The 576,716-nt window shown below is 36.9% G+C and overlaps 2 protein-coding genes and 1 long non-coding RNA gene across 4 annotated transcripts; all 3 read left to right on the top strand.

Annotated features, from left to right (window-relative positions):
• The first annotated feature begins 55,594 nt into the window (after positions 1-55,594).
• ASCC3 (activating signal cointegrator 1 complex subunit 3) lies at positions 55,595-307,728 on the top strand. Of its 2 annotated transcripts, XM_053972459.1 has the most exons (42): positions 55,595-55,698; positions 71,380-71,523; positions 72,214-72,364; positions 75,780-76,363; positions 100,099-100,219; positions 102,957-103,164; positions 103,898-104,039; positions 104,604-104,729; positions 122,143-122,343; positions 122,800-122,940; positions 149,474-149,638; positions 160,904-161,080; positions 164,204-164,275; positions 180,160-180,294; positions 208,354-208,545; positions 208,871-209,095; positions 215,499-215,618; positions 219,792-219,956; positions 220,834-220,920; positions 223,130-223,306; positions 225,260-225,485; positions 229,224-229,378; positions 233,066-233,164; positions 233,635-233,803; positions 235,662-235,882; positions 237,255-237,340; positions 238,762-238,928; positions 239,067-239,212; positions 239,322-239,442; positions 241,448-241,590; positions 251,387-251,524; positions 251,628-251,748; positions 255,177-255,309; positions 257,921-258,046; positions 267,340-267,451; positions 267,723-267,857; positions 285,738-285,962; positions 298,224-298,375; positions 298,887-299,037; positions 304,865-305,071; positions 306,855-307,030; positions 307,123-307,728. In XM_053972459.1, exons 2-42 carry the CDS (start codon positions 71,434-71,436, stop codon positions 307,256-307,258), a joined length of 6,624 nt encoding a protein of 2,207 aa, XP_053828434.1. In that variant the 5' UTR covers positions 55,595-55,698; positions 71,380-71,433; the 3' UTR covers positions 307,259-307,728. The 2 variants fall into 2 exon arrangements, with proteins under 2 accessions (XP_053828434.1, XP_053828435.1); XM_053972460.1 differs by lacking the exon at positions 215,499-215,618.
• Positions 307,729-327,971: 20,243 nt separating this feature from the next.
• SIM1 (SIM bHLH transcription factor 1) lies at positions 327,972-375,845 on the top strand. Its single transcript, XM_053973398.1, has 11 exons — positions 327,972-328,252; positions 338,288-338,370; positions 339,348-339,437; positions 339,551-339,659; positions 339,775-339,860; positions 341,081-341,280; positions 341,390-341,496; positions 342,389-342,536; positions 361,935-362,100; positions 369,513-369,918; positions 372,607-375,845. The coding sequence occupies exons 1-11, from the start codon at positions 328,078-328,080 to the stop codon at positions 373,335-373,337; spliced, it is 2,301 nt and encodes a 766-aa protein (XP_053829373.1). The 5' UTR covers positions 327,972-328,077; the 3' UTR covers positions 373,338-375,845.
• A 178,067-nt stretch (positions 375,846-553,912) lies between these two features.
• LOC128805572 (uncharacterized) lies at positions 553,913-556,295 on the top strand. Its single transcript, XR_008436483.1, has 3 exons — positions 553,913-554,418; positions 554,735-554,854; positions 556,037-556,295. It is a non-coding gene; the product is annotated as an uncharacterized LOC128805572 (long non-coding RNA).
• Positions 556,296-576,716: the final 20,421 nt, after the last annotated feature.

Raw genomic sequence — 576,716 nt, forward strand, 5'->3', positions numbered from 1 at the left:
GTTATCTAACAGTACCTAATAAAATATTTCATACCTCCTTAATATAAAATGATATTGCAGCATAACTAGGATTTAGCCTACCTTACTATAATTTTTTGAAGTTAGGATATGGCAGCACATCAGCAAGTAGTATAGAGCTATTGGATCTGTGAAGAACTGGTGATTAGAGTTAAGTCCAGAAGTGGCTCAGGGTTGTTTCAGATGCCCAGCTTCATTTCACCTCAGAAGAATTTAATCTATATGCTTTAGGACCTTGAGACAGTGCATATCCAAGTGAGAGCTATGTGGAAATTCTTTTTGAAAATGGACATCTGTTCTGAACCAAAACATTAATGTATGCAATTTAAACATGGTGCATCCCATGGGTTTGGAAAATTGCTCTTTAAGCCTTCTTAATAACCTAGTCCTTAGAAAACCAGACCTGCACTTAGGTTTACAGTATCTATGGTGACCTAACCAATGGATTGTTGGATTTAAAAAAAGAGGAGGTTCAACAATTCACTAACCATCTTCTCCAATAGTTATTATGGGTCTACTATTGCTACAACATTTGAATTTAATTTATTAACCTGTTACTTTAGAAATTAACTTCAGATGTTATTTATCCAGAAATAATGCAAATTGAGCAAATACCATACATTCCTTGAAATTACACAGTTCCTCGAAGCTGCCAAAACTTTGTGCCCATGCCTGTGCTTGGAAACTGCTTCTCATTAGACTGTACCAGTAGCATAAAGGGACCTTCAACCAGATGTTAATAGTATTACAGTTGCAGTGATAAGTGCAGTACACAGCTATATGCCAGTATACTTTGACTGGAGTTACAACAGCAAAATCCACATAAGTCTAAGCATGAGCAGTTGACAACTGGATTTTCAGTTGCTGAAGTAGTTGCCAGCTATACCAAGTATACGAAATCAGCAATATTATGTGCCATGAAAATTACAGTACAAAACAAAACCTCTAGTTTTATACTTCTTATATGTAAAGAATGTAAGGAAATTAGGACATAATACAGCTCTTGTAACTGGGTATTGAATAATAAGAGAAATAATTTGTTAAAAAAATAAACTACTTCAAAGAATTCAGTTAAAAATTAGAATACCATCAAGGCTGAAAAATTAAGTGAATTATTTGATCAACTGTTTATGTGGCATTTTGAGGATATAACATTTTTCAGAAAAGCAAATTATTGAGACTTTAACTGTAATTCTATAGTCAATCACTTTGTACCATTTAGTGGATACTGTACTACTTTGTGAACAGAAAAAAATGGATGCAATGTTCCACATTGCAGTAGCTAGTTTACTGACACAGACTACAAACATTGTGTTGTTTCTTATTCTTGGACAGTACTTCTCTATTCATCTTTATATTATTGTGTTCTACCTATGAATATAATCTGTGTGGGAGGAAAAAGGTGGTTTTCAAAGAGTTATGGATCAGCCAGACAAAAAAACCACAATTATGACCTTGAACAGGATTGCACTTACAATAAAATCATATTGGGGCTATCTGTTATCTGTGCATACACTGAGCAGGTGGGCTGCTGTCATCTCTTACTGACTTGTAGTTTTCTGCAATTCATTATATAAAGGCTCTTTCCTAGGCAAAATACAAACTTCTGAAAGAGGAGGAGGTACGTAATAAACATGAGCCTATGCCTATTACCAACACGTGAAAATCAGAAGAACCAAAATAATCCAGAGTGCTTCCTCTGACAAACATTGAGCAAGACAAACATAAAAATAATATATTTCACATGAAAAGCTTGCTCTATACAGAGAACAGTAAAATAATGCCATGCTGCACTTCTAACTACTTCCATTTTGAAGACTACACAAAACATTGACCAGGGTGCTAATTATTAAAGAATAAATTCATCTCCAGCGTAACAACACCATTGTCACAGAACTTGTCACAAGTTGTCACACCAGATAAATTTGACTGATCATTAAAATGCTCATTACTGTAATTATGATTTTTCTTTATAAAAATTCATTGAGAATGATCTGAACAAAATTACTCTATGGCTGATTACAGCTCATGAATTTACATGACAATCAGCAGGAATATTCAAAGCCAGTTAACAACTTGTAAGTGATTACATTGAAAAATAACAAAACTTAGTAATTGGATATACAATGTAGGGTGTATCAGATTTAAGAAAGTTTGGGCTGTTTTTCTTATTAGTAAATCATGTGATAAATACAAAACTTTTTATTGAGATAATCATATTTTCCATTATTGTGGAAGCCCTTAAAATACAGCACGTTGAAAACATTCTTTCAGGACTGTAGCTACTTCTATATAGAAGTAATCAAAGAATTCACTCTTCAAAAAATGAAGATGAAATCCTCTATTTGAGTGAATATTCCTCAAAATATGTCCAAGCCTATCATCAGTCTTTACACCTCCTCAACTATAAAGGTTTGCAAACACTTCAGGTAATATCAGTCCTTAGCCTCTCTTGGTGAAGTATATAATTTGATCATTATTTGTTTTGGCTGTTCTTTATTTAGCTCAACAGAAGAGCTCAATCCTATCTCATCCAGGTTCTCAGCACTCTAATAGCAACATTTCTTTCTGAAGTTCAGTGAGCAGCCTGATTATAGCTGTCAGGTGTCACTTGTTTTCCCTCATATTAATTTTTTTTTGTTGCTTTACTTTATGATGTGTTGTGATTGACCTATTGACAAAAGCCAAGTTGCCAGGTTTGTCTTTAGAGCTGCAACAGAAGGAAATTACTTTTCATGTTTCATGATTTCTAAGTAAAATAAAAGAAAGTTCTTCCTTTGGTTATTCCTTAGTTTTAGTCTCAAATTCAGATCTCAAGTATACCTGTGTGGATATTCTCAGCTCAGTCAGAGAGAAAGAGAAAGGTCCAGATGTTGCCGTTGAGCAAGACAGGAATGAAAGACTCCAAGTTAGAAGGCAAAGAGAATGAACTCCAATTTATTTCAAATGCACCGCTCTAAATATAGAGAACATCGTGCAGATTAATTTCATTGGTCTTAGAGTAAAAACATCCCACACCATTGGTGTGCAGTGAATGACGCACAGAGGCAGAGCATATCTATAAACAATGTGAACAGCAAGACAGATTAGAGAATTATTTACATTCTTTCCCAACTGTTTCCCAGACTCTTACCTGGTTAGAAAACCTTTCTCTTTGTCTCGGACTGAGCTGAGAATATCTACATTCCTGTACTTCAGAGATGCAAGTATCAGGGGCACATTCCAGTTCAGCACTCAATCTGATGAAGTCTTAACATGGGCTCTAGAAAGAACCTAACTGACACTCAAATCTCCCAAAAAATTTTGATGTGCTCCTAATCAAAACATCTCTCTCAACTCCATATTCACTTAGTCTAAGTTTTACATGCAGTGGTGTTAATGCTACGATTGTTCACAAGAAGAGAAGCTCTCCCTTCCCTTTTGCCTCAAGTTCTGAAAGCCCTATAATTTTGAATTAGAATTAATCAAACATCCATCTTTGACAGTTATGGTTGACAAATAATACCTGTATCTTCATAATAAATCTTAAAAATGTACATATTCATACACAATTTCCTATAACTTTGAAAGTGCAAACCTCTAATGCTCTGAATCTTTCATGCAAGAAGCTACAAAAATAGGAATCAATCACACTTCACAATGAAACCGTCTCAAGTCTTCATTTTCTTGAGACCCTGGATTTTCTTGAGACTCTTATTCCTTTTTATAATCCATATATTTCTATAAAACATTGGCAGAAAACAACCCTCCAAACCCTCATTTAATTTTTTTTAATTAATAAATAAAATAGAGGTAATAACACAGTTCTTCTTACATCTTTAGAAATAGCCACCCAAACCTCTCCTTGTCAGAGTATACTTTGAACATAAACTTTCAACATCTACACATTAGAAAATTTTTGTGGCAATGTAATACTTCCAAGGTCAAAGCAGTGGCATCACATAGTTTATAGCACAATATAGATTAAATCAGTGTATGAAATTAATGAGAATAATAGGCCTTCTTACATGTTATGCAACTGGGATTCATCAACCTATGAAGATCTTAAGTCTAATAGAAAACTTTATTCAATCCACTGAGTACACAACTGTCCCAGACTGAGAAACAATATGTATTCTATTGCCATCTGTGTAGCAGTTGTCTTCTGTTAAGTGAGCAGCTTTCCTTATCTCTTTCACAACCAATCCTCTCTCAGGGGAGACATCTGCTGATAATGGGCTATTGAATGTCACTGGGTGACTGATAAGAGCTGTAACATCCCATCCTGAGATGCTCTGCCCAGAGGGAGGAGCCAAGCATTCCTAACTGGATATAATCTAGGTTTTTGGGACATCAGAGTCAGCCTTTCCACAAGTTTCCAAGAGGAACAGCTGGGGTTTTCCACTAGACCTTCAGATGAAGACTACACTCTTCTACAGGATCACTGCCCCAACAGAACCACATCTGCCACTCCAGGAGGACTGCAGCCACTCCAATTTGGACTGCTACCAACACGCTGGCCAAAGGGGTGTCAGGTTGTATTCTGACTCCGTCAGTAGTTTTTCTTTTATATTATTGCATGTATTTTATTTCTTTTCCCTTTTACTAATAATTGTATTTCTGACTTCAAGTCTCTTACTGGTTTTGTTTTCAAACCAAAACAACAACAAAGCATGACGGACAACTTGGACATTTATAATTACAGCCACATCATCAGCTGAAGCACAATTCCTCGTCGTAACCAAAAGCTTACCTATCCCATAAGTTCCATGAGTAACTCAAGCCTGTTTATGAACGCGTATTAACCAGATGCAAACCCACTGCCCATAAGTGTCACAAAGTCCTTCTTCTATTGTCAGCAGTTTAATTTTCTCCACATATGTAACAAGGGAAGAATAGATTTTTTTTGTGTAAATTATCTCTAAATCTGTAATAAAGAAACACAGAAAAGAAAACATTTTGTTAAACAAACTCTTTAAAAAGAAACAGCCACTGCTGTTGATAAAGTGCTGTCCACTGGAATTCTTTGGGTTGTAATTTTTTGTTGTAGCTAAAGATTATCCCCTCAGTGATTTTCATGAGCTTCATAAATCCTTGCTCTATTTTTTATCTCATACTCTAAACCAATTTTTGTTCTTGATGTAAAATTAAAAGGTAAATACACAGAAAATCTCACATAAAGACTTTGTGTTTCACCTTGATGAAGTGCAGCTGAAGGGTCTCCAAAAGAATTTACTCTGAGTTCAAATATCAAGGTTATTTGAGACTATATTCTATATCTTCTTCTTCTAAAACTACTTGCAAAAAACCCCTGCAGTTCCCAAATCTGCGCAGTTACTGAACAACGTATATAGGCACGACCTTGGCACCACCCTCATCAGCTTACCCACAATACGCACACAGACGAAATTTAAACAGCCAAAATAAGAATGAAGCAAAACTGGCCTCAATAAGAAAATGGGATACTTTGAGCAATGATACTCTGACAGACTATTCTAAGAAGGATGCTATCCATACCTCTGTATCAAAGGTAGAGAAGATTAGGTGAGAGGATATCTGATTCTTTTTGATGATTCTATTTTTCTGAAGATAGGCAGAATTAAAAACAGTTTTGGTTTTGGTTTTTTTTTTTCCCCAAACTACTCTTTTAATTAGCTGGAGAAGGCAGGACTCATGTGAAGATCAGAAGGGCAGGAGAGCAGCTCAGGTTTTAGACTGACTACTTGAAAAACAAAAGATTGGAAAGATGTGGCTTATTGCAAACACTATGATTAAATGCAAGTTGTACATTTTTTAACACAATGATAAGAAATAAAGAAAATATTACATCAAAGCTAACTTACTATTAATACTAATGACATGGATATAGTGTTCCTGCTTTAGTACAGAGTGTTGAACTAGATGACCTAAAAATAATAAACTAAACTAGAAATACATCAGGGCAGTGACTCTCAGTATTGAATTGGTTATAAATCAAATTAACCACCAATAATAATCAATCCTTATTTAGTCTAAGGAATCGTCTGTCTCTCCAATTATAAATCCTAACTAAAGAATTCTATCAAAGCTAATAAAAGTTGAAGTTTGAATTGGTGAGTAAATTAATAATGGTACCAAATCACTTAGTGTCTACAATACAGCCAGATCTTATAAAGTTAAAAATTATAAAGTATTTTTTTACACACCAATCAGTTTTCACAGGCACATCTTTCCTTTTCTTTTAAGGTAAAAGACTGCTCTCTTTTCTTCACAAGAAGTCATACGGAATAATGGTTACAGATTTAGGACTATAGCTAGTAATATTACAAAATGATACTTAGGAACAATTGCACCATCATAATTTTTTGTTTTCCCTATTTGCATTACAAAGAAAATATAAACAAGGTAATCTAGGGGCAAATTCTCTTGTTATTGTAGATAACTACCTAATTCATATTGACTCCTTTCATGATTTCAAAACATCTTTACTATTCTTGGATATCAGCAGAAAATTATACTCCACAAAATGAAGTGAAAAGTGGATCTATTTTAGCTCCACAAGAAGCTGTCCCGTGGTTCTACACACTATAGTTTATATTATGTGTTTATAGAGCATAATTTGCAGATTATACCATAATTTATAACTCATGCCCTAAAACATGCCTTCTGCAGCAAGATGAAAGCTGCAGCTTTACTAATGTTTAGTGCCTCTTTCCCCTAGCAAGTTTATCCCTATTTCCCTTCCCTTCCTTCTTATTAAAATCATTTTCACTCTTGTAGTATTGGCCACAACAGAATACATATGATGCCCCATGGTTTCCATTTCAGAAGTAATTTGAGGATTCAAACACTACTATTTCAACTATATTCATGACATTATCTAAATTGCCACTGTGATTTTGCAGCCCTGCTCTGAAACCAACTTTAAGAGTAGTACCAGTGGGCTGGTTTTACCCTGGCTGACAGAGAACTAGTCTTAGGGATGGAGGTGTTACCATTCAAGTCCTAAAATCTGTTTTTCACACTTACTTTTTCAGGTAGAGATGTAAGAGTGCAATTTTAGATTGACATCAGTATCTGCTTTGAAAAAGCACCTTGCAGATACCACAAACAGAGAATAGCCCAACTCCAGAAAAAGTTTGTTCACAGAGCTCAGGAGTTATAAAATTAATCTCTTTCCTCAGGTAACTTGAAGTGAAGCCTCCAGGACGGAGTAACACAGTAAAGTAATCCCTTCTTTTCCTAGAATCTAGTTTTGTTTGAAGTTCATATGCACAAGCTGTAGGGAGAACACATGCTATGTTTCATTTGAAGGAATTGGGAACTTAAATCTACACTGAACCCATTTTGAAGGAGTGTGTCAAGATGACTGACAAGTATGGAGGCTAGCAAGAAAACATCAAGGCCCCTGAATGACTGTGTATAGAAATAATGTCATCACTGGGAACATTGGCTGAGGTCATTGATCTACAGTGCTGGGCCCAAACTGGCAAACTATTTCCAGGGGCAATGATATGAAGTTCATTTTTTGGTGGAAAAGAGGTTTCAAAAGAGGTTTTCAGACCCAAAACATAATAAAGGCAGAAAAAGTAAACTGCTTGAAAAAAACAGATGTATAGAACCAAAGTAAAATTCCAGGATGAGCAATGGAATCCAGCTACAAAAGTCAGAACTCCAAACATATCACTATCCTAAGGCGGTCCAGAGAGAAACTGTGAAGCACTGGCAATTGCTTTTATACTGGTGCTTTAAATTACCTCAGTTTTGGGGAGATAGGGGACTTTTGTTCTGACTCACACAAAGCAGCTGATACAAAAGGACATGTATCCAGCCAATATAATTTCCTTTGAGAGAGACATTTAGCAATAATAGCATTTTCCTTTGAACTGTACCAAGAATTTTCTTCCTGGTACAGTTTTTACAGGAATAGCTGACTGAAATTTCACAGAAATTTCTTACAAGCACTGAAATATGGTATGGAACCTTGGGAAAGTGAGGGAAGAGTATTTCTTCTAATGTGAACTACTTCTGATGTGTAGTTAATGAACAGCCTGAAAAAAATTTCACTTTTTTTCTCATATACACATCTGCCTTTTGTTTTATTTTAGTCACCACATATTCTAGTTATATTTTCCACAGGATAAAGAAAATGTTATGCATAAAATGAAATAGAAAAAAAGGAACTATATGTCATTGCTCCAGAGCATATGATTTAAAAGTTAATCAATATGCAATAGGGGTAAATAGGAATATGCTTACTAGTAACTTTTCCAAATGTGTTTTACAGCTCTGAACAGTGACACTAAGCCATTCATAACACTTGCACAATTTCCAGTATCCTCTGCCACAACTCATTTATTCATAGGATGTTGAGCCATTTTGAATAATTTCATGCATATCAATGTCCGTAATTGTTTCAGACACTCCAGTAGCACATGGTTCATTAGTGGGTGTTGTTAATTTAGAGAGATTGTTTTTTGTCAACCCTTCTTCCACACTGGATAGTTGTGAAGTTCATAATTTAATTTCATTACGTCCCTCTACACTGGCCCAATCTTTGAAGAGTATATTGTCTTTTTAAATAAGCATTGTTTAAAGGTAGCATGCTGCTTGTTAGCACACTGTGTAGTAGTGGATGACAACCACATTTTCTTGTTTTTGTATCTCTTTTCACATGTTATTTGAGGAAAAGAAGTGGTGGCTAACATTAATATTGACACTGCAAAATTAGTTTTTGTGTAGTAAGAGTCATGAGGGCCAATTTGATGTACAAATGATACTCACTTGATGCTTCCTTGGTAGAAAAAAATGGAATTGAAACACTTGAAGAGTTCAAATCCACAACATGTACAATAATTTTAGTTTCTTCTATCTTCCCAAATTTAGCAATGTAGAATTTCCCACCTATCCAGATGAGAGACAGTATTTCTCATTTGAGTTATGCCATCCTGTCAGATTCAGAGGATTAACTTCTAGATTCCTTATCTTCATCATAGGTTCCTGTAGATCTTGCTTTTTTGATCAAGTGACAAAGAATCTTGCATTTGTTACCACATTTACTACCACATCCCTAACATCTGTTTGACAGAAGGCAACAGCATGTTGTACATCTGTGCACTGAGAGCCTCAGTACACCAGAGCCATAACACAACCACAAAACAGACATACTACTACATAATATATGTACATACATATTCCACATGCTGGGTAATCTCAACTACAGCACACACAGTATTGGATTTCTGAGTGTCTTATTTACACACATGGCATAAATATAGAATCAATTTTGATCTTGCCCTGTTTTATGCCAGTAATTATCAACTTCAGCTAGAAAACTCATGAATTTGATCTCAATAAGCTCTGCAGAAATGGCTTAAAATGTAAGGTTCTTCTATTTCTTTTTCTATGTGTGTGTATTGATCTGTAGCATTTCTATTTAAGCTTTTTCCCACGGAAACTAAGGCTTTAAAAAAAGTTGAGAACCAAAGTTTAGCAAATTGCAATAAAAAGACAACTTACTGAAAAAAAGTCTAATCCTGGCAGCATAGATAAGAGATAATCTGATCTGGAGAGTTTTATATGACAAAATTCTTCAAGTGTCCTAATAGGCTTATGTTGCATATCTCTTCACTACATAGCATAGGTATCCTTATGTCATAATGATAAGAGTCTGTAAGGAAAATAATACATGCCAGATGGCAATGGCTTCACAAAAGATTACAAAATTGTTACTGTCAGTACACTAACATCTGCATGAGGAAGAGACATTTTCCATTCTCTCTCCTACTATTCTTAAGCCTTTACTTCAGTTGCTTTTTCCTGGGGTTTGTTCAGACTGTAGTGACAAATGTAGTATAACTTAAGTATCCAGGCAAACTAAAGACAGATTGAATAGGTGCAGCAACACACAAAATGAATCAAAAAATCTGTTCTCACACCTGCAAGGAATCAGTGGATCTTCTATCTTAATGAAGTCTTGGTTTTCAGTCACAGGAATAAGGCAAACAGGGAACCTCTGCGTCTTATTAGAAACAAAAACTGATTCCAGCACAGCTCATCAGTGTTCAAAAGCAATCAGTTTAATATACTGCCACCTCTGCCTTTTCTTTTTCTTCCATGCTGAACTGACAACTTTTACTCCATCCATAGAGAAGCTGACAGGTGGAGCAGCAGCTGAGCAGCTGCAGGCATTTGGCTGCCTGTGGCTTGCTGCTGATGGTTGAGAACTTCTCTTCACTCTGGTGTTCATCCCTGGAGAACTTTGGAACTCAGAATGCCAACTCTTTTCTACTGCAATTGCAAAAGAAGCCAAAAAGTTTAGAAGGACTTCATCTATACCCCATTATTTCCAAAATATGGATATGCATGTCTCCCTCTTGAACAATCAGGACTCTATTACCTCTGGATGACTAGACAAGAAAGAAAGGGTATTAAAAATCTACTTCAACCACAGGTTTCAAAGTAACATGTGATTGCTTCTTAGCATTAGCAACCTGGTAGATAACAATGGCTATGCCACTTTAGAGCAAACATCTGTTTTCAATAGTCTGGACCAAAGCTGAGGAGTCTGCTTGTGTCTTCTAGCATGATAACTTCACTATTTTACCTCTATTTCCAGTCTGTTAGAGAGATAAAATGTGAATCCCTGAAAACAGGAAACAAAAACCCATGGCAGTCCTGCTGGAGAGAAATACATATGATATGCCCTAAATATAGCGGAAGAAGCTGGTACAAGCTACATGGATGTGGAGAGCAAAAAGCAGAGGCTGCATCCTTCATCTTTGCCAACTTCAGTGCATTTTGTATTTATTCCTAAGGTCTTATTACAATCCTCCAGGACAGTTATCCATTCAATCATCTATGACATATGAATCTGTTCATTTCACTTGCAATTATGCAATGCTGACAGAAATAACTGACTGTCACAATATTTAGTTGCAAAGTGAAATGAAACAATGTCAATACAAGAGCTGTGCTAAAAGATAGCACAGTACATTATTTAATGTGTCTCTGAAAAGAAAAAATAATTTTCTATTCCAATCAGAGCAACATGCACAGGGCTGGCAGTCAGGGGGTTCTCATCCTCTTTTCCATTTCTGAAATTCCTTATACTTTGTTGAAGGAAGACTCCAAGTATGAACAAGCTTCTCTGCTGCAGTTTTCCTTACAACACACTAGTGACCTACTTAACTCCCCTAAATCTATCATGTAAGTCAGTTTTATGTATAGTTCCTGCAGTTTGTAACCTGTCTGGAGATCTACAAAAATATGTACAGGGAGCAGAAGCTGTGAAAATGTTTACTAGAGTGGTAAGGGAATGTCCTGGAACATTATTACTGAGTGCAGTAATTGTTAAAGTTTCACTTGGAGCATGTCAGAATGGATGTCAAGCACTGTAACAGGTTGCCCAGGGAAATGACAGAGTCACCATGCCTAGGAGGTATTAAAAAGGCATGCAGATATGGCTCTTAGTCACAAGGCTTAGTGGTGGATGTGGAAGTGCTAGGTTAATGGATATGATGATCTTAAAGGTATTTTCTAACCTAAGTGATTTTATGATTTATCCTATCTCCATGAGCCAACTTCTGATGGATCTAGAGCTAGAGAAGGATAAAACCTTAGGTAAGTCCTGCAAAATATCTCTTCATCCAATGTTAACAGAAATTATAAATTGAATTCAGTCCAGCTGTGTGTTTTCATCCATTTTCACTGTCTCTGCACTGTTTCCCACATTAGTTTATATTTGACTCATTCACACAATCAGGTGACACTCAGAAGTATTCACTTCTGTCTCTTCATATCTAAACTTCTGCTAGCCCTAATGCCAAACAAAACAGTTGTTCTGTCTATCTCACTGCGCCCATCTGTCAGGAAAGGGTGTGAGTAAATCTGCCAGTTTCAGCCAAATCTAAAGGTTGAATTTTAGAAGTAACCAGACCACTAAATTAGTACAAGGTTTATGAAAATCTGTAGGTGAAGAGAGAGAACAAAACTCACATGCACCAGAGAAAAGAAAAACTCAGTCTTTACTTCCTATGCCTGTTAGCCACCTATTGGCATTAATTCCCCAAAGTCAGCCCTGCCAAATGGCACACGGGCAGCTCCAGCAGAGTAAAGCTGCTTCCAGAGATGCAGTATGGGTGCCTCACAGCAAACTTCTCAAGAAAGCCCTGCCCCTCTTGCTATTACATGGCCCCTCCCTTGTCCCAGAAGTCCTTACCATCTTCAAGTTACTGTCTCCCATGGAACTTGACCTGTTTCTGTCTTTGGGGGTCTCTACTGTGTAAAGTCTCATACCCCATGCAATCAGAGTCTCATGTCATTTGTGCAGCAGGACTAGCTGCCCCTTCCCACTTATCCAGGAGTAGGGCCATCATGGGAAGCCCCTTCCCTATATGCACACAGGTGCCAGTTTATGGTTGTGAGAAACCATTTGTAAACTGTGGCAGCCATTATGCTTTCACATGACTGTCCTGCAGTCCCCACGTGTCCCTCGTGGCCAGGAGAGGACCGTGTCCAGGGGCATTTTCACCCACCTCTTCATATCAATGTAAATGTTCTCAATAATTTTTTCCACAGGCCTGGAGATTCCCGGTTGCTGTTTTCTAATAGATTGTAAGCACTTTGGTACTGCTCACAATAAAATGACAGCTGTCTTTTATGATTCATGAGCTTTCCTCTGAAGCTCCAAACTTCTCGTACTGCCCCTCAGTATTTCAGCCTTAGTAAATTTTGCACATTTTTTTTCCCACCTGATGTTCTTTAGCTGTAGTAAATTTTCCACTTTTCTGTCCCAGAATTTCAAAAGACAATAGCAATTCACATCTTTCTATGCAGTCGTAAGTTCTAATCTGATCCAGTGTCATATTTTATCCCTATTTTATTTTATTCTGTTAAGCGTTATGGTGGGCCTTCTCCTTTAGTTTATCAGTTTCTGTTACCCATATAATATCATCCTTCTTTATACAAGGAAAAAAGTTTACCATTGATAGAACAGACTGAAACAAGTCTGTTGAGTAATAAGTACTTCTTTAATTTTTAAATAATATTTTAAGTGTTCCTCCTGTGAGTTGTCATAGTACCCTTTCACTGAAAGTCCTGCTACATATTTGTCAAGGTGTGCCTTACTGGCTCATCAGAACTTTATTGGTTTCAATAGAGATGCCACCTGACCTCAGATAAAGACACAAGTCTTGACACAAGTTCCATATGCAGCATTTCTAGTCAGGAATGGCAGCTGCCTCTTTCCTCAGGTTAGCAGCATATTAAACACTGGCAGATAGTAAATACAAAGTTTAGTTAAGGATGTCAAAGGGAAAACTTTGCAATAATCAGGCAGATATTTTAAATTAGTTCATATGAATATGTAGAATGCTTTTCCCACATGACTCTACCACAGAACATTTCATATCATAGTAAACATGGAAACTTAACAAAACTTCACAATTCATGCAAGGTTTGTATCTTTTGCCTTACATTCTGCTAGTACTGTTGAGCTGGAGGAAAAAATGTTTCATAATAGAAAAAAAAGCCTATTCAAATATTTAAACATCAGACAAGATAATTTGGAAAGTTGTTTCCAAACTATGAGTATGGTCATAAAAATCTAGTGGTAAAAATGTAAGACTGTAAGCCTTGAAATATACTTAAATCACTAAAGAGTGATAGAGCAATCTCTCCATGTCTTTGTATTGGTCAAGATTATTGTCTTCCATAGCAGTACTGAAATGTCCTCCAATTCCAGAAACTATAGTCCACACAAAGGTAAAATAAATGTATAGTTAAAAGGTATTAAACACTGGCAGGTATTAAACACTTCCATAGGCTTCTGAAAATCCCTAGTATATCTCTTGTACCCTTACAGCCTAGAAGAAAGCTTAATAGCAGAAATATTTGTTAGGCAAAAGGAAAATCCAGCTTTCAGAATTGTTACATCTTAATAGAATCTTTTGAATCAGATACCCAGGTAAAGGAAAACATTGTTCCTGGGCAGACAAACCAGTGTAACAGAATGAATGTAAACTTCTTATTTCCATCTTGTCTTTGGTGACAGTTTTCTCCAGACAGGATTTCCATATTTGCTGAGGAAGAAATTAGTTCTTCATTACTTGTCTTAGAATGTAAAATACTAAGGAAGGAAAAAGCACTGAATGGTAAATTGCAAAGCAACTGAAATCACACATAGGAAGTTTATAGTGTTGAATAGTTTGAAAGTTTATTAATTCATATTTCTTCCAAAGTCAAGAGTATGAATGAAAGTAAAGAATAATCTGTACATGCTTTTGTGTGAAGAGGGGAGATTTTCTCAAACCCTTAGTGTTGATTAGTCTGTCAGCACCCCAGGAAAGCCACGACCCTTGTGCCTGACCAGTCTTCTGTCAGTGTCCTGTTGTGGGCACTCTTCACTAAGTAGTTCACTAGATATGAGGGTGGTTCCACTGACTTGTTCAGGATCACACAACCAACAGAGAAACCTCCTCTCAGGTCTCCACACCTCTACCCACTGCTGGCAACTGCCAGCACCCTGAAGGACTAACAGTTTACAGAATAGCACTCTTTATTAATAAAATGGTGACAGGTTAAGGCTTGAGAATTGCCAATAATAGTATCAGACTGCAAAAATATATTTAAAGCAATATATTAAATCAAAGCAATGTACTAACAAGCTCTAATCTACAATAAAAGCTAGTTCTAGCTAACCATTCAGCATGCATAGAGAATAGTTCTTACCCAATAGGCCTCCTTATGGAGGAGAAGGCAGGTTCAACTCATCAACTGATCCCAGAAATTACAGTGTAGTCCTCCCTCTCATTTCTCCCCATTTTAAATTCACTTTTATGCTATTTCTTTATGTTTAGTTGGAGCTTGAGGGATTTTGGTCATACCTTTTACTCAGCAAGGGGTGGTTGTACCTTGGGGGTGAGTATCTCAGAATAGTACCCGAGATAATCTTGGGATGGAGATGTGCATCAGTCCAAAGAGAGTGATTTCACTGTAGCTGCTGATTCAAGAGCAGGACATTTTCCCTTATCTCCCTTGGTTTTCAGCTGCTGTGGGGCTTATCAGGTAGAAAGTACCACTGAGTTCACTATTCTGTGAGGGTTTTGACAGAGCCTGGCCATAGTGTCTCCACTCCACTCCACCCTTCATTTAAACCCCTGAGATTGCATTATGTGTGGGAGGTCACATATGCTGACCACGTGCCATCCAGAGAGTAGCAACAGTATTTTCCCCCATAATTCCCAGATCATTATCTTTTATCATTATCCTCTGTCAGCTTCCCACAGTGCTGGAGAACCATGTGTTCTAATAACTATTTTCATCAGAATAGTAAAGTTATAATTATGTTTGGGTTTTACCATCAGTCTTCCAGACCAAAATCATCTCAAATAAATCTTATAAAATTATAAAAATATTCACTGGTAATGTGTAGAGATGTAAACAGTGACTTTTTTTGTGATCATTAAAATGTGAAGAAACAAAATGAAAAATAATCATATTATTAAAGCACACCGTTTCAGTAGTTCTAAATAGATGAAAAACATGAATATTTACAAGAACTCAATGTTTTATTCACCTCTAATCCTTTTCTCTTTTAAAGTGTTTTTTTGCAGCCTTGTGTAAGCTGTAAGCATTCAAGAATGCAAAAGCATTCTTGCCTTTGGTTCAGGCTATTTTGGTTTGGCTTTTAGCAGCTTCTAACACAGGATTTATGCCCCCAAAGCTCCCCACCTTCCCAGAGGCATAGTTAACTTTTAACAGAAGCAGCGACACAGACATGTTTACCAACCAGCAGCTAGCACACACATGTAAGAAAGGAAACGCTGAACCAGCAAGACATGAACAAAGAGGGTATGAAGGCAGTTGGTTTCTTGTCAGGCTTCTCCAGCTTTTTTCCTTTTTTTTTCTCAAAGTCTGCTCTCTCTTCTGTGTCTGTTCTCCTTCCTTTGATTGCCTTAGGCCCAAACAGGAAGGTGAATAGACTGTGGCACACCTCGGTCACTTAGGTGGAGGTTTTCAAACTCTCTAGAAGCTAATTTTCTTAAAGATAAGGAAACACATATAGTACCAACCTGCACCCTGTAATGGTTCTACAGGTAGATGTAAACTCCCCACAGACCACAGGGAAAAGGGAGTTCACCCCACCACCAGCACCTGCCTTTTCTGTGTGAAACCTACCTCAAAATACCAGTTTCCAGAAATTCTGATTCAGAAATGAATCAGTGGCTACTATTTTCCTAGTTCACTTGGGAATTTCAGGAATCACTTTGCATTTTTTCCTTATTGTCCTCATTTACATTCTCTCCTGAAGCTGAGAATTTCCATTTTCTCAGGTAGTGTTGCTTGTGTCTTCCAGAAAGATCCAAAGCCCCAAAGCCCACCTGAGTGCATGGCCATCCTAGCAGTGGTCTGGGACTGGATGCAGGGCCAGTTTACTGCGTATCTCTGCTTTGTATGTAACAGGGAATGCACAGAGATTTCTTGCTGGACTATGGCTCCACAGCTTTTGGTGCATGCCAAAGTTCTTGGGCCATCCACCCTTCTGATGCCACCCCCCCCACCCCTCTCATGAACTTTCCCCCATCCCAACATGTCAGAGCTTGTTCACCAGCCTTGTGAAATGAGATGCGTCACACTTGCCTTATACATTTTATATATTTTCTTTCTATTCACATGAAAATGTCACTTATTAATTTAATTAGCTATTATGAAAGGAGGTTTTGTACATGATGTACCTATATTTTCAGGCACATATGTTTTAATGTATGTAACTTCATGTGTATATATATATACTATTTATACACACATTAAGTGCAAGTATAAATAAATAATATGTATCTTTATGCGTATATCCACACTCTTTTATATTTAAACTTCTATAGAGAAATAAAAAACTATTTATAAATGTGTGTTTTTCTCTTTATAGGCATTTGTGGTCCAGATAGGCAGCCAGTCACAGGTCATGACCTTTCCAGAAATGTCACCTCCCTGCCGTAAAACATCAGCTAGAACAACATTGCAGCCCAATGTATTTAGTGAAAATAGAATGGAGATGACACAGCATCATTCCAGTGCAGACAGACAAGGAAGCTTGTCCTGATGACCAATCTTGGCCCTGTCTGAGATTTCAGGGGGCATCACATTGTCACAAAAAGCCATCAGCCAGTGGCAAGGCCATATGAACATATTATGGGTTACAGAGTCTTTCAAAATGGCCATTCTCTGCCATCAAATGGCAGCTGAACAAAATGGTGGCCCCATGTGTGTCGTGGGAAGGGGCCTGATGTGAGGCACCTCTGGGTGAACAGGATGGAGCAGCTTATCCTGCCAGTCGTAGGGCATTGTGCCAACAGGTGGGCTGTGAGGTCACAGAAAATGGAGACACCCTGGCAGAAGGACATGGTGTAAAGAAAGCACATCACTGGAAGAGGAGAGGGACATTTTCATAGGAGATCATATGAGGGCCAGCAGGGGCAGGGCTTCCAGGGGACATTTTTGGCAGAGACAAGTACCTCTCTTACTTCTTCTGGACAGTCCATAGACTGGACTTGCTCAAGACAATCCATTCCTATTTCTCAAACCAAAACTAAGGTAGATTGGGTGGGTTACTTTAGGAATAGGAGAGGGGTAGTGTTTAGGAAGAAGAGCTCCAAATAGCACAGAGCAGGAAAGCACAAAACACAGATATTTTGTTCTTTCTTGTTAAACCTATGACACAGTGAAGGACTTATTTCAGGAGAAATAAAGAACAGGCTGAACCTTTTCTTACTACAAGATTTACACCTATCTTTTATCAAAGCATTAGTTTATCATTAACATTATTTGGTCAAGTGGGACGCATATTGCAAATGCCCCTCTTTGGAAGCTAGAATTCAATTCCTCAGATGGATCTATTGTGGTAGTCTGTTATTTTACAGTTGGTTCTTCTGTAGTAGGTTTTAATATTCCTTGTTATAAGTTTGTAGTGGTTCAGTCTCTGCACCCCATTTGGCTTCCCTAATGGTTTAGTCCTGAGGTGTTTGCCACAGTTTTCGCCAACAAAATGTATGCCAATCCACGTGTCAATCCACCTGTATGTCTCCCTTGTTCCCTTGTCTTACCCCTGTCTGTCAAAGACAGCACACCCCTTTGGCTCTGGAGTGTTCCCTGTCTTTCATCCCTTCCTCGAAGCAGAATTGGGTTGTGGGGCTTGCTCCCTCCCCATGTTGGCTTCTGCTGGGGAGCCCTTACCCTGCACCCCTCCCCTAATACCCTCCTATTGGTCACAGGTTGTGTCCTCCCTGTGTTCCCCCCATCCCTATAAAAGTAGCCCCTTCAGGTTCAGATTTAGTTCACTTGCTCTGCCCCGACTTCAACATTAAACGTTTGGAGATTCAGACAAGTGTCCCTCCCTTATTCCTCTGCCTCAGTTTCCTTGTGCCCTGTGCCTCTGCTGTACTACCCACACCACAGAAATCACTGCCATCCGTACCAGTCTCGGCAGAGACTCGGTGGCGGCCACGCGTGTGTCAGCCCTGCGGCCACCAGTGGGACAGCGAGCTGGCCAACCTCCATCCCATGCCCACTGAGAGCCAGGAGCAATCTATCACACCTTACTTTTTTATAACATATCTTAGCAAATTAGGGACATCTTGTTCTGTGGAGCTTCTTTTTTTACTCCAAGAAAAAAAAAAAAAATCCTGAAAAATAGATCAGACATTTTAACTTAACAGTAGTACCCTCTTTTTATTTTGCTTGCTAACCAGCAAAACGGGATTTTACTAACATATTAAATTAAATTCTCTGTTTCAGTGTACATATAGTTAAATTTGCTTCTATACAGCAAATTTTATTCCTAACTTATCGGACTCTATCATACAATAAGCTGAAATTTAGGTGTAGTCCAAGCAATAGCTAACTTCGTATAAGTGACAGAAAAAGTTACAGTACAGTAGTCACAACAGTTCTGCAACAATTCATTATATTTATCTTAGAATAAATCTCTGTTAACCTTTACTAATTTGTGTACATCTACTACTGTATTTCATATCTAGCTGCATTATCTAGTACCATCTGAAAAGTGAATGAATTCTTTGTACAGTGACTTCAATATTATATGCTTAAGAGTGAGATTTGGAATACAGCATACTCTGGCAAGCTGAAACCAAAATTATTGGTTAGATTGAAACCAAACCTGAAAATCTCTGAACAAGTTTTTAAATTTTATTATGTACTGAAGTAACAGACTGTTTGTCAGTTCAATGTGATGTTGTATCAGGTCATTTTGACACTGGACCAGCCATTACCAACAGTTGTCTACCCAAGGAAAAGGCAACACTGATTTCTGTTTTGAAGAACTGTATTTTAACTCATTTACTTTCTGATTATGGCTGTGAAATGAAACACTTTTGCATATATTTTAATATACAAATACTCTATTCAGTGTAAAATCCTATATTCACATGGTTATCAATGAACAAAAGTGGCTTTATGTGATTTTATAACTAGTGTGTTTTCTACAGATTACCTACTTATAGGCCCAATTGTGTTTTCCTCACTTCAAAGCCAGCCTGCAAAAATTATCCTCTGAAAACAATAGAAATTCTTTAGATTCATATAAGACTTGAGAAACTTTGACTTAATGCTATGACATAGTTGAGAGTCTTTGATCAAAGAATTTCACAACCTAAGCTTGTAAAATATTCAGACCAATCTTTTTGTTTTTCCAGTGCATTCATTAGTCTTCTGCCAGTGTTTGAAATTTAGACTTTTTTCAAGCATCCTGTTGATTCAAAAAAGATTTTTTTTCCCTTTAATAAATCATAGCTATCAAAACCACAAAGATATTGAATAGGAAAATTGTAATATTCTCACTATTATAAGGTTTGTCAGTAGCTAGTAATTCATTTAAGAGGTCTAAACCAACATGTTTCTATCAATCAGTTTTCTGAAAATCTTTTAGCAGTGTATTTTCTACATATTTGGTCTTAGCATTTAGTCAAATTGATTTGGGTTTGGGAATTTTTCTGTAGAACACATTTTCCATTGTTTATATGTACCATAAAAGATATATTTTTCCTTAGTATGTTCCTATTAAAATGCTTAAACTTAAAGCTTCACAGCCAACCAAATTATTAAAATACTTACCCAACCAGAAAAACAACCTAAAATGGAGAAAACATATAGAGTATTTTTAACATTTTAAATTCTCTGAGGTTAACTTTTCACCATAGGTCCAGACAAGTATATTGAAAAAATAATTAAATGTCTCCCAGATTAAATTAAGGAGCAATAATAATTAGCAGAAAACATATCTATGACAGAAAATTGGAATAAAGCTGCTGGCCAGTAAGAAATGAATTTCTAGGGCAGTTTCCAAGATAGATAGCATGAGAAATGAAGCTAAAATGTTTTAGAATTATGCTTGGGTGGCATATAGAAATGATTGTGTGACAAAATTTGAATTACAAGAAAGAGAAAATTAAGCTAATTAGTTAAGTAATTATATTTATAGGTTGATTCAGCCTGATTAGGGCTACCCATAACCCTTCTCAAAACACATTGTAGTAAGATGTATCAGTTTTGTTCTTTTCTGTTTTTCTATTGATGGCACCACATGGTTACAAATTTTTTGTTTTATTTGCAGCCATATGTTTGTTAAATATTGCTGGAGAGGATTACATGGCCTTGGCTGGATAGCATCATGTAAAACAGATGATCTGTGTAATTTTATGAATCTGCATAATTGATTACTCAAGCGACATCCTAGACTCAAGCACCCAAGCAGACATCCCTTCCATCCCATCCCTTCCCGTCCTCAGCATGGCCTGCATTAAGACTTCATACACTGCTCTGTCAAGCGAGTGTCATTGGAGAAAGGATTGAGAAAGCTGAGATGAAGAGAGAAAATATAACATTATGCCATTACCAACTTCACAGGGTACCCATATCTGTAATGTTGAGTGAAAATACCTCATAGCCAAATGAGGTATTACAATGGATTTAGTAGATCTGCAGAAATTTCAAGGGAAAAAAGATGATCCAAGACCTACAAAGTCTCCCATAAAGGCTTATGATGTAAGTACTCAGCCTCCAAAAAAGCCTCCAAAAAAGAATTTTAATCAATTATTCACTCTTTCTTCCCATGTAAGAACCAGGGGCAACAAATTACTCCATCAGACAGTAGGCTAAGCCAAATCAAAAAGCATTTATTCACTCAATGTGTAGTTATATGGTATATGTCATGGTTAAACCCCACTAGGCAGCTAAGCACCACACAGCTGCTCACTCACACCTCCACATTGGGATGGGGAAGAGTATCAGAAGAGTAAAAGTGAGAAAATTCATGGATTGACATAACTACAGATTAATAAATAAAAGAGGTGTACATAAAAAAAAGAAAGATGAAAAATTCACTCCCTGTTTCCCATGGGCAGGCAGGCAGGCAGGTGTTCAGACATTTGTAGGGTTTCACCACGTATCACAGTTACTTGGAAAGACAAATGCCATAACTCCAAACATCCCCACTTCCTCTTTCTTCCTCCTCACAGCATTTAGTGCTAAGCACACCACCATATGGTATAGGATATTATTTTGTTCAGTTGGGGTCAGCTATCCTGGCTGTGTCCCCTCCCAGCCTCCTGCCCACTCCCACCCTACTCACTGATGAGGCAGTGTGAGAAGTAGAAAAGGCCTTGACACTGATCAACACTGTTTTGATGACAAATCCAAAATACAGCACCATATTATATCCTACAAAGAAAATGAACTGTATTCCAGCCAAAACCAGTACTGCATAATACATAGAATCTATGTCACAGTATGCTGAATATGCTGGTATTGTGGGCTGGACAAGTTCATGAAGGAGCCACCAGAGGCTTTAAATATCTACTATCCATTTCTAGTGATAGAAATCACTGCTCAATGGGACAGAACTCCAAAAAAGGATCAGATAGGCTTTCCCTCTTCTTCCCTTGATGTGAACAGCTGTTGTTGACCACTGCTGGAGACAGGACAGCTAAGCATAAGTGGCTTTCATCTGACACAAAGTGATCCTCACTGTAGCAGAACTGCACAAAACATTTATGAGCAAATTGCAGTCTTAAACAATGACATAATATAATAATTATCTCTGCTTAGTTCTTTATTCCTAATAAATCCTAGCACAAATGACATCTCAATTACCACAGTTCATTATAACTCTTAGATAATTCTTCTCTTTTTCCCCAGCTGAGTTCAAAACATAGCTTAAAGCGTTCTTCAAAAAGAAGTAAAGTTTTTTTTTTTTCACAGTAGGATGGCTCAAGGGACAGTTTGAGATCCAGTTTAATAAAGGAGCTAGTTACTAATAGCAAATACTCTAATTAAGTGAGATCTGTTTCTTTTGCTTCCTGGTACTGTTATGATGTTCTTCAGTATTATAAACTTTTATTAGAACAAGCACACCTCTCCAATCCTTGCAGATAAAGCAAGGTCAGAACATGGACAGTTGTAACATCTGCCTGAGTTAGCACTCAGGGCTCTGGGATGTGTGAATTGCTTAATGGGTTGTTAACTCAGATGTGCATTGATAATAACTGAAAGATCAACTTGTCAACATTACTTATTTGGCCACTGATCAAAGCACTGTAAGAGGATGAGGGAGATAATATGAAGGTCAGAATAATTTTCTGGGAGAAATTTCACTTAGGCACATGAATATTGTTATTCCCTAATAGGTTACTGAGGGAAAAAAAAAAGCAAAAATCAACAAAAAATTATGAAACTCAGGTTGAGCCAATATGTGGAACACCATTCCAAGCAGGGAGGTAGTCTGCACCCATGCTGCATTTAAAACTCACTGGTGAGCCCAAGGAGTCACAGGCACAAGATAAAATCTTGTTCAAGGCTCTGAACAGGTTCTCATTTTAGTGTCTCATATGTGTGAAACCTAATTTACAATTCCTAGAGTTTCTTTGAGTTCAAGACCTACTGTCCTAGTAACATTCACTAGAGACATCCCTATGGCCTAGCTATGCAAGGAACTCTGCAATAGAATAAAACAATGGCTGCCTGGGAGAGTTTCATCTAATATCTAATTTTGGTGTGAAGGCAGACATAGAGCACAGAAGAAAGAAGGTTTCATGTAGTTTCAGTATTCCAATGAAATTACTTAAATTATACCAGCTGAATGTTTTTGTTTCATTATACAGGTTGCTGTCTTCATTATATTTTTTTTTCTTTTAATCAGAATTTTGTTCTGAAAAGATCTTCTTGAAAGAAAAAGTGAAGAAGGCAGACTATGGGCAGCTTCACTGGGGCAAAATTATCCACAAGAATCTATGAACTGAATGTGACAATGGATGAAACAGGCACAACATTTGCATAAAATAGTTCTCTATCCTGCAAGCTTTTCATTATCATTCTATTAACAGAACATCAAAGTTATTACAGCGAAAAAGTGCACAAGCTTTGCAGTAAATGTAGGACCCAAGTAAGACCTCTAACAACCTCTCTAATAAAAGAAAATAGAGAAGTAAATCTGCTATATTGCCAACCACAAAACTTAACCCAAAAAATAGAAAGTAAATTCTTCTTCAATGTCTGAGTGGGTTGCATCAGTTACCTTTAAGGAAAGAAGAAATTAAGGCACAGGCCAGCAATAGCAGCTTATCTATAAATGGGATGTTGTATTTGTCAAGGAGGTGTTGTATTTATTCAGTTGCTCTAACTGGAAGACCATTTTAATTCTCCTAGAATAGTGATTTGGCTATTCTTAGATGACTTTCCCAGAAGACACTGCAATTCTGCTCAAGTATACTATAGCAAATCTATTTTTTTTTGGTGAAAGAAAAATTATATATTCAATGTGTCAACATATATTTAATTCACAGGCTATAAATGAGCAGTTACAAGTTTTAGACATTTCTAGGAAGACTCAGGGTATGTGGTATTGAGTTGTATCTGTCACCTTGAATCCCTGCAGCACCAGGCTTGTTATAACAAAGCTCTTGTCCTGCCACACTGCAGGTTCAGCTGTATCTGAACAAATAAATCACTGTAATACAGAAGCACATCTACAAAACATGGTTGTCACTTACCGACATTTATTAAGCAAAAAACTGGCAGCAAAAATACATGAAGCTAATGTCAATCATTGGGAATATGCAACTATTATATTTATATTTATAAAGACATATATGTCAAACTAGAAAACACAGTGTGGTCTGAAATCTCATTACCAACTATAACTTAAGGAAAATGATGCAACATTACCCTCTAATGAGAAACAATATTTTTAAGCACTGGAATCACAAGGTGTGGTTTCATAATCAAAAGTTTTCTTTTAAGGTAAATTATTTAAGACCTGACAACAAATCTACTGAACTTCAGAAGACCAGATTACTCCTACCAAAAGGATTTTTCCAGAAAAAAAAAAAACACCTCAGTCTAAAGATATTGGCTACCTACTCTTTCATTAGCTCATAATACTGTCCTGTGGATGTTACCACTGGACTAAAAATGAAGATACCCAGGGTGCTCCTGCGTGCTCTTGCATCAGTATTTTAGTTCAGAACATGAGTGTCTTTTATTGCCAATTTCTGATCATCCTTACTTACATTCATATCGTGGAAAAGCCTTGGAGCATAGAAATTTTGTGCTGCTTTCATGTGAAACTGAAACAGAAGCTGTGTCTGAAAATGGCAGAGTGCATTCAAACCAGGAACTGGTGTTCAGTGCAGTATAGAGATAGTCTGAAGTAACACAACAGCCTGCAGATGATTATGATTATGATGCGAGTCTTTATCTGGTTTTCTTTCTGATCTGCTCCAATTACACCATTTACTCATGTGAAGGTACTCTCAGACAGCCAAAATGGAAGTACACAGACTACATATTTATTTTCTTATATGATTGCATGGCCCTAAAACAGCATCACAATAATCTATATAACAATAAAATCACAAGTGCAACCTTGTACATGTACATTTAAGTAGTTCTGTAAGAAATGCTGGTACACTGCAAATTTAAAAACTAACATCAGTAACATGATAGGATAGAAAGCCTATCCCTTTTTGTGCTCACTTTTGCTAATAATGCTAATGATACTACTGGAATGACTTGTTTAATACAGTCAGCTCCTTACAAAGTTGGAATTGCAGTATTTTTCATACCTTAGATTTGCTGAAGTGTTTTACAGACTAAGTTACAAACTGAGAACCAATCAGTTTGCTTTCACACAGACTAAACCTGGGGAAGATTTTTGTATACAGATGCCACTTGAATGCACATGCTCAAAGAGGACATTCTGCAATGCTGTCACCATGCTTCAGTTTTCCTGCAGAGTTCACTAGAAATAGGAATTATCCCTCCCCTTTAGGTAATCTTCTTCAGATGGGCAGCGTACACTTGGTCCAAACTGAAGTCCTTGAGTGACACTTTGGCCCAGCAGAGATTTTAACCCACTCAGTAACAGAGAAGCCAATTGCTATAGCCCATAGGTTCCCCACTCTGGAAGAGAACAGTAAGGAATTATCTAGGTCATATCTAATTCATCTTAGCAATTAGGCCAGACTTCCCACACACAAAGTGCTTCCAAGGTTATGCAACATTTGGTAATCAAGATTCCTTTCTTTTAAGCCTACTACCCAGCCCAAATGTGCCTAATTTAATCTAGCTGAGTTCTACACTTTTAACTCATTGTAAATGATTAAAGGTTTGAAAAAAGCCATAGAATGTGGCAAAAAAAAAAAAAAAAAAAAAAAAAAAAAAAAAGACGTAAGAGTGAAAGGATAATGGACTTCCAGATTACCAAGTTCTTCTAAATAATACTTTGAAATTATAAGCACTAAGGAAATTAAGGACTATGAATAATATCTTCCCCCGAAACCAGTGTTTTACTTAATACAAAAGCCTTAAAAACCTTAAAATAGATGCCTGGGATTTATTTTAGTATGGATTTAGAAGTAAGAGTGCCACCTAGTGAGTCACTATAACCACACTGTAGCTCCTCGTTGAATTTATGGGAAATCTACCACCAGTAACTTTGAAGTGGGGGGACAATGTTTGGGAGGGATCTTATTTTTCCTTATGTTGTGTATGTAGCACAAACAGAAGTTACGAGCTTGAGGCAGAAATCACTGTAAGGAGATTCTATAGGCTGTGTTATTCAGGAGGGCAGACCAGGTTATCTGTAACCATCATGGTCCTTAAAATCTATTGAGGTTATTCATTTCAGCTGGCAAGCTCTGCCAGGCTGGAGAAAAAGGATATTCAGCATTGATGTTAGGATATATTCTGTTTCTCTTACATATATGCTAGTTTTAGTTCATCTTGTGAAATTCAAATAGTCCTTGAGGGCAGGCTCCACATTTCTCCATAGATGTAGCTAACCCAGCTGGCAAGTCATTCACTCACAGCACAGATGTGCTCTGTGCAGATGCTATCCGATATAACTTAAATAATAAAATTCCTGTTGAATCTCATCAATGTGCAACACATAAAACAATGTGAATTACTGTTCATTATTCCTCTGACAACTACAGTCAATAACGCAAAATACTCCAAAATCTGACTAATATTTGTAAAGAAGTTTCTATTGAGAAAACAGCAGTGTATATTCTGTTCCTATGGTACAATATAATCCTTGATTTTTCTGTTTCATCACTGGTTTATAAAATTTATTTTTAAAATTTCTACATACTAATTACTAATCCCCACATTAACTATCCTGGAGATGCTTCAAGGATGGCTTTTTCAGCTAGTCAGCAAAATCTTTCAACAGCAGATTAGGTGGCATGGGAGTAAACAGAAGAAATGAAGGAAAGCAAGAAAAGGAGAGTCAAGACCAACCCCTGCAGGATTCCCTTTCCTCCCTTGCTCCGCTGACTTCATGTTCCTGGCTGTTCCCTTCCTCCTGCAGCCACTTCCCTCTACCAATTTATATAAACACCACTTATATCACCATGCTAAGGCTCCCAGAGCCATGCCAAAGGCTCCCAGAGCATTCCCAAAGGAAGGAATGACTTTACCCATATGAGGGAGCAAACCCAAGTTACTGCTGAGAGAGGAGCAGTCCCTTCCCAGACTTTTCAACCCTTCCCTTAGCAGGGTGCAGCCTGTGACGGTAGCAGATGGGGAGAGACCAGCTCTTCCAATCCTCATCTGAAGGATGGGCAGTTCACTAGTCTGCATATTGCTACCCTAGTCAGCAGCCCAACTGCCTTAAGCCTTCAGTGAACTCTGATTTTTCCTCCCATAACAACGCACACTGTTCAGATCAGTTCTAATAAGCCTACATCACACTGATTTTTCTCCTAGTAATGGTTAGTTTCATTTTCTATGTGCTTATGTGCATTCATGTTTCTGTCATCCATTTGGATTTACTCACAAAACTGCTTTTCATTTGACAGTCATTGTTTTCTGTAATTTTTATACCTTGTACACATGTTTGTGGTAGTGCTACTTTTCTCTGTCGTATGCCCAGAAGGGTCATTTACAAAAGAAGAAAAATATCATTATCTTTGTTTAACAGCTAGTGAGACTCAGACACAGAGGTTAAGTGACTTACCAAGCAGAAGTTATTGGCTAAACTGAAAATAAGTCTGTTATCTACCCTCTACAAACATACTATCTTCTAGACTGAATAAAACCAAGTGCTGATTGCAAAGGGAGAGATAAAATGATAAATATCACTGGCTCCAGTTCTATTACACTATTAACTAAATCTTCACTTGTCAGGTAAAGCCATTGGTAACTGACTGTCATTAGTTTCAGCTCAGTGCTTACAGCCTGTAGGAACAAAGATACTACACTGAACATCCATTTAAAAAGCAATTCCATAACTTTGAAATGCCACTGGATTGCCATCACTGATTTTGTAATTATTTCAGATCATTTCATAATATTTATGAAAAACTGTCTAAAAATAATTTTATCACATTCAAGTTCATTTGAGGAAAAGAGCTACCTGATACTGAAGCTGTTTCTTCTTTACTAAGACAGCTCTTTTATGTGTAATTTTCATTAAATGGTAGCGGTCAGACAGATATTCAACATAAGCTCAGAGGCAAAACAATAAAAAAAGGTACAGTACAGGCTGCAAATTTCAAAGCAGTTCAAGCAGAGAAAGATAAATGACAGATCTAGTGGTTTCATTAGCTGCTTGTGCTGTATGTAGGTAATATTAATACAAGTGTAGACTTTTAAATATGCTCACAGAGTAAAAAGTCCACTAAACAAATCAAACAGATAAAAGCCTCACTCCTGCAATCTGATGAATCAGGCAACTTGAGAACCTGATGACTGGTTTTAACCATTAGTAGCAGATGCCCCAGAAAGGACATTTGGGCATTGGGAAGCAGACCCAGCAACCACAGATGTCCTTTGCAGCTGCTTTATGCTTTTGGGGCTTTTTTTCCAAGCACTCTACACATAAAAAATAGAGCTGTCCAACTTTCTTCTAAATTCAAGTGATCTCCTGTTAGAGAGGATGCCCAGCAGTAATCAGGAGACAATAAACTATCATATTACCAAAACATTACTCTGCAAAGAAGTTGCAGATGTTTTTCTTATGTTATTGGTTAGATGCCTGTTGAATTCCCCTTTTCTCTGCTGGACTTCATGTTTTCTATATTTTGAACTTCAAAGCTGTAGTAAAATCATTGAATATGCCCTAGGAAAACCTCCTTTAAGGTGAAATGGAGGGAAGCATGCCCTGGATGGGATACATTACCACAAATTAAGGTGTGTTTTCCTGGTCTCTCAGAAACACAGATCTAGACTGGAAAGGGGAGATGAAATCAGGGAACTATGAAATCAGGTTCACTGTTTTAAGATTTTGAAGGAAGTCTTGGTGAGAAATGTAGACAGGTTAAAAAAAAAAATACAAATTTTATTTTTGCAAGCTAAGCTTTTATTCTCAAAGGTGATCTTGTATTAAAGAAATTGACATTTTTAGAAAAAAAAAGCTAGTAAAATATTATTGACAGGTAGAAAAATTGATTATAAATGAATGATTATTTTTGTTATTTTAATGGTGCTATATATTTTAATCAAAGATTTCTTAAGATTGGACCCCTATATGAAATAAGATAATCACACTTTGTAGTTCCTAAAGGAAGCTAAATGAATAATGAACTTATTCTGTTCAGCTAGTTAGAACTGATAAAAATCAAAACTTTCCTTCCAAGGTGGTAATCATAGCTTGATACACTTGCAAACGGACAATGCAAGCAAAAATGCAAGCATTTTTCCATAATAAATATATCTGAGCCTTACTGTACAGTTTCTTCCCCCTGAGAAAAGTGATGTGTTTACTACTTCCCAGTAGGTTATTAGGTTTACTTATTAAGGCCATCATCCAAGAAAGCTGACTTTTGCAAGAATACTGAGTAACTGACAAAAAAGTTTCAACTGCAAAGTTCATATGATATAAATAGGCCTGCCAAACCTGGCAATGTGAAAAGTACTTGATTCAACTCGATTGAGCAGTTTCCAAAGTCAACTACTTAAAATTACATAATTATTACAAAATTACACGTTTTTTGCAGGTACTATACATGTAAATTCAGTTATCTCACATGTAGGTGTTGACCTGTGAAGTGTCTATACCCCATTTATCATGAATGTGGATCTACTCTGTGTGAACATTTGAACATCAGGAGGGCCCAAGGGCAGAGACAAAATTAAGAAACACATGTGCCCGTGGTCATCTGAAATGTTCTAGCAGACCCAAAATACAATACAGGAAGCTATTAATGGGACTTGGGGAATACTTGCAGCTTTGGTCTGACAGGGCAGTTGTAGAACATTTGAAGGCATGCTGAGTGATATTAGAAGTATAGGCTTAGAGGCAGTGTCCTGCCCAGATTCTCAAATGTGGGATATTCCTCCAGTGCTATGTGCCTGGACCTGTAGGTAATGTAAGCAGGCTCAGTCCAAAGTCCTGGGGAGCTTTCACAGAATGTTCTTCATCTGATCACACAAATTGTCTTGCTCCTTACTGACCCAGAGTACGTTACACAGAAAGAATCCAGGATCCTGTTTTTTCCTGAAGGATAGCCAGGCACAACAGCTGTACTATTGCCAGCTCTTCTTCAACCCTTACAGAGGCTGTCTGGTGAATGGGCCTGTGAGTGGGAGTTCAGAACCATGATCAGACATGTATTGTCTTCCAGGGCCTTGCATGTACCCTACACCTTAAGCATGGTCTAAGGTCAAGAGAAAGCCACAAAAACAATGTGCTATTGTAGCAGAGTGGAAAGAAAAGAAGGGGAGAGTCTGCAGCTGGTGTTTTCCCAGCTTCATGCCATGCAAGAATGATAAACTGCGGGCCTGACAGAACTGTTTCAGATAATACACAGGGTGTAGGATGCATTCACTGAACACAGTGTATCATTTCCCTGCCAAAACTGTAGTCGGTTTCAACAGAGGGAAGGGAGGGGGAAGCCATGTGCATGCTCTGATAAAGATATCTAGGAAGGACAAACTTCATCATGTGGCACATGTTCATTTCTTGATCAAAATTATGATCATTTATGTGGTGAATGGAGAGCAGTCTCATAATTCTTTTGCTAGCAGCAAAAACTTTTGGAAATGATTGCAGGAGCAGAGAACAGCCTGGTAACAAAAACTATAAGCATATTTGCTTACCAGATCCTATAACAACTCCATCTTTTATATTTTAGTTTAGAAAAATATTTACTGATGCTGCTTGATCCCTTAAAAATAACAACTTACCTTCCTATAAGATTCCTCTTATTCATTCCTATAAATCTTTGTATTTGTAGAGATATTTATTAGTATTTTAAGAGCAAAAGTTTTAGTGAAATAGGCTGGTGGATTGATTTTGATTTATCAAAATCATTGGTAAGACATGCTCATATATAAATATTATAATCTTTAAATGTTCTGTGTGAGGATTTTTTAATACAGGAGATTACAATTAAAATACTGTGGAGTCTTGTATAAGGTAAATATACAGCTAATTAAAATTTATACCAAATTCTATCTAACATAAAAAGTCTGCCGTAGTCCCACAGAGCCCATATTAGTCTAGGATCACACTGGTATATATGAGAGAAGAATGCAAGGGTAGTTTCAGCTTCCCATCTATCAAACCCTGTGCTCAAACATAAGAATACATAGACCAAACTATAGCACTGAAGTTGACAGAGAAGCAGAAAAAACATGGCAGGACTATCAATAAAGGAGCACCAGAACAATATCTTCTAGTTACAGCTTGCTTTCTCTATGTGAGTGTAAAAAAAAAAAAAAAATTATACAAGAGCTCATTACAACCTTCTGTAACATGGAAGAAATATACCCTTAATAAAATGACAAAAATTGATAGATACAGAGATAGATAAAAATAGATATGTATTTAAGAGCTATGGATCTACTGGAGCAAGCCCAGTGAAGGGCCAAAATGATGATGAGGGGACCAGAGCATCTCTCATGCACAGAAAGACTAAGACCTGGGATTTTTCAGCCTAGAGATGAGAAGACGCAGGGAGAATGTTATAAATACCTGAAGGGAAGGTGCAAAGAAGATAGTTGAAGTTCTGAAAGTAATGCATGGTGACAGGGCAAGAGGCAATGGGTATAAATGAGACACAGGAGGTTCCCTCTAAACTTCAGGAAACATTTTTTTTTTACTGTGAGGGTGACCAGGCACTGGCACAAGTTGTCCAGAAAGGAGGAGTCCATCCTTGGAGATATTCAAAAGCCATGTCAATGTGATCCTGGGCAACAGGTTCTAGGTGCCCCTACTTGATGAAGGGTGTTGAACCAGATGACCTCCTCTCCTATTTCTAACATTCTGTGATTTTGTGAAAATTTCTTGCAAGAGTATTTTTTCATCCTGTCCTATCTACATTTTAGAGTAAACTGTAAGGAAACAGCTTAAACTAAAGGTAAGATATGTATTACACTTTCAAGTTATGTAACTAAGTCCTTCAGTCTGAAAGGCTAAAGTTAATCAATATTTTTTCCTGTGGGACACTGGCATTCAGATGCAGCCCTTCAGGTGTGAAAACATGCTTTTTTTCCTACAGGTTTAATACCACTGTCGTACATTATTCAGTCAGTATGCAGTGAATGAAGCAGTGTTAAATCCAGCAAAGATGCATTTCTTTTAGCATACATCATCTGTCTTGGATGTTAAAGATCTACTCATGCAATCACCTTCCTGTAGAATTTTCTCAGAACACTCTGTTCCTAGAGAAACCATATGTTTTATTCTCTATTTTGTTCATTACTTTTTTTCCCAAAAAGTTAATTATGTAAACCAAAAAAATTCCAAAAATTTCTTCCATGAGGTAAAACTTTGTGAACAATGAGCAAATGACACAGCCCTTTAACTTGCATACAACAAAAATTAAAGAAAATCAAATATCTTACTACAACTATATTTGTTTCTGTCTTAGTGCTTTAGAGATCTGAAATGTGGGGATGTGTTTCACATGTAAGTACTAAATAGATAATACAAAATTACCCTATTTTTTAACTGCAAGGAAGTTCTGAAAGTGACACTTCAAATACAAATATGCAACTCATTAGTCTTTACTTGAGTCAGTTTCTTTTGTCTGCACTTTGCTTTCTTCTGTTAGCCAGCAGCTTTCCTGAATCATGGTATTCACAAAACTGATCATAATGTTTCAGGGTTTCATGTAAACATCACTTTATTTATCCAGATAGTGTGATGGTTTAAATTTGACAAGTTCCTACTCTAGCTTTTGCTTTCAAAAAAATTTTTGGAAGAGAGGCTTAGCTATGGAAAAAAGAACATCAATTATTTACATGACTATCCAATTAGTCAATGACTATCAAATCCAGTGTCTTGGCACTTCAGGGCCACCAACTCATCTGGGATAGCAACCACATTGTTTCACCTGCACAAAGGAAATATTGACAGAAGCAGCTGTGACATCTACTCCCTGCATAGACAGATATACTGAAGTCAAGATCAGATGAAGTGAAATAGATTTATATATTACCTGAATGGAGTGAAAAAAAAAACCCAAAAAACCACACACTTCTACACTGAAGTCATAAACTGAGTGTGAACAGAAGTCTACAGAGAGAAGAATTAAAGTCCTATTGATTAAGAACATCTTTATAGGCAAATAGTGCTAAACCTTTTGTTGTAGATGATTGCTATCACATGATTGAAATAAGCAAGAGTTAAATAGTATTCAAATAAATAAAAAGGTGCGCAGTACATTTGTCTCACATGGTGAACAGATAATTTAAATATTTTCTGAGGAATAACTTTCTCTACATTCATATTTTTTGTTGAAACAGGCTCCTCCAAAAAGTAAGAGGAAAAATTACAGAAGACATAAATCATTTGAACATAAGAAACTCTAATCTAAAATAGAATTCCCAATAAAAGTGACAGGTGCAATGTAAATTTTGTATGAGTCAATGCTGAATCAAAGCAGCACTGATTAATTCCAAAAGCAACTTGGGGAACGGCTTTTATACTTGTTACACCAGCTACTTGGTCTTAAACATTAGAAGTACAAACTCAGAAAAATCTCTCTCTACATCTGTTCACAGACTTAATTTTGCTTTTGCATTTGCAAAACTTCTGTGGCTTGAAATACAGAGTCATGAGCATCTCTGGCCTCCACATTTAGCTTGTGTTTGAGTTGTCTCTGGGCTGTGTGTCCACTGCAGACATGTGCCACACAGTTACTGAAGCACAAGTCTACACTTCAGAGCTTCCCATCAAGGCAGCTCTGCAAATCTTAACACCTGTACCGTGTGTCAGCTCACTGCAGCACTGCAGTGCAGAAAGACTGGAGGACAAAGTGACATGGATGATTGTGTCACTGAGAATACTGAGGGATACCAGTGGGTATATAGAGATTCAGTGGTAGAGTATCAGTAAAAGTGGCTCAAACACTTGGAAATTTTTCAAATGCCCTCAGACTGATGCTGTAGCACGTCCCAGTTATTATTCTGGCAAAAATGCAAATGAAAATTAGTAGAGGTTGTTGATGTGGGCCAAAGTATTAAGGGGAAAAGTAGCACTTGCAACCCATAGGTGATAACCCATACACTAAAAAAAATGTTTTCCAGTAACATGGAAGAAAGTATCACTGTCTTAAATCATATGGGATGAATCTGTTTGTCCCCAGCATGTAACCAGTCAGTCTTGCTAAAACTTCTCAGTATGGAACAATCTATGTATGAACACTCAAGAACTCCCAGAGGCTGGAAAGTAGAAGTTGAGGCTCTGATTCTCCCTATATGAGGAATGCAGTAAACCAGCACCACATCTGACTTCTGGAAACAGGAACCAAGGTCATCTGGGGTCCCACTCTAGGAAAAGAAATACACTTAGAAGGAAATGTAAATTTAAGAGAATTACCTTTCAAGAAATATACGAGAGCTAACCACAGTATCTACACAAGAGTAATTGTACGAGTTTAGATTTTTCTGTTTTGAAGACCCTGGCAAAGATAACAGGTCCTCAGCGAAAAGGGTAAAATTCAGATCACAATTTTAAAAACTCCGCTGAATTTTCTGAAAGCTGAAAGTGAATTTTCATGAGCTGTCTATGTCCCTATTACAATTAATAGATATTGAGAAAATATAGATTGTAGAGTGGGATTCATGTGATGAGCCACTAGGTCAAATTATTGCATAATTATAGCCACAGGGCCAAATTATTTTCCAAGTTTCATTGATGATATTGAATATATCTTCATTAACTTACTGGAATATGGCCGTTGCTAGCCATCTAGTATTAAACACAAATTAAATCCACTCCAGTGACACCTTGCACTAGTTTTGACTGGGATAGTGTTTATTTTCTTCACAGGGGTAGGTATGGGGCTGTGTTTTGGATCTGTGCTGAACACAGGGTTGATAATATAGAGATGTTTTTGTTATTGCTGAGCAGGGCTTACACAGAGTCAAGGCCTTTTCTGCTTCTCATACTGCCACGCTGGGGAGGGGGCTGGGGGTGCTTGGGAGGCTGGGAGGAGACACAGCCAGGACAGGTGACCCCAACTGACCACAGAGACATTCCAGACCATGTGACATCATGTAGCCTCCTACTGAGGAAACACGGGTTTTTTCTGTGTACTTGTCATGTATAGAGCCAAGTTGGTGTCTTTATACCTGAGGTTTACACATGCCCACTCTATGCACAAATGACCAGATGTGCTACCAGCAATATTTATAATTTCAAGTAAATACTAAATCATCTCTCAAGCATAGCTGTCACATAGCATAGCTGAAGAGACTAAATAACAGTTAAATGGTAGAGTTTATACTGCTGGAAAATAGACTGCATTCTTGAGTAAGCATATTCTCTTCGAACTGTTTTGCCTATTAACATTTGCGCAGAATACTGTCTGGCAATAATGATAAATTCTGCATCACATTGAGGGATGCATGCTGAAACCATGAACATCTCAGTGAAATACTATTTCTGTTATTTTATTATATTAATATGACTATTAAATCTCATCCTGAGATTGAAAAATTGAAATACAGGTAGATGACTGCTCAAAAAAAAAATAAATCTGGGTGTAGTTTGAGAAACTGTACCACCTTTGCAAATATCCAGCTCATTCAAACTGATAGTCACAGAAATTGCCAAAAGCAGCCCTTATGACCCCAGTCATCTTCCAAGGTAATACAAGAATGAGGAGTTGAGCCTCCCTCTAGGCAGATGACCAACACCTCCTTTGACAGAAAATTGATTACTCATCCTAAAACATGCAGGAGTCTGTCTAGGACCAAATAAATCTTTAGCAGACACTAGCAACTTCATCAGCTACTGCCAGCACCTAATCTTCTGTAAGCAAGCTAATAAAGAAACAAGCAATCATTGTCTCCTGTCACTTGCCAGTATTCTGGATAGGTATCAGGAATGCTACCAGGAATGCTGCTGTGTGAGAGTGCACAGGAGCAGCACTCTCCACTTTGGAAGCTGATCTCCTCCAAGTCAGAAACAGAGGTTATTCATAGCTATTCTGAAATGTTCAATATCACTGAATTTTTAGCATGTTCATTGCTACCCCAGGGAGATGCAGGAATACATAGATATTCCTTCAAAATAACTGTTTGAATCCTTCACTTTATACTCAATTTTATAGTTCAGTCTTCACAAAAAAAAAAAGTAAATAGTAAAAATATTTTCAGCACCTGTAAAACTATGTGTGTCTCTGTGTGTGTGTGTGCAAAGATGTTCAAAAAAAGGTATGAAAAGAAGTGTATCACTTTGTCATTTACACTGATTCATTAATTCCTCCCTGACTAAAATATTTTTACCAAATATAAAAATTCTACTCCGTTAGTAAATAGTGCCAAGATGCAGTTTAGTTTTCCACTAAGCAAGCAGCTTTAATCTTTAAATACATTCTTCTTAATATCTTGTATCTTACATCATTCATTTTATTCCATTGGAAAAGCAAAATCTTCACATTCCAGTGACATGCAAAGCCATGGGTCTCCAGTCTCACCTCTAGTCTCCTCTTGAGACAGGAGACTCTTGTGCTTCAAATTGAGATATTATTAGGGAGAGAAAATTAGTTCTCAGCATTTCTAAAAGTTTTTTTTTGTTGTTATTTAAATTGTATTAACTATAACTCTTCGGTCCCTCAAGACCTGTGTGAACTGGGATCATGACAGCAAAGACTAAATGACATGAGGATAATATCACTCTGACCATAGGAAACCAAATTTAAACTAAGATGGTTCTGTTTGCCTTGTAAGTGAAAATAGCAATCAATCTGAAGAAAAAGAATATTTAAAAAGTAATTTTTCTATGCTTTTCCTTTTTTCTCAAGGAAAACTTCTGTTCAGATATCTGATTTTGCATTTCATGCATTTGAGAAAAGGAAACTTCTTGAAGAAGATGTGGGATGAAATGGAAATCAATAGACAGTAGAGGAGGAATGGGGAACAACAATATGTTGTTGTTGTTCTGTAAACAATTCTTGCATTTAACCTTCAATTCTAATTGAAATATGCAAGACTGGGATCAAATTGCTGCAAAGCCTCTTAAAAAAAGCTTGAAATAATTTTTAACATTTTCCTTACATAAAAACTCTCTAAAATTAACAGACTATGTACACAAGTGATGCTATAATAAAAAAATAATTTAAATACTACATCTTCAACAGAGACTGAAAAATATTTCAAGTAAATTTATAAGTTGCATAGCAGTCAATTTAAGCTATTATTTACATATTAGCTAAATGAATATACAGATTTTAGTTTACATATAGTTCCTTTAGAATCATCAGAATGTTGTTTAGAGCACCTAAGAACACCAGATTTTTTGCTGAGAAGTATCTGTCTGGCTTGCTATGGTTCGTAGGGATTTTATCTAAGCCCATATCTACAATGGCTTTTTGCATTGCAGAAGATACATAAGACATTTGCATTTGTAGTTTGGAAAAGGATAGGACAATTGATATTGTCACCTCTGGGTAATTTGAAATAATTGTAGTTCCTCTGGCAACATCACAGAATTACGCTTCTGTTGGTTTTCAGGTTCAGACATGAATAACAAAATTGGAGACAGAAATGCCATATTGCCCCCAAGTTTTCCATAATATTTTGTGAACACCTGCATTTTAAATTCTCTAAAAACTAAAAAAGAGAGTCAGACATCATAGCTAAAAAATATGGGAGAAGATCTATAAATAAAAGTTTGAGTGAAGAATGTACACAAAAATCCATGGGGAATTTATTTGTAATATGGATGATCTATAAATCCTGACACAAGTGATCCAATAAAGAAAACTAAAATGCTGCAATTCAGTTTTCTCAGATGGTCTTTAAGATCCTAACCCAGTTAGGCGACAGGAATAAACTGTGGAAGGTGCTATGCCCTGTATCCAAACAAAGAAGAATCCCAATGCAGGGAAAAAAGGTATAGTCTTATAAAATCTATGTAAGGGAGTTTCTATGCTGAACAGTCTCTGATCACCCGTGTTCTTGGTAAGTCCAGTTCAATTGCAGAAAAGCATAGAAGCCCCAGGCAAGCCCTGGGCCACGAAAGCATCCAGAGCTACAGCAGGTACCAGGAGTCCTCACTGCTGTCTGTAAGAGACAGTCTAAAGTACAAGCTTAAGGGGGTACAGCCCAAGACACAGCAAGAGGCCAGTTCTGAAGGCAGTGCCCAGGATGCTGAGAAGACAAAGCAGGCAGGAGTGATGCAGACAAAGCAGGCTTGCCAGAAGATATTATTTCAGTGGATTAAAAAAAAAATAGGATACCTGGTAAGCCTAAAAAAGATAGTATAGGTACAGCCAATATTAATTGCCCAGCAGCAGTTACACCTTTGAACTCCATTTCATAGGCTTTCATTTCTGTGAAAACAACAATAAAACAAAAAAATATTATGCTCTTTTAATCATGAAACATACTGGACCTTTGATAACTGAATCTTTTTTTTTTTCCCCTTTTTTTTTTTTCTTTTACATTGGCTTGTTCATATATTGAGAGAGTAATTAAAACAAGTGTATTTCTTGTTCTGAAGAGAAAAGTGCCTCCATTATTCCAAGAAACTTGCCCTAAATCAGAAAGGAAAACTGGCTTTCCTATGTGCACACAGTACTATTCAGTTATTTCAAATATTCACCTGGGAAAGTTTGAAAACTTGGAAGCATAATTCTATAATGCCTTGCTTCCTGCTTTTTATATTCTTACCACAAAGGGTGAGTTCAGTGCCCTCCTTTTTTTTCAAGCTTAGAAAAGATCCATCCCCATTAGAACGTAATGACTTCACTTAAGTAGAAATTTAAATGGGGCTGTTTGGACAAGTTGCACATGGGCTGCTTGGGCTCCTGAGACGAGAACAGGACAGGGAGAAATTTGCCCTTTGTAAGAGGGCGCCAGATATTCTCAACTCAGGGTATCACTACCTTCATTTGTTACCATATCTTTGTCATTTTGTCAGGCTTCCCAGTAATACTGCCAGGTCTTCACATGTTCCTAAGGCTGAGAAACAGCAAGAGTAGGTGCTTCAGTGACAGTGTATGAAGGACAAACTGCAGTGCAGTGAAGAATTCCATTTTATACTAGAAACCGTATAAAATGAACGTATTTATTTTACAGAATTAAAAATACTATTTACAATAATGAAAACACTTTTTTTTTAAACAACAGAAATTTAAATTTATCTTATGGAACTCAAGATTAAATTAATTATCTACAGCCCTCTTCTTAAATATGAAGCAACTTATTTATTTTCATTTTTATCTCTGATCTGCAGAAACTTCTCATTTCAATGTTTGGCTAAATGAGGCACCAAAAAGAAACAGTTAATCCTGTCAACAGCAGTAGGAAGCTAAATGAATCCATTAATGAGTTTTATGACCTGATGAGCATAGAAACCCACACTGATTAGCTGATCACCTCAGGAGTGCTCGTTACATTTATAATGAAGCAAATCAAATAGCACAGTTTCTATTTGGAAAGCTGAAAAAGCTGAGCCAAATAGTCACTGATGTGACCTGGCAAAAATCAATAGTGCTAAATTTGCACTTCTATTCCTTGGTGGCAGTAGATGGTCATTTGGTTAAAGTCAATTACATTAGTTAAACTGATCTACTGCACCAGTGACAGCAAAAGTCAGAACCTGTTGATTTCTAAGTTATGCTGGGTTTCACAAATCACTGTGTGGAGTCAGCAGCAAGCATATGTGAATTGACGGTGACGGTAGTACTTCCAGTCCTTCTGACTGACAAGCAGCAGTTTACAGGAAGCTGTTTTGTTACTTAGATGTCAACAATCCTTTTCATAGACATTGCTACACTGAGTTTTGCCATGTTTAAAAGTTTATGCTGACAGCTCAGTTGTTGTGCAGGAAAATGAAGTGGCACACTATGACAGAAACAAAGCAAGGATAATGAACACCTCTATCAGTTAAACCAAAGTCTCATGATGAAGATCTGGGGTTCTAATGATAACAGTGCTGCTACCGAATGTGAAAATGTATACAGCCATTTAATCCCCATGACTATGGCAGCAGGTAAAGAGAACTTTGTCTCTGGATATTTCTGATTAATAGTGCCAATGAAATAGAATGTCAGCTGTAAAAAAAGAAGAGATTCACCAACAGTAAAAAAGAGAGAACAAAAAGGTAACCACACATAAGCATTTTATACATATACTGAAGAAAATGTTTCTGAATGATAAGAAAAAAATACTATGGCTTGATTTATCATATGAGAGGGATTTGAGATAAATAAAACAATTAAAAACTCCAAACAGATTATTCAGAGACATTTAAAGAATGATAGGGATGTCATCTCAGCTTAATGACCTTATTCTTCAGAAAAAAAAAAAAACCTGCATGAAAATGGCCTTCTTACCTGTTTTTCTTCTTGTTCCGTGATGGATAAAGCAAGCTGTAAAAATTTAGGTGCATAGAATCTGAATGCATAATAAAACCAAAAGAACATTTCTTCTTTCAAGATAGATGGATGAACAGAAGAAGAATGCTAAATCTATGTTGGGTTTTTTATTGTTTTCCTTAACTTCTCAATATATATTTTAATGAAAACTTTGAAGGCTTGTGGTTTCTTGATTGTTTTGTTTGTTTAGGGGGGTTTTGTTTGATTTTGTATTTTGGTTTTGTTTTTTTTTAATTTGGCTAGTTGTCATGCTTCAACCCCAGCCAACACCTAAGTACCATGCAGCAACTTGCTCACTGCCCTCCAGCAGAATCCAGGAGAAAATTGGAAGATTAAAAGTGAGAAAACTTATGGGTTGGGATAAAGATGGATTAACAGGTAAAGCAAAATCCGCATACACAAGCAAAGCAAAAGAAGGAATTAATTTGCCACTTCCCATGGGTAGACAGGTGTTCAGTCATTCCCAGAAGGCAGTGCTCCATCATGTGTAATAGTGACTCAGGAAGACAAACACCATCACCCTCAAGGTCTGCTCCTTCCTTCTTCTTTCCTCAGCTTAAAGCTCAGCATGATGCCATATGGTATGGAATATCCTTGCAGTCATTTGGGGTCAGCTGTCCAGCTGTGTCCCCTGACAGTTTCTCGTGCATCCCCAGCCCTCCTCGCTGGTGGAGTGGGGTGAGAGGAAGGAAAAGCCTCAATACTGTGCAAGAGCTGCTCAGCTGTAACTAAAACATCCCTGTGTTATCAGGACTGTTTCCAGCACCAATCCAAAGCATATTTGCCCATATCAGCTACTATAAAGAAAATTAACACTACCCCGGCCAAAACTAGCACATTAGTTTTATCATTTGTTTTACACTTTTGGATAATATTTAAGTATAGTCCTTAATGGTCATTTCAGTCCTAGAATTGCTGCTGAAAGCTTGGTTTGTTCCTGTTTAGGGAGAAGCAGGTATCCCTGGTCGTACAAAAGATGCCAGTACTAAATCACCTTTTAAAAGAGAATGCTCAGGTATACAATTCAGTAACAGTAGCAGGTATACTGCCTTTTCACACAGCGATTCTTGAAATAAGTCAAGTTCTTTCAACTGAAACCAGAAGGGAAAGTGACATCCAGAATTAAGGAACATTTTCAGATACTGTTTTTCCACCACTGAAACCTGAGAGTATTTAACTATTTCTCATGTTCCAAAATAATCCAGAATAAAAACTGTGACAGATGTGGCTACAACACCCCAAAGAACTAGAGAAATAATGGCCAAACATGGACACAAGCTAGAGAACACACTACTAAAATAGTCAAAAGAATTTGGTGATTGGAACTTATCTGTTTCAGCAACACCCATGTAATTGCTGAAAACTGACTTGAAGATGTTTCATGGTAAATTTCTCTTTAGGTGATTTAAAACTGTGGCACACTAACTTGAACCAAGTCATTAGGTAACAATATTGTGTTTTTTCTGTTTTCACAGTACTAAACTGAGAGTTTTTAATGTTGCCATGGAAATATTAGACAGTGCATTCAAAAACTTAATTTTATTTGCTTCCTTGCTTTTAGCAGAAGAAAGCATTCTGAGACAAAAGACAACAATGTCTCAATCTATCAAGAAATGATCCTGTCCATTAAATTACTTTTAAAATCACCATTATTAGAGTCAGTCAAACAAAACCTAATATGCAATCATCATAGAATGGTTCAGGTTGGAAAGACCTTAAAGATCATCTAGTTCCAGCTCCCCTGTCATGGACAGGAATATTTTCTAGGCCAGGCTGCTCCAAGCCCAATCCAACCTAACCTTAACCCTAAGCCCAAGGGAAGTGCCCCAGACCTTGAGCACTTCCAGGGATGGGGTATCCACAGGTTCTCTGGGCAACCTGTTCCAGTGTCTCACCACTCTCACAGTAAAGCTCTCTTGTAAGCTCCCTTTAGGTACTGGAAGGTTGCTGTAAGGTCTCCCCTGAGTCTTCTCTGGGCTGAATAACCCCAAGTCTTATCGACCCTATTGACTTGTAAGTAGTTTTCCCTGGTAATTTCTAGCACAATATTGTAGCCTAGCAAGGTCTTGTAACATTGCTTACACCAGACCACAGGCTTAGGGTTAATAACACAGGCACCAGGACAGGTCAGGCTTTGTGTAGGCTAATCCTGGCCTGCATGGAGGTTTGTTTTACAAGGTAACAGAAATTGCCCGATGACCATGGCAGTACTACAAAGTTTGGTTTTTTTTTTAGATTTCTACTGAGCTTCATACAATCACACAAATGGCTTCTATTGTTTGATACATTTTGAAACTAATATTTTGTAAAAACACTTTATGCTTGTGTAATAACTTACCCATGATCCTAGTGTGAAATACTGTGTAGAGGAGAATGGACAGCTAACAATAGTGGAAACCTTAAAACAACAGGCATAGGAGACAGCAGAGGCCACTTGCAATAAGGAATGATGCCTTAGGATTTTAGCTTTTATATTTTTCATGTATTTGTAATCCTGTAATTCTTTAGTGTACTACTCTAGACTCCATACACAGTGCTATCTATGGTCTTCACATTTTGATCAGACTAAACAATTCCTCTCTAGGCCTGGGAATCAAGGACACCTTATTGTCTCAGGCTCCAAGAGATGTAAACAAAAGTTTACATTTTTGTAAAAGATGGGGAGTTGGGGGCAAGCAAATTTGGGGTAAAATTACTTAATTACCTGAAGCTGTAACTGGAAGATTAATTCCCAATATGTAAATGGACCAAACATATGAAAGTGTGAAAACCCATGACCGGTCATTCATTTTGAGTGTAGCCCCTGGGCAGCTTTGTCTGCCATAAATGTACCTGAATAATATAAATATAACTGCTTTTTATTATCTTCATTTTGTCAGGCCTCTGTTTCTAGGTAAGCCCAAAAAGGCATCAGTAGCAATGGTCATCAATTACTGATTTTCAAAGTAATGCAACATTCAGAGCTGGGCAAAACCAGTTTCAGGTGTGAGAGCAAAGAAAATACATCTAAGACATATAAATGACATCAAATACAGTGAATTTGTATCTAAAATTGCCTTGAGGACCAATAGAGAAAGAGCAAAGTGGAGACTGCTTTAGCAAACACAAAAATAATGTCAAGTGCATCCTAGAGTGAGGCAGAAGACTTCATGATCACCATACTCCTCCCAGTGAGGGACTTGTGAAGCTGTAAGACACAGAGGAACAGTAGAAAGTTGAGCATAACATCACAGAATGGAGTCAATACTTGATATATTGTTTTAACTCTGAAATTTGAACTATAAGTGTCTTATATATTTATAGCTTTCACGGCTGGTTGCATTTAAATATCTTTTGTTTGATGGAATGTAATTTACCAAGAAATTTAAGTCATACAGGATAATTCTAAGCTCTCTTTATTTAACACTGACAAATTTTCAGTTTCAGAGAGTGGTGAAAACATCCAATAGTGTCAGATCCGCTCTCAACCCTTGCAGAACACCTCACAGGGTTGAGTTTCTTTTGCTAACTACTTGTTCATAGGTTATTCATTAGCCAGTTCACTAGTATATTAAATACATAGCTGCATAGTGCTGATTTTGTAATCAAGATAGGATGCAAGACACAGTCAAATAATTTATAAAAATAAAAATGTTACATCCAAGCAGTTCCTTTTAGCCATCAAATCTGTAATCTTAATGAAGGAAATCAGGTTTATGTAAATGACTTAGTTTCAATAAATCCAAAGTGATATGCAGTCCTTAATTTTTTACTAACTCACTATTAAAGCACCTCCTTATTCATTTTTTTCTTTCAAGAATAAAGTTTCTTATTTAGTTATGTCACAAAATATCCACTTGTTTAGTCTTCTGGAACGTAGCCACTATTCCAAATTTCTTAACAGTGTGCATCAGCTGGTCAAACATATCTTCTGAAATTCCATCCAAACCACTTAAATTGAGAATTGTCTGTCACAACATGTGTTTATAATCTTCTTAGTTACAAATGGAAAAACTTTGTAGCCCTTCTATGAAATTTTGCACTTTATTGCACTTCCTGCAAAATGCAGGACAGACATGCTCAGTGACAATCACCAGTGAGCCATGCATTGTATTCATACTGCTGGATTGGTTTTCCATACCCTTAAAAAAATCACTCTGTTAATGTTAGCACAACTATCATGGATCTTTTCCCAATGTTGTTACTTTCCTTCAGCTTCTTACCAGGCAGTTCTTGGTATCCATTTAGTATTTCGTATGTTGCATATTGTGATTTATTTCTTTCACTTTACCAGTGAGGCTGAAGGGGGCTTGCCTGCGCTGTGGGATTAAATAATTTTGGTCCTCCAAATAAATTTTCATCAGTCATTTCTGATTAATGGAAAACACTCATAGAATGTCCTGACTTGAAAGGAGCCCACAAGGATCATTGAGCCCAACTTCCTTGATTCAGCTCAGTTGACTGAAGCATCTTTACCTGCCACAATGGCAACCAAAATAGAGAAATAACAGCTGGGAGCACAATTTTTCGTGTTAGAGAACAGTCATCTATCATGCTTAAAAGCAGCTATTTTAAGACCTGTATGAGACCTCTAATAGGTCTCTAAAGATTACAGCATTAATTGACAATTACTAATTTTTCTTCAGTCTTCTGGACTGTGCTAGTTATTATCACATTGTTTCTTAAGTGTACTCTGTTACCTCTTTTGACTATTTTGTTCTCCTTAAGTAGGTAATAGCCACTGATTTTAATGTTCTAATCATGCAAATCAACTCATCAGCCTTTAGCAATACTAGTTATATCAAGTTTCTTCTAATCAGAGAGAATTTTCAGTTCCTCCTGCCTTCTGCCTTCCAGCAGCACCATATAGCAATTGAAATATACATTCTTTCCACATCTGTTGACCTTGATCACAACATCCTGAGTTTGTGTTTATACCACATTTAAATTCTTATAAGGTTTTCTCTTTTATTTTTGTGTTAACAGTCTCATAGTTGTTCCAGCTAATCTCCAGTGAAGAAGATTATCACCATGTTTTTTTCTGTGAGAAGTAAGCATCAGTCTTCATTATCCAACCATCTCAGGATAAATGTTTGACAAACTGAAACCGACTCTTTTATACTAGTTATGCAAACAGTGGTCTGTCTGGTATCTTCTGCCTTTCCAGGGCCACTAGAATGACTAAGAAGATTATGCTGGCTTTTGTGTCTGCCTCACTTCAAGATAATTGAAGGTTCCTAAAGTGCATAGTTCCATGTCAGTGTCATGTAACTAATTTCAATGTATATCATTCTTTACAAATACCTCCTTAATGCCTGGTGGATTCTCTGTCTTCTTGTTTCAACACTGTCATCAGTGATGATTGCTTGCCTTCCTGGGGTACCTGAGCTCTTCTGTAGCTACTTGCTTCATTAAAAAAGAATAGGACTCAAAATATTCAATAGGCTTTTGTTCTATTCTGCCAGAAAAAAAAATGGGACAAGTTGCTGATCACCTGATGATCTGGCAGTTATAAAGTGAGTGACCTTCAAAGTAAAAAGGTGTGCTACCTATTACACTAACATATCTTATATTACTGTCACACTGCAACACGAAATAACTCACAGAGGCAGGCTACATGTAAAAGGAAAGAAAAAAAAACCAAAAAAGTCAACTTTATTTTCTGACTCCACTATATATACAATAGCAAAAATGACAGTGGATTGGAGGGTGAAACTGCCACCTCTCCAACCACACTGGTTAAACCAACAGTCCATCAATTCTCTCCACCCACAAGGAAGAATGCAAAACAGTCATTATTTACATGAACAGTCTGTGAGAAAACTCAGTTGAAATATGTAAATATTAGAAGGCATAGGAACTTTTAGAAGAACTTTAAAACTCTCAAAAGAACAGGGGAACATATTACAATCCAAAATACTTCAAAAATCTTATTCATCATTCAAGAAATGCATTCTTGTGGAGTAATGCAAGATTGTAGTTAAGGAATTGCACCTAGTAGCTGCTCTGAGGTCCCAGTCTCTCCAGTTGCTGGCACCTGATGCCCTAGCCCCACTTTAGCTGCTGATGCAGAGCCCTGTAGTCACACATACACACACATGGTTGGGACTCCCTGGGTCCTCAATATTTAACTCTCCCTTGGACTCATCCTGAGAGGCACAACTGGCTCCCTGGCCATTGTACCTATGTGCTAGCTAGTCCAGCTTGATCTTCAGTATTGTTCATACATTCACAGGCACCACAGACACAAACACACATACCTAGGAACTCAGGAAAAGGGTTAGAAAATGGATTTTGGTAAGAAGATAGGACAGATTGAGCAGATGGCAAGTGTATTTATCTTGTTTACCTGCAAGTGGCTCCTTTGATCCCCTTATCCTTCTATTTCTCTGTGATTGCTCCTCCCCAAATCACCTAGATTAATTTTCTTCTCTGCCTTCTTTCCTTCCTCAAATGTCCCATTATAAGTTTCCTGCAATCACAAAATGCTCTTTCCCATGCACCCCATACCATGTCCTTAATGCAGCTTCCAACTGCAAGGTGTTCTGAGACTCATCTTGATGGGCATCACCCTGGCATATAGCTGAAGCTTATCTGGGATGCCCTGGCAGGGGTCTGGGCAAGATAACCTCCAAGTCCACAATTCTGCTTTACCTTTGCCAGCTGCTGTCTCTCTGTGCTCCCTTCTGTGTGTGCAGACCAGTTGTTACCAAGTAATCTAACAGAAACGTGAGCATGTGACAAAAGAACCCATCATATCCCTCCAGTCAAGATAACTGGTAATATTTTAAAAAAGACGATTCTGTCAAAGGGTCTCACTGTTCAGTTCACATTACAATTGTCCTCTCCAATACAAGTAATTGGTTCCCTGAATAGTCTTCAAAGGGAGAAGGGACATGATGATCACATCAAAAATCACACTTTTTATCTGTGTTAAAGGACACTTGGACAATTTTTATATATCCTTTATGAGAAACAAAGAAATAACCTCAGCAGGAGCATCTCAACATCTTTTTTAACAGAAGTACTTTGAAAAGTCTTTCAGCTAATAGAATTCCCCAGAATAAATACGTGAAAAATTATGGCGTCCAAAACAAAAGATTTACTATTCAAAATTCTATTTATTGATTTCTTTCTGCCAACCATCCTTTGTCAGAGGTGAACACACCAGCTTCAGCAATGTACAAAGCACAGAATATTACTCATCTTTTACTAAAGACAGTTCTGTTCTTTAGTGTCCTCAGGCAGCAGTTTTCTGTCTCTCAACTTCACTGTTTTTCCTTTTCATTGACAAATCCATTTCCAAACAGGGCAATGTTGACATCTGTGTCTGATTTGATATGTTGAAATATTCTCTATTTTTTTAGTATCTTTTGAAGTTATTTGCCTGAAGTCATTCTCCAAGTTTGTGACTAAGCAGGACTTAAAATGTCCTTGCTAGAAATTATCATGTCTCTGGTGCTTCTGTTTTGCTGCTGGTAGGAATGGCCTCCTACCACCCTGCAGTGTATGTGACATGAATCCCTATGGCACTATCCCATCTTGTGTCAGCAGAACTTTCAATAACAACGTTCTGGGTTTATTTTGATACTTAATAAGCCTCTGAGAAACCTCCTAGTATATATTAAAAAAAAAAAAAAAAAAAAAGAAAGACACTACAATAATCCAGATATCTGAAAGAAATTTATATAAAATCCTGAGGTTTGTTTTCTGTGTCTAGCTAAGTCAGCAGTTTGTGTAAGAAGTGAACCATCAAGCTACAGCAGATCCTTGCCACTTTCTAACAGCTACCAATCCCTCTCACGTATTCATTTCTGAAACAAACCCCTTAATCAACCTCTTTTTCAGGGCATTATACTCAGTGATATGAGCCAGAATGGTAAACACATAGCAGCATAAAAGACAACAGCCCAGCACCTGGCATTGCAAAAGATGCTCCACTTTCAGCAGAACTCACAGAGATATCCTGCTGTGAGGCTGTGGTACTTTGAAGGGGTAAGCAGAAAACAGAGTTGAGATGGCATCTGCAACTGTAGCGAACAGAACAAATTCTGATTATGTCCCATTTTCAGAATCTGGCAAAAATACTGTTGTCTTTCTCCAGATTTGATCACGCAGGACTTGCCTTAAGAGGATCAATTATCAGTTACAGTGAGAACAGGATGTTTTGGTCAGTGTCTGGCTAGAAGAGAAACATTTTCTTACTTCTTTGGGAAGATGTAGCATTCTGAGGCAATTTGACATGAATTTGATCTGGTCTAAGTAAGTATCACCATCAGACTGCATAACCTACAACACAACAACCTTGCTTTTGAGGACTATACCACACTGGAAACAGAGTGCTTAATATTTTGAAATAAATAATACAGAATAATAAACCTCAGCATTCTTGGCTTGAAACTACAAACTTCCATTGACATAAGGAAGAAGGGGAGGGAGGCCTAGGGAGGTGCAACAGGCACATAATGATATCATTTTTCTGGTATTTTCCCCCAAACCATGTGAATTAATCACTTACATTTGCCTTTCTTCAGCATTATCTAGTATGTAGAGATAAGATATTGATACTTTCATCAACAAACTACCTCCTTTGGTGTCACAGCTGAGACAGCCACAACACACAGAGCATGATCATGTAATTTCAGAAAGCTACAACCCAAACAGAGTAACATCATACCACATCAGAAGGCTTTAGGCATCTACCTTTCTTATTCTTTAGCCCAACCTTTTATACCACTCATCATTCATGCATTGCACTTGTGTGCCCTCTGTTCCCCTTGGTGATTGGTCAGTGCATCTTGGCATTCCATGTCTCATTGCTTTCAATGCTCTTACCTGCTTTTCACTGCTGTAGCCCATTAGGGACAAGGCTTGGCCACAGCCCCACTCCCAATTACCACAAACTGTGTGCCTACACTTCAGCAGCTCTTCTTTGACACCTTCTTAAAGGAAACACAAATAGTATGAATCATTGCAGTAATACATCTGAGAGGGAGAACCAGTTCTACCACTTTTTCTATATGCTGCTAGGGCATAGAGAAATATGTGAGGTCTACACACCAGGTTCCAAATGTGATTCTACAGTATTAGCAATTAATATCAGCCCAAATGGGTATGAAGCCTGTTGACCATGATGTGCTGTGGTGTGGTTTTTGCTTTAAGTTTGTGTTCGCCCACTATTCTCCTCCCCAATCTCCTCCCCTCCTGAGTTGCCCATCTCCCCAAGCCCTTCCCTAACTTCCTCCCTCCCAAGCTGTCAATCCTCCCTATCCCTACCCCTTATTCCAGAGTGCTCCTGGTCTATCTTGTAGTATTCGATACCCCATTTGTTACTTTGTATTATCCCCCTCCCCTGCTCTCCCTGATAGGTTTATAGAATGTTAGTCCTGCCCTAGATTCCTCCCCTGCCATGCCCTCATTGATTAGTTGCCCTATACCACTCCCCCTATAAAAACCTCTGCAGACACCCTGGGCTTTGTCTTGGGGTCCCAGGTCGTGGACCTAATAAATCCACCCAGTTTTACCCTATGTCCCGTGTTGTCATTATCTGTTCCTGCGCCAGACCAAGCAATAACTGGGAATAGCAGAGCTCACGGGGGGAAGGTGGCGCCCCTGCTGTCGCTGCCCAGCACGATACAGCGCACTGCGACAATGATGATTTAACTTTTCAGCTCAATTCATTTCAGCTCCACATTGAAATTTTCTATGTAAAAGAATTATTTAATGTGCATTCTTTCAAAATCACTAATGAAGAAATGAAAAAGAAGCAAGAAATAACGACACTGTCTATATTTCTGATTTGTATTTCTGAGCAGGTCCCATTTGTGATACACACATAGTTTTTTCTCAGTTTATAAATAATTTTTAAAATAAATTAACAAATTATGAAACACGGAATTCAGTTCTAGCCTTCTCCCCGAGTTTAACTGTTTTTAATAGTTCTATATTTCATGACTCTTTACTAAAAATATTATCCAACGTATTAACTCTCTGACAAGATAGTGTCATATCAACATTTAGGTAAGTTATGAGTTCTCAAACCTGTTAATATCTCTCACAAAGACTGAAATATGGCAGTAATTTGTCTGCCACAAACATCAGTTGTAATCTTCTTCAAAGTTTTGCTCTATCCATTTGCGTAAGTGTAAACTGGGAGAGGAATGGATGGGGAGCCCTGAAGAGGGCCTAGGGGTGCAGGCTGGTAGCAGATCCAGTATGAGGCAGCAGTGTGTCCTGGCAGCCAAGACAGCAAAGCACATCCTGGGATGCATCAAACACAGCACAGACATTCAGAAAAGGTGAGTGTTCCACTGTATTTGGCGTTGGTGTAGCCTCACCTAGAGTGCTGTGTGCAGCTCTGGGCCCCATAATTTAAGAAGGATATGAATGTCCTTGAATGTGCCCAGAGGTGGGCAACAAAGCTGGAGCAAAGGCTGGAAGTCATATCCTGTGAGGAGCTGAGGATGTCAGCTTTGCCTGGTTTGGAGACAAAGAGGCTGAGGGGTGACCTCATTGCTCAAAAAGCTATTGACTTTAGCTTATTGAGGAGGGGAAGTGGAGAATAAGGTGTTGATTCAGTGACTGGGATTCAGTGATAGGATATGTGGGAAGAGTTCAAAGATGTGCCAGGCAAGGTTTAGACTGGACATTAGGAAGCATTTCTTTACCATGAGTGTGGTCAAACACTGAAACATGCTCCCTAGAGAGATGGTAAATGTCCCAATCCTGTCAGGGTTTAAGAGGCATCTGGACAATGCCCTTAATAACATGATTTAATTTGGCCAGCCCTGAATTGTTCAGACAGTTGTACTGGATGATCATTGTAGTTCCCTTCCAACTGAAACTATTCTATTCTATCTATTGCTATTCCAATTCCTATTCCTATTTCTATTCTATTTTTAAACTGTTGCATATGGTGATCTTCAGAAAATAAGTATTTAATGTTCCAAATGAATAGACATTTTTATTTGGTTACTTTTTTTTTTTTCATTTTCCTCTGATGAAGAGCTGGCAAATATGTCAATGCAAATTCACGAAACATGACACATAGAGCATTTGTCTTGAAATTATGCAAGCATCAATCAGATTAGACATATGACCAAGGCACAGAAACATGATGGCTAAAGACTCTCAAAATACTTCTATAAATCACTATTGGGAAATATTTTTAAAATATGCTTTCTAAATTCAGGCTTCTTATTGGATCTAACAGTATAAATATTCTATTAGATCATGATGTATTTATTTAAAAAAAATAAAATGTTTTTCTTAACAAAAGGCACTTTTTTCTTTCTGAAAGGAAAAAAAGTAAAATTATAATGTTTTCCTTATTTAACTGCTATATATGTAAAGTCACTCATGATTAATTCTATAAGCATTAATTAAAATTTTAGTGGTGGGGATTACTAGGAAATTTATAACTTTTTAAACATAGGCTGAGCAACTGAAAGAAAGAAAAAAAGAAAACAAAGAAGACTTGTCCACTACCACTCAAGAATTCTGTCAAATTATGATAATATGTGTGTTTCTTTATCCATACTATGAAGCAAGCAATCCTGTTGAACTTCTAAATACACTTAATAAATAACAAATAATAAATGGAGACTAACAAGAAACATGCTTTCCATTCTAGCTACATAGATATTCACCAGCACAGAAGTATCAGACTGCTTAATTAATTTGAAAAACCATGGACAAAATTTTAGACTGCTTTGAAAACTCACTGTGCTGAAGAAAATCAACCGGGGGTTAAATCCAGGTACATTCATATCCAGTAACATATCCAGATAACATAAATAGATTGAAGTCAGAGAGCAATGCATAAGAACCAGTAATAATGGAGATGATATATCCCCTTCATGTAGCCTGCATGACATTATAAAAGGCTCAGGTCTCAAGGAACAAATTTGAATTATGAATTTTTATGCAGCAGTAGATACCTATTTTCTTATTCGTATCTTCCTCAGCAATGTCTTCTTATGATACACTGTGTATTCAGATTTAAGAATTTGCAGACCACTCACAATGTCCGTGCAACTGAATTGTATGCCCCAAGTTTGGTAACTGGGGGCAGGGGGAAGTACAGGCTTAGGCTTCTGGGAGAAGAAGAAATACAGGCTTAGGCTTCTATGTCTGACAGATTCCGTGCCAGCCAACTCCATGATGGACCCACTACTGGCCAAGGCTGAGCCTGTCCGTGTTGATGGTAGCACCTCTGTGATAACAGATTTAAGAAGACAGAAAAAACCTGAGCAAGAGCAACTGCAGCTGGAAGAGGACTGAGAACATGAGGGAAAAAGGGAAGATGCCAAAATCAGTGAAGAAGGAGGGGAGGAGGTGCTCCATGCGCCAGAGTAGAGATTGCCTGGCAGCCTGTGATGCAGACTGTGGTGAGATCAGCTATCCCTCTGCAACCCAAAAAGGTCCACAGTGGAGCAGCACAAGGAGGAACCCACACCACAGCAGGTGGATGTCCAAAGGAGCCTGTGACCCTGTGGGAAGCCCATGTTGGAGCAGATTTGCTGGAAGGACTTGTGGTCTGATTTGAGGTCCCACACTGGAGCAGTGTGGAAGGCACACATTTTGGAGCATTTAATGAAGAACTGTAGTCCTGGGAAGGTCTCACCTTGGAGAAGTTTATGGAGCACTGTCTCCTGTGGGAGGGACTCCATGATGGAGCAGGTGATGGGTGTGAGGAATCCAACCCCTGAGAAGGAAGGAGCAGCAGAGACAACGTGGGATAAACTGTCTGCAGCCCACATTCCTTGTTCCCCTGCACAACTGGCAAGAGCAAGGAATCAAATTCAGCTCAGAAAGAAGGCAGCAATGAGGGAAAGGTGTTTTTAGGATTTGGTTTTATAGCTCATTATTCTACTCTGATTTTGATTGGTAATTAGTTGAACTAATTTTTCCTCAAGTTGAGTCTGATTTGCCTGTGACAGTAATTGCTGAGTGATCTCTCCCTGTCCTTATCTCAACCCACAATCCTTTTGTTGTATTTTCTCTGCCCTGTCCAGCCAAGAAGGGGACTGATAGAGTGGCTTCAGTGGGCACCTGATACCAAGGTCAGTCCCTCCTCCCGGTGACTTTTAAATGAAGTATTAAAATCTATGGGAACAAGATGACTGTAAAGAATTACAGCTCTTTCGAATAACAGCACCTCCAACGCACTGACTTTTGCTAGCATTGCAGTTGCAGCATGCATGATATGATTACTTTGTAATCATGGGCAATAGAGATTTGGAATGTTTTCTGAGGAACCTGCATTATTGTCACATAATAACATTGATTTAAGATTTTTCTCCCAGTGTTGGTAACAGTGACATCTGCAGAGAGCAGTTAGTTTTGAATGCCTGGTACTCTCATCACAGCAAAGATTAATACTGATACAAGGACATCTGCCAGGTTCATGTTACAATCTCAACAGAAGATGAATTTGTTGATTTTTTGTAAGACGGTGATTTAATAAGTTTTCCATTGTCAAAGTAAAGACAAGGTTATTTTAATTACTAATCTATTTCTTTTCTGAATCTGAAGTACCCTTCAAGTAACTAAAATTCATGGTTCACATATTAGCATTTATTTTTAGTTGTTAAAAAGAAACAAAACTAGTCAATTCAATAGTCCATAAATTATAATGCATTTGTGGACAATAATTCAAGTCAATAATAACAGACTAATTCAAGACAATAATACCAGCTGGCAGTACTCAGTGACCATAAACTGGGATTGGGTCTTGTGAGTACCCATTGTTCTCCAGGTGATCAACACTGGTTTGACTCGAATGCAATACTGCTTTGTTAACGAACACGTAAAGTGAGGAGTATGGTGGTGAATTAACTCCTGTAAATTTCCAGGGTGTTTTGCAAACTCAAGATCAGACATGTTTCTTGCTTCTTAGATTCTACAGTGTTGAGCCTACTTGACTGAAACCCTTTTTTCTCAAATTTGAATTAGAACTTCTCATGTAGCTATGCCAGAAAGATTTCATTTTCAAGATGGAGAAAAGACTATTTACACCTTTTTACTGGACATGCAAGAAGCATAGCGGTCAAACAAAGGACAAGACAGTGAACAGTAGATTTACATAGTAATGAATATTGAAATGCTGCCAAAAATCTGGTACAACACCAGAGAATTAGCAAAGGATTATTTAAGACGTGGACATCAAACATCATATGTCTTCCAAAAGTAGTACATATGGAAGAAAATGAGATTTTTTTTTTTCCTGAGGCACATATTTAGGCTCTATTTGACAAAATTAATCCCATGCAATATCTAGCATTTCTAGACCACTAAATATCTAGCAGATATCTTTATTGAAAAGCATCACGTTACACATATATACAGTATTAATGCAATTGAGGACATAAGTCACTTAAAGAGCTTGCTTCAAAAATCATAAAACTGAGTAAGTGGAAAAGCTCTAGAGGCACACACTGAGATACACACATGGTTTGAAAAGAATTAAAGAGTGCAGGGGATGGATGAGCTGATAAAGAGTACTGAGGGCTGAAGGCTGCGGACACCCACATCCATGAAAGCCCGAGGCACTGACACAGGAGCACAAAGTCTTATGAGGAGAGGCTGAGGAAGATGGGGTTGTTGAGCCTGGAGAAAAGGAGGCTTGGGAATCTTACTGCTTCTCCCAGGCAACCAGCGACAGGACAAGAAGACACAGTCTTAAGCTGTGCCAGGGCAGGTTTAGTTCGTACATTAGGAAAAATTTCTACGCAGAAACGGTGATTAGACACTGGGATGGGCTGCTCAGGGAAGAGTCACCGTCCATGGAGCTGCGCAAGACTGGGTATGTCACTTGGCGGCATGGTTTAGGTCACGAAGCGGTTGGTGTTCGGTCATCAGTTAAACTCGGTACAGATTACGTCTTTATCAACGTAATAGATTCTGTGATTCTGTGAAATACTTCTGGAAGCTGCCCCCACGGCATAATCCACGCCGGGCATAACTGGGGCGGGCAGCAGGGCTCAGCAGCCGCGGCACCTCGGCGAGGCGCGTTGTGTGCACGGAGAGCCCGGCGGAGGCGCGGCCTGCAGCCGACGTAGGCCTGAGCGCGGCGCCGGTTCGGCGGAGCGCGAGACCCGGGCAGGCGCCAGCGGAGGCCAGGGCACCGGCACAGCCCTGCCGTGGCACCGGCACAGCCCCGCCAAGGCACCGGCACAGCCCCGCCGCGGGCACCGGGACAGCCCCGCCGCGGGCACCGGCACAGCCCCGCCAAGGCACCGGGACAGCCCCGCCAAGGCACCGGGACAGCCCCGCCGCCGGCACTGGCGGAACCCCGCGGGCCGCGCCGAACACGGCCCCGCCCGGTCGCCGTACGGCAGTGTCGCGCCGCGCCGGCTCTTGGCGGCAGCGGAACCGGCGGGCCGTAAGGCAGGTGCGCGGCGGGCGGGGGTCGGGCGGGCGCGGCGTGGGGGCCGCCGGGGAGGCCTCGCGGCGGGCGCTGCTCCGCGCCCCCGCCGGTGCGGAGCCGCGGTCCGGCACCCCGGTGGGGAGTGGGACAGCCGGGACCGGCCTGCCCAGGCGCGGAGGGGCGTCCCGCCGCCGCTGCGCGGGTCTCTGCCCGCAGCCCCTGGGCCAGGGGCGTCGCTGCGCTGCCGGCGGGGCGCGGGGTTCGGGGCAGCCGGGCCGCGGGCCGGAGCCACGCGTTGCCTCCGGCGGCCCGGGCTGGCAGCGGGGCCGGGGCTGGCAGCGGGGCCGGGGCTGGCGGAGCGCTCGCCGTGCCCCAGCCCGGCGCGCATCGCGGCGGGTGATGCAAGGCCGCTCCTGAAGGCCCGGGTGCCGTGTGCTCCGCTCGTGCCTTCCGGACTTCGCTTCTCGGAACGGCTGTGCTGATGGGAGTGGTCAAGTGGGAAACGCACCGCTGTCGAATGTACTTTCAGTACTTACTACTGGCATTAATAAATGTAGAGAACGAGAAATGAAGAACTAAAAAAGCATTTGGTCACGTAGAGTGTTTTTCCCTTTTGGGTACTGCTTCATTTTGGTTGGTAGTGGTAAACTGACAGCTTTGCTTATAAAACGCAAGACAGTCTTGTAGCGTCCTATGGCTTGCACTCAGGTGCTTCAGGATTGTGTATCATTGGAATTCAAATAATACCTTTGCTTAAAACCTTCTATGAGTTCTGAATGTAGGTTTTATTATTGTTATTAAAATAGTAACATTGGTGTAGACCTTTTGAGTCTTACAGCTTTTTAAACAATTGACTGTAAAGTAGTACTGTTGATGTGAAACCAGTAAATGTAATTTCTGTAGAGAAGAAATCTAATAGTCACACTTAGTTACTTTCCAGTGGATAGACTTGACTTGAGTCTAGCCAATGACTAGAAAAAATATTGGAAGTTTCAGAGACAGTGCAGCAAGGGTTATGTATGTCCACATGGTAGGTTGCAGAGCTAAGTTTTTAGGAGGAAGAAAACCAAGCCAGCCGTCAGGTCAGATGCAAACTGTCATTCATCTAAAGATGGCATTGATGATAACAGTGAGGTGGTGTGTTTGATTAAACACATGCTGCTTTACAGCAGATGCTGTAGTAAAATGATTTCCTTTGGATCTGACTTGCTTCTGACCAGAGAGTAAATTTATGTCATCTTGGATTTATATGTGTAGATACTTGGAGGAATTCTACTCACATATATATGGGCCAACTCCCAGCTAGGGCCTCTACGCATTGTATAAACAAACTAGTTTACATGTTAGATCTCAGTTTTCTTTAAAAGCTAGCTTGGCCTTTGGAAGAGGTTAGGTCACAACTTCCACTGAATCAGAGAGAAGGCAAGAAGTTGTCAAACTACATTATTTTATTCTGACAGTTCTGTGTTTACAGAACTTGCTTTGAAGCTAAATCTGAAGCTCCTGGAGCAGGTCTGGTGGAGGGCTATGAAGATCATTAAAGGACTGAAATATCTCTTATGAAGAGTGGCTGGGAGAGTTGGATCTGTTCAACATCAAGAAGAGACAAGTGAGACGAGACCTCATAAATGTGTGTAACTGCCTGAAGAGAGGGTGTCAAGAGGATGGATCAAGGCTCTTCTTTGGTGCTGCGAAGCACTAGGACAGGAGACAATGGGAAGACGTTTATGTACAGGAAGTTCTGCCAGTACATGAGGAAGAACTTCTTTGCTGTGTAGATGACTGACCACTGGAACAAGTTGCCCTGAGAGGTTGTGGAGTCTCCTTCACTGGAGATACTCAAGAACAGTCTGCACTGTGCCTTGTGCTCCAGGATGGGCCTGCTTGAGCAGAGAGGTTGAACCACATGATCCACGGTGGACCCTTTCAGCCTTACCCATTTTGTGATTATGTGATAAACATGACTGTAATTTGGCCAAGTAGTTGCAGTCCCTTGCTTCTCAGTATATACTAATTTTCAGTGTTTTATTGTGTAGTGTTCTCTTTTCAGGAAGCACATTTATAGTTGAAAAATACTTTTTTACAGAGTTAATAGAAATCTCACCCTTCATAAAAGGCTGATGTATATTTCTGCAGGTCCTGTTTACCTACAGTGCTTTCTCTGAAAAAGCTATCCTTTATAAATACTAAATTGAGCTCAGGCTGATCCATGTTATTCTTGCATGTTTCATTCCTCTTCTGTTAAGTAGTTATAGGAGCTGCTAATGGGGTATGGAGGTGGTTGGGGGAAGGAAAGACGTGTTGTCTTTCGCTGATTAGTTATAAAGTTAAGTTTATTTGGAAGCTGTTAAAGGTGGGATTAATTCTAGCTTGTATAGGTGTTTTGAGTGCTGAACAGGTTTCTTTTCTTCCTCCTACAAAATTTCCCCATAGAAAATTGTAGTCCTCATTACTCTAAATAACAGCTTACTGTTTTCCTGGTAAATTGTTTGTCGTAACAATTGTTGAAGTTGGTGTTGAGCACTTTCTAGCCTACACATTTTCTTAAACTGAATTATGCTTTAATGTTTGAAGACAGCACTGAGACCAAAATCTACTCTCTAGTTCAGATAAACTTATCTAATCAAAAGCAGTTTAGCAAATGATCTATAATGTGTAGCTGGATGTTTGTTAGAAATATAACAGCTAATGTCTGAACTAAAAAGAGAAGGAAACAAGGGTAGGACCCCGAAACATACTGAGAGACATTAGACTCCTAAATCCCAAATTGTAATCCTCAGAATCTCTGTTGTCATTTCACCCTGTAGCTCTGTTTTCAAAGATGTTTCTCTAGTGTCTCTTTCCTGTAGCAGCCAGTAGGAGGTGCTTAGGTGATCTACTGAAAAAAAAGGGAAGACAAATTCAATTATACCTTCACTTTCATATTATCTTTAGTAATACATTATTTAAATGACTGATTATCAGCTTCTAAGCTGTTGAGTATCGAGGTATTTGATGTCCATTAATTCATCTAGGTGTACCTGAACTTTTAGTCCTTTTGGCATCTTGTGGCAATGAATTCCCAAATTCAATTACGTTCTTTGCAGGAAAGGCATTCTACTTGGTATTATTCTCACCTTAAACTATTAAGTTTTGTCATGTAGCTCCATATTCTCATATTATAAGCAATAGTCAGTCATTGTGTATTTAGCCCTTCTTGCTTTCTAAATACCTCATCACTTAACAGAAAGGAGCAATTTTGTGTTTATTGAAAGCCCAACCCATGAGAAAATGCACAGTCAGGGCATTCTTTATGCTCATCTCTCTCTGAGGAATTTGATCGCCTCTGTTTGAGCAATGCCAATGTGAGCACATTCCCATACCAGGTTTAGGAGTTAGCTTTCATCACAGTCAAAGTGCTTTGAGATTTGTGCATCAAAACAATGTTGATAGCACAGCACTGTGTTGGCTGTTCCTGGCCTGCACAACATCAAAGCCTTCTTCCACCCTCCCTGCCCAGCAGGTAGGCAAGGGAGTGGGCAAGAGGCTGTGTAGGGACCCAGCTTGGACAGTAGACCCAAACTGGCCAGTGGGTTGTTCTGTACTGTGTATTGTCATGCTCAGAAATAAAAACAGAGGTGGAAAAAGAAGAAAAGGTGGGTTTTTTCTTTCAAGATGTCTGGTTTTTGTAGATTAGGAAATGAGCTTGTAGCATTGGTCACCCTGTGGGGTGTTGTCATGGTTTGACAAGGAAGTGAATCTTCTCAGTAAGTTAGGGTCAAACCAATCAGTATCCACTCCAAGTGGATACTGACACTTGGAGTGACCACTGAAGGCATTGGACACGCCTCTGAGAACACAGGGGGTTAAAAGCAGAGAACTCCCAGAGAAACTCTCTCTTTGGTTCTGGTCAGCAAGAGAGTGCAGACTTCCTCTGCCCAGCCACAGGCTGGGTGAGGGAGGGGAAGCCATGCGGCCTAAGAGAGGTAGGCCCAGAGAGTGAAGGGACTAGAACCGGGTCGGCCCCTGCGGACAGAAGGGTGGAGAAAATCAGAGATGTCTTTGTTCCCCGCCCCCAGAGGGAGAGAGAGTGAAAGAGACAGAGGCTGTGCCAGCAGTATGGCGGCAGAGGAGAAAGAGAAGCGGGGGGAAGATGCCCAGCTGTGGGAGTTGGAGTTCTGAGCAGAGATTTCAGCCATCGTGGGAGTCCGAGACTTTTAACCCCTTATTGGATAATGAAAGCTTTGTGAAATATTAATCCTCCTTGATCTGAAAGAGAAGAGAGATGGCCTGGGACTGAGATGTCAGAAGAAAATGGGGAAAGAATCGTAAGTGAGAGGAGATGATAGAGTGGCCTGGGCTGGACTTTTCTTGTATAGCTATAGACAGAATAGCCACAGACAGTTCTCCTGCAACAGAGACTGCACTTTTAGGGGGATAAAGTGGTTGGAGCCAAGAGAGTGACCTGCTGCAGTGATGAGGAGAGTGTGGTGGTGCCTTCTGTCTTCAAGAAGAAGATCTCTGTTCTTGAGACCCTTGGCCCCAGGGGAGGAGAAAATGGGGGTCCTGAAATGTTGTCCTGAAAATAAAAAAACCTGAACTGTTACTCTTTTGGTCCTTAGCAAAGCATCCTTAAAGGAGCCCTATGAGCAGTCTTGGTCCATGCACAGTGGTGAGAGCACTGTGACATGAAAAAGAGGGTGTCACAATGGCAGATTTTCTCCAGGCGGTGCCATATGTGACATGGAAACACAAGAAGTCGCAACTGTGTTTCCTGGGGGGTCTATGGTGCAAGAGAGACTCCTCTCTCCCTTAATAGACGGAGTATTGATTATCGGAAGGGTGGTAACTCAATCAGGGGTCCAAGTTTTGTCTCATTGTGCTTTGTTAAAAATTAAGTGGGGGGAGGAGGAATGTTTTAGAAAGTTTTCATCCTAAGTTCTGTCTGTGTCTTTTATTGTAGTTATAGAGTAATAAAGTTTTCTCCTTTATTTCTAAGCTTGAACCTGCTCTGCTCTGTTCCTGATCGCATCTCACAGCGCTCATTTAAAGAAAGTATATTTTCATGGGGACACTGGCATTGTGCCAGCATCAAACCATGACAGATGTGGCGAGCATTTCTTTCCTTCACTTGGGGGTATTTTTCTTCATCTGTTAAACTGCCTGTATCTCAACCCTTTTAAGTTTTTTTTCTTCTTCCTGTTTTCTTCCCTGTCCCACTGAGGGGGGGTGAGCAAGCAGCAGCATGGCTGCTAGCCAGGGTCAAGCCACCCCAGCACTGTACAAACACCTGAAAATGTGATTGAAGGAAGGAATAGCAGCACCCTATGGTTCTGTGGTAATGGTGCTCACTGAATTAACCAGTGTTGTGAAAGATCCCTATGCTGAATGTTTCTTGAGCTTATCCTAGGCATAGATATTACTCTTGAAGTTGTACACGACTGTGTATAGTTCAAAGAAAATCAATGAGACTGGACTGAAGCCAAGAGTTAGGCTTCAGTAGCCGTGTGGACTGTTTGAGTATTACAGAAAAGGCAGTTGGTGTTCTCTGTCTTCTATTTATGACATAAACATGTGGACTAGAGTTTGGTGGCCAACCTGTTACTGAGTGCAGCTCTGAGATGCGAAATAAAACTCTTGTTCTTTTTCTGTCTCGTTAAATCTTAGTGGGTGCTAGAGAAAAATAACTTTAAAAGGAAAGTGCAGAATCTTTTACCTAGTTGATATTTTAGGGATAGAAAAGTTGCTGGCTCTCCCCTTTCATTGTATGTGGAATTTATGGGTATAAATTATCCACTTCCCTAGACTTTACTGTCATTTGTTCTAAAGCATGAGTTTACTCTGATCAATCTGTTACTCTTTTTTGCCCAAAGGCACGTTGGATGTTTGGCCTAAAAAATAGACTAAATCTGATATTACAGGCCTGAATCTTAAACATAAATAGGTCTTACAGCAAGAATAGATGTTTGTGGAATGATAGGTTAGTGATTGAGGCATTTGCCAGGTGAATTGTGGAGCAAATTTCAGTTTTTCAGTTGTAAACTGACTTCTGAGAAGTTGTGAGAATAAGTACATGACTTTGTACAGTTGTGACTTCCTTGCTTGCATTCAAATATTCTGTAAACCATACAGCCATTTAAACAACTGCTCCTTTCTTTGAAATTGGTGAGGACTGCTGAACTGTGTCACTCAGTGAGTTTCTGTTTGGGAACTGGATTCTGATTAATTTGTTCAAGAAATCGAAAGGCATTAGTCTTAGCTGCTGCTTTAAGGGGGAGCAAGTGTTCAAAATATGAGTAGACATGGCACTTCATGATATGGTTTGGTGAGCATGGTGGTATTTGATCAAAGGTTGGACTTGATGATCCTGGAAGTATTTCCAGCCTTAATGATTCTATTATTCTAATGTGTCCTTTCCTTGAAAGATTCGGGAAGAGTAAAGAGGATCTCTGAAAGTCATCTCTTCCATTTCTTATAAGAAATTTCTTACTTGTGGTGAGTTGATCCCAGCCAGTAGCCAAATGCCCTCCCCTCGCCTCTCACTCACTCCCTTCAGCTGTGAAACGGGGTGAATGTTGCAGACATTAGTCCTGTAAGTGTGGATGTGTGGTTTTGTTCCACACACCCCTTGCTTCTCCTTTGCCAGAGCTTTTACTGCCGAATATGACATTATATGGTACACATCTATGTTGCTTCCAAAACATGAATATAAAGAAAATGCTTGGTTATGTAATTTTCTTGTTAGGATAGCATTTTTGTTTCTGGGGTGTCTTTGAAAGTTGATTCTCTAGGTCTGAACAGGCAGTCTGTGTGCCATGCTAAATATCATAATAATTGTTCAAAGGCTTTTAACTGTTCAATGGGAGATTCTTGTATAATATGTACGTTTGTAATAACTTACAGTACAATTATCTAAAATGTTTTAAGAAATTTTACATGCATTCTAGCAGAATATGACTATGACTTGAGAAATGCAGCCATTTAAAAAAATGTATAGCTGGAAAAATCCTGTTTTAACCTCCTCAAATCACTAGAGGCATAATGGGGCTATTTTCCTTTTTATTATATCTGCCAAGGATAATAATATGCCTCAATTTATGTTCCCCTCATTTTCTTATGTGATAAGTGGACACATTTGCAAGCTTTGAAAAGATGGTTTGGGATTTCCTCACTGCAGGAAATTGTACAGGTGTCTTTCTCAAAATATCCTCTTGCATATATATGGCCAGCATTATAGACAGCCCAGGAAGGATCAGCAGCATTTGTTAGTTTTGGTTCTAATTTGCACTTGTAACATTTCCACACTACCTTTTTTTTTTTTTTTTTTTAAGTTCTAAGTCTAAACTGCAGTAATGATAAATTATCAGTTAGAAAGCCGTTACTTGCTAGTCATCAAATAGCTGGTGTGCTGTTTGAAGTGCCTGTGTGGCATGTGAGCTCTGAAGAGAAGACAAGGGATCCTGCCTTTTATAATATTACTTTATGTGATTGTGTAGCTATCCAACAGTTGTATCTTGCTTAAATGTATTTTTAATTAACTTCATTTTTTCTATGTAGAAGAGTCTCTGCCTTGAAGTAGGCATGTTTTCAGGTCTAGGGGTATACTTATAATGCAAAGCATACCTTGAATTAATTTTTTGGTACAAATTTTTAGGCTGAAATTTTGACTTTTTTCACCCCTATATCCTACCAATGTTAAGTGATATTTAAGCTAAATCAAGTGGACAGTGGTCTGGCTTGGGACAGCTTATTGTGTGTCTGTTACAGTCTTGGGTTTCTTTACAACTCTCTCTGTGGGGGAGGAGGTGGTATTGCCTCCAGGCAGGAGGAGGAAGTTGTCAAGGGGAGGGCATCCCCAAAAGGCTGTCGTGATTTGGACTGAAAAGCTTGTCTTGATAGGTTGATTTTTGGGACTCTCTATGCATCTTCACTACACTTCAGAATTTGACCACATTAGGTCAGTGAACTGCCTTATGAGTGTGCCTTTGTCTGCTTTTCTGATAGGAAATACAAACTTGTAACTTTTTAACCACTGGGCTGGACTGAACCTTCAGTGTGCCAATAAGGCAATTGGCTTATTGGCAACACTGGCAACAAGTAACCAATAAGGACAGCTAGGCCATGAGTGGTTCATTTATATGGACATACCTTTGGAAAAGTTTTTATATATGATGACAGAGATTTTTAGGAGGAGTGTTAGAAAGACTAAGGGGTATTGTATTCAGAATGAAAACACTTTTTAGAAGAATTATAGTTAAAATATACAGCTTTCAGTTCCTGTGTATTATTGGAAAGATACTAACTAGAGAGTTTTCTGCAAACCCTGTCATGGCTTTCTTACTCCTTCCCACCTCAAAAATTATGACAGGTATCAAACAGCATAATGATAGAAAAAGCATAAAGGACATATTTTAGAAAATATTACAAACATTATCTAAAAATTAAATGAATGCAATAAATTCAAATATTGCAAAACATAGCAAACACTTAAAATTGCACAATACACTTGCATTATTTTAATTAAATTGGTGCATTTGTGTGGACAATGACATATGGTTCTTATTTTATGTAATGACTCATTTTCTACAGATTTCTTTATTATTTACTGCAACCATTGGTAAAAGGTCTGATTCATAAGCTGCTGGAAATAGGATGATTTTATTTGTAGCTGATAGTTTGGGAAACATTTCATTTAGTGATAGCCAAAGTTGGCTGGAATCTGTGTTTCTTTTGAAGACCATTTCCATACTTTTAGTACATGACAATTAAATTAATTTTCTTGTCTATTACTACAAGGGCTGTAGAATCTACAGCTTCTTTCTTAACTGGTCTAAAACTCTGCATATTTCTGTTCTGAAAAATAATTCTGTAGCTTAGGTACCTGCAGGTTTTCTGTTTCAGATTGCCAGCATTACCATTATTATTACCAGCTGTATTGATAAAATTGTTTAACACAAAAAAAAATTACTATTTTCTCTAAATGAGAAATCCTGCTTCAGTGCTTTCATAGAATAATTTTTCTGTAAGATTAAATGTGAATCTTGGCATAAGTTGCACTGTGCTTACACAGCTAGTGTGCGTTGTCTGCAAGATGCAAAGACTTTATTAACCATAATTTAATTACTAAAGAAATCCTCGAGAAGGAAACTCAGTGTTTGGCAAGACAGTTACTTCAGAACTGACATCCTATCTTTGCAGGCAGTATGAACATTGCTAATGACTTTGCTGTAGAGAAAGTTAATAACTTAGTAGTTAATAAGAAGTAAGACAGCAATCCTACTCATACCACCTCTCTTTTTGGATTTGAGTAATATTGTACAGGCAGGGTCTTAAGGATTAGTGTAGCTGGCTTAGTCTTTTTACTATATTGCATTTGAGATCCTTTGTAAATGCTGAAATAGGTTATGTTTTTCTCAAAAGGGATGTTTTGTGTTTCCTTCAAAAACATTTGGGAGAATGCTTCAGGTACAAAATTATCTAATACCCACCTTGAGGCTTATTGAAACCCTATTTTGAAGGAAATCAGCATTAATTATGAAGGATAATATAGTGTTGAGTGGCTAATAAGCATCCAGTTATTTAGAACTGGGGGATAATACAGTATTTGAGGCATTTGTTTATTTGTTTGTGAATATGGTAAGTGATTTGAGTGTTTGAACACATCTTATAGCACTTATATTTGCTGAAGTGTGTTGTAAATGCAGGCGAACCCAGTGGGAAGAAATGAGGATGTCCAACTCCATTTCAGAAGGCTGAATGATTTCTTTATTATAACTGTGCTAAAATACATTAATATACTATATAAAGGAAGATATTCAAACTACAAACCTACTTCTTCTATCTCTCTCACTAACTCAACTCGTGACCCTCTGGTGAGAGTCCAGACACAGGTGGATCTGATTGGCCATCAGGCTCAATCAATCCTCACCAGAATCCAATCAAGCAATCACCTCAGGTAAACAATTCTCCAAACACATTCCACATGAGAAAAACAAGGAGCAGAAATAGAAACTGTTTTCTCTTTCTCCCTGTGCACCTTTACGAAAAATCCTGAGAGAGAGAGAAATGTGCTTGCCACAGAAGTACATCCCACATCCTTGCAGCCATCCTCAATGAGATGCAATGTGTGTTACTTAGCTGTCATTAACTCAAAGTTTTTTCTTTCTCTCACTTACCTATTTTTTTTTCATCCTGCCTTTCCTTCCTCTGACCACCTACATCCCTATTTACCTTCCATACACCTTTTCCTTTAGTCACAAGCCTTTGTGGAACAGAATAAGATGAAACCTCTGAGGTTGTTATCAACATCTGTTGATGGCGCAGTGTAACAGAGGCACAGAGAGCCCCTTATTAAACTTAAAGCAGAACTAAACAAAATGACACCTTCACCATCTCCATCTTGTATTTGTGGCTTATGCCTTGTGTTTAAATGAACATACATGTTACATATGTTGAAGTTGGAAATTTGCTTATAGTACATCTCCACACATAAGGCGAGTCTCAAAGTTTCTGTTGCTTGGGATACAGTTTGTCCCTTGCTGCAGGGAACTTAAGGCAATGAGGTGTAGAACTACAGACATTTTTTGCTTTAACTACTGAATTACATTTTATGTTCTTGGAAGACGAGTTACTCTGAAGAAAGGGTTGTTTTAATTTTTTTTTTCTTTTTAAACAACAGCAATCCTCAGTAACTATCTCAAAGTACATGTAAAATGAACACATTATTGAGCCAAGCCACATGTTTGGCATCATCCCAGAATAGTATCAGGCATAATCACAGGAAATGGTTCTCCAGCTGATGCAAGCAGGCACAGAGTTAGGCAGCTGGTGATCACATATGCATGGCTAAGATTATGAAAAAATGGAAAGAGTTAAAATACTGTATTGAGTGAATGACTTGTAATTCCATCATTTGATTTTCTAGGGCTTTTTGTTTGTTTAGTGACTTCTGTAGTTAAGATGCTGAAATTATCTTTTATGTGAATGATGGCACACAGAGGCACTGTTATGCCTCCTTGTTATGCTGAGGCACTTGTCTGAATTTTGGTATTTGCTGAGGTGAATATTGTGTGTCAGGAAGCCACTGTTTCTTCCTGAGTACATATTCCTTAATCTTGCTGTCGCCCTTTTAAAGATTGACCCAGTCTTGACTGGAGATCAGTAATATTTGACCCAGACAACTTGAGAGAATTCCGGGGTGATGTCTGGGCCTTTTATAGAAAGTGAGATGTCTGAAAGCATACAGTTGTTAGTACATGGGGCAGCACTGTTTGTAAAGGTGCAAAATACAAAGTCTGAAAATACTATTGTTTTAGTGTCATGCTTTTGCCTACTATTTCTGATTAATGTCCCAGACATTATTAAACCACTATTATCCCTGGCTAACAACTTTGATGTTAGGTGTGTATTTGTACTGTTGGCATCAAACATGCTTGAATAAGAAATGTTATTGAATCTAATAAAAATGTTCTCAGAGGTCCAAAATAGCTGTTTTATCTAATGGTTTCATTTTTTTTTCTTTAAAGTGTTTTATTTGAACTATTTCTCCCTTGATGTGTATGATATAGAAAGGATATATACCGAATATAATGTGTTGTTTGGATTTTTTAAAATATTGAGTCTTATTTGTAAATAAAATATCGAGTTTACCTTTGTGTTAATGAAGCTGTTGAAGTTAATTGTAGCCATTCTAAAATGTGTTCATATCCGTAAAATTTGATGTTTGGGGGTTTATTTTTAGTCTTCTTACACGGAAAGGTAAAGTAAACTATTGTACGTGTTGATAAATGATCTCACTGTTAGAATTATATATTTAAAATGTAAAAAAAGTTACTTCACTGTCCCTTTAGCTTTTGTATAGCTTGGTGGGTGGGATATCTTTTGCCCTTCTAGTTTCTTTTTCATTAGAAATGTTTCCACTTCTTCAAATGAAAGAGAAAATGCCGTTTGAAATACTTTGTGGTCAATTGCAACCTGCTATTCTCACTGCCCATGAATAAAGCCTCTTTTTCTTTATAATGTTCTTTGATTAGATTAGTTACTAGTAATAACTTCTTTAGGTTTTATAAATTGCAGGTTTACATAGACAACAAGAAACTTATTAATAGCTGGAAGAATTATAGGTAATATAGACAAAATCTGGGAACATGGCTTAATATTCCTTAAATACTTTAAACAGAGTTGCTGCTGTGAAGTCTTAAAGGACAAACAAAAAGTAAAATATTATAGACTACAGAAGCTGCTAGTTTAGGATCATGTAACTGTGGATTTTACCTGCAATTTTTATCTGTGTTAATGCTATGTTATTCCATCCTTTGTAAGGAAAGAAAGATTTCTGTTCAACTTGAACATTGATATGCCTGATCTGAGCATTCACCTTCTTTTAGCCCTACTGGGCAGCTGGTTTGATCTGTTAGAGAGCATAGGAAATCGGTAAATTTCAAAAGGATATGTCTTTTACAGTAATCTCTTCAATATTTCAGCAAAGAGAAAGAAATGGTTCTGTTATTTGCTTGTATTAGAAACATAGGAAGGCCAGGACTTGGACAAAAACCTAAGTAGCTGTTGAAAATAAGAAGTGGAAAACTTCTCTAGTAATTTTTGTTACCTTTGTGGTATTGCTAGAAATTTTTTTCATGTTTCACTTTAATGAGTAAAAACCTGCTAAGATTATGATTCATGTTTACTTTTAAACAATAAACTTGGAATTGTTGCTTACCTGAACTCTGAGTATAATCTGTCTTTATGGTTTAGTTTTTCCTATAAAAAGTTTCAATGTTAAAATCACACTTGTTTTTAAAAGAAGCAAAATAGACTTTAAAAGTTACTTTCTCTCAGCTTCACAGAGCTTTAGAAGGGTGGATATTGCTCTTTCTGATTTACAAACAGGCTTGGTGGAAAGTTAAGTGTTTTTTAAAAGAGGCAGGAAATCCAAGATAGTTCTAGGAATCATTAGCAGAATGCACCTAAAATGTCCTTACTTGACTGGGGGTAGGGGAGGAGAAGAAATCTTTTTACCATGTAAAGTCACACTGATACAAGGGTTAAATTCCCATTATATTTGTCCTATGGAAATTTAGATTTTGGATGGTACCTTTCTCATACTTTTCTTTAAGGGGAATGGGCAGAAAAATGGCAAAAGTTCATCTTCTATATGTGGGCCCTGGTAAAGAGGATTTAAGTGCTGATACCTTTTAGGATCTTGTTTCAAAACTACCAGATCTTAGCAGGATCATTTGATAGTTCAGATGTTTCAGATCCATCTGTGAGCAAACAGATACATTTCTCTCAAATCAGAAGGAATTAGTTGCCCTTTTGATGGCTGTGGAACCATGAGGAGTAGCTGATCCACTCTAAAGGCAGTGTGATGTGGGCAGATATCTACATCAGGAGGCTTTATGTGAAGGCAGGTAACATATTTTTTTAAAAACAAATATAAATTTACACTGCATCTTATAGGGCCACATGATTTTTGATTTAGTATTCAGAGCTGGCTCTAATATGTTGTGGAATAATAGCCAAAGTTTCTAAGTTTTATCTTGTTTTCCTATGTTAACAGTAGAGTACTTAATTGTACCTGACCCCTGCATTCTGTTTACTAGCTGTTTTTGTTTTCATCGGTGCCCTGCTGAGAGTAAGTGTTGTGTACCAGAAGGGAAGGGGGTGTGTGGTGTATGACTGTAAATGGGGTGCAGGAGCCTTGTGCAACAGCTCTGCCAAACCAGCCCCCTCAGACACCTGCAAGTTCTGAAAGCACACAGGCAAGTGTGGAGCAGCATTTACTAGTACAAGATTAGGGCTGCAGGGCTGGATTTGGCTCTTTGGCCATGCCTGGGGTCAGGACAGTGTGCCCTTTCTTGTTTTCTGGTATTTCGGGTTTTCTATTTCAGGAGCTGCTAATAAAGAAATTGAATAAAGGAGAAAGAAATATTCATTTAAAATTCAGTTTCCTAATAAATGAGCCTGCTGGAGATGTGTTGAAATTTATAACTGTGTGTGAAAAGTGAACTTTTTTTAAGTATGTTCTAACTTTCATAAATTACTGTGCATGGTATTTCAGAAAGGACAATTAAGGCAATATTAGAGTTATGTTGTTACATTTTTTTATAAAGGCACATAATGCTACAGAAAAAGGTATTTAAATGTAGGTATAAAATAAATAGGTAAAATGGACCCAATAGCTCTAATAGCTAATGGCAATTCTGTCATTAGAACGGTGTGAGAGTGATGTACCCTCAAAGTCTGGACACATTACTTCCCTTCTAATAATGGTGGCTATAATGTCTACAGACTATTTTCACTAGGAGCTATGCTTTTATGAGTTACATGTCATATATTCACTGAATATATCAAAAGAGCTGCAGTGGTGTTTGGCTCTGTCTGCTTCTAGGCTTGAACGCATGCTCTCTTTGCCCTTCACTGTTAAAGATTTTGTATTTCCAAATTTTCTAACTTCGTTGTTATAACATTTGTCTCCAAAATATCAGTTGTTGTAAAATCATTCTCAAAAAGCATCTTAAGGCAAGGTGGAAAAACAAGCAGACCTGACAAGTCAGTGACATTTCTCTGTTTGTGACTGGAACACTGCATCTGGATTTCCTTTGTGCTGTATTGCAAAGCTGATAGCTAAAATACAACTGCAGTCATTAAATAAGGAAAAACGTTAAGGATAATTGGATGAAAGCAGAGGGTTCTGTACTGTATGACTGGCGGGGGAAGTAATTCTGTTAACTCTGTTACAAGTTCTTTAAATTCTGGATGGACGTTGATCTTCAGGCATACTAAAAATGATGCAGATCATTAGGTTTGTAATGGTATCATTAATTGTTTCAAAAATAATCCAAATCTGTATCTTATCTAATACCATCAGAAACTGTAGCTGTGTGTTAGTGTTCATTAAATGATTCAGCTGTGGGCACCCTTTGAAATTAAATAACTTTGAGAATAACTTCAGTACAAGGCTTGGAAGAAGTACAATTTCAGATGGAGAACAGCTGTGCTTTGGTGCATAGATATGAGCCTGTTCCACAGAGGAAATAAAACTGCATGGAAATAAGCTGCAGTTCTGAAGAGAGTCCTGCTCTAAGTGTGTGTGCACTCCTAGTTGTGAGATGAAAACATCCCAAGGCATAGTATTTTCAGGTTTTTGGTAGCCTTTTTCATTCCCTTTATCTCTTATAATAGTTCAGTGCTATGCCTTTGACAATCTTTATTTCCTGTCATAATTTTCCCTGTTTTGCTGGTTAAAAATGACTAAGCACTTGTCAAGAAAGATGTCTCTCTCTGCATCAGCGCCAGAGGCTGTTAATGACCTGAAAGCTCCCAGCATGGGCTGGCTCCGAGGAAATCTTCCCGTAGATTGTAATCACTTACTGCTATTGGGAGCTAAAGTTCAGTTACACAGATTTCACTATAATACCCAGTGTTAGGGGTGCTAAAGAAATAAATGCCACTTTGCCTCATTGCTGGTAACTTTTACTTAGGGAGGAGAGAAGAGAACCACCTGCTGAGTGACCTCTGCATGTGACCATTTCTTGCCTCTGCTCTGCGCCTTTCACCTCCCTTTATTTAATTTTGATTATCATTATTTTAAGAGATCTTTTTTTAACCCACTTAATTGAAGTTCCAGCCAAGTGGTGCTAGCTCAAAAAGGTCTTTCAAGTTCATGATGCAAGTTTGTATTTATAACATTAATAAAGCCATGTTACTTGTTTTGTTCTCATCTAGGTACTTGAACTGGGATTTGATTCCTCATCCTATGGATCACTGAATGAGTAACAGATGGCCTTGCCTCGTCTTACAGGCGCTTTACGCTCCTTTTCAAATGTCACTAAACATGAGGATTACAGTGAAGAATTAGCTGACTTAAAGGTAAAGCTTTCTTTCTTTTGCAAAGCATAGCTATAGTAAGAATCATTTGTTTTCTTCATTTGCATTGCTATTTTATAAGAGTAGGCAAGCAAGAAGGGCAGAGTGTGTAAAATTTCCTGTACATTCCTTCATAGCGTCCTCACTCAAAGTCAAATTTACTGTAGCTTTGTGATTTATACTTAGCCCTTACAATCATGTGGCAAAGTTTGCTTCGTTGTGTTAATTTGTCTTTCAAGAAGTTGGGCAGGGCTGCTTTTAGCTCTGAGCTTGCATAGAGCTGGGAAGCCAAACATTTCCCTTCTAATATTAAGTTCACTGAATTTAGGTACTTGTTTTGCTTCCTGAGGAATAATGCATTAAAGCAATAGATGCCTTGTGGGAACCTGTGAAATGAGTTTGGAATTTTGGGAACTGTAAATCTCTTGAAGTTGCGAGAGTTTGGTGTTATAGAGGATTTTGCTCTCTAAAGAGTAAAGAGTAAATTAGTGAGAGAATGTGTGTGCTTTTGTGTATCCTTTTTTCATACACTCAGGAAAGAGTCTAAAGATCAGGTAAAAGGAAAAGTACTTGCAGTCAGTACTGTATACTGACAATGCAATTGGAAGGAATTGTTTTTATCTGGTGTTTGATTTTAAAAGAACCCCCATATATTAATTTAAGTTTAAAAACCCAAATATTTTGCATTTTCAGACTAAAAGATCAAAGCTACATGCCCAGTTGCTGAAGTCTGATCTTACTTGGAAGAAGATAATAAAGTTTGTTGATGACAATTTGGACAAAAAAGAATACCAAACTGTAAATGGTGATTTAAAAACTATCTTACAAGCTGCAAAACAAATAGGTATGTTTTCGTTTCTCTAGTAGTCTAATAATACATTGTTTTATTTGGGGGTGGGAGCAGGTTCAAGTTGCTTTCTGCCTGCAGACTTTACTGGTACAATTTTGGTCTGCCTTGATGCCAGTTTTGCCCTGCAATATCTTTGAAACTCCATTTAATCTGATACATATATGCACAATTTGGTCTTCTGTTTTATTTTAAGATTCCATTGTTATGTGGATATTCTTACTTGTTTGATAGTATTGTTTTGTAGATTGTGGCATGGTTTGTGATTGACAGCTATTAAGCAAAACCACCTGTTTCTTTTGGAATAGCAGTACTCTAAGAAAAGAGCAATCCTGATGTTGTCTGTTTTAATTCCACATAATTGATATAATGAAAAATCGGAGTGCTGTGCAGGCAGATAAAAATATAAGAAATGTTTTTGCTTGAAGTTTTTGGTGTTGAGGAGAGAAATAAAAATATATTTCACTCATCTGGAATTAAAGTTTTAACACTGAAATACATTGTGGCAAAGAACGTGTGTGTAATAAATTGAAATGTGCCGGGGGCCCCCTGGGTTCCCAGTCAGTCCGGGGAGCGATCCTCGGCTGACCGGTCCGCAGGGAGGGGTAGATGGAACCCGGATAACTCCACCAGGAACAGACGAGACGTCTCCGGAGTAGTAAAATCCAAGAGGCTTTATTGTAGGGTGTGACCAGGAACGGGAGGAGAAGGCAGGGGACACAAGCACTCTCGGAGGGAACTGGCTCCAGGAGCCCCGAGACAAGGCGGGGCTGTGTATATAAGGGTGGAGGAGTAGGAGTGGTTGGGATACAGTAAAACCAATGGGTAGCGGGCAAAGGGGAGGAGACAGGATGGGGTGACATACAACGAACCAATTAGGGCACAGGAGAGGAGTGGCATTCCAACAGGGGCCAATGGGGTTAACTGAACAAGGGAACTTTCCAGAACCGGGCAGTATGCTATACTTTGATGGGCAGTTCAACTGGGGCGGAGAGCAAGAAGTGACTGACAATCTTTTCTATGCTGGTGCTGCCTCCCAAGGGAGAGCGGGGACCCCTCCCACATGTGTGAAAACTTAGTTTTGATTGGAAATTTAGTTTTTGATTGACAGACTAAACCTAATACATCTTTTGCTTTTAGCAAAATTTAACTTCATCAGCTCATAAACTGAGTGCATCGTTCAAGCTCTTGCTCTCACATATTTAGGGATTTTTTCTTTCAATCTCATAGGTATATATCTTCCTTTTCTGATTGTTTTTCAAATCTATTGAATGGAAACATTAGTAAAAAGAGAGAATTAATAAAAATAAATATATTTGCCTGTTTTGGTACTATAGACCAGAGATTCTTATTACAGTACAAATGTTGACCTGCCCCACTTGCATTTCTGTTTCTCAACCATTTTTTGGAAATACCAAATAAATTGAGAAAGAAACAAATGTCTTAACACAGGCTTTCAGAAAAGGCTAGGCAAGTTATTAAAATCTAACATGTGGTGGTAGTCAGTTGTGCTGTACAGTTGCAGCCTGTTAAAGCTATTAATGATTGTAAATGGCTATTGCTTTCTTCAGTCATCAGAAGTATATTTTTAGGTTATTTCTCAAATCACTGACAGAAAGTCTTAAACTCTGGTTAGTACTGTTAGTAGACTATTAACATGTTTGGGCTGGAATTTAAGCATGTGGCTGCTGTCTTTCTGAGACAGGCCTCTGGGAAGGGCCACCTCTCTGCCCTAACCCAGGTACCTCTCTTTCAGTGCACAGATTTCAGCTGGCACTTGCAACACACAAGGCTTGAGGGAAAGTCATGCAAGATGTGGGTTGAGTTTGTACCAGCTGTCAGTCCATAGAGTTAGTAGGAGAAGGTGCAATCTGTATTGATAATAGATATTGATTGAGAAAGCTGTTTTAAATATCCACTGTGTAGTTTAATCACAAGTGGTACTGGACTAAAATGTTGGCTGGCAAACAAAAGAAAATACCAAAAAGAGTAGCTTCTAGTAATGCATCTCTTGCCATCTTGTCTGGTTTATTTTGTTGAGATGGAAGGAGTAGTATTTTCTCAGATGCTTTCACAAATAGCACATTGATAATAAAGGAGAAATACCACATAGTAAACCTAAGAGATTTTTCTCAAACCCTTCAATTTCTCTTTTAGTTTGGTAATCTTTACTTCTGTTCTGAGACATTTGGCTCTAAATAATAATGTGTATTTGTATGTTAGGAATATATGAGTGAGCTTCATGCAGACAAACTACAAGTTTTTAGATGTAGGGTTTTTTTTTTTTTGTGATTCCTATATAGCTAATGCTAAAAGGAGCCACCTTTTTCCTCTGAGACCTATTTAAGTATCTATTGTATATGTATGTATCTTTATGTCATATGTCTTCCTTATGTAGGTATCTAATTATCTTGTAAATATAACCTCCAGTTGTCTCCTTGAACTTTTCAGATTTTCAAAGTGCACCACAGGAAGATTCAAGCTAAATACTGAATTTGTAGCTGCCTCCATTTATTTATACATTACATTTCTAGCTACTCAGCCTTGTTCCATCTGCTCATGCTAAAATTTTTTTGCTCTTTCCTGTTAGATTGTGGGGAAGAAACCCCTTGATTTTTCTGGTGCTAAACCTAATCTAAGTTGAATCAAGTCGCAAGTAAAAAAATTTTGTAAGTTTTCCTCATTTAAAATGAACAAAAACCCCAGTATGCTGGCTGGTTTTGTTTAGATTAGGCTTGGTGACTTTAAAAATTTTGTAGTAGAGACATACTGGTCCATCACATGGAGTTTTCCTTACATGTTCCTCGACTACCTTTGTGAATATTTGTGTGAGAAATACATTCACGATTTTATCTAATAATATATTGTTTGTTTGCATAACATGATACTTTGTAGATAGAAATCCAAATTCATACATTTATTTGCTCTAAATTTTTTGAGCAGTTTTTCTAACTTAGCACATACTCAGAAGTAATTCTACTGGGAATTACTAAAAGAATTCAGTAATCCCCAGCTGAGTTCTGTATATTTATTCTGTTATGAATATTCAGATTAGGCAGTGAATAAATAGTGAGACAAAGTGGAAATTTGTTAACATTAAATAGCTTATAAATATACAATTGTGAGTTTAAGACCTCTAGCGAGTTTTTTTCTCTAGCTCAGAAAGATAAGAAAGCATTGGTAATTCTTACTGTAAATTTTTAATATGTGGAAGGATAATGAAGACAGATACTTTATTATCATATACCTTTTATATTCAGTACCTTGCAACAGTTCTTACTTGTTGTGATATCTCTTCTTTTGTAATCTCTGCCGATGAGACTTGTGGCAAGAATTTGAATACAGTTATGTTATAGGTAATGAAACACTCTTATTATTAAGTGTATTAAGTTACATTTGGTTTTGTTAACAGTTGGAGCTGAAAATGGACAAGAAGCAATTGAAAGTGGAGCTGTTTTTCTTTTTAAGACATTTCATGGGAAAGAATGTGTCGGCCATGATGAGACAAAGGTGATCAAGCAGATGTTTGGGCCATTTCCATCATCATCTGCTACTGCAGCTTGTAATGCCACGTCTCGGATTGCTTCTCACTTCCCTGAAGAACAGCTTAGAGCCCTCATACAGTTGGCTGAAGAGCAAAATGGTGATAACAGAGTGTTGTTTGGTAAAAATATAGTGTTTTCATTTGACATGCATGATTTGGATCACTCTGAAGAGCTGCCTGTGAATGGTGAGACTGATGCACAGAAAAATATAAGCTTAGATTATAACAAATTTTTGAATAACCAGCTGAATCACTTACAGAACTACTGTGATGAGAAAGCTAATATCAAATCTTTGGAAAAAATAGATGATTCTTTTTTATGGTGTGAAGTTAGAAAGTACCTGAAGGAGTCGCAAGGAGGTAACTCTGGAGGACCAACAACAGAAGACCTCTGCTGCACTTTGTATGAGATCCTTGCTTCTACCAAAAGTGCTGATGAACTTCAAAATGAGGTACATTAGCACATTAACTGTACTGCATATATTTGAATGACACAGAAATATACAATAATTTCATTTTAGTTTATGCCAATATACTTTACCCAACTGTTGTCTAACCTTTGCTTTTTTTTAATCTGTCTTGAGAGAATCTCATGGCAGCATCATCATTTACCAGGGAGGAGGATACAGCATCAGTTTGATCTGAATAATCTCTTTCCCCCACAATGGGCAAGATTTTTTTTTTTTTTGTGGCCATTTGCTCAGAGTCTTCATTCTTTCTTTTTAAGCACAACCCAGTTTAAGCTGCCTATAAAAGTGTGAGGAAATTGCAAAGACAAGCAGAACTTTCTTGGGCAGGTTTCATCTCCAGTTTCAGAGCCTGCCTGTTGCTGGAAGGCTGAGCAAGTGGTGCTACTTTAAAATTTCGTCATATCATGTCTGTTTCTTTTGATGAAGAAAGGGGGTGGCTGGGTTTGTTACAAGAAGAGTAGAGAAAATGTGAGGGAACGGAACAGTTGCTGGAGTTGAAAGATAAGCATAGCAGTAGAAAGGGGAAAAAGCATGATTAAAGCCTGGAGAAGATGTTTTTCAGGTGTGTGTGCAAGAGATGATTGGATTAATCAAGGCAAGGGAGAACTCGTTTTGAATGGGATAGGGGAAGAATTCCAGCAATTTGTTATTTTTTTTCTCTCTGCACTTTTCTGTTATGTTTATTTTATTTTTCCAAACTTAACTTGCTTTCCTTCCCTGAAACATCCAGTACTTAAACTCTCAAACTAACTTTTCAGAAATACTCTAAATTTGAAAATTTTCTACAGAAATGCAACTGATAGTATGAATAGACAATCCTGTGAAAGATGCTATAGTGAAAGTTTTCAGGAATTTTGCCATTGCAGTTGCAGATTTTATTCTCCTTACTAAAAACAGTAGGTGATAGAGAACTTTTGTACTTCATTTTAGGTCTAGGTAACTATCTATGGATATCTAATGAGTAATGATATAGCTGCTGAAGCCATATTATTGTTTTGTTTGGTAATCAGTGGACCACATTTTGGCTGTCTCTTGAACTTTCTGGACATGTATGTTTTCTTACAGGTCTTAAATATAAATGGAAGTTGATCTGATTTCTTCTGCATTGAAATATGTTTGAAAAATAATACCTTAATATGTGTCTGCAAACAGTTTCATACTTTAAGTGGTCATATTGAGTGAAGACGTGAAAATGGAAGACTGAACAGGTCTTGGATAAGAAGATTGGATAAAAAACTTGCATGTCAAATGAAACATGAAAGAAGTATATTTGTCAAAGGACCTGTAGTTTATTAATTGTACAGAGATAAAGATTTAAATTTTTTTTTCTAGATCAGTGACTGAAGACATTTCCAATATCATTATAGGGTATGCAGAAATAATTCCATACTTCTACATAATGCCTACTTAATGCCTAAGTTTAATTTGTAAAATGTTAAAGGAAAATCTCTAAACCTTTGGCTTTAAGCAAGAAGAAATAACTTTTTTTTTTTTGCAAATTTATGATCATAATGGATTGCTAAATCAATTGGCAGAAAGTTCAAGCTATCAGTTTTTATGTAGGTCACCAATAAAGACTTCCTTTCCATTAGTTCCTGGAACAAAGAATTCTTAGCAAAATATCTGATTTGGTGGCTTTACAGAAGTTTTAATTTGATAATATGAAAAAAATTTTTGCCAGTGAACTGAAAACTACCTTAGCAAGAATAGTTTCTTCAGTTTGCCTCACTAGAGAGGAAAAGGATTTCTTCTCTGCAGTGTCTGAAAACTGCATTTTATTTTGGATTTTTAAAAACTCCTAGTAATAAAAGAAAGATCTCCACGTTCTCATTATTTTGGCCCCTAAGTTGCCTTTCCTTGCAACAGTGTTATTTCATTGTTCATTGCACAATGTGGGGGTCAAGGAGGGAGTACAACAAACTTGACCCTGATCACCTTTTGTTAAAAGCTAGCTGGCATTTGAATTGTGCTCTCTGTAGGCATAGTAATGACTTGAAAATGTCTCCTGGGCTTTGGATTTTACTATCACTTAGGGATATTTTTTTTTCTTATTACAGTAATTTTGTTGGTGCCATCATTAAGAGCAGATGGTGCTTTTAAACCTGAAGATAACCCATTTCTAGAACTAGGTCAGGGGCTTGCCATGTGAAATGGCATAACAAGTTGATTGATCATGAATTCTACACATTTTGCATTTCTTGGTGGAATGAACAGAGGCTAAAGTGTCTGTGAACTACAAAATATATATTTTCTTTATAAGCAAACAAAAAATCCCAAAAAACAAACCGAAACCTAAACAAAAAAAAACCCAAAAAAAACCTAAGAAACCTATTGATATGAAAGGATAATTCTTCATAAATAAAAATCCAAATCGAGATACCACATTTTTATGTTTTAAAACAGGACAATACCACTGTCTGTCTATTATTAAACAAGAAAAGAACATGATTGTGGTGACAATATTGGCAAGTGGACTTCTGTAAGACAATTTCATTTGATCCTTAAGCAAATTTTATTGAGGTGCCAGATCACATTAAGAATATGAGCAGTTTAGATAATTTATGGGGTGGCATCCTGTTTTGAGGGTTTTTTGCAGTCTATGTACAGGCACACTATACACTATTTAGGTTTCTGTTTACTTAATGAGCTCTACAAGGAATTGAAATGAGTTGCTTTCTTCAGCAGTGTATAGTTTATGTTTAAAATGGTTAGCAAGGTAGAAGAAATACTTTGTTCTTTGTTTTTACTATTTGAGAACATTTCAGTGTTCCTTTGGAACAATTTATTTATCTGGCATATCACTGGTGACTCTTAATTAGAGGAAAATTTATTCTTATGATTGGAGTGATATGGGAGTTATAACTTATTTTCTAAGTGTTTGGGACATGTGCTTTTCTTTGGGGACATAAAGTCTAGTAAAGCTAAATGACAACTACACACTTTTCACAGTTTATCAGGTTTTGTTGATGAGCATATGTATTTTTTGATGGTAATGATGCAGTAACAACATCTTTATTTAAAAAGAAGAAAAAGCCAATAACCAACTACAGAGTTTGGCCAATAACTGTTGTGGTTTTTTATTTTTATATTTGATTAAAACTTAATTTTCAGTGCATTCCTCAATTTCTGAGAGCCCTCAGTTTCTAGTGTATGATGAATGAAGACTGGAGCCATCTGAGAGCATTTTAGCAGCTTTGCCACCTAGTACCTCCTAGGGTAACTAGGAAAAAGTTGGAAGAGTTTAATCCCTCTGATTAGACCACACTATTCTTAGAGAATATGTGTCTTTCCTCTGTGAGCTCTTGTCTAGTTTATATGCAAAATTTATCTCAATTTTGTTTTGGAAATACCTGTCTCTATTTTTACACTAAGGCAGAGGTACATTATCCCATTATCATTACAAAACAAGAAGATATTTCCTGTAGAGATAAAATAACTAGGGGAAAAAAGGAGATGCAATCAGAAATGTGTTAATATCTTATTAATACACCATCCATTATGAAAAATTGTGCATTTTATTCTTCTTGGGACAATGCAAGAACTTTTCCTAAATAAAATTAATAATATTAATGTCATTTAGCAAATTAGATTAAACGGTATTTCCCAGACCAAATCACTTTAAATGCTGTATAAATAACTAGATGAACACTAGGCTAAGATATGAAACAGCAGAACTGTTTCAAGAAAACAACGTTGTAAGCAGTAGTTTAAATATTATGTAGTAGTACATATATTTACTTATCTCTATATATGATGTACTTAATTGCCCACTTAAGAGCCCAGGCACAAAGCTTCTTTCATCTGCTTTATAGTTGTGACTGTTTCCAGCTCTATGCATTAAAAGGTTGGCATGTACACATACTATGGCATCCAGGGCTTCTATCAGTAAATACAATCCAGCTGCATTGCAAACTGTCATGGTGTGAAGCAAACACTGTTTCTTTGTTTCATTCCTAAAAATAATTCAGTATTCATCACTCCTACTGAAAATGCGAGATAAGTTTTCTTCCTTGTTGTCCTAAGCACCTGAGAATAGCCAGGTAGTAAAAACTACAGTAAGAGGCCAGAAGGTAGTAATTTGGACCTTGAAGATTCTCAGTCCTTCCTTCAAGGCTGAAAAACATTAATTTCAAATCAAAGTAGAAGTGAAATCAGAAAAGTACAAGTTGTGTAATACAGGTTTATATGATGAATAAGAAGAGGTCAGAGATGTGCTGTGAGTTGGGCAGCACATCTTCCTGTATGTATTCCTTATTACTTCAGTCCAGTAATATGCTCTTTAGAGCTAAAAGGTTGTTGATTTATTACTGAATTTGAGTTCTTTTCATACTTATTTCAGAATGGAAGTTAATAGATTTTGTTGTTTCATCAAGTAGGATTTTTTTTTCAGTGTGATGTTTATGTGTCTCTGAATGCTTGATGTAGCAACAATCTTTTAGACAGTTTTCCCCAGTCTCTTCTAAGTGGACCCCTGTTGTCTCTCAGGCTTCTGCGTGTTAAGTTTTCTTTAGCTGCCTTTGTCACTGGTAGCAAAATAATGATTTTTTTTTTTTCTCCACATGAGTTCATTTACATTGCTTCTGTTGCCTCACCTTAATCCCACCACAAATGTCTGCCAATATGCTTTGTTGGTTGAACCTGTAGATGCTCATGGGATCAAGAGCAAGGGGAGCTTAACTAATTTGTCAATTCAGTGAACTGGCAGGAAGCTCCTCTGTCTCTGCCACCAGCCTTTTTGCAAAAGTACAGGAGAGTAAAGGAAAGCAAAATCTGTTTGAACTTTCACAGAATCTAGAAGGCATCTTTTCTCTCACGGATACAGTATCTTAAACTGAGGAAGACTCATTAACAAAAGAATGTGGGAAAATTTGTCCCAACTTTCCCCCTGAGGACTGCTCCAGAGTCTCATTGCCTGGGAGTTTAAAAAAAACCCCTTGTTTTCTGCTTTTTGACTTTATTCAGGGCTGGTTTTATAGTCACTTTTCCTGTGCTGTTATACAATTGTTCCTTTTTTTTTTTTTTTTTTTTTTAAAGCAGTTTTAAAAATAAGCACCAAAGAACTGTGCTTATAACTTCCTTTCCAGATGATGCTGTGCCTTTTAAACACTTCCTTTCCTTTCATTTAGCCTTCAGGCCGTTCCTTGCCAACTTTGAATTCTTCTATTAATGCTCATCTTCACAAGTTTAATAAGTCCTTATGTGGAAAATTGCAATGGTTTAAATTAAATCCAGATGTGAGACAACTGCTATTTATTCATTTTCTATAATTAAGTGCTAGACCAAATGATGTTTCATGAGTATTCCATGCTATGTTTATGCCATTTCCAGTTACCTGAATGTCTTTTTGATTATTTTCCAAATATATGTCTTTAAATTATCTCCAATCATACTTATATTTTCTTATACAGTGTGTTATTGCCCTTGTAGATATGTGATCCCTGGCCTACAATTTCATGTCAGTTTATGAAGATTTATGAAAGATTGCATTGCACTCAAGCTGTTTTAACAGTGAACTGTGAATTTGGTTCCTAGCTTCAGTGCAATCATGTTTATATCCATGCCCTTTTCTCTTTAACCACTTTATCTTTATATCCAAGATAATATTTTAACTGAAGAAAAAATTGAATTTTAATTTAAAAATTGAACTGAATTAAAGTATTGTTAGTAACTTTGAAGAGTCAAAATTTTCCTTTCAAAAGGGAAATTTGTACTATATTAAGGGACCTAGATAGTGAAGTCATCTGGTCCATGGAACTCAAAATGGAAAACATGCCTGGACACCTGCAAAGGAAAATACACTAAAATTATTCTGATGTGGTGACATGAGCCAATAAATAGAATCAAAGGTCCCTACATTGGAAGGGACCTCAAGGATCATTTGATCCAACCGTTCATGGCAAAGACGTGGTCTAGACAAGATGGCTCAGCAGCCTGCCGACCTGAATCTTAAAAGTGCCCAGTGCTGGGGAATCTACCACATCTCTGGAAAGAGTTTTCCAATGACTGATTTTTCTCATTGAGAAAAATCTGTCTCTTGTGTCCAATAAAAATCTTTCCATCATTAACTTGTACCTATTGCCCTGTCCTTTCCATGGGAATCCTTCTAAAGAGGATTCTTGCATCTTCTGTGCAAGGCACCCTTTATGTGCTAGAACACAGTTATGAGGTCTCCCCTAAGCTTTCATTGCTCAAGGCTGTACAAACCAGTTCTCTCAGCCTTTCCTCACATGGCAGGCTTCCCAGTCCTTGGATCATATTTGTGGCTTTTCTCCTGACCCTCTCTAGCCTGCCCATATCTTTTTAATATAGAAGGGACCAAATCTGAACACTGTATTCTAGGTGTGGCCTGGCAAGCCCCAAGTAGAGTAGGAAATTGACTTCATTTTCTGTGCTGGTAATGCCCTTGTGATGCCACCCATCATCCTGTTGGCTTCTCTGCCACAGCAGCAATGTTCACTCATTGAGCTTGTTGTTCACCAGCACCCCCAACTCCACTTACACAGATCTGTTCCCATGTCTATCTATGGATAGATCCCAGCCTGTGCTGTGCTCCTGGACTATACTTGTCCTTGTTGAACTTGATAAGATTCATGGATTTCAATGTGTTTTCTTGGTACTTGAAAACTAAGCTGTATTTCATGAACTATATATCATTCAGCCTGCAGCAATTATATTTTGTTTTTTAAAATTCTTCCTATCTAAACCAAAATCAGTAATGGCAAAATCAGGTTTGGCAGTAGCAGTAGCAGCCTTCCACAGCAGCTTGCAAGGCATAGGGCACATCAGTCACAGTAAACTGGGATTGGTCAGTGTTGTTAGTTCTGAGCAGAATGGCACCTAAAGAGCTTGGCAGACAATGGATAGTATTTCAATGGCCCTTCAGGTATAGTTGACCTTTTTTTACCAGAAAGCTTTTTATCTTTTAATATTGAGTATGTTACTCTGAAATCTGGTGGGTTGATAAAGGTGGTAAGACCCCTTAAATTTTCCTGCATAATGTTCACTGTTATGTTTGCTGGATGTTTTGCAGGGAAAACTCTACTTGGGTGTTTCACAGTGCTTGCAAGGAAAATTGTAGTTGTACAGCTGGGTAAATAGCACCTTCCCCTAGCATGATTGTCATTCAAAAAGACCCACAGTGCTTAGATTACCATCACTTACTTTATCTGATGCTGTCCCCTCTTATTTGAAGAATACACATACACACCTTGAATCTGAAAAGGTTTTAATTAAAAAAATGTTGACGCTTCATTTCACATGGTAGTCTGATCATGACAAAATGTTTGTCTAGGCTGACTTTGATCAGTACTTGCCTCTTAATCTGAAGAATATATGGATTCCCATATCTTTTCACTTTATTATTTATAGTATTTTATTCAGAGTTATACTTGGTTTGGTTTGCTTATAAAATGGAGAACAAATACAAAGCAAAAGCTGTGAAAACTGTCTGTAATTAATACTTAAATATTAGACTTTGTTAATTAACATCACACTGCTATGCATTTTATTGGCTTGGCTTTGAGCAGTAGGATGAACAAATAAAATCTGAGAGGTGTAGAGTGCTGTCAAGTGTGGGCATACTGGATTGAGGCCAGCAAAGAGCCACTGGGATGATGAAGGGACTGAAGCATCTGACATACAAGAAGAGACAGAGAATGCTGCGGTTGCTCAGCCTGGAGAAGGGAAGTCTAAAGAATCTGATCAGACCTGGTGGTGAGGGTGTAGTGAAATTGGAGCCAGAGTTCTCTTGGTGATGCCCAATGGCAGAACTAGAGACAGTGGACATAAATTGTATTACAGGATATTCCATGTAAACATAAACTTTTTTGTTACTGTGAGGATGGTCAGACACAGGAGCAGTTTGCTCAAGAGGTTATGGAATCTCCAGCCCAGGAGACTAGATAATTTCCATAGTTTTCTTCCATCCTTAGCCATTCTATGATTCTGTCATTTCAAATGATAACATAGAGGTAACTGGACAAAATTTATATGTTATATTTATACCTAATTCTATATTAATTTAAATTTTCATTTCCCCTGATTAATTTCTTACCAAAAAATCAATCCCTTACCCTAATATGTTTGGGTGTATTCAAATTAAAAGCTTGTTGCTTTGTAACAAGTTTGTTATTAGTAGAATCTCATAATAAGTAAATGGAGTGTGCCTCTTTAAGTACTTATATTTTAACCTTATGTGTAACTTAATTAATGAATTATGGTATACAGGAAATAAATAGTCCTTGTGTTGCAAGTAATCTCAATTAGGTTTTAAAGTGGCCTCAATTTCAGATGTGTTAATTTGGTCTCCTAAATTAAGTATCTATCTAAATAACAGACATTTGTTGTCCAGAAAAATCATTCATTTAGTTTGTTGCATTAAACAGGAATCTGTAATGGTCATTATTCTTACAAGAGAATATTACATAAAGTCTTAATTCACATGACTATATTTCTAATACCCTTTAAAAGCCTGACATTATTTATGTGAACATTTAATTTTTTTTTTTCTGTGTGTAAGCTAAGACAAATGAAAGACTCTGAGATGACACAGAAATACAGTTCAATAAAAAAGAGTGTATTTTAGAGCTCATAAGGCAAACCAGCTACAAAATAATTTTGTAATTCCTACAGACTGCACGCACTTATTCACTCCTTCAGGTAAATGAATGGAAGAGCTTATACAACATTGCACAACATCACAAGCATTTGGTTTTAGAATAAATCTTGGAAAGTGTGTGTGTAGGTTTTGTTTCCTACTAGTGACTTAGGGGGCTTGTCAGTAGCAAACACAGCAGACACTCTTCTCTCTTTACATCTTGCTTATTGCTTTCCAGTGTAACATTTGCACATAAAAACTGTATGTTCTAACTAGTATCCAAAAATCTGATGACCTGAGAAATACTTAGCTTACATTTCTAAACCTGAATTCAGTTCAATAATTCTCAGGTTTGTATTGAGAATGATTCCCTGAGAAGTCTGAATATGTAATTTATGTTAAGAGCTCTGAACTCTTCACAGTTCACCTTATAGCATGGACTGTGAAAAGTACTTCAGCGTTTCATTTTTTTGCAGACAAGTTTTTTCTTCAGGTGGTAGTTTTGAGATCACTCATCTGACGTGCTGTGCAGACCCGAGCAAAAGTGCTTTCAAGAAACAGGCTTCACTGTCTGTGCACAATGCAATTGGCTCTGACTCAATATTTGCCTAATACTGTCGTTTCTCTCAGAGGGCAAGTGGAGCTTGTTTGCATGTTCTCCATAGCCATTTCCCTAGTTACAAACTGACCTTCACAATCAGAAAAGTGCAGTGTGCAGGTGTGAAAGTGGATGTTTATGTTGCTCTTCTTAAGCAAAATAGGATCTGAAGTGTCAGCTTCTTGCTGCTTAATAGAATGCCAAGTTTTGGACTTTGGATCCTCCAAATGCTCTGATATCGGAAGCTCAGTTTTACCTGTCACTAGCTTGGCACATCAGTGTAATTGTGTATGCTTCATTGCTATCAGAGGGTCATCTGTTCCTGTCAAAGCCAAAGCTTGGCTTTTCTGCTGCTCTTCTCTTCTGGCATATGACTCCAGCCACAGCTACTCTAACTCATCCGAAGCAGAACCAAAAGTGCTCTGAGACCCCAGCACAAGGCTGCTATTTTCCCTGCATAGTTTTCATTAAGCCACTATTAGAGGAAGAAAGTCAACTTTGATGTCAAAATGCAATTTGGAAGAACTTGAGGACAGTATAAATAGAGTTAATACATAATTTTTAGAAAATTTAGTGGGAAGCACTGTCTGAAATATAATAAATTGTGTTATTTACTGAAGCGTTAGTAAGCAGTACAGTTTGTTAAGGAAAGAGAAAATTAAATTGGCCAGATACGATACTGAAGTCAGTGGTGAAATGGCTGATGTGATTGTCCAAAGTGTAAGAAATAGGAAAATTTAATCTATTTTAAAATAATAATTATTTGCATGTAAGCACAAAGACAAAACCTCTGGGATAAAATGCGAGCATTATTAAAATCACTTGGAGATTTTTTTTTCCTTGATTTCAGGTGGGTTTTTTTACTACTTGTACTAGTCTGTGCTTATGTTTTAACTTATTTTACAGAGGTGATTTTTGAACCTAGCTGCTATTATACGCCCACAGGCAACAAAATAGCACTGTTACAAAATAGGATTGCACTAACATGTGTTTCTATGTTGCTTGGGGAAATTTTGCCACTTAGAAGATGTTATGGTGCTGTGGCATTTTTATGAGACTTTCCCACAGAGGAACTGGGTATCTGGTTACACACTGACTGGTTAAACTAGTTAAAATAGTAAAGAGTAGTTTATCTACTGAATTTTACACTGTTAATAAAATAGTCTTGAAAAACTGGAAAAACTGATATAAGCAGATGTCATAATAACTACATAAACCATTTAACAAACACTGAATACTCGTGTGAACAGAGAATAGTCATATAGCAAGTTTTTGTTCAAAAAGCACAATAGATTTTGAGGGTTAGTAAAAAAACTTTGCCTTTGGTTTGGAGCATAAACAATTTTTTAATGAGCTATCATATTTATTATAGAAATATAAAAGGTGTTGTGAAACAGCTTTCCAATATTCATTAATACAGGGAAAATGTTGGATATTTGGTGTTAAAACTGAGTGTCTCACGTGTGCATTTCTGTCATGTTGCAGAAGTGCTCTAGGCCTCTGAGCTTAGCATGTTAATGCTGTGCTGGAGCTAGGCATGAGCTCTGCAGAAATGCAACAAAAGCATTCTGTGCTTCAGAATCTTATATTGTACTATTACTTCTATTAAATACATTATGAATGCTACATATTGTATGGTACATATATATTACCGTCTTGTATTACTCAGCAGTGTTCATTGAAGACCTCACTTTGTGAAGATTAGATTTGTGGAATGGCAAAAAATTGTGGTACTTGATTTTGTCATGTAGAAGAAATTATTAAACCTTTCTGTACTCATGTTAAGTTCATTAGAAACTTAAAAACAAAACTTTGGAAATGAGCTGAGTGGAATTTCCAAGTGGAATTCTAGAATGAGAAGTCTACTGACTCTCCTTGCTCTTAGCAATCAAATTAAATAGCTTGACATGCTACTTAAATAGTAATTCTTTAAAAAAATGCAGATGCTGAAAACATGAAAATATTCATCCAGCTATGTAGATATTTACATTAAAAGCCCCCAAAAATGAGAAACACAGTTCTATTGTGAAAGAACATATTTTAGACATCCACATTTGTATGTTTATATTGCATTGTAAAGACTTTAAAGATCTTCATTGTAAGCACTGCCAGATACTTTCAGTATCTACTGCCTTTTTTAGTTGATTTTAAGTGGAGAATGTGTTAATATAGAATGCTTACTGATAGAGAAAGCAGTTTCAGGAGATGACTTCATCATTACTGTATATAGAAGGTGCTGAAGTAATTGGAAAAGGGTTCACAGGAGGTCCATCATGTGTGAAATAAAGCATGGAAAACTGAGGAAATGTGAAATAAAGCATGGAAACTGACAAAATGAAATATGAAAAAAAATTGCCAGTCTGGTTTGATGCAAAGAAGTAGCAGTAATACAAACATATTTAATGTAGGAGGAGTGCATCAGTGGACTGTGGCTTGCAGGAAAAGGCGCTCAGGAGGAGGGAGCAATAGACTGGCAGCATAAAACAAACGTTTCACGAATATTGTCTGTTCATCTTAGCAAGGAACAATCTCACCAAGAGTTTCAGTTAACTTGCAGATTCCAGGGAACTTGGTTTCTAGTTCTGGCACAACTTTTGCAGTAGCCAAAAAAATGTGCATGAGAATCATCTCTCAGAACTCTTAGACACAGAGCAATTGTCTACTCCTTGTGAGATGTCCTTCAGGATGCTTTAAGATACCTAATTCCTTCATTTGGACATGGCTATTCAGTTTTCTGTAAGGGCTTTAAGCAGCCATAGAGAATCAGAAGTTGATTAGTATTTTTTCAATAAATATTCAGTTTTATATAGGCCATAGCTAGACTACTAGTACTCTTTAGTAATGGAAATTTTCACAGACTGTATTGATATCTGCTACATACTTTCTATTTCTACACTATTTTTTCATTATTATTGAACCACCGTTCACTGGGTACCTTGTTTTTGCAGTATTGAACGAAGTCTGAAGTGATAGTTAAAATGTTATCTGAAAGTCATATAAGGCACTTCAAAAGTTATAGATGGCTTATTTTTGGAAAGAAATGGAAGTACTTATCTGATGTCCAGAAATGCTCATCATTTGCTCCTGGAGAAGAACTCTTCAGCCAGCCCTTATTTTGGTTGTTACTAATCTACCCATGACTGTAAAGTTAGCTATAAGTTTAGGAAATTTATCTAGGATCCTTGTCTGAATGTTTATAAGTGGTTATGAATCTCTAGCTTAGGTATCAAGAGATAAGAGGCTTATGAGAAAACATGAAAGAGCAATATGTAGTAGTTTTTTTAAGTATCTGAAACATAATGAAGAGGAAGTACTCATAGCCAAGGCAATGTTTTTTGATAGTAATTTTTAATACTTTCTATTCTGTCATTACTTGTCTATATTCTTCCTGAACTCATCTAGAATTTCATCTCCAAACCTTTTTGAAAGCAATGTGGCTTCTCTCTCTGTCTTAGAACAATTTATATTTTTGCAAAGGAACATTCCTGAGATGAGACTGAATTTCTGTTGCAATTGTATTCCTTTCATGTAACTGTTTACCAGTTTGTGAGGTTTCTCTCTTAGTAAATCTTCACACAAAAGTTTACTATAGAAATTGATACACAGTAGAAAATTCAAGCTGTTCTTATAATTATTTCTTAGTTAAAATCAGTAAGGAAGTGGAATAGCTTTTGTTGTGAGGCTCCTTTGGGAGAACATTTCCAAAAGCTACAGTTTAACATTCATTTTGACTTAAAATCAGCTAATTTAAATGTTCATTGCTATGTGCATGCAGCACGACATGAAAACTTTGCATATGATAATATATTGATTTACCTTAATCTTCATTTTCCTTAATGTACCATGAAATTATGACATTAGCTTAGTTTTGTGTGTGTGTGTACCCTCGCATGACATATGATATTTTGATGTCAAAGCAGCTTGTCTCATAAAACATGTTTGGTTTTAAGTGTCAAAGTGGCACTTCATTTTGTTCAGTATAATGACTTTCTAGCCCTAACAAATTAACATATCACAAAGCTTATTCCCCATTGCCTCGTTCATAAAAGAAGTATCCATTTAGGGAAAGTACAGGCATATGTGGATCACCCCTGTGGTGTTTTATCTTTATCTTATCATCAAAGCTTCCAACTTGGCATGAGACTAGCTTTTCAAGCTCATATTTTCTTTGTAATTTCATTAAAATTACCAAGAGTTTTATATTCAGACAATAGAGAGCTTAGGTTTCATTATTCTTTACCATAGAGCTTATCTGCTCCCCTTTCATGTAGAGAAAATAATCCTTATTTTGGATACATTTTCCCCTTTTTCAGTTGTGGACTTCTCTTTTTAAATCCAGAAGTATACAGCTTTGTTGTTGTCCAAGGACTGTTGAAACCCCACAGACGATAGGAAACTTTTTCTTTTTATGAAAACAGAACCATGCTGTCTCCCTTCATAAAAAACCCAACTGAATGGCATTTGAGTGCTGTTTTTTAGGGATGGAACTTAAGAAATGATGAAAGAGCCACAGAGAGAGACAAGAAATGCTAGGCTTAATCCTGGTGCTGAGAGCTGTTCACTGTCCTTCCTGTCAATAACTTTTCCTCTTTCCTATCAACTCTTTACTTCAGTTTTGTACTGAGAGAAAGCGTGTTGTATCTTTGAGCCAGTATGAGGCTTGATCTATTAATGATACCTTTTGAATCAGTTTCAATGTATTATTAAACTTAAGGAGATCTTTTCTTAGAGAAAGCCAGTCTGGAGCGGATGGAACTTTTCCCTTTTTATTTTCTTTGATGCTGATTTCTTCTCACATCCACATGGAGACATAAGGAAATACTAGTTCTCTGAGAAATGCAGTCAGATGGCACCTGAAACATTAGGGCTCTCTTATTAACTAGGCACAAAATCACTTTCCTCCGAATCATTTTATAGAAGGTGAGGAGGGGAAAATCCCACACAGAAATCCCTAGCCCATAGCTGCTTGATAGCTGTTTGCTGCAGGGCTGGTTTCTGTTACGCCGCGCCTGCCGCAGCGGCTCTGTTGGCTGAGGGAGAGTTTGTGCTGGTGCTGTGCTGGTGCTCACTGGTGTGTGCCAGTGCCACTGTGCTCCTGCTGCAGCCTCCCAGGGAATAAGGGCAGGAGGCACAAAGAGCAGTCATTCAAATCTGTCTCCACTGCTGGCCCTGAAGTCTTCTGTCTCTCTGTCAAAACTGGAAGTTACTGAGGAGGTTTAACACTTATTAGTTCACACACTGCTAAACACACAGTGATGTGGTAGCCCTGGTTTCCTTGGAAAGCTAGGCTTTAAAATAATCTTCCTTATTGAAGGAAGAAATCTTTTTTTTTTTTTTTTTTTTTTTTTTAGAATAAAACAACATCCTTTTTGAAATCTGGAATCCTCTTTTTTTTTTTTCTGCACACTCCTAAAACAGTATAAAATGCTGTTTCAGGCCAAAGCTTGCCTTGTTTTCTTCTCACTTACTCATGTGTATTTCTGCCCAGGGTGCTGGAGTTCACAGCCTGGGGTTGGTGGTCATTGTCCATTTTCCTGGGTAATCCTGCTGGATCCAGCAGAGGATATTAAAATTCTGGCTTGACTATCCTAATTGGGATAAAACTAGCTGTCAGTATTAGGGTCCCATGCTACTCTTTGTCATTCACCTCTGTTAAGGAACATAAACCAACTTCTTGGCTTGCTGTTATTTTGTTTTACTCTGTCAGTACACATTGGGATAGCGGATCCACCCTCAGCCAAGTCCTCCTTCTGAAATGGGTAGGTTTGGGAATTGCTGTCCTTTGAGATAACCTGCAGGTTTTTGCCTTTTGCAGAATAGAATTCTGTGTTAAACACTGCCATTTTAGAAGTTTCTTAAATCCTCATCCCTAAAAAAAAAAAAAAAAATCAAATTGATTCTAATACAGAAATCACTTCCATAAATGTATGTTTTCTGCTGGGTAATGTCAGAATTCCTTGCCCTTGTATCTACAGGTAAGAAAAGTTGCAAGTGCAGTGGTTATCTAGTTTCAGGACTTTTTCTTGGTCAAAAATCATTAACAGCTTATCCCAGAATACTTCTGAAGATAAACACTAGTTTAAGGATTCATATAACAGTGAGGTTTTTTACATATCAATTTGCCTTCAGGGTTTTCTTTTCATAAGGCAAGTCAGTGGTCTGCTGTTTGTAGCTGCTGTTTGACATTTTTTCTAATTGCCGAAGTCTTCAGGCTGAAGAAGCTGGTGGAAGTTGCCTTGTAGCTATGCATTTGAAATTTTCAAAATAAGTGTATCTGTCTAAGTTTCTAATTAGGCTCTGTTAAAATATGATGATGATGGTGGTGATGATCTCTCCAGTCTACTTATTTTCTCATAAAAATATTGAGAAAGTTTGCTAAGATTTGTGATTTTGTGCTTGTCTCTTTTTCAGATATGGTAGACAGTTTTAGCATTTGCACAAGGAGCTGGTAGAAGATTTTCATCAAATTCAAATTATGCTGTGATTGATTGTGCTATTTTTTTATTATAAAACAAATAGTAAAGAATTATATGTAATCAAAACTGATGGTCAAATAAATAAGTTTAGGCCTATTAAGCAATATTTACATACACTTTCAATCTGATAGTCTTTTTAAGTCTTTTTATAAGAAGAAGGTTTTTTAAGTCTTGTTAGATGAAAAACACTTTTTTCTTCCTGTAACTTATCAATTTCAGTGTTTTAACTATAGATTTCAATTTGATTAAAATAAGCCTCGAACCTGTACGCTGAGACTTCTAAGACATTTGTTTTGATGTTTTAATACTATTTTTGAAGTTTTTCTTGCTGTGATTAATATATTTTTACTAGTGCAAATGGTAGTTGGAGTAAAATTGTATAGTCATTTGTGGATACAGAAATACATGAAAATAGAGCATAATCCCAATATGCTGAGGAGAGATGGTATTTAAAAGAGTAATTTGTTGTACTTGTACTCCCAGACTAAAAATGTGTCCCAGACTGAAGACCAGATTTCCATCAGTTTTTGTTGGACTGCAAATGCAGTAATGGGAAAAGTAAACAAAAGTTGAATGTTGAGTAAGAATTTGTTACAACTTCATTATCTTTGTGCAGATGTCTTTCCCAATGAAAACTTTTTCATCAGCTTTCTTACTCAGCCTTTTTCTATGTCATGGTTTGACACTGGCGCAATGCCAACGCCCCCATGAAAATGCATCTTCCCCAAATAAATGCTGTGAGATGTTATCAGGAACAGAGCAGAGCAGGCCCAAGCTTAATAACAAAGGGAAAAAAAACTTTATTAAACTACTACTACTACAGAAAACACATAAACTAAATCCAGGATGAAGACCTTTTAAAACACCCCTCCTCCTCCCAATTCCTAAAACACCCACCATGAAACATCACCCGGGATTCCTGATCAAATTACCACCCTTCAGATAATCAATACTCAAGCTATCAAGGGAGAGAGAAGTCTCTCTTACACCACAGACCCCCCAGGAAACACAGTTGCCACCTCCTGTGTTTCCCTGTCACACATGGCAACCGCCCGGAGAAAATCTGCCAGTGTGACACTCTCCATTCCATGTCACAGTGCTCTCACCACCGTGCATGGACAGACTGCTCATAGGGCTCCTTTAAGGATGCTTTGCCACGGACCCAAAGATACAACAGTTCAGCTTCTCATCTTGGGACTACAGTCCCCCACATTTTCCCCTGGGGCCGAGGGTCCAAGAACAGAAATCATCTTCTTTCCCGAAGACAGAGGGCATCACCATTCCCTCCTCAGCTTTCTTCTGTTCTTGCCATTCCTGTGCTGTTAGAAGCTGAAGCAGGTCTCCTTGGGTCACCACTGCATCCCCCTAAAATGCAGTCTCTATTGCAGGAGATTTTGGTTCAGTCCATGGCTAACAAGAAAAGTCCAGCCAAAAGCTACTTCATCATCTCCTCCCACCTAAATATTTCTTCTTCTAACATCTCAGGTCCCGGACTGTCTCTCTTCCACTACAAATCAAGGAGGAGTAATATTTTACAAAGCCCTCATTTCCCGGAAAGGGTTAAAAGTTCAGACTCCCTGGACGGCTGATATCTCGGTCCAGCGTTCCGTCTCCCACGCTGGGCATCACCCCCCCCTCCTTTCTCCTTCTCCTCTGCCGGCAAATTTCCAGGTGCTGCCAGGCTCTCTGTCACTTTCCCTCTGGGGGGGGGAGGAACAAAGGCATCTCTGCTTCTCTCCACCCTTCCGTCCACAGGAGCTGGCTCGGTTCCAGACCTTCAGCCCCTCGGCCTACCTGGACAAGGCCGCGTGGCTTCCCCTCCCCCACCCAGCCTGAGGCTGGGCAGGGGAGAGTCTGCACTCTCTGACGACCGGAACCAAAAGAGACAGTTCCCCTGGGAGTTCTTGCTTTTAACCCCCTGTGTTCTCAGAGGCGTGTCCATACTTTCAGTGGTCACTCCAGGTGCCAATATCCAAACCTGACCACTGATTGGTTTGACCCAACTTCCTGAAAAAAAAAATTCACTTCCATGTCAAACCACGACACTCTATCATATAAGTAAAATTCAAAGTGTGTTGGGGGAATTCCTGGAATTTTGCTGCGTATTTCAAAATTTTTATTTAGTTAATTATTTTCTTCTAATTAACAACGGATAGTAAAATCCAAAAATTTAAAGCTAACTAATTCACACACAGACCTTCAAGACCTCTCTGATAAGAAGGAGTAACTTCATTCATCCTCTTGAAGCTGGTGTTTGATCCCAGTGGAGACTGCCTGAGAGCCAGGAGCTCCTGGTTCCTTAGAATATTTCCTTGTTCTGCCTTACCTGATTCCTGTGCTCAGTGAGATTGCCATGTGAGAGTCCTCCAGCCTCTGTGTTGAGGAATAGCCATCAGAAAAGCATTGTGCATACACATAGGTTAGCGACAACTTGTCTTAAGAGAGCTTGAAGTGTCTGGTTACTGTTCTGTTTGTTGTGAGACCACTGCAGTTAAGCTGAGCTTGCTTAGACTCTGCTGAGTCTCCTTGGTGGTTTGTAGGGTTGGAAGATTATTTCTGTATAGATGGACTGAATGCAATAGGTGTTTTATTCGAAAAAGCCAGGCTTTAAAAAAAGAGAAGCAGATCTGTGAGCTGAATTACTTTCTTGCATACCTAATACCTGTTATTAATAAGAATGGTAAGAAATCATCCTATATCTGGCTTGCCTCATTTTAATCAACCTGAAAGAAACATAAAAAGACAAAACATCTGAGATTTGGTTTTAAACCAAGTGTTCTTCTATAGTCTGTAGTTGTTAGAGGGGATGATAGTCTCTTCAGCACAACAGTAATTAGCAATCAGTGTATGTATTATATCCATAACGTTTGTGTTGAATTTTTTATATTTAAAAAAATACCTCTATCTTCAATGTCCCTGTTTTTGTTACTGAATCTTTTTAAGCAGTATACTAGGTACTATATCTAGACAGCTTTTCCAATAAGCCTGTAGCCTAAGAAAAATGTTCTATTTACCCTATAATTTTTTTTTAATGAAGCAATCATTTCAGTTGCTTCAGAGCTACGAGGACAGAAGAAACTTGAGATCTTGCTATGGTGATTATTCTTCCACAGCTGTTTGAAAACTGTGCCTTGTAAAGCATTATCATCTGCAAACAAGCCACAAAATGCAGGAGTAGCAGTTAATTTTGTAGGTGGGACTCTCGAACCAAAACCTGCTGTTAGGTTATAAAAGTACAGAGGACAACCACTGATTGGCTGAATTTGGATTTCTGTTTCATTTATTGCTGTAGAACAGTACTAAGACTCAAGCAAGGTACAAGGACTGTTCATAGTCTATTTTTGTGTGAGCATGTAAAACAAAATGTCTTCTGAGATTTATAGGGCTCTTTCCCACCCCAAGGAAGATGTAGAAGTCAAGAAAATGCCCTTGTGATGGCAGATAGTTTATGATGTCAAAGTATTACTCACAGTTCTGTGCCTCATATTTGAGGACCTCCAAAGCTCCTTGTAAATGATACTTTATAGAATTGAAAAGAGAATAGTACCTATTTAACATTCAGAGTAAAATCTTGTTCCAGTCTTGAACATAAAGATGTATTTTTTTATGGCTGAGCCATACTTGAAAAAATTTGCTATGTCATGTGTCTCATTGGGGTTCAACTCCTTTCTTGTAACTCTAGCAGATAGACTGCTGTCTATATATATGACTCTTGTCTGCCTCCTTGCCTTTTCCATAGAGCTAGCATATATTCAGGAGAAATCATTTGCATGGGGACCTTGCCTCACCTTTCTAATGCAATATGACACGTCTTGTCCTTTTGTTCCTACACTGATTACTCAGTATGCTTTCTTCCAGATATTAAGCACATAAAATGAAATGTAAAAATCACTCAAAAAATATCAGTGACCATATATCTCACCCATCTCTGTCTTCATGGTTATGGAGTAGTAGCTGAAGTCATGTGGGACCTTTGTTAGTGAAGGCAGTCAAGGTTGCCTTTTGGGCATACTCTATTACTGACTTCAAGATGTGTAATAATTTGGCTGGGATTCAAGAAACTGCTGATTGACACACAGCCTCTCCATCTGTTGACCACTGTCTAGTTTATCTCATTATAACTTAATAGAAAGTCAGCTATGAATATTTACCAAATTCCTTTGCCTGCTCTCAGAGGCTTGGGTGTTGATTCTTCAGACCAGAATATATAATAACATATCAAATCTGAAATGCTCGTGCCTACCCTGGTGGATTTGGTTTACATGGCTAAGCCTTGCTAGTGGGGAGTGCTTCAAGGGTGGCTTCTGTGAGAAGCTGCTAGAAGCTTCTCCCATGTCTGGCAGAGCCAAAGATGGCTGTGCTGTGGATCAAGGCTGTGCCAGATATAAATGGTGGTAATGTCTCTGTGATAACATATCTAAGAAGATGAAAATTTATCATGCAGTTGGCTCCTGGCATGGATCTGCAGACCTGTGGAGAGAGAAGCCCATGCTGGAGCAGGTTTCTTGGTAGGACTTGTGACCCTGTGGGGAACCACGCCAGAGCAGCCTGTCCTTGAAAGACTGCACTTTGTGGAAGAGTGAGCCACATGGCAGCAGTCTGAGGGATCTGTTGCCTGTGGGATGGACTCAGACTGAAGAAGTTCTTGGAGAACTGTCTCCCTTTGGAGGGACCCCACAATGCAGCAGGAAAAGGACTCCTCTCCCTGAGCAGTGAGAGAAACTGCCAGTGATGAACTGACCATAACCCCCATTCCTTTTCTCCCTGCACCACTTGGGGAGGAGGTAGAGCTGGGAAGGAGAGAGGGGTGGGGAGAAGGTATTTTTATGGACTGATTTTACTTCTCATTATCGTGCTCTGATTTTGATAGTAATAAGCCTCCTGCATGGATGTGTTTTTATAAGCATCAAAAAATGATAAGGTAACGAATTTCACTTCAAAACAGCAGCATTCTGTGATAGTTATTAATACCTTAATTATAAAGCAATGGATTACTCCTACGGTATGAACAAATATGAATATTAATAATATTTTGGTCTTGCAAGTTCTCAAGTTTAGTTATTTCTGGTCTTTGCAAACTTTTTCTAGCATTGTCATTATTGCTACCATCAGTGGTAGGTGGTGACAGATCTTGCTGTGTAACTTATTCTGTGTCTCTCAGTACTTCTGCTTGGTTTAGCTCTCAATTGTTGTTTTCTGTTCATGAGCTCTGGCAGGTTTCTGCTGAGCGTGGGAGACATCTTGTCAATAAGAACAGGTCATTGCTTCTGATCTTATGTATTCTTTTGCTTTTTCCCCTCATTCTTGAGCAATGAGCTTAGTCTGTCTTAAAATGTCCTGCAAACCTCCTTTATATTCAGGAACAGCAAGGTTAATTAGGTGACCAAGCCAGCTCTCAAGCTGCTGGTAGCAAATGAATATCTGTCCACCCATCAAGAAGGCAAAATGGAGTGACTTTCATGACACAGTTGTTGGAGAGTCTGGCATACAGTATTGTATGGCATATAGTATTTTGCTCTCTCTGACTGGTAGGATATCTGGAGAGCAATTTCACCTTGGTGCTCTTCCATTGAGCCCTTGTCTCACTGGGGCTGGAGTTTTTGCTTCATGATCTCTGACCATGAAGTAGAATGTATTGCGTAACATTGCTGCTTCTTTGTGAGGTTCTGCTGTTCTTACTGGGTGAAGAGTATGATATGGATGGTTTTTGTTTCAGAATAGATTGGGAAGACAGGAGAGGGGAAAACATTGTCTCATTCAAAAAAAAAAAAAAAGGATATTATCTATTTCCCCAGCAAATACCATCTTTTCTGACCAATGCTTTTCTAGATTGTTCTTAACAACTTCCAGTGAGAGAGATGTTTTGGAGTCCTGTGAAGAGATAGAGATCTATATTGTATGTTTTAGAGCTAGTGTGTTATTTGTCTTCTGATGGTGATGGTGGTGGTGTGAGTTTGAGTTTGGGCATTTTGGGGGAGTAACATGCTAAGTCAGAATGTGCTTACATTGTGTCTGATGCCTTGATGAGAAATTAGTGTTTGAGCCCAGATCTGGTTGAACTGAAAGAATTTCATTTCCCTGTATTGTGCTAGTATTTCACAGTCAAGAAATCATTGGCTAAATCGAGAGAAGTTTGTGTTCCGTTCCTTATATAATTAAGCTATTTCAAATACATTTATTTTCTTGTTGCTTCAGTGATTATTTTTCCCTCCCTCTCTTAAGTATTTTCCCCTGGAAAATACCTACTCAAATTTACCAGTACTAAATTGCCACTTTCTTTTGAAATGTAAAAACAAGGTTATCATATAGCTTTAGATAATATTAGTTAAAATGTGTCTGTAAAGTTACAATAAATATCTATGCAAAATAGAAGAATTGATGATCAGTTCTAGTGAAGGCTGGATAAAGGGAAATCCATCATAGCTTGAGATCCCTGACAGCAGAATTAATGTCTAACCAGAAGTTCTTTGTTCTATATTTTTGTAGTTTGTTAATTTTGAAAATCTTTTATTCGTCCACATTTATTGAATTCTCTTACTCCACTTTTTCTGGAGACTGCTTCTCTAGCTTGCTATCACTGGTTACTCTAATGAAAGAAATACAAGACTATACCTTTCAGCTGTTAGTTCATGGTCTCTGCAAACTGCACCATCACTATACTAATTTGCACAAACCTTATATTTTCCTAGAAAACCCTGAGGGCCTGAAGTAACACTTTTTCCTTTTTTTCCCCTCCCTTATTTTTAAATGACAGCTTGTATTATGAAGTACAGATTGGCCTGAAAAAAAAAAAGGGATCATTGATTTGATACCACTGGCACTGTTCAGAATTTTGCAAATATGTAATATAGGAGGCAAGATAAAGTTATTTCAAGGTGTTCCCCAAGGAGAGTAGTCATAGAGAGCCACAGAAAAGTTCTTTGTTAAGGAGTTGGCAAATTAAATACAGGACAGTAAGAGACCTCTTTTTCCTTTTATAGTTAGAAAAGAACTGCTTGAATCCTACAGTGCCAAAGTCTTATTCTTTCATAGAACATCACATCAAAGTATATTATACATTTTATCCTTACCAGATTCCTGAAGTTATATGGATAATATTAGCAGCAAATTCAAAAAGCACTAAGGAGAAACTGCCCTGTTTTCCTTTTTGGAAAAAGAAAAAAAAAAAAAGGAGAAAAAATTGTTTTGAGCAGTATTAAAAATCAAAAATGTGTTTTGAGTAACTTAGTGCTTACTGTAATGCTTTGATTTTTGACAAAATAATTATAGGTAAGATAGAGACGAAAGTACTTTTAATGTTTTAGGCTGTTTTTTTTCCCATTAAAACTCAGTATTATGTGGAAAATGGAACTTTAAATAGGGAACTATGTTTGTCTAACCTTCTACAAGAGAATCATTTGAGTAAGAATATCATTGGGCCAAAATATCACTTACTGGTATAGAATTCTCTTTTGGTATGCATCACTTATATTATATGTTTGAATTACACACAGGATTATATGTACAGGTACTGAAGTCAGTAGTAGTGTAATCTTAAATATTTCTTCATAATCCTGCTGTACTCCCCATCTGTGATATTTTTTTTCTTAACAGGACAAGCCTGTGAAAATGCAGTAGGTTACACCTCCTGTTGACTACATACCTGACTTTCATGAGAAAGCATTGGTTCTCTTGATTCATCTGCATAGATTATGGAGAAGTAAATTTACAGCAGATGTAAATAACCATAAAGACATGTAAAGTTTAGTCTTGAGAAGAGTTAAATTTTATATAAGAATCCCCAAGAGAAAATGAGTTTTACTTAATAGATTAAATTCACAGGTTTTAAAATATTTCCAGCTGAAAACTTTCTGTAATTCTCCCTTTTTGCAATAGAGAACCTGGTATTAAAAATTATACCCTTTGGATTGAATTACTGGGAGGTGAAATTCATTAATTTGTTAGATATTGTCAACAGATATGATGCTGCCAAGGATAGAAATATTGCAGTCCTATTAAAAAATTTATGTACATTTGGATATGACTTATGACTTTATTTTCTTTCTAGTTATTTGAACTGCTAGGCCCTGAAGGTTTTGAACTCATAGAGAAACTCCTACAGAACAGAGCTCTGATTCTGGAAAGATCTTTGGCTTGTCCAAATGATAACAGATTCCAGGCTCTCCAAGGTAAGAGACTACAAAATTTTTGCTCCAAATCAGATAAAAAGTAGGTTTCTAACTATTCTGTTTTATTTCCAACAATAGTACTGTCCATGTGTAATTAAAAAACAAGCAAAAAAATCCCAGGAGACAATGGAGGAATGTATTTCTGGGCTTAAACAAAGAAAGTCTGATACAGAAGAAACAAATATAGATTGCATATATATATTTTATTTTCAACTGCCTGTGGGCATGTGCAGATTTTGAATGTATTAACAGTTGCACTTTTCCTGTTTTAATGGATTACTCTGGAAATAATCTGATCTTCTATTATTCCTCATTTGCTTTCCTGCTTCCTCTCTACTTCGCACTATCATCATTGTAGGCCTTGGGGAAGAAAAGCACAGTCACAACCACTTCTGAACATAATAAAGTCAAGCTTATGCATGAATAAGTGAAGGGGGGAAAAAGGAATTCAGGTTTTGTACTGTCATTTTTGCTTTTATAAGTTAATATGTCTGCACCAAGTAATTATTTTAAAATAAGTTTTACAGATCGTTGTTTTAAACCAAGTCTTCTTACTTTCTTCTCTGACAATAATAAATCTGATAGCATATGGGTTGTGACTTGGGATAAATCTTACATGGACATAGCACCATGCAGCCTATATGGAGTTAGAAAAATGTGTATAGATCCAGTAATCGTGGACTTATTTATCTCCACAATAATTTTAAAATGCAAGTGACTCCTTTTTAATGTTTATCTTCAATGAAATTTTACATAAGAAGTGTTTAGAAGTTCATCTCTTGCTGTGCTAATGGTTAGTTAAACTCATCAGAACAGCTGTTAGTTTTACCTGTTCGTGATTTCAAAGATTAATGTCTTGCTATATGGCAAGGCTTTCTGTCCTGATAGCTTTCCCTTCTTAGGTTATAAAATAAAAAATTAAAATACATTCACTAGAAATTGAATTAATACATTTTTCTCCTATGTACAGAGTTTAGTTACAGGAGTATTTTCTTCTCACTTAGCAGAATTAGTATTTTGGAATTTTATGAAATTACTCTTCATTATGCCATCAGTAAAATCTATCACAGTAATTTCTGCTAGAATGTGGAGGAAGAATATTTTCAATGTTATGTTTTTCAGACAATAGAAAAGCATTAACTGATTTAATGCTTTTTTTCCTTGATGAGAGAAAACTGTGGCAAAAAAAAAGACAGTGATATTCAGGGTATTTTCTCTGAGACTGAACATGCGCTTGGCCCTGAGTTCAGTATTTTAATTTTAATAAGGTTTTATTCTTTTTAAGTTGATCAAAATGGTATGCCTAATGGGGAAGTCTTATCTTTCCAAAATTTCACTTGGGGAAGAGACTAATTTCTGTCTGCAGAAATTTAGTCAATTTTGAGTAATTTGTGCCTTTAAAAATTTAGCAAAAGTCAAGAAACTGTACATGTACTGCTTTTTTGTACCGTGCTGTGTTATTTGACTATTTCTTATGTAATTTATTTCCGTTACAGTAAAGGTGATTGTTGTGATTATCAGACAAATCAAGTAACATTTCTTTGCCCTAGTGTGTTCAGTCTGAATTAAATTTGGTCAGGAAATTGCATCCATTGTAGTCCCTTTTTAATACGAGAGAGAGAGAGAGTTAAAGCTGCAGACATGATGGTATTAATGTGGACATTCTGACAGTTTATTAGAATTTTTTCAATGCTCTTCAACAAGTTATTGTTGCCTTATCCAGTATGCATGCTGTGAGATGTAGGAGTTTCACTGTTGCTGTAGGTGAAAGCTAAGCAGCACAAATTGTTCAAAATGTCAGTCAAGTGGGTTTATTTGATGAAAAAAGGTTTTCAAGTTTTTCCCTTCAGAGTTTGGCTGTAGAAGTACATATGAAAGATAACTGAGCTAAGTATTTAATATTCAATCACACCTATATAAACTAAAAATCTGTTTGTAGAATTTTGAAAAATGACGTTTAAAACCACCAATATTGTTAAAATGAAAACAAAATAAATTTCTCCCAGCCTCTTGTATAAAAGACTTGGTTGTGTCTTCTGTTTTAGCCAGTACTGATCTCAGAAAGGTGAATGTAACTGATCTTTTTTGGGTTCCCTGCTCCCCTGGATTTATTGTTTACTGTAATTGTTCTGTGGTTCTGATTCTTCTTGATAATTCTGCTGCTTATTGACATAAAAGGAAGGAGTCCTTGTGACTGTATAGAGTAGGATAGATTTCCTCACTTGTTCAGGGAAATTGCATTGTGAGTATGCTTACAATACAATCATGTTATCTAGTATATAAACACTAATTGTTATGTGAAGAGGCTGTTTAAAAAAAATCACCGTTTAACCTGTTGTCACACCGTCCTGCTTATCAGTGCATGTATGTAAGAGCACTGATAAGAGGGAAAGTGGCATTTCCACTGTAGATGAAGTTGTTATAAATACAGAAAACAAAAAAATGTCCTTCCTTTTGCTGCTTGTCCATCCCCTTGCTTTGGGATTAAGTGTATTCTAAATGTCGTGCCTTTGGGACATGACCTGGTGGTACTTTCAGATGTCTTGAAGCCAGCTGCTGCACAGTCTACAGAAAGCTCAACTATTTTTAAGCACACAATATACTCAAACATGCACACACAAACCCCCCAAAACAAGCATGAAACCAAATATCAAAACCCCAAACCTTTAGAATGAAACTGGGGAAAAAAGATGGAATCCAGTACTTATGGAGATGCATGCTTGTTATCATATTGCAGAACAGTGCAAGAAGTTTATAGGAGAAAATGCTAAACCAAATTATGGTTGTCAAGTCACAATTCAGTCTGAACAAGAAAAGTTATTAATGAAGCAATATCGTCGGGAAGAAAAACGAAATGCCAGAAAAGAAAAACAAGCTGTGGAAGATGGAGAAGGTTCTGGAGAAGGACAAATGTGCTTTGATCCCAAAGAGCTGCGGATGCAAAGGTAATAAATCCCAAAAGTTGAGAAATGTTTCTGTTGTAATTGCTACTTCAACATATCATAACAGTTTATTTTCTTTTATTTTGCTTTGGTGATTAGGTGATTCTGACTTCAAGTCACGTTTTATTACAAGCGTAGATTTTTTTTTTTAATATGAAAATCTAATTTTCAGGAAAGAAAGCAGTGATTTGCTTAATGAGAATCTTCTTGATCTCATCTCTGTGGGCTGGAATTGCAGATTAGTGGGGTATGCTATCTTTCTTAGTTCCTGTATGCACACTACTTGCTTAGGATTTATGAAGTCTGTACTAAATCTATCAGAACTATCTTTCTTTTTCTCTCTCAAGATTAATGGGTACTATTTTCCAAGTTGACAGCTAGAAGGTAGTGGGAGGAGTAGAGGAGGGAGAGAAAAAGGAGCAAATAAGCTGTTGTATTTTGTATTGAGAAAAATATAGTGAGACTGGTATCTGACTGTGAAATCATGTTGCTGTGTTGCTTAAAAAGAGTCAAAACTGCTCTTAGAAAAGCCTTGCACTTACTGGATTGCGCTTCTGAATTTTATCTAGATCTTGTGTTTTAAGGTTTTGGTCTAACTAGTGCAAGAGAATAACACTGTAAAATTTTTTTCCTTTAATTTCCTCAAATGTCACTCTGACTTTTATATACCATGCTCAGTTTTTGTGATGGCAGCCTGAAATGGGCAGAATTACGACAGGTATTTTTCTGCTCACAGAGAACTAGCGCTGCTGAATGCTCGAAGTATGCCAGTCCTAGGTAGACAGAGAGAGATGAGCATCGAAAAAATTCATTATCCACATGTCTATGATTCCCGAGCTGAAGCTATGAAAACATCAGCATTCATTGGGGGTGCAAAGGTATGTTGGTGCATGACCCTTCTTGAACAGTACATCTTTCCCCATGAGTAATGTGCAGCAGGGTTCCCTTTGTTTCCTTAGTCTCCTCCTTCTTGGAATCCAATGTATGAAGCAGTGCTCCTTTGCAGAGGGTTTTAAATGCTTTGATGTATTCTGTTTTTATTTTGACTCTGGAAGAAATAATATCATTTTCAACTGATATATTTGCTTTTATTTCCAGAGTTATTTAAATTCTTAAGATACTATTTTTCTTTCTTTTGGATACCTTTGAATTGACTTTAACAAAATAAATGCTTTATGAAATTCTAGACCTAATGGATTCTGAAATTTAATAAAACAGAGTTGTCTTTTTTGGGGGTTTGGGTCTACTTTCTAAGTAGTAAAACTGATTATTTTCCATTTGGGGGGGTTCAGTTCTATCTATAAAAAGGATGAGTGAGATTTGCTTTTGGTTTGGATTCATTTTTTGGAGAAAAGTGATAAAGCATTGTTCAAAGTGAGTTATACATAATGACACTTTCTGTTTTCATACTTTTAATTAATTTTTCTGTAATACATTTTTAGGTGTTCTTACCAGAGTCAGTTCAGCGAGAAAATAATAAAATGTTTGAAGAAGTGAAGATCCCCCACAGTGAACCAATGCCTATTGGTATTGAAGAGAAAATTGTTTATATTAAAGACTTAGATGAAGTGAGTATACAATTTCAAAGTTATTAAATTAGATTTTACTTTGTATTACCAAAATTTAACTAGAAATATTGCCACTTTTTCCAGTGATATGTGATAGGTAAATGCGGACAGTCAATTTCTTCTCTACTAATTTGAAGAATATTTACTGGGGAGCGTAGTTCAGTGATATAATCCCTTTCATGTTGACTCAGATTCAAGGAATTTCTGATCTGAACTACTTGTTCATGAGTTGCAGTTCTCAATTCCTTTGGCATTACATTTTAAGTTATTTATGGTTTTGAGCTGTGATCTGAATCACTGAAATGAAAGTATTACAGTGATTCTGTTCTCTTCTGAAGATCACAGGAGAAAGTGAGGCTGAGCTTCTGTACCTTGACCTGTACAGGTTGGCTTCTGACTGCACAGCAGTATTCGGCACCAGTCTTACTGTCTGATGCAGTTCAGGGGTGTTGAATATGGTGTTATAGGCTGTGTGGGGTGCAAAGTCATCTCAAAATGTGCTTTGATGATAGAAAGTAAAGAGCAGAGAGGAAAAAGGCAGGTAAAACAAATGTTAACATTTCAACTTTTACTGATTTGAAATGGTGAAAAAGCTGAGGTAAGGGAACTAAATTTCTTGTTAGTTATTTACAGTCTAGAACTTGCAGTACTTCATCACAGTTACCTTTTTACTCCTTGTTGTATATGTCAAATCTATTGAAAAGTGGAAGATTTGGTATTGATTTGAACAGAGACATAAAAAGCAAGCTCTGTATACAGATAAGGTTTTATGTCTCTTAGTTCTGCAGCATATAACATGGATACATTTTTTCTACCTTTTTCTCTCTGAGAAAGCAAGAAATGAGAATATACACAGGGCACTTTATTGGGATTCTCAGTAAAGATTGTCTTAGCTAAAGATTTACCTATTTTAAAACAGAAGACAGTTTTAGAATCTGAATCTATTCTTTTCTGCTTAGGTGACAGTACCTAATGTTGTGTTTATGAATTGACTGAGAGCCCTTAACCAGATTGAAAAATACAGCCATATGACAATATTCAGCATGACAGCTTTTTGCAATAAAATGTCTTTTGCCTAAGCTAAATACTACCTACTAATCTGTAATCCTTTTGCAAGAAGTACCAGTATTTCAAAAGGCAGTAAGTGGTTTCAGAAAAAATATGGTCCAGATAGAAAAATACCTATCTAAAACGAATAGTTTGCAGATTTTTGCATATATAATATTTAAAATAAATGTTAAAAAATACATCAGTTATACAAATTCAATAAGTAATTCTCTTTTGTAGATTGTGTGTCATCAAGAGGTCTGCTTTTCAGTTTTACAGTGAAATTTTGAAATAGAAACAATCTTCTTCAGAACTTTACTCTTTGATATGATTCTTATTTCATGAGATCAAATACAAGTGTCAACAACAAAAACAATTTTGATTGTTTGAACACACATGTATGTAATTCCTGCCCCCAAGTTTAGTATCAATTTGTGACAACAGATGCCAATTTTATGAAGTTTGTCCAGCTATGGGACTTCTCAGCTTCTTGATTTCACTAATGAGACTCATAGATTTGAAATTTGTTAAATAGAAATTTTTATCAAGGAACTAAAAGAGGCTGGACTTGACAATGCGTAAGTTAAGACATACTTTGTCAAGATGTAGCTTTGTTAGGGCAAAATTCTTTTTTTTTTTTTTTTTGTTTTCTCTGCATGGCTGTTTTAAAACTCTAAGCTCAGAAACACCTTGGTTGGTTCAAATTTTTGCCAATTAACTGGGGTCAATTTAGAGAACATGAAGATTTTCTGTCAATATGTTTTATTTTGGATTAACTGTATAAGCAAAAGCAGAAAAATAATGGTTTTCAGGTGTTTCCCTAGCAAGTATAGGTGCTTATAAAAGAGCTCTGTTGTATCTCTGTATGGATATGTTTGCAGGATTATCTAAAATTTGAGTAGGTGGGCAAGGAGTAGAGATGACAGTAAACATAACTAGATATTTCATGACTAGGAACTTCTAAAGGCATCATGAGGAAGTTGACAATTCTGCTGCTGTTGACTACTATGAGGTGCCATTAGTGATAGGGTTTTGATGGAAGACATCTAGTCTAGATATAAAGGTACTCAGCCTGTTTAACAAGTCAATATACATGCAACCCCTAATTCACAGGGGGAAAAAGGCACAGAACAACCAAGCCATTTATTGTTGCTGGGGTTTTGAGTATTATATATTGAGTTTTATAAGCACTTGCTATTCTCTGGGGAAGTCCTGAGGGTATTAAAAATTAAAAATATTCTTCTTCCTTTTCTTTTTAGTCTGTAGGTTTTCATTTGCACAAAAATAATTTTAAGAACTCTCTATCTGTTTCTCATGAGCTATGTGATTCTGATCACATTGTCAGCAGTAGAGTATTTGACTGTGTAACATCTATTGCAGAATACACCACTGCAGTTCAGCTTCGAAACTCCTAAGGTCAGAACTGAGTTCATAAGGACTTCATTTATATTTTGAACTGTCGATCAGAAGTTAAAGCTCTGCATCATATAAATTGGAAGTAATCTTGCATTTTAAATTATTTAAAGTATTAGTTAAATTTAGATTTTCTTATTTGCAGTAAACACAGGTTGAGAAGAGATGAGAGAAATGTATTCCTCTAGACAGTAATCCTAACAAACCACATATTAACCACATTTTAAACATGTGTATGCTTCCTTTTTTGATAGTTTCTTATGCGGAAATATAAGGCAAAATGGCAAAACCTCTATGAACCAACACCAAAGGCAGCAGCAATGCCTTAAACCAGGACAGATATTAACACAGGTGTCTTTTTTATAGGATTGGCAGTGAAGAAATAACATGTTAAACCTAGTCTTAGTACTATATTATCAAAAATCCTATGGCTGGTGTTTTCAAAGTAAGTATTTAGTTTATTTAGGGCCTCCTTGCAAAGGGTCAGAGCTTTGCTAAAAGGTTTATGACTTTATGATTAGTGAAATCACTGCCTGAAAAAACACAGGTGCAAGATGAAACTCATGAACTGACAAAGTTCCAAATTTTTACCTAATCCCATTATGCACTGCAGATATGAGACCAGGAGTGACCAATCCTGCACAATTTGGCAGCCATAAAAACATTCTAGCTCAAACAGCTGGCTTCAGCACTCTCTCCTGCTTTATGTGGTGTTCCTTTTTCAGCTTTGCCTCCTACCTTTCTCTATTATGATCTGAACTGCTGTGTCACCTCCTCCAACAATCTCACTCCACCTGTGTCGTCTCATACTGTTTATTTCCTACCTGTGTTGAGTTGGGAAGAGGAGCTGGTGGCACGGGGGGAGCTGTGCTGCTGCTTGGGAATGTCGCTGGTGTTCAGAGGTAGGAGGGTGCACTGTGTCCCATGGAAGCAGTTGCAAAGGGCTCTTACAGAAAGGCAACAAATCCTACCCCCAGCCCCCTTTGTAGATACCTGTTTTTCTTGACATTTATTATTTCTCAGAGAACTGTGGTTTTACCACAGTTCAATCACAGGTGGTTCATAAGTAGCTGATTGTTCGCACCAGTTTAATCTGAAGTATTATGGTTCTACTATTTGTACAAGTGATGTGCCAGCTACGTTGTTTCAATAATGAGAATTTAAAAAATTAGGAAAGCTCAAGCTTAGTTTTATTTCAGTTGACATGCAGCTTGACCATTAGTGAAATATATTTCTTGTATTTATTATAAAGGTGGTTTTGTGCCAGGCTTTCTGCCAAATAAATGTACCTTTAAGATCATAAACTCAGGCCAGGGAAAGTTACTCTTCAAGATTGTGAAAACAGATTTTATCTAAAAAATTGCTGATGGTGAAAAATTACTTCAGCTTTTTACCTAAATGGGTGTTCAGGTAGGATTTATTTCTTTTTTTCATGTTATTTCCATTTCCTTTTACTAGCACTGCTTAATGATCTAAATAAGAAAGATTTTTTTTCTCTCTGCATTATGTGAAGGAATTATTACAAAATCAATATGCTCTTTTTTCCTGTAATGTTTTCTTGTTTTTAGAATTGTACAAAGTAAGTCTACTGAATTAAAGTATGTGTGGTTTTGGATAAATTACATTTTTCACATCCAGAATATTGGATCATTAATTCCAAAGTTGATCTCAGTGCATATTTCAGTTGCTTATTTTCCAAAGAGTAATTGATGGTTGAACCATACGGAATAATTTAAAAAAATATTTTGCATTTATTTAAATCTTGTCATTTATCCAATGAATTATACTCAGAAATTGCTCTGAGGAGAGTTTACAAGTTCTTTAATCATTAGCCCCAACTTAAGACAAGGAAAACCATGTATGTCATACCATTATACCATGTATGTCATGGTATAATTGCTTTAATGGCTGGTAGTGTATATTAAGGATTGCACTTCATATTTCAGGGAGGGAGGTCCAAAGAAGGTTGAATATGTGCAATACCAGGTGAACAAAAATATTGGAGTTAAGATTCAACACTGATGATGATCTTAAAGTTTACAAGTTCTGGCTTAATTTTCTTCAATACATGAGTTAATGGTATTTTATAATTTTTAGAATTCCAGATACTATATGTAAAATTTCTGCATCAAATGGTTTGATTATTTCACTTACCCTTAAATGAAGCTTTTGGGCATTGTTTCATTAAAATTCTAGGAATACATATTATTACTTTGGCTAAAAGCAAGCAGAAACATGTGCTTCATGCTAAACCAGCAGTTTATTGTCCATCTTGTATAAAATTATCATATTTTCCATTAAGAAAATTCTGTTTCTTAGTAGAAACAGTTTATTAACTCTTCATCAAAATATCTGTTGCTATGATGTTCAAGCTGTAAAGTGGTATTCTGAATTTAAAATTTACCTGTAATCTCATGTTGTAGAAATGCAAACGAACTCTGTGACTTGCTACTAATTCACTTTTGAAAGACACTTGCTGTGCTTGAATATAATTCATTGAATGTAATATTTTTAAACATGTGCCTTACTTGACTGCAGCTTTCACTGCAGATAGATGGGACTATATGATTTCCTGAATGCTAAGAAGTTCTTTTTCCTTTCAGCAATGGAGAACATCTTCCCATTATGATAAATCAAAAAGTATTTTGAAAAAAAATTTCTTACTTTAATTATATAGCTTTTAATACTAGAAATGGTACTATAACATTTTTCTGGATTCATAAAACCTTTCTACTATTCTAATATGCCTTTGCCAGTAAGATGAGGTTTTTTGCTCAATAGAATCACTGATTTTAATGAGTGTCTAATCTGACCTAACCTTATTTTGTGTAACACCTTTAAAACAAAAAAACACATTTAAATAGTTTAGAGAAAAAGAAACCTGATCTGGTCAAATCAGATAGATTTGATACAGTATTCAAAATACAGGTACATTGCAGGGATAGCAGGGCTTTATGAATGTTATAGTACAACTTTGAGTTAATTGCATAATGAAATATCTGGGCTCCTTGATTTAATGTGACAAGTGGATGTCTCAGCTTCAGTGAGGTAGAGTTCTTAAAAGCACAGCTTGGGAGGATCAGCAGTTATGACCACTCTCCAATAACCAGGAGTTTGACAAGTTGAAAACTTAACACCAATGGAGAAGATTAGTAATGAAGTAGGTAGATATAAAGGAAAAAATATGTGATTAAGAAATACTTTGCAGATGGATAATTTTGTCCAATAATCTGAGAATATTGTTCCAAACATAGTTCCACCTATATCTACTTTCTCCTAATAGAAGAATATTCTTTCATATCTGGAGTCTGTATCAAAATATATCAAACAGGTTTCCTAGAATATCAGAATAGACTGTCTCAAAAGAGCTGTACTGAGCATAAAGATTTTTCTCTTTTAAAGTAATGATAGTAAAAGACAAAAAAATGGAATACTCTTATATTTTTCATAATTATTGTTTTAAAATAATATTTTGATATGCTTCTCGGTAAGGATTTTAGTTTGCTTTTAGAATTTGAAAACTGTGATTTTTGACTCACCAAAAAGGTTTTTGATACTATTACAGTCTTTGAGAGGACCTATCTCTTAATGCAGGATAAGAAATTATTTTCTCTGCAGCATCTCCATGTTTGGCAGGTGTGATTTCTCTGGAGTCTATCATCCATTCTTAGTCCAACAGTATCACAGACTTAAAAAAGACAGTAATATATACATTTTAGATAGTTAACAATATCTTTTTAATCTACATCTATATATGTAAAACACGTACGTACAACATGTATATGGGGAATATATATATATATATATATATATATATATACGTAACAGAGGCTTTTAAATAGACCACTATTTTATATATCTTCCTCTTTGCCTCCCTCAGCTTGTCAGATTTCTACTATTTTATTTTTAAGAAAGATCTGTATGCAAAGGAGATAGTCAAGCCAATCTCTGTCTTTATAGGAGATGTATGTAGGATGCAAAAAAATAGGGAATGATGAATAATTGGAGGTAGATGAGAACTGAAGCATGATCTTATGTCAGATTCTATGAAAAGCAAAAGACGGCTTTCACTGAGCAGCAGCCTGCACTTACTGGAACAATATGTGTCTATCCACCACTTTGGAAGCAATAAACAGTTCACCTCTTTTGGGATAGGGAGGAGTGAAGGTAAAGGAAGCAAATATGTCACATCTCGCATAAGTTTTGGAGGTAGACATTATATAATTGATCAGATGTAAGCCTGTATTTGCTCAAACTACATCCTCCTTGGCCTATTTATATGCTGCGGCTTTTATTTTTGGTATGATGATGTGGATCAAATCACTGTAATGTGGCCATTTTAAAACAGACTATATTTATACAAACTGGAAGGATTTTCACCAGAAAAGTATAACGAAAGCAGGCTTTTACTATTGTCCCATAAGAATGGGGAAGTATTATAGATACTTTCTTATCATTTCGGTTTACCAGGATTACTGGAGAAATTGATAGATAACCACTTGCACCCACATGTCTTTCCAGATTGTAAAATATGTCTCTGATTTAAAAAAGCAGCCAGCATAGCAGTTAGCAGTGTAACTCTTTTCTTATTCCAAAATAGTGTTCTCTTTCTACTTCTGCCATAAACCTGTCTTTTGGTAGACTGACGGCAGATTTATTTGCTTTGGTTTGACACTGGGCAAGTTGGATCTTTTTAGAATCAGACTGAATGAAGGTTTCCTTTACAGCATGTGCTGTCTCAGCTCATCTACACAAAATTTGCAGATGACTTTTCAATGAAAGACTATCTTTTTTTTTTTTTTTTTTTGGCCAACAGGCTTCTCCTCACTTTTCAGCTGTAATATAATGCCCTTACCTACCTTGTAGTGTCCTAAAATGGAATGCTTAAAATATGATCTGATCATTTGTTCTTTCAGTTGCATTTGTCCTAGTCTCATGTGCACTTTAGTTCAAGACCTTTTGTAGTCTTGTACTTTTAATCCTTTTAAGACTACCAAGGCATTTATCTTTTTTCTTTAGAAATCAGTTTCCAAGTGCTGTTAAGATATAGTAGATTGTATAATACTGAGTGAATTGACACATACAGGTGACCACCAAACCACTGGTGCCATGCAAAGAGTAAATTTATTTCATTACCTTGCCAGCAAGGCTGGGTGGCAGAGACACACAGAGACACAAGCTCCCTTAGGCTTAGCTCATCCCAGCAGGCAGAGCCACACAGGGACACAGGCTCCCTTTGGCTTAGCTCATCCCAGTGGACAGAGGGGGAAGGGGGAGGTAGCAGCCCCACTACCAAACCCAATATATCACAGGGCTTGGCACATTTGAGTTTATCACAAGGCTGTGCCTTTATGAGCTCTCTCACAGCAGGAGGCTCAAGCACATCTGTGATTCCTGTGTTATCTCAACACAGGAATCTTCTCAAAATACTTTTCAAAACAGGCAGAGGATGAACAACACTAGGCACAATAAATGGAGTTTTCCCACACCAACATTCTTAGCAGTCCTTGCCACAAGGTCACTGAGCAAAACTGTTACATCCTTGTCAAATCTTCCAGTTTGAGCCCTTTTGTCCCAACAAATATATTATAGATTTTTTTTTTGTGTGCTAGCTTATTTATTTACATACTCATAATAAGACCCTTTTAACATCTTGTAAGTTTGATGGTGTTACATGAACAAACCACATTTAAGACACTGGAGATTTTGAGAGGGGCAAGGATGCTATTGAAAAATGGGTAAATATGCTTTGTTGTATCAGTCTGGGCTGTGTTTTTACATACATTTTTATTTTCAAGGGCTTGATACTAATGACAACAAGCAAAACCCACTAGTAAGTGTAGATAAAGCAAGAAAAAAATCCTGGTGAATAAAAAACAATGTTTTCAAATATCCTTTCGTTAGTGAGGTTGTAACTGAAACTTTAACAGATCTTCTCATTTAGAGAGACTTTGTTTATTCTATGTACAACCTTTTTTTTTCTAAAAGAGCTCTGTAAAATCTGGAATTATCTCTTCTTGGGCAGAGAAGTTCTAAGAGAAGAGCAATTAATCGATAATATGGGTCAAAGTCTAATGGGGACATCTGTACTGGTGAATATAGAGAACTTCATTTCTTTTAGTCTGTTCTTTAAACTAGCATGGCTATGTATAATACACAAAGCAAAAATTGCTTTAAAATATTTATTAGATACTGTCTTGTAAGAGTTTTATGTATTCTTATAGTTGTTTAGGTTGCTCCTTTTCATGCAAGTAGTAAATATGAATAGGGAAATTGACTTTTTAATATTAACATGAGATAAAATTGACTGCATCTGATTTGAATAAAATGTTAAGCCTGTTTCATTTTCTACACAGCTGCCAAGTGTATCTATATTGTGTAGTGGTGCCTCTGAAATAGTTGAAAATCTGTTGGGAATGCTTACAAAGGCAAACCAGTAAAGGGCACCAGCTGCTGAAAAACACCTGCTGAGCCACTGTGGGAGTAGATGCATCTGCCTGTACCTAGAAGTAATCTAACAAAGTACCTGCTTTTACCTGTCAGGATTTTAATTTGTGTAAAGATTCATCCAGTAAAACTGGTTTTGAATACTTAAGTAAAGAAAAAAAAATAAGGCTGTTATTTTTGTTTTGTTTTTGTTTGTTTTGTGCAGAAGAGCACCACTTCTGAGCAAATTTCTCGTTCTTAAGAAGTTTAAGTTCTTCTTTTAGTAAAATACAAACCCAGATTTGGCAGCCAGAAGTCTTATCTACACTGTGTGTAGTGTGCTATTACAGGATACAGCCAATCTGGAGGAGATCATGCTACCAAAGAGGAGGTTTTCAGTTTTTGTTTGGCTTAGTTTGAGAGATGTATCTCAGGGGGGTTTGTGAGAGTATATGTTCTCATTTTAATTGTAACATATTTCATTCACTGTTGATGGTAATGCACAAATAAAAATAAATTTTACAATCACAACTAATAAGACAAATTTTCCAAATAGCTTTTAAAACTGTTGTGCATTTTCTTTTGGTACTTAAACTTTCCTTGTTCCCACATGTTGGTCACCCTATCACACAAGGTCATCCATCATCCCTCACCTACCTTTTATTTTCCTGTGGTAGGAAAACTTCTGTGAATGCTGCCAGTTTAGCTGCAATTCTTGACAACAAAATAGCTGTGTTCTTGTAGAATACTGACTATGCTTGTACTCTTTTCTTATAAAATTTAGGAAAAAGTCTTCTAATATATATATTGTAAAACAGGGCTACCATCTTGCATAGCAAAAGTGTGAATTTAAGTGACATGGAGAAGAAAATTTAGCTGTAGAAAGATTATGACAGCAATAGTTAATCCTCTGGAAATATTCTTCTGTTTGCCGTTCTTTCACTTTTACTTGATGTGTTAAAATTATTACTAATTTCAGCTATAATCACCTTCCAAAGCATTCTGATAGTTTTTCTGGGTTTGTTAGGTTTTGTAAGAAGAAATAGTTTGTTGTGTTAACATAAGCTAAAGTAAATAGTTTGAAAACATTATTCTGAAGTGTCTTCTACATTAACAGATTAAATATTCACTTCTACATGAACATTTAGAAGTTATGCCTTTGCATGCGTAAAATAGTATTGAATTAATTAGGGGTCATTTAAAAACAAAATACTGAAAGAGATCTATGCTTCAAAACTATACAGTAATATGAAATGTTCTTACCCTGCTCTTAAAAACAGGGTTCCTTGCTTTCAAGGAAGATAATATTTAGGCTCCAGTTTGTGAAGTTCAACTGACTGGAATTTGGGTGACTTTTGTATGTTGAATTTTGTAGAGTAAACCCAATGACCAGTAAAAATCCAAGAAGCATTTCAGGTAGACATGTTCTTACACAGTGCAGCTGCATGTAGCTCAAAAGAAATGCAGCTTTCTGGTTCACAGCATTCTTTTCCCCTTGTACTTAATCACAGTAATATTTGAAATCCAATTATGTCTACCTGGTGACTTTGCAGCTGTTATGTTTTTTTTTTTGCCTCATTAAATGATCATGACAAGTGAAATGTTTAAATTGAGAAAGCAACTTTTTAAGTGTTAATTTTTCATTCTTTAGTCATTGACACGAATATGGACTTTAGCATAAAGCACATGCAGAAATCTGTAAAGTTTTTAATTAAAACAACTCAAAGTAGTTCTAGTGGTTTTGGTAATTAAGACTGGAGAATGAATAACGTGCTTCTGCTGCATCCTGTTTGGGGAATAGCCACTTCTCAGTGGAATTTCACAGGACGAGTGTGGAAGAATGCAGTAGTCTGCTTTACTTTGATAGCATCCCCAAAGGCAGACTTTCATTCTTAGGAATATTCAGTCTTCATTTAAGGTGAAATATAGGATAGTATCTTAAAGTCTAAATCAAATTATACCAAAAACCAAAATTGGTTTTAATTTTTAAGAAATGTAATCTCAAAGTTGGAATTTTGAAAGTCGAGGGAGGTATATGCTAGTTCTGAAATGCTGCAACATTTAAAAGATTAACTCTTGCTCAAATTATTTTAGACAAGTTATAGTTTGTCTGATTTTAATGTTGACTTTAATTAGCACAAACTTCTGTATGCTGCTTAAGAAATTAATCTTTTATCTTACTTAAGGATGGGCTCTGTCTTTCAGTGATAGAAATGGGACTGAGATGGTTCATCAAGAGATTTACTTGGAAATCACCAAATAATTGTATATGTTTTTAAAAGATTTTGGGGTAGAGGAGCTATATGACCAGAAGATTGACTTTATAACTGATGGGCTATTCATATGTTAGTAGTGACATTCTTTCAAAACTGCAACAAGAAGAAAAAGGATAAATTTCTCTTGAAAGGATGCAGTTGTTACAAAATTCTTCCAGCTAGTTCAGAAATGGTGATTCATAGAAGAATTCAATTACCAAAAAGTAATTTTTATTTAGTTTCATAGCATATCATAATCTCTTTACTTGGGAAATGTTCGCTGAAATAATTTTATATTGGTTAGAAAAAAGGACTTCAGTTTCTATGCTGCACATTAGTAGCCTAACTTTTTTTCCACCAATGCCAGAATGTATGTAGTTACTTTCTCAATGCCTTTGTCATCTTTCCTTATTATCTATTGGGTTTCTCCCTTTGCCTTGCAGTTCTGTATTCTTGAACAACTAGGAAGCATTTTTTATATTAACTCCTTGACTGCAGTTGCTTTTGAGTCAGTGTGCATCTAATAGTGATGGTTTTTCCTCTTAGAGATGCACTGTGTTTTCCCAGGGGAGTAAATTATGAGAACAATATGCCATCAACAGAGCTAGGAGTCTCTTTTAGATTCAAGAAAATTATGAGAGTGTTCTCCGAATTGGAAAAAAAAAACAATAAAACCTGAAGAATAGACTGTAACATATAAACATCATCAGGTTCCTTGTTGCTCCATCTTCAAAAGTCAGGGAGATAGATACAGTTCGATACACAGCAGGACAGGACATCTAAAGTGTTTCTTAAAAACTGTATATATTTTGAATGTAGATTTAACATATTTTTTAAATGTATATAATTTTTTCTTTCACTCTCCTACAGTTTTAGCTTTGCACAGCATTAAGATATTTTTTAATTTTATGAGGAATAAAACCTTTATTTGGTTGCATTTAATATGGATGAAATGTGATCAAATTAAACCCAAATCCTTCTATCCTCATAAGATTTTAACTTCTGAGGTTATTAGGAAATGCCGCAACCGTTGCCAATTTTCCTTCAGCTGCATTAGTTCAAGGTAATTTTTGTGTGTAATTCACAAATGGCATCAGAAGGCTCCAAGAGGAGGCTGTGTTCTGATCTCCATTTCATTGCTATAATTTGGAATAATTCTCTTGACATTGGATACTTTCGAGTTTGCAGCAGTGTCACTGAAATCAGAATCTCTCCTGTGTGTCTGTTTCGATGCCAAAACTTATGCACATTTTCTGTAGAAAGAATTGCTTTTATGGAAAAATCTTTCTGAAACACTTTGTTATCCAATTCCTCAAATCAAATCACCAGAGGGTATAATCACTCTGTCTATAATCTTCTGTCATATTATAACTAGGTTGATGAACACAACACAGTTCTCCCAGTGAGGGGAGGTGATCCCCTAAGCTGTTTCAGTTTTTTAACTCAGAGCAGTGCCATACTGCTGTTCTGTCATTTCCTTCAAACTGATTTGGGATGTGTACATGTCTTTGGATTTAATCTATACATTGAACCCAAGAATATTTCTCAACGTTGTCTTTTTAGTACAAGAGTAAGTGGTTGAATAATTTAGAAGTCTGTAGAAAAGTTATGAATGCTGCAGTTGTTTGTATGGTGTTGTTCAGCAGCAGAATAGTTTATATATAGTAAAGTTGGTGACAATGTAACTATAGACTTACAAGGATTTTTGTTGAAATTGCTTCAGGCATGTAAACTCTTAGCTGTCATATATGAAGGTAAATATTTTCCCTAAAACCTCTTGATTTTGAATAGATCATTCTTTCTTCTAGAGTGCAGAAGGCAGGACTGATGACAAAACAAACAAACAGCAACAACAAAAAAATAAAATCAAAGAACCAAACAAAACAACACACAAAACCAGAGATAGAGGCTTTTTATTCTTTGACTTGTTTTGGTTTTCACTTCTTTTTTTTTCACCTCTTTTTTTCAAGGAGGACCTATGTTTCCACAGTTGGTAGGAGAATATTATACTCCTATGTGGATATTCTCAGCTCAGTCAGAGAGAAAAAGAAAAGGGTTTTCTAACCAGGCGAGAGCCTCGGAAGCAGTTGGAAAAGAATGTAAATAATTCTCTAATCTCTCTTGTTGTTCACATTGTTTATAGATATGTTCTGCCACTGTGTGTCATTCACTGCCCACCAGTGCTGTGGGATGTTTTTACTCTAAGACCAATGAAATTAGTCTGCACGATGTTCTCTATATCTAGAACAGTACATTTGAAATAAATCAGAGCTCATTTTTTTTTTGCCTTCTGATGTGGAGTTCTCTGTTCCCGTCCTGCTCAACAGCGTCACTTTAGTAAAAGTTTGTTTCTTGAACAGCACTCACTGTTATGAACTGTCCAGAATTTTGACATTTCTGAGAATTGAGTAATTCAATAAAGCTCTCAGTGTTTGGCAAATGTGAAGTGTAAAGGGTCTGGAGAGGCAATGTTTAATAACTATTTAGATGCAGCGTTCCAAAAATATCAAAGTCGTAATAATTTTCATAGTTTTTGTGTTATGGTGATTTTGAGCTGGGGTGATCCTTTAACATAGAATGAATATATAATGTTTTTTTCCTCTCAGGATACTTGCTTTTACTCTAGTGAACTCTGTCAGAATTTTGCAGTGTTCATTTTGAGTTTAAAGATCCTAATACAGCTTGAAAGTATGGAAATTCCCCTGGTTTCTGATGGCCACTGCTACTTCAATACTTACTGCATTAACCAGTAAATGTGGTGATAATTTTAAAATAAAGACTCTGTAGTTTTCTAAAAAATAATGTTTCATTCCAATTAAGAACATATTTAAAGAAGTCTTATATGGGCTTCTCTGTTCTAAAATATCAGAGTATAATTTTACCCTTATGGTTCATTATTTGTCATTTCTAGGAATTCTTCTGACTTCTTAATCTTATTAAAGGACTCAAGCATCTTTTGGGTGAGGAGAGTGTGAGAGAGCTGAAGAGGAGGCTCAGGGGGAATCTTGACAAATGTATATAAATACCTGATGTGAGAATGATTAACAAAGAGGGAGCCAGACTCTCATCAGTAGTGCCCAGTGGCAGCACCAGAGGAAATGGGCACAAATTAAGACACATGAAATTTCATCTGAACACAGGAGAGTAATTTTTTTGCTGTGAGGTGGTTGAATACTGGTACACTTTTCTGAGAAAGGTTGTGGAGTCTCCCTCTTTGTTGATAGTTGAAATGTAACTGCATAGGTGTAAATGATCCTGCTTTGAGCAGAGGGGCTGAACTGGATGATTTCTAAGTTAAGTGATTCTGTGATCTGTGGTAACTGCTAACAGTGACCCCAATATCCCATATCATGCAAGAATTGCTTTCAGTTCTAGGCTAGTCACATGTAGCAGGTATGGTGTTGAAATAAGCTGCTGGTTCTCTGATGCCCTTTGCATCTGTCTAACATGTTTTACTCCAAGCTTCCTTTATAGCACATAAGTCTTCAGGTACTACACTCTGGATGAGATATAATTTGTAGTTACTTGAAGAAATTGTAATGCTGATAATGGCCCAAAGCCAGTCGTAAGCTCTATTTGGTACGCTTGTATAATTTTCATATCTTTGTGTATGCTACTTGTTCCTGCAAAAATTGTTCCCCTAAGTCCAATGAAATCTCACTGATATGATTTGGTGCTAAATGGAGCAGATCCAAACATCATGCAGTTTTTCTTTTACGTGTTATGAGCCTTTGCTTAAAATGTATATGCACACTTTGAAAGGCAACATTTCAGTCTTTGGGGCAGGTAGGAAATTATGTTCTCAAATAGTTCTCCTAAGATAATATAAAAATAAATTTACTTTTATGCTATTTATATAGTTACATTTTTATTTATTTCTCTTCCTAAATCTCACGAGCTACCACTTTTTCATGGAAGTAGCAGAATATGAAAGGTATCATCAGGAGAGGGAAGCTGTGGAAGTCCACAGGTATAACATCTATGTTTATTTCTAGGTGTACCTTCAAAATAGGTATGTACCTAACAAAATAGGATTTGCACTGGCACAAAAGTGTTTTAAGTGTATAGATGCATAATTAGAAAGCAGGAGGGAACTACTAATTATTCATAATTCAGTAGCATAGGGGGAATGTATTTATTAAAATTTGTATGTGTATATACATACATATAAAAACTTATGTTTGTGTGTATATATGCATAGATATGTGTTTTAACCAACAACATTCCAGAGGACAGCGAAGGGGAAAGATGACCTAGAGATTATTTATATGTCAGAACAACAAACATCAGAGCTTCACATCCTGAATTTCATGGTTTTTATGTAAAAAAGCATGGATTAGTCATGCTATTACTAGTTAGTTCAATTAGCTTTTTAACTGAAAGTGTAGTAGAACAGCTGACTGCAGAATGGGATTTGTTTCACCTGAGATATATAAGGTACTTTGCATAAAATAGTTCTACATTAAAATTAAGCCAATGAGTAGGAAAAGTACTGTAAGCTCAGCCTTGGCTTATGGGTGCAATGGATTATCTCTAAGATAAATGGGTAGTAATCTTATTACTTTGTTATAATATGACAGAAGAAGTCATCATTACAGAGCATTTCTACAAAGTCTTGGTAATGAATTGCATGACTAAAACTTAAGTGCTGATGGTCTGTGCTATTTAGGGAAGATGCTGCCACTAGTGTGTTGCTAAAGCAGTTGTGTTTCTTAGCTGAAGCTTGCCTGCAGACTGAATTGTATGGACTCGTTTGTGAATATTACTTTAATGACTTAAACAAATTTTTCCTATTTTTAAATTGCTGTCAGAGAACCAACACACAAATATCTTTCTGATGAGATTTCTGATTTAGAATGTCTTGATTAAGTGTAATCTCATTTATTCATAAATGCATTAGTTGTAACAATAAATTCCATGGGAAAGAATTTGAAAGCTTACTGAACTAAAATCAGGGGGCTTTATTCATTCATGTCACAGCTGCTTTGAGTATCATCTGGTTTGTGGAAAGAGTTGCTTCTTGGTGGCTTTTCATATTGATTCATATTTGTGTAAAAATGGCATCATCTTAGGCTTGAAATCCTGTTAGTTGAGAGTAACATTCAGATTGTATTCTACTCAAACTTCCTATGGTTTGTGTTGAATTCTAGGGATAAATCAGCTGTAGAAGGATAAAAATGTTGCATCTCCTTCATTTTCAGTAAAAATCACTTTCTGCCATCCAGTGGCTACCAGTCCTTTAAGCAAGACGGGGTTTCACTGGTTTATCTGAAAAGGAGTTGATCTGTAGAAGCTGTGGCTGATGTTTATGTGCCAGAGGGGAAAAAATTATTTTCCATTTTAAAAATATTAGTATGTGCAAATGACAATTTAAAAAAACAAATCTTCTAGTACCTTTGTAAAACTGTGGACTTCCATGCATACTGTTGCATTTCTGTATGCTGCCTCACTATTTTTTAAGGGCAAATCTACTGGTTTTGGATTATGCATCTGTACTTACTGCATGGAATAAAATGGAATTTAGAGGAAAGATAGTATTTTTGTAATTAATGGGGACTTAGATTGAGGGTGTCTTAGGATATTTTTTTTCCTCTGGAGGTACTTTTCTTGTAGCTTTTTTAATCCTTAGTATACTCCTGCAGAGTCAACTTTCAAAGATTATTCATTGACTGTTTTGTGATTTTCAATGCTGTGTATTGATTTGTGAGTGCCGGCTTGAAAATTAATTGGTGTGTTGAATGAAAAACTAGGTTCTGGTTCAGAATACCATTATTTAAAAAAAGTACTTCTACTTCTTAACCAGGCTTTTTTGTGGTTGTTTTTTTTTTGTGGTTGTTTTTTCTTTTTCTTTTTTTGGTTTTGTGTGTGTGCGTGTGTTATGTGTTGTTTTTGTTTTGGTTTGGTTTGGTTTGGGTTTTTTTTTTTTTTAATGTTTTTAATGTTTACTTATTAATAGTTCCATGTTTTATTGTGTATTAGTTTTGGTCCCACTCTTTAGTAAAAAAATTAGGTGGTGAAGTAGTATGAAGCTAAAGATTTTGATTAATTTTAGCAGATGTTATCCTGCTATAATTTGTATTCTTTATTGATTCCCTATTTGAGGGTTGAGTAGAAGTGGTACTCTCCAAATAAAAAAAACTTGGAATAATAAATACATTATGACAGGTATCTGAAGGTTTGTTTCCATGTGTTCTTTTAACATATGTATAGATACACACACACATGCACAAACATCTATGAAAAATCCAAGATACGTGTATTTATTTCAACAGATTGGACAACTTGCTTTTAAAGGCATGAAAAGACTAAACCGGATCCAGTCTATAGTTTTCGAGACTGCCTACAACACAAACGAGAACATGCTGATCTGTGCCCCCACTGGTGCTGGGAAGACTAACATTGCCATGCTGACAATCCTTCATGAAATTCGCCAGCACGTCCAGCATGGTGTTATCAAAAAGGATGAGTTTAAGGTAGGAGTTTAATGAACCAAATAACAGCTTTTTAACTTGTAAAGTAAAAGCTATTATATGTTTTACATGGAATATGAAATCAGGAAGTTCTCAAGGATATTAGACTTTTCCAAGTTAAAGATAAGGCTAGTTTTGATTTACTTCATTATTAAAGCTATTCTTACTTGTGTTCTAAAAATCTTATTATGTGAATAAAAAGCTATGAAAATGCATTTAGCTTTCATGCAGAACCAATTTTCAAAGTGATGAGGCTGTATAAACAAAATCCATTGTCCTTTAAACAGCTGCACACTTATCCAACAAAGATAACTACTTTTCATATATCACTATTAAGATTTTTCACTGTAAGTGCTTGGCATCATATTTCACAATAAATTGTGATTTGTAATGGTTGCCATGAAACAAACGATGTTGTGGCGTTTGCTCATTTATCAAGTGTGTGTTGTTTCGGTGCAGATTGTGTATGTTGCTCCTATGAAGGCTTTGGCAGCCGAAATGACAAATTACTTCAGCAAGCGTCTGGAGCCACTTGGCATTACTGTGAAAGAGCTGACTGGTGATATGCAACTGTCAAAAGGCGAAATTCTGCGAACACAGGTATGCTTAATCTTTGCAAATACTGTTCCCTGTGTGTGTATTTGTACCTTTTCATAGGTACACTGCTCTTCAAACTCCTTGTAATAGTATTGGCGAAGCCGCTGAAGCATTATTACTACATCTGTAATTACAGTGATTATGTACACTGCTATAAGTTCAGAATTCTTCAATAAAAACCATCTTTGAGAAGTTTAAAGTTCGGTCTTCAAATGGCAAGTTCCAAATAAATCCAAAACATTGTTGCAAATATTTAAAATAACACTTGCCTTCTTTTAAAAAAAGAAAACAAAAAACCAGCCAACAACAACAAACAAAAACTGTAGGTTCCTGTTAATGGCTAATCTTACTGTTCCTCATTTGTCCTTGAAAAGTATAAGACATCACTAGGCTAACATTTGAACATTCATAGAAATGAATAAAATATGTGTGTTTAGCCTCTTAAATAGGATTGCATGAATGGAGATTATTCTGTTTTAGCAGATACTTTTAACCATATTTATTTCAGGCAAATGCTGTTTGTGTCAGTGAAATACCATTTTTCTAAAATCTTAAGATACTTGTATACCTTTTCTTGCATACAGTTCCATGTGATTACCTTTTCCCCTTCTGCCTGGTCTAAGAAACAGAAAAAAGAACTGCTTGTATTATCAATACGAACATTTATAAATATAGTAATTGTTGATCCTGATGAGTGATATTTTAGCAGTCTTAGCTTTGAGGTATTTAGCATTTTTATGGTGAGTGGAAAGAAAAACCCTTCACATGACAAGAATATATGTCAGTATGTAATTAATGATTAGGAGGACCACTGCAGTAGTTATCCAGTATGAAGCTGTGAATAGCAATTAGAAAATGTATATACAGACATATTGATACATACAGTCACAATAATGTGGTCACCAATAAATAGCAAACCAATATCAATGAGTGACAGTAAAATCACTGGTACTTTATCAGAGTGACTTTGCAACACCACGTACCTAAAATCTGAGTTTAAAAAATTAAAAAAGTTTGGCAGGAGCTTTTAGTAATTGAAATTATTTAGATACACCAAATTACCATTTTAAATAGCTTCCTGTTTTCACAGTACTTTTCAGCTAGGGCACATAATCAAGTAGATCATGGTTTTAATAGAGAGAGAGATAATGTGTAATCACTGCTGAAACTCAAAGTGACAGTAGAAAAGCCTGCTCTGAATATAAGGACAAAGCTGGATGAACAGAATGAATGTAGAATGCTATTTATGCTTGCTCTTCTAGTTAGCAATATAATTCCTACAATCTCACCTGATTATTATTACTGTGCTTACATCCAGTAAAAAAAGTAAGGGAACAAAAGGAACAAAAAATATTTCAGGCTTTATTAAAAAATTTGTATGGGAAATAGTTTGCAAAGCTGAAATTTGTTACTCTTGTAATGGGAACTTATTAATATATACAGAGTTTAACATAGAGAAACTTAGTAACTTAAGTGTAGGAAGACTCTCTGGTTCATCATGCTCTTTTATTTCATCCAGCATGCCACTACTAGCATAATTCTTAATTTTGTTGTGGCGAAGAGGCTAAAGCATATTGATTGACAAAAATCAAGGAGAAATAGAAAAGGGAAGATGTGGGTAAAATCTTTTTTTTTTCCCCGCCATGGACTCATTCCATTGCTTTGAAATTAGCTTTTTTTGCCTTAAACTTACCTTCAAGGGATTTCTACAGTTTCCAAGTATGTGATAGTACAGAAACACTAATCTGAAGTGTATTTGTAGTTTCAAAACCTTTGGGAGAGTGGAGGTGAAAGAAAAATGGTCTCCAGAAGAGGAAAAATTTGGAAGCCATTGTATTTGTGACCCAAAACTCAGTTCCTACATTTTCAAAGAAACTATAGTTAAAGAGTTGATTAATTTCAGTTTTGCTTTTGCTCAGTTTTGTGTCTTTGGTCTTCAAAACATTGGGAAGGTTAAAAGGAAAAAAATATAAAGGCTAAAATTCTGGGACAGTGAAATAACATTTTTTTTGTTTTCTCTTGTTTATCATATCTAGTCAGTCTTATAATTAATCAGAAATGTGGAAGGTGAGGATAAGAGATGATGCCAATCCAAGAGTTAGCAGTGTAATTGCTGCTACTTTTCTTGAAGATTCTGGAGCCCAGCAGTGTGCAACGTTTCACTGCTGCAAAACAAAGTGCACAGCAAATATGTAGCATGTTAGAAACTGAGGAAAGAGTGCTTGCTTGTGCTGGATCTTGCTTATTGCTCTGCACATATACTGTTTTCTATCAAAACTCATGAGCTTTCTTTGCTCAACTAGGCACTTTAAACCACTTCATCCGAGCAGGTTTCTTTCACCATTTTTTTAACCTGTATTAAATTGATTCTTGCTTCAAAACTTCATTTTACTTGTCAGCCTCTCTAATGCATACATTTCTCAGAAAGGAATATTCTGATAGGTGTTGCTGCTTTCTTTATAGTTTCAGATTCGCTTTGCCAGTCATTGCTCTGTTTTCTAGCCTTTAGTAGTGTAAGTAATGAAGTACCCTTGTTTAACAGAAAAACAGCTTTTCCTGTAAGGATTAATGCTACAGCAGGTAGATGCGTGCACACAGTTTATATACACAGGGACAGTATATTTAATATATATGCTGTATATATATATGAGGCAGTAAAAGGCAGAGAGTAGGATTATCAGCTGAAGTAGATGCTGATGTTTCAGGCTGGGTAACTGTTTCAAAAGATCTCAGCTTGTACTTCTAGGCAACTGAAGCTCTGATAAATATCTCCTGTGACAGCTGTCTTCTGCCTGTTTTCTGAGCAGTTGCATTATCACCATCTTTATATTTGTCCTCAGGTGAATCAAATCAGTGACAAATGAAAGATGTAAAAATAAGGTGATTGTCAGGTATTAGTTAGAAGTAGTGCTTAAGTGACAATCCTGATCATTTTCTGCTTCCTTTCCATCCTGCTTGCTTCATCCTTCATACTTTGCCTGTGTATATTTAAAGATGTGTGTTTTGTAAGTTATTACATGTAGCTGTAGTGCTTATCCTGATGAGGAAAAATTGCTTTATCTGACAAATTGGTAACTGTCTCCCTTCTCAGGAATGTGCCCTTAATGTACAGTGGGAACTACCTCTATTATTTTTTCTACAAATATTTTTAAAGGATATAAATGCTAGCAAAAAAAAAAAAAAAAAGTAACAAGGAATTTAAATTTTCATTCCCTTTATGGTGGAATAAAATCTTTTAAATATTTTTGAAAATTTTCAGTTAAAAAGGTTTGTAGCACATTTTTCCAGCAATAGCTCTGTCTATGCTTTCCATGCTGTCATTTATACCCATCCAGAAGGTAGCCATGTTTCTTGCTGCTCCATACTTTTATGGTATTATACCTTATATGATTTTACTTCCAATGCTATTATTGGATATTCATTAACATTACTATGCTTCTAACACACTTCATAAGCTTTTAAATTAAGTTATTTCTGATTTTACCAATAATGAAATTGCTTTGAAAAGAAAAATGAAAATAGTTTTTATTGACTCTTCAGACAGTTTTCTAACCTGCTCTGCACATCTTATGCGTCGAAAGCCACAGTTACAAGTTTAACATGTAAGATGTGTGTTAAAACTCTGAGACAATTTCCCTTCATAGAAACATAGAATGGCTTGACCTTGCATTTGCAACAAATACAATGTAGTTATAGTTATCTTTTGGAAGTTTGGAGAATACAGATGGAATTGGAGCAGTATAGATTTATAAGGTAATCACCAAGTGTGAAAGCAGTGCCTTGCCCTGGACACAGTGTATTGTAAGCTGATGGATGAGTGGCATCATGTCTTAACTTGTGCAAAACAGTGGTAGCCTCTACAGAGTGCAGAAATGCCTTCTGGCCTTAACACAAAGTTAGTGGGCATCAAAAAACGTAGAAGGTAATTTCTTTTTAATGTTTTATGCCAACATAGCATAAAACAGAGTTAAGATCCTTGGCATAACATAGTAAAAGCTTCTCATACTTTCTTCCACCTTTATAGACTTTAAAAATAGTTTTTGAAAATTACCCTGTTAAATATATTTTATTTTCTTTTTTAAGGAAAGTTATTTTGATGTTTTATTGCATCTTCAGTTAGTGTGAATGTTTCTCACCTTTAAACTGGTACCTCAGCAGTTTTGTATTAGATGCATTTTGGTATAATCATTGTCAACAAGCTGCATTCTAATTCAAGTAAGTACATATAAGTGAGAGTGACATTTTGAAGTTGAAATAAGTTTTCTATAATGTTTTTGCTTTATTTTGTGCCTCAGACCTGCAGTTACCAGCAAAATTACTTTTATTGGTCTTAGATCTCTTCTTTCGCTTTGAGGAGTGCCTGACTGTCATGAGCCTTACTTGTTACAGATATGTATTAGTGTTAAGGCCAGATCATAAGTGCTTTCTGTGTTGCTAAAATTATGTAGTAGTTGGAAACAAATCTGGTCAAAATGTGAAAGCAGGCTAATTTCCCCAGCCCATAAACCTCTATGTATCTCTGTTTCTTCATTCTTATACTGTTGGAGTTAAAGGGATTCAGACAGCAGGAAAAAGAAATTTACTGTCTTTTAAATAATTATGAAAAAATTAATCAAACTGTAATTGTGTGAATAGTCTGCCACTTCTGAACAACTGAATATTTTTTGATCAAAAATTTAATTATACAGAAAACAAGGTCATTTATTTAAAACATGTTATTGGATTTTCTGTAACGTTTGCATAGTACTCAAGTACTTCAAGGTCCACAGAAAGAGTTGTATACATTTACTGAACTTCAAGGCTGTGCCTGTCACCATGGACCTGAAATACATCACAGAAACAGACATCTCCAAAACGGCTGGGTTTCTGCTGGACTCCACATATCTCTGTCACAGATTTTTTTCTGTCACAGATTTGATAAGCATTAATCTCATGTCCGTTTAAAGAAGGGGGTACTAGAAGCAAATCAGAAGCTCTACCTCACATTAGTCTGCTTTCAACATAATGTGCTTCTAAAGCATTCTTCCTTAATGAAGGCATGAAGTGGGAAAACTATAGGAGCATTTACTCATTTAAAAAAAAACAACTGAAACAAACCCAAACACAAAAGAGCAAACAAACAAAAAAAACTCCTTCATTCTTTAGGAACTCTAAAAACTTCCATGAAATTGAATTCAAAGTTTACATTTTTTGCTGTCATGTCTGGGTAGTGAAGAAAGTCCTGCTAAACCTGACTTGCACTGTCAGAAAATGGGCAGCTGGCTGTCATATTTGTTCTCTTCTCATCAACCTGTATAAACTAAAGTCACGTTGCTTTCAGAGTTGATTCTTAGCATTGCTCACTGTTTATATGAAAACTATCTTCACATAAGAAACCATCCTTCATAGGTTTAGGAAAGAAACCACTTTAATTTGCCAAGTGCCAAACATGTTGAGCAGTTCAAAAATGTGAATGATTTCCAGGCACCCAGGTCAGAGAAGAAGGAGGAGAGGAGGTGCTCCAGGCACTGGAGCAGAGATTCCCTGTTGAAGGCCATGGTGGAGCTGATGTCCACACTGCAGCTCTTGGAGGACCCCCACTGCAACAGGTTGAAGGTGCAGTAAAGGAAAAGGTGGCCCATGGAGAGCTCATGCAGGAGCAGGCTTCTGGCAGGAATTGTGTCCATGGAAAAGACCCATGTTGGAACAGTTTGTGAAGGTGTATCCTGTGGTAGGGCTACACAGCAGAGTGGGGAAAAAGTGTGAGGAAGGAATGTGTGAGGTGAAGTTATAGACTGACTATAAGATGAGAGATGTAGAGTTCTCATCCCTGAGATGTAGAGAACTTTGGAACAAAGCAGTGAAGTTGAGCCTGGGGAGAAGGGGGACTAGCAGGAAGAAGTTTTTAGGTTTTGTCTTTGTTTCCTCACTATTGTACTCTATTTTAAATTTGCAATATTTTTTTCCAAGTCAAGTCTGTTTTGCCCATGACAGTAATTGGTACATGACCTCCCAGTCTTTTATCTTGACCCATACACTTTTCCATCTTACTTTCTCCCTCTGTCCAGGAAAGGAGGGGAAGTGAGAGTGGTTGGGGGGGCATCTGGCAGCTGCAATGGTTGACCTACCACAGTTACTTCTGGCTCAGTTAGCTTGGGATTTTTTTTTGAAATAAAGTTACTGCCTTCACTGGCAATTTAATTTTGGTATTTAAAATCTACGTGAATTTTGTGTAGTTTATTGGAAATGTTATTACTTGGTTATTTTTCTATTTAACTTTACCCAGCTGTTTATACTTGAAATAGGAATAGTTTAGAACAAAAGGGCAATGCTTATTGAAGAGCACGAGTAATACAACAGTATTAGTGGTGTCTTTGTAAACAGCAGTGTTGTAAATGAAAAGAGAATTTGTGTAAGCTGCATTTGCATTGACAAATACATTTGTCTGATTACTGGAAATAATGCTTTTCTTGACAAGAGGAAATAGCCTGAAGGACCGAATGTATTTTGACATCTCAAAGATTAGCTGATTAATTGTACTTTTGATGGCAAGGCAGAAATGAGAAGTGAAGCAGAGACCACAAAAGCATCAGAGCTGAACAGGGCAAGTAGCTCTGAGAAGGACAAATGGCATCAGGACCTCTGAGTAATATGGATGGTCACTCTGATAGGTTCTGTCAGCCAATAGACTCTGTTATTAAGTCATGAAGGCTTTATTCCCTATTGGAATCTGATACTAATAAAATGGAATAATGCTTTTTTCTCAAGTTCTTAACTGCAATATAAAACAAATCAAGTCCAAAACTATTTGAAGCAAAAGAGGGCTATAAAGTTGAGGTGCCTGCTGTTTCATCTACAGCTTTATTTTCCTCATATACTGTTTCTCATTTCCTGCACCTTAATAGGGTATAGAGATGCTTCCAAGTAAAAGCAAATAGTGAAGTTGATTCCTGCTACTTTTCCTGTGTACATTTTATTAAATTTTAGAGCATTATATTCTATGATATTCCACTATGTATGTGCTTCTGACTTCGTGGATATACAGAGCCCACTATTAGAGGCTGAATATGCATATTCTGTGACTTTTCTTATTCATATAGTAAGTACATGAGATAGTGATTCTTTACAGTGATAAAGATGATGTAATCATGACACTCACACTTATCACCACACTCATACAAAAATGTTTCAATTTGTGAGCAAGAATTATGAATGTTTTTAATTCAGAATATTGACAGCTCTTCTCCCATAATAGTAATTCACAGGATATTGTATTGTACTGCATTTCAACAGAAATCAACTGTAGAACACTTTTTTTTGAAAGGTTGACTTGTCAATTGCTATCTCATTTGTATTACCACAGCATTTTGTGAAAATTATCTGAAGAACTTACACTGAAAATGGCATAGAATGTACAATCTAAAGTGCCTCTGAAACAAGATAGTACTATTTTATTTTCTTATCTCTTGGTGCTTTTTCCCTATCTAATCTACTTTTTGCTTATTCTGTATATTTTATCTGTGCCCATAAGCACTTACTCTTACTAAGCACTTACTAACACGATGTTAGTCGTCTCCAAGTGGCCTTCATCTCCTATTGCATGCCATTGGTTTTTTACTTGGAGTTGTTGCAAACATCTGTATTACTGTTGACTTTAGATGCCAGTCTGTTTCCTTCCAGGAGCAAAATGGTGCTTTGGATGTGTTAGATGCAATAAACTCTACAAATCTCTTTTGGTATGAGGAGTTAAACTTTCATGAAGTGGCCTTCAAAAGTGATCCAGCGATTATAAAGTTCATAGATACTGAAAAAGCCTCTGCTTTTCAAGTAGTTCATTTCAAAACCAGAGTTTAACCTGGTTAATAATCTCTCTTCCAGTATGCCTAGAATGTAAAGTAGTGCTGAATTCTATGCACACCCCTGGTTTCAATAGCAGAATATCCTCTTTTGATCAAAATTTGGACTGGGACAGGAAGAGATCAAAATCTAATTTAAAAAAAAGAAAGAAAGAAGGGACTTGACTCTTTTGAGAGAACTTCCTGAATATTCCTTAGTACAACCTTGCTGAAAGAAAACTTTCTTTCTTCTGAATTTTCAGAGTTATGCACAATCTAAAAAAAGTCTTTCTTTCTCTAAATGAGGTTAAGCCTTAACATTCAAGTGAAAGAAATATACTGAAATATTTAGAACAGAAATCCTTGCTAAAGTGGAGGTCTTAGTCAAAAAGGATCAAAGTCTTTTTTATACAGTAGGATTTCTGTGTCCCAAAGTCATCTCCACTTCACACTGTTGTTTCCATATGTATTTCCTTTGTTTCAGAAGTTCTCATCGTGTGCAAAATAAAATTTTGCTACCTGATTCATTGATCATGCTATCTTCAGGGAAAACTGTGTTTAAAAATCTACTATCCAGGATTTCTTTGAGGCAAGGAATCTTGATGGCATGCCACAGACTGTTACATTTTTTTTCTGTCTCACTTTTAATTTTTTTTTCTGTAAATGTTAATGTATTTCTTAATTAGTGCTTAGTTCTGAAAGTGAGATAATTAAAATATAATCAGAAGGGATGTGTCTTTGTACATCTGCAAGATTTGAAATCCTGTGGGGTGTTTTAAAGTTCTGATCGTGGCAGTCCTTTCACCAGTAAGCAGTGTACACTCCCAGTTGATAGCAGTCACACTCAGATTTGTGACCAGTAACACTCAAGTCCTCAGCTGGGCTAAATTCATTCTCTTCAGCTTTTGGAGGGAGAAAATGGAATCCTCAAAGTGTTTCAATGGATAAGCAGAAGGAAGAAAAATTAAGGTTACTCTCTTCAGAGATCCAAAATAGGAAATAACAAAAGGGAAATGAAGACATCGCCTGGATTAGATGAATCTGCACTTAATACAGTCTGCAGCTGGGGAAAATCCTTATATTTGAAGCCCACTTCCTTGCAGGTTGGGCTCATTTCTGTAATGCTGATATGCCCATCTACCTCACCTCAGGAACGAATTTTCAGTTTTTTAGCACTGTAGTGTTATTTCCTGAGCTTTAAAGACAAGGAAGGAAATTTTCTGAAGGCTATGATTATAGCCATTTTTATGAAGGCTATGGTTTTCCCAGTTTTCTTACTTCCTTACACCAACTTGGGGAAATAGTAAAGCAGGTGAAAAATATTGATGTTAAACAGCAGAGAGGTAACTTGGGTATTGTGATGTTAATTCTTCGACTGAACTCTTTATCCCTCAGAAATAAAGACAGTAAAAACTCTGTGACATCACATGTAGGATTCTTGATTGTCTCTGCTGGTGAAACCTATTAGGAAATAAATGAAGTTTGACTTGTATAAGAGACTGCTGGATATTTTTCCAGTGGGTTCAGTTAATAAGCTTGTTGCTTGGTTGAAATGTTGTCTGCATTGTTTCTGTTGTGTTGTTGCTGGAATAACTACATTACTTTCTCAGGCTGGTGTTATCACTCTATGCTTTCAGCACTGAACTTTTTTTTTTTTTTTTTTTTTTTTTGTTGGCATCAGTCTTGCAGTACCCTGGTGAAATTGTTGGAAGCCCTTCTGATTTATGACTCTTCCATTAATATATGTGCCTATGACAGCTAAGATTTTGCCAGTGGGGCAAAGTACTTATACATCATCCAACAGTAGCAGTTTGAATAAAAAATAGTAGTCCTTTATAAGGAACTGAAGGTGCTGTCTGTGACCTAAATTAGTTTCTGCATTTATGACAGATTTTACTAAAATCAGTCTTCCTTGCTTCAGAAATTAGAATCACTACTCTTCAGACATGCATTTACATTTTATTTGAAATAATTTACTTTTGAAATAGACAGATACAGTTGTTTATTTTGCTTAACATGCCTACTTGCTTGTTATAATTGCATAATCTGTAGAATTTTAGTGCAGGCTTTGACTAGCCTACTTTGTGATTAATAATCAAATGTTACATACTATGATAAAGTGTGTAATTGACTGGCATTCTTTGCTATTACTCACTTGGCTAAAATCTCTATTTTGATTGGGTAGAAAGGTGGGAGTTAATTTTTGGTTTAGCAGTAAAAACCTAGTTGAAATGAGGCCAGATAAAATTACAGACATTTTGAACAATAGGAAAAAATTTGTTTTATGTATTCTGTAGTTAAAGGGTATAAGGTGGAGTTTTTTTTGTAATTGCATTCTCGGTAGTGTGTTCCCTTTTATTGGAAATAATTATATTCATGCCTGACTTGGCTACTAGAAGTTTTTTTAAGCTGTTTTAAAACCAGAAGTTTTTAGTGTTTTTCTTTTTTTTTTTTTTTCCTATAAGTGATAAACTGGCATTGTACTTCAGCACTTAAATGTACAAATACAAATACTTGATTTGGATGAAGTGCCCTTGCTAGAGGTATATACTCTTGGTTTTTAACTTTTCCTCTCCAGTGGATACATTTTTACATTACTTTAGGCTTTATCAGAGCATATTCAGTTTTAATATAACTGTACTTTATGCACTTACATAAATCACTGTCTCTGAAGAGGTTTGATATTAAAATTTGTGCTGTTTTTGGCTGGGATAGAGTTAACTTTCTTCATAACAGACAGTATGGATTATGGTTTGCATTTTTGCTGGTTACAGTGTAAATGACACAGGGTGTTTTTGTTATTGCTGAGCAGCACTTTCAGAGAGTCAAGGTCTTTTCTGCCTTTTACCCCACCTCACTAGCAAGGGTACTGGGGGTGCACAGGGAACCGGGAGGGGGACACAGCTGGGACAACTGATCCCAACTGACCACAGGGATATCCCATACCGCAGGGCTTGCTTCCTCCACAGAGCTGGAGGAAGGAAGGAGGATGTTTGGAGGGACCATTTGTATCCCCAAGTCACTGTTACACATGGTGGATGCCCTCATCACCTGCTGCCAATAGGAAGTGGTGAATGGATTCCTTGTTCTGCTTTGAATTCCTTGTGTGCACAGCTTGTGCTTTACCTATTAATCCCAGTATCTCAAGCCTCACTTTTACCCCATCCCACCAGAGGGGACTGCACAAGTGGCTGTGTGGGGCTCAGCTGCTGGCTGGGATTTAACCAACACACAATGGAACTGGAAAGGACTAGCAGAAAAATATAAAAAACAAACAAAAAAAAAGTATGGTTTGGAAACACCATTGTTCCAGACTGCGGGAATGCTGTTGCTCTTTGGTTGTATGGCTAAGACCAACAGTGTCACCTACAGGTGAGCCGAGTAGATTTCTTAATTTTTCAAGTGGACATATCAGACACACAAGATAAGTTAGTTATTGAAAATGGGAAGATCCGATTTAATAGCTTTCCAGTTAATAAAATCAATTTTGCTGCTTATTATTGTTATGAAATCAAGTGCAAATACATAAATCAAAATATTTTTGTAAGCAGTACTAGCTAAAAAAAGTTTGAAATAGTTTTTTTTAATGTGTATAGAAATGATGTTTGGTAATATTCTGCCTATTTGCTATTTAAAGTCAAATTGCACTGAAAATACATGTAATTTATGACATTGAAGTAGTGTCTGTTTTTATAGAGGTCAAAATTCTTTGTTTGTCAATGATTCATCTCAATTCATTGTGGCAGAATGTTGCCAAAGTGAGTATGAAGTAAAATGTTAAAGATACTGCATTGAAAATATCAAATTAGTAAACATTCTTTAATATTTGTCTGTAAAAGATTGCTCATAGATGATTTCATCTGTTTCTTCAACACAACAGATATTAAAAATGCTGAAGTATTTCTGAAAATAGAACATACAAACTTAATGTGTGTTAAGAGATAGGACTCTTGTTCTTTAGCCTTTTTTTAAGGGTTCGGCATCTTCCTTTCTCTGTTGCTAGGTTTGTAATTAAATTATTACTTTTTAAAAGGCCCTTCTTCACTTTTGCATGACTGGGACTAGTTGAATCAAATTCTGTCCTGACATGATGGATTTTTAGGTGTATTGCTGCAGTGATGTGACCATCCAGTGACAGCTGAATCACATGAGTTGCAAAGTATTTGTAATGTTTTAAGCTAGATTGTGCGTGGCATATTATAAGATAGTGGCATCATCAGAGAGGCTGCTGTGTAATAGATGTGTGACTGTGGGAAGAAGAAAGCCACAGTCTTCTCTTCTTAAGTTTCTCTCATTTCTGCAACAGAATGATGAAGCTCTTTAGGGGAGGCTGCCTTTGAGCTTTCTGTTCTTTCTATTCCTTTTATATTATTTATTTCCTTTTATCCCCCACTCAAGTAGGCTATATATATATATATATATATATATATATATATATATGCATGTATGTATGTTTGTATGTATGTATGTATATCACATCTTATGGTCTCTGAGCTTGAAGAGATTTGAATGGTTTTGTGTAGATTCTCATATCAGCTGTTGCTTTTAGAGACCCCAGTGTTAGGTGGTTACCTTACATAAGATTCAATAATAGATTTGAGACCGTTTCTTGTGCCTTCATAGGCACCAGTTTTGATGTGTGCTGGTTTTACTGTGGTTTTTTGTCATTTAAGAAAATACTTAAGATCGTGACAGTGAAAACCAAATGTTACTTCTTCATGTCAAAGGCAAAATGCTAAGCACAAGATCTCTTTGCTGCTCCTTCCACTTACTTGGTCTCAGTTTACTGTGTTTCAGACAGTTCATCTTATACTTGCCAAGTTGTATTTACTGCTACATCTCTCAAAACAGATAAATGTAACACTGATTGGGCAACCTTGGTATTGGGGTGGGGGAGAGAGGGAAGAATTCCTAGTGTAGTAGAAAGCTTCAAAGACTTTTAATTCACTTGTGTGCTGATATACAAAAATTATAGATCCAGTTTTATAGCTGTAATATGTTCAGTTAGCTCAATACCTTTGTGTCATGCAGCATGATTCTTGAGTTGGAGTCTTCACTTAATGTCCTTCAGAAACTGCATTGTGTGTAAGGTATTATATGTAATGTAGCACATTACAGCAATATTTTCTGCACTCCATTGTAAATGGCTTAGCAAGTGAATGAGTTCAGTAAGCTACTTCAGTATTTTTTTTTTCATCCAGATGGAAACTCAAAGTCTTTCAGACTTTAAAACTCTCTAGCAATCCTTTGTACTTCTTATTCCTGCTCAATGCCTCCAAACTCAGGAGTGGCTCATCCTGATGATCAGCAAGTTAGACAAGAGCGTCAGGAGACCTACAGGATGAAAACCAAACATAGAAAGGAAATGTGCAATAGGGGGTGCAGGAGCAGTTGACCTGGAAGGATTGTAGTAGCATATGTTGAGCATGAAGGGACAGGATTAGGTAAGAAAAAGCCCAGGAGCATATGTGAAGGGCAGCAAGAAAGGCTTCTGTACAGCAAAAGAAAAATTGGAGAAAACCTCTGCTAAATGGAACAGGGTACCTGATGACAAAAGACATGTAAATGGCTGAGGTACTTAATGCTTTCTTTGCTTGGGCCTTTATGGTTAGGCCTTGTTTTCAGCAATCCCAAGCCCCAGAGACAAATGGGAAAATCTAGAGAAGGAAAATTCAACACTTGGAATAAAGTCAGGTTAGGGAATGTGCAGACAAACAGAGTATGATACAAGGTAATACAATCTGATGATATTTTCCTACAAGTCCTGAGGAACCTAGTCAAAGTTACCATGAAGTCATTCTTGATTACCTTTGAAAAGTCCTGTTGATCCTCTGTGTGGAAACAAAGCAATTTTGCAGATGGTACAAAACTGGGAGGAGTGGTTGACAGATCAGATGGTTGCACAGTAATTTAGAGTAACTTTGGCAGGCTGGAGAAATGGGCCAACAGAGATCTTATGAAGTTCCAGAGTTCATGCCATGTCCTACGCAGGAGTGAGGGAGTAATTTTATGAACCCAGGCTGGGGTATGGTCAGATGGAAAGCAGCTTCCCAGGAAAGATAACAGATATTCTGGTGGAAAACAAATTGAATATGAGCCAGCAACATCCCCTTCATTTTGGGCTTCATTTCAGAAGGGTGTTGCCAGCAGCTCAAGGGAGGTGGCTATTCCTCTCTGCTCAGCCCTGGTGAGACATCTGTGGTGCTGGTCCAGTTCTGGGCTCTCCTTTATGAGAGGAACAGGGACATACTAGAGCAAGTCTGGCAAAAAGGCATGAAGGTTATTGAGGGATAGGACATCTGTCACATGAGGAGAGGTAAAGCAAGCTGGGTATGAAAAAGCTCAGATAGATGTGATCTGACTATATTGTGTATTTATGTGTAAAGAAGACTGAGCCAGACCTCAGTAGTTTCCAGTAACTGCAAAAGATGCAGTGGGCACACACTGCACTACAGAAAATTCTCTGTAAATGTGAGACTTTGTTTTTTTTTTTTTTTTTTTCCTGTGAGGGTGGTCAGACACTGAAAGTTTGTCTAGACAAGCTGTGGAGTCTTCAAAGACTTTGAGTATCACCTGAGAGATACTGCATATGTGTCTGGATGCAGTGTTCAGCAGACTCCTCCAGGTGACCCTGGTTTGATCAGTGAATTGGATTGGTAGATCTCCAGAGGTGATTCCAGCCTTGTCTTTGCTGTGATTCTGTGAAAATCAAAACTATTCCATTTGATGGAATTGCCTATCTGATATTTATCTGCATGTATCAGTAAAAGATGAGCAAGGAACATCTTAGACACTATTTTGCCTGTTAAAATGTTCCTGTGTAATTATTAAAGATGACATTTTGTCAGAAAAAGTTCAGATTTTGTTTTCTAGAGATGAAATGCTAATAAGAATTTTTCTTTTCATATTTTTATATGTAAAATTAAGACTAAAAATCCTTAAAACACTTTGTCTGACTGTTAAATTGTGGAGTACAATGAATCTCAATAAGTAACAAGAAAGAATGCCTCAATTTAAGTTCTTAAACGAATATCAGAGAATCTGAAATTGAAGTGCTTTGTGGTATGAACTAACTGCTCATCTGCATAAGATTAACTAATGAACTTATTAAAAGCACCAAATAAAATATTATGGCTTTTGTCTCAGGTTTTTTTGTAATTGAGGATCTTCAGTGAAAGTTGGAGGAAAGTAATTTTCAGGAGTCTCTATTACCATTAATATTTTATCTATGAAGAATTTAGAAGAATGATTTACTTCAGTTTGGTTTAATGGCCTTTTATAGCTGAAAAGGTTCTGTGCAAAAGGTGTCTACACGTCTTTAAAATTACTTAGTAACTGTTTTGCACTTCCAAATACTTTTTTTAAGCATAGTAAATTTTACAGGGTGAAAACGCAGTCTTTTATAGTTAATGCAAATGATGCATTAAGTTAGACCCTTTTCCCAGAGTACAATTTAAATGTACTCAGAAGTCCAATTATCTTTGATTTAGATGTAAAAATTGCAGAATAACAGCTGTGCCTGCTGAGTGAATATTCCTCTGCAAAAAGATAGCTTATTTGAGCAGAGTTGAGGACAGGTTGCTCAGGGAATGTTTGCCTCTTTTGGATCTTTTTCAAATGTAACTGCTTCTGGTCAGTTGAAAATACAAGTAAATTACAAAATAGCGTCAGGGCAATCGAGAGTTCATGTCCTCTGAGTTGTCATTTTGCACATAACAGAATATCTTGAATTTGTCAAGCATTTATTATGATTTATTTATCTTGGTTGTCTAGCATTTATTGTGATTTATTTGTGGAACACACCCCAGACATTATACTTCAAACTAATGCTTACAAATATTTTAGATAATAATGCTAAATATGACTGCATTTAGAATACAGCTTTTCCTATACTACATCAAAGAAAAATTTTAAGCACCTCCCACACTGAAGAATCACTTTACATGCAATAACTATAATGAAATGTAGTCTAATTTGCAATAAAATTAGAATATATGTAATAGTAGTGTAAAGTATTCTTATTATAGCAAAAAAATTGTTGTTATCATGAAGTGCCTAGTGGTTTATATTATAGCAAGCAGTACTAGCAGGGTACATATTAGTAGCATATTAAATTACTAATATAGAGTAGAATATATTGTCTAGGCTATATGTTATACATAGTTGCCTATAACTGAAATTTGAAATGTGTTTTTTAATTTAAGTTTTTGTTTGCCTTGTTAGCTGACCTTAAAACTATACAAAGTAGTATGAGAATTAATCTAATTTGTCCTTCTGAGAACGCAAATGTAATATATATAATGTAATATATATAAATGTAATATATATATTTCACTATTGCTCTGATTTCATGGAGCTTACTTAAACTTCCTGATAAATGTCCTTCAGGGCTTACCTCTCTTCATTGTTAAAAGATTTTTTTTTTTAAATGGAAACCTACTTTCAACCTAAATCCTAATCAAATTTTATTACCACTTTCCTTACCTAAATGTCTGTCTTCCCCAGTCACCACCATTTGCTTTCTGAAGTCTCTTGCAGTTTTAGTTCTCTCTGTTCAGACACATTTATTCAGCCTGAGCATCAGTTTATTTAAACTTTTTGTAAAGGTCATGCTTCATTTACGTTTAGTCATTCTCATTTTTCACTTCTGGACTCTCAGTTGGTTTGCACTTCTTGAAATAAGTTGCCCAGAACATAATGTATTGCCCCAAGATCATACTGCTGCTGAGGAGAGTGGAAGCTTTATTTAGCACATCCAAATAGCAGCACTTCTGCTCCAAGGTTTCCATTTTTGCATCAGCAGAGCATTTTTAGTTCATGTGCAGACTGCTCTGCTCTCTCTCTTTTTGCTGTCCAGCCACTGCCTTGCCAGTTGTTTTACATCCTGCATTTGTTGGATAATTATTCCTAAGAGTCAGATTCATCTGCTTTGGCTTTAGCCATGTAAGACTTAGGGAACTGGTCTAAATGGGTTGCACAGACTTGTAGGGAGAACACAACAGAGAAGAGACTTCTAAGGCTAGTTGATACTTGGATGAAATGAACCACCTAGAGGGAGCCTAGACTTCTAATTTTGAGGGTGATTTTGTAAATTAGCAGGAAAGAGGCAAGATAAATACTATCCTCAGTGTAGAATCTTAAAATTATATTACCGACTCAAGCAGATTAATTAATCTGTTCTTTAACAGATTAAGACATTTTAAAATTCATACTCCATCATCCAATGTGTCTACAGCTCTGTCCAGCATAGTATCCATGTAATGTTTAGTGGATATAATCTGTAGTCTGTTACTAGGATTACTCATGAAAATATGCAAGGATATTGAGGTGCACAGACTCCTGTGGAACTCTGTGTGATTGGATCCTTTCATTACAACAGCAAGTTGTTGATATTTCCTCTTGGTGCTTGAAGAATCCTGCTGAAATCCAAAGGGGATGCTAGTTCTTAGTTAATGTAACCAGAGAATATAAATCTGACAATCTTGCTGTCTTTTACAATAACCTTCATCATTGGTTATCATTAATATTAGCAGACATAATTTTCTCTGGAGTGTAAACTTGAAGGGAAAATTTCATGAAATCACATTTGCATGCAAGCAAATGAATTGGTATTTGAGTTGTCGTTTTGTAAACTGGTGTCACAAAATTGACTTCTAATGCAGTATCTGTTTAATATCAGCATCTCAGCTGAACCAAGGCCTTTTTTCTTCATCTTACACTTAGTATGCCTCCATATCAGTGATAGCAGTCATCAGTTTGCATTGATTCTTGAAAAAACCTGATTGGAGACAAAAACACGAACTTGCTCGCTCTTGCATAAAAATCTGTGATAGAAAATAAAACTGTTGAGTGAAGGTGTGTGAAAAAGGATATTTGGAACAAAATGTCACTGTTGCCCTTTGGTCCTTTTTCACATAATGTTGGGTTAATCCACATCTTGGGGTAAGGCTTGACAGGAGCAGAACAGGGGGAAAAAATCTGGCTAGTCTTAAAATATAAATAAATAAATCAAAAGTTATCATTATGTCAACAAAAGTTATTCTGAACCTTTTAATATTTACACTTAATGAGATATGGAGGACCCCTGTGATGAGTCTTAAAAGCATACCAGTATAAATAAATATAAAAAACTGGGAGCTGAGGTAGTCTTTTATCTTTGTCTCCTGAAGCTGTGCAACCAGAGCCTAAAGTTTCCTTATAGAACAGAGGAGTAATGACTTTGAAACCATTTTCCTTGCAGCTATGAAAGAAAAAAAGAAAAAGAAAAAAAAAAAAGTTACAAACCTACAATTATCAAACAAAACCATCAAGCAAACAACAATATTGGATTTCTCAGAAACTTTAATTTCCAAGAAATCTCCTTGTTCTTACTTTTTCCTTGTCAATTCTTAAACAAACTAACAATCTTATCCCGAGTATTGCTATAATGATATATAAAAACATACACAAATATATTCTACAGTCATGTTTTGTTGTTATTCTGTTGTATCTCTTTAGACATGAAAAAGGGGCTAGGGGAGAAAGAAATGCAAAATAACACTGTGCAGATTTGAAAACAAGCAGGCTGGATGCAGTGTCTCAAGAGACAGGCACTTGCTCAAAGTTGTCAGATTTGATTAAGGGAGCTTTTGGCATCAATCAGACCTGACAGTAGTATATCAGAGGTTAGTAAAACTATAATTGGTGAACTGATTAACAGCAAAGAGGAAAAGAGGGTAATGTTTTGCATCAGACTCCTTTAAAACATTTAGATCATTACTTAAACTTGATGTCTGAGTAGCTAATTATATATTTTACAATATAAGAGATAAATTTCACAAAATCATGCAAGTTGTTCTTCCTCACTATGGTTTTTAAAATAAGGTTTGTACTGACTTTAAGCAGACTGTTTTGTCATGGGAAAAAAGAATACAGAGAGCAGGTGCTCATTCCTATTACTCAGTACAACTATTGTGATTCTAATATACATTGTTTTCTGTAGTTTCATCTCAGACTAATGTAACTACTCCACAGAAAACTACTCCATATTCTTTTAGTAAAACTATAAAGTACTTAAGGTAAGAGCTTTCACATTAACAACAAAAGGAAATTATTAGTTGTAATGTCGTATCCAGTTTATTTTTACTGTGTCAGAGTCTGTTGTATTGAGGTCTAAAATAGTACTGGAACTTCTAAATGAATTTTTTAATTTATGGGACATCCAGGATTGTGCTGAAAGCATAAAATTTTAAATTTTCACATACGAACTTAAATCTGTTAGTCATAATTATGAAACGGAGTATGCAACAAATAAATATTGAAAAAAATAAATTCAACAGAACGTGTCATGAGTATCTTGCTCTGCTAAGTCAGTGTGCTGGTACATTGTCAATCAGTTGCCTTTTCATTAGGTGGAATAGCTGGGTTCTATAGAGGAATGAAACCATTGTGCATTCCTAAGACTCATTATAAAATAAAACATGCTGAACAGAGTTATGTTGCTTTAGTTAAAAAGTCATTGGATATTTTAAGTTCTGAGTGAGAGCTGTTACAATCCCTTGTTGAGTTCTGCTGTTGATTGACATTTGCTGTTAGCTTTGGTGACTTACTAATTGCTTCTAATATGCATCAATATAATGCACCTCTTTTGTAAGTCTTCCTAGCATGATGAACTCAGTCTTTTATGTTAATACTTCTTGTAAGTGTAGCCCTATTATTAAATGTTTCTAAGATGCATATACATATATATCTGTATGTGTATATATGGTCTTCTATTGACATTACTTTAGACCACAAATACATGTTCAGATTTGTTAGAACCTCCTCTGTTCAACTAAATGGGCGTACTGCTCATCTGCATATCTTTGTATGGTAAGGAATCTGCTTTATGAGAAACATAATTCTGTTTTAACTGTGTTAAACACATCATCAGATTTTTTTTCTGATCTATGAGGAGCAAAATACTTGTATTCATTATTTATTACTTCCTACCTCAGATTCTTGTTTTGAATTGCTGCCCTCTGCTTTACTTTCTGTATGTTTATTCGACTCCCTGCCTGAGCTCCAGCTCACATGAGGTTTTTTAAATGCTTGAATAAATCACAGAATAAGAGTGCAATAAAAAGAGGAATAAAACCAGCATTATGAAAATGACTTGCAGGTTGCTGCTCTTGTAACATGTTTTGATGGAGTTTTACCTCAAAGAGTGCCAAACTGATAATGAGTCCCTCATGGGGTGTGATATCAGCTATCTAATATTAAAAATTGTGAGAAGCTCCAAAGTATCACTTATTAGAAGGGAAACATTTTCAAAGTGTATGAAGCCCCAGAATAGCAGCTCTGCCTACAGAATTGCAAAATATGCTGCATTCCAATGAGTGTCTGCTCTGGGTGGATGTGTGTAGTTGTGTGCAGTTTTACATGTCTCCATTTCTGCAGAAGTTAAGCACTTGAAGTGAGTTCCCTGCCAGAACAAACCACCAAGATAAATAGTTACAGCATGAATTGAGTAAACTGTGTAGGTTGCCCATGCCCCCTTGCCAAAAAGCTGTCAGAAGATGAGGAGTGCTGGCTGTGACTGAGCAAAGCTTCCCCTAGGATGAGCTAAAGGGAAGTTGTAGATGTGTGTAAAGGAGCAGGAACGTAGAGAAGACCGGTAGCAAGGTGAAAACAATAAAGACAAGGAAGTTTCTACTAATAGAAATCGACAGAAGCAGATCTTTGAGAAAGCATCTTTGAATAGTAACAATAAAGCAGCAGTGGCTAGAGCAGAATTCTTTATTGCTATCCATTCATGGTGAATCGCTGTGCTGGAGACAGATTTACTGCAGGTGAACACAGAAGGGGGCTGGATCCATGCCTTCCAAAGCAGATAGATCCTTAGGGCTTGTTTTTTCTTTACCTGTAGAATTGGGTTTTTTCTCCAGCATTATTGAGACACTTCAGAAAATAGTTCTGTTTGAAAGTTTACTGAATTCCCCTATTTCAAATTATGTTTGATTTCATAGAATTTAATTTTAGCAAGAGAATTCCTTCTAATCTGCAAATGATAAAATTCTTTCCAGTTGTATCTAATCATTTTTAGATTTTCATGTTGTTGAAAGGCAAATTTCTGAAATACCTAACATGCATTTTCCAGAGCGTAATATTTCAATTAATTGCAGGTTATCTGTTTCTGTCTCTTTGCCTCCCCTTAGTTTTGGCTGTCATGTTTTCAATGAGACTTTTTTGTGCTAATAACAAAGTGAGTAACTCCAGCATCATTGGTCACTGAGCAGGAGGAGCACAGGAGGAAGCCTTTAGAGAACAGATGCTCACATAGCCGCAGGCATCAGAGTGGTTTTTTGTGTAATAAGATTCAGTTTTCTTTTTTCTTTCCTAAGGATACTGTTATATTGAGAGTTACTTAATAGAAAGTGGGAAAGGTACAAAGAAATGTTAATGCAAAATGAATAAGAAGTGGCTCTTAAGAGGGTAAAGCAAATAAAGGATGAAATTACAGTAGAAACTTGTATTTCTTGCAGATCTAATCCATGTTTTGAGAAGCAATACTGTGAACTTCACAGAGAAATATAAAATAAATGAAATGTTTGCTGTTTATTTATCATAATTCTGATGGTTTCAAAGAGGAAGTAGTGCTTTTATTTAGGTATCTTAAAAATGAAAACATCTCTGCTGTGCTGCAGGTGTGAGACAACATATGGTTGTGATACATTTCTGGATCTTTATCCAGCTTGGGGAAGATAATTTTGGAAACTTCCCATAACATACAACCTTTATTATTGTGATCATTTGGCATCCACAATATTTTCCTGATGAAAAGGCCTCTGAATTTGTTCATGAGTTTATTCTACAGTTTCTTTCTAGAAAGAATGATAGATTCTAATGCTCAGCATATATAATAATATGAATTCAAACTTACATGTCAAATGTTTGAAGGTGTCTGTGTGTGTGTACCATTCTATTCTATGTTTTCACTGTTTTGATATAATAAAGGAACCCATATTTCCATCTTGTGCACAGTAAAGGCACTGTACTGCTGCTGCTCTGTTTTCAGTATGGCAGCAGGCAGGCTTATTTTTGGAATGGTGCTGATACTCAGAATACCCAGTCTGAGTACAAGGTACCTACTTTTTATGTTATAGAAATCTGTGTAACCACATATTAAAATAAACATCCTCAAGCACAGAGCACAGGGCTTTTTCCTATCATCTTAGTTGATGTTTAAGCTGAGATCTGAGTCAACCAGTACTTTATGCCTGGTTTGATTATTATCTGGCACATAGGAAGAGTGATCCAGGTCTTTCCTGATTATTTGATGGCAATTATAGTAGTCAGGAAGTTGGGGGTGAGGTAGGGTGTGCATCTGAGTTTTGATCTATTGTTGTGTATATGAAAGGGATGACAGGTCAGATGAGTGACAGATAAAGGCTGAAATGGCTAAAAACTTCTTTAGAATGGTCTTTAAGAACTTAAAAGCAGTGAATTTTGTAGTATGGCATGTTATAACTAAGTTTTTTATGTACTTTGTTCTGAAATCTTTTCATATGTGATTTGGACCTGTGGGAGTGTAAACTTGAGGGGATTACAATAGTTTTTCTAGGCTCAGAGTGAGTGTCCTAATTATTCAAGCAGAAAACAGATACTAGTCATGGGCAAAATGCGTTTGGGAGAAGTTAAAAATGGCAAAGGAATTCAAAGAATCGAGAGTAAGCTATTGAAAACGTAAACCTTCAAGGCTGTGCCAAGTGCTAAAAATAAATGTTGGCCCCGTAGAAATTAATGGAAGATCATTTGATTTTAGTAAGACAATGAACCTTTTCAGATTAAGAAAACCCCCAAGCAATGACAAACCCCAGCATTTTCAACATGTTGATCTTCTGAAACTGTGGTGAAAATGTAACTTCCTTTTACCATGAAATCTGGCTTCAAAGGGGACTGAAGAGAACCTGACAAAAATAGTTAGCAAATCATGCAATTATAGAAAACTGCATTTTCACTGTGTCTTGAAATTTTGTAAATTGGTGTTGAAATTATCAGTTAGTGTTGTCCCTTTTGGCATAATTTTTCAAAGTGAAATAATTAATTTTTTTTGTTTGAATTCTTACCTGAAAATTATGTAAAACCATCTAGAGATATGTTAAATAACCCCAAAGTTTTGAGTTGAAATACTTGGATTATTTCTTTTAAACAGGTAACTCCTTTGGTGTAATAGTGAAATTGAGTGACAATGCTCACTTAAGACTGAAGACTTTGTGAAAAGCCTGTGTTTCCCTAAAAGAAAAAGTCAGTGTGGAAGAACAAATGATAATCAAAAATACATTGAGAAAAGAGAAGTGTGTGTGCCTAGAGAAACTTAACATGACAGTAAAAATATTGACAGTTAACCCATTTCTATTCAGCCATATCCTAATACAAAAACCAGATTGAAATATCTTGCATGAGTTGCAGTTCATTAAACAAATGTGACACTTTATTTTCTAGCTCTTTCAATACCAAAAGAGGTGAAGTGGTGAATAGCAATATAAATAAACACACTTCTCAGAGTGCTGAGAACTCAAGTCCATGTAAAGGAAGAAAATATTAAAAAGATTTTTAGTATTTGGTTTCTGTGTCCTTCTCTTGCCCCCAAACAAAAAGCAGAATCCTCTTCCTGAATCTGAGTTTTGATTTTAAATCTTAAAGGATAAAATACATTGTCTCTGAAAATTAATTATAAAAAGAAATGCCACTACTGCATTTAAAACTAATAATGAGATGACTCATAATGTGTTTGGATTATTATTTTAATTGAAAAAAAAAATCTTTATTAATCTTTGCTGATAGCAATTTCTTTTAGCTGATATTTTTTAAATAACGTTTTATATATTTGAATTCATTTTATAATTTGCAACTACAAAGCTGATCTGTTTGGGTGGTTTTCTTGAGAATTTTTTCCCTAACTCTAATTTCTGTCTGAAAAATAAATGTCATATTCTCTAGCAAAACATTCTCTGGAGATCTCTTTTCTTACTTGAAATATTGTCTCATTTGGTATAGCTTTTAATTCAGGTCATTGCTTTGCAATTTTAGAATAAGATCAAAGCAAAACACCATTATAATGGATATTTAGTCATCACTCAGAAACAGAATAATTAATCATACAATTTTAAATATATATCCTGATAACATGACTGACGTTAAAAAAAAAGCTGTGATCTGAATGTTGTCAATTTAGATTTAGCAAATTAGCTAAGTAGCTTGCATTTGTGGTATTTCACACCTTAAAGCCTTAATATGCATTGCTAAATATATTTCCTCACTGTTTGCTAATTAATGTTCTGTGGAAGTACAGCTGCTAATATTTTGTGGTTGATATGGCTCATTTTAAAGTGCTAACAGCTGCATCTGTAGTAGTGTTACATTTCAGTTCATAAATTATGGACATACATTTTTACACCTACTATTTTGTACAAGCATTTGAAAAGTCTCTATTTGCTAACAAAATGCACCCAGTAATATTTAAACAAACCATGAAAATACCCCCCCGGATACCACCACTCTGAGATAATAGTGACTCAGTGAGTCTTTCATGTGTAAAGTTTTAAATGTTGCAGGAAATGAACATCTTTTTTCTGTAATATCACAAAGTGTCTTCAGGAGTAGCTCTTGGTAATTAGTAAAGACTGATATATTCTGATGATAAAATAATTGGACTGGAACAATATTGTGTGACAGTGCAGGGAAAAATATTTTTCTGAGGGGAATAAATAAATACTATCAGAATATATCTTGTGGAGAAGACCAAGAATAAAAAGTATTCATAAATGTGTTTTGTAAGAAACATTTTTTTTCATATTTTGAAAGAAACATCTGCACAAGCAATCCAGGAGGGTCCTGGAGTGCACTGATGAGAACTTCTTCCTGTGTAGATAGGACTTGGAGGAGAGGTGCTTTGCTGTACCTCATAAAGAAGGAGGAACTTGTTTGAGGAGTCAAAATTGAAAACAGACTTGACCATAGCAACAGTGAGATCTTGGAGTTCAGAGTTCTGACGAGGAGGAGGAGGAACAGATCAGAAAGGAAGCTCATAACCCTGGGCTTCAGAAGAGCAAGAGTCCCATGTTATAAGTCCTGGAGGGAAGAGAGAGTTCAAGAAACCAAGAAAGCTGGTTAATATTCTTCCAAGTTCAGGAGTGGCTCATCCAGTGATTAGGAACTTGGCCAAAAATGAACAAATAGGAACTTGACCTGAAGGAATGAACAAAGTGCTCCAGGTCATACACAAAAACAAAGCATGCATACAGAGAATGAGAGCAAGGACATGCAGTCTGGGAGGAATACAGGGACATTGTCTGACCATCCAGGATGGAAGTTAGGAAAGCTGAAGTCCATAAAGAATTGAATCTGCTCAGGAATATCAAAGAAAACAAGATAAAAAACAAAAGGAAGACTAAGGACAATTTGGGCCCATTGCTGAATGAGACAGGGGGCCTATGAATGGCACAGGACACAGAAGAGACTGAGGTAATGAATGCCTCCTTTGCCACAGTCTTTACTAGCAAGGCCAGCCTCCTGGAATCTTGAGTTGGGGGATCAGGAGCTGGGGGAAAGTGTGGAGCAAGTGTGCACTTGGTGGGAGAAGATCATGTCTTAAGAGAACAGGGGACATATATGTCCATAGTCTGATTGATTTGCATCCACAAGTGCTGAGGAAGCTGGCTCCTGTCATTGCAGTGTCACTCTTAATAATCTTTGAGCAGCCATTGTAACTGGGAGAAGTGACAAAAGACTGGAGAAAGGCAAATGTCACTCCTGTCTTCAACTAGGGCAAGAAGTAGGACCCATAGAATGCCTGGCTGGTCAGCCTCATATGGGAAAGTGATGGAACAGTTAATTTTAAAACAGTTTCCAGGTACATGAAAGATAAGAAAATCCTGTCATGAATAGTGTGCTTGACTTCACCAAGGGGAAATCATGCTTGGCCAGCATGATAAATTTCTATCAAGAAATGGCTGGCTGGGTAGATGTGGTAAAAGCAGTGGCTGTTGTCTACCTAGATTTTGGTAAAGCCGTTGACAGTGTTTTCCCTAAGATCCTCATAGAGAAGCTTGTTGATGTATGAGTTGACTGAGCAGATAGTGAGGAGAGGCTGATACACCAGAGGACTGCGCTGTCGTAGAGGGACTGGAAAAATGGCCTGACATATCTACATGAAACAATGAAGTTTGGAATTTCCCGTATCCATGACTGGTGGAAGTTGTTCAGTCTGTTTTACCAGTGCAAGGATTAAGATACCAAAAGGTAACAACTCGAAAGTATGCCTTATGGAGAAAGCATTTCATAGAAACTGGGAACTATCAGGTCAAGCTTAGGTATGAGGAGAGGGTCTTAGTTGTTTACTGTGCTGTGAAGAAGATTAGAAATATTTTATCACAGATGATTTTAGTGAAACACAACCATTAAATTATTATATAAGTAATTCATTCTGAAGAGCTGTTTCAATGTTTTCATGTGGAAAATGTATACAAATGGGACACAGCTTGAAGTTACTAGTTGATATTTCCATATGGTTTTCCATACTGAATCCTACTAATGGTCATCCAACACATGTAGATGCAGAAAACTGTCTGCCTCATATATAAAGTAGGTAAAACTTAAGATAACTTCAAGTTCTACATTGCATTTATACTGCTGTATGTTATATTACTGTATTTTCATAAATTGCTTAATATTCTCTTTTTTTTTTTCTTCTGCTCTACTAGATGCTTGTGACTACTCCAGAGAAATGGGATGTAGTGACAAGGAAAAGTGTTGGTGATGTAGCCCTCTCTCAGCTGGTAAAACTCTTGATTCTTGATGAAGTTCACCTACTGCATGAAGACAGAGGACCAGTACTTGAAAGTATAGTAGCACGTACTTTAAGACAGGTAAGAGAGAAAAAAAAACTCAAAATAATTTTGTTTTGGTCAAGAATAGATAGATGTCACTGTAAAGGGTAACATGCTCAGACAATTAAATAGAAATGCTTAGACAGTTTACAATTTATTTTACAGCTGTTCTGTTTTAAAGCTGTGTATTAAGAATGTGGAATTTTTTTTTGTCTTCTACTTTCCTTTCTGTATTATATCAACTATCAGATTCCTAAGATGCATAGTTTATTATAGCTGTTTCTTTACTTATAATTTATTTGCCTAATTTATTCTACTGTACAAGTAACAGGAAAATTAAACATTTTTAAGCAAATAATAATCAGGCTAATGTTTTTACACAACCACAATTGAAATTATTTTCTTGCCAGGAAGGCTTATTTTCAATTAGCAGTTTTCTTAGTAGAATTTCTTTTTTGTTCTAATTAAGAGTAGTGTCTTAAATCTAGGTAAAACTTTCAGCACTGCCAGAAAAATACTACATAGTTTTTAGTCTAGCATAAATGTTCCTTTTGTTTTTCCCCATGATTTAGTGGTATTTTCTAAATACCAAGATTTGAAATGGAAAAAAAGAGAAAAGGGATTTTTTCTTGAATCATTTACAAAACAAGAATGCAGACTTAGGCAGTAAATAAGATTGGTCTCAATGGTGGGATGTGCTTTTACAAGTAAAGTAAATCTTGGAATTTAGGGATTATAAAAAGAAAGGATTTAGAATAAAGAAATAATGGGAAGAGGGAGGATAGAGTGCAATTTTTTTTGGTTTTTTGGTCATGAAGAGCAAAATTCTATCCATAGAAGTAACCTGTAACAAATTACAATGAAATTATATTTTTTTTATGGCTCTATTTGTAGCATGTTAAACATTTAAAGCATTTTAGCTTTCAAGATGCTATTTTTCTTGGTAAGGCTACACTAACCTTGTTAAGGCTTTTTGAATCATCTGATTCCAACTCTGCTAAGAACAGAATAAAATTAATGTCTGCTCTAATCTGGTACAGCAAGGAAAGATCCTGTATAAAGAACAATATAAGTAACAATTCTTTAGAAGAAGCTAAGTTTAGACTACCTCAATGGCACTAAACTTTAACTGTTTGATGTTGTATTTTCTTTCTTAAATGGTTTTGATAGCCTTGTTTTTCCTTAGGTGTCTTTATAGTAAACCATCTCATGTTTTAGCAGTGACCATGATAATAATTTTCTTCATGTCAGATTGCAAGACTTATTCATATCTTACTGTGAAATTTTGTGTGACTTGTAAGATAGGCTTCAGCTGTTCAAAATAGATGTTGAGAGACATTTTTTCTGTCCTACATTACTCAGCTTGGCATTCCATTTTTGCTTTGTGTGGACATAGATCCTTCCCTTTTGTGTCTGTCAAGCCTGCGCAGGTAACTTAAGGAATATAAAATCTGAGGCAATTATGTCTTGGGTACTGAATCCTATCTTTAGTGCATTTATTTTAATACAGCAGTATCTTGCTTCAGCACTCATTTAAAAAAATAGCTCTTTTAAAAAAGGGTATTTTAATCTCCTAGGATTTCAAAGTGTGTTTTACCTACCGAGTTGGAATTTAATTCATCTGGAGCTGAAGCTACTCAGTTGGAACCCTTCCTTAAGTGAAACAGTTGGAAAATAAAGCAATATACAAATTTTGAAACTGACCATCTCACCACCTTATTTATTGTAGCTTGATAAGAAAGACAGTAATGGAGACTCATATGTATTTTTACAAGTAGGTAGCTTAGGAGAGGGAAAATTTACAGTATAAAGGTACTCTGAAAAAACCCACAGTTAAAAAGAAAGCAAAATTAGTTGTAGATTTTTTTAGAATTGTGCTGTAGAAAACAATTGCTGACAAAAAATATTTCAAATTGCAAGCCTCCCAGAGTACCCGGGGGCAAAGAAACAGGAGATGTTTTGTGCAATTATCTTGGTTTTTTAATATGAAAACAAATAATAAGAGGAATACTTTTTAAAAATACACTGAAATGTTATACTTCAGCATCTGAGCTTGCAGGCATACTTCTATGAAGTTTGCAGTATGCATCCACAGCTATGAAGTTACTGGAACTTTTACGTAGTCAATAAAGAAAGATAACATAATGTATCTGATTTCAGAAGAACTTTGCTGGAGTTTAGTAACAATATTTTTATAGATGCTCAAAGTGTAAAAAAAAAATCACATCTAATATTTTAATATTTAATATTTATTCCTTTGCAAGGAAAAAAAAATGTTGTTGCATTTCCTTGGTTTTGTTCTTTGCCCATAATTTCATTTTATGTATTTTGATAGAAATTCATAAATGTCCCTGGAGCACGAAAAAAAGCCAGGATATTTAGCCCATCCCTAGAGAATGTCCTTCTGTCTTCAATGATTTGTCTTCAATCTCCTCTCCAACCTTTCTGAAAGTAGTTACAGAACTTACTTTTCACTGATATCTATAGAAATATCATACTTGTTCAGTATTCATGCACACAGGAAGTAAGAATAATTGTTCACTTTTTGAAAAACATAAAATACCCCAAGGACAATATTAATCTGAAATATCCTTGTGTCAATTACAGCACTGTAGTAATTTCTGAAATCAATTACCTGATTTGTATACTGGTTTCAGTCATACAAGATATTGACTATTTTTTCTTTAATTTATAGTAGAGGGACAAGTAATTCAAAGGAAAATCCATTGCAGAGTAGTAGTCACTGGATCAGAACTGGAGGCTGTAGTAACTGAGATCTATTCTGATAAATACCATTGACATTTTCCCACTTTCTGTTCTGTCACTTTTGGCTCCTGCAGGAGACAGTTCATTCAAACAGTATAATTTTGGATCTGACCTGGAACAGTAATTTCTTGCATCACTTCTAGAACAGAACCATGATAAATTCCTTTGAATACTACTTCAGCCTTTTCCATAAATCCCTAATAACAACTTTAATAATGCATGTACCTGTAGTTCTATGTGGATCATGCTTCCCTAGCTTGTATATGAGACAATATCATGATTCCTGTGTGGGGCAGGATGTGTAGTGTAGTGCCTTTTACCTTTTGCAGGGTTTGTTATCCTGTCTTAGAAAAAAAGCATCTCTCCTGTTTTGTTGGAGGTATGAGGGGTGTTTTGTTTAGATGGTGTACAACAGAAAAAAAATAGTGGATTGGGGCTTTTTTTGTCGTTTTAAGAATTAGAATTTGACTAGATACTTGAGCCTGCAGCTGTGCCAGAAAAGAATGTTTTGAGATCTGTATTGATATGAGGTAGAAATACAGCTATCCAAATGCATTCTTAAAGCAGGAATATCCTGATGCATTAGCAGGTCTGTCCTAATTTGTACCTCAAAATACTTGAATGATTGATGTAGTTTCCCCAGATGAACACTGAGTCACACCACTTACTGTAAGACTTTAACATGCTCATTTTAACTTATGGCATTTTTTAGAATTAGGTTTTATTTAAACCTGGAAGGAGCATATATATTGGAATTGCTGACAGTTTTACTCATAGCAGAATGAAGGGCATATTTGTGCGTGTTTGCACTTTTCAAATTTTAGAGAATGTTTTTGCAAGTGATTTAAATTGACTTTGCTAAACATTTTGGTGGTAAAATTGCTCTGAGCTCTGTTATATACTGTAGGTATAACATCAAACAACTTATTTGAATCCAATTTATAGCTTTGATGTTTAAACTTTTAGTCCAGAGCATAATGCAGATGTAAAACTGAAATGCTTAAACTTTTTAATCAAACTTTCCACACTACTGTAATATACTAAGGTTATTAGCTTGAAAGAAAAAAAATTTCCAGTTTTTACAGGCCACTGAAGTATTTTGTTATAATTATTCAGAGATTTTGATTACTTCCTTGCTGATTATGGGTATTTTTTCACAAAAAAGCATTCTGAATACTACAATTGAGTTATGCACAAGTTTTGATACCTGTTCTCAATATATGAATGATAAATTAAATAAAAGAAAATCCATATTAAAAGCTTTCTCAGATTTTGGGATACCAGAGCTGCCATCTTAGACATACAAATATTGTTATCAGCACTGTCTCATTCTTCAAGTTAAAGTTTCAGTTACTTTATGTTTTTGTATTAGGTCAACAAAGTTATTATAGATGGGTTAGACAGCAGTATAAGGAGTACAGGAGACTCCTGGAATACACTGATGAGAAAGGCCTCCTCCAGGCAGTAGAGGACTCAACAAGAAGAAGTGCTGGGCTGCACCTTTTACTCATCAAGAAAGGAGGGGCTTGTTGGGGAAGTGAAGATCAAAGGCAGCTTTGACTGCAGTGGCCATGAGATGTTGGAGTTCTTCCCCTGGAAATTCTCATGTTTCCTTTCTGAGCTTTCTTTCCTCATGCTACTTTATTTAAGGAGCTTTTCCTTTCAGCTGGAATGTAGTTTTCTTTGGTCTTTCTTTGCACTTTCAATATTTGTAGTGCCTTATTATTGCCTCTACCTATTTTTTTTTCTGTCCCTTTCGTTTGCTCTTTTACCTCTTACTAGAGCTCATTGGCAAACAAGTTCAGATGTCACTCATCGGAAGCCAAATGTCTAATTGTTATCAAATTAGGAATTTTTATGTGCTTGGAATCCTATTCTTGATTTTGATAATTTGATCAGTTTGGGAAAAAAAAAAGTTGAAACTGATAGCTAATGACATAAAACCAGCTACTTAGATCTGTCTTTTATCAAGTGGTGGCCCACTGTAGTTCTTATAAGGATCTTTTGGGACTCGAATGACAATGGCATTTCATTTGATTCTTCAGTTCTCATCTTAAGTGACTTATATTAGTCTTTTGTCTCTTTGATAGTCCATATATAAACTAATCAAGTTACTCAGCATCTTTTATTAAAGGATAAACCAAACAAGGTTACTGAAGCCTTCTGCAATATTTTTTTCCATTTCAAACTAAAGTGTTGTGGGGCTTTTTTTCACAAGACTTTCCTGTATTCATGACTGTATTTGTAAAACATGTCAGCAGAACTGCATATAGATAGAACTTTAATGTTAGTTTGATTCTGACAGATACAGAGGTAGAGGAATTCCCTTCAATTATGCAGTTTTATCCCTTTTATACCTTTAAGAAGTGAATGTACTTAATTTGCTCACACATCTTTTTTGGAGCTTGCATTCAGGTACTTGTTAAATCCTCAGACAAACATCTTAATAGTTGCTGCAGGATTAGCTCATTGATATAAGAATGTTTCCTGAGAATAGTGTCTCATTTTCAGCTATGGCCTGTTATAGAATCAGCTAAGTGAAAAGAAATTTAGTTTGAATGGGGCTATCAACCTAGATTTATCTGTATGGCTGACATACACATCAGTTATATTAATTCTGCCAATCACCTGCCTTTCTTGTCACCAGTTGTTTTGTACTGCATATCATCAATAAAATTATTAAATAGAGTTGGGCTTAAGAAGCAATTAGAGGAATCCCTTTTTAATGGTTGTTTTTCAATTATAAGTTCTTTTAAAATCTGTCAGTTCATCAGCTTATGATAAATTTAATACATGTTTTCTTGCTACTCTGTGATGTTATTTTTAGGCAGTATGTTGTGCAGCCATATGTCTAATGAGTCTTACATTAGTCTATCTTTTTATGTTTTGTTGTATAAAAAATTACTTTTTAAAAACTACTTTTTTAAAACGAAACCTAATCCCCATTGTTTGGAAAATGTTATGTATCAGACATTTTGATTAATTTTCAGAATCTTTTCTCTTACTGTGCATGGAAGGGATGTCAGGAAGTCGTTCTGCATCTCATTTTTTATTACTGAGAGGTTACTCTTTTTCCATCTTAGTGATACACCTGTGGAGTTTAAAATGTAATAGTGATTGTCATACATTTTGTGGTCTTTCATATTATGATAAAGCAGTGGAATTAATTTATAGAAAGGTTCAGAGATATTTTTTGTTTCTTAGTTTAGGAACAAAACAGTAAGCAGAGCATGAAAAGGCTTTCTATCAGTCAGGAAAAATTGACGCTGTGCCAAGTATAGAAATCTCTTAATAGATATATGCAAAATGTCATTTCTTAAGACAAAGTAATGCATACCTAATATTTAGCCAAGGGAGAATAATACGGCTTCTAATAGTACTTTCTGCGTGGTTACATTTTTTCAGTACCTCTAGATTTTAAAATATATTCTAAATGGAGGACTGAGATCACAGTATTTTCAGGGTTCATTGGATGCAGAGTAAAACTAATAAAATTACTTAACTAGATGGTTGCCTAGTAACAAATGCATTCTGTGCAGAGTGAGTTGTAGATAACGTCCTATATAGTATCTTCAAAACTGTATTAGTAATTACATTTTTACTATGTACTTAGTTTTGCAATTTCACTGTTTTTTTTTCCATTCCTGTTCTTAAAACTAGACAACTGCATCCATGTGGACAATTTAACTCTTTCATTACTAGTAAACAATATAGCCATAAACAAACGCTGATGAAACATTCTGACAAATTTCCTGCTTTTGTAATTTTGAGACATTTAATTTTTTTTTTTTTAATGTTCTGAGCCTTACTCAATTCTTTTTCCATTTCTGTTTCTCCTTTGTTTTGGATCAATAGCACAGATCCTGTGAGAGAGTGAGACAGAGCCATTCTGTGCGTAGGATAGTATCCAACTAATAACTAATGTGAACCCCCATATGTAATACTTCATTCTTACTACCACTGAACAGGGGACACAGGAACCTAAATTAGAGTTCATCTTGCACATCTGAAGTAAAAACTAAGAAATGCTTGTGTCTAATTTTCTGAGTATCTTGTCTTTAGTGTACATGTGAAGGGCATAAAGACTGTCTGCAGAGGGTGTGTTGAACTGATCCTGGGTCATCTGAATATCAGATTAATTTCTAACCAGCAGACAATTCTTCAAAGATTAAAATGTGTAAACTTGTCTGCTTCACTTAATTCTGTGCTCAAGTTGAACAATCAGAGATACAATTTCCAGCTTGATTGTAATTCATTCTGTGAATGTGATATTTTAATACATGGAAATGGGAAGGCTGCCAAGATCACAAAGTTCAGGAAGAATTTTAGAAGTCAGATAAAAGAGTATCTCTATGCACACTCTGTATGTTCTCAAGTGGCAGCTGTAATGTAACGATATGCAAGTCTGAAAACCTTTTAGAAGAAAATGATTCTGCTGTGATCAATTTACAATCCAGAGAGGCACTTCCCATACCTGATCCTTTATCATTTACAGCATAAACGCAGATGATGCTTGCGTGGAAATCGATACTGGGATAGCTATCTTCTGATTATTTTTTCTGCATACATGGAATTTCATGGTGTGGGGTGTGGTAATTGTGTTCTGTGAAAGCTGTCAATTCTCCACATGCCATCAAGAATGTTTCTGAATTAGATATACTAGTTAGATATGTCAATTAAATACAGCAATGGCAATTTTAATTCTCACTTCCAGTGTAACATCAAACCAATAAAACATAGTAAGGCTTTTAAAGAACCTGGTGTGCAAATACTGTGTCAGTTCAGGTTTTCAAGGAAAGCCTCGTAAGTTTCAAATGGTGCTTATTATTTTACTGGGATATTAAACACATGTAAAGAATGAAATGTTAGAGGCTGAGTTTCAGTAGTGAAGAAAAGGCACTTAGCTGCCTACCGCCAGCTACCAATATGCAATGTAAACAGAAAGCTTTGTTATCCTAATTGTGTTATCAGTAATTTCTACTGCCATTTCAGGAAGAGGCTGTGGGTTCATGGTTTCTTGTATATGAAGGCATAATCTCTATTTGGGACTTCTAGGATCAAATAATAAGTGATCCAGTAGTTGAAAAATACTAATTTTTGAATGATCTGTATTTACAAAAGGCATCTGTACACTTTCAAGGCTTACTGATCTTTAGAAGCACCTGAGAGTAAAAGATGTCTGTGCTTGCTCTTCAAGGGGAAATCAGAAGAGTATTCGAAAAATGAATGCAGAGAACTCTGTTATAAAAATGTGTTAGAATTCTAAAAACCATTATGGAAAATCAAGCTTCTATAGTACTTGGATAGATGAATAATAGATACATAGTTGAAACTGAATTTTGATCACAGAGAAAATGCAAAAAAAAAAAAAAAAAGTTATGGTTGCATATTCAGGTAAGTCTTGGTTTCTTTATTTTTTAAGTTTAGCACAGTTTTAGTCACTGCTGTTTTTATATTACCATGTATAATTAAAATAATAAAAACCCCTTGTTCTCCATCAACATGTGATGATGTGCATAATCTAAACATATAGGTGTTTAGTTTACAGTTGGAATTTGATCTGGACATAAAATAATTGGAAGGATTGTTATGATACATTTTTTATTTTAGTGTAATTGTCCCTCTTTTTGCATCTTGATTATTTTATATATGTATATAACTTATATATATATTTGGTGAGCAAATACAAAAGTAGATGGTAAAGAAAATAAAGATTTTTTTTCATGGCCTGGAAAGAACTTAAGGAAATTGATGGAATTATTTAGAGACGTACTAAGTTGGTTAGAGAGATGAAGTACCTTCTCCTTGGTAAATACTGAAAGAACTGGAAGTGTTCAGCCTGGAAAAATGAAGGCACTTGGGTCATCTCACCTTTCAGTACCTGAAGGGCACTTAAAATTAAGCTGAAGAGAGACTTTTTACAAGGGCATGTAGTGATAAGACAAGGGAAACTGGCTTTAAACTAAGAGTAGGTTTTGTTTGGATATTAGGAAGATGTTCTTAACTGTGAAGCTGGTGAGGCACTGGAGTTAGTTTCTCAGAGGTGTGGATGTCCCATCTCTTGAAGTGCTGGGGCCCTGAACAACCTGGTCTAGTGGAAGGAGTTTAAAAAATGTGCTCTAAATATATTAATAGTCTTAATTACTTGCTTGTGTTAACTGTCAGTTTCAGTTGTCATGTGGAGTGTTAATTCAGGGTTTTCAAGTTCCTTAGCTCCAGGGTCAACTGCTAGGTCAGTGACATTAAGTGACTTCTTTGTTTTACTAAGGTTTTGGAAGTGTGCAGCTCTCAGTAAATTGTAACTGTTCTTTAGGCATTATTTTTATTTTAAAAGAAATCTTTGAAAAACCATCTTATATTTAATTGCTGTAAAAATACATATGTCCATGGTTATTAAGCAGTGTTCTTGTTAATTGTTTAAATACTTGAAATGCTTTCTTGCATTCAGATGGAACTGAGAATACTTTCAAACTAGTGCTTTCAGGCTGTTAGGAGATTTGAAAAAAATATTGTTATTGAATTTAGCAAAATCAAGTAATGTTTTCCAGATGGGAGCTCAGTTACACTATAAGATTGCTGTACTTATTAGGCAATTGTGAACAATCTACAGGGTACATACATCAGCAAGTGGTAATTGTGCTTACAGATTCAAATTTCAAAATAGAGTGTATAAGCAGTAAGTAAATGAAGACGTTTGCACCACAGATGCCCAAGTGCTGGCAGAGGGGGCTGAACTGTGGCCTTGGGGAGGGAGGGATGGCTGTGGCTCAGCGACCCAGATGTGGCCACTTACAGTGGGCTCCAACCAGCCAGAGGTGGTGGCACCTCTGGTAAAGCATGGTTAAGAAAGGGTTGAAATACTGTGCAGCAGTTGTGAGGGAAAAGCCATGAGAAACAGCCCTGCAGACACTAAGGTCAGTGCAGAAGGATGTGGGATCATGCCAAAACCAGAAAAACCCAAACAGACAAAGGAGGAAACAACCCACTCTGCACACCTCCCCCGCCTCTCAAAAAAACCCCAAACTTCGAACACCTCAAAACTGTGCGCTTGATGATGACTGCAGCCCTTAGGTCATCACATAATCCAGCCAAAAACAGTGCTCTTGAACACTGTTTTTGTTCCCTGTAGATGGAAGACTTCAGAAAATGAAATCTCATTTGTCCCAGTTTGCGTTTACGTATCAGATTTTGTTGTACGTGGAACTTTCCTTTGGAAAACTGCTCTTGTGCAAGTGCAGAATTGGTCTGCAGATTTTCTGTGTCATTTAGTTTTTTGCAGCCACCGTTTTAGTGTCCAGAATTTTGCCACAGAACATGTCTATTACCAGGCAGTGTAGTGGTTTACTTTGTCTGCTTGTTGACTGTGGTCTTTGAGTCTATGGTTCCTTTTGAGATTTAGTTTAATATTTTGATGTGCTTCCTATTCTTCAGGTCTGGGTTATGGTGAGGTATTATTTTGTCTTCCTTGAGAATGCTCTCCGTTTACTTTTTAATCATCTATTTTTAAAACTTAATTTAACTGTTTTAATTGCATTTATTTCACTTGAACTCAAAATAGGTGAGTCAATCAAAATCTAAGTAAAGCCTCATATTTTTTGAATGGGATTTAGCCAGGTGGAATTTACCAGCCTTACTCATCTTGAGACATTCACCCATTTGAGACTAGTTGAGAACGTTATATATGGCTTCAGCTACAGTGTCTAAAAAAGCCTTTATAATAAAATTACTGTGAACTCTGGTTTTAAATAATTATGCTAGTTGTGAGCCAGCCTACGCAGCTCCTAATATTCCAGAAGGAAATGGGAAAATTCTTGTGTACTTTGTTCATTCAGGTCTTCTGTGTGCTTTCATTCTTTTTGAAAATTACCGGAAAATTCATATAATATGCAGGCTTTTGTATGGAACAGAATGTTTAGTTGTAAAGCACCATTTCTGTCCCTTATTAAATGGGAAGTTGTAGAGCACCATTTCTGTCCCTTATTAAATGGGAAGGCATGTAAACCAAACATCTGAGGAATTAAAGATTTTAAAAAATAAGAAATTGGAATAAAATGCCAGTTGCAGAGAACTAGAATACATTGTCTAAGAGACAATGACCTAAGAGCAAAAACCTAAGATGGAGGAGTGGCACAACTTAGATTCATTTTTCTTTCCAGAATAGTGGTCTGATGTGTAGTAAGGAAGAAAAGCCACCAAATCATGTGTCACAGTTTTGCCTATAAATTGGACTATCCCTTCTTAACAAAGCCAGTTTTCTGCTATTGTTCCTCCATGTCAATTAATGACTAGCTCACCTTTTCGAGAGCAAAAGTACAATAAAATGGAAAGATGAATAAGCAAGATTTGATGGAATTGCAGAAGGCATTGGTTTCTTCAATACAGGATAATCACCAACTCACATGTATTGTTCACCTTTTGTAGAAAGTATTAACTGTTTCTTTCACATTAATGTTTTATAAGGGATGTTTTAAAACTCTGTGCTTGATTCCATGGCTTAAAACACTTGGAAAATTTACAGTTTGTCTGATTTTTTAATAGGTTGAATCTACACAAAGCATGATTAGGATTTTGGGCCTTTCAGCTACATTACCCAATTATCTTGATGTTGCTACATTTCTACACGTGAATCCCTACATTGGATTATTTTACTTTGATGGCCGTTTCCGACCTGTACCTCTGGGACAAACCTTTATAGGGATCAAGACAACCAATAAGGTAAGGAATTGTGAATTCCTAAGAAAGGGTTGCTGTTTGTGGTCTCTTTTTGATCATGCTTCATGTATGTATGTGTATGGGGTACTTATTTATTATACTACAGGTGTTTTTCGAAGCATATTTTCTTTTGTATAAAGATATACATAGTTGAAAGTTGCTTTAAGAATCTTCTCTCTTCAGTTTACCATACTTGTAAGCAGGCCTTGTTGCAGTTAGATACAAAGTTATTTAACTTTGCATTGCCTCTTCTTCACTGCTAAATTTTGCTTGAAGAAATCATCACCTTCAACTGCACAGTCACATTAACAGCTGTGACTGTGCAGTTGATTATTGTAGTTATTGCAGTTGATAATTGCAGTTGATTATTCTGCCTCTTTCATTTTAGGTTTCCATGTGGTGCATCTTGTTTGGCTGTATGGATGCATGAGGAATGCTATAGGAAAAACAATAATTTTTAAAATCTGGATATAATAATAATAATAATAATAATCTATATTTATATAGTTATAAAAACAATGTGTATTAATACTAAAGTTACTGATGAAAACCTTAGCATGCTAAGCCATTAATTATCATATGTACCTATTTGATAGAAAATGTATTTAAAGTAATCCCTAAATAAGCTTCTTTACTCTTTGTGCTATTGCTCATTTCTGGAAGCATTAAGACAATAGTCAGGTATAATATTCCTATTAAAAATCATTAGTGCAGCGACACTTGATATGTAAATTATAGTTCTTTAAATACAGGACGTTATCCCATGCATCTCATTATCTTATAATTGAGGTTTATGTTGTTAAACTTTTCAAAAAATATTGTTCACCTGTGACTTAAATTAATAGAAATCAAGACATTTTCAATCAAAAGTTAATTTCGTAGCTTTATCAATCATATCATTATTTAGTTTTTGTAAAAGTGGACATTGCCTTTCTTACTAGGTTATTTAAATAGTCATTCCATCTGCAGTGCAGGAGAGGAACTTATTTTACATCTGTAAGAGATGTTTCAAATCTATATGCATAAGACTAGTTTACCATATGGTGCTTACCATGATTTGCATATTTTAATCTTCATTAATTGCTTTTAATACCTTCACTCTTACTTGCTGTTACTTTCAATTAATCTTTCGCTGGTACTTGATTCTAATATTTATTTTATTTTCACTATCTAGTAAGAAAAGAGAAAATACTCCCTTTCTTCATACTCACTTTAGAATGCATTTAGGATTCAAAAAATATAAATAAATCTTGTAAAATTTGAAATTATTAAAAAAACAGTAATTTTCTAAAGAAGCATAAGGAGTTGAAGAAATATTAGGAGGTAATAGTTATTCTGAAATGTGCATACCTGGCAGACTGTTTTGATAATACCACAGCCAGGAGTTCTTCATTTGTTTTTCAGAAGGTTGTCATTACAATTTCACAGGGCAAAATGTATTTTACAATCAAGATAATACACTTTACAGCAAGCAAAACACAGAAGTATTACGCCTCTTTGAAACAGGATTGTGTTCAGGATAATACTAATACTACAGCTGCCTAATTACTGCCAATATCAACATCCTTGTGGTCTTCATGAGAGGAGGAAAGCAATGTAAGAAAGTCCAGGATCAAAAGTTGTTATTGCAGACCATCAGCAAGTGCAGTCAGTGCTGTTAGTTACTATAGGTAAATGCCTTGCCACAGTTTGCTGAAATCCTGCATCCAAAAAAAAAAAACAACTCCCCCAAAATTTGGAGCTGATTAGCAATTTACAGAGCCATGTGCAAACTGTAGGCAAGCTTTCAAAGGCAAGGACAGCATGATGTATTTATTATGCATAGAAGTTATCCAGAAAAGCTCTTAAAACTCGCTATGTTGAAGTTCTTGGAGCATATGGCACCAAGACTAAGGTTTGACTTGTTCAGTCAAGATTTACTGTCAGATATTTTTCTTTAATATCAGTCTTCTTTCGTTATGCATGTTATGTTTTTGTCTTTAGATATAAATGCAAAGAATATGTAAAGTTAATTTTATAGTATGTGTACGTATGTATATATGTTCATGTGTCTTTATGCGCTGCTCTTGTAAGTTTCTCCTTAATGATTTTCACTTGCTATTATTTGAAAAAACATATTTGGTAAAATGCTAACTTCTCAATTTAAGAATGATTAGACTGAGTGCTTCTCTTTAGCACACGTGCCCATATTTTGTCGTCTTTTTATTACTATATTTGTACGGTTTCAAAGACAAATGTTCTCTTACCTATAAAGCTGTTTTAAAGCTTTGTTTTCCAACTTTCATCTACTTTAGTATTAAGTCCAAGTACTACATTTCCATTCTGAAATATGTACCTGCTTTGCTTTTTTAGAACATTTCTTTTGCCAAAACAATTTGGTTATAAGATGCGAATGCACAAATGAAGAATGGAATTATTGCTATGATATTGGACTTTATTTATTTTGATTTGTCACAGTGTTAATACTGAGGTGCATTCAAGTAGATATATGCTATTTATATTGTAATGCATTGAAGAAATAGAAAAAAAAATTAGAGTAGGTTGAAGAATACTCTTTATTTTGACTGGAATCTTTCTTAAACATTTTATTTATTTATAATTGGAAACTCTCTACATGGTGCTCACAATGTTCTCTGTGCATGACCCAACTCTGAAGAAATCTCTGTTCTCTATGACAAAAAAACTCTCAGTAATTTCCTGGAGATAAAAAAATACATATGTATGCAATGTGAAAACTATTTTTATATACCAAATAGAAAGCTTAATTCTAGATAAGATATATTAAATTGATATTTCCTCAATATCTTGTAGAAGTAAGATTCCTTAATATGAAACAGATAAATTAAAGAACTGGATTACTTCTCTTTGGTCATTAAAAAACACCAGCAAAGTCACATAATAAATTTTGTATGAATTGCCCTTACTCATACTTTGTCTATGTATTTTCATGTTTTATTTCTGAGTTTAAAAGCAAAGTGCTGTTCTTGGAATAGGAATTGATATACTGTAAATTTAATTGCATAATAAAATTTATCTTTCACAGATCACTCTAAATTGCTTGATACATAGTAGATAATCCATAAAGATAGAGATTATTTTAATATGGATGTGATATTTGTTTTTCAGGTGCAGCAGCTGAATCATATGGATGAAGTATGTTATGAAAGTGTGCTGAAGCAAATAATGGCTGGACACCAGGTATTTATTTTTTAGTTTAGTATCCATTCATAACATACATAAAAATCATCACAGTGATGTATTAAGAATTATTATTTTATGATATGTCACTTCAGAGGTAGCCTCTAACCCTACAAACACTTCATAGAAACAGCATGCAAGAAAATATAAACTGACTAAATAGTGGTAGCTTCTAACAGAGGTCACAATTCCCAGTACTTTATATATCCATAAAGTAATTAATGTGTATTTATGTCACGTCTTTAAAAATTATATGGCAAAGTAGGTCAGTACTTTAGATACCTTACAACAGGTACACTTAAAGATTAAAAAAATAAAAAATGGCGCACTTAATTATTCTTAGCCTTTCCTGTATCTTTCAAATTCTAGTCTTTTGTGTTAGAGATGAGAGATGAGAATTACTCAGCGTTCAAGACATGGTATGTAAGGGTTCAGCACATGTCATTTGAAATGTCCTAGGGTTTGTGTTTTGTTTTCTTTTTAGAGGAAGTAATCCTTCATTTCGCTTTACAGTAGAGGTTTCTGCAGTGAATTTTCAAGTCTGACAATCCCCTCAACTAAGAATATGGGCCTAACTCATTTGCCTGAGTAGTTTTTCATTCTGTTATGATTGTGGCCCTGAATTACTCCCACACAATGTCTCATTTTTGTTAGAACTTTGCACATAAAGCAGGTATGGCACTTATTCAAAGCAAGAACAAATGCTAGTGCTCTACGATGCTTGAAGGGACTTTTCAGTAAATAACATTTATATAAAAGGGGGAAACTCTGTCCTGTACAGTTGCGCTAAGAAGTGCACATTTTTTGCTTTTCACAAAAAAATTCATTGTGTTTTGTGAAAGATGGACAGTTGGTTTATGACTTGGGAAGGGAAAAAATACTTCAGCAACAGCCTCCTAGTCTTCCTGCCCCACTGCCTTGCTTTAACTCCATTCTTCCACTTATCTTCTCTTGTTGATATCAGTTATTGTTGTTACGTTCAGAAAACTTTCATGAAGTTTACTTATGGAAATACTGTTATTTTCCTGAGTGAAGACTGTTAATTAAATTTTTTAGCAGGACCAAGGGAACTTTTGTTTGTTTTCTCCTCATTGTCAATTATGCAAAAACATTACCAAATTGCTAACGCTGAAGTGCATTTAGTTTCTTATCTTTCATTTCTTGTTTTGATTTTGTTTATTTTCACTTGCTGAAGTGCAAGTGGCAGAGTCTTTAAATCAGTAGTATCTAAGTAATGTTATCTTGGATTCCCAGCGGGGAGTCTGTATGCTGTTTTGGCATATTTACTGCACCTTTCTTCCCCTCTCTGTTCTTCATGCTGAGGAAAAAAAGTGACTGCAAACATATATGATATTCTTTGAAAAGATTCAAGTACAGTAAATTGTTTAATTCTAGTAGGAGATGTTTATGTAGCTTTTCTTAAGAATAGTTTTCATTCTTGTGCTAGTAGCTGAATGCATGAGTGTTTTGTTTTAGGGCATGAGCTGCAGTTTTAAGAGGTGAAGAGAAGAACTGGTCTGCTTAATGTTACAGTTTCAGCAAGGGACACTGTTGCTGATCTCAGTTTCTGAAAATTGTATTTCAAACCAACAGCCATATAAGTATAATTTTGGACAAAGCAGAAGCGTGGTTTCCCTTGCTATCTAAATGCTGGTTTGATTTCAGAACACTTTGGTTAATTTGATTCATATGGTTTTAAATTTTCTTTGTTTGAAAGTGTTCATTCTGCTGTGTTGCAGAACTCTCATTTAGAACATGTAAATAGCAACCAGTTACACTGGACTTTTCTTGGGACTATTTAATTCATATTGGTCTTGATATTTATTAAACAAAATACCATAACCTGAAATGAATTATATACAAGTACCAGTATACAGGCTTTGACAATGCAGAATCAAGCATATCAGCTCATTGTCTAATTATAATGCGTAGTACTGTACCACATGAAAAATTGGAGTTTTCCTTTTAATCAATGTGCTATAACAAGTGATCTGTCTAATCATTAGACCAACTGCAGATGTTTAAAAAGTGGGGGGGAAAAAAGGTCATGTAGATATATCTGCATTGAGATGTCTGCCCCATAGTGGAAGATTAATATTATGAGCAAATATTATTAGTATTACAGTAGAAAGGTTTTCTTTGGTGTCTTTTCACAATTTTGAGAATGCCCTTTGATTTTCTAAGTTTCCAGAAACCCATTACCTTGTGTCCACATTCACCATAGGCTGGTTTCAACATGCTCTGTTACCTTTCTCAGCTTGTGTTATCCAAAACAGTTGTATTTATTAACGTTATATATGTGCAAACTTCATATGCTTTTTAACAAAGCTGTGATTGCTTCTAAATATATTTCTTTAAAAGACGTATTTATCTCTTCCCCCCAAATACTTAAGAAAAAATTTCCATAGGTGTTGTGTATCTGTATGACATTCAGGACATGGTTGAGATTTTATATCTATTCAGGCAATAATGTATGACAGGCACAGATCACATTAGCAATGCTCCAGAGAGCCTAAAACCTCTGTTCTGTTTTATACTGAAATGCACAAAAGAAATACCAGAACCAGAGAAAAACACTTGCCCTCACTAAAGTTGCTTGAGTTAATGTAGATCTTCCTGTGGCCATCAAGCTTTCAAAATGTTGTCTCTTTTAAGATTCTTGACCAGAGTCTTTGGAACGTCTTAATGAATTAAATTCAGCATTGTTTATCTATTGTTCTGTTCATTCTCAAAGAATTCTATCATAGCAGAACTGAATAATGTACCCTTATGGGATTCATGCTGATGTGTCACTGTCATATTGTAGGTTGGAGTGTGAGGTTTGGCTAGAGTTACACGTCCATGTGTTTTTATTAGATGTACGTGTATTTTCATTTTTTAAGGCTAAGGTTGGTAGGAGTAGTTGCATTTTATAGGCATGTGTTTTGACAGATGGAGAGAAGTTTTTTATGTTGATTTTTCAACATTCATCCTCTGCAAGGCTTCCAGCTCTTCCTGGCAACTGGGAAATTAAGAATTGGTGCTTCAGTCTTTAATTTTGATCCATCTGCTCAAACTAATGAGATATCTCATTTGTAGGCTTCACTTTGAATTACCAAATGCAACTGAAACAATAACATTTGTCTTAGAGCACCATTCTTCTCTTGTTTAACTTGAGGAAGTTTGATAAATGGCTTGCCCTACTGACTTTTCTGGGGTTTTTGTTATAGAAACTTCCTGTTGTGACTGAAGAAGATGTCCCAAAGGTTTCCAAGTACTTTTCAAATCAGTGTGCTCATTTGGAAGGATTACTAACAGTGTAGAAATTCACTGGAAGTTTTCTCTGGCAGATCCTACCTCCTAAGACAGCTTTAAGTGAGAACCTGTAGAGCTGTTAGGTCTGCTTTTCTGGGACTGTCCTTCCATGCTTGATATTAGTTGATGAATATCTGTTTTCATGTCATACTTTGAATTTGCTATGTTCTGATATAATCTACGAAGATGCTCAATCTTCCTGGACTAATTTGCAGTCAGAGTTTTATTTCTACCTCTTAATAAACCAAGATATTTTAAATTAAGAAAGAAAAAACTTTGTCAGAAAATATGACTCCATGCTCAGTTGCAGGTGGAGTATTTTTTCCAGCATTTCTCTTCCAGGATGCTCTTCACTTGAAGACTAGGTGAAGGCTGAGGGACTGAAAATTATCATTCCCTCAGTGTTATTACAGCTGTATTTTTTCAGACTGTCACCAGTAGTAGGCCACATCAACCAAAAGGATTATGTCAGATACAAAGTTGAAAAAAAATTCAAATTTTACAGCCCTGTGAGAAGGGCATCTAATGGCTACAAGTTCAGGGGTGCAAGTAGCATCTGTCTGGGACAGCCTGTGGAGAACCTCATGAGATCAGCAAAGATAGTGACTGAAGACTGCACGTGTCAGCATCATTTTTCTAAAAAACTGAAACATTACATTTCTGGCCAGGTGCGTGTCAGCACAGGCAGGTGTCCAGAACAGCCACAAACCCAGGCTGAAATGCAGAGAGTTAATTTTTTTTCATCACCTCTCTAAAAGGAGGACCCTGAAGCAGCTCCTGGGCAGCAGAGACACAGGAGGGGCAGCGCAGGCACTGCTGGGCTCAGCCCATCCTGATGGGCAGTGGGGCTGCTGTTTGTACCCAATTACCACATATTGTACCATCCTACTGGGGTACTTTTTATGTTTTCTGACCTTTGATCTCTCTCTCAGGACAGCAATCTCAGGCTTGTCCATGAGAGTACCTCCAAGTCTCTGTGAACACCTTTGTTATCTCAACACAGATTTTCTACTTTTCAAAACAGACAGAGGATAAACAGGAGTGGACATAATATATGGGATTTCCCATACTGTTAATTTCCAGGCCTAGGCAATCCCAGCTGCAAGGTCACTTCAGTGAATCTACCATCCTGCTCACCATTCTTCTGCTTTTAATCTTCTCCTTCCAATAACAGTTCAGGACAATGCATATCATACTGTATTTATCTTAACAATTTATGACAATAACATGACACCCTTGTCATGTTGTGATTTGAGAAATAACAGTATTGTTAGGAGTTTTGAGAAATAACATAGTATGTTTAAGATTTTGGTTATTCCTCTGAAGTATATCATGTGTAAATTTTGATTTCATGTTAAATTCCTTTATCTAATATATTGAACTGCTGCTCTCTTTGTCAAGGTTCAGTTGTTTAAGTTGTATAAGTTAGTATCCTAGGGAATGAACTATTTTTCATCTTGACTCATATATTCACACCCATTATGTCTCCTGCTTTTACTGAGCTTTTGCAGGTTTATCTCATTCGTTTGGTGACCAGGAGCTGATCTCACATTTCTCTTATTGCCCTTATCACCTCTTAAATATTTTGCTGTTATGAGTTTGTCAGAACCTTACACTTTGATTTTCTTTTTTTTTTGGTCTGAAATTCTTTCTAGTAAAAAATCCCATAAATTTACTGTATTATCAATTAGAAGAGTTGTTGTTGAAGTCTTTGAAAGTTTTTGAAGGAGGTTCCTTCTCAAACTGCAGTCATAAAACTCTTCTTTCGCCACTCTCCCCGGGCTATGCACCTCTTTTGATTCTCCATTTTCTTATTTTTTTCTTAAAAATGATTTTTTTTTAATATTATTTTAACCTCCAGAACAAGTCCTATGTTTTCTTTGCCCTTGGTGTTGTTTCAGCAGGTCTCTTACATTTTCTCTCTGCACCTTATTTTCCTGTATGGCTTTTTTTGCTGACTTTCAATACTCTGTGACTCATCTTCAGTCACAGGCATCTAAATTTCATTCCTGGTTCCATATCCAATGCACTTTGCTCCTTTGCCATTTTGTCTGTTTAAGATAGGTTTTTACTTGGAGTGCCTTTGGCATTCTCTCATTGTCTGAAACCTCTTCCTTTTTAAGACAATAATTCCTGTTTTCCCATTGCTTTCGAGACTTTTCTGTGCAAGTCTGACATGACAGTGTCTTTCCTTTCACTAGCCCTGAGTTGGACTTGGCAATCCATGACTGTGCCTTCTGGCTCGGCTTTTTCTGTGATTCCTTCAAAGTTCATTTTCTCACTGAGCATGGTGTTTTCAGCTCACAGCAAAACCTGGCTGTTCTGTGGGAGTTCTGACACCTTTCTGTGGTCCTCATTCCCTTGCCTTTTATGGTTCAAGGTGTCAGTACATAAGTACATTGAGGTTCAAGGTGTCAGTACATAAATCCTGAGGAGACATCATGGCTTTACAAGTGGTTTCACTATGCAAGGAACAGCTTTTCGAGTGGGGAAAGATGTCAAATTGTCTGTTGCAAAGAACTTGGATTTTTGAAATGCTGTATGATACTGAAAGCCTCAACATAACATCACAAAGGGAGTGCAGTAGGAGTAAAAATTACAAAAATTGTACAAAATTAGCAACAGCTCCTCTTATCTAAAGCTAATAACTGCAAAGCAGTAGAGATACAACCCTTTTTTGAATTAACATGCTAGAAATCTCACTACTGGGATGAAAAATGTGGATGAAAAGTAACAATGAACAGCTTTATACAAACCATCTGTTCTTGTTGAGGCACTGTGAGTGGTGATTTCGATCTGCCCATTTTGTGCTTATTTCAGTTCAGTTTTTTTAACCTTTTGAAGAAAGTGCTTTATGAATTACATTGTTGGTTTCTGAGCATTTACTTTTCTCATTTAAACTAGTTTTTTAGGTTTTGCTGGATAGTGTTCTCTTCTGCTTTTGCAGTATTTTCTCAACTGCATCTGATTTACCTGTCACGAGCTTTTACCTTCTATCTTTTAAAATTAAACAAATGTGCAGAATAGAGCCATATATAGTTGTAACACTTTTAATTAGTGTATTCATTGGGTGGTTACTATGCAGTTTTCTGGAGATCAAGATTGCTTTATTAATTATAATTTATGTTCTTAATTAAAATATTGTCTTACACTGGTCCACATTTAGTTCATTGGAAATAATTTTGAGATACATTTTTTTAAAAAAATGGAATTATTTCTAAGTCTCACCTTGCACAGATTTTTGATATTTACTCTTTCAAATTAGGATTTTTGTTGTCTCAGATCAGAAGCAAAATGTCCTTAAACTTATGTGGTCAGAACTGGTTCTATGATGCATATTGCACATAAAGCATTCACTTTGTCTGTAATTGTTCTCTATGTACAACAATTGACTTGAACTTTGCAGTACTTAGAAGTGTCATCTTGTTTTTCTGAGCTATCTTAAATTAAAAAAGAAACAGAGTAGTTAATTTAAATCTATTATATTAAATTGTCAGCAGTGAATTTGACAGGTATTAATTTCATCCGTAAAAATGATGGATTAAATTTCTTTATTATCAGTTTTCCAGCTGTTATTTGGCTGCAGAAGCTGTGTGAAGATAAAAGTTTAATAAGCTTAGTTACTGGAGCTGTTGACAATGCTTTTATAGCCATGTCTTGAGATAAGATTTAATAAAACAATATTATTTTCAGAGGTCTCTCTGGGACTTAGTACCTTGAGAATTAAGCTTGTCCTCGTATTTTTTTCCTGGGTGAAATAGTGTTTATAGCATGCTTTGGACAAATAAGTCTGGGAAGTTACAGATTTTATTAACATGTATTCTTCATCTAGATTGGGCTTTTTTCTCGATTTTCATTTTAGAGCTTAAAGAGTTTATTTTAGCTTGAGTTTTTGTACCTCTGTATCTGTACAGATTGTTTCTCTTTCATCATCTGGTGTAGCTTATTTGCATATATATGTGTATATATTGCTTCTACGTTTGTATGTGTGCACATGTATGAATAAAATACACAAAAATACACAAAGGTAAAGTGACCTGACAGGATAACTGACTTATGACTGATTAAAACGTTATTTCTCTGTCAGCTGATTAAATGAAGAATTGAGGTTTTGGATCATTTTCTTTTGCAGTTTTTGTACAATTAGGGCCTACTTCTATATGTGATTTAACAAAATTACAAAGTGGTTCAGTGATGGTGCACTATTTTTATGTTCTGCCTCTTCATCATTTATTTATGGTCTTCATTTCCACAATAACTGCCTTTTCAACTTTAAGGGTATAATAGTTAATATAATCTTATGTCTGTATAAATGAAATTTTGTTTCTTACTTTAATTGAAAATAGTATATTGATGTGCCATGCACATCAAAAAGTGCTTTATACCAGATGGTTCATATTATTGTCAAATGATATGTATGTACTATTTTTCTCTATATTTTCTGGCCAAATTAATTTGATTTTCGACATATACCTTGTCAGCTGCCTTTATGAACAGCTGAGGAAATTGCTGGAAATGGATGCCATAACAAGTTATGTGTATAAAACCCCATAATTCTTCAATTAGGGAGCCTTCTAAATGTTTGTGGGCAATGTTTCACTGCAGTATGCTAATTTTTGTATGTATGTTTGTATTTATATAGTAGTTTGTCTGTATATTTGTACTCAGGTGTTCACAATGAATTTATGTAGACCAGAAACACCAATTTAATGTATTCTCATTAATTATGAGTACATGAGGTGTTCAGTTTATGTCTGCAGTCTTGCACAGCTACACAGTGTTGTCAGTATTGGTAATTACAGCCATCTAAGGTAGCAAGTGCTACTATTTAGAATTATTCTTCTTCTGATATTACGAATTTGCATTGAATCATTAAAACAAAAAAAATCAAATTTAATTCCAGATGAGCAACTTTTCATAGCCTAAAATTTTGTTTAAATGAAGTAATTGATAGTTACATCCTGAGCCAGTTGGCATCTTGTGAATGACCTAAGTGTTGAGTTGCAGATTTACTGCTTGCAAGTGTGGCAAAGGCAGCTTGACCAGTCTTGCAGCCATATATGATGAGTTTTAGTAGCTCTGTGTTAAAAGCTGTTTCTCAGATATGACACTGCAGACCATTAGCAGTCTAGAAGATTGTGGGAAGTTAAGTCTGTTCATTTCTGTCAGCTGCACATTATTTTTCAATTCAGTAATGGCAAGGTTAAATTATACTCCAAAAGATACATTAAGCATTGTCAGTGGTTCAAAGCTTTTGAAAATTCTTGCCCTGTAGTTCTGAAAGAAATGGATCTGTGTGCTTAATTTATCATGATAGTATCAACTATGTAAATAAACAACCTGATTTTTATCAAAACATCTGTAAATTATTACCAAGGCAGCTATTGTCCACCAAGATCTTATGCCTGTCAGTCTTTTAACAGGTGTAACCTGAGAATCCAATGGTAATGTTGGTGGGTTTCAATTAGAAATACACAGAAACATGGGTTGCTGTGGAAAATAAAGTATTTTGAGGAATCCATGAGGATGGAAAATAAATTTTCACTAAGATGCATCAGGAAATTGACTTTATACTTCTAATCATTTTCCAGACTATGAAGTTTCTCATTTGTGTAATTCTGTGGTGTTGAGAGTTTTCTTTGTGCCTACTGATAAGGTGATTCCAAAATATATTGCATTTGGATAATTGCATGCCTTTTAATCATGAGGTATTTATGATACTCTTATTTAGGCAAGGATATTTTGAGAAGGACTAGGTATGTAGCATGTGGGTTTAGGAACGAGATTCAATTTGTTCAAGCACAGTTTATTACCATTAACAATAAATTCAACATTTAAGTTGTTCATAACTTATTACGTTTCATATGAAAAACACTGCTTGTCCTTGAAAGCAGTTTTTTAATTTTTGGGTGATATAGAAAACCTGTTGATTAGGAGCAAAAATCTGGATAAAGGTCTGTCTTTAAATCAGTACTGATAAAAAATGAAAAAATCATGACTGTTCTTTTAATTGTTTAGTAGGTTTATGTTGCCAAAACCAGAAGATAGAGATGGCAACTGGCAAAATGGCAACTTTCTTAATCTTTTTTTGCTTAGAGTAAAAGTAAAGGGAATAGATAAAAAGATTTCTCCAGTATCTTCTATGTTCCTCTCCTTTAGTAAAGCTGAAGAGAATCTGCTTATGACTACTGACTCCTGGGTCATTTTTGTGTATTATGAATGTTATACATGTGAGTACAGATTTGAAAACATAAGAAGAGACATGGTGAACATGACAACTCTTAATCTAGAGTGATATTTGTTGAAAATATAGTTTATTATACCATAGAAACATATTTTGTTATACAAAGTCAAAATAGTTAGTGTCAAAAAAGGACAAAGGGAAATGCTTGAAACAAATTATTGCATGATCTTGTTTTTCTAAAAAAAGATACAGTGAAAAGCTGCTTATAATTTTGAATAATAATTGTCATTCAAGTCCATTGGCATCTGCAAAAATGCAATTGTTAACTGCCTAATGACATATATTTGCATAGTAATAGACTAGCTATTCTTGCTTAATTTTCTATACAAGAATAGTTATTGCTATTTCTATTTCTATCCTGTCAATTAACATTCAGAATAATTTCTACTACCTGTAGAAGTCAGTGAAGTATTGTTTGTTTGTCTTATTTTTAATTCACCCTCTGCTTTAATTTTCACTCTATTCATTTTTCCTCTGCAATTTGTAATATATTTGGCTAAATGGAAGATAGCACAGATCCTATTATAGTGTTCTCAAACAGGTTTTCTTTAGTGGAAGATGTATATGACTGTTGTTTAAAGGCAGAATCATGAAGTTTCATGTGGGCAAGTAATTTTCACTTGAAGCATCCTCCCATAAGTGCTGCTGCATGAACACTGGCTGTTCTCCAGTGTAAAAGTTTGATGTCATGGGAGTTTCCTGTTTTAATGCTAGAGGCTCAGTGCCACTTAAAGTCCATAACTGTTTTATCCACATCCATATATCCATAGCCTGGAAATGACAGCAAACCCCTATGTCTCAGTTTTACACAGTGGCAGAGGACACAATGTCACGTTTTATATGGGAATAGCTGAGTGCCTCTCTGAAATGCCTGTGCAGTGCTACAGGCAGCATATGGAACAAAAGGGAGAAATTAGGGATTTGCATCCCTAATTGCCGAGCTAAGATGTTCTTGAAATCAGAGATGTGATGTGATGCCTCACATGACTGATTGCTGCAATGGGTGGAAACAGAATCTAGAGCAAGGTCAAGGTTAGGGCAGCAAGAAACTTGTGTGTGGGAGCACAGCAGGGATACCTGGAGCTCTGCCTAGGGATAGATGGTGAGCCAGCTGAGACTTTAGGAGGAGGATTAACCAGTAGATAGACATAAGCAATATTGTTGTGGGATTTTGCTACAGACACTGCTCAGGAATAAAGTAAATGAGGCCTTCTTCAGACAACTGGAAGAAGCTTCATGTTTGTAGTCCCTGGTCTTCTGGGGAGACTTTACCACCACAATATCTGCCAGAGACAGCACAGCAGAGGAAAAGCAATCCAGTAAGTTTCTGGAGTGCATTGATGACAATTTCCCAGCACAGATGATTGAGGAGCTGATGAAGGTTGATGCTGTGCTGTACCTTATAATTACAAGAAGGGAAAGACAGGTTGGGGATCTGAATGCTGGGAAATGTTTTGGCTGCAGTGACCATGAGATGGTGGAGTTCAAGGTTCTAATGGAGGGAACGAGGCAAAAAGCTGCACTATCCTGACTGCATGAGAACACTTTGTCCTTTTCAGAAATCTTGAAAGAGTCCTGTGACAGGTGATCTGGAAGAGCTAGGGGATTTTCAGGAATCAAATCTTCCAAGCTCAAGAACTGATGTGCAGAAAATCAAACAAACAGCCCAAGGCAAGTGTGGATGAGAAAGAAACTCCTGACAAACATGATAAGGAAGCAGTCAGGAGAGTAAAGTAAGGACTGAAGACCCAGGAGTAATATAAAACCACTGTCCAAGCATGCAGAAATAGGATTAGGAAAGCCAACTCTGAAGGTGAATCTGGCAAGGTGTATAAGGGGCAGTAGGAGGGGCTTCCACAAGTACAGCAGCAGCAGCCACAAGGCAGCTAAGGAAAATGATGGCTCTTTACTGAATGGGCAGCAAACCTTGTGACATAAAACATCTGTAACACTGAGCTGTTCAATGTCCTCTTTGCCTTGGTCTTGCTAGTAAGACTTGCCTAGGAATCCCAGAGTCCCTGAGGCCAATGGGAAAGATCATAGCAAAGACTTATCCTTAGTCATACCCTTACTGTAAGAGAAATGAAAATTAAGAATAAGAAATATGATAGTATTTCAGAATTTGTGTAATAGAGCATTTTTTACAGATAGATGTAGAACACACAAGGCAAAATGAAGGAAGGGCCAATAGGAAGAAAATAAAGAATTTCCAATATAACGTCCCTACCAGAACCCTTTACATAGTTTCATGAATGGCATGAAGATGAGTCAGAGGAGACTTAGGTTGGTTATTAGAAAAATGTTCTTCACCCAGAGAGTGCTTGGGGACTGGAACAGACTCCCCGGGGAAGTGGTCACAGCACCAAGCCTGACAGAATTCAAAAAGAATGGGGACAATGCTCTTGGGCACATGATGGGATTCTTGGAGTTGTCCTGTGCCAGGCCAGGAGGAGGACTTTGCTAATCCTTGTAGTTCTCTTCCAGCTCAAAAGATTCTGTGATTCATAAGCAATAAAAAAATTAGACGGGACTGTACAATAAATCATTCACTAGGGTAGTCACATTTTAAATAAATATACATTTCCACATTAAAAGAAATACAGAAATTGAAATTATAGGGCACATTTCTTTAAACAGTACAATTATTGCAGATAAATAAATGAGCAAGTGCACACTGCAATAGTAAAAATATCTGCATAGTCGAGTTATTACCCCTTAAAACCTAGTATATCAAAATAGAAGGGTAGTTAGATGGTGATATTAGATTTTTTATGAGATTATATAGTGTGTTTTGAAAAATCCTAGGTTTTGTTTAAACAGGGATGATCAGAGGTAATTTATTTGAGTGAATAAATCAAAATTTAGAGAATGATTAATGGCAATCTATCAAGACTTCAAAATATATCACCTTACTCTTTTGATTAGCTGATGAAACATTACATATTTCTTTGTTATTAATTAATATGTTCTATTAAAATATTGTATGGTATTGTGCAGCCTTGTTCTTCAGCACAGTTTCCTAAATATTTCTCTTGAATTTTATTTGACTTCTCAACCTTGAATGAAAATTAATATATTCCAATCCACATTATTTAATGTTATGTGATGAGTAAATGCAGTCTGCCTTTAAATTGTGAAGAATTTTTTGTAGAAAAGGAAGGATATAAAAAATGTCTCATTAGCACAAGTTTTTAGGCAGCTTAGTAATCCTTCAGTTTCTGTAGTAAAAGATCTTAGTACACATGCAAATTATATCAATATTTCTTTTAAATACAAGATGTACTAACATTAATTAAGATAATTAGAAAGTAAATTCAAATTCTCTTGTTGCCTTTGTAAGTGACAATCTGTTCAGCTTTTTCCATTCCCATGGTATTGTTTAATATGAGGAAGAACTTTAATATGCAAAATACAAAAATCTGCTAAAGCAAAAATAAGATATCTATGTTAAACTTTTTAGGCTGTAGTATAGGTCAACTTTTGAAATTTCTTATTTATTGCTGTTTTTTTAGTTATTAGTTCTGGATAGTTCTTCATGAGTTGCTGGATTTGGTGAGAGGAGTAAGAAATCACATTTATACACTGCTATGCAATCAGTTAGATCTGATAATCTAAGATATCCTGATTTAGCATAATTTCTGATCATGAGCCATTAGTGAGCTCTGTGTGTTGTTTTCATGTATATTTTGGATGCAATATACTCTTCATTCTGTAAATGTTGGGCATTGCAATTTTGAATTGTATCTTGGCAGTTAGGGAGAAATCACAGCATGAGAGAAAAGCAGTTTTATTACTCTTTAGAATTAGGCTACATGTGAGTGAGTTTTACTTAGTCTGTAATGTGGTTCCTTTTAATGATGTGGAGGGAGATGTTTTTAACATAAATAGGTGCCATTAGCAGTCCTTGGGGAAAAGTGTTGAAACCTTTGTAGGAATTGAGTTTTGTAAAATACTTGGAGGAGTTTTCATGCTGACCTTAAGAGAGAAAATGTTTGGACAGATTAATCTGTTGATCAGTATCCCTAATTGTTCATTTTCAATAGAAGTAATACTCAGATCAAGAACCCCATAAGAACATGTTATATGGATTTAGCTGTGTGAAGCCAAACAGTGTCTTGAGACTAAAATATAGATGCTTGTTTCTTTACCACATAATTAATATCAGCATTGAATTACATAAATTCATTCTTTAGTCTTAGTTTCTTTGGAAGGTATGTTGCAAAGTGGCTGGAAAAACCTAGGCCTTCTCTCATCAAGGAGAGGTGTTCAGTAAGAGAATTGCTGAACTTAAGCATTCAAGTGACTAGCACTTTTAATAGGAAGATGGAAAGAGGACTGAAAGAGTCAGCATGTTTCCCCAGAAAAATGATGAAACATTTTAAGACTATCATAGAGAATATCAGTTTGAGATATGTATTTTCCAGTGGGAAAAGTTAATCCAAGCATCTTTGCTGTCCAAGGCAGAAGAAATGTATTTCAAGGTATTTCAAGTACCTGATTATACATTTTTAGTAATAATAGCACACTTCTCTGTGCTTTGGTGATGCACTAACATGTTTCATAAAGGTTAAAACCTGGAATATGCAACTCTTTGGGGAATGCAAGCAGTTCCTACTGTGAATTTTAAACAAAGTTTTCGGTAAAAGATTTGATTTGTTTTATACTTTGTGAAAATTCTGACTAGGTAACCTAGCTAGAGACATTTGCTTTCTCGTTTCTTGTGTATTTTTTATTATTTAAAAGCTTTGGTTTCAGGAGAGCAGCAGCAGACGCTTTCAGCACTAGGGCTATATACACCAGAGCTGGCTTTGAACTGCAAAGTACAGATCTAATTACACAGCTTGTAACTGTGGAACCACTTCTCTCTATTCTAAATTACTTTTCCTAACTTATTTGCATAATGTAATGCACAGAGATTTTGCCACTGAAATATAATATTCTCTGACACAGTTAGGACAGGCTAAATTAACCCTCCTAAGACTATATTGCTGTCTTACAGTATATTTGATGAATGTTTACTGATTTCATTGGGAAAAAAACATCCAACAAGGTGTTATATGTCAATTCTTAGCTAGGGCTGGTTCTTTAAAAGCATGTTTTGATGTACAGAGATTACAAGATGTAACAGAATGTACAGAGATTGTTGTCTGTCTGAAAAGTTCTTTTTTTTGCTCAACAATTTTGCAACCACTTTAAATTTTTTCAGGTGTTGATATGTGATCATTTAATACATAAAAACCAATGAATTCAGCTGTACGTTATTAAACCAGTGGCAGATAAATATCAAAGAAAAGTGCTGCACATCTGAAAATTAAATGTCTCTAAGAATTGTAGAACGGCTTCTGGGTAGAGGGCAGTTACACAATGCTTGTTTCTTAGTTATTGTCTTCATACTAAGTAAGGTCTTAATGAATGAATGATTGCTGTGGTGTCAAAGATTGTCATACATGTAGGCAGAAGCTTTACAAATCATAACTGAAGTTTTATTCCAAGCCTCTGCTAACTAAAAGCAGAAACGTGTGCTTTTTCTTTTTATACTTGATGGATTTATTGAAATTTATTGAGTATAATAAGCAGGAGAGAAAGGGAACTCAATGTGGTCCAAATCCATCTGTCTCATTCCATTTCCTGAAGCGTGTATACTGAGTGCCTCTGACTATCAAAGTTTCTAAAGCCCACAGGGTTGTTTCTAGACATATATTATGGCAGGCAGTAATCAGAAAGGAATATTTTAGTTGTTTTTAGCTAAAAGACTCCAACTCTTTTTTGAGATCTCTTGACATTCTCAACAGCATGAAAAAAAAAGTAAAAACATTTCTCTCAAACAATTTGATTAGTGTTTTCATGGCTTTTGAGTATTGCATTAGTGGTCCTGCTGTTAACAGTGGTAATATTCCTGTGGGCTTTTAACTGTGAAGTAGTTCTCTTCTGTTTGATTGGTTGTTCTTTTCTCACATAGCCAAGTTGTAGCATCAGAATGTTTATCAGCCCAGTATTTGTTTCCAGATCATTTAGGATGTGTCAAACACAACTCTTTACATCGATGTTAATCTCAGTACTTTGTGAAGATGAACTATTTATGGCCAACAATTGTTCCCTATTTTTAAAGACTTAAGAATTTTTTAAAAATACAATCTTCTCAAAAGCTCTTTGAAAAGATTCAATACAATGTAGGCAGGATCCTCCTTTAATTGCCTTTGAGTGGCATTAGTTTTCTTCAGTATGTCATGTATTAACTAGTTTTTGTCATTCCCACAGGGAATATTTTTTAATTAAAGCATTTTCATTATTTGATTAAACTTTTTTTTTTTAATTTCTCATTGGCCCTGTTTCTTTCTGTCTAAAGGTGATGGTGTTTGTTCATGCTAGAAATGCTACAGTACGAACTGCTATGGCTCTTCGAGAAAAAGCAAAAAACAATGGTCATATTTGTCACTTCTTGTCACCCCAAGGATCAGAATATGGACAAGCTGAAAAACAGGTAAGTGAACAATTTACACTGGTAGTCTTTTCAGTCTTGGAATTGGTATTTTTTACAAGACAGTCCAGCATGGGAATAGATGCAGCATTTTTGAGCTTCTGGGAAGATTTTGCTTTGAAAAGTCATATGAGGTTGCTGAAGTGAATAGGGGAACAGAAGGAGTAATAGTAAAGGAAGAACAAATTCTTGTTATTTTCGGTTTGTTAAGATAAAGCTGATAATTGTGTTTTATGCAACTTGCACTACTTGACAGTAACCTTCATGTTTGCAGCTAAGGAAGACTCTAAACCATCAGTTTCAAGGAATATGCCATTATATCTGCTGAAAGAATATTTCTATAACAATTCTTAATTCTATGCTGTGTGTGGCATTTATATTTGGTGATATCAACTGAAGTCTAAAGATTAGAGTTAACAGTGTCTTTTTAACATCCCTTGAAAAATAAGGTTCTTTCTCTTTTCACAATTGATTTCTCCCCATGAACATAGAGGAGATACTTACTGTAAAAGTTTTAATACATATGGGAGATGCCTTCTTGCACTGGCAAATATATCTATAAACTCTTCAGTATCTTGGACCTGTGAATTACAATCTTCTGAGGGTTTTAGGTCCTTGTGTCTATTGCTAGTTCTAATAAATATGTTACTTTACTATATACTTCTGAAGAGAATGTGAAGAGATTCATTCAATCTTAGTAATTATGAATGAAGCATAGATGTTACAGTTAGTAGAATCAGATTTCTGAAATGTAGAGAAATCAGGATAAATTATGGCCTATAATAAATGTTTTAAGACTATGCTCTTATAAGTTGATATCAATATATTTTATAAGATAGCATATTTAAAAGCCCCTCTTTTTCTAGCAGATACGAGTATCTGCTGTATTATAAAAATAATGTCAAACCTGAACTTGAAGACCCCATGTTTCTAGTATTGTCAGGGTCTGCTGGCAAGACCCCAACAGTGTGAAAGTCCTTTTTTCCCTAGCAGCCAAAGAAAAGGTCTGGAATGCACAAAGCCAAGTTCTCAAGGTTGTTTATTTTTTCTTATCTATAATGGTTTCTCTGTGACCTGCCAAGGTCCGGCTAGTACAGAAGCCATGGCAGTCTGCTGCGAGCCCGGGACATCTCCCACATTATATACTCAAAATTATGTGTACCATGTTTACAGTTCCCGTACCAATACCTAAAATCTATGTTGGACAGTGTGTCCCTATCCTAAACCAATAGAAAAGTGTCACTATCACACCAAGACATGGAGGACAGGAAGAAGGAAGAAAAGGCTAGGGCATGCCCAGATTCTTCCATCTTGTACCCCTGAATTACATTCTAAAAAAACCCAAAATTCTAATTTTCCACCCTGTGTCAATTCCCCTATTACACTAGTCGAACCCTTTTGGCTTCCTCATACAAGGTTGGCAGCTTCTCCCATGGCTAAAATCGAAGCCACAGGTGTGTTTGACTTCTTGCCAAGGTCCCTGAGCCTCCTGCCAGGGTTTCGAGGCATCCGGGGCAGCCAAAGGGATGCTCTGGACTCCGACATGCTATAACACTAATTAATGCTGAACTTTTTTTCATTAGATTTCTTAGAAAAAAACATGAAACTCTTCATTTATTAAAAATAATGTTCATTTTTAATGGCAATACAAGAGAAAAATCAAGCTATTGAAAATACTAGGATTTATTTAGACAGTCAGAATTATTGCTAAAGAAATTAAGGAAAATTTTATGCTGATTTCAGCAGTGCATATTTTGTAAGATATCTGTCAAAGAAGTATTCATCCAACTCACTGTGCTGTCAGTGAAAATAACTCCTGTATCTTTAGTTTTACTTTTCATTAATTAATTAAATAAGATTAAATTAATTAGAAAGCATATTCCTGTGTCGAAGGAAACCACAAAACTGTCACAGAGAAAAGTTCTAAACCTATTTGGAATATGTGTGATACGAATGTGGTTTGATGTGCTGTAATGCTTATTACATGTGAATATAGCAATAGATTTCATCTCCGAGGCAATGCACTGAACTGGAAAGCACAGACAGGGAAGTGGAGGAGAGGGAATTGTGTTCTCTGCTAGATTGATCTTTGACTGTGCAGAGCCCCACAGTGAAACTGGACATGTGCAGCTCCTGTCTGCTTCAAGGTTGGAGCAGGAAGGAAGGGACAGGGAGGTTCTGCTGGAGATCTGTTGTGGATTATCTGTCCAGGCAGATATAGTGGTTGTGACTTACTAGTGGATGCTTGCAGAAGTCTCCCCACTTCATTTTCAACCATTATCTGGGATAGTGACATTATTCAGGCCACCCATGAGGTTCATAAGCTACACTTAAGAGGCTGCTTTTGAGTCCAACCAGGCCCATACTTTGCTGCTCAAGAATTGGCAACAGGCATTTCCATGAATGGCAAATTTCATTGTGTGATTGAGCTCAGTATTCAGAGGAAGGTTGTGATGGTAAACAGTGAGACTTAGGACTTTGGGAGAGCAGTCTTTGGCTTATTTAGAGAATTACACAGTAATCTGCTGGGGAGCTGCCATGAAGCAGACAAATCTTTGTTTTTACACTGAATAAATGGCTTGAATAGGGAGGTGTTCACCTTCACTCAAAACAGTGATGACTTGGCATCATGATTCAGGAAGTGAGGAAGAAACTGGGAAAGGGAGAGGTAAATGAAAGTGAGCACGTAAATTGTAAGCTTTACATGCTATTCATAAAAAATGCAAGTAAAATATAGTCACTATATAGGTTCATGTGAAACGTACTTGTTATTCTAAGCAAACTCCCAAGAGAATTTGAATTCTTGTGTGGGAATACTACTCTTTTAAAATGAAAATGTAAGCATCATCCCTTTTCAGGAAAAGCTGTAGACAAGATCAGTACTAATGGTACACACTTCCAAGTGTTCCTACAGAGAAACTTGAGGCATGAAAATGTAATGTGCAAAATTATGGAATCTTTCCCAATAGAATTTTAAAAATTCTTATAAATCAGTACTTAGAAAGAGTGTGGAAGATGAGGTAAAATGCACTTAGAAACCAAGCTGATGATGATTGTTTGGGAAAGCAAGAACAAGACATGTGACTGTGAATAACAAAAGAAATTTATAACCAGATAAGAAGGAAGAGGTGTGAAGACCAGAGTGTCCTGGCTCCAGACAGGATTGGCTTAATTTTTTCAGTAGCCAAGAGGGACCTGGAGGTTATTCAGTACCAACTTACATCATTGCTGGGGGCAGGGGGAAAGGAGTGTCTTCTGGGGAGAAGAGGTTCCTTCTGGTCATAGAGGTGCAGCAGAGTACTGTGGTAATTAACACCAGTTCCAGCAATCACACATGAATTTTTTCCCTCTTTCTTGTACCCTGTGTCATTAGTGTTGTTGCTGTTACTGTTTGTTTTCTTCCCTTATTGCTGTTTCCAGTAAATTGTTCTTATGTCAACCCATGATCTTCACCTTTTGTGCCTCCAATTCTCCTCTCCAGTGCAAGGGGATGCTGTGGGAGGGGGAGAAGCAAGCAGTGCATGGTTTGGAGACTCTCAGTGGGGAGCAGTAAGCTGGGGAGTATCATCCCTAAAGCACAACATATAGCAATGAACGAGAGGGAATTGTGTCCTCAAGCAAGGATCACATAACCTTTTTGTGTCTGTCTTGAGTCTTGCAAAGGCTATGAAGAGACAGAAGAACTCTTTAAATTCTTCCAGTGATCAGTATATGCCATATGCACATATTACGAGTGTAAATTCTGATTATTTTACTTCTTGTGCATGTAAGTATGATCTAGGTGTTGGGGAATTTTTTTTTTTTTTATTGCTGTTGTTAGTATTTTGCAGAAATTAGATACTGCAGTGGACTTAAAGGTTCTTTCACTGTCACTCATAAACAAATCAGTAATGGAAATACTAAAAATACAGTGAAGGCCTAATCATACTGAAATCAATAGCAAAACGCCCCCCATAGATTTTCCCAACATACTTCCATTTGTTCTCTTTGAGGATCCATTCAACAAACAAAGCTAAATTATATTAATTTTATTTACAGTAAAAATCAAGTATTTTGTTGATTCTGGCTCTGTTACCTAATTCCTATTGTCTACAAAAGGAGATTTCAAGATATTGAGGGAATTTGTCTTCTCTATTCACCAGAAACTTGCTGTTTAAAATATTGTAAATATTTTGTATTGAAATAATTTTGTCACAGCATGTATCTTTGAAGCATATTATTATTTATATACAGTTAGCACAATAAAGATACTAATCAAATAAGATATATAGTCTGCCAAGGCAGCAACTGTGCATAAACAGCCATCAATAATCATAAAATGAGTAATATGCTAGCAACATTTCTCTGAGCAATTAAGGCTCTTACATATGAAGACCTATGAGTTCACCAAAGATTTCAGTGATTAGAGCATGTGGTGGGTTGTTATTAAAACTATTACTGTTCAATCTAAATTTTCTTTTTCTTTCTTAGCAGTAAATATTTCCAACAGAAATAGCTATATTAAGAGCAGTAATGTATGTGCATCTTACCAAAGGGTTTTACCATCATTCATTTTGTCACAGGAACTTTCAGCACTAATATTTTTAATGATTTCAAAGTGTAACAGATAAAGAAAGACACAAGGCACAGTGAAGTCAAGATAGGTATAAAGAAGTTGATTTTTTTTCCTCAGTTTTCTGCTTTCTTTCCAATAACCCATCCTGGAATTAAACACCAGAGGCTGGAATAGCAGTGCCTGAATCAAGAACAGTGCTACATTCAGGTAGCCTGAAAGTGTTGAAGTTTTCTCCTTCGATGGTAATTCTAGTGCTGGAGAGGTTTACTGGCTAAGGTACAAACTTCAGTACCACATAGGTGTACGTACAGAGCCTACATTTACAGGCTTAAGTGACTGTCATCAGGAATTGTATCTGTACAGTTTTCTACCATTACAGCTGTTAAAAAAAAAAAAGAAAATGTTATTGCAGACAACTGTAGTTCTAAACAGAGCAAGTCGGAGTTGTAGAAATACTGCAGGGACATACTAATGGATTCATAGTTTTTGTGTACAAGAAGGACCAGCTGTTATGAAATGTTTATAATGTGATGTAGGGAATTGAGCAAGGCACAAAATTCTGTTTGAGCTCCAGTAACAATTTCTAAAATGTTTATAGCCTTGACATGTGTAATTCTTCATGTCTGAATTGGCCTGCCTTATGCTTTAGACCCAGGATCTTATGCTAGTTCTCTTCATGACTTAAATTTTTTCCCTGAGAAAGTTTTTATTCATTTAAATAGCAAATTATTGTTGTTAGAGGTATATCAAGCTACTCAGAAGGTCTTTCAGTGGCACAGTTAGAGTGGCCAAGAGATTATACTGGGAAGAGCATTCACACTCCTCTTTCTTAGGCATTTGCTGTTCAAAGGAACTATTGCTCTAGACAGACTGTGTGTCTGACCTGGCACAGAAGTTCTTACACCTTACACCATAAATCAGATATATTTTATGCAATAGGTTGAGTATTAACATGATAAAACATGACTTTTAAGAGCTTTTCTAGGTTCTTTTTAAAATCCATTCTCCAAACATGACCTGGTTTCTTTGTTCCTGAAACCTCCAAGTTCATCTGTAGGTGAGCCAAGTGGTGGTGTGGAACTGATCTGTCCTTGCAAGCACTTACCATTCCTTCAGAGTGTTTCTATTTCCAAACTGTACCTTTACTCAGCATGTTCATATTTTAAAGTTTTGATCACTGGTACAAATATTAAATATCCATAGGTCAAACTGGATCTCTGAAGACACTGACATTCTGTCATGTGAAAGTTCCTATATAGAATTAATTTCTTCAATCATCATTGCCTGATTTTAATCTCTTTAATTAATGAAATTAATTTTATATAGTACTTAATTCCCAATGCTGCATCATATAAATGAAATTTCTGACAGAAGTTTGACTGTATTATATCAGTGCTGTGTGATGCCGAGTGATTAATCTAAGCTTCATAATGATAATATCATGTTTGTCTGACAAGAGCTATCCTGTATAAATGGATGTTTATTGGCACTGTTCCCAAATTTATCAGACTACAGGCCATTCAGTCTTGCCATTTCATTTGACATGAAATTTAGCAATACCTGGCAGAGAACAGTCTTGATAATGTAATACAGTCCTTATTTTGTATTCTGGATGCAGTTTTTGCTGTAATGGCTAAATAACATACTTTGAATCATCTGAAATCCAGTATAATACTTACAAGAAGAAATAATACTCAAATCATGCATGTTCTAGTCTGGACACAGCAAATGGAAGTAAAGGCTACTTCACAGGATGAACTGAAAAAATAGAATAGTTAAAAGCATTGTATCCTTTACTGGCCTTAAAAATCCAAAAGCAATTACTAATCCTCTTAATTATCTGTCAAACATTTTTAAACTATTAGAAATTAATTTTTAGAGAGCATTCATCAAATATTTAATGTGTAATAATTTGCCAGACATTTAATTATTTCAGAGCAATCCTCATTTTATTTTTATTTTGTTAATAGCATATCTAATATTTGATATGCCATTAAAAAATGATGAAAATAAAATGAAGATATGTATTCAAATACATTAGGCTATAATAAATGTCAAACATATATTGAAGTTTCCTATTTGTTTTATAATTACTATATTTTTGACTTTTGAAAAATATTTGCTAATTGTCTCTCAGAGAAGGAAGTGAAACACTCTGTATTTCTTCCATGGGATATTTTATTCAGTAGTCCTGGTTGAAGGTCAGAGACAAAATTCACAATAAGATGTGGTCCTAACAATTCAGGCGTTACAGAAAAATGTGTTCTGTATACAGCGATTCCACTGTTTTAATGAATCCTGAGCTCTGGAATTTAGCATTGTTATTCAGATGGACACTTTGATTTTGGGGAGGTCTTTTTACAGAGGCATATATTGTAAGCAATAGAAAAATATTGCCTTCAGGTTTTTTAGCAGTATTCCTAGATATTAAAGTTAAGTGTTACCTGTTGTAAACTGAAATAAAAAGTTGACAGAAACAGTAAATTTCTTTTTGCTGTTGCTTTTCCTGACCTTTGAAAAGGAAAACTGCTTGAAGTTTGACGTATATTTTTGTTATTATAATAGTTACTTTTTTATGTGTCATTCTAGAAATTGTATTTGCACAGCGTTAAGTTTGTAGTTCTCTTTTCAGCTTGATGCTCTATGTAGTCCTGTGTATTGTTTACAGACTGCTGGAATTTTCTAGTGTTTTTATTATGATTCAGAATATATAAAATATGTGGTACAGATTGAATTCTGTTATCAACTATATTTCTGAAAATCAGTCTCTTATCCAGGGATTTCAGACTTCTTGTCTCTCAGACTCTGATAGTACAGCACTGATGTAACAAGTAACAGTCTTCTGCTATCCTGTGAAAAAATAAAATGGACTTTTCCCCCCCACTAATCTATGGGCTTGATCGTATATTCTGTTTTATCTATCATGAGTGTCAACTTGATATGCAACAATGCTTAGTTTCATCCTGTTTATCACTGGAAAGCCACCTCATGAATATTTGTTCTACTTCCAGAAGCTGCACTGCATTAGTAATGGATCTCCTAGAAGAAAAATGGGTTAGCAAACCTTTTTCTAGAATGATCTCTGAGGTTGCAAATACAGCTGACAGGGGTGCTGATGTTTTTCTTCAAGGAACTACTAAAAGAGGTTTTATGCTTTTGTACAGAACTTCTCAGCTATTTCAGAGTTATTCAGGTTAAAATCAGTAATGGATTTAACAACTGTAAATAGAAGATTTAATGCCTTTCCTTACTAATCCTCCATGGAAATGCTCTGATAAACTCTGGGATAATGTGTTGCCTATAGCATCCCCTTTCATTGTTGACAAAATTTCTATTAAATACTAAATGTGCTTAATAAGATCATTTGAAACTGTTGTCATATTTATAACATGATTAAACTTCTCTCCTTAAATGAAGTCTACTGCAGTCTTCTGCGAGGTAGTGCAGTCTTTGCATTCAGTAAATTCAGACCTTAAGGTAAATAAATTTGTTTAAATGTCTTATTTGTGCTTCAAAATATAGAAACTGAAATTCAAAGTTATACTGTTTAAAAGAATGTCTTTAATAGGTAATTCTCTTTAAATCTAAGACTTTTATTAAGTGACCTATTAAAATATACTGAAAGTTCTTTCTCTGTGGGAAATGGGAAGAATATTTAGCCAACAGAGGTTCCTTGATGTCAGGCTATGGCATTGCTTACTGTAATGAGTAGTTCTAACAAGTTATTTGGTTTATGCTGCAGTTACAGGGGTTTGCACAGTCAGTAGCAGCACACGTGTATATTTTTCTTTTGAAATCAGCATAAAAGTTGATATTACTGTAAAACTAACTGATTTAAATAAGTGAATGTATTAAAGGTTTAATACCTTTTTCTATTTTCCTATGTATTCTTAGTTGTTTCTTATTTTTACATAAACATTTGTGATCTCTTTGTCTTTCCTGAAATTTTAACTTCATTCTGGGCACTGAGAGAGAAAAGCCACACAACATTCCTTTTTCCCTTGACTGTGAAAATCTCCTTCAGTTAGCTATTAGGTGCTTTAACATGTAATCCAGATCAAAAAGTTTGCTATGTCTTTTCCCAGTAGTTATTAATCAACAGCTTCCCGGGTAAGAGGATTTCCACTTGAAATCTCATTTCAAGTATATTTGGATATTGAATAGCTATGCTAATCATAAAGAAACAAATTACAAACTTCTGAGACATTTGGGAGGGAAAAGCAAAAGCAAAACCAGTATGGTTATTTTAATATTCACAAGTTTGGGGACCAGGAGTACATTCTTTGTACCTCGGTAGCACAGCCCACTACTCACTTTTCATTTTCACCAGCGCTTGTTTTCACCATGTGTAATCAAGTATGTGAGTTATCTTGAATGGATAAATCTCCCTTTTCTTCATTTTCTTCTGCCTTTTAACAGGTTCAAAGGCAGACAATATCTGATTAGTGGTGAGCACTCCAGCAAGAATTATATTCAAGTCAGCATAAGTGCTTTCTGCCCTAGCCCCTTTTCTAGCCCAAAGAGCTCGGTTGGTTCAGCCAGTTTTCAGCTGCTTTCAATCCCCAGACCCTTAGGTCTTCCTTCCTTTTCCAAAATGTGCCAGTTAGTTCTAGTTTGCAGTGTGTAACCTTATGCAATATATTCACAGTAAGACTGTATACAATTTTTCAGGCACTTTTTGTGTATAAGATGCACCAAACCATACTGACGAATGATTCTGATCACATGCAGTTTTAGTACCTTTGTATGGAAATCATATGCTGACTAGACAATAGTGTTTAAAGAGATCCTATCTACTTAGGAATTCATTTGTCAGGAAAGAGTTTTTATTACCTGTATTTTATTACTGTATTACCTACAGTAATAATTAGTAATGAAAAGTAATGATTGAAAAGTTAGTAACAATTGTAGCCTGACAGTCAGTGCTGCTTGTTGATCAGTTGTACTTTGTATTTCATGGTGATTATATTGCCCTCCAACAGGCTTGATGCTGTTCAGTGAATGACATTCTTTTAGAAAACATGTTGGTTTTCTTCTACAGTAAATTAAATAAATTTTGCAAGGTCCGGTGAATTGTATTTCATTTTAGCTTTTTTTTTCTAGCATCACACTTGACCTTATAAAAGTTCATAACAAAGTACTATTTTCAGGGTTGTAAATGAAGGATGCAGTGTCTTGGATTTTTTAAGTGGTTGGAGATTGCTTTAAAGATTCAGGCCATCAGAGAACACCCTTTGTAGTTGTCTTTACTGAAATAAAATTCAGAACAAAACCTGTAGTTCACAGTTATACTGTAGAATAAATATATATGCTTTCTCCTAGAATTGCTTGATATTTTTCCTTCAAAGTATTACTGTTAACTGACTGTGTCCCTTTTGCTTTTTGAGTATTAATGTAATTTTATTTTTATATTGTAAAATAATGAATGTATAGGATATCTTTCAATTGTGATTTAAAAAAAAATTAAGGGTTTGACCTATTATAATTGAAAAATATTTTTTCATAAACACCTAAGTTGACATAAAGCATCACTGCAATATTGGAAACTGTCTCACACTGTCTCTTTAAAAACATTATTAGAATCAGTGCACGTAAATAGATTCACCAAGGTATATTTAGATGCTTGATTCAGGTTTTCATTTAGAGAACATGATTTTATTAACAAATGGAAAAAAATATTGAAGTTCAGTTCATATTCTTGATTTCATTTATTTTCAAAATAATAAAGCTTTTCAAATATTAGTTTCATTATGGTTTGATGGAATTGTTTAGGTATATATGTTGAGTATTTCAGTTGTCATTCACTTTCTACTTCCAACTTCTCCAAATACCATCATATAGGCAAATTTCATTGGGCTTTTTAACTATTCCTTTAGTTTATTTGGACAAGATATAGAGTTGATCAGAACTGGACAGAAGTGTTTTTGCACTGAAGCTGGCAATGGCATCTAATTAAGATGAACTTGGAAATAAATGAGTAAAATGAGCACACACTTCTAAGACTTTTAAATGAAAGAGTAATTAGGGGAAAACATAAAGAGGGAGTGATTTCAATTGGATCCACATTCCAGTAATTCCACATACTGAGAGCCAGACGTGCTTTGGAGAAAACAAAACAAGTTAAAAAGTAATTAAGCATACTTCTGGAAAGTTGTGCTGATTTATTTTTAGAGAACTGCCAAATATTTATTGCCATATATTTCTTTCTGTAGTCTAAGTTTTATTACATGTATCGTCAGTCTCTGGTTTTTAGCATATATTTTATATCTTTTATGGAAGCCTTGGTATCTGCAAGATTAGTTGTATCTTCTTTTATCTTGGTTGTTTTGAATTCATCTTAAGATCCTTTGAACTGGAATTTCAAAAGTCAGATGAGAATCAGAAGAATCCCTGCTTGCTGGGAATCATTGTCTTGTAGGAAAACATTTTGTTGCATAAAGCCACAAACTGTTACTCTTTAGAATGTACAGATACATGTCACCTTTATCAAAGTAAAGTTAGAATTTTGCTTAGATTTGCCAAATCTCTTTTGAACAACTCAATTATTTCAGAAACTTTTTTATTGTTGCGTCAAAACGAAGAGAAACTGATTATAGAGTGTTTCCCAAAAAACATAAAAACCTGAAAACCAGTATTTTGTTCCCACAACTGAGATTTTTTTGAATGAACATCCTATAAATATGCATTTGGATAAATCTTTCTACATGTACCATGTTGTAATTTTTGGCTTATTTCAGTAAAAAAAAAATGGAACTAGAAATTATGTGTTATGCTAATGGGAACTAGAGTAACAGCATCGTGTTTTTGACAAGTGTGGAGTATACACAAGCTGGGCATGAACTATAATGAAAACTGGTAGTTGACAAAATTAAGCTTACTGTGTATTGTGAAATGAAAATAAAATTGCTAAAAATGTGGAAGGCAGATTTGGAAGTATACAGTTTGTGAGAAGATGCTGCGAGAGTGCGTATAAGAAGACGGCAGTATTAGGAGACTTGCGAATTTCAGTGCTGAACTATGAATTCTTAAGCAAATTAATGTTCCCCATTCCACCCATCAGACCTTCATCTCTGGACAATACCAGTGCAAGTAGATAAAGAATTAAGTTTAGCCAGCAAAGCTAAAAAATGAAAAATTTTTAAATTTTTAGAACTTGAGAACATTGAAACCTGTTTGAAGCATTACTTAAAATAGGTATTTGTACGTAAGTTTTGCTGTATTGTGATGGTTTGCCACCTCCGGAAGAAAACTACAGAAGGGATTTCAAAATTTTTTGCACAACTCATCTGGTGAGTCTTTTCAGTGACAGAAGGCAGAAATTGTGACAATGTGAGTCACTGAAATAGATGTCAACATAGGCCAGCCAGCAAATTCCTTAAATATGGGGAGATTTTGATGAAGCCTAGCAAGGATTCTAAAAAAAAAAATTAGCAAATTGTCCATGTTTCCCGGTAGATACAGGAGGACTAAAACTAAAATAAAGTACAATCAGAAAATATCTTCACACAAGGAAAATAAATACTTGTTACCTGGGGAAAGATGTTATGTGTACATCTGCTGATTGCTTGAACTCAGCAAGACCTGAAATAATCCACCCTGCACAGCAGCAAAATACTTGTGACCAGAAGAGCTTGCAGCATCTTGGTTCTTTGAAGGGTGATTTTTGCTGGTTGCTGTTCAGTTCTTACTTATAGTGGTTTTTTTTTTTTCAAATAAGGAAATGTAAGATCTGATAGATTTGAATAAAGGTATTGACCAGCATTTTTAAGAAGCCTTGTTTATTTCTGCTAACTACTCTGAGGATATGTCCTTTTCTACTGGGGATGTTGTATGATCTATGAGTGCTAACTCTATGAGATAAAACTTGAATTTGCTGTCATTATTGCTCTATTTAATGTTATGACCTCTAGTTAGTAAATTAATGTGGTAGGGATTCCTCTCTGTCTTTTTTTCCTTTTCTAAGATAAAAACTGTGACTTGCATATTTGGAAGTTCTAAAATATTGAGAACTGTTGACAAAATGCTAAAATCCTAGTACTGGAGGGCAAACCTTGAGGTTCTTGAATTTAGAGTATCAAAAGCATTGCAAAAGACTTTCAAAACTCTTTGTAATAATAATAATAATAGCTGGAGAATCAAAGGCCATTGCATCAAGGATGAAAAATGCTGCACATTTTCTTTCTGTGAGGGTTCCTCTGTCTTTGATATGCATGAATTTTGTAATCAAATGTAGAATTCTAGGGCAAAGTCTTTGCTTCTAGTGATCACTTTTTCGGAGTGTTGTGCTCTGTATGTTTATCAAGGACAACATCCAGAAATCTGAAGTGTTTGAAACCATTAATATTGTATTTCCCTGCTTTCATTTAAACTGTGGTATTGTTGAATAATGGAACAGAGCCCTAGCTGGTTTACAGTTGGAGGATCTCATTGGAAAACATACTAAAACTAATGGAAAATAGACTGTTGGCTTTGGAGTAAGCCCTGAGGACACAACTTAATACAGCACAAAATAGTGTTTCATAGAGAAAACACAGCACAGTGTTTAACTTTTTGCAGGTGTGGATATTCTGCAAGGTTCTGGAACTGAAAGCAATAAGAAAATGCAAATTTGTCCCAGTGATTTAAAACACTTCTATCGATACACCAGTATATAGATACACCAGTATTGCTTGTAATTCTTTTAATGATCCCTTACACTCAGAAATTATTTTCTGGGCTTTTGTTCGATTGTTATAGCTTAGTTAAAAAGTGTTTTTACTGCCTTGTAACGTTGAAAACGTACCCAGTTTCTTCCTCCATTGGCCTGTAGTTACAAAACAACTATAATAGTTATTACCAGGTATTCCCTTAGATTTTGTTCCTCTGAAGGGGCATATTCCTTGAAGTAACCACCAAGATCTCTTTTCTGAGGAAAATATCCAAGATGATTCTCCTAAGAGACTCCTGTACTTTTCAGAGTGCTATACTTGTCTACAATTCTTTGATTCAGCATTACATATTTAGCGAATACTGTCAGATTTACTGAGTTGACAGTCATAGCCCTATTTACTAATTTTTCCTACCTGTTCCAGTTTCTTTAAATTTCAGATTTTAACACTTGTGAGGAAAACAGATATTGAATGAAAACAGATACTTTCATAACAAAAATAATAAAAGACAAGGGTAGAAGATAGCCAGGAAAAAAACAAAATTATTAATAAGCCTGTAAAAGAAAAAATAAAGTGATAGTTGGCAATGTAAATAATAAAGCTAGAGCATTTCAGAAAAAAAAGCAAGCTCTATAAGATGCTGTCCATGCACAAATTCATGGTCTAGATAGAAGCTTCATAGTTTTCATGATGAAATAGAACTAGTATTGGTAAATAGCTGAGAACTAATTTAATCAAAAGCAGTATATAAGGTTATTTCAGTTATATATATATATGAATTCCAACTACTAAAAAGGCTTTGGTTTTGGGAGAAATAAGAGACTACAGGAAAATGATGCTCTTATAGATTGAGCCTAGAAACCTCTCTGTTGGAATTTAAAATATCTTCAAAGTATTTTCCTAGTGTTGAAATAAATTTGTCCTAGAATAAGGGAGGTGAAACATATCAGTTACAATTTTAAGAAAACAAAGCAAATGGAGATTTTTATTTCATTTTTGAATCATGGTTTTCAATCCTGAGTATTGAGAGCCACCTTGCGGCAGTACCTTTTAATGCACAAAAATGCCGCTGATTTTATGGTCGGCAAGGGCCCTTGATCCTTGTTTCACTTCTGAGCATTTTGATGACTGAGAATTAAAATGCATTCGACTTCCAGGCATTTGCCTGAGGTGCAGCACTCTTCTTGACTTTAAAGATGGATTCTTTACATTTGTATGAAATTTCTAAGATAATTTTTTATTCTTATTCCTTTCTTTAGTCTTTCCTTTTTCTCTTCTTGCATCCATTAATGATATTATAAATGCAGGACAGATAAGATACAAGTGTAATAATTATAATGTGTGATTTACTTGCATAGTACACATACATATTTATGTATAGTAATGTTATATAGGCTGCATTCACTTTTTCTTGAAAGATATAAAAATTCTTGAACAACACATATTTTGGGAAGCTTAAAAAATTGACAGTGTTAAGCATTTCTTTTTCTATGTCTTTTTAGTTGTTGTTTTGATTACCAGAATAGCACTTAATAGTAAATAGGAAAAGTCAATATTTATATCTTCAAGTTTGTATTTACCCTTATAAAGATATGGATGAAATTAGCTTCCAGCATCAGAACAGGGACTAGATTAGAAAATGCATGAGGATTGATTACACTTGAACACAGATTTGCCAAATGGCTGTATGAATTTCTGTCTTTTTTTGAAGGAGAAATATTTTTTTGTGACTCTAAAGGGGCTGGTGTAAATATGGGAGTTCATCAGTTAAAGCCATAATTGAGATTTCCTTGAGTTCAGTTTTCTGTTCTGTAATTTAAAGTATATGCTGTGTGTAATGGTGGAGGTTGAAAGAGGGTCAATACTCTACAAAGCATTTTCTTTTGGGATTTTGAGGGGGTAGGAGTGAAATTCCTCATTCCTTGTATTTACGTCTGGTATTCATGGAAATCTCTTCTTCCCTATGACCAAATTTATACTCAGGAATCTCAGACAACTTCAGGATTTCACAGTCAACTCGTTTTAACAAATACAAATAGTCTGGGATTTTGCTCTCAAGCTAAAAATTAAACCAATAACTGTAGAAAATTGAATGAATAAAAAAAATCACTTAACACCTCTTATCCTTTTTCTTCTTAGGGAAAAATTGAGATTAACTAGGCATTTAATCCCATGATTTATCTGATGACAGTTTGGGAGCATTTTGGTTGGAGTATATTCTTATCAGATTTGTCACATGGAGAAAAACTGGTTTTGGTCATACTTTCAAGTAGCACTGACCTGTACTGAGTCTGGTGATGCCAGAGTGTGAATTTATGCATCTGTTTGTCCATTGCAAAGGAAGGGCTATAGGAATGTAATTTTGGGGTTGCATAATTACATTTGGGGGTTGTAACAAGTCTGAAGTGAGTTTTTGATAAATAATGTCCCCTGATTAAGTTGCCATTGTCATCAATAGAAAGGATGTAAAGCCTCCATTCCTATTTTTACTATGATGTTCCTTAGTTCTGTTATGTTCAGCATTTAAAACATGGGATGATCTGATTAATTTTAATGTATGAGTATCAGAATAAGCAGAGATTAGTGTGAAGGCAGATAATTTAAGTTCCAATTTACTTGGAATATTGAGTGATAATTAAGAGCTATTAGTGATATGTGCCATCTGGGAGTGTTGGGAATATGCCACCTGAGTCAGTTACAATAGAAATTTGTTGCAATGGAAAGTTATTTGAGGGTCTAATTTGTCTTTTATTCTTTCCAGGATAATTCTTGTTCATTAGGCTAAATTTGAAACATGGAGTGCTCTTCCGGCTGAAATTACAGCACAGGGGTTTTGGGAGACTGCACATGGTAACTACAAGTGTGTGATGGGTCTGAGCTGCTGTTGCAGTTGGAGAAGCTCAGTGTGCTTCAGGCAGTGAAGCCTGAGTTCATCCATGAGCAGACACAGGAGAGAGCAGCAACACTGCACAGGCTCTGCTGCCAGATTCCCACTGGCTGTGCAGGGCTCAGACTCCTCCTGCAGATGTGCAGATCTCTGTGTAGCCATCTGCAGAGTTTTAATCTCAAACTGAACCCTGCCATACCAAGCTGATGTCAAGTGGCCTGTCTCAAATGGTCACTCAGTTGCTTAGCTTTTACTTAGAGATTTCTCTGCTCCAGACAGCATTAGCCAGCCCTTTTACCTTCCATACTAGCAGCCTGCAAATTAAACAAGTACGATGAAACAAACTTCTTATCTTAAATGATGCCTTCTCAAAGAAGAAATGGAGCAGGGAGTATGTTCTAGGTTGATCTCAAGAATGAAAAGGCTATGCCAAGAATTTTAAGTCATCCATTTCTATAGCAATTATCAGAAAGACTGTCTGATAATATTCTTTCTAGAATATTATATATATTCTATATATATATAACAGGATCAGTAGGTTTCCCTCTAGCAAGTCGGGTCAGCAGAGGGGTTAGCAGAGATACAACCAGTGTTGCAGGTAAGCGTAGCCCCTTTCTTTCCATTCTGTGTAAAATTTCTTTGACAACAGAATTGGCAATTCTATATTTGGCGCTCAAAAATCAATTTAAAAAAAGAGCTGATATCCAAACATAAAATGAACAGAAGGAGATATCTTTGTTGAGTAACTTCCGACATTTAGACTGGAATTCACAAAGTAAAATATTCTTAGATATGTAAACCAGTTCCTGAAGGTAAGTGATGATATGATATTCAGCTTTGCTTTGCAGTATGAATTTGAGCCAGCAGTGTGCCCAGGTGGCCAAGAAGGCATCCTGCCCTATATGAGCAATAGTGTGGCCAGCAGGACCAGGGCAGTGATTGTTCCCCTGTACTCGACACTGGGAACTCCCATGTTCAGTTTTGTGCCCCTCATTACAGGAAGGGCATTGAGGGGCTGGAGCAAGCCCAGAGAAGGGCAACAGAGCTGGTGAAGGGTCTGGAGTGCAGGTCCTATAAGGAGCAGCTGAGGGAGCTGGGGGTGTTCAGTCTGGAGAAATGGAGACTTGGGAGGGCATTATTGCTCTCCACAGCTACCTGAAAGGAGATTGTGGCTAGGTGAAAGTCTGCCTCTTCTCCCAGGCAACCAGTGATAAGACAAGAGAAAATGTCCACAAGTTGCAAAAATAATTCTTCACCAAGAAGATTGTCAAGCATTGGAACAGGCTGCCCAGGGAAATGGCAGCCTTACCATCCCTGGAATTACTGAAAAAATAATTAGATGTGGCACTTCACAATGTGGTTTAGTGGGCATGGTTGTATTAGGTCGAAGGTTAGGCGATGATCTTGAAGGTCTTCTTCATCCTCTCCAACTCTATATTTTATATTATTACTTATACATTATGTTGTTTACATTCATTTTATATACAATATAGCATATTTTATGTGAGTTTTCAAAGTGTAAAATGAGAAAATCAAGTGCAACTAAAAGTTTTAAAACTATGTATCACACTGATTCTAATTAAAAGTTGTTCAGAGTGCAAGAGTCAAAGATTCTTCACTCTTTTTATTTTGCTTTTAATTCATAATTCAGCATTACCATCTTGAAACCACAGAGGACTGATATCCTGGTGATAACCCTGTAGTATGTATGTGTTACATAATGCCTCAAACATGATATTTGTCTTGGCACTGAACCATGGTGTGTGGTGTGGTTCTGTACAGATCAAGTGGTTGTCTTTATCTAGGAAAGCTATTGATATGTTTTGAATGTGTTTGCAGTGATAGTTAAGAACTATTTTATGTGGGTCGTATTAGTTTTCGGTCTTAAAGTAGGAAAATCACTTTTTTATTTTTATGTGCTTTTACTTCTCCCTCATTTATTTTTTTCTACTTAAAACAATAAAAAGATACTGTGTTCTAAAATGTTATCAAGGGATAAATCTTTTAGACTAATATATGTACTAATAAATATGTACACAACACTAAGGCAAGGGTTGGCATTGTTTACTATTTGTCTTATGGGAATTAGAGGTTTTACCACCACAAGTACAAAAACTGTCCTGCCCTTGGTTGGGGGATGCAAACCTGGCCTGAGCAAAGCACCCTGCCAGCTCCACAAATGGCCAATTGCTTTGAATCACATTTCAGTCTCTCACAGGCTGCTCTTAAAAGAAGGTAGAGCTGTGAAATGAAAAGCTCTTTTAAGAAGACTAAATGCAGGAAGGATTTAATTATTTTAATAGATATGACTACTAATTTTACAGAAGAATGTTAATATAATTAAAATATTAAAATGATTCTCATAGTGTGGCATCTGACACTTTTGAACAGTCATTAGCACTAATGTATGCAAGATAAGTAAACAGAGTGTGAAAAATGGAAATTAATGAGGGTTGGAGAGGGACTGTGCAAGCAATCAGCACAGCAGCTCTCCTCTCACCTGTTTTGTGCTGCTATGTACTGTGTTAAGTGAGAAAGGAACAATCTCCTTACCTCTTCCCATATCAGATAATTTGGTCTCCATGGTGTGTTTGATATGTGAGATATTTTCTTATATTTCCCCTGAGATTTACCTGCTATGTAAGACAATTAATGTTAGCTTGATGAAGAAACTGTATATCCTGCTTTAAAATAGCAGTATATGAATTACAATAGCTTAACAATTGCAAGCTCCTCAGTTTTGCAGAGAGTTTCTAATCTTGTTTATAAACCCCAAGGCAGATGGATAAATTAACATCAATGCAGTATTTTTTCCCCAAATCTCTGTAAATATGTTATAAAAATTACTTGAACAAGACGATTAAGTATTCCTTTGCTCAAAATATCAGGCTTAGGTGGGAGATATACATGCTAGGTTATGTAAATGCTTAAAGAACTGTAGATGTAGAAAACAGTCTTTCAAAGCCATATTTAATTATACATAAATATGTTCATCTCTGTGGTTTCTAAACTTTACAAAGCAATTATCTTGCACGCTTCATGAAGTATCAAACAAAATGTTAGTAATGTTGGTACTATAAGGGCTGAATTTGAAGGGAGGGATTTTTTTAAGAGAGGAGAGTAAAAAAACCTGATTTTTTTTCAGTTGAGTTTGAAACTACAAGGGATCTTGTAATTTAGCAGAGGTCTGTGGGAAAATACCCTATATTTGAACAGGATCTGGGGATAAAATTAAGCTGTTTGGAGGTGACTGCACAGTACTCATTTGTTGCATCTGCTGGTTTCCTCTGGCAGCAAGCCTAATAGCTGCCTCAGTTTAGCTGACAAACTGACTCTAAATTCCCAAGTCTGCTGGCCATAAGAGCATAGTAATAGAAACCTTCTTGTTCTGTCACTTATTAGGCACTGCTTTTGCTCCCTTTCACTTGCATAAAGTCATGCTACCTTTAAAACTGATTTTGAATGATGTTCAATAGTCCACAGTCTTCCCAATTGTACACTGAATTTGCAGACCTTGAGAGTAGTCTGCAAGTAATTTGGAATAAAACTAGCGAAAAAGACAACATAGTTGTCAAAGGTGTTAGTAATAACTGGATGGCTGTGTTGAAAATCAGCATAAGCCTTACAGATGCCATTTTTAAAATGTATTTTTTTGTCCTGAGGCTGCAGTGGAAAAGTTTATGAAACAGTAATGCAGTGAAATAGTTCTGGGAAAGATGAGGTTAGGGAAAGCAGATGGAGCAAGCATTTGAATTGGGCCAGAGGCACAAGGAATATAAAATTCATAGGAAATCAAGTTTTACTGGTCTCACCCCGTAAAGGTCTATTAGTTTCTTAATAGATTTTTTTGTTTGTTAGCACTATGTCAAATAAAGTAAGTAATTAACACTTAATATAATTAATCAGATGTTACTGTATAAACATTGCAATATGAAAATACATAAACATGTGTGATCCTTCAAATCCTTTAGAGAGTTCTGAAAACTGCTTGTCTTGTGAGATTTAACATTCGGCAACCCTGAACTATAAAGGTTACTAAAGAATCCCTGAAATTCTTCTGTAATAGCAAAGGCATGGGAGGAATAAAATGTCTTTAGTTCTGAGACTTGTTTAATATTAGCATACCAATTTAAAAAATCCCAAAACCTTTAAGTGAGAAAAAAGCTTGGGGTTACAGTGCTGCAGAGGGTCTGATGTTCCAGTTTGGTTTTTTTTCTTCCTTATGTTTTTCTCTTGTTAAAGTTCAAGTTACATAGTTCAAGTTAGTTAATGAGTGTCAAATATAATTGTGACATTTTTTTGTGTAGGAATTTCTGTCACTTCTACTGACTGCCAGGTTTTTTTATCATGTCTTCGTAGTATTGTTATGCTTATCTTCCATGCTGTGTAGGACAGAAGTTAGAAGAGTGAAGAAACCAAGCCACAATGCCTAATCAAAAGACATTTAATATTTAATAGCATTCATCTCTCTAAAAATTACTTTCCTGGTTTAAGATAAAGTTCAGCTTTTCACGGTCATGCCAGTCTACAACTATTTGAAAACCATGTAAGCTATTAATTCATACTGCACATTTCCCATTCCCTATAAGAATTGTGAGAAAAATTCCATTCTTCTGGAGAATCCTCAGTCTGTCACTTTGCATAGCTGTGAAGTTTAGTGGACATTTGTGCCTTAGTTATGGAAAGAGAAATACGCCTAATGTTCACAAAATATTTTTTCTTGCACGTTTAATAATGTATCAGTCAGTATAGCCTTTGAGGAGGAGTTGTAGTAAAAATAATTATGATATGTATTAAGTAAGGTGCAGCAGTATTGGAAAGAACTTTAAAAGACTTTCTGCTTTCATTGTTTCTCACTAAAAATACATTCTGTCTTGTCATGGCTCAGCAGAGTGGCAATTTTAAGTATCACAAAGCAAAAAATGTGTTCTCAAATAGAACAAATATTTTTTATAGACACCATGCAGTATCACTTTCCTGTTGAGGCAGAAAGATTGAAATCTTTGCACAGTTAAGCACAGCAACAAAAGGTTTCACTCAGTCTCCAGAGGTTGTCAGTATTCAAAGTGAAACCAGTAAAAATTCATCCTTGCATGTCATCAAACTCTCTCTCTATCAATTTCTTTCCATGCTGTGTATCTTCCCCACCAGCTAGTTTTATAACACCATACTGAAAACTTCTCCTGTCAGCAAAACAGACCAAGATTGATGTTTTTTTCATCTGTGTACTCCAAGTGGTTAGCAAATATGGCAACAGGACTTAACTGTCTCAAAGGCTGGAGACAAATAGAGACTTTGCTGTACTTCACATGTTTCATACATCTGTTCCCAGAATGAGAGTGCTTGAATTCTAAATTGATGAGAAAGAAAGAAAGATTTTGACTAGAATTATTTTGCATGCAATTTAAAATTGTTTAAAATTGTGATGTTATATAATTAATTCAGTCAGTCTTAATTGATGTGCATTTTTATGTTGTTGTTAAACTTCTTTGACACTTGTCTTAGTAAGATTTGAGATTATTTAGTCACAGATTGGTGTCACAGATTTGAGGAAGCCCAGATTTTCAGCACACTGAAGCAGTACAAAAAATTCTCTATATAATTTCTATTTTACTTACTATAAACAAGAGAAATATGCTTATCATTGTAAAATATATGAAAAATACTGTTATTTTAACTGAGAGATAATGCTTAAACTGGGTGATTATAATGAACATTTCCTTTCTGTCTAAACCTGTGCTGGAATTATTTTTCAATCTAAATTCTTAAACCTTTTATCTGAGAATCTGTAATTTATTCACTTTTAAGACAGGCACTGCAGTCTGGCATGAAGTAAAATGTTAGGTTACTTTGGTCCATGTTATAAAATTCTGGCTCAGGTTGAGGTAGCGTATTGTCTATACATTATAGGCCCTTTTTTTTAGGCAGTAAGTGAGATAATTGGAAACTATGCCTACATCCTCAGTGAAACTATGCCTCATCCTTTTGTCCATCCAAAATCCATCATCTGTGCATGGTCAGACTTGCATTCACGTTTCTTTCATTCTTGGTTTGCCTGGCTGGCTCAGAAATGCAACATTTTAAACATTATACTGCGTTTCCTTAGTTTCTCTGATCAGTGAGGTCTGTAAACACTTCTGTCTAATGCATTATAGATTATAGACCTGAAGAATCAAAGATCACATTAAATGCTCTTGCACAAGTTTTAAAATCTGAAGGCTGTTCCTCCTTTTACCACAGAATAATTCATTCTCTATGAACCATGTACCTTTTCCAGTGGAAAAAAAATGAGGCTGCTATGATGTAACAGTGTACTGTAAAAAGAACAGACTGAAAAAAGCAAGACATTTCTGGACACCATAAATCCCTTCTTTAACTGGTAGTCATCACTCCCTAAGGTACCAACTGGATGAAATACAACCTTATGCAATAAATAAGTTTGGGTTAGTGGTAAGGCCAGGGCAATAGGAAAAAAATGTGCCAGAAATTCTGCCTTGCATTTCCTTCCTGTGTGAATCAAAAAGAGAATCAAATTATAATTTATAGGAGTTCTTTTTAAATGGTTCTGATTGGAGCAGTCCCTCTCCTTTCCTTCTCCTTCAGAGGTGTTTTTAAACCACTTTACAGAATTAATTGAGGTGATATCAGTAAATTGATCAGACAATAACTCATAAGTTTAAAAAATTCTAACTTTAATACAGTGAACTTAAATCACCAGAGGGAGACAATTAGATTATTGACTCTTCCAGGAGAGATTCAAACTGATTCACATTTGTTTGTTAGAATTACCATCTTCAAATAATGTCTTGCCAGGTACCAACTAATTATATCCCAGTAAAAAAGTGTTGAGCAGAGATACTACTTCAGGATAACTATACAAAGTGAATAGTTAGATAGATTAAAAAAGTGAAGCTGTAGAGAATGAGCACGCATACTCATTAAGTTGAATAGCATATTGGGCAGCCTGCATCCCTCCAGAAATGATCTGCTAGGTCATGTGTGTCATCTTGGTGAGGAGAGCCCTCAGTTTCTGGGTTCTTCACAGGACCCAGTTGCAGGGTGAGCAGTCAGTGAAGCTAATGCCTCTGTTCCCAGGAAAGAGCAAGGAAAGTAATCTTACTGCTACCCCAAAAAATGCTTCTTTATCCTTGTCCCAGAAACAGCTGCTGATAGCTTAATTGTTATGCAGACATTACAAATGGAGTAATACAAATAATAGTTCTAATTCATAAAAGGACAGTCCTCAAGTAAAATCATTGTACCTCAAATGCACACCCTTTTTCTCCCTTTAGGCTCAATTCTGTATTTCTCCATACAATTGTTGTCATAAACTGTCAGATCATGAACTGCTGGTTAGCATTTTCTCTAGGTTTCGTCTACTTCTCTAAATGCATATAAAGGAGTCTCATGTTTTTCCCTGTAACAAAAAATTACTATATTAAAAAAAAAAAAAACTCTTGTGGTTTTATTTACCCCATCCAAGTTTTGATCTCTCCCCTTTGAAGCAAATGTTGAAAATAAAAGAATAAAACTTTTACATATATAGGTAAATTAATATGCAATATGAATGTAGTACATTCTGAAGAGCTAAAATGGTGAATGATCATGCAATCCTTTGATCATTTCTTTCTGTTTCTCTCATACTTAGTTCTTTTATATTTACAGAACAGGAATAAGCCCATGGATGGACTCTTCAATTTCTGTTTTTTCATTCTGCTTCTGTCAGCTGACTTTTACTTCTGGGGTAGATGGACACTTTTTCCATTCTACCCTGATCTCATAAGTTTTGAAAGACAGTCAGTATTCTTAAAATGAACCAGCAGAGCAGATTCAGCAGTTTTAGTAATATGAATGAGGCAGAGGAGACTTTTGTCTTGTTGGGACTTAAACAATTTAGGTCAGCCTACAAATTACATTTTTGGATGTCTTGAGCAAAGTTACAAAATAGTTACTTGGGTATATTTGACCTGTATTCATCACACAAAAGTAGTACTAATTAGAACTGCTGTTCATTGAAGGCTGCAGCAAAAGATTCCCTGCTTTGTTTGGTGTAGGTGTCTGTGATGTCTGTGCTATCTGAGCTCCAGCACTCATCAAGTGGGGCTAATGAGGCCTCAAAATTAAGAGCTGCTACTTTGCAGGGTGTCAGGGCAGTGCAGAGAATGGAGGGTGGGAATAAATTGCTCAGAATTGCTCAAACCAGTGAACAAATATAATGGTGCATTCTGTACAAACTGCAAGTGCTGCCCTGTAGTGAACTCCACAGAAAGGAAATTACAATGATTGAGTCATATGGTCATGACCATGAAGTTTGCTGTAGTAAGGAGATCGTGAGAAAAATGCTAGAATAGCCTGTGCCATTTTTGTTATTGAAAGAAAATACATGAGTCAAAAACTGCATTTTTAGTGGGAAAAAACACCAAATTCAGAATTTCAAGCAAGATCTTAAAATGAGTATGCATAAAAGAAAAATGAGGAATCTACAGAAAGAAAAATATAATCATAGCAAGTAGTGATGATCTACTTTGTCCTAGATGAGGGTAGAAATTGGAGATTAAAAAAAACCCAACAAAACAAACCATAAATTCATGTTTCGCTTATCAAGAAGCAATGTATTGGCAGCTGCTTCTCATAATCAAGCTTTATTGCTCTTTTTTACCTTCTTTATATATAAAGTAAGAGAAAAATGTATCTATAGGCCTACTAAAAATTTAACTCTTTGATTCACTGTATGAGTATTTCAAAGAGTGTACACCTTATAGTTGTTATGAATAATAATATCCTTTGTGATACCAGATGCATGAAAAGGGTAAGGAAGGGTGTTATCTTTCATAAGTCTTCAGTAGAAAAGTTGGGATTTTTTTTTCCTGCTATATATACATCATTTCTCATTAAAATTAAGCAGGACATTTTTCTCGGTCTAATTGTGACATTTTTCATGTGTCTTAATCAAGAATTGCATGAAATTCAAGACATTTAAAGGAGAAATATGGGTGGCAGCAAGCTAAACTGGGAATTTATTTAACACATACTGTTTTAGATGCACACACACATGTAAGCAAAGGTCATAAATCTACAGCCCTCTTGAGCAATAAGGGAGGGGAAAGAAAATCAATTCTAATCAGAAGACCAGTGCTATACCTCATAATAACAACTTCTCCATACACCTGAGGCACTTAGTAACATTTTGTATAAATTTTAAGTAAAACCTCTTAGTTTTATTCTGTAATAGAACAAGGTGGAAGCAATATAACTTTTTATAGTTCCACTTCCTTTATTTAGTAGTTCTTGGTTTTATAGTCTCTGTAACCGTTAAAATCCAGATTAAATACAATAGCCATGAACTTCTTTATCACAAGAGTTTAAAAGGTTTGTTCAAAAGCAGATATGATGCCATTAAATGATACATTGTGTGAGCAATCTTTCAAGGCATCACTGAGATATGGGAATCAGGTTTTTATTTTATTTTCTCAAATGGACTTTACAAAATTGGATTAGATCGTCATTCTTGAACTAACTTGCCTTGTATCTTTGTAATCTAAAGTGAAGGCAAATTTATGGGAAGAAAATTAATTCCATGTCTGTGCAGTTAATAGAATCATCCAGAATAACTAGCAATTTTATTTCCTCAGCATTTGGTTTCTTCCTATGTCAAAAGTGAGCTGTGATTTTTTTCATTTAAAAAAGTTCATCATCTTCTGTCTTGGAAAAAAATATTTCATATATCTCTAAACCTGCTAGCTGTGTAGACTGGAAGTCTAGCACTTCACAGATTCAATAAATGAACCTGTACATATTAAATATTTCAAATATGTTTTAGAATGTGTGGCAGATTTTAGAACTAAGTTTTTATTCTTTCTAAATGCAACATGTAAGTGTACCTATATATTTTTGAACAGCTGATTAAGCTTAAGGTTGTAAGTATTGAATTATAGTCAGATGAGCATTGCCATATCTTTATAAGTTTTCTGTCACAAACCTTTCTCCTTCCTCTTTCTTTTTACTGTATTTACAAGTTCCTTTCTTTTAAATTGATGAAATTGTACTTCCTAAAACCACAAACAAATAGTTTTCTTCTATATGTAGTACACAATTCTACTATTCTTAGCTTTCAGTTTGTATATTGCCTTGTCTTTCCATACATTAAATGGCATAAGCAATCAAATTACAAAGATATGCAATTTTTAAATTGTGAGGATTTGAGGGAAGACTCTGCTTTTTAAGCTAAGATTATAATATTTAAAGTGTAATTTTTTTATATTGAACAGTTGTGGGTTTTGAAAAGTAGATATTTTAATACATATAAAATAAACATGTGACATCAACACAAAAAGTTCTACAAAAAAAGTAAAATTTTTGATGATTGTTTAATCACTTATTTAAGAAAAAAGCTAATTCATAGTTAAATGCTTACACCAAGTTCCAGATATAATCAAGAGCAATCCAAATTTCTGTCACAGTTAGATATGCAGCTAAAGTGAATTTTCCACAACCTTCTGTGAATTTTGTTGTTGATAATCAATAAAGGCAAACCTTGGTTTGTCTGTGCTCTTTATGAAATATTTGGTTCTATTTGTTAGCTCATGAAGAATAAGCTTCATGAACTGCAGGGCCACTTTATCAATTTATTATTTATTCATTTTTAGGCACTACAGCAGTTAATTAAATTTGCCGAAAAAGTCATGTGTAGTTTAAAAGCTGAATTTGATTTCCTTTAAACGAATAGTAAATAATTACTGCTAAAGCGGGAAAGATCAGATATTGAAAAGCTGGATAATTGAGAAACTGAGAAATGTGGTTTTCCTACAATATTTTTCTTTTCATGTCCTCCTTTTATAATTGCATTCCCATCTCCCTATTTATTTCTGTGTTTGCAGAGATTTATTGTTCATGTTTGGCAGTTTGCCAGTACTGCAAACCATGTTTTGCTTTGCTTTACCCACTCTGTATCCCATAAATCAACTTTTCAGTGGCTGTGTGTCAGGAGATGGTAAATGTGAAGAGATAACAACATCAACAATAAAAACAATAAAAATCTAATTTTATCTAGAATTAATTCACTATAATACGCACAGCTGAAAATACAGTGAGAGTCAAATACTACTTAACCTTCGTGTGGTTTGGAAAAGTAGAGATTCTTCATGGACAAGGATATAGAAATTTGGTTTAGAAAAAGAACAGAATCATCATTACCACAGCCCTTTAGGTATCACATTTAGCAGAAATTGATTTTGGAAGGCAGTTACTGCAGCAGGTAGGAATGTGGAAGAGACAGGCAGAAAATCAGAAGTGTTTGTGGCAAATTAGGGAAGTATATTCGTTTTTCCTAACTTAGAGTCAGTATTCAGTGTAGATGAAGCATGATAAAGCCAGCACCCAGAAATAATGTTCACAGAGCTCATACCCTGCAGAAGGCTGGAGGTTTTGCAGACTGAGATCCCAGCCTCCTGCCTATGGGAAAGGAAAAATGAGGGGTAGATGAACAGTTTGATTCTGTACCATGAATTTATTGATTCAGGCTGTTCTGCACCCATACAATGGCTGGTGGTGGAGAAGGGCCTCCCCTCTTTAATGGTAAGTAAGTGTGTGACATGATGCCTCAATCCTGTCCAAGCTGCCTGCACAGCCTGAAAGATTTTATTTTAAGGAAAATTGATAAGAGTTCTCAGTTTTCATGTACTCACTCTTGGTTACTTGAATCTCCATTTAAGTGAAACTACACTTCTGTACAAAGATTAAACTTCTTGCAGTCTTTTATAGAATAAAGTGTATTCTTCAGAAAACAAGTATAGAAATATTAATTTATAGAAAATCATCACAAACTGGCCTTGATGGAAAGTCCAATCTTAATATAAATTGTTTCTTTCTTATGACTCATAATAATATTCACATTTTTTCCTGTATTTTTTTAATACCATACTTCTTGTGCTGTAATTAGAAGTGAATTTAATTGTTATTCTTGTCCATTCTAGGTACAGAGATCGAGAAATAAGCAGTTACGTGAGCTGTTTCCAGATGGATTTAGTATTCATCACGCAGGAATGCTGCGGCAAGACAGAAGTTTGGTTGAGAACTTGTTTTCTAATGGACATATCAAAGTCTTAGTTTGTACAGCTACACTTGCTTGGGGTGTCAATCTGCCTGCTCATGCTGTTGTTATTAAGGTAAGAGCTTCCCTACTCTGCAAGGGGTTATCTGACTTAAAAGAAATCTGTGAAGAAGTATAGGTAGCAAGATCTCTTGTGAGTTTTGGGCCTGGAGGGAAAATATCTGATTGACTTGAAATGTTATTTATATCTCATTAAACTGATTCTCTCCAGTGGGAGTCTAGTTTGTATAGTAAAGATTTAAATATATCAAAGATTATGAAAGGATTAGTTAAAGTACACTTCTGAAATCATACTATATTTGTCTAATTTCAGTATTCAGCTCATCAGGATTATATTCATGTGTATTTATGTTAATTTTTATTAACTTTTCCTCAACCAGGGAACACAAATATATGCTGCAAAAAGAGGCTCCTTTGTTGACCTTGGAATTTTAGATGTCATGCAGATATTTGGTCGAGCTGGACGGCCTCAGTTTGACAAATTCGGAGAAGGCGTCATTATTACAACTCATGATAAACTCAGTCATTACCTGACTCTTCTTACACAGCAGAACCCAATTGAAAGCCAGTTTCTTGAAAGCCTTGCAGACAACTTAAATGCAGAGGTAACCTTTGATTTGTTTAGAGAAACTAGCAAACTTTAAAGGACTGACATTATTTGGAACAAAAATGCAATATTGTCACACTTAATAAAATTTTCATTGTACATATTTTATTACTGTTAGTGTGCAAGTGTTCACTGTTTAAGTTCACTGTTTAAGTGAACTGCTACATATGTGAAAATGGGGGGGTCTTTTGCAAAAGATAGTAGGTATTCAAAGTAGGATGGAGGGTCAAAATACCATGAAGATAAAACTGTAGCAACACAGCATTTACCTTTTAATCGGAAGTGATTTTTTTAGAATTTAGTAAATGTTCTGCATAACTGAAAAGTAAAATCCACAAAAAAGTTAAAGCCTGTCTTTCTGTATGTAACCAAATTCACATATTTGACTGCAGCCTAGGAAGAATAATGGACTTGGCTTTAACTTTTTTTTTTCAAAGGCACCAGGCATTTTTTCAGTTGAAGTCAAGCAGCTTAGCTAAACTGAAATGTCCAGTGACAAAAAACTGCTTATCATTTTGAAAAATGTGAAGTTCATTTGGTCTATTAAGAATAGTCTTTTAAAGATGCTTGTTATTTTATCTACACAATTCTTACATATTTGTTTATTTTAGCTTTTCATCACTTTTGCAATTTTCCCATTTCTCCTTCTACCACAAAAAAAAAGAAAAGGCAAAAATAAATGGAAGGCATACTTGCATTGGGCAGACATATTGCTCTCAACTATTTCCTTTTGACAGTACTTAATGATCCTGGAGAGAGACACCTCTGAATATTCCCTAAGTGGAACTGGATGGATATTCAGTTATTTAAAACTGCACAGTAGCAGCTTACATGTTAGCAGTAAAAATGTACATCCCAAAGCTGGTTATATAGGTCAGGATTATTTGTGGTTATTGTTCAGCACCACAATAAGTCAGGAGAGAGTGATCTCATCGTGGGATACCATGTGCCTTTTCACTAGAAAAAAGTCCAGCCAGATTCCATAGAAGAGCTTTGTTCTTTTTTTTTTTTTTTTTTTTTGAGACACAGAAGTAGACAGTGAAACAAGGGTTGGGGAGGCTTTCCTTCACAGCAGAGGAGTTTGCTACGTTTTTAAATATTAGAAAGTTAGGGTTTTTTCTGATTTTGTGTAATGGTAGCAATCTGAAAAGAACAGTGTACTCATGGCTTTAAAATTACCCCAGATTCCATAAAGTGATACAGCTGCAGAAGCTGAAGATGCAGTCAGAATTTTGCTAATTAGTGCAATAAATGATTGGTAGTAGAAATAGCAATGGAGTACTATAGTACAGCAGGGGCATGAAAGCAACATATGTGATATTACTTATCCTTCTGTCATAATATGCAGGAAAAATTAGTACCTTCCAGATTACAGGTAACCAATACTATGAGCATTGACAAGGAGCTATTGTGTCAAAGTTTTTTGGGAAGTAGCTTTATCATTTCCTTATAATTGGAGTCAGTCTAAACTTCTGCGTATGCTGATTTGATCTAAGGTAGTGGAATTATTTGAGAAAGATACAGGTGGTTTAGAAGAAATTGTTACATTTATCTGGAGACAACTCTTCCAATATGCTGCACCATTCTGGAAAAAAAAAAAAAAACACGGTTTAAAATATATACCATCATATGAATCCATATACAGTCCTTATTAAGCACATTCAATTTTAGTCATCTTCTGCCCTTTGGTAGTAACAAAGCACAGTATGGATACAAAATATATGAGTTTTGACTGATTTGTTACAGAAATCAAGACAAGTATGTTGATGACCGCTGTCAACTTCTCCATAACAGAGCCTGTTGTTAGCACCAGGAAATCTGCACTGATGGATAATAAAACATCTTGTAGGAGCAGAATCTACTTTTATTACAAGTCGTTCAGGAAATCCAAATGCTTATTCTCTAGTTGTAAAGAGAAACTAATTAAAGGCCAGAAGCACTGCTGAATTGTTTAAATTCTTAATTTGTTATGGGCACACCAATAGCTGACAGAAGGGCTGATAAAGTGAAGGCAGCAGTTGGACATATGGGAAGACTTCATGTTTCCACAAGAATATGAAATTGCTTTTATCTAGACCAGGTCTCTTGGCAGAAATAGGTAGATGGTAAGGATGATTCAGATATTTCAGGTAATACAGCATATAATCCTAGCCACACAATTGCTAAGTGGAATCCAAGGCCTTGAATTTTGTACCTAGACTTATGTGGTGCAGGAGAGAAAATTTGGAAAATAGTGCAGAAAAATTGCAGTATTTCTAATCCCCATATAAAAACAATTTTCTAGAAGCAGGAAATTTTCAGAGAGGATGAGCAAAGGAATAAATCCATTTCTGTGAAAGGAACCCACCAATTTTTCTGTATGCTTCAGGAGAGAACAAAAGCAAATCAAGGTTATATGACAAAGTTCTGTGAAGTAAAAAGATTAATATAGCAATAATAATGCAAATAATATGGCAAAGTAATATGGCAAAAGATTGCACCTCTCCTGGGACAAGAACCAGAATGTTTTGGCTGCAATGAGCCAGTGGCAGGCTTAGAAAACAAAATTATGTCAGCTGGGTGGTTAAACACTGGAACTCTCTACAGGGAGCTGTTTCTAAACAGAAAAGTACTTTAAAAACTGTTCAAAACTGGAATAAAAATCCATTTAAAGACACCAAGTGCAAAGCCAAGACTAAAGACCTTGAGATGCAGTAGTTAAAGCATTTGGGAGAAATGTATATGGTGCTTCTTCTTCATTGTTACATTTTGCTCTTCAGCACTTGCTGTTTCCTAACCTCAGAGACAGCTGATCTTGGTGCTTCCGTGCTTTTGTTCTTAGGAGAACTACAGAGTGGGGAAACCTGAAATATATCCAACTTCGTTGAGTTGACACCAAAATTAAGATTTGAATGTGTGTATCAGCATGTCGGTCTGCTGTTAATTCTCTCTTACAGATCTGAGTTTTGGTTTGGTTTTGTGGGGATGTTTTCCCCTAAAAATTAGCAGAATAGTAAATGATAAGTGATCATCAACAAAGGCATAGAGATGCCCTTTTCCTTTTTTGGCTGAAATTTTGCCAGTGGACATAATAGGATGTAAAAAGGAATAAAACAGCTGGTTAAGGCACTTAGTTGAGAGGAGCAAGTCCTGGAGCAGTTGACCAGCTGGCAAACAGAAAATACCTACGGCTGTCTTTTCTGGAAATACAGGAAGAAAGATAAGATGCAGGGAATGTGGTTTAATTAGACCATAAACTTTAACTTATCTGGGAACTATCATCAATAGCTCACACGACGCAGGTCACCATTCCTTCCCTAATGGTTTCCACCTGATAGAGCCCTCCCTAGCAACCACAGCTGGACTCCAGCTTGTTTGCTGGGATGACTCCTTTCCCCAGAGAGCTTAGGAAATGATTTGCAGTGCTGGACAGTGGGTATACCTTCCCCAGGGTGTGTGCCTTCGCTTGCATGTGCTTGCGATTTTCCTCTGAAGACAGGAATGTAGAACATGGTGACTTATTTATTCGGGACAAACCTCTCAGTCTTTTGCCTTGAAAGAAAGGGTTCTCAGAAGAGATGAAAAACTCCTTCAGAGTCCTTCCTAAAAAAGAAAAATCACTCAGGAGCTGAGTGACTGAATGGCTGATCTGGGTATGGGGCAAAGCCTAGGAGATTCTGATTGACTTGGGACAATTCTAGTAGCAATAATTATTTCAAAAGCTTCACAGGAATAAGACCATAGTCCTATGGGGCTGAAATAGTAATTTAAAATCCACTGGTTTCAGAAGGTAACAGAAAATTGCTTATTCAGTTATAAGAAAGGTTCCTTGCTCTCTTACCTTAACAACAAATATTTGATACAGATATTGAAATTTTTCTTCATGTAATCTGACTCAATTATACAACAATAATAGACATTATATTTGTAAAAAAGGTGCATATATGTAATAAAGACTGTATTATGCTATATAATAAGTTCAATGTATATTATCAGTAATATTTTTATGCCATTTTCTAATTATCAGAAATATCAAAGAAAAAAACCTAATTTTTCAAGAACTGCCCCCCAAAAGCCATGCTACTTATATCTATTTACACTTTTTTGAAAATCAAAACCACCTTCTCTGAAATATCATTCAACTTCATAAAGTTTGTGGTATAGCATTTGTAAGGAAAAAAAAGGGGACAAAAAGAAAATAAATAATAATAAATGCTGCTAAGCACGTTGCTCAGTGAGGGCAACATCAGTCACTGCAAAATTAGTTAAAATTGTGTGATGCTGATTATTGCTGGAATTTAAATTTACACAGTGAGTTGGATAAATGTAGTACTCAAAATTGCATTCTGTGAGTGATGAAACATCATTTGAACTGTGAAAAATCAAAATTGTTTTATGACAACTGGTGCAATTGGACAATACATTGTCAAGATAGCAAATATTTCTACTCATCAATTATTCCACCTGTAACTAAATGCCTAATACAAGGTTGAGGAAATTCTGGAAACTTGGATCATTCATACTGTTTTAATGCAAGTTTTCAGTCCCATAAGAACTTTACTTGAACACTAGATGGCAGCAAATATTTAGAAATTACTCTGGGGTTTTTTGACTGTATAATATTATTGAAGTTGGGGGAAGAAGGAAAGTGCAGTATTAGATTTCCGTACCATATCTGAAACCCAACCATATTTCATAATTGATTTTTTCCTTCAGTTTTGCTTTTAATTTATTAAAATAATTAATTAGACTAGAATAGAATAGCAATAGAATCAGATATTTGAGCAAATGAGGCAAAGAAAAAGATGTGTTTTGTTTTGTTTTTTGTCAGACTTCATGGTCCTCAGTAACAAGAATATTATGTTTTCATGATTGTGAAATATTTTTTCATGATTTTTGAAAATGCTACTAGTGGACTATGTTTTAAGTTGTTTCAAGTTCTGCACTGAAAGATATTTGAGTCATGCAAAGAAACCAAATGCTCCAAAAAACCTGTGTACAAATGAAGTAATAGTAACCTGTGGGCTCTATTCCCTGTTCTCCCTGTTGTAGTCTGTGAGGAAGTGAGTGCCTTTGTAACTACTTCAGTGTATTATGTAGCTGTGTGCTTTGAAAAGCAATACAATGGGACTTCCCCCAACCTCCTTAGGCTTTTGAACAACAAAATACCACTTGAAAAATGTGTTAAGCAAAGCCTAGGGTCACTCCATGCTATTAGACCTTGATACTAACAAGGTTTTAATTTTACTTAAGGCAGATATGGCTTTCATTGTTATTTTTTACCAGATATTTATATTATTTGAAAAAGAATGTCAGTATTATTAAGGTCTAGGTACTTCAGTCTGAACACACATATGTATTCAGTTCTATAGAGTTTTATTATTATTTCTGCCAAGTCACGTGGAAGATTTATATGAAATCCAAACACCAATAAAACAAAAATAGCTTTAAAAACGCAGTAATGGATCACAAAACTTTGGTAAGAGGGACTTTTGCTTGTTTTAACAACCAGCAACAATCAAAAAAGGTTTGTTCATGGGACATGCAGGAAATATTAAATTCTTCGGTAAAATCAGGATAACTGGAATTAAGCGGTAAAATTCTTCTTGCGAATGTAACCAGTAAAAATGGAGCTGAAGTTATCAAGTAAAAATGTGTTTGTGGTCAACAATTTGGTGTTAAATTATTGAATTTTCAGGAAAAAAGTCATTTAGTACAAAAAATGGGTTTTGTATACCTGATTTAGCCTTGAAATAGAAATTAATATGTTTATATATATATATATGTATATGTATATATAGATGTGTGAATATTATCTGTTCAATTTTGTTATATTTCGATATAACAAAAATGTAACAGGTACTTGTATGTTTGACTTGCAGCTACAAAAGGAGAAAACTATTTAAAAAGACTGTGTGTAATGGGATTGCCAAGTACGAGGAGGAAAAAACCTAAAGATTCTTGGTATCATTTTGTTTAGGACCTGATGGTGCATTCATATTGGCATGATGAAATTAATCTTTTAAATGTAGATTCTTTTCTTTTCAAGTTCTTTAAATTACCTTGACCATATCCACTACAGAATAATTTTGGTTTGACTGTCTTTTTATTTTGATAACAAACTTGCTCAATAACATCTTTTAATTGTAAAAATCATAAATGGTGTGGGAAGGATCATTTATGGTTACTGTAGCTATAGTATTGTGTCAAAGCAACCCATGTTATTACATATTCACAAGATCAAAGATGCATAAATTGGTCACGTTATTGTTTTATGATTATTTCAAAATCAGGTAAAATGGAAATACCCCAACACTTTCTTCAGTCTTGTGCTAATACTCTGAACTCCATGTGTTTTCAGCCAAGTTGTTATGTACAGCTGTAACATATATACTTAATTTTGTCTTTTCTCCTATTTCCAGATTGCTCTTGGCACAGTAACTAATGTGGAAGAAGCAGTAAAGTGGATAAGTTACACTTATCTTTATGTACGGATGAGAGCAAATCCATTAGTATATGGCATCAGTCACAAAGCTTATCAGGTATAAAATGCATTTGAAAAAAATCTGTAACCTGTTCTGAGTCTCTAATCCTTCCCTGATGTGAGGATAAATATTTGCTATTTCTACTTAACCTGACATCAGCAATTCTTTTAAAGTGCTTAGAAAAAGGAAGGTATTTTCTGTAGCAAAGTGTTTTTAACACTGAATTATGAGGCCCCTTCTGTTCACATAAAAATACATTTTAACTGGTCAAGTTATGCTCCAAAGGACACCATTCATACTTATCAAACAGTTACTGTAACTTAGACTGTTTTCAGTGTTTCAGTTTTGTGGACTAGATAAAAAAGATAAAAGAAAGCATTTTTGAGTTGCTTGAATTCCTGCTCACCCCTGTCAGCTTTTGTTTTAGAATGTTTCCTGGTATAATAATTTATAAAATATAAAATAAAAAATTTAGTTAGGTGATATTTTCTTTCATATGATTTATTAATTATAAGATTTTTTTTATTAATTTGTTTGGAATTTTTTTTGCTTATTTACAAGCATACCATGCTGTGATATGAGTCAGAGCACATTTACATAAGGGGGTTTTTCCAAGTTTTTTCCATTATCTGTAATTTTTAGGAAGATTAATAGTTTGCATATTATCTAAATATTATTACGTTTTTCTTTGTACAGCTGTTTATAAGCATTTAATGTTAACATGGTTAGACACAATTAATTGAGCCTAATGAAGGTCAAACTCACAACTGTATGGTAACTGCAGTTTATTTCTCATCAAGGACCGTTTTGTGACTTTGTAATTTATTTTGACATTGTGAGCAGCAGTTTGTTAGGTCATGGTGACATGTAGAGGTGTATGTCAGCAGTTTTTTGATAATTTTTGTCTCTGATAGTAGAAACTGCAGTGGAAATAGGTGTGTTATTCCTTAAGAAAGCTTCTGCAGACACCTTTATACCTCTGGTCATCTCAAATTTTTTTTCTATAAAAAGCCATATAGTACATTACCATATGTTAATACAACAGTATATAACACAGACCACAAAGTAATAGATAAATGAGAATAAAAAATTGATTTGCTAGTGAGAAGAATGTTGTTGTTCCACTAATATAAATTCTAGTTTTTGTTTCACTATCAAATTCTAAATTTTAAAAAATGGTACTGTAGTGATAATAAGTGGTAAAAAAGCAATAAAACACTAACAGAAATATCTTTTATAAATTTTAAAAATAATGAACAGCAGTTTCTCCCCTTCCCCCTACTCTAGTGTTTCTGTTTAGCTGCTGAGAAAGTGAGGATTGCCAGCACTTGCTATATTCTTCCACTAACCTTCTTTTTACTCCTTTTTACTCAAAAATTCATATTTTTGAGTTAAGGCAGTAACAAATTGTATCAAAGTGAAGTGTTACCCATTCATGTAGGAGCAAAACCAATGCAAATCCCCTTGTTGCCTAGATAAACCAGTTTTAAAAGTCAAACCTTATGTGTGATAGAGAGTTTATGGATGCTCTAGTGCCAGATGCAGGTACAACCAAAGCTTTGGTCAGTTAGACCAGTCTGGGTATAGGTATCCAATTTTCATAATTGGTGTGTCTTAATGTATTTTAGTAATGTTGCAGTACACCAATTTCCATCTCTGTTTTCACTGTGTTAACAGTCAGTGTTATCCATTCAGAATCCCTATATCCCTTGTGGATCACACTTCCCAGCTGTTTGATGAGACCGAGATCATGCAAACTCATTCCCCATTCCCTTTCCACTGCTGCTCCCCACATCCAGTAATTATACTTTACACCACACAATAGGGTGCACATCTTTGGTACCCCACATGTTGTGTCCAGGATCTTTCTGGGCTACACCCAGGAGCAGGCTACTGCAGGTCTGCTGCTTTGATTTGTGATTTTTTAAGTTATTTGCCAGAAATGCCAATAATGCCTCTTACCAAGTCATGAAAATGGCCAAAATTAATGATGAGCAGCAAGAGAAAACAAAGAGTGGAAGGAAAAAGTGGAGCAAATACAAATGTCGTATTAGTAAAGCCAATAGTATGAATTACAGGCATTTTCTCATACTTCTGGGGTTCCATTGAAAAGGTGCCTGGATTAAATAAACTTCTTTGTCTATTTTCTCCTCTTTTTGGTTCCATTCTTTGGTGTTCCCACAGTTAAGCAGAGCTTTTTATCACCATAAAACTTATGTTTAGATATAAAAATTAGAGGAGCTTGTGCCCAACATTTCTCTCAGTAAGTTAGAGGAAAACAGTGTGGATAATAATGTACTTTATAATGAATAGTAATGTACTTTATCATGCATTCTTAAATTTCCATATGCATACTCCAGACCTGCTCAGTTCCCTACTGTGGACATGCCAAAGCTCATTTTAAAGAGAATGGCTTAAAGCTGTTCTAGGCTGGATCCTTTATTCTGAGGATTTCTAATTATGCAAGTTCAACAAGAAGGGTGATAACCATGGATTCTCTAAACTCAAATATTGTTTCACAGCTTTTTCAAGTTGGTGACCTTTCTTTAAAGTTAAAACTTTGTAAAAAATGTTAGTGTTCTGTTGCAGCTTCAGCTTTTATGTAAGGCAAAAGATTGGCAGGTACTTTGGACTGGCAAAGGAGTAGGGAGTCATTTTGATATTTCGCCCCCCCCCCCCATGATAGTTTTAAGAAATGTTGAACATCTGGCATCTAGATCACTTTTTTTTGACCAACTCTGCTCTGAAATCTGACCTCAATGCATGACTTACTATTGAGAAAAGAACTCTAGACCTTTGCCATCTTAGCTTTTGACTTGAAACTAAGGCAAGCCATAACTAAGGAGAAACAGCTTCAGGGTAACTGGCAAACATGGAATATTAGGAACTAGTCTTGCAGCTGCTTTGTGGAGATGACTACATTTGTCTGCAGCTTCACCGACCATGAGATGATGTACTTCTGCACAAAGGTGAAACTGAATCCTGGCCCAGGGAAAACCAGAGCAAACCAAGGCACAGCAATTCTTAAATTCTTATCTACAGACACAAGTTTTGTTAAATGCTAAGCATCATTATAAAATGTTTTCTTAGTAAAGATAATATGCTCTCGCTCAAATTTGTACGTAGTCCAGCTTGAACTGTAGTGCACATTTAATAACTAGTTATGGATCTTGGAGTAATTCTTTTAAATGCTCCTTTTTTCTGTCCTGGCCATGTATCTCTGTTTCAGATTTACCAAGAGGGCTGGTATGACTTATTTGTAGGAAATCTGAACTATACATAAGCCCTGAAATAAGAATACTGCCTGTGGACTAGAATGGTGGTTTAGTCTTTAAAACTAATTATTGCTTGTCTAATTAGAGCCATATCTCAGGTGCACATATACCAGAAGGTTAACATAACTAGGAATCCCTTTTCATTCATCCCTGTCAGTGTGGGTATCCCAGGTGCCTGATATGGAAACACACAATTATACAGCAGTCCTACTCAGATGGGAGTTTTGCCCAGCCTTTTACGTACTAATGAGATAATGTACATTATTAGTAGGACAAAATGTCCAAGTTCCTGAACTTTGATATGAATAGAAGTGGTGTATGGCACAGGAAGCTCCTTGGTGTGCTTTTAACATGAATGTTACTGTACATCTGTAACTCACTAATTAGAATATCCCAATTAACATACCAAAGGCTTTTGGGGATGTTAAAGTTTTTTTTTTTTTTTTGCTAGGAAACATTTAAGCCATGCAATTTGAAGCTTAATCTATTATCAAAGTAATTAAAGCCAGCCTCATGTCAGCTACACAGGAAGGTATATCTTCAGCCATTTTCATAAACAGAAGGTGCCATAAGATGACATGTTTTTTTGAAGTGATACAGTAATGACAATCGTAATTAATGAAGAATACATTATCATTAAAACATCTTTAAAAATTTTAATGTAAATTTGTTTCATAATCATTCTACTGTTTCATAAATAGTATTGGTGTCCATTGTAATGATAGTCCCAAATAATTGTAAAAGAAGTTTTATTCTGATTATTTTGTCCTGTACATTCAGGTTTTGGTCAGTAATGTCAATATAACTGTTATTAGTGAGATCTTAAGAAAATTATGACTTAATAACTGGACCTTCATTTTATCAGGTTTTTGACTTTGTGTGACTGGATTACCTCAAGGAAATTTTATATTTAATACTTCTTTTATGCAAATAAATATGTGTGTTTCATTTCTAGATGGATCCAAGTCTAGAAAAGCACAGAGAACAATTGGTTATTGAAGTTGGCAGAAAATTGGACAAAGCCCGCATGATTCGCTTTGAAGAACGGACTGGCTTTTTTTCTTCAACAGATTTAGGCAGAACTGCTAGCCACTACTATATTAAATACAATACTATAGAGGTAAAAGATGATGTCCTGTTTCTGGAGGATTTTTTCCTTTTAATTTTAACATATGCCTAAAATAGTTGTATTTTATAATAGTATTGTATAATAGTTGATATTACAGAATATGTAGCTGATCTGTTCACTATATTTTCAAATCATATTTACTGAAATGGGGGAGAAGAAATAGGAAAAAAGAAAGAAACTGAGTATCAAGCAATACTGAAAATTTAGTTTCAGTGTGAGGTTAGATTTGAATTCTGTAGTGTTTTTGACTTCTTGTAGAAGAATTATAAGTAACATTTTGATATTCATGTTGTGTGCAACCATTGGTACATGATAGCACATTGTACTCTAGTGTCTGATAACAGATGACCTTTTCTGGGAGAAAGTTCTATCATGTTGACAACGTTGAACAACTTCTGGCACTGTAATCAGATTGTGTTGTAAACATGTACAAAATTTTGTAGTATTGGAAACTTGATTTGATGTACACATTCATCTTAAAACATTTTCTTTCTTAGCAAATAAGTGTTTTTCTTGAATAAAAGCTAAACACTCAGCATTAATAATTTTTAACAGTATACTGTCACTGTGTATAATTAGTCTCACATATTTATTCTGTCAGATATGTCCTAGACTTTTTTTTTTAAGTGGCCCCATTGCATGTCTCCTGATTTTGGGGTGGCCAAGGCACTGGGAGGGACTGTTTTTCTGAAACTGCTGAAAAGTCATTATGGAATTTGTTCTTGTTTAAATTGCATCACCCCTGTCTTCCAATAACTTGCATTTTAGCCTTATATGCCTTTTAAGCTCTTGGCTAAGGTTTTTTCATTTCTTGTTATATGTGTATTTTTATTTTCAGTGACAAATCAATTATTTTTATTTTTAATAGACTTTCAATGAATTGTTTGATGCTCATAAAACCGAAGGCGATATTCTTGCTATAGTATCAAAAGCTGAAGAGTTTGAACAGATAAAGGTAAAGTTAAAGAATATCTTGAAGCTAGACACTTCTGTAGTACTTACTCCATTGTCTACAAATATTGTCTACAGACACAAGTTTTGTTAAATGCTAAGCACCATTATAAAATGTTTTCTAAATAAACATATGCTGTCACTCAAATTTGTATGTAGTTCAGCTTGAACTGTAGTGCACATTTAATAACTAGTTATGGATCTTGGAGTAATTCTTTTAAATACTTTTAAGAATTTTTCAGCTCCTCAATTATTAACAGGTGAAGCTAAGTGTCCATTTGAGTAGTGTGCATGGGGATGAGACAGTTTCTCTGTTTGAAGTTTTAAGGCATTATTGGATGTCTCCATGAACAGTTTCCTTTATCAGGAATGAGACAGGACTCACTGAAGTGAACTCTGATATATTTTCTGCAGGGAACAATATTAGATTGGCAGAATGATAAATTCTCTTAAGTTCAAATCTGAAATCTGGAAAGTTGTCATAACAGATTTTACACAGACTAGAAGATACTGTTCTGTTGTACTCAGTTCAATTCCAACCTCCCTTTTGCCTCCCGTGTGGGTAGGACACAAGGCAATACATTCCAAGCTGGCATGGAGCTTGTTTGCCCATGCTTCCATCTCACAGAGGTATGAGCCAGACTCCACAGGGTTTGTTAGCTTGGGCTCATTGCCATTTTACCACAATTATACAACTTGCAGATCAGAGCTGGCTCTCATTCACCTGGCTCTGCGAGCTGGCAGTGTGAATCCCTCGCCATCTACATATTTACATATTTGCACACATTGTCTGGGTATTACCGTCTCTTTATCTAATGGAGAAATTCTATTTTGCTGTAATCTCTTCTATTACAGAAGATAATAAGCAGTGAGGTTTCACAGTCATACATAGAACGTTTTCCAAGCTAGAAGGGTTTTTTTTATGATACTGATAATGCTTGACTAGGTCTAAATTTAGCGTAATTTAATATTGAAAAGGAAAGCATATGGAAAATATCATGTGATATGTTTCTGTATTTGTAATAAAGTTAGTAGTGATGCTTTTTGACTAAAACACAGTTTTTCTAGTTTACTTTCTCAGATTTATATGGTATGGTATCAGTGTACCATCTTTTCCAGATTGTTGTGATTCATTTGCTGTGCAGCTCTGAATGTTAAAATTAATGACTGGTTTTCTCAGGAATAACTCAGGATTTGCCCCTTGTGTGACAGAAATTGTGACTTTTGATAAATTAATCACGTTTCCATAATGCCTTTAAAAATTCTGAATTTTGAGATATGTAACTCACCAGCAGCTGAAATACAGATCTGGATAAGACATGTACTGTGCTGTGCAAGAGCAGAAGAAAATTATCAAAAATGCTGTTGTAAGCAGAGCATAAATATTCCCCTGAACGTGGAGTCATTTATGATGGTTCTGTACTTCATGTTTTTCTTTCCTGTGGGACTAGTCACTAGAAAGTTGGGGATTTTAACCCAATTGTCTTAGGGTCTTTTGTATGTCAGGTAGTTAGGTCCAAATGAAAATTACTTTCAGATGGTTCCCTGCAGGGACCAAACATTTACCCTCTTTAAGTAAGTTTTACACTAACAGACTATCAGTAAGTCAAAGAATATGTAGATTTATGCTAGTTTTGCCATGTAAGGGTCATCAGTTAGAATGTGAAATGTTATGCATTATTCAAACCATAGATATTAATATTTCTTTACTCATATTAAGACTTAATCTTATTAACAGTGAAAATTTTAATATGATGAATCATAGTACTTCACAGTTTTGAGTTTAAAAATGTATTATACCACATGCAAATAGTGTAACTATAATGAGTACATTTAATGTTAATTCAAGATTGCCCTAATCCAGATGGACAGAAGTTTTATTCTGGTCAAATAAAAAATAAAATCTCATCAGATGAAGGATGGCAAGGTCAGAAGATTCAATTTTTATGGCATATTAAATTTTTGTATGTCAATGGAAACCTTAATAGATGGTGATGAATAACAAAATGTAATTGTGTCCCTATTAAAATACTTTAAATTATGGTCTATTGCGGAAAATGTGGGTTTACTGTTTTGGTTTTTTTTTTTTTTCTCCTTAAAATTAGAGACTCCATTTAAAAGTAATATAACTATGTTATAAGGAAAATTTGATTTCAGTGTAAAAATTTTATCAAATTGCTTCAGCCTCTTCATAATGTATAATTGTGTTGTAGGTAAGAGAAGAAGAAATAGAAGAGCTAGATACCCTACTAAATGATTTCTGTGAACTTCCTGCTCCAGGAGGTGTGGAAAACAATTATGGAAAAATTAATATCCTCCTTCAAACATACATTAGCAGAGGGGAGATGGACAGCTTCTCCCTTATTTCGGATTCTGCATATGTTGCACAGGTAAAAATAGTATTTTCTACATATTTTTTGCTGACTTCTGCTGTTTTAATTCTCACAAATATTTACAATTATACAAGTAGGCCCCAATCTGCATCTTTTTTGTACATTTTTGTGCAAGTTTCTATGAAAATCAGAGCCTTGTGTTCGTGCATGCATGTGAGCTATAACACTTGAGTAGAAAAGTTTTGCAAAAGGCTACCTTGGGAGACTATGGCAGTTTTTATTAATTATAAATGTCCTTTTTTTGTTTGTAGTACCCATGTGATCTTATTCTATTTAGTTCCTCTAACTGTGATTGCACAGAAATTATATTGTCTAAATTTCAGGGTTTTCTTCTAAATATGAAAAACTGTTGTAATCTATTTTTATGCTCTGTGTGTTTTTATACTTCATTCTGCAAAACATATTTTGTGTTTGATTCACATATCTTGGTTTACTCACGAAAGATGTGCTATAGCAAAAAAATGTGCAGATTTACATACCAGTCTATGTAATTGTTTGTTGGCTTCATTCCTAAAGGGTTGATTGTAACACAGCACATTTGGTTACCATCCAAAGGCAGGTACAGAGGGGGATGTGACACAGAGATCTATTTAGAAAACTGTGACCCCCAAAAATGGTACCTTTTAGCCCATCTCACTCTTCTTTTTTATATTTAATAGTCAGCAGAGATGTTGTATGGAATTATTTTTGTCTCATCCTTACAAAACTGCTTTGGAAAGAGTTAATCTAAAAGTTGCATTTAGTTGGTGCTAAAGATGAGATTTAAATATTCAAAATTATACATAGTCTTTAGCAACATTTTCATAGTAGTATAACCTTTTTCAGAAATGTTTGTATTTTGTAGCACGTATGAGTCTAAATGAGAAAATGCTGAATTGATTGTGCACATCATAAAAATTGTGGCACTTGCACAACAAAATAATTTTCAGTAGGATCCTTTTAATCTTTGCTTTCAAGGCAATTGCTTTTATTTGTCTGTCTCATTTACAGTATGTTTAGTGAGGCAAGATCATCTTCTTCTCAGATCTTCATAAACTGTACTGTGGAACCAGTGCTACAAAGTGTGATTTTTTGTTTTTACTTGGATAGTGAGTATTAAGAAAATTTTTCATCCTAAGTAAGAGGAATGTGCTTCTTTAGTAACATATGCTTCCTATCACAACCAAATAATTTTCTATTTTTTATTCCTGTTGGCATAGCAGAGCCAGTAGGGAATGATTATATTCTATTCAATGAATCAAGAACATAATTCCTAATCCAGACATAGTATTGGTAGGGGAAAAAAAATTTTAAAAAGGCATAGCTTCATAATACAGCTTGAAAAGTTTTTGAAAGGAATACCATAACTTAGGTTTTCAGGATAAGACTGACCTCATTCAAACTTATGTTAATAATTATTTTTCCAAGTCCAAAGCATATTTGTACAGTTTGGTTATACACTATTCTCAGAATACAGTAAAATGTTTTTAAACATTCACTACTGTTAAGCTTCTGTGCAAATGTTGTGAAATTCAGTGTAAAATGGAATGCTATTATAGAAGCATAAACTGCAAAAAAACAAAAGTTGAATTTCCATATAAAGTGAATTTGCAGGTGTCTGTTATATGGGTGGTACATTAAGTGAATTTGCTTCAGAAGTGATTGATACACAATAAATTTAGAACTCCATAATGTTAGCATAACTGTGATCAAAGTTCTATGGCAGACCTGACACTACAATTTTAATTGGTTGCACATGTTTCTTTTCATAATTTCAGAATGCAGCCATGAGGTAATTCTGCCACTAGACAGTGATGGAAAAAATAGTTTTAAAAAATGTTTGAAATCAGTTTGAAAAGAAAAATCTATTGTTACGGTTTGTCGAAGATGAGTCTGTGGGATCCTTTTCATTTTACAAAGAATATTGAGAGAATTACAACAGTTTTGCTTTTTTTCCTTTTCACTCTCCAGAATGCAGCTCGTATTGTTCGAGCTCTTTTTGAGATTGCCCTGAGGAAACGCTGGCCTGCCATGACATATCGGCTACTGAACCTCAGCAAAGTCATTGACAAGCGGCTGTGGGGCTGGGTGAGCCCTCTCCGGCAGTTCTCAGTCTTACCACCATCCGTTCTCTCCAAGCTGGAAGAGAAGAATCTCACCATAGACAAGATGAAGGACATGAGAAAAGATGAAATAGGTGAGAAACCAGCAAGGCTGATCTGCTTATACTATTAGAAAACAATAGGCAAGTACGAACTAAATCTGAGCCATGCAGGAATATTCCCACTCTGGTCTGGAAGCCATGTAGCCACATACCACACATTAATATGGTTTGTCCAATAAAGAAGGTTTTTTTCCAGTCTCCACAGCTTGTAAAATGGCACAGCTCTTAGGATAAGGCCAGCCCATGTCCTGGCAGTTACAGAACACAGAGATGTCTACTGATAGGTATTTACATATATATGTGTATATATACATATTTATGTTGACCTGTGTGCTTCCTTTTCTGCCCACCTTACATAACACACTATAAAAGGCATCTGTTTACTTTTGCCAGTTGGCACAATATGGCTTTATTTCTTTAACTATTAACATGAAAAAGAATAAAACCAGTTTATTACATCCAGGTATGCTATCAGTAAATGGCCTTCTTCTGAAAGACTGCATTAATTTTCATTGAACGTGGAGAATTCATTGTCACTGGTGTCACTGCAACAAAACCTTAATGGAATTTTTTAAAGGATTTGACAGTCCAATAATGAGAAAATCCACAAGCCTACTGATAGACATAATGACAATTTCCAGTAAGTCTGTATAAACTGTTGTGCATAAACTGCCCACTAGCTGGTTGAAGTCGAAAAAAAAATCACTTGTAATGCATTTCTTTTTCCTTAGTGTATTTTTTTTGGACTTCATTTGCACCTGCTATTACCAACCTGTTGATAAACAAGCTGCTGATTTTTTTTTCTGAAAAATCTAATTTTAGAATAAAAATACCATTCATACTCACTGCTTAGAAGCTGTCACATCTAACTTAATATTTCTTTCATTTGCAGGCATACTACATTCCTAGATTGGAAAACTTTGTTATGTGCCTAATCTAGGCTGGAAAAAGTTAAATAAATATGTAAAAGTTTGCAGAATTAGAGGCTATATTTTCATTTAATAAGTTAAATCAAAAGACTATGACACAATTCTAGATGCTTACTTTAACTGTACTTTGATATAGTAATGTTAAATGTATTAAAGCCATTGCATTTTATTTGAAATGCTAGCATTATAATTTTTTTATTCAGAAGTGTTATAGCACTTTTTAATTCACCTCTGTTAATTTTTTGTGTATTTTTGATGCTTTTTAGTGCTTAGTGTTCTTTTCCATTAATTGTATTAGCAGGTTTTTTTATTTTGTTGTTACTGTTTGGTTTTGTGGAGCTATTTTTAGTTCGGGGGGGGGTTTTTGGTTTTTTGGTTTCGTTTGTGTTTGGTTTTTTTTTAATTATTCTTTCTCCCCATACCCTCACTTGAGAAGCAGGAAATCTTGTGTAAAAATACAAAAACCAGTTTTGCTTCCTTCAGTGTATTGGAACCAGTATTAACAAGATGGAAATGTATCTATATATACCTGCAATTTGTCTGGCTCTGGTTTATATTGACTTAGTTTGAAAGTAGATGAGACAGGGGATTTGACTGTAAAAATAGGTCACTGCTGAGCATACATGATGATATTTCATGTTCTTCAGCCTTATAAATATCAAAGAAAGTTGATCTGTGTATCTCTGTGAAGCAGTTGCTTGGCACACTTCCTCCTGTCTGGCCTCTCTTTCCGAGGCGTGTGAAGGAAGCCACTGTATTTTTATTTCAAATTCCAAGCTGTGCTGAAATGAGGAAAGACACAACTTCAGGTACTGCCTTGTTTTCTTACCCCACAGGGCTAGTTTCAGTCTTAGTGTTTCTTGCTTTTTAAATGTTATGGAGACCTTGGAGATAGAGTAACAAAGACAGGAGCTACCTGGCTAACTCAGCCCATGGCTTAGGGGGTGGTGAAAGCATCAGATGGGTGGAGAGCACATTGTGTGCACAGATCCTGGATTCCAGGGTACCATGAATTGATCAACACCAATCTGTGAGCTATTGCAATGTAACCATGGAGTTTCCAGAAAGCCAGGAAATCACTGTATTAGCTGAGATAAGCAGTCCCTTTTTTTCAGAATGCAGATGACAAACATTTTAGAATAAGCAATTTTTTTTTTCTTTAAGACATGCCTATTTTCTTAGTCAGCCTTTGTTCAGAGGGTTTTAATATTTCTTAAATGCCATTGATGGTTTCTCATAATATGACTACTAAAAAGAAAAAAGAAAGCACTTAGGGGAGAGAGTTTTATCATATTTTGTAGAAGTTGGGAGAGGAACCTTATTTTCCCCTAGCACATAACTGTAAAAGAACCTCAGTGCTGTCCTGTACACAGTTCATCTCACACATTTAGATAAAGAAAGTGATTTTTACCATGAAAAGTATACTTGCCTACATAGGTTTTTTTGAGTCATGTCTTTGAATATTTTTCATCTCCCTTTATTTAACATGACTTCTGAAGCTTTACTTCTAATTGCAATAGCTAGTTCCTGTGGAAGAATGCTGTAACACTGCATGCATCATCCAAGTGTACCAACATAAGTGGTTTGGTTTTTAATAACCCACTTGTTGGAGGTGCAATTGTTTTACCAACTCCAAATTAAACTGATTAAATATGTGTTAAAACTTTTGATTAGGGGTTTGATTCTTAAGCAAGGTCACCATTCATTACTTCAGAGTATAAACACCTGTGTGAGACAAATCTATCTGCCAATTTATTAAATAAGAAAAACTGAAAAAAGAAAGTCAGTATCAATTTTAAAAGTAGGAGTTTCAAGATGCTATGCTCATAAATGCCTTGTAATTGCAAGAAAAGGTTTGTATCATCTTCTCACCTTGCACATAATGCAAATAATATGACTTTTTTTAAAAAAAAATTTAAAGTTTTTTAAATGGGTAAGTATGCACAGAACCACATAACAATACCAGAAAATATCAGTAGTGATTGGTAAGGTAGATTTTAACAGGGAGTATTTATGACCATCACAATTAAAATCTAAAGTATGCTCCATGTAATTACATTAACAATTTCAGTGAAAATGTAATAAATAAGCCGTATTTTCCTAAATAAGCCAGAAGGTGGAATAATTTCAGTAAAAAAAGAAATTACTGCTGCATACTTTGTTTTATATTCAAAAAGAAGAGCAAGGGAAGAGAGATTTGAGCTGTAAAATACAAGTAGGACATTTTTCTGAATAAATAGAAACACTTCATTGCCCTAGTTACCATGATTATAATAGAAAATAAAAAAAAAATTGCAACATTTAATTTTTCCTTTGTCTCATTTACACACTGGTATATTCTCACAGATCAGAGCTGCTGTGAGATGTTTACTTATGTGCATTTTTAACCTATTAAGTACCTTTGTTCAGTTTTATGAAAAGCATTCTGTCTGCTTTGAACCACTACACAGACATTATAAAAGTTTGAATAAAGTAAAAAGTTGGTATTTGTGCTCTGAAAAAAAAACTATACAGCTTGGTAAGAGCCTGGTCTAAAAGTAAGGGAAGGAGAGGGAATTAGCTTGACATAATATTTTCAGTGTGAATTCTTAATAGTTATTTTAACCCCTTAGTTATGGCCAACAAGGGGGTTAATACTGATTTTTCAAGGCTCTAAATTGTTAATTCAAGTTAAGTATTACAAAATATTCAGACATGCCAGGTCAAGAGAGTCAGACATTTACGTACCCAGGAGCAAAACAAGCAAGCAATAATACTTCTCTCTAAAAGCCTATTTGAAAGTCAGAGTTGTATGCTTTTTCCTGGAAATGCAAATTCATTACACCTAATGTTTTCTTGGCAGGTCATATGCTGCATCATGTGAAAATTGGGTTAAAGGTAAAACAGTGTGTCCATCAAATACCCTCCATCATAATGGAAGCAACGATCCAGCCAATCACCCGCACTGTGCTCCGAGTTCGGCTGAACATCACTCCCGACTTCACGTGGAATGACCAGGTAAAAACAGAGGGAGGAGGAGGCCAGAGGAGAAGCAATAGTTTAGCTTCAGTAAAGGAGATGATCACTGGAAGTCCATGGCTGTTTGGATTTTTTTAAAAAAGCACATTTATTTTAGCTGAAAAGCAAACTTGATAATAGGAATGGGATGATTTTTATGACTTTTGTCATAAAAAAAGCAGGCAAAGATCATCTTTTCATTTCTGTTAAGAAAGAAAATCTTAAAATCTTCTGTAAGATTGGGCTGTTTATAATATGTTGAGGAAAATGCTTAATACTGAATATTTACAGTAGTCACACACAGATTAGAGTTATGTGCCCAGAAAGGAGAAGCAAGAGCAAGGGAAACATGAATGGCTCTCTGAACTATGAATGAATGTCAAACACAGAAAAGCTTTGAAATGCAGTTCATGTATGCCAGGTTCTCCTGTTCCTCCTGGCTTCACAAACATACATTCACAATATCAATGCCTTTTTCTGCTGGGACTTGGCTGAACAAAAAAAAACCTGATATAAGTTTGGAATTATGTTCATCTGTATTTTATAGTGCAAATTTATATGAAAGGAGTTGTACCAGTTTCACATTTAGCTATACACATGTCCTTTGATTCAAAATCTGTTCATTAGAAATACATTTAAGATAAATCTAAAGAAACATAAATGTCCACATGGGGGCATTGTATTGTTGCTGTTACTTCTGAAACTTTCTACAGGAAAAAAAGATACTTCCACTGGCAAACATAATTTTCTTCTTTTAGACTTATGACATTTATGCTCAAGATAAATTGTTCTGAAATGTGGATATTAAATATCTGTTCTTTTATTAAAAATTAATTTTAAAATCCCTTAGATTACAATTTTTACCTTAATCATAATTAATTGAGAGTTTTATTCCACAAATATTTAAATTACTTTAGAATTTATTTTCCCTCATGAAAGGTTTTTTAATTTCTTGTGGAAGTTTCATTGAGTTACCTTATAAATGGGATATTAGCAATCAAAATACAGAGTTTGAGCAATCCAAATATAGAAAGTTTGATTTTGCTTGCCACTTAGATTTATTGAAGAAATATTTGAAAGGATTCCTAACATGAATTATAACATGAATATTTTTTTTGCCTTTTGTATGTGCAATACTTCAGAAAGAAAATAAAGCATTACTTTTTAGGATTGAAAGAAGTTTTTATTGTTCAGTTCATCTTCTTTACCTGTAATCTGCTAAAGACAAAAAAAATACTGTTCTTCATATTAAGCTTTATCTTAATACAAAGTAATTTCTCAATCCATTGTTAGGTTTTTCTAAAAAACCTGGGTTCTATATCTTTACAGGTTGAAAAGGGGTCCACACAAAATTATACTGTTGTTTTGCTCCTGAACTTCTGAATTTAGAGCAAAAGTTTGTTTATAGTCCTTAGTCTATTTTCTGCCATGATACCTTTACACAGTTTTTCTAATGATTGCTTTGGAAACTTTATGATTGTTTTATCAATTAAGTTTATGGAGATGTTTTTATGTGAATTTGTTTATTGGTAATCATAAAAACTTGGAAAAGTTTTTTTTGCTTTTTTTATTTCTGTAATGTGGTGTTGATTTTCCTGTTTCTTCAGTAAATGAAGCTTCTATCATAGTAAATAAATAAAGCTGTTAAATTTTAATAGTCTCTGAAAATGAATAGCTGTCTCAAATTCAAGCATAGACACTCTGAAACTGCTTCTCTATCATCACATTATTTTAACAAGCTTCTCAGAAGATGGCTATAGAAACTCACCAGTATACCTGTATTTGGTACAAAAGTGAGTTGCTAAAAAATCCCATCTAAAGAATTGCAGTAATCAAATAAAACCTGTTATGAAAACTTTACATACCATACTTAGCTGAAATACCCTGCTTGGCTAACATTTCATGGGTTTAAGATTGTTCCTTTACCTGAATAATTAATTCTATAATGATCTCATCACAAACTTTGCCCTTGACGTTACGAGAGAAGGAGATGTTTTTGTGAGATATGACATCAACTTGATCAGTTTTCAGGACAGGGAGCCCTTAAGTTAAGTAAAAGCATGTGAGCCAAATCCCAGATTTTTATTCTATTGTTAGAAGCAAAGGACTATAAACATACCCAGACAGAGCAATTAAGCCTTAATGCATCCAGGAGGAGTCCAGCAGAAATGCAGAATAATGCAAGTAGTATTAATTAGCTGAGTCATATATCAGACATGTAGTTTTAGGATGATGGTTGCCCAAAATGCAGGTATGTGCCAGTTCTTAAGAGCTCCCCAGAGTCCTTGGGACTCGTTACTGGAGAAGATGTTGCGTTTCCTGTTCCTAGATTGTCCTGCTTACCCCATGCGGTTTTTTCATGGGACTTTCCAAAATTAGGTTGCTGTTACAGTTAATAATAAAATGTCTGAGCTTTGAACTTAATTGCCTTCCTCAGTTCTTCTTATCTCTCTTAAATGCTCCTAAACCCAGATGAAATAATAGTCTCACTGATTTCAGTTTCACTGCTTCAGTTCCAAGTGAAGCTGCAAGTGAAATTCAAATGTAATAAAAATCAATGACTGTCCATCTATTTTGTCTATTGTGCAACTGTAATTGCACACAGAAAAGAAAGAAAAGCACCTTAGTTTTATTCCTTGTGGATAGTTTTGTCTTCACAAACAAGTACAGACTATTTTCTGACACACAGTAATGAATTATGCTGAAAATAATGTGTACCGTGTGAATCAATACCATATTCCTAGAGCATTAAAATTGCCATTAGAAGCAACTATGCACTTTGACTTTTTTTCTATTAACTTTAGGAAAAATTTCAACTTTTTTTTCATCTCCTGGTTTTGCAACTTATCACAGTCCTCATCAGAAACACCAGAAATCTGTATTCATTTAGTAGTATGTCTTCCATAGTCTTTTGCCATACATTTTACTTATTTTCTGAGATATTTAAGTAAAATTCTTGTACATTGGCAAAGGTTATTTATTCTGACAAAGAAACAAAAAAAAAATCATTTTTTTTAGCATCATACCTAGCTATGATTTCTGGCATTGCTGGCATTGCAAAGTAAGGTACACAGCAAAGCAAACAAAAGTCTAGGTTTAAAAAGCCATGTTGCCAGATGGCAGGGAAATCATCAAGTGACGGCTCTATTTATGTTCTTCTCACTTCACCTGTAACAATGGCTACACCTACAGCCTTCTGAATGCACTTGTTGTATCTTTCTAGAGGAGAGGGGGTAAGAGAGAAGAGAGCAATATCACAATTCGGTGTCCAATTTTTTCCTGAGAGAATGTTTGTGACTGAAAAATGAGCAGACAGCTGCAAATGACAATCTTCTATACAGAACCTAAAGGCAAAAGTACAGGGAGGAATAAAGAGAACATGTTCTTTCCTAGGAGCCTAGAGGGAACCCTTGGGATTAAGTGAATTTATAAACAGCTGAGGCACTGCCTTCAGTTGCATTTGTATCATGTCCATTTATATTATATGTACCTTAAGCAAACTCTAATTGAAGCATAATCTTTAGGCAGACTCATCTGCTTAAAAATGTTATTTTTCTGTTACCTCCAATTTCTGTACTTCTGTATTCCTTTATGAGCTTATGTCATTCAGAAATACATCCACTATTTCTAGCCAACCTAGAGAATCTTATTAGAATTAAAACAAAGCTATCTTTTCTACTCATAAAGGTACATGGCAGTGTTGGAGAGCCCTGGTGGATTTGGGTAGAAGACCCTACTAATGATCACATTTATCATTCAGAGTACTTCATCATTCAAAAGAAACAGGTAATGGACTTCATTCAGAATCTCACAGCAAGACAAAAACAAAGTTAGTGAGATGTGGATTTGTCAGGTCAAACAGCATTTTGGCCTAAGCAGATTTTCAAATCAGCAGTACAGCTTTCAAATTCAGATGTACCTGATCAGCTTGGACTTCCACAACAATGTTTTCTAAGCTCAAATGTCCCTTTTTCTCTTCCTCCTTTGCTGGGACAGTATTTTTCAGGTGATACAGAAAGACTAATGTTTTTTTCTGTTAAAGAACACGATGAAGAGCCAGCCTTATTTTTATCTTTGGAAGACTATGGAAAAAAAAATTCATTCCAGGCAGTAAAATATTTTATAAAGATGTAAATATTTGCACACATACTTTATTTTTTTATTTGTTAGCAATGCTTATGGAAGAGAGGCAAACTATGGTTTTTCAAGTTACTGATTTTTCTGTGCAGTAATTATTCTCTACGTGTTTGCACTAGGTCATTACTAAAGAACCTCAGCTGCTGGTGTTCACAATCCCAATTTTTGAACCTCTTCCCTCTCAATATTACATTCGAGCTGTGTCCGATAGATGGTTAGGAGCAGAGGCTGTATGTATCATAAATTTTCAACATTTGATTCTTCCAGAGAGACATCCACCCCACACAGGTAACATCAAATTTGATCATTTTGCTTTAATTGATGTTGCTCATATTGAGGTTTTTTTTATGGTAGTGCAATAAGACTCTTACTTCTGCTTCATTGGAGAAAAAATTAAGGAATTTCACTTTGTGATACTTCTTCTTCAGCTTTCTAAGCTTTTCAATTCTTGAACAAAATGCAGGAATTTTGTTTTCATCTCAGTATAATACCAGCTGTAACCAGCCTTTTAGTTACTCTCTATAAACCATAAGAAAACTGAACCTGTCATATAAAACTAAGCAAATCTCTGTGTTACGCTATGTCTGAGCTTAGTGCTTGCAAGCATTACCTTTCTTCTGGACTGGCTAAAAATAATCTTAGACTGTTTGATAAATGGCATTCAGCAAAGAACAAACAATAAACATTTTGAAAATATGAAACATTTTCCTATTTTTGCTGAGATATGTTTATCATAGCAAGTACTGTTACAGCACTGAACATCACATTTTGTCTCATCAAGTTGTGGCCCTCCCCTCCCCCTCATTTTTTAGCACTTGGCACAGAAGCATATGTTTGTGTTTTGCTTCTTTTTTTCTGGATACATAAATTGCTTTATACATTCGTTGGGCCTGATGTCATTGCAAAACCTTTCCTCTGTAATTGCATTTGGCTCATCTAGCAGTCTGCTGAGTGCCTTCAGAAATGCAAAGTTCTCATACGGTGTTGTCCTTTGGCGTGCATAAATTCACATGTGTTTGTGAAGTGTTTAGCTATTGTTATACTGTACCTACGCTGTCTGGAAAAGCATGTGTAACCTTTTTATCTAATTGACTGATCACTGACTACTATTCAGAAGAAACAGAAAGATATTTACACATCACCAGTTATGGAGACTCCAGGATTTATGGTAATTGATTTCAATTCCCATCTGGTTCCCACTCAACAACGAAGTACATAGAGGCTCTGCTAGGCAAAAAAACCCTTCTTTCTCCTCAACATAGCCCAAGAAAGTGGGAATGATAAAACAGCCATAAGGTATCAGTGAAAAGCATGTGAAGAATATTAGGCATCATTGCATCAGTAGATTTTATGACTCCCATATCATACCTTAATGTGAAGCACCCTGAAAAGACAAGGAGACCTCCAGCCACAAAAAAAAAAAAAAAAAAAAACAAACCCAAACTTCAAAGCAAGCATCTGCATAGCAGAATCACTGCAGTCTCCTTAATTTGGTAGGATTCCAAATCCAATCTGGTTATATATATCTTCTTCTAAATTCCACAATCTCTAATTCTTTGGATAGCAGATGCCCTCAAGATATATTGAGAATCATATATTGAAAAGCTGTTTGTTTATTTATTAAGATTATGTCTTTAATTATACATTTAAAGGATAAGATGCAAAATTTAGCGTTACTCATCTGATTCGTATTACTCCATCAAGTTGGAAACTCCAAAGAATCTTTCCTTCTTAGATAGATAGATATTTTCCCTTGAAGTTGAAATACTCCACATTCTGTTATCATAAGAAGCTGGACATACATATGACCTAATACAGGGAGTTTAGAACTTACTACAAGTGGATAAAAGGAAAGCAGGTATAAGAAAAAGATTAATATGCAAATAGTTGGTTCACAGCTATCAGAGTACTTTAAAAATTACTTGCAGAAATATTTCAGAGCTATAAAACAACTTTTCATTTTTCTTCATCAAACCAAATGTGTAGTCTCTGTCATATGAGATACTGAGTAAAACATTTTTAATGTAAACTGTTTTTCACTAAATTACTGGTTAAATGACTGTTTTTTCACTTAATTACTGGATAACAAGCTTTGTCATGTCATGGCACCTCTTGTCATGCACTTACAATTATTCTGTGGTTTTAGAGCTTCTGGATCTTCAGCCTTTGCCTATCACAGCCTTGGGACATCCTGAGTATGAAGTCCTGTACAAATTCACACACTTCAACCCTATTCAGACCCAGATATTCCATACCCTCTATCACACAGACTGCAATGTTCTTCTTGGAGCTCCTACAGGTTCTGGAAAAACGGTTGCAGCTGAACTAGCCATCTTTAGAGTTTTTAACAAGTATCCCACATCAAAGGTTAGTATAATAGGTTTACTAGAATCATTTTGTTATGAGCATTTATTCAATAATAAAAAAGTCTAGAAGACGACCATGGGGAACTGAATTTTACTTTCTCCAATTTATATGTGTGTGGATACAAAATGGTAGTGCATTATGTACATTATGCTTTTATTTTAACTATATATTTTAATCAGTTGACAGCTAGAGTTAAATCTACAAAAATGACATGCAGGCATGCTGCATTTCCTTTTCTTCCATACTTAACAGCATTTCCTGCTTTAATCTCCTTCTACTAGCATTGGTACTGTTTTATTACTATTAGCTCCCTTCCATATGAATGCAACTAGCCCAGTCTCTCTATTATTTAAACAAATAAGTTGCAATTACTACAAGCCAATTTTCTGTTCCACCTTCCCCCTCTGTTTTAAATTGCCTAAAAGCTGAACAACTCACCTTTTGGAGTTTTGTTTTCAAGGTGAAGATATATCTGCTTCTCAACTTAGCCATGTTGTCTTAATTAACCACATTTAACTCTAAAGTCTTTCGAAAAACTTTGTATCTGACTGGGAGATTTAAAAAAAGTATAACCTTTCTATTAACAGAAATTCTGTACATAAATTACTTAGTCATCTTTGAATTTAAATATCTCCATGTAATTTCTTAGCCCAAGTGAGGTAAACAAGTCACTCATACATTTTCAACTTATCTGTGAGACATAAAAAATAACCAGCTCTCAAAGGAATGTATATTTTAGGTTTTAATAAAGCTGGAAGCCTGGCTATGTATTTCAAAAAATGCATGTGAACTCTTCATGTAGCAGTTTCTTCATGTTCAAGAGCTGTAGAATTTTTAACCATAAATCTATATGTTTTGTACATGTAAGCATATTCCCCTCTGTACTGCAGGCTTCTTTGAGAAAAATATTGTGACATTTTGCTTAAGATAATCAGCTTTTTTATTTAATTGGTAATGTTTTAATAATTTAATGACATATCTAGAAATTGGGTAAGATATTGCTTGCTAGAAATTCAGATTATTTCTGTTCCAGAATGTTAATGTGCAGATTTTATAGTCATGGCAAAAACCCCATTGTTTACATAATTGGGTGTTGATTTTAAAAGGTGTGGTAAATACTTCAATTTCAAGAAATTATTCATTATCTTAATTTATTCTTAATTATTCTTAATTGCTCAGGAAAAAGTACCATTATTTTCAGGCATTATGTCTATTTTAAATATAATCCTGTTGTAGGTCATTTCAGGAACTCAGAACTTATTTAATTTATGGATTATGAGTATGTTCAAATCTCACAAATGCCATGTGTTGTAGGTACATTTTAAAAAAGTTGTCTTATTTTACTTCTAGCTTTGTACCTTTTCTTTTGCAGGCAGTGTATATTGCACCCTTAAAAGCACTCGTCCGTGAGAGGATTGAGGACTGGAAAGTTAGGATTGAAGAAAAGCTTGGTAAAAAGTATGTTTATATGTTTATGCTTACCTAATCAGAGAAATGAGAAACAAAAGAGCAGCTCATCAAGTATGAGTAAAATCTCAAAATGCTTATGAGTAGTTCAAAAGGGGTTCTTCAAATTTCTAGTACTTGAATAGTTCTATCAATAGTCACTGATAGATCAAAACTGAGATCAAAAGTGATAGATCAAAAGTGATAGATCAAAATCAAAACTAAGAAAGGGATACACTTTGATGCCCAGCTATTTTCATTCTCCTTCCCTGTCAGTATAAAAAATACAAAGCTCAGATTTCACTCCACAATATCCTTGGAAATTGAAAATGTGAGTCAAACTAAGCTGTCCTTATAAACCTCAGCTGTAAGGAACATACATGAACTTGCATGAACTGTATAATAGTAGTCACACTGTGTCCTTCATATATAAATTAATATAATTTTATTCCTTGCTAACAATGTCTTGCTGATCTTCCCAGATGTTGGAGTTCAGCCATTACTTTGTGATCTATAAGGTATATCAGTCATATTGATGCTTTCCAAAATTATAGTGTCCCGAATTAAAATTTTTATGCATAGGATGCATTACTTAGGGCATTCACCTTCTCCAAATATAGTCTTTTTCCTAAGTTAAGCTCAATGCACACCACAAGAGAAAGAGATGCTGCTCTGTATCCATGAAATTATCAGTAATATTCCTGTTGTTATCACAGAAATGAGATAAAATATTTTATGGTACTATTTCTTTTTTTGAAATTTACAATTACTTGTGACTCTAATCTTTAACAGAATATACACATTACTTTGAGGAATTTTTGTTTGACGTTCAGCTGGATTTAGAATGTGTCATTTGAATGTCTAAAACCCATTATAATGGATCCATCTAAAATGATGAGTTATTGCAAATGCTGCAAACAATTGGAAAAAATCTGCTAATCTTCTTCAAAAAGTAATCTCTGCACCAGTCCTAATGGACCTTCACCAACAAATGCAATACACACTGCAGTTTAGCCTCATTATTCAAACCAGAGGTCTATGCAGAACAGCAGGCAGCAACTTGGTAGCCTCCATGAAAGTTTTCATCCTGTCTGTGACAGGATGTTATGGTTCACATTACATCATACTAGTATTATGTTATCTTCATTTTGAAGAACTAACTGTTGGTTGGGACTCATATTCTTCCTTTTCTTTTTATATGGTTTTGCTAAGGAATGGTGTTTGATATTTGTATGGTATTTACTAGGAAAACAAAGAGACTGGTTTATTTACTTAAAACAATTTTGGAAATTCGGTTAAATGTATTTGACAAGGTGGAACATTACTTTTCTTAATTTTGTTTCTTTCCTCTTTTAAGAATTTAAGTGAAATATTTTAACATCAAGATGTTTTAAATGTTTGTAAAGCCAAGCCACTGTCCTTCTTGATTACAGGGTTGTAGAATTGACAGGAGATGTAACTCCTGATATGAGAGCTATTGCCCAAGCTGACCTGATTGTTACTACCCCAGAGAAGTGGGATGGCATCAGCAGAAGCTGGCAGAACAGAAGCTATGTTCAGAAAGTTGCCATTCTCATCATTGATGAGATCCATCTTCTAGGTGAGCATGTTTCACTGCTTTTGATCAGAATCATTGCTGAAATTGAAGAAGTGTGCTGGTACTTATGATGTGAATATACTTCTTGACATCTGAACCTTTCCTTTTCCTCTGTTTTTCCATTTACTTTTCATTTACTAGGGGATGAGAGAGGCCCAGTATTGGAGGTCATTGTGTCTCGAACAAACTTTATCTCATCTCACACTGAGAAGCCAGTAAGAGTGGTTGGTTTATCCACTGCTTTAGCAAATGCCAGAGACCTTGCTGACTGGCTAAACATTAATCAGGTATGAAAAAGGTTTTCGAAAATGGATATGCATTTGTCATGCAGAAAAACAAAATAACAATTGGTGAGATAATTGAAGGCTAAACTTGAAAAAAAATCTTCTCTTGTAGATGGGTCTGTTCAACTTCCGACCATCGGTGCGCCCAGTTCCTCTGGAGGTGCACATCCAGGGCTTCCCTGGCCAGCATTACTGTCCTCGCATGGCCAGCATGAACAAACCTGCTTTTCAGGGTAAGCAACAAGCTCCTAGACCTTTTCCTTCTTTCTCTAAAAGGAAAAGGGACTTTACACAGTCCATTTGTAGCACATTTGCAACATGTGTTACTGTATGTACTCTTGGCGTGTATTGGGAGAATCTGCTCTGCTAATGGCCCAAAGCTATTTGTCTGAAACATAAAGTGTGCTGCAAATGCAATATGTAACAGAGGAATGTAATGTATTTAGAACAGAAGAATAAAATTAGTGTTAGTGAAGGGGAAATAAAATGTGTTTTCTCTTAGTGTTTGACACCAGAAAGAAATATTCATGTAAAAATATTGGAAATTTAGAAAGCAATAAACCCATTCATATTATTAATCTGCTGAGGTATTTTCATATGGACCACTGCATGTTAGCATTAAAAAAATTGTGAACAGAAGTTGCAAGTCAGGCTAACCTCCTATAATTCTAGTTTCAAAGCAATAACCATAAAATTCAAAATTTGTAGTGCATCCAGATATGCTTCTGTTTCCAATTTTTTATTCTTAACCAAGCTGGCAAGCAGTATAGATTTAAGAAAAGCTCTCTTGTATTTTATTTGAACATGTTTTGTTTTGGTTACATAAGGAATATTTATTATATCAATTAAAAATAACCTCCAATATAAATTTTGTGGTGTGAACTGCTGTTGACTGTGAAGTGACATTTGTGAGGGGACTTTTTAGCTGCTTTAATTAGCCTTATGACAGAAGCAAAGTATTGATTGTGGACTAGAGACCAATCTTGACAGCTCAGATTATTTACACCTCCACAAGAGCATTGTACAAAAACACTAATGAACAATAAATCTGTCTTGGGCTGTTCTGCCACACCTGTTCCTGAAGCAACAAAAATCCATTAGATGTTAGGCTTTTAAAATATTTAGATATATTGGCATATATAGTTGTAAGATATAAATACACATGACTTATCCTACTTCTATAATTTCACAACTGCATTGCATGTGTATATGCAGGGGCACATGCTGGGCAGTGTTCATGAACTGAGGAATAATATGTGCTGGTGGGCAGTATGAAATAGTCTTCAGAAATTAACAACGCATAAATTTAATTGCTTGAATGAGAATTACATGAGAAGACACACAAACTGATTTATAAGTGGTGTAGAGAGAGTATTTGAAATTCCAGGTACACCTGTTTATACTTCTAGTGCTTGTTGATGTTAGAAAATATGTATAAATATCATTTATCGTGTCCTCTGTTCCCGACTTGTTTGACATGATACAGTCAAGGTTATTTTAGCATTTTCATGGCAATACTTACTCCTGAGACTATAAAAATTTCACTGCAACCTGAAACTTTTCAAAGATGGGCTGAGCTATTTAAAAAAGTCCTAAAACCTAATTGGTTTAAAGATATCATAATTGGTTTAAATATATCAGACTAGTTAGTTGGCACAGAAACAAAGATCTCTCGTACTGTGATGCCCACTTTCACAGTAGCTATTGAAAAGTCACTTTCCACTTTTTTTACCTTTTCTGATATTGGTAGATTGAAATGATCCTCTGTAGGCTGACATGAGTTTATGCAGTTTCAGGTCTGGGTCAGGTAGAAAGCAAATTTTAGATCTTCATGACACTGAGTCTGAGACAACATACCCCAACAGTGTAGAAAAAAACATTAACATATGTAATAGGCTGAGATAGAGAAATTCACAAGCTTGAAGTCTAGAAAGCTGTTCAGGTTTTGTGGTGTTTTGTTGGTTATTTTTTTCATAACTGGTTCTCTGAATTAGCCTACAGTGTTCAATGAAGTAGCTGAAGGGAAATTGAGACTCAGCTAAGTGTAGTTTTATGGCCTTTGGTTCCGAGGTGGTGTATTCTCACCTCAGTTGTATCCATCCAGCAGGATAGAGGCTCAGTAGACATACCTCCGTGTCATCTGCAGGGAAGTCTTATCAGCTGTCATGGGATTGAAAAGAGAAACTCTCATTTTTGTCATTAAAGGGTCTAATTCTCAAATTCTGTTCTGCTCAACAGCAATTCGGAGTCATTCTCCAGCCAAGCCTGTTCTTATTTTTGTGTCATCCAGACGTCAGACAAGGCTTACTGCCTTAGATCTCATAGCTTTCCTGGCCACAGAGGATGATCCCAAACAATGGCTGAAGATGGATGAAAGAGAGGTAGGATCATTTTACCTTCCTCATTTGTGCTTTGCTTCTATCTTATTGATGTTTGTTTGAAAATAAATTCATATGAAACAAAAGAGTCGTTTGAGGGTAGATCTTGAAAGAGTTGTGCATATGCTAAATTTCCCTACGTATTAAAAGTAGTGACAGCATTAAGGCCAGAGAAGAGTCTGTGCAAGAGCTGAACTTCAGAGCACAAACTCTTTTATCTTTGTTTTTTCCTGCGTATCTTATTAATGCTAGTTCCATGGTCCCAGACAACATATATCACATGGTGCAAGTCTTTGATACCAAGATAAGACAAAGACTAAAAGAAAGAGGGCTAGTGCTCTCTAAAGTTTACAGCTGGACATCTGTGACTTATAGATGTTAAGCTGAAATCTAAACCAAATCTCTTTCAGTGTTCTAAGAGAAAAATCATCCTTCTCGTAAGATGCATTATGTATATGTATTTGCATATATATCTGTGTGAATATATGTACCTATGTACATACATGCATCCATCTATATTCCTAGATAGACTGATATACTGCAGAACCAATCATTTAGCAATGGTTGAGTTTTGCATATCAATGAAATAAATCAATGGTATAAAAAAAGTAAAGAAAGCTTCTGCCTATATCTTTGTTTTAAAAATACAAAGATTGCAAAGTCAAACACTTAGATGCTAAGCTAAACACTTAGATGTTAAACAGTGCTAGTGGAAAGGCTTATTTTTTATTCTTTTTCAAGCAATATAATCTTTAATTACATTTTCTTCTTTTTTTTTAATCTTCTTTGTTTACTGCAAAACGTGAATGACGGCTAAATAATAAACAACCTTTCAATATTCTCTTTTATCTGTATTCTTCAAACTGTATACCAGATTATATTTAATTCACTCAGTTCAGCACCTGCTCTGAATGCAGTATTATTTATCTTACTCTGCATTAATGGTCCTGATTGTAGTATATCATTGCTGCAAAACAGGTTTTTCTGGTCTATATTCAGATTTTCTAGATTTTGAAGACTAGCTTTTTCTAATTATTTCAGAACTCCTACTAGGAATTTCTGTGATAATTTAGGGTCAAAACACAGCAAAATGCAGGAATCATAAATATAAAATCCAAGTTGAATACGGTATGAATATTTATATATCATATAAATATAAATATATCATATAAATATATCATTTATATATAATGTTCTACAATTATAAATATTATATAACAAAAAGTATAGGTTTCTAGATAATATAATTTGCGTTTGTTTGCTCTTTGCTAAAAAATAAAATGGGATTTCCCAAAGGTAAAGCATAACATCTCTGTCCTTTCTGTTTTGGGTGGATTTTAAAATAGAAAATGGCTGTCTTGGCTGATAAACCACTATTACTAAAGCATATCTCAACTTGATGGTGCTTTTCTATCTATATAACCTCTATTTAATGTTTTCTTTTACCTAATAGAAACATTTCATATCCAAGTTATTATCACTTGGTAGAGTACTCTAGTACCTTATGCTGGTTTACTGCAGTAATCTCACCTGCAATTAGACTATGCACTGGGAGCTTGCCCTAAATGACTTGCATTAATATGAATAGTTTCCCCATGTCCTGGGAGCCACTGCTGTTCTGAAAAGAACTGTAACTGGAGCTTCTTCACTTGCTGGAAAAGGGTTTTCTATTAGGAATCTTTGAATTTCATGTTTCAGAATAAGCCTCTGAAGGTTTTGAAATAGGAGCCAACAAGGACAAGCAGACTTTGCATTTATTAGTTTAATAACATTTGCATATGATTTGTATTCAAATTAATAAGCTGAATATTTGGAGCATGAGATACCTACCAAGTTACTCAGTTCTGATTACGTAAACGTAAAAGACTGAGGATTAAGTTCTAAGTTGTAATATCTTACCACTATTATGCAGAACACAATTCTGTTTGAAGTACCCACAATTTCAAGTGGACATTTCTTTGAGCAATTATGGGACTAGTTTGTAGTTTTGTGTTTTAAATGAGCATGATTAGCCTGAGTTTCATTTGACATTGAAGCAAAGGACAAAGCTCTAGTAGTGCTACATACGTAGTATATATCCTACCCAATTCTTTGATAATAATCTAATAGTAATAAAACTAATCATAATTTAGGGGGGGTTTAATTTAAAAAATTTAATCTCAAGTAATATTAAAGTCAGAATTAGATGTGAAATAGACAAAATTCTCTCCAGACCACTATAAAATTTTTAAGTTTGAAAAGTAGAACTAGCAAATACTTTATAGCAGGCATTCCATGTCTTAAACCCTTTTCCAAAATTTCAAGTGTTTCTCAATTCCATATGGGATTAAAATGGACCAGTCAGAAGAATTAAATTTTTTTGCCTTTTAAACAACTTTTTTTTTTCCCTGTCATTTTTTCACATTTGGGTTTGTTTTTTTTTTTGCCAACCACTATTCCTTTAGGGGGACTTACAGACAAATTACTTTATTTTAAAACTATTTGTAATTCTTAACTGTGAAGTATTTTGAGATATAAGAGATTTTTCATGGGTGTATACAAAGTTAGCAAGCTGTACAGCAGACCATGGCATTTTTCTTCAGTCAGCCTTATTTGTATAATATTAATTTTGGCTAACATAAGATTCCTTTGAGAACTCATTAGTAAATTTTGTTTAAGGGTGTAATTGGGTTTGCTACATGATGGCTAAAAGTTTGTCTGTTTATGTTAGCTTCCCAGTACATTTCTTAAGGCTTCTTGAAATGTTCTAAAACAATGCCATCCACAATAGCTTCTAAAGGACTGATGTTGAGGTAGAGAGAGATTTTTACAGCCATTAAATACATTTTTTCCTTGTTCTTCTTTGTGATGGTATCAGAGAGATTCAGGCCTTGTAGGGAAGAGAGTGGAATACAGCAGAGACCAGTACTGGTTCTTTGTTAATGTGTTGCTGCCAATACTAGATCTTTGTTTGTCAGCTGTGCCATTATGTTAGCTTCACTCATCTTCTCTGTAGAGATTCTCTCTGTGGTGGTAAACCAGGCTCTTGTTTGAAGCTTGTGATGAATGATTCTGTTCACAAACTTCCAGGCTGCTTTTCACAGTACTCTCAGATAACAGGCAATTCCACTTCCATTTTTGCCACCCAGCTCCAAATATCAAATTCAGGCAGCATATGAATCAGTTATATTTCAAATGACATGAACTTGCATGAACCTTCTGGAAAACATATTTGTATGTAGAAGTGACATACAGAAACAACCCTTCAACTGTTGCCACCAAAGTAGATAACAGCATGCCTGGATCATGGAGAAATCAAGCAAGATGTTCTTTCCCTCACAGGAGTCATTATCTAACAGGTGCAGCTGAATTATAGTCGAGAAGGAATTTTGTTATACAGGCGTCTACTGAAAAATATACATCTTATAGGCAGCTTCATTAGGTTTTGGGAATCGTTCTTCCTGGACATTTTCCTTGAATTTCATGTCTGATGTGCAGGTTTTGGCTCATGCCCATTACAGTATTCAGAAAGCTGAAAGGTATTCAGAAAGCTGAGACAGAGATCAATCTTCATAAAATAGTCCAGTACTTAATGAAAATTGTAGTTTCTAATACTGCCAAGTTTTGCAGTTCTGCTGGACCTGTTGCTGCACTAAAATAGTTGAATTTGTTTCATAGATCCTATCCAACTAAGTTTCAGGCTCTGTGCATGCTTTTTTGTGAAGAAATGGCCACTCAAAGACCTGATGCATTACATATACTTTAGTCTGACCAAGGAAGCCTCCAATGATGTTCAAAATACCCTACGTACCAGGATTTGTAGCTGATGCTTTAAAGCTCATCCCTACATTTTCCAGCTGCACATGCAGACATTCTTCAGGATTTAAGCAACACTGCTACAGGTCATCCAGAGTATGAGTAGGCAGTCTCAAGGAAAAAAATAATAGTTTAGAGCCTTCGAGATGTTTTTTAATTTTTCTGTTAGTTGCATTGTCCATATGCATTCCAAAATTTCTCTCTCTTACAATGTGCCCCAAGACTGAGTTTATTTTTCAACAAAGACTGAAGAAGCAGCAGCTTCCCCTGGTCATGCTTTTGAGGCACAGGTGCATCATGATAGAAATGAGAATGGGCAGTGCATCTCAAAGAGGAGACTGCATCTATAAATAGAGTGATTCTTCATTTCTTGTTCGTGTTCTTTGATGCCAGCATGCCCATGGAAAAAGAAAATATTATGCTTACCCTGTTTTTTTTTTTTTTTTGTATAATCATTAGAGGATTTTTAATTATACACTTACTGGCTAAAATTCTAATTTGGACTTGTCAGCCAGGACTGTCATGTTCGAGCTTGCGAGCCATTACTTATCTTGTTAAAAGGGACAATAGCTCAGATTATCATTCTGGAAAAGACAGTGCCACCAGTTTCTGATGGTCAGCTTGGGTAAGATCAGTTATACTGTTCTACATTAGGAGCTGACTAAAGAGGAGCAAGTCCTTCTCTGTCAGAAATTGCATCTACATCTGTGGTGGCAGAAAATGTTGCAATCTTTTTACAACATAATTTATTAGAATCAAGTTTTCAGTTTATTTATTTTTCTCTAGTGTTTTTACAGCCTTTTGTTTTTAACCTAAAACAAAAGTACAAAAGTAGTATTTATGGTTTATTGTTTGAAGTTAGAATGCAGTTCTCACCAGCAGACAAGCAGGGTGTTTTCTTATTTGTTTGGTGGAGTTTCTTTAAAAATTTATTCCTTGTCCAGATACTTGGATTTCTTTTTCTTTAATATTTACAGTGCAAGGAGGGAGAAGAAATGTACCAGTGTACATAGCTTTAACTTTACCCACAATGGTTTTTGCATTCTGCTTTGTGCATCATTTGGCCATCTGCATCTTGTTAAGACTGCTCTTTACGAAACCTCTAGAAATAACTAATATCCTTTAGCACAGAGATACCTGCAGTAATATTCAATAGCATCCATACCAGGCAATAGTTTGCTTCCATAGAATTCAAGGGCCCTTGAATGAAGGACATTCATTGACTCTGGAAGAATGAATCAGGCCCATCCTGATTTTGCCATTTTAGACATGTGAGTGTATAAACATGTGTGCAATAATTATGGATTAGTACATGTGTGTTTGTACACTGTGTGGAAATACACATAGCTGTATGCATGAAAGGGAATTAAATTTTACCAATAGTCAGTTTGCATTGTTAATAAAAACAAACAAAGAAAAAACCCAAAACCAACAAAAAAAATCCTAAAAATTATTGGAAAGACAAAAGATGGCTTTTCCTTCCCTAACCTTTAAATCAAGCAACCTATTATCTCCATGTTAATGTTTTGAGGTAATGTTGTGCTATAAAACAGAAATAGCAGAATCTGGTCTGTGTCATGAACAGGCATATTGCTGTCATTTAAATGTGTCTTTTAGTGTTAAATGTTTCATTATATTATTATTCTTTAATGTATTATTATATATTATTAAATATGATTTAATAATATATCTCAACTGTTTAAAACACATTTTAAAATGTTCCTTGAATAATATTATTTCAGTTGTTTTAGGCAGCTTGTTCTGTGTGGGATAGCTCTGAAGTATAAGCCAATTCTTCATCAAGAATAATTTTTTAAGATTATTTTTTTTTCCTGCCTTTAAAGATCAGGAGGGTACCCAAGAATGATTTCTAAGTGTTTCAGTCATTATAGAAGTTCAACTTCCTTCTACAAGATGTTGGTTTTATGACACAAAAGTGTGTCATAAAAATTAACATTTAGTTATAACAAGGAGATGTTTTTATTTCACTTAACATCTGTAGCAGATGTGAAATATGTAATTATTTTTGTAAAAGACTTCATAACTTTCACGATTCTTTTGTTTGGCAGATCTTTCTTCTATTGGGCATTTTAGACAATTGATAAGCATTATTCAGTGGCATATGGTCTGAGTCTGACGTGCTTTGAAAAGAGTAGAGAGTAGTAATAATGAGGATTCTGTGAAAATGGGAAAACCAGCACAACAGATATGCTTTGAGAAAGTATGGGGTTTTAGCATCTTGAAACAATATATCACACTCAAAGGGACAGAATTGGGCTGCACAATCTGTTAGCTCATTCTTGTCCAATCTGGTCTCCTCCTTTCTTTTGGAGCCAGCATTGTCATCAACTTGCTGAATTATACTCTGACTGGAATGTATTTCAGGCACAGGGTAATGTATCTGCTTAAATGGAATCCTATCTTTCTACAAAAGCTTTTTAAGTATAATAAATTTAAAATAAAAAAAAAAAAAGTTCTATTAGCTTAAAGTAAATGGTTCAACAGTTTACATATGTGCAGGAACAAAGAAAATTACTACTTAGTAGTTTGACAAAAATCTGGTTTGTTTAGGAATGAGAATAGAAAATGTAGAAATAAAGTTTATTTTTTAGAATAAATATTTTGCAGTGCTACCAGGTTCCCAAATTGGTTTTCAGGAGATATTTTTCTTTGTCCATCAAAAAAAAAAAGCTATGAAGTATAGCCAAACCTTTCAGCCTGCGCCTGATCCTGCTTGTGTATGAATCCAGGGAAAAATCTCTTCCTGGCATTAAGTTCCCTGCACTGGTGTTGTACAGGTTTTTTTTTAATGCCAATACAATGTGTATTTCCTTATATTATTTTAATATATTTTTTTCTGTTCTTAAGATCACATAGATTTCATTTATCCTTCTGTGAGTAAAACTACATGACAGTTGTTTTCAGAAAGATAAACAGTAATTGAGTCATAACAATTCAGAAATGTTAGATTTGTTTTATAGTCACAGTGCTGTGTCTGTTTCTAGTTAATGAACCTATTAATTGTGCCATTATTTCTTAATAGAAAGTTATAATATTCTTACACTACACTGACATAAGGGAGTTACATTTTTAAATAAATTGTCATGAGAATTTTAAGCCTCGGATTGTGCCTGTGGGTAGAACAGTTATGTTTATTACAGTGATTTATATGAAAGTAAGGGGTCAACTAAAAATGACTAGGATTCCCTGCTGCTAAAATGACAGGATAGCAGTACATGTGCCAGTGCTCCTGCTAAGGGTTCTTTAGTTTTCCTGTGGTAAATTACACTGCTTTGCAGGTATGACTAACAGCACCACAGGCCGCTGCTGTAATACGAGTCAGAGGGGAAAAAAATAACCAACACTGATTGTAAAAGCAAGAACATCTTTGAATAAATTCCCAGCAGTGTGAATTTAGGATGTTTTGTGCTGGCAACTCTATGGCAGAAAGGTTTAGCTCAGGTTGTGTACTGGAAATAGCTGCCAGTGTAAAACCATGTGTGCTGAAGGGAGCAGTCTAATCACTATAGACTGATCCCAATCAGCAACTTGATCCCTGTACTGTTCTAGAGGAAAAGGTGGTTTTGATTCATTATTTTCCCAATATCATGTTCTTTTAATGTGAATAATGAAATTATTCTCTTTGGAATTTGCTTGTTCCCTTATGTTAAAGACATGACTATCATAAGGTGCTGATTCTTGTTGGGGAGAAGAAAAATCAATTCAGCAATGTAGTATCTTTTGTCAATTCTTAAATGCAGAAACTGACTAAACTCTAAGTACATTTTTTTGTTTTTCACATATTTACCAATTTTGTTTTCTACTTTTTTCACCCTAAGCTCCTGTTCAATAAATACATATAGTTATCATTTCTTAAAGTGTGTACATAAGCATAAGGAGTCTATGTGGTATTAGTACCAATTAATAAACCTGTAGTTAAAAAATCATTAATAAGTTTAATAATATTTTTAGTATTGTACGTTGATGGTCAAAATTGTAGAGAAAACATTATATGTGTTCCCCTTTTATCCAGATATTTTTTCGTTTTAGAAGAACAACTCTTTAAGATAGGTCATAATTCATGTTGTCTACACTGAAGTCACATGTCCACATGTTGACTAGAGAAATCAAAGGTTTGCTTGATTGTATCTAGATAGATAAACTTTATCCTTTAACATATCCTCCTTTCATTCATCTCTTTACTCTCTTTGACTTATCTACCCCTCTTCTTGCTTCCCTTTCTTAAATGGACTTATTCTCAATTTATTGAGTTTCTTTCTTTCTGCTCCCTTCCTTTTCAGTGTTTTATAGACCCTTTCACTCTTGTAAGCAGCCTTTTCTTTTGTATGTGCTAGATCAGTTTACACAACAAACCTTCCATGTCTTACAGTACAGGAAACACTCAGGAACATCCAGGCAACTGCATTGTGAGGGGGGAAAAAAGTTTAGGAGCTTCCATTGACAGATGAAATTGATCTGTCAAAAGTTGAACAATTTCTTTTTTAATTAGTTTCCCTGTTATTGCCATCGGTTGTGGTTCTGTTAGTCAAGATTACTTCAACAAATAGACTTTTTAAATGCTTTGCAATTTACTCTTCCTGACAAAATTGATTGATTTACAGAATCTATATTGTTTGTTTGTTTGTTTTAAAATCCTCAGTATGGTCTGTTATATTCTCTAGATTTTTTTGTACCTTTTAAGGATTCTTTTTATAATAGTAGCAACATGTTACTTGAGTTTAGAGATGTGAATCATTTTATTCACATTAAGGTGTCAGAATTATAAAACACAGGAAATATTTAGAGAGGTTACAATCTTGAACATCAGAAGTGAAACACCTCAGTCCTACGTAGAAATTAAGGTATCACTGCAGTCATGTGATGCTATCATATCTCAGTCCTTTGGAGAACTCAGTCTGAGATGAGGCTGAACACTGTGTCCAAATTATTCAGTTACCCTAATTTGTTCTGCACTGCTGTTTTTTCTCTAACCTTGGCTATACCTCCTATGACCATGAATGATTCTGCCCCAAGTATGCAATATCATCATGCCACTGCTGGTGGCACCAGGAAACCACTAATAAGAGCCTAAATTTTTAAGTTCCTGGCTATAATTATATTAAAATCACATAAAATAATAAATGGCCTCAGAAATAAAATAATACAAATAATTTTGAAGGGCAGAATTACTCAACAAGACAGTTTTGTTCATTATTACTAAGAGGCTTTTCACGGAGGTCATATACAAAAATAAATAAGCTTATTATCAAATTTATGACTGGAAAATGTAGGCAAGAAAGTAAAAAACGATTCCAAGAGTCATTGACATCAGATTTTTAATAGTTAGTAATAATAATAAAAATAGCTTTTTATCTGGACTTCTCAAAGTTTTAAAAGAGCACACTTAATAGATGTTGGATTTCACTACAGACTTCGAGTCTGTAAACTGCAAACTCACACTCAAAAAAAAATTTTCAAATTAATTTGCATTTCAGCATGTGAGAAGGAAGCTTTCTTGATGAGTAATAATTGCAAAATTATCAAACTGAGGAATAGTCTATCTGTTCAAAGGCATTAGAGAGAGCCAAATTTATTTTTCCTGACTGTTACTATGTTACTGGTTGCAGGGATTTGCTACGTTTTTATACCAGTCCTAACCCCTTTGATACGAGGGATTGCATTAAACAAACACAGAACAGAACGCACAGTATTTGTCAGACCTGTCAAGATATTTTCAGCATTTTCATTTCCTTGTCTGTGTTACTTAGCATGTCAATAAAGTCATGTGCATTTTGTATTCCACCCCCATTGTTAATATAGTATTTTTTTAGACAAAACCAGTCTTTTCAGAGACTGAAGAAGGCTCTGATTTCCTGCTTGTATAAACAGCCTAAAGCAAATTACCATTGCTACAAAACCAAAAAAAAATCAAGATAAGGAACCTAAAAGTTTAAAATTTCTTAGTAATCTGTTCTAAAGCCTGCAATTATTCTTTCTGTTGCAGATGAATGACATTATAGTCACAGTTAGAGATTCAAATCTGAAGCTGACACTTGCTTTTGGAATAGGCATGCACCATGCGGGTCTACATGAAAGGGACAGGAAAACTGTGGAAGAATTGTTTGTGAACTGCAAAATCCAGGTACACATGTTCTTTTTGAATCCTGCTGTAATGAGTTTTACATGGAATTTTAAAAGTTGGCTTTTTGTTACATATACCTCATTAATCTTTCTTTTTGTCTTAGGTTCTTATTGCCACAAGCACATTAGCTTGGGGTGTAAATTTTCCAGCTCATTTAGTAATTGTTAAAGGAACAGAATACTACGATGGAAAAACAAGGCGTTACGTGGATTATCCCATTACAGGTACTCACATAAATTATGGAAATGTTCAAATCCTGAAATATATTTCAAGCGTATGCAAATGACCTGAATTATTTAGTAATTGCATGTGGATAAAGACTAGGAGAGATGAGGTAATGGTTTTTTCTTTGTTTAATGCAAGTTGTCAGAGAACTCTTAAGATTTTATGCAATAATGAAAGTATTTCTGTTTCACAAATCTTTTTTTCATTCTAAACTCCTTTAATGTGTATCACCCAAAATAGACATTAAACAATTAAAGGGGCAATATAAAGCCTAGTCTCTATATCTAGTTAACTAGGTAATTGTATAAAAGAAACTTTTCAAGAGTGGAGGTTTTTTTTTAATTTCTTAAACCTTTTCTAAATAGAAAGAAATCTTTTAACAGTAAACTTAGCCATGGTTCGAAATGCAACAGTTGAATCACACATGTATGAGAAAATAAAACGTATACATAGTCACTTGGTACTAAACAAAAGAACTTAAATTGCCTGGTATCTTCAGTGATAGAAAGGATACTTCAGAAATAAGCAGCTAAATTAAATATTTTAATTTCTGGCTTGATACAGACTTTCATTGCTTTCTGGCTCTGGTAAACTCCAGTTTTCATAAACTGTTCTGCAGTGTTTTCAACAAGCTGAAGAAAGTGACCCATGGAAGAACTTTTTTCAGAGTTCAGACAGGGAGAATATTTGTCTGGATGGTACTAAGCTTGAAGAATGAGGACAAGCTAAATTTATTCCAGGTTTCCTGTTCTGTTTTCCCTTTCTCTTTTCTGAAGAGAAGTTTATTGAATGTTCCTATGCTACGCTAGCGATGTGCACACCTAAAGACAATCTAAATGGTATTTGTTAGGTAAATACAGAGCTTGCATCTTTTTAGCCATGCACTGTCTTTTCATCAAGAGAAGCTTAGTAACATGAAAAAAAAGCTCAAACTGAAAATGCTACAGGGGTTACTTCTTCAAATAACCCATGATAGAGCTTAATTTAGTGGTTAGTGCTCTGCAGGAAACTTGGGATCAGTTTCCAGACCAACTCTCTTTTTCAAAGATTCTGGTCTGACCTGGGATCTTAGCCATGCACACTTGTATTTTGTGACAGACTTTGGCTGATGTAAACTTAGTGAAAGCAGTCTCTGCAGCGAAGTCGTATCGCGCTCGTGCCGACTGGGAGAGCTGTGATGATCATTTATTACTGAATGGGGAAAAGTGGCGAGGCGAGGAATCAACGGAAGTTTTAAAATTTATGTTGAATCCATGGCACCGTCAGAAATCAGTAACAGAGAAAATAATATATTTAAAAGAAATCAGAGACTCAATAAACAGTGCAGACTTACTATGCTGTCAGAGGAATCTGCTGTACAAGCTCACACAAAGGCTTCAGGGAATGCTAATGCTTTCACTCTTTATTGCCATTTTTAATTCAGGTAACTTCAACACTGGGTGTTGTTCAATTCCTGAATTTTCAGTAAGATGTGGGGCAGGGGAGGGGGTCGATGGAATACCACCATCTGTGATGGAAGCATTCAGATTTTGTTGTCTGCACTGCAACAGAAAATGCAGATTCCTTATGTTATGAAGAAACATGTGGTGTGGTTTTCCTAAAGCATTTTTATTTTTAACTTTCTAGAGAGTATTTATGCATCTGGAACTTCTGTGGGATAGGTAGTACTGTTTTGCTGCAGCAATAAAATGAAAATGTAATTAATTTCTTAATTTCTTTCTGAAATACTTCCAAAAGTTTCACAATACAATCTTTAATGCTGCCCTCAAGTTATGCCTTCAATGTTCCATCATGGTATTACTTGGCTTCTCCCTACTAAAGTTACCTTTCTGTGTCAGGAATGCATTTGGCTCCAAGAAAACAGCTGAGGGCAGAATGAAACACTCTGGAGTGTTCAGCAATTTCAAAATAAGCAAGAACGCTTCTTTGAGTGAAGTCAGAGGTTTTGGGGAGGACTTTTTCTCAGTTAACAGTCATTTATTTAGTCATCCAGTTGGATCATATTTAATATTTCAGGAGTTTAGTCCAGTGGTTGAAAGCAGCCAAGCAACATATAGTCAGTAAAGAAAATATTGAGTTTGGGTAATTACATAGTGGATATTGGCAAAAATAATTTCCTAATGCTTTTTTGTAAGTCCATTTCCTATATGGTATTATGCACAATTTAATTTACCACACAGAATAGCAAGAAGTTGTTTCATCACCTTCCTGTGCACATACCTATTCAGAAGCAGCAGATTTAAACTAGTTTCATTTTACATCTTAACATCACTCCTAAGCTAACAAAAATGAACTGATAAAAAACATTGCTTTCTATACACAAGTCAGTACACAAGTGAAAATGTGTTACTAAAATCTCACAATTGGGCTGTCTGTTTCTCCTGTTATGGTCAGTTGATGTATCCCATTCTTTACTTTCTGGATTTTCCTTCCTCAACAGAGCTTTGGGCCAAAAGATTACTTATTCTTAACTCGAATAAATAATTTCAAAATGCCAGGTTTTGCAAGCCACATACTGGGCAGGTATGATAGAGCTCATATGGAATACACAAAACAATAAAACTTGTAAAATAAAGATGTAAAACTTATTATTGCTTTCCATTGCTTCTTCTAAGTTAAATAGGAGTTGCAGGTGCCAGAAGGATTCAGAGCCTTGGTGAATGAGACACAAAACAACCTATGCACTTCTCAAATGAAGAGAAGACAAACAAATAGATGATAAGCATGGTTATCCTTGGGGGCAGGTAGCAAGTTGAGCATGTTTTGCATAAGCTAGTATTTTTAGTGTTTCTAGAAGTCATTAATTAGGTTGAGTGTCTGAACCAGCTTTTAAATTTGTGTATTATGATGTGATGTAGGGACAACATACAATATGAAGCCATCTCTACTCCAGTGCTAATAACTAATATAACTTTTTAAAGTGGTAAATGTCATAGTGGTCAGTAATTAGAAATTGCCTATACCATTTTATCTCTAGAGTACTCAAAACCTAGGAAATTGTATCTAGCAGAAAAGCCTACATGAGGAACTTGTGTAAGTGTGAAGTCAAGTATTTAAAAATTAGGAAATTATAGACAATTATCATTATAGCCTTCATGAGTTCTCTTACTCATCATCTTTATTTAGATGTGAAAAAATGACGGATGGATGTGGAATGGAAGGAGAGTAAAGGCAATTAATATTAGATATAAGCCTAGATTCTATCACAATGGGTGGTATTTAAGTGTACAAGAAGATTGTTTCTGACAGAAAGATGTTCATCATAACTTTATCTGAGATGGAAAAAAACTTAGAAGTGTCAAATCCAATAGGGCATACAAGGCCAAAGTAATGCAAAAAACCTATATTGTACATTATACCGACATAAATACATTTATTTATACATCCAAACAAATATTTGGTTTATACATTATTGTCTCTCTGGCAGATGTGCTTCAGATGATGGGGCGTGCTGGCAGACCACAGTTCGATGACCAAGGAAAAGCTGTCATTCTAGTTCATGATATTAAGAAAGACTTCTACAAAAAATTCCTTTATGAACCTTTCCCAGTGGAATCAAGGTAAAGATAAAGTAATCAGAAAAGCTGATCAAACTATAAACAGTACTATAAATGAGGGATAGAGGAAATGGAAACAAAATCCCCTGTGTTGGATAAGTCCTAAATAGTGGGGTCAAGAGGAAGACTATTTAAAAAAATAAATTGCCCATCTTTATGTAGAAAAATCCTTTCTTCTTTGAGGCTTGAAGCACTGCTGAGCTCGTCAGTCCATTCCCAAATAATACCACAAGTGCCTCTCCATTTCTGGGTGTTGTCTCAGACATGTGAAAGCACAAGCTGTTCTTCAAGGGCAGTGTTTAGGACAACTATCCATGATCCTCAGAACCCTCTTTGAAATTCTGTGACAAGTTACTAATAGGAAAAAAAAAAACAAGGTGAGTTTCTAGCACTTTTTACCTAGAGTATTTGTGTCATTATAGATATCACATTCTTGAAAGTCTCAAACATTCAAAAAGTTCAAAGTTCAAGTTAACATGGTGTGAACTTTCTTATTAATACAGTTTTAACATATCTTTCCCTATAAAATTGCAAAATTTTTGTGAGAAGTGTAGAAACAGCACCTTTTTGTAGCCTCTTGGAACCCAGCTGATGCAAAGTTTGCTGTCCAACATAATGTAATTTGTGCCTTGATTTTGATATTTTTTATGTATTTAGTTCAATGAGAAGCCAAACTAGTTACATTGGTCTCCTGTAGAGGAATGTTTCATGGAGCAATGCTCAGACATCCAATAAAGCATGAGCATTACTGAAAGCTTTTCTCAGTGGCAAAGAATTCACAGTATTGTTCTCCTAAGAAAACTTTATCCCTCAACATGAGTGATAATGGGACCTCTATCTGCTCAGGAAACTTGTTGGCGTTTGAGAGTGCAATACACCTTTGAAATGTAGTTGAAACAGGCTGGTGTATTTGAAAGTTAATTTCTGTGGTGCACAGACAGACATACAATTTTTGCAAACAAAGAATGTGGAAACATGCACTTCATTTCCTTAGGAAACCACACTTTTTTTTAACAGAGAAATTGCACTTAGCATGAAAGTCCAGGAGATGAACTTCTTCAAAATTATAGCTAATAAATGAAAAGAGCGGTGTGATTAAAATGTTGATGATATATCCAAACTGCATGGCATTAGCATAAACTAAGAAATATCTCTATTCCTTGGGAAGTGGTGTTTCAAAAGAAAGAAATAATATCTTCCATATAATAGTAGTAATCACATCTTTGTTCATGTTTGGAAGACATGAACATGGAAGACTATAAACATTCTGTGCTACTAGTAGCTCCATTTTTGTGTTTATATTTACTTTGTAGTTCTGATATATTCTATCTTTTATTATAAAAAAAGAATATTTGATAAATTTGCAGCTGAAGAGTCACATATTAATAACAATCTTGTTAAGTTCTCTGTAGGTTGTGAACCACGTAACTTAGGTATGTCTTGGTCTCTTTCATGATCAAGTATTTCATATCTTCAAAGAGATACTAGTTGGGATTTTTTGGGGTTTTTTTAGTTTTGGAATGCTTACTCATCTGTTTTACCAAAGAGCAAATTTATCAGCTTTGTGTAGTATTTCCAATTTGTAAAAGTATGCTTCACAGTTTTTTAATTAACCTTTTTTCTAAAAGCCATTGTTTATGAGTACTCAACTCGTAACAGTCCTTGTGCTCTCCCTGATTATGGGCCTGAAACACAGCACATTAGAAACAAAAGAAAATCCAAAATTCCATTATCATGGAATAGCTATTGAATCATCTGTCCAGCTTCTGTTGGACTAGCTGTGTAGAATGCCTGCAGTTCTGACCCTTAGAAGCATGCAGTCACCAGTACAGAGCAGTAAAACAGCTACTCATGCCAGATTATTCTTTACTTTTAGCAACAGGAAAAGAACACTGGGAGAAGAAAAAGGATATAATACAAGAAAAATTAGGTTGAACCTTAAGGATATTTGCTATTCTCTGATTGAACTCTAGCCAGGCATGATCTCATTAGATACCCTAATGGAGGTCTTTGTTCTGTTTAATGACTGAGTATTTTATTTTTTAAGAATCATTTTAAGCTGCTTTTTTTATTCTGTTTCTGAGTTTAGATCTTTCTGGGTAAAAGTAGCTGCTCTTAAATTTTTTTTGTTTTTTTTTTTTTAATGTTGGATGAAGATGAGGCAAAATCCAGGGGAAGCAGTTCTGATGTAATTTTAATAGCCCTGAAGTATTTGTCAAGTATTAGCTAAGCTATTGCCACTGTTTCATTTCCTGTTTGTCTTTCCATATGATTCTCTATTGGATTAAATCAGCATGATCATATGGTCAACATACAATATTCAGAAGTTAGTACTGAGTAGCTCCATCTGAATATGTTCCATGAATGATTTAAACTTGTGCATTCTTGGTCCAATCAAAAAATAATTTGAGCTTCATTCCACTATCATGTAAAGAAGATGAGTGACCTTGCAATTACATTCCCCCTTCTTCCCCTCTTCCCTTTTACTGGAAGATAAATATATAATATTTTCAGATTAAAAGTAATAAACCTTTTAATGGACAACTCTACAAAATATATTACCTGCCTTTGTGATTGTAAAGTCAGCTAAATCCTTTTGTTTCCTGTTCTTCAGCTTGTTAGAGGTGCTGGCTGACCACTTGAATGCTGAAATTGCTGCTGGAACTATTACATCTAAGCAGGACGCAATGGATTATATCACCTGGACTTACTTCTTCCGTCGACTTATAATGAACCCAACGTGAGTATACAATATAAAGGCCATTTAATCTCGAGGTAACTTGAGGTTAGAGTTGATTCAAAGGTGATCCATCTGCTGTTGGAACCTAGAAAACTTAACAACCTCCAGTGTAGGAGCATTGCTAGCCCACATGTGGATTAAAACTCGTGAGCACATATTTTTTATAAATTTTACTCTAAATATAAATGCATTTTTTGGCAGATAACTTTACAATTTAGTTGCAGCAATAAAATAACCTTATTGAGAAGGCTACATCAGCATCCCTAAAAAAAAAATTCCAGATTATCACATTCCTTCGGATATTGTATTTATAATGCAATACCTTTTTTTTTAGCTACCACATTGATATGTTCTGCTCAGTTTTCTTTAGAAAGTTTATTAAGACTTGGACTTTCCTAATATATGAGAGAATAACTGTCAGCTGTTTCTCTGTGATAACGTTTGCTTTCATTAGGGTACCCTGGTGAAACCATGTGTGCAATACTTTCAGTGATTGCTATCATCCTGCCTAGCTCCAGCTGGTATGCAGATCATTCTGAGCTGTTCCACCAGTATAGCCTGCCTTTGCCACAAGGCTGTTTTGGGTAAATGGTGTGTTACCTGTCATGTGGTCATTCACCCACTAAAATAATGTGGCAAATAAAGAATTAACCGTTTAGATCACGAAATATTTCTAGATGTACTCCAGCATGTTGTATTTCTGAAATCATGTTAATGTCCATAGCATTTGGCCAGATTTTCTGCCAGGTACTTTATGGGCAAGTGCTGCTGGGAGCCTGCAGGTGATAAAATAATTTCCTTTAATTCTTTTCAAGTGTTTATTAGTTTTTAATTCTGCATCTAGTCCTATGCTGGGAATCTCCCACAAAACAAACAGAATTTCCATCTAGTCTTCTTGGGAAATAAAAAATGCAGAGCATTAGAACTGTAAACTAAAGAAAGCATTTTCAATTTTCTCACTTCATAACGGATACAATGCATACAGATATGGGGAGGGTATTTCTCCTCTGAGAGTCAAATGATGATTTTTTAAATGTTAGACTTTATACTCTTTTAATATAAAGAATAAGTACTGTTACTTTAAAATGTCTTGCTCTTGAATTGCTTTGGTAAAGTGCTGTAGTTGATTTGGTTTGGTAAGCTTTGATCATGTGGTATTTGTGGTAGGTAATTTTTTTTAAGAAACAACATATAGGCCAAAGGTGAATGTAGAATATAGAAATATTGTTTGATTTAATAGGCAATCTCTTCCCAATATAAAAGAAGATTTCCACTTGAGTATGAGGTTGGCATGTTGACTGCTGGTCATTTTTTCTCTCTAGTTTCTTTATTGTCATGGACACCTAAATCTGGAGTTATCACAATTTCAACTTCAAAGCAAAAGTTCTGCTATTCTGAGGTGGGAAAAAAATTAGGGGTGGCGGGGGAATAAAAAAAAAAGCACTTCATAATGAGATGTAGAGTCTTTGTAGCGAGAACCAAGATGAGCAGATCTTGACTAGCCATGCCCATAATGGCAGGATAGGAATGAATAATGAAGTTTCTAATGAAATTGGAGTCTTGCATTGGAACTTCAGCACACAGGTTGGAACAGCTGACAAGTAGAGCTCTTCATCCCCACAGGTACTGAGCATTCCTTCTGTGTTTAGTCATGCAGGGAGAAAAATTAAGGATATTATTTACTCTGTCAAACAGTTTGTCAAATCATTTCTAGATGCCAAGCACAAATGTAACGGATGTGCATGCATTTCATTCTTTGACATGATAGCAGTATTAAGTTTCATCCAAAGTTACTATTTAGTAGTTTTCCTGGACTTACTATCTGTGGTATTTTCAGACCTCCTGAAAGCCAAGCAAGCAGTTCCAGCGTGGTCAGTGTGAATGAGATACATCCAAGGAAAACTGAAGAGTTTTACAAACAGAATTCAGTGATTGTTGAGATAACTCTGAATAAGTTGCATTATGATAATGGAGTTTACTGTGCCATAAAAGAGCATATGAAATGTTTGATATTATCAAACAAAATTTTGTGGCTCTTAATAATCTAAAGATTTTAGGGTTTGGTGGTTTTTTTTTCAAAAGAATAGGAGCACAATTGCTGGTTTTTGGTCTAGATGGTTATGCAATACCCATTCCTTATCACTTGACAGAAGTGTTCTTTATCATGTCCTGCCCCAAAGCAATTTTGTTGACTTTCTCTCCACTGTGAAACAAGAACTATTTTCCAGACAGCAGGTGATTGTACTTTAGTGGTGAATAAGTAATTCCCATATGCATGATTAGTAAAATGCCTTGGGATTCATTGGCATAAAAGTCATTGCATGTGATGCTGTAAATCCCCAAAATTATGGGCTTAGATAATATGCAGAAGATTTATATTCTCATTTATTGCCAGTTTTAGCTACTTGTATATTAAAGCTGCATAAACAAACGTAGGATCATCCTTTTCCAATCCAGTACCATCAAATGCCTTACTGAATGCCTGCAATTTGTACTACTGAAGTAATGGGAATCTACCTTTGTTGTGAGATAGAGATCCAAGTATCTTTTTCCTCTAAGATCCAGCTTTCTTCTAAACATGAAGTCATCATGATAGTTTTCCTGGCAAACTTGAGATAATTTGTTAAACTTCTAAAGATAGTTGTTTTAATGATGTGGAAAATCATTCCATGTTAAAATACTCCTTTTCATCAAACCATTTTAATTTTCTTGTTTGATAAACCCCTGCCTTTCAAACTCTATGGAATGGGTTTTAACTGTCTAGATAAGAGGTGTAATGGAGTTGTTGCTTCCAGGAAGGAGGGTAGCTGAGTGCTAGTTTTGTTCAGATGCATCACAACTAGTCACACTCATCCTGTTCAGGAGATGACATGTGAATGACAGGGGTGGTCCAAATAAAATGTTTGTCAAAGTGTTTCAGTCTCCATATCCAGAGTTTCTTCCCTGTTCTTCCCTTCCCTCAAAACAATTAATCCTAAGTGCAGAGCTTTTCACAGTTTCTGTACTACTTCAGCCAAGTAGTACAACATGTACTCCTTTCCACATAGAGCTGTAGTCACTATGTTCTTTACTTAGGCAAGATCATATCACACAGATCAGCAAAGGGCCCTGGTCTTTGCAAGGGGCTACTTTGACAAGCTCATCTATCTCCATTCCTTGGCCAAAATGCCTTGGGTATTTCTTGCTTTTACCCTTATAAAAGATTATAATTGCGACTTTCAATAAAAGAGAAATGTCTATGAGAAACATTTTCTGTAAATCAGGTTATGATGTTTTCCAGATACATGTGCAGTAAAAGAGAAATAGAAATTTGCAACATATGTAAAGTTAAGCAGAATCAGCTTTCATTTGGAGAGTTAATTTTTAGATAAATTAAGAGCACACATCATATCACTATTATAATGTGCGTGGCTATTTATGTATTTATATGTGAGAGTGCGTCTGTGTACACGTGCACACTTACAAAACCAGTTTCTATGTAAATTACTTGTGAAAACCTGAAAAAAGATATTTTATTATTTCATTCTGAGAATTATTATTAAGGGATTTTTTTCCCTTGATATCAGTTTTGCAAAGTTTTTTTGAGTGAATGAATAATACAGCAGAAATTATAGTCTCAGACTGATGATGCCCTTATCATGCATTTATGTTTTACTTTAAATTTTACTTTTCCATTATAATTAGCTGAGCATGTGAATAAAACATATGAATACAAATTATACTGGTCCAATATATTTTCTGCTATTACGGTGACAGGTAATATCATGATAGACGTCAAAATGAAATACTTATGTATTTTGGTGACATAATCACAGTTATTCAGAATTTTAGGGTTAATTTGGAAGTGTGTCAGAAGGGAGATTACTGAAGTTAAATTAGCTAAGATAAGAGATAAAATGGAAAATTTTGACAGTAGCTAAACCAACAGAAGCTAGAATATGCAAATATATTGTACTTCAGTAATTACTAATAACCATATTTTCAACTGGTAAACAGATATTTTACAAAGGACTTTGCCAAAGGACTCTTACTTTTACAATGACATCTATATGTATGTACTGATACATATGCATGTATATATATTTAATAAATGACAGCTATAGATAATATTATGAATTTATTATTAACAAAAGTTTGTTCTTTGGAATTATTAGGGTCACAGTGATGTGAAAAGTACAGGAATGTAGTTCAGTTTTACAGTATAGTTTTACCAAATATTCAGACAAATAAAGATTTGCTGAGTCTGTCAGACAGGGAAAGCCCCAGGCTGCTGAGTATTTGAGCTGCCTCCTGCTTCCCAGTCTGCTGTAATCTTAGGTGAGAATACAAAGCTGAAGACTCCACATCTCTCCGTCCAAAAAGAAAATTCACATCATTTTCTTCCTACTCTTGGATATGATTTACCTGTAAAAATTATCTGTTGGAATATATGATAGGAAGAAGAAAAATTTTATCAATATGTGAGCAAATTTATGTTTGGCTATGACTTCTCATCTCTCATAAATGCATCTTGGGAGATAAACTGTCTTGCAAATGTTATAATTAGAAGCACTGATGTGGGGCTAAATACTTTGCTGATGTCAGAGAAATTGAACTTGGTGTTGTTCCTCTTAAATGATCACAATGTACAGTATACTAAAAGCTGATTAAAGATAGCAATGTGTCTGTTTCTCCTACCTGGCATACATAAATATATAGATACAGGAAAACATGATAAAGGTAAAGTACAGGGTGGCATTACTGTCTGCAGCATTTGTGCACTCTGTAATGCCTTTTTGCAAGCCAGTCACAGACTCCAGAGTCAGTCAGTAATGCCTTAACAACAGAAGTGAGTTGGTACTTAAGGTCATATCTCTCTCTGGCTCTGAAGATTCATCAGTTGTGCCATATAGTCTGTACATTTCCATGGTGCTATTTGAAGATGGCAGCTGCTGAAGCTGATGAAAGTAAATATAAATGATGACTGCAGTAAAGGGACCTAGAAAAAATTACTATCTATGCTTCCCCATACTTGTTAATAACAAAATTCTGCTTTCAGAACTGTAAAATCTCAGAAAGCACACTTTCTTGCTATCAAGTGTATGCTGTGGATTTGCTGTTTTGTGCATTTGTTTCAAAAGACCTACTGACTAGCAAGTTTCTTCTTTAATATTTTTTGGCTGACTCTTGTCACCGACTTTCATTATGTGTGTCACTATTACCACCGTATAATCTGAACATAAAAAACATGGTGCTGTAACAAATGACTCCACAGCATTGACAGTTATAGCAGGACCATTTCAAGGCTGATGAAAAATTTCCCAGAGAGATCTCAGGTCAGGTTTACATAAGCTAAACAGGAAATGATAGCCACCATTCACATTAAATCCTAAATGTTTTGTGTAACTTCATCTACATTTTATGTTCCTGCGCGTCTCTCTGTCTCTCTCAGCTGATGAAATTCCACACTTCCTTAGATTAGAGAATAAGTTCATGTTTCACAGTTTGTTGTTCTTGCTAAGCTCTACAAGGTTTTGGGATTTAAAATATGTTATTTAATAGACAATAAAAAGTTCCTTCAGCTTCTGATTGTTTAAATTTTACATACTTTGTAAATTTTTATGATACCTAGGGGTTTGTTACTGCTTTTTCCCTATGGACTACTAATGGAAGTTAGCCTGTCTAGCCCATGTGCTAGATGCTGTTAGGATAAAACTGCCTTTGACTTTCACACCTCTCAGGGGACGAGTAATTGTTGTGTTCAAACAGCCTGTAATTGTGATCCCGCTGGCTTTCTCAGTACGCTTCTGGCTATTAGAATCATTAAACAACTCAGCACCTGTTAACAGCATTGTAAATATTCAACCCTGCTTGTGTGCAGGTTGAGTCCAATATAGGAGAAGGCTTACAGAGCCCAGCCTCATAAATTAGAGCTTCTGACAAGTCAATTATTGTGAAACTGGGCTTCACTGTGAAATAAATGAAATGGTGTGCTGATAAAAAGGTAGGCTGTCTGTTTATAGCAAAGGGGAACTAATGACTAGATGATTCAATGCAGTGAGCATGAAACTGCATTGTTTTTATTCTTTATCTGTAATTAAATAGTTAGGCAATATTGCTTCATAGAGGAACTCACGTATCATGCAGTTTTTATAATTGGAACATGCCAACATACAAAATTCAACTTGCATTTATTCCTGAGCATTGAAATCTAATGTCATGATACCTCTGTTTTTACTAATGATTTTAACAGTCTTTCAAGATGAATGGCTTTGATTTTTATTAGGGGAAAATGTGTTGAATGACCAAGAAGCTCCTGTGGGTGTGCTCAAAATTATATCTGCCTCATTACAGACAGTAGTTAAAACATACTGGTGCCACTTCACTCAAGATTACAAACCATTTAAGATTTTTCTTTACATTGTTTTATTTCCACTAGGCAGCTACGTATTCACTCCTTTAACAACAAATTACAAAGCAGCAAATTTAAAATTCACAAAAAATTTTTAAAAGATATTATAAATTCCTTTATGATGATAAGTTCAGTTAACTGCAGTGAAATATTGCAAATTAGTCAGAGAACAAGAACACAAATATGTTTGAATTGGTGTCTTAAATTACATTCTCAAAAAATAATTTCAGTGTATTGCCCATGTTCCTTTTTTTCATTTTATCAGTATTCATCATGAATGTTATGCTACTGCAAATAAAGGTGCTGAAATTATATGGTGGAAGTCTGAATACCATGACAACAAAGTGCCTTAATTATAAGCATTTCAGAAGTATTCTATTCAATTTAGAGAGAACTAATAAAGAATCATTAGTGGTTTAGGAGTATAAAATAGAAATTTTTTTTCACCTCCTTAAACAACTTATTTAGCTAATTTGCTCAATTATTTTCAGAAGGTAAACAAAATATGACAAAGTATTTCCTACTAATAACCAGAAAATAAATGTGATTGGTGATGTCAGGCAAATAAAATGGGTGGATAGAAATTTTGACCATTTTGTATTATCGCTATATCACTTAATTTAAAAGGACACTCATGAAATTTAGGTTGCATCAAAACCACTATTTTTTAACAAATGAGTTTTCTTCACATGAGGCTGATAATATATGACTATATATGACTTCTACTACATAAAACATTGAAGTCAATACAAATATTTCTGGGTAGTTTGGTTTGGTTTTGGACAATAGGTGTGTTGTAAGTTTAAATTTCTTCTTAATCTTTATAAAGGATTGTGTTTAACTGAGATCATACCGGCATGAACCCATATAAAATGTCACAGAGTTGAATACTCCGCTGCCATGTCTCTATGCTTTGTTGTTGTCTCATGTAGCTGGCTGGTATCAGAACACATTTTTTAAAACTTTTTCTTATGATAGTACTGGTTTACTCCACCTTTACCTAGTTATAAGTGAACACTCAAAGCTTCAGAGAACTAATCCCATAATTTGTAGAATTAATAGCAAGAGGAAAATACCTGGACATTACAATGCTGCTATTTAGCATTCAGGCTTTTTTTTTGGTTATGCTACTACTATTTAAAGAGATGTATGGTAAAAACTTTGTTTAAGAAAATAATGATGCAAATCAGATTATGTAAATTAAGCAGTTATGTAAGGACGTTTGTAGCTTATAAAATTTAATTCCATCTTTTGAAATTTGCAAACAGCAGCATTACAGTAAATGATGCAGAATTTAACTCAGAGAACGGGATTCATCTACCCAAAAATAACATCCACAACTGAACTGGTTGCCTAAAATTTTCTTTTTTTAATCAATGATTACGTCTCACCTCATCCTGAAGTAGAGATTTACAATACTTCAGATGAATAGCATTCTGCAGGTGCACATTTCTTTCCAGTGACAGTGAAAGGAGTTCAAAAAAACGAACTCAGGTGCAGCAGTAACTTTGTAAAATTGGCTGAAATGAATCTCAGCAATGCTCTTTTGCAGCCTGTTGTTCACCTGCACAAAATAGCATTGAAAGAACCCACGCTTGATTACAGTGGGTTTATTTCAAGTGGGAATGCTGAGTACATCATAACAGTAATAAATTTTAGTGAAGCAAGGCAGGTAGAACAAAGGAGCATCTTTCATCATTAAACAATCTCAGTAATCTATTTCTGCCGCAGTATTTGACAGAATTAAATGAGCAATGACTACCTTTTTTATTCTGCTTTTTAACAATTCAGTAAATCATTGGATTTTATGTTTGTTTTAATTATACTTTGAAATTGCATGGTTTAATTACTCTGGTTAAATTCAAAATTTTAAAACTTTCTAAGCATGCTCAGTTTTTGTTTATTACTAATTGAACTTACTTGTTACTTTCTGATCTGGTGCCTTTGCTGAATCTAGGGACACAAGTCCTTACTGCATTTTTATCTGGAGTAAAAGTTCTCAGTGAAATCATGTGGTTTATACGAGTAAAATCTTATAATACACCTCAAGCTCTACAGTTAAGGAGTGCAAACTTCAGTCACTGTATCTTTTTTATATGCTAACATAAAAAGAAAATATATTTTGGCCCACTTTATAAGCATTTTTCCTTCATACAGAGAACCAAGCCATTGTGATGATATAGTTTACCTAAACATTTTGTCTGACAGTGAGCATGTGAAGGAACCACATTAACAAATACCCTATGCCAGTTTTTAGGAATTCTAACTTTGAGAATAAAATGTCAGAGAAATATAACAACAAACACCAACGTTTGGATTGGTATAAGTTTATTTTTTCAGGAGATGTCACTATATGCCTCGTTTTACTTTCAGACTTGCAGAATGTAAGGACAGTTGATCTCCTGGGTGGGTGTTCTTCCTTTGTCTTGAAGTTAAAGTACTGTTGCTTATGTTAGGGTTGCTTGTTCACTTCCACACTCATCAGGAAAGTGTACCTTTGAAAGCAGGAAAATTTTCCCACTAACAAAATAGAGTCAGTCCAGTTCTGTTTGTATCAATCTTTCTATTAATAGATGGACAAATTCATATCTTTCATATGTACATGATTGCCTTATGTTGGTTACTCCCACAAACCATTTAAGAATCATGGATTTCTTTTTAATCTTTATAAAAGACTGTGTTTAATTGTTTATGTATTTAGTTGTTCAATGAGAAGCCAAACTAGTTACATTGGTCTCCCGTAGAGGAATGTTTCATGGAGCAATGCTCAGGATTTTTGGTTATTTGCTGTTTCATGTGTATATTGTAGAAACCTTGTAAGTTTTCCTTGAAGACGCTGTTGTTAAAAATGTTCAGACTGTAAACAATATTCTTGTAATGCATCTGCTCTCGTTTTATCTAGTTACTATAACTTGGATGATGTGAGCCATGACACTATGAATAAGTACCTCTCAAGCCTTGTTGAGAAATCCCTGTTTGATTTGGAAGGCTCCTACTGTATTGAAGTTGGGGAGGTAAGACTAATCTGTGCCTCACAAGATTCAGTAAGATACAAACTCCTAGAAGCTGTGAACAGCAAGATACATACTCCTTGATGGGAGATGGTAGAGTTTGTGTGCGGAGGTTTTTGTTAGACTTAGGTTGAAAACTTGTGGCTAAATTATAATGCTAAATTGTTTTTTGTGTTCTCTCTTAAAAGTAGTCTGAACATGTTTCACAGTTGTGTAGGAACACATTATACTGAACTACTTGGGAGCTCTGTGTGTTTGATTCTTCTTCAAACAGGATAATCGCAGCATTGAGCCGCTGACCTACGGCCGTATTGCCTCCTATTACTATTTGAAGCATCCAACTATTGGGATGTTCAAGGATCAGTTGAAACCTGAAAGCAATATTGAAGAATTGCTCTTAATTCTGACAGTAAGTGCTGATATTTCTTTAAAATACTTTTTTTTTACTCTTAAAAACAAGTATGTGAAAAAACACGCAAAATAAAAAGCCTTTCTCCCCAATCTCTAATTTAGTTTTTTATTGTTTTGAGAAACATACCTGAATCATTTTTGGTGTTTCAAGTGTTTCGTCTTATCAGTACATCAAAATTACTTTATATATTTCTTTCTCTTCTTACGTCCCTTTATAATGTGCAGGATCTGTACAAATCTGATATTTGTCTTTTCTAAGTTGAGCATGTTACTAAAATGCCATAGGAATGACTGCTTACACTAAATCTGTAGCAGGACCATCACTTTGTCCTGGCAGATACAGCAGCTTTAAGGAGTAGGGGAAACATATAGGAAACACCTCTTTCCTAAAATGCCTGCTTTCCCTTTTCCCAGCCACCTCCCAGTCCTTGAGGTCATAATCTGCAGTAACAGCATCTCCCACGGTTAGTCTAGAGGCTGTTTAACAGAGAAGTGCAATGCAGGGCCAAAGACACTGTGTATGACGTACTGTGTTAGTATTACATTCTCAACATAAAAGAATCAAGGTTTACTCTCTTTTCCTTTTCAACTTATGTAGTTATAACTACAGATTTTCCTTTTTCAAAATGGTGTAATTCTACTTGTACAAATATATTTCAAAACAAGAAGTGCCTGAGTATTATCCAGGAAAACTTATTTCTACCCCTATATGATTATAGTCTCTGTTATATTAAATACATTATGCAAGTAGTCCAAATTCAATAATATTCTGATTTCTAAGTGTTATCTTAAAAATTTGAAGTCCTCTCTTACAGTATTTATATATTTTACTTTTGTATTAATTATTGTTTTGACATGCTGCCAAAATTTCTCTGAGGAGAAATACAAAAAGTTAAAATAGTGCTATTCAACAGTTAGCAACTCAACAAAACCTGATCAGCATTTTATGATACTAGGAAAACCACTTTTCTAGTACAGAGACTTTTCTTCCTGATAAATTTAAAGCACCTGCTGCAAACATTCAGAGTGTTACAGGTCAGAAATACAGGCCAAAATAATCTTTTGTAATGGAAACTGTTAGACAGCCTAAATAAGGGAATTGCTATCACTGACCCTGTGATACCCAGGTATCTGTTGTTCTGCTGGCAGAAAACATTGCAATTACACTCAGTGAAATTCAGTGGATTCAGGTGAATTCAAAATGGTAATCATCTGCAATACCTAGATATGCTGTATGTAAAATAACTGAAATTTTAAGAAGAAATACCCACATGTGAACAGAAGTTAACTAATACAATGTTGAGTATTCAAGAAGAGAGAGAGCTTTAGTCCAGCTGCTGTCTCTTTAAAATCTCCTCTCTAGTGAAAATTTTCTGCGCCTAGACATATCAGGATTTTTTTTTCTGACAAATTTGAGTAAGGAAAGTTTGAGAATATTAGCAGAGATGGCATTTCAGAACTGCCTTAGCTGATGAGCAGGATATGGAAGAGGAATGATGGAAGAAGAACATAGTGCTGCCTGTTTGAATTTCCCTATTTGAACTGTATGCATTCATGAATTGCAAAAGTAACTGGCAAATATTTCTATTGCAGATGAAACTTAGGACCCTAATGTTGGGTAGAGATTGTAAAATCTTGAGTTCTTTAATCTTGCTTTAATTTTTTTTAATTTTTCATTTCCTGATAATAAAGTTTTGTAAATTACCCATTTACAATCTCAAGAGGAATGAGACTAAAAATAAAATTGCTTAGGGGTCAAAATGCTCCACATGTATGAATTTTAAAGATGAAAAGGATTTACAAGTGCTGGATGCCATTAGAGCTGACAGTTCCTGCTTACTTTTTATGTGGATGTTGATTCTCATAATTACTAGTGGAACTACTATTCTGTCTTGTTGAAGGTGCAAAATGGAAGGTTTTTTTCAATCTGCTGTAGTGTTGAAAAGAAATGCTATTTCAACAGTTACTGCCAAGGATTTTTTCCCCCCTAAACACTGCGCATTAATGAGTTTTATAATTACAGCAGTTGCTTCACACCTCTATTGTTAACCAATGACATTACATCTGCCTCACTCCACTGTTGCCCTCCTCCTTCTTATTGAAGCATTTAGCGGTTTTGGCAATAGGGAATTACATGGCATGGGGTAAGTAGTCTAATTAGGTATAAGTGAAAATCCTGAGGGAAAAGGATGTTTAAAAAGTAATTTGAGGAATCTCTTAATGATGCTGAAACTGAAAGCTGTAGCTATAGTACAAAAAGGCCTGTTACCATTACAAAAAAAATTACAATTGTGATTATTCTGCTGATCACTGTTTTAAAGTTTCAAATTTTGGATTGTTTTAAAGTTTCAAATTTTGTGTTTTTTAAGAATAACCATCCAAGCATTTCTCATGCAGTTGCAGGATTTCATAGATGTAACACTTGTTCTTTGTTGGAGTTTTAACTAAGCTTGCAAACCTTTAGATAATTACAAGTTTCCGATGTATATAAGGAAGGCAGACATGAACAATTTGAAGAAAGTAAATCCTGATTTTGATTTTTCAAATGGGATATATATACCAAATATATAATTAACTTGGAGATTAGCCAAAGTTTGTTTAAAACAAACAATGGAAAAAAGCAAAATTTTGTTCAAGAATTCAGAAATTTAGGATTGTATTAAGGGGGTTAAATCTGAGGATTTTATGAAGGGATTTTGAGTTTCTGATTGATATTTTTGCATGCTGAATGGAAGTGTTCAAAATTCAGGGTTGATCACCAGTGAATGATCAAAGAATCTTTGTCACTCACGTGAAAAAGTAGTTGTGAGTCATCCAGTTTCTAGTGTTGCTGGATCTCTCAAAAAAATCACGTAACAGCAGGATTTGTTTTCACTTGGTGGAAGACGATTCATAGTCTTCTCCAGTATCTCTTCTTTTCTCTGTTTTTATTTTACCTTTTCATTTTGATCACCTGCCAGAATTTTACAAGATCAAATGAATTTTTTTTCCTGTTCTGGTGTAGGGGTTGAGTTTTCATAACGTGAACAGGAGCATAGCACATGGGAACAACCCAACAGTCATGCAGGAAATAGACAGTAATAAGTGATTCAGATAGGTGGGCAAAAATCCCCTCTCGGTAAATCTGTACCTGAGATGTTTGAGCTGTCTTGGGTTTGCAGTTAGCAGGTGGAACTTCACATTCAGTTATTTTTGTCACTGGCTTGTGCTAGTGGACTGATACCTTTTTTCTGAGAGAAAATGTTTGATGTTTTTCCATAGAGCTTTCTTTAAACCTTTCCTAACCATGCTCAGACAGTAGTAATCCAAATGAGCTTAATCACTGTTGAGTTATGGTGCTTCTTGCATTAAGTATTATTGATGAGAAAGTGTTCATGAATTATTACTGACAGGCTGGATTTCCCTGAGGTGCCTAAAGACTGTTTCCTTTAATTTTGATAGCTAGGTGCAGAGATTAAAGAAGAGGTCTAGGTAAAAAATAATTATAGATACTTTAGGGTAATTCTTGTCTTTTTCTGCACGAATGTTTTTAAAATCAAATAGCAGTTTGTTGTACCTTGAGGAAAGAAAGTCTGTCTTTCTGATTCATCAGGGCTGTGACACCTAGATCCACTAGTTTCATGATTTTTGGTGATTTTTAACTTGTCTTGTTATCCGGTTAATATTTACAGAGCAAAAAATTTGTCATACCAGACAGTGAAAGGGAGAACATCATTCCCATCTTTCATCCCTTGTTTTATCTCCATGTTGTCCCTGATTTCTTTTTTTTTTTTTTTTTAATTCTGCCTACAAAAGAGAACTGGCTGGTTTTTATGTGCCTACTGCTGTCTTTCATGTAAACTGTTAATAAGAGAGAGGGTTTTTTTCTAAGAAAAGGGAGCATATATCTTTCTGAAAATAGATATAGTGACACTGGCTTGTATTAGACTAAGTAATTTGGAACTCAGCAGAAAATCTGTTATTGTTGGAGTCACAGACTTGGAAGGTATAAGGAGGAAGTTCATTAAACAGGCACTCTCCATTCAAGATACATAGATAGCAAATGAGTAGAGTTATTAATGCCTTATCTGTCTTTCATTACCTGGTAGGTATTTGTGCTGTGAGAACCTAGATAACTCAATTAACCTGTAGCTTTATTTCCTCTTCATCGTTGTTGGCAATTTCTGTTCCAACCAGGGAAATATGCAATTCTTTGTGAGTATTTACACTCTCAGTCTAAAATAATTTTATTTCTGTATGGGGATTCTGTTGCTGATTTGGTCTCCCGTGAAGGGGCCACAAAGGTTTTTGACTCAGTGATAAACCATCTTTTCAACAGGTCTCCAGTGAAACACTAGGGAAGGAGGAATTAATGCCTTACAAAAATACTGTCAAAAAAAGAAGCTAATGTGATTGTTTTGTTTAGTATTTTCCCTGCAAGCCATAGCAGAAACGTTGCTTTTAGGAATTTTTAAGATATTATATAAAACTAGGTCTCTGTTCTTTAGTCATTTCAGAAAAAAATCAGATCACTCTTCCTAAGTCAGTCAGTGTTTACAGTTAGTGTAAAATTACATTTGCTTTTAATTTAGAAGAAAGTAAAGGTGCTACTATGATTTTCTTCTAGGCATAAAAGCACAGAAAAACTATAATCATTAAGTTATTCTTTTTGAATATGGCATTTCAGTGTCAATAATTGATTTTATAATGTAAAATTTATGTCAGATGGAAAGCAATTTATTACATGCTAGCCTGTAAAAAACTTCCATGTCTGATTTCACATCTATGGTACATTCAACAATATGAGCATCAGTGCTGTGACCTCAGCCATTATTCATACTTTAGTAATAGAAGAAATATTTTTGTATATTTTTAACAGAAGAAAACTGTTACCTCTTACAACTAAATCTTTTCTTTACAATAAATCTGTACCAAGGATTGTTCAATACATAAAGTTCACCCTAAACACAGACATTTCCTGGGTAATTGACTTAATTTTTGTATAGTCCATATCCTCTGGATTTTAACATGTTAAAACATTTGTGCTTCAGTTCCCACTTGAATCATCTAGATGGTATCACAGTGTGTTTAATAGTTTAAATTTGAAAATGATGTTGGGATTCATGAAAATAATATGAAATTCTACAGTGCAGTTTAATAACATCCAAATTTCATCATCTATATCCAGTGTATTCAAAAATATCTTGTACTTAGCAGAAAAAGTACTTATATGGATACTCATACACATAATTAGTCTTGATTTTTCTCTAGTCCCAGTAGATGGAGCACTTTTTAATGTTGCTTTAGTACTTGAATTTAGTAATTTTTTTCTAACATCATGACACAAATGTTTCCCGGTCTTCTTTTTCCAAATGATTGTTTAAGCTTTAGTTTGAAGGCATAATATGCTGTCTGCCTTTCCTGGAAAGCACAGTCCATTAGTAAATCAAGGTAACAATGCCCACCAGTGACAGCTAACTCAGCATGGCATAAGTCTTCCATTTTTATGGCATCAATAAGAAAGAATTACAGTCAAAACCAGAAAATACAAATCCTTTCCATCTCCAGTATACATGAATTTCTAACCTCCAATTTACAGGTCTCCTTTTTTCCCCCATTCCATCTTCTTATTTAATTTCTGTTATTGTATGCCTGTTGAAAAAAAAACAAAACAAAACAAAAAAAACCCACACCTAACTGAAGCAATACTCACAAAAGCTAAATTAAAACTTATTTTAAAGTTGCAGCTAAACATTTCTGAAAAATATTTGCCATGACAAATGCCATAAAAGAAGAACTGTTATCTTGGATATTATATGGGGTTTTTTTCAGGTTTTTTTGTTTTATTTGCTGTGATTACAGTGCAGCAGCCAAGGGAAAAACTTTTGAAAGTGTATATAGCTGTGATAGTAGAAAGTAGTAGCCTCAGGCTATATCCCCATTTCAAACATCTGCTTTAGTAACTGTTTCTGTCAGAAAAATGAGGAAATAAATTCCTTTAACAGGATGCAGTTACAGCAGCAAAACACTCATGTATGCAAATGGAAAGTATTCTGAGAGCCAGGTAGACAGAAGTACTCTCCTGGTCTGGTGAAGATGAACATTGGCTGCCATCTGGCAAATCAGTGTTTGCCTATGGCAGAAGCAAGTTCAGATAGCAAGCTTGGCTTAGCTGACTGCTCAAAGCTGCATGCAGTTCAGCCATGGACCACTTATTTGTTTGTCTCTTTTAGCACAAGCAGGCTTTACTTATTGCTTGACAGTTAGAATCGTAGCCACTGTCATGCAAGGTTTCAAATTCTGCATAGCTGTATGCATGCAAAGTCTTCATACAGGAAATGGAATGGCTTTTTTCAGCAGTCATGTCATCTGGCTGTATATTTTCAAATATGCAATATATTTGTTGAAATAATGTTTGTGTTTGTTGCAACAGACACCGAAGTTCTCAACGGCATCTTTATTATGGTAAAGCTGAATGTTTTATAATCTGTAAGGCTGCTTTGATCAATGGCTGTGTGTTCTCATGTCCCAAATACTCCAGCAGGAAGTCTTACCAGCTCAGTTTATATTTAGCAAGTCAGTTCAAGTTCTACCTGCTTTATTCCTCCCAATTTGTAATTGAAGCAGGATAAGCAAATTCAGGCCTTCTGCACTCTGCAGTTCTTTTGTCAAAATTGGCTTCTAGATAATGCCTCTGCCTTTGATAGATGTATACAATTGTGCTACAAGTTGTAAGAGTTCACAATCATATTGATGAATTTGTTTTCATAGAATACAGTTCACTTAGTGGCACCAGCTGGGCCATACAGACTGTTGTTTAAAGGCACAAAAATACTTTTCTCTGTCAGCATAGAAGATATTGCTTGTAAAACTTAAGAAAGAGGATGACACTGTAGCTTGTTCTCTGATTTTAAGAGAAACTTCAGGATAAGGATTGGTTTGGCTGAAATGATTACATCATACAAGATTGATATCCGGCATATATTGTTCCTTTAGCATAGTAGTTAAAGAAAAAAAAAGAACATAAGAGGATTACTGATCAGTCATTAATGAAGTATCTGACACTTGTATTTTCCTATTTGCATTTAGATTCTTTCTTTGTCTCATTTTCTTTTTATTTTTGTTCCTGGTGGGGGCCTGCCTAGCTTCAGAAATTGAATTTTACTTTAAATGTTGATGTTATGTATTATCAGAGATGAACTTTTAAGAAATCAACCTCTCCTCTTTAGAAATTTTAAGAAATAGTCTTCTCCTATTGCCTAATATTTACAAGATGTTTTCTTTCACAGCTACTTAGGTAGGTTACCTTTAATGTTAGAAGATATTGCACAGGGATTTTTGGCTACCAAAACGCCTTAGAATTTGAGAAAAATTGAAAGCATTTGAAAAAAATTGTATATATATTTGGAAATTTCTTGTACAGTGGGAAGGTTGCTTCTAGAGAAAAAACAGTTGCACATTTTCTTCACCTCTGCAATGTAATAAGTGTAAGACAGGCATCAGGCAAAGTATTAGAATTGATGTATGGGGAAACTGTCCAAGTATGTACTTTTATAGGTACTTTTTTCTGTGGTAATGCTCAAATTCAGCTTTCCTTAATTTATAGTAGGCCATTGTCCTCTTTCCATGGAAGAGTCAAATCAGACATCACCAATTCCATTGGGTTGCCCACATTCCAGTTTCCACTTCCACCTCCTTTCCTTCCTGTCTTCCAGTGGAAAAGAGCAGCAAGCCAGCAGAGATTACTCTACTTGTTTTCAGAAAGAGAAAGTATCTCAAGTCTATTCCTCTCACCTTACAGGGTGAAAAAATAGCTAAAATTCCTCTCACAACAGGCCTCTTAAATGTTTCTCCTGGCAGGATGTCACCATGCTTGCTTATGAAATGGGTCCAGGCATGTCTCTTAACAAAAGATTTTTAGGTACAACTGATGCATACAGTATTAGGAAATTTTATCTTAAACATACTAAATCATTGAATGCACAGTATTTTGTAGGCTAAGGTGATTAATTTCAACTGGTTTATCATTTGCTTAAGGCAACAAGCAATTATAAACAATATGAGATGTTGATAATAGATTATTTTTTCTTTTGTATATGATTTTCTTAATATTTACTATATGCAGTCATATAAGATGCTAATTTTTAGTACTTCTTTAGCTATAAGAATGCATGTTTACTTTCTCTTGATTCACACAGAACAGATGGATGCTTGACTGCCTGCTAATCCACAGCTGGAATGGTTTCAGCAGTTTCCACGTTGCTGGGTTAGAGTGGCTTTTCTAGTGGACTGAGAGGGCAGCAAGAGAGGGATATCATTATTCATCAGTATCCCAGTGGGATCGCTGCCAGCAGAGATTAATTTTTTCTGTTCTGCTTGTAAAACAAGCTCAGGTGGAGTCTCTAATCCTCAGGGCACGGGTGGCAGATCAAGGAAGATGCTACAAAGCTAGTTAATTTTCAGATTCTAGGGGAAACAGAAGCTCTGTTAGATGTATAAATACATGATTGCAAACTTAAGTAGCTCAAATCCAAATGGGATCTTCCTAGACATCTGGTCCTGAAAATCTCTGTTTCCTTTGTCTTTTAAAAGAAGTTCTTAAAACTTTATGCCAGAGGCAAAATATCTTCAACTCTCTTAATCATCAGTTATCATTCCATTTTTTTTAATACAGATCTTACAGTGTATTTTAGATTAATGTCTTTATTTACATGTAGGCAAGATATGGTACATGTCTGTGTAGGAACACTGAGTTTACAGTGTTTTCACAAATTTGTGTGCAGCGACAATCACCAAAAAAAAAATTACTACTTGCCACTGAAAAAGGGTTCGATTTGCCTTAGTAATGCCTGGTACATTCTATTTTGGTAATGGCATGTCCTCTTAAGGTCCACTATGATACAAGGGCATTTTTCCCTTGTTATTCTTGGTATCAGACCTGTTGTCATTTGTAACACAAATGTTGATAGAACTCAAATCAAGCATCCCAAAACACTCACAAGTTGTCTATTTGTATAATAGACTTCACATATTTTTCCTTTACTGACTTTTTTGTTTCCTCAGTAATTACTCTTCTTTCTCACCCTTGCAATTACCAGTGTCTTCCATCTATGTATTTCCTTGTAGCTCTTGAGTTGTTCAAAACATTGGGTTAGATTTTCAGGCAATGTTAATTCACATAGTTCCACTGAAATGAATGGAGATGTGCCAGTTTTTATCAGCAGGGAACTACCCTTATTGAAATTTACTTGCAACAGCTGTCATTTCCTCTTAGAGTTGTGGGTTTTTATTATTATATTAAACTATTTTCATTTAAAAGTGCTCAGAGTGAGAGCAGTAGCATTGGCCTGCTGAAAAGACATTGTGCATGTAGGCACCTTCCAAGTTTCCCATATATTTCTGCCAGTTTGTATTGTTCTTCTGTTATTCTGGGCTTGAGCCTCTCTTGAGCACAGGCTGCTACTCATTTCACCACATGATGACAGGTATTCACGCCTGTGAACTTTTTATTCCCTTTTGTCTCTGGTCACATAGTAGTCTAGATCCAGAATTTAATCCAGCACAAAAATGCAGCAGTGTGCATTTGTGGCTCCCCACTAGGGGACCTGCCACAGGTCAGCAGATTTGAAATCTGGTTTTCAGCACACAGAGCTTTTACAGCTTGCCATTTACATATACAGTACGGAGGGGCCCCATTTCACATAAAGAATTAGTAGTGCTCACTCCTGTCTCCATGCGGAGTGGCATTAACTTAATGCAGAGATCTGTTAACTTCTTCCCTGGGTCTGGGCTCTGCACTGAAAGATCCCAATGGAGGATCAAAGCCAAAGATGGAAAATGACTGATCGCTTTCCCAGGGAAAGCTGTGTGCCAGGATTTGCTATTCCAGTTTTTATTGCTATCATCGTCTCAGTCAGCAGTTGGGCCAGCTGATTCAGCCAAGCTCAATTTCAAAATGCGGACAGACGTCCAAATGGATCTGAAGTAGAGTTCTCATGACAATGGGACTTTTGAATGTATACTCAGAGATATTTTCCCAGTTTCCTGTTAGCAGATTACTGCGTTCATGCACTGAAAAGCTGTTCTGTAGTAGTGCAATACAATTAGTTTCAGTACAGCCAAAACAAGTCAATTTTAAATCTTTTCTATAATACGACTTTAGATTAAAGGGAAAGTAAGCTGTGGGTCACTGCCCCATCTAGGTTTTAAGATGAAAAAAATGGAACATGATAACACATTCAAAATGTGCAGGTTTGAAGCATTCTCATGAGAAATAATCAGAAAAATCAGGCATTTTGGAGAGGCAAACCTCTAATATACCATTTACAGCAATAAAATGTAGTAATTCTCTCACATTATGAAAATTCACTTTATAAATGGAATTTGTACTATTCCATTTATATTTATATGCTATGGTCAAAGTATCTTATTCTAGGTGAATAATGTGTATTCAGTACCAGATGTTTGCTCTTATTTTTGTCCTAATTTAGTCTTCTTCTGCATTTATTTTTTCATAAACTGTGCAAGCATTACAGAAATACTTATAAGCAATAATTTAACTTAAAAACCTAAGAGCAAACTAAAGCCACATCTATGAAAGTTGCACAGGCTTAATACTATGAAAGTACCTATACATTCAGGGAAAATGTATTTTTAGAACTGGTTTTATTAGGACTGGCCAGAAAAAGTAGGACTGAATTATGACTGTGATCATAACCTTTATGAAATAAGGAATGTGAGAGGTAGGACTTAAAATCATGAATTCATTCCTTGTTGTAATGTTTTAGTAAAGTATGTAACTTAAATAGGAAAATTTCCTGAAATAGAATGGTTCTATATTTTTTAACATTTAGTAAGAAAATTACAGTGATTGTATTATCTATTACTGTATCTTTCCCTACACTGAAACTCAGCTTCTCTAATATGCTTAGGAAACTAGAAAATAAAAAGTGGAAAATCAACTTTCAAGTTAGTATAGAAGTCCTAAGAACTTCTCTCCCATGTCAGATCATTGTTACTTTATAATAATCCTCCCCTTCCTGTATGCTAACGTGCTTGCATATCCTTTTATCAACTCCATGCTGAAGCAGAGGTCTGTAATTTAACTTTGCAGTTTAGAAGTTCCCAGATCTGCCAGGTCACTCTCTGCTACTGGTAGCTAATATTGCTGACCTCCTATTGCTCTGTGAGCAGTGGCAAAGGTCTTTCAGACTCCTGACCCCTGGTCATCAGGAATGTCATCAGTAGTTTGTAGTTTGGATGTTTTAAGTAAGAGGTGAACTTGTGAAATCTAAACCCTTTAGGGTGTTTTTAAGTGATCACTCAACTGTTTCATTGCCCTAGGTTGTGCTTTTTATGATGTCTGTCATTGTAAAATTTGTGGTGTTTATCATACGCAGCTATTTAAAAGCAAAAAATCAAGCACTTGTCTATTTAAAGTTAAAAGTATGAGAATATAATTAATATATTGCATATTAACAATAATATATTTATTAATAATTAATTTCTCTAATCAGTAACATGAGAACTAAGAATTGTAAGAACTTTTAATTTGTATATTCTTATAAAATATGTTTGTGGCTCTCCTGGTGGAAATGGGCCCATTTTAAATCATGAAAGATAGTTACAAATTAATGTTTAAAAATAACAGATTTGCATAATTGCATGTCGATGGGTTTTACAACTTTCTCTCTTCAACTTCTCATGTCCAACTGGAAATTTCCAGTGTTTGCTCTGTTGAATCTTAAATCTAGAGACAGAGCCCAGAGTAGCCCAGCCTCACTGTTTTGCTCTTACCCAGTTAATTGGGTTAATGTTTTTTAATATATATCTATTATCTCTAAAAGTGCATTAAACACTAATTAGATAAAATAAAAAATTGAGTTTCTATTTGTTTTAGAAGATACTGAGCAGATCTTTTTCTTTGGACAACGCTCTCCGTCATATGTATCTGTTTCCCTCCTTTTCCAGAGGGTGAAGAGTGGTCTGATGGGGTGTTAAAAAAGTGACTGGAGCATTTTTCTAGAACCAAAGCTGGAGTGGAGGGTCAGGGCAGAGAGAGTCCCCAGTGAGGGCCCCCAGTGCCCGAGAGGGGACCTCCTTTGCCACAGCCAGGGGCAGCTCTGTGCCCTGTGCCTCAGGGCTGGTACAGGGCTCTGCATTCTGCCTTTCCTCCCTGAGAGCCACCAGCCCTGGAAAGGGAAGCATGGGAAGGCCCCGAGGGGAAGGAACTGCACTGCAGGGTTGGCTCGAAAATGCTGGATGCAGTTTGATGGCACTGCCACGTACACGTGCAGTTGATGGGGAGATGTTGAACAGTGTAGGAAGACAAGGAGTTTACTTGTAAGCATGGTGACTGTGATGAGTGACGGTATCATGTTGCAAATATATTTTAATCTTGCCTGAAAAGTCTTGTTGTCTTCTTTTGAACCATATTAGCCGATTTTTAAGATCTCTACAAAACCTCAGCCTGCTCTGTGGTTTAGCAGAGCCTGCCAGCCTGCCCTAAAAAGGTGGAGCATTTCTTCTGAAAAGTTTGTCTTAAAAGTTTATTTTTACATGCATAAAACAGAGTGAACTGGTAGAAATGAATTTTTTTCCCCTTTTAGTCTATAATATGAATTTTGAAAATGCATATCATGTTTGTTCTTAAAACTTATAACTAGTAACATATGGTTGTAAGTGTCTTTTAACTGGAATATTGTCATAGACCTTTTATATCTAAGAGTAAAAAAAAAAAAAAACACCCAAGCATTTGGAAGTTTAAATTATGTCCCATAAAACGGAGACCAAAACGCATACATTTCGAGGCTACCAATAAAATCCTTAAAATAGGAGTTTATAATAGAATCTCTTACAAAGATAAACTTTTCAGAGCAGTAATTCTAGCAAGTACTTCTCCAATTCTGTTTCTGAATCTACATTACTTTTTTGTATGAGCTGAAAAACCACTTTTAAGTTAGGTTTGGTTTTGGTTTTTTCCCCTCTTTTTTAAAGCACATGTTTCTTCACCTTTGTTTGTTTTCTGAATATAAATGTAAGCTTCATTATCTTCTAGCTGCCTGTCAGGATACCTCTGTGTAATGTAATGTCTTTCCTTATAAAACAAACTCACACTCAAAAATGTGACAATAAAAGATACTATAGATATGTTGGTTAATTTAAATAATGTTCACAGTATACACTTGTGCCATTCCTTTGTCACATAATATGGTCTTTTTCTCTTGGGAAAATCATGGGCAAGGGGAGATTAGCTTGAGAGCTTTAGTTAGCCAATTTTTTAAATTTTCTTTATGATATAGGTAACAGGATCAAATGAGATTTGTCAGCACAAGAGTGGAGATATATATGTATATATATAAAAGTGGAAATAATTCCAAATGGTTTTAAGTACAGAAGCTCAAGTATCCTCAAAGAAAAATTTAGAATTTTTGAATCTAAGTCAGATGTTACCTAGCTATTCACAAAATATCAGTGCTTGTTATTTCTCAATTTTGACCATGCTTCTTTTCCCTATCCTATATTAGGGGTAAGTAGATATCACATAAATGAGGACAAGTACAGGTTGCTCCAAATTTTGTAGTCCAGCTGCTTCATATACAGTGTGGCACAATGTGGCAGGTTTGGATGCTGTACTTGAGTACTCTGTATCACTTTGTACAATGGATCAAAAGACAAAAGCCAATTATATAATAATATTACCATTGAGCTGATATTCATCTGTCCAGTTTTCCAAATATCAAAATATGCTGTTTTCACCTGGGAAAATAAGTTGGGTATTGGCTTACCATTGTCCTTCTGGTAGCAGAGAACTAAAATTCGTAATGCATTATTCCTGTTAATTGCAGAACAGCTGTAAAAAAACCACCGACATTTATTTATTGTGGCTTATTCATTCTATTCACAAAAGTATGGTTTTTGCAGTCCTTCAGCATGTACTTAGACTATTAGAGAAGTTTATGTAATTTAAATCAAGTTTCAGGTAAAGAGAATGGAATTACTGAACTAGCTAAAAATTATCCTCATCTGTTCTCTTTTTTTGTGTTAGTATTTAATTTTAGTACTAGTCTGCTGCAGTATTTTTTTATACTTCAGTTTAAAAATTGTTTATTTTTATAGAAAAATGTTCTAAGAATTCTTTTGTCTTGTTTCTTTTGACATCAGAAACTTGAAAGAGAGCAAAATATTTTTCAAGTTTATTAAAGTTGAAAATATGGTGTGAACCCAATATACTGATTGGGTTCACCGTATCTATATAAAGGAAAGGGACAATACAGATAGTCAATTCTAAAGTAGTTTCAATAACATTGCTAAAGAAAAGACTGCTGGTTCAACTCTGGAATGTGAGAAACTATTTTTGGTTTGGTTTAGACCCTCATTGTTACAAATTAATCAACTGCTCTTTAAAGTCTAGAACTCATTAACTTTATAAGTTTTACTGTTCCCATGACTGAACTTCACTTAAAATATTCAAGTTTGCTTTAGTAACTCACCTTGATTCCATTTTGCCTGTGGTCCACAAGTATCTTCTCCTGTAGACAAAGTGGTAAGATGTACTTACTCGAGATTTAAAATATTTTAGAAGATCTAAATGGTGTATAAATTTATAGCTCAGCTCTCATTATAAATCAGTAATTTCAGCTGAACTTCCATTTTTTTGTCGGTAGAAAGAAAGTCTGGGGGCATTTTAACCCTGTGGACTCTGCAGAGCACAGTACTCACCATACTGGATACCTTATTTAAATTTTAGCTTGGTCTGGCTCCTCAAATGCCTGATAGTAGCACAAAACTGCAAAAGATATCTTTTAAAATAGTATGAGTTGTTTCCTTTTAGGGCTATTCTAACAGTTCAAATAAAGGGTGATGGTAAGCTGCATATTTGGAGCATGATGTAGACAGGACTTTAAGATGATTCTGTGGCTGCTGTTATGCAGGAAACAGAATTCAATTACCAGAATAGCCCTTTGGCCTTGTAAAATGTAACTGTTGAGATTATGCAGGTCTGTGTGTGACATTTCTCACCAGCAGTGCAAGTTACTGTCTCCTATACGAGCACCGTGTATTGCATGCAGGTTGAAATGTAAGTCTGAGATGACTCCTACACCCTTGAAATGATGCAGCAGTCTCTAATGCCCAAAAGGAGACATTATTGGGAAAGTCCATCACAGAAATGTAGGAGAGAGAGATGTGACCTGACTACCAAATGCATAGTTGCAGAACCTGTAGCTAAAATTCCTGGTTATCTCCTGGTATACACCAAGTTATGCTTAACTGTGTAGGTGCTTGTAAACCTGTTATTTGTGCATGGGCTGCAACAGCTCTGATTTAAGAGGGAAAAAGGGAAAGTGAAAAATGCACAGAAGTGCTTTGTGGTTTAACTGTGAAGCTTGTATTAAGTTTCTAGACTTTAGAATGAAGATTAATGATTGATATGTAGTTTGATCTGTTTGTCACCCATGGAAATAAGAACAGCGTTCAGATACTAAAACGATATATATTATATATTGTGTGGAATTGTTGAAGCTACAGCCTTTACAGAACAGATTGAGATTTGCAATGAAAAGGAAAACTAAAATGAAAAAATATTGAGTGAACAGCAGGGCCCATTTGAGGTGATTACAAAGGATGTTTCTTTATTCTGTCTTTTCTTATGCAACCTGAAAACAGTAGCAGGGGGTTACAAGCAGAGTTCATCACAAAGTTGTCAATCACTGTCATTTAACATTTTGCAATGGAAGATGTCTTTATTCAAGGACAGCTGGGCAAATCAGAGAAACAGATTTGCAGTTAGTAGTCTGTCCAGTCTACACTAAGCAAACAAGGACAGGGCAGACATACCGGCCTCTCACATAAAAATATAATGGACTCTGCTGACCTCAGTGCCCTCCATTCAGCTTCATTCTCAGTTGTATAAAAGCTTCACTACCCATTCTCAATTTCCTTTAATTACCTACATGATGCAGATAAGAAAATGAACCTCACTTACTTACAGTCAATGATCACAAACAGGAAATTAAGTAGGCAAGTTGTTTAAAATAAGAGGAGTGTTTTGGATGTAAATAAAACATGTGCTGGGGAAGAATTAGGGAAAATGCATTTTCAGAGGTACCAATTGGTCTGGACTGACTTGGCTGATCCTCCTTCTTTCTGCTACTTCAACTGCAAAGCAAAACTAAGTAAAAAATCTCCTTGGTAAATATTCTTTAAAATATCTTTGAAGGAGAAGCCAGTTAAATAAAAAGAGTGAAGCAAACATGCAGCCTTCTATAGGGCTTAAAAAGATTGTGACCTTAGGTTCAGAGAATAAATGACCACAGTTTTCACAAGAGATCTAGCAGAGACATCCAGGATTAAGCAGCAGTTGTCTTTATTCAGTCTTCACTTCTAATCTGCAGTTGAGATATGAAATAAGTGAATGACATTCTGATTTTCTTTCCAAACCTTAAATTGTTTAATGGTTACCATTCCTTTTACATTGATATCACAGTTTAGACATAGTTTCCTTGCACCATTAAAAAAAAATAGAAAATTTTGTGCTGTAAGTTGTCAAGGAGTAAAAACCAGCTATCTAACTGCTTTTAGGAATTTTCAGAAAAGGTTCCATGTCTTAGGATATTAATGAGGGGATATGGTTCTTTATAAGTCAATTAAGTAGTTCAATTAGGTGTTCTAAAATTGCCATTTTTCTTTACCTCACTCTTCACTGGTTACTGTTGTGAATATTTCATTAATATGGATTTGCAGGAAGTCTGATGAAATTGAAGACTAAAGTGCAAAATATTGAATCTATAGTTTAAGAGGAATATAAAACCCTAAACACTTTAAATTAATGGTCTCTGCTAAGCCTGTAGTTTCAAAGACATTGCCCTTCAGGCTCCCCAGATGACTTTTTATTTTGTGACAAAAGAAATACTCTCTCTTAAATTACAGATGGAAAAGACATCACATATTATAAAACTCTTACCTTACTTGCAAGTTTTATAATTCAGAAAGATAGTTCTCACTCCAAATGATATGTACACACGGACATGCACAAGAGGATTTTGTGGAGGGAAAAATTGCCAATTAAGTCACAAAACTGATTCTTTAGCCTAAATTATCATTCTTAAGATGTTTCTGTTGAACTTTTTTTCAAAGACAGTGGATTTCCCGAGAGGAGAATTGTCATCTCTGCCTAGGATATCAAAACAGCTGTACTTGCTCCTCTCAGCCACTATGTTCCTACATTTAGATTTCATGTTGGTGGGCAGCTCCTTTTTGCAACAGTGAGAAAGTTTTTACACAGCTTTCAATTTGGCATGAATAGCATTAGTGCCACTCTGGAACACAGAGAATGTTTTCACCATCTGCTTAAAATGTTGCACTTTGTTTTGATCACTCATCATCAGTTGCTTAGACACTGACCGCTCAAAATATTGAAAAAATATTTGAAAAGTAGCCTATAAGAGTTCTTCCAAAGCTCCTGGGTTTTGAATACCATGAGAAAAACTCAAAACTTGAAAATTGAAAATATGAGGTTTTGACTTCTTTGTGGCTAATCTTAAAATGTTTTTGTGGCCCAATGAAGTAGGATACCTGTGGGTCATCTTCTACTACTGAATCCATTCAACGAATATATTTATTTAATTGCATTTATTTTCCTTTTCTCTAATGTTAGTATCAGCTATGTGGAAGGAAAAATGTTTAAAATCTGTAAGTGTGTCAATATTTGAAAATATTATATTAGTTATTGTTTTCCTATGTGTGATTTTGATAAATAAGTACACTTTCTAAATATTTAAATGCTGCTATTTTTGTGTTGAAATCTAACTGTAGTAAATTAAATGCATATAGTTTGAATGCCTCAGTAAGCAGTAATAGTTATTCTGAAGTTAATTACAATGATTTTTTTTTTTTAAAGAATGCTGACGAGTACACAGATCTGCCTGTGAGACACAATGAAGATCAGATGAACAGTGAACTTGCCAAACACCTTCCAATTGAAGTGAATCCCCATTCATTTGACAGTTCACACACAAAAACACACCTCTTGCTGCAAGCCCACTTCAGTCATGCCATGCTGCCTTGTCCAGATTATGCAACTGATACAAAGACAGTGCTGGATCAAGCAATCAGAATATGCCAGGTATCGTGATGCATTTCAGTATATAACTCTTGTTGGCTTACTGTTTATTGTTAGAGTGTTGTCATGTTTTGAATATAGAAGAATCTGAAGATTTCTTGCAATCTTGTGGAGAGCTGGTACCACACGATATTATAACGCCTTGTTTAGGGAGGAACTGGATGCCCATAATGGTTCCCACTTTACAGAACTGGAGGTAAACAAACTTAGAGCAAAAGATAGTCATGCTCTGACTGGAGCCAGCTAGTGCCATATAATGACCTCTGCTTTCTTTGCAACAGCTTTTTGTCTCTGTATTGTGGAATGTTGTACGAGAATCATTCTGGCATGGATGTGGTCCCTGCAGATTGTTATGCTGATACCCAAGAACCTGTCTCCCCTGGGTACTTCTACTTTTCTAGCACAATAGTCACTCCCAAGCACAAATCGAATGTGTTTTGAAATCTGATTTGGGGTGAAATACGGGGGTTTTCACTATGCTCCTCTACCTAGTGTAAAGATACATCTTCTATGTCCCAATGATCACAGAGTCAAAGAGCACATTTTTAAATGCAGATTTTAAACTCACCCTGAAGACTTGTGAGTTTTTACAGTTGCAGCCCACAGAAACTAAACCGACCATGGAGAGTACTGGTAACAAGCAATCACATGCACAGCTGCCACCTCAAAAGAATTTTAAAGCATCAGTTGGAGTCTGGGATAGAGTGCTGCCATATCTGAAAAGCTCAGTTACAGTTACAGCAGGAAAGATGAGCTCTAGCTGTCACAGAAAACAACTGACCCTCTGAGCCTTCGGGGAAGAATTCTTCTCTTTAGCAGAACTGCACAAGGACTCATTCACAGGTTCTTGAAGATCAGGCAGCCTTCAACAAACTACTCTTTTTATGTTTCTGACTTCAATATCTGTAAAATGGAGCCAGTACTTCTTTCTTCCTACAGTTTTTGTTTGCTCAAATTTTAATATCCTCAGTGATCTGTTTGTCCACTATCAAACAGAAGGTTTGCTCTTGTTTGAAGCCTGTTGGTGATACGGTAACTGCAAACATCATTGTGTCAAGCCTGGCAGTTTGTAAAACTGCTCAATGAGAAACTATTAATCAGTGCTCTAGACAGAGAAAATACTGTGTGCAATTCAGTCCAGCAATTTGGATAAGGCTCAACCTTACACTAATAAAAACAAGCTTAAAATACTAATATCAAATTAAGCAAAACTGAAATTAGGGAATGTAAGAAGCAAATAACACCACAGATGTTACTGCTACACAGTCCTAATCTTGGTAACCAGCAGTGCTTGGATGCTAGTCTGTTTCAAATATTTCAAATCAATAAAATGATGGTGCTGAAAGTGTAGAAACAGCTATGCCATATATTCAGCTATTAACAGAGAAAAACATCACTTGCTCAGGTGAGAAAATTCACCTTTGTTTCAAGGAAATCACATACTTAAGAGTTCATTTAGATGTTTGTGGAGTAAGCATTAGGGAGTTAATTACATATTTGGGGCAAATTTAAATACTATTTTCTGTAATTATTTTGTTCTGTTTTGCTAAAATTTGGGGCAAATTTAAATTAAATACTATTTTCAGAATTAAATACTAATTTCAAAATATTTCAACAATTATTTTGTTGTTTTGCTAAGAAATGTATTTTCTTAATCCTGCTGCTGCATCAATGTATTTCAGAGACAATAATCACTTAGAAAAACAATTTCTAAAATATGCAACAGTTCTTTAAACTGAAGTAGAGTTCAGAAAAATGCCATTCCATATTTTGCCTTGGCACTCCAACCTGCAGTTAACTACTATATCGTGTTATATATACAGTCATCTTAAAAAAAAAAAAAAAAAAAAAAAAACCTTTAAAAAGAAAAAAAGAAGAACATGCAAGCAGTTTTGTATTTTAAAGTTGGCACATGGTTTACATCTCTCAGGAGATTATTGGTTCCATCTTATTAGTCACGCTTTCCAAAGGGAGGTTAAAGTTCCCAGAATCTAAGCAATAGACAGGGTTACACTTTCAATACTGGTTGTTACCTTTTTCCTTAGCACTGACCTGCTGATGAACTCTGGGTCAGCAGAGGTAGAAAAAAAGATGTTAGTTATGAGAAAAGGAACTGAGGCATGGAAGGATCCACTGATGAACAGATTCAGTGGGTGTTGTGCTCTGTGTGTGTGAACACACGCTCGCGCATCGTCAAACGTTAAATACAGCAGTGAGGCGGGAATTGGTTTTTGAGTTACATTGAATTTATTTACTTACAAATTATTTTAGTGTTGAGGTTGTATAGCTAACCTTCAAATTGTGACCTGAACATAAACTGTTCTTTTTGCTGGTGGGTACATGAATAACAGATTTTTCATATCAGCATTACTTGTCTGTTACAAGAAAGGAAAGATCTTTCAAAGAGCTTTTATAGGTGGTTATACAGCAGGCCTTTATCCCAGGTCCCCTGCAGTGCAGATTTGCCATCTCTAGCCATGATATGTAAGCAAGCCTCTTTCCATCACAGACTATTAAACTTCTCCAATCTTCTGTGGTGTCTTTCACCTGAACCAGCCTTCCCTCCCATGACTCCTTTCCTGTCCCACATGTTTCATTCTCCCTTCCATTCCTCCAACATTTTCTGGGTTTTTTCGTTGCTAGTGACTTCAGGCTGAGTATTGTTACTGGTCCAGCAGAAAACCATACTAACAGCATTACATAGGTAAATGTAGCTGCTGGATTCCAGGTAAGATTTCACTATACTTTGACAAAAAATTATGCAGCAACTCCTAAATCATTCTTCCTTAGATGTTTTTAAAGTTTTGGCTTGATATTAGAATTCTCTTGTTTATACTTTCAATGAAATATTTCAATGAAATATTAGCATTTAACAGAATTTGAGGAGTTACTGGCTTAACAGGGGAATGTAATTATTAGCATAAAAAAAAGGAAGAAATATATTCTGTTACAGTTTTCCTGTGGTTAGTATTTGTTACATATAGGTGGAATTCATTATAGCAAGATAAAATTTAGTATTTATATACCTATAAAATGATGAAATGCAGAATCTTTTACTGCAGAAACATGGGGAATAGCAGTATATAACCTTTTGGAATGTGAGTGCCTATCTGCTCCCACTCCCATCTGTGTAATGAATGGCCACTGAGGCATTGACTAGGCTGAAGGAACACCCCTGCTCTACACTGAAAACCTCAAGTTAAAATCTAGTTTGTTATCAGTGGCAGGCTCTCACAGATAAAGCACAGGAGGTTCCCATGGCTCAAAAAAAACTGCCTCAACTTCCTGTGTGACCTTGGCCAATTCATTTAATTTTTATTTGCCTCAGATACCACTAGTACAGTTACAATAGACAATATATTCTCTTCAAGCCTAGCACTCTGTTATTGTTACTGAGAAAAGCTAAAGGTGTCATTAAGATGGTGCTGAACACTCCAGTAGCTTCTCAAAATCAAATGTTTCTCCATTTCTTTCAGAAGAATGAACATTAAATAATAAAAATTCTAATTAAAATATTTTTCTAACATTTCTATAAAATATAATAATTATCATAAAGACTATACTCCACCTTTTTTCCTATCTTATTTAAGAATACATGAAACTAAATCTAATCTCTTTTTTTGCTTCTTTTGTGAAGCCTTATATTTTGTGACTGTGTATTCAGCGATCAGTTCTTATTCTGCTGTTCCAAGACTATTGCCTACATTTGCATTAATTGAAATGGATAATTGAGGCAGTAATACTGTCACTCTCAGATTCAGCAGGGCAGTCTCTTCTCAGAAATAATGTGACAGTTGCTGGCTTTGCATTGGAATTGGCCACAAGCCTCCACTTGTAGTATAATCGTTGATAAAATATTTTAAAATTGCCAGGAGTAGAAGTGCCATGGAGCTCAGCCCTAACCTTTAAGAAATGTTTGCCTATGGATGTGTTAAACACATCTCAGTAGGGTATCTGGGCCTTGAGAGAAGGTGGACATGAAAACAGATTCCAGACTGCAGAAGAAAGACTACTCTGCATGGGAAACATGCCTATCCCTGTAACAAGGACCTTGTAATGCTATCACTGATGCCCTGTCTTTCCCCATCTTGTTACTCCTCTGGAGAATCTAATTTAGGCAGGAAAGAAAAAAATACTCTTTGCATTAAGCACTGTGTTTCCTTAGCTAGATGGTGATGTGTATAATACTTATTTAGCCATTCTAAACCAGTTAAAGCTGTTTCTGGTCATTTAAACTGCAACTTTTGCTATAGTCCTTATGAGAATCATCTTTGTGGTACATGTTCAGAGTTGTCAAATAATGCACAAATATGCTGCCTGATTCACCTAAGAGCTGCCTATGTACAAAATACTTACTGTACTAAACTGCAGACTGTGCTGGGTGGGTGGTGGTGGATCCTCAGAAGGATCAGTAGTGCACAGAAATACTTCTGGCCATGCAAAGGCAAAGGAGCCCATGTTGCCATTTTGGGACTCAAAGAAAGATAACGTCCTTCGGCTCTGCACTTCTCATCCTCCCAAAACCTCCTCAGTTCATAACAGCCACTAAAACTATTGATTTGGAGAGCCATGTCCCTTTGATCTTTTGTTTTTCTGCTTATGAGGAAGTGGAGAAGTTTTTAAAGGTCCTAAGAGTGGTTTGAGCTCATGTATTGCTTGTTGGTAGTGCAGGTGTGCCAACTGCTTGCTGGCAGGTGGTGGGAGTTACAGGAAAGGCCTATTTTACAGTCGTGTAAGTAAGATTTGTCCAGAAGTGTCCAGGGAAAGAGCTTTTGTATAATGGTTGCATTGGCAACCATAAATAAATGGGAAGCTTTACTGAACGAAGGGAAGAGAATCAAATTAACTTGAGAATGCAGAGGATTACTCAGAAACAAGTGAAGAGCAGAGGCCACATCTCTTCAGCTGCTATACATATTCTTTGTGTATGCAGTAATATTCCAGTGATAACACAATGTTTGCAATTTTACTTAAATACTGTCTCCTTTCATGGCTGGATGGCTATTATTGCACATTAGGAGTGTGGAAATAATAGAATAATCAAAAAACCTTGTAGTGCTTATACTGTGTGGCAACGCTCACTTATAGATACTAAACATAAATGGATCACTTTGTAGGGAAAGTACCTGGATATGTTGGGCTGGAAATGCTTCCTGCTTGTGTTGTGTAGGTATATATATGTGGGAGAAGGGAGGGTTACCTTTGTGGTGTTGGAGTTTTGCTTGCTGGGGATAATCAGTGATGTGGTGTATGGAAGCACCTTGGTGACGGTTTCATGTTGATTTGGTGCTGCTTGTGCATAATCCCTCCCCCACCCATGACAAACCTTTTCCCAGTTGGGGCTGAAGGAAATGAGTAATGCTTAACCCATTTGTGTGATCAATTCACTTAAGCAGCTACTGTGAAATGTTAATCACAACTTTAATTTGTACTGCATTAGCATTTTGATTAACTTGTAGGCTTGCTAGCACACTTGAAGCACTTTTGCTCATAGTTACAGCTCGGAAATGACTTTTTGATTAATTAAGTTTGTTAGACAGCAGCTGAGCTTCCTGAATGCTAACCTTAAGGGGCTAAAAGTTCAGGAGAAAGTTACTGGGAATAACTGTTGCTGTTGAAAAGGATTCCTGTGAATGCACGCAAAAAATTTAGATTATTGGCAAAATATTACATACTTACTTTGAAACTGACTCTAAACTGTAAAGAGGATGGATTTATTATGAAAAGGATGCTGTGTATCTTTCATGGTTTTGGTAGATTTCTGTAATATTTGAAACAAATATTGGCTTTAAGATGTTTATCTTAGGAAATTGGGATTTATTGCAAAGAGATTCTTATCAAAAACATTTTGTTCTTTTTACAGTTCACTGGTATAGTAGAAAATATCAATTTATTAATTAGCAATTTGAAAATAAATTGGCCATTGGGACTCAATGAGTTCTGAATGTTGGGTTATGCCCTACCAAGTTTACATTGCTGGTATCGCACTCTGTTGCTGCTTTTATTTCTGTAATACTATTAAAAGAAATCAGCACGAACGCAAGGGTTGCATTCCACTAAATGTAGTCAGTAAATGGTTTGTCCTTTCTCCAGTTCTGAAAATACTAATAATGTTACTGTGGAGGCTAAAGGATGAATACAGGGATAGGAATCTTACTAAGCAGCTAGGAAGGTTGTAATTTGCATACATCAGTGAGACCTTTATGATGATGGGAGAATTAAGAATTATTCTCTCATAGGGGGTAGCAGAGCATATGGAAGAGGGGACTGAATATGCTTGTAAAAAAAATGTGAAGAGAAGTAGGATACAGAGGGCAGTATAAAAGGAGTGCCTCCTGAATAGGATTAATTACAACTTATTCACTATATCTCTGATGAAGTACAAGGGAGGGTGTTCTGTAGGATGAAACCACGCAGCTGTGCAAGGGTGATTTAACTGATCTGAAAGAACTCCTCCCCCTCCCCAGATTAAAACATTTCTAAAAAGTAATTTTGGACTAGACCTCTGAATTTCAAAGGTTCTGTAGATACCTGTTTTACTGATATATAACATACCAAAGGTAGTGACCTTAAACTCTCTGTAATATTTCTTCAAATAAATTCCAACTTTTCAAGTCAGTTGCTGTTTCTGAGATATGTAATTGAAGCATCATAGTCATTATTTATATAAAAACATAAAGAACATGGCATGCTTTAACATCTGAAAAAATATTTTACTTCTCTTAGCAGAATATCAAGTCACACATGGATCATAACATAATCTTACGTATTGGAAGGCTTCCTACATTTGAAGCATGTACAAAAAAAAATTATTATTCTGAATTCATAGTTTTTAGGAAAACAGGTAAAATGCATACCCTTTTGTCTATTATCTATAAATATTTGTCACGTAAATTCTGTAGTCTTAAACAGCTGTAAGTAGGCACAATTCTAATAATTTTAATAGATCTCTGGATTTAAACTCCTACATCTAACTGAAATTTAGTCCTAGACTAAACTTCAAATTCATGAATAAAAGCACTAAAGAAAGTGTCATAGTCTGTGAAGCACTGATATAAAAAATAAGACTAATCTTTTAAGAGTAGATAAATTTGAGCCATGTAACTCACCATGAGTACACCTGAAGTTTTAGTCCCTATCCACAAAGTCATTGTCACCAATGGCATCACTGTAGGCATTCAGCTTCCAGCTGAGTAGTCACAGGTAATGCTCAACTGGAATGGCACTTCTTACATTTCTTTAGCTTGCCTCTGTATCCAAAGCAGTTATCATTATAGCTTCATTGACACTCTGCTTGAATATCATTTATCCACAAAATATTAGCATTTATGTTTACAGGATTTTAGTCAAAATGCTTGGTATATTCAGAGTTATAGGCCAGGTGACTTCAAAAAGAAAAAGAAATTATTCTAAGCAGTATGTAATCTCTGTTAATGAGATGCAAGCTGTATCACTTTTAACATTTCAATAGCTTATCTTAAAGGAAAAAGCTATTTAAGTCATTTGGGTAGATCAGAAATTCTGCTAGTTTTAGTCTGGTCCCCTGCCACCTACCCAGTCATACAAGAGTGATCCAGAGTATCTGACTTTCAAATGAGGGATGTGAAAGTAATACCAAAAACAATGTTTATAAAAACTTTGTTTAAAAGTCTCTAGAAGAAAGAATTTAGCAATCAGGATATTTTAGTAGCCTGAAAAATCTCCTAAATGAGTGGGGGTGAGTGGGGGTTATGTTCATTATGGAACAATTTAGTGTTCCAATTTATTTTGAGCACATATAGGGAGTTCTTAATAACACCAGAGAAAAGCAATATTTTGCTGTCAGTGAGTGTGCTACACACTGGCATCTTCCACATCCTGCCTCCATCTTTCCTTCCCCTCAAACTAGGGAATTCTAAACCATCATTTAAATTCCAAGCATCGCTAATAACTTTGGCCAGAAAGGGACAGACAAAATTCAGCCTCACGTCAGACCAGAAAGGTACAGTTTGATCAGTTTAAATCATTCCATACCTAAGGATAAGCAGCTGCTGCTCTTGAAAATAAGAAGATGAAAACCTGATCGTAGATGCTGAGGGTTGATGACAGCAATAGCAAGATTTTGATCCAAACATTTTGGCACTCAATTCCAAATACCATCAGAATGAAAGTTTTTGCCACACCTGACAACATCTACATCAGTGAGTTGCTGATGGTTGGCCTTTTTGTGCTGGTTAATAGGTTGTTGCTTCCCACATTGGCACAAGCCAAGCTGCTCTTGATAGTAACAGACGAAATGTCATGGAGGTGTCACTAATTGCTATTATTACTTTGTAACTGTCTAAGTATCACATTTGGAAGGCTTAAGAGCTATTGCCTGAATCTCTCATGAAAACCCATCTCAAGATAGGCATCTGCTTTTAATTCTCCTAAGCACAGAAGGAGCCCCAAATAAGAGGATGGTAAATATATTTTCTATTATAACAACCAATAATTCCCTTGACTCCATCTATTTACCCCATTTATTCTACTTCAGGTTAAAAAGTAGTGGGCTTAAAGAGGTGATTTTGTTTTGGTTTGGTTTTTTATTATTTAATTTGTTGGTTTACCAAAAAATACATGTATTTTTTTCTGTAGTTAAAGCATCTTTATAGTTTCCTGTTTCACTTGTTACACTCGCTGTCTTCTTCTTTAAATTTCTCTCTGTGATGAAATTATCCTGTGTTGGTTTAAATTCTTAGGCTAGAAAGGCAGGTAACCAGTTTGTGCCATTTCCCAATTTAGAATAATACTCTTAATCTGTTCCAATCTTACCCATTCTAAGATATTTAGAATTTATTTACCACTTTGCAAAATAAGAGCTTAAAAAGACATAAGTTTCTTTAAAATTATACTGGTTTTGACTTAAAAATAACAAGCTAAACAGGTAGCAACTAGATAAACCAGAGAGACTAAATACATTATTCATCAGATAATAGAAATATTAAATACTTTAAATTTTTGTGGTTTGTATTCTATTCTTTGTTTAGTTGCTTATATTTACATTTGGAGATAGTGGAATAACTCAATTTGTTACCTTGAGTATTTATAGGAATTTCAGTAGCCATTTCAGTATCAAGCATCTCTGTGTTTTACACTTAGAGGAAAATAAAATGTGTGGAGGTTTCCAAGGCAGCAGATGAAACAAGCCAACTTTACCATTGTTCTGACTTTTTCACAATGTCACTATCTTGGATTTCACATCCAGATAGAGATGCTGTGAATAAATTCTATGGGTAAAGAAGCAGAAAATAAGGAGGAAAAGAGGATTTGCCGTGTGGATTCGTTATAACAATGTGGAACACAGAGTCTCACACACACAGGCTTTCCTTACTCCCTACGGGATATCTGTCTGTAGGCCTCTATCAATTTCTAGGAGATTTTCTATGTGAAAGGATCCTCCAGTTAATTTCAAAGTATAGCTTGTTTTAGATTAATCTTTCTCTTGCATCTTCACTCTTCTTTTCCCCTTTTCAAACCTTTGTTTAAAAGGGGGGAGAGGGATAGATTAAAAAAAAAAAATTGTAAACAGTGTTATGCGTGCATCTCCAGAAGCATTCTATGAAATACCACTGCCTCATGCTGACTAAAAATACAACTTGCTGTATTCTTCTTGTCACTCATGGAAAATACAGGATATTTGTGCACCCGTTATTCTTCACATATGTACAGCAGTATCATCACTGGGGAACATGATGTTTCAGGCTGTCAGAATAGCAGAAAAGAACAAGAATCAGGGAGTGGAGAACAGGAGGCAGATACCAGACTTTCTCAGCAACACAGACTGCTCAGAAACAAAGACTGTACTGTGTGGATAGTCTTCAGTATACTTTAAAATGTGAAATCAGGTAAAGAGCAACTCACTTTTTAAGTGTCAAAGACTGACTCCAGTCTGATGCTAAGAACAATTCCATCCTTATGCAGGTAAATGTCATATGAACCAACATATAAATCTTCAGGCCACAACACAAAGCTTCTCCCTTCAAATTTGATTCCTAACATAATTTTATTTTCTATTTGGTGAAAATAATCCTACATGGAAATCACTTTGGCAAGCCAAGTGAAAAGACAGAAAATGGAAACCAGTAAGAGTGTGTTATGAGATACTCACTTTAGGGTCACTAGGAATGTTAGAGAGTTTCAGGATGCTATGACTCCTCCTCCAAAAAAATTAAATATTAAATCTTTATTAGCTGAAAGTCCCTTTATCCACAATTCATGAGAAATGAGACAACATTTGGGTAATACAGGGTAACACTTTAAATATTTTCCTAAGTGTCACTGATCTTATCACCCCGATCTGGAAAAAAAAACCTGTTGAAATTGCACTGTAAACTGCTAAAATAAACTGTGTGACTTGGCCAGGAGTGAAACTAACTTGTGTCTTTAAAGTCAGTATTTCTCCAGAATCAGTGTAATTTAATTGAAATAGCTCTGCGTGTGTAAACAACTCCTTTGTTTAAAGAAGATTTCACTGTTTAGTTTGCCTTAAGTAAATGCTGCCTTTTGTTTGTCTGTAAAACATTTGATTAAATGTAAAGACTTACACAGACAGCTTCTCCTCATTACACTAGTGGCTGGAAAATAAGTTAAAATGGGGCAGGTATCTGCTGCCTAAGTAAGTATCAAACAATATCATTTGTGTTTACAAGAAAAACCCATGGAAACATCTTAAGCCTAGTCCTAAAATCAAACTACAACCCTCCTAACACCAAGATGGTATTTAAAAAGGTGTTAAAAATGTTCAGTAGACCAGATTCAATATATCAATGTTCCTTGCTTTCTTAAAAAAAATACTATTTTCTGGTATTTTAATCAAACATTAAATTCCCTCCATGGCAAACTGTTAAATATATGACTTTCTAGTCCAATGTGAATTAGAGTGTTTTAATATGAGGACCCACACTTTATTGTTATCATAATGTTATTGAACAACAAAATAAGCAAGACAACTAATACATTATAGCATTATTTTTTTTCACCAGCTGAAATGCTTTCATAAATCATAATAATTCTTTCAATGTACTATAGACAGGGTGGAAAGTGTGCTATATATCCAAATAGCTGCATTTACTATTTTAAAAAGTTGAAACCAAAAATTCATGTTTGGTCCTTTTTCCCTTGGAAGAACTCTTAAATTCACTTTCAGACTAACCAAACAAACTGTAAGTCCAGTCAAGAAAAAAAATCAAGCAGAACCATTTTTTTCATGTCCATAGGGCCATTTGCAGTGCAAAATCCATACTGAATTAGCTTTAGATCTTTATGCAAATAAGAGGTATACTGTTAGTAAACAGTATACCTCTTATTTGTACTGTCAAAACATGGGAAGTAGAAATGGAACAGAAACTCCTGAGGCATGGGAGGCAGGATGATTTTTAACACTTTGAAATCTGATGTATAGCTGCATAGGGAGTTTTTGTTTGCTTGTGTTTTCTGTGTACTTTGGGGAAGATTTTCAGGATCAGGATAGAGATGCCAAGGGAGAGACAGCCAAATATCCCTCATTCTCAAGACAGTCAACTGTTTACAGTGCAAAGGGCAAAATCCGTTTTGTTTCAGATCACTTTTACTCACCATAGATAAAATATAAGCTATTTTGTAAGCTTTCTTCAAGATTTCAGCTTATGTGTCAGTGTTGAACAAAACCTCTAATACATTATTAAGCTAAATTTTAGTGCTTTCATCTAGTCAAATTTCAGGGTTTTTTTAAAGTACTTAGTTCAAATGGAAATAATAACTGCTACTGGTAAATGACATTAGTATTAATTTTTGAGCAAATGCAATTGGTGGTGTTCTCAAATAGTTCAAGGATTTTTGAATAATTATCTAATTCTGAGAAAGCTCTCATGTCAAAATACAAATAAATACTGCCATTAATTGTAACTGTTTCTTTTACAGTAAATGTTGAGTTTTTTTTACCATCATTCTGAGTTGGGTTGTGTCAAAGAGCAGTTATTTATAAGGAAAAGAGTCTACCTTCAGTTCTCACACCCAAAACCATTGTGTAAATTAGCTTTTCAAGAGTAAGAACTGATGACAATGATAGAGGATTTAATTCATCTTTTTTCAAGGTTAATTCCAAAGGTGCCTAACTGCCATCAATAGAGGCTGAAGTAAATTCCTATGTCAATGCCTAGAAATCACTGTATGTTAAACATTAATCACATGCTGTTCCTTGTATGAACCAGGTATGCAATTCTATTTGCATTCGTTTCTTTTTTATAATGTGTCTCCTTTGCTTAGGCAATGCTGGATGTTGCAGCACATCATGGCTGGCTGGTGACTGCTCTGAACATAACCAGCCTGGTGCAGATGGTGGTTCAGGGTAGATGGATACATGACTCATCCCTGCTTACTTTGCCAAATATAGAGCTCCAGCATCTTTACCTTTTTCGGTATGTAATTCTTTTAAGCATTAGCAGGTTTCTAATTTATTTCTACTTCCCGCTGCTGATTGGGTTTGAATGGCATTGTTGTGCCCGAGAATGTTCGTTAACGAATCAGAAGCAGAACTCTGCCTTCCACAGTGACGCTTTCCCAAATGGATTTTCTGTTTCTGTTTTCAATATTCATTGATTAATTAACCCCCACAGATTATTTTGAGAACCGTGATTCCAGACAAATTAACAAGAGACCACTGGAAGGGTTCCAAGTCCTAACAAATCTAACTCTGTATGTTAATTATCTCTTTATTTTAATCCATTATAAAACTACATTAGTATCCATCTGAACATTATAGATAATGCAAAGCTCTATAGATGCTTAGATGATGCAGTAATTAACACTAACCAAAAATAAATGACCACCCTTTAAAAACAGAATGCAGTATTGAGTTTTACCACCAAAACAACTGAATACAAATGTTTGCTTTCCCTCCCTGGGCATATGTTTTGCTGTCTGTATCAGGAAGTGGAGCCAAGGCCAAAGGAAGAGTGTGCATGGAGGTTACCAAGGACCTATCGAGTGTCTTCCCGAACTAATGGCTGCCTGTGAAGGAAAAGAGAATGTTTTTGCTTCCATTGTGGACAGTGAGTTGCCAGCAGCGCACATTTCACAGGTAACACTTTCTATCTGTGACCATTATCATTGTGATTAGAAAGGGAGAGTCGTTGGGCAAAGAAATACTCTCCTTCAGTAAATACCATGGACGTTCTGTATAAAAGTTCAACACATTCATTGCTCTAATTTCAAGGTACTGCTGGCTTTACAGAAGTTCTTCTCTTCCTGTTTTCTTAATATTATGCTCACTTATTCCCTGCTAAGCAGTAACAGACTCTGGTTTATGGCTGATATTAGCACGTCTCTCTGCTCTAAAGTTGCTTCTCTAGGTCATTCAATCTTCTGAGTGTTATCCACCTTTTCATAGCTCTGCACTAGGAATACATGCATTGCAAATGTCACCATAGCTGGTTTCTGAAGTGGTCTGTCAAACACTGTTTTATCTGAGGATACTCTTAGTAAAAGATCCAGCACTTATTTTCCGTTTGAAACAGAAAGAAGAGATGAAAATTTCGTACTTCACAGGTGAGGGAAAAAAAAAATACTGTTCCAAAATGTTGAGCTGCTAAAGTCTCATTTTCAGTTTGATTTTCAAGGCATTTGCAGCAAAGGATAGCTATATTCCGTAGCATTCATCACATTCTAAGCCTATTGATTTCAAATAAATGTAGGAAAGATGAAAACTTCAAAAGCTATACTTCAAATGTTTTTTTATTTCAGTGTTTAAAAGGACAGTTTGACTGTTCAGCTTCAGTTAAACATTTTACTGATATGCAAACAAGAAGAAAAGTACTTAAGTATCTGTAACAGACATCTGCATTTGTAACCAAATTAACATCAAAATTTTGAATTAAGAAAATGTATTGACATCAAAAAAAGGCTTTCTTTAACAACAGATTTCTAACATAATACACATTGATTTCAGTCCAACTTTCAGATGTGATAAAAAATTAGAACATTGTTATAATTAGTTCAGGGAGAACTCAGAAGTAAACTTACTTAATTTATTTGCATAAATTGCCATTCTGTTATCTTTAAAAGCAAATGCAAATTGGCTCTGTCTGATATGATGATGGTTATTTGGCTCAAAAGTGCTTCAATTTGCGTAGCAATCTGGTGTCGTCTCTGCAGTGAGGCGATCCCAGGTAACATACAAATCCTGAATTATTCCAGAAATTAGTATGTTTAAAGCATCAATTTAAGTGCTAATTGCAGTAGTAATGAGAAAAAGCAGTACTACTGTGAGATTTGCATCTACTGCCCCATCAGTATGCCTGGAACGGCTGCTGACTGGCAGAGGATTTGGCTGCTAATTAAATAATTGTATGCATGGCAGTGTTCTCGTCTGATTCAATAGATGAAGATTAATCCTCAGATAAATATGTTTGGCTGGTATTGAAATGTCTTAGCAGTTTCTTCAAAAATAGCTTGCGTGTATGTGGTGTGTACATTCACACTGTGAATGACTCTGTGCCTCTATATACCTATGTTTGTAAATAGAGATGCATATAAGAGGGAAAAACATAATGTCTTGCCATCATGTGAGGAGAAACTTTCATTTCCATGAGCTGGGAATGGCTTTATTGGGTATAGCAAAGCCATGACTGTGATGTGCAGGGCATTACAAATGTGAAAGCTTTATACCAATATGTTATATTCCGTGCAGTACTTTTTACAGGAAAAAAAGAAAAAAAAGTGGAAAACTATTGTAATGCCTCGCACAGAATTAAAATTCATATTCAGACTGCCTGTTGACTGTCTTCATATGTAAAGTCTTTCAGTGCTCACATAGACAGGGGCCAACCAAGAGGAAAATTCTTCAGCATCTGTATTCTATGTTTTCTATAAAGAAAGAATATTAGACTACAGAGTTTAAGCTTAGCCTTCTGGCACCAGACATGAACAGAGCTAAATAAAGTGGTAAATATGCCACTAAATTTCCAAAACCATTCTTTTCCTAAAAAACCTCAAAATATATTGAACCCATATATTAAAGCTAAAGATTACTAGCAAGACACTGGTAAAAACAGCTTAAGCTTTACATAAATTTCAGGCAGATGGGAAAAGGAAGAAATTTTATATTTGGAAAGAAGAAAATTCCTTTTAAGCAGATTGGTAATTAATTTTTAAATAGTAGCTCTTGAAGCTGCTCATGGATTTGGAATATTAGGCAAGGTCCTGGGGAGACAGATTACTGGCAAAAATACTAATGATGTTTCCAAAGGTTTGTGAAGAATTTTTCATTTTATTATAATTTGAATCTATGGGCTTGGTAGATAAATGTATATGTATAGTATATATGTGCATGCATATATTAGATATGTTGGCATATTTAAAAGGAGGTGATATGTGCTTGTGTCTTCCTATACAGCAGAAAAAAAAAAAAAAAAACAAACAGTAAAATTGTCAAAAAATACCTAAGCCACATGGGAGCCTGAGTTTAATTTTACAGAATTTAGTATTATAATTCCAAACCTCACTGAAAGTCAGGGGAGCTTTAAAAGCTGACAACCTAAATTCAAGCTATTTAGACTAACTCCACTCTTTGGTCAAAGCTCTATGTTTCAGTGATTCATTGTAATACATATTTCTTTAACAAATCTCTTTCAGTTTCTAAGTCACTTAGGCATTAAGCACCTTTTAAAATATTGATTTGATATTGATGTTTTTGAAAGAGAAAAAAGAAACTTCAAGATTGAAAATAAATAAATATTATCTCTACTGTAGTGTAATCTACTTTTACTCTGGAAGTGTCTGTGTTCCTATAATCTTTTTTTCATTTTCACCTGCTACTACCTGACTTTTTTCCTTAGTGAGAAAAGCATTTCTTCATTTCCCCCACATTGAATGCATGATAAAAAGGCAGCCTGCTGTGCATACTGTATCAATGATCAAGCAGTACTAACTTTCCCTGTAATTTTCAAATACACAAGACTTGATAAATCAAAGAATCAGAGAATCCTTTAGGTTGGAAAAGACCCTTAAGATCATCAACTACAACTGTCACTAGCCATCATAGGATGACATATTAAATCTACTTTCTTAACTATATAATTAGAAATTACTCAGAGTTACTTTGGTTTGTTTGTATTATGAAAACTGTGTGATGACATGACAGCCTTTGACAAATAGATTATATTGGGATTGTGTGATATAAACCAGCCCAAATCATAATCTTCACCAGACTATGGTGAAGCTAACAGGTAATGCCACTAAAGGAGTTAATAAATTATGTTCTCTGCTGAAATTAAACTTTGTTCTAACACGTTAGACCTTGTTCAGGTCTTGTCCTTTGAGACACATAAAAGCTTTCAAGCTTTTATGTACTTTTGATGTAAATGATATCTAAAGTACAACCAAAGAGGTGATTACCAGGTTGGTTTATATCAGGGTGCCTCTCCTTATCTCAGCAGAAATACCCTGCCTATACACACAGAGACACAGTGAGTCTGTAGAGTTCCTACCCTAAGTTTCTCCCTAAAAACCTTTACATTGAACGTAAAATTTTCCAGTTGTGATGTTACTACCCAAGTTGTCGTTCAGTGTGATCTGCTGGAGGCAGGTTTAGTAGTCTTGTGTATTATATGTATCAAAATCCTGGCAACAACCACTTAGTTACGAATGTCAGTGGTATTTTTGTCACCTTCTTCAAAGTGCTATCTCTTTTTCCCCATTTTCTTGCAGAGTTGGGAAAAAGAGAGATGTATTATTTCCTTAAAGTCCTATCTATTTAGTTTCTGTTACAATTTTCCTGTCATTTCCTAGCTGAGACACCATTAAGAACATTGGTGCAATTCATCTGTGTCCCCTGCTTTTACACTGCAGTTCCTGAGCGCTCACAGCTGGCCCTCCCCACCTTCTGCACTGAACGGACACAGCTGTTCATGCAATACACAGAAGAGGAGAGAGAGAGAGAGAGAGTGAAAGAGATTAGTTTGTAGCTGAAACCAGTTTTCTCATTTAGTTCAGCCAGGCTCTGGTAATGCAACCATTTTAATCCAAATAAGCCTGTGCTGCAGCCGAAATGGGCAGTCCTGCCCTCCCCGTGCCGCTTTCACCTCCTCTGACCCAGCTCACCGCACAGCTGCACAAATGCTGTGTCTGCCTCGGGCAAGGAGGTGGGAATGAGCATCTGGGGACAAGGGGAGGCCAGTCAAAATGGCCCATAGCCAAGTGGCTATGTGAATGCTTGTGCCAGCAGGGGAGGAGGCTGGACCACTTCTTTCAGTGGCACTGAAGGCTCATGCTTATTCAGAGTCGCAGGATTAGAGAATATGTTGCCACAATCAGCTTTAAGCTGATCTAAGTTCATGCTGTCACCAAAATGATTAGCAGGCTGATCCATCTAGCTGCACAATCCCAGCATGGCAATGCCAACATACCAGGGATGGAGATGGGCACAGTGAGCTGGTGGGGAGAACGCTGGAGAGAGAGACAGCACCACCTTTCCTAGGGCAGCACGACCTTAGGTCTGCTTACCCTGGCTGCTGTATCCCTAATCACGTATTGACACACGCTATTATTGTCAGTATGACTCCATGTGCTATTATTGTCAGTATGACTCGTGGCAATGATGTCTGCAAAAAGCAAACTGAGCTTTCATTTGGCCTCTAGGCCTTCCAGCACAGAAAAAGTAATCAGACACATTGAGACAATCAGACACAATCTAAATGAAAATACATTTTGTTGAAACACTACATGGTCAAACCCATACTTGAAAAATAAAATATGCTTTTAGTCTTTTTCCAGATAGAACATTTCTGTTCCATGCTATTGCCCATGTGACTATGCCTACCCTCTTCATTCCCACAACTTCCCATTTTGGCATCTGATGGCTCTTTTCCAAGACCAGTATTCTTATTTCCTTCTTCTCTTTCCCACCCTCCAACATTTCATATAAGCTGATTCCTGTTCTTTTTGGGGGTGGAGGGAAATGATGGCAAGGCAGAGGGTGATTCTTGGTATTTTTTTTTTCTTCCAGTGCCCTCCTCATCTATCTTTTCCAGCCATAGAAAGGCCACAAATCACTGCCTCCATTCCACAGTCAATCCCATTTGTTTTTCCTAACAAATTTCATTGCATGAACGTGCTGATTTTTTTTACTAAATGAAAGCCTACATTGCTCCCTTCCATTTTTGTCACAGCTTCTCAGAGCTACTTTTCCTTGTCTGATAGAGACCAAAATGAGAGAAACATAGGGCTGCATATTCAGGATATCTTTTCAAGGTTAAGAGTGTCATGTTGAGCTACGCAGATTGTATGCTCTAACAACAGTTCTGCACAAGGATGAGAAAGCTGAGGACCTGTTGCAGTTCAAGGGAGACTGCAGAGACTTAAAATTCCTCAGGAAGCCTCTAAGAAAGAGAGTTCATGAGGATCGATGCAAGAAAAAAAAATAGGGATAACTTTGGATATGCAGTTGAACTTTTGGTTAATTATCTGAACTGATCCTCTGAACTCTCTGAGGTTTGCCTATTGCTAATTAGCACTGCAGTGACTTGTTCTTTATGGATTATGCTAAGGAAGTTTAATTTAAAACTTAATTATACTAGTTTTTAAGTGGCTTATAGGGAAAAAATACTTTAATCGGGAGCAGTAAGGAATTTTTTCTGTGTTCAGACATCAGTAATCTTAGCAAGGCATGTGTAATGTGCTTGAGGAGTTTCACATTTGTTTTATTTGCTAGGAAGAAAGTAGCATAAGAGTTTAATGAAAAGAATTTTATGTTTATGATTGAGAGTTGTACAATTACATATATTCTAATACACAATAAAATATTATTAATATAGAATAAATATGTAGACTGCACATTGAATTGTTATTGTTAGAGTGACAATGATTGTATAGATTATCTTGTAATCCATAGGGATCTGTTTCTTCTACAGGCTTGGAATTTCTTGTGCCGTTTGCCAATTCTAAACGTCACTCTGAGCATTAAGGGCAGTTGGGATGACGCAGTGCAGCCACAGAACGAAGTACCTGTTCCTTCTTGGACAGCAGACACACGAGATGACAAGAGATGGATCAAACTGCATGCTGATCAAGAGTATGTGCTCCAAATAAACCTGCACAGAACCCAGATGGGGTACCAGGTAGACTTATTTATATTTCCTTCCCTGCACAAGTAATCCATTTACATTGTCGATGATGCTTTATACTGCATAATAGGTTTCTTTATGGTTTAAGTATTATGTAAGTTATAAACACTTTGAAAACCTTTTCTGTATTCATAGTGAAGAAAATGGGTTTTTTTCAGGTTGCAACAGGATAGTAAGTAAGCTCTTAAGGTAAAATCCTAGACCAAGTCAATGAAAAAAAAAAATTCAAACTAATTTACACTCACAGATGCTTCCAAACTGCATACCAGACTCACCTATAAATATGTTTCTATTCAAAACACATCCTCAGGCCTTTACTGAGAATATTTTCCTTATATTTTACATCTGATGCTTTTCTGAACAGCTCCTAGAACAACTTCCACATACAATTCTTTCCCAGTACATTTCACCCACCTACATTTCAGTCCCAGCCCTTTTCCCATTTAAAGCACATCCCATTGCCTCCTGAGCTGGTCAGCTTGCTGGGCACTCAGTAAATCTTGGTGTGCCAAGCCAGAAACTCCAGGAGCTGCACCATTTTCCAACTGTTCTGCCCTAGAACAGTACCTGTGTGTCAGCTCTGAAGAGAGCTGGACCTATCTTCATGTCAGGCACTGCTGACAATGGAGCTGTCACTCACTTATCCAGGCTTTTTTCTGTCATTTACATACCATGAACGGCATATGGACCACCATGGTTATAATTTTGGTAATTAATTTCTCTAACGTTTCAAATAATTAAGAATTATAATTACCAGCATTTTTATTAAGATGAAAAGAGCTCAAGATAAAAGTGGGGAACAGTTTTAGGTGTTAGTTCTGAGACTCTTAAAACAATTTCATTTTAATAATAGTGGAGATACATGATGTGTACTGTTGGAAGTCCTGAAGTTATCTTACATTAGTTATGAATTATATTTGAAAAGTATTCTTGTTTCTCAAAAGACCTTTTGTTGTGACTACAGCAGATTCACCATAGTTGCAAGGGGAAACTGTCTTATTTTAGGAATAACAAGGGGCCAAAGCTCATCCATACATCATTCTTTTTGCTGCGCCAGTTACTGGCAGAGACTTTTCCTAAGCAGAAGCCATGGAAGTGAAAGGAGAAGAAGCATTTCATGCAGTAATCACTGGTTTATAAAACTCTCCTAGAATTTGATCCCTCTTTTGTAAAAAACAGCTGGATCAAACTGTTCCTAAAGCTTCATTGCTGTGGTGGTGTTTCTTCTTCCATAAATCTTCAGTAAAACCTTTCCCTCTACAAAAAACAAAATGAATGTTGATTGAGTGTGCATCATTCTGTATTCAGCTTCCAGCAGTAAAGTCACTGTCTTAAAGAATCACTGAAATAATCTTTCCTTTTGCTATACCAAACTCAAATAAATAGTTAAGTGTTGTTTTTGTCTTTATATTAATCTTGAATAAAGTTGATTAGCTTTATTTAAAGATGTTAGGTTTACAATTAACCCTTCTGCATTTGGAAGATATTAGATAAAGTTACAGAAAGAGAATAGTATTTACATTCAAGTTTTAGTAGTTTACAAAATAAGTGGAATAATATCTTCTATTCTGGATTTTTCACTGTGGACTCTGATTTTTTTATTTTATTCTTTTAACCCTTCTTCTGGAAAGAAATAACACTATTTTAGTCTGGCTAAATTATAATCTTACCTAACAAGTGATAGCAATATCATTTTGAGGTGTTTTTTGTTCAAGGAAAAATGTCATTTTGGAAAAGTAATTTCTAGTTTTCCTAAGCTGTTTCTTTTTCCCAACAGGGAAAGCAGGACAGTAAAGCAATGGCTCCTCGATTCCCTAAAGTTAAGGATGAAGGATGGTTTTTGATATTGGGAGAAGTTGATAAAAAAGAACTCATTGCCCTGAAAAGAACTGGATACGTCAGAAATCGAAATACTGTTTCCGTTGCTTTTTATACTCCAGAAACTCCTGGAAAGTATGACAAACTCTCAAATTCTCTTCGTTATTATGTTTTCCAAGCAGTCAAGACCTAATTCCCAAACTAACAATGCTGCTTTTACTTTTCAGGTGCATCTACACCCTTTATCTCATGAGTGACAGCTACCTTGGCATGGACCAACAGTACGACATTTACCTGAACATTGTACCAGCACAAGGCACCACAGAGGGAACTGAGGCCAGGAGCCACCTGGCCCTGAAGTAAGGCTCTCTGAAAAGTCCACTCAGTCAAAAGAACTCGTCCTGCAGCTAAGACATCTGGTCATTCTGGGACATCCAAAAATGCATCTGCCTTACTGGAACCAACTTCAAACCTCAAGACAACAGGGAAACCGAAAGTGACTGCTGTATTAGTTCTGATGACACCGAGTTAGCCACAGTGGCCTTACTCCTTTATGAAGATTTGTCTTTTCTTGTTTTGTCTTTCTTCTCTCAGAAGTCAGATTGTTAGTTGAATTTTAAAACATCAAAATAAAAGACTGAACAGTACTGTAATTTGCGCAAATTCAGGGCTATCATCTTCTTTTTGAAAAGTGTTAAATAGCCTGTCTATTAATTGCATTTAAATAGTCAACTTTTTTAATTTATAGGAGAAAATACAAAATTTGATGTAAGAGCTGCTGAAAATATTGATGGATGTGTTATATTTCATGTTTAATAAAAATATTCCCAGAATGTTTTGTACTGTATTTTTAGGTGTAAAATATGGGAGATGTAGTAACAAAATCCTCTTCAAGCATAGTACATTTTGAAAATTATAATCTAAAGAAAAATTTCACAAAATTATATTAATTATATGAGCAGTAAATGTAGTTATAAGGGCAAGCTGCAAGATGCAATTTATGTAGATAGTTATTAAAGTTTACTATTTACATGTATGTACATACATATACACATATATTACATACTTGTAATTTCCTTGGTCTTTGTTCCTGAATTTTGTAGGACTAAGGCATATAAAATTGGATGTCTTGTTCTAGGGCTCAGTGCTAAAGTGGGTAACTAACTTCTGTATATAAGGGGGCATGAGGCTCCAAAAATGGGGGTTGCAACAGGAGGCATGATGAGCAATGAATGGTTCTGCTAGGCAAAAGAAATTCTAAGAGATGCTCAGCTCTGTGATAGCACCTGCAAGACATAAATCTGAAGGCAGAAGGCAGCAGCATCTGTCTTGTGATAAGACTATGCATCCTGAGGCCAGTCCTCAAGAGGATTCAAGATGCTGAGCAAGTACTTGGAGCCAACATACTTAAAGAAACATCAATGTATCTTCATTCAGATAGACTAGACCTTAAACTGAATATTAATATTTGCACTTGCTCAGCTTTGCATTGAGCTGATAAGCATTACCTCTCCAAGGGATCGTTTTGCTGTCATTTCCACTGTATTTCACCAGATGAAAGAATACAGCAGAGTTTTTACTAGAAGCTTTCCAGGAAAAAATGTCACTGGTGATGCTGCACCTACATAGAATCACAGCATGGCTGATTTTGGGAGGGGCCTCTAGAGGTCATCTGATCTAATACCTTTCCTCAGGCAGGGCCAGCTAGAGCCCAGGACCACATCTCCAAATATGGAGACTCCACCACCTCTCTGGACCACCTGTGCCAGGGTTTGGTCACCCTCAGAGTTAAAAAGAGGTATTTCTTGCAGTTCAAGAGGGACCCTTCTGTGTCACCAACAGGTGTGCCTGTTGCCTCTGGTCCTGTCACCAGTCACCACTGAAAAGATCCTGGCTGTGTCCTTATCAACATCTTCCATTCAGATACCTACTGACAAGATTTCCCTGAGCCTTCTCCAGGCTGAACAGTCCCAGCTCTCTCATCCTTTCCTCATGTGAGAGATGGTCCAGCCCCTTCACCATCAATTTTGTGGCCTTTTGCTGGACTTTCTCTGACAATTCCAAGACTCTGCCTCAAACCAGACATGGTGCTCCACTAGTGTGGCCTTACCAGTGCTGATCACCTCTTGACCTGCTGGCAACATCACACTGCAGCAAGCAGTAGGCTGGCTGATTTCAAAGGCTCCATAGTTAACCAGTAATTTATTTCATAATTGTATGTGTATGCATGCCCTCATCATATTAAAAATAATATATTTCATTATTATAAGTAATATATTTCCTATAGAAATGATCCTAAAAACATGGGACGATAATAGAAAAGGTTGTCACTAAATTTAGAGATGGATAGATGATACAAAAGCCACCTTTGCCATTTAGACTATATCAGTGTAATATGGTGTTGTGTCACAGAAGAAACAGACTTTTTTTCAAATTGTTAGGCAATAGTTTGGTTACTCACACATTGTGTTAGTCCATTTTAAAGAGAATTGTTTCATCTAATTTGGAAGTTTAAATTTTCACAGAAATTAAGTCCTTTCTTTGGAAAACTTGGCTGAAACAGTACATTGTGCCTCGACAGTTTTAATTAATTAGGAAAAAGAACCATGCCACAGTCAAACATACCAACATAGTGATGCTAGCTCTTGTTGGTTTGTAAATGCACATCACAAAAAGTCTAACTGCAGAGTAGCAGACAATAGCTTCAGTATTCAGTATTAATCAATTAAAGAGTTTCTGTAATGTCATTTGTGCCATCTGTACTTTGGTTTGGAAATACTGTATTTCCTAGTGTATTGTTTTTAGAAATAGTTTGGTGACGTTTCTAAATAACATATTTGAATAATTTTTGGGGTTTTTTTTACAAAAATATTGGATTCATGATAACAAAGTCTAAAATAATACAGAATTAATTTCAGCAAATTGATTAGAATCAGTTTTAGCTGAAAAATCCAAGAGAAAGAATTCTGATACATTTGTAACAGCTGCTCAGAAGGAACAATGAATGTGTTCAATCCAGTGATATCTCATGGTGAAAAGTGAGAATAGCTGTCTAACAAAAGTATGAATACCAAACAGAATAAAAAATAATAATAATAAATAAATAACTTCAGTGATGTAATAATCATCTTCATGGATAAATGAAAGAAACAGCGCATACAGAAATTTTTAATGTTGAGTTGCTCATTCCAGTCTGTAAGTAGGTTTTTAGTTATTTAGAACCTTACTTAAGATTTCCGTTCTGAATATATCAGTAGCAGCATGAAGCCCTCCTCACTACTGCAGGTCTTTTTCTGATGTAAATTGAACCTTTGAAGGCCCAAATCTTACCGAGATGAATTCAGGGGTTTTTGCTGATCACCCAAAATTCCTCTTGTCATTGCTTCTAGAGATGACCTCCAGATGGTCATCCTGAAGATAACTTCTGGAAGTCTCTTACCAGCCTTCACCCTGGAGCCTAGTATAAGACTTGAATACTCACAGAATAGGATGCATTTTAAAAGTAATGTAAGTTATATAACTCAAATTTTCTAATTCTGGGGGGCATGCCTAAAGAGAAGAAAGTATCCCATGTGCATCTGCCCTTACTCATCACAGCCTGAGTCCAAATTCCTGTGTTCCTCCCTCAGTCAAGAAAAAGAGGCTATAGTATTTTTAAGACAGTTTGATTACTGCTTCAGGAGGCATCAGCTGTCTATGAAGAGGTTTATTTACGGACAATGATTTTTGAATCATCACTCTGTTGTCTTGCCTCCACCCCTCCCATGTAAGGCAAACTTCTCTTTAGCTCCTTCTGCTACCTGTAAACCCTACAACCTCACCTGTTCGGAGACATTATATCCGTATTAGTGGCAGTAAATTATCACAGAAGTAATTATTTAAGATCACCTTTCTATGATGTGCTATGGATACTATTATAGCCTATGTAGTAAGTACTGAAACAGAGAAAAGTAAGGCAATACAAGAAAACTGTACGTATTTTTTCCACAACCTAAAGGTCTTCAGTTAAATTGCACATTTTGGCCTTGGTTTAGTTGCTTACATGCAAAGATCTAGTGCCATTTAATATGAAATATCTCATCTGGCCTCTACATTCAGCTCCAGAAGAACATACCCCAACTGTGAAATGTGAAATGTAGTTCTGTCGTATCTGTCACCTTCTGTGGATGCCTCAAGTAACCCAAGTCATCTGAAATAACATTTGATATCTACATTCAGGTAACCACATTGATTCTCTGTCACTTGTTTAGTCAGGTTTGCAATTCAGTTGCTTAACTCTATCTAATGAAATTTAAAATAAACAAAGGTATTTTTGTTGCCACTCCAGAAGACAGGAAGATCTTTAATAGGTCATGTGTCACTTCTGTCATTCCCCATGTCACAGGGGCCCAGTAGCATGAGGTGGATGTTTAGATATTCAATCTTAATTACCTAATCAACCATGCTATTTTACAAGTGTTCTAAATTCTTTCTTCCAAGCAATTTTATGAGAAGGAGAATTCTCCTTCTTCATGAGAATAAATATTTTCTGACAAAAGGTTTGGATGCCATAGATGCCCAAACAGACAGGTGAGCTACAGAAAGGTGAGTAGGGCTTCTGCTGAGAGCTGTCACTCCTATTTCCACTAATATACTATGTCTTTTCTATCAGCTATGTCTGACTCCCACCTGCCTTTCCAAAAACGTATCTTGTTGAATGTCATGTCTTCTCCAACTACATTGCACTTCAGCAGGTGGAGCCAAGATTGACACTCACTGAATTTTTGACACATTTTTCTGAAGTGATTTGCAAAAAAGCTATAGAATGAACAAACCAAGATTGTTACTGATGTCATACATTGGTTGCAGTAAGAGGTTAGCTGCTTTCACATGCAGTTTGTGAAAGGGAATTCTATATTAAAGGAACTTTAATAGGTTGGATTAAATTAGTCTCTTCATAAATAATTCCTAGCTCTATAGTAAAGGGATCCTCTACAGTGATTACACCATCCTGCAATTAAATATGTTTACAATATGTTTTGTCCTTAGATCTTCTAATAAGCTCCATACTGCATCAATGGTATTTGAATCCAAGGCTCTCCAAGTCTTTCTTCTGCATCTCTATTTCTAGAAAACCACAACCTTCTTTATTAATATGTCTCCTCAAAAATAAGGAGCATTAAAGCTTCACTTAGGCCATGCATTAAGCTTCACTGCTGCTCTTCTCCTCCAGCTTCGTCTTGTTCTACCAAGACTCAATAAAAATCTGAATATAGAGGAGAAAGGAAAGTAAAAGACTTGCTATCATTCATCTGCTAGAAAACCTGAAAAGAATACAAAATGAAATAAATTAAAAGTGTTCTGGGATGAATATTATAATTCCAAATAATAATATTCCCACAAATTGTAATGATAGCAGAGATTAATTGGACTTTTTTTTAAATCATGCTCTCAATAACATGATACATGTACAGATAGTTACAGAGCTATTAACTAGATGCTGTTAACTACCAGTAGAAAAGGGAGTCTAGACATATCACAATGCTTTTCTACTGCACTCTAAATCTCTACGTGAAATGTGATGAACCACATTCTTCACATAGTAGCAAATTTGCACGTTGGATTGGAAATAACTCAGTTTATATCGGGCAGTGCTAATGTGGGAAAATTAGGCTTACATTCTTGACAGCAGTACTTTCTTCTAACTAACAGGATGAAATCGTTTCAGATGCCAATAACACATGGTGAGTCCCCATCATGTATTTTTCAGCAAATCCAGCTAATTAGGAACTAATTACTGATTGTGGTAGCACAGTAAGATCAGGTTCTCATAAACTTTCACCTTTGTAGCTGTGAAGATTCTGCAATTAAGTCTTATTTTATTTTCTCAAATGCTAACAATGTCTAAAGGGAGAGCTGGGAAAAACATCAAGATGATTCTGTCACCTCCATAAAAGACATTTTCATTCACCCATGACAAAACAAGATCAATCCCCTTTTTCTTATTTAAAGTACAATTCTACAAAGTTAAAATGAGTGACTATTTAACAGTTTACACCAATTATGGGATGTTGCTGTTTCCTTGGCATGCTTCTGCTGTGTCCCATCCCACCCTCCACTTCCCTCCTCACAGTCTCCCATTGTTGCCCTTGCACTAAGCATTCTGGGATAGGACTTTCATGGAAGTTTCATTCTCTGGTTATAGGACACAGCAGAGAGGAAGTACTGGCCCATGATTCGGTTCTTGAAAGATGCAATCTACAAATAACCTCATAAACTGTGCTAAACTCAAAATTTGACACAATGTTACGTCAAGAATTTATTAAGCAAATAAGACAGGTGCAAAATATGCATCACAGTTTGCTGTATGATTGAGGCAAATGACAATTAAATTTTAGATTTTAATTCTAAAATGTGACTTTATTCAAAGAGCATGAATGAGCTAATCTGGGAAAAGAGGGATGATCCTCTTTTTAGTGAAATGCTCACAGCTGACAAAAGTGAAATAGTTGTAGACTGCATCCACACATGTGATACATGTCTGATCAAGTAAAAGCCCTGCCTTTGTGCCTCTCATACATGTTTATTTGACTCCTGTGTGCAAACACTGACAATACCTTGCAGCTTCCTCCTTGCAGATATTGGGAAAATACATGCTCTCCTCAAGAGAGGATGGCCTCCATTGTTTACATACAATAGCATATGTATCAGAAAGCTTCACAAAGACATCTTAGCAAAAGGTTTAGAATTTGCAAGCCACATTCATACAGCATTAGGACTTTGCTTTCCCCCAGTTATGTATAATTGCAGTGCCATCTTTTGAAATGCTCCCCAGCAACGCAGAAGAACTCACAGCTTTCTAAAGTCTCTGAATCTCAGGAACACTCTGAGAGGCTGGCACTACACATTCAGTTCTCTTTTTGTGTGCTATATATGAGGTGATAAGGTGCCAGGTCCTGGGCATTGCACAGCCACTACAAAATTTACAGAGGAACTTCACACCCCCTCCTGAACCTACAGATCCTACAGGAGGGGAGATGTCAGCCTTCCAGGTCATGCTTCAGCTTCTGTCACTGGCAAGACAGTATGCCCAGAGGGGTGCTCTGATGCACTCTTTTGGGAACGGGAGCTGACATTTCTATTCCAAATTTAAAGGCACTTCAAATAACTGAACTGCGTCCCAACTTTTCTCAGGACCAGGATCTTCAGGGAATGCTGACCTTAAAGGACCAATCCCTTTAACAAATAAGGGTGTTCTTTTAGAATGGGTCCAGATGGATTGCTAGAATATTCTATTCTTCATAAACATTAAAAAAGAGGAGAAATCTCAGCATGAGGATACTCACAAGAAATCCAAATGCTTTGTTTCTTCATTTTAACAACATGTAGTGCCTACCTAGTTGTCTGAAAGTCTTGGGGAAACAGCTGGATTAATTTAATTCTGTAAGTGAAAACCTTTTGGGAAATACAGGTTCTTCCCAGGAAATGAACAGAAACTGGAAAGAAATCCCAACATTAAGTGACCAAGATACACACTGAAGTTTCTTTTCTCTTGCTGCATTGCCCTTTTGCTTCAGAGACTGTAGTATGAAATACATTCCCAACATATATTATTAGTAGATTTAATTTAGTTTCTGCTATTACTTTCAAAGGATTTGGTGAATAGACAGCAGCATTAGTATTATCTAATCCTTCACTCAAACCTAGGACTCAAAGATTAACAGCTGCAGCTTTTATAACATTTCTAATTCAGGCATAAATTGTATTTTCTTGAATTGGATAGGTAGGTAATGTCCTAAAGTTATTTAATTCTTAGGAACCATTGACTTTACAGGAACTGACTAAGAACTTACGACCATGAAAAGATGAAATTAGATGAAAAAAATACCCCTGATGAGAAAAACAGGATAAGAATCTCCCTTCCAAGGAGGGGCAGGGCTTTGAGTCCTGCAGATAGAGCTGCTGTGAGGTAATAGTCCTGTTTGGTTTTATTCTTTTATCTCATCTGCCAAATAATTTTGCATGATGGCACAGCTTCCACAAAAGCATCCTGTAGTATTTACCTGGTGATTGGGGCACACTAGGGGGAAATGTGTTCAGAAAAGAGAAGAAAGAACCGATGGCAGGAATTTTGTATGGGAACAGATGGAATAGTGGAATGCAGCCAACTTTTAAATAAGAAAGCACAAGCCCTATGCCTCATTCTGAAAGACAGCAAGCCTCTATTTTCAGGGGAAGGTTCCAAGTAACATTCTAAATACACAAGCATATGTCTGTTAGTCTTAGGCAACATACCAAAGGTAAGTTACATTTCTGTGTTCCATCCCTGTGCTATGCTTCCCTCTTCGTGTGCTGTTATCCAGCCTATTTTGAGATGCCAAATTTTACATATTTACCAGTTAGGGGGATTTAAGCACTTCACATCTTGAATTCTATTCTAGGTGCATTTGGGGTGAGACTCTTGCTATTTCAAAAGCCTTTCTTAGCTATCCCTGAAAGTTTATAGTCTTAATTTTATAAACTGCATATGCTATTCTTTCCATTTTACACAACTGCACTCGGAGCTCTCATGTTACATCACACCAACTTGATGTTAACTGGTCTACATTTAAAAATGATCCATTTCCTTGTGTTTGGAAGTATAGCATGTGACATTAATAAAATAGAGTCAGTTACATCCACATTTCTCACAGAAGTAAGAATAGATTCATGGTAGGATTTTGTGTGTGTCTATATAATATACATAAATATTTTAGGAACATGAACATGTTATTTACTAATATGAAAATAACAAGCCATTGAAGTTAGCAGTTACTGATGCCACTACTACTGAAGTAGGGCAAGAACCTATCAAAAATAACTTTCAGAAGAGAAATATTGCTTTGATAATTTGAAAGGGCAAAAAAGATTAATGCCTGGTATCAGATCCCTGCCTATGCATCAGGTTTATGTGTAACTCTTTTAAAATTAACTTCTACTGCTTCATTTCTTTATTTACACTCTCTTATTTTCCTGCAATTGAACAGTCAATAATAAATAAGAAAAACAATACTTTGTCCACAATCATGATTTGATTCTTTTATCTCCCACCGGTCCAGCTCAGATCACCAATACAAAATTGTTCTGCCCTCTCCAAACCACAGATCTTAAGACTATGAGAAACAGCAATGTAAGGAGGTACAGAAAGAAGGATAAATCAAGTAATTCCCTGTTTGAAATTTCTATTTTTACTATTTGTTCTTCCTTTCCCATAACTATGTCCTCTCTTCTGTTTTAGCCTTTATCTCACCTCCATTTCAATTTCCCAATCTGTCTAGTACTGCTTTTATTTTATATCCTTTCTTTTGTCTGTTGTGTACTTACTTCTCTCTTGTAGGTAAAGACATACACCTAAACAATTTCAAAAATCATCTTCTTACTGCTGTCACCACTCAGAGCACCTTTCTCTGGGCTTTCTGTATTTTCCATTTCTATGCCTTTGTCATCAAATTGGTTCCCAAAGTATGACTGTAGCCTTATCTTTTTTTTCACGTTTACTTTATGATCAGTTATAACCCTTCTGAGAGTAATTTGGTTTTGATTCCAAGTGCTAGTCACAAATACCTTTGTGCCCGATCAGGGTCTCTGTTCAAAGAAGTCTATGCCAGCATCTAATTGTAAGTTACACTAAAAGATTAGCTAAACCAAGACACATTTTCTACCCATTCATTTAGTATATTTGCTGACCAATAATCCCTGTTTTGAATGATTACTCTATGTTTTAGATCTATTTTATATCTATGGACAGGAAGAGGTAAAAACACTCCTTTCCTTGGGCAAAAATTAAATGGTCTTACACATCTTCAAAAGGTAGCAATATTTAAATAGAAACGCTACTAATAACACTTAGCAAGTGTTATTACTCCAGACACTTTCATCTTTCTCATTTTGGCCACCATTTATTTCTGCACCTTAGAACACCCTCTGTGACTGCACTTGTCCCTGGCTAATCACAAAAACAGGAGGGTTTTTTTCAGTCACACTTTCTTTGTTATTTCACACATATCAAAAAAAGGGATAAACAACACAAACTTGAATCAGCTTTTATTTGACCACATACTTTTTTCCAAGCCTAGATTATGCTCTTCTACCATTTGAGACCCTCAAGCAACAGCTGGCTGAGAAAACAGTCAGGCCACAAAGCATCCACAGAATTCTTTATCTCCAGGGTTAATTTCAGCTAATGTTCTCTCAGTCATGAAGTAGTACTGAAACAGTCACAGGCAAAGGTTGCTTATCATGTGACAGTTTAAGAACAGATTTCTTTCAATTTAGGTATAAAATAGCAGGTACAAATATTCCACACTCAAAACAACAGCAGTTGTCAGGCCCCACACATGCACTAGATTGGATCATGGCAGAGAAGGAAATAAATCCACATTCTTCAGATCATAAATCAGTCAGACTGGCTGACAGGATGCCCATAGGACTGGGTTATTCTCCAGCTGCCCCATGACAAGATTCCCCTGGTGCATTCAGCACTGTGAGAACCAAGATACTGGTCTGATTCTGTTGGATCTTCTTGTATTATGCTTCAAACAATTGAATATGAGTATCTCATGATGTTAAAACATACACAGTTCCAGTATTCTGTTCCTATAAAGCTCTTCCCTTGACAGATCAATACCTTTCCCAGCAAATACTTTATTTCTGAAATAATTTTTTAAAAATTAAATCAATTTCAAAACAGTCTGAGCACACATTCAAGGAAGACAAACTCATATTTCATGCTTATTTTTGGATCTATATTTAAAAAACACCACCCTACCAGTATTTTGCTTTAAAATAAGGGGAAAACCCTATAAAAAGATCAGATCTGGGGTACAAGATAACACAGACAATTTCCAACATAAATGCTAGTTATTAGGTGTCATGTAGAGTCAGGAGTTGCCATGGAATCCATTTGCTTCTAAACCAGCTCCTCCTGCTGGAATACTTTCTCATTATTATTTCTTTCAGTAGCACAAAAGGAGCTGGCTTATAGCAGAAATGTTACTTAAGTGTAAAGTTTCTACTGTGTCTGCAATAAGACATGAAATTAAAATCTAAATTTAAATCTGTATTTCTGTTTCAAGTGTAAAGCTACATTACTGTGGTCAGAAGAACTAAGTCATTGTAGACTTTTTATAGATTCAGTAAAGCAGAGAAAACAAATTTTAGCTAAAGCTTTTGTTTCAGTTGTCTTTCCATAAGTGAAAAGAAGTGTCATATCTGAAGTCTACTGTTTACATTTTTGCTACATTATTTTCCCATTATGCTTAACTTTTAACATTTTCATACTGGTTATTCTATGCAAGAGCAGCCTCATTACTAGCTTAATTACTGATGTCCTGGGATACAGAACAGTGTGTCCATGCTGGACACAGGGTTTATTAGGCCAATGAACTCACTTGTTGTGATGTCTGTTTCAATAGACAGATTTCAAAAGAAAAAATGTGATCATGCCTTCAAACTCTTGACACGCCAATTATTGGGTTTCAATTCTTTTGTATACAATATACTGCAGTGAGGCTGGAGGACAATACTGGAAAGCAACCAGCAATATTGGAAAACTATGCCAGTGATTTGCAGCTTGGCATGTTAATACTTATTATTAATATTATTGTTTACTATAGACATTGACTAGCATTGCATCTGGAAGCCCTAAACAGAAATAAGATCCTATTGTGATCCGCACTGTATGGAGATACACACAGCCCTTGCCTCCAAGAGCTTATATTGTATGGTCCCAGCCTTGTAAACTGATCTGGGCAGGATAATTCTTGCACCCCTGTGGAGTCCCCCAGCCCTCCAAGGCGGTCAGAGTTTCCTGCATAATCTTCCTATATGGAAAATGGCAGGCGAGCTCTGGGTGCAGGGAGCCTTTACCTTCTGATCTGTTCCACTTGCACCCTTTAGCAGTTGAACTATACCCAAACTTAGGCAAGTCAAACACCTCATGGAACTTTGGGCCCTTATTCACATCTCTCCACCTCAAAAGATGTGCTCCTTCTAGGGAATCAAAAGAAGCTCTGTACAGCCTTCCTTCACCAACCCTGTTTTCTAAGGTCCCATAACTGCAGACAAGCTCGTGGAGAGGACTGTGGCATGTCTCAGGAAGGCCCTTAGTGTTCAACCATTTCTGAGACAGGCACTACCCTTAGAAAGGCAAAAGAATATAGACAAGCCCACTAGAGACAGAAAATCCTTTGCCCTAGAGGGAAAGCAGAAGGGCCATTGCAGCCCTCTAATGAATAGAAGCAGCCTAATGTCAGTAAACAACAGGGCTGGGCTGTGGGGCTGGGATAGGGAACCACAAGCCAAGTGTGACAGCCAGGACATTCCTCACTAGCCAGGGCCCCACCCCACATTACATGAATGAGGAGAATAGAGCTGGCACAGGGGTGGCAGCCAGGCTGAGGCCAGAGCCAAAGTCATGAGGCTACAGTAGCAAGGCAGGTCCAAGGTCAAGGTGGGAAGTCAGTCTGTGGGTCAGGGTTTAGAACAGTGCTTAGTGAGGTACAGGCATGGCTGCAGGGGCACTGGACACGAATACCCCTCTGGCCTGGCTCAGGCAAGCACTGAGGGAGCTGCCAGGTGAGGCTGGTCAGGGCTGTTAAGGCTCATTGGTGCACTCAGGGGCTTCACACCCAGAGTCTTCTCCTCACTCTCCACTATGACTGCTCTGACAACTTGGGTTCTGCCACACACCAGGAGCACTTTGTGCTGAAGCCAAAATTAAAACCTGACTCCAGTATATCCTAAGGCTTTGGCACATTGCAAAAATGTGTCACTGACATCACTAAGACATTGCCAGACCAAAGAAATGCTGATTCCTTTTTTATCTACCAGCTAAGTCTAATAGTAATTACACAGAGCAAGCAAGTCATGGAACTTCCTCCAGTTGCAAGTAGTGGACACTTCTCAGAAGAGGTGCTGTGGGGAAATTGTCCTTTGAATAGGCTCTAGCTTCAGCTGGGTACATCCAGCCATCACAATGTAAATGCAGTCCCACTATCAGTGAATAATAGTCAGAAATCAGGGTTTAGACAAAACATTTCAACAGTGAGGCAAAATGTAAATAAAAAAATATTAATCATAGGCATACGCCAAGCTTCAGGAACACCCTAATCCCTCAGCAACAGATTTAGCATAGTCTGAAACAGTCTGCAAGCTGGACTCATGCTTACAAGTCTGGTGCTGTTTTCCTATGCCCCCACACAATATAAGCAATTGATCTCACAGTGTTTTACTCAAAAACATCATCTTCTCCACATTATTTCTGAAGGCATCTATTCACCACGTGGGGAATACAGAGGAGAGTAGTGACAGGCTTGCAGAATGACCAAATAATTCAGAAAAGATAGGTTGTTCCCAGCTTAGCATGCAATTCTCATAAAAACAATTAAACTTGCAACCACAAATGGGTATGAGACTAAAACAAGAAAAGATCCTGTTAAAACCCATGCAGGGAATGCTCCCCACCTTGCCTTTCAACAAAGCTATAAGCACCATAATGATTAGGATATACACCAAGTGGAACGGGCACCAGCTCCAGAGCTGTCAGGCAGCCTCACACTCTGCATCCATCCTTTTTTGGTCTGATCAAGCCTATTCTCTGAGGCAATAGGAGGCTGAAGACAAGAGTTTCAGAGCAACAGAAGGGGGTGGTTCCTCTTGCTATTGATTTCATCTGAAACGGGCATGTGTTATTTCAAAGCAAAGTGTGTCCTCAAGGCGGGTTAAGCTGCTCTCCTCCACTGAAACAAAGCAGTGATACAAGTCTATTTGTGACCTGTTAATTATCAGGTTGATAGTAAGAACAGACTGTGGAACGGATCCCACTATTTTAAGCATTATTCTTTGGGGTGCTGAAATTTAAACAGGCTTCTGCTGACAGATTCCCCCCTGACTAATGAAATAACTTCTTTGCTAATCAAAGCCAGGCCTTGGGAAAGGAGGTTTCAGTGATAGCCAGGGTACAGAGGAAGCCTGACGCAGCTCCAGCTCCATCAGCATACATGAGCAAGTGCAGGTCTCCCGCTGTACCAGAGGCCTGGGGCAGCCCACCCTCCCAAGGAGGGTTCCCCTCCATGAGGCAGCTCCCCTGGCTTGCCTGCAGTCGGTCTGTACCTGGGCAAAGCCCCCACAAGGACGCTCCTTATTGAAATCCAGTGTGGTACACCAAAACAGATATAAAACAACGCAAAAAGGTTGTTTCCTCGCCATCGCCCCCTGCAAAGCTCAGACCCCCTCTCCTTTAGACGTGAGGAGGGTTGAGTCGACCCCAGGCAGGTGAAACCACAAACACGAGGGAGGGGAGACAAGCACGTGTGGTCGGCAACGTGCGGGCCCCTCTCCTGGCGCCGCCGGGCTGCCTCGCAGGTGAGGGGACAGTGCCCGGGGCGGCGGGACAGCGCCGGGAGGCTGCAGCGCGACGCGTGCCCGCCGCGAGGGGCCGCGGGCGGGAAGCGCCGTGGGGAGCGCGCTCGTGCCGGGGGCCGGCGCGGCGCGTGGGGCGCTGCGGGCCCCGCGGCCGCGGGAGGGCAGGGGGCGGAGGGGAGGGAAAGGGAAGAGGAGAGGAGCGCCGGGAGGCCGCTGCCGAGCTCCCAGAGAGCCCGCAGCCGAACAAAGCCCTCGGCCGCCGGGAAGCCTCTCGCGAAAAGCTGCGGGGACTCGGCGGGGCGGGAGCGCACCGGCGCCCCGACCCTGCCCTCCCGCGAGGGAGCGGCGGCGAGCCCGGGGCCCGGCTGGCTGCGTCCCCAGCTGCTGCCGCCGCCGGCCCTCGGGCCTCCCGCCTCCTCCAGGAGGAGGGAGAGGAATAGCGCTGTGGCGACCTGAAGGGGAGAGGGATCTCACGGGAGGCGAGCCCTGCGCGGGGGTGGGCTCCAGGCGGCGCCGGGAGGGTGCGGCAGGCCCCGAGGGGCGTTGTGAGGGAGCTGGGTGCGGGTGTCGGCTCCGCCTCCGGCCGTGGGGCCGGGGGAGTGCGGAGCAGGTGAGGAGGGGCCGGGACCACCCGGACCGCCGGTACCGTCCGGGAGCAGGAGGGAAAGAACGCGCACCAGTGCAGCAGAAAGTACTATCAAAGCTAGGCAGGATGTCTGTGGAGGCACAGGGAGGGCAGGAGTCGCTTTGTGAAGTTTGTAATTTCATCAGAGTTCCAGTCCCGTGTCGTTACCGAACCTCTCACCCCTGACAAGGGCATTTCAGCTCGGTTCGGGGGTTCAGTGTACCAGGCTCCTTTGGAAATGCAGAAGATAAGAAAAAACGTCTCTTGGGATAGCTGTTACTAGCCATGAAGTATATTTTTTAGCGTTTCTTTATATTTAGTTTATGTTTTCATTCGCTGCTCCGTGTCACAGTAAGATAGCTTGACTTCCAATCATTAGCAAGAGTGTGTTCAATAAGATAAGGGCTAAAAGGTACTGACCTCTGCCTCCCCTGGAAAAATGAATATAAATCATCTCGTTACATTTATGCCAAAAACAATAAAATTGAAAGGAGTGCGTAGTCAAGAGAAGTGTCTCTCCTCCCTGCGAAGTATCTCTTAACACGCCAAAAATTGTTTGAAGGAGTTGCCTAAAATAACTAACAATTATACTAGTGGTTGATTACTCAAATTTTGCAATGTTTCCGTAATTATTTTAAAGAAATGCATTCAGAAACGCTTATATCTGAGAACTGGAATCCAAGGGTCTGTTAACTATTTCCTGTTTTAGAGAATCGGCTTTCTCCTTGTCCTGCTGCCCTGAACATCCTAATAACATTAGCAAAAGAGCAGGAATAAAGTACCTAGAGCATGGCTTGAATCTTGAAGGTTAAGATCTAGATCAGTTAAAACACATTAATTACTTCTGAATGGTCTCAAAGAGCATTTGCCGTGTATATTTATGTCAATAAAGCCTTGATGAGGGCATGGATGAAAATTCACATCACACTCCAATTCACCAGGGTACCCAAGTGCGTGTATCTGAAGTTTACTGTGTTCTAAAAAAAGTCTCGATCTCCAAGCGCCCGCGCTGCCTCAGGCACCCCCGGGGCTGGGCGAGTGAGCCGCATCTCAGGGAGAGCCGAGGCACGGCGGGGCGCTCCCTTCTGCCGTGAGGGTCCTGGCGAGGTGGGATCCTGCTTCTCGCCGGTACAAAAATGAGGGAGGCTTGGCATGTGGAAATCTGCCCGTAACTAATACCAGGCCGAAATTTCATTTATTTGGTTTTGGATGGTTTTTTTTGTTTTTTTTTTTTTTGGGGGGGGGGTTGTTTGTTTGTTTGTTTGGGGGTTTTGTTTGGTTTTGGTTTTGGTTTTGGTTTTTTTTAAGAAATCGGGAGAGCGACCCGCATCCTTAATTCACCAACGAAAGCGGTGTGTAAGTGATTAAGTGATGGCTTACGTTCGGAACAAGAGATTTTTCTCTCTGCATAAGAAATGGCCACCTTATTATTTAGGGGACATTAATAAACGCGTCCGAATTCATAATCTAATAAATACATCAGAATACATCCAAATGTGCTGAAGAAGAAACTGGATCTGATCTGTCCTATAGGGAAGTGGTCCGGTAGGGTTTTTCTTTTTTTTTTTTTTTTTTTTTCCTGCTTTGATTTGTACAGTTTTTCCCCCACCCCCTCTGCACACACATACAAACGCTCACGCACACACGCCGCAATGCACGCTGCATATTGTGTCTGCCTACACAAGTTTTCTACTATAGTTGGAAATCTGTCTGTGAAACGCTTTGTTTTCGCTCAGCCTTTCTTCAGATACACCATTTTATTATGCGTCTTTTAAAATCAAATTGCACTGCAGTACCTGTTTATTCAATTTTCCAGTATTATCTCTTTTTTTTTTTTTTTTTTTTTCAGGAGATTCTCGCCCGAGAATAACTGCATCTGAACTGAGCACAGTTCAGCACAGCTACACAGCTTCAGGCGGCCAGAATGCCTCTCTCCCGCCTGGAGGGGCCGGAGCTGCCGTGCGCCCCCGGGCTCCGGCCCCTCGGCCCGCAGGTGTCCGGGCCGCGCCGCCGGCGCGCTCGCTGCCCTCAGCTCCGCTCCCACGGCTTGTATGCCGGGTGCGGGCATCCCGCAGGGGTGCCTTCTCTTCTTTTGTTCAACAGCATCATGCACTCTTCTTTCAGGATAGGCGGGCTTCACCGGGGTCGGTGACAGAGGGCTCTCGGCTGATATGAAAACCACGAATTTAGCTACTGCAGGCTGCCTTTACCTGTACACCTGGAACAGGACAGAGCCAAGTCTGATCTCCTCTTGCAGAAGTCACTTGTTTTTACCGAAGGAAAACAAGGTTAACATCTCTGAAACGGCCAAATTCTCCCATCATTCGGGAACTGCCTCTTGAAATCTGTTGGGAAATATCCCCAGTGTACTGACCCGGCGCTGGTAGTTCTGTGGAGAGGTGACTTTGTCCACGATTGCTGTAACTTCCAGAGCTAACTGCCCTTCAGCCGCTAGTCCTTTCACATCTTGTACTTTATCTACCGTAGCATTTATACATTCAAAATCTATGTAGGGGCTCGTCGAGCCCGAGCCCTTGGGCCCCGGCCTCGGGGAGAACCGGTGCGGTCGCTGTCACCCACCCGGGCTGGAGGGAAGAAACCGAGTCCCGGTACACCGGGAAAGAGAATCCCCGGTGAGCTACGGGCTTCGATGGGGCTGTGTGGGGTTGTTAAGGTGGATGCTCATGTTCCCTGGTATAAATTAGCAGAAGTGTATCCTACTGATTTATTTATTTTTCCCAGACCAAGGGTGTTATAGAAGACATTCTCTCTGGCTCTTGTTGACAAATAAGTCGTGAGCTACCTGACAGTGTTAGTCCAGTTGTTGCCCATATGTCTAAATGCCCTCCTAGAGACGTCAGTGCCGTTTAGGAAGAGGAATCCCTCAAATGGAAACCACAAGAAAGATTTTTTTTTTTTTAAATCATTTTCTTGTCACCCAAACTCACGTTACACCTGAGGGCAGTAACATACAGAGGAGATTTTTGTAAATTCAGTATCACTTTCCCCCACAGCAGCGATCGCTTTACAGCATGACAGGGTGGGGAGGCGTGCGCTCTTTTTTCTTTCTTTTTTTTTTTTTTTTTTTTTTACCCTTACCTTCACTAAATGCCTTGCGTTCGCGTTTGTTTAACGACGAGTCGCTTCGGTAAACAAGACAATCAAAAGAACATTTGAGAGTACGTGGATACATTTCTCTGATGCTTGTAGACGCCTGGACACCCAGAGGAGTTGTTGAATGCCTCTCTTTCTGTCTTTCCTTTATTTACCCAAATGAACTCAGGGAAAGCTTTTAACCGAGGAGAGATTTAAGGTGATAAGCAGCGAACAGACGGTCTGCACTGCAAGCCTGCGTTTCGATCTGCAGCCGGCCAAGGAGCAAAAGGGATGAGATGCTTCAAAGGCTAATTTTTTTTTTAAATTTTTTTGGTTGATGTTTTTCTTTAGAAAACTGAGGCCGTTTCTTCTACCTCGAAATACTCCGACTGTTGCCTGCTAGCGCAATCTCATTTTAAACAGTTATTTTAGCCGAAGTCTCTCACCGACTGGTTTGGCAATTAGATCAGTGTTTTGAGAGTCTGCTATGGTTTTAGGAAAGATTCTACAACCCTTCTCCCACCACTCCAGGCACTCTCTCTCTGCTCTATCTGCTCTATTCAGGAACCAGCAGTTTTAGGAGCAGCGTCACGTTTTTAAGGTTATTTTTCCCAAGGGACATACGAGCTTAGGAATAGTCCGACTTCCCGTGAAAAAAAAGACCCCACACCCACTTTGCGGGTAGTTTTAAAACAGCTCTGTCTCCTAATGTAGGATGATTTGGGTTTGGGTTTCTCCCTCGCCTTTTTTTTTTTTTTTTCCTCTTTCCTGTTTGTGGGATTTTTTTGTTGTTGTTGTTTTTTTTTTTTTTTTTTGGTTAGTTTTTTTTTTTTTTTTCCAGCGTGTATCAAGAAAATTAATTAAAATCTTTCTCCACCCTTCTCCCCCTCCGCCGCGGGACCCGATTCATGCTGTCCCGCAGCGCATCAGCCCAGGGGAAAACCGTACATGGTTAAAGCTGGGGGTGTCAGGGAGGGGGGGCAGCAGGGGACGTCACCGCAGCTTATTTCTCCCAAGCGCGACCACTTGCTTGGTGGGCTTTGGGGTGGGGAAATGTGCGTGGGTGTGTAAAATTGCGGCCATCCTCACCACCCACAGTCCTGCGGCGGCTCACCCCCGCTGCCCAGCGGAGAGGAGATGGCCAAAATGTACCCACCTCAACGCAAATAATCCCCCAACAGGTACGCAGGGAGAAGATGCGTGTGTGTATGTCTGTGTGTGCCCGTGGGGGTCTGTGTGTCCCCACTCCCCCCGGCGGCGCCGCCAGGTCAGAGGGCGGACACAGGGAAAGAGGGGAGGCGGGAGAGGGGTGGGAATATGTCCGCGTGACGCCACCGCCCCCTCCGCCAGTGGGAGGCCGGGCGAGGAGTGGCAGCGACCAACGGGACGCGAGGCGGGTCCGTGAGTGGCATTAAGGGCGGGCTCGGCCGGGGGGAGGGAGGGGGGCCAAGGGGGGAGTTGGAGAGAAATGAAGTTGTGCTAAAAGGCTTTTAGGCATCAAGAAGTTATTAGGCATTTCTCAGCCGCAAATTAGGGATTCTTCATTAATACCAACCTCGCCCCCCCACCCCACCCTACCCCACCCCTCGTTATGTGAGACGGAGAGTCTGGGAGCCGATAAAGGGGATGGGGAGGCGGCAATGTCTGTCTGCCCATCGGTGCGAGGAGCAGTGACAGGCGCAAACTTTTCCCCGTGCCATTAATGAGCCAATTAAAGAGTTGGGCTCCTCACCCCGGGAGAGCTCTCTGCAGGCTGCCGGGCTCAGGGATTCAAGGTAGGTGAAAAGAAGATCACAACCCACCACAATCTGCCCGCCTCAGCGAAGAACCGCAGTGCTGTGCGGTGCTAGGCTGTGGGTCTCTTCCCCACGGTGAAAAATGAGGAGAAAAAAAAAAAAAAAAAAAGATAATTTGGTTGGAAAAATGTGATGTTTGGGTGGATTCCGGCTCGGGGCAGGGCTGGGCAAAGCATGCCTCCCCTGGCTGGGGTGCAGCTGAGGTAGACACCCCCGATCTCAGTTGAGGAATGAGGACAGTAGCCGAGAAGAGGAGAAATTCAAAAGAAAGAAAAAAAGAAAAAGAAAAAAAAAAAAAAAGGAAAAAAGAAAAGGGGAAACAAGCAGAAATACTCCATGATTGGAAATGTACCCTCACTGAGGGTCTGGCAGCGCGGAGCGCGGGGAGGTCTGGCCGCCGCCGCGGTGCCGGCCCGTGCGAAGGGGCGAAGGGGACGGCGCAGACCCGGCAGCACCAAACCCGCTAACGCCGGGAGCCGGGAACTGCTTTCCGCTGCGCTTTCGTTCTGGCCATGCAGTGCACACCTGGGCTGGGAAGTGAGAGGGCTGTGGGAGGAGAGTGCGGGGCAGGCTTCTCCACGGGCGCGCTAGATGGGAAAATACAATTTTTTTTTTCTTTCCCCTCTGGTGGGAGAAAATACTACACCCGCCGGCGGCTGGTTGTTGATTATTATTTCTCGCGGCTCCGCTGCGGCGCCGTGTACCGGCTCTCTCACTCCAGGACTGCTCTTGTCTTCACAGAGAGAGGCTCCGGGGAAGTCACCCAGCGCCCTGGGAGGCAGCTCGCGGCCGTGCGCTTCGGCCTTCGGATTGACAACGGATCACGGGAAATAACGGGATTACTATGACCCTCTTCCGAGGAGCTATGCTGCCCGCCATGAGTAGGAAAAAAGGCCAGAAATACATCGTTTGGTTGCTGTCTGGTGCCTCAATCTTCTAGCTTTTTTTTTTTTTTTTTTTTTTTTTTTTAATGCAGTTGCTTGGAGTGGTGAGCTGCATTGGATAAATGCCTTTCCCATCTAATTGACTCTGCTTTTCAGAGTATATTTTCTTTTTTGTTTTTTTGTTTTTTCGTTTTTTTTTTTTTTTTTTTTTTTTAAAGAACACCTCTACTCTTCAATACTTGTTTGCATTTACACAAGAGAACGGTTTTTCTGAGTAATGGCCGCGCTCAGAATCACCGCCTGATGCTCCGGAGAGATGAATTGCAGATGAGTTTCCCTTCCACCTTTGGATGAATCTCTGGAGTTTAAATTGTATCAAGGAAGCGGGAAAAAAACACGATGAAAGAGAAGTCCAAAAATGCTGCCCGGACTAGACGGGAGAAAGAAAACAGTGAATTTTATGAACTGGCTAAATTACTACCCCTGCCCTCCGCTATCACCTCTCAGCTGGACAAAGCATCCATAATCAGACTCACTACCAGCTATTTAAAAATGAGAGTGGTTTTTCCAGAAGGTAGGTGGGAATGCCTATTCGCCTTTATTTTTGTTCTGATTCGGATGTCATTTATCACTTTTACGGTTAAAAAAAAAAAAAAGAAAAAAAAAAAAAGAAAAAGGAGATCAGTCCATCAGTCCTTAGGGGTGTGCTCGGAGACAGGGTGCCCTCCGCTGTCACTTTCCTCTGTTGTAAATACTTTCCCTTTAGCTCCTATGACAGGTTTGGTTGGAGACTTATGGTGCTTTTGTCAACACTTGAAGGCACTGAGCTCTGCTGTGTGTTCTGCTAAAGCAAACCCGGGTTTTCTTTTCCTTCAGTCTTCCAGTCAAATATGCATCCCCCACCAAGCACACGCGAGGCCTAAGAGGACATGATTCACCCCTATTTATAGTAACTCTGTGAGGGCGAGTTAGTATATGGGTAAATATTTACATAAGTCTATGCGAAGTCCTAAAGCCTTAGTTCAGCTCTCGAGGAAAGGTGCGGTGTACAGGTACAGGACACGCGTGCAGGCGTGCTCACTCCCAGGCTAAATAAATAAGTCGATCACACTGAATCACATCATCAGCGTGCTGTGTCTCGTTTTGAGGATCACTAGGGCAGTTGAGAGCGTTAATCGACCACGGAAAATTTTAGCAGGGGTTTTGCACCCAGATATATTCAATACCCCTGACCATCCAGCGCTGCAAAACCAGTGGCCCAGCCTAGACATTATTCTCCCCGGCAAACAGTAACAGACTTCACGTTGACTTCCACAGCAGCAACAACTCGCCTGTGTAGCAAAAGCAAACTTAAGCGTCCTGAAGTGTCTCTTACTTTTAAATAGTCTCAGGATCTAAAACAATCGTCTTTGGTCTTCTAGATCGGCTGCCGAGAAAAACAAATAGCACAAAGTTAAGAGAGTCAGAATAAAGTTTTCCGTGTTCTCACTCTATTGATTTTATAAGATGTAGGGGGAAAAATATTTTTAAAATCACAAACCTTTTATTTAGATCAACTCGTTGTGGTCTGTGTGAAAGAAAAAGTATCAAGAGGTTTCTGTTTTTTTTTTTTTTTTTTTTCCTGACCTAATACAAAATTCGCTGCATCTTTTGTTGAAAAAGGAGTGTACATAGGAAACAACGTAATACCGCTATGTCCCCATGAGTTTTCTGTAGCTGTATCTCGACTCAGTTGGCCTATATATTTTACAAATTAAGAGTGTGTATATGGCCTAGTTTTGTTATGCTCTAGTTTTGTCTGATTTGGTGGTTTGAGGGGTTTTTAATTTTTTTTCCCGGTTAAATATGTGGACTACTGGTACTAATTCTACTTCTTAAAATAAATATGCAATGTGGCAGTCATTTGGACGGGGGATGTAATCTCACACCCCCCCGCCCCCACCCCGGCCCCAGGTTACGGATGAACGTTTATACCTAAGGTCCACGGCAGTAATTTTCAATCCAGTGCATTTTACAATGATTTCTTGAAACAACTTTCCATATCATCGAGTCACTTGTAACCAAAGAAGGGGTTAAATGAAACCTTTAAAAACAATAATTAAAGTCTTCATCGAGCCACTTTCCTCCTCTATTTGCTCTGCCACCTTGAAGATCATTATGCGGGACAATCCTCTGTTTCAAAGGAGACGGAGTTGTCCTTTATGCTGTCAGCGCATACTTTATAAAAATAAAGCTATTGCAAACCCTGATGCCCATGATGTTCCTAAAAGGATTATTAGCAATGATTTGTCAACTCCTGCGGTCTCAGTAGGCTACCTTTCTGCGTGATTTCGAGCAGGTCTCGTCAATTACTGGTGCCTATGTAGCGGGTTGTTTGATCAGAAGAAGCATATGGTGTTGCTTGTAGGCTGTGAGTAATCATGGGAAGAGAAGAATAGCTGATCCCCGTCCCTCAGTGGCAGCGCAGGATGCCTGAATGCCCTGGGGAACCGTGTGGCGAAGCGCGCCGGGGCCGGGGCCGCTGCCGGCCGCAGCAGATGCTAATTTGAGCGCGGAGGCAGCGGGGGTGGCTGAGCGGGGCTCGGGGGGCAGCGGAGCCTTCGCAGCCTCATTAAAGGCAAACTGCGCATTAGAAAGAAAGGCAGGGAGCAGGCTCGGAAGGGCTCGCCCCTCTGAGGCGCTGCCGCCGGAGGCCCGGCGCCGAGCGTGCTGCACACCCACGCGGGACCGCCGCCCTCGCATCCCCGGGGCCGCGCATCCCTGCGCAGGGCCGCGGCCGAGGGCGCGCTGCGAGCGGCGCACAAAGGCCTGAGAGCGGCAGTCGCAACGTGGCGTGGAGCCGGGCGGCTTCCCCGCCGTCCCACGCGGGCTCCCTCTCCCTCCCACGAACTTCCGAGGAGGCGGGGAGCGAAGACCGGGGCCCGGCTCGGCCCCGGCGCCGGCCCCGGCCCCGCGGGTTTCCCTGCGCTCTCCCGTGCCACTACTAAACACGAGCGGGGCGCCCACGAGCGGCCTCCCCGGCGCTGCGCCTGTGCCTGGCCGTGCAGGAGCCGAGCCCGGGTGATTTTTCCCGGGACCCTGGGGGACACAGTGGGCTCCGGGAGCGTGGCGGAGCAGCTTGGGCTCCCGTTGCGGTTGTGCTTGTCCGGCTGTGTTTGAGGGTAGGGAAGCAAGGAAACGGGAGGCTATTCTGGTTTTCCAGTGCCCCCAACCTGAAAAAAAAAAAAAAAAAAAAAAAAAAAAGTCATCGCTTCTCTGGGAAGGGAGAACAGGTAGTGGCAGCCGGGGAAATGACGCATGGAAAGGACAAGTCTTTCTGAACGGAGGAGGAAGGGCAGGGATGTTGGATGGATGTAATGGGGTTCCTTTTGCTTGTATTTCTCTGGGGAGGAAAGGATACAAGCATCGGGACAGACCCGATGAGTTGGCCAAAACACTGGAGATGGGTAGCAGGAGGCTCGGGAGCCCGGCGGAATGTCATGTCATACATTTAAAGAGATCTTGGAGTAGTCAGGGTAGAGAAACGTTGTCTCCGTAAAAGCGAGCTGCACTTCCAGAGTAACGCATATCCCCTCTCCCCGGTACAAGAGCGAATTGCCATCTGCCCATAGAGTGCTTGCATAGAGTTGGTTGTAAATAATCACGTACAGAAAGATACACACTCCTCATGGCCGCGCACACGCGGGGCTGGGGACAGGGCGGAGAGAATTGGTGTGCGCTTGTCTGCATAATTTTGTGTTTGAAAGGTCCCTATAGAGAAAGAAGGTGGAAGATTTCGGGTTCATTTTGGAAACAAGAGTTTTCTAGGAGTAAAATGCTAGGAGAGTCACACACAAAATAAGCACGTGGGGTTACGTTCTTACCCCCAGACATCTAAACACAACGCAGTGGCACTGGACAAACTTGACAAACCGGGCAGAGATTTTTCTACGAGCTCTCTCTCGTAATAGTTGTGCAATTTTCGCAAGTTATTGAAACGCTTGGGTTGTTCTGTCCACCCCTAACTTCACTTCATTAGGTCTTTAGCAGATTAGAACTGTCAAGAACGTAAGTGCAAGACGTAGGTTTCTTGCATCGTTTCAGTACTAAAACACTTATTTTCAGGAGGAGAAAGCGTATAAGACCTATACTGCTTTTCGGTGATCAGACAGCTTTAGAAAGAGTGAATATCTGCTAATTTTCTGAGGACATTAAGGAAGAGTTTTATTGTTTGTTTGTTTGTTTGTTTTTTCAAGGAGGATTAATTAATAAATAAATAAAATCCTGATTTAATGTTCATTATAAATAAATACTAATATTTTTATCTAACAGTAAATCGCTAATGGCAAGTAACGTGGACGCAAAAAATAGGTAGAAAAATCTCCAAGGTGTCAAAGGATTGAAAGAATTTTCCACCAAAGACAATGCAATCGCTGTTACTATTGCGGGGTAATTCTTCACTGATCTTCGGCAGTATCCAAGAAGGGGAGGGAGAAAAAAATTAATAAAACTCAAACAAAAAACCCAGGTGGCACAATAAATAATTTCTGTTTGGGTTTTGTTTTTCTTTTTTTAGTTAGAAATATTTTAAAGGTCCTATTCTCCATCCACGACCAGAGATGCAAAAGGAGACTTTGCAGTCTGTCCTAGTGGGAAGGGATCGTTTTGGCGCCTAGAGGCGTTTGCTTTTCGAGACAAAAGCAGAGATTCCGTTTACATAAACTTTCGCCGAATCAGGATGGTTAACATTTCAATATTGAAACCCTTAACCTTGTTTTATTTTAAAGGGGGAAGAGATCAACAGAAAAAAAAAAAAATCCGTTTCCCACGTGGGTAGGTGATTTAATGCTGTTTTTCTTGCTGCAAAGCGAAATGATTGAGCATTAGGTTTCAATGTTTATTTTCTTACAGAAGTTTTTCTCATTTAAGCAGCAGTTTACGCTCCACGCTGAATCTGTTTAATTCCAGTTTTGATGTGGACTTAAAATGTGAAGAGCAGAACTAAACTACTAGCAGGATCGCTGAAAAAAAAAAAAAAAACCCACAGATTTATGTTTTAGAAGGAATACTTAATGAGAAGAGCGGGGAGGAAAAATCATATTTCCTTTGGAAACATGCGACCGTTTTCACGTTGGAGAATATTTTTCAACTTGCACATAAACCGCGTATGCATTAGTGCAAATCTTTCCTTCCTTATTTCTTCGAAATAAGGGCTATTTGAATTTGACTCTTCTGGAGAAACGAATAAGTAGTTTGTGCTCGAAAATGCCTTGATTTCCCCCCCTCCTCTCTCCAGTTTGGACATGGTTCCGTTTGTTTGCATTTCAAAGTGCAATTCCGCTACCTCGTGTTTGCCAAAATCCTGGTTTTTCTTTCTATAGTGAAACAGCCTCAGAATTATTTCCACTACCACTTTCTTAACAGGGTTGTTTGTTTAGTCGACAGGGCTTTTCCTCCCTGTTATTATTATTTTTATGAAGAAAGAGGGATGCTAATTTATCTCTGCTCCAAATGAATACATGTGATTTAGTGAGATAATAAATCTTTACAAAACCTTGCTAATGGCATCCGCAGGCAGTGGAAATGAGCAGCTTTTTTTTTTTTTTTTTTTTTTTAGCATAGCTTATTCTGTTCCAGCTGAACCCTCCGACGGCGACCCAGTCCTTCACAGAAGCCTCATTTGGCCGCGATTCTGAGTTATCATTAACCACTGCCTGTTAAATTAACTGGGAAATCAGCTCTGTCTGGTGTTAGGCGATGGCAGAACCGAGCGCTGGCGGCAGACGATTTAATTAAATGGTTAATCGAATAAAGCTAATTCCTCGATACAACATCCAGTTGCCTTTTGGCTTGCCGGTGACTAGGACATGCAGGTTCTGCTCCCGCGATTCCCCGAGCTGTTGTTTGTCATTTCCCCTGGACAGAAAGGGACAATGACTGCGTGGGAGATGGGGACTGAGCTGTCCTGCCTCCCTCTTCCCAAAAACTCCTGTGCCCCGCTTGTCCCTTGGAATTGAGGCGGCAGCAGAGCCGGCGAGGGGCAGTGGGAGGCAGGGAAGGTGCTGCTTGAGGAGCCGCTAACGAAGGTGACGTTCTCGTCCTCCCTGTGGAGAGGCTTTGCTGGGCAGGTGCCCGTGCCCGGGCCGACCCTCCTCGTCGTCCTGCCCAGCACGGAAGGGGCGAGCCCCGGGGCGGAGGTGACCGGAGGTCCCGCACCCTGCGCCCTTTGTGGGGTCAGCATCCCCTCGGCGCCGGCGGGCGAGGAGTGAGCTGCTGCTCGTCCTTTTCTAATAACCATACAGCGACTCTTTAAAGGGCAAAGAAAACGCAGCGAAACCAAAGCATACGGAGACGTCCCCGGGCCACGGCCCCCGGGAGGCGGCGGAGAGACCTGGGAAAGCGGCGGCGGGGGCCGCTGCCCAGAGAGGGAGTTTTGAGGAACTCCTGGAAGAGAAACGCGCGATGGACCTGCTGGGACCCGACTTAGGGAAGACTCCCTGCGGTTGCCCCGTCGGGCAGGTTCCCAGCGTTGCTCCACAGCAGCGGGCTGCCTCCGGGAGAGCCCTCCAAGCCTCTCCTTCTGCCCATCCACAGCAACAGGAAAGAGCCCCCTGCCTCCGGGGCTTCGTCTCCAAGCCAGCTTCCCTGGGCCTCGCCCGGCCGTGCGAGACGGTGTGCCAGACAGGGGCAAACCCTCGGAGGGGTACCCAAGGGCTCCCCGGCCCCGGAGGGAGCTTGCCTCAGGGTCTGGCCCCCACATAAGCGGGTCTGGAGCTCAGGATGGGCTCTCCACTAAGTGTTTTTAAACGGGGCCATCAAGTCGCCCGCTACAGTGAATCCGGATTGCGCTGAGGTTTCATGACTTGTGAGTCCGCTGGGGAAATGGCCGTAACTGCTTTTAAAAGCCGGCAAATCAGCGCAAAGTAGATAAGGGCTTGCATCTTCTGGCCACCCCACCCCCACCGCCACCCCCGCCCCCCTTTGCTATTGCCAGACAAAGGACGGGGTCGAGATGGGCTCTGCGCTGCAGATGCTCACAGAGGGACAAGTAACCCGGAGATCAACCAGGGCCAAGGAGCTGCCCTGGCTTCTCGGAGTCTCATTTCCCTGCGCCTGCCTTCCTCCGTCTTTGCCTAGATCAAATTAGAAACGATTCAGGAATCTCTTCTCCCTTCCCTGGGACAGAGGAGCTTCTTGAAACAGTATCGCCACTGGATAGGGACGGTGCCAACCCAGCCCCTGGTTCCATTGGCTGTCGACATCAAGGCTTGCATCAATCAAAAGATGAGGGGAAGGAAGGACAGGACCAGGGCAGTGCAGCGCGGCAGGTCTGGCTGCGCGCCCGGCCTGGGGGACAGGCTGGCGGTGCGGAGCGGCTCTCTCAGGGCCGGGAGTGGGCGCGGCTGGGTGGAAGAAGGCATTTCACAGGGACCCGCCTGTGTAGCGAGCCCAAGAAACTGACGGACATGCTTTTTGATGTGGAAAGCACAGTGGCTTACCACTGGAGAATGCTGAGAGAAACGATGAATCAGCACACTTGCTCCGCGCAGGTTCCGCGCAATATAGGTGAAGGCTCTTGGGTAACGATGAGTGATTGTCTGGATAAAATGCTTTTCTTTTCTTCTCCTAAAAAAAAAATTTTTTTTTTTACTTATTTCCTTTTTTCCCCCTTTCCCTTCCCCCCCCACAACAGCAGACATTTTATCGTGGCGCAAATAGCTTCCCTTCTCAAGAAAAAAAGTTCATCGAGTGAACGAGGTTGTTAGATAGGAGGAAGAGTGTGTTAGGCAGGAGCATATAATCCTTATTTTGGCTGAAATAAAAGCTTGATCCATTTTTTAAAATTTTCTTTTTCTGCTTGAATAACAGTGATGCCTTGAGCTTATGTTAGACCGTTGCTCATCATTCATTCGCCAAGAACTGACCTAAATGGTGCCTGTGGGATTAGGTCAATTTTAGTGGATCTACTTCGCCTCATTTGGTTACTAATTGGTTTCTTGTTTTATAAATCGAAATCTCATTTTCAGGAAATTACAAAACCCATGCAGCCAGTCCATGGAGGTAATCCGTGGGTCGGGGGTATTTAAATGGAAATGGTTCTACAATGCATCAAGTATTAAGCAACAGTAAAACTTCCCCTCTATTTCCAAATGAAATGTGAGCTCGCTAGCTCCTTAGATCCATAATAGATACATCCCTTCTAAAGCTACTTATGTAAATATGATAAACCAGACCGCGGTGGGGGAGGGGCCGCAGGGAAGAAAGCAAATTTTATCTGCTAAGGTTAATGTGGCATAACTTGGAAATCTTCCAAAATAGATTAAGTTTTGCTTTGTCTTCGGCCACTTTAGCTGGGAAAATCCTTTGCCTAAAAACGATTTAGTTATCCTTCTCCTCACAAAGCTGCTTGTTTCTATTCCGAAGCTATTATGCTGTTGGCTCTCCAAATTACAAGAGAATCTTTAGATCTTGTTTCCAAGCGTAATCCTGGAGCAAAAGGGAGAGCTGATTTCCTTGTTTTGTTTTAAATAGACAATCAAAGGATTTGCAGAATTTTCTGCGGTAGGTCAAGTGCAAGAAATCACAGTTTGCCCCCTCGATAAAAGGAAATTGGATGTTAAAGCGAATAGAAGGGGGGGAAGGAAAATTAGTGGAGGGGGTTTTCTCCTCTAATCTTTAGAAACAGTATTTAAGGGGCATCAGGAGAGGCCGTCGATTTGGGAGAGGCTGGGATTGGCAACGATTAGAAATAGTCTCCGACTTGAAAGTACTGAAAACATCTGGGCAGCACAAAGGATCGTCTCATGTGACAGGATTTCAAAAAGCCGGTTCAGGTAGACAAGTGAAAACGTTTAATTATAAACCATAAGCAGACAGAGCCCAGCAGTGCGGAGTTTCCACCTGAAACATATAGAGGAGCTCAGCGCGCCGTGAAAAACCGCCTTCCCGAGGGAGGTTAACCTGCAATGCCCGTGAGCTGTTCATTAACCCGCTGGGGTCGGGTTATTTTCCCTTTTAGGAGAAGAATAATTAGAGCCGTAAACTTAGATTAATAAGCAACTTAAATCATAGGCGAGCAGTGCAGATTTAGTCTTGAATAAAGAAACCTGTCACTCAGATTTCCCTCCGGGTGGGGGACATGGCAAGGAGCCAGCTCAGCGCTAACAGGCCATCCTGGCTCCCCAGCAGAGAAACCTCCGAGGAGCTCGGGGAAAAACAAATATACCGTGGGCTTTTCTCTCTTACCCTGGAAGCTGTGTAAGATTTGCCAGCTCCTTCCTGAATACAGGGGGCGGAGGTGATCCTCCATCCTCCCCCTTAATTGGCGTGGAGGAATGAATGGGAAGGAGCCTGTTTCTGACTGGCGACCTGCTACATGCTGAGGCTGCAGGCTGAGGAACGGGCCAGAGAGAATCTCCTGCCTCTGTAGGGCTATGAAGTTAAAGAGGAAGGAGAAAAGTGTAGGAGTGGTGAAGAGACAAGTTGTTGTGAAGAAGTAGAGGAGGAAGGGGAGAGAAGGAAGTGAAAGGCGGGGACGAGCGGGACGCACCGCTCCGGCGGTGGGGAGGGCGCGCAGGGGCCGCGCTGGGATGCCGCCTTCAAACAGCGCGGAGGAAATCGCTAACTTTGCTCGGACGGCAAACACCTGGGTGAGGCTGGTCAATAGCGAGGGATGCCCGCGGCTGACTGCTGTCAGCACTTCGTCTGTTTGTCTCGAAATAACTGGAAAACGAGGTCTTGCCTTCCCCGAACCAGCACTGCGGGAGTGAGCACACCCCGCCGGCTCGGGTCCCCTTGCGACCTGCACCCCAGCCATCGATCGGGATTTGTAGGTTTCCCCTCCGTTTTACTCTATCTTACTGCTTGTGCGTGTCAAAGTGAGACTTATTTCATGGCACAAGCCTCAAAGGTTTTAACTGACCCGTTTAAATTATTTCAGCAACAACACCGTGAAAAGGCATCGTCCATGAATAGAATTACTCCGGTGAAGTAACTTCTACGTGGCTTTTATTACTACTCACTTTGCATAGGAGAAAATAAGACGCGTGTAAAACATTAGACAAATCCGGAAACATTAATTTCTGGAAGGGGCTCTGCGGAGGCACATCACCCCTCCCTGCAGTGGGAGCCATCCTGCCCACCGGAGCAGCAGGGGGAGAGATGGAAGGGATAGAGGTGAATCCTGGAGACAGACTTCGTAGGGCAGGAGGGAGGGCGGTCCGCGCCGTTGGACAGTGACTTGTCTGAGAAATCGTGAGGTTAGGACGCTTCCCCTGAAGTTCAAGAGGGACAGTTCCCAGTAGCCGAAAGCAGCACTGAAAAGCAGTTTGATCTTGCATGCTGTTTCACTTAGACCTTAAAAATGAACTTCACCATTAACTCACCATTAACTCAAAATTAGTATTCGGGTATTTTTCTCTCTGAGGAATTAGATATTGGAAAAAAAATGCACAAAAGAGGCTTTTATCTGCAACGAAGTCATGTCTAGTTTTCCAAAGATTGTATGTATATATGTTTTAGAGTGTAGACAAGAAAAATTGTTTCCCCCCTACACCTCCAATCAGGCCCATACGAGTCAATTTTTCATCTCCTGACCTTACTTTTCTTTTTTGCTTGTCTTAAATAACAGGACTTGGAGAAGCCTGGGGCCACTCCAGCCGAACCAGCCCACTGGATAATGTTGGACGGGAGCTGGGATCCCATCTTTTGCAGGTACTGGTCTGGAAACAACAGGCATAGGGTATTAATGATTAAAGAAATCATTCCCTCTTCTGAGCTTTCAATTGCCACCTTGACTAATTTTTAACCGTTCAAGTGTTTAACAGAAAGATAGGCAGGAGGGGAAACACTTCAGAAATGCGAACCACTGTGATTCAATGTCGTGTTTTTGTTGGTGGCTTGGTCCCTCTGGGTCCTTTGCCTCAGAATCATCTAACATTGTGTCTACAGCGAGGGATTCACAGTGTGTCACAGGGTGCCAGAGATACAGGAGCACGACTTTTCCCCAATTTATTAACAAGGTGACACATATCATCAATGTTGTGAAGCTCAGAGTGGTGTGGCAGGGAGAGGCTCTAGCGACAGGTTAGGGAAGGCTGTCCTGGACAGAAGGGCTCAGCGGGCACCGGCATTAGCAGAGACACAAATCAGGGAGGAGAGATCTGAAAACTCAGAGTGCTCTGAAATACTGAAGAATATTAGCGATGACCATCATTCCACTGGTGGAATCATGTGGCTTTTGGAGGGCCTATTCTGCTCTTGGTACACCCAGAAGTCCCATCTGCCTCTGCAGAAATGTACCTGACAAACTGTCTTATTTACACTGCGGAGAATTTTTTCTTTGATCGCTTAAATTCACCTTAAAAATTACACAAGCACTAAAGCCCCGTGACATTTGAAATAGGATAGAAATATTCGGGATTTCTGGGACCCAGATATTAATCACCAGATAGCCAGGACCTCTTCTTAGATACCTTCAAGGCACTTTTGAGCTCGGCCTCTCTGAGAAGTAGGTTGTATCTCAGGGGTCCAGGAGCTTTAGAGGATTCTTGTCCAAGATTTGCCCATTTCCTTCCACCTTTTTGAATAATCAGAGCCTGAACATCGACGCCTGTTTGCTAAAATAAATCAGAGGGACAGGTATTTAATGGATCTGTCTATCTATTTATATTCCCTACCCTTTTCTGCAGACGTTGGACGGTTTCATATTTGTTGTGGCTCCGGATGGCAAGATCATGTACATCTCGGAGACTGCCTCGGTGCACCTGGGCTTGTCGCAGGTACGCTGGGGGGCCTGCTAGCCCCTGTGCTTGCCTGCACCACCACCGCGACTGACAGGAGAGGGTGCGCGGTGCCGGCGATGAGTCCCCCTACTCCTCCTCCTCTCTCACAGGTAGAGCTGACCGGCAACAGCATTTACGAGTACATCCACCCCGCCGACCACGACGAGATGACGGCGGTGCTGACGGCGCACCAGCCTTACCACTCGCACTTCGTGCAGGGTAAAGTACACAGCCCCCGCCCCCGCCTCCGCCTGGCCGCCGCGGTCGCGTAGGGGACCGCGCAGAGCCAGCGGAGCCTGTGGCTCACCCCACCTCTGCCTTTCCCCCTTCCCAGAGTACGAGATCGAGAGATCCTTTTTCCTGAGGATGAAATGCGTCCTGGCCAAGAGGAATGCGGGCCTCACCTGCGGCGGCTACAAGGTGCGTGCCCGCGGCCAGATTCCCCATTCCCCCCTGTACAAGCCTTCCCGTGTTCCTGTGCCGGGAAGGCTGTGAAAATGGGGAGAGAAGAGGGGGTGAGGCCTCTTCTCGCGGGGGTTTTCCCAGCCCAGGGCTCTTTCATGTGGTCCATTTCTCTCAGAGTTTCAGGTTGAAGAGCTCAAACCACAAAACCAAGCAATCGAGCTCCCCTTGGTGTTTGTTTCTGGGCCTTTTTTTTTTTTTTTTTTTTTTTTTGGTGGGTTTTTTTTGTTTGTTTGTTTGTTTGTTTTTGTTGTTTTTTTTTTTTTTTGTTTTTTTTTGTTTTACTCTTTGAACTGAACCTCGCACAACCACTGAGGTTCCTTGTGACAGCTTTCAGGTGATGCAATGGGAACCCTGGGTTAATTTATTTCTTTATTAGGTAATTCGTCAGCTGCAGCAGAGGTAGCTCTCCTAGTCAAGGGTTTTGACCAGGTGCTTCACATGGTTCTACTCGGGGCTCCTCGGTAAGGAGAGCCCTGCACTCTCTCCTACCTCCTCGCTGCTGTTTGTTAGCCACACAACGCCGAGGAGAGGGTTGTACCCATAACCCAAGGAGATATTGTGTCACAAGGTACCGTAGACCAAGAACACCTGCTGAACTCCAAGAAAAAACATCTTAATAATAGATAAGTAAGAGTGGGAATAGATAGCAGTTGTCTGCAAGGATACATTTAGGAGATATACTTAAACCAAAGGTACTTTTTGGCGATGGATTGCGTCTGCTCCATCAGATAACAGACGTATCTTACACATGTGACATATGCACACTTGTAAACCCTTTCTCACGCGCATACACTCTTCATTACAGAGTCGTAACTGGATTTGCAGCTCCGCGTCTTTCCTTTTCAGAAGAATAATAAAAGCGCAGTTAGGAGGTGGGCCAAAAACCACTTAAGCCAGTGGAAAAAAAAAAAAATCTTGTTGACTCTAATGGGCCTTAGGTCGACGCTGAACTCTAGTATGGGAAAAAAGCTCAACCCCGATAGAACCGCAGAAAACTCCCAGACTCCGCTTTGCCAGGGCGGAGACGCAAGTCAGCGGCCCCCGCTAGCCCGGCGGCCGCACCGGCACCGGGATGGGGGGAATTGTCCGAGCCCTCTTCGTGGGGAGGGACGACTGTCTCAGCACACCCTTCCCCCCTGCTGAGTAGCCGCCAAGCTTTCCTGTGTCTCCGGCAGGTCATTCACTGCAGCGGGTACCTGAAGATCCGCCAGTACAGCCTGGACATGTCCCCCTTCGACGGCTGCTACCAAAACGTTGGCTTGGTCGCCGTGGGCCACTCGCTGCCGCCCAGCGCCGTGACGGAGATCAAGCTCCACAGCAATATGTTCATGTTCCGGGCCAGCCTAGACATGAAGCTCATATTCTTAGATTCCAGGTAGAGCTGGGGTTATTTCCAAATCTATTCCCCTAGCCTGTCCTTTCTTCCCTAGGCCCCCTCTCCTGTCCTGTCACCCACTTATATCTGCTGTTTATGTCTCTTGCAGGGTAGCTGAGCTAACAGGTTACGAGCCCCAGGACCTGATAGAGAAGACCCTTTACCACCATGTCCATGGCTGTGACACCTTTCACCTGCGTTGCGCACATCACTTGTGTAAGGAGATAGTCTTGTTTAAAACTTGTTTAAAACCCCGCCCCCCATCCTATCCCTTTGCAGAAGGACTTTGGGATTGTTGGGATTTACCTCTAGGTCGGCACGTGAAAAGCCAGCTCTCTGGAGGGCAGAATAAACAAAATCTTCTTCAGGTTTTAGTGAAACAAGGTTACATAGAGACTGAGCTCTGAGCTGGATGCAGGCGCCAAACGGAGGAGATCGGCAGTGAAAGGCTATTTTTCCATCCTCTTCTTTTGGTTGTAGGACAAGGACTGCCCTGCACAAATCTCAGGCGCTCTTGTCTCTTCAAATTCTGGTTAGGAAAATCCTTATTTTCCTGCTCCAAAAAGCCATACCAGGGAAATATCAATACTTTTGTTTCACTTCCACCAAGTCTCACAAATCTTATCTGTAAATCTAATTTCGACTGCAGTAGTGAGCCTGATTCGGCGAGATGTACTTTTTGATATCATGATGACATTAATACACGGGTAGATGAATAGAAAGGATATCAATTTCCGGTAAGTTTCCTTACAGAGAATGTAACAAGAGGGGATAAAACCTAGAGATTTATAGAACAAAATCTCGATGATGATACTTCAGGATGGGGCTGTGCGGGGTTCGGTTGCCGTAGACGACCACACACATACACATATACACAAACACCCCGGCCCCACCAATCTCCCCTATTAGCCTGTGATAACGATCTCAGGTACTGAGATAAGTCCTGCCTGGGGGCTCCTCCGGCCTCGTCCTCGCCGCTTCCCCATGCGCCGCTAAGAGGTTCCTAACCCCTCTGGTCACCCACGAGGCTCTGGGAGGAGTGTGCGCCTCTTCCCGGGGCTGATCAAACCAGAGCCACGCTGAGGCTCTCCTCGCTTTGTCCCCGCAGTGCTGGTGAAAGGGCAAGTGACCACCAAGTACTACCGCTTCTTGGCCAAACACGGCGGCTGGGTGTGGGTGCAGAGCTACGCCACCATCGTGCACAACAGCCGCTCCTCCCGCCCGCACTGCATCGTCAGCGTCAACTACGTGCTCACGTAAGTCAGCCTGGGGCCGCTCCGAGCTGCGGGGGCACCGGGCGGGCACCTGCAGGTGCGCCCCGCTCTGCCCCGGGCCCGGGGCCGCTCTTCCCTCCGCCGCTTCCTCTCCCCCTCCCCTCGCCGCCGCGCTGACCAGGGCAGGTCTGCTAGGAAACACATTGAGCGCTTTCAACCAGATGAAGGGTTTACCGTCTGCCTGTTTCTTTCTCTTTCGAGAGAGGAAAAGATTTAGAGGTTTGTCACCCACATATTTTGCTGCCCCCCTTCCTTTTTTTTTTTTTTTTTTTTTTTTTTGGTTTTGTTTTGGTTTTTTTTTTTTTTTGGTTTAGTTTAAATGCACCCAGCATTAAATAAAATTTAATGCGGCGTAAAAGAAAAGGCTTCCACGTACGGAGTTATTTATACTCAACAAACAGGACATCTGTTTTTCTTTTCAAAAATCTGGGGTTTGAAGTTCTTAATTTCATCCAGAGTCTCTATCAAAGCTCAGAGATTTCTTTTTTGTTCTTGGAGAGAGATCCTTACAGTGAACCACAAAGAAAGTTGGTGACCAGAAGGGTCAGTTGAACTTAAAAAAAAAATTAAAATTGAATAGGAAAAAAAAAATCAGAGTGAGTGCTGAGATACTTCATTGAGATATATGTCAATACCTCTCCTTGCATTTTGGAATGGCTAGGTTGTGCCCTAGCTATCCTGCTTGTACTGAAACGCAGAGGCCACGTGAGGGAAGGGAAGCTTGGCTGGACTATATTTAAGTGTTTTCATGGTAGTTATTAGTATCCCCTCTGGACACAGCAGTAGCTGTTGCCGGCAGCACTGATGCTTCATTAGGATCGTAGAACCAGTCGGGCTGGCAGTCCTTCCTTGATCCTTGGGACTGAATATTCCTCTGTTCTACTGCATTTTTTTTTCCCCTGGAGACAAATGTAGGTATTGGAAGCATCTGAGAGGCACAACCCTCCCCTTTCCTAAAATAAATGATAGCAGCATCATGATCTTGCCATCATGGCTTTGGTGCATGCACAGGTGGAGAGTGGTTTGGTAGCCCAGTTTAGGAGTGCTTCCCGAAATGAAGTGGCTCGACATGGAGGCCACGGCTCTGGTCATGTGTGGAGGGACTCCTGGTGGAGTGGGAAAGGTGCTGCAGGTCACGGCGGCTGCGTTTCTAGAGTGTAATCCCTTTGATATGTAAGGTGATAATGGGCATTGTGCTCTAAGATGGGACATTGCGCCTGCATGAAAAAATAGACATTTTGGTCAGCACCCTGCTATAGTCAGCAAACTACAATTACCCTTTAAAGAAAATTTATTTTATTTTATTTGGTATGGGCTGTCATTTCCTCAGTAAGGATGGGTATCAGCAGAGACGTTGTCACTTCTGCTCTAGCTGTTCTGCACATTTTTATGTCTATTTCCCCTAAACCAGTCGCCCTCTGTATTTTTCGCGGTTTATGCTTCCCAGTTAAGTCCAAGCACCTGCTTTGGGTGAACGGGGAGCAGCAAAGACAGAAGTGAGTGCATTGTAACACTAAGAAACAAGGAACTCTAAGGCAACTAGCATGTTGGAGTGGTTTTAGCTCCAGAAACGCTACAGTTTTCTATGATCATTTGAGATTACCGGCATTCCCTTTCCTTTAATCCCCAAAGTGTAAACATCAAACATGGAATTCTACCTCAAATGATCCGAGTCGAAAAGAAGCACTCCAGCGGACCTGCTGAAAGCACAGCTGGGCATCTAGCAGGATCTGTCCCTTGCTTGCCATGGCACGAGGATTTCAGGCTGGCACGGCAAGCGGGGAGTGCCCTGGTTCCCTGTGGGGGCTGGTCAGACAAACCCGTCAGAGCTGTGTGCCAGCAGTGTGACAGGTTGTACCATGTGCCTGTGTCCTCTCAGCCCCCCGGCTGCCCCGGGCCATGGCGGGCAGCCTGTTCATGGGCCTCCTGCACCTCCACAGCCCCGCTGTGCCTCCACCCGCGGGGGCAGTCACCAGACGGCCCCTGAGTGTTCGCGGCTCCGTGCCCCGGCAGGAATCCCCAGCAGTCTGGGAGCTGCACTCGCAGTACCTCAACACTCTCCTCCCCACCTCCCAAAACAGCCCTGCAGGGAAGAAGATTTCCCCCTCAGCAGTGGTACCCTAACAGGGCGACCCCTCCTCTCCAGCTGATTTATCGGTGGAGGCAGAGTCTTTTTACTTTGGTGCCTGTATATGGATTTTCAGAACCTGCTTGCAGCCAAATTGACATGTGGGAGGACTCTAGCTGTGCTTTCAAGATTTCCCTTAGTGAATGAAATTACACCACAGGGCAACCTCCTTATGCTTTGGTGTAAATCTCCATGTCTCCCCTCGCACTCTTGGCTTAATTGCCTCAAGTGTAAAGGAGGGCAGAGAGGGAGCCAGGCTGGTTAAAGTAGGGATGCTGAAAGTTGGGAGGTCCAGCACTGGCTGCGGCAACTGCAATGTGCTGCTGACAGCTGCAACATAGACACTGCCACTGCATAAAATCTAGTTTTGATATGCTCAGGTCCTCGAGGTCTCATCGAGCCTGGCTGCCTCTTCATTAGGGCACTGCAGAAGAGATTGCATTCTGCTTACTTCTGCAGCAGGGTTGCCACTGCTGAAATTGCTGCCCTGCCTCCAAGAGATGGGGTGTATTTTACACCAAATAATTAGATAATTATTATCATTATTATAATTATTCTTCTTGGGCTAGCTGGCCTTTCAGAAAATATATGGGAAAAACAGGCCCTGCCATTTGCCAGGTGACTGTAAGCAGAGAAAGGTCTGTTTTTAAAAAACTGAGATGAAGTCAGCCTCTGAAACAGATACCTTGAGATGGAGGGATCTGTTAGGGAAAGGCTGGTGGTGGCAGAGTTGGCGAGCGGGATGCTGAACTCCTACCTAGCCTCCTAGAGCAGGCTTAATTGTCTTAATGAGCTATTCAGAGTCAGCAGTATCACTCAAATGAGGAAGGCAGGTGGGAAAAATATAGAGAAAAATGTAAGGTTACAGGGACTTGTGGTTTTCCTCTGGTATGAGGTAGGCTCTACTGCAGGAGGGCTGGGCAGAGGTCCTGTAGCACTCAAAATCTGCAAGTGTTTAATATATTTTATGCAGGTATAAATCTCATAGAAACTGGTGTTCTTTAAGGATGACATTGGATTTTTTCAGCAAGCCAAGAGAGGCTGAGATGAGCAGTCTGTGTGTGCTCTCCTATGCTTTTCCCACTTGGCAGCTGGTGTGTGGCAGAGCCCCTGGTGCAGCTCCTGGCAGAGGGACAGGAATAAGTGTATCCACTGCAGCCAGGTTGCATTATAAACCCAGCAGAGAAAAACATGCTTACAAAAGAGAAATGCAAACCTTTCATACTGACTCTTGCGTGTTTAAGATGAGGAGAAAGCAAAAGAGGGGCAAATTCATGCTTTTGAGTTTTCAAATAACAGAATCGCAGTCCCACACATATGGGGTTGCAGGGTAGAACTTGAAAGGTGGGATGACTCCTGCTGAAAAATAATTTGAATATAGAAAATTTGGGTCTTTTTGGAAGGCAAATCACAGAAGGGATCATAAGTTTTGGAAGATATAGTGCATGGTTTTGACCTGCTAATTCCCTGGACCTCTCACATAGTAATTCTTCACACAGGTAAAAACCCTAGGTTTTTTTTTTTTGTTTGTTTGGTCATGGTATAGGGAGCTTTTTCTCATTATTGAGAGAAACCTGAGTTCTCTGTTTTGGAAAAGAGCAGATACTGAGTGCCATAAGAGCCAAAATGGTCTGGAGCAGTTTCAGTGCAGGCTGGGCAGGAAGAACAAGAATCTCTACCTTGCAGGTTCCCAGATCCCCTGGGTAAGAGTGATGATGAAAAAGAAATAAAGAATGAGAAAGAGTTTATGCAAAAAGGCCCATACACACCAGAGTTAAGAAAATCAAAAAGAGGTGATTTTAATTTTCCGTAAGTCCCAAGTTATGAGAACATGAATACTAGGTTTGAGAACAAATGTCTGTAGTAAGTATATATGCTGAAATAAATAAGCACAGTGGCAATGGAAGTTGGTTTTTTTTTTGTGTAAGTGTATAAAAAATTGATGTAAATGACCTTTAAGGACTCTTTCTTAAAGCACATCTATTTGGTCTTCATTATATTCTGCTTTGGATATGTGAGTATAGACAAGGAATATTTGTTTCTTTTCTTATTTGTTCTGTACACACAGCCACCATATCATTGATTATTAGCTGTGCATGTTTATCACATAAATGGACTCAGGTATGAGTCAATGAAAAGAGACAGAAAGTGCTGAAGTTGAGTTTATATTTAGATTGCAAACAACCTTCCTTTAAACAAATGGATAATGCAAAGTACAAATCCTTTGACTTTCTGAGCATGAGCAAGTATTATAATAATTTTTCCCCAGAGAAAGCTAGAGAAGCTTTCCTATATACATTTTGTTGTCCTTTAGCATTTAAAAGAATAGCAATAGTGGTGTCATATTCACATAACATGGATTAGGTACATAATTGTGACTAATCTCTGTTCTAATGATACAGCATGTATTTGATATAGTTCCAGTTGACCTCTTCATGTTACATTGTGTAACTGGCTGATTAGGAACACAAATTGAATGCAATTTATTTGAATGGCTATTTCACATATAACTGCCATATTGACAAATGTTTTACCAAACAATGTGATAAATGCAATTTACAATAATTTAACCATTAATTGTACCTACACACTTAATCTTTAAATTGTTATTATTAATATTCATAGCTTTGTGTACTACCAGGTTTGAAATGATGGTATAAGAAAGGTGCTATCTTTATGTGTGATGGGTCAGACTTCAAAAATGTCCTGGCATATGTCCTTCCTGGCATATTAAGTGGGCTTTAGGGAATTTTGTGTTTCATGTGAAAAAGTTCTCCCCATATTTGTGGACAGTTACAGTTATATCTTTTTGTCATTTTTCATAGAAATCCTCTTTTTGTCCTGTCTCTGATACATGAGGTCTCACCTCTGTCTCTTCCTAGTCAATGGGAAAATCCACAAACTGTGGCCCATGGTGTGGGCTTCCCTTTCTTGAATGTTTCTCTCAAACGGACCCATTTGGAATTGCCACTGAGTTCTTTCCTTAGTCATAGGTAGATACTTGTTCTCCTGTATCACTCAAGTGTGTGATGGGGTAGGTAGGATAGGGAATACCCTGGGAAAGTTACCCTTCCTCATATTATTAATGTAATTAGTTGCATGAGAAAGCTTAATCATCCAACTTAAATACTAGAGATAAGGCTTAGTGACTTCACCTGGATAATATTTGGGGTTCTTTCTTAAATAGTTGTAAATAGTAGCAACAAATTTGACATGCTGCTTTTCCTTTATATTTGTAATAATGGGAACTTTTGCCACTTAGTAGTGCACAGAACTGGGTCCAATTTTTTCTGTTCAATTTGCAATATGTTTTTCCTAAGACTGGAAAGCCTACCATCATTCCCATGATTTGAATAGCAATGTAAAAATATAGACAAATTGTTTTAATGAATCAAAATGCTTGGGGAGCATATGTCTCAAAGAAAAAAAAAAAATGAAAGGACTCCTCTTGAACTACTCAGTGCAGTATTCTGTTTGCTTACCATTAGTTTTTATTACAGACTTGTCTCCCTGGAACATTGTTTATATATTTCTTGCAAATAGGAGACAGGCTTTTCCAGGTGTCCACAATACATTTGTGCAGTTCTTCTTTGTTCATGTAGGGGCTTTCTCAGCTACCATTTGTTTAATTCACTCCAAATTTCTATGCTTGTATTTAAACCAGGTGACTGTAATGACCAAGGCACTAAAACTGTGGGCCAGAGACAAGAGTCACTGTTCATATGAAGAGTTTTATTTGCTAGAGTAAGGATTAAAGGATTGCAGCTCAGACCTATGGAAAAAAATCCCTCCAGTTGTTAGTTTAAATGCATGCATGCTGAGAGTCTCACATGGCATGAAATTCAAGGTTGCAAAAAAAGTGTTTTTATTCCAAGGAAGAAGAGTGACTTCAAATGCTTTCCACTTCATCATTTCCCCATTCAGTGTGAGGCTACTCCAGGCCTTTGGAAACACCCTCCTCTCAAATACTGAGTTACAGATCTTGTAAAATGTTTGTCTGAGGCTGAGACACATTCAGTGGCTGAAACAATTACTATCTCCAGCTGTCTGCCTCACTTCAATGATGAAAAGTACAGGGCCTGCTCCAGGGACTCTTTTTCCTAAAATGCCATGGTTTATGGTTTAAGGTAAACTGCCACAGATTTTACTTTACATGGAAGCATTGGACTGTACACTGTAGCACAGCTGTTCTTGCTAGAGGGGTTGTTCACAATTTATCCTAACTCTGCCCTTCCGCAATCTGAATGGCAAAAACGTGGCTTGTGAACATCACACCAGCAGCTGGGTGCTCCAATGCCTTTGGGGGTCAGTCTCAGTGGTCCTTCTATGTGGCAGAGCAGGGGAGACAGTGAACCATGGAATTTAGGGTTATATTTACTGCTCTGTGATAGTTCAGAGAACTGAAGAGGGAGCTGGAAGAGTGTCTGCTGGTTTTACTACACAACATTTGTGGCTTGTCTGTGGACTGTGTTAGTGGATGTGCAGAAGAGACATGCCAAGCAGTCCACTGCTATCAAAGGATTCCCCTCCATGCTCCCACCCTCTTTTAATACTCTGCATAAAACCGGATGCAGAACTGGCTCCTGCTCTCATAACAACAGCAGTATATTCCTTAAGTAGGCTTACAATTTTACTAGCTCTGCTTCTGTTTCCTTAATCCGTTGCATGTTTGCTATTGTTGCTCTGTGCTGCATCTTAGTACTGCTGCCATTCCCATGTTGTTTCACTGTAATTATCATGAGGTGCAACAGGTGTGATAAGTTACTAAACTGTTTCTGAGGGAAGATCTTCCCACTACGTTATGTTGCTCTTGCTAGATTTTAATTTGTACACAAATGTGGCATTTTGACACAGCCTAAATTAAGTGTTAACAAATAAATCTCCTTTGTCCGTTCAACAGTGGCAAGTATCTGTTTGAAATCGAATTCTCCTTCCCTCACCTCTCTTTTGTACTTTACAGTGTGGGCCAGGCTCCAGCACATGTGTTCGTACTCAGTGGGTTACTTCAGAGGCAGCCCCTTTCACTTTGATGACACTATTTATGGAGGCAGGCACTGCTCTGTGTGAACAAGGGTATAGCGTCTGACCCTTCGGAAGGCTTGGGATGGCTGAAGTCTGGAGTCAATCTCATGATCTTTAACACAGTTAGATGATTTATTCCTGTTGTTTTCTTTTGTTATCATCCACTTAGTGCAATTAAATTGCAGAAGTCCTGATTTACTAAAGCACTTGAGCACATGTCAGGCTTTAAAAGTTCTTAGACATAACTTTCAGTGCACGATTATATCCTGGTGAATTCAGTTTTGAAATAAAAAGCCCCTTAGGCACACGTGTGGAAATAAGAATATTCCTTGGCTTTGCCAAATAGAGACGGCTTGAAGGACACATTTTGTTACTGTGTTGAATTGGCTCCTAATAGAGAACAGCCGTAGTTTTTCAGCTACAAACCACTGTGTATAAATCTTGGGGACAGCAATGTTGAAAATAACAGCTATTATCTGCAGAAGCTTCAGTGCAGCTATGGAAACTCAAGTGCCCAGCTAACTAAAGTCTGGCTATACCTGTAGCATTGTGCAGATATTTTGACATAACCTAGAGTGAAGACCTTTAAACCTATCCAGCATTTAATGCTCTTATATGTGTGCTGTCAGTGACAAAGCGAACATGCCCTGAAGGCTCACTGTTCCCAAGTAGCCTCTAGCTTTGATTGTCTCTGTACTATGTTTGGCAGCTGGTAGTCTGGGCTGCTGCTGTAGAAAACTCTCTGACTTCGGCTCTGGATTGGTGAAATCCATCCAAAGGCATTGCATGCTATTTTTCTCTTGCTGTTTCTAAAGACTGGTTTGCACACAGAACAAAATAACCTTTAATGACTGCTTCATGAGGCCTATCTCAATGGAGCATTTGCTTGCAGAAACACTGGATTTGGGGATAAATATCCTGATAGCATCCTCCCCTTTGCAGCCAAACTTCTGCATGGTGTTTGGCTGCAAAATAATTCTGTTGATCCTAAGCTTCTGGTAGGATATTTCAACAGTGATCTTTCAGAAGATAATCAGCCTCTTTAGTGCTCTCTGCTCTGTGAAAAGCAGCAGTGGGTGTGTGGATGTGGCTTCACACCAAAGAAAACTGCCTGTCGGTGTGACTACAATGGTGTAACATGGGAGTATGCAACTGGGGCTTCCATGGTGCTATCTAGTGAGTTCAAGAAAGCAACAGGAGAGAAGATGCACAGCACTGTTTGCACTGTGTGACACTCTTGAGTCACTCTATGTGGGCTACAGCAGTGGCCACCACAAGCATAGCAAATCTCATACAATGTGACGTACTGGACTCTGCACAAACAAGATCAAGCGTTCAGTTCCTTCAGCTGCAGATTAGCTGTAGTGTTGGTTGGAGGATGGTTGTAGGTTGGCAATGGAGTTGATCTGCATGAATGCTGCTGTGGACAGTTTTATGGGAACAATAAGAGTGTCTCTGCCTAGTCAGAGACAGTCCTAAGCATTTGGAAACCCTTGATGAATATGCACATGCAGCAGAGACAACAGAATGGCTAAAACCAGCTAAGGCTGTGACTGTTCTAGCAAAGCTATGAGCAAGAGGACAAAGGTACTAGGCAGATTAAGGTTTCTAAAGAAGACCGTAGCTAGATTTTATTGTGTTTTATTGGATTATTTAAATTTATTTTTTGAGAAATGTTAGATATACCTATTAAGTATTTGACTACCTATAAACACTCAACCAACTGGAGACTTACATAAGCTGGATTTTTACATGGGCATGCATTTCTTGAACTGTACATGTTAATGTAGAGTTTTTGTTATCCTAACATTGTTAAAAAGCAACAATTGCCATTAAAAAAGCCTTCTGAATTTGCTAGAAAATGTGGGGTAACAGCGGTTGTGCAAGAGATGGTGGTTTAACTTATTCTGTGGTCCAGAGAGTCTAGGGAGTCAAACAGGTTATCTGATGTAAATTTAAATGTTTAAAGGACCCACTTAACAAATATAACTATGTATTATGTACACTTTGAGGAGACAGGCTCAGTGATTATTAGGAAATTATCAAATCAAATGGAGACTTATGTATTACATTATAACCTCATGATTTTTTTTTTCTTGTTATTTGTCTCCTGTTTTATCAGCATAAATCTCTGCATTGTATGTCTATCAAAGCTGGATGACCAAGCTGAGTCTAATAAGAGCAGAGACTTAGACCCAAGTGGCAAGTAATGTGAGTGGGATCTGGCTACAGTAGAAGTTTGGCTGTGGATAGGAAGGAGCTAAAAAACAGTTTGATTCTGGTCCAAAAAATGAAATTAGAAAACAGGTTTTAATTTGAAAAAAACAAACCAAACAAACAAAAAACCATTCTCCCCGAAAGCCAAAATTCCAATACAAGTCCTTGTCTCTCTTCCTTCCCCGCTACCTACCTTAAAATTTTAGCAAAAGAAGGGAAACAGTGGAACAGAAAGATTTTTGTTGAAGAAAAATATTGCTCCTTCTGAGGAAGGTGAAGGTCTTACAAGAAAGGACTAATCTCATGAAAGAGAAAGGGATCTATTGTAAACTAGAAGAAGTTCATGAATCCTTTTGCACTGAACAGGCCTCTTCACTATGGGTGCAGCTGATGAGAGAAAGCAGTGTGGAATGATGGGGAAGTTCATTTTGCTGCATGCAAATAGAAAATTTCCCAGAGGAACAAACAGAATGAACAGTAAATAATTTTTCAAGCACATTTTTTTTTTCCCTCGGATAATTTATTCCCAGATCACGGAAGCTTATCCAGAATGTCATCACAGAAATACTAGCTAATTTTTTAAAGTGTTCACCTAAGGATCTTAGGAAGGTTGTCACAACAAAAGCTTTAATTATGGGGAACACAGAGGAGTTTGGAAAACCTGAAACATCACACAGTTTTGCAATAAATTATTAAAAGTAATGAATGACAGCAAATTTTCAGGTCCTCTCTTCACAGTTTCAGAGGAACTGGAGTATGAAACTGCTTAACTACTGTGGTATAGAATGCAGCATAAGAACAGTGATACAGAGTCAGACACATGCTGATAGTGACCATGGGAAATACTGTGGAAAGAGGTTAAAAATAGGACAAGCATGCAGCCTATGCATCCATGTTTCCCTTGGATTTTCTCCCAGTCTCCAAGAAATTCAAATGTCTTCCCAGAAACACATGAGATCTTTGAATGTATTAGTTGTCAATGTTTTGTGGTTTTTTTTTTCTTCCACAAATTCACCTGTTTACTTTTTTACACCATGTTGGCTTTTGCCAAGCTTAAGTAAATGGGGTAATAAAAGCTTCCTTTCTCTTCATTCATTTCATAGCCCATAATTCTTGCCTTAGAAAAAGAAGTGAAAATCTGCTTCCTACTCATGTCTTACTTCCCTTTGCTGCTCATAATTTACTGTTCTTTTGTTCTCCCAGTCCCCTCTTTTTCAGCCTGAGGAGAGTCCTTAACGTTTTCTCATAGAAAGGCTGTTCCAAGCCCATCATCCTTGCAATCCCATTCTGAGCTTTTTCAAGTTTTCAGATAAGATTGTCAGAGCATACAGGGTTTGAAATGTCAGTGCTTGAGGGGTTTATGAACGGTATGAGGTATAATCCTTGTCTTTATAATCCTCATTTACTGCACAATTATGCCATGATGTGCATTTTCTTACACACAGGACAGTCTGTGTTATATCAGTGACCTCTCTGAAGTGTGATGCTTTTTTTAAATGAAACTTCTCAGTTTATGTGGTGAATCATATAGAGCAGAGGACTCTTCAGCAAAATGGAGTTCAAGATTACTAGTTTTAGAAAGAAAAATCTGAAAGTGGAGTTTTAAGACCATACTTAAGCCCTATAGTTAGGACTTAATGTTATATATACCCCTAATAACTCATAGTCTATAGCTACATAATTGTATTTTGTGGCTGCTGAACACCCAGATATAGGACTTTTAGCCACTTCTATACCAGCTCTTCAGTTACTGTTACAAAACATAGAGCAGTCAATCTTCAAAACATCTTAGCTGGCTTATCTAGTCTCCCTTGCCATGAGGGGACAGGACTTGTATGAAGCACTTATCTCTAAAAAAGTCCTTGGACTGAAAATGACAACATCCAATAAACTTCATGAAAATCAAGAGGAGCTCCTACTGGCTCTCCTGATTACATCCCTTAATGTGTTGTAGAAATTCTTAGCCTTTGAAAACTGTAAATGTACAATCTCTTCCAAAAAACCATCAGCATCCTCTGAAATCCTTCCACCCAAGCATATCATACAGCTATCTAATGTGCTATTTCCAATAATTTCTGCTTAGTTAGGTACACAATAAGAGTGGCATTACATGTATTCAGTCAAATATATTTTTTCATAGAATACATATCAAATTTATTTTAGCAGTTTAAATAAGTGAGTTTTATGTCTATTTAGTCAAGCATTACTATAGTGAGGACTTCAGTAGATTAGAAATAAATTAATCCAATTAAAGAACATGTCTGTGAAATTTGATATGTCATAGGCATGAATGAGCTGTTTGCACAGCAACTGTAAAGAAATCATTAATGATTAACTATCTAGAAGAGGTTTAATCAAGGATAAATGGTATAACAGATAGTTAAAAACATTTGCATTGAATACATGTTGATTCTGAAATAATAAAAGAATGTTTTGCATCAGTAGTGACACGGGTACTCTCGGGAAATGTATTTTCTGTTATCTGTGGTGATGTGCAGCCGGAGGTTGAAGCTGAGAGCTAGATTAGTAATGTTAGCTATTGTGCATTGATAGAAGGAACACTGATTGTTCCTTCCAACAAAAAGATAAAATTTAACAGGTGAGACAGAAGATACCTTGCCAAATATGTGTTACTTACAATAGCATATTGTTATCCTCATTTTCAGAACTAATATTCAGCCGAGTTAAGGCAGGGGTTCTCATAAGCAATCAGTGCTGGGCTAAATTTGACTCTATCAAAACAAGAAATACCCTTGGCAGCCTTGATGGCAAACTCAAGGAAGTGCCAAGTGCTGAAGTCCCAGGATAAGTAATTCATCCAGTGTGGCACCAGTAGCCTGTGAGAGGGTTGAGAATTGATCCAGATCATTTGGCTATTGGATCAGTGTCTAATGGCTGTCATTGCTATTCAAGGTATATTTTTTTAACACATAAAAGGATTAAGAATTCTAAGATGTGAAAATCTAGCCTGTATAAGAGCAGTCTGTTGCACTGTTGTTGGTCTGGCTTTCTGTAAAATGAAAATCATTCTACAGGGATATGAAAGAACTTAGATTTATGTGGCACTAATTCCTAAAGATGTGCTGCCTAATTGCACTTGCTGAAGCACTGGGGTGACATTGATTTAATGGGCTAGGAAGTCTAGTAAATAAAGACAAATACAGGTCTCCTTTTTGGAGCCAGAGGTGGTGAGGTATGTCATTTGGAATGACAAACTGTACCTTCAGATTACTGAAAAATCTGCCTCATCATGATTGTCTAGAAGCCAGGGTGTTTTATTTAATTTCAACTGGCAGTCAGATGAGTGCATTCTGAGATGAGAAACCAACCATAGAATATATATAAAATTTCTCTCAGAGAAAAAAAACATCCTCTAGTTGTCTAGAGGAAATCCTCAGACATTTGTGTTAAGTGACTCATACAGTAAAATTTGTGCTTCAGTTTTTCTGAATGTATCAAATAATTTAATTAAACTTCCTGGGTTGGATTGCTTTGTCTTTAAAAGCAAATATAGAAATATGATATCACGTAAGTGAATCTCATGGCTGGACAAGTAGTAAACTTTGACTCAACAAGATGTAAACAGCCACTGTTGTTTGTGCTATTTATGGAGATAAATGGGTGCCTGGAACTAAATGAAGAGATCTGATACACAGAACTCATACTTCTCTGAGTAGACATATGGCTTAGCTACTAGGTGTCCTAAATATAAGCAACCACTTGAAAGATTTCTGGAGGATTTTTCCAGTTACTTTGGTGAGCAGTAGGTCTGGCCTATATGGGACTATTTACTCAAGAAGTTTTAGAAAGAAGGTTTGCTAACATTATCCCAGTTACTGACAGAACAACCAAGGCAGGGAATAACTTTGAGGTTTCACAACTGAATGTCAGCTTAGTTTCATAACAAGCAGTGAGGTTCAATAGCTTTTTCCTTACTTTGTCCTGAAATTTGGCTTCCTGTACAACCTCAATGAAACCTTATTCTGACCGGTTCTGAAAGATGCTAAAGGGATTGCATATGCTCCTCCTCACAAATCGCGTGAGCAGACTGAGGCCTTTGTAAACATTTCTGAGACACATTGTACATGAACCGAGGACACAGCAGATGAGGAAATTGTCTGTTTTGTTGTGCCATCTGCTGATTTAGGAAGCCATGAAGATGACAAACAGCCAGAATCTGTTCTCTTTTCACTCATCTGCTGAATGGTGCTCTGTTAGTGTTGCAAGAGCTGGAGTGTGGAAATATTAAAAGTCACCCGCAATGTGTAAAAGTAGAAGAACGATATATTGCAGTATTGTGGTCAGACATGCATGAGAAAGTGCCTGATTTTTACCACCTTCATGTCTGATTTTAGCCAAACTGCAATATCTCAGAAAAATAGACCGAACATTAATGACATTAACACTTCTAGTTTGATCTCAGAGTTTCTATTGTTAGATTGGCAGAACATCTGACAAATACAATTTTTCTGATTTTTAACTAAGAGAAATGAAGAGTGTGTATGACCGTATCCATAGATTTTTCAAGTAAAACTAAAGGAAATGAAGAACATACATCATGTATTCAATAGAAATAATAGTGCAACCAATTGTAATTAAACCTTGTTTTCTTTGTCATGAACAGTATTTTCTGCTTCACTTCAGTCAGGTGAATGATTGTATCCATGATGTACGAATGTGCTGCACTAAGATCACATAATGCTTTTACTCTCAGCTTGTATTCCAGGAGTCATTAGTATGTGTAAGGAATTATGTGGATGTAGGTTATCCAGTGTTTGTCAGGTCTTGATGCTCCCATGATACCTTTTCATTCAATGCTGTAACTCCACATATGAAAACTGAATTTCTGTTAATCTTCTTGAAGGTGTCTAAATTTAATGTCTTTTGAAGGAATTAAATGCACAGTAAATGTCTGCCTCTTTGTTGGTTATCTGTGTATTCTCAGTTACTGTACATGTACCTTATTTTTCCTTTTTGGCATGTAGTGGTATTAATGTAAAAAGATGCTTTTCCTTACAGTTTTTCAGAATCTTCCTTGAATTTATAACTTTCTCTTATTTTCTGAAGATTTCCTTCTTATTTTGAAGGTTAAATTGCTTATAATTCTGGATATATAAGATCTGTATTCTTGAGTCTGGTTGCCCTTCTTAAGTACTTTTGGATGAATCTGGTTATTTATTCTTTATTAATGAGTGTCATGCTTTTACTTCTTCCTCTGGATACATCCTATTTGTCTGCTCTTTCTGTTTGAGAGCATTTTTCAGGGCTTAAGTTCTATTCTGTTCCATAGTTAGTGTTCTGTTCCTACTTAAAACACTATCTTTAAGTAGGGAGTATTAATATCTTGAAAACTACTTGTGCCTTTAGCTGTCTAATGCTAATGTCTAGTCTCACTTCTACAGTGAGCTATAGTAGTCCCAAAAATCCTCATATTAATTAAAGAAACACAATTACAATGAAAGCCCAGCTTGTTTAGTAGTTTTAGTTTGTTGTGATCCACTCTGGACCTCTGTCTTCCCAACATTATTTCCGTCAATGCTGACTCACCCTTTCCTCATATTTTTTCTTTCAAAAAGCCCATATAAAAACCCCTCTCATTTTCTCTTCATTTTAATGGTGAGCTCTAACCACATGCTTAGTCACTCTGTTTGTGCAAACTCTCCTCTTTGCTGAGAATTCAGGTTTTGTGGTGCTCTGATACTCCCTTATTGGTTTTTTTGTTTTGTTTTGTTTTGTTTTGGTTTGGGGTTTTTTTTTTTTTTTTTTTGGTGTCTGTTTGCTAGTGATTCATTATCTTTTACTCAGACTTTGATTAGCTAGACTATTGCTGCCTTGTTTCATATAGTACATTTTGGCCATAGTAGTAGGCAAAAAGTGTGTTCTAAAGCTGAATTTTGAGAAGATTTCACATAAATGTTGCAGATTCACTTGGCATCCAAGTCACGTACAAACAGATTGGCTTCTTCTTCCAAACATTCTGTTCCTTCAGCCATTACCCTTCACCACCTTTGCAGTTTGCTATAGCTAGATGTCTTTAGTAAAGAATGTTTTATACTCAGCTTTCAGATGCTTCGTTGCAGAGAAATGCAGTTGGTACAGTCATTGATCCTTGGTATTTCATGGTGTACATGTAGTATACCTATAAATACTTTCAAAATTACGTTTACACTTTATAAAGAGCACTGAAAGAGCCAGAGACATGGCATAGAGTGGAAATGCTTCTGGGAGTTAGATCTGAGAAGAAAATGAGAAGCAGCATATTGTAGCAAGGAGATTTTATGCTTTGTCTTCTGAATTTTCTTACAGTGAAGCCTGGTAATCCAGTCTGTAGGTGCCTGATACATTGACCATACCAGCCAGATTCTCATATGGGGAGGAACAACAAGATAGAGGAAAAATAATACAATTTTTGAACCATGTGCTACCAAAAGCATGTGCATTCATGTTCTCTGAGGAGTCAAAGAGGACCTAGAATTTCCATCCAACTGTGGAAAGAATGGCTGTTTCCCATCATGAAAAGATGGAGGTCTTCAATGTGTTTCCCTTTGCAAAGAAGCATCACTTTGGTCTTGTCTGGATTCAGTTTGATCCATCTGTTCTTCATTTAAGAGCTAATTTCCTGTAGTTATTCTGATGTTTTATAGTGATGATAGTTGCATCAGAAAACGAGATAAATAGTAGATTGTCAGCAACATACTGTTAGCAATTGAACACATGCCATATCACTCTCTCTCTCTCTCAGCAGTCTCATGTAGATAGATGTAGATTGTATGGATCCCTGTGGGATCCTGAAGGTGAGGACTTTGGAGGAAGAGGCTCATATCCACTACCTTTTTTTTTAATTATACACAGAACACAAGATGCTGTACTAGCGTGTGGCTGTGACTGTGTAATAGAGGATTCAGGTGTCTGAAAATAGGAATGTGGAGATTATAGTTCCATGCTGGTGAAAGTTTTATGAATTCCTCTAGGAAGCTGTCAGAATTTCCATCTGTAGTTTGTATATTACTAGGGGTCCTGCTTTCTTTAGTCTTTTGTCTCACAGTGTATATGGATATATTCAAAAATGTTTTCATTTCTTAGTGGAATGTCTTTTGCATCTGATATTGAGGCCACTGGACCTTTCCTCCATATTTTCTTTTCTTTTCTTTTCCTTTTTTAACTTCTGGTATTTATCTTGTGCAGCTGCTGATGGTGTTCTGGTATCTCTCTTGGTTGTTCTGAAGGGTTGCTCTTCTAGGACAGGGTTGAGATGGTATTGAATCATGACTCAGTGATGAAAAAAGTCTGGTATTTCATCTGCAAAGAGAGCACAGGAGTCTTCTTTTTCTAAGGGAAAACTTTGCGTCTGGCAGCAAGAACTTCAGGTAGTTTTTTATTATCATTTTTTGGATGAAGTTACTGTCTAAGCAACTGGCTGCAAATACAAGCTTGTGTTGTTTATTCTAAGGTGTGGTGTTCTGGGAGGGTGAGCCCTCACCATAACAATACCAAGGATGCAGAAAAGTAACACAGAATGGCATGCAAGGTTTTGGTAAGTCTAGTTTGACTGTTTTGTTGGGGCTTTTTTCTGGTTCCCATGACCTAGAAACATTGTAGAGTAGTCTCTATACTTTTGAATGCTTGGCTCTTACACTTATAACAGCAGACAAAGCAGTGTTGGAATGGCAGTGTGGTCTGAATACCACTGAACTCCCAGTGTTTTAAAACTTTTTCACTGACACAAGACAGCAGCAGATGGTTGCAGGGTGGCAAAAAACAGAGTTGGGGAGTTAATGGCAGGAGCACAGAGCTGTGGGTTCTCCAGCAAAACCAGAGGTAAAAGGGCTGGTAGGCTCAAAACCAAAATACAACCTCCCCATGCCCCTAAGGCTCTGAAAACATATCTACTTAGTTTTGATTAATTTTAGTTTCTGGTAGTAGTATTTTCTGCATCTGACACTGAGAACACAGGAGTCTTCCTCTTCTTATAATCAAATAGTTGGGTGCAGTGTATATATCAAGGATGAGACTAATAGTTTTTTCAGGGCTATTGATAGAATCTCATGCATTGTAGCAGTTAAGTACGAAGACTGTGACATCTTTTGTGTTTCATATAACATGGAGATAATTTCCTAGGAATCAGTTATGGAGACAGACACTTTGAATGTCAAGTCAAGGTGTCTGGATGACAATTTTGAGGGTAACCACGGGAAAAAATAATGCTTTCAAAATATGTGGATGAACCATACCTGTCAAAGAGACCAAAGCAAATCCCCATACTCAGACACTTTCACTGCAGACAGGATATTTGAAATGCAGGCATTCTTGCAGAGACCTATCTCTATTAAAGCCAAAATTTGAAGAAATTACCTCAAGAACTACTTTACTAGAACTACCTCAAGAACTTAAGAACTAATTTTCATTACAAATCTTGACAAATCTCTGTCTGCTGTGGACTGGAAACAGCATAGTCAATGCAGTTCTAATGTTAGGGATTTACTTTCATGTGTTCTATATACACAGACACATATACGTTGTCTGCATGCCAAGAAAACATAAACCTCTTCTTTTACCAGAAAAAAAAAAATTGTAGAACTGTGATGAATCAATCTGTTGGTTATGCAGGTTTATCTGTGGCTGCTCAGTGGTTCATCCTATTTTACTTTTTTCAGTGACTTAGCAAGTTTATTCTTCTACCCTTGAATTTTATCTGAAATCATTTCAGTGTACTAAGCCGTAATATGCTTAGGTTGTGATGCAGTTTCTTTATAAAAAAATGTTAGACTCTTATGGCTTACACATCAATATTTGTGTGACTATAAACCAAGATACTGTTGCTAAAGCTAGGTAAACAATTTATTATAACTATAATTCATTAAGTGCTAATCTTTAGGTTTAGATGGGGTATGGGATAATGTGTGAATGAATATGTTGCCTCCTTGACTGCTTAAGAGCAGCATTACTCTTCCCTTATCTCTTACTTCTCTACTGAAAACACAAAGGAAAATAAAAAAAAAAAGAATCCTTCCTCTTTTCCTCCAGGTAAATAGGTCAGGAAGAAGCTGTTTCTTTGCTCTCTTTTAATAAATCATTGTCAGAATAGGTTCCGTATGACTACATGAAAGCTGGAGAGCTCATTTGTTACTCCCCCGGGTATCAGCAGACATGCAGATGTGCACAGAGGAGTGCAGTCCAATGCATATGCCCTCATTATGCTTAGTAAGACATTGTGAACAATGCCAGTTTTCCTTACTTTTATGTGTTCATTAGTTTGAAGAAACTAATGCCAAACTTCAAAAACTGACATTATATATAGCTTCCCATAGAAAACCTCTTATTTTGTGGGTGAGGGACAGGCTATTTAAATCACAAGATTTATATTTATTTGCTGTTTTCTCTGACTGGTAAACTGGTATAAGAAACTAAAAATGGATGTATAAACACTCATAAGACCCATAAAAGAGAAAAAAAAAACCAAACTAAAAAATTTATACAATTGCCTGAAACTTCTTAAGTAATGAAAAATACAACCTTAAAGATCAAGTGTTTTCCATTAAAAATTATTTTGTTCAGTTTATTTAGTCATCCATCTAGGCTGTTATGTGCACCCCGCATACACACATGTGAACACACACACACACATAATGTACACACGGAAAGTTTGTAGTTGTATGGTTAAAACAGTTGTGAGGAAAATGTATCCTATTTACTGCTTAGCTGTGTGACCAATGTAGAACTGTAATACAAATCTCAGAAATATCCATCCCATTGCTTTTTATTACAGAAGAAAGTAGATCAGGATGATAACAGCTGGATGCAAAAACCAATCATATTTTCAGTATAAAAATAGTGCTATTGCTTAGTAAGCTATACTCCATAAATGTATTAGGGGGATATACTGGCGTGCCCTGGATGGTTTTTATTCTTTTTTCTTAAAAATATCTTTCGTTTCCACCCTCCAGTAAGAAGAAAAGAATGTTTCCCATTATGACATGAAGTGAGTTTGTTTTTCACTTTTGCCTTTCATATAGGGATACTGAATATAAAGGACTACAGCTCTCCCTGGATCAGGTCACTGCTACCAAGCCGGCATTCTCATACGCCAATTCAGCTCCGACCATAACGGATAATAGAAAGGGAAGCAAATCTCGCCTCTCGAGCACAAAGTCAAAATCAAGGACATCACCATACCCACAGGTAGCTGTCTTTGAAAAACTAAGTTAAATATTTTTGAATATCTTGATTTTGGCTGCTACTTTACCCAAACAAACTAGAATGGGCCAAAGAATATGTTACTCAAAGGGAATAAAGGATGGCAGGTTATACGAGCTTGAGACAGGAATATGTTTCTTTAAACTGCTTCTGGAAAAGCTGGAAACATTTATGTTTCAGCGTGCATAATAAATCATTATCAACAACAGTAGCAGCACAAGACTCAGAGTTAATGAGAAGAGGACACAAGGACAAGTGAAAATATTGGTTTTGGATACTAGGTTTGAGAAGACTGTGAGTTTTGCCATTTGAGAAATCTTGCTTTTTCTTACTTGGTCTTTACTAATTCCAACAAATCTAGAAAGCTGCCAGATATTTGGTAGCAGTTAATACTGAAATTGTAGTCAAGAGGAGTGAGTCAAGAGGAGGGAAAGCAGTCAGCCAACTTGGTGAATTGGAACAAGAAAATGTGTACTTTTCTGTGTGTAAAGCTTTGAAAGGAAGAAAACAGTAGGAGGTGGTCATTAGCATCAGTAGATTTTAATTTCCCAGATTTCATTTTCAAGCCTAAATTGTAAGGAACATGTCCCAGCTTGGAGAATGGATCAGACTCAACTTGGTCTGTGAACTGAAATTTACACAGTACATTTATGCAACTGATTTCTGCAGGCAATGTCACAGCATTTGCATCCTTACACTATCAAACTTTTAGCTCAAAAACATGCTTGTTAAAATAACTGTGATCTTTACTAATGATACAAGTCCTACTGCTCTTATGTCTCTACACAAGAGGATATAGATGGATATTTAAACAAACTGGATATAAACATATGCATTCAAGAGGTAACCTTGAAGAGCTATGTATTTTTAAAGAGCTCAGTATTTAGTAGAATATTTAAAGAGCCTCAATATTTAACTGATAATGACCTTAATAACTACAGTTTCTCTGCAGGCACAATGTTTACTAAATGGACCTCTAAGAGTGTGCAGTGTGATCCCAAATATCTACATCTCTTCCTTGTTTTCTTTCTTTTTCCTCTCAAAAGTACCAAGGATAAGAATTTCAGCTAAATGACATCTGCTTTTGGAACAGGAATTATTTAGCTGAGCACCTAGATATGAATTCCTAATTCTAAGACTCTAACATTTGTCAGAGGTTATTATAGCTCACTTGTTCATACATGTTTCTATGGGTTGTTAAAAAAGCCTTCTTCTTGAATGCACTTCATCAAACAATTGTAATCAAACTGTTTAAAAGAACTGGGGAAGACACATACAAATCATTCTAAATTCAGTTTTTATGACTATCTTTGATATATTGTAATTACATTTCATCTTGCTTTATACAGTCCTTTACAAAGTATTCATTTGCTAGCAGGACAATCCCAGCTGAAGGCTTGTTATCCTTCCACATCCATCTGATTTCTGAAAGTATGACCTCCTTATTCTTTTTGTCACCAGAAAAAAATATGGAATGAGCAGAGCAGCATTGTGACTTTTGGTTTATCAGGGAGTGTTGTCTGAAGGCCCAGGGTGCTTAGTCTCCACTTCATTTTGCATCCTCATTACCAGCTGCCTGATATTAAAGTCACATATTTCATCATTCAAAAAGAAGCAAGCCATGTTAGTTGCCAGTATCTTGAAAAATGGTCATACCATTCATTGCAGCCCATCACCACAAGTAATGCTGGCAGCTTGGCTTTGCCTCCTTCTCATCCTTCTCCACCACTGAATAAACTGTTGAAAGACTAAGAGAAGCTGTTGTGAAGAACATGCAGCAGGTGGTACAGCCTGTGTCCCTCAGTCTCCTGCCCATGTAATTTGCCAATCAGTAGAGGAGAATTAGAGTGTGACTTAAAAGTCACAGCTGAAGAGTGAGGTCACGGGTTTTGGCTTACACAGGAGCCTGAGCTGTGGTGAGGAAAGGAAGCAAGAAGTTTACTAGTAAGAAATGGCAGCGGGCTAAGTACTTCTTAAAGTCAAGGACACCTACGAGATTTTAAATTGCATAATTTCTTGCCTATTTTTTTCCTTTCCTTTTCTCTTGCTCCCTTACCATTTACTTTGCTTCTCTCTTGAAGGGAAAAAGAAATCATATGCTTTATTGTGTGCTGAATGAGAATCCTTCACCTTGCCAGCTGTGTGTCCCTAAGCACATGAGATGGAACAGTATGAAAATTATACTAATCAATTTCAGCTGAATCTTTATTCCTAGGGGTGGGTGTCTTGGTCATCTAAGACAGTGTTGATGGTTTTTTCCTCAACTCTTATGCAAAAGTAAACATAGCATAATGTGGCTCTTGCAGACTCTTAAGTGAAACTGAGTTCATTGAACTGGAGGCATTGGTCAGCATCTGATTAACACTGTGTGCTGTTAGTACAGTGGGCTAGTGGGTTCTGTGAAACCAGCCTCAGGCAGGGGGAAGGGCAAGCAGAGAGGAGAGCAACCCAAAATTCGTGGCCCAGCTGCAGAATTTTCTCAGAGAGTCTGAAGAGTGCTTTTATAGCCCTGTCCCACCAGAGCGGTGCAGAGCTGAAAGAGATGGTGGGAAAAAAAACCCCAAAAAGGCAGATGAAGGTTTGATGGATATTTGCAGAAAAAGGAAATCATGAGTTGGTTAAAAGATGCCTGTAGTCTTCCCCCACATCATCATCATCATCATCATCATCATCATCATCATCATCATCATCATCATCAATCATTGTGAGGGCCTTCCAAAATCTAGCCCAGCACCTTTGTGCTCCCAAAAACTAGCCCAGGACCTCATTTATTCCATACGCAGGCAATAGCAGCAAGACTGGAAAAACATTTTAATTACAATCATCTGAACTGCTTTGGAGTTTACTGTCCCATTAATGATGATTTTATTAAAAGTGTTTAACTTGCTTGTTGTCTGCCTGCAGTGGAAATGTTTCATGGTGAGATCTGGATAAATGCTTATTGCTTCATATCTCATCTTAGTTCTTGGATAAAGATTATATATATATGTATATATATATATATATATATATATATATATATATATGTATGTATGTATGTATGTATGTATGTATCTCATGAAAGCACACATACAAATAAGGATGCACCCAAGAGCTGTTGGATGGAGGTATAGGTATATATTAATAAGTAGGTATATAGGTGCATATATTAATGCATCAGATTTCAGAGATATATTAATTTTACATCTCCTTTAGATGGATAATTTGGATTAATTCTGCAATCCATCTGGGCATATCACAGAATGGAGTAAAGATAACAGAATCAGGCAGAATTCTAGCTAGCCTGGCTTTTGTTTTGCTTTAATTTCTTCCTGTAGCCTAAAGCTTTGGCAACTTTTCGTGTGTTCAAAAGCAAAGCAAACCCCTCTTTTTATAGTAAACATAACTCCTGGTCTGGTGAAGAGTCACCAGCAGTGGGGGTTATTTTAATGGACATGCTGTATTACTTTAATCTAAGCCTTTCACCATCTGTTGTGCCTATAATAGTGAATGCAAAAAGAGCATATTTTTCATTTCAGGATTACATTAGTAAAATGTAAGATAAAAGTGATTTAAGTCATGCATATGTTCTTAGTACAATGCAGCCTGCATCTGTGATGTTTTTTTCCTCATGGTTCAGACACAAATCAAGAGAAAAGCTGTTAATGCTGATGTAGTGAAAGTTTTTCATGGAAAAGACAGCTCTGTGAGGGTCTCATCATATATTTAATGTTTATAATGATAAAAACCTGAGTAGGCTGCCAGAAAATTGTATATCTATAATATCTGTTGTTTGAACATCTGGGGTGGCATGTAGAGCAGGCTGATGTTGCTGTGTATGACAGAACAAGTCCTCAGGCCAGTGAAACACCTAAAGGAATGGAAGGGCAGGCAAAAGAAAATCACACAAGAAATATTAAATTGTCTACTGGCCTAATACACTTCCATGGACTCTCATAAAGTAAGTTTCCTTAGACATGGAATTTATATCTTCCTATTTCCTTGTCTCTTTAGCTCTCCTGAAATTTTTCCTTCAATGAAAATGCATCAGTGATGGCCCACAGACATTTTCTTTGTCAGTGCTAATCCTGCTGGTGTGCTCTCACTGTGATTGTACACTGTATTACCGCTCTGGAAGACATTTCTAATTTTTAGAGGTGACAATTCTGTTTCCAGGGACCAGCTGGAGGACAATTTAATTTATGTTTTGTTATTTTTTATGTCAGATGACAATTCAAAAATCACCTGAAGGGAATTCAGATGTTGCCAGTTTGAAGTCCTTTATCACTATCTACTGATTAAATTTTGTCAAAAACCCAAAAGTAATAAATTAGTTTTGCCTTCCGACTCCTGATAGAAGTCAGAGAGCAGAAATTAGCAGAAGATAAAATGTTTCTGCTGAGACATAACTGGGATTGAATAAAAAATCAACTGATATTAATTTGCCATAATTTTCATTAAATCTGATTCAATTTTTTATGGTCTTTCATCACCTGACATATGGGAGCCTAATTCTGACTTGAGAGATAGGGTTTCCACTCCCATTTCAGTAAAGCAATATCTTTGATCACCCTTTCATTTCTCCCCCCATCAACATGTCACACATGCCCATATTTGAAGTCTCCACCTGTCAGCATCAGATTCCCAGAAGAGGCAGTAGTTGGACTGCAGCAGTGCAGGCAGCCTGAGGATGCCAAATAGAGATATGGCTGGCTTTAAAGGAAATTAGACATATTTTTGCCCTGTGTCTGCTTATGTTGCACCTTAGGAGCAAGTAATCATATCAAACCTTGGCAGAAAATGTGGGCCCCAAGCAATTGACTGTGTTAATTGAATTCTGTCCATGGCCTAGGACCTGACATGGATTAGATCTCAAATAATCTTCATTCACAGCAAGTACAAAGAAGATGAGTCAAGTATTGATACGTGGTTATATGACGTCACACAGTGCATTTCTGAGATACTAGATATAAAACCCTCTGAGATAATTTCCCTTTCTTTAAGAAAGGTGCACAAAAGCCTTTTGTGATTAGGTTCAAGATAAAAGCAGAAATTGCACAACTTTTCAGTTAACTGAAGATATTCCCTTCAAGAGAAGCTATGTTGGACACTGAAGTGTCCTATGAGAAAGATAACTAACAGAAGAACACCTAGTAGAGATAGGACAGGAAATTAAGAGTTTTCAGTTTGAAAGATTCTCTTGCATTTATTGTAAATAGTCCAAAAAAGAAATTTCATTATAATATTATTAGAAATTAATTTTCCTTGTCCCCCTCATGAAAGAACTACATACTAGGAGTTTTTTTTTTAATAAGAAAATAAATGAACTCTTGACTTTTCTATATTTGCATTTAGGCTTACACTATATAATATTTCTGCTTAACTTTTAAAATTAAAAAAATCTGGTTTATACAAGTCAAACTCAAAAAGAGCATTAAAAACAGTTCTAAAATTAAAACCAGATTAAAATGTAGTTTTCTTTTTTGATTTTACATTCTAGATTAAATTTACTAACTGTTAATCTTGTTAATAATTTCTAATTTTTTAATTAGAAACTTAATTTTATCACATTTTTTGTAAACAAGCTTACAGTAATTTTTGTTTTGTAAAAAAGGTTGCAATGCATTTTTGTAAAAAAGCTTACAATAATTCAGCTGTTATTTATGAAGGTGTCTTTGTGCTTAAGCAGTTTGTAGATGTTAGATCTGAAAGGATAATAGAAGGGACAGATGCTCCATTTGATGACAAGAACACTGTGGTGACGGAATAAAGTTCCTAGTTAGTGTATGTTGAATTACTGGCATTTAAAAGAGCCCTTTTGTGGCTCTGTAACTATCTAAACTTCATGAAAATTCATGTTTTTCCTTTCATCTCTAAACCTTTGTGACGAGTATCGTGGCACTATACTTTCTGACTTCCTCTATGTCTACTGGTAGGCTTGTTGCCTGTGGGTATTCTTCTGACAACTAATAACAAAATAAAATTGACTTCCTCAAAGCCATGACCCTTTCTTTGTTTCCTTTAAATAATCTATCATGTTCACAACCTAAACAGTATTCACAAATATAAACTGGAATACTGAAGCAATGCCCAATTAAATGCCAAAAACTCTACTGATGTTGCACACATGGTTTAGGTTTCTCTAAGTCAAACATCTGGTAAGTACTTTAGATTGGTAAGTGCATAAAACCTTGATCCTGGCTGATAATGAGGAGTTTCATAGCAACTTAATCTAATGAAAAGGAAGGTAACCTTATGTTAGGCCTATTAAAAGGAAAAGCAGAGTGGGCATATGGAAGGTGAGTGATGGAATGGGAGAATTCCAAGGTTTCATGTTGTAATATGTTGATTTGTGACATGAGTGTGCAGTGCTGAAGAGGTAAGCATGTACAGCTTTGGTCTCATCCCAGCCCATAATCATGGGTGAAATTGATTTAAAAATGTTCCGTGAAGTTTGACAGTTCCAATAAATAAAAAGCTTTAAAAATGAGATAGCTAAATCCTAGGAGGTTTAATAAACATTCTTTTCCTTTCCCAAAAGGTATCCAAAAGTTGGAAACATTCATTATGAGTATCTAGAAATCTGTGACATTTAACTTAACCCTTACTTTTCTCCAAACAAATGCTCATGTTCCTGTCCTGACTAATTTTTCAACAACCTCCTAGTTGCTTTTCTGTGTTGGGAGGGCCCTGCTTTAGTGAGGGTGAAAAATTCTCACTCTGCCTGCTTTGGTTAGCAGTCACCTTTACTGGCAAATAGTTTCTGGATTTTCCTTGTTCCCATATTGCAATAAAGATTGGATTTTTAGCTTCCTACCTATCTGCCATCACTTTAGAGCTTTACCTTTCAGAAAGGATGGTAGTGCCAGCTTTTTCCTCCTAATAAGAGGAAAGAGTTCAAAGATGCAACTTCAAGTAAGAAAAAAAATATCAACAAACCAAATATGAGGAAAAGAGAATGAACTCTTAGAAAAAATCCTTCAAATACATTCGGTTTCAATTTGACATGTGAGAATGCTCCAGAAGCAGTGTTATTTCAGTCCCTTTTGGAAGTGTTTTGCTGAAGTGCATTGGAGCACCTTGGCTGAGCATGAGCACAGCTTTCAAAGCAACAAGAAAAACCTGGACATACTAAAAATATATTGAATCGCAACATTGATGTTTCTGAGCCTAATATTACACATCATAAAGGAGATGGCTGTTAAGAGCTGACATGGGATGTTTTAGATTTTCATGAGGTCTGTCCTGTCATCTGTGAGCTCATTACAGGGTGTTGTACAGGAAAGGACCAGGAGCCCAATCAGAAGGTGCAGACACGCTCACAAAAAACACACTGTCACATACACACTCTGCCTTCCCAGTGCAGTTACTCACAGATTTCACCCAGGTGTGGTAATTCTGCTTCTCCTGTTTTGCAGTATTCTGGATTTCACACGGAGAGATCCGAGTCTGACCACGAGAGCCAGTGGGGTGGGAGCCCCCTGACCGATACGGCTTCTCCACAGCTCCTGGAGCCTGCAGACAGAGCGAGCTCCCAGCACCACGACGTCTCCTGTGCCTACAGACAGTACTCAGACCGCAGCGCGCTCTGCTACGGTTTTGCACTCGACCACTCCAGGCTGGCTGATGACAGGCATTTCCACACTCAGGCCTGTGAAGGAGGCAGATGCGAAGCTGGCCGCTATTTCCTTGGCACGCCGCAGCCGGGAAGGGAGAGCTGGTGGGGCTCTCGTTCAGCGTTGCCTCTGACTAAGTCGTCCCCTGAGAGCAGAGAAGCGTATGAGAACAGTATGCCCCACATAACATCAGTGCACAGGATTCATGGTAAGACATAACAAGGATTTGCAGAAGCGACACCATCTCAGCTAAAGCAATACGACAGTAACATACAGCTGTTGATGTGAAAGATGGAAAATGAGATGTTTTTGGTGTATGTTCTTGTCTCAGGGATCGCATCTGCGGAGATGAGCAATACTTAAAATTCAAGTTGAGTTGAGTTTTATAGTCTGGCTTATATGAGGCAAAATATAATTTTGCTGTATTTTCATTGTGAAATTAAAGTGGAAACATGTGACTGGGGAGATTTTAAGCATGATCTTTAAAATATAAACAAAATAATCCACTTGATAGAAAAGTGGTTGTCATTAGACTTAGGATCAAGACACTTCAGATGGAATATATTTAGCAAAAATTAATAGCTAAATCCAAGTTAGAGATTAAAAAATCTTGAAAGCTGTTGGAGAAATTGTTCCCCGATTGACTTTTTTCCCTACTGGTTATTACTAGATTCTGTATGATTTGATGTTTATTTAAAGTTGGCTATTGAAATTGACAGTTGTTTTTGGTTTCAGACATTTATCCTTAGCGGTAATTTTTAGCCAATTTGAATCTCTCCATCCTTTCAGCACCAAGCCTGAAATTTTGTCTAGTTTCTGACAGGTTGCAAACTCAGTGCATTAGCACATTTTCAGAGGCTGAAGCTAATAAAAAAACCACACTGAAAGCCTTATACTGGGTTTGGAAATGTCCAAAGGTCCTTGGTTTTAAAATTATGGGCTTAAGTCTTGGAAGACAGTAACTGGCCCTAAAGTCAAAATTCAAGGTTTTAAGGATGGATGCAACAACAACAACAAAAAAGTTTTTCTACAAAAGAGTCTATCAAAACAAACGTTGCCTCTAAAGAACTCATAAAAGCAGATTACATTAGTACTATTCCATTGATCTGCAGAACAAGGCTTTGTAAACAAAAAGAGCTGTTCTGTTTTGCTCCAATCTGAGGAAAATTATGTTGAGATTAGAAAAAAATTATTAAATAGCAAGTTCCAGGAAATACAACCAGAGAAAAACCAGAAAATGGAAGGAGCAGAAAATTTTGCAGATTAGGACTGTTCTCCACTTTTTCTGTGAGAACATGCCTTCTTCCTTGTGTCTCTTCTGTACTTCTGCCCTATTTGTGTTTTTCTAGCTTTTTCTTCTCAAAGGAAGAGACTCCAGCAAAGTATGATAATTTGCTGGCAAATTTTATGCATGATAATTCTTGCTGACCATAGAAATATCATACTGAGGAAATGGAACATACAAATGAAAAAGTGTTAGATATTAATTCCATACCTCTATCAAGAATAATTAACCCAAATGGATAATATAATTTGGTTTTAGTGTGTTGTTTGACTTTGCTGTAATTTCAGGTGTTGCAGTTTGTCGGTTTTGCTTTCTTTATATCAAGTGTAACATTTTTCAGTACGTCTTCAGTCTGCACATAGCTTTGGGGGAAAAATCTGACTAGCCCAGGCATTTTGGGTCCACCTTTTAAGAGGATGTGAAGGGTAAATTCATGTCTGTGTGCAGTACTTCCCCAGCAGTGGCAGGATATTTTGATTGCAAAAGCCCATCACTGATTTTTCTAGTGAACTCTGCAATGCAGTGGTATTGGTCTGCAACCCAAGCAGATCTGTATGCCCTGACCCAACACAAAACAGGGGAAACTTCATGTGCTAGTCTGAAAATGGGTTTGCTTTGAGGAGTACTGTCAGCCAACCCAAAGTGCTTCATTCCCAAAGAGGACTTTGTGTGTGCCAAGGCAGAGGCACTGATAAGTAACATCTGCAAGTCTCACACAGGTCCTCCTGCAGGGAATGTATCTCAGCAAATCAAGCCCTTTATCATAATGTTGACCATTCAAGTTTTGGGGCCACTCACTTTCTTCCTGGTGAGGACTGACAGGTATGGTTCTGTCCTTTCAGCTACTTGCAAGCTGAACACCTTCTCTGATATGTATATGGGCCTTATTTTTTAAAGAGAGGTAAGAATGTCATCATATTTTGCCATTTCAAAAGCAAATAGTTATGCATGGGGATATGACATCACATTTTTACAGCGTCCCTGTCTAACAGCTATGGGTTCTTGAGCTTTTGAAGAGTTCCCTCACCACTTGTGGTTATTTATTGTTGTATATCCTGCATAAAGTCTCTACATAACCACAAGCTATTTCTCAATGCTTTCTCTGTTTTAGCTCCTGGAAAGGCTGGAATGTTGTACATTTGTAATTCCCTGAGATTTTTATTTTTTACCATGGCCCTAATTCACTCAGAAATTGTTGATGCAAAGAAGTCATAAGGGGTCAGGGGCCTGAACACTGGCATTGAGGGCACTTTGACATGCCCTAGGATACCCTGCCTGGCCTCTAGCTGCTCTGAAAGACAGAGTTGCTTTCGAGTTGTTTTAGAGTTGCTTCCATACCTGCAGGGCTTATGCAGATACTTGGCTACCCAAGAGTGTATCAGGTGGCACCAGATTCCTGTGTTGAGGTGCTTAGATTTCTTTGTATATTTTCAGCTGTGTTACTTGTTTCAAGTGGAGACACTGGAAACTAGAGTTTGTCACTGCAAAGCATTTTGCTGATGTTTATGACCCACCTCTGACTTGATTTTCCGTGTGTGAAATTAGGTTCAGATTACATGTTCTTCAAAATCACTTAAACCTCAGTGCTTGTCTCCTTTCTCTCTTTCCTAGGAAGAGGACACTGGGATGAGGACAGTGTTGTTAGCTCACCTGATCCTGGCTCTGCCAGCGAGTCAGGCGACCGATACCGTACTGAGCAGTATCAGAACAGTCCGCATGAGCCCAGCAAAATTGAAACTCTAATAAGAGCCACTCAGCAAATGATTAAAGAAGAAGAAAACAGGCTACAGCTGCGGAAAACCACTCCTGACCCACTGGTCTCCATTAATGGCACAGGGAAGAAGCACGCTCTCTGTTTTGCAAGCTACCCTCAGCAGCAGTTGGCAGCGGACGTCTGCCGCGTTCCAACAGTTGCCAACACTCCTCCTTGTGAACACATCCAGCAGCGAGATGGAAAGATTATGAGCCCCCATGAAAATGACTATGACAACAGCCCCACAACACTGTCTAGGATAAGCAGCCCCAGTTCTGATCGAATATCAAAATCTAGTTTGGTACTTGCTAAAGACTACCTGCATTCAGATATGTCCCCTCATCAAACCCAAGGAGACCACCCAGCAGCCTCTCCAAATTATTACAGCTCCCACAGGCAGTACTTTGATAAGCATGCTTACACACTAACTGGATATGCCCTGGAGCATCTATATGACGCTGAGACAATTAGAAACTATTCACTAGGCTGTAATGGATCCCACTTTGATGTGACTTCTCACTTAAGGATGCAGCAAGATCCAGCACAAGGACACAAGGGAACATCTGTTATAATAACCAATGGAAGCTGACATTTTTTTTCTAAAAACTTTCGTGCTTTGAAAAATAACCTTTGAGATCTAATTGGAAGATATTATATGTTTTCATGCCCTTGTCCTTACCAGCATTTCCCATACCACAGTGCACTAGAAAGAAGAACCTAAGGTTTGGGGGGATAAGTTAGGTAAAACGCATTACTTAAAAAAAAAAAAAAATGCACTGGCATGCAGGGTTAGAGTAAATGGAGCTAAACTCAAAGTTGGTGCCATGCATGCTGAGAAGGATAGAAGAGGTTCAGGGAGGCAGGGAGTACTTGTGGCAGAGCAGTTTATCCACATTGTGTAAGAGGTGTTGTTTGGAAACACTTCCAAGGGCAGATCTTCTGAACTGCATAGGTACCAGGCAACAGAACTGCTATGCACTCTTTTTACACAGGAAGTTGGGATGTGTTCCTTCAAAATACACAACAAAATGTGTATTTTTGGTGATTTGTTTACTCCCCAAAGGGCAAGTATGTTATGTTGCTGTATGGTATAAAGCATCCGTGGCTGACCAATATAACATCAAAAAAGGGAGAAAGAAGAGAGAACTCCTCAAATTTTTATGTCCTTGTGTACTCACAAACATAGCTATTTACATATGCTTGATTTGAAAAGAGTCCTTATGATTAGTATGGTCAAATATTTACTTCTACTGTATTAAAAAGAGAGGGGCGTTCTCACTGTAGTTTTGAGAAACACAAAGGGCTTGCTTGTCTTGCTGTAGAGATGGGAGATGCTTCTCATGTTTTTGAAAGGTTGCCCATGGTGGGTAGTGGAGTGAAATGGAAGAAAATTGCCTGGAGAAACAGGGAGAATAGACTGGAACTAGGAATGGTCTAAGAAAAACACTTAACCCTGTAGCTATGTATGCTATTTAGTAATAATTATAAAATAAGGAAAAGTGGCTGAATAATTAAGAATTAATTTAAAACACAGAAGGAACTCAATAGAATAATAGAAATATTACTGTAAAATACAAATGCAGTTGCATAAATGTAAAAATACATGAGTCAAGAACAGGTAAAAACTCTTTGGCAGTTTATCTAACTTCTGATAAAGTTTTGGAGTAAATTAAGAGAGTATAGAATATCATAACTACTCTGTCTGAAACACAGTGAAGTAACAGGCATGACCTTGATAAAGAAATATGAATTCTCTTCTTGATTGCAGCAGATGATTTAATGAATATCAGAAAATATTCTGGATATCAAAATCAGCCATATGTACATTAAAAAGTAGCAGAAAATCAGTGTTCCAAGGAATTAAATTGTATTAAGAATGCTGGTATTATCAGGCCCTGTCCTGGAGTTATACAAGACATCAAAAGAGGCAGAGGAACTTAAAAAACTTTTTTAATAACCACATGAACAAAGACACTGATTGATTGGAAAAGAATAAATGCAAACATATGCTAAAAATGTAAAATAGGACGTTTGTAGTCACAATTGCTAGACCTGTCCTTTTTTGTATGGCATTTATATGCTCCCAAATTTGACTGCAACAGGAGGGACCACTGCTCCCTCTTATGCCAATGTGGAGAAAAGGAGATGTGAGGTGGTTACTAAAATGAGATTAGCTCTAAGACTACCTTAATTTGTAACATTCAGAAGCTCAACATATGGGACTGAGTCATCAATGGGACTAAATATAAACCAGCATGCTATGGGTGGGTTAAAAATACTGTTTCCAAATAAAACTAATCAGAAGCAAAAGCTAAATAATAACATTATAAACCACGTAAGTAGAGATGTACTTGAAAGCAGAGGAAATTACCTCTCTGAACTTGGAATACTGTGTATAGTCCTGATCACTCCAAAGCAGATTGTGAATCTTGAATTGAGTAGTACCTTACTCCATAAGCAACCTTTGTTGACTGCAGTGTGATCGCTCCTGGTGAAATGCACGTTGAACACAAGGGAGAACAACAGAGTCTGGTCTTTATTATCTAAACCTCGTAACAAAAAAGGTGGAGCAGAGCTCAACAAAAGATAAAGAGACTGAAAGATCTAATAAAAACTTTAAATAAACTGGGTCTGTCATCTTTGTAAGGGAAAGGAGTAAGGGGTAATGTCACTGATGTGCACCAAACTCTGCACAGAGGAGAGATAAATAATGGTCTAAAACTATTTGAACTAGCGGCAGAAATGAGAGGCAGGGCACTGAATGATAGCCAAGGCAGAATGAGAACAAAATGATTTGGCAAGAAGTTTATTTGACTCGTTGCCAAATGGATAATGAAGGTCAAAAAGAGAAGCAGATAGAGATTTTTTTTGTTGTTGTTTGTTTGTTTTAAGATAAAAACAAGGCAAATAATTGAGGGGAAGAAAAACCCTGACAACTGTTAACTGAGAGGAAGAAATGGACCAAACTGGACTTATTTCAGCCCAACAATTGTATATATTCCTAAAGCATAGGAATAAGAAAGTATTTTTGATAAATTTAGTTCTGGATACATATTTATTTCACTTGTTCCTATGAATAATATGAATAAACTTGTACTTGGAGTCTCATTTTACAGTATTAAAATACAATTTGCAAAGTGAATTAGATTAGAGGTACATGGTATCATACTACCCCTACAAGTACATCTAAAACCACACCTAAGTGTCAATATTACTTTGTATTACAAGAGTCTCCTAGACTCTTTGAATGAATAGGGTTTTCTCAGCACTCAAATTTCTTGGGATCACGAAGCACCCTTGCTCTCAAGCTTTTAGTTAAAAGGCAACAGAGTTCTGGAGACCAGCTGCAGTTCCCTGGCTATGGTCTAATGGCCACAAGTAGCCAGGAAACCACACTTTGGCGACTGTTGCATTTGCATTCTGACAGGCACCTTTGAAAAATAGAAGACTTATAAGAGCAACAGGCACAGCATAAGATGCTACATGATTTCACCTAGGAAAAAAGGCCTGTGTGCTATGCAGTAAAATCCCCCATCCTTCTTTACAGTGATCCCAAGACTGTAGTTATTTATTCCTATTTTCAATAGTTCTAGTCCACTACAAAGGCAAAAAATGCACTGTAATGAATGGAATAAATCAGTAGAGATATCTCTACATGCAGCCATGCTGTGCTACAAGCAAAGGCTGAAGCGCTCTCTCCTCATGGGATTCCAGCAACTGGCAGTCCTTAGCACTTCAGTACAGTATGCTGGAGATTAATGTCTTTTGTCAGCTTGTTTGCTATCCTGCTTCTTTAGATAGCCAGGAATTTCTTCTAAATTGACAGAAAGCATTGAGTTTTGCAAACATAGATCTGCATGCTTCATGCTACATGAAACAATTCTGCAAATCTTAATTATAGCATATAATATCACTGCAGCTCATATTACATGTGCTTTTCAATATGGTATAAAGCTTATTTTTTCCATTACATATTTATGTAATTCAAATTTTCATTTAGTATCCTTCAAGGATATAATCTCTTTTTTTATGTTTCTCCCTTTTCCAAATCAGATGGGAAGAAATTTCTTGCAAAATTGAAAAATGCAAGGCATTTGAACCAAGTAAGTTTCAAATGTATTACATTAGCTAAAGGTTATAATTTTAAATAAGGTATGTATGTTGTGTTTTGGAATAGAAACAATATAAATTGCTGTATTGCATCATTTCTGTAATATTATACTGGTTTACTATTAACACAAAATTAGTATTTTGCAACTACTGCAAATACAGAGTGACCACAGCTCTTTCAAACCATTTCTTATTGATGTCAGTGGATGGTGCATTATGGTTTTTGTGCATTACAATCTTAGTACATCTCTTTCGTTTAAAGAAATAAAAATCCTCTAGTCTTTATATGAAATCTCACCCCATGAGCATAGAGTTTGTGATTCTGGACAAATTTGCAATGCAACTCTTAAATTGAAAGAATAACCTTACTCAGCAATTTGTCCCATTTATTCAAATGGGAATATTTGTGGAGTAAGGTACTACTTAGCATGTGCAAGGGAAGGAAAGCTGACTTCTAATAATAGGTTTGAGGGTTGTTTTATAATTCTTTTTTCCTGAAATCTTAAGATGTGAGCATGGATCGATGGAAGATAATAACTCTTATGGCTGTGTTTCTATAAAATAGTTATTTATGTTCTGAAAAAATAAGTACATCTCTCCCAGTTGAAGAGTCCCAAAAGTATTTCTTAAGCTTTAAAAATGGCTTGTTGTTGATCTGTCTGCAATACTGTAACTGTGGGTTACACAGTGAAATTCTGCTCTTTTAAAGTCCTTTAATCACTGTTATCTGAATCTCATTTTTGTCTCTACACATGCAGCATTTATTCATTAATGTCCCCAAGTATGTTAACCACCATATGTTCATTTATGTGAGCATGCTGAGTGAATTGGAAAAAATAAAAGGTGGCATATTATTTCTGGAAAAGGCACAGCCACCCCAGAAAATCAGCCTGGCTGTTCCAAAGGTCAGATAACATTTCAGTCACGGAACAAAACTGTGGCATCCGCGTTGGTTTCAGACCTTCTGCATACAAACCTGTACGGAATGGGGATTATAGCACACAGTTCCAGGATTAGACCCAACTATGTCTATTTTAAGGTGGCTATAGTTAATGTCTGGCAGCAAATGAATTCAGGCCCTGCTCTTTCCTTGAGTTGCAAGTTTACTTAAAGCACCTAAGAGCCTAAAGGCAATACAGGCTTTATTATTAGGAACAATGGTGGATGAACATGCTTTCTTGTAGGTATACTGGCTTAACTCCAGATAGCTTCACAGTGTGGAGCATAAACTACTTTATCTGCAGTTAGTATTGATGGTTAAACATTTCAGCTGTGTGCACTGAGAGGCAAAAAAAAAAAAAAAAAACCCCAAACCAAAAACACTCCAAACCAACCCCCAAAAAAACAACAACATAAAAGCAAATAAAAAACCCCCCAGATTTCTGTAACCCTTAGTTTGGTGTTTTGAAAGTCTTCTAGAGGTTTATCTGAGGATTTAGCTGTTATTTTGAAGACCAGAAAAATAAAATAGTCCTCTGCTCAGAACAGTGAGAGCACTAGAGTGATTCCATTTCACATTTCCTTAGGCCATGTATTAATGAAAAAAAAATGCTGCGACATTTAACTTATGTGTACAAGAGTTCAGTAGATAAATCTGGCTCTAAGTTGTTAGGAATATATCCCTTTTTGAAAAGAGTTAATTTATTACTCCACCTATAAAGCTGTATTTGAAAGGAAAAATCAAATATAGGATGAAAAAAGCTTTTTTTCTTGTTGTATTCTCTATTTAACTCCCCTCTCACACAAATTACTCAATCTTTCCTATTGTTCTAGGATTCCAAATGTAATTTTAAAAATTTTTATTTATTGCAATTTGGACTGCATTTGTTGTTTTCCTTTTCAGCTATTGATACAGTGGGAAGTTTCAAAGTGCAAGAAACAATCTTTTGCGCACAATACAAAATTTTGGCACCTTTACATTCTAAGGAAATAAAGTCTATTAGAAAAAGTATTTTTAGGGCACTGCAACTTTTTTCCCAAGGTAAATATTTCAATGCATAAAATATACTAATCTAATAAAAAGAAAGCACTTGAGACATGATGAAGAATTTCATGTTTGCTTTAAACCAATGGTTACATTTAAGGACAAAAAGACACAGATTGCCAGTGTTTCAAATACCATGCTTTGCAATGTAAAGGGTCTAGTGATATTGTAGCATAACATCTGTAGTTTTCCTTTGGAATGTAATGTAGAAAATATAATATAGTTATGTCAACAATATCTTGCAAAGTGTTCCCATTTATAATTATTTATATTGTAAATAGCTTTCTGAAGTAAATTTGAAGTTAATGTGCATAAGATGTATTTATTATGTGAAGATTTTTTTTGTTTGTTTAAAATATAGCTACCGATATGCAATTTTTGTCTGTTTTTCTAGATTTTTAAACTAAGGATTGTCCTATATAGTATACATTTTCAGGAATCTATTTTAATTAATGAGAGTATTTCTTAGCATTGGGAGGAGAGAGGGTAAAGTAATTTATTTTGGTTCCTGTGAATCCTAAATGCTCCCTGAATCTTGAGTGGAGTTTATCAACTGTGAAGAGACACTGATAAGATACTGCTACCTCATTCAAGATGCCTCAATCTGCTCAAATACTGTTCTTTAAGGAAGAACTTAATTAAGATTAATGATCTACTTTGTGAATCATCTGCCTTATTTCTTGAAGCCATCCTGAGGCACCCCTGTGACTCAGATGAATCATCTTGCTGACTCGGAGTATGATGCCCATTAAGTACTTAAAACAGTGTACTCAGGGAGCAGTGCTCTGACACAGGAATAGGGGAGAAGTTCTGTTTAACTGCACCCAGGCCTGAGAGCTGGCTATGACCTGAGGGTTTGTGCTTGGATATCTCAATCAACACAGAGTGATAGGAGCCAATGTGCAGCATCTGAGCTGCTGTAACCCTTGCCTGGTCTGGGGTTTAGGTCCTTCTGGGCTTGAGTTCTAAGTCACAGCTCTTACTTTCTAGTCCAGTTTCTGAGCCATCAAACCCTGTCCTCTCAGACACTGTCACTGAGTCTCTTCCCTGCAGGGAACAAATGCAAGACAGATGGTCTCAGAGAGTGACACTGGTGCTATGGTCAGGTGACAGAGCAGCTTTCTCTGGAGAGAAAGGGGTTGTCCACATATTTCCCACTCACAAGACAGGGCAAATACATAAGCATCAGGGGTGTGATGCACAGAAGAGTCAGTTTGGAGTCTCAGGTAAATTAAAAGCATAAAATGGAGCTTTGTCACCAGCCCTTTCCTCCTGCATGGGTGTAGGTGCTTGGTTCTTAGAGACACTCCTGGGGCCTGGGGAATACCCTGCAGCTTTGAGTTAGAAGTTTGAACTGCATTCATGATGTTGGCATTTCCTATGGGCTAATTTAGGCACTTCCCCTCTCCTTGGTCTGAATTTTGGTCCTGGTTCTCATGCAGGTAGGAAATGGCATTTATCTTTTCACCAAATGGTGCTCTTTAGCAGTGCAAAACATGCAGAGTATCCTTTTCTTTTCTTTTCTTTTCTTTTCTTTTCTTTTCTTTTCTTTTCTTTTCTTTTCTTTTCTTTTCTTTTCTTTTCTTTTCTTTTCTTTTCTTTTCTTTTCTTTTCTTTTCTTTTCTTTTCTTTTCTTTTCTTTTCTTCTTTTCTTTTCTTTTCTTTTCTTCTTTTCTTTTCTTTTCTTTTTTTCTTTTCTTTTCTTTTCTTTTCTTTTCTTTTCTTTTCTTTTCTTTTCTTTTCTTTTCTTTTCTTTTCTTTTCTTTTCTTTTCTTTTCTTTTCTTTTCTTTTCTTTTCTTTTCTTTTCTTTTCCATTCTTTTCTTTTCTTTTCTTTTCTTTTCTTTTCTTTTCTTTTCTTTTCTTTTATTTTCTTTTCTTTTCTTTTCTTTTCCATTCTTTTCTTTTCTTTTCTTTTCTTTTCTTTTCTTTTCTTTTCTTTTCTTTTCTTTTCTTTTCTTTTCTTTTCTTTTCTTTTCTTTTCTTTTCTTTTCTTTTCTTTTCTTTTCTTTTCTTTTTTCTTTTCTTTTCTTTTCTTTTCTTTTCTTTTCTTTTCTTTTCTTTTCTTTTCTTTTCTTTTCTTTTCTTTTCTTTTCTTTTCTTTTCTTTTCTTTTTTCTTCTTTCTTTCTTCCTTTCTTTCTTTCTTCCTTTCTTTCTTTCTTTCTTTCTTTCTTTCTTTCTTTCTTTCTTTCTTTCTTTCTTTCTTTCTTTCTTTCTTTCTTTCTTTCTTTCTTTCTTTCTTTCTTTCTTTCTTTCTTTCTTTCTTTCTTTCTTTCTTTCTTTCTTTCTTTCTCTTTCTTTGTTTCTTTCTTTTTCTATTTCTCTTTCTCTCTCTTTTTTCTTCCTTTTCTTCATTTATTTTCTTTCTTTTCTTTTTTCTCTTTCTTTTCTCTCCCTCTGTTTCTTGCTCTCTGTCTCTCTTCATAGGTGAGCGGTTTCAGAAATGCCCTTTTTTGGCCTACCTCTCTCTCTTTGAAGCCCACACTAAGGTCCACAGGCAGTCATGAGACCACATTGTCTTCCATAGGACAAGAATAGTATGTCCATGTTAAGCACTGCAACAAATCTGAGTGTCTGCCTATTTCAAGTCCTGCCATTTCCTCCTGCCATTTCCATGCCTGCTCCTTTGTCTCTTTTCTGGTGCCTGAAGATAGCTATTGCCCACTGGTGTCTATTCACTCTTGATTTCCATGCTCATTGGCAAATCGTTCTGCACTGAGGAAATCTGCTGTCATGGCCATTGTAATAAAAGTGTGCAATACCATCAGGAACTTCCTCTATCCACATATGGTGGCCATCAGAGGCTTCAGCATCAGCAATTTCATTTGATACAGCTCCTCTGACTGTCAGAAGGTCACAAATAGCCTGCTGCGTGCCTGTGTGGGTAAAAAAGGGCTATCCACCACACCACAAAGCCTATATGGCTTATGCATGCATGCAGCATTCTGGACTGTGGTCCCCAGGCCAGGTGCAAGGCTGTGTATACATGGAAAGAGCTCGGCCTCACCATTACCAAGATTTCTCTTCCTCGCAGACACTCTCTCTCTGCCACACTCTGCCATTGCTTTTCTCCCACAGTCTGTCATCTTGATTTTGTCTTTCACAGGAATTTTCTGTTCTATTTCCCTTTTTTCCCTTCTGCCCCAAGCCCTGGTCTGTGATCTAGCTTGCTCAGCTTTAGCTTCTTCTCTTGATCCTGAAAATTGTGTGTTGCTTTTGATGAGGAAAATGGCTATCTGGCAATATCTCCCTTTTCCATTTCCCTCCTTTATGCAGCTAGTGTCAACATCATTCTGAGAACCCTGTAATCTTTTTCTCTCAGGCATTTCTTCTGCTACGAGAAAGCTACTGTTTGAGGGAATGGAGGTGATGAACTTTTCAGAAAATCTACAGATAAAAGGTGATAGGTGCCTTCAGCGCACCAAATATGCAAGCTACATTAGCTGCATTGCAAAACGTCATCACTTCTGGCCTGCAAACAGAAGGTAAAGATGAAAACTGAGAGCAGGGGACATACACCTGTATTTGAAAAAAACAAAAAATGCTACAACCAGATGCATCTGAGAGGGAAACTTAGAAATTGGGTCATTTTCTAAACATGCATTAAATTACATGCAAATAATTAAATGTTCATTATTGCTGTTAATCTCATAACTATTTTTCATTTATGCATTATTATCATGAGCTGTCATCAATTTTGCCTTTTTTGTCATGTTATCTATATTTTTCCTTTTTGATCAATGCTATTTTTAAATCTATAAATAAGAGTACTCTAAAATAACAGTATTAATATAAAATGCAGAGCAGAAACCAACACCTGGAAAATAGAACCCAAAAAGTATCAGCATATTTCAAGCTTTCAACTGACTTTAAGCTCCATGATTATGTAGCTGGTGTAACAGTGGTAAGTTTCACATGGGAGCCAATTTTCACATGCAACCATATGACTAGGAATTGTTAGTTTGATATATTTCAAAGTTATATCAATGCTCTGTTGCAAGTAGATAAACTTGTACACTATCAAATGTATTACATTTTTGGATCTTTTTTTACTTTTTCTGACAAGGAGACATGAGAATATGGTGATAAGAGTTTTAGGTACTTTTTCAAGCTGCATGCTTTCAATTTCTCCTCAAGATATATTTCCAGAGACAATCTCATTCACTTTCAAAGGGCAAGCTGTAATCTTTCTATAGCTCCTTCTATGACTCTTGAAGCTTGAGACAGTTCTGAGCTGTCTGGATACTTGGGATCTGCTAGAGCAGCCTTGATTTCTGCTACCTGCCATGATTGCCTGCCTACCAGTTCATCACTTAGTAAACAAGGTGGCCCTCTAGCTTGTAGAGAGTTATCAAATGCAAGAGAGCTGAAATAGCAATGAGCATCATACCACCATTTAAAAACACTTTTTTTACATTAGCATTGTCTATTTTATGAGGTAAAGCACATTAGGCTGCCACCTTTCTTCTGTGCTATTATCTTCACAAAGAGTAAGAAAAGCAAGGAAGAAGGTATCAGAAGATGTGAAGCTATACTTTTTCTCCTATACTGTATAGCAAAACTCCGTGAAGATGCAAGAGATTATTGTCATCACACAGAGTAAATGCTTGCCCAGTGGAGTCCTACCTGCATGCACCAGGTAAGGCAACTTTACCTTCCCTGGTAAGGGCAAGTAAAAGGGCATTTGTACTGTGCCAGAGGGATGGCTGGTGACATCATGCTGGTGTGTACAAGCTAGCCAAAATTCCATGTATCCATGTATCAGTGTTTTCTAAATTGGTGATGTGTCCTGTCAAAAGACATTAAGATTGCTGTCTGCTAAGCATTTTGCTCCTTTTCTTTTACTATAACATCCATTTGGAGTCCAGGATGGGGAGAGCCGAGACTGCAAACAGCTTATACAGTTTTGACAGGAGTTAGATGCATTTTTCATTTGAAGCTTCTTGATTCTGACACAGGACATTTCATCAAGTTATGAATTATTTTAACAAAAACAGGACTATGTTTTGTCTGTCTGGTTTCTCTGTGGGACAGTTGCGGCATTTTTTTTTTAAAGAATAACAGTGAAAGGCATCCTTTGTGTTTTCAATTTGGAGAGCACTAGTGAGGTGAAAAATACAGCCTAAATGTTAAGTCTATTTTCATCAAGGGCACAACTGTGCATTTTGATGTTATGTTTCTGACTTTTCTCTAATCACAAAGGCAGATCCTTTCTTCTGTGCTGCTTTTTATTTAACCTCCAAAACAACTGCAAAGTATTAGAATGACTCCAGTACCCTCTTCTGCATGAGTGTTTCTTGAGCTCAAGAGAAATGCTCATGGTTTCATTAGGCTGGTTATCTGACAGGCTTCTCATAGAAAACAGCTGATACTTATTTTTATTTTTTTTTTACTGAACAGCTTTGGCTTCCTGTGATCAATCTTCTTGGCTACAGTAGTAAATATGCTAAACTGCAGGTGCTGACAAGCTTTGAGACAGTCTCAGGCTTGAATGTTGACCCATGGCTGTGCTTTGTGTGTCATGAAAGAGCCTACCTTGTGTACAACTATTTGGTCTATTCATTGACTTGGGTTTTTAACTTAATATGTGCTTATTTACTTAGGGAATTAGATCCAGTGTGAGAGAGACGCAAAACAGCCAGTGGTTTAGGATTTTAGTAAATAGTCTCAGCTTTGTTCAGTTTTGCTCTAGGTCAGATTGCTGCACGGAGTAATTCCATATGGCAACCTGATTTGAGCTTATTCTAAGCAAACCTTAAAACGGATTTTGGCAAAATCCAGCCAGCCATCAGGAACCCATTCTCAGTTTCTGCTGAGGATTTCCCAATAGCTTTCTTAATTTAACAAAAGCATCAACAAAAAAACAACAGCAAATGAGAAAAACTTTGAAACGTTTTTACTGTCTGAAATACTCGTTCCCCTCTTCTTGAGAATTAACCATCAAAAAGCCCTTTAGGCTGCTCTAATTTATGCCAAGAACTATAGAAGTTAGGAGGTGCAAACACGGCTTAAGTGACTTTGCCTCCCCCCGTGTGCTTTGCTCCGCGCCATCACTGATGTGGTGCAGCGGGTGCAGCCTCCCACGGGGGAGAAGCATGATGGGGCTGACTCTCTGCCCTTCTGCTCTGACTTCTGTGTCCTGGTGCAGAGCAGCAGCTGCCTGTCCCTCTCCAGCCTGTGCCACTGTAGTGTGTGGGCTACCAAAGCCTCTGCTGCTCTGTTAGGGATAAGAGGAAAGCATGGGGGTTTGAGTGGTGAGAGAGCCTCCAGTGGGCTGCCTCCAGTATTCAAGAGCCAGCGGTAAAATCCTGGCATTAATGAAGTTGTTGACAGAAATACTTTGGTCCCACTGAAGCATGGCCAAAAATGTAAAAACATTTTGAAAACAACACTTGAGGCAGTTCAGTGTACCTCCCTCAATAGAGTGACTGAAAGCATAAGTAAACAGAAAGATTTACTTGTGTTGGGAACAAACATAATTAAAAAAAAATGTAGGTAGGGAAACAAGTACACACAAAAAAATCCTCTCCTGTAATTTATCTGAATGATGTCAAATGTGAACAAAAACTATGAGATAAAACTTGGGCTAGAGAACAGAAATTCAGGCAGGGCTATTTCGAAGTGGGGCTCTTAGGAAAAGCTGCTGATTGAAATCAATAAAGCAAGACCCAGAATCTGAAAAGACCTTTTCTGAGATCTGAGAGGGTCACTGAGCAGAACTGTCAGTTGATAGTATTGAGGCTCGAATTGCCTTTACCAAGGTGCTTCAGTGTTTGCTTTAGTGACTTCTTGCAACCAGTGGCTGAGCATACATTTAACATCCCACCTGAGATCACCCTGCTGGGGGAGGGAATTGTTTAAAGACTTCTATCGCTTAAGCAACTCCCTCACCAGCCACATCAGCACATCACATTTTCTGTATACTAATCAATAATGTCTGATTAATGTACTGAATCAGATTAATTGAAGAAGTTATTATTTATGGAGACAATTTAAAGAAGCCTGAAGTTCTTTGTTTTCTGCTTCTCTTTTTTAAAAACATTAATTCATTTGAATTTTCAACAAATTGTGATTTATCACAGGAAACATTTTTAAACAGAAGTTATTTAATATTATCATTTTCAAACAATATCAAGAGCTCATATTTCAGTTTTAGTTTACTTATTTATTATGTAGGACTTGATTAGGTAAGAGCTTCACAGGGATGGGCAAAATACAGATACTCCATAACATTGCAAATTACTGTGAGCATATCCTGGTAGTTTATCAGAAGGTGATGGAAGTAAACAGAGAAACGGCATTTCCATTTTTTTCATGGCATTGTTTTTCCTGCACCAGAATGGCATTGTTACAGAAATACCATCAAAAAGTCAAGAGTGAGAACTGAACTTTTAGTTTATGCCTTAAAGGAATTAGCTGTATTTTAATTACAGGGTGCGTGCACAATGGCTGTTCTAAAGTGCTGTTTTTAATGCTCACTTAAAAACATGCTACTTTATGAACATGTGAATAATTCTTTCAAATTCAATTACACTGTATTCGTATTTCAAGGAGTTGCAGAGGAGAGAGAGCATTCAGGTGGAGTTTGCCCAGCCCAATATTTCCATTTTAATTACTATCTATTTTTAGCACTTGGCTTCTCAGCAAGTCACTTCAGTTCACTGAGGTGAGGCTGTACTGACTTGTTCCAGTGAAAAATCTCCAAACCTCTCTTTCTAGCTGTCATAATTTCCTAAGAGAATGAAGCTTGAAGCTCATGCAACTACATGTGAATCTAAATTCTCAAAAATTTTGTAAAAATAGAATGCTGCAGAGAAGCAAGAGACCACCTGTGCCACAGCTCAAATAAAGTGAGACACAAGCTTTTCTTTTACACAACATCCAAACATGGAATCTTAGACACAAGACACCAGACCTTAGAGAGTGAAATTCAGTGGGTTATCTTCTGACAGAACTGCTTATTTTATTGTATTTAATGTTATCTCATTACTATCCATTCAATTCTAGTTAGTAGATCACTTTATGTGCCTTGAAAAGGCTAGATGGTCTACTGCATTAGGAGATAAACTAAGATTAAAAAATGTCTTCTTACAAGTGGATTTGAATCTGTAAAGTGACTTAATTTTTTACAAATAATAACCTGATTTAGGACAGCTTTCTTAAATATTAATAAAAGTAGAGAAAAAAATATGTGTATTTTCAAGCAGTATCCTTACTTTTACTGTAATATTTCAGTTCAATGTATTTTTGTTACCATAACTTGGAAATTATTTGGGGAGATAGTGAAGATTGCTATGACAATGTATTACATCATCATAAACAGTTCATTGTCATAAACTGTAAACAGCTGGCTTTAAAATCCAAATATAACTGATAAATGGAAATGCATTGTGATATCAGACATTGCTACAATGAACACATAAATTCCATGAGGTGAAGAAGAACAAGGAGAAAGCATGCAAATTTAGTGGCACAATGCATTTGCAATATGGATTGCACTTATCTTTTTATTTGCCACAAACATGTAATTTATGTGTAACAGAATGGAAATGCATGACACCATAAATTACACAGCAGTGAGTATGCTAGAGAAAAGAAGATTTTGGCAGCATGTAATTTGAATTAAATAGTGTTAAATAGACAAGTGTAGAGGTCCAACTGTGTCTTGGTGTAAGTGTATTATACATATAGGTTTTTCAAAAACACCCTTCCAATTCACTTTTACTGTCAGTCAGAGGCAATGATATTAAAATAACAAGCACCTGTACACCTCCATGCCCTGAAAAGCGGTTACCTATTGCTAAGCTGCTGCAGCTATGAATAATCTAGTCAATGTCTTGGTCAGTTGGTCAGTTTTACTCCCAAAACCCGTGACAATCTGAGCAAACATCTTGATTTTCCCATAGATTTTAATTTATTTTGTTCCTGACCTTGTAGAAAAATCCAAATAAAAGAGATTTCAGAAGGCAGACAATAGAAAAATGACTGAGGCAATAGCTGTTCAGGTTCTTACAAGGATAACAAAGAGGCACACAGATCTATAGAATAAATTTCTGTCTGGAAACTGATGGATGTGTGTAGAAGGAGCACAGACACAAGACCACAAAATGAAATTGGCGGGAACACAGTTACTTAAGCTTCCTCTAATTTAAAAAGAAAGATTGAGAGGACTTACTAGCAACTAGTATGCTTTTGTTTATCTGTGTTGGTTGATCTGCTATCTTTTGCATGAGAAAAATAACTATAACTATAACAAATCTACCCACATCTACATGCCTCATTCCAAAAATATTTCAGCAAATCCAGCAGTGGTTTTCTGTGAGTAACCAGTGACACACCAGATCTTCAGTGAAGAGAAAAGAATAGATATAGGGTTTTTAAAAATGTCTTTTTCTTATGTCTAGGATGAAAAACAAGGAGAAGTGCCTGTGACTCTGATCACTTAGGAAACAGAAGAGAAACAGTAATTTATCTTCCCATTAGAGTCTATGTTTCAGATTCTGATACCATTTACATCTTCATTAAGATCAGGTTATTCTCAAATAATCCAGAAAGACAGATGTTTTGGGGTTGTTTATGTTTCTATATCCTTTTTCATGCAATAATAAGAGAAGACATGCTATCAATTTTTTTTCCCCCAATGACCTTATGGCTAGCAGACAGTGAAATGAGACAAACAAGCTGATTTCCAGACATTGTTAACCTTGACAGGGCACCAAGTATGTGGTTAAAGACCAGTTTTGAAGTTGTTCTGCCTGATTCCCATCCCAACCACTGCAGCACAAGATAGGAGGTTGCCTTCACTGCAGTCAGAAGCTGTCCACCTTCCTACAGTTTTACAGCAAACTAATAGAGGCAAATAAAGAAGGCATTCTTGAATTACAATGGTGTAAAAGAGAAAGAGAAGGCAAAATGAGCCTGTCTTACAACAATGTACACTGTGCTCATTGATTCTTAGATGCTGTCATAAATCAAACAGCAGGTGGTTTTAATTGATGAAATTATCCTTACTAATTTTTAGATCTGTCACAGACAGATCTAAGGCAATTTATTGTGGTCTAGTGGAGTGGATTTTTTTTTTTCTTGGAAATGTTCAAAAAAAGAAGTCTTCAATTTCAAGTAGAAGCATCTTCTTGGCCTTGCCCGAGCATGCAGGGCTTTGAAAAAAGCAATACAAGAATTTATAAAATATTCCAGGAAGATCAGGTCACATCTTCCCCAAAAGTTCCTTAACATCTTTTTTAACAATACAAACAACTTGTGCAGGTTTTGACAAGTGTGCCAGTAACAGTACAAAAAAATAAAATCAATGGCCATCTCAGGCACAGAGCTATTGCTCATGAACAGATTGATGTGTTCACACACAATTGCTCTGAGAGGCCCTAGACATGTTGGGGTCAAATTGGCAAAACAGGTAGCAACTGTGTTCTTGCAGCAGCCTCTGAAAGAGAGAGACAGATGTCTATTCTATCTTGCAAACACATTCTTTTACAATGTGTTACTTCATCTCTTTTATTGCACAAGAGGAAAGTGGGAGACAGAGAATCAAGGATAACACTAATGATAGGCCATATGGAAGACATAAACAACGTTGTTCTAGAATAAGATGGTCTTTAAAAGGGGCGGGGGTCTTATTGTACTGGGGCCAGACATTACCTAACCCCTCAGGTGAAAGAAGGAGAATAGGTGAGAACAAGGAGCAGACGCTGGGAGTATGTGATTCAGATCAGAGCAAGGTTTTCTGGAAGATATAAAGAGCAGCCTAAACCCCTTTAAAGGTCTCAGTTCCACTGTATTGAAATAATGTGCTCCTGCTCACTGGGAGCTGAACCTTCCTCAAAAAGACTACTGAAGAAAATATTATTTTGAAACTGAATTAAAATTTGACCTGTTCATGAACTACTTAGGAAATCCTGCAATTTATGTGAGGACATGGGGTCCCTAAGGAAGCAACTGAGAGAACATCCTCAAGTACAAAATGCCCTTTCTTTGACAGAGGGAAACCAGTTATAACAACAAAAGCTCAGGGCTTTCTTAAAAAAAAAAACAACCTGCCACTTTTACTGTTTTTAAAGCTCATTTTGGATAGCACTGTACTTGGCAAGCCACTCTGCTGGAAGTAGTCATTGCCCTTGGTGTTAGAATCTGAGCCAGCCTAGCCCATGGGCCAGCAAATGGGCCAGCTGTCTGTGGCAAGGAACTTAGAGGAGTTAGATATTTCTCCTCATCCTGTGTGTAACTGGCCAAAGTTTTAGCTGCACAGGGAAGAGTGATAGTATCTGTCTCCCACAGCATATGTGAAGATTTCAGGTTTTGGCCTTGCTGTATTTGACCTCATTTAGGACAAGAATGCTTTTATCTAAATCAAAGCCAATATCTAGTATTAGTCTGAACTTGTGAAGACCCCCAGTGAACAAAAATATCACAGGAATTAGGCAATATGTTGAGAATGCATTTTGAAGTTTTAAGCATGTGCTTAAGTGCTTTTCTGGCTCTACTTTAATGAAAGATGGAAATGTAATGTGGAAATATGACCGAGAAATTCTGTTTCATTAAACTTGGAATGAATCCCAGCAATGAAAAAAAAACTTAAAATGAAGTACTGATCTGAGATTTAAAAGTAGTTTCTCTTTGTATTAATTCTCTCCATTTTACTCCTCGAGCTCATGGAGAGAACATCACAGTAAGCCTGCTTGCCTCATTTCTAATGTAATATAAAATATAATACGATAATATGTGACAGGTGACACAGTAAGCCTGCTTGCCTCATTTCTAATGTAATATAAAATAAATACGATAATTATTGCCCAGTGGATTATCACACTAGGGCAGGCTGGAGCAACAGCACAAACAACAGCTAAGGAATGAAAGCATAACAGGAGAATTCTGATGGCCTGACTTCCTTGAAAAGAGTACAGACACAGAAATGGGTAACATTACATACAGAAGGAAAAAAAAAAAAACATTTTTACTTTCATTTAGTCTTTGATGTAATTCCATAACTTTTTTTAGCAACAGCAAGAAAATAGAAGCAGGTTGAAGGAGGGACCTTCATCTGATGAAAAACATGGTAACTGTGCTAACTTCTGCATGCTAGTCTGGGGGGCAGGGCACAAATACCAAACTCCCCAAAGGATTTTCTAGTTGGGGGTCTGTGTCTCCTTGCAGCTTTAAACAGGTAACCAGGAGAAAGCAGTCACTCAGCCATCTCACCCAAGGCCAAAGAGAAGAGGGGTCAGAGCAGGGTGCCCTTTCTAGTATCTCAAAGAGGCAGGAAAAATCTGAAGGAAAAGGCAGTCAAATTCTTGGGGAAATATTAAGGGATTTTAGGAGGAACAATACTCTGTTGTTTATTGCAGGATCTCCTGGCTGGATTACAGAAGAGGAGTCTGGGTTTTGTCTCTCTGCACAAGGGGAAGTGACAACTTGGGAGGAGGTAATTGTTACTTGGTGACCCCTCCTCCTGGGAGTACCTCAGTGCTCATCACACATCTTTGCTTTGGGGATGGTGTTTTTTAGCAGTGTTTGTGAGAACTGGCATGGTTGGCTGAGCAGGGTGTGATGAAGGCTGCTGCACTGGGTCTGAGCTCAGTGGATCACTGTGCATGTTGACAGGTGACTTAGACAGTCTTCCTCTTCTGTATTTCCTAGAGCTATAGATTTTGACTATAAGCCAAAAGATAAATGGATCCAAACTGATGGAGGTCAGTCAGTTGATGATACATGTGATGGTCTGGATGCAATCTGGATGGTGAGGATGGGGGTGAAGTTTATCTTTGTGCTCTGTTCCTCATGTGAAGCCATTGGCTGTTACTGTTGTAAGATGTGACAACATAGTCCAGTCTTTACCATTAACCATGAAAAAAGCATCTCATAATATCAACTTGCCACACTTCTTCATTTCTTAATTTAATACAAGACAGACAGCAGCATTTTTTTAATGAAAATATTGCACAGTTAAGGGTACTGTAACACAGTAACATAAATCAAATTTTTCTCTGAATACGATCAGTTCTTTTTTAACATGCATACCCTGGACACCCATGAAAATCCACTACATTATAATGGGGAAGTACATGAAAGAAAAAGGGACTATGAAGATGATATATACTGAAATTTTTCCTATTCTAACTTTTAGTGGATTTTTTCATAGTTCAACAGGAGTCCTGAGCTATGCTGAGCAATTGCCAAACAGCATGGTAAACTAACAAGCGCGTTTTCTGTACGTTGTCTCCAGTTTAGTGGAACTTTGGAGGGCAACAACCCACTAGTAGATCACAACTCATTTTGGCAGGCCATTTTGTGTGCATTATTGACCTTTACTTGCTGTCCATAAATCCTTGACAATGCTGACACAGAAACGCACCAAGTGACCTTTCAAAAAATGTTGGAAATAATCCGTTGCAGCTGCAAGCCGAGGACACTGACCATACTCAAGTATAAATCTCTCCATCAGCACCATAGACTTCTGGCAAGAGCATCATACATACTCCCCAAACTGATTCTCCACACCAACAGGCCTGATGTCCCTTATGAAAAAGCAAATTCTCACTAGTTAAAAACAACAGGAGAAAAGCACTGGTTTAAAACTGGCTATGTGAGAAAAATTTAGGACAGCTTTGGTTTGACCTTCCCCCGGAGCTGGCTAGCAATCAGAGCATCCTCCTTTGACAGCTCTCTGTGTAAAGTGTTCTTAGCACCAGTAAAGTTCTGTTGACCTTAGCTTCCAGCCCAGAACAAACTGTACATTTCCTGTTTCTTAACAGGCATCCTTTTATGTTTAAAGCACAAGGCATTCCTTAAAAAAGTATTTGAGCATTGTATACTCTCCATTTGCAGGGTGCAATATTTGTTTTATCCTTTCTTCTCAAGAAAAAAACCTCATACCACCTCAGGAGCTGTGCAGGAATGCTCATGAGCCTGGGCTCTTGAACCAGCTGCCTGGGTTAGCTCAGCTGTGTTAAGGACCAGTCACACAGGGCTTGCTGTTTGTGGAAATGGTCTTAACTTGAGGTCAGCAATGGATAAACTGCTTTGAATGAGCTCTTGATGAGCATTTTCTGTAGGCTGAGAGCAGAGTAAGTTTGCAGGTGGTTTTACCTTGAGATACTTTGTTCAAATCCCTAAATTAATTTACTTTGACTTCTATCTAGTTAGGAACTACCCCATAGATTTTCTATCAAATTGTGATAAAATATATTAGTATATATGTTAGATAAATATCACATGCTTCCAAATAGCTGTGCAGACTTCTGTTTTGTTTTTTTTTTTTTGGCAAGGAGGTGCACTAAGTCCTCTTTCAGGGATACCTGTGTGCTTCTGTGTAAAATGTGATTTGAGTAACCGAGACACAATCTAGAGCTGAAGAGGCAGCACAGAGGTTTGTGACAAAGTGGCAGAGATCAACTGTTTGCCATAGTTGAAAGAGGCACTGTCTTTTCATATCATTAACAGGGGGGCAATTATGAAACTTAACGGTACAGAATGAAAGATCAAAAATCTCTCATGCTGTCAAACTACCAAGCTCTCTAACTGCCAAGGTAAGGGTAAGATGATGATGGGAGAGTCTGCATGTTGCAAAGTGACTTCTGAAATGTGTAGTGCCAACCTCTGTCTTGTATAAGGGAAAGTTCCATTTAGGTGAACAGAAAATATAAAAGCCCCATATCTATTTGCTTTAGAATAACAATGAAAAGAAAATCTGTATCATATATGCATAAAGTTCACTGGATTGCTACAATGGATACTAATAATATTAATAATATATCAAATTTCCAGAGCAATGTAATTCAATCTGTTTCAATTTCTTTCCAGAAAAATTATTCATAAGAATAGCAGGGAGAAGAAAGCTACATAAATAAATGTAAGTGTGCAATGAACATTTTTTTTTCTTCTGTTTCTTCCTTATTGAATGTCTTGGGTATTATTATCAAAATGGTATTTTTTTTCAGCCCTCTTTTCATGATCTCTCACCCAGGGACTTGATTAATACAAATTTGCCTTTACTGATATGCCTCTTTCTATTTTTTTTTAATGTTTAATTCTGTGAAAAGAAGAAGTAGTAGTAGTAGCATGTTATGCATATTTCCTTTCCAGCTGCCTAGTATATATTTATTGTAGTTATTGTTTCTACATTTGTTTTGAATTTCCCTGCCTCCTTGAAGTAAGGTACAATAGTTTTGAGAAGCAGAGCATGGGTATTAAACTCATCTGTGTAAAAGGGAATTCCAAAAGCTTAGGTGAGATTCTAACACATTTTCTCTTTCCTCTTGTAAGGCCAGGGACCATGTAATGATGGTCTATATGAGACCATAAACCTCACCATGACTCTATAGACTATTTTCACTCTGTACTCCCTGAGTTCAGTGTAATTACTAAGCAACTGAGAATCTGATAAAGTTCTTCTAAAAAATCAGGGTGAGCAAAGCTCTAAGAAGTCTAAAATTGGGCCTTTTAGTGGATATGCAATTAGCAGAAACACTTCATAACTGCATTTAAACCTTTAGCAAAAAGACAAAATAACTTAATCTACACTACTTGAATATTTTGAAGCTCTTGGCTTAAATGAAAACAAGGATTTAAAAGTATTGTTCCCTTGACAGTACAGTTTTTGTGCAGAAAGTTTCAATACTGTTTCATCAACTCAATATCTGCTTCTTTTCATAATGTCCTTTACATATATATTGCTTACACTTGCTGTTAAAAATGATTTTTTCATACTGTGATTGTATGTCTTCAGGACTTATATGCTCTTGTGGTATAGGAGATTTTTAAATTGAATTTCAAAATAGAAGGAACTGGAGCCTCTAAGTTAGAATTTCACATGTTCCTTAGAGTTTGCTTTGCTTTGCTTCATCAGCTCATTATGAGGACACTGAAGACAGTGCTAGTGAGCAGCAGAATGTTTCCACAAAACAAATACAGAAGTTCTATTCATCCTCTCTATCACTTATTCTTCTAGTGGGTTTGTAAAATGCATGGAAACAGGTGACTAAATGTGAAAAGAATTCCACTAGTAGATCTGCTTAGTGGAAGATTCCCAAATGCTTCTTTCACTCTTCATGATTTTGCTGACCAAATGTTAGGTAACCACAGGACCTTCAGTGTCAGCTTCTGCTTCAATTTCAGCTTCATATCTCTCTGTTGTATTTAGGAAGAAAGATCCAGGCCAGAGACCTGTTTTTATAGTATAAGCTTTTCTTGGAAAGCCATTTAAACAAATTCCATCACTTTTCACTTTCCTCTTGTTCCCATCTCAAATGTCAGTAGTTGAGGTAATGGGGAAGGAGTTTTCATGTTTTTTTACTGTTCCTTCTCATCCTCAACCAGTCATAATGCTGATATCCCTAAGAGTAATCATATGGAGTTGTCACTTCTCCAGATAAGAAGCTCATTACACTAATGGGCTTTGGCCAAGCTTTTAGTTGGCCAAAGTATTAGTTAGTTTAAAGCATTTTATTCTGAAATAGAATGCTTTAGCTTCCCTGATAAAAATTCAGGGAAAAAAAAAAAACAAAGAAAAAAACGTATTAATCTAGCATTTGACAAGCACCTATACTTAAAGCAGCTTAAGAGCTGCTCTTGTCCTTTAGTAGGTATCCCTCTGCTGGATAGCCACCAAGAGAACTGAATCAGAGCTCTGATTTGGCTGGGAAATTGCCTCTGTAAGAAAGCTGTATTTCTACTGAATCACCTTCTGGGTCTTGCTCACTGTGAAGCTGCTAGAGAGGAGAGAGGCTGGTGGTGCAAGGAGCAAGCACCTTGGACAGAGATTGCCACCATTAGCAGTGCTATCAGAGTGATAATGCTGTCAAAGGAATCTGTGTGTCCATACAAAACATTTTTGAATGACAGTCTCTGGATGAAACCCCTCCTTACGCCACAAAATCATGGCCAACCTTGTACCAACACTGCGAAGCCTGAAGGTGCTTCTCGATTTTGTGAGGCAAAAGAGTTATTTGTGGGGATAATAAGTTTGGGAATTAACTGACTCAGCTGGCAGGGAATTCAATTAATTTCTTGTCCAAATAATTCATTTGAAGGAATTATAAAGATGGTTTGTGGAAATCAAATACTTTCCAGCCATCAAGAACTGATGAAAAGTGTTCTTTTCTGTGGTAAACATCCTAAAAGTATGTCAGTATAAACAAAGAGTTTCTCAAATCATGACATCACTAATGGATTTTTTTAGTAATTTGAGGAAGAATAGATTGCCCTTTCTTTCACCCCTCAGTTCTTCTGATCTAAGCACTGTGTTTTGTAGTAGAGTGAGCAATGAGCTTCAGATTAGACACATACAGGCAGCACTTTGTTAAGCATAAAATAATTTTTTTTTTGTGCACTATGGTTCTTTTAAGGATAAATTCTGGAACAATTTTATTGAAATATGGTTCTAAAATACCGGTACCCAAAAAAAATGGCCTTTTTTTCACAGATAGTAAAATACACACATCTACTAGGAGTATAATGGGGTGGAGTGCAAGAATTTGTAATTTCCTAGTATTAGCTTAAATTAGTGGTAGACAATACAGATGTTATTATACCTAATGCATCATCTTTGGCCTCAGTATAATCAGAAATAGGGAAAAAGGAGAGTCAGTATTTAATCAAAAATGCATTCTGACCTTGAGGAGTTCAAGAGAATATAAGCTTAGCACAGGTTGCAACTTTTAAACCTAACATAAATAAAATTGTTTCTCATGTCAGAACAGCAATACCATCTATTGAGAATGGGTCATCAGTGTCTACTCTCTCAGATTTTTGGTAAACAATTCCTATGAGCCCACAGGTTTGTTTGTTTGTTTGTTTCTTCAGGTTCTGTGATGGAGACAACAGTCTCGAAACTCTGTCAGCTTCAGCTGATTGTCCAGTTGAAGTCAGAACCTCTAGGTACCTTGACCAATAGCCTGAGTTTTGAAGCATCTAGTAGATAATGTTTCTATGTTTATGAGTTCTCAAGGTTGGATTCTAGGGTTTCTTCTCTTTTCAGTGGAGCAGAAGAAAGTGAAATAATGGAGAAAAAGAAATTCCTTTCCACAGTGAAATGTTTAAAATTACTGTCCTTTGGAATAAAACAAATAAAAGTTAACTTTGGGCATTTAGAGTAAGAAAACAGGGAATGAGATTCAGATTTCCTTCTGAGAATTTTTTTCACCTGTAAAACTTCTAACAGTTCTAGGACCAAGGGTAGGGGTGTTGTAAATAGAGTAAAAAGTTTGCTTCCAGAAATAAGCAGGAAGGGTATACCTAGAATACTAAAGGTCTAAGATTTATAAATTAAGATCTGTGGTAAAATTCTGACTGGCCTTTGAGTTACAAACTAATTTCAGGGAATGAGACTCAAAAGACATGGTCACTGAATTAATGCTTCACATTGACAGAACCAAAAGAATACAGACTATTCTGACTACAGAATAACTCTAGACTCATTTAGATGAGAATGATTTCATATGCTTTAGGACAAAAGTCAGATTGAGTCCACTCAGAGACATTAAGTGACATATCTCCTGCTTGTACTAGTGCAAATTCATGTTAGTGATTAGGTAATAGAAGAGACTCTTTTGTGAGGCAGCTTTTATTTGACATTGAGCTCATATTCATACTAAGTTCCCATCTGAAAGTGCAATGATACCTCTATTTCTTTGCAGAAATGTAATTTACAGCAGCATTTCTTAACATCTAAGGCTTAAGCAGGATTTATCCTTAACAAGCTGTCCACTTGGTGTTTTCTAACATCTTAAATTTTATAATAACTTCTGAATTATAATTATTTTCTTATTTTTTCCATAAATTAATTATACATATTTTTATGATGTATTTTCTGTAAAGTGCTTTGAAAACCTTATTTCTTTAAGACTTGGTTTCTTGAGGTCTATTAGTACTCAGCACATATATGTGGCTCAAGAGGGTACTCAAAAATAGGCAAGAGACACAGGTTCAGACTTAATATTCTCATTCCCCTGCCTCTCTGAGAGCCCCAAGGAACAAAGGAAATATTGAAATCAGCAGGCTGTAGGGCTTTGAAAGAATTGTCTTAATCACTAGGCTGGAGAGCCAATAATTCTATCTTGGGAACTATTTACCCTATGTAGAGTGAGAAATGGGGTAGGTCCACATGAATGTTCCCTACAAACAACTTGTTAGGATACTTCTACTAAGGGGTAAACATAAAGTGGATTTTCACCTCATGAGTGGTGTGGCAAAAGGCCAATATCTCATGGAGTATGCCAAGTAATAGAGAAGATATTAAAAATCTAAGGTGGTCCTTTCTTTATTGCTCCTACTGGAACTGCTCTACTGCATTTGAACTGTGTTTTTTTTTTAAATGTCCCCTGAAACAATATTATGTTTTACACAACACTTTTAGTCATAGTCCATAAACATTATTTCTAAGATCTTATGTTTCTGTATTGGCATTTTTTCCTCTGACCTGCCTCCCATCTGTGGGACTGAAGTGGGTTTCCAATGAAAAAAAGTATGGCATACTGCCCTGGTGTTCCATGGAATTGGCTGGCTATCCGGGGCTCAGTTCTTATCAGATCTTCATACTTTTCTAGTGAAACAATAAGCCTTCAAAATAGAAATAAAGTAGGATCATCTAAAGTCCAAACAGAAAAAAATAGCTGTTGACTTCATTGTATAAGTGAGCAGTGAGTGATCTCAGTTGCACCAAAAAAACTGATCTACGTGGGTCCTCTTTTCCAGTGAATATAGATTGACTTAATACTACTCCCATTCATTTAAGGGAGAGGGAAACACCAATAAGAAAATTAAATAAATGTTTTTTTCTAAAATCCTGTGAGGAGTTTATTAGACCCACTAAACAGTAAACGTAGAAACCCAATGCAATTTTGTTCTCAGTTTTGTAATGATTCATTGAGATATCTACTAATGTTTCATGTGTATTATCAAGAAATAATTCTTCCTTGGTTTTGATTCAAGGTATAAAGATATGTCCTGGTAGAGAAGGGAATCTCTTCTGTATTACAGTCCTTTCCACATTAAAGTTAGTTAAGAGGTAACGGAATGGCAGCAGGGAGAAAATGGGACTGGATGGGACAGATTTTTCTGCTATGCAGTTTTACCTGTAGCTTTTTAGCAAGAAACACTAAAAAATGCCAGCTTAATTTTTGTAGATTAATGCTTAATCCTGGATAGTCTGTCTTCCAGTGGAAACCTGAAGTCAGGTACCTAGCAGCAGGACCTAGTGAACTAGGAAGGACTCTTCTCATTCCATCATGAAAAAGCCAAATCCTTGATTTAAAAATAAATTGTTTCTTGTAATTAACCTTTTATTTTTCTGTCTGGAATTCGCTACCCAATGCACAGAGCTTCTTCCTGGACCTGGCCAGAGAACCTAAATTTCTTGTGCACAGAACAAGGAAAAAGATGTAGAGGGACATGGAGTGTTCTGCAATTACAAGTGTTACATACTGTATTATAAAACTCTTTCCTATTTGTTCCCTTATGAAAGAATTCCGAGGAGCAATTCCTTAGGCAATCATTTAAAACTATTTAGCATGTTTGACTACAAACAATTTTTGAAAAAAACTTTTTTCTTGACAGTTCCAACTGAAGGTCTTGGAATTTGTGTTAATAAAGTATCTGTAACTCATTACTGAAAATGAAAGTAATGCATACCTCCACTAAATCAGGTGATGAGCACAACAGAAAAGCAGAGAAGCAAGTAAATATGTCTGTATTCTGAGAAGGATCTGGGTGATGAACACCAAGTAATTATGGGAGAAACCCAAAGAATTTGTTTTAAAAAGTGATTAATTATGTACCAAATAAATATTGGCTATATTGTGCATCACATGTGGTTGAATGAAATAATGATGCAGTTCATAAAGACTATCTTATAATGTGTATGTGAAAAGATTTGGGAGTAAAATTGCACAAAAACATATCTTCTGAATTCTGACTGTTTAACTTAGAAATCTTCTGCACTGACTAAACTAAGCAAATTCCAACAATGGTATCACTGGACTAAGGGGCCAGGAGGGCAGAATACAGGCAAGACTTTTTTTTACTTTGGGACAATAGGGCAAAAACTCATTTGATCACTATCCAAAGGGAGAAACCCACCCTCATCCTGCCTGAAAATTAATCAGCTTCAAAATAAGAAGAAAATGTGAGAAAAGGTATTGGATTTAAGGGTTAAGTAAGAGAGTATGGATAGAAAGATTATTAAGCAAAGGAAATGACATTCTAGATTTCATGAGGAATAGAGTGAGCAGTTAAAATGATAAGATAGCAGAACCTGAGCCAAGTTAGACAGCAGAAAGGAATTCAAAACAAAGAACAAAAGGTACTTTAGCCCTCTAAATAAGGGTGAGGGAAGGAGGGAGACTAAACTGCACCTGGAAAGGATAGGAATGACTGGAAGGATGTTCCACCACTAAAGTAATACTTTACTTCAATGAAATAAAAAGATTGAAATTGCTCTGTTTATGGGGGAATAAACTCTGAGTTTCATGTTCTTTCCAGAGTTCTAAGAGGACTAGAATATGAAATTGTCAGATTAGTATCAAGATATTTAAAAATAAATTTAGCCAGTGCTATTGTAGTACCAGAGGTGAGATGCATTTCTACAAAGGATAAAAATATATGCTTTTTTTAAAAAAAAGTTTAAGAAACATATGCACTAGTCTTTTTTTTTTTTTACAAGTTGCGTGTATTAGGTGTAATATATCTCAACTTGAATAAGTTGATATCATGCTCTATGAGAAATTACTGGTAGTTGTAGACAGAACGCATTAGAGTGGAGATTATATTGAGTGAGTACTAAGACATTTTGGAATGTAAGGAAGTTTCAAGTGCTAGTCCTGAAGACATGAGCTAAAAATATTGAAGTATAAATATATTGAACAACCAGCCTGGGTTATAATTGCAGAGAAATGGCACTGAAAAGAGAAAATTACAAAATTGTGTCTGTGGGCGTTAATAAAAATTCAAAGATCATCAGTAGAGGAGAAGGAAGATTTCGTATTAGTTAATCAGAAAATGACTGTGATCCACAGGTGGGATACAACCATGGGAAAGACAAATTCTATTGATTTATTATGCAAATTTATTTTCAACAGAAGTGAGGAGTTAATTTTATAGTTATCCAGGGTACTCTTCCAAAATATTGTGCATGTATCTGATTATCCATATTGTAGAAATCTACAACTCAACTAAAAATTCAAAGTGAGGATAATAGGAAGATCAAAAGATCCAGAATTACTGTGTGACAACAAACTAGAGGAACTGGCTTTGTGTCGCATAGCAAAGCAAGAGCTGGGGGAAATGTTAATCCTGTCTCAAAATGCATGATGGAAACAAGCCCTAAGGAGAGAAAGGAATTATTTACGGTAAAGAACAACCTTGATCCAACTCAGCAGCGTTCTAGAACCACGACAATTGAGAAAACAATTAAAAGATGTGGTAACTTGTGAGTAGTTATGATTGCCTGCAGTAGCAGCTGAGTAGGCTGGGTGATTGAGGTGTTTTCCAGCCCTATACACCACATGTAGTTTGTATATACAACTTGTAGTCCTGAAGTACTCAAGATACTAATTCAGTTTTTTTGGATAACAGATACAAGGGCTGAGACAACACTAAGATAGAAATAGTGATAGACATAAGTTACAATTGATCTAATTCTTATGATCAGCATTTTCCTTTAATTGAAACAACAAAACAATATCAGAACAGATTCCTCAAAATCCTTCAATTGACCCTACATCATAAATCTGTCAAAAAGTTCTTAAAAAGACAATTATTCTATTATATATTTATGCATTGACTCAGAAATCATGAGTCATGTCCCCATGGTTTCTCAGGATCACACAGGTGAAACAGTTTATTTTTTCATGGTGATGATTTATTTCCCTTCCAGGCTTCAAAATGTTTCTCATTTGGCTAAAAACTTCTGGTTTGCTTTTTCGTGGATGAGTCCCTATAGTTTTAGTGGCCTTCAATGCATATTTTTCAGCCCTATTAATTACAAATTTAATTGGTAGACATCCTAAATATATATTTGTAATTATCTTTCAATTCAACAGAATTATATGGGAATTCCTTAGGGTACCTTATGTACAGTTCTTAAAATGAGATATTTTTTTAGAGTCTATGTTATATAACTTTAATTGCTGTGGAATGAAAATTTTATAATAATATTTTACACAATTCAACATGAACCTTTTTTGTCTAGCAGTCCTCCTAAATAAAGAAATATATAAATCTGCACATAAGACCTTTAAAATACTTGTGAAAACTCAATATAAGTATTGCAGAGCAAAGCTCATCTGTAGGAGAGTGGTTATCAGGTCATGAACACAGAGGGAATAAATTATGTACTGTAAGACTTTGCATATGAGCAGGCAACTACTAAAAGCTTGAAGGAAGAGGGTCATAGTGACATATAAAGGACTGAGACAGCGATAGAGTTAAGTCAAGGAGACTAAACCTGAGGAGGTTAATCTTTCAGACACTTCAAGAAGTAACACCTTTTACAGATCACATACTGTGCTTTTGAGCCTTTTATCAGAGGTGAAGAACATTAACTTGAATGAGTTATTAATTGATTATCACAGTAGAAACTAGTTGGTCTTGATGAAAGGCAGCACTTGTGTAAAGAGAGAGACAAGTTCATCTCCTTAAGTCCTTTCCTGAAATATTTTTAAGATTTAATTTCAATGTTTTTAATTTCTTTTTCAAGCTTTACAAAATCTGTTGATATTTCGAAAAAAAATTCTCTTATTCCTAGTGAGCTTTCATTCATAAGTAGAACAAACTATATATACAAACTGCCAGCAATATCAGCAGCACATTTGGAAACACCAGTCTGTATAGAGATTTACATTTGTGGGGAGTACAAGGTAGATAGACACCTAGATAGAATACAAAGTTTCTGGTTAATTATATTTCTTACAAATGAAACTGCATTTATTATCTGGAATGACAATCTTGTTACTGAACATACAAATTAAATTAGACAGCCCAACTGCCATGAACCAAGTCTCCCTGAGATGATGTGAATGTCCCAACCCTGGAAATGTTCAATGTGGGCTGTAAATGCAAAAAACTTCTATAGTAGCTTCATGTTTGAAGAACTACTACTCTCTCTAGATTGTATCAAAGCAGAAAATACTATGGGCCAACACAAAGAAAAGCTTTGTTGAGAATGATAACATTTTTCCCTGCCTGGAAGATTAATGTGAGGTTTATGCCAGGCAGACAGAGGCAGAGATGTTCTGGCTTTTCAGAACAGATGGAGACAGAGAGGTTCTGGGTTTTCGGGACGGCTGAAGCCCCTGTCCTGCTGCAGAAACTGTCTTGTGTTTCTGTTAATGTGGATCACACAGAAAAAGACAAAATGATTTTCAGGGACTTAACCTTGCAAGTAGGATATTTCGTTTCCCCAGAACCTGTAATGTGGCATATGATACAGCTTTGTTTTTTTGTCTCTTACTATTGAAAAGCACTGGTGTAGATTTTACCTCAGGCCTCACAAAATCTCCATTCCTCCCCCCACAAGTCTACCTGCATGTCACAGCATCCTGTGATTTACAGCAGTTATACTGTTATCTCCTTTTGTCTGCTCACCTGCTGTTGTTTACGTATGTTGTCCTTGTGTTTTGTCAACCAGCTATACTTTGCTTATCACCTCTGCTTCTGTAAGAAAGCAGAGATGCCATCAATGTGTGGAAAGACATCAATGCTTGCAGGTTTTTCATGAGAACTAACTGTGACATAGGCAGAATTTTTTCCTCTTCCATGCTCCTAATCTCCATTTCTGCTCGAGAGAGTGCGTTGTGTTGGAAGGAGTACAGAGCATGGTTCAAACTACATTCCCATAAAAAGGAAAAATGAAGGTTGGTGTATTTTCCTCTCCCCTGAATACTCAGTCTTTATTTCGTTTCCTGGTACAGGTGGCTACCATTTGTAGAGCTATCAATTTCTTTGCCCGTTTTAAAGCAGCTATTATTTATGCCAGTCCCTGCTTATCATCCTCTTTATTCATTTAGACAAGAACAGCTACAAAACATTTTAAACAGCTTGAGATAAAGGTTAAGCTTAAAAATCACATGTTATCATGCACAGCTTCAAAATAATGGGTTAAATCTGCTCCAACACAATGTTCCAAAATCATGCCTTTAATGTGCATTTAATTTGTGCCACTCTTTCAGATGTAAGAAATGTGAAAACATGAACCAAGCTAAAAAGCTATGGCCCATAAAGAAAATCATCTGCAGTAGCATAAAAGGTACACGCTGGGCTTTTTTTCACTAGTCTTCATATGTTCAATCATACAGAACTGAAAAACACACCCTTCTTCAAATGACTTTTATGGCTCTCTCTTTTAATAATAGTATGTATAAGTGACATATGTCTTGCAAAAAAATGTGATTGTTCGAAGTTCTGCATTTATGCTTTAAGTAATTTTAGACGTTTTCACATTAGAATTATTGGTAGACTCACAGCCCTAGTTACAAACAATAAATTATCACTACATGTCTTGCTATTGAAACAGATTACTTAGTCATTCACCATTTGCTATGGGATGCTCTCCAGATGTGTTGCATCTGAATATCTCTGAATTTTCACTTGAGCACTATGAAGTTAATCTGTTGTTTAGCACACCAAAAGAATCGTTAAATACCTGCTTAACATTATACCAGTTTGCAGTATTCTGGTGTAAGGATTCTTTTATTCTCTTTCTGTCCTCTCTCCATTCCACTGATCTTCAACAATACTCCACTGTTGCAATGCTGTTCTTTTTCCTTCTTCAAAGTATAATTTTATGCTAATCCTTGAGCTGTTGAAGAGGGCATTAGCTTTCAGCTCATTTTCTGCTTTGTTGTTCTAGGAAAACTTTGTTACTGACAACCCGGCACAACCTGAATTATCCACAAATTGCCTATTACTTCCATGATTTCAACATTATTTTATAGTTTGATAGAGATTACATGATAAGGATGCATGGTCCTGTCTACTGTATATCTCACAATCTAATTGCTGAGAGGACTGCACTTTCATCTCTATATTGGAATATGGCCCAGATTCTGGATTTCAAAGCAACTAAAAGGAAGACAATCATTAAGACAATGTTCCTTCAAATCCCAGTTCAAATAATCTCAAAGTCCATGCAAAACACAAATGTTGACCTTGCAGAACACCCCAACCTCCAGAACAGTTCACAAAGCTCTGAAAACACATGCAAACAAATTTATGAAACTTCTTTTATTTTTATTGTGGGCAAAATATCCCTTGGTTGCCATTAGTTTTGTTTAAATCCCGTGGAAATATTCAGAGCTTCCCGATGTATTCAACAATTCTGAAAGTGGCTCATCACCTCAGTTTAGCTCAGTCTGCAAGATTGCTTGTTTACTTAGTCTCCACTTATTTTTTTCAGGTTCACTATCAGGCTAGACAGCTCTGTCAACTCAAAAAGACATGCTTTTTTCAATCTATTGATCTCTGTTGCTCTTCCAAATCCTTTAGTATTGGCTCTTAGGATTACTATAATGCTATAATCATTCTGTTAAGGATTCAGATTTGTGGTGGACTAAAAGATGGTAACATCAAAAGGATTGAAATGCCCTTGAAGCAATCAATTTTTGTTCATCAAATACAAATGCTGAGAGGCTGCTTTCAGCTAATAATTTATAACTGAATTAATGACACATGGCTTCCGTCAGTAATGGTCTCCTCTCTGGAATCTCTTTTTTTTCCCTTTCTGTGATCTGATTTCATATTCTGGGAGAGGAAATCAGAGTGCAACAGAATTTAATCAGAAATGGGGACTGTCTGAAGGTAAAAGCTTAGCATTCTTGCTTCAGATTGAATGCTGCTGAAATCTTTATCCTTCAGTTTTGGCAAATGTGTATTTTTAAGCCAATGCGACTCGTGGAATTGTATTTCAACTTTTTTATCCTACCTACAAAGAATCACAGAATTGTGGGAAGCATATTGCAAAAATTTTAAGTCCCTTGGGCATGTAGGTTTTCAAATACTTTGGTGAATGAGAAATTTTTCATATTAAGAGATGAGTGTCAAAAAAGGGCTATAGGCAATTCACCTTTTCTCCCACCAGCCTCCTTCTTCTTCTGCTTCTATTTTGGATTCTGACAACAGGTTCAGAGTACAACTGCCATTTTTGCAGTCTAAAACAAAATTAGTTGATTCTCATTTCCTATCACAGTCTTATTCTTCCTTTTCTACTTTTCTGGTGATTTGAGATAAGTGAAAATTTATACAAAAATTTGGTAACTTTTTCTTTGCTTTCATGTCCCCCTTGAAATATGTGTGAAAAGGGAAATAGCCCCAGACTTGTTATCTGCCAAAACATTCTAAACAAGCCTAGCATTAAAAAAGCCATATAGAGTTAGAAAATAAGGAGGGAAAAAAAACAAAAGGGAAAGAAAAAAGCAAATAGTGTTTCTAGAGGAAAAGTCATACACCTGAATAAGTACCAAATTATTGAACATGTGCATAAACTAATCTCAGCTCCATGCAGTCTCCTCTCCTCTAAAGGACAACCTAACAACCCCAGCTGTGGGATAAGATTGCTTGGTAATGTCATTCTGTTATGGCGTGGTCCCTTTTTATGTCTGTCAGATATGTCACTCAGTGTTTGAAGTTGCTTTGCAGGGAAACAATTGCTGTAGTATCAAGGAAAAAATAACCGTGATGTCAGCTTTAGGAATGAAATATCCCATCTAGCTATAGCCTCTTCCCATCTCCTTTGTGAAGCAGAAATAATTAGAATCAGTGATGTAACTTCATTAGTGTTGTTTACACTTTTCTTACATGTGTAGTGTGGCGAGATATACAAGTAATCTTGGGTAATAAATTATTAGCAAATACTGCAGGTAGGATGCCATGTCTCTTTTAGATCTTCTAGATAACATTATAGATATGTTTGCTTTCATACAAACCGTCTGTTTATGTTCAGGGAATCCTTTTCTCCATTTCCTTTCTTCTTTTCCAGTTATCCCATGCCATCTCCCTCTCTCCCCCAAACTCCCTGCAGCTTATAATTGGTTTAGAAATAGATCAAGTTACTTATATTAAATAGCTGAAAGTACTTACTCAGGATAATTCTTTTATGAAATTTTGTATCCAATTAATACTAAATCTTCAGTCATAACAAGCCTTCAACACAGGTCTTGTATAGGAGCTTATCTGTGGTGCTTCTGTATTCAAAGTGTATGTGGCATGGCTATCATCACACATCATTCTTAACATATCAGTTTTCAGAATTTAGAACCTTTAATAAAGAGCTAACAGAATATGCATTATCTTAATTTGTTGATTCTCAATTAAAAAACAAGAACTAAAATTCTGCAAGGGGCATAGCATGTCATATGAACCAAAGGTGAATCTCACACAAAGCCCTGCAAAATCAGATCAATAGATTAAAAGCAAATGCAACATGAACCTTAAAAAAAAACTAAATCAAAAATAGTCACTGAAAATTGAAAGTAGGTACAATAACTGGGCCCTGCAAAGTACTCACACTTGATAACACTTGAAAAAATAATGTAGTTTTAAAAAAATGTTTCAAATAAAATGAGACTTATTCCCAATAAAAGCTACAAAATAACTGAAGAAGCATAATAAAAAATATCAATAAAAAAAGCTTTTAAACTAATTGAAAACATTGTAACATTAAGCTTTATGACAATCCTGTTATTTTCCTTACATGCAATCTCTGGCAGGCAAAATTTTGTTTTAAATCCTCTTGCCATTTCATGCAGTCCAAATGTCTTCACTACTGAGAATGCAGCAAATACAACATTTCTCTTCATAGAGATAGCTTGTGGTCCCAAAGCTCATTTATGACAAATACTTGAACTTTCTTTAGTTTTGTCTTCCAAGTCAGAAGTTTCCATCATCTTTTTCTCCTTTTGTGTTCTCTTCTGTTAGTTTTTCAGTGTTTAAGCTGAGATGAAAATATGCTAGAAATTACATCTCATATCCAGTCCTTTGGAAGGGGCCTCAAAGAGTCGACTCTTCAGAGGCCTCAAAGATGTTAAGCAATGTTTGGCTCTAGAAAAAAAGAGAGAAATGTTTGTTTCTTCAGTGGGAGCTTCCGTAGGCCTTGGTTCCTTTCATTTTGCAAGGTATCAAGTTATCTTTCTCTTTAATTGCATCTCAGCTCACAACATCTCAGTGACAGTGGTGAAAATGACTACTGCAACCTTAGGGATCTCCAGGCACACAAAATTCTAGCAGTTACTGCAACAGCAAGATGAAGAGAGCAAAGAGCCCATGGCTATCCTGCTTGAGCCAGATTCCTAGAGAAGCTGTTGTTCCAAAGTGCAGGAGATCACCCCTCTCAGAAACAGTAAGTCTGGATTCCCGGGGCTGTCCTTTTTTCACTTTTTTTTTGAGGATCAGCCCTATCTTGAGCCCTCAGAGCAGCAGAAGGAAATGTCACATAGACTCCCAGAAGCTGGCTCCAATTACTAGCCTTTAATCAAGAGGCATGAAGATGCTGAAGTACCATCATCCTACAGACACATGGGTGTGAGACTTGAAATCTGCAACCAACTTCAACGGAATGGTTCACATGCCTGAAGGTTCAGTTAGTGAGTAACTTCCTGGTGGAACTCTGGTCATAAAACTTCTGAGTGCTTCAAAGGCTTTGGGGACAAAGGCCCACTGAGCTCTAGGAGGTACATTCTGTGTGAAGGAAGAAGAAAAGTGTTCAAATCAGCTTCATCAGTAAGACAATAAAAGTACTTTGATTCGCTGTTCATCCTTGTAGTTCCTAACACTGTTCATCTGGTCACAGTCTCAGTGACTTCTGAGTCTGTGGTAATGGGAATCCTCAAAAGTAGATAGAAAACAATCACTCTAGTAGAATAGCAAGCAATGTCTTCCCTGTCTTGATCAGGATTGTAGGCAGATGTTCATGACTCATCAGTTAATTCAAAAAACTGAAAACAATGTTAAGAGAGACCTTTACAATCCTTCACTAACCTTAATTGATAATAAAGGATCCCAGAGGTTATCGTTGATACCTAGAAGTTATAACTGGATAGAAAAGTACAAGTGGAAACACCTTTTTACCTTCTCAGCTGGCCTTTGAAATAACAGAAAAAAAGAAAATGCTGCACACAAGACATGTGACCATATCCAGTAGACATTTGAAGTCTCATCTGCTGTGGCAGGTCCACAACAGACATTCTTTGGCCTGTAATAGGGATCCTTGCTCTGAAGAAGAACAAGAAATGCTGAGAACATGTATACAGCTTTATGCTAATGCTGAGGGCCAGTCAGCAGCACTAAAGATACAACACTTTTCTCTTGGAACAGAGACAGCTCTAAGAAATCCCACAACCTCAACAATGGTGAGAAGGAAGTAGTCAAAAAGACACAACACTTTTCTCTTGGAACAGAGACAGCTCTAAGAAATTCCACAATCTCAACAATGGTGAGAAGGAAGTAGTCAAAAATTTTCCTCTGCTGTGGGATATGTCCCTGACTACAAGAATCTGTGAAAGAGTCTACATTCAAAATTTGGATTTTATACTATTTGTTTGTGAAGAAACTGGGAAAGGCCCTAGAGATCTACCAGGTTGTTTACATGTTCATACTTAGGCTCTGCAAAGTATCCTGTTGTTTCACAAAAATGAATTCCAGGTTCATATGATCAGTGCTTTACAGGTTCTCATTTGTTAAGCAAAAAAACCATCAGTAATTACAATGTTTTTCCCCATCTTTGTTGTATGCAGTCTAAAAAAACAAAAAGTCATTATTTTCATAAGGATGACCCATCTCTACAAGTTTCTCATCATGTGTAACAAATAACTCAGAATTTTTCTTCCAATAATGACAGCAAGGACTGTGATATCAAGCTGGAATATTTTTTGGGGGGGAAAAATATATCTAGAAAAAAAAATATAAATATACTCAGACATACTATAAAAATCCAACTCAGAAATTTTGGATTAAAATGTGAAGTAAATTATACTTATTGTTTAAAATACTTTTTTTACTGTTATTCTTTCTTGTCATATACCCAACAACTTAAGAAAGATGATTTAGTCTCATATTTGTTTCACACCGGTAGCAAGAGGCTAGTATAAATTTAATATAGTGAGAACACAAAATATGGGGCAACTCACTTCAAGAAAATATTACACTTTTCCCCTTGAATTCTCTTTCTGAATTTATATATTGCATAGAGGTTGGCTGCAAGTGGAGGTGTCAATATTAACACAGAGTCTGGTAAGGTTCCTGAACAGCCAAGGCAGCCCTTTTCAGCAATGGAAGCATCATTTATCTCAGCACTGGTTGGGAAATGAGGGGCAGGGGGTGGGGGGGTGATGTTATTCTCTGTCATATGGGATGGAGTCCTTCAGGCTGACATGAGCAGTTCCTTGTGTGCCTCTCACTTTGTCACCAGTTAACAGAAGCTGATACACTCAGCTGCAACAGACCCACCCCTTTGTAAAGCAAGCTGTGCAGCTGAAAGCCAAGACAGTGCAGGGCTTAAATCCTCCTGGTAGCACTTTAACCATCACTCATGTGGGTCTGATTTTCCATCTTGCTTGCATTTGCTCTGAGTTATTTTTATAAGGATCTCAACATACTGAGTTCATTCTTTGTATTTTTCTATTGATTTTTCCACAACTGATGTGAAAAAAAAGTATCTTTTAGGCTCTTTGTTTAACTGCATTTCCTCATGTTTTTCCCCTTAATCTTTGTAAACTTAGGTCTTCTTGAGGTTATGGCAGTATGTTTGTTATCTCTTTGTGTCACATGGTATTTATCTAGCTGTGACTCTGATACTGCTGGTGTTTCTGAAAAGACACTGGGTTCCTCTGTTATCTTTCTGCAGGTGTTGGATTTTCCTCTCTCAGTGAAGTTTGGTATCCTCAGTAATAGCTTACAGTCTTTAAAACCATCAATCCATGATTTTCCCTGAAAGTTTGCCTCCTGATAAACTGAATCATTGTTATAGAATGAAAATTTACCCAAAAAGTGAGAGGGGAAAAACAGCTTACTTAATTTTTGCCACTTGATTGGCTAACTCAATTGAACATTTAGAATCCTGAAATGCAAAAGGAGATAATCAATATAACAACTTGGGACTTCACCCTTTCAGTTGCTGAGTGTTTGTCAGTGAGTGCAATTCATCTGCTTAAGATTCTGTCTTCAAATTACTGTAGAAAATTTCATCATTTTAAAAGCGTGGTTTGACTTCTCAACATGAAGGGTTTATACAGGGGAAGGCATTTAAAAATTTAAAAGCCTTCTCTTTTCATTGCAAGTAGGCCATCTTACAGCATAAAACCTTATGTGATTTTTTTTCCTGAAGTGTACATGAAAACTTGTAAGTTGACAGCCTCAGGAAAAAGTAAAGCTTAGTTACTTACAAGAGCTGACCTTTACCTAGAGGCTGAACAAAATGTAATCTTTGAGAATCCTAGAGGTGATTGTTTAGCTGTGGGTGTTTTCTGCTGGATTTAAAGCTGACAGAAATCTATTATTTACCCAGAACTATGGTTTTCTTTTTTATTTTTTGATGCCTGAAAATGCAGTAGCAGCAAAGTTTAGCCACATTGCAAATTTTGGAAATAAGATGGAAGAAAGAAAACATTCAAATTGTGCTATTTGCTATTTTGAAGTAGCCTGACCTTCTTGAATAGTTTTCAAGCATCAAAGGATTGTGTATTCTGTCTGCAAGGTAGTTTTCTGAAGAAATTATTATTTTGATTCATCTCTTCATCATCTATTTTTAGCCTTTTGGGAGACTTTTGAAAGCAAAAGTCTTTTTTTTCTTTTTCTTCCTTGGTTTGGATCATATGGTTCAGAAGCTTAGAGTTTTTTCTTGCTGCCAGACAGATTCTTATGAAATTACCCTTCCAGAAAATTCACCCGTGCTGGAACTTACTTCTTAGGCATTCCTCCAGTGCCCCCAGCACTTGTGGATGTCTGTAGATTCTGCTGATCAAAGACTGTTCTTCTCCATCCACTTATCAAATGTTTTATTTTTACATAATGTGCCTGTTGACACCACAGCTGCTTTTCTGAACTAGGGAGGGGAGAACCGCTGTTGAATAAGGAAGATTACCTTAAAACCAAACTGTACATCTGTTTGCACTAGCTGCAGAGCTCTAGTTGTGAGGGATAGTAGTGTTAAAAGCAAAGGTAATTTTCTATCAGCTTCTTGGATTTCTGAAGGAGGCAAAATAGGCCCCTGTTCCTCTCAAAAGTTTTCTTGAAGGTGTGCTGTAGACCATACCAATTTTTGAACAAACCTTAAGTCCACCAGGGCCCAGTCCCACCAAAATTTCCATTTCTTTAAAATGAAAGGATCCGACTTGTAACACAAAATACAAGTTGGGAATTGCTTGTGTTGCTCTGTCTGACTTCCATTAGTTATGAGGCACATAGGCATAATATAAAGTCTCAGACATTCTCTCTCAACTCAAATAGTTTTTTGGGCTCATCTAAGAACTGGAGATGCGCTGTTGCCCTGCCATGGAATATGAACAACTTTACTGGACTTAGAGAAATTTAGAAGTATTTACCTCACTTTATAAAAATTGGATTAACAACGCTTCCTGGTACAACCAGGATTTTGCTTGCTAATTTAGAAAGTGTTTTTCCTTCTGCCTAATGTCAAATATGAAATTCTAGTTAGAGTAATGTTTTTTAGCTTTAAGGATATACAACCTGAAGAATACAATTGGTTGCTTATTGTTTTAATGCACATAACAGCCCCCTTAATAGATTTTAATGGCTGATGCCTACGTGTTATGTGCCTTGCTCTCACAGTTACATACTTTGGACTCAGGAAAATGCCAATTACCAAAGTGTCCAAAGTCTGTCCAAGTCCCACAGGGGAACTCTGCTCCCAGGAAGATTTTCCCAGCCACCGAACTCCTCTTTGCTTACCTCCTACAACTAGGACACAATCAGCACAGAAACCAAACATATTTTTGAGAAAATAGGTTGCAAAATAGATAAGTCTTGCTTAGAAAATGTCCAGATTTTCCATTGAAACAATCAGTAAATGAAAAACTTACAATTGTCCATCAAGGTTTTTGTACTTATTTTAAGACCCCATGAGAAATGTTTCTATTCTTTGAAAGCAGTATAGATTTATATGTCCCTGACTCTTCAGTGTGAAAACCAGAATGTGCTTCTACATCTTGTAACCAAAATCCTCAAGAAATTATTCATAAAAAATTAAGATTGTCTGAGGAGCTGTTGCAACTGATAGTGCAAAAGATTTTTTTCAAATGATAGTTAAATGCCAGGGGAATTATTGTTCCAAAAGCCTTGTCATAATTCTATAAACTGCTGGGCTGAAATTATCACTTATAAAAGTACTGGCATAAAAGGTAAATGTCAGTACTCTGCAGAAACACATAGCAAAAGGAGGCAAAATAGGCCAAAGTAGGAAGAAGTATTTGGAGAATGTGGTTCAGGTAGAAAATAAACAACCCTGTCTCTCATGCCATTTTATCTCTATGCTGTCATGCTCATGAATATGCCTTGTGCATTTCCAAAAATCTTCTTTTTTCCTGGGACTAGTGGTGGGACTCTAGTGCCACTTGTGTCTCACCGTGCTGACTTCTTCAGCAAGAAATCCTTCAGGTTCATCTCTGCTTGCAGAAGATTGCCACCAACTCCCATGGGATGCCTTGTAGGAGAGTTCACTGGTCCACATTCTCTAAGCAATCTTTCTGGAGTGAGGAATGGCAGCTGATGTCTGTCACACCGCAGGCTGAGTCAAAAGAGAGAGGTTTCCCCACACTTTGCCACCCGTGTGGTTGGTTTCTCTGCTGTCCAACCTCCCCATGCTATTGCTTCTGACTTTATTTCTGAGCTTGAAAAAGGTGTGAAAAATGGTGAGAGTAGTGCTTCAATTCAGGTATTTCTGCCTTAGCTGGGGATCCCATTACCCTGCATGGCAGTGCAGCTGCAGTTCCACCAGCATGATGCCCAGCTGTATAGTATATCTAAATCAGAGTAATTTCCTTTGCTTTCTTTCATGCTCTGTGTCTCCATCTTCACACTTGGTTTGGGGCTCTGCTGCTTAGGGGCACCTTGTGGCGAGGTTAGTGAGTTCCCTGCTCCAGAGCTACAACCCAGAGTCACACAAGGGGAAAAATCACAAAGAGATGAAGGAAATTACTTTATCCAGCACAGACTGGCAAATGCTCCTATGGCAGCACTCGGCACCTCTCTGCTTCTCTGCTTTGCTGTCATTACAAAGCCCATTTGAAGTAGGAGGCATTTAATACGAAATTTTGATCTGGGGAAAGTGGCTTAATCCCTTGCCTGTCTCAATTTCTTACCTGAGAAACACCAATATAACAAAAAAAGAAAGTCTGCTGTCAATATAGCTATTCTTTCAAACCTGAGCGGCTTCACATTTTGTTATTCTAGGCTGTTTATTTGGCCTTGACTGCTGGTAAAATTCAAATTAAAAACTTGCAGCACATATTTCAAAGTCCACAAACAGTCAGCACTTTGGTTTTCCCTCCACTTTGGTTTTCAGATTGTTTCCTAAACTTTCCAGTGTTCATGTGTTATTTTGCTATTCAATCAATCACTTTTTCTCCCTGAAGCATGTAACCTACTCAAATAACAGTGATTATACATTCATAATTGCAAAGTCAAAATAAAAGCCTAGAGCATATGGAAATGATCAGAATATGGTGTAATAGCAGCAATGCCATTTACTGTATATAATCAATTTAGCGCACCAATAAATATATACATATATAAACCTCTGACAAGCATACTACTCTTTTCTATAAAACTTTTCGTTTAAATTCTGGTGCCATTGTTTCAGAATAAATTTTCTTGTCACAAGGATATGGCTTTTTATTTGATTCCATCGTATTGCATCATTAAAATATTGGTATCTTTTATGTTTCGCAAACATTTGTGGACACACCATTAACCAACATAAAACACAATGCAGTAACAAATGCCTGTTTTATGACTGCTGTCAGACTATATATACTCTCTAATGGTCTAGCATTATCAGCAATCTAAGACTAAATTATCACAAGTTAAGTCTATGAAATACAAGACACATATATAATCTTCAGGAGTCAATGTATTGAAACATTAGAATTAAAGGTTCAGACAATCAATTCAGCCAAAAAATGCAATTTTGTAGAGGTATTTTTCATGCAAGAAACAAAGAAGGAAAAGGAAGGAAGCAGTAAGTTATTATCAAAAAAATTGCCCACGCCCAAAGAAGATATAGTTTCTCTGGACATTTATGTACTGTGAGAAGGAGGAATGAAAAAAAGATGAGCTAGACAAAGGAGAAAGGAATTTGATAAAGGTGCAATATTTATGTCTTTATCAGTTTAATTATTAATGCATTCTGATAAATGAAATTGTTCCATTACCTGTTTGTTAGATTGATTTGTGTTGTTCTACAATACTTTTTACTTGGCCTGAGAATTTTACTGTGTGTCTATAGAGCAGAAGAATTTAAGGCAAGAATGATAAATTGCTAGCAACATATGGTTTGTTCCAAGTTGTGTGAAAGAAGCCTGTGCTGCTGGAAAATGCAACCAATGAAAGTGTATCAGGGACACTAGATTTAGATAGTGATAAGGTCCATCGTGTTTTGGTGTGCACAGCAGGGTCAGCTATGGTCGGTGGTGAACACATACAACGAATGAATTTGCCTTTTGTATGATGACAGTTCAAAAGTTTTGGGTTTTTTTTTAATCTCCTGTGTAAACCCTAGAAAAGAACATTTTCTTTTGGTTGTCTTCTCTTCTAAAGGTGATGACAGGATCAATTTCATTGGCTTAGCATGACAGTATTAACCACGACGGCCTGTCAAGATATATAATAGCAATATATATTGGAGAAGCATCTTGGCAGAATGAGCTTCATAGTATGAATCTCCCTTTTATTGTTGTCTTTGACAGCAACAGTTTAAAGGGTAAAGAAAGTTCTAAAATCTTGGCACCACAGACAGACAATGTCAAGTAAAGAGAAGCAAAGAGGAAGAAAAGCAAACAAGTTTCAAATAATGTGTCCAGACTCTCAAATGCATTTCTAATCAAACAGCAAAGCAATCGTGATTTAGTGAGATTCTAAAGTATGCCATTTACTCTCCATCAAAAGGTTTGTGGGGTTTTTTTTAACTTTCCTTTCTAAACTAAAAAGGTAGGAGGCACACAAAAGTCTGCTACCTAAATTGGTTTCAAAATACAAATGTTCTGTGTTTAGTTTACTTTTTGGATTAGATGTGTCAGTTCCAACAACCCCAACTAACCTATGCTCTAGCCTATCCTCTGTGCATCTTGTTCTTCTTACAGAGATTATACCTCATCTATTAGGATCTTTTTTATTTTTGTTCCCACTGCTTCCACAGACTTTCTCCAAACACTTAGCTACTTTTGAAGATCTGCATTCTTTGTCGTTTGTTTATTGTCCTCTAATGAAAGTGTTGGAGTTGTTTGTAGAATACTAACTAAACTCTCTCTAGCCCTTTCCCTTTGGAAATGAAATAGAAACATTTCCATTGACTTAAAGAAAAAAAAGTGGCGTGGAGCTGATATATCTTATTCACAATGAAATTTGCTGGACATCATCTTCTCTTGCCCGCTTTCATTTTCAAGACTGAAAAACAATAAACATAATTAATTTTTTTTCCTATAAATTTCTATTTTTCTAATTAATCAAATAAATAAAAATTGTGAAGTATTATTATGGTTTACTATTCTATACAATTATTTTTTGAACTCTTGGGCCTTTGCAATGATTTATAAAACTGTGTTATGCTTCTTTCTCTTCCCTTTCTTTCTGTGGAATACAATATTATATGGAAATAATAAGATTTATTGTAAAATGGGAATGGGAGTTTTTTAATGAGTAACATTACAGTACTGCTGGTCTCAGGAGATGTACTGGTTTTATCTGTCCTTAAAAATTTGTAGTAACCTTGAACACTAAGGGCAGGATGATCCCTCATGGCCTAATTCTTTTCCAGTTGTACTGAAAATGAAAGCATAGCTATCACCCGTTCTTGTAGGCAAGCTACAGACATGGCATTCAATATCCTCCTAGACTAGACACTTCCAAATTGCATTTATGTAAACTCTCTTGAATTCATTGGCTGATACTTATTTGAGTAAGGGCTGCTTACCCAAGAAAGGATTTTCAGGCTCAAGCCCTGCTTCAATATTCTCCACTTTCACCAGGCAATTACCTCACCCTCCTGAACAGATTACAAATTATGCAAAACTATAAACAAGGTTGAAAGAGCAAGAGGAAAATAGAGGCAATGGATGAAGTATGCATCATACTATTAGAATTCTTAAAAGCAGCACCACTTACAATTTGGATACAGCATAAGCATTAACGTAAAGATGAATAAAAGATCCTTTGCTAGTTTGAATATTGCATGTGAGACTTTAAAATTGGAAATAGAAGATGAGTGGGAAGAAGCAGAGGCACTCTATGCTACATGCTAACCTGAATGACAGTTTTTGTGACTTAAAAAACAAATGAAAATACAATATACAAATACAACAGCTTATTGACAAGGGGGAAATATTTTCTATTTAAATTTCCACATATTCATAAACTTCTCTTTCTGCTGTGTTTTAAGGGGCTGGGATTCATATAGGGATATATGCAGATCATGGGAAAGCGATGATACTAACAAATGGCAATTGAAAATTTTAGGATATGGCATTACAGAAGCATTTAAATTTTTTTTCTTATCTCCCAATGAATAAAAATAGGAATATTTTTGTTTGAAACATTGCTGAAGTAAAGTGGGGTGTTTCATTAATGAATGAACTTCTTAAATACACATTAAATACAATAAGTACAAACACATTAAGAACACAGAAGAATCTCTGGTGGCTGGCCAGAAAGAGAAAAATCAGTTTGTGAAAAGCTGGTGATAAGGAACTTGCCAAGGAATATGCCACGGCAATACTCACATCCATCAGGCAGACATAAGTTTTTTTTTTCCCTTTCTTACTCTTGAAATAAAATTATGTTCTTTCCTGAAACTGCAACTGGACTCAACTAAAGGTAGATTTAAGGGGAAATAATTGTCCTTTTTTTTTCAATTTGTTTATCTGCTGCATTTAACCTAAACAGTTTTTGATAACTTTTCTTCTAATAGCAGAAACTTTCTTCAGTAATTCCAGGTATTGAAAAACTGATCTTCTTGTCCTATTGGTCTCATACATTCTGAGTTAAAGATGCTATTAATAAACGTTTAGAACAAAATATTTTTATTTTGTCCTGGACACTTTCTGCAATACAATTGCATGCAAAGGATTTCATATGTCAATTACCTGCATAAAATCTTCTGGAAAAAATTTACATCTTGGCACTTACATCTTTTTAAAACTAGAGTTTTTGAAATAAAATCTGAGTTCTTAATGCTGTTTTTCAGGTGTAGGGAAGTCAGTTCAAAGACAATACCTTGTTAATTAATACCACGTGGGGCAATTTATCTTTTCAGCGCTAGCAATTTTCCCTGGTTATCTTTTTCAGTTTCTGGGTGAGGTAGTCTCCAATGCAAAATAGTTTAATAATAGTTTGGTGAAAGACTACTTTATTTGTACACATTTAATTGTACTTTTTTATGTAAAAATTGATTATTACTTAAGTAATTTGATACATAGAGTTAACCAAATCACTCTATATGGTCTGTATGCTTGATTCTCAGATTATGTTCCTCATTTTTTACAAGAACCAGCCCAAAAGACTATTGAACAGATTTCTTCTTGTTGCCTGAAATTATTTAAACAGGATTTTCCTTGAGATGTGTGCTGATGGACAAGTGAAAACTAAAACAAAATCAGAGTGACTACTTTGAAAAAATATTCTGTAAGAAGTTTTTTGTGTTCATCACCCAGATCTAAGATTTTTAAGTACTGTGTCTTGAAAATTATTCCTGATTTCACCCCCAGCCCTCTGCTCTGAAACAAAATATTGAAATTGAGAAGTTATTCAGACTTACTGTTTCTGGAAGGCTTTGTAAGCAATAAAATGACTATAGTTCTGCTGCCTACAGAAGAAGGATGTGGGTAACTGTGTCTCTGTTCTGCAGATGTGTTTCATTTGGGCTTCTCCAACATTGGCTGCAAGACTTTTTGACAGACATGGAATATTAGAACAATTAGATCATTAGCTGCAACAAGGAGCTTGCTTGCTTCCCCCATCTCCCCAGTTTGATATTATCTTGTTATTTACTTTATCTTTTACAGATTGCATTACTCAAAAGTCGAAACAGTTTTGGTTGGGTTTTTTTCAGGGTTTTTAAAGTTCTTTTTTAAGTAAGAATGCCTTATTCATTCATGGCTTGCTAGTAAGAGATCTCTACTCCATGCGGGATCAGCATACACTGCCACAAAACATATCTCAACTCCAGCTGCCCAAACTAAACAGTATATGAAGCTCTCAGAAAGACAATTGCAAATTGTAGTTACCACCAGTAACTACACTTGCATCATCTATGACCAAAAAAATTCTGATTTTGGCTTAGCTATCATGTTAAATCTTATTAAAATTCATTTCAAAAAATGATGAAGAGATTTTTTTCAGATTTAGAGTGAACGTGCTATGAATTAGCATTTGCAGTTAGAAAATGTGTCTTTATCTGGCTAAATGAGGGGAGGTACTGCATTTCACAAATGGGTTGAGAAGAGGGGAGTCCAAATGCTGCACTGGCAAGTTGCCTTTTTGTGATATGTCTGTGGGGTCATTACATATGGCTTTAAAACTTATTTTTAGAGGCTCATTATTATTTACTTTAAAAAGCAGAGAAATAATTAAAAGCAGTGCTCTTAACAGACCTTGGTGTCTTTTTTAAAGACAGTATTTTAAAAAGTGTTCACGCACAATTATTTTGAGCTTTAATATTATGTATTATCTACTTTCACTCAAATTATATTTTGATGGTTTCCTTTTCTTTATCCTGTTTTGAAATATGCATTGGTGGGACTGGATTTTAGAATACTAGATTTCTGGATTTTTACATTGCTGTATTTAATGTACCGTTTCTTCGGCTTCTGTGCATATAAGATATTTTTGAAGTTGTTTGTAAGGATTGTATCTTAGAAAATGAAGACAAGAAGAACTGGATGAAGAGACACCAATGAGGATTTTTTTCTTAATTTTTAGGTCTTTAATTTCTTCTGAAAGTATGATGATGCTTGAGGACTTTGAATTTTCTCTAAAAGGGTATTTTATGCATGAGTTTCTCATTCAAAACTATTGGTTTGTAGTGTGAGATTTAATCCATGACTATCAAATTTTTCTGTATCCCAAATATTGACTGTCAACATATCTAGACATTTTGCTTTCACAGATTTTTTGTGAAAATTCTGTAGAAGAATGGTTCAAATACCACTGCCCATCATTGCATAGTAGAAAAAGCTAACTAACCATGGATATCACTGGGATATGGCAATCTGACATTCTAATAGTACAGTTGGAGAACAGGCTCATATTTTTTTCTGTTTTCAGATGTACATTTATATTCCTATAACCAACACCATTCAGCTAAAAAAGGGCAAATCAGTATTATATCAAAATTCCTTTTCTTGAAGGAGAGAAACTATTGTCCAACCTCCCCACCTAATCTTCAAAAACTCTAAAATTCTGTTAAATGTTAATGATGTCCCATAAATTTTGAAGTGGAGTATTTAGTTTTATATTCATCTATGCTAACTTTGTGTAAAAGGTGATTAGGTGCTACTTCAGTTCAACAATAATGTATAGGCAACTTTTTAACGTTGATTAAATTTCAAGGCCTACAGAGGGAGAGAGATTCTAACCTGATGAATTATTATATCATACAATTTTTAGAAGCAAATCTCTATAAATTATGAGCAATTTTCTTATTTAATGAAGCATTAAATATTATAAAAGGAGCCCTGTATTTCTGTTAGAGAAAGATAATGCCTTGAGCTTCTTGATTTGTACAAGAAGGAGGAGTAGCACGTTACATACAATAATCTCTGCCCTTTATTATGTAATAAATTTAAATCAACTTGTTGAAATAATTTCAAACATAACCAATTCATTTGATTATTTCTGCTATTTCTAATATTTCTAAAGTAGCTTGAATTTTTGCATTTACATTTCTCAGCTTTATTTTATTTCAGAGTACAAAACAGCCATATGTGAATAAATTAGCTCCTAAAAACTGAAGTACTAGATTGATCCAAAAAATCTTTCAAATACTATGTCAGTCCGGAATTTAATTTTGATAACTGAATGACATCAAAAAATAAAAAGCATTCAATGACATATTTTAGTAGCTAGTATGAAGATTCACTCTCAGAATATTACTTACACAGAATTATTCTACTGTACTGCTTATATATTTGTTCTTGTCTGGATGAAAATGCCCAGGGACTGAAAGCCTCAGTAAAGCTCCATGGGTCCAAGTGACTACAACACTTGAGAGGCTTGTGAGACTGAAGCCACCAGTTGAGAACTTCAGTCTCCAAACTTTTTGCATGACTACATTTTCTACTTTGCTTTTTAACACAACTGATTAAGATTTTCTCTCTCTTTTCATTTTAATATCTAATGGGCTTTAGCTTTTTTTTTTTCCCTTCATTTGCACATTTACAGATATTGAGAACATGGAAATAATGTTATCTATCAAGAGAAACAGAAATCTCACATTTCAAAATTCTGAGCAGAACCGTCCCAATAGAATTGCTTTATTCTGGACACTTGGATTCATTCTTTGAGAGACAACACCCATGGGCCACACAAGGGCCATTTGTTCACAATGAATTTCACAGATTTTATAAGACATGCTGAAGAAACACCAAAAGGTGAAAAATGACAAAGTGTAGTCATATAGCTGTATTTCCCCTTATCAATGATTTCATGAAAAGTCCAGATACCTGCTGCTTGGGAGACTGTGAGAGTTACAAATTCAGCTTTACTGAGCTATTACCCCTAAAAAATCCTGCCTCTCCATTTTTTATACCTGAGGCCATGGTTTACAACTAGTTATGTGGGAGGTTTTAAATTATTAGAAAATTTCACATAATGCATTGTTGTGCAAAGGGTTGGAAGAAATGTTCTTGGAGGAATAATTTGGTGGAAAAAACAAATCTGTCAGTGGAGTCAGCTGGTTGGTCTGTAGTTTCATCTAAGAAATGCCCTATGTGTAAAATTTCTCAGTAAGATAAACTAGATGTCTTCAGAGATTATGGAAAGATCAGGGTTTGCAGAGAAGTGCCAGAAACAGGATGGCTGGAAAGAACAAAGACACTCTGGGAAGTACGACCTTGAGAAAATCTGAGATGTAACTTTTTGGTCAAGTGTTACCTGAAAAAGCAGCATGTATCTGAGGACAAATCAACTTGTCTGATTTTCTTATCTCATATCTGAGTTCTTTTAGGATTTCAGGTATGCTCTATAAGTAAACAAGATTTGATCTAAGAACACCTAGACAGAATCAGAGTCTCCTCTCATCACAGCAAGCTGCAAAGCTGTTATATTTGGCTAGCTGTTCACATCAAAGGAAGAAAAGAGTATGGCTTTAAGTGGAAGAGCATCTTAATTTAGATTGTTTTTTTGGTCTGTTAGAGGACATAGATTAGAGGACATAGAATGAAATGCTTGGTCCGAAGTTACTTTACTGTTAACATTTTTAATCACTGGAACAGGGCAATTTCTGCTGCATTCAAGCAATTAATTTTCCTCCATGTAATTTTTATTAGTGAGGAATATTATTTGTGAATGTTCAGGAAATTGAAGTGTCCCATATTGTCCTTAGCTTTTATTATTTCATACAAAGATGAGACAAATGCATCATTCAGTGATCACTGAGCATTTAAACATTCCTGTAATACCTTCAGCTGCTTCAGCCAGCTTGCTAGGGTTGGACTTTCTTTTTCCAGACAGTTTGATGGCCTTATTTTACTCTTAATGTGAATCAACAGACAAATGGCAGTGAACTAACAGTCTTGGAAAAAGTACATGTTCATCAAAGTCACTCTGGTAAACAAATTGTGGCAGCTCTATTAATCATGTCAGTTTTATGCTTCCTTCTTGCTACCTTCCCCCCACTCAGTTTAGTTGTCACATGCTGTGTTTGCCTTATGTCAGCACAAGGATATTGGAATGAAGACAGACAAACCAATACAGAAGTAATATATTATTTAAGTAGTTCACCTGAACCCCACACCCTGTATGGCTCATGGTCAGTAACCATGTCAGTGAATGAGGACTGAGCCATTTTTTCCACTAACTTAATTTAAAAAGAAATTTTAAAACTACAATTATTTTTATTTCTGAGCTGGTTTAGAAGCTCTGTGCTAGGCTGTAGCTTCAGTATACATGTGACTGCTGCCTGTGTGAAGTAGTAGTATTTTATTTTACACCTGCAAATTTGCATCACTAGGAAACCACATAATTTCACACGTGTAAATAGAGTTCCCATAAAATCTGACCATTTGTGCACACGGAAACATTTGTGGGAAACTGCACGCTGATTTTACAGTCTACACTCCTTTTTTGAAATTAGCTATGTGACAGTAAGATTGTTTCCAGATCTGTAAGGTTTTCATTTTTTTTAAGAATACTGTGACCAAAATCAGAAAATAAATCTGTGGCTTTTTCTGTATGCATTCACATTTTTCCATTTTACTATGAAAACAAAACAAATAAGGCTTAAGTAGAAATTCTGGAAGAAACCTCAAATGTATAACCATCTGTTTTCTTGCTAGCTATTTTTTCCTAGCAGCTAGGGTGGCTTCTTTAGCTTTTACCAGTTGTCAGGCTCAGGTCTTCCGCCCTGAGGAATTGCACACCTTGCAGACAGATGTGGGTATGTAAGAATCAGAATGACCCTCCCTCACTTCCCTACACATACTCATATCCCCACACACGAGTGTTTATAAGAGGAAGCCTTTTATGGCTTTTTAACTTTGTCCCACTAGGTCCTATTGGTGTAGCACAGCAATTTCTTCAGAGAGAGATGGTGAATTGAAAAAAAATCTCCCTAGCAAAGTTTAGCTGGAACTATAACTGGATTTATGCTAATGATTATTACAATATGTATATAAAAATTTTGGTATTGGGAAAAAATCTCACAGTCCAAAACAGCTACTTGAATTTGTATTTCACCCTATTTTAAGGAAACTATAACTGTGAGACATCAAACATAGAAAAAGCTAAGGACCCAACTCTCATTCCTGCTTAAAAATTTTTATTCTATCATTAGCCCAGAGAAGTTGCGGCTGCCCCATCCCCGGAAGCATTCAATGCCAGGCTCTGAGCCACCTGGTCTAGTGAAAGGTGTCCCTGCCCGTGGCAGGCAGCTTGGAATGAGATGATCTTTACAGGCCCTTCCAACCCAAACCTTTCTATGATTGTATGACCAATAAGTGAGAATCAGCTCGATGTGCCTCAAGCTCTGAAGGAACAAAATTGTCAGCAGTTTAGGTTAAAAATTATGTTCATTCTTCTAAGGCAGGCTCTTTTTAACAGTCCAGTTGCAGTATTCATATCCGAACTTTGCACCATTCTGTAGTTGGGGCTTGTCTCTATCAGCTGTGATATGGCTGAGTTAGTAGAAGTTAATAGAAAAATAAGAGTTTGATAGTTAAGAGAAGTTAATAAATCAATTCGAGTTTGAGAGTTAATGCAGCTGACTTGAATTAGTGAATTGACTCAAAGCTGTACAAAAGTAACCGACTAATATTACAAAAACCCCGTCTGGAATAACAGTTGGTTGCTGCCATTTGCAATAGTGCAAATCTAGCCTGCAAAATTAGTTACATATTTTTATACTTTGTCAATTGATTACAGAGCATTCACCATATTACTTTATTTACACCTTCTTGCTATAAAAGCAACAGATTAGTGAATTTTTTTTTGCTGGGATCAGTTTTATAATATTTCATCTGGCATTCTTAAGAAAGGAAATATGATGTATCTACAACATATAAATCCTCTAGAGGCTAAAACCACTATTTATCCTGTGTCTTCAATAAAGTAATAAAAATAAAGGTACTTGGTTTATGAACTGCTAGGATAGTAGACTAAACTAAAGGTTAGGGAAATTTTAGGTAAATCCCAAACACAATGGAAGTACTAGGAAAATGTCCTTCAAAACCTGAAAAGGTTGTTTAAAATAATCTTTTAAATAAAGTAGTGAGTAATTACAATTAGTAAATAAATCCTTCAGTAACAGCACAAACCAGCACTGCAAAAAATAACAAAAAGCAACATTCCAAGTCCAGAAATTCAGATCAAATAATTTTTTTTTCTAAAAATACCCCTTTACCTCTCCGTATCTGGCAAAATAAGCGTGGCAATTATGGATGAGACAGCACTATGTCTGATGAGCAGAATCACCACTTCTAGCTAATAGAACAGTATTTCAGCCAAATACAGTGTTATAACTTTTGGGTTGAGAAGATTGACTTCATGGAGTATGCTCGTAGAGCCTGCAAATTTCTTGCTCAAGCTCTAAAGATTTTTAAGCAGTATGAGGAAATATTTAGTGCTCAAAATTAGAACTGAATCCAGAGAGTTACTGGCTTTTATACTTTATATATATATATATATATATATATATATATATATATATAAGTGCATATATACACTTTATATCAGTGTTCAGCAACTTGTTTTAAGGCCCTGTTTTTTCTTGCAAATTCCTCTCATTATTGGTCTTTCCTATTGAAGTCAGGAGTAGACATAACTCATAACTACCACCAAGAGAATTCTCACATGTCCTTTTATCTTTTAATTGTGTCAGAGGGCAAAGAACATCAGAGGATTCTTTTTATAATAATAAAAGAAAGGTAGAGACTTTTTAATAGGCTGAAATATAAATAAGGTACTAGAACATTTGGGTGCTTCATGGAGGAGCAACTACCAGAACCAGATTATACTATCCAAATGACTTTAAAAAGTACTGCAAGAGGATGTAAGTTTTAGGTGCTTACTTATAACTGTGTAAAGCTGCAAAGGCCCTATTCAGCCACTGCCTAATGTGGAAGGTAAAAATAAGAGACTGTAATTTCTAAATTCATAGGCCCTTGTGTTTTGTTTCTCTGTGGACCTGGGAATATCTTAATCTCAGTAGCACTGGGAAATTTGGAGCTTAATTCCTAGACAAATCCCTCTGTGATTCACAAGCTTCATTCCTGAGGCGCTTCGTCAGTTGTCCCCATAAGGGATTAATATGCTGTGTACGCTGACCCTCAACACTCAAAAATATTGCAATGGTGATGCCTCTTGCTCTTTTCTTCTAAATGACATCATATTGTCTTATTAATGAGCCCCACATGGTTCCCTCAAGGGTAGGTTCCCTAGATTTCTGTTGTGGCCTTGATCCATGTTTATAGTGAGTGGGGTGCTGGGAACCCTGCAGAGGTGGGAACTCAGATCTGGCCTTGCAGGAGCCTCCTACATGTGGTTTCATCTAACTCAGGAAATTCTCCTCTCCTCCCAGTTTCCTACTAGAGGAATGAGGAGTCAGGGCTCACCACTGAGCACACTCAAGGACCCACATGTTTTCAGGTCTTCCAAAAATCTCCACTGTTCAGGTCATTCCCCCACCTGAAGAGTTCATCTACATAGTTTATACCTTTCAGTTTTTCATATGTATCTGGATGGCATGAGCTAATCACAATTAAATGACAATTATATGCCTTGACCACTTACTGAATTGCTGTTTGATTGCCCTCTGCACACTCCCTTATATCCAGAAGAGCTGTTTTCATCAGGTCTCAGCATCTTCTATCACCAAAGTGTGCAGTCAGGCTGTAAAATGTACAAGCTTTGTTTACCTCAATAATCTTTCTCTATTTCAGCTTTCCCATTTTCCCAGACCATGCTCTGCAGTTGGAATGCAGGCGTGAGGCAGAAGGAAAAACTGCCTTGGTATCAGAGATGTCCAGGACTCATGTAGTTTAGTCTGGAAATGCACATCTTGAATTAGTTCAGGGCAGTGAGCGTTGTTGTAGGAAGTCATTGATGTTTTTGGGGGATAGAAGCCCAAGAAGCTTATAATTTTGCTTTTCTCCAGTGATTTACTCATTTTGGTGGCCCCTACTATGCTGAAGTACTTGTTGCTTTTGTATGTTCTTCTCTCCCACTTGTGGATTTGCACATAGCAGAGCTCACTAGGATAAGGCTGTTGAGGTAGCACTGGGAAAAAGGCTTCTCAGCAAACCTTGAAAGGTGCAAAGTCCACCCTACTGGGAACACTGTACAATGCATTGTTATATCCAGGGCAAAACTAAGGTGCTATGAATGTTTAAGGTGTAATAATTTGGACCCAAACCATTGCACAATGTATAATGTCTTTCTGAAATCAGATGCTACAAAATACTGCTACTTGCAGAATACCCATATAATATTTAAAATGTTTTATTTATTTGGGCAATAAGAAAAAGAACTAAATAAAAGAAACTAAAATAAAATCTGAAGATTCTCTATCAGACCAAAATATTGCTTCCTCAGAACCTATGAGGTATTTTCTCCCATTAACCCCCTTCTGCACACTTCTGGGCATCTGGCTGGCCACAGCTGGATCAGGATGCAGGACCTCCCGTGCAACTCAGTCCATATTGCTATATTTCTAAATGAGGATTATACTCCTCATGGCTATTGTCAAACCTTGATATATTTTGAGGAGTCTCTGTATGTGTCTGATTAGTGGCTAACTTCTTATGGGGAATAACAAATATGCAGCACAGAAAAAAAATATTTGCTAGCATAAATGGCCCAGACAGCAGTGTCTGGTCTCTCTCTCTCACTAATGAGGAACCAAGACCAAAAGCAGAAAAAGGACCATCCTTTATGTGAGAATGCTGTGACTGAGCAGAGATCTGCATTTTCTACTGCCCAGTCCTGAGTAGGTTTAGCCTGCTCTGCAGGTAGCTTTGTCTTGACATTTTAATGCAATGTAATTGATTAGTAACTAATCTGGATTACTTCAGCCTTTCTTTTTCTTATTCCTAGTGATTTTTAATTTTTTTTTCCACCAATAATTCTGGATAAGCAAAATAATAAGTTTTTTTTATCCTGTCTGACTGATCATAATTCCCCTTTGGCACTAAACACTTTTTTTGACAAGACATTCTTTTTGCTCCATATCTCAATTAACTTTTTAGGCATTTCTTTGGTAATAAAGGCAGGAAATCAACCACTGAAAAATGTCCTTTTTTGTAACTGAAATTTCCATAAGAAGTACTTTTTCGTTATAGAGAACTTAGAAAGATATAAAAATCAAACAATGCTCACTTTTTTAATGAATATTGCAGTGAAATTCCTGAAAATAGATTTGCACAGTAGCTCACAAATTGAATGCAATTAATGAGTTTGTTTTGCCTTATAATGGAGATGCTGGGATTTTGGGAACTAGAAACTAAAACAGAAGAAAATAAACTTTTTCTATGTGTGAAATAAAAAAAAAAAAGTGAAAAATATTTTTTTCATTGTTCCACATTTATGCTGACTTGTTGGCAGGCATAATGTTGTGGCGAACTCAATCACATGACAATTTTAAGAGTAGGAATTTTCCTTAGTGGGAAAAGAGAAGTGTAAAAAAAAAAAAATGGTAAAAAATGTTGGCAATTAAAGTTTTCAGAGTATGCTCTGTAAGCGTCTTTGCTTTCTACCATATCTGTAATTTTGATCAGACACCAGGACAGTGTGTACTTGAATAGCAGAAAAGTGCCAGCAAGGCTCAGGGAAAAAGCTCTGCAAATTGCTGGCTCACCTCTGAGCTCTGGTGTGGATTATAGGATCAAAAGCCATTACAGTACAGGTTTTGTTTGCTTTTGTATGAGTGAAAACTAAGTTTACTGTGCAGAAGGTTTGGTGGCTGGATTTTCACACAGAGAATTGAACAGGCTTGTGCATATTTCTGAGTGACATTTCCAGGGAGGCAGAATTTGTTTGGGAATATCCCCATAGCTGTGGGTTTATAAATTTAGCTCTTCACCAATACACTAATGAACATGGGTAATTTAATCATAACCGCCTTTTCCTGAGCAAAAACCAGGCAAAAATGCAAACATTTCCATTTCCAGTGGCTGCACAAGACTTCAGAGTCTGATACATTTGACTGGAAAAATTTCTGGCTATTCTCAAAATCACTCAGTACTGTGCTGACTATGCTCATCCTTGAAATCAAGGTAGAAAAAATCAGACCAATATGTAATACTTCAAAAGTTTATCCTTAGAGTTCGCTAGGTATTAAATACTGGTGAGTGCTCTGGTCTTCACTAAGAATTATCTCCCTCATTCCAAATTATGCCACATGCATGACTTAATGGCATCTTCAATGTAGTAGTTAGGGATGAGGGGAGTGAAGACATTTATAGCTATTTAAATGACAAATGCAGGTGAAATAACAGAAATAAGTCCTGGGGGGAAAAAAAAAAAGTCAGCATCAGGAAAATAATGTAAAATAAAGTAATCAGAAGGGCCACAAAGCAGTTTTGGGTCAACTGGGAATTTTTTTAGTCCCTACAGCAGCAGTGAAAGCTTCCTGAATTTGACTATTGATGAGATATCAACCTGTAGAATCTCTGTAAACTAATTAGAAAAAAAAGATAAATCAAATGTAATCAATCTAATTATTTTATTCCTATAAAAATTCCTTGGTCTTTCAGCATGAAATTTTCAGCATGAGATTTTCATGCAAAGAGGAAAGATTTTATTATTTGTAAAAAGAAACCCGTACGCATCTTTTTGCAAGCTAGCATGTTCAAAACATTATGCCTCTAATCAAAATAGTTTTATTACTGCTTTTTACTCCCCCAAAATGTTGTGTTGTCTTAACATTCCTGACCAGGTGACAGGAGCATTTGTTCAGAGGATGACTTGGAGCAAAGCACTGTAACTCTGCAAGAGTTGAATGAGTTCTATAAGCCATCAGCTCTATTGGCACAGCCCAGTGCCACAGGGTGAGTTGTGTGCATCTCATAGGGAAAGCAGTGACTCTTAGAAACAGGTCAAGACAGCCTTTTCTGCTATGAAGCACATTTCTGGTGAAGATAGAAAATTAGCTGATAGGGTCAAATTTTGAGGGAGATTAAAAAGTGGGTTTTTTCCCATTCACATTAAGTTTTTCACCCTGTTATTTACATAATTTTGATGTTTACCATTCTCTTGATAGTTGAGGTGCCTAAAAAGTGGAAAACCCAGTGCCACTTCACATGGGGGATTTAGAACACAAAGACTAGTAACTTCTTAAGCAGATGCACAATTAATAAAGATTAATACCCCTGGGGTACGATTCAGGTCTTAGAGACTTAGAACAACTTTTTGCCCTTTCTTAATTGACTCCAGAAGAAAGTTGAGTGTGCATGCCTACTCTGAACGTATCAATTAAAATGAATTAAAGCTGAGCAGGATGAACATAGGTTCACATACACAGACTGTGAAGCCTTTGAAATCAGTGTGCTCTGTAACTGCAGGTGCTTCTTAGCTGAGCCACAAAAAATTTTTCTTTGTTTGCCGCGCTCTGCTTGCTGCATGTGGGGTTTGATATTGTTTCCTGGGTGCTGACTAGTGCTACAATGTAACATAGCCTAAAAATGAAAATTAATCAAACAGCCTTATCCTTTTGGATATCTGAAAGTCAAAACTCTTCATGATTCATTGGAAAAAGCTTCATGTTTCTGTTTGGGAGCATCTCTGAGTAAATTATTTTGGTTTTGAGCTACTACTGCAGACTGTATTATTTGCACATAAAACAGCTCCGGGCCTCTTCCTTTAGTTCTACACCACAACTGGTTTAAATCAGTGGATTTACTTGAACAAGGACTTACTGCTGAGCCCAGAGATATAATTAGTAGAACTTGAGTTCCTAGGCCACCTAGACCTCTTTTAGAAAAGACCTCCCTTTGTCTTTAGTTATGAGAGAGAGGTAACCATCTTCCATCCATATGATTTTTTTCTTAAGAGTCATGCCCATATAATGCACACATCAACCTTGGCCTAAGACTGGCAATACAGATAATTTTGTCTTCATTTTGCTAGAGGAAAGAGCTACTGAAGAGCTGGAATAAATAGAGTCCCAGAGAAACAAGAGAAAAATAATCAAACATGCTGCATGTACACACTTTGAAAATAAAAACCTGTTACATAACAGGTTACATAAATTGTCAAACCAGCCCAGTATTTCCTCACATCAGAGTCCTCCAATACAGAAGGGAAGGATTCCCTGGCTTTGTGTTGTGCTATGAAGATGGATCTCCACCTGGCTGGTAGTTCTGCAGAAAAGAACTAGAAATGAGCAAACTGAGCATGTATGCTCAATGTTTAACTTCTGTCAAAAATATTTTTTAAAAAGCGAACACTGTATCAGGATGTATAAACATGAGTATTATATGTAAAACAGCTGCTCTGCTGAATGCTGGCCTCAGCTGGAGCATTACTGCATCCAATTAAAGGCACCATATTTCCAGAAATTTGTGGACCAAAAGAAGGGGAGAGCAAAGCAGAACAAAAGCACTGATCAGAAATCTAGAATATGTGGCCTTGAAGAAAGGGTTGGGGTGGTGGGGTACAAGGAATAGAAAACCAAGGGATGGGTGTAAATCTTCAAATATTTAAATGGATGCTGCTAACATGAGATTCACAGCATGTGCTCCAGGCATTGTTTAGGATTTTGATCCATTGAACTTTAGGACAAGAAATAGCAAGTTAAAATGCAGCCAGGAAGATTTAGGTTAAACAAGAGAAAAGATTTTCTATTAGTAAGGATAATTACACAGTGGAAGAGATTTCTGAGGGTAGTTACGTAGTCTCAGTTGCTGGAAGTTTTAGGAAAAATTAGACAAACATCTGCCAGTGATGGTTTAGGTGCAGTTGAATCTACCTTTAGCTAACTCTGTGATCATGACTGTTTATCCTGAGTGATTTGTAAAATACTGCTTTAAAGGTGATAAGGTCAAATGTGGTGGATATATTGATTTCCCACTGTCACTGGCTAAGCTGGGTGCTGGTTGGAGAAACTATGAGCTAAATTTACCAGCAGTCAAAGGAGACAGTAAAAGAGGGCAGAGTCTGAGATGAGTACTAGGGGTAATTTCCTTTTCCTCTCTTGACCTCCAGTTTGAACTTAGCTGATGGACTTGCCATCTGTACCTGCTTCTAAAAGGAGCATACTTTCACCCATGTGCTGTAGGAAATAGCATTTCCAAGTTCAGAACTGATCATTTCAAGTGGGAAAACAAGTAGGGTAAGAGAGCATTGCTAAGTAATAATGTAGCAGGGAAATAGCTGTTATATTCAAATTCCAGTAACATAGACCAGAGACAGAAAGTGGTAGTTCACTATTAAGCAATTTAAGTTATAACAACAGGTCATTTCAAGCTTGATGGAAGGGAGAACGTGCTAAATTTGGGATCTGTAGTGAAAGAGAAGAAGCTGGCATCTCACCCTCCAAATCATGGGAGATTGGATCATATGGTCAAACTGTATTTTTAAACTGCCCTCATTGCCCAAAAATAAGAATCTTCCAGTAATGCATTAAGTGGGGTGATTTATATCTGCCAGAGGTTTGTTCTTTTGATCATTCCTTTTCCTGAGGGGCATTGTATTGTTCTGGTTTAGGAGTTTTTAAAATGGTATGACTGATTAGAAAAATGTTCCCCAACACATGAGTTTGATATTCATGTTTCATTCCCAGGAAATCTTTAGGATTTATCAGTCCAGCCATGTGAAGCTAGTGAATTTTCACTTGGCTAGGTTTGTTATTTCATTTTGAATGTTTCTGTGACTATATAGAGTCTACCATAACTCCTAAAAATCACAATTTTGGAGTCAGAAAGGTGGAAATTCCTATTTTTAAATACTTCAAAAATAGCAGTATGTACTAAGTAATGTAGTATCTAAATTTGGGAAAAATATAAGAAAAGTAGGAAAATAGGTTTCCATTTGTTAGGAACATTTAAAAAATATATAATGTGCATTATTCTCCACTGTAATGTTAAAGAAACAATGCAGATGTTCTGTAAGTCATGGATTGTCTCTTTATGTGGCAGATGAACAATTTCTATAGAACTATGCAACCTGGCATCAGCTGAAATATTTAAATATGTGATCAAAGCAGTTTAGATATCTGTGGGCTTCATGTCCTTTCTAGATGAAGGACTATAAAAACTGGTCCAAATATGGGCATTCAAAACCATGGATTTTTACTGCCTTCACATGGCATTAATCTCTTTCCTAATAAAAACAAAAGACTTGGTTGTTTTAATTACTTTTTACAGTAACAGTTCCACTAGGTCTTTCATATCAGGTCTAAAAAATAAGTACCAAGCATTGGGGAAAGTAAAATTTCTATCAATGGCCACTAGACTAATAATTTCTGACATATTTTATCTCCATCTCAAAAGATTTACAAATACTGCTTTTCATCCATCATTCAAGCTTTGCATTTGTCAAAAGCAAATTGACTGAATTAGCTGCCTTTGCCTTATTTCCCTTTACTTCACACACACACACACACACTGCTCATTGTCAAAAGACCTTTTATTCTTCTGCAGTTTCTCAGAATTCATATGCTTGGATTCTGATGCTCCTGCTGGTTTAGAGAAGAAATGCAACACTAATAAATTATAATAAATTGTCAGTCTCAATGGGTCTATGACCTTCAGTCAGTAGGGGGTTATGTGCAACACTTCATTTCCCCTTCTTTTAGCTCTGGCTGCTTCCCTTGCTGTTAGGCAGTGTCCTTGATTTATGGGTGGGCCACCAGCAGGACATCTCACCTGCAAAAATAGTTCACACTGTGTTGTTTATTGTACTAAGTAGGCTTCATGCTGGCTGAGGGTTTTTACAAGGGAAAGGAGCTGCTGTCAGTCTTTCTATCATTTGAGCAAAGCTGGCTCCAAAGTTCTCTCAAATTTCTACATGAAGTCTAGGAACAAGAAACAGTGAGCTATTGCCCCTTCTTCAGTACATCAGTCTCTTCTGGCTTTTTTGACTGCAAGTTCAACAGAAGATGAGAACAAAACTAATGAAAAACAGAGATAAAATGTAAAAAAAAAAAAATTCCCATCTTAATTTAGAGCAAATATTTAATGCTGCCCACATAATTGTATATATCTGATTTCTTCTCATGGTAAATTATTACCTGCTGTGTGACACATTGCCATTTTTTCTGATTAAAACAATTTTTTTTTATTTGCTGAAGGAAAAAAAAAACAACCATAATTGTCCCTGTGAAAATACAGGACAGAAACATTAGTTACATAAACATGAACTAAGTGTCAAGAAAAGCAACCTGTAAGTCTGTAGGGTTACATGTATGTTTTCTTTTTTCTTCATATTTATGAAATTTTCTAAGAAAATATTCCATGTTTCACCAAGGCAACATGAAAGTAAGGAAAGGAAATAGAAACACTGGAATCACCTATTAATTTTGGAAACATCTATTTATTTTGCATATATTTACATTGTCACGCTCTGTAATAAGACTCCAAATAAAGACTGTTTCACTCCAAAACTAGTAAACAGTTCCAGAAATTGCCCACATTTTTTGAAGGATGGTAGCTATTAATGGCAAGTAGAATCATAGAATTATTTCTTGTTGGAAAAGGCTTCTTAGATCCTCAAGCCCAGCAACCATGATCATTATGTACAGTCCAGAAATCTCACTTTTCCACTGTGCTCCTCTGTAGCTGCTTTGTGCTTCTGTGGTGAGATGCCATTGGGTGGAAATTGGCTGGCCTGCTCAGTTTTGCTGTATCACCGAGGCTGGACTGTTACATTTTCCATTATGGAAACCTTTATCAGCTGCTAACCTGAACAAAATGGAATTCTTGGTTGAACCAGGCTTGTTGATAAATCTTGCTCCATTTCTGGTACTGTGTTTTGTTCCACATAATTGAATCAAAAATAAAGGTAGATGCTTTTTTTTTTTGTTTTATTTGTACAGATATTTTAGGGTATTGAGAATGCAATTGTGGTTCAAATGAACAAGTGGCACCTAAAAAGACAAAAATCTTCCCAGCACATCAAAAAATTTGGTTGGGCTTGAAGCATCCTAAGACATTGTACATTAAATATGCTGCTTATCTCATTAAATGAGAGTGAACTGGCATATCAGCAAATATGCAATTACTCACCCTTTCTGAAGCTAAAAACACAGGTTAGAACCACAAATCCTAAAGATGAATAAGCCATATCATGACATATGTATTCTGTAGGTGCTCTGAAGGAAACGAGTAACGATCCCCTGCTTTGCTAGGTCATACTGGTTTTGCATACTTCCTCACTGTGCTTCCTTTGCTAAAATAGATGTCTTTCACCTCAAGAATATTTTTGTGGTTCTTTGGAAAAAAAGCTAGTCACACTGAAGCAGAAAATTATCTATCATCTATCTATCTATCTATCTATCTATCTATCTATCTATCTATCTATTTTCTATAATTTATAAATTTTCTGCCTACTTACCTACCATGTTGCTTAGCTGAGAAAAGCTCCTTTAAAACTGTTAGACTCACTACATTATACAAAAATAATATATTAATGAAAAATTTGATTTTTTAAAATACAATTTAAAATCTAGCTTTGTTCAGAAAAAAAAAAAAAGAAATAAAGTAAAAATATCACCTTTATCACCTTCTATTTGTTTCCCCAATTCTTTTTTTTTTTTTTGCATGAATGCATTTTTGATATGCTGAATTAGAATGTTGTTTTTGTAACACAAAAAAAAAAAAAAAAAAAAAAAAAAGAAAATTCCATAAAGTGATGAGTGTCCTCAGTGTTAAATGAGTTTCTCCATGCTAAATATGTGAGATTTTTATCATTTATTCTGGAAAGAATGCAGACATAAATATGATTGCAGGTTAATTCAGTAATTTCAAACATTTTTTATCTGGAAAGATCTTGATAAAATGGTGTCTCTGAATTCACTTTTTTCAGTGTGAATAATAAAGCTGACTTATGTTAGTCAGCCTTCTTTTATATTTCTCTCATCTCTTTTAAATAGTCAATAGATCTCCAAGATGATCAGGTCACTTTTAGAAATATTTACTATCCTAAGTAGAAATAATTCACTTGACAAATTATTGAGGTACAGTTTTTTCTGTTCCCAAGCAAGCTTAAATAATAGTAAATTATGAATAAAATTCTGCTCATTTGGGTCCCTACACTGATGCAAAGACAAATAACAATTGTCTGTGATACAATTTTTGGAATGTAAACTAAATGTAAAATAAAATTAATCTTTAAGGCTCTGCTTTCTGGTTAGCCTGGGTGAATAAACATGTCATGTGTTGCATAATTCTCAGTTGCAAGAGCTCTGACTCAAAATGAGAGCTCATTGTTTGTCAACAAGCAACAACACATGGCTGACCTGATCTTGAATTCCAAGGGATTTTCCACTTCACAAAATCTCCTGCAGCTTGGCCTGCTCTGCTCAGCCTGGGAGAGACACTCTGGAGGCACACAGGGAGCTCTCACGTTGCCTGCCCTGCGTGCATTCTGTCTGGCTCTGCTGTGGCACGGATACAGACACGCTGCTCTCATTTCAGTAAGTAGTTGATTTGCATACACACAGTCCAAATATCCAAACAATTCGTTAGTTCTTAGAAAGAGTGGACTATGCCTGCCAAGATTATGACAATGTGTATTAAAATACTGACTCCTTCCAGACTAGTTAAACTCTTCAGCAGCTCTGTGTGATACCTGTGTATTGGACTATGTGTATGGTTTAAAACACGACACAGTTCCAAAGTCTGATGTGTCTGCCCATGCCTGCTCATGAGTGAAAGGAATAAACAAAAAAGGGTCTGTCTGGCTATTCATGGAGGTGGCAAAGTCACTTTCTCTTGAATGATATGGAGGATGGTATGTAATTCCTTGACCATGTAATTCCTGCCCTGTCTTGCAGAGATGTAAGTCTTTTCTTCTACCACTTCTTCTGTCAGGTCCAAATGAGCCGTGCCAAGCTGAGCATGTAAAGAGATTTTCCTTGTCCCTTCTCTTGAAGAGACCATGACTGTCTTAGAAACTTTGTAAAAGTTTCCATAGTATGCAGTCCAGCCTTTCTGTATCCTTCAAAGTCACTTTCCCAGTCTTGGGGTTTAATGCATCTGCTTCCAGTCTTCCTAACACTGAAGATCAATGTATCCACTTCTGCTCTTGATCACCCCCATGGCTGATCTCATGACTCTGCTCACACAGGTTTTTCTCCTTAAATAAAACTGCAAAGTTGCTAATCTGCTTTCATTCAAATAACTTTCTGATCATCTCTGCTGGATGCTACAAGTAATCAGCCAGGGATGACAGACAGGCAGAATTGCAGTTGTGGATTTTTCATTCCTTTTTGAAAACAAACCCTGCTACATTCTCTTTGTCTCTTTTCTTGAACATGTAGATTTTCCTGGCATCAAGTAAGATGGGCTCACAATGCCTATTTTCAATTTGATTTATATGATATAACTACAACAACAAAAAATTGCCTTAACCAACTGTGTAAGTAATCTTAAAGTTTGCTTTGCTTGCTGACTTCTTAAATTTCAATTCTTATATTTGCTTTTTGCTGTTAAAAAGCAAGCTGTTTTCATCCCAGTGATAGCTTTCTATCCTTGTCCAATGCCTATTCACAGGGTCAATGAAAACTAGGCATTGGCATAACTAAACTGGCCAGCCAAGATCCCTGGGCTTGGCTTATTCTGAACCCCAGCAAGAGCAAACATCTGCTTCAAGAACCATGTTTATGATAAGAAGAGAAGGAACAATCTGCTTAGTAATTAACACTTCACTTTCATCACCTCTGAAACTCAGTGGTTTTAATTTTTTTGGAAATTTGCCTGAAATTAGCTTCCTTAATGTTTATGATTTGTGCTGAATAGTCAGTTTTGTAAGAATGCTGAATGGATTTTTTAAAATTAATTGTTAAAGATACTTGTCACTTTTGAGCTATGTATTCCAAAGTCTTTGAGAAAGGAAGTTAATATCATTACCCCTATTGAAAAACATTTTCTTTTGGCTGTCTTTCCTCCAGACCCCCTGAAGAATATTTGGCTCATAATGTTTAATATTTTACATAATATTTTACTTATTTTCCTCTTGGCACTGAAACAACCATCAAGTAGGAAATCTGGAATATGTTCCACATTTTTCCCTTCTGCCTGTGATCAGTAAGCTGCAAAAGATGAAAGGGATTGTGATTTGAATGCTTCCTTTCTGTATTTTTTTGAACCTTGAAAATAGTTCTGTATTCTTTTTCATTCAATTATTTTGTGCTATTAGCATAAATAAAACTGATTGAAAAAAATTACATTTTTCTTCCAAAAAAAAAGTGATTTAAAAAATTGATATAGAATCAGAGGAAAAAAGCAATATATGATTTTTCTAGGGGCATGATATGCATGATATTTTTTGGCAGGGTATAAATGTGAGTTGCATATCCTACAAGCCATAATATTTCACCTTAGGAGAAAAATGTGCAGAGCCAGAATCTGTTTCTTGTTGGATTTTTCTTGATTTCTTCCCTCTTCTATTCAGTTTTATATATTATTGTGGCCCATTAAGTAAATCAATGTGAAGTAGACACACTGACTGCATATATTAGTGTCTATGTTGAAGTATGATCAACCTGTCCTCTTGTAACAATCAACAAAAAATGGCACAGACTTGGAGAATTATGATTTAAGTCTCATGTTGTATAGTTGTAGCTATAAGGCAAGTACCAATCTGTGATCAGACAGATGTGTGAATAAATCATATAAACGACCATATTTACAGATACATTATTAAGTATATATATATATACAAAACATAAGTAATTAATTAGATGAAAGTGGTTTGGAAATCAGATTTTTACTTCAAGTAAAAATGCTTTCTTCAGAAACATAAAATATGCTGGAAGTCAAATATATTACATACAAAAACATGGAAATATGACAAAAGCCTGGAGATGAAACATTAAATGCACAACATATTTAGAACAAACTAAATAAATTTTATTGTATCTTTTATCTTTCACTGTTTGTGATATTGACTTTTTTTTTTTTAATTTTCTTCGTTGCATATGAAATAAAACAGGAAACAGCAGTTCTAATAGTTTTTCCATTGTCTTAAAGCTGAAATGGAAAGAGGTCCATCAAAAACCATCCTCCTTCCCCCCTGCCCCCTTACTTTAGAATAAACATATCAATTCCCTAAAATTGCTGAGAGATAAACACCATGTGTATCTGCAGCCTGCCTGGCAATGTGCCATCTCCAGCACAGTGCTGTGCAAAGGTCTGCCTTGGTATTTGTCACTCACTTCTTGGTGATTTATAACTGAGCTGAAGTCCTTCCTCTCCTTCTCCCCCATTCCCACTACTGCAGGAATTTGTGATGAATAGGATGGAAAATCCACAGCATGCATATTAGTTAACAGGAGGCTGTGACTACAGTTTAAATCTGAAAAGAAATTGAGAGGCCTCTGAGGAATTAAAGGGGTTTTAATTCATTTAAACTGACCAGCCCTGCTTTAACTAGTCTACAATTGTGAGCCTTTATCATCTAGGATATCTATTACACTCTACTAAGCATGAGAAAATATACATATTTTTCTTCTTTACAGCAAAAATGATTAGCCTCCTTATTCACCTACATGTCAGGCCCTTCTGAGTTACAAAACCTACATCCACATAATTCAGCTGAGATTTAAAAGCAGAAAATATCTATTTAGAGACCATGAAAAGTTTTTATGAAGGTACTATGAAATATTCTGACTCTGTCTGACCGAAAAGCCAAAATTAAACATTATGTGCAGCAAATCCTGTGACACTTGGACTGAATTTAGTCTTGTCCTTGGTGTTTTCCCTTCAGCCAAAGATGCTTCCAGGGGAAGGCTGTCTGCACGTGTCTGGAATGAGGAGCAGGTGAATTCAGTGATTTCAACTACTCGGTTGCTCACATGTTCAGGTCCAAGAAGGTGGTGGTGTACATTGTGGCTCCCTCCCAGGAAAGAGGGGTCATGCTCTGTTTCTAGATCTCCCTCTCAGCAAGAGGAAAACCACTGGGAAAAGGGCCAGAACATTCTCCTGATACTCTGAGACCACATCATGATACTGAAAGAGACAAAATATTGCTTGGTGAACCTAAAACTAGACATATGTCATTTATTGTATTTTATAAAATTTAATCTAGAACCAAGAAAATAAACTCCACAAGCAAACATAATTTAGAGCTTGAAAGTCTTCCTAGGCATTTTATGTGTTGTGACACAGAAAGTAAAGCTTGGCAAAGACAACAGACACGAAACACAAAAGAGAAAACTAAAGACTAGCACCAACTAGTGTTTCAGACTCATTTTTTACAGCCCTGTGTGTGAATAACAGGTTGTTCGCAGTTCTTTAGCAGCCTATTCTCAAATGCCTCACCTTACAATTGAGGAAATGATTATGGGAAGACTTACGATGAAGTATACAAAACTCAGAAAGTCCTGCACATATTTGACTAAGTGAATTTTAAACCTTTCTATGGTTAAAAGAAATAAATATTTGAGGGTATTTCCAGGCTTTGGCAAGCCAAATTAGGGTCTCAGCTCTGGAAGATGAAGTAATTTGGCCTGCTGTCATAACTGTAGTGTCACAGAGGATGGTTTCACTGCTTTTAGGAGCAAGGTCTGACTACAAATATCAAACCAAATCAATGCAGGCTGTTAGGGTTGAGGAGGTCTGCATCAGTGATGGATTACCCCTGGCTGCTGGTATTCACAAGTGTATTTTTTTCTTCAGGTTTGGCTGTTTTAGTTCTGTATTTTCCAATGCTATGGGGTATTTTATATCCCTTTGCAGCTTGCAGCAAGTCAAATAAATATCTTGAATTGGAGGTTGACCAAGTTCCTTGATTATCCTACAGTGAGGAAAGGAGCTTTCAAGCTATCTAATTTAGCTAGCTAATGTATGTCTAAAGTACTTCTCACATTTAGTATTTCTCTTGAATTGGCAGTTGACCAAGTTCCATAAACATGTCTTTGTACCAAAAAAAAAAAAAAAAAAAAAAAAAAAGGAAAATATGACTTATCTTCATTATGTCCAAGAAACTAAAATATTATTATTTTGCTAAGTATAAAAAAAAGCTGAAGATCTATGAGCTACGCTAGTCCAGAGCAGCTGCTGCTGGACATGCAATATTAATGCATTTAAGTCACTTCAGAGTACCACTCTATCTCCACATTTCATTGTTGTGCTGAATGTCACAAAGTTATCCGTGCAAACTTTGCCAACATCGTAACACAAGTCTACAGGAATGTGTGAAATCCCTTCTCACTGTGAACACAGGGACATTCTGTGGCAGTGCTGTGACTTCAGTTTCTTCACTGCTTGTATTAAGTCTTCAGTGTATGCAAAGCAACATAATAATCCAAGGGCTGGTGTCTCCAACCCACTGACATCTCCAACCCACTTACATCTCATGCTGAAAAGCAGCTCCATGGAAAGGGACTTGGGGTTCTGGTCAATGGCAAGTTGAACATGAGCCAGCAGTGCCCTGGAGCCAGGAGGGCCAATCCTGTCCTGGGGTGCATCAGGCACAGCATCGCCAGCTGGGCAAGGGAGGGCATTGTCCTGCTCTGCTCTGCACTGGGGCTGCCTCACCTCAAGCACAGTTTTGGCCATCACAATATAAGAGAGATATTAAATTATTAGAAAGTGTCAAAGGAAGGCTACAAAGATGGTGAAGGGCCTTGAGGGGAAGCTATTTGAGACATTGGGTGTCTCAAATGAACACACTTGGTGCGTTCAGTCTGGAGAGGAGACTGAAGGGAGACCCCACTGCAGTTACAACTTCCCCAGTCTCTTCACTCTTCTGCCCAGTGACAGGACCCAAGGAAATGGCCTGAAGCTGAGTCAGGGAAGGTTTAGTTTGGATATTACAAAAAGGTTCTTCCCCTGGAGGGTGGTTGGGCACTGGAACAAGCTCCCCAGGGAAGTGGTCACAGCACCACACCTGACAGAGTTCAAAAGTTTGGACAATGCTCTCAGGCACCTGGTGTGATTCTTGGGGTGTCCTGTGCAGGGCCAGGGGTTGGACTTCGATGATGTTTATATGTCCCTTCCAACTCAGGATATTCTATGATTCTACAATTCTATATTTTAGCACCAATATCTATAGGAAAGATACATAATAATGCTATCCTATGTAAGTCTTTTATCATAGGTTTGCCCTGTGGCTTTCCCTATGAAAAAAGCATAGTACACAAAACAACCTAAACTAACAAGAATATTGTAAAAATGAGAAAGTAGGAAATCCTTTAACTGCTTGATAGGAATGCAATGTCAAGAAACAGTTATACAGTGTCATCTGTTAAAAAAATATATTATCAGAGTTACAGCTGGATGAAAGGTATAAAAACATTTAAGAATAGCAGTCAGTCTTTAAATGATTTATCTTTGTTTGTTTTGTCTTGCTGAACGCTATTGTAAATGATCCTGTCAGATCTGCAGAGAGGAATGTTTCTAAACCAGTTAACTGCTTACCCCAATCAATAGACTAAGTACTTTCTGCTGTATTTCTGAAAATGGACATCATAAGAAAACCCTAAATTACATATGGACATTCTGTTGCAAGGTAATTGTCAAATTATGTGAATCCAACTGCAACTATTTGGGCATTAGAAATGCAATAACAACTGTTTCGTAGCAAAAGTTTGAAAGGGTCAGAACATTACAGGACTTCTGTGACTAATAATCACTCTTAGCTGGAGAGAAATTCCATTAAATCAGTGGTAAAATCATTGTAATAGAAAACATACATTTTCATTTGAATCAGTGTGAACATGATTAGGAGGCTCAAGTCAGTATTAGTTTATACTTACTTGCATGTCAAATCAGAGCATTACATAATTACTTTCTTATGCTCTTTTGTGCATGTTTGCCTACACAGACAGTAAATTTTCTTTGCCTTCCTTTATAATAAATTCAACCTTGTTGTATTAAGTTCCCTGGGTAACAAAAATAGATTAGATTTATATCTATTCCCTCTGCAAAGTAACAAAAAAATTCTAAAAATGCCATCTTCCTGAATAAAGATAGAAATTTTCTATTTTCCGATAGAAAGGAAAATTTCTATCAGAATTTTTATGTGAAGTTGTTTATTTTTATTCCTATTTGTAATGAAAATTTTGGCTTTTATAGCAATGTTTCTTTCTGAAGAAAGAAAAAGTAAATTACAGGATCATAGAATAACAGGACTGAGGTTGGAAAGTACCTATAGAGATCTCTAGTCTGAGTTCCTTGCTCAAAGTGAGCTGAATTGCAGCAGGTTGCTCTGAGCTGTGTCTGGTTGGGTTTTGAATAGCTCTAAGTATGGAGACCCTACAACCCATCTGTGCAATTTGTGTCACCTCCACTGCAGAAAAACTTATTTGTGCTTACATGTAACTTCAGCATATGCTCACGGCCTCTTCTGCTGGCACTGGGCTGCACTGGGAAGAGTCTGGCTCTGTCCTCCCCTCATCTCTCACATCTCATCAGATACTTGTACACATTGATCAGACCCCCCTGAGCCTTCCATTCTCCAGGCTGAACACCCCCATCTCTCTCAGCCTTTTTTCATAGACATCCATTTCTTCATCTTTGTTGGCCTCCAGTAAGTTCATGACCCACTCGTACCAAGGAGGCCAGAACTAGATCCCTGGATCCTCTGCAGAGCTGTTTCCTGTTTGATTAGCTACCAGTCTTTACTAGAGCACTGGGAGAACCAATGTTTCCTTTGACTATTTAACAATTGCTATTCTAAGATTGCTAATCTTACAATTGCTATTTTGAAAAAAGATTTCAAAGATTCTCTTTGCCCAAATGCATTGGCCAGAATTTACCATAGGCACAAATACACTGCTATGAGCAGCCAAAAATATATTAAAATGAAACTGAAACTAAAATAACTGCTCTATGTAATCACATCTATAAAAGCTACTATTGGTGTTATATATTTTCTTCACATTTAATCTACAAAGTGACTTCATGCTAGATTGTCCAAAAGGTTTGTGATGACAAAAAACCCTCAAAAACGCTGTTGTAGCTCTACATTTATTTTCTTTTTTTAGGCCAGAAAAATACTAATTTGCTAATAAGTTCCAATTAATAGTCAGAACTTGCATGTGACAACTATTATTGGTTCTATGCCTAAGTTTCAGAAATCAAGAGTTAGATTAATCTCACCCATCTTTACAGGAAACTGGACATGCACCCAGGCTCTCTGTATAATCAGTGAAGGGAGAGGCTGTGACTGCTTATTCCCCTCTTTAATAAAATAGATAAAAATAAAAATTGAGGCATCAATAAGTCTTTCAGTCTGTATTAGAAAATGACTCATTTTCTGGCATAAAGGACATAATATTTCTTCAGATGTAAGTTTATACATATGGTACTGATCACACTTGGATAGACAGATGCCTCTTCAAACATGGAAGGAAAGTTCACACTGTTTAGTGTGGAATGGTGAATACATTCTCTTCACAGCCTTCAAAAACTGCAGATTCATAATGACCAAAAGTGACAGCTGTTTGAGGGTCAGATGTAACTCTTGCAACAGGCTCCACTCATGCCCGTAGTATTTAAAGTACCAGTAACTAAAGATTGTGGTAGCACCAAAAGCTCCTATTATTTTGGGCATGCTCAGAACAGACCTTGGAAACAAAAAAACACCCTCATGTTTTTGTCACACAACCATATTTACATCAAGTTGGCCAAATGGGAATGTTTTCTGTTCAGCAAAATATCTTTCTTGTCAAAAACCTGGGTGACAGACAACAAGGTGCATTGACAAGATGGCTGAGAAAGGAGCAAGTAGATTCACTCCATATTTTTTTATACAGCTACCTAAATTCTGCCTTTGCTTTATCTGTGAAGTGTATTGGGTTTGTGTGGCAAGGATTTCATAGCACAACAGGAGTGGTTTCTGTGAGAAGATGCCAGAAGCTTCCTCCGTGTCCAATATAGCCAGTGCCAGCTGGCTCCTACGTGGACCCATCACTCGCCATGGCAGACCCACCAGTGATGGTGGTGGTAACTCTGGGATAACACAAAAGGTGTTATTGGGCAGGAGTGATTTCAGCCAGAGAAGAGAGGAGTGAAAGGGGGGAGAAGAAAAGAAAAAGAAAGCAAAGAGATAGGGGAGGAGGTGCTCCAGGTGTTGAAGCAGAGATTCCCCTGCAGCCCCTGGTGCAGACCATGGTGTGGCAGCTGTGTCCCTACAGCCCATGGAGGTTCAGGGAGAGCAGAATTCCATCTGCAGCCCGTGGAGGACCCTGTGTCAGAGCAGCTGGATGCCCAAAGGAGACTGTGACCCTGTGGGAAGCCTGTGCTGGAGCAGGCTCCTGGCAGGACCTGTGTACCCATGGAGAGAGGAGCCCACACTGGAGCAGGTTTGCAGGCAGGACTTGTAGCCCTGTGGGGGGAACCAGTGGAGCAGCCTGTTCCTGGAGGGCTGCACTCTGTGGAGTGGTCCTGCACTCCAATATTTCATGAAGAACCTATGGGAAGGATTTATGTTGAAGAAATTAATGGAGAACTGTTTCCAGTAGGAAGAGCATTGGATCAGGGGAAGAGTGTGAGGAGTGCTCCCCCTGAGAAGGAAGGAACAGTAGAGACAGTGTGTGATGAGCTGTCCACAACCCTCACTCCCCATCCACCCGAGCCACTGGCAGGAGAAGGTAGAGACTCATTAATAAAGTCGAGCCTGGAAAGAGATAGGGGAAGGTGTTTCTTGAGATTTGGATTTACTTCTCATTATCCTACTCTAATTTGACTCGTAATAAGTTCAATCAATTTACCCAAGTCTGTTTTGCCCATGATGGTAGTTGGGGAGTAGTTGAAAGCATGATTTGAGAGTTTAGATAGAGCAAAATCACTGGACCCATGAATCTATTCTGCTTTTTGGCAGAAAAAGATGAAGTAGTTTTCCAAATTGTTCAAAGTAGGAACACAAAGACAACATATTTGAGAAACAGAAAGAATTACATGTCATAAAGCAAGTAAATCCTAAGCAAGAAATTGTGGAAGAAAGTAGAAGTTCACAGAAGAGAGCTGTATAGAAACAAAGTACATACAGTGCCACAGACAGGTGAGAAATTACTATAATATGATTGAGGGAAAAGCTGATGAAACCAACTTGATTGTTAGTCTTCTTTTGACTTCAGTGAGAGTTATGCACAAAGGAGGCACAAACAAACATCTTAAGAACCTTCATAACAAAACAACACGGGTGGAAGAGCAGTTCCCCAAAACTGGGGCCAACATTTTTTACACTGTGTGTCACCCCAGGGATGTGATATAAGGTCCTGAGCCAGGAGACACTGGCACAAAGAAAGGGTCTTTCTCAGGTAAAAAGCTCTAGCTCATATCTGGGCAGTCATCTGCTTGTGGAATCCTGACATATCTGGCAGCAGATGTTCACAGAAATCTCCTGCAAAAAAAGTGTTTGTCCAAATCTTACTGAGATTTTCTGTGAAAAGATTTTCTGAATGTAACTTCTTGCCTAAAAACATCCAATCCCTACTTAACTCATTCCAGTGCTGCTGATTTCACCAGCAGCAGCCATATATATTTTTCTCTGTAGTATCACATGTTTCTTACAATACAGGGATCATTTTTAACCCCTTTATTTAAGAACCCATCACCCTGTCCTCATTCAAAAGCCTGCTAAAGCACTGCTTCTCTTTAAATGCACAGAAGTGAATTTAAGAGTGAGAAAAGAAAATCCTCAACATTTCCAGCCTTAGCATTTTCCACTGGCTCCAATCCCCTGTGTATCCGAGTCAGAGATTAGAGGCAGGGAACACCTTTATTTGGGTATTGTCTTATGTAAGGATACTGTTAGTATTGAATACATTACAGGCAATAATGCTAAGAGATTACTTTTACACCTGTCCATCCTTTATGTTGTATAACGTTGACAGCCTCATTTCTCTTCAGCAATGGTCTCCTGGAGTTTCTATATGTTTGGGATTTTTTTTCACTGTTACAAAATGGTTATCCACTTTTTGCATCCAGCTGAGCCTTACTATGGTTTCTTTAATTTAAATTAAATGTGCATGCTGCTTTTTTCAACACAATTAAAGACTAGCTCCTGATAGAAAAATAGCATTAGAATGAATTAATTGTTGGTACTAGTTCGATACCAGATACAAAGAATCTGTTTTTAATTAAGTGTCCCTCTGGTGAAAATGCTGTGTTACAAAAATGACAACTCAGCATGCATATGAATACTGCATTATAACTTCGATGTCATGTTTGCATAGTTTACTCTTTTATGAAATGTATTGCTGTGCTCTGCTCTACTGGAATTGAATTAAATTATGAAACTCAAGCTGGCAGAGAAATAATGGTCTGAGGATATATACAACATTAGACTCTTCCCACTCCTCCTAATAACAAAGAAATCAAACTGTCATCTGGTTTGATTTTTTGGAGGAAGTGGGACAGTTTAGAGAAGTCAGGAGGGGTGCTTTCATACACTTTAATACTCACATTGCACAATGATGTAAAATTCTGAAATAACTTTTGCCTGGCTGGAGGAACATTCAGAGAAAGTGCTTCAAACATAAAAACCAAGATCTCTCTTATGAATATATATTTTTTTAAATTATACTGCAACACTGTCAGTGCAGCTGTGACAGTATAATTCAGGACAGAAAGAGTGGAAATACATTTCTTCTTCAAAGAAGTAAGAGCTCTTAAGATCAGTAAAGCTCCAAGAGACTTTTTACAGCTGCAAGTCTTTAAGTTGGGGTGTCCCAGATATTTCAAGTGAGAAGGGCTTTCTGCTTACCTGCTGCCTCCCCTCATGTCTCCTAGCTTGCATGTTCTGCTTTTCTTTTCATCTGCTTCTGCACATGAAATGGTTCTTGGATGTTTCAATCCAGTTTCTTTGATTCTTGCTCTGATTTACGCAAGGAAAGAAGACTTAGTTGAAAAATGATTGTTTCTTGTGTGACTATGTGATGTTTAATGGTCATTTCTGAGGTATTTACTAGTGAGTGAAGTGTTCCACTTACTCAACTAGGCTTTTGGAACCTCAATGTTTTGAAGTTACTGCAAAATAATAAAATAAGAGTGCTTAATATGCATGAAGGGTTTTTTTTCTATTTTGTCTCAGAAAAAGTAGTTACAATTTTCCTGGAAGGAGTTAGGATATATTTTAAGTGATATAAAGGATAACCAAGGGTGCATGCCAATTTTAATCACCTAGAAAAGCTGTATGACTTGCCAGAAATTTTGTTGCTGCTAAAAAAGCATTTCACTAAATCACTGATCATTTTGTAGACTAAATTGAATTCAACTTACCAGTCATCTGTGTAGGAAATTTATTAAAACAAGTGAAAGATAAAACTGTCACAGAGATTTTTTCCTTTTTTTTTTTTTTTTTTTCCTTTTTCCAGTTAAATGCAGCATGTTTGATGAAATTGATTACTTTCTTTCTTGGGGGAAAAAAAAACTCTGAAAGCATCTCAGGGAGAAGAAATGTCCGTGGCATTTCTTTGGAAGGCTGTTCTGTGTTTTATTCATCAGAATTAATGCCTACCTTGGTAAACAACCTAGGATTTGCTGCTCAGCCAGCCCAGGAAAAGTTGTCTGTCTTCTGTTTCAGGTGAAAGCCCATGTCTCTAGTCCACACTCCATCCCATCAACACCTGGGAGAGTATTAGTAAAAAGAGAGAGTATCTAAAATGTAACCAGCTGACTTACAGGGCAAAAACCTATGGTCCCTACATATTTGCAACATTCACAGTCTAATCTGCCACGCTGAAACCATGCATGGAGAAAGTTAAAGTCAGAAAAGGGAGACAGGAAACCAACACTAATGAGATTCTTAGTCCCTGTTTTTGTCTTTAAGTTGTGGAGGTTGCTATGAGGTCTTACATGACCCTATCAGAAGCTGATGTATAAAGTGCACATTATGAATAACCTTGGTCAACTTACTTATTCTCTGCTGACCATAAAGAAAATTGAGATAACAGCCTTAGAAAAAATACCTAACATTTCTATGGTGAGACAAATTACTCAGTATCATGAGCAAAACTTGAAAGGAAGAGAGATATTGACATGATTAAAAAAAGTAGAGGAGGGGGAAAGAATGAAGGAAGGTGATCGGAAATCAAACCAACAAAAACAAATGAACACAGACCAGGATGAAGAAGTACAAGAAGTTCAACAAAAGTACAAGAGTACAACAAAGGATGAAGACCATATGAAAAAATGTAATAATTAGCTATATGAAAAACAAGAGGAAAAAAACCTAGCTGATATCTCTGCATATTAAGTGCAAATGTCTACAGTTTCAGGTTCTGAAAAGACCCAGCTGCATTCCCTGATACCTGATGTTTCCATTCTATATCTCAGGAAAAGGTCTATGGAGAAGTGCCTTTAATGTGAGTCATTAAGTGCATTACTACTTAAGACCGTGGTGAAGAGCAGTGGAAATATTCAGTGACACCAGAAACAAGGAAGAACTCATTTGCACTACAGAATAATTGTTTGGATGCTTCCAAACTACAGCAGCAACTTACATGCTACCATTATATCTTATGATAATTTGTGCAATAACATTGAAAAATCTGCTTGAAGCATTTGAAATTTGAAACAGCATTTATACGTGACTAGAAGTGGCAAGAAACAGGATTATGTGCAATTAAAAATATCATAGAAGTTTTAATACTAATGTGTGACACATAGGTGAGTGATACGCAATATGCACAGATCAGGATTCCACTTAGATAAATAAGTAAAATAGTTTTGTTAACAGCTTAAATGGTTACAGCAAGTAAAGCACCTGATAGGAGCAATAAACCGAATCGTTGCTTCCTTAGGTATTTTTCCTATTGTAAGAAAGGTTCTACTTCTATATAAATGTAAGCAACAACAGTTTTCACTCAAGAAACAATACTAAAGAAATGTTTTAAAATGCCTCACATTTAATCCAAATGGACAATAATTTGCAAATAGCCTCATCAAAGTTGAAGATAACTTAATTTGGACTACTCATGAAATATGCCATTACTGTTCTTTCATGTTTTTTCATCAAGTTGGTTTGGCTTCCTATTTTTGGGTCTTTTATCATTGCAAATATCTATAAAGAGGATTGATAATAGAATCATAAAATAAACAAAATAGGCTCAGAATATTGTACTTTGAAGTTATCCATAGCCTGCTCATGTTCTGCATATTTTCTTTCTGGAGATTCTACTGCCTTTAGGATATTAGTTTCTCCTGGATGTCATTCTTCATTTTATATTTTTTATATGATTAGCAAGTTGGCTCCTGAAAAAAAGAATTGCTAAACCATAAATGAGCAAAGATGTCCTTATGTTTTAAATTCTGCTTGGTCACAATAGCTGTTGCTAATGTTAAATGTTATTCAGAGAAGCATGTCAACATATCCTTACATATGGAAAAGGGTAATCAATGAAAAAAGAAATTGATCGTGCAGAATCAGGGACGTATTAATGACTTACAGCTACTGGAGCAAAACTGAAAAGGTAAAAGCTTTCAGGGTCGCCATAGCAGTCTTGATGTTGTCTCATGCAGATATAGCAGCAGATTTTCTGGCTTGGTTGTAAATTAGGCATATTTACAGATTGGGTGAAGATTCATCTTCCCTCATTTAGATGTTAAAAGTTGTTTAAATTCAGGTTAGACTCTCTAGGGGCCATATCTAGTCAAAGAGAGAAACCAGCAATTAGTTTAAAGTGGTTATATTGAGAAAGGCTACATTAATTGTTTTCTGAAGTTACATGCTTTCTTCCATTGCTCTTAAAGGAGACCACAGTGACTTGGACTACTAAAATGAAGAACCTTACATTACAGAAGATGAATCCCAATCTGGGTATATTGCTAAAAATCTATTGGTATTTGAGTCTGTTGGCTTTATTTCAAAAAAAGAGCCTTGCAAATAATAGTATTATTTTTATATTGCAGGTTTAGAATTTTTGCATGTAACTTCAGTAGCAGAATATTTTTATTCAAGATATCCCTTATATTCTGGTAATTAACAAAAGGTAGCAGAGATAAGAAATGCAAAAAAAGCTTTCAAAACTAGATTGAAGCTTGTCATTATTTATCATTCTCTGAATGATAAAATTAAGCACAGTCTGTTTAGTCAAAGATTGCTTAACAGTGCCAACAGAAAGAAAGGTACAAAATGCCAATGCCTTCTAGTTAAACAAGTCTTCTAGGAAGTCTTGAATCCACCTAATGATTGGCAATGGTTTTTTAGTCTCAAAAATATGTTTGCATATTCCAGACACAATTGCCAGTACAGTGGTGTTATCTGTTCTTGTTATGGTGTTCTCTTGTAACGTTTGACTCCTCTTTAAAAGATTCACCTTGAGAATACCAGTGACACTATTTTTGACCTTTACTTGCAGTTGCAGGAAACTTCCTTTTGATAGCCAGATAAAAAGTCACAGGTAATAACCTGTGAATTAGCAATGCCAATGCATTTTATATTCTGTTTTAATTTTCTTTCTGTTTCTTAAGAAAAATGTTGCTTGCAGAAAAATCCTTGACTTCCCTAAATAGAAACACAAATAGGTATAGTATGTGGCATTTCCACAGGTGTGAACAATTTGATTTCTCTATACAAAAACATTTAGCATACAAATGAGCATGAAAATGTAAAAGCATCAACACTTATTCCTTTTATATCTGTGAAATTATTTAAGAAATTATTTTATTAATGTGAATATTAATATATTAAATTAAATATTAATGTGAAATTAATTAATTTAATTATTTAATTAATTATTTAATTATTTAAAGACAATAAGCATGGAAGAACTTGAACAGATCTAAAGAAGCAAGGTATGTTTTTAATAAATCCATGGTCTCATCTTTCACAGCGGTGAGTAGGAGAAGGGGAAGATACTTTGACTTAAACAAAGCTTAACAAAAAAGATTCCATATATTCTTTTAATGAAACTTTAGTTCTTACTTTCAAAATGTAGCAAGGAGTTCCATACAGCTTTCCACGCTACTCACTTTCTCTCTTTTCCCCCAGAATACCTGGGATATAGAAAGGAAACACAACCTTTCTTTATTATTAGATCATCCTTCAAGAAGTAGGACAACTACCTGCTCAAGGAGGCTGTAGTCTTCTCCCAGAGTTGTGCAATCTCCATTCTGGTATTTGAAACCAGAGTTCTGCTGGATGCTGACAGCATGCTACGTACTATTCACCAGCATAGCTGGAAAAAACTTTCACAAGCTGCTGATAGCTTGCAAATTTGCAGAATAATTGTGTCTGGGCATAATCATCCAGTCCTTCCACAGCCAATATATGCTATATACTGATCATTGTTGGCAGTAAATTTTGGTAAGATATAGTGAACAAGACAAAAAAAAAAAAAAAAAAAAAAAAAAAAAAAAAAAAAAAAAAAAAAAAAAAAAAAAAAGAGATGTTGGAAGTGGAAAAGTAAAAGAAAGACAATAGAACCAGATTTCAGTGGCTCAGCAATCTGTTTATGTAAGGCCATACTCTGGGATATGTGGTAAAGATGATAGGTGAATATGCAGAAACTGTGAGAGGAAAAAAGAAACCCACATTTCATAAGTTTAATGACAGGGTGAAGCATTAGTTTAGTTGCAACAACATTAGTATGAGTATACACATAGCCCGTTAATTTCAGACACGTATTTAATGATTACTTATTTCCTTATGCTACAGTAGAATATCAGTTTAGGCTCTTGCTTTTGTTGGCGTGAACTTGGCTAAACAGCAAGGCAAAAATACTAGCAAATATGAAATGTGATGGTTACACTGAATAAGCACTCTGTTACTTAAAAAGGTTTGCACTTTTTATAGTTTTTTATTATTTTGATATACTAAAACTTTTCTTAGCTATATATCCATGTTCTGCACCTTTCACCACCCTTCTATCAGAAATTGCTGACACAGAAGGAACATTTCACAAGATCTGGCAACAGGTAAATAAACACTGCATAAATAATACAATAAAATGACATTTTGTTTCCAACATTAAACTAGTGAGATGCTTGCATTTTTCTTATAATTTCTGGTAACAGTAGCAGTAAGTGATTTCACTGTAGTCTCCTGGGGCACTAGTCATAGGTAATGTTGGTGTTGAGCTAGACAATGTACAGAGAACAGAAATACAATTCCCACCTCAGAACTCACACTCTAGTTGTAAGAAAAGAGTGAGCAGATGGATGGAATCATGAGAACATGAGGTAGAAGTGATACAATCTGCAGTCTAAACAATGTCAAGTTTCCTGTACGCATTATGGTAAAAGAGAGTTCCTAAGGATAATTTAAAATATGATTGCATGTGTAGCTATTTACTTCAGAAACACTTAAAATTATTTGATTTCAGCTGCCTGCTACTTATGCTGCAACAGATGTAGAATGACACAAAGCAAATCTGTCTTATTTGAAAAGACTTTAGAAATACATAGGAATTAATTACGTGTAATAGCAAAATAAACCCTTCAGAAAAAAAAAATGTAATAAGCACCTGAACAGATAATCATATAGTGTAGTAAAAATAAATAAACCAAATTTAAAAAATGCTTACAATGAAACATGTAACTTGTCACTCTGACTCATATGAGAAGCCAGAAGTTTAGATTATGCACCTAAAAATTAACAGCCTATATATTGAAGGGGCACAAACTATTTTATTATACTAGAGCTCATCTGCATGTGATTTGCCACACTAGTTGAACTGTTCCTGTATAGTCCACTCAACATTTTAATTCTCTTTCTGGGATTCTTTCAGAAAGTGGCAGAGAGAAGAGTAAAATGCCTTGGAAAAAAACAAACAAAGTTATCCTCATAGCAAAGGCATTGGGTAGGTAATTACTATCAGCTATTGCTGATTTTGGCTTTAAGGTTGACTTAGACTTTGGGTTTACATCTGCCTCATAAAAAAGCAATCTTTGAACATTTTCGCAGATACATCAATTTCTTCCCAGAAAAACAACTGACTTTGTTACACTAAGAGGATGTTGGTTGTAATAATGGAGGAATAAACAAAACTGTTCACTTGGAAGCATCAGTGGAAAGCAATTACTCTTTTCAAAAGCAGTATGTCTTATTAAAAACACGAAAGGTTTTCTACCAAGAGAATAAAGTATACTGGGGTTTTATTCATTAATTTGCCAAAACGAAGCCTACTGTATTTCCTTTGCATCACTTGTATCATGGGATTAACATTATAGACGTTATTCCACCATCAAGACTATTCAGTCACACCAGCGTGAGCTGGTGCAGTCTCTTTGACTCCTGAAATATCATTCTGCTGAAGTAACCTTGTTTCATTCATGCCAGTGTAAGAGCGATTGCCTGTACAGTGCCACACGCCCAGCCCAGCTGACGCGGGCGCTGCCGCGGACCGCGGAGCGCTCTGCACCATTGGGTGGCCGCTTCCCTCCCTGCGGCTCCGCCGCACCTCCGAGGTGCCGGGACGCGCATCCCTGCTCCCGCTCTCCGCGCAGCACCCCGCTCCGCTGACTCCTCCTATTCCTTGCGAGGAGAGCTGCCTATCTGATTTTGGAGCTCTGGCAAAAAGCCTGAGCTCATTGATTACAGATCGCTGTTAATAAAGAGCATTTGTAATGCAGCAGTGGTGATACAATCTCCACACGCCAGTTCATGATGGCCCTTCAGTCCCCACAATTAAGTCGTCCAGCAGGCATGCCCCCTGGTACAGCTGCTCTGTCAATCTCATTTTGTACTACAAATGATCTTAGACCCAGTGTTTGACATGGGGTTTTAACACCAAAGAAGGCAATTCTGCAACTTCAAATGAGCCTAATTGGTTGTGCGCTCAGGCGTTCACTCAAGCTGCTTCAGTCCATCAGAGAGAGATTTCAACTAATTGAACAGCTCAGAAGGAAAAGAACCAGGGAAATCACAATGCACTGGGCTGCTTGAGAGGTTTTTTCTTGATAAAAAACCTTCAAAATAAGATTTTTTTTTTTTTTTTTTTTTTTTTTTTTTTTTTTTTTTTTTTTTTTTTGTTAAAGCAGCCTCCTGTCAATCTAGAAAGAGGTTTCGTTGGTACAGAAGCTCTTAATGAGGTATGACCTAAAAATCAGTGGCTATTAATAGCACAGTCTACAGATAAAGGTAATTTTTAAAAAAGAAATTATTTCTAAAAATGTTTATTTCAGACTGTGATATTATTTTCTTTAGACTGGAAAGCTTTTCTCACAGTGTGTAACAATTACATGGTGATGGGCAGATACAATACATTTCTTACCTGAGCAATGCCATTCAAGAAACTCTTGCTGCTAAAGTGTGTAAAGTTATTCATGTGTACAAGTGTGGGGACTGGGCTGGGTGAGATTCTGATCACGTAAATATTTGCCTCTTTTTTTAGCACAGATGAATTTAAATGTACATGTTTGTTCTAAGAAATTATGAATCACATTTCTCTTCTGAATTGCACCCTTTTTACCTCTTGTTTTCACTCTACTTATTTAAATAACTTTCTTTCAAAGGTCAATTCAGAGACTTTTGCCCTACTGTTTCCATTCTGCATGTCTAATAATTTCATATCTATTCCACAAGTGACTCAAAAATATAATTTATGTAATATTTGTATTCAACATCAAAGGTTGTAGTTTACATCTGAATTGACAGCAACTGATATCTAATTTTTTACAAAAAAAAAAAAAAGAAAGAACAGATAAATAACATATATTTATTTCCTTTCTGTTAAAAATTGGAAGAAAGTGAAGAGTTCTGCTTCAGTGAATGTAAGCACAGAATTTCACTATTGAAATGACAGTGTGTTCTGGTGAGGAGCTGATTAACCTGCTCTAATAAAGATCTTCAGAAGCTGTTTAATTGTAAGTATATAAGTCCTCTGATTTCAAATACCAAGTTGCCTTTATTGCTATTTGGATTATGGTAGTATGGTGGAGCTGAGTCCACCCTTAAGTCCCTGTTAAATGGTATGTATAGTTTGGTCAGTGCTTACCCCCACAAGTATACAAATCTGAAAATAAAAGAAACAGGTGTGTGCATGTACATGTATATATACATACACACACATAGATATAAAATATAAATGAATTATTCTAGCTTGTGGAAAATTCCAGGGGGTCTAAAACTTACACCTGTATTTGATTGTTTTTCAGCAATATTTACTCAATTGGATTCTAAAATAATTATGTATCTCAGAAAATAAGACCCCGTTTGACTACAGGGAATGTCAAACTCCAAGAAGTCAATAAGAGTGTTTTTTGTTCCAACACCAAGTAGTTATAACAGCACTTATATATTGCTGTTGCTTTTTAAGCCCAGTAACAGTGAAAGAAAACCCAAAGTTGTTTACTACTTTGCTGCAGTCTCATCAACACATATATCCTAACATTTTACAGACATCTATCCAACAGTGACGCTCTTATTTGACTTCAGTGAGAGCAGAATCAAATACTCCGGTTTCATGATCAAAACCTAAATTCTTTCAGTCAAAATGAACAGTGAAGAATAATATCTACATGTTCAGAATGTACTTTCCTCAATCACCTGCGGTGCATTATTGCTCGGTTGTTGAATCATCACTCAGAATTCTAAAATTCAAACAAATGTAAGAGGATATAAACATAGCATGGTTACTTAAGTAAAATATCCTTTAATTTCAGGACTAGTCACTAAATTAAATTAAAACACCATGATGCTTGTCTCTTGTGGATATGTTTCATTCTGAACTAGACCCCAAAAATATTTATGTGTAAAATCTAAAGGACCATACTATACATATGATATCAAATGAACTTGTAATACTATAGTAAAGACAGTAATTGTTAAGTGTCGTCTAAATCCCCTAACAGTGGGATGGAGCTGTAGCTACAGGGATCCTTATTGCTGAGCTCAGCAGACAAGCTGCCCCTGTGATTCCAGATGTTTCTCTCTCTCTTTTTTTTTTTTTTTTTTTGGCGGGGGGTGGAGGGGTGGGGCAGGGGACCTCCCAGGATCAGAATACCAGCATGTCTGAGGTAGAGAATCCACCCTGTGACACTGGAAACTCAATAGTCCTAACCTTATAACTCTGCAAGAAATTCAGTTGGATCTTCAGGGGCAGATGAGCTAAACAGATCCACGTTGTCAACTTCCCTAGACAATTGCATCTGCCAAAAATCACGTTTAATATGTATGCACATACACATTTACACGCACATACATACACACACAATATATTTTTAAACCAAGAGGGGGAAAAAATGCCCCACAAAAGAAGCTGAAAATTTCAGGCAGAAAAAAAAGCTGCATTCATTTGTGCTGTGAACTGACTGAGTCAGCCCTTAAACCGAGCTTTAATTAATTTGTGCACACAGTGTAACCAACAAAGAATGGCAACAGCCATAAGAATGGACTGTGTTGAGGGGGATTAGTCTCCAGCAGAAAGGGTGGCTGAGAGAGAGCCTGATGATAGCTAATTGTTGCCAGGAGGACAAAAATAATGGGCAGTCTGCAAAAGAAAGAGAAAAGAAAGGGCTGGTGGAAGTAGTCATCAGGTGTTTGCAGTGATGGAGTTCATTGCCCCAGCTGTTTATTCTGGTGTTGAGCCTTAATGCCCATTTGGAACAGGCACAGCAAGCCTTGTTAAAATAATAAGATTTGAGTGTGTAATGTATTGATGGAGTCAGAAGTCCATGCAAATATCTGTTTCACAGGAGTCTTTTGGACTAACTTGCATTCAGGGTTCAGTCACTGAGGCTTGGAAAAAGATGGACAGCCTGATATTTTCACACAATGGCTCTGGCAGACACTTGTCTGTGCTTAATACAGCTTGCCTTTGTGGAAACTGTTTAAGTGGGTGATGTCTGAAGAGATTTTGCCCTTTAAGATGTGTTCATTCTGTTAGGATACGTTTTTTTCATCTAGGCAACATGGTCCAGTGTTACTTACCCACTAGTGACATGGACATAACTCCACACTATTGTTAGCCCGCCTTGCTAGAGGTGGAGACAATCTAAACATACTTCTGTGGTTCCATTCCTTATAATCCCAACAATTAATGTTTAATATTTGATAAATATGCAACATATTAGGCTGCCCTTGTGAATATCTTACTAGCTCTTGGAATCACTGTAAATTTGCCAGCAAGAAGTACCACTGAAAATCAAGCCCCTGATATTCTGAGTTAGGCACTGAAAACTAATAGTGTGCAAAATCGTGACTCTCTGCTCTCGTGTTTTCATTGTTTTGCTCTACATATCAATTATGTCAGGACTGGTTTAAACTTGTTAACAGGGAACTGTTGACCAGTGCTTTCTGGAGAAATTAACTGCAATTCTGAAACAAACCAAAATACTTTCTGTGACTAGAAAGTCATCCCATTTCGGAAAAGATATGGGAATGCCGTGCATCAAGTATATGTAGACAAGACATAGAAACGTGCTTATGCATATAAGGATATATGAATGTTTTATCCACAATAAATGTCACCAGTGACTGATAACAGGCAAGGGAAACTATCAGATATTTAAGAATTAATGATTATAAAATAACAGGGAAAAAAAAGGAAATCCTACTGTTCATATAGTTCAGAAAGAGACAAGGGTAGAACAGCTATCAAATACAATGCAAAAACTACTATCGATTCACAAGAATGTTAACCAAAAACTAGTATAAAAAGGCAATTTGAATCAGCACAAAATTGAAAAAGCTCACATCTACCATAAATCAAAGTTAACTCATTAATTTCTCAGTCACAATTTTTGATTTGTAAGAAACATATACTGTCCTAATATGAAAAGAGATAGGGTACTTTCAGTATTCAAGCTGACTAGTCTTCTGATCAAAGCCAAGGAAAAGCTCATATCATGCATAGTCAAATAACAAACTAAAGTAATTTACATAACCAATGCCAGCTAATGCAGTTAAATGTATTATCATATACAATGTAAGGGCTCAGTACCACATCATGTTATGGTTAAAAATAATTTAATTAAAAATATCATGGAGTTCATATGAAAGAAATTAAACTAGTCTGCATCCAAATGGGGCAAAAATTCTATTTAGGTCCTGACAGGTCGTATTCATGATTGACATATGCCCACTAGCTATCATGATCTAGTAGAAAATCTAAAATACAAGAATATGGCTTAGGAAATTATGATAAAAAGATTGAGTAGCAATAAATCTATGAGGAAAAGATTGCCTAAAATGATCCTCTTTTGCACGGAATGTAGAATAAACTAAGATCTCAGAATCTGCTTGTAGAACTTATATTATGAACTTATACATCCTGCAATAAAAAAATCCCACACAAATCCTAAATATCTATTTATTTAATTATATTTACTTTAATTTAATATCTAATTTTAATACAAGTTGTTTTTTTAACTCCCAAAAACCCAAAAAACAATTCCCTTTCTCTCAAGCTTCAATTTTCGTCATTGCCTCTAACGCCTCTCTTCCAGAATGTAATTACAAGAAAATCCTTATTATGATAGAAGTGCATATTCAGAAGGAATATGAGTCCATCATTTTTTCTAATTAATTAATTTTGCTAATATAGGACCCCAAATTAGGCCTTGCATGCCAGAAGAGAGACACTGATCTAGACTTAGGTGATATGAAAAAGAACCCACAACCACGGTAAGAAATCAGCACAAGAATGAATGAGAAATATCACCTGAGGGTTAGAAGAGAGTACAATAGGCAGCTTTACTGAAAGTTGTATAATACACTGTACAAAAAGCAAACTTAAAAAACACTGAAATTTTAGAAGTCACCAGAATTCTTGGTGCGGCCTTTTGTTAACCTTTCCTTGGATAAATAAAACATATTAAGATTCTGGAGGAAAGCTTTCTGAGCTTGGATTGATATTCAATCTAACACAATCTTTTTTCAATATCTCCAATTCCCCCAAACACTGAAAAGCTGAAAATACATTCAAATGTCTTGAAATGTTGCTTTGAAATAGTGCCATACAACTTCACTTGGAATTCAGACATGGCCAGGACTAATTCCTGGCCCCAACAGCAAGCTGCACAGGACAGTTACATCCATAAAGCCAACCTCATCTATACTACCCTGCCCACAAATCCTTGTGAAGCCTATTGGGTGCAGATCACAGCCTGAGACCCTTCCTGAATGTGCCAGTGGACTGCTTGCACCTATGGGGCCCGGGCAAAGCTGTGCCAATGTACACAGTCAAGATTAAACATGGAATATTCTGACCCTAAGTCTACTAGGGCAGAGATAGACAATATAGTCACATAAAATTAGCTCCCCTTTTTCCCCCTTTCTACTATTGAATGCTCTATATTTTGAATCCACCTGTCCTCAGGACACCACCAGGACCTAACACCACCAGGAAAAGGGTTAAGAACAGTGTTCTGCTCTGAGGTTTGACATTAACCTGGTGGGTGGCTTTGGTCAACCAAGTTAAGCTGTTTCCTGGGGCCAGAATCTCCCCACCTGACCTAGATGTGAAGTGTGCCAATTCTCTCCAGGATGATCCTTTTCCTCTAATGGCTGCACTGCAGCCCGGGATGAGGCTCCTCATTGAAGAGCATGAACTGAGCAAGACGGATCCAGACATCTGTTCCTTGGGTTGTTTATCTGTAAAAAAGTTTTTACACCAAGCAAAGGTTCTTAAATAACATAATTTTCTTTTCCAGGAATATGTCATATCCACTCTATTTCTAAGGAATTTCCGTCTTGGCAAGTGATCTTCATCACCAGCCATGTTAGTATCCTCTGCCCCACTCACAGGTACACTTCTAAGCTCTCTGTGCCTGAGAAACCCCTAATCTAAAGTTTAAGCACAACCAATAACAGCCTCAGATGTTTTCTTCTGCAAAGGAAGAAATTATTTTATATTTGTCCTTCATCTGCCTCAGCTCAGCTTGAGTCCCCTGGTGTATATTGAGCTAGTGGGCTTGGGCAGTGAACTTCTTCCCTCCTGCCAGATTGAGGCAGCATCCAACAGTTTGCCCAGCTCTGACTGCAAGATGGTCTTTTTTATGCGGATGTAATGGATGAGGACTCAGGGGCAAACAGTTGACCATTTCATAACACAGAACCTGTGATATGCAAAGGTTTCATGAAATAAGGACTTATGTTTGATTTCAACTCTGCACTCTCTGTCTGTTCTAATATTCTTTCAAATTGTGTGACAGGTTTGAGAGACACGGCAAGAGGAAAGTGCGTTAAGAGGTGTACAATAGTTCTCTTTTTTTCCAGGAGCAGCACTAACAAGAAAAGACCGTGTTCCTGGCACAGTCCCATAGCAGACATTAGTTTCAGCCCTCTGGGATAATAAGGGAATGAGGCACTTGAAGTCTCATTGCCTTTTCTGAGAATTGTTTTTAATAGTCCAGCTAAAATGACAAAACTGACTAAATCATGGAACAGTGCAAACCAGAAGTGTCCTATTTAAATTGTTATTTATTTGGCTTTTGCATTACCTATTAAAAAAAAAGTTTTAAATGCTCTCTTTCAGTTTAATCATCCTTGCATGTTTTTCAATAGTGCCTGTACAAACATGGTATTCTTTTTCCTAATGTGACCTAATGGCAAGAGCCTATCAACATTTCTCAAGAGACTTTGGAGTTAAAAGTGTCAAAGCTTTCAATGGACATGCAAGCAATCATTTCTGTATGTTAGCTTTATTTTTTCTCCATAGACCTGGAAAGCAATGTGATGGGAAAACATTTATTTGTGATGGCTAGGAGAATAAGCTGCAGTTGAATAGAGGGTAAATGTTCTGTGGTTTTACTATGTTCCTCAAGTCTCTTTTCTTTGTCTGAAGGCACTAATATTAGTGTTGGTTTTGGTTATTTGTCACAGTTCGAATCTTGATTTATCAGATTTTTTCATTCTCTTGGCTTCTGCCTACTTAATGCATCTCTTTTAGTAGTTAGTGCTGTGGACTCCTGCGGCGGTGCGTTGTTTCTCCCGGCTCTGGGCAGCTCCGGCGCCTTTCAGCACTGCCTCCCTCCGGAGCTCGGGCTCGCCGCTTGCTTCCGCGTGCCGCTGCCGCGGCGTGCTGGCCGGGGCTTGCCGCGCTCTGTCACCCACGCAAGGGCCCGAGGCAAAGAGGGAAGGAATGACCAAATCACCCACGTGGGAGGCAGGAAGGTTTTATTGGCCTTGGAGAGGTGCAGCGGGGGGGCCGCGACCCGTGCTTCCAGCGCTCGCATGGGGGAAATGGGTTCAGGGGAAGCAACAGTTTTTCTCGATGGCTCTTTCCCTTCCCGGCCCGCATCCCGCGCGGACTCTGTTTTTACAACTTCTGATATTAACAGATGGAGTTTGGGGAAGTAGTCTTTCACGGAGGGATCCCTGTCGATTCCCTCTGCTAACCTGGCTCCTACTCGCTCCCAGAACTCCGTTTTGTGAGCATCCTCTGTGGTTAAGCGTGAGAAGGAAAAGCACATCCACCGTACAAACTGTTTATCTGAATTTTTGGGGTAGGGGCCCTTCACCAATAAAATTCCCTTAATTTGGGAATAGAATTCCCTCTGTTGGGTAGTTAGCACAGTCGCCATGCTATTTCTACCCACACCACCTCACCCCTGGTGCAGAAAATCAAGAAAACGCAAAAGACCCCAGCGGCCGCTGCTCATGCTGCGCGCTGCGTGTCCGTATCCTCGGGAATGCAGCAAAACCCACCCATGTGAAGGGGAGTGTTAGCCAGGTACCCCCCGCCGCTAAATACTACCAAACTGGAATCTTCCCAAATAAAAGCTGCTACCAGGGTTTTTGCTCCCAGGAAGCGTCCGTTCTTTGGCTTTCCGTGGCCGTGAAAGGTTGTGCTTCCAGTCCCACGTGGGAAAGCACGGTGTGTTTTCCTGTGGGTGGCAGAGACTTCACTGACTTACTTCAGGGACACTCTGCTCCCGTTTTCAGTCCGGCACGAAGCACTGTTCTGGCACAGACCGCGACTCGGCTCGGCGTTCACTGGTTGGCAGCATGGCTTCGCGGCAGCAGCTCTCTCCGCATGGCTCCCAGTGCTTCGTGGTGACTCTTTGCCTGCGCTGCGACTCTGCACTGGCCGTAGCCCCTACGTTGGTCGCCACTAGTGGCAATGCGTTATTTTTCTCAGCCCCACTCAGCTCCCAAGTGCCCGACTTGGGCGCCTCAGCTTCTCGCCGGGGCTGGTGCTTGCTGCAATTTCCAGGCGTTTCTGCTGCCGCGCTCTGGGGTGGGCTGGCCACGCTTTGTCGTCAGCACGTGGGAGGAAACGAAGAGGCAGGGAAAATGTCCAAATCCATCCGTGTGGCGGCTGGATGCTTTATTGACTGCAAGAGCTGTGATGGAGAAGCCGCAGCCCGCTCCCAACCTCGCGTGAATGAAAGTGGCTATGGAGAAATAAAAAACCCATATGTTCACAGAACAGAGCCCAGGGATTTTGTACACACTCAGGATGATATATGATCACCTGTCATTTGCATCCTTCTTTTTAGAATTATTAGATTTCTAAGTGTTTTCAATCCCACTTGTTTTAAAATCTTGGTTTGTTTATTTACTTGGTTATCCAAAATGGAAGAGTCTTGGACTTCTTCCATTAAGTGCAAATATTCAAATCAATGTAAACTGTGACATGAACTGAATGAAGTCAATCTGTTATGCAGGTGATCATCAGTGCTCACATACTTCAGGCAGGTAACTATTTGAAAGTATTTTCTGACACACAAAAAAAGCTGATTTAAGTATTAAAATGTCATTTCTCCTCTAAGCAAAGAAAATATGTCATACAAGAGATTTTATTGTTACTTATTAGTATTATGGAAGTTTAACATATTGTGAAGCTAAATACTATTTTTACATATTGAAATATCTTCATGTTATTTTATTTTTAACTGATATATAAAGGGTTTTTATTTGATTCTGATTTTTATTATTAAATGTTATGACACCTGATGGGACTTACGTAAAAGTGATATCTGAGTATATTATATTGTTACTAGGAATCTTGTCAATCAGTGATATGATTGAAAGCTAAAAACCAACAAATTATATTAAGCTGTTGGACAAATCCTTGGGGTTTTGATCCTTCCACTATTTTAGTTTTGGTTTTATCATATTTCTTTTGCTTGCATGGCTTGCTACTATGTAGTTTCTATAGCAACCTCCATTGACCATTGAAATAATGAAAGCCACAGCAACTCTCCTGCAGTGAAATCCCTCATGCTGACAACACAGCTCCTATTTTCTTTGTCCAGTGTTGCCTGTTACTTACATGACAGACTCATTTGTCAAAATACTTGAGCTGTTTGCTAATTACTTTTAAATTTTATAATTGCAGGCAAGACATCTAAATTTCAGTGTACCTGCAGATTCTTATTGGAACAAAGAATTAAAACAGAAATACTTTTTTTGTACCAGAAATATAATTTCATAACTGTAGAAGGATTTGGAAAATTGTATTTGTGATATTGAGAAGAAAGAACTACATGAATGTTGGAAAAAAAACCCCAGCAAACAACAAACAAAATCAAACAAATTTCAGTTTCTTTAACTTAATTCTAAGGTTTTTTAACCTCTGGATGTGTTTTTTGGCTCCTGAATTTGATTCCAAATTAGCAGCAAACAGGATCCATGCCTGGATGCTAGACCCAAGGGAAGGATGTAGGAAGTGGTTCTGGTCATTCCGTAGGTGGCACTTAAGCTTTTTTTAATCTCTATTTTTTTATCTTTTTTTTTTAAAATCTCATTGAATCAATGGTTTATCATGAAGTTAGTGAGCCATTTTCTGTTGGAGGCGACACGTTCCAGCTGAAATAAAGAACTAACCACTGATGCCAATTATAAAGCCTCTACCACTTCATGCACATCTGAAATAATAATTCATGTTGGTTTGGTATGGAATGTATTTTTTCCAAATAAAGTTCTTGAAAGGGTTATACCATAGGAAATAGGGTAGAACTTTTCATGTTCATCATGTTCATCTTTTAGTCAGATGTATCTGTTGCTCTGTTTAAGTTGAGCTTTCAGACTTCATGCTACCTCTAGAACAGAGATGGAGACCATATACTCTAGGCTCTGGTTATGTGGGTAAAAAAGCCAGTGGAGGCATTTGCTCTGTTCTGCTCCCTCACAACCCAACCCCCTGCAGGCAGAAAAACAATGAAATCTTTGGAAAGCAGCTGTGGTCTTTTGCCTCTGGACTACTTTCCAGAGTCCAGAGCTAACTTTTTCCTTAGCTCTCCAATCTAGGTGGCAGCTGGCAGCATGAGTGCATTGGTAAGAGACCATGAGGAGTGATGATTGTTTCTGATACAGTGTAATGATGCCCTGCTTAGCTTTTTCTCTTAGAGTCAAATGCTTTCTTGCTGTGAACTTTTATTTTCTATATGTATTTTTGAGCTAGACTTAGGTAAGTAGCACTTACCTAATTTTATAACATTTGTTGTTGATAAAATGCTGGAAAAATTGTGGAGTAGCAATCAAAATCAAATCATGAGTCCTGATAAGTTGCAAAGGCCCTTGACAGTTTTCAGGGACTTTGCCCTTTTATAAAGATTGGTTCAAAACCAATCCAGACACTACAAAAATTCTTGATTGTGTGCTTTTATATTTGCCTCAACATTGCAAAATGTGACTTTTGAGTATTTTATTTGATTGCTGCCATGATTTAACCTTTTTAAAAGTAGCAAAGTAAAGGAAAATAAAGGGACAGGAGTAAAATCCAAGATGGTCAAAATACATGAATAATTTAAATATGCATAAAATGCTTTGAAAGACCACTGAGTTTCTAATGTTATTTTTCAGAATAGGAATGCAAAAAGGAGTGTGGATGAGCAGTACTGTCAGCCTGATCAGCACAAAGCAGTGCTGTTGAGAAGGAAAAATAGAGTGAATGCAATTGAAAGGTTACTCCATGGGAAGGGGTTAAGTTCTGCAGAAGGGTAATTGATAATATTCTGAATAATAATGTGGGTGATTTTGAAGTTTTTTTTGTGTTCATATGAATTTCCTTTGTTTATGGAAAGGATAAAATAAAGCAGCAAAAGTGTGGTGATATGTGAAAAGATAATATTTTATTTGGTCATAGCTGGTTAACTAATTAACTTTGGTTCATCTTCCAGCTGGGTTCATGAAACACATTAACCGACTTGGCTTTTTTTCAATATGGAAAATTTTAACTGCAACTGGCCAGCTTTGAACTTCATTGCTCTTCAGGTCAGCAATGGACATAACTGGGGAAACAGGGCAACTGGACATACAGGGAAACCGGACATACAAGGAAAACACAGAAAATTCTCTGTGGAGGGCAGCTCCTGCCTTGCATGGGATATCCCAGGGTTTAGAGGAGCTCAGCAGGAACTGAGGTCATTCATGAGTCTGGAAATAGCTGACATTAATCTTTATTCATAGGATTAGCAATCACTGGCAGACAGTGCCTTGGACATATTGTAGCCAATGGTATCCTACAAGATTTCGTAGCTCTCATGAGGTTTGGGACCTTGTTCTTGTTCTATCCTCTAGCACTAAGCACTGGGTACAGTCAGCTTTGAATTGACCTCTTGTGATACATGTGGGCTTAGATGAGGCTAAATACCCAAAAGTGCCTGGGGGATAGTGATTGCTTACTGGATTTTAAAACAAAAATTCTGACCAGCTAAATTTGAAAATGGAAAATGCAAGTACTTTAAGCATGTGGTGTTTTAGGAAGTGGTTCTTTGCTGGCTTTTGTCATCTCACTGTTATTTAGAAATAGACTTGAATCCTTAAAGTTTCATGTAGGTCCTCAACTTCTTGTGTTTAATCTAATAGCAGATAAAACAGAAAAGTATGCTTGAATACATAGAGATCATATAACACCTACAGAGAAGAGGAAAACACCAAAATCTGTTGTTATACACTTGGTTGAAAGTAAACTGCTTCTTTGAAGATGTTCTCTACTTACTTGTGTGTGTCCAAACCTAGTATTTTATATATTATCTGCAAGGTGGGACATATTAGACTTTTCCTGCTGAATATCAACAACTTCTCTTTTATCTTTAACAAATATAAAGATATTTCTGTTCCTACAGATGCGAAAAAAGTTGTATGTATTATCTTGCCTATTGGATAAAATAGCTGGGATCTAAAGTTCTTTATCTGCATTCATGGAAAATTGTTGTCACCTCCTGAAACAATTTCAGATAAGAATTTCACAAGGGCAAATCAGGTTCTTCTATGAGCTGCTTAGTATTGCTTTAATGTAATTGATTTTTGTGCTAGAGTGTGGTTAGATCTTAGGAATTTAAAACCCATCAGGAATTTAACATACAAATGTTCAACACACAGCTTTGTACCATCTGAAACAAGCCAACAGCAGTAAGTAGGATTGCAAAGGATTGTGATTCACCAAAGATTATGAAACCACCAGCTTTCTTTTCCTACTGCATCAAATACTCTCCTTAAGGCAAGTCACTCGGTCTCCAGTTTCATGGTGGAAACTGACAAAAACTCTTAGGGGGCACAGGTTCTTCTCAAGGTTGATGCCATAGCAGCCAGAACCAGCTAGTCTCTTCAAATTAATAATGTATTTAATCAGATGATTGTTCACTTGAGTATTTTGAAATAGGCGTGAGCTACTGTGCAGAATCTGTTTCAAGCCAATTGCATGGCTTGGATACATTGTCCTTAGCTAATGTGTATCAACTTAATTGCTGCATGGAAAGTTTCCACTGCTGCACAGTTCTTGCCATGGTGGTATGCTGTTTTCTGTAATCATTTCTCAAGAGCAGGTTGATGCTCATTTTTATATTTAAATTCATTCATAACCAGATGACTTTACTAGGGCATGAAAATCAAGAATTTCACTTGATTTTTTTTCTGACGAGTTTGCCAAATCTGATTATTGCATAGTATAATTTTATTGGGAAAAATACCTAGATTTACAAATTGTCTACATTCATACACCTCTGAGCCCTCCTACAAAAATTCAGTTAATGTTTTGGATAGTGAGTTTTGATGGATATTGTCTGGTGAATCTTTTACTACAGGAAAACATCAATACCACAGTATACTCTTTAGTGTAGCATTTTTACATCACTTTTATGTTCAGTTTCAAAATAAGTAATAATCACTAGGAAGCTTTCATAATAAAAATGAAGGGGTACTTTTTTTTATAGGTTAATGTAATCTATTGAATATAATATTTCCCACTGAAACTTTAAAGTTGCATTTTCACTGAAACAAGACTGCATTGAACCTACAGCAGTTCTGGTGCACCAGAGAGTGTCCATAAAGATGTGGAATATTACACTGATAAAGCTGACTGCTTCAAATTTGTTCAAACTCTATTCTTATGTGATTCTTATATGTTGTTCTCAACACAAAAAGATATTCTTGTTTCTTTGTAGATATATTTATCTTACAGGGAAAAGAGCTGCCAGAAGACACTAAGCACAGAGGCAGCCCAGGAGGTTCATACAGGCTGGGCACAAATTCCTCATGGATGAACCAAAAAGATACAAACAACAAGCTATGCACAAAAAACAAAAAGTACTTGCTGTTTAAACAAGGAGGGAGGTACCTGTAGTTTTGTTTTCTTCTTCCAAACAGGGGAAATGTTTTTATAGCACTTCAGACCAAGGGTGGCAGGAAAAATGTTGACAGGCTATTTTCTTAGTAAAGCCCATAGCCTGAAACTGAAGCTCTGTGCTCCACTCCTGGTTTTACCTCACACTGCAGTCAAGTCACATCATTTCTCAAGCATCTCTGCTTTCCTTCCCTTTCCATATAATGTGGGTAGCAATGCTATCCTGCAGTAAACCACAGATATGCAAGAGTGCATTAAGATTCCTGTATGACAGTTCTCATGCAAGTGCTAAATATTCTGTTATGTAATATAGATGTTCTTGTTTGTGGATGTCTTTTGATGTTAAGCAAAGATTGAACTAGTTTAAATACAGCACAGACTTAAGGATGGATGATACAGAGACAAATGGTGAGGCAGCCCATCTGCTGCCCTCAGTGAAAACACTTTTTGTTTCTGGGAGTTTATGTATTTTTATACAGATTGTTTCCTCACAGTATAAGGTTTTCTGCCATTCTGTAAGATAAATTGGATCCAAAAATAAGTGACCTACATTTCCATCTATAAAATGGATTATTTCTAAATTATGAACAAGACAACCAGTTTAATGACATTGGGAAAAGACAAAGAGACTCTTGAGAGATCTCAGTAGTCCATTCACTAGTAACTTTCTGGCCCATACCCAGCTATGAACTGGCTTCTCTCTTGTCAGATTTTTTATGACAATCAATTAAATCAATATGACTGTTGATACATATGGCAACAATAACACTCTGAGTTGCTGCCCATTACCACTCAAGCAGGAAACCAAGAACATGCAGTATTTGTTATTGCTTATTTCAGGGATCCACTAAAGAATATCTCCTTAAATAAAAGACTCACTGTGACTGTGTTAAAGGTGAATGTTATCTGTGGAGCTGCTAACTAATCAGTGTGCAGAAGAAGTTCTGTTTTTCTGCCATCTGGAACCACATTAAGAAAATGTCGTTGGAATCTTAATGCACATGTTCTTGCCAAGACATATTTGAAAATATTAGATATTAATCTTTCTACAGAGAACTCTGTGAGACAAGTCCACTCGAATGTGCCATTCTGGAGTTTCTGCTCCATGGATGACTAGACATTCAGGTGCTGCAGATTGTGGTGAGAATTCACTAAACAGAACTTTCAGTGAGCATTTTAGAGCAGTGATTTGTAGCCTTTATCATCCATGAATTTACTTTGGAAAATATGCATTTTGCTTTCTGTATTTCCATTTCTGTAAGTCCTGACAGATTTTTATTCAGGTGATGTGTTGGTAGAGGTCGGCAGGGAATTATAATGCAAGGCAGTTCCAGTTGAAGGTTTTTGATTCTGGAATTTCTATTCAGTGTATAAAATGGACATGGTCCAAAGTCTCTAGGGTGTCTGATTAGTCATTTGTCATTAGTCAGGGCTAATGACCAAAGAGACTGACTAGGGATTCCCCCTGATTTTTTTTTTTTTTTTTTTTTTTTTTTTTTTTTTTTTTGAGAGGAATTATTGTTTTCTTGCTATGTTGTGGGGAGAAAGGTCTATCGTTCACTATAACTGTGATTTATTTGATATATTGAATATGCTTCCAAGGCAGAACAATTGTGGGCCCATAAAAAGAAGAAAACCCATGGAATTGCCCTGTATATGACCACGAAGCTATGACATGGGAAATGCAGTACCTAACCCATTGAAGTGACTTAGAGACATTATACCCAGAATTATACACCTGCACAGGCTTTCTAGATATCTTGCTGGTAGTCTTGAAATTTTGCTAGATATCTTATCTTATACATATGCATTGTTGCATCCCAGGTTAGTTCAGTTAGGGGTTTTAATAATGTTAGTTAGTAGGTTCTATGTACCCCCATTTTCCCTTCACAATGGTCTGCTCCAGGTTGTCTGCCATTGGAGCATTCCCATGTCAGTCTTGTAGCCACCCCCTGTTCGTTCCTGAAACTTTCATGCCAGTCACCCCATCCCTGCAATCCCATTCGTCCCGGAACCCTGTACCCACCCCTGTTGTGTTCCCGTTGGCTGAAGTTGTCCACGTCACTCCCCTGTTGCCTGTCCCCATTGGGCGAGGGGGGCTTCCACCCCTACCTGCCCGCCCCCTATTTAACCCCATGCCTCCTTTGTCTCGCCGCCATCTTGACCACACCCGCGCTAGGAGATGGGCGCCGCTCCAGCCATCGCAGCATCCATGCAGGAATAAACTTCTCCAGCCACGCAGGACAAGGTGTGCCTTCCTTCGTCCCTTTATCTCCTCTCAGCGTCAGCCACAGAACACGGCAGTCCATGCCAAGGCTCAACCCCAGAGCTCCACACACACGTGGCAGCCCCGGTCCCGTGGCCAAAAGGCAGCGCTACTAGCCGGGCGCCCTAGAAGCCCAAGACCGGGGTGAGAAGAGCGCAACGCCGCAATGCTTTGACTTGAGCAATTGGGTGACCAGATTCTCCTCAATTTCATCCACCTGGAAAGCAGAAAATCATGACTACATTAGCTCTGAGAAGTGCCAAACTCTGCACTATTAATGCTGAGCCTACCAGAGAGAGAACAAACCCCACTGGTTACAAAAGACTAATAGCAAATGGAACACAGCTAAAAAGGAAAAGAAGAGGGTTAAAGTGTGACTTTGTTTTTATACAATGACCTGGTGATTTTAGTAACTGCCTAGGAAGGCAGAAAATGAGTGACAGTTCCTTTCATAGCCTGAGAATATAAAGAATTTTCTACATCCTCCACTTGACAAGTAGGCGGCATTCAATCCAGACAGTAGTTCAAGGGATATCTTCTTCTCATCTGACTGACACTGGCCGCCATGGAATGCATAAATCATAGAGGCAGAAGAACAAACAAAGAGAGACAAGACTTATAGCTGTTGGTGATGTGATATCTAGGATATCCAGAACAGCCAGAAGACATCTTAGTCCTGACTTGTGGTCTGAGTACCGTTTCTGTGGGGAGTAATTAAATGAAATATAAATTCCAGTTAAGCTCAACTCAGTTCCATATAGCAAATAAAGGTCTAAATTTTGAAAGCAGAGTATTTCTGCATAGATCCAGAAGCAAAGGTGAAGTAAGGCACATCAGAGGTCCTTTCAGATGTCTCATCTGTCACAACTATTAAGCTGGTGGTGAAATTGCTTTGTGTAATAACTTCAGGCTTTCTTGAGCTATTTTCCTTAGAATAGACACCACAGTAACAGCTAACTCAGCCTAGCAAGTCTGAAGCCTGTCTTTTTCAATGTCCTAAAATATAAATTCAATGTGTAGTATGAAAATTTTGGGTTATTTAGTGACATTTGGTTAGACTGTTTTCTGAAGGTATCCCATTCATTCTTTGCAATCTAACCCCATTAATTAGAGTTCTGGTATCTGCTTTAGTGTGTTTGAATGAGAGTTTTAAAACAGTGTTCTATTCTGTAAATTTTCTGCTATTTACAATTACAAGAAAAATTCAAAAGATATTTTAGAAGACACAAATGCTTTTAAAATATACTGGCTAAGAAGCACAGTAGCGACTAATTCTATGTGTTTTACTGATTTTTTTCATAATATTAGTGAAAGGATAGGGATTTTCACAACTATTGAAATGGCTATTTTCAGCTGTTAGCATGCGGAATACTTTTAGGCAGTTCTTTCTTACACAAAATGTTTTCAAATATGCAATTCAAAAGCAGCATGTGTAAAACATATTTGCATCTTTAATTTTTGCCACTGTCAGATCACATGAAGGGAAGGCTTTGTGCTTGACATCATTGTTTCTCCGAAACTCCTTGATATTCTACAGACATCAGCCTTCCCTGGAGTACAATTCTGATTGTCTAATGCCTTTGTTTCACAAGGGAACCGAGCTGAGTATGGCTTTGTAATATATTTTTGTGCTTGAAACACTATGAAGAAATAGATAATGATCCCACGCAGTGTTCTATAACAAATGTTGGTGGTTACTCAAACCAAAACCAAGAATTTCTTTCTTATCCACTGCTTTAGAAAAATAGTCATCTAAGTGATTTGTGGGAAAAGGGCATTTTCATAACATCCTCCTACATATGCACACCTTTCTGTATTGACCAAGCTTAACATTGTTGTCATTTTTCATAGGTGAACGAGAAAAATAAATATTTTCACTTATGCTTATGCTTCTAACATAATATTTATATTATGTAATTAAATTTGTCATTCCAATTTCATTGCCAATGTCATTCCACCATGAAAATGCCAACATACTGATTTTCTGTATTTTTTCCACTACTTTCAACACTTTGCCTTGCAATGTGTAGCCAATAAGCCTTTGTGTTCCTAGAGAAAAGCTACTTTGCTGCCACTATAGAACTTCAGAATAGCCTGCATCGATGCTGAAGAAATAACTGAGAGCAATGCCAATTCAAATAATGTTAAAATATATAGCTGCATATATATTATGCTGAAGTCTTATTTCAGCTGTCTTAGAATGCCTCTCATTTTCACCAAAAAGCTTTCACTACTTTGGAGAAGCTGGTGCCTCCCAGACAGATATTAAAGACGTTAAAGAATGGATGAATACATATGAAAAGCACCATCTTTAGATGTTGGATTTTTATTTTTATCAATTCAGCCTCTTTCTTGAAAATTGTTATAGTAGAAGGCATGTCTAATACTTGTATTTCGTGTCTAACTTAAAATGCATAATTATATAGTGTATATAGCCTAGTTAGGTGCACCTGAAAGTACAAACCTTGCTAGAGAAAAAAACAGTAGTTTACTACAGATCAAAAGAAGACAAAATCAGAAAAACTGATATGTCTTTCCCTGGTTACAGGAAAAAGACTATTATTTGTTATAAATGCCTTTATAATTTCCATAAAGAGATGCAGTATGAAAAGTATGTATCTAAAAAATTCTTTCCCCAGGAGGTACAGAAGTGCTCAAGAGAGCATAAAATGCAGTCTAAACAAAGCTGGAATTACAAATATGAAGTTACAAAACATCGTTTGAAAAAGAAAAAATGACCAATGAAACTTCTCTTTCCCAGTGCCTTAGTAATGATTTCATATGACTAGTTCCAATTCCACTTTAGAACATGACTGTCCACTTAGAACTTATTTGTAAAGAGAAAGAGTGCTACTGCTGTCATAAATACACTTATAATTAATTCACAGTATTTTGGCCAGATGCCTGCAAGAGCTTCAGCTCAAAGTGAAAAATATTAATGGTCACTTTCCACTTTTTAATCAGAGAGCTTTTAATCATTGTTTCAAAGTAAAGTGGGAAAATGTGCTTTATAAAAAGTGTAAGAATTTGGTTAGCTGTTGATCAAGATATTCTAGTGGTCAACAACAAAAGTTCTGGGAAAAAAAAAAAAAAAAGAAGAAGTCTTTCTTTATAGACTTTGATAAAGACATGGAATTAGGACTTAGAAACTCTCTCTCTCTCTCCAGACTATGAAATTCCTCCCATTTTCGTCTACCCTGTCCAGGACAGGGTTCCTTTTTACAGAGGGGGCATGGCTAAAGCTCCAGTGTCATTCTATACCAGCTCACTTCATTCCTGGCAGCAAGGAAAAGGGCATCTCTCTCTTCCAAGGAAGAGGAGGGGATCCTCCAGGTCGAGAAAATGTGGCCAGGGAGAGGGTGCTGTTTACTGTTGCGGGCTTTCCCATATAAATATTTTCTTTGTCTTTCACCTTTTGTTATTAACTGTTGCTCTTAGTTGTTGATTTCTTATCTCATTGCTGTTTCCACTAAATTGTTCTTATCTCAACCTGCAATCTTTACCTTTTGTGCCTCCAGTTGGGAGCAGGAGGAAGTGAGCAGTGACATGGTTTTAATGGGAGTACTGCCTTGCAGAATACTGCTCCTAAACCATGACAGCACCTACCATGTAGACAATGTTCTGCATTTTAAGCAATAAATAATATAAATTCAAGGGAAATGGAATATTTTTTTGCAGGCCAAAAGGCCTGATTACACAAGCAGAGTTATCTAAAGCATAAATATGTAGCTCTAAAAATCTAAATATTTACGGACTTGAGAGTACAAAAATGAAATGACATGATATCATACAGTATTTGGGCACTGCCTTCTTTCTTTGAGATATGTTTATCATATTTAAAGAAAAAAAAGTAAAAGTTTGCATTTCCAAAAAAAAACCTGAAATAACATTTAATCAACAAACCGAGTAGTACATCAGAGACCATTTTTTCAATTAAATTTTAAATAGAATAGAATAGAATAGAATAGAATAGAATAGAATAGAATAGAACAGACTGTTTCAGTTGGAAGGGACCTACAGTAATCATCCAGTCCAACTGTCTGAGCAGTTTAGGACTGAACAAGTTAAAGTATGTTTTTAAAGGTCATTGTCTAAATGCTTCTTAAATACTGACAGGCTTGGAACATTAATCACCTATCTAGGGAGCCTGTTCCAGTGTTTGACCACACTCCTGGTAAAGAAATGCTTCCTAACGTCCACTCTAAAACTTCCCTGGCAAAACTTTAAACTGTTCCTAGACATTCTATCACTGAATTCCAGGGAGAAGAGCTCAGCACCTCCCTCTCCACTTCCTCTCCTCAGGAAGCTGTAGAGTGCAAAGGGGTGGTGCCTAGCCTCCTTTTCTCCAAACCAGACAAGCCTGAAGTCCTCAGCTGCTTTTCACATCTTCTGTCTCTGTCACCAGCTTTGAAGCCCTCCTCTGGATTTATTTGAGTATGTTAATGTGTGCTCACTTTTTGTGTCATATCTGTCTAACTTTGACAGCTACCTTTAGCTGCTTGCAAAATCACAGTATTTATATAAACACAATCTCTAATGCAGAGAGCTGATCCTGAAGAGATTTAGCTGAAAGAAGCAATTAGATTACTGTTCATTCACAAATGTGGTATTTTCAGGAAATTTGTCATAAAGACTTAAATCCTGAATTTTGCAGGCTACTTACTTGACTCAATTAATCCAAATAGTTCTTACACACTTGTGCAGAGTTCAAAAAGCATTTACTTTGCTCTAAATCAATTGGCTTGCATAGTTTAAGGTTGCGTAAGAAAGGTGCAAATAATTTGGCTGGCAGTGCCTGGACAGTCAAGGACATCGCTCCAAGGGAGGAGTCCCTTGCCTCCAAACCAAGAGGTGTAAAGTCACTCCTAACTGTGCTCAGCTACTCTTTTCTTGAGCAGAGAGGATATCATACTGAGCACATGGCCTACTCTGTCCCCTAGGCTTTCTGTAGTGCTCCCATGGTTATTCTGGAGACGTGTGTTTCTTTCAACAAAAATGCCTTCAAAAAGACCAGACCTCTGGGGGTTTTTGCAGCATAAAGTTGCAGGTACGTGTCTGAGTAGGTAAACCCTGTCCAGGCTGAAGGTGGATGCTGCCAATACTCATTTGTTTTCTCAGTCTTTTTAGGAATGATGTCAGAGTCAAATCATCCAAGGAACCATGTGCAGCTTGATCCTGGGGGAATTACCTGGGTCACTCCAAAAGAAAGCCAGAGAATAAGTTCAGACAGTGACACAAGAAGAGGGTGAAAAATAGAAGCAAACCACAGAGGTAAAGTATTTGTCAGTGGAAACTGACCACGTAAGTCTTACTAACAGCAAGAGCAAGGTCTCATCACGTACAGGAAAATCCTCTTAGCTAAGGTCCAGCCTCATCAGTAGAGGTTTGTACAGCTGCTTATTAAGAGGATTGCACAGGAAAAAATAATGGGAACTTGCAAAATAGAGTCACAAGATACACTCCTTTTCATTTGACATCAAAAAAGGTCTGCTGAACAAATATTTTTGGAATGCATAATTATGAGTAATTTCAAGGAAAAATTCTGAAAAAATATCATCTCCAATGTTTCTAGCTGACCTGTTTTTTCCCCTAGGCAAGTAATCAGATTTTGGTAATGGTTTTAAATTGCATGCTTACATGTTACAAATGCTTTTAAATATTTTAAATCTGTACCTGGTTTATATTCAGATTGTGCCTCTCTGTAATTTAAATCTGGTACAGTAATGAGGAAAATATTAAGCCAAATAATGAAAACAAGATCATGAAATAAAAGTGATTAAAGTGAAAATGCAACCTAGCTATATAAAATAGTGCTAATAGTAATAGCTGAAGAAAGGATATGTAAGATCTAAGGATCTTGCATTCTTTTTTTATGATCTAATAGAATCTACTATTACAGTACTATTGTTTTGCTATAAGGCCTCTGAGTAAATGGAAAATGTTCTTTCCAAAGAACTTTCCTCAGAGACTTAATAAGCTGTTTTAGCTGAAAAGACATCTGATAAAAGTTACAGAAATCTTGTGATAAGTCAAAGTTACCTCTTCCAAAAAATCTCTCTCCTCCCTTCTCTCTCACTCTTTTCTTTCCTGAGTAACTGTAAATCCATTACAGTCACATTTGTGTACTGCATGGTAAGGAATTGGGAACTGTTATAAGTTAAAGAACTAGTATTTGGCACTTATGCATGTAACTGAAATACTGTTTCTTCGTGCATAATTTGGGTGTGCTTTTCATCAGCAAGAATCTGTGTTTGTAGTGTGAAATTCCATTAGTTGATACTGGAATCTCCTAATGCAATAGCAGCAGCATGAAAAGGCTCACGTCTAATTCATTGCAGCACCCCTAAGCCTCCCCCCACTTTCACGTATGAAGGCATGATGCTCCTGTTAAAGAATGCTGGGTAGGCCTTCCACCAAAGTACAACTCTCTGGGATGAAATATGGGAAAAGTACATTTTTTTGTAGACTTCAGGTACCCCTAACCTCTTGATCTTTTGTATGTCTCTATTTTTTTGGCTTGACAGACCGCATGCCAACGTGCAGCCCAGAATTCCTCACCCACGTGATTTATTGTTTACAGCTGTTCGAGTATTTCAGACATGGCAGCTGCTTTTCAGATGTCTTCAAATTAGAATGAAAGCCTCAGATAGAGGTCTTAATGCAAACCTGAATGCTCACAGAAAGAAAGGGGAAAAGCTGATGAAAAAATCATCTGAATTCTGCTCTAAAAGCTCTCAATTGATCCTAGCCTTGAGGGCAAAGGAAAATGTTTGGTTTATTTTGTAAGCTCATTAGGTGTGGGAGAGCCTATTTGGCATTTGCTATTGACCAGGCCTGAGCGAAAAGTGATCACTGGCAGGATGGTCAATAAGAGATCAATAAAAAGCGTGTGATTGGATTAGCTACTTGATCAATGCTTTGTGCTAATATATTAACAAGCAAATTACCAGGCAGCCCATAAGAGCAGAGTGCTGACTATAATTGCATTACAAACTATCGTGATCTAATGACCCTTGAAGTGCAAAAGGTTATTTATACAGTAAAAGGCTTAAAAGTAGTTTGAGTGATGCTGCATTATTTCAGAAAGAAAACCTTTCCCTCCATTAGCTAGCACCCAATCATGCTTAAAAGGGGCCCAGGTATTTTGCATTCTTCCAAAATTTTCGGACCAGTTTTATCTTCTGAGAAGGAAGCAGGAGAATAAGTGACAATATTTCATGGGCAATTTAGAGTGGCAACATTTTCATGAGAGCTAGGAAATAACAGAGAGTGGGGAAGGATGTGGCTCCTTGCGGGGCATGGGAGTGCTACCAAGTTGTGCCCTGCTGCTGAAGGAATTGCTTCAAGGCATCTAAGCTGCAGATAGCACTGTGCAAATACTTACATTTGAAAATTGTGCATTACATTTAGAAATAATACAGAAGGTATTGCAAAAACAGAACTCTTGCACCTTTTGAAGAGTCTATGTTGATTTCATTTATCTTCCATGAGACTGGAAAAATGCATCTGTTTCTTGAAGTTCCATTACCTAGGTTTTTAGCACACCAGCTGTAGCTTTTAGATTTCTGTGAAGAGTAGATAAGCATATTTAAAAGCAAGATCACTGTAGGTCTTGAAACAAGGAGGCCAGCTTATTTTCTGAATTTGGTACTCACGGTTAAATGGAAAATTAGGAAAAACAATTATAACCCCAGAAATGTTTCGACTGAGTTTTAAGTTTGTTCTCTTCTTTCCATTTTATAGTGCAAGATGCCAAGGGGTTTAATATCTGTTCTTTATAAGGCATTATCCCTGATATGCAGCAGGTGTAAGCCAGGTAAGCACAAGCATTGAACAAGTATGCAAAGAAATAGGCAGGGATGGAGTTCTAGACTCCATCTTTGTCTGGACAGGCATTGTAGCTGCATATTGAGATTACCAAGGCTTTGCTGTTGCCCTCCCTCTCTCCTCTGCCTTTTGTGTTTTCTGAGGTTATTGTGGGGTGTCGGGGGCTCTGACAGGGTTCAGGGGCTGAGGGGCACCCCAGCCGTGGCCGCCCACGCGGGGCGAGCCCTGGCGCAGGCTCCCCGCGGGGTGCAGGGTCCCTGCCCGGGCTGACAGCAGCCAGCCACAGCTGACAAAACAAGCTGCCAGGCTGCTGCCCCCGGGGCCCTGCTTGTGGGGAGAGGAAGCACTGTCAATCAATGCACACACACTGTACAGTGGGAAACTTGATCACCGATGGAGCAGCACAGGGGTTTGATGGGTGCTTGTCAGTTGTTTCTGGCTTCTGGGCTCATAGAAGGTCCAGGCCAGTTACCTGCAGCATCAGCCTGGGCTGGTTCTCTGTGTGTGCATGCAAATAAAAGGAGAGTGTCGTCTATTTTGCTTCACTCTATGTCATTATTATTATCATTATCATTATCATTAATTATTATTATTTAACAGACAGAGCTCCCCACAGATGCCAGGTGATGAAACAGGTCTCTCTGACCTGTTCAAAACAACAGTTTTGAACCACATGCAATCCATTTCAATTCTTTCTGTTCTCTCCCACTTTAGAATTCCAAAGTTAACATCTGAAAGTGAATGTTTTCACAGCAACCAACAACTTTACAAACAACTTCAAAGTAATCTCTTTCTCCTTCAAAGACATATGTTAGGACTTAAAAAAATATCTTGAGTCATTATTTTAAAGCTTGTGTGGAGGAATTAAAAATTAGATATGTTTTATTTTCAGCTACACCTCTAACTTATTTACCTCAAAAGTATATAGGTCCAAGAGAATTCAGTAAAATTGTCTATGACAAAGCAGCTCAGTTAATGGGTCTTTGAGTCATCATTTATATTATGTCTCCATGAAGAAATTATTCAAAGGGATATTTTGTCACCCACATCCCTAACCAAGTACATCCAAAACCTCACTTTACAATTTTGGACCTCAGTTTGAAACTGAGGGTAGCAAAGAAGTTAAAGTATGGCCATAATTTCCAAACACTGTTGAGAGAGTGAACAAGCTGCCATTTTAGTATTAATTCTTTATTACTCCTTAGATTGAAAAAGATAGACACATTCCTGCAGTATTAGGAAAGTGCTTACATTTAGCTGGTAGTTTAGCTAATCCCTCTCTATTCTCTCTCCCACATTTAGGGTTTTAAACTCCTTTGAGATATATATATATATATATATATATATATATATATATTTCTTTTTTTTTTTGCGGAGGGGGGAATATATACCCTTTGCATTACTTGTGTTTGTGTGTGTGTGCACGTGTGTTTTCTCACAGTCATTCTAATTGGTACACTTGATAAAATCATTTACTTTGCATATTCTGGGTTTTCCAGAGGTTATTACAGAATAAGAATTCTGTAAAGAATTCTTAGAAAGAAAAAAATATTCTAGCACCTTAAAAGAAATAGTAACCTTTTTTCCCTCTAGAAAATTCTGTCTCCCAGTCTTCACGAACAGGTTCTCTTCCAATAATAACAGTGGAAATGAAGATTTTAGCTCCTGAGATAAGCTTTGTCAAGAGCCAATCAAGAGCATTTTCAAGAACATATTTTAACAACAACATTGCCAACTGTAGACCCAAACAGTTATGTCACAAACTGCAATATAAAACAAAGCCATAAAGTGCAGTTAATCATATGTCTTCAGCAGAGAAAAATGCTTCTTTACTAAACAGTCAAATCCCATTTAATTCTTAAGCTTCCGTAACTCATCCACAGGTTTATCAAATGCTTAAGATGAGCCGTTAAAGAAAACCCTACATCTTAGCAAAGTTCCATAAAGCTATTAGCTCCTCTTGTGAAGCTGTAAGTCAATACTGCTAGGAAAAACTGCTAGAGATGCTTCTTCCTGGAAGAACCCTGACTTCTCTAGAGGGTCATCCGGTGAAATCTTCAGTGAAAAAGTACTGCTCCCTATTTCATGCCTTGCAGTGGCTGGTGGTTGGTGAGTCTGAGCTGGGAGAGAGAGGAGTGAATAACTGTAATGGGACAAAGAGAGGCAGAGAGCAAATAAATAACTTGACAATTTCTTAACTGTAAGCCAGGCTGAGGGTAATGTATGAGAGGCTGAGAAGATTAGCAATATACTGCTAGGCCATTTCAGCAATGCCACTAAGATAAAAGAGAAATTGCATTGAAACCTTCTGACTGGTTTATACACCTAATTACACAGTGACAGCCTTTGAAGCACAAAGCATTATGCTTCAGACAATTGGATAGATAAAAGAGTAGTTACAAGCATATAATTTTCAAACCCATAACTCTCCTCTAGCATCATGGCTTTGGTGTGTATCTAGAGTGATAATAAATGTGTGTCTCAAGATTGGCATATATTCTTCCTTCTAAGAGCAGAAACAGTCATTGTGTCCTGGGAAACTGTAGCTCTGTCCTCTTCTGACGAGAAAGAAAAGATTGATGTTCAGCTCAACACCTTAGATGAGCCTTCTTCAGAGCCTTCTTTTCTCCACCTGACACCATGTCATTCCTCACTGCAAGGGTATTACTTTCTGGGCTACAGAAGAAAGCGATCTTGAGAGTAAAATCCTACTAAGCTGCAGAACATAGCTTGCTTCTCATAGAATTTCTTTCTAGGATTGCTTCAAAACCCAGACAGTCATTGCTGAGTTGGTTATAGATGGCTCAAATTTCAACTCTTCCTTAAAAACTGCAGGGAGTGAAAAGATGAAATTTCTTTTGAAATGAAAACTGAGATTGAGATATAACCATATAAAGTCAGGAATTTAGTCTGTAGGCTAGGCATAAAGTACCTATGCTTTAATCAGCCCTATCCCTAAGCCTAGTTTTATGACCGTTTTATCCTGGTGTTTTGATGAGACCATTTCAGTATTTCATTCACATTAAGGGTTGATTTATATTTAGAAAAGTTAACTGTTAGCGCTGAGAATCGGTAATGTTGAGACTGAGCAAGAATGTGTAGTACATTTACACATGTTGGTACCTTACTTGTGTGGTTGATAGATTTGCTTCCCATAACGGGGACAGGAGACAGTCAGCTTTTCCAACACCCTTTTCTTCCCACATGAAAGCAGCACAGGCTTCTCTGCAGACAAGGCAGATTGATGATCTGGCAGTACAAGTAATTCTGCTGCTTTGAGACCCTTTGTTACTAAACAGCATAGTTCAAACAGGCAGGTTTAGAGGAACATCTTCAACACCAGTATCCAATTTGCCCTGACCAACTACATAAGGAGGACAGGCACTTCTGTTTCTTGGCTCCTTCCCCACAGAGGACCCTCAGAGGAAAGGAAATTCCTTTAAAAAGAGGAGGTTAACTTCTAACCTGGCTTCTGGCTAAAAGATTTGTGTGGGCAACTGGGATTTGACTTCTCCATGTGCTTTGTTTGTTTATTTGTTTGTTTTAGCAACAAATCCAAATGGGTTTTGGGAACAAAGCCAAATACCTTTCTTATGTGATTGACTATCTTGTGAATCCTTTGAGTTACTAAGACAATCTCTTATTGTACTGCCTTTCCTGTAGCTCTGGTTGGAGCCTTTGCTCAGGAATTTCTAGCTTGCCAGTGATCCAGCTCACAGGAATGAAGTCTCCCACATCCCAGATGAATAGTCTGGGTGCTATTGTTGTCAAGATACATTCTGTTTTCTTTCATTCTGAATAAAATCATTATTTCACCACTGCAGGATCTGGAATATTGTTCTTCTCAGTCCCAGCTTACAGCATAGGTCTTCCTGATGTTTTTTAGTGTCTCCAAGTGAATTGATGTCAAATATTTTCCTATACACTACAGCAACTTTTTGGATCAGAACCTTGAGTTGTAAAGTGATGAAGATAATGTTGTGTTGCTATATGTCCACATAATTAGTTATAGTTAAACAATGTAAAAATGCTTCTATAAAAATATTTTGCATGTGTTGTGGGTAGGAAAAGGGGAAGAATAAATAGCTGTTTGCAGAGAATGTGTTTTATTCTTTATTATCTGTAAGATTATGTGTGCAACTTCAAAAATACTTGGAAAACTGACAGTACACATACCAAAAGTTAGAGAAAAGTAATCTATGTGTGGCAGTGATAAGTTGGCATTTTTGTCTTTCTTTTCTTCCTTGCTCATCACAAAACAGTTCAGTGAATGTACCTGTGCCCAGCCAGCATGGGTTTATGAAAGGCAGGTCCTGCTCAACTGACCTGATCTCCTTCCATTGCAATGTGACCTGCTTAGTGGATGAGGCAATGCTTTGGGTATTGCCTATGTGGACTTTAGTTAAACCTTCAACATTGTTTCCAACAGCAATCTTACAGAAAAACTGGCTGTTTGGATGAGTGCACTGCTCACTGGGTAAAAAAACTGGCTGGATGGCTGATCCCAAAGGAATGGGGTTACATCCAGTTGGCAGCTGGTCACAAGTGGGCTTGTTACTGGGGCTGCTTACATTTAATATCTTTATGAATGATTGTGACAAGTAGATCGAGTGCTCCCTCAGTCAATGTACAGATGAGACCAAGTTGGGTGGGAGTCTTGATCAGCTGGAGTGAAGAAAAGCTTTGCAAAGGGATCTGGACAGGCTGGTTCAATGGGCCAATGTCAATTGTTTGAGGCTCAACTAGTCAGAATGCCAGGTCCTGCCCTTGGGTACCAGCAACCTCATGGAGCAGGAGAGGGTTGGGGCAGAATGTCTGGAAATATGCTTGGAATAAAAGTACCTGGTGTGTTGGTTAACAGCCAGCTGAACATGAGCCACTAGTGTGCCCAGGTGGCCAAGAAGGCCAAAGGCATCCTACTTGTAAAAGAAATAGCATGTCCAACAAGATCAAGGAAGTGATTGTCCCTCCATACTTTGCACTGATAAGGCTGCACCTCAAATCCTCCCTTCAGTTTTAGGCCCCTCACTTTAGTTAAGGCAGTGGAGCTTGCCCAGAGAAGGGCAACAGTGCTAGTGAAAGGCCTTTTGAAGGAATATAAGTTGTATGAGGAGCAGTTTAGGGTTGTTTATCCCAGGAAAGGAAACTCCAGGGAACCTTACCACTCCATGAATACATGAAAAGAGGTTGTAGTGCAGTGGTGCTTGGTCTCTTTTTCCAAGTAGCAAGCTATAGGACGAGAGAAAATGCCCTTGAGTTGTACCAGGGAAGGTTTAGATTAAATATCAGAAAACATTTGTTCCCTGAAGATGTGTTCAGGCATTGCAACAGACTGCCCAGGGAAGTGCAGGAGCACCATTCCTGGAAACGTTCATAAGATCTACAGGTGTGGCACTTAGAGACGTGGTTTAGTGGTGAACATGGCAGTTCTGGATTAACAGTAAGACTTGCTGATGTTAAGTCTTTTCTGATCTAAATGATTCTATGATTCTATATACATAGTTTAAGGGGTGTACATCTGCAAAAGTATAAGTACTGTAGCATGGGTATTTCTGAGAGTCAGTGGTATTTCTTAGTGTTATTAGTACTTCATTAAAAATAAATTTAATGGAATTAGTAAACATCAAAGTGTACAGAATATCTTTGCACGTATATCAACATACCAAACAGCTTTCCAATGTTGTTAACTGCAGAAAAAACATTGCAGAGATTTACTAACTCTGTACAGTTCAAAACAGCTCACTTAAACTCCTTCATCTCTTTGATCAAATACCTGGAAAATATGCCTTAATGCATTGACAGTCTGGAATAAGCATGCTTTGGTCATTCCGATGCACAGTTAATGCTCAAAATCACATACAGGTTTTTAAGACGAAACAACTTTCCTCTGTTTTTTTCCTGTTGGCATTGCATTTTGCTGAGGGAAAAGTTTGGCTGCTTTGCAAGTTTGTAGAAAGTGTTTTCCGACTTAACATTCAGAAATTATTTTGCTGGTGATATGAGTACCCTCCATTTTGGTCAGCATTACATCAAGGCTTTCTTGATGAACCTAGATGTGCAACTGCCTATGCAAGCCTTTCACTCACACCTTTACTTCTTCCTTTCTTTCTTTCTACATGGCACAGGATATCCTACAAAAACTAGTTAGGTTGTAAAGGATGTAGTTATTTAATAATGGAAAGCAAAGTCCTACAGTCCTTGCACACCCCAAACTCTCCTTACTTCATGGGAAGATTATAATGTCATAGGAAAATTACAATTCTACAATTGCTATAAAACTTTATTTTTTACTGTACCTTACAATCACTGCTTAATGTAATCTCACTGCATATCTATATAACATCAGCAATTATCATTATTGGCTCTATTTCTTATGCAGGAAAACAGATACTGAATATCTGGGCAATTTGTTCAGAGTTACCTCAGCTAAATGGAAAAGCAATGAACAACATCTACATCTGTCCTAAAACACATGATAATCCTGCCAGACCTGAAAAAGACATACTAAATTCTACTTAATTACTTCTTGGAGCATGATAAAACACTCACCATTAAACTTTGATGAAATAGACACTTTCAAAGTATTAATGATTGCCCACTACCATTACTTTGTAAGTAACTAATTATGTTATAAACATGGAATTGTCTCTCCCATCCACTCTATGGATTTCTCTATGTATCATTCCTGAATTTCTTTGCTAAGGCAATTCTGTGTGAGAGTTACTTGTAAAGAATTTGATATTCTGAATACTAAACAACTAGTTGCTATATTTCAGACATTTCGTTCATGTTAACTTCTTTGTTTTAAAAGATTGGATGCCATTATATATTGGCTTAATGCTTATGGTAAATCATCAAACTATTCTCATTATTCCCAGTAGATGAATTGATTAAGTAATTTGTTCTGAGCCTGTTAGTCATCCTGCAAACTTTCCAGTGGTCCTTGATGGAGCCTGCATTTGTATGAACAAAAGTTTTACACACTAATCATTTTTATGGGTCTTTCAGCACCCTGTCACTTCCATGAAAAATCAATAGAATGTGCACACATCCAAACTCATTTGGATGTCAAAAGAGCTTTCATACCCATGATTAGAGGCCATTTTGGAAAACATAGGGGTTTTCTTCCTTCTTAGTTCAAACTCGGCTTCTGAGAACATGTAGTCAGGACTATGAAGTACCTCCAAAATATTCCCATTATTCCATGTTGCTCTTTTTACAGTGTATTTCTGTATTTATTTGTTTGTTTATACACTGCCTTTAAATGTATGCAAATATGTGTATCAATTTGGTACTGTTTGTAGTATTTTAAAATGTTATTTGATTTCCTGAAAACTTTAACTTTTTCTTTGTATTGTACAATGTACTGCCATTGTGCTACCTCCCATATTTATGCATAAGCATGTCAGCGAACAAGCTGTAGTGATTCTAGAGGGTCTGTGTGTTTGTGAATACAACAGTGAAGTAGTTTTTAATTTCTAATCTGTATTTGTGGTACATTACCCCAGGGTACAAGATTATTCACAATATTAGGAATTTTGAGAATGGGCTTCTTGCCTACTGAATGAACTATAAGTCTGTGCTTCACTAAGGTTGTTTTCTTTTTTTCTTGAACAGGAAGTGCTACTGATATTTAGAGAATTGTAGCATATAATGGAATTTCTTTCATGTAAATTTTTCCATATTTCTCCTTAGAAACATTTATAATCCTAGGAAAAAACAGAGTGCAAAGGCTAGAAAGTGGAGAGTTTAAAACTTGAAAAGACCAAACTGCAGGTGTTGAATAATCCTCTGTACAGAAATATTATCGTAAAGTCTTTGAAGCTGTGATGATGTATCAGCCTCTGTTCAGGTCCTTGGTTTTGTCCAGCTCACCGATTCAGGGGAAATTATGAAAGAGTGTTGTAGCTCAGAGATCCTTTATTTCCCTTCCTCAGGGGCTGGTCCTATGCAGGGGACAAAATATGACGGATTTCTTGAATGGAACAATAAAAAATTTAGTGATACATTACTGTTTCCTTCTTCTTCTTCTTACAGAATGTGAGGACATGAGAGGGAAATCATGTGCACTGTTTTATGCAAATACTCTGTATTTTTCAGTTAAACACCATGACCCTACAATGGAGTTATATCACTATAAAACTGAAATTATAACCTGGGTGAAGGCTGTTTTGATAACACACATATATATAGAGGGCAGAGCTGGAAGCATTAAAATGTCACCTTTGTTTCTGAACCTGTCTGCATTCTTCTTTAAAAGCCACACTATTATTTCAGTCTAGTTTTTATAGAATCTTATGCAGACATGCATACATAGAGATAACTTTCCCTTACGGACTTTCAGTGCCCATTGCAGAAGACTAGAAATGAACAGCAAATAAGCAGTTTGAAGGCATTGTATTATGTTTAGCTTTGTAGATATTTCTGAGTCTTAAAATAATTTGTACTAAGATCAATCAATATCATTGGAATGCATTTGCAAAGCAATTTATAAAACAGTATGCATTGATACTCTTCAAACCTAGGAAGAAAGAGGGCTCCTATGACCCTCCAGATTGACTGCTATATTCCATGTCCCATTTATTTCACATAAGTGGTTCTTTAAGAAAAAAACAGCAAAACCAAAACATAATCAGTGACGACAATTAGGCATGTGGCATAAGTAGAGACAGTGTTGTTCCACTGAGATGTTGTTTTAGGACAGTGAGCAGTAAACCAGATATTCACTCTTGTACATGTAATTATTTTTAACCAATTAATGAATAATATTTAAGTAGATTAAAATAAAGAAGCAGATTATAATTTCGTTTTATGGCCAACTAGTAAGAGGGTTAATCATTTTTGCTACATTTTACAGCACAGAGTAGTAAATTCATATCTTATTGAATATTAATTTTTAAATGCTAGAAGGAAATACAGTTCTACTCATGGAGCTACCATTCAGCCTTTTTATTTGAGTCCATCAGCAACTAGCCTTTTATATTTTTACTTACTTATTTGGTTGTTTTAGAAAATTTCTTCACTGCATTAACCACATTAAAATCCTTCTTTAGAATAAGATCAACACCCAAGGCTAAATTTAAATCTCAGGAAAGGTAAAAGAATCTTTAATTTATGAAACTGAACAAGTAGACTTATCTAAACATCTCTAGGGCTTTAATGGGGGATATCTATAATTCTCTGAATTGTATTCCTTTCACAGTGATATTTTGTAATTCCATTCTATTACCCTTGCTTAACATTAATGAGATAAAAAGATCACATTATGGCGATTGATGTTCTTCAAATTAAATGCACGTTTCCATGTACAAAGCTGTCTGCTAATTTAAAAAACATAGCATGTAACATAGAATCATGACCATGGTCATCACTCAGCTGGGATCAGATAGCATTTTTTATCTATTCATTGGATTTAACAAGGCATGAGATGGAAGCAGAATACAAAGTGTGGGTAGATTATCCCATATTCCCCCTTTTGGCCACTTCTTGGCAATCTCAGCAAGGAAACTGAGGCTTCATGTTGCCATGGAAATAAACCTCAAGGTCAAAGGGGCATATGGAAGGTCAGGCAATGACAAAGGAACATCTGAGAGGCCATCTGGATGAGTGACCTGACATAATTAGTCATTAATCCCACTCTTGGGAACAATAGAGTTAGCTGAGAATGTGTTTGGACTTTGATCGTGGTCAGGGTGATCTCATGGGGAAAAGGGAAGAAAGCTCCACTTGGTAACTAAGCAGATTACCCTGGCATGCTGTTAACTAAAGAAGAGTAGTCAGAAGAGGCCAGTGGGATATGCATTTTACATATGCTATGTTTTCCCTTCAGTTACTACAGGCTGCTCTAGAGCCATGTGGCTCTAGGATTAGCTTTTGGGTAGTGATTTTTTTTTTTTTTTTTTTTTTTTTTTTTTTTTTTTTTTTACAGTTTTCAATGCAAAGAGAGCAAGTGTCCCAAAATACTTCACTTAAAATTCCCAGGCAACAGATGGGAAGAGAGCTGAAGAGCCAAAGGCATCAGCCAGCTTGGTTTACAGGTGTCAATATTTACTAAGTAGAGCTGGGCAGGATGCCCTCTGGGAAAACAGGGAGAGAATGGCTAATCAGTAAAACAATAGCAATCATCCCTGTTGTCTGTTTTATACCGAATAGTTAGAATTATAATATGACCGAGTGTGTGGCAAAAGCTCCCCATCAACATCTGTCTTTTCATTCCCACTGCTTTCCCTGTCATGTCATGTATTTTCATTATTGAGACAAGTGCCTTGATGAGAAGATATCCCTCACATGTATCTGAGATTCTACTTCTTGAAGAGTTGGTGATATTTGGTGATTGATAGTTTATCAATCACCAAATATAGTGAATCAATCATCAAATATAGTGATATTTAGTGTTGTGGGGTGTGAATTTGATAATGGACTACAGTAAATGCGTGTAACACAGCACATGCAGAAATTATTTTTTTGTTTGGATAAAAAAATATGCTCATTGCTATGCCATAAAAGGAAATAAATGAAATAGATTAAGTAGGTGGTAGAGTAAGAACAGAGGGAGATTTCAGAGATCTTTTTTTAACTAAAGTGAAATGAAGCATATTATGTTCTCTTTTTCAGCTGGGGTATATTTGTTAAAAATTCTCCTCTAAACTAAAATAATTCCATTACATTGTACAATCACTGCTTAAATATATTGTCTTTACCTGTTACAAATGCATTTTCGTAGACTAAGAGCAAAAGATAAGCCACTGATACTTCACAATAAGTACAAATAAGCATCCAGGAATGTCCACAGGGAAAGTCAGATACAACACCAGCAGCTGCAATCCCTTGCTGTCTGGTAATGAAAATAACTTTTGCAAATATTTTTTACCATCTACAGGTTCCAAATTTTAAATTATATCTTTAATAATCGACCAAACCAGGAAGAATATATGCTGCTTCACTGTAACTTGTACTTGTAATTTAGTAGTGCATAGAGGAAACCCAACAGTCTTCCTTTTGATATTGAGATTTGGACACCAAAGGCTACTACTATTTCCTAAACCATATCATTAGTCTGCTTTATCAATAAACCATAGTTGCACTCCAGGAAAATGTATTTGTCAGCTAAAATCAACAAAATCCTTGGAAACTGTAGATTTATCATTCTCTTCATTGCTTTTAAAATTGACAAGTGAAAGACTGACAAATATGTATTGGTTTGTACTTTTAAAGAGCTATATGGTGGTTATATTTTTAAGATATAAATCCTTTATACAGTGGGACAGATTATTTTGGTGTTGTGTTTTTGTTTGCCTAACAACTTGTTATGGACTATAAGAAGTTAGAAGGTATATAACCCTTCCAGAAAGGAAGGTATATAATCTCAGGAAAAGTTGTTATTCCTTGGAGAACCAGTATCACAAATGGATTGGAACTTGATGAACAGACTTTGTATGAATAAACAAAAACCGAATCTTGTCATAAGAATATGTACAAAATTTTGGCAAAAGTTCAGCCTTACTCTTGAAGGAATAATCCATCTGATGTGATCAGTAGTGTTCGCACAATGGAAAAACTCAAAACTATAGAGGATGCGGAAGAGATTAATTTGGAAAAAAACCATGAGCAACAAATGACCTCTCTACTTTTTGTGAAATCATCTTGTTTTGATTTGAGACAATCATGTTATGCCCAATTTATTAGGGGAAAAACATTTCCACATTGTTCTATTATTCTTTTTAATTATTTTTTTAAAGAATAAAAGTGGAGAAGAGGGGGATTATGTAACACGCTGGCTATTGTGCATGACTTTAGTGCACAATTATATTCAACATATTCAAACCCAAGCACTTGACTCCAGTAACAGCATTTTAGTCTTCACAGCTAATAGGTGCTAGCATAGAACCTTGAGATAATCACAGTATTCTGAGATGACCTTACAAATCTATACATTCTTCCATTTCCTGTTATTTTACTATTTTAGTACAAATACAATGTTTTCTTAGGACTCTATCCAAATTTCATGTACCGTGCTACCCATGAGTAAGTCAGAATAGAATGACTGAATGGGGATATAAACAGGCCATTGTTTTACAACATTGTTGGATTGCTCAAGGTTTGACTTGAAGTTGTTAAGATATTGTGTTTCAGAATGACTCATCCCAGTGACTGTGGTAAGAAGCTGCATTTGGTTTCATTTATCAGTATTTCTAAATAAAATACATCTTCCATGACCCCATTGCTGCCTAGTACCTAGACAATACTGAAAAGGACAAGCCCTTTCCTTCTGCAGAGTTTAACAATGCTATATCATACAGGGCTGTGGTTTTTTCATACTTTTCAGTTTATGTCTTGGTTGTGTATAGTTTTGAAGATAAGACCTTCATCTCCTTGTTTTAATTAACATTTGGGGAAATTTGGAAAGTGTTTCATTGGTGATCTTTTTTTGCCATTTCCTGAGATAGAATCATGTTGTCCTGCTGTTGCATCAATGTAAAACTTCTGCCCTTGATGCAGCAAGTAAGAATGACACTATGATCTAGTCCTGACTTTGCACAGGTTTCTTATGGCCCTCTTCAGAATTACTAAAGCTTTAACTGCAATAAATATGGTCACTGCATGTGCCAGCACCTGATTGATATTTTCCTGGTTAATTGAGGTTACCCAGAGCCTGGGTTTCTGGTGGCCTTCTGCAGTTGTGTTCAAGCAGTCATCTCACAAAGCCCTAAAGAGGACAGAAACTAACTGCTGAAAACAGCTAAGCATTCTTTGTGCCTGCTTTCTCTCTTCTGTCCTGAGGGCATCTGGCTGAGAACTCCTTGCTTGGTCCAGTGTTCCCCTTTCCCCTCAAGTCAATGAAGGTGGTGGGGAAATTAAAAAACCTAACTCTTTCTTTCAGCTTTTGGCCTCCAACCTGGCTTCTGTATGGCTCAGTATGGTTCTGGCTCACCAAAGAAAGCCCAGGCCATCCAGAAGTGCTGGCTGGTACCTTGTTTGGCATCACTGGGCTACAACAGAGCTGGGAATTGCACTGGTCAATGCTTTGTTTTAGGTACTGATTTAACTGGTGTGTGATTTCACAGAGCAAAGTTGCAGGACTGGAGTGTTCATTTCCACCCACCTCTCACAATATTCCATAATCCCTGAGCTACTTCATTTATTTTCACAATACTTGATTGAAAAATGGCTTAGAAATACTGAGAAAATTCTGGTGATAATTGAAATATCGATTGAGTACTGCTATTGATATTCTACCTTGGAAGATTCATATCGCTCTGAGGTTATTTCCAACCCCGTTATTTGTTTTCACAAAATGGAAGCCAGAGGTTATGAGATGATTTCTTATGACCTAGAAACACTCCAGATACAGACAAAGAAGTTTATTCCTTCTTCTGTATTTGTCATTGAATGTGAATGAGAAAAAAAACCTCTGAACTCAATTTTTATTGCTCATATTTAAAGACTGACACATTTGTACAAATGTTTGTAAAGATAATTTTGAAACAACAATTTTTTAGTATTAAAATTTTATTTAAATATTCAAATAATAAATAAAAATAAGAATTCAAATACTATGAATTTATCGTGATAAAGCTTTTCAGCCTGAATGTCCTGAGCTGAGATTCACAATCTTAAAAAGGAAAGGAGGGACTATCTTCAGGTTTTTTCATGAGTCCCTATTCAGGAGCTATCCCATCTGCATGTGTGGGAAAACTGCCTCTTCCTTTATCATTATTTATATTGACAACTTTGAGACTCAAAGCCAAGAAGATTTCATTCCAAAACAGTTAAAATTATTTGACACTTTAAATGTTCCTCTTGATTAAAACTGATTGTAAGCCATGTCTTAAATTCCCATTCGGATTTTTTTTTTACTTTTTCATTTGAGTGTGGAAAAAAGCCCAACAAATATCAATTCATTCACAATGAAACTCAATGTATTTCCACAGATGTAGTATTTGGCAAAATTAAATTAATACTTATAAGACTGTAACATAATTTTATGTATAAAATGTATAATTTTATGTAAGACTATAATCAAGACACCCAGAATGAATGGCACTTTTAATTAATATTTATACTGCTTATAGCAGCCTCTAAGCATAACTACCTTCATAATTTTAACCAAACTATTTAATCCCATATATGAGTCTGGTTGAAGGAGGAATTCTGTAGAACCAACCAGTAGGAGACCTTTCAATATACTAAGATGAGTAGTTTGCTCTAACAGAACATCTGTCTCAAGAAGTACTGACAGAAACATTAACAGAGAGTAAAATGCTAAAGTATAAAATGCTAAGTAAACTGAAAAGCTATTAAGCTTGGTATAATGCATTTTGAAACAAAATATAATTTGGGTTCGTATGGGAAGTGTGGCTAAATAGAATAGTGCACCTAGCTCCTAAGAAATCATAGTAGAGCAAAAAACTATAGCTATCTTTTTTCATAAGAAGAATAGGGAAAATTTGCTTACAATAGAACTTATGTCTTGAAGCTGACATTTCAGATCAAAGCCTGTTTGAATAAGTTTTACTGTATAAATCTTTTTCGTAATTAACATAGCACTTCAGAAAAAATAAATCCTTGGAGAAAATAATTATGTTTGAAGAAAGTTCAGTGTGTTAGGATTCATGTTAATTCAGTGTTAAGATTCACACAACAAGCCGTAAATTTGCTAGTGAGTAGATAAAATCATGTATTCATACTGTTGTACTGTCATTATAGAAATCAGAAACGGGACTGAAAATCCTTTTGTGGACTGGTTTAGACAATTAATTAAGCATTAATATGCACTCTTGATAGATGTCTGCAGTGTTCTATGCACGCAGCTTCTACCATAAAAGAAAGAAATACAAATTTGTTATATTACAGTTTGCTTGAAAGTATGTCTGAGCTATAATTGAAGTATTCTGTGACAGATGAATTGTCCTAAAATCTTTAGTAAAATAAATATGAACTATTTGGACTTATGTTTTGGGAATGTTTGAACAAAGTACTATACACATTCATTCTCATAGGATAAATAGTTTTCTAATATGGTGGAAAATAGAAGAGAGCATGATGTATTAAAATTGTCATAAATATGTATCTGTCAAGACCAATCAATATGGAGCCTAAAACTTCTTACTCAAATTACAAATATTTTGCAAGACTAAAACTCACAGTGCCTGATTTACAGTGTACTCAAAAAGTTAAACAGCTCTAAAGGCACTACCAAGCATGTCAGATATCATTCAGAAAAATTAAATATTCTGAAAAACCAGCTGAGTGATTTCTTTCCAGCTTTCAAAAGCCAATCAGTTGCCACTATAACAGCTTTTGCTATTAGGGGTGGGTTACACAATGCTGTAGTTAAAGTGCCTTCTTTTCTTATGAAGCAAATTAGAAAAGGTAAATCTGAAGGATGAGTACTACAACAGGGAATGTGCTCAGAAACAAAAACACCTACACCAAGAATCCCTAGAAGCAGTCTTGAAGAAAAGGCATCTGGCAGCCTGTTCTAAGTGACCACATCAGTAAATCACCAAGCTTATTCTATTAGTTCACTGTCTTTGCCACACGAAAAAAATTCTTCATGGATGGAGTGCAGAGGAGAATCTGAAGAAAAAAATACAAGTGCTCAAGCTCTGAAACTGGACTTCAGTATTCTTACTGTACAGTGCAGCAGGAGGGAACTTTTGTGCCATTTTTGAGAGTAACATATAACAGGTTGGTCTTTATTACTTGTTAGGTTTACATTATTGGTTTCTGAAAAATCTATTCTGCTCTGTTTCAGAGAAAAGTTAAAGATGCAAGTTTAAATCACTGAAAGTCATTCAATTTAGTCTTCACCTGTTTGATTTTTGCTTTCAAAGGGAACGCATGCATCCTCAGTCAGTTATGAGGTCTTAGCTGCGAGCCAGGATCAAACAGCTGAGAGATGATAAAAAACAGGTCCAAAACCCTCCTCACTTATTCCCAAACATATGAGCACTTCCAACCTGCTTGTTTGATTCTGGCACAAGGCAAGTTCAACTTCAGTTTTAGTCTTATGTTGTCATCTTGACTCTGCCTTGAAAAGGAAATGCTCCTAGAGGTATTGCTGGGAAGCAGTTTAGGAAGCTGCTCCTTGTTGCCTCTCAGCTGTACACTAATGGCTTCCAGCTGAACTAACTGCATCCATGCTTCCCCAACCTGTCCCCCTGCAAGCTGCTGCTGGTGATGGACACAAGCCCAATCCATCTTAGGCGTCAGGGCCAGGAGCCACTGTTTTTAACAGTGACAATACTGCTGTCCTGCAAATCTCCAAGTGAGTCCTCGTCTCCAGCTCTGCTCCTTTAGTGGTCTTTTGTAAAATGGGGTTAGAACTCCCCTCAGCAGTGTCTGTGCTTCAGCTGGGAGTCATTAACTGACAGCTTGTGAAATGGCAAGGAACAATTTCCTAATTGCCTGTCAGCTGTAGCAGCCTGAGGAACTCTTCCAGCATGTGTCACAGCAAAGTCAAGCAGGTTATTCTGGTTATTTCAAACAACCCCCAGCAGTGATTTAGACTACTCTGGTTTCATTCTTCGTGATGGGATTGTCCAAACAAATGATCACTCACAAAGTCCAGTGATGGAGGAAGCCATATATCCTTAAAAAACTCTCCACTTTCATTTACTTGCTCTTACCCAGTCCCTGCTATCCATAATCACACAAGCACATTCCATGCACATGAGGCACAGATTTAGAAAGCCCCCTGTGACTGCACTGGGGATGGAGACTCTACACACAAAACCATGAAGGTTTGGCAGCAGCTCAGGGTACACCCTGGACAGAAGCACAAGCATTGCAGACCTATGTATAACTTGATTGCTGTTTTATGGGGAAGGCAGTGGAAAATGTAGTTTGCATGGCAGCTTCCTGACAGAAGTATCCATGCAGCTGGAGAGACATCTCCACCTGAGTTAACCACTCCAGCATCAGTCCAAATGGCTTTAAAGCCACCTCTCACAAGAGACTGCTTCACCTACCAAGGTAAAAGGGTAGTCTGCACTGGCAGATGGTTCACTACTACACTTCAAGATGACCATCAGCACAGCCAAGAGTGCAAGGTTCTTAAGGCCAGAAGACGGGAAACAAACAAGCCCCATGTGTCCGTAGCCTATTTGTTAGAGCTAGAGGTGTCAGACTGTGTTTATGTTCCTTTTTCCTGAACTGCTTGTGTATTTTTTCTTAGGCGATTTTATATGTTGTTGCCCCAGGAGCTGAACACGTGGGAGTTAAATTGCATTTTGTTTTAGTTTTCAGCTGTACAAGTTCCACAATTAGGGATTCTTCTGGTTACAATAGTCTGAATGCAAAGGTAGAGAAAGATCATTCCAAATGATCTTGATCATGAATGTGTCTTGCTCAGGGCAGTATATGGAGGAATGGGGATTCAGAGCTATAATTTTGCAAGTTGTGAACTCACAAAAATGGAAATGCTTCTTCTATACCAAGATCCAAATGTGCCCTTATGGTTCTGAATAAAGAAAATGGGCTATAAGTCTGGAGGTAAAAGAGCAGGATTTCCAGCAATAGATCTTCATCCTAGAACTGTGCATAGTATCTACATGTTAAAGCTTAAAAGCAGCCTTTCTAACTCTTGTCAGCCTGTGAAAGCCTGATTTTTTTTTCCCTTTGTTTGCTGAAATTGCTTTTGCTGCTTTTGGGTGGAGATTAAACAAATTGGCAGACTGCAGAGAATCGGGCCCTTGCTTAAGAGTCCAAGAGGTTTCCAGTCTGGCACCCAAGAAGACAAGTGGCCAGACAAAACTATTTTTGAGAGGTAGCTGTTCAGTTTCATACATCAATTTAGCTGATAGCTTAAAAACTTGGTTCCCTAGATAGCTAGGTTTCCACCTCCCTAAGAGGTACCCTTCAGTGGCAGTCTTAAAACAGTCTGAGAGCTGAACCTCAGAATCCAGTGCATCTATGTTACACTGCCAGCTAGAAATTCAAACCCCAGACAGCTTTGTGCTTCATACTGCAAAAAGACCTCTCTGCTTTGTTAGCATATGTTGGGCTTCAGTGATGAAATCAGCAAATGAATCCAGCTGCATTAAATACTGAAAATGTGTCTCATTCAGAGAGCAAGCCATCCATGCCTACTGGAGTTCCAGAGCTGCAGTGTTCTACTATAAAAAACTTTGACTATTGGGGAAGATGCAGAGTTTTAAAATTCTTATCTCAAGGAAAAAGGCTCTTTTTTTTCTTTTTTTATATGTTTTTGAGCCACAACTAGTTCTGCTGGAAAAGGAAAGAAGTTAAGGCTGCTCACATGAGTGCTCAAATTGCCATAAACTAATGAATTGTCTTCAGCTGTGTCTATATTGTGACATAGTTTACTTGGCTTTTTCACACTCAGTTGTAGGTGGCTCTTCCAAACATTCCTGTTTCAGTATGGTTTTTGAGGAGAAACAATATCGGCCAACATGTCATACTTAACTTTCATACTGTCTTGTAAATAAATGCCTTGAAAACATTTGTGGATTGAGCTTTCTGTTGCTGGTTTCTTCCCAGGCAAAAATTTATGAATTGTGTAGTAAAACTCTAGCTATTCTAAATTTCCAAAGCTGATGATAAGCCAGTGTCTAACTCATGTCCAGTTACATTATATCTACATATAAGTCAAATATCCTTTGAAAAACTACTAAGCACATAGCTTGTATCATATGACTACTGAATAATGGCAGCTAATTTTGATTAACCAACTGAATAATTAAACACCTTAAATGAGATATGATGAAAAAAGCCTTATAAATTTTGAGTTATTTGAAATTAATTTGGTTTTGTCTGGGATAAAAAACAAGGTATGTAGGGCATTGTATCGAGTTTCTTGTCTTTTCTTTTTCAATAAAGGTTTCAAATTATGTAGATGGCTGGAAGAAAAACAGATGCAAAGTATGGCTGCTTAGAATTGCTATTCAGACTGACACACTGTTTTTCCATTGTTTGATGTGAAAATTACAGAAAACTTAGCAAGGTGCACTTCTGTAGAAGTTTGGACTCAATGACATCTTGTGGGCCCCTTGTAACCTGAATTAGTTTATGGTTCAGAAGGTAAGACAGAAGATATAAAATCAGAATAATAGGTTTTCTATACCGGCTTTCCTCAGTACTTTGTAAGAAACTGCAAAGTTACTGTAAATTTCAAGTTATCTTTGGCTGTGAGCAAGTCACAGCTACATTACTGGAACTGTATTCACTTTTAGGACAACCTGCTTCTGGAAATTAATCTGAAAGCCCTTAGCAGGGTCTAACTCCTTCCTTCTGAATGGATGGATGTCTTATCAAGTCTTTTTTTTTGTTTATAAGAGCAGCACTAGGAAGAAGGGACCACAGGTCAGCCAGTGTTTGAAAAACTATGATCTGACTATAAATTTGGATGAATAGGCTAAAGTAGGATGAAATGCACTGCTGCTGTCACCTGCATTGTGACTACTCTGGAGTAAGCACATAGGAACAGAAAATTTTGTACAAAATGGCTATGATAAGGATGAGTCCTGACATTAGCTAATCCACATGCTGCTGAGGTCCTAATCCAAGGGTTTGCACAAGCTATTTTACCCTGTATCTTATTCAACAATAATTCTGACATTACAACTGAGGCCTGTCAAGCAAAGATATACCCCCAGTCTCTTATTGAGACTGTCAGGAATAAAAAAGGAAAAAAAAAAAGCTTAATAGGATGACATTTTTCATTGTTCTCAAATTGCACCCAGATACAGTGGAATCATTCCACTACTGGAGCATGTGTTCAGTGGTTACACTCATGGGCAACAGTAGAAAAGCCTGTGACAAATAGATGTTGATTACTTTTGAAAATCTCAGGCTTGTTTTTAGCTGAATGCTTCTATAAGGAGGTTCCTTTATGCTCTGCATGCAGCTTTCAGTGTAGGAATGTAATAGTAATGCAGTATGTATAACATTTATATGTCATTATCATCACAATTATTATCATGATGTGTTATCTATCTGGCAATCTGCTTGCAATATGAATGACAATTCTTCATATTGGTCATGTTTTTCCATGAAGCATCTAATTATTGCTGGCAGAGAAAGGCAGCTTGGATTTAAGAAGGCACCAGATGTTGGTAAAACTGCTTTTAAATTCTTCTTTGTTGCTTCCTGGAGCTTGCAGCACACAGAGAAATTGCAGCAATTTGGTAGCCTAATCTCTTCAGATGTTTCTGTTATGTTTTAGCACCAACGTCTGTGTTGTGGACACCTAAGAAAGACAGTAAATTTCATCCAGGTCTTCCCTGTGGTCCACTGGTATCAAATAAAAATATTCATGGCAGCCAGTACTTATCTTATTAAGAACGACCTTGAGTGGGACCAATACCAAAGGATACCTCAGCTTGAGGTAAGGAGCTGGAAAATTTGAAAACCAAATGTCTTTCTTTTAGAAAATATTTTGCATTGAGTTTTAGCAGCATAGGGTCAGAGGTTTCACTGAGTGTCCATTTCAGTGTCATCTTTTCAAGAATATACATGTTTGAAACCAGATATGAGCTTCATTTTCCCACTTAAGAGACTGCTGCCACTTGTCCAAGGCTTGTATTCTCCATGGATTTATCCCAAGGCCCACATCATGTAGAGGCAACTAATTCCTCAAATGCTCCTGAATAGAGAGACCTTCAAACATAATTTTGTTTCCGGTTTAACATAAAGGAGTTGGAAAGGGAGATAAGGAAGAAAATCAATTGGACTGAACCTTTGCATGAGTGTACTGTCTGTGGCCACAACCAGTATCAACACACAGCATTACACAAACAATAATTGATGGATTTCAAGATGTACACATTTTCGATTATTTTTTCTTGTTTAATGACAGCTTATTTTCTTCTCTTCTCTTCTCTTCTCTTCTCTTCTCTTCTCTTCTCTTCTCTTCTCTTCTCTTCTCTTCTCTTCTCCTCCTTCTTCTCTTTTTATGTTTGTCAGCTTTCGAACTCCCCCAAAAATGAGTGACACTACTTGTCTTCTCTGGAAAAAAGCAGTCTTCAGTTAGCTAAAGGACTTTTTGTTAAGTTTTTAAGAGAATTACAAATGGCTTAATGTCGGAGTAAGTTTCTTTTAAAGATCCCATGGGTCTGATTCTGTCTTTACAGACACTAAATTACACAAGTGTGATTACTTTCGTGATATTTCACTGGAGATACTCCCAGTCCTTCAGCTGTAAAGCAACAAAGAACCTAGTATGTCAATTCTCCATATTATGCTGGTGTATAATACAAAATCAGCAAGGAGAGAGTCATTCTAAAAATAAGCAATTCTATTTTAACCTCATCAAAGAACAAATAAAGTTCTTCAAAGAAATCACATAATCGAGCCACGATTTGCATTGATAAAATATGTGGCTATCTAACTGACATAATGATTTCTATAACATTTATAGATAGTCATTTATGGCCAAGACACATTAATGAGCCAAATCCTCAGCCAAGACAGGCCAAATTACCTTCATCTTCTGTATCATTATCTATCAACCAAACATCTTACCATCTGTCAGTGGAGAAAAGTTTAGTGGAAAGAAAAGTTGGACTGTTAAAAGCATTAACATTTCATTATGTTTCTTAATATAAATGTCACATAAAATGTCTTATACCTAGATGCCATGATCTCGTTTTCTAAAATGCTGTGTCTAAAAGACAAAGCTAAAGGTTAAAATTAAATGTAATTATATTCCCCAGAAATAAAATGGATATACATTAAAAGTATAGTTAGGTTGTAAATTGATTTAAGTTTTTTAAAATTACAAAGGAATATATAAAATGCAAATTAAAGGAGAAAATCTTATTTATCTCCCCTGTTTGTATGGTAATTGGCTCCTTTTAATGAATTAATCTCATGCACAGACTCCTGCTAAATTAGACTACCTATAATGTACTGTCTTCAAGTAACTTCACATTCTCATTATGGCCTCCCTAATTTCTAAAGTAAAATTAATATAATTAGGGAGTAAATCAATACATATTGATCTTGAGTTACTTCAAAGGAACAAAAGAATAACAGATTAAAAGGAGATTATTTTTTTTAGCATTGATTTTGTTAGCATGCTGAAACAACAGTGCTGAAGAATTAAGTCTTAAAATATTTTCCTTTCCCGAATGATATCCTCTGGTAATTTTATATTCTCTCTGAAGCAAACATGGCTGTGCTTGAAAGAAATGGAAAAATAATTTTTTCACTCTCCCTATTTTGGTGACTGTTTATGGCATAGTTTCACTATGGCAAAAGACATTGAGTGTATTTTATTTTCTTGGACATCAATTTCAGGCTGCAAATTATTTCACCAACTGATGTTTCCTTTTCCAAGTGTAAATTAAAGGTGGATGTATGTTGACAAACACTACCTGAATAAATAACTGGTAGTATACTGGGATATAATCAAGCATATGCAGTGAGGATCTTGAGGGTCATAATGAGAAATAATGGAAGATTTACAGAAATCTAAGAAGCAATGCTTTCTACATACCCACTGACTTATTTCTTGTGGCAGAAAATGACACTTCCTGGCAGAAGAGAGTAAGTTCTTTTTATCGTATTCAGGCAGACTTATTGCTATCTAATGGCTTTAGACTGACATTTATTAGTAAGGTGTGAAGGAAAAATAATAATGTGCTACCTCAGAAGCTGAAGTCCATATTCTCAAAGTTGCTGCGGGGGATGGAGAAGTCTCAGGCAGTTCTAGACAAATACTTGTGCTGCTCCACATTTCTCCAGAGCCTCCACAGGGCACCAGGCTGCTGCAGAAGGTAGGCTTTGCCCAAACTCATAAGAGCACGCTGATTAAAATCAGGGGCAGCTAATTTGCTTTTCACATCCTAAAGTCTCTACAGAGCATAAACCTTTTTTCCTAACTCATATTTCGTTTCACTATTTCACAGCAGCTTTATAATATGTGAACAAATTCCCTTGCTGGATGTGATAAATCTAAATTGCTTTGCTTAAAAAGGTAATTAATTTAGAGTTTTCCTTTCAATTTTCACACCATATGAACATGAATAAAGCTTTTCATGGTGTATAAAGTTATGTATAGTGATTACCCAAATGAATGGCAGAAACAGCTGAACCTTAAATCTTTACACTGAATATTCTGATTTACTTGAAGCTAAATTGCAGATTCTGGTTGCATTTTACACATTTGTTTAAATGTAGCTTTAGTATAGCAGTATAGTATATATAAAGAGTAGCAGGACATATAAAGATACTATAAGTATTAGAGGAAGAAGAGCTTTTATGTGTTATTTGCAGATATACAAAAGGATTTTCACTATATAATTTTGCTTCCTAAAAATGGGCTTTTATGGAGATACGGTTATTTGATTATTTAACATTATTCCATATTAAATTATATGTGAATGCAATTCTAATTCAATTATTTGTGTAATAATGCAGAAGTAAAACATACTTGGCCTTTTACACAATGGGTGAGAAAGCTATTGTTTGGTATTAAATTCTGTCATTAAAAAAATGAGAATATTTTAATACAAAACCTTAGTGAAAACAATGTAGATGTAATGTAGAGGCTGCCATCATTAAAATATAATGGGTTTTTTTCTTACATTAAACACAGTCCCAATCTAAGCTGTCAAAGCAGATGATAATGGCATTCTAAATAATTTTTTTAAATTGTTAATTTCAGACAAATAATCTTTGTTACTATATATAAAACAGCTACAGTTACACAACAGTATGAAATGACAAGGAAAATTGAAAGACTTCCTCTTTTCTTCTCATGGAGTAGTATTTACTTTAGATCTGGAGCCTTATTTGAACAAAAGCAGTCTTGATGGTAGCCTATTTTGACTTGAGGCAACGTCTGGGCATCTGTGCTGGAACCAAAATATTCTCACCCAGTCTTGCTGGAAGACAATTATTTTTATTTCAGTTTCCATATGGAGCCCCCTGAAAAAGCTTCAGGGAAAAAGATGCCATTGTCAGGAGCAGACTGAACTCTGAGCCCAACAAATAAATGGCACTTATTGTACCTTGAGACAGAAATCGAATTTGAGGAATATCCCCTGAATAGCAATATTGGAGTCCAAGGATACTCAATTACTACCTGAGATCCTATTTCAATCTCAGGTTTGTGTTCTCTTAAGCTGAAGTGCAGGACATGAAGAAATGTTTTCACTGAGTTCACTGACTAGTAAGCAGAGTTAAAAGGAAATAAAGATTTTTGTATTTGAGTTAAGAAAGATTTTTTTTTAGGATCTTAATAGCAAGTGATTTTTCATTTTTCTTTCCACCCTCTCTCATGTCTTCCACCCCCTTTTTGCCTTCTTTTCTCCCTTCATTTTCCCTTTTCTATCCTCCTTTATTCCATTTTCTTTTTTTTTTCCTGCTTGTTCCCTTCTCCTTTCCCCTTTTTTCTAGTTTTCTTTGCCACATCATCAGCAATATTTTCTGACAGAGCACTCCTTTTGATGTCATGCTGAAAGCAAAAATAAGTGTTCTTCTTCCTAGAAGTGGAGAACTGTCCTTTGTGGACAGAGCATGTCCAGTGTGTCATGTAATTGCCTAAAAAAGAAAAAGGTTGAGAGATGAGAAAGTGCGGGTTCATCCAAAGACCAAAAAAAAAAAAAAAAAAAAAAAAAAAAAAAAAATAAATAAAAAGAAGAAGAAGAAGAAGTAGCAGAATTTATTCCAGAGCCATAGATTTGGTGGCTGCTGCTGGCTCCAGGAATTCATCCATGTTTGTGCTAGATTAGTGCAAGGCCTAGTCACCGATGATAAATTCACTCTCATGACCTAGAGATGATCTCCTGATTCAAAGGAGCCCAATTCACATTTAGCTAAGGTGATTATAATAGTATCCTGGAAATGGGGAAAAATGTTTCTTTTTGTTGTCTCTTTGGTTCCTGATTTTTAAGGTATAGCATATTACTTGTCTGGAGGAAGAGGCAAAATAGCCAATGGCCAAGACCCTGAGAACAAATGATAATTCTCTCTCAGATTACATACAGCTAGAAGATGGAAGACTTAATGGAAAAAAAAAGCTGAAAAAGATATTATAATCCTAATTTCCATATCAACACCTAGATATATTTCCATTCCAGAGTATTGTTTTGAAGGATATTTATCAAGAAGTTCATTTTATTTAAATATTGAGTAAAACACTGAGCTGGGATTAAGTCTGCTTTTAGACTTCTGTAGCTTTTTAGCTTGATTATAACATCTCTCACAGGATGCAATGAGAAATTTTTTTTAATAATTTTTTGAGCCTTGCTAGTCCATTGAAAAAAGCCTTATAACAGCCATTACCTCATGGAGTGGTAGAGAAAAGATACCTTTAAAATGTTAAATGAGAAAAGGGGAAAGAGAATATATCTAGACATGGTGAGAATTAAATTAAAGAATCTAAAATGAATCACAGACATGGAGAATTATGGAAGATGGATTGAGTTCAGTGGATTTGGTAAAGCTTATTACTGCCACTCATGCACAGATCATACTATTTTAAACACAGAATCTCAGAAAATGTGGGTTTAGAATTTTTCTTCTACTTTAGGTGAGAAATAAATCAAATCCCTCAAACTTCATCTTTCCTGAGAAACACCAATATTTTTTACAATTACCTCATTTAATGCAAAAATGATAAAAATGTAACAGGAAAGGGTGTCTGGAGGCAAACTAAGACCTCCTGAGCTATAACAGCAAGACAAATCAGGGACATTTCATGTTTAAATGTTGGTAGGATTCTCAGACTAAGAGCTCTCTGATATATCCCAACATAGCCTGCGTATAATATTAGCAATTATCTTACTCACATAATACTTTTGGAGTAGCACCAGCCATACACTTATTTAGTCAATATTGCCAACATAACCTTAATACCCAATAAATATGAGGGTACTTAATAAGTTCACAGGGCCAAAGTCATCAGAGAGAAGTAGGGTACACCATAAAAAATTCACATTTCACTTAAGAAGGGGTAGCTTCCTTTTGAAATTAAAGTATTCTGTAAATAAAAGTTACTTTTGCAAGTAAGAGATGGGTTAATAGCCAAGATTTCATAAGAGCAGCAAGCCCTTTATGTCTCATATGCAGAGTTCCTCATACAAACCTGTGCAGCCTGTCCAGCATTCCTCATTATTTCCCAGAAGGAACAGGGATCCCTGGTTATTTATTTGTTCAAATTATTCATCACCTCAGTTGTACATAGCTAGGTTCCCCTTGGAAGCCATAATAGGATTCAAGTACGGCCCTAAGGTATCTGGTTGAGAAACTATTATTTCTTCTGTAATGCTTGAATGCCCAAATTATGAGGGTTGGTAGTATCTCACATGTTGAGTGTAAAGACGAGTGAAATTTGAAATTGCTGTTTGAAAATCACTATAATGCAGAAATTTAAAACTCAAAAAAAAAATTTATACAAAATCAGAATTTCCCTACAGAAAAATTTGCTCTTTGCCAAAATGGTGATATTTACAGGAAAAGTATTCTTTGTTCTATCAGTTTTGGTGTATTGCTTTGACAACACAAGCTATCATTGCATTTTCAATCATTTGGTAGAGTCTCCCCAAAGTTTCATCTGGATTTTGTGACAGTGAAAATTTAAATCATCATTTGAAATTCCTTCACCAAAGCAGATTTACAATCACTGTGAGCAAAATACAAATGATCTATTGCTGTTTTTATTTTGTAGACCACTTAAGTTATTCTAATGGGACAAAAAGAGTGGATGACCATAAAACTTGCTTTGCCTCTTTCATGTGTCTTTTTTTCTGTTGGCACAGGAAGCTGAAAATTTAATTTGACAAGAGAAAAGACAAACAGTCAAACAAAGAATTTTAAAAACAAACAAACAAACAAAACCCCAAAACAAAACACCAAACACTGCAAGTAACCCATTCTACAAAAAAATCTTCAAAACTGAAATGAATTTAAGTGCAGAACATCAAGTTTAAATAACCAAAGTCAAGAAAAGTCAAGAAATCCACTAAGTTTCCAGAAATTACCAATCGTAAATAGTCCATTCCTAATCCTGTTTCCTTGTTAAATGTGGAGCCTAATAGATTATTGATTTTGCTGTAAAACCCAGACCATAAAATATACAAGATATGCGCAGAGGTAGTATCAAGGTTGCTCTCGTAGCATTAACTTTTATGTTTCCCGACTCTCTGGATTTTAACTACGACCAAAAATATCACAGTTTTGTACTAATAGTTCATGTAGCTCCTACTAAAATAAATTGCACCTTACCTTAATATTTACCAACAGACTAGAAAAGTAAGACAATGGGTTTTTTATTCCAAATTTGTTGTGACAGTCATGACAAACACATGGATAAAAACAGTCTTACAAGCAGGATGCTTATCTGTTTTACTAGTTCAGAAAGGACTGATTGATGTGAAAGACCAAGGTCTCTCTAAAGATAATTTAGCCATTTCCATACAGTTTACGCTTGTGTTAGCTGTATCCTGCAAGGGGACTCTCAGGGGGATTTTCTCTGACCTTCCCTCTAAAAGGTAACATATAAGAGATTCCTAAAGGAACCATCATCTAACAAGACTAATGATAGCTTCCATGCCTATTATCATTCAGTGAGAGTGAAAGAGACTTTAAAAATGCAGTACCACATTCCTCCCTTGATGTTTCTCATGATCTATTAAGGTATTAGATGCCAGATAAATTAATCATTAAAAACTTACAGTTAAGTCTTTACAAATAATAACCAGGTGTACTTTGATTATTTTTTATCTCACTATATAGATTTATATATTTCTGTCACTAAGCACAAGTGATAAAGGACAATTTGTTCATTAATGAGTAATGGCTGGATACAGTTCAGAGAAAGACCTATATTCTTCAGCTTCACAGTGCATTAGAAAGTTGGGAGGATTATGAAAAACCATACATTCTTCATTTCTGAAGTAGCTCATGGTTTGTCATTAAACTATGCTTTCATGCAATTTTAGGGAGTGTGAGCTATTGTGCTGACTGTTTATTAGTGCATATAACCTACGACTTGATTTATTTTTTTCCTGATCAGTAGTACTTTGCTTAAAAGTTTCTCCAGTACAGTTACTACACTGAATTTTTTGGGGGAACTAGTTTTTATTGAAACAGTCTTCCCTAGCTTAGCTTTTTCTTAGTATAAAAGAGATGATCTACATTTACTTTTAAACTGTTGTCACCATAATATGATTATTGACATATTTTTCCCTGATATCCAATGTATTTTTTAATAAAATAAAAGCTCTTTCAGAGCCATGATGACTTGTTGAATTTCACTGTTGTCATAAAGATCTATTTATTTCCTTCAAGGTTTGCATTCAGTTTGATCCATGGGGACCATGTGCCTGCATTTCTCCAGTGATCATGTTGCTTTCTAGAGATTTAAAACATTTAATTTAAAACAGGAAATTATTGACCTGTATGATTGGAGCTTGTTTCCTGATGTGAACTACTTCAGTTCTACTTCTAGATCCCTAGGTAAGCATGCATTTGCACTGAATATGGATCATTCTTGCTGCTTCTCCACTGGAATATAACAAATAGAGATGCATGCAACAGAGTAACTTTAAATACATTTTTGAATGTTGAAAATGTATTCTGAAAATGTTGTTTGTATTTTATTTGATTTCATAAGCCAGTATGTTTGTATTTTTCAATATGATGCCTTAATATCTGCCTAGTTCTATTTTACTAAAAGTCTTGATTGCTATCATGGATATTTGGAAAATTTGCACCAGAATCTAGACTATTCATTTAATCAGTGCCACAAGATCTCTCAGCTACAATAATTTCTTGGTATATAATAAAATACTTGTGATATCCTGGATATTTCTAGTGGATCTATGCCTGCCATAGATTTAACAACATTTGTGACAATCCCTGCTGAACAATAACATGGACTGGCAGTAAAGGTAGTATAGGTGGTAAAACACAGCTTATTTTGGAAGTGGTTGCTCAGCATGGAAGTTAGGCAGAGAAGTTGACTTATGTGGAAAATGTCTTTTACCACAAAATTAATTTTTCCCTAATCCACTGACATGAAACATACAGGAACGTGCTTAATATGTGAGGAGCTGTAGTGTGCATGGCATCCTGGAGGATATTCAGGAAGAAAAGATACACTTCCTTGATCTCCTTCATCCATAGTCAGACAGCATGACAGATGCTCTGCTGTGCAAGTCTATATCAGCCAAAAGACCCTGTGTGCTTGGTGCCAATGCTCTCCTCTGCTTTCCTTAAAACTGTGCAGAGCAGCACTGTCCTAATGGCTCTGGCAGAGACAGTGCTAAATAGACACCTAAATAGAAAATTGAGAGATCAAGTGACAATTAGTGAATTAATTAGTGAATTAACTAATTTAAATAACTATCGTTCCCCACCCCACCCCCCCCCACCCCCCACCAATTATTTGAACAAGAACTTTATTTTCACTTCTTCTTTGGTGAGATTATTCATTAGTTCTGGGCATAATCCATAACCTGCTGAAGAAACAGAATGAATACACCCAGAATCCAAAAATACATTTTTTTTTTGTGATGGAAATCTAAAGTGATGAGCAAACCTATGAGGATTGAGTTCTGATCTGTGTGCTTGTTAACATAACTGTACATTTTACTTTTCTGCTATGTTTGAAATATTTTGCTGTTTGTTTCAAGGGTTCACATCTTCCACTCCACAGTGTGAGTGGAAGGGCTCCAGTGCTAGTAGGAGATTCTCAGTACTACGGTAGCACAACAAAGAGTTTACAAAAGAAAAAAAAATATTTTCTGGAGGATATTCCTGGCATTACACTTAATTTTTTGCTATATTCACAGAAAACATGAGAAATTAATGAGAAACATTGGAATGCCCTTTAGCTGGTAAATCTCAAGCAGTCAATAGAGGAAGATTCTGCTCCAAGTGGCCTGAGCTGGGTAACATAGAACATATCTGAAAATTAGCTACAATCAATTGATATGATTTAAGTCAGTTCTCATGCTAGGTGTAGGCTTTCTAAGAATTCTAAGACTATACCAGGATAGTAATGTAAATACTTGAAAATATTTTTGCATTATATATTATGAACCACTTACCCACCTCCATCACTGGCACTTGAACAAAGAAAAGGAGTGAAATACCTTCACAAAAGAGCTGTCCTCAAGACTATGACTAAGACTCTTAGTTGAAGAGATAAGACTCCAACAATTGTTACACTGCTCACAGACATTCCTCTCCTTTCTTCTAATCCATTTATTTAGACAATAAGCTGAAGTGTCTTTTGTGGCAGTGAAAATGTGTGACACACAAATGAGTTGCCAATAATATCTACACATACATCAGGGGGCTTCATGTATCTCCATGACAAGCCTTCCCTGAGGTGATGGCTTGTCAAATATTGGTCAGTAAAAGGAACAAAATATAATATGTTTTTCATATTGTGGAAAAGAAATATTGAAAAGTAGGAGTTGTATAGGCTTTAAACCAAAAAAGTCCTTACCTAGAAAATCTATGAGACAAGAAAAACAAGGTGAAAGAAAAAGTTACACCTAGAATATTGAGAGTCCCTACAATAAAGTAATATAAAAAAATACAATATTAATCAAAATGGAAAACATTAGTGATATCACCTTTTGTTTTCTCTTTTGGACTCTTCCAAAGCTGGAACCCATCTTCATTCCATGTCTCTCTGGACGTTTGCCTGATTAGGAGTCTGATCTAATGATACCATCAAGTACAGATCAGACCTCAGGGAAGCTGAATTGCTTTTGAAGACACCTTTCCCTCTCACTAGTAGGGAACAGCCCTAAAAATAGAAGCCTTAATTTTAGCATTTATTCCCAAGAAGGAAATGAAATAAATGGAAAAGGACATCCATAGAGCATAAATCTGTTAATCTCCTTCAAACTGGATTCAGGTGCAATGGTCAGCTGTAGGATGCCTTGCTTCTTATTCAGAGAGATGAAAGAAAAACTTTGGCTGTTTTTCCTTCATAGGGAAGGATGGAATACAATTCTGAACATCTGAGAGATTATTATTAAAGTTCTTACACACTGTCTATTCAAGCTGGATAGAGCAGTGAGGAGGCTCAAGAGGCAGTCATGCAGTGTGGTAAGAAAGGCAAGAAGAGAGAGAAGAAATTCAGCATATTTTAATACTGAATGTTTTTCTCTAAACAGGAGGAGTTTGATGTTGAAGATAGCACTGCATAACCAACATTTTTCCTCTTATCTCTGTGCAAGTATTCTGTGCATTGATTAATTAGTTTTTGGTAACCATGCTGCCCTTTCTAACATTTCTCATTTGGTTTCCTAAGTACCCTGTTCAAGACTTATGTTCAATCCTATAAACACAGAAATTAATAATACCCTATAGTGTTAATAAGTAATAAAACCTCTAGCATAACATTTATAAAAGGCACATGAGAATTGAAAAGTGTAGTATGGAGGAGATGTAGAATTGTGAGTCTGGAAATGATAGAGATACAGAGCACTGTCATAGGAAAATAATGTTATATGAACAAAGGGCAGTGAGGAAGTGATAGAAAAGCACATCAGAGAACCATTCTCTCGCTCTGTGGCCTGGCTGTTTCTCAGCATAATAAAAAGAAGAGATTACGAGGCTGATAAAATTCATGCTAGACACATCTCTAAAGAGGGAACTGACTGAAGAATAAAAAAAGCATTTTCCTCCTAAATCTTAAATTTGTCAGAGTGTATTCACCTCCAGTAGCAAGGTACAAAGGTACCACTGGTCTCTAGCTAATTTAAAGTATAGGCAGCTCTGCAGAAGGTCAATGTATGCAAGGAAGAAAAACTTTAGAGTCATTCTGAGGAACAATTTTTTCTCCTCTGTTCATTTCACAAATGTCTGTATTTTCACAAAATACTGTGAACAGTTTAGGAAGAGATTAATTTGGGATGTCTAGAAACTGTATATTTCAAAACTTGTGGATATCATCCTTAGCATCAGCAAAGGGTTTTGATCAGATGATTGTGCCTTGAGTTCTTCACTTTGTAATAACGTTTAACCTCATGTGTCAGTTAATGTAGCATTATGCTTCAACTTCAGCTTCAGCATTAAAAAAACCCATGGAGTGACAAGTGTTTGATTTGCTATTAATAGTAAATAAGGATTTTTTTCCTATACTCTACATTTGTCTTCTCTGCGTCATAGCTTGAAGCTTGAAATTTACTTACAGTGAAAAGTATGAATGTGGAGAAACTAGTTTTCATTATGTCCCTTTTGGAGAACTCAATCACTTGTGTTAAACACAGGCATATCAAAAGTGTTCTGCAGCATCCCTCCAGCAGAAAACTGATACATCCGTCTTAGGTCTCAGACATGCCTTGACCCACACCTCCTGCCTATTGTTTCGTTTCAGGGAATGCAGAAAATGTATGGAGATAACAAGAAAATTATCACGGAGATTTAAAAAGAAGGGACAGAACACTTATAAATGTCTTCATCACATCCTTACTGGAACCAGCCCCACTAACTCTGAATAGGTACGCTCCTGTTGTTATAGTAATTAAAGCCAAAACCAGTGCTCCAATCAGAAGAGCAGCTATAGCAATGAGGACTGAAAATTTACACAAACTGCCTTGAATCTTCATACCAAGAGTAGCAAAATAAAATAAAACCGACATCTGCACTCAGATGCACATGCATACACTCTATTGGAGATATGAAGATTCTATTCAAGGTAAACTTTTTAATGATACAAGTCAGAAAACTCAGAGTATGTACATTTCTCTCTTGAATTACCCACCACTGACGTGAACTTAGCTGGTGTGGTGTTGAAGACACCTTAAGAGTTTTCAGGGATTTAAAATAATATATTTCCAAAGGAGTTAGGTGCCTGATACTTTTGAGATTTTAGTTGAAGTACTTCCAACTGTTCTATGGCATCTTACTGTTGAACTTGAAGGTGCTAGAGGGGAGAATTACCAAGAAAACAACTTAAAAGTATATATTCTAACAACAGTTTTTTGTATGGTTTCACTGAGGAACTGGAAGCATTCACATAAAAGAGGTCTTCCTTCCTTCCTTCCTTCCTTCCTTCCTTCCTTCCTTCCTTCCTTCCTTCCTTCCTTCCTTCCTTCCTTCCTTCCTTCCTTCCTTCCTTCCTTCCTTCCTTCCTTCCTTCCTTCCTTCCTTCCTTCCTTCCTTCCTTCCTTCCTTCCTTCCTTCCTTCCTTCCTTCCTTCCTTCCTTCCTTCCTTCCTTCCTTCCTTCCTTCCTTCCTTCCTTCCTTCCTTCCTTCCTTCCTTCCTTCCTTCCTTCCTTCCTTCCTTCCTTCCTTCCTTCCTTCCTTCCTTCCTTCCTTCCTTCCTTCCTTCCTTCCTTCCTTCCTTCCTTCCTTCCTTCCTTCCTTCCTTCCTTCCTTCCTTCCTTCCTTCCTTCCTTCCTTCCTTCCTTCCTTCCTTCCTTCCTTCCTTCCTTCCTTCCTTCCTTCCTTCCTTCCTTCCTTCCTTCCTTCCTTCCTTCCTTCCTTCCTTCCTTCCCTCCCTCCCTCCCTCCCTCCTTCCCTCCTTCCCTCCTTCCCTCCTTCCCTCCTTCCCTCCTTCCCTCCCTCACTTTTCCACGGAGCTACGCATAGTTTACAGGAGACAGTCAAGTCCTGTTCACATTGAAGTCAGTGGCAGAAAAATGTGTTTGGATTCTAGGGAAATAAGAAGTTGATTTGGAAATATCTGTAGGAATTTAATTATTAAAAATTATTTAGAAATCCTTTACTCAAAAATCATTCAGGGTGCTTTGCTATCTGGAAGACTTGAGGTGACTAACATGTAGTTATTAATCTAAAAATATTAGACAAAAGTTAAAAGTCTTAAATTAAATGGTTCTGTAGAGACTGATAACTCAAAAACATTTCCAACTTTAGAAGAAATATTTCTCCTTGTACTTGGTGTAAATACAGCAGTTTTGAAAACAACAACAAATACTTTCAAAACCAAGGATTGGTGCTGAAATTCCTGTGTAGCCAACATGACATTTGTTAATGTCTAAGGTGGCCATGATTTTTATGGAACAATATGCACCAACAATGCAGTAGACCTCAAAGTATAACTATTTGGGCACATGAAAACAGACACAGTCAAAAATCATAATTTCATCAGAAAAAACATTGGTTAGAGAGGATTTTGAGCCAAAGTTAATAGAATTGTCCGTAACTGTCACTCTTAACATCTTTAATTAGGTGAAAGAAGGCATTGAGTTGTGTTATTGAATACACAGGGTAAAAACAGGGACTAGTAACCCACAGCATCTCCTCCAGGCCTGTGTCATTTGATCCACAGGCTGGGAACTGATTGCACTGAAACAGATGTGCCTGTGCATGTGAGAGGGAAGCAGGAGAAATAATGTGGAAGAACTAAGAGCAGTGGAGACACAGTTACAAACACAGAGCACTGAATGAATGTAAGTACTGCCTTGAAAGGAGCCCACAATTGCAAACATGAAAACTCCTTTCTGTTGCTTGATTCTTGCTGTCTTGAGGAATAGGTCTGGGTTCCTTTGGAAGTAAACAGGAAGACTTGGGACACTGCTGATGCATTTTTTCCTCCCAATATGCAGCCCACAGAGTCCCAAGTATTGGCTAAATGCTTAGCTGAAACTACTTAAACTAATTAATATTCACATTTTTTTGATGATAATATATCCTATTCAGCTTCTTATTTACATGTAGTAGATGTCTTCCCCAATGTGCAATTAAACATTTCTCCCTTAAAATATTTATTTTTTTAATCATTCTATTGCTTTTCTTTATATGTCAATACACTACTGATAGGATGTTTTGATGCATGGTTCAGGACGAAAAAGGATGAAATATTAGCCCCTATATCTTAAGACACCATGTTTTTGTCACATTTTGAACAGTAGATAGCAGTGGTGTCGCAGCGTGTGTTAACAATTAGCAGATGATTCATTTTAGTAGCAGCTTCGCTGTAAAGGCTTCAATATTTCTCAGCACAAGGACTGTGTCCTTTGACTAATCTGCTTTTTTTACTGTCCAAACCAATGCTTGCCCATTCTTTGAATTTCATGTTTACATTCAGAATCCTTTTGACTGCAGGTTTGCGAAGTACCAAATGCTTCTCCATCTGGGAAGGTCATTTTAATCCCCAAGATGGACTTGCTGACATGAAAACAACATATTTGGAATCGCTGCCAACTCTGGGCTGGTCCTTTGCAAATGGCACTTCAGGCACAAGGCATGGGAAATAGACTTTTATTACCCACACATCTTATTTATAGAAATGAAAATAATTAGTAAAGCATACTATTCACTTGTTTTGTCTATTTATTAGTGCTATTTTCCTCTTGTTTCTCACAAAGTAACTTTACACTGTGAAGCAGAATCCTTGAGTAGCTGCCTGCCATCAGAGCCACCGATGTTAAGTTACGTATGGAGAGGCTGAGCCCAGCCTCTATGGAAGGGAGTGATATATAGGCTCATATCTGACAACAACAGAAAATAAAAACAGGGCTGTATAACCACACAGAGCAGTAGGTTGCCTTGGGCAGCAAAATATAATGGGCTGCAAAATGTTAAGAGACTGTTTACGCACTGGCAGCCTACTGTGCTGCTCCAACACAAGTCATTTCATCCAGATAAAATTGCACTGAAGTATGTAACCATATCTGCGTGCAGCTTTAGGGAGTGAGTGAGGTGTCCTATAGCAGCATGCTCTGCTTTTCTTACCACAATTTATTGTCTCTACAGCTTTACCTAGGAGGCAACACTTTCAAAATTGGGTAGAGGTATCCACATATTTTTTCCAGCTGGGGAATATGCTGGGTTTTTGCTGCAAACCGGAAGACCACATATAGACTGTTTAGGGTGGAGCAAATTACAGCTGCTCCCAACTAATATGAGAACTCATGTTTTAAAGCCACAGCTCCCACCTCAGTTTGATCCAAGCAACTCTGCTAGAATCAATACAGCATATGGAATCCCGGGATCTTGTCAGAGTGGTCTTATGCATCATTCATCCCTTGACTGTAGCCAGCACTCATGGCTAGGACAGCTGTAGAACCCAAAGAATATCCAGTGTTTGACTGGGCTGCTGATATGAATGTACAATGTTAAGTCTGAGATCAAATAATTGATTGAAGCTCACCATGTAGAAGCAACTGCTGTTAGAACGAAAACTATCTTAATCTAAAGTCTTAATAAAGTTGTGTTAATTTTATTTGAAGATACTTGTCCCCATTTTAACGTCTATGCACCTTTGTTATCTATATATTTGCATCAATATTTCCATCAATTTATCTCATAAAGTTGTAGGGGGATTTGGGCATTGCAGTCAATGCTTAATTTATGGAGCAGTAATCATCCAAAATTGCCTATAGCTTCTTAGTTCACAGTTTTCATTTTAGAGTTAAAAAAACCCATGAAAATCTGCGGCAATTTGATTAATAAGCCCAGGGTAAGATTTTAACTTTTTCCTTCTTTAGTTTTTAACCATACTTTTTCCTGTAGAAAATCTTTAATTTGAAGTTAGTTCAGCCTTCATACATGGGTATGCTTTATCTCACAGGGTGAAAAGGGAAAGGTAAAGTTATGTTTGAAAAATGCTGGTTATCAACTACATAGTCAAATTTTTAATTTCCAGCAGACAGAAGCCTGAATAAAATGAAAAGGCATTTCTACAACAATAAAAATAAGGAGAGCTTGACAAATGAGACAAAACTTTTCCATTAATATTTGTTTTTAAATTTATGTTATACAACAATGAATATGCGTTGTGTGTGTGATTATTTACTGCAAACATTGGAAAAAATTGAAATTGAATGTCACAAATGGAAAACCAATTTCAGAAATATACACATAATTCCAGACAGAAACAATCCTTTAAATCTGCATGCAGAAGTAGTTTGTGCTGGAAATTCTAGGGGGCTCATCCAAACATTGGGAAAAAATCTGTACTATTCTAAGTTTTGAACACGTGCATGCATATGTATCAACATTGGAAGAACCCAGCAGCATAAATTTCCATACACACCCTACACAAACCTACAATTTATAGTGTAAAACACATCATCTTTAATATTTATTCTGTGGCTGAGGAAAAAATTCTCAGTTATTTAGAAGCCTCAATTCTTTCAGCATCAAACTGACACAGGAAAGGTAAGATGTGAAGGAAAGAGCAAAGCAGCTGTTACAGTAGAGATGAGTGCTGAGGCAAAATAGATGTAAAAAGTTTTTGCTAGGTTCAAATAATCAGCTTGCTGTAGTGTTTAGCTCCAAATAGACGTTTAGTTTTTCACTAATTCTAAAGGTCTAGGACTATACAACCACACTCTTCATTTTGTATTAGTGATCCCATAATTTTTGTTATTTTCCATTTTTTTTTGCCATTGCTAAAACCCCCCAAGGCTCTTCCTGTATTCTGAAGTTTCAGGAAATCTTTAAAATCCTCTGGGGCCTGTGCTCTCTGGCAAGGTATCATGGAGGCATCAAATGAAGGAAGGGTAAGTAAAAATAAAGTGAAAAAACAGGATTAAAAAAAAAAAAAAGTACATCAGCTTTCCTTTTTACAACAAGATAGAATTTTTCAATCTTGAAACTGTGTTAGTCATAGAGTAGTAGGATATAATATAAAAGGTCAGATATCTCTTTGTCTATGCCAAAGTGTACAGTTTCACAAAGTAATATTTTATAATCTGTAGGTATTAAATAAATTAATAGCTTCCTTACTTGGAATACATTTTTCAAATGCTTACAAGATTTGGGGTAGGACAGCATTTAAAACAATGAGTGATCAAAATTTAAATTAGAAAATTGTGTTCAGTCTATGATTATTTGATAAATTATTACATGTTAGATTTACACTTTTTAAAAAATTTTGTGGGGGTATATTGATCCTTTGAACAAGGAACACCAGAAAAATAAATTAAATATTAGGCTTATTCAAAACTAACTGAGAAGAAGGTAATGAAAGGTCCGCTGAAATGAGTCTAGACTCAAATACTTCCACTGAGCAAAATATAGTAACATAACAGAAGAATTAGGGCCAAATGCAGAGTTATATTGGCAAAGGTAGAACAAAATAGCATTTAAAATTTTTTTAAGCTTTAATTCTTTTACAGCTCAGGTAACATAGTGTAACATCCTTGCTCCTAGTAAAAGTAAAGATGTGTTATCAACATTCACAGTCTTTGGCCCATAATTTTAATGTATTAAAAAAAATTAAATAATCTAACTGGAGAGCATTTTGAAAACTTCTTTGTGACTACCATAATAACTGAGTGCACCATCCTATTCTAAGTCACCTCAGCCTTTGGCAAAGGCTCTCCTTCCTCACAGACATCATCAAATGATTCCACCTGTCTTCATTATTGTAGTAATAGTAACAAATGCTACTGGGACAAGTCAGCATTCATTGACATCATTGATCTGACATGTTGAATTATAACAGTAAATACTAAGTTACAGTTTAAATTCCCTACATGGTCAAATGGAAATCCCATCACAGCTAAGTTTTACTGAGCAGAATGAAAACAATGGCCAACAGACACATATAAACTTCCCTGACACTTCTTAGTTCTTAAACCTGAAGAAGTTAACAATAAAATGGGATCATGGTTTCCACTCAGCTCTTCTGTCTGGGCTCGACTGTTCTCCTTATTCTTCTCCATTGTCAGACAATGTTGATAATTCTATGTGTAGTTTTTCCTCAGGGTCTTGAACAAATTATATGAGGGCTTTTTTTCCCCCTTTTCTAACCAACTTCTCCTCTGAGACTTGAAGTATAATTTCACTCATCATCTGCTGTCATGTTCCATTAGAAGTTACAGCTGAGTATTTTCTGTGTTGTTTTACAGCACAGGAAAACTATGGTTTTGCATAACCTTTTACGTTTAGCATGAAATGGAACACCTTAGAACAAATGGAACAAATTTTTCTTGACTTTGGGCCTAGTTCAGTGGAAATGCTGAATGTTGTGTGTTGGCTTTCCAGAGTGAGAGTGGACCTGAGTCAGAGATGGATTTGAGAACCACTGTTCAAAATTCACTGTACTCTCTAAAAATGTGATTGCAAAGGCTTCAGGTGACTTCTGAGTAAGTGCTCAAGCCATGTTGGAACCATTTTTTCAGTAGTTCCTAATTTTCAAAAGTTGCAAGGGAAAAGGTTAATGAGGAAAACTGGGTATCTGGGAAGGGAATGAAACTGTCCCAGGGCAGCACAGCTTTACTTTTACTTTTGTTTGATTTCAAAATGGAAGTTCCCTGAACTCTTCAGAGGTTCATATTTAGTGTCTAGATTTCCATTTCATGTGTCTTCCTGAATTCTGCTTAGTTTAGCAACTGATATAACCAAGACCATGTCCATATAAACATAAACAAAGTCACATGCAACAATGAGTGCCTTTACATTTTGCTTTTAGATGACTCTGGTCCTGTTTTCATAGAGAATTTCCCCTCAGACCTAGCTTTGAGATAAATAAACAGTGTTAAAGATGTTCATTTTATTCATTCCAGTATAATAAAAATAATAACACCTCATTATTTTCATTGGAGGTTAATAACTGGATCCAGATCACATGCATTCTGAGTCTTTCCCTTTGGGGACGTCTTACTTTTTTTACTTATGCTAGCTTTTGGTTTTAATCTCTTTTCATTTGTGTCATGTTTTCTTCCTCTCCCTATACTCTTGCCTACCATTTGCAATGGAAAAAGAACACACGTCACCTGAGCCATTCAGGTAATAAAATTTTTCACATTCTTTCCAGCAAAGCCTCTCAACTTTTTGCTCTCAATAGAATTTCAAAACTGAGTTCTTCCCAGATATCAAATTTTAAAATGTGTAAATTGAGCCCAGATTAATTTTTAAATTCAACTACTCATTTATGATGGAAAACCTTCATCAAAATTTAATTTTGTTGTTAATTAAAGATATAGAATATATTCAGTACCTAAATTTTAAGTAGCTGAAGACCAAATAAACAATTGCCAATCTTGCAGTTTTTGAAAAGGAAGCAAAAATGTTTTCATTATTACAATGACTACAGATTACTTTTAAATCTTACATGTGAATTAAATATAGCTAGCTCTTTTTTTTTTTTTTTAATAATAATCTGATATTCCTAAACCTTGGTATTTTCAACTCCCAATAGAGGCAATAAGAGATATTAAATCTTGGCTGTGCAAAAACATGTTGCATGTTTATAGTTTTGCACAAGTCAAAAGGCCACTTGTGTCTGAGGGAAAGTGGGGGCAAGCCAATGGGGAATCAAAAGTCCTGAAAACTGGAATAAATGATGCAGTCAATGTTGTAGTGGGAAGCAATTGAAAATTATACTGACCTTGATGTTTAAAAATACATCTGTGTAGCAATCTACCTTTATATGTAGTAAAGAATAAGGAATTTGAAAATAAACCTTAAAACTGGCATCATAAAAAATACATTTCAGGCAAACTAACTCAGAAGTGGAGAATAATGGTATTTCATTTGAATGAAATGAAATCTAAATAAGCAGCAGCATTCCTGAGCTTTGAAACACAATATAAAATTATTTCTACTATAAATGGAGAAGAAAGAAAAATCAACTCAAAACCAGAAATAACCAATGCTCATTCCTCTGTGTGCTACCTTACTGAACAGAACAATTTCAATTTAAAGACACCCAGTTAGAAAAAACAATCCATCATCCTTGTAGACTAAGACAGTCAAAGAGCACAGGAGGAAATCCTGGTTAACCTCCATATAATATTTGTTACAAATGAAAAAGTATACTATTAAGGCAGAAAGAGTCAATGAAAGGCCATATGTAAATTCAGAAGCTGAAGGCTGCAATTTAAACCCCTGGAGATATCTCCACAACAGATCCTGCAGGGAAGATGAAGGGATAGTCCTAAACTATATCAGCATATTGTTTGTTAATTGTCTGCCATGTGTGGCAAAATCTTTTTATTTTAATCGCGTAGCAGATGCTGGTGAATATTCAGTATAAAGTAGAGAAGAGTTCATGTTAGCATTCCTAGAGCTGTGATTATAGCCCATAGAATCACGGTTGTAAATGGCCTCTTGGGAAAATCTGTGTATAAAAGAAGGACTCCAGATTGAGAAAATAAATCATGATCAAATATTATATAATTTACACCATTTGCTAACTAAGACAGAACACTAAGTCATTAGTCCATGTAAATAGAACAAATGAACAAAAATTAGATCATGGGGCATTTGAGCATTCTGCTTAATTTTGTATTTGATGTGATCAATAATAGGCAAAAGATCCATCTTTACTTTTGCCTCTGAGTCCTTTTACCTAGCATGGCAGTATGAAGGAAAGAGGCAGTACTCCATTGCTAATAGTGATTTGTGTGCTGTGTCAGCTATGCTAGACAAGCTACAGAGCTATGCCCCTACCTCTGCTCCAGCAAGCTGAGCAGATGCCATTCTCACAGCCAGCAGAAATAACTAGTGCCACAGCAGGCAACAAAAGCAGCACTGTGGCACCTGCTGCCTTGGCCAGCTGAGGCGGTGGTCGGCTATCATTCAAGGCAGTGGCAGTGGGACCACATAAACCTAACACATGCTCTGGCTTACTCAGCTGTTGTCCTATCTAGCCACAGCCATGTGCCCAAAAGACAGCTTTCCACTCCCAGCTGTGGCTCTCAGGAAGCATCCTTTGAAAATCTTCCTCCTGCAAAGGAGAAGGAATAGCAAGGTGGTCTGGCCATGTGGAAGAGAGCACCTCCCAGGACTTCAGTGCAACACCATCAATTTTTGCTACCTGAGCATTTTGTTCTTATGTAATACCATGAAGTAATGAAATAAAGACCCTGATGGGCTTTTCAGGCCCTGACATAGCATTTAAACCTACACAGGTTATTGTCTCATACCCAGTTCCACATCTTTCATAATTATTTCTTATGGAAGCAAGGGGATAAGACTACAGAATCCTACATCATGTCCTCACTTTCTCAGGATCAGAGGAATGTTTAGCACAAACTTCTGCAGGGTAACAGCTTCTGTCCTGCATCCAAAGCTTAGTCTTAGTAACTCTAAAAACCTCTGAAGTGAATACAACTAAATTCTTCCTGTTCTTGCTGTTGTGTGGAAATAACACCAGCTGAGCCTGAAGTCCAGCCAGCTTACCTGATGTGTTAGTTGAGACATCTGGGACGTGTGTCTCTCTGTCAAAAAGCTGAGTGTTTGGGTACCCAAGCATCCTGGTTCATACCCTGTGAAGCCAATTCCTCTTTGTCCTAGGAGGGCTGAAAACTATAACTGAGACTACATTTTCAGAACAAAGTATTTTGATTATGTAAATGTTAGGCATGCCTGGATTTTTTTCTCCATGGGAAATTACCAGGGAGTTTCTATATTCAAATTTAGGGGGATGAGTGTTACTTTTTGCCTGGAATTTCTACTGAATATGATGTCTGATTTTTGATCAGGCTCTCCAAAAGCTGGTTCCAAGGCATGAACAGAAGAATTCCAAGCTGTTGAGATGGTTGTTGCATTCTGAAAGATGGTTTTGAGGAAGAAAAACTATTATTTTTCCAGTCCCTAAAGTTTAAATTAGTCTTTATGATACAGCTGACTGACTTTGTGATACATTTTCCACCACGTGACTGCTTTCTTCTAATGTTCAAGACTGCAAAACTCAGTGGAGACATTTTGACAGGTGCTAAATAGACATACTCAAAATAGGGTAAAGTTGCTCTGGTTTCTCTTCTTGGCACCTCCTGCCTCACTTAAGCCCATTTATAATCTGAATTATTTCTACAGGGACCTACCTTGCTTCATAGAGGAAGTCACTATGCTACCTGCCACTGTGGAGTAATTTGTACATGGTGATATTCATGTGACACTTGTGCTATTTTTGCAGCTAAATTCACATTGTATTTTTGCTCCCTATGTATAGCTTGATTTTTCCTTTCATACTCAGTTTCTCCCCACATATTTATCCATATTTAATTCAACGTTTCAGTTCTTTTTTATAAATACATGGTGAACATACCAGATTAAAAAGCAAAAATTTACCATTACTTGATATAAATACAGTCCTGTGGCACACATTCATTCTAAATTTAGGAAATACTGTGGTAAAAGCAATGCCACAGAAAAGTATTTGTTTACCTTTCAGAGGCGCCCTGGTTATTTAAGTAAAATTGAGTTAGATTCTTTTTTATAAGCTTTTGTCCATCACTGGAAAGTAGTATTGGCACTAGCAAAATTAACAACAAAACCCACACATTTTCCATGATGCTTTTGGAAGAAGTTTTCACCCACATTAAGAAACAAGACACATTCTTTGATGGCGTTTCAGCTTGCATGGATTGTTTTCACAGCTATGAAAAGGGAAATTGTTAGAAATATGGGTAATATGTCTAGGCTAAAATGAAAATAATTTGATGCATGATCAATTTATTACTAACATTTATTCTCGTGGAAAAATATCTTTTGGACTTTTAATTCAATATACACTTTGCGAACACTCTTTGCTTGTCAAAGCTTTCAAAGGGTGTCATTAACTGGTGAAACAAAGCTGATTGAATTATTTGCTTAGCAACATTCGGCTAGCAAATAATTTCCATACCAGCCATGCTCTCTGGAAACAATATTCCTCTAGTATTTGCTAAAATAATTTCAGTTGATAATTTTGGAATTTTTTTCAAATTTGTTTTCCATAGTGCTAAAGTCCTTTCAAGTCTTATATGACTGATCACTTCAGATACATAAAATTGTTTCTGATGTATAATTTTAACTGCATTTTTCTCTTAATATCTGTTTATTGAGGGAGTTTAAAAGTAACACATATTGCAAACTATTTTTTAATGAGTTTTTAGTTGAGCAATATGTTGGTTTAAAATATGAGCTTTATGATTTGCAGCATTCTAGCCCAGCAATGAAGAGACAGAAAAGAACCACGCACCATTGGCTCAGCTGGAAAGAAATTACAGTAGTCCAATTAATTCAGAACAGAAACATATTACCAATATTTTTTTTTTTTTCTTGAGTTTATAAGCACATCCTCATTTCCAATTAGCATGGTCAGGTGAACAAGATTCTTATTTCTATGATTTCTCTCAGATTTTAACTTGAAAACCTTGATTATATTGGGGACTGAGAGAAAGAAATAACAGAAAAGTTACTGATCTTTCAATTTTGAATGACTAAAAATATCAGCTGTTTTTCCTATTTTTACTCATTTTTATTTGCTTTAAAAGACTAATATAATAGCATAAATATATTGCCATTTTTCCAACTAAGTTTGAAATGCAAAATATTACATTTTTAAGTCAGCAATATATTCTTTGTTTCCAGCAAACTCTGTAACAGAATTTGCTAAAATTTTCCTTTATTACGTGGGTGACACAACTATAACCTGTTTCTTCTTAAAGCAATCTGTAGAAGACACTGTAATACCCAAAATAGGCATGCCTCGGTTAGGAGATACCCCTGCCTGAATTCCTTCTCTACCTGACATAGAGCCTGGTCTGAAGACGGCTTCCTGTATCACAGGAGACCGAGTCAGGTATTGGACTTGTAAATATTTCACTCTCTGTCTACTTGCAAAACTCTGTTGTTGCAAGCCAAGCATTTATTACACTGTGGAAGAACATGGGAATAAACTTAATGGGTAAGAGCAGAAGTCCATGCAGCTTTGTGACCAGCAAGGGACACACTGGAGAATGGCAGACGTGCAAAACAACCTTTCCCTGATAGTCTTTCCTAGTTCCCAACCTGGAAGATATCTGGAACCACAAGTGTATCAGACTCGTGTTATTTAACAGCCCTCAACAGAGTTTTATTCTTTGATATTGTCTATCTTTTTGATCTCACTTATACTTTTTGCCTGTGATTTTTACTTAGTAACAAGAACTTCCTTTGGTTTTTTTAATACATGCTATCTTATAATTTCATTTGGTGTCTTCCATATCCTGAGCTGTGTGAAACATCGAATAATTGCTTTCCGTTCATCTTCTCTCTGGCATTCAGGATGTTATATTCTTCCTTTGTGTCTATTGCCTGTTCAGTTGAGTCATTTCCAGACTGATCTGTTCTGCTCTATTTAATTTCTTTTTATCTCCTTGTCATCCCTTTCATCCTTCTTTGTACTGCTTTTACAGTATCCTGTTTGATATGGCGCTGCCACAACTCCAAGAAACATTAAATACTTTGTTTTGCTTAGTTGACTGTTCTGTCTTCGTAACCTTAAGTCCTAATACCCTGCTTTCTTTTTGGCCACTGAGGAATACTGAGGTGATAAAGTCGGAAAACTATAGTGACTATGAGGTCCCTTTCACAAGTGAAAGCATCTGATTTATAGTCCATTGTCTTGTCTCTGGCTGATTGCTTACCATTAGTTGACCATGAGTGCATTATTTCGCATTGAGATGACACTGAATTTAATCTGCCATTTCATCCCCTGCTCATTCAGTAGTTTCCATCAATTCCCTTAGCTCTCACTGCTGCATACTGACTGTCTGGGCATTGATGAGTTAAGAGTCCACAGAACTTGCTGTATAGATAGACCAGAAGTCTTTTCAAAAACAGTGCCTTGACAGGAGCTAATGACATCTTTGGCTGTAGCTCCCAACTGCCATGACCTCTTTGATTTTGACTTGATCCAAAGAACTGATCTCTCGTGATATTAACCACAAGAAGGTAAATGTAGTTTTGGTTTTTATATATATTCAGGGATAAATATAATCAAAATATGATTAAATAATATCAAAATTTTCTCATGGAAATTACAAGAAGGTAAATGTAGTTTTGGTTTTTATATATATTCAGGGATAAATATAATCAAAATATGATTAAATAATATCAAAATTTTCTCATGGAAACATGGCTCTTAGATTAGGGGACTGGAATGGGAGTGAGAAAGGAGGAATGGTCTGGTGGGTGAATTCCGGTTCCAGAATTCCATATCCAGTGATATTGAAGGCCAGGACAGCTCACATGGGAGAAAGTTCTTCCAATTACACCAGGCAGGGAAATGTTTAACTTGGTGTTTGCATGGCGTAGATACTAAAGTCAGTGACAAGGCAGAAAGGCAGAAAGGCAGAAAGTTAGTGACAGGAAAGCAGTCACTAACTCTGGTGGTCGCGATGCTATTTGTCAAACAGCGATATTGTTAAATTACTTAGTGTTTGCCTAATACAGTGGAATGTGGAAGTTATATCTGAAGGTTGCATACATTGTTATAATAGTCATGAGTTTTTGAATATTCTAATGACAGGAAAAAATTGATGATGATGAGAGAGGGGTGTTGGTTTATAAATACTTAAATCTAGGAGTTTAATAACCTAGAAATCTTGGTTTCCCGCTTCCTTTTTCAGAGCAAAAATTGAAAACAACAGCAAAAGTGCCTTCGCCTTATCTGGGCTGACTGTGAAAGGATTTATAACATATTGTTGTCAGTGCATTGTGACCAGCATTGAAATAAGTGTGCCTGCTTGAGCCTCGTGTGTGTGTGTCTGTAATCTTGATGCTAAGATTGAACAGCTGCTGTGTACCTGTCAGTAGTGTGTGTTTGCCAGGGTAAAGCAATCTTTCTTCTCCTGCACTTTCCTCTGCTGGAATGAAGCCAACCAAGTTCTGTAGAAAGAAATGTGGAGAAATTAAAATATGTAAATCAGCATCTTGTAAGGGGGCTTATTATGTGAGTAAGCTACTGACATCCTTTTCTGACACTGCTCTCTTTCTGCATTGCTAAAAAATGGGCACTGAGCAGTGGAAGCTTGTATTCTTGCAGTAGGAACTCCACATCCCCCTGATTAAGCTCATGGTGACAATCAGTGTCTCAGTATTCAGAAAGCAGCCAAAAGACCTTGAGAAACAGATCCTAAGTCCTGTAAAAATATTTTAGATGCTTGTAGGGAACAAGATTCTTATAATTGCAAATTAGGAAAGGAGAAGCTCAAAGAAAGAGAAAAACTCAAACAACTTCGCTGCAGATGACAAGATAACGTAAAACAGAACTTTGCAAGTTTACTGTCCACCCATTATGAAGGCACAGCCAGCACAAGTCTGAAAAGAGGAAAATAGTATGTATTCCATGCTGTAAAGTGCATGTTTCCTCTGTGTAAAATTCTTGAACCTAAAGAAAAAGGTATTATCGTTTCTATCTTTGGAAGAGACAACTTCAAGCAAAAAAATATATACACAATGGAGAAACACTAGTAAAGAAGACCTGGAAGTAGCTAACTGAAGCAGTTCAGAACTCCAACATGAGCTGAAAAATGCTTTATAATAAGAAATAAACAACTCACACAAACATACAAGGCAGGAATGTACCTTGTAATTCTCTGCAGTTAGAGCACATGAGTGGGAGGTCAGACACTGTCATTCAAATGCCTCTGAGGGAGATCTGGAGTTCTGTTTTCTTCACCCAACTGAGGGCTGTAACCACTACAGCTGCATGATATTCTGAGGTTGCTGCCTTCTTGGAGCCATAATACAAAATGCTAAACAGCATGATGATGCTTGGCATCATGATGTGAATTCTAATCTCTTCAGGTCAAACGAAAATGAAATGTTTAGAGTGCTTACAGCTGGGGCAAAGTTCAATGAATTAAGTCTCTCCCTTCCTTCTTTTTTGGTACTCATATTTTGACTTAATTTATATTCTTCATTCTCACAAAATTATTCAATAAATTTGACTTTACTTTGTGGACAATCATGAGATAAAATAGAATATTTTAGCATATGGACTTCTTCTAAAAATTGTTCTCTTTGGCTTTAGTTATCAGGATAGTAAGAAGAGTGAGCCACAAAATCAGCAGTGTAAATCAGGGTAACCACATAATATTATCTACTGGAATGTAAATATGGACAGTAACTGCAGGACTGGAGGGGGTTATGTTGTCATCCACTACAGGTGACAGTACACACTGATACCAAAGGCTAAGAATCTTACTATCACTAAGGACTGCAAGGTTAATAGATGACTGTGGGAATTTTGGAAGAGTAATGAGAAAGAAATAGAGAAACTAATGATTTGCATGAGTACAAAGATAGGAAAAAAACAGACAATCATGAGCATCAATTGTGATGGTAGTTAAGGACCACAGAACCAGAGTCCAGGGTAATAGTTTGTGAGGCAAACAGTGTGGATTGTATCTGATCACAGTGATAGTTAATCACATTGGAATATTATCAGAAGCAGCCATGCGAGCATCAGACTAAACATTTTAAAAAGGCTAACACCGTCATGAATCTAACTCAGCATGTGGCGAACAAATTGAGCACAAGTTGGAAAAGAGCATAAAATGAAGAAACTTTGTAACGACTGGTATTACTCCAAGACATCTGAAAAATAAAGAAAAAACGGTCTGACAGATGAAAGGAATTTTGATGCAATTGCCATTTTCTGAAACCTAACTGGACAATTCACATACCTGGATAGTTAAAAGTCCTTAAAATCTGTTCAGGAAGTTAAGCATGCATAAAAAAAGGTGCTGAGCTGGCCTTTTATTGTGAGAATGCTGTCACATATTTCATGTGTTCCTGTGGCTTCACATATTAACTAACGTCACTCAAGATGGGGCTTGGTGGAAGACACAGAATCAAGTCAGAGAAAAGAACCATTTATTCCTTCAGCACCTGTCTGCACTATCTAGAAATATCTGTCTGGGGGATGTCAGTTTGAGCTGGTATTTTCCTAATGTAACAAGACAGATAACTACATCTAAAGTAACTCTACTCTGGATTTCATTACATAGATATCACATATTCATTTACTAGAACTCTGTGGTTGCTTGAAGGTCCAGTAATCTTGAAATCATTATACTGAGGCAAAAAAAAAAAAAAAACCCACAAAAAAAAACCACAAAAAAAAAAAAAAAAAAAAAAAAAAAAAAAAAAAAAAAAAACAGAAAAAACCCCAAAACTTATAGAAACTAAGAATAAGATACAAGAAGGCATGGAATATCATTTCAGTATATGTATATATGCAAAAGGTACCTTTCCATTGCAAAGTGCCTGAGAGACATAGTCTCAAAGACATAAGTTCCCAATCTATCAGTTGGGAAGAACTGTTAAACAAAAGTTTGGAAAGTTGGCAGGGTATGCAGACAACTGCCTCTATCAGGCTGATGGGGAATACCTGAACCCTCATTTTTCTCCTGAATTCCCACAACTGTTTCTTTGTTATTTGTTAGGCAATTCTATCCATTCCAAAATTAACGTAATGTCTTAAGATAAACAGTGAAGAAAGGCTCATTCCTTCAGAGTCTTTAACAAATACAACAGTGGCACTAACCTATCAAGGAGATGACTTGGTCTGAGCAAGTTTCCTGTAGGTTAATGGGCTCAGACAACTCTCTGTTACAGCATGTTGCCACAACTCCTCAGTGCAGGAGAAAGGGCTCTCCTCCACATTGGCACACTAAAATGAAGGCCAGAGTTGGACATAAGTGGATTATTTATGCCTTTACTTTGTGGCATATTGACTAGAGGCCTGTTAGATAAGGAAAAAAAGTATTCCTATAAACTGATCCCCAGTTCATACTCTGCTGCTGTTACTTTTTTGGGGGTTGTTTTTTGGTTTTGTTTTTTTGTTGTTTTTATTTGGTTGGTTGGTTTGGCTTTTTGTGTGTTTTGGGTTTGTTTTGTTTTGTTTTGTTTTGTGGTTTTTTGTTATTTTTTGTTGTTGGGGTTTTTTTCTTTTGATGTTGTTACTGGTTTTTTTTAATTTTTATTTTTATTTTAAATTAAGTAGTTGTAGGATTGCAAGTTTGAGCACTGTCCACCAGAACCTGGGCTTCTTCTGCTTTCTAAGGAGCTGAATGTTGCCAGTGAGTATTTACTGGAGGTCTGACCAGCACAGAGCCCCTTCCCTGTCTGCCCATCGCTTACAAAAGCAAACTCAGAAATTAATTTGATTTAAATGGTCACATACCAGTACCATGTTTGACATGCTATTGAAAACTGGTATAGAATTCTGGTTTTAAGGATTATTGGAAAACTTACATAGAAGAATGATTAGGATTATATTTTACTGGCTGTAAACCAGAGTCCATTATTAATGCTAAAAGGAAGGTTGCAGAGTGACTTGATAGTAATGCAAAAATACTATTTTGGGAAATGGGGGGAAAAACACCTAAATGCTCAAGCTTTTATTAGTTCAGGAGAAAATAGTGTAAAAAAAGCCTTGGGTGACTCTGAAACCGCACAAGTTCAGACACAGTGGCAGTGCTTCCAAAAATTGCTCTCTTAATTATGGGGCAAAGTATGAAGTCAGAAGATCTCTCCTACCCCTGAAGCCTGGACATTTACTAGAACGTGTGCTGTAGCCAAAGCTGGGTCGAGTGCAGCACCACACAATGCACACCTGGCTATGTTCTGAGCAGAACCAAGAGCTTTAGCATAGGTATTAAGCAGTGAAGATGTTTTGTTTGTGAACATCTTTGCAGGGAAGACAACTGAAATATTTTCTGGGCGTTCATGGTAGCGCAGCTTTTGCATCCACAGAAATCAAGATTGCAAGGAGGCTTTGTGAAGCTGCATTCTCTGATTTCATGCAAATTGTCCCAGTGTTGTGTTTGGGGTGCCACAGTGATATTTGAAAACTTTCTGGATAAAAACTATGCCACATCAGAATAGTGGTTTGGTTTTATAAATTATTTTGGAAGGTCCAGATCATGGAAACACAAACAGCAGTCAGTGCAATTCAGTTTTGGTTTTTGCCATCACTTATTTGTTGTAATTGACATCTTGAGCTAATTCCACTGCTCTGAAGCAGCACATCATGCTACAAAAACACCTGGATCCACATCCAGCGTGGAACTAGGTTCTCTGTGCTCTAAGAACCCAGGTAGCTGGTAAATCTCTTGCTGTAGGATGTGGGCCTAAACACTCCACATCATCCCTGCCAGGTAATTTGTGCACTGGCATGTAGCAGCAGTTAAATGAAAAAGCCTTTAAGCAATCCTCTAGAGCTGAAGGTGAAGCACCTGTTGCACAGGAGGCAAAGCTGAGAAATGAAAAATAAAATGTCACTGCAGAACAAGTAGATGAAATCCATAATTATTTCTATTTTAAGAAGTGTTACAGGAAAATCCTGCTGAGGGAATAAGCAGGATAACACTTCATAAGAAGCTGGGCATATGTTCCTTATTTTTGTGAATAAAAGCTATCTTTATTTGATATTAAATATCATGTATTTTTTAAAAGATAGTACATTGATACACTAAATGCTATTTACATGATTCTGAAAACCCCCTATAGCTGCCATGCATAGATTATTTTGTCTCTTCTGGTGTGTTGGCATGTTTGGGGACAAGCATGTAAACCATGCCTGGGAAGACTCATCAGAGGAGAAGAGCAGAGTGGACAAAGGGAGAAACAGCCTCAGTCACTTGTGGAAAAAACCAAGACTTGTAACGTATGGGAAAAACAAGACTTTTCTAACGTACTATGCAGTAGAAATTGGGAATTTTAAGTCAAATGGCACGAAATTAATGAGTGGTGCCATTTACCATGCAAAAAGAAAATATGTCATGAATTCTAGGTGTTGAAATTTGATTTGATTCTTTACCAAAATGAAACTATAAAAGAAAATCAGCTGGTTCAATGGTAGGTCATTTGTCTGAGATATGAGAAACCTATTTTTGAGCCTGTCTTACATGGTGATTCTTTTTCTCAGAAATGAGTCTATTAGCTATTAGCTTTATAGTTTGAATTAATTAGTGTTTCCAGACAGACAAATACTTTCTCAAACATTTTTTGATCAGTCATGACTATGCTAAGAAAGGTAAGCAGTCTGTGTCGTATGAAGGGAATTTCCGTGCAAAGACACATTTCTGAGTTATGTTCATGTCATCGTCATCCTTGGCAGCTAAAATAGTTAATAAAAGATGAGGCAATTCTGCTTTGGGCCTCTCTGAGTGCTACATCTGCATCTGCTTTGGTCCTTCCCTTACCTAGATCTGGTGTTGTGCACTTACGAATATTCTTTCTCTTCCTATGGTGAGAGACCTTATAGTCCTGGCCCATATAAACCTGAAAAATTATGCATCCTTTCTTAAAAGCAAAAGTAAGACCTTTGGTATTAGGAAATACAGAAGGCATTTACTGTGATTTTCAGAGCACCCATTAGTGAGCTGGGAGAAAAAAAGAGACATTTCAAAATTACGCCTGTAATGAATTAACAAATAACAGTTTTCTCTAGCCTAAATAATTGTAGATGTACATAAAACAGAGTTTGCAGGACCTTTACACTTGTTTGCACAAAATAAATGGCCTAACAAATGGGTTTTGGAAAGTTAAATTTTGCTGATACCTGGAACTTCCCCAACAGACTATCACATTATTCTAAGAGTAACAAGTAGAAAGTCATGTGTGAAGTTGCCAAATGTGTCTCAGAAACCAAACTGTATATTAACATCTACTGATTTCTCCTTATCTACCATGTTAGTAATGTCTTCAAACATGAGATCCCTTGCCTGATTTTATGCTTCCCATCTTTAATCAAGCTGTGTCTTCCCAGCTGCTGCCCATCTTTAAGATAGTTCCTAGAGATGAACTCTATTAAAGTACAAACTCTAAGGTAGTGAACGAGGCTGGCTCTGAATTTGCATTTGTGGCTACTTTGCCTAAGACACCCCTTATGAATGCCAAGACTGGAAAATATAAGAATTTTACGACTATCATACACAGTGATGGGTTTCCAACTGAAACCTTTAGTGTTAAATGTTATCTGCTGCTTTCAAGCCCTTTTGAAATTGAATCCTCTGATAAAAAGATTAATTGAAAAGTGCATGAACTTCCATCTTCTTTTTCTTAAAGGCATATGGAAATAAGAAATATGGATGATGCTTTCCCAAAAACGGTTGGGCCAAACAAGTTTTCAGATGGATTATTCACATGTGGAAAACTAGTATCTGCTAAACATTATACCTGTTCAGTGTTTAAAAGAATTAAATTTAATAACAATTTTTGCTACTAGCATAAAAGTAACTAAATGTGTAACCTAGTAACCAGTTTCTAGTGAAAGTAGAACATCCAGAAGAATATAAATCATAATAATTTTAGCATATGCATCACTTCCACATTTATAGTTAGCCAGATGAACTTTAGAACTATTTGGTTAGAATTTTGGATTGTTTGAATATAAAAGGATATATTGTTAAAAGTAAAACAAAGATTCCAACTGTTTTCATAATTTTTGGTGCCTGCAGGTACTGTAGGAAGCTTTTCTTATTTACAAATGAAGTCATGTTAGTGATAATAAAAACCATTCATGAAAAAGTGTTCACTGGAAACACTCAAAGCAATTTGTAGGATTAGTTCTATACAAAAGAGTGCAGAATACTGCACACTTTCAGTCCCTGTATTCATTATGGCTGAAACTGAATTAGCTAGGATTATATTTAAACAATATTAACTGTAGCAGACAATTTAGAATAATGAAGAACTACTGCATAAAATGGGTTTATAAAATAACATGGAGTGTGGTACAGTTTAGTGCAATGGTTTTTCTGTTGCACTTTGCTAACCAGACCATTTTTCTGAGATATGAGAAGCAGCAGCAACTGAGAATAACAGCAAGAGTGCAGGATTAAGTAAAGAAAACCATATTTCCAAGGGTTTGAAAGACAAGTTTAGGTGCATGTTCTCAGCTAAAATTCCATAAATCCCATTTGTCTCTTGTCTATGTAAAAGAACAAGCACCAGTTGTGTTTTAGTTACACCATCATATTTTTTGGTGTTTTTTAAGAATAACTGAATACACCTACACTTTGAAGCTGACATTTTTCAGGCAAAAAGGAAAGACCTGTGGGTTGATTAATAAGGCATGTGTACACCGCTGGGTAAAAAGTATTTTAAAATAAGGTCCACCTCATCAATGCACTGTTTTCAGGTTCTTGGGTTGTTTTTTTGTGTTTTGTTTTGTTTTGGTTTGGTTTGGGGTTTTTTTTGTTTTGTTTTGTTTTGTTTTTGTGGGTTTTTTTGGTGGTTTTCTTTTTTTTTGGTTTTGTTTTGTTTTGGTTTTTGTTTTGTTTTGTTTTTTTTCTGGTAGTTTGAGCCTGGTGTGTGAACTTAAACACTGAGCCAGTGCTGCCACCTCGAGGATTTTCTTGAAGAGTGTCCCTCAGCAGAAGTGAAAATTAATTGCTCTAGTGGCACAGTTTGTGTTCTCGCTTGCATATGCATAAGACATACTAAGTAACAATAGCATATTGAAAATATTTATTTCATAGAAAATTCCCCATAAAAGATGGGGAATGCTGTGACAAACATCTATAAAGTTAAGCTTAGAAAATTTAGAGATGAGCTTTTTTTATATACAGATTTTAAAACAACTTTACTTCTCATTATCCAGCAATCAAGGTGGGAATGCTTTTCTTGGCAATTCTAGGTACCACTGGCACATAGAAGCAACAGATCTGTATGTGAAATACAGATGGACTTATGAGTTCAAAGGAAATCTGGCATGGTTACAGGACTAAACTCATTTACATGACCTGGGATTTAACTAAATTCACTCTAATTATGAAATGTCTGTGGTCTAGGATATTCAGTCTAAGATATTTTTTGTTTGTGCCCAACTGAAACAGGAACTACATCCTGCAAGAGGATCCCCCAGACTATAGCCCTGCATCAGAAAACAACATTAGTCACTGCTGCAGATCCACACTTGTGTGAGATTTATCGAGGTAGATCTAACTGCAGGGTTTAGGGTGTTTTTTCCCAGAACTTTGTCACTATAATGCTGATTTTCACCACATCTGATTTTTTGCTTTGTCTGGCAGTAAAAATTCATAGGTTGATGTTAAGTGCCTATGGAAAGAGAAAGTTTCGGATGGAATCCATAACACAAAGTACTGATGAAAGAAAGAAATACATTTCATTAAAAAAAAAAAAAAAAAGGCATCAGGAATATTGTCCATCTTGAGAGCTGAGTCTACTCTGAGACACCTAAATTTACAGTCTGGAACTTCTTGTGTTTGGCATCTGCATCTGCCATTTATAGAACAGAAGATATATCTGGTCTTTTTGGATAAAGGAGATGCTGCTGACACTACCTCTTCATATTGCTATGCAGTGTCAACCACAGTCACTCAGGAAACAGAAAGACCTTTAGTCCTTCCTCATCTTGATTTGCAGCAATGCAGTGTTTCCTATTTCCCAGCCATCTTGCACCTTGCTACTGGGACTTTTCCCTGAGTGAATGATAGAGAATGGTTCCTCTTGCACCTCTTTTTTTTTCTGGCATTATGAAATGAGAAAGATTATCTGCTAGTTTCAACAGCAAAGATGAAGAGTGGCCCTTCCCTCCCTATGCTTAATTGCATTACTGAAAGACAAAAATTTTAACTTGAATAGAGAAATGAGATGTTTTACTTCAGAGGGAATGCTCTTTTGTTAGAGCACTTATTGCAGTGATGGGTGAAATTGAATTGTTGCCATGTTTTGCAATAATTTCAGTGCTTAGGCCTGGTATGGTTTAAGAAAAATGATAAAGCCAGATTGAGGAAAAGGTGAAGAGAGAAGAAGGTGAAGGGAAGCTTTATGCCTGGAGATAGCTGTCTCAACTACCAGTAGGCAGGGAGCTGCTCTGGCCTCCAGGGCAGTAGATTGGAACACTTGCAGAAGAAAATTTCAAGAGATGTGTAAATTCCAGTGATAGAAAGTTAGCATCTACAGTCTCCCTGAAGCTGAAGAGATTTGGTGGAACTGGAGTCTTAAACTTCAGCGTTCAAATTCTCACCAAGTTCCACTTTCATGTCTAAACCCCTTAATAAGATCAACTATGTATACTGATTTCATATTTCTTGTTCTCAAGGATGGTGAAGTTCATCACCCTAGATAGACATTTCATTAATAGACACTATAATTGGCTTAAATTTATTTTTAACTTAGCTCAAAAAGGAGTTCATCATTAACCTACAGCAACAGATCTACAGGATGTTTATCAGGAATGGGACGTTGCTGATAAGGAAGTGAGCAGATAAACGTTCCTCTTTCAGATTATGACTTCTGTGAGGTATTTTGAATGATTTACTGATAGTTAAAGGTATTAAATACCTGGTTATACTGCATATAGGCTTTGGGTCTGAAAAAGAGAATAGAGCTCTAAAGAAACCTGGCACCAAACCCCTACCTTTGTCTGAGGATATCAGTGACACAGAAAAAGATTTTGTGGAGGGAAATGATAATACTTCTTAAACTCCAGTTGAACTTCATTTCTCCATGCATCCCAAGGCATAAATATGTTCCAAACAAATTTTAAAAGCTTTCAATTGCAATCAGCAGATGAAGTTACATCTGCTTTGCATCCATCCATTTTACATCACAGCAGAATTTGGCACTACTACTCTACCAAGTTCTTAAGGGAAAACATTTCATTACTGGCATGCTTTTATTTATTTGTTTTTGCTTGAGATAACACAATGATGAAACAACTGGATTTTATTCACTTACTTAAATGCATTTCTTGGGCCACTCATTAAACAATAACATTAAAATAGCAGGGAGAACCATCTGGCTTTTTGAAGTTTTTTTTCCAATATGTTACCAAACCACACGGAGTATTTTACCAGGAAATAATGTCTTCCTGGACAGTCTGGATTCTTTTCCACATGTATGGAGGGAAATTGTTTATATTTGTATCCATTTCTCACTTCAAAATAACTGGCTATAATGTGGTGAGGAATGCAGAATTATATTGCAGCATTTTGTATTGGTGTATCTATGGGGAAAACAACTAGTTGGGTTTTGTGTGCACAGATATATTCCATATATAATTTTTAAGATGACTCTGCTTTAAACTGATTCCCTGCCTGTATATAATGTGGTCACTTGACAGAGTTGAAGGATGGGAAGAACTCCTGGATTGAATGAGTAACTAAAAATCTCTCATGAAGTCACACAAAACTTGCAGAATCAAAGATCTCTCTTTCAGGTTAGAAATCTCTCAAACCTGGAAAAAATTCATTTTAGTAGCTCTACATAAAAAACTGCAGGATAGCTTCTTATTTCTTATTCTTAAATGTAAAGACAAAAATTTTTAATTCAGTGCTTTGAGCATTCAGGTAATAATACATATTTGTTTGTTTGTTTGTTTATATTTATATATTCATGTAATATTTTAAGTGGTTTAAAAGGGCTATCACCCAGAAAGTAGAGTCCTCTACTGAAAACTGACTGAATTTAAGACTGACAGTTCTCATATAATCTTCTTCTGCCAGAGGATATGAGGGGAGGAAGGGAAGGATCCAATAAAATCTGATGTATTGATCCAAAAAGGGCTTAGTAGGAACATGTCCCAAATTTATAACAAAATGAGAGATGATAATAAAATCTCCTGGTTCAAAACCCAAGATCATCATTGAACCACTTTGATTTAGTTAAAATCAGAATATGTGAATATACTCACCACCAACATCCTCACCACATTTTCAATTTTCTCACAACTCAGACACCTCAGTGATTCGATGTGAGAATGCTTTGGAAACATGGAAGGCACTACAGATTCATTGAATAAATTGGAAAATGGTATTAGAAGTTCATTTATCAACATTTTACTATCAGACTGGAAGGATATTTTAGAGGTATATTGGCCAACGTTGCGGATGATAAAATAAAAACAAGCTTATTACAGTTTTATACAGGGTGAGTTAAACAAAAAGAATTTAAACTCAAATATAGCAAACTGAGGAAATTATTTGGAAAAAAAACAGATTCAACTTGAATGCAAACTTTTTCACATATAAATGTGAAAAATATGCAGAAAAAAAAATTCAGAAATAATCAACTCCATAAACTAAAAGAGGAATGACTGGCTGTGCAACAGCTCTGCTGAAAAGCACCTTGTGGTTATAGCAGAGTTATAGCAGATAACCAGCCAAACCCAAGTCACCAAACTTGTGATACTGAGAAAAAGGTAAGTATCGTATTTATGAGTACAGAGTGTCATTTGCAAGAAGCTGCACAATTTCTGGTACTACTGCTTTTTCCTCTTTGGCTACCTCTATCTCAGTAAGAGTCCCATCTGTACCCAATATCTTGTCCACCTGAAGGGTCTTCTCTGTATGTGTAGAACAGTTGATGAAAATGTTGAGGGACAGGACAAGTCAGAGATACGAAAACTACGGCCTGTGAGAAACTGCTCCTGGTGAAGGCAGAGCAGTTTAATTTAGAAAACCAAGACTCAGATAAATTTACTGAAAGTCTTGAGATACTTAAGCTAGATACATAGAAACACAAAATCTAGGTACAAAGAGGAGAGAGATGAGCTGTTCCTTGTGCCTGTATCAACCACATGACCACTGAAGAAAGCCCTAAGGGAGTTGAGGCACTTACTCCACTGGAGTTTCAAAGAACAATTTGAACAAATGTCTGTCAGGATGTATAAATGTCTTTCCACTTGATATATGGTATCTTTCCATAATCTATTTTCATATTACATTATTTGAAAATGCAGCAACAGTCTAAATTTTCTAGACTAGGAGAGTCCAAACTGTAATAGGGTACAGTGGTTACTACTATAGTAACCAAAATCCCTCCAAGTGTTCATAGTCAGGAACTGCCACTAATGCCACAGGAACAATTGCCAGCAGGTGACCAGAGCACAGCAGACTCTTTTAGGCCATCTGCTGCCATGTTTCTCTCTTTGTCTTTTCTTTCTTGATGAAGTAGACAGCAATCTTTCCTATCTGTCCCCAAGTTACTGTCTAAAGAGACAGTGACAAATGGTGAATTCCCCCTTAGCTACTAGTGGCATTTCAATATCCAGGAATTCACACTGGGATATTTATGAATGAGCTTTCAAGTCAGAGAACATACAGCATCTTGAGGTTGCCTAAATTCCAATCATCACTTGAGACAACTGCAAAATTGCCTGGTTTTTTTTTTTTTCCTACCAGAAGAAAGCAGAGATAAGTTTGAAGATGTGTTCTGTATTTTTGCCTGCCTTGTGTTTGGGTAATGTCATTTGACCCAGGGGGAAATACTATTCTTTTAGTAAGTGCTTGTAGCATTTCATCTTCCTCCTTATTTTGCCCTGTAAAGTTGTGGGTATTTCAACAATATAGTATCTTGAGTCCTTGAGAAAAAAAAAAGTAATCTAACATCTGGGGGGAAAATAATTGGTTATATATTGAAAGAGGAGGCAAATCTTGGAAAGTTCAAAATTATTACAGAACACAATAGTGGAGTTGTATGTTCTTTTCACAGAACATTTGAACTAAGAAACTATTTTAATTAAAAAGTTATATATATATTTGTATTTCTTTTCCACACATACCTGCAGGCCTGTTTATGTATGAACATTACTGAAATATTTCTATGTGATTCAGAGGTGCATATTATTTTTACATGAATATATATGTCTATTATGCATCTCATTTCATTTCAATGCTGGCTTTCTAATTTGAGATAAACACAATTCCATTTAGTCTTCTTTTACATCTATAAATAGTGCAGATATAAAAGTGGGTTTCACTCTCATAAAATTTTTGTAAGCAAAGACTAAGGTAAACATGGATTTTTCCCCCTATATTCTGAGTTAATGATTTTTTAAAAAGAACATCTTTGTCCTAAATCAAAACCACACAGCCTGTCAATGGCTTTTGGTGATTTAGAAAACAACTGTGGATCATATGGCACTCAAAGGAAGAATGAGTTCACTGAAACTACTGCCAAACAGAATTTTGGAAGCAGAAATAGAACTGGGTAGGAAGTGGTTTTCCTGTCCCGCGAAAGTTTTCGAGATCTCGTTTCTCCCATTATGCCTCAGAATGAAGTGAAGACCTACTTAAGATGAGAGAGGGAGAAAGATAAAGCCCATCAGGCTGAACAGGTAAGCCCACAGCATCCTTATTCAAGTGGCTGGTTGGGTAGGGCACTTCCCAGGACAAGGAGCACCAAGGTTAGGCTCCTGTTCTGACCCCAGCTTGTGTCCTGAACCTCCACATGGGTGACTGAGGATGTTCAGGTCATGTCAACTGCATTTTGGATTGGCAGCACAATCAGTTACTAGAGTGTCAACTATTTTGTTGCAGATATGTTTTTTTGCCCACCAAATTTTAGTGGTAAACTGCTCTTTTCAACAGAAAACTTTTCAATTCTGGGAAATCACTGCCCTTTTTCAGTTCTTGCAAATATAATTTTACTCTCATTGTCCACACCAGAGGATGCAAAATTTTCTGTTGGTGTTCTACGTACAGCTGCACAAACATAGAGATAGGATGGCCCCAAATTCTCAAAGGCACCTATGCACCTAACTCCCACAGAGAGACAAACACCAGAGCAAAAAAAAAAAAAAAAAAAAAAAAAAAAAAGTGCAATTTGGGTATTGCCACTGCAAGCTTGCAGACATATGGGACCTGCAATAGAATCCAGATGGACTATTTCTCCCTCAGTGTCTGGAGAATAGGTGTACACTGGACTGATTTTGGGGCTTGTGCTGTCAGAGATCAGTCATATGCAGGGGATGATGGGGAACCATCCTGTCCTGAAGAATCATTTCAGAGCTTCTTGCAGCTTCAGAAGGGTTGTCTGTGCTGTGCAACAGTATTGGATGACACCAGCCAGCCAAACTCTGTCCATGCTGCCATATCTGCACTCCTACTAATATTTCAAAAGAGTGACACCAATGTATTTCTTTCTACTAAAGGCTAATTCTGAACTTCTACTTCAACCTAAGCATCCACAGTGCAGAGAGGAGCACATGCAGCTCCTCTGCTAACTCTGCAGGCTCCAAAATAGAATAAGTACAACAACGAAACCCTCTGGCAATAGAGCTTCTATAACTGCACAATGAAGCTTCCAGTTATGGCACCTCGAGATTCAAACCCAAATGTTATTCTGGAGCTGTATTAAGAGAGATTAGCAGCACTTCCTCTGTCCTCCCCGCATCGGAGCCTGCAACTTCAGCCCTTCCAGTGCCGAGATGAGGAAGGCAGCGCAACCATTAATAGCAAGCCTGACTGCAGTTGATAAACTCGATCCCTGCTGCTTCTTTTCCGGTGACATCACTGTTTCATGTCTCTGGATTTCTGCTAACAAGTCGTGCTCAAGCCATCGCTGCAGCAGAGGGCGCTGGCCTCGGGCAGTGGTTCAGAGCAATGCTGGTGCTGCAGGTAAAAGGGGTGACTTCCGGAGAAGCAAAGACAAATGTGTTTGCCCTCCTTTTTTGTTTGATATCATTTCACTCCCAAATCCCTTGATGCCAAAAGATGACTGGATATTTTAAACAGCATCGTTCTCACAAAGCAAAAAGAGAACAAGTGGTCTGCTGCACAGCTGTGTTCAAACCCACCCACTGTACACAGAGTCTAGTTCAGCCTTACTTTCTTATGAGGGTAATAAGTGTGCACATAGAATGAAATTAAGAACCCTTCCAAGTTCCGGGCCAGGTGCTGGGCAGATGTACAGTGAGGGGGTGAAGGGATTGTAGGGAAGCACTGAGATGAAATCTTCTCTCATAGACCACCGTGAAGCTGCAGAGCCCCTGCAGAGAAGTCTCGCTGAGACCTGTGCCTTACCTGGGAGCCCACCACAGAAAATGGGAGATGGGAGACTTCTGCTCAGCAGAGGACTCAGCCTTTCCACACCCGTCTCCATTCAGTACTCATCCCATTGCTCCTTTGTTCTCATGCACAGAACTACCCATTACAAGTGTATCTCTTCCTCTGAGTCAGGCTCTGACACTTCTTTGCAGAACGACTCTCAGAAGCAGCAAGGGGATAGATTTGGCTCCTGGTAGCTGTTGCCGACTTTTATTAGTACTTCATTTTCAGACAATGGTAGGAAAAGAGCTATCTGAAATCTGCATTTGATTGTTGGCAGTCAATACATACACTTTCACAAGTGAGATTTAATATGAGTCATGTAAAAAATATTGAAGAATTAAGACTACACCTACTTTTACATTTTCATTATATAGTCTAGATCATCATGTTCTGTTAACTAGCTACATTGAAATTTGCGGTGACTGATTGAATTTCTGAAGAGAACAGAAGTTAAGCTGCTGTGATGAAGTATCCATGTAGTTCATTTGGCCTCCTGAAATGCATTGATATCAACACAATTTACTATTTTAAGTGAATATATTTTTAATGCCATTTAAGATAAAAATATGGAAATATGGAAATGGTCAGAAAATATTTATTCTCAAGTCCAAATCTTTAAACTTTTAACTTCAACATTTTTTAAAATTTGTTTGATTTTTTTTTTGTTTGGTTTTTTTGGGGTTTTTTGTAGTTTAAAAGAACAACAATGACATCCAGTGGCTGTAAATTTTTACTTCCCTGTTTGACACCACATCCAGTGTAGAAAATAGATTTGTGCCTCATAAAATTGTAAAATAAGATATGAATTTAAATACATACTGAGTAGAGGTGCAAAGCCTTAACATGTAACCTTGAGACATTTTACAATAGCTATTGTTCTGGAATGTATGAATGTTCATAAGACAATTTTTTGGTAACATTGAAATAAGTACAATGAATTTGCTCTAGAACTCTGAAACCAATTAAAGTTGGAATAAAATTAGCATATGCTTTTTAAAACTACTTTACATCTATAAGACCTTGTTAGTAGTAGCCCTTTCTTCCCTGCCTCCTATGCTTGTTTTGTGTATTTAAAAGCCAGGAGTACCTGGTAGCTTTTCTATAATGATATGGACCATACCAGCCCTAAAGATAGATATGTTAAAGATGAGGAATGTCACTTATCATTATTTCTCCTATCCCTAAGAAAAATAAAATATTTATTTCCAAAAATACTGGGGGGGAAAAAGTGAATTGAGGAAGTCAACCTTCTTTTCCAAGGTTCTGTGAACCAGGCTGCAAATGAGGGGAAGCCTCCCAGCCTGAAGGTGCATTCACTAATGCAATTTAATTTTCCCTGCTGGTAAAGATTCAAAAAGACTTAATTAAAATTATATAGGAGTTTATTTAAACAAATCTTTTTTTAGCAGATCAATAACCAGAAGACTCTAGGAATAGTACCACCCTTCTTTTTTTTTTTTTTTTTTTTTTCCTTCTATGGACAGTTTTTCTTCTTGTTTCTCTTTGTACCTGCACTGTCCAGCTTGCTGAACCTATGACAATGGGCTTCCACACCTCCAGCTCGGGAGTCACTGGGGTGACCAGTGCTACTCATTACCACAGAGCTGCAGAAGCCCTGGGCAACACCAGCTACTGATGGCATTCTCCATCTCCACTCTGGCTCACACAGCACACACCACCTCAAATCCCTCTCCTGGTCTCAGACAGCTTCAGGGCTCTCAAGCTCCTGTTCTGCAGTAGGTAAATAATTTTGCTTCAGGAGCTGGAAATAATCTAGGAACTTCCCCAGGGAGCCAGACAAACCTGGACTTGCAACAGGGAATGCATGGATTTCAGTTAAACACCAACATTTAAGGCAAAGATGGATTTATGTGGAGGGAAAGGGATTCAGCAATCTCTCCTGTGGCCAGTTGGATTTAATGATATAGCTCTTGCTGTGGAGATTTCATTCCCAATCTAGCAGCTCAGCAGGGATGACTTAATAGGTGGGCTTCTATTTTTTGTTACACAGTCATTCTCCTTCAGTTTAGCTTCAAGTTGTGCATGTCAGCACATTTGAGAACAGTAAAATCAGTATGAAAAAAATGACCCATTCTTAAAAAAAAAAAAAAAAAAAAAGTTATGAAAGAATAGGGGTGCTTCTCTTCTCCCAAGATGAAGTCTGTACTTCATGCTCTGTAAGATTTTCTGTATAAAGAGTATATATTATTTTCACTTATCTGTCTATATTTGGCAGAGTTACAAACAGAATGGTTTTACACTTGAAGAACTGTACCTGAACTGACATATCATCTGCACTAGAAATTAATTAAAATAATCTCAATCTTTTCTTCTTGCTGGTGGTACCTGACAGCTTCTTTCACCCAGTATTACTTGGAGTTATTTATTAGCTTTTATTAACAAATTTCATCCCTTAACCTTCTAAACACCTTGAAAATACCCACAGTCAAAAACTGAAATCATGGCAGTTAATTTTAAGAGAGATAGAATGTGTAACTCTTTCCCCTAAATGGATTGGCATGATAGTTTCTCAGGCAAGGAAATGCATTTGCAGTCTTCTCTCTCTCAGATTGGAGAGTAACTGATGCTTCTCCTGGTGTAAAAGACATTTGAAAATCAAAGAGAAACTTAGCCCTTGATTTCTTCCTAACATGGTGTTCATGTCTCATGGTAAAGTCTCCTCCCAACTGTATTTAGGCAGTAAGTCTCCATGGGAAACAGGCACGGACCTGCCAAGAATTGTATATGGCTTGATGGGATTGAAAGTATTATTACCGAGGAAAACTACAGAGCGAAGGGAGGAAAAGGCTTGTTGATTTGCAATGTGATCTTCCCCTCTCTAGTGACCTGCCTTTGCTACAGACATTGATCAGTTATGAAAAGCAAAGGCAAAATTAGAATAAAAGGTTTCTAATTATCAAAGCATGTGTACCAAACCCTTCATTTTTGCATTTTTACAGACACGATTATGTTTATGTATGTACGGTATAAAATATATACAAATAAATGTATACTAAAGTTTAGAGGTATTAAGGGCATAACTGTAAAATTGATGCAAAGTCTCTGACACTGCATAGATCTTGCAGGGAAAGAAAATTCTTCCTTAGTTACACACATCACAATTCCATAGTTGTTCTGCATTATCCTTTATTTGAGACCAAAATGAAGCCAAAAAGAGAAATCCCTGTGGATATCAACTGTCATCATTTTATTGCCTTGAGAAAAATCAATTTACAGCTCTCATTTTTAGATCCTCTGCTATGTCCATCACTCACACTGGAGCTCACCTCCTTTCTCCTCCATCTCTTCTGCTCCCTGACTTGTGCCTGTGCACTGGAACAGGAGGGCCAGCACCTCTCCTAGCAGACAGCCAGTGTTTGTTATGGAGGGGACACTGAAGTCAAAATTTGTGGTTTTGATAAAGCACGAAACACTCCAGCAACCCATTTCACTGGGGAATTAGCTAAGTGGTTCCCCTCATCAGTGGGAGCCATGGTCTAGTTTCCAGGTGCATCAAAAGAAGAATAACTGTTCTGTGAAAACAGAAGATTAGTTGACTTCACTTGCTAAAATATCTGCTCTCTGTCCTCTTAGGAAGATACAAAAAAATCTGTGAATACTCGCAGAAACACAGCAGCAACATTTCACTTTTTATTATTGTCATTAATATTACTTTTGTGCTTGCAGTCCAGGCAAGGCTGAGAAAGAGGAATTTGCAACCACTGAATAAGAGTCACATTCCCATTCTAACAAGTTTGCAATTTAGAGGTAGCAGATGGACCCAGACAGATGGCAGGGCAGAGGCAGTATGGGACATAACTGATCTCAGAGCATCCTCCTGCCTAATGTTGCTGACCTTGTGTAAACCTAATGGCCAGTTTTGGGATGGTATTTGAAAAACAGGGAAAGCAACATCTGGAATTTACATTCCCTTGTAATAAAAGTAAGAGATAATTTAGGAGCAGAAATACATGTAAAAAAATGTGCATATATTAAAATACATATATAATGTGCATATACATCACTAGAAAAAATTTCAGAGAATCATGGAATAATTTGGGCTGGGAGGAACCATTAAAAGTTATTTAGTCCAACACCTCTGCCATGAGCAGGGACACCTTCCACCATACCAGATTTCTCAGGGCCCTGTCCAATGTGGCCTTGAATGTACTCAGGGATGCGGTATCTACTGCCTCTCTGGGCAATCCATTCTTGTGCTTCACCCTCCTCATTGTAAAAAAATTCGTACTTAAACCTAGTCTGAATCTACCTCTCTTAGTTTAAAACCATTACTCCTTGTCCTATTGCTACAGGCCCCACTAAAATGCTTACCCCCACCTTTCTTGTAGGCCCCTTTTAGCTGCTGGGAGGCTGGATAAGGTCTTCTCAGAGCCTTTTCTTCTCCAGGCTGAGCAGCCTCAGCTCTCTCAGCCTTCCCAGGAAAGGTGCTCCTGCCCTCTGACTGTCTTCACAGCTCTCTCCTGGACTCACTCCAATGGGTCCATGTCTTTGCTGAGGACCCCAGAGCTGGATGCAGCTCTCCAAGTGGGTTCTCTGGAGGTCAGAGTAGAGGAGCAGAATCACTTCCTTTGATCTGCTGGCCACCCGCTCTGTGATGAAGCCCAGGATGCAATTGGCACTGTGAGCTACAAGTGCACATTGCTGGCTCATCCCCAGCTTGTCACCCACTAGTACCCCCTAGTCCTTCTCAGCAGGGCTGCTCTCAATCTCTTCACCCTCCCATCTGTGTTGATACTGGGGGTTGCCCTGGCCCAGGTGCAGCACCTTGCACTTGCAAAATTTAGAATTCCTAACATCAATTCCTGCATAAGCATGACTTTTGGCTCCCACTACCATTTTATTATTGTCAAACCTAAGCAGTTTTCTCTGTCAAGATAATCATCAAGTTACCTGCTTTTATGGCACAGAGAATAAATGGATATATAAGCTTTCATTAGTCTATATTCTTTGGAGTGTTTTTATTTTTAAAAACAAGCTGTTTTCTTAAAATGGTACAGTTTAGTTCGCTTGTGATACCAACTGTTAAAAATATGAAAAAAGTAAATCTAAAACCTTTTAAAGGACTTTTAAAAGTCCTTTGTCCAGTCTTTGTATATTCAGGTGCGCTTTAAGCAACTTTATTTTAGCAGGTTTGTTAATAAATAAAATCATCTGTGAATTAAAATATTTATTTACAAATACAAGTTAATAACTTCAAAACAAGCTCCTTAATCATAAATCTCTGCTGTGAAATCCACATAGGTTATTTTTTGTGTTTACTCGCCCTAAAACAAAGAGAAAATTATACTCAGCTTACTGTAATTAGCTTGATTAGCCTCACCTTGTTCAAGCATATTCCTAGAACAGAGACCTTAAGGTGAATATGCTAACAGCCTTCTACTTTGTAAAACAGTGTTATATTTTAGCATATAAAAGCCTGGCTTAAAAAAAAATTGTTTTCTTTTGATTTCTCTATGTGCTGCTGTGGAATTTATCAAATCTTCCTTTTTTAATGAGGAAGCTAAATTCGGCCCATACCAATATTAAAATTATGATTTCACTTGTGGCAAAAATAAATGTGTGGTTTTATTTCAAGACAGCTCATTGGTCTTATTTCTTTTAATGTAAAACCTGACTGTGGATAGTGCACAGGTTGTTCTCATCCTACTATTTAAAGCTAGCCTTATTCCCCTTCTGAGGTTATGTGGATTAGCTGGGTAGCTGTGAAACCTGAGCATCTGTACTAGAACTTTACAACAGAACAGCTTCTTAAAATTTTCAGTAAAAAGCAATCCTAAAACACTACTCTTTTCAGCCAAGAGAGCCTAATTCTTTGAGATTGCAATCACTATGAAGGAAAATAACTTTACTCCAGCCAAGAGCAACAGAAACTAATTTCTAATAAACTAGAGAATGCATCTGGATCTGGTCTTAAACAAAAAAGTCACAGAGCAATTCTGTATTTCAGGTGTAAAAATTTTCGAATGGATCCAGTGATTTGCCCAGGTGGGTACAAAGAGGGTGAGAAAAGATGTCCCTGATGATACAGGGAAGGACAAAGCCTTGGAAAACAGGAACACCAAGAAGAGGCCAGTTACAGGTCCCACAGGCTTTGCTCTGCCTTAGCAAGAAGGGCTCTGTTGAAGCTGGGAACTGCAGTGAGTTAACATGCACAGGGAGGGGAATCTTGGGGGCCCTAGCAAAGTGGGAAGGACAAGACAGTATTTTTTGGAGCCTGGTCCAAGGCAGCTTCAGTGTATTTTAATGAAAGAGGAATATGACTTTATTCTAATTTTTTTTTTCTTTTCTTTTAAACTCTAGGGGACATTGTAATCCCCAGCTTCTCTACTTTCAGTCCTGCCCTTGCTGCAGACTGAGAACTGGTGTGATCTATTGTTAGTGTTTGAATGGATTTCTGTTTGGGGTGGGATACCAAATGTAGGCCTGCTGAGCCACAGAAAATAAATAATGGACAGGAAAACTTATTTTCCAGGCTTAAGTAAAGAGGGATGAAGAGTAGGGGTTAGTGAGGGAGGGGCTGGAAAGGTAGTTGGTTAAGATTTATTTGGCAGACATGTACAACTATCCTGTTTGAGTTGTATTTGAATTAATTAACTTCATCTGTGTAAACTGGGTCAGTATCCTGTAATTTCCTAAGGGTATGGCAGTATCAGGAAGCTAAATAGTCAGCAGAGCTGGTTGAATAGTTAAAATAACTGATTTACAAATAGTTCCAGGAATAAAACCACTGAGTTTCATTTCTTATGATTTATTGGGCAATATAGGAAAATTTATCTTACCTGAAAAATGTCCTTTCTGTAAGAGGGGAAGTCCGCAGCTCCTTGGGTTTTCCTCTCATACTTTCCACTCTCTGGAGGCAGAGCCAGGCTGGTCAAATGAGGCCATACATCAGCAAATCTCACAAGTTTCCAGGGCAACTCCATAGAAAGTAGTCCTTTTACAGCTTAATTCACAGCTAAGCTGATAAGGAAGAGAGAGAGAGAGAAAAAAAAAAAAAAAAAAAAAAAAACCACCAATATAATTCCTGCTGCAGAAAAGTTTAAACTTCCCTGACAACTGCTTTTATGTTCCATAACATCTCTCATAAAGATATGAACATCTGGGAGAAGGAGAAAGCATTCATAAACATAGCATAGCTGGCAAGTTTGCTTGACTCAGAGCTGCCCTTCTTATGCCAGGTGGGTAGATGAGGCTTCCAGCTTTCTTCCTAGAAGAAATTAAAGGCATGCAACCTTCATCCTAGGAAAGACTACAGGTTTAAAACAATACAGTACCCATTAGGTGTCAGGGAATACAGGAAAATGGTGAATGCAAAAGGCATGTCATGCTGCCCTCCCTTTAAAAAAAAAAAGAATATCAGTTCAGAGACAGCATGTGAAATGTGCTGCTTCCTCCACATAATGGCAGGATATGAGAAGGTTTGCATGTATGGTTTTGAGACCTTGATTATAGTGAACGAAATACATTTCTGTGCATGTTGGAAAAGCTGCCTAGCCTGAAGACTTCTACAGCTCATGAGGAAAATCCACAAATATTAAAAAAAAAAAAAAGAAGGGTATTGCCGGCTTTTAGAGCTTTGGCAAGGTACAGATTTAGTCACCCAGTAACTGAAGTCTTACCAGCAGGTTGTTATTTTAATTTTTAATTAATGACTAGGATTACAGACTACCATGATGTGAGACTTCTGAATGAGATATTTCATTTACTTGCTTCTTAGTGGTTTTTTCTGACATAATGGTTTCTCAAGGATTTTTAGAAGATTTTTTTCCCAGTGTTTGTGGCATTCATATGTGGCTAAATAAAACATAGAAAGAAAGAGTTCTATTAAATAGTACTGCTTCTCCTAGATAAGACTGTATCCTTTAAACACAGTGTTTACTGAAAAGATTATAAGGCTAAAAGCCTTCAAAGAAGAAAATTTAGCAAAATTTCAGAAAGAAAAAAATATATATTAATAATTGCATATTCAGTGAATTTAATTTCCAGCTAGGAACTCTTTTCATTAGCAGAGGTTTGAGAAGCCTTGTATCTGCTTTTGAGAACTGCTCTGAGGCTTTACAAAGTCTACAGTGATCTAGAAACCGAACTCATTTATCATCTGCAGTAAATAAAAAAAAAATCTTTTTATTTTTAACTGTTATGAGAGATAGTCATAAAATCTTTGAGCATATCCTGTCTGCTGATTATATTCTCAAGGCAGAAAAAAAGTGGGGTGAATCCATGTGGATAGCCTGCTTTAGTTCTTCCTCCTATATCTTCTTAATATTTTCTATCTTTTGATGAGTAAAATTTTGTTGATACACAACCAAGATGAAATTTTGAGTGCATCTTGCCTCTCAAAGGAATTACAATATGCAAGCAATATTTTCCTTCATCTTACGCCATCTTGCTTTCTTCACGGACTCCAAACACAAGGACAAAATGAAGAGCTTTGAAAATTAATTTTGAAGATGAATGACCAGAAGTTTCCCTATTTTGTTTTTTTCAGCAAATCAAAGCTATATCAGCAACAAGCTACATGATCTTGCAGATGCAGACACAGATGTAGAGGCCTCTGAACTACTTCCAAAACTGGAAGCAGCACAGTCACCACATCAACATGATGCCCTATCATAATTAACTAATGGCTATATGGCTGCCACAACCCACTCAAATATTGTGCACAGCTAGACAGATTGTATTTTTGCCAAATTTTTTGGCTGCATCTATTTGTGCACTCTCACTGCAGTGCATGATACCAATAATGCTGCACAGATATGTGAAAAAAAAAAAGTATAAATCCTTGCTAAAAATGAAACCAGTGCAAAACAAACCTTGGATAAGAATAGGTTGCTGACTGGTAACGCTCTCCTAAGATATGATTCTTCAGTCTAATTTAGAGCAGGCTCTCAGGAGCAGTAGTGATAAAAGAAGCAACATAAATGGTGGCATTTAATTAAGTATTCACAGTTAATTTTTCAGATTTAAGCCTCGTTTCCATCTATTTTTCCTACTGTTCTGTGATATTTAGTGGTTTGTGACCACTATGACAAAACACCTCAACATATGTTCAACAGTAACCTGTGTGTGTGTCTACTGATTTCAGGGAGATTTCTGTCAGGTTCAAAACTGGGCTCCTGTGTTGACCATGCTAACACATAACACTGTATTTTAAGCAACAGATGTGTTTCTGGTTTCCAGTGTTTCTAGCTCATGTATCTGGCAGCTGCAATGTTAGCTACTAATTACCCTACAAGATTGATCACCTTTGCAGGAGAATTTGCTGCAGAATTTATGACAAGCCATTTATCTCAAGGCCATTCAAATAGAATTATGGTCACAAATATTACATTTTAATAGTGGTTGTTTGAAACCAAGAAATAATTTTGTGTTCTGGGATCCCATTGTGTTTACTTAAAGAGCATTTGAGTTCTATTTGGTCTAACAGTTTACATATTTCCAAAGGGCCTTTAAACTTCTTTTCTGTACTACAGAGTAATGAAAATCAGTCCACTTCCTTTGTAGCAAAGGGGCTTTTGTTTGTCATCCTGCTCTGTGTTCCTTGGGCATTTCATGACGAGGAAAAGAAACCCTGTACAGTCAATTTGTTCAATTGACTGAAGTATGCACAAAAGTAGAGAGCTATTTAAGACATTGGGTCTTTTGTTTCTAAGCATGATGTCTGCTTCTATTGAAGAGTTGTTACTTCTAAATATTTAAATATCTTTATATGTACTATAGAAGTATTACAAATTTATGTAAATACATATTATAAATATGTACGATGAAAGTGGTTGCAAATTATTTTTCTTCCCATCTAGGAGGTAAAAGGAAATTTTGTTGCATGCATAGAGACCTAGCATTTAAATCCCTTTACTGATAACAGTTATGAACTCTGTTAACTTTATGCTAAAATTTACCAATTTTATTCTATTTCCTACCATAAGATCTTTCTGATGTCCTGCTGGAGCACTGATGAGCATTCTGCCTTTCAGTTTTCTCTGGTCTTTCTGTGATTACTGAGCACATCTACTCTCTTATTACCCATTTTTTTTAATTTCGCTCAAAGAGGACCAGAGAGTCAGCTTACCTCTAAAAGAGGCAAGCTAATAAGTGACAACACTTAGTATAGAGGAGTTTTTTAACTCTAAGTAGATGAATGAAAAATTGGTTGAATTAACATACTGCAGAAAGTAATGCCTATTCATTATCAAAGTGGAAGAGTGTACTGAATGCAATTTGCAAGGGACTCAAGACCTGTCCTGAGCCTGGTGGGCTTCATTGTGTATTCTGGTCTGGAGGTGGTGTCAAAAATGCCATCTATTTTGGAGATGATGCACAAATTGTGGCAAATACATTAGAGGTCAGGATAAGACATTTTTAAACAATCCTGACAAGCAATATGTACTCTGAGAAAAAAACACCAGTTACACAGAAGATGATTGAGATATTGTATTGTGGGCGACTGTAAGTTGAAAGTGAGTCTTGATTTTAAAAAAATTAAGAGGAGGTACTAGGACAAAAAGCAAAGATAATGCTGAGAAATATTAGGTAATCTTTCCACTCTGCTTATCTGAAGTATTACCTCCACTTTGTGTCAGTAATCCTCAAAAAGGATGTGAACCAAGAGGGCCAGTCTGCAATACAGCAGTGATAATCACTGTGGGCTTGGTCACATAAATATTGAGGAAATACTAGAATAGTCTTGGGGAAGAATACAAGGGAAAGAAAAGAATAACTTGTACCATGTCATACATAGAGAAGGCAGAAACATTTGGCTTAAATTAAAATAAGAAAACTTAGGCTATATATTGGAAACACTCTAAAGGAAGGATGATAACTGACCCCCTGGACAATTTGGAGTACGTGTCTTTGCTTTTGACTTTGGAAGTCTACAAGGACAGGCTGATCATGAGCATCAGGAGTTATTCCCTACAGGGACTTTTCCAACAGTTTCTTTGGGTTTTTTTCTGTGACATATTTGCTATAAAAAGAAGCTCTTTAATGAAGTTCCAATTAACAAGCAAGAAAGATTAAAGTTTATTGTAAATTGCCAAATTTACAGATTGGTGTAATATAAATTCATGTTTTAATAAGATTATATTCCAATTAATGCTTGGGAAATACACCATGTCAACATTACAAGGAGCAACAGAAAAAGACTGTATTTTATCATCTTTCTAGTTATATTGTTATTTAAAGGAATGATGGGAATTAAGAGTGGTCTTTGTAAAACTTGTTTTGTTTGCAGCTGTTTTGGTTCTGTTGCTTGATACCCATACTAAGCATTTCAAGAGAGTGAACACAGTTAAGTTACAACTTTCTGTATTAATGACTTCTTTTTCATTTTAAGTAGATGCCTTTTAGTTTGTGCCATCCTGAAGATACAGGGTTGTGACTCAACCAAGTATATCCTGATGACAGAATTTTATTATCTTTCTGCATGTTTTTTGGTACAAAATAGCTATATATGGATTTTAAGTTATCTTTCCTTTAACTTTAGTGAAAAAAACTTTTAAAGACTATAAAGGACCCTAAAAGTATATCCTGATATCTGGTGGAAAGCCGTGGGATTTTGAAAGAAAGAAGAGTGCTTGAATTTGACAACTGACCCTGTCCATGAAATTATATTTACCTACAACAGTTGTGGGTTCCAGCAATTCTCATGCTCACCAAATAAGCTTTGAGGCCAGTGTTTACTGAAATAGAAAAATTTGTTCACAGTAGTGGTAACCAAGGAAATATTTGAATATTTCTTCAAAGGGAGAAACTCGAAGTAATCAGGAGTGTTTCAGGCAAATAAGACATCTCTGTTTGCCCTAACCTTGCTTTTGACCACTAGTTACCAGTGTTTTACTTTAACCCTCCCTAGGTGCCATGTATGTTTTTCGTAATGTGTATTGTTAGTGAATCTACAGAGGAAACAGGAGAAATGGAGATGCTGTAAAATTGATCTTCATAGCTGGACCTTACATGGAGACTGTGGAATTTGAGAATTTGATTTGCTATAGGTCATCTGCTTGCCTGAATTCTTGATTATCTGTCTTTATGTCAGCTACCCAATCTACTTTTCCTTCTTATTTTGTTCCTCTTCTGCATTCACAAACTAAAAGTCAAGTGACTGGGAGAGAACATTGCACAGACTGAAACTTGTGACTGAGCCTTAGTTCACAAAGGAAGGATACAGAAATGACTGGAAGGGAAATTAGTCAATGAATCAGGTAAGTAAATAATTTCAGTTCAAGGAACAGATGTGTGTTTGCCTTTTCCTGTTACGGTTTAAATGGAGAGAGTTTTTTTGGTATCCAGGTTGCAATCGCAAGCTGAAAATAGTTCTGATTCATTTTAATATCACGCACATAATTTAAAAATTCATGCACCCATATGATTGTACCCATCCTCTGGCTGTAGACTTTGCCTTCACAAGATTAGATTAATCACAATCTCTGCATGATTTAAGTCCATCTGGAAAATGAAACTAGTGCAAAATCTGGCTGCCTCAAACCTGGCTGCTCTTCTAAGAAAGTATTGTGCCTTTGTGAAGTTCAGTGCACTTTTGCCATATGATCTCCATTGGCTACCAGTAGCCACTTGAGTGTTTCGACCTTTTAAGCTCTAAATAATTGTATACGCAAGAGTTTAACCTGCTCTTGTGTTATTCCTGAACCAGCTGCAAGTAGCAAACATGCTGGATTCATTTTCTTCTACCAGAGAGAGAAATCTTGGCAAAGCATGGGCTGTGATACCTTGTTTAGACTGAGAACGTCGTCATCTAGTTAGTCCTAACTTGCTCGGTATCCTGAAATCTTTATTGTTTTGGCCTTGATCTTCAAAAGATTGTAGTATTAAGCAAAATAAAAGAGCAAATATGATTAATGTTTAGAAAGAGCAGTCTATCTAAATCCTTTCTTTGATTTCTTTCTATTTGTGAAGCATTGCTTCACATTAAATGATGCATCTTCTCTTATGCAGATATCTTTTAAATTGCATCTCCCTTAATTTAAAATCAGGTTTATTCTGTATATGTTGTCTAAAATCCATAGGGTTTGCAGCACTTTTTCTCCAAACCCTTAACCACCTCCCCTCTCCCTGCCTACATCAGGCATCAATTTAATAAATGCAGTTTGAAGGAATAAGATGTAGTCTGAAGTTGAAGCAGCTCTTTGACAGCTGAGATTGGCATGAGAAGGGTTGAGATGAGGCACAAATTTCCTCCAGCTGCTTTGCACTAAGATAATCAAGATTCAGCAAGGGCACAGTGAAGCTTAGAGAAGTCAGTTGCTCTGGTGAGGCTGCCTACCTTCAGACTGATCACACCCATCTTGCTTCTGAAGAACCCATGCCAGAAAGGCCAAGGTGAACAAGTATGTTGACTGCTCTGATCTGTCCTTCAGCTGGAAATAGACAAGATCAAGATGCCACAACCAGTTTTCTGACAGCCTCTTTTTTTGTTGGTGTGTCTTTTTGGTTATTTTTACTACCCTTCTATTCCCAGAGTAAGCAAGATGAAGAATAGGCTCTAGTTCAAGGGCATAAATGGATTTTTCAAAAAGACAAAATGTAGTTCAAAAATAGGTAAGAAGGATAACACACTAAACAACTAACACTAACTAGAAAGCTGTTCGTTGCACAGTGAGGGAGAATTGTACAGGAACATGACAAGACATCAAAAGCAAGGCTGAAAAAGAGGTAATAGCTAAGCTGTAAGGAGCATTACATATTAGAGAGTGGCTGATCTTGAAATCAAAGGGTGAAATGAGTTATTTGTCATATAAGCTCTAAAAAAGGTAACAACTCTAACATCTCACTAGGCATGTTAAATATTAGAGCTGTATTTCTGTTCTCATCCAGAATATGATGTTGCCTTAGAAAGTGTTCATTTCCCTGGTTTAGGAAACAGAAATGCTTTTAAATGAAATATTTACCAGACACAGGCTCAGTTCTATGTTTGCTTTTAAAAATGTCATCATTCACATTTGCTTTGACTTTGTATTTGCATAGCAACAGGAGACCATTATCCAGCAACAGGAGACCATTATCCTGTCACAGTATTGTGGGGTCTCCAAGGTGTATGGCAGAGGGGCTACTCCTACAGACTGCTAATTTAGTTACTTCTGCTGCAGCTATCTGTGCAGAGAAATTAGCAGCCATACTAATTCACACAAAACCCATGTACACAAGGGAAAGGACATAACATCAAATAACATGCAAAAGAATGGAATTCAGCCTCTTTCACATTGAATCACAAATATGGATAAAAATAGGAGAAGCAGTCACAGTATCAGAGTAGTGAGCTGTGCAACCACAGGCTATTAGCTTGTGCCAGAGACCACATTTTGGTACAACAAATGTCAAAAGATTGACATTTTCAACACTGAATGTAAAAGCTACTGGAGCTGAAGCATTTGCCAATAGCATTGCTAAGCCATTCTAAATTCACTTATGAATTGGATGCTGATAAAGGAGAAAAACACAGAAACTGAGTGCACATACAGCAGAACACAGAACCACTTTTCCCCTCCTGCTGTGTTTACAGGCAAGCCAGCACTGGAATATGAAGTCAGGAAGTATTGCAGTGGGCACACACTGCCTCATCTCAGATTAATACACCTGACAAAAGTCTCAGCAAATTCAGTGGGTTTCTAACTTTCTACAGTGGACATACTATCATAAGATTTGATGAGTTGCCAGGCAGAGATTAACGTAGTGCTTTGTATAGAGCCTATGATGAAACATTTTCCAAAATTCTGTGAACTTTTCTATTAAATTTCTTAGTACTGCTGTTAAATAATTGGCATATTAGCATGACAGCAGAGCTTAAAGCCCTGTGAGATAACTGTGCTTGGAATTTTCAATAAACAAAGCAGTGGTTGAGAGGGAAAATGGAGACATGGAGGAGTAAAGGGTCTTATCAAGGTCCTCTAAATTTTGTAATTCTTTTCTTGTCTAGCGTATATCTTTTTGCACTTTGTAGTGCCCTTACAGTCTGGAGAAGGGTTCCCAGATGACATTGTGCCACAGCTGTTCTCTGTGCCATGCTGTCAAGCTGAGAAGTGACATACTTATTTAGGTAAGGACCATACTCACTCTGTGCGTGTTCATCCATAAAATAATATCTAATTTGAATAGAACTAGGAGAAGAACAAGAAACACTGAACATATACACCAAATAGGGGATATCTAGCTTCTTTCCAGTTCTAAAATATGTGGTGCACAAGGGGAGGAGAGGAAAAATGAAAACAGCCTGAAGGACAGAATCATTGAAGAATCACTGTCTTTAGCAGCCACATACTGTCTTTGTGACGGTATAGAAAAATTGTTATTGAAGTTATGTGACATGTTAGATGGAAAGGGTAGAAGGACTGAAAAAAAATGGGTAAGGGAAGAAAAGTAATACCATGACGAAAAATTGTTCAAAAAAAATGCTTTGATCAGCAATGTGAAGGTATCATTAAATACATATTATGCCTTTCATCTTAAATTATTTGTGGAATTCTATTACCAGATTGATACTTGCACCTCTTCGTAGCGAGCCCCTGAAACAAATAAAGGCTGGAAAACACAGTCTTCATGCTGAAGACATCTGTTGATCTTTTGTTTTGATACCATTTCATATCACTTTTTGAAGTTTCCTGCTAGCCTAATTGTCTTTACGCTGCTTTGTTTCCTCTTACTGTTTTCAGGGATTTGTTTTTTATGGTAATTTTCCTTGTAAGTTACTAATTCTTACATCCACAAAAGAGTAACCATTTCATCAGGGAGCTGAGGCTAGTATCATACATCTAAAAACTGGAAGGGTTCACAGTCTTACCCCGGTGTAATTTAGAACAGCTGCAGAGCAGTTCTAAACCAAGCTGTCCTGCCATTTCCCAGCAAGGAAATTCCGGGGTATGACTGATGGTGGTATACGTGGGAACAATCAATGCAACATAAAAATAAAATCAATTCTATTTCAAAGTACCTATCTGTCTAGCTACAATCTACTTTGCTTCAAGACAGAAATATAGGAAATATGTTCTTCTTAAAGCAAGACAGAGTGTTCAAAACATCTTGCAAATTCTGAGTCCCTCATGCTACACAAAATCTCCTGAAAAGCAGTGTTCCAGCATATCAGAAGTATGTAAACCAAAAGAAAAAAAAAAAAAACACATGGCAAAGATTACTCAAAAGCCAAAAAAGAAAATGTTACCAAGCCTTATTGCCTTGTTTTGGGGGGCAAAATGACAAATTTTCATGTCAGGACTTCTACCAGGCTTGCATGTTGGAAGCAGAAGTCATGCCAATCCCTGAAGCATTGGTGCATGATGCTGGAGGAGCAGAAAGTCAGTGAATGTCTTGGATCAACACAATTCACCTCTGAAATCCTCTGCTGCAGCCTGAAAAGCATTGAAAACCTCAGTCCAATTGCCCGGCATCAAAAATTCATGAAGCAGAACTTTTAATCTAAAAATCTGGAGTAAAGTCATAATTATCAATGAACATGGCTTGTAATTCAGTGCCACAGGGAGCTGTGATTGTTTAGAACCTACCACAGCTGTGGTAATACACAAATTTCACTTGTCGTTTTCTCATTAAAATCTTCATTATTAAAATGCTCTATGGTTGCCATAGATGTGTAATTTTTTTTCTTCCAAAGAATAGCTTCTTAGCCACATGATGCAGAGACAAATGGAGACACTGGGGACGTCATGTGAGGACACACAGAGGAAAATATGGGAGGAGGCATGTGGAAATGGGTATTGTTGGGAACACAGCAGGAGATACTTTGTTCCTCAGTACTCAAATCAGTAATTAACCATTTCGGTAATTGGCAAATAATTAAATGAGATGGAATTCCCTGAGTCCATTCTATTTTACCTGCACGTTACTCCGGTGTAAAAGAAAACTTAATGTACCTGGTTTTTGTTACGTCACAATTTTAGGGATTACTCCAGGGGTTAAAAACGCTATTTTCATGTTATATTGTAGACACCTTGAATTGAATTGAATTGAATTGAATTGAATTGAATTGAATTGAATTGAATTGACAGAAATACATGAAAAAACATGGCAAGATATGAGAAGTGATATCCCAGTGACAGTGAACTGTGAACTGGGAGACAAAGGACCTATTCTAAACTTTAGTACTATTTTGGTCTGAATTTGAGCAATTTAATTCACATCTCTGTGAAACCTGTGCTTTCTTCCTCTGCTTCTTGGATTTTCTGCTTAAGAATATAGTTCTTGGTTTAACCATCTCACTAAATCTGCATATTGTATTTCTTATGTCAGAACTGCAATCTGACTCTGGTCTGCTAATACTACTGTAATGTAAAAGGAAAAATAAAATAAAAAGAAAATTTAGGTATGCTAACAAATAAAAAGGAACCATAAGCACATGAGATTTTTAAGTCATGACAAAAGACAACAAATCTGTTGTCATAACATGAGCTTACAGGAGAAAAGAAAGGACATGATTATTGATTATGGTTTGTCTCTTTCTTCTTAAGAGATTGAGGTCTATAAATTCAAGATTACTCTACAATTTCCCATTCGATCAGGCAGAGCAATAATTACAATTCCATAGATGAAAATGTATTTGCTTTAGAATTCAAGTTGCATACATTGATTCCATGTGCTAATTTCTCACGTACATGTAAAGGTACTGAAATGTTAAGATCATTTCCAAAAAATCCTCTAGGAAAATAAAGTAAGATCCAAGAAAATGGTAGTTCCTTAGCCCTAATTATGATCTTGAAACCTTGAAAACTCTAGGGCCTATTCCTAAGTCCAGCTAAATTCTGTCTGTTTTTAGAGTTGTACTATTTCATCTTGACAGGACAAGTCTCTTCTTCCAGGAGATCATTAGCTATAAGTGCAACTCACATTCTTTATTTCTATTTGGATGGTCTTAACTTTAACTGGTTTTTTTAGGAGAAAAAGGCAGTTAAAAGTTTTCTTCCATTTGCTTTGATGATATGTAGAAAAAGTCATTCCTCTCTGGAAATGTGAATGTTGCTAGTTTCAGTTTAGTATCTGCTAATTTTGCTTCAGATGAAATGTTTTGCATCTTAATTTTTGGTTTTGATGGAAATATTTTTGTTTTAATTGAATCTATTTTAGCTTACTACTTAGGTGGTGTCTTTATATTAAAACTATGAATTTTCAGAAAACCCTTGCCTGTAGTTAAATACACAAAATGTGATCAGTTACAGAATACCTTAGAAGCATGAATCTGAACTGCTAAGGAAAAATTCTAGATAATGGAATGTCAGGCTCAAGTCAATAATTTAAAGCAAATTTATCTTTCTGAATAAAAACATTCTTTCTAAAGTTGTGACACAAAAAGATAGTTTCTTAATTTAAGCACAGAAATGATGATTAGCATCCTTCAAGCAAAAAGAAAAAAAAAGAACCAGTTTTTTGCAAGTGGTATCATTTAACCACTTTCTTAAGAATTAGGTGTGCTACTTTTTGTCTGCTCATTGTTTTCTGAGTGGATTTCCTGATGCAGAATAACATGAAAGAAATTATTTTTGAAAAATATAATAAAACAAATTTAGGAAAGGGTCTACCTATAAGACACATCCATAAGCACACAAGGATTAATGTGAAAATGTCTGTGGAGTCATTCAGTCTACTGAAACATTTTCCATATTGCCTTTTTTTGTCTTCAATATCAAAGACTTGGAATACTCTTTCAGAGTAATTATTGCTTCACTAGGAGGCTTTTCCTACTGATGCAGTAGTCAGCAATTTATAAATGCAGTCTCTGCTTTTCTGGAACACTTAGCTCACTTGTTGCTGTCACTCACTTTGAGCTGCAAAAGCAAAGTAATTCTGAAGGGACCAAATAGAAAATGTGCAGCTTACCTGGACATCCAGTGTGCAAAAGGAATAATGTTTTATTCAGACAACACATAATGCAAAGCCATCAAGCAATTTCAACTTAGATTCAAAACTTTTGAGAAGAAAGAGGTATGACTGAGAGGCTGTGTTGTAAAACCCCATTTCCAGAAGCTTAATGCTATCAAATGAAAAATACCATTTGGATGAAGTTTCCATTGCTTATTGTCAGTCCAAAGATTTGGAGTGTGTGCTTGTGAGAATAGCTGGTAAAAGTCTATTCATTTACCCTAAGACAAAGTGTTTTTCAGCTTTTTCTTGTTCTTCTGTCTTTTGTATTCCTCCCCCCAATGAAATGAAGTGCTGTCATCTGTCAAAAAAAATGCCAAATACATCATGATGAATGAAGTAGAAATATGAGGAGGAGTTCACACAGCACGAGAAGTCAGCTGAAAAATGAGAGAATTACTTATCCAAACTGAGGAAAGAGAGTGAAAGAAATTATTTTGCTGTGCTTAAGGAAGAAATGGTTACAAAACTAAACAATAAGTCTGTGAAATTTAATCCATATATATAGTATTATTTTTCCTGAGTGGTGTTGCAGTAACACATAAGTTTCTAACAATTCTTGTGAAAGATATGTGGGATGTATGTAATTTTATAAAATATGAGCTTATAGAGTTATACAAAATAATTCCCAGCTTGCTTCTTGTTGGTGTTGTTATTGGCTTATACCAACTGAAACAGTAGCTGATCAAAACCAAGAAAAAAAGAAAAAAAGAAAAAAAAAAAAAAAAAGAAAAAAAAAAAAAAAGGGGGTTTTTAATACAAGTTCATGATTTTTAGATTCTGATTTATACTTCTGGAAATATTGGATGTTGAAGGAACCACATGGTACCTGTCTTTGTCAATACTAACAAAACTGCTGCTTATTTTATAGCAAGTCCATAAAGAAAAAGCAACAAACATCCTCTTCTCAAAGGAAGGTAGGTATGAGATTGCTGACTCCAGTCTGCAATTAGGAGCTGTGACCTTAGCATGCCAGACATTATTAAATTGGCCATTATCTAGATTGTGCCACTATGCCAGTCAAAAGGAGATGGCAGAGAAGGTAATATTAGGACTCAAACCATTGCAAAGTCAGTTATTTTGCCAAAGTAGGCCCAGATTTTCCTATTATCAGAGAAAAAAGAGAGATGAGAAGAGCATCTCTGTAAGGTAAGTTGTCTAATAATAGCAACAGTATCTAAGATAGACACTTGCAGAGAAATTTCATGTGGATAACCAGCTTCAAACATATATCTAATTTTCACCTGTTGAGAATAAGACAAGGTGACAGCCAGTCTACCTGTACAAGCTTTCAGTGTAATTTATTTTAGCTATGGGGTGCTGAAGTCTGTAATCCATCACATCCATTTTATTTGCAATAGTTAAATTCTTAAGGTGTATGCCTACATCTTGCAGTCAGACATGTAATTGCATCAGCATTCCATCTGATACTGACACAGGTGAAATAAATTTCCACAGCTTTCCAGTAACTTGATTGGGACTGATGATCTATTTAAAGGGAAAATAATACTTTAGAAATGAGAACAGCACTGGTGTTTTTGAGACACTTTCATAAATGGTTATCCTAGATAAACAAAGTCTGAAGTAGGCTGAGAATTCAGCTGTTTCTGCAAACTCAAATAACACAAGATTCTTGGAGGTATGGAAAACAGACTTTTAAGCTGCTAAGAAGATATAATTAATCATTAAAATGTCATTTACACCAGAAACCTGGAAGGTGGTCAATAAGTCCTTGCTCCTCCAGTGAGGTATTAATAATTGATATTAATAATCAGTGTTAGATTTGCAAGGGACATGCCTAAGCTAGGCCAAAGCAGTTTGGGAAAAAATGGAAAAGGTTAGTGACTTTCATACAGCATCCAATGTCTGTAAGAATCCATGGTTAAATAGTTTCTGTTTCCTCTGCTGTGCAGCTGGAAAGTGCTGCATCTGCCATACTGCACCTCTGTTGCTGGCTAATGAACTTCACCAATGTAGGGAACATACCTGGGCTTGGTAATTACAGACTTGCAGAGACCGCTACAACCACCACAAAGCCAGAAACCTCAATAGTTGTCCAGAAGGCATCAAATTCTTTCTCCTTAAATTTTCTAGCTGAGAGAAACGAAAGTTGACTCCATTGATACAGAGATATAGTAACCCTCTCTGAACATTTGTCAGTGAAGTGCTGTGATAGGATTCTACAGTGTGTTAGTAAATGTTAATAAGTCATGTCAATAGTAATTAAATATTCTGTATGAAAAACACTGCAACTGTAAAATAGTTCCAATTGTTCTTATTTTTAAAATTTTAGTATTGGGCAAAGTTGGATAGATGAATAAACAGCAAGTACAAAACTTTATGTTGTTATCGACGGCTGTATTTTCCTTCAATTTTATGGAACTAATGAGAATGACAATTCTGTTGTTTCTCTCCCCTTTCCTAATGCAATGTGAGTATTTTAATGTTCAGCCTCGTTTTGTAATTTAGACTGATACCATTACATTAAGTGCATGACAGGGTCAGTACAGCACATCAAGTTAATTTATAGCCTCTGGCAATTACCAACTCCCAAAGTTTCATAGCAATGCCAGATTTCAGTATCACTTTCTTTTTCAAGCAACCATCAAAAATAAGGCATTTATAATATATTGCAGAAGGCCATTAATTTTAAGTGTGGTGTCTATTCAGTCAGTGTACTTATTGGTTGCAGCAATTCTAAACTGATATTTTACCAGGAAAAAGAAATCCTGATCTCTCCACTCTTAAGGCATTATGACCCACATGCAGGGGCAGAACAGTAAATTCTCACATGACTGAAACACTGCTCTTCTCGTAGATGTGTCCTAGAACTCAGTGGCAGAAAGAATCCAGTTTGTGGAATGACATCTCAGCTTCACCAAAATCAGTGACAGAATTCCCACTGACTTCAGCAGGGATTTCACTGATGCATTTCCTTGTCAATGCAGTAGTTCTTATTACTCTAAATGCTGTAAGGCATCATCCTTCATGCAGTCCCAAACCACACACCATTTTTAGAATTAAAGACTGCCTTTGCTGGCTTTAAAAACCTTACCCATTAGTTATTTTACTCTTTTTTTTTTTTTTTACTGGTAGCCCCCATATATACTCAGGAGGTATAAATAAAAGGCAGGAAAAGACAGAGATTGTCAGCAGCACAGGGAGCACAGCTAATCCATGGCATACCTGGCTGATCTTTGCATTCTTACCACCTAATTAAATGCACATTGTGGTCACCTTGGCCATAGGGCACTATCTTTTCCCCTTCAGCAAAACACAAGCCTAGATCCTTGTAGTGCTGCTTCAGCTCCTATCTGTTGTACATGATTTGAGTTTTGTTTTGTCACAAATCATAAGTGCTTGAAAAATGCATTGTCATCAGAATGAAGTAAACAGGTGCCTATATTTATGCACATTAATAAGGAATTATTTGGAGAGACAAAAAAACATACTGGGATGCACCTATATGCACAGATGGAAATATTTAGCTACTCATTGTCACATTGGGGTGTTCTCTAGGTTTGCATTAATAACCAGTAGTAAGATCACAGCATTTCATAGAATCTGCAAGTATGTAGTTCAAACTATTTACAGAACATACATTTAAAACTGCCAGGGACAGGAAGGGTAGGTCTCAATATTTTGTTTGCAGGAGTTTTTTTGTAATTGTGACCTTTTACAGCAAAGTATAAATTCTAGATGAACTGATGTCATAAAGTTGGCCAAGTAAGGAACTAATTTATATAAACTCACGTACAAGATATCGAGCATCTGGCTCTTGCTGTAAAATGAATAAAAAGCACCTAAACCCAGTATTTATGTTGGACACTAGAGATCCAGTTATCAGGCTTTACTGTGATTGCTGTCACTTTACTTTTTAGCTGTTTTTTATTATATATATCCCCTACTGAGTCCTGGTTTTCCCCAGGTAGCTGGAATTCCAAGATTTTTGATCATCAATCAAGCCCTGTAGAATGATAGAAAATAAAATGGAACTCTTTTTGAGGCAGCCAATATATATCTGGTTTCCTGCATTTCTCACATAAACAAAACTTCTTTAAACATCTAAACAGACTTAAGCAAGAGAAGTGGAAGATAAGAGTTGCAGCTGTGGTGCTACAGTGGAATCGCTCTGCGTGAGACCATGGCAAGAGTGGAGCTTTGCTCATAACATCTTTGGAGTGAAAGGGTACAATAAAATTGTCAGTAGTGATACAACACTGAGCTAATCTCCGTAATGGTGGAGCTGAGAATTAATTTAATAATGCTCACATTTTTAAGAGTGCACTCTGTGAATATACTTCAGAGATTTAAATAATTGCCAAGATGTCCATAATTATAAAATAACTTTTTTCCCCCATGGCTGTGAAATAGAGGAATTAGTTAATTTAAATCAATTTATCTAATAACTGTAAATGTGAGCAAAATATAATTACCTATAAATCGTTGATATAAAATTTTTGGCAATTATATGAAGTGGTCGAATTATTCTAACTTTGTCTTTTTCTATTATTTTATATATACTGCACCTGAAGGATCACCTTCAATGAGATGTGGCCCAGGATAATTTTGGTTCTTCATAGCTCTGTGTGTTTGAGTTGCCAGCTAGGGTTAAATCATGGCAATGTTCCACTGGAAAGAAGGAAGATTTGAGTTTCAGTCCCTTCTCTAGTAGAGAAATTGTGTATCTTAATTAAGATTGTGTATCTTAATTAAAATAGATAATACATAAAAGGAAAACATTATATAATTCAATTAGAATGTGGGCAATTGTCCTTACAAGAAAGATAACTTGACCATTTTGCTGACAGTTTTGAAAATCATTTCCAGGCATGTTCTACTGTGATCTAAGGAGACTTATTCTCTATTCCTAGTTACTTGTAGTCCAGAATCATGATTAATTATTTGAGGACTGTCCAGTGACCCCAATTGAAACTTCTCTTTTAGCCAAAAAACTACACATTGCAAATAGAAATCTTTTCCATTAAACACTCTTCTGAATTGAAAATTAAAACTAGTTCCATCTAAAATACGGAAAGATTCATGATCAATTTTCCTCTACTGGCAGAGGAAAAGAGAGACAGATAAATCATACTGTGAAATTTAGCCCTCCACAACATCATCATTTATTTGTGGCAAAACTATGCAGGAAGAAAGTAGGTATTACCTCAGTGCTGACTGACCTTAGTTCTGACTGGCCATAATCTGTCGGGTTTTGCACAAAGGAGGCACAGTCTGGTATGAAAGAGGACATTGCCTCAAGTGACCATTCATCTCAAATACATGTCTCAATCCATCTCATCTGCTTTAACCTACAACCATTGCAGCCATTTGTAATGGGATTCTATAGGCAGTGAATGGATCACAGGGGATCTTCAGAGGATCAGTAAGCCGAAGACAGGCCACAAGAAGTTTTTGAGGCCATGCATCTACATTTTCTCAGTCCACTTCATCTTGCCAACACTTTTGGTTGATGCAGTTTTACTGCTACTAATCACCACCATTTCTATTCATTAAAATTGGATCCCTAAGGTAGGAAGGAGAACTGAGGACACCCTTGGATAACTGGTTGTCTGAAAGCAGCCAAAAGAAGTGTCAGAGGTTATGCACTAGAATTCATTCCTCATTCCTGGCCAACACTAAGCATTTTAAATGACAGGCACACTGTTTTGTGTCTAGGCAAGTTTGGTAGGCCCATGGCTGCATGGTGATCCAGTGCACCACTATCCTTGGAAGACTAGCACAGCAAGTCCTCAAAAGCATTTGTCAGCTTCTGACTGTCACATATTCTGATCTGCTCAATACAACTGCTGCCATGTATTTTCCTAAAGGATATCCCGTTCTCACACAAAAAAAGTCTAGATTTTTCCCTCAGAAATTCAGAAACTGCTTCTTCATCCCATGTATGGGCTGCTTGTACATACACAGCTCCATGAGGATGATTGCCGTTCTCACTGGCCAACCCATCTCAGCTTACCCAGTACTTGTTCTTGGGTGAGTTTACTTCAATTTTTCAGTAACAGTGTGATGAAAGGCTTGCAGAAGAGTTCTATCTCTACATGGACTTTCTACTAAGAAAGTGGTTTTCCTCCCTTTTCAGTATATATTTTTTGTCCTATGCTCCATCATGTATAACATATGGGCAATAATAATCATCTAAATATATATGGGGAGAGGGAGGAAGTTGCCAAGACATTACTTAGGAAAGAATATGCAGATTTTAGTGGTTCACAAGCTGACATATGTTTGCAGTGTTATGCTGCTGATGTTGCAAAAAAAAAAAGGAAAGAAATTGAATCCAAAGATCACGCTGGGATGTATAAAAAGGAGGCTAGCTTGCAAAATGCCTTAGTAGTAGGGCTTATAAAGACAGTGCACCTCAAAAAAATTGAGGAGCAACCTTAAGGAAAAGTGTTAGTCCATATGCCTGCTCTCAGAACAGAAGCTCCAATTGGTGCATTGCTGCTTTTCTGGGAATAGTCTTGGGACACATCAAGCTATGAGTGACTGTAATTTCAGCAGATCTTGTTTTACTCATTTTATGAGTTTGCTTAAATCTTTATTCTTGAAATGCAGTTCTTACTTTTGCTGATTTCTGTGAATCATGAATTCTTAGCATATCCATTGTCACTGTTGTCCAAAGTGCTCCTTCTTTTGGATTCTCAAGCACTTCTTTCCAACTCTGTTCTTCAAAAGCTGTATGTCTATCAGTACTGTGTACCTCAGATGAAGTGTTTGAACCCTTCATGTTTCCTTCTCTCTCCCCAACATTTTGAACAAGTTATACGTTTTCTAGGAAACTGTCAGTCAGCAGAGTTACCCCACCACCTTTGGGTGATGCCACTTCAGTCACAGTTTTGGTTGTGCATGAAGCATTCCAGCAACTCTTGCTTATTTTTCACACTTCTTGCCTTACTGTCAAGTCACTTAAATTTGATGGATAAATTTAATAATGATAGGACAGTGGGAGAAGTCGTAAAAAAATAGGACAGAGGATCAATCTCCTCTTGCTTTTGATGTTCAAGCTGCTACTTTCTTCTCCTAGTTTAAAGCATTAGTCACTAGATTAGTAGTCAGCACAAAGTTGCTTTTCCCCTTTCCCATGAGGCAGAATATGCCCTAGGTCAACACAATATTTCTACATGTACGGGAAACTGAAATTTTATTCATGACATCATCTCACTGCATTCATTTTCTTACCTGTGAGAACATCTCCTGAGCTCTCTGTTCTCAGTTGTGTTCCTAGAGTCAAGTACAAAAATTCAGTGACTCCTGAAAATATTATTGACAACACACATCTGAAAAAAATACAGCATACATATTCAAAATTCATTTTTCACTAAATAAGCACTCACAATGTTTATTCAATAATTGAACTACTCATTACACATGCAGCATTCACCATGGTGTGTATGCACAATCTGTTCTGGCACTTTCCACCTTTGAAAATGTGACTATGCAAAAGTAATAAAGTTTTTTACTGTGGTACTGTGTAATAGTAATTCCTTTTAAAGGAATATTTTCAAGGCAATTTCAGACTTAGTCACCAAAAAAAACCCTAAAATAAATGTGTAATATTAGTTGACTTAGGCAAACAACTTCTTTATATTGGAGTAATCTTATTCTGAACTGGAGCCATATTGGTGTGATCAGAAGGACATCATAAAATTTGACTATGTATTTGAGCACTGATAATATCAGCAATAATTCACAAATTTCAGGACTGCAAATTCTGGTTTAGTTGTGCATGTTTTTAAAACTCTAATCACAGGGATCAATAATGGACACAACAGAGAAAATCTACTATCATTGTCATTCAATATTAATGAATCAATATTGGTCTATATTAATAGTAGTCCCTGTAGGCAAAGTTCACTGCAAAGGTACAGAGGATGAGAAAGCAGTTGAATAAAGTCACCTGCTGGGCTAATGGAATTGAAAGAATTTATCCATTCTGGCACTTAACTGTGCAGTTTCACAGCCTTCGTTTCTGATGACTCTTGCTCACTTTAGCAGTGCATGCCTCTAACCCATTAGATTTGACAGTCACAGATGGTTTCACAGAAGTTTTTCGGGTATATTGGCTACAAAAGCTGGTTTGGATTGGAATCAAGCTGTTTATTGCTGAGTATGATGTAACACACTGATGGTGGTGAATCAATTATGTGTTTCTGCAATAGCCTGCACGCAAAAATAGCATTTACTGCCAAGCAGTAAAATTATTAAGTAGAAAATCTGGAATCTATTTTTTTCAGGTGACTAGAGAGAACATTACCTTTTAAAATCACCTGGAGTTTCCCATAAGCCATCCAAATTTACAGCAATGTAGGCAGGATGCTCATCAGCTGATGGGTATAATGATGAATTATGTGCTAATGGCAGTAAATCTGGGGATACTGTCATACTCCGCACTCCGGTGACCAGATTGTCACAGACTGTTTGCATACCTTTCCTCTTCCTCAGGCCAAAAAATACTTTATCTTGAGCACAAAGCTGATGGAACAACAGTATGTGCTTGTCCCTGGGCTAGGCTGCTACTCTTTTTTTCTGTGGAGGATAATTGAAAACCCAGGGAAGACAAAGAAATTTCCATGTGCCTTAGAGCACACCTTTGATGCGGACATTTTTTTTCCCTACCTTTTGCACTCAGAAACTTTTGTCTGCACAATTTAATGCTTCTTCCAGAGATTCTATCAAAGCATTATTCCCCCTATTGTTAAAATCTAAGATAGCAAACTGTTCATTTAGTCAGTCATGACTACCAGAAAAGCAAGCAAACAGTAAAACAAACAAAACATCTTAATTTGATACAAAAAAAGAGTAAGCATAAAAGAAAAAGAAAATAATGTAAGAGCATTACATCATCATACTTTATTTTTCTTTTTTCAGAATTCCCTTACTTATGCCATTGGAATATCTGGTGCACAGAGTCTGTTGGTTGGACACAAAATTCAAGCCTTGATAATGTTAAGATATTGTTTTACACTTCTAGAATAATTATATGTGTAATGCAATATGTTCTAAGTCATTGTTAAAAATTGTCACCCTCTTACTTCAGGAGAACAACAGAGATTTAATTGTGTTAATTAGAAAATATTTTTTTAAAAGGTTCAGTCAAAATTGATTTCTTAAACATAGTCACCATGACAGTTTTTCTAAGAACCCTCCATGGTTAGCAAAAAGGGAGTGCATACAGAGTCCTTTAACATACCCTCCCTCATGCAAACAGGTCTGTTTAGCTTCTTTTAAACAGCATAGAGCATTTTCCCAATGAAGATAAAATGTGAAGATGAGATTTCTTATTTTTTTTAAATTTGATCAAAATTATGGAAGTGCTAAAAAGACATTTCACAATGTTTTCTGAACATATATTCTCCCAGACACATTTATTACATCTCTCTCTCTCTCTGTAACCCACCAGGTACTGGTAGCTATATTCTGTCTACTCCATTCTTACAGTACTCTGGTCACTTGATAGAAAAAATTCCCCTGGCAAAAAGTCTTATTGCAGCAGCCAGACATATTAGTGAGTACTAATCTGCATCTAACATTACTTAGATTCAAATAAAATTTGACTAAACAAGCTCAAGTTCCAAATTCTCTTCCTTCTAGTCATTAGTGGCCCAATTCCAAATATGTTGATGGAAAAACTCTCAAGAGCTTTAGTAGTCTTTGGACTGAGCTGTCAAATAACCACATTATAAATCCTATTCTTTTTTACAGTCTCTTTCCTTTTGACCCAACAGTAGAAAAATCAGGCTATTCAAAATGCTTACCACACACAGCACTTATTCTTCAGTGGGAATGAATCTCCATTTCAGATGCAAAACCCTTGGGTAAAAGGAAGTGATACAGTTCACTAGCTTTTATGTATTCATTGGAGAGATGAGGGAGGTTTTGATTATACCTTTCATTCATCAGAGAAGATGCAATCTAAGGTGGATTTCCTTAGACAAAGCATTTAGGAAAGTCAAAAATCTGTGAAATATGATCCAGGCCACTTAAAGTAGGTATCCAGCTACATTATTGGCAGTATATGAATTCTACAGTAAAGACTGAAGTGGCTGTAGTTGCATGAGACTCAGGGTATCTAGTGGTACAGACACATTCTAAAATAATAGCTATAGTTTAACTCAAAACATGGTTAATTCTTTTAGTAATAATTCTTTTAGTAATAGAAGTTGGTGATGTACCTTATGACTCCCTCAATAGCTTTGCACTTAGAAGACTTACTTCAGAAATGTAGACCTTAGTTGCAGGATCTCCACCTATGGGTAATGAGGTAAAACCAATGTCCCCTATATCCTGAATATCTGTGGCATTCTGCTAGGAGCAACCCCTGTGCTCTAGATAGTTCTGTTTCAGATCCTCAACTGTTTTGGCCAACATCTTTTGAAGCTGATCACTGCATTTGGTGTAAAAGAATTAGAGAGCCTTATTTACTCGATGTTTACAGCTTTTATTGGAAAGTCCATTCACCTAAATACTCGTAAGATAAAATCTGAAAAATTCACTAGGGCTAGGACTATGGCAAACTATACATCCCTCCTCCCTTGTGCAAGAACCCTAGAGAAAAGGCAAGGATTAGGTGTCCCCTTTCCCACATTCCTCCACCATGATTCTCCTCTACTGGTGACACAGTGACTGAACTTGAACAGCAGCACCAGCTCACCAGTCACCCCACATATCTGCACAATGATCACCTGCACAATTTCCTGGTAGTGTGGGCACGTACCTACTGAGCTTGAGATAAGCCCAGAACCCAGGACAAATGTTGATTAATGCCATTATACAAAGGGTGAAACATCCCATCAATGTGAGCGGAGGTGCTTACACAGTAAAGCATCAAGGAAAATAGGTGAAAAGTAATCTGTCTGCATCTGGCCTGTGAAAGGGAGATTCAGGTCTGTGCTGACTGGAGAGCCTGCCCACCATCAAAGCAGTCTGCACAATCTCTTCCACTAAACCTGCTCCCCTCCTTCTCCATTTTGCAGAAGACTAAACAAAAAGACAAAACATTGATCCTTTGCAGCATCCACATAAGAAATGCTTATGTGAGTTTGCTGTACTCTTGTCATTTCCGTCAAAGACATCTGCTTTTATATTCAAATATTTCTTGGGCCCTGTAAAGACACAAAACTTTAAGTTACACTACAAATCAAATTAATGTGGGGCAAAACATCACATTGTCACACATTTTCTAAATTAATAGTATAGTACATGTGGTGTTGTTCAAAAATCAGGCCTTTTTATTTGGAATTTTTTTAAATAACTTTTTTTTATCACAGTTTTCAGTAATTATTTTATTATTCTGCATGTCTAGCTTTATTTGCTCTAAAATATTAAGTGCATCTTCTGAAGCACGTACAGTGCCCTGGCTGCAATTAATTGATTGCAGTTTCTGGTACCAGAATTATGCTAAGATTTGCAACAGAGATTAGAATATGTCAATTAAAATCTTCATCAAGTTGAAATTTTTCAGATGGTAGGTTTCTAATAGAATCTCCTTACTTATTTTTGTAAATGTGTTCGGTGGTTCATAAGTCACTGGACTTACTGCAACTTTTAATCATGAGAAGGTCACAAGGTTCAGTTTAATTAGGTAGTGTTATTGGATTTATTAATTTCCTGCAGTGAATTACAGCCAGGCTGCATTACTCCCCATATAAACACATTTTTGTATCCAGTAAGAAAACTTGGTGAGTCTGAAAAATGCTTTCTAAGGCAGATATCTGTTGTTTAACAATTCATGTCACCATTTTTCTTTATCAATTTGGTCTTCCCTGACAGAGATATATTTATTGTATTATATATTAAAAATAAAATATGTATTTTATTACATATTAAAAATATATTTATTGTTTTACAAAAGTCTTGGCTATGATACTTCATTCAAACAAAACACAGCAGTGGCCACTACATGCAGTTTGAACTAAGCCAGGCAGTAAAAGCTGGAGCTGGGATGATCTAAATTTAAGGGACAAAATAAGTATGCTTCGTTATCTCTAGATAATGAAAGATGTCGGGTCATACTTCAGCTCATTTAGTGACCACCTTGTTTATTAGCACTGAAGAAATTATTATGTTTTTACAGAAAATGAGTACTAGAGCTTTCAGAATATCTTGTTCTGAGGTATTGATGAAGTCTGGACACTAGATTAAATTAGCTAATACTTAAACTGAAACATACATGTAAATGTCATGTTCAATGATTGAAATTCAGAATACTACTGAAGTGTAGACTACTAAAGATAAAACCAGTCTTGAAAACTCTCCTTCATCATTGCTTTTGAAATTTTGAGCTTCTAAAATCACTGGCTTTGTGACTCAGAATATACTTGGAAACTACACATTTTAGACATGTCAAAGAACTCATGGTTAAGCTCATGGTTGCATGGTTCAAGTTCCAAAAAGCTAGATAATCCTCTGACTAAGTTTCTGGAGACATTTTATCTTGAAATTATTTATTGAAGATGGATGTTTATTGCATTGATAGACTCAAGTTCCCCCAAAAATATGTCAATAACCTTTTTATTTTCTTTTAAATCAGAAGCAGAACTAAAGCCACACACTTTGGAAATCACACAATGCAGAAGACATTTCTGCAGGGACTGGAGTTCATTGCTGCTGTGTCTATGAGAGCATTCAAACCATTTTGCTACTGACTGCTTTGGCAAAATAGGGATAGAAGGGCAAGAAACAGAGGAAAGTTTCACCATTAACTGAATTATGGTGTGAGAAGACAAACTCCCCTGGACTTGAAAGAGAGCACAAGAGCAAGTTTAACTCTGAATTGCCTATGTTTGAAGGGATAGTTATATTAGAGACTGTCCTTTTCAATAGCAAAAAAACCCCAAAAAATCTCTGGAACACATACTAGATTTTCCTGAGGGCAGGATATATTTGGGCTTATAGAATAATTAGGTCAGTAGTGCTACTTTTCCACTGGACAAAATTACACTGGTCCTAGGACAATCCCTCCAATATGAAGCAACCCTCAGTGTAGTGTTCTGCTCACACCAGTTCCCAAAGGAACTTGTGTCAATCTCCCAAGGAAAATGGCCAGGGGTTGTTTGTAACCTAGCAGTCCTTTTTTATTATTTTCTTTCTTGACAAAAAGCGGTCGGTCATTTATTAGACATCTTGCTTCACAATCAAAAAAGTACTTTAGTTTGTCCTAATAAGAACAATAAGAATAATAATTCACTTTGGAAATTAAAAAAAGTCTTTGTGTTAAAGCAGAACAGTTACACCTCACTTAATTGCCAGCACTGGTGCACGAATTTTAGAACAAAGCACTCTAGTTTAGTTTTAATTATTTTGCAAGTGAAATGTGTATTATTGGTAAAATCATGGGTTGTTTTAGAGGAGAAATACAGTCTCTCTAAGCTTGTTGCAAATAGTGTATTTTGTACTGTGGATTCTTTCTCCTTGTTCTTGGTAGTGGCCCTTCTCTGCTCTGTGCCAGTAAGAGGACAGCACACACGGGCCATTCATTGAACAGCGACAGAAGTTTGGAAAACATGGTTCAGTGAAAGAACTATGGTTTCTTCACAAGCCAAAGGGAGTATTCTTGTTACAGGTCCTCAGATACATGGAAGTATTCTCAATAGATTTGGTCCTCCCAGGAGGCTGGTATTTCTGTGTAAAGTAAAACATACAGCTGCAAGAGGTAGAGGTTACAGACGTGATTCTTTTTGCTTTTCAGTAGGTTTTTGAATCTATGTACAAGTGTTCTATGTACCTTTAAGACTTCTCAGACGTATCCTTCTGTATTTACTGTATTTTTCTAAAGCAGTTGCATAGTTGAATGACCATATTTTTTCACCATATTTACTTCTCCTACTTTATTCTATTCCATTGTAATGTAACACAGTAGAATTTACAAAAATATATTCACTTTTTCTGAAGAACTTAATCATTAGTAATATCAACATTTTACCTAAGCATCCATTTAAATCTAATCTACAATATAATTGAAAAAAACTTGAATGACTGTAATTTTTACTCTATATTTTAACATTATATAATTTTAAAATGTTATACTTTATCTGAGATATTATAAAGAATCATGAATGCTAAAATTTCTTTAAACTTTCTAGGAGTCTGAAAAGCTGTGAGAATTATTTATTCTGAATTTTTCAGTTACAGTGTAATTTCTTCAAAACACTTCTGATTTCCAAAGATTTATATTTTAAATAGTCTAAAGAAAAAAGAATTGCTCCTGAACTGAAATAAATTACTTTCTTCTAAAAGTGCTATGAATTATCATTACCAGATTTATATATAATCTGAATTTCTTATCAAGGAACTTAATATCCATCATCAAAGTTAAATGACTGCAGAGCTATCCAAGCATGTACTGCTTGTTAGAAATTGTTTCACTGTTCTTAAAATAGTTTTTTACCCCAGATTTGAAGAAATCCACTGTACTCAAAAGAAATACCTTCCAGTTTGCTGCAGACAAAAATCTAAAAACTTATTAACTGCTAAGATTCACACATTTAGATGAAGTTTAAAATGCAATTACGATTATGATTGCATTTTATCTTTGATAGCAGTTGCCAGCAACTACAAATACGGAACTTTTCGAATAAAATACTTTTCTTGCTCTTGTTATTCAGGAGATGTTTTCAATATTTTTCCTTAGGATTGAAGAGCCCATTGTTAAGTGCTTACTAACAACTGCTAGAGCCTAATGTTTTTGATTATCTTTTTCTAAATCTAACAAGTAAGGTCATACGGGTGCTTTCATGCTACCATTCATTATAGGCAAACACAATTCTCTTCAATTAGAGACTGATTTTATACATGAGTGTTTGCTTGGTATTTCAGAGAAAAAAAATGGCCTAGAAGGAAAAAAACTCTAGGAGAAGTGATATCCCCACACATTTTCAGCGCAGAAAAAATAATGTCTCAAAGTGCCTAGCTAATTCAAACTCTACACATATCTGTGTATATATCATTTTATGTATATAATTTTAATTTTCTAACTGCAGTGTAAGGCAGTAAAGCACACTTTCAGGAGGACTCAAACCTCCTTCTGAGTGACACGTTATCAGCTCGTTTTGAGTTAGCATTTTGCCCTTGTTCTATTAGCATTCCTGGACAATTCTGCTTCTGTTCCTTTGCTCCAGCACAGCTGACTGTCAAAAACCAAAGCTGGAGAGTGGTAATAGGTCTCAATCATGCAGGTGCCTCTGCCAACAGAAGTAGAAATGTGTAGAACCCTCTTCAATGTGGAAAATTTCAAAAAAATAATTAAGACAAGAAAGATGTGGAGAAGAAGAAAGAGATTTATAAAACTAAATGCAGGACAATTAGAAGGATACATTTGCACAAAAGGAACTGAAGCTTAATGACATAACTCTGATGATACCAGGTGCGCACTCCAGGAGGACCTAGACGTAACCTGGAATTCATTGTTTCAGCCACATAAAAGCAGCTGAAAGAGATTGAATGGGCATAGCTCTCTAGCATCTCTGCTGGTTCAAACTGAAAGTTTTCCCTTTTTTAATCTGTAGCCTGTTCCTAGTTCTGCTTTGTCAGTGGTTGCTGTATCAGTCACAGGAAAAAGAACTTGCCTGCAGTATTGTCAGCACCTTGATGTGACTGTGAAGAACTGAATATTCTTCCTTCATAATGTGGCCAAAGATGCAACCAAGGGGTTTGAAGAAAAATACTTTTGTTGTTGTTGTTTTATTTAAAAAGAACAGTCACTATAAAACTTTGTGTTTGACTTTGCTCACAGGCACAGAACAGTTGTCAAAACGGTTTCCATTGGCAAGTGTTGACTGAGCTGAGGGTCTAAAACCTGCTCCAAGGTATCCTGATGTTGTAAAAGGTTAAAATTAGAGGGCAGATTGTAAATTTAGTCATAAAGAACGTGCTCAGACAGATGGTTGAATCAAGTGGGTTATGACTCTAGAGGGTTCTCTTAAACACTATAGATCTGTTTTACATGAACATTTTTATTCTCCAGGTATGTTCTTATTTGCCTAACATAGTAGCTTGCTGCAAATTTAGATAAAAATCAACATTAAAAGGAAAAATATAAATAAATAAAGAACTTTTGAGAAGGAACTTTCATGAAGATGTCAGATAGAGATGTAATGAAAAAACTTGCAATTCAAAAAAAACCCCCAAAAAGTGGAAAAGGAGAGATGTTTCTTGGGCAGAGCCCAGAGTGCTTGACTCTGAATTTGGATTATATATGACTGTTGCTGTGCAGGAAAATATGCAAATAAATGCCGACAGTATTACTTCATGTCAGCAAGGAAAAGAGCCTCATCAAGTCTCAAATCATGACTTTCCATGCACATTCTTGCAAGTTTTTTGACTAAAATATCATAAATCATATCAGAAAAGTCAACTTTAGGGAGAAAAAACAAACAAATTGGATAATGAATATCTGAATGACCTTTTATATTTCTCTAAAAATATTAAGCATGGTATAAAAGCATTCCTCTTAATGTCTCTGAAACCTTTTATGTAAGAAAAGATCACTAGAAACAGATTTTTTCTTTACATTATGTGCCATTGCTCCTAGCCAATGGTAACATGGAAAATACAGATTCAAGCAACAGACAGTTGCCATGCTGTGAAAACATTAGCTCAACAAATGTACAAATGAGCCAATACATTTTGAAGTACCAATTAATTAATAATAACAAAAAATCCCAAGTAGGGACACAGAGGAATTTATTAACATTTGATACTTTGTTTTCAAAAAATATTTCTCATTGCATGTGATAGTTGCACACACTTCAGAACTAATGATAGCTCCTTGCAACTAGATATTTGAAAGATTCAAAGAGCTTGGGGAGGAAACCTGATAGCATCTTACATTATATATCTGGAAGAGATAAAGAGCTTGGGGAGTAAACTTGAGATTTATTATGTAGTACTGGGATTATATTGCTTTTTTAACTCTTAGGTGCATTGGAGCAGTAGAAATTTCTAAAGCAAATCACATAAGAATTCAGATTCAGAAAAGTGCAATCTGTCCTTTCTCTAGAGTTGGCTTTTCATTTCTTTATTCCCTTTAAATCATATCTACCTGGAACACTGCTATCTGGGTAGGGCAAACTATCAACAAGTATTTTATTTTATTACCCTTGTTCCTAAAAAAGGATAGTACTCACTCAGGACTCAGGTACTCACTCATTGCGACCCCTGTCTCTCTAACCAAGAGCAGGAAATGCCTGGACCCTGCACACTGTCTTGGCTTGACAGAAGTAGTTGTGAAACATAGGAATTATGTCTGTGATAGTGGTGGTTATGTTTGCTTACAAAAATGCTGTCATAGCAGGCAATTTGGCTCAGGCATTGATTCTTCTTAGGTACCCAGGCAGGGCACCTAAGGGTTCTTCTCTCCTCCCCAAAGAGAATGGCTTATTTTTTAAATGGAGCAAGCTAAAGAATGGCTTCTTTTTAAAAATGACCAAGTTAAAAACAGTGGTTGAGTAGATCTCCTTTAGACTGCTTCACTCCCACGAGGATTAAAAGGACATGGAAAATTGTGTTTAGCAGCACCACCTGGTGGTAATGACTTCTTGTAGTTATTCGGTGAGGTCTTGCTATTTTGGTGAAGCATCTTGCCTGCGTGGCAGAGGGAAGAAAATTGTGTCAGAGTAGCAGATGGAAATAATGTAGTGATGTATTACTGCTCTTAGCAGTCCATTTTCCTGGGGAAATGGGAAAACAGACTGTAGGCATGTAAAGTGTTGCACTGGATGTCCCATGAAAAAAACAGAGCTTCCTTCTGCATGGAAATGTGGCTGCAGAGGGAACAGGGTGTCAAACGTCATTCCAAAGGAAAAAAACAGATATTTCAGACCCCTTCTCCAACCTGATAAAGAAATCTTGGCAAAAAGGGTCCATTCTTTTCAGAAAAGCAAAATATAGTTCTTGCAGCACCTTAGGAGAAAAACAAACAAGCTTATTACCTGTGAATTAAACATCATGTTTGCTATTGATTTCTAAAATGTCAGCGAGTGAGAATTAGAGACTAGGACAGAAAGTCTAAATTATCCACT

The sequence above is a fragment of the Vidua macroura genome, chromosome 3 (genome assembly GCF_024509145.1).
Source record: "Vidua macroura isolate BioBank_ID:100142 chromosome 3, ASM2450914v1, whole genome shotgun sequence".
NCBI classification, from domain to species: Eukaryota; Metazoa; Chordata; class Aves; order Passeriformes; family Viduidae; genus Vidua; species Vidua macroura.

Bases quoted from the DNA above. Each gene is read 5' to 3' on its own strand.
- ASCC3 (XM_053972459.1), top strand. From the start codon at position 71,434: ATGGCCTTGCCTCGTCTTACAGGCGCTTTACGCTCCTTTTCAAATGTC. The intron at 209,096-215,498 runs GTAACCTTTGAT...TCCTATTTCCAG, and splicing joins CAGACAACTTAAATGCAGAG to ATTGCTCTTGGCACAGTAAC. The intron at 307,031-307,122 runs GTATGACAAACT...TTTACTTTTCAG, and splicing joins ACTCCAGAAACTCCTGGAAA to GTGCATCTACACCCTTTATC.
- SIM1 (XM_053973398.1), top strand. From the start codon at position 328,078: ATGAAAGAGAAGTCCAAAAATGCTGCCCGGACTAGACGGGAGAAAGAA. The intron at 339,438-339,550 runs GTACGCTGGGGG...CCTCTCTCACAG, and splicing joins TGCACCTGGGCTTGTCGCAG to GTAGAGCTGACCGGCAACAG. The intron at 341,497-342,388 runs GTAAGGAGATAG...TTGTCCCCGCAG, and splicing joins GCGTTGCGCACATCACTTGT to TGCTGGTGAAAGGGCAAGTG.